This window comes from Monodelphis domestica, chromosome 2 (genome assembly GCF_027887165.1).
Source record: "Monodelphis domestica isolate mMonDom1 chromosome 2, mMonDom1.pri, whole genome shotgun sequence".
Lineage (NCBI taxonomy): Eukaryota > Metazoa > Chordata > Mammalia > Didelphimorphia > Didelphidae > Monodelphis > Monodelphis domestica.
In genome coordinates, this window is record NC_077228.1 from 414,567,070 (window position 1) to 415,143,785 (window position 576,716).

Consider the following 576,716-nt stretch of genomic DNA (forward strand, 5'->3'; position numbering starts at 1 on the left):
ACTCTTAACAGTAGTCTGTGAAATTATACTGCCATCTGGAGATCAGAGTTAGGTATAACTAATTCACTACCTTACTGTAATAAGCCACCTACAAAAAGCTAAGTAGCAAAGCAGTGCTTTTCTTTGGTGGGTTTCCCTTCCATCTCCTTTTCACAGTTTGTTTTCCACTTCTTCAGTTTTATCCTTTGCCTCCACAATACTCAAAGCTCTCATGCTATGTGAATCTCTAAAGTTCTCTAACCACGTCTGACCTGTTTTCCTTCTTTCCTCTTTGCCTTAATCTCTCAAAGCTCTTTGGATATTTCCTTTAACTTTATAGTCTTAGGATCATAAGATCACAGACCTAGAATTGGAAGGGACCTCAGAGGCCACCTGGTACAACTCTCTCGTTTTATACATGCAGAAACCAAAGCCCAGAAAGATTAAGTGGCTTCCCCAGGTAATACAGGTAATAAGCAATCATATTTTATCATAGTTATATGAATATGTTTGTCTCCTCTTTTATATATAAATATCCTTCAGGACAGAGACTTGGTTAATTTCACCTTTATAACCTAGTAAAGCACCTTGTTAAAAGAAAGAAGGTACTTAATAATGTCTGTTGCATCAAAAAATTTAGTTGAATAGTATCACATGCAATGACCACATTCTATCATTTGCAGCCTTATATAAATGACTCCTTCCTTCTTGTCTCCTACTCACCCACTGCTTTTCTTGCTTTCTTCTTTTTTTCTTCTCCTTCATGCCCTGAGCCTACTAATAGCAGCCACTGGTTGTTTTTCCTCCTCAGTTTTCAAAGAGGAGCAATGGCATAACATGGGCTCCTGTGAGCTTAAGCAAAAGAAGATAACTACCTGATCTATTAGTTATCTAGTATCTATCAAATATACCCCCCAAATATCATCTATTACAACATTCATATCTCAGAAGCAAATGCTACAAATCAGGTCTGGATTTATTGTTTTGTTGATTGTTTAAAATTAAAATGATGGAAAATTGTTAATAATGCAAATTAAAGGTGTGTTGTGCTCATAGGGTTGTTAAACATTTACCAGCAAAACCCAGCCTATAATGTAGATCTCACCCTCCTTAAAATGGAATGACACTACTTGACATGCTCCATCATTCCCTAATTTAATTGACCAGTCTTAGTCTTAAACAGAGACTTAAACCAAACTCTGAGCCAAAACCTTGGACAGCCCAGATTGCTGATTTAGAAACTAAAATGAACTCATATCCATTTTACATCTATCTGTTTGTTTCTGTGTCTGTAAAATTAAGGAGTTGAAATAATCTCTGAGTTCCCTTCCAGAGTTAAAACTCTTATCTAAAAGTGAACTGATTGAACTATTAATTACTATCTGTAATACATTGTACAAGGTTTTATGGGAGATGCAAAGAAGTTGTAGATATGAAACCTGCCTTGTGGGAACTTGAATTCTAGTTAAGAAGAAAAGGCACAAATGAAGAGATAACAAGATAACAGAGTATATAATTAAATAGTAGTGGTTAGGGAAAGCTTCATATAAGATAGATTTTAAAGATTTTAGATAGAAAAAGAAAGATTGAACTGAACAAAACAAAATCTAGTAAATCAGTTTTAACCAAAACAGCACCTATCTATTTATTTATAAAACAATTGAATTGAATGGTCTAAATTTAATTCTATTATGTTACTAACATCATCTGCCTCATTTCCTGCCACTATCACTGAAGCATTTTCTGCATTTAATGAATTCTCGTGGCCAAAGAATTCATCACCAACTTGATAAGTCTCTCGTAACATAGGTAGGATGGTCCTCAAAAATATATGTGACAATGGAAAGCAATCAACATGAAAAGGATACCACTCATGAGGTATCATAAGGTTGGGTTCTCTACGAAATGACTCCAGTTGGTACTCTGACTTAGACATCTTGGATTTCAGTTTACCTCTCTCCAGAGGTAGAGTTATCTTCAGATTAGTCAGATAGTATCAAAGCCAAATATTATACAAGCCAGTGACTACTGGCTGAACAATGTACCTGGCCTGTTGTGGACCTGAGTTCTTAGAGTTTTTCTAGAAGTTGTAGCAATACCCTGTTGGTCATCTCAAGCACTAAAATTTGTTCATTTTTAAAATTCAGTTTATGTTATACTCATGCAATATTATTAGTAAAAGATAAATATTGGTCAATCCAAGGAACTTACTTCTGACAAAATGCCCTAAATTAAAGGAAAGATTTATGATGGGAACATGGTTGACTGGGATTCCCCCATTTGTCAAGTTAAGATTTGAATGTTTTTTGTTTTTTAAACCCTTACTTTCTGTTTTAGTCACCACCTAAAACAGAAAGGCAAGAGTTAGAGAGAGTTAAGTGACTTGCTCAGGACCACACAGCGAGGAATATCTGAGGCTAGATTTGAACCCAGGTCCTACCAACTCCATGCCTGTCACTGTACCACTTAGCTGACCCTGAATATTTGAATGCTACAAACAACAATAGAAATGTGATAAGGATTGACTACATTACTAACCTGTCTAATTTATTAACTCAAAACATTGAATCAAGCTAAATCATCTCAATAACATTTATTATTGAAACTAGGAGATAGAAAATAAAAAGCATGAAATAGATCTAAGGTGTGTATATTAATAATTTTTCTCAATGATGACAGTGAAATCACCAAATCTGTACTCTATCATCCTAGTTCCTGCTATTATGGAAAGAAGTATCAGTGCCACTTAAGAATATGAAATAGGAAACAGTATCTATATCTGACCAAAGGAGAAAATTCATATTGTAATAACATAATTCTAAATGCAACAATTTTTAAGGTCTCTCAAAGAGGGAAAGAATACAAAAACTAGTTTTATTTTAATAACAGTAACAACAAAAAACAAAGCCAAGAGGGCATCAGCATCTATTTCTCGACATGCCTACTTACTTATTTATCTAAAATCTTTATAAGAGTGGTTAATGAGTATATCAAATGTAGCCTTTATAAGAAGGTAGAAAAAAAGTAGGATTTTGTGGGTGATTTTAAAATATCATCAAAAACTTACTGAGGGAGTGAGAATATAGTATATAACTAGGTTGATGGTTTATTGATTTCACAAAAGCATTTGAGAAGTAAAAAATAAAGGTTAAACAGCTTTCCTCAATAAAGTATATTTTATGCATAAATTAAATTACAAGTCCCAGTGGCAAAAATGATCACAGAGATAACATTTGTTTAACTATACTCTGAATACCAACATCAAGCTAGACATAAAACAGGAAAAAATACTCACTTGAGTTGTTCTCTAATATGTTGTGGGTATCCTGTGGAAAGTTCATATAAAATAGGGATTCCCTATCAATGATTGAGTTTTCAGATTTGGATGACATTTTCCTTGTTATATTGAGCCCTAGAGCACCAGAGGACCTCCTCAATGAGATTCATGCTCACCCCAAATAGATTGGCCTAGCCATCTATACTGAAAAAAAAAGAATATATATTGTCAAGATAATGATATATATTTGGATAAATAAATCATTATAATAGCCTAATATGCACATCTTGTACAAAGACTGGAAATGGACAGTGAAATTAATGCAAAATTGAATAGCAAGAAGAAACTGAATTGGATCATATTTAGGAAACTGTCCAACACTTTTAATGATCATGAGGTGCTACAAATGTTCATTTTTAACTAATACTTTCATAATGATACTAAAGCTGGGAATAAGGTAATACTATGACCTTAGGTCACTCAAAGGACCATGGAAAGAGAAAAGGTAGCTATGATAAGTATATTGATGCATATTACACATTGTATCCCTAACTTAATTTAAGGAAAAAATTTGGAGTTGCTGGTGATTCAGCAGTTCTCCTTTTCAGGGAGTACTTCCCTCCCTGTAAAGTCTTCCTGACTTATAATATTCCCTCCAACAAGGAGAAAGAACTTGAGTTGATAAGTAATTCCCATCAAAAATTCCCATCCTTCTTCTAGGACCTATGCAATTCCCATGATTCATAGCACCAGTGCAGAGATTGGTTCAGATAGACTCTCCACATCATAACTCCTTGTGCCAATCCTTTTTCTTCTTCATATCTTCACCACTTGGCATTTTTAACACTCCTTTATACTGTGATTCCCAGCTACTATATGTTCTTCAATATATACATAACTGATTCAGTGGGAGCCCTGGCTCTCCTTCTGACTCCGACATCTTCACAGCTCTTTGGAGTCTTTAGTTTGAATGTAGTCCCTTTTAAAGACCAAACCCAAGGTTATAACTTTAGTGTATAAATTTGATGTGAACTCTCTCATCAATGTGATGTTAACTGGCAACAGGTAGTCATGACAAGGCAAGTTTATATATTGTCACAAGTGTTAACCTTTTTCATGGAGTTTCCCAATATAATCAGTAAATAATGCAGCAAAGTAAAAGGTTATATCTACTTCTCTTGGGGTATGCCTGGGCCATGTTTGTATTTTATTTCCTTAGGAGAATGTGTATTTCTTGAAAGCAAGGACTTTTCATCCCTTTTTTGTCTTTGTATCCATAGCACTTAACACAACCTTTTTCATAGTATGCACTTAATTTTTAAGTAAATTGTAAACCATACTCACAAATGATTTTGTTCAGATGAAAAAGCAGGCAACTAAATTAGTGATTACTAGTGTTTTCTTGGTCACATTTGTTTTGTGTAGGTAAAAACAGTATTTCTGATCTCTTCATTCTTTTGGGATCTTCCCCTTTTAAGAATATTTTGAAAAATAATCTCTGGCTTAAGTGTTATGATGCACAATATTTTTCTCTGAATATTGAAGTACTATTGCTCTTCTGGATTTTATCTTCTAAGCACTCACGTCTTTACATAATATATCAAGTACAGGTACAGAAAAGGTAGAACTTAAATATGATATACTATAGTTTCTAAAGAGAACAGATTACTATATAAAGGTGAGTATCCATTTTGTTTGGTTAAAACATTTCTTGAATAATTTAATCAGAACTGAGTATGAACCTTCTCTGTATATACTTCCTTCAGTCAATGAAAGCCATCATGTGGGAGACTAGTCAGGGATTTTTATTAAAGGAAGGACTTATCTCATATTGAGATAAAGATTCCCAGGGTCTAGAAACTAAGAGGAAGAATTGGGGTCATGCACAGCAAAAGAATAACTAGCAACAAGTAAAAGGAGAAAAAATACAGGGATGGGTTAGGATAGAGAAGGGAAATAACAAGGATGGCCATTAGTTCTATAGATATTTTGGAGACCTGTGTATGTATCTACTCAAGAAACAAAGAAAGTCCTGATAAAGTCAGCTCTTTCCTAAACTTTCCCTCCCAGAACCTGTCTATCAAGGAACTGAATAGATAATATAAACTACTGTTTTGCTACCTAAATGTTTCCAGGAACTTGAATTCTCGACCAGCATAGAATTAACTGGAGCCATATATATAAATATAAATAAAAAGGACAACTTCTTAAATGTTAGGAATTTTTCTATTCAAGGGTTTGGAGTGATTGTGATTAAACTTACAACTTTTCTATTAAAATAAACTCTCTAAAGCCCAGGGGAAGAAACCTTTTGGTTCTTAGGTACTATTATAGTGTCCCTAGATTTAAAATAAGCTAATTTTCATAACTGGATATTAAAACTATAAAAATTTTGGCAGATCCATTGACTTCAAAAACGTTGGTTGTCTTTGAAATTTCATATAAAAATTTGCTCTGTATAAGTTAGCCTAGTAGATTTCAGGCTAAGCTCTTTTGGGACTCATTCCCTCTACTAAAAAGGTAGGCATCACATCCTGTTTATCTTTTGAGAGAAGTACATAATAACAGTTAAAAGTTGCCTCAAAAGAAATCTAGTCCAACTGGCCACACAGATTTGACTGAAGACCCCTAATTAGGACTGCTTCACAAGATAGTCTATTTTACTTTTAGATAATTCTATTAGGCAGATTCTTCCTATATTTTACCAAAATTTACTTCTCTGTAACTTCTACTTGAAATTCCTAGTTCTACCCTTTTGGGACAAGCACAAGACACAGAATACATCTCATCTTTCTTCTTCTTGGTTATTCAGTTGTGACTAAGTCTGTGACCCTATTTAAGTTTTGCTCGGTAAAGGTATTGAAGGAGTTTGCCATTTATTTCCTTTTCAACATTTTTCAGGAGAGGAAATTGAGGCAAACAGGGGTACATGAGTTCTCTAAGGTCACACAGTTAGGAAGTGTCTGAGGCCAAATTTGAACTCAGGAGTCTTTCTGATGATGATGATGTCCTTCCTAAAATGTGGAACCCAGAACTAACCATTATCCAGATGTGAGCCCACTGGTCAGATCAATGGCACAGCAAGACTATCATCATCACAGTCCTGGACACTTTGCTTTATTACTATAATCCAGGATTTGAATTAGATTTATTGGCAGCCATGTCACACTGTTGACTCCTAGTGATCTTAAAACCAAATCCAAAAACATTAGCTATTTTTTATACATACTGCTATCTAGTTACACATTTTTCAAAGCTGAGTTTTTTAATCCAAGGATGAGACTTAATTTTATCTATTAAATTTAATCTTATTAGTTTAGGGCAATGGTATCATTTTGGTTCCTGTCATCTAATGTATTAGCTAGCTTTTGTGTTATCTGGAAATCTACTGGTACGAACCTTAATGGTAGAATTTTTTGACACACCATTTGGATACAGGTATATATTCATTTGTATGCTTTTGGAAAATGTGAGTAAAGATTCCATTCTAGCACTATTATCAGCAATTTTGCATACAAATTCCACCTGCTGATATCAGGTTTCATAGCAACTGAATGATGAGGAACCTAAACTCTGATCAGGGAAGCATACTGCTTCTTAAACTGCCAAGGTTTAGCTGTAGAGAAGGCAACAGATCATGCAATTCAGTTCAATAAACATTTATTAAGTGTCTACTAAGGCAGTAAGTAGGCTTGCTGCTGGGGATACAAAGAAGAAAAAAAAAAGCAAAAATCCTGTTCTCAAAAAGTTTAGAGTCTCCTGGGGAGGGGATAGAATCACAAACAGGTAAATTTAAAAAGATGAAAAAAATAATAATTTCAAGAATTTATGGCTTACTGAAGGGAGTATATTTTGTGTATTTACACAAACATTTAAAAATGGATTTTTTTACAAAGTAATTCAAGAAGTTTACAGTTTATTGGGTAGGAAGAGGAACATTTTGTGTATTTACACAAAAAGCAAACTTAAAAATAGATTTTTAAAAAGTATTTTCAATAAGGTTTATAGTTTTGGGGGGAGTTTTGAGTATTTACACAGATTTTTCTTTAAAGGCTAAAAATAATTTCAGTTTAGGAGTTAACTGAGGAAATCAGGAAAGGTCCTTTGACAGTTGGTATTTGATCTGAAACCTGGAATCGAGGATAAGCAGGGTCCAAGTGGAGAAAAGGAGGAGAGAGCATTGCTGGGCTTTTCTGGAATGCGAGACAGCCTATGCAAAGGCAGAGACCAGAAATGGAATAGTCTATTTGGGGAACAGCAAATTTACAACATTAATAGTTTCACCATTTAGGGGGAAAGAGTCCCTTATTTCTTTTCTAAATTCCATTAAAAAATAGGTTGACTTCCTTCTATCAGGGCTGGATGAAGTTAGAGGGAGATTTTAAAAGTCTGTTCCAGTCCAAAGATTGATTTACTTTAGCACCCAAAGGAAAGGCCGCCTTTCCAGCAGCAAAAAGTCCCCTACACTTCATCCTCAAGTTCCCGATAAAGAATAGATCCGGAAGGGTAGCTATGGTGACATAACAACTTCCTGTCTCCAGCTTTTCGTGGCAGAGCATGTTGGGAAATGTAGTGGGCAAGGTCTTCGGAGCGGTTCCACAAGGCAGGAGAGAGGGAGGGATTCCAGCATGTGGACTACATTTCCCATAAGAACACTTCGCCGCGCCTCCGACTCTAGAAGAGGGGCAAGGCAGCAGCTCGTTATTTCCTCACCTCTTCTCCGTGTCCACCTTCGCCTTTCTCTAGCTCTAAATGACTACGTCCAATCCAAGTTCAACCTCCCTGCCCCCATTAGAGTGGCTTTAGAGCCATTGAGAGGAGGAAGGCAGGAAAATCCCAAAAAGATGCGCGAGAGAGGGCGGAGGCAGGGGCCCAGTTTAGCTGGCGGAAAGGGGCGGGGCTCCCGCCTCACTTGCAGGGGCGCCATCACCTCTCGTCACTTCCGTAAACAAAAGGGTTTGAGAAGGCGACCCAGCTGCGATGTGACTGCCGCCGCGGTGCGGGCTGAGCCGCATTATCGTAGCCTGCTCCTCCCGCCTCAGGTAGGGGCTGGGGATATTCCTAGCCCATCCCACCGCCGCCCTCCGGGAGCCTGGTCTCTGCGCTCTTGCGGACTTCCCATGCTTTCCTCTTTCCGGGCGCTGTCCAGGAGAACTGGGGCTGAGTGGTGTAGGGACTCCAAAGGATAGCTCCCCTTTTTCCCATCGTACGTTTTGGAGCTGGAGGGGACTTTGGTTCTTTCTCCCCATACCTCCCACCCTTTGGGGGTTGTGTTCTTTGCTCTTGGGTGGTTTGTAGTTGAAGGCGAAGGACGCCTATACACGGAAGGAATCGAACAGATTTTCTGTTCCAACTTCCTCATTTTATAGATGAGGAACGGGAGCCTGGAAAGGTGAAATTGGCTCAAAAACTTGGGGGTTACAGAGTAAATTAGGGACAAAAATGGGATGAGAAGCCAGGACTAGACTCCTGGTCTAGTGCTTCCTCCATTGCATAATCCTAAATACAAATTTTAAATACGTACTTATCCTGGACTCTGCAGGAAACTTATTAGTTACCTTGTGTTTTAGGCAAATTGTTAAATCATCTTCGCCTTTAATTTTTAATGTGTGTTGGCTGAAACAGAACCATTCAAAAGTGGACTTTTTGTAACTGGCGAAGAGGGAAGTTGCTGATCTGGAATTGCAGCATTTTTATTTTAAGCTGATTCATACTCGGGATTAAGACTTGGATATTTGATCCTTCTAAAGAAAAACTTGTTTTGCTATGAAGCAGCATGAATCCCAACTGATCTGTGGTGGCGTAAATTCACCCTGAGAAGAATTATATAAATGCCTGTGTTGGTGGACTTTAATCTAGACAATAATAAAAAATCTGGACTCAACATAATTGTTAAATAACTTTAAGGTGTGGCAACTCTTGATTTAATTCTTCCTGAATGAATATAGCCTGCTTACCATTGAATACAGCATACAAAATAATAAGCCCTCTTAGAGACATGCTCAAAGCAGAACAACAATTTATATTTTTCAAATTGTATGGTTTTAAAACATCCCCAAAATGGCTTTAGTAAGAATATTGACCTATAGAAGAAAAAATAACTTAATACAGTCAGGCATTAAAAACATTTTGGATCTGTTGAGATTAGTACTGCTAACTGAATGAGGCTAGGAGATTTAAAACGATATTCTTTACAGAGGCCATTTACTGCTATATAGCAGACATTTTCTTCCAATTGGGGGGAAATCCCTATATAGTGTTGTCTTTAGAAGCTATTTAAGAACAAGAAGAGGAAGGTAGAGACAAAATTCAAAGAATTTTCTTTCAACAGTTCTGCTTTTTTTCCCATGTAGTTAGAACCAACTTTACACATAGAATAGTCAGCCATGTATGTGGTATGATTTCAATTATTGAAAACTCCTTGGGTCCTTTACTGCCTATGCCACTTGCTCACTAATACCTGAAATTCCACAAAATATGCTTTATTTAGCTTAGGATTCCTTCTCCCTGTTAAAATTTACAAACACTTGGAACAGATGACATCACTTCAGTAGAATGTAAAATTCTTCCTGCCCCATAAGTACTTAATAAATTCTGATTGATTAATTGACTTTATAGTATAAATGAATTTTTTAGGCCTTCTCTTAGAAGATTTTGATGTGGAAGAGGCCAGGAGGGCAGTGGGTAACTAGTGATTCATTGGATCAAAGATTTAGAAGGGAAAATTTTATTAAAAGTGTAGGCGAAAAGGTATACCTTTGAGTGAAAGGAAGATATGGAAAGAAGTTAGAGTTTAAAAAGCTTCCCTATTTCACAGATTTTTCTAGAGCAGATTCTATAGACTTGAATTTTAGGAATAGTCATCCTAACCTCTACTATATACTTGAGCAATTTCTGCTAGGTTTTTGCTGGTTCTTTTTGTTGTTGTTGTTAATTGGATGGTTTTTAAGACTGGAGCTCCATATCTCACCTCGCCCTTATCCCACTACAGATGAGCATAGAAGAATTGATCTGCTCTTATTGTATGTGGGCCACTTTATACCTCCTTAAGTAGCTTGGTTCTGCTTTCCTTATTTCACTGTCCACTCCCTTGCCCTCACTCCTTCCCCCATATTTGTGGCTAACAATGCATTCAGTTTTACTTGGCCCATTGCAGCTTAGAATTCCCAAACTCAAGCAATCAACCTTAGCTTCCCTGGCAGTAGAGATTTACAAACTTGCATCACCATACCCAAGCCTTATTAGTTATTTTTGCAGAATATGAGATACTCTGCTGTAGAACCCCTTTTGCCACTTGAATATTGAGATATTTTATACATATATGATAGCTAGATTATAACATTCTTATAGGCAGGAACTTCATTATTTATGTTTGTAGGCTTCCCATTCTTAGCACCATGCTTTTTATACATAGCAGGCACTTAATAAATGCTGTTGTTGTTTTAAACCTTCCCTTTTAGAATGAATACTGGGAATTGGTTCCAAGACAGAATAATAGTAAGGGCTCAGCAAGGGGGGGGGGGGTAGAGACTTACCCAGAATTACATAGTTAAGAAGTGTCTGAGATCAGTCTTAAACTTAGGACCTTCCACTTCTAGTCCTGGCTCAGAATCTGCTGATCTACCTAACTACCCCCTCACTTAATAAAAATGTTTGCTGAATGGCTAATATGTTTTACACAACTTCACATCTATAATTGATATTATGCCTTCTCAAGCAGAGGGGAAGACAGGAGGGAGAGAGGGAAATTTTGGAACTCAAATTTTGTTAAAAAATTTTTCATGTAATTGGTAAATATTTAATAATTTTTTAAAAATAAGTGTTTGCTGAAGGAATGTTACATGAATGAATAATAGTTGTGTTTCCTCACTCAGGTCTTAAAAAATTGGTCTTGGTGCAGCAAGGAATATAAAACTATGGAAGAACGAAAAATAAAAAGGAGGAGCCCTAAATCCTTTAGTTCTCATTCTACTCAACTTGTTAATTCTAAGAAAAATTCCATGCCAGTTAGTAAAAGCACAGGTTTTTCAAATCCAACATCACAGTCAACTTCACAAAGACCAAAGTTAAAAAGGTGAGCTTTTAAACTGTTAGAGAGATATGTGATTTAAAGTAATACTAAATATTTCTTATTTTTCCCAAAACGTTTTTCTCTTGCCTGTATTCTTATTTATTTTATAAATAAATGTATCTTCTGGGATAGTTTGTATGACAGAGATGAATGATTCAGTCAGGTGAATGTATAGTGAAAGTGAATAAAAGCTCTACTGTAAATATGACAGTATGGAGATTTTACAGGCACAATAAAAAAAATTCTTGGTTGAAAAAAGATCAAAGGTCACACCATCTGAAAGTTTGGGGGAAAAAGACTTGACTAGAAGCTGATGAGTGAACCATAACCTAGAAGAAGGCAAACAGGAAAGGAATGTATTTACTTTGGTAGTATTTGAAGTATATTTTAAATCAAGATAAAAGTATTTTCTTCTTACTATATTAAATACTTTGGTGGCAAGAAAACGTTAGTTATCTCTCTGTTTTTCTGAATTCTAAAATATGCATTCAAATATAAAATGTGTTATTTAAATTTTTCTTAAAAAGATATTTATTGAGCAAAAACTATCTAGTTCTGCCTAAATTATATGTGTATCTGAGTGTAAAGAAGACATTGCTGCTTTATTTGTGGATAGTCTTACACTCATTGTGGGGAAATAAAACTTTTTTGATGAAGACTTGAGAATGCTTTCAAAGGGTAAATCAGGTACATATGGAGGTACCTGATGGTACAGTTGATAGAATGCTGGATCAGAAATCAAGAAAACCTGAGCTCAAATTCAGCCTCAGGCACTTATTAGTTTATGTGTATATAGACACCCTCTGCCTCAATTTTGTTAAATGTAAAATGAGAATTATATTAGACCTATCTCTCAGGGTCACTGTGAGAGTAAAATTAGATAATATTCTAAAGAGTTGAAAACCTTAAAGCAATACATAAATATTATCTATTAGTGTTGAGAAGGCAGGGTTGTATAGTGGATAGGGTGTTGTACTTGGAGTCTGGAAGATTTAACATATCCATTTATTAGCTGTATGACCCTGAACAAGTCTCTTGACTCTTGAGTTTTAATTTACTCATCTGTAAATTGGATATAATGATTACTGTTATCTCATACAGTTGTCAGAAGGATCAAATGAGACAGATTTTGTGAAATGTTTTGCAAACTTTACAACATTATTTAAATATTAATCATCATTATATCATAGTTTGAATGCATAAGTTTTTTACTTTTATCAGGAAGTGTTGGGATAAATTTAATCCTGCAGGACTAGAATTTTATGCTAGTTCTTGAAACAGAAGTGAAGAAGTGAAGGCTGTAGATTATTGAGAAAAGAGTAAGGAGACCCTTCAAGATTGGGAAAAGTAGCATGTTGTATTCATGTATTGTAAGAAGGTTCTTTTGTCTTGACATAAGAACCTAGGTTGGAGAATAATTTGAGAGAATGATTAAGGCATAGAGGGGAGGGATTCATCTCTCTACCCCAAATTTGAAACTAATAAAAAGCAATTAATATATGTACATATAGACATATATTTATATATTACAGAATTTCAGATTTATAAGGGACTTCATTAGCCAAATAAGTGCAATTCATATTTTAAAAAAAAAGTACTCCAGCCTACTTAACCATCCAGCCTTTGCTCGAAAACCAAGACTGAAAGAAATGTAGACCTATCAGGAGTGGCTGTTTGTGAAAGCAACCCATTAAACTTCTGGATTTCTATATCTAGCTTCAGTCTCTCCTCTGAGCGTCATCTACCTGTTAGATAATTTCCTATTGGACATTTCAAACTGTATATCTTAGAAATATTTCTGACTGAACATGTCCAAAACAAAACTCATTATCTCCTTTCCTCCCTTCCCTTCTTTCAAACTTAGCAGTTCCTATTGAAAGCACCACCATTTTTTCCATTCTTCCAAGTTTGTAACTTTGGTCTTATCCTTTACTGTTCACTCTCCCTTACCACACATATACACTCATTTGCTAAACTTTTACCTTTTTCAATATCCACATCTCTAGCACCTAGCCACTTCCCTTTGCTACCCATTTAGTTCATATCTTCCTCATTACCTACCTAGATTATTGGTCTTCCTGTCTCAAGTCCTGCCACTTCATTATATATCATATATATATATATATATATATATATATATATATATATATGTATACACACACACACACACACACATATATCCCAATTTATTTCTAAATAAAGTATAGCTCTTATCAAGTTAAAAAAGAAGAGACCACATTACTGCCAGAGTGATTTTCCTTAATTGCAGATCTGGCCATGTCACTCTCCATCTCAATTAATTCCACTGACTTCTATTGCTTTTAGAATCAAATATAAACTCCTCTGTTTAGCCCTTAAAGGTCTTCTCAACTTTTCCCCAGTCTCTCTTTCTAGCTTCATTGTAGATAATCCACACCCCCCCCCCAACCCGCACACACTGTGAAACTTGCTTCTTGGGTCCTTCTGTTCTTCCCATTGGACATTCCATTTCTCATTTCCCACCTCCTGCCTTCTCATAAGCTGATCCCCATGCCTTAATTATACTCTCCTCTCACCTTCATCTCATAGAATCACTCTCTTTCTTCAAGGTGCAGGTCAAGTACAGCCTTTTACATAAAGCTTTCCCTGATTGTTCAACTTCTAATTCCTATCCCCTCAATTTTGCTACTTTATATTTATTCTGTTATATTTCAGTTTATACCTATTTCCTTTGGATATAAGCTCCTTGTAAAAAGAGATTTTTTAAAATTATGTATTTGTATTCCCAGTTCCTAGGACATTGCCTAGACTGTAATAAGAGCTTAATATATGCTTATCAATTAATTAAGATTTAAGGGGAAATGTTGATGCTGAATGGGAAAGGGAGAGGAGTTATAAGTATGAATATTAGGACTATTAGTCAGTGAAATATGTGTGTATGTGCACGCACGTGCACACCCATTTATCATTCCCAGCAGTTAAGAGAATCTAGTGTATCTTCTCATTGAGGCTACTTAAGAAAAAGAGCTTATCTTAAGAAAAAGAAAATTCAAGGTAATAGTAATACCTAGAATATAATGGTCAGCTAGGTTCTAATTAACTTAAATAAGGAATCCTGTGAAGTGGTCACTTTTTCAAAATATACATATTTCCATTGGACTAGAACCACTCACCATATTTTATACAATTATAACAACAGATAGTAAGAGTTTGAATATGAGACACTACTTCATGGGATTCATGATTCTCATTAATTGTGACCCTATATTGTGACCTGTGCACCTATAGGTAGATGAGTAGATAGAGCACTTACTAAGCCTTTACTGTATACTAGGCACTGTGATAAGCACTGGAGATTACAGAAACCAGTAAGTAAGAAAACTAGGATAGCAAGTAATTAGTTAATTATGGCGATTGAGTCAAACATGCTAACTCATAACTCAGTTCTGGAGTTAGCTCAGTTCCCTTTCTATTCAATTATGGGTCCAATCCAAATTCTTGTGAGAAAACTTTATTCAGTTGTGGGAATTAGAAGAAAACCTTATTGCATTGCTTGAAACTATTTCCATAAGACTGGGAAGCTGGACTTCGTCTCCCTGCTACTTAGAGATTCTTTAACTAAGGACCTTGGTCATGCTGACCAGAAACTTAGGTTCTAATAAAAAGAATTTCTCACAATTGCATATCTCAGGCAATTCTTATGTCTTATCTAAAAATTGGCTCCATACTGATCAGTTGGTTATTGTTTCTATGTTCCTTTGTATACAGATATTTTGGAGAAGTGAAATACCTTTTTTTTTTTTAATTCAAGGAATTGTACCCTGTTCACTCTCATCTTTCTAGCTTGGAAAGTCCCTAACCATTCATCCAGTTAGAAATAAGATCACTTAATGTTGTATTGTTTTCTTTTTAATTAATTGGTCCTATTTAATTAATTGTTTTTTAATATATAAAAGTCTGTTTTCCTCCAGATTCAGGGTCCAACCCTAACCTGAGTAAGGGGCCAGCAGGTCTGGATTTGCACCTTTGTTTGTTCAGTCATTTTCATCTTTCATCTGCTACACATTCTAATGAAAGATGAAAATACATAAAACGGAGCTGGAAAGGGGGGTGGGATGAAGAAGGGCACTCTCAGTATGTGATGGCAAGGAGAAAGGAGGTAAAGCATGTCAGGATCCCTTCCTAAAATGGTGATTCTAAGTAAGCAATAATCAATCAAGAGAAGAAGGATCTCTAAGAGGGCAATGTGCCAAACCAGGGAATAAAGGAAATGGCCAGAGAAGGAAAGTCTGGGTCTGACCATAAATAAAATTATTTTTTATTTAGGTTTAATGATTTAAGATAGAGAAAGGTTTAGTATTTAAACTTTTATTAAACACCTACTATTTTAAATGCACTATGCTGTGCATCATAGATAAAAGGATAAAAATAAATCTGCCTGTATACTCAAGTAGCTTCTGTAGTTTATTGTAAGACACAATATTACATTATAATACAGAGTAAATTTGAAGAAGAGAGCTTTAACAGTTGATGAAATTGGTAAGCTGATCCTTGAGAGAAGATAGAGAACTGAGGAAGGAAGTTCATTCTGGGCTTAGGGGCTGGCTCATGAGAATGCATAGATACAGGAAATGGAATAGTGAGTTTGGGAAATAGCTGGTAATGTCATGTGAGATAAGGCTGAAGGGTAGATTGGATCCAGATTATGAAGGTCTATAAATTCCCCACTGGGGAATATGTATTTTATTCTAGACGAAGTAGGGAGCTACTGCAAGTTTTTGAGCAAGGGAGTGGCATGATAAGATAATGTATTTAAGGAAGATTCTTTTGGTAGTAGTGTGGATCAATTAGAGAGGACATAGGTGAAAACACAGGAGGTTATAACAGTTCAGATGAGAGGCTATGAGTGGAAAGAAGGGGATAGACTTGACATATGCATTGGGGTAAAATTGAAAAAAATTGGCATCTAAGTAAATTTCAAGGATGAGAGAGAGGACAGATACAAGAATGTCTTGGAAGTAATAAGCCTAGGTGACTAAGACAGAAATGCACCTCACTGGAAATAAGTTGGGCAGACAGGTCATTTTAGGGAGAAGAAAAGTACTATATTTTATATTCCATGATGAGCTTGAAATGCTGATGGGACATCCACGTGGCTTTGTCCAATAGGACTAGAGTTTGAAATAGATTAGTGTTGCATTTTTGGGTTTGGAAGTTGTAATGGAACCTATGAAAAAGAGAGTGAAAGGAGAAGAGGGCCCAGAATGGAGCCTAGAGGTACACCTACACACTTAAGGGTCAGAAAATAGATGAGGATTCAGCAGCATAACCAGAGAAAGAATACTGATAGAGATAGGAGGAGAACTGAAAGAGATTATCTCCTGGAAGCTAGTAGTAATTAAATCATGATTCCTATGGGTTAGATGCTTAGACCAAATCTCTCTTAGTTAGTTCCGCTGAGGATGTGTATTTCAGTGTTTGATATAACCGGTACTACATCATTTGCAAATAGAAGACTTGGAAAAACCTCAAATCAATAGGAAATCCTTCTTTATTCAGACTTTTTATATGAGGCACCTTCCTTAGATCTTTATTATTTTGAATTCATATGTAAATAATTAAAAATAATAATAGCTAACATTTTTATAGCACCTGCCATGTATTGTATTAAGCACTTTATAATTAATATCTCATTTGATCATCACAACAACCCTGGGAGGTAGGTACTATTGTTATCCCTGTTTTACACTTGAGAAAACTGAAGTTAAGTCACTTGCCCAGGGTCATACAGTTAATAAATATCCAAGCAAGGAGGCAGTGGATTGAGAGTCAGGCCTAGAGACTGGAGGTCCTTGGTTCAAATCTGGTCTCAGACACTTCCCAGCTGTGTGACCCTGGGCAAGTCACTTGACCCCCTTTGCCTAGCCCTTACCACTCTTCTGCCTTGGAGCCAATACACAGTATTGACTCCAAGATGGAAGGTAAGGGTTTAAAAAAAAATAAATAAATAAATAAATATCCAAACAAGATTTGATCTCAGGCTTTCCTGACTTCAAGCCCAGTGCTCTAGCCATTATTCCATCTAGTTGCCTAAGTAATAAAATAACTAAATCTAATTTTTTCTGTACTTTCGGGATCTAATGACATTTTATATAATCTTTTAAGGCTATCACTATTTATGCTCACTTTTAGTTTTAGCTATGGGTTTTTTGGGTTAACATTTCTCTTCTGATTTTAAGGACACCCCAATTAAGTTTGCTAATGGTTGCATACTACATTGTAGGTTGTTTTAGCATATCTTTAAGTGATTCAGAAGATAGAAGTTTCACACTAAGAATATTTAATCTCTTCAGAGGCATGAAAGAAAAGGCCAGACCTCAGGGAGGAGAAGGAAAAGGTGCCCAGTCAGCTCCAATTCAGCATTCCTTTCTCACTGATGTCTCAGATGTTCAAGAGATGGAGAGGGGCCTTCTGAGCCTTTTGAATGATTTCCATTCTGGAAAACTTCAAGCATTTGGTAACTAACCATGGAATTTTCTGTAAGATTTTAGAGACATATTTGTTTCCTCATTTTCAGGATCCTTTACCATTTTGTAAGTACCTACCAACTTAATAAAATATATTTATATTCTTCCTCACATAGGAATTCTAATAATCCCTAGTTTGTATTCACCTCAAAAAAATAAATTAAAATTTACCTTATAAAATTTTAATAAAGTAGTTTATGTAAAAAAAAAGAAGATATACTTGAACATTTAAATTGAATTACTGTTAACAAATAAATATGTTGAGAATATGAGGATATGTTTGGAAAACTCAGCCTGTATTAGTGTTTCAGGTTAGGAAGGTCTTCAAGGTTATTTTCCTCCTTCCTTCTAAACAAAGAGTTATTTCCTGTCTGTGTGTCCAGTTCCTTAAACATATGAGATCCCAGGTTCTTTGTTCTCTAGCTATTTTTAAGAAAATTAGACATTTTATCATATTATACATTTTATGAAAATTCAATTTTGACAATTTGTAAATTATTCCTATTATTTTTTAATGTTCAAGTCTCTATTTTATTCTCTCTTGGTGGAACTATGTAATTTTTCCATATTGTTCATTGAATGAAAATGCCTCAGTAGAGTTGAATAACCTTAAAAAGTCCACTTGAATTTGTGATAGAGCAGCAACATTTTTCAAATGCAAAAATATCCACAAAATCAAGATTTTAAAAATCTTGATTAAAAAAAATTACATATAAGCAACTATGATACACTTTATCCAGAAAAAAATTATTTGTTGAAAACAGCTGGTTAAATTCAGAATGTATTTGATTTGAATATTCCTTCTTGACTAGCTTGGTTATTTTATTGGTATTAGGACCCTGACAAAAGGAAAGGCTAATGTGCTTTTTTTCCCCAGATTCATTTGCTTCTGAATTTTTAATTTAATTTGAACTGATACTTAGTATACCTTAGTACTATCCATGGGAAAAGTTTTTAAAGTTGATTTGTAATACAATGGACTTGCAGAGATGCATATTTAACCACATTTGTTGTTTTAAATTACCACATTAATGGCCTATACAGAAATGGCACTACTGATTTTCAAATAAATCTTACTGGATAATTAAACACAAAAGTACTAGTACTTAGAAACATCTTTAGCTGGTAGTGCAAATTATTTTGCTGTCTACCTAAAATCTAATAACATTTATTTAAAGTTTGTAATTAACATTTTTCACTAATTTAAATTGACCTCCCCCATTTCAAGTTATTAAGGTTTTAGTGCAATTGTTATTTAGTTGCTGCCAGCATTTTAAGTGCCACACTATAGTGTTTTATTTTGTTCCTTTTCTCTTATAATCAAGCATAATTATAGATTATTTCTCTTTCATAAACTAATTATATAATTGAATGATGAAATAATTTAGAGTTGAGTTCTTTTGGACCTTAATTTCATGCAAACCATTGCACTTATCTAATTCAAAAGGCAATGGCTGCCCCAAGGTAAGAGTATTCTTTTAAAAACATTATTGTTCTGTGTGACCCTGGGCAAGTCACTTGACCCCCTTTGCCTAGCCCTTACCACTCTTCTGCCTTGGAGCCAATACACAGTATTGACTCCAAGATGGAAGGTAGGGGTTTAAAAAAAAAAAAACATTATTGTTGGGGCAGTTAGGTAGCTTAATGGATAGAGAATCAGACCTAGAGAGGGGAGGTCTTGGGTTCAAATGTGGCTTCAGACATTTCTTAGCTGATTGATCCTGGGCAGGTCACTCCATTGCCTCTCCTTTACTGCTCTTCTGCCTAGAACCAAAGAATTGATTTTAAGATGGAAGGTAAAGATTTTTTAAAAACATAATTTTTGCTGTGAACTTAAATTTTATGCTTATTAATAAATACTTTGATTTTATTATCTAGTTTTTTGTTGCCTGCCTTCAAAATATGCTTGTTGTCCTTTATTATATAATTTCAGTCATCATTCTATTATTAGTAAGAAATTTAATTTCAATTGAAGGTTACTGTGTAGACAGTAATAAAATATTATGTGAAGATTATGGAAAAGGAAGATAGATTTATTTTAGAATTCTCATTCTGAAAAAAAGCTTCCCCCTTTATATGCTAACTTTAGATCCCATTCGTACTCATAACTTTTTGTAACCTAAATAAAACTATGAATCCTTTTTTCTCCTTTTCTCCTTCCTTCTTTCCTCCCTGCCTCCCACTAGGAAATGAATGTTCCATAGAACAGATGGAACATGTTCGAGGAATGCAGGAGAAGTTAGCTCGACTGAATTTGGAGCTCTATGGGGAGTTAGAGGAACTTCCTGAGGATAAGAGAAAAATAGCCAGTGACGCTAATCTGGATAGGCTTCTGTCAGATGTGAGTACAATTTGGAAAAACTGATTTTTTTAAAGAATGTATTAGAAGCTATATTTTGTATGACTATAGATATATATACTAGAAGCTGTGTATGTTTCTATATAGATTTCATTTTAAGACATAAATGTGGAGTTCCTTAGTGTTAAAAGATATTTCCTATATCTGATGCATTTTATATGGTCTTTTAAAAATTATTTTGGATTTAAGAATGTAATTATGGATATTATGCTTACAGTAGTTCAATAATGACATCTGGATTCTTAATATCCAGTTATATTAATTCTAACCTTAGAATCTATTATTTACCAATCATAAGTAACAAATTATCCCAGGTAAATAGTAAAGAGTATCAGTTTAATTTAATTTTCATTCAAAGAAGGCAACTATTAAATTTTGGTAATTGTTTCAAGTTTATAATATTCAATATTTTACCTAGTATAATATGTATTTCTCTAACTCTTGTAGTTAGCCACAACAAATAAATGCGTAATTTACTATAATAATTTTTCATTTATCAAAAGTGTTTCTTTTTTTCATGCTGACCAATTGATTAATTGTAGTTAATTTTAGAATGGCATTAAAGGTCCAGTTTTTAATGTAGTTCCTGTTTGTCTTTTTAAAGTTTTAACTCATAAAGGCAGCAAGGCATAGTGGATAGAGAATTGGCCTTGGAGTAAGAAAGACCTAAGTTCAGGTCTTGCCTCTGCCACATCCTGGCTGTGTGACTGAGCAAATCACTTAACCAGTCACTCACTATCCCTGGCAACTCCTTAAGAATCTATACCAGTTGGTCTTGATTGAGTTACTTCTTCTCCAGGAGTTTCTTACAGCAGTGAAATGATATATCCAGACTTTTAAAAATTAATAAATACAAAGGCTACTTTTTTTTTCAAATTCTCAGTCCCTTCAAATGAAACAAATATGTCTGTATGTAAATATGCATAACAGTATGTTTATATGTGTATATACATATATGTGTATATGTGCATAGATACACACACTAAGCTTTTTTCCATCTGAGAGAAGGTAGATTAAATGGCTTCTCTTTCCTATTTGTAAGTAGTTATCTTTGCTATTTTTAAAATGTCTAATACTGTGGAATTGTTATATTGTTAATAGGGTTTTGTCTGTCTTTTTTCTCATAAAAAGTTAAATATTTTTCTAATTTGTTACAGTTAGAAGAGCTGAATTCTTCCATGTATCCTTTGCTAAATATCTATAGGGAAAAGTTCTATTTAATGGAATTCCTGGAGAACTGGTTATGGGAAAGGTTTTAGCTAAGGATTCTGTTCAGAAGCTACTAAAGACACCAACTATTACCGATGGAGTTTATCCTTTGCATCTTAGGACCCCAGACACAATAGAATTTCTATGACTTTAACTCTGTAATTTTTTTGTGTTTTGTCATGAGGACACTTCTGCATAGATAGTGGACACCATTAGAGGGATATTCATTTTGAGGCAAAGTGAAATAGAATTTACATAGGGCATAATGGCATGTATAGAATATAAGAACATCTTTTAAAATACTTTTAAAGTGCCTAAAATTTGTTCATAGTCATTAAACTATAGGCTTTCTCTATGAGATTATGTACTATATAGTGACATCTATTTTGTAAGTCATGGGGCATTTCCCTTTAAGTTGAATATTCATCATGGAATTACTTCTCACTAGTGCATTTAAAATGTTAGGAGATTTGATTCACAAGATTTTGATTTGTGCTAACCTTTTTAGGATCTTTTCAGTCAGTAAGTGTTTATTGAATATGCCCTATCTGAAGAACTTTTTTTACTTTAAATATTTTTTAATTTTTTTACTCATTTTAAAAATATTCCTTAGCCCCATGAGGCATCCCTCTTTTTGTCAATTTAGAAAGACAAACCATTATACCATGAAACAATTAGTGAATAAAACTGTTATAAATCACATTATATACTGATAAAGTGCCAAATTGTATTATTTAGGTAGAGAATAGGACAATGCTTCATGAAAATAAATGCAAAATGAATTAAAGAGGAAAGAAGTCAATCCTGGCAGCACTGTCATGTGAAAAAATATTCAGACAATGGTAGGACTAATAAGTGTTCCCTCCAGACTTAGTACTTTTTTTTTTTTTTGCTTCTTTCCCTCAGAGAGAACTCCCCTTATGGCATCAACTATTTTCTTGATATTGATGACTCCCAAATTTTATCTTCAAATCTTCTCATTTGAATTCTAGTCATTTACTGGACATTCCATTTAGATGTCCTGTTGTCACTTTAAATTCAACATGTCTAATACCAAACTCATTTTTTCCCCTTCATTTTTTTCCCCTTTCCCCTGGTTCTTCTTCCTAGCTTTCCTTTATCAGTAATACTATCCATTCTTCCCAATCACTCAGACTCCAATCAATCACCAAGACCTTTCAGTTCTTCCTTCAAAATACCAGTATGTCTTCCTGTCATTCTCCTGCTCAGTCAGTTAAATGGTGCCTTACTTTTTTACTTCATTAGATCTCAACTCCTTTGTGGAAGGCAACGTGGTACAGTGAGAAGTACTCTGGATTCAGAGTCAGAACATCTAGTTTAAAATCTCAGCCCTATTACTCACAACTTATGTGTGACCTTGGGCAAATTCCAAATGCTCTCACTTTCCTTCTTTGAAAAATCCTCTCATGTTCCTTCCAAAGTTATATCTATCTTTCTAGGTTCCTGTTAAATTGTAGTCTAGTAGTCTTTGTGGACTTTCATTATCTGACCCCACTAATACTCAATAATATCTCCTACTGTCTGCTAAAAACTCTTTGTTAAGTTATGGAACTTTTTTTTCAGCAAGTCGGGTCTACTCATTCTCCCCAAACTTACCATCATCATTTTTACTTCTTTCCCTTTGCTGTACTTTCTGTTTATCATGTTCTGCTTTTCCCCCTCTGATCACCTAATTTTACTCATTCTTCAGAACCCTTTTTATTCCTTCCCTTTTAAAGTCAATGTAACATAGTCTAGGTTCTAATTATTATTCAGTTTCCCTGTTGTTTCATGTTACTTATGTCTCCCTGTGACATTTTCAAGTTCCTAGAGGCAAACGCCATGTCTTATACCTTTTAGGTGGTCCCTAGATTGTGTAGTATATTGCTGAACACATATTAGATGCAAAGCCCTGAAGGACTGACTATGGTACATATTAGTGTAGAAAAAGACTGTAAGTTCCACATAATATAGTAACCAAAAAATATGTCATCTTGGGATACTTTAAGAAAAGCATAACTTCCAGTAATAAGAAAGTGCTAGTACTTTGGTTCTATAGACCACATCTTGAATATTGAGTTGAATTCTGAGTGCCACGGGTTTTTAGGACATTGATAAATTAGAAATAATTCCACCAGGACCTGGAAAATATTTGAAGCTTATGTGCCAATGATATTTGTTGCTAATAATGAAGAAGTGGAGAAATTTTGTGGAGAACTCCTTAAGACCCTCCAAATGAAATCAGTATATACACTGGTATAAAAGTTGGGGGGGAAATGGTGAGTGCTGCAAGGAATACATAGGAAAGCATATAAATGAGAAAAGCCAAAGGCTTATAGATTCTGTAGCCTCAAAACCTCAAACAATTTCTTGGAGAAAAAAATTGGTAGGTATAAGGCATGGAAGTCACTAAACAATATCACAGAAAATGAAATGTAAAAGACCTGTTATTGATATGGGAGTCATTCCTCGGTCTTAAAGTGTCTGTGTATAGTTACACCATCAACTTGTCTGAGAAAGACCAGCTACAATAAAAATAATAAGAAAAATTTGTATGTGGAATACAGTGAAAACAACTCCTCATCATTTAGGCAAATAATTGACAAAGAAAGCATAGTGAATGGACAGCAGAAATAACATTTACACTGATTCTAATAATTTAATACAGAAGTTTAACTAATCTAAGTTTATTTCCACAAGATCAAAAGAAACCATAAAACCCCTTAATAAGCTTTGATTTACTTAACAAGTGAAGAGAGAGTAGCCAAAGGCACCATTGGAATTGAACATATTGATTCATTTAAATAGTCTTACAAAAAAAGTTGATGGGCAATTATGAGCAATGTGGGTCTTACAAAATTACAGTAGAGTAAACCACTTTAAATAAGTTTAGTAAGACATACAACCAAGCAAAGTCTTACCAAGGACATTAAAGGATGAAAATAGACTACAAGCTGAAGAAAAATGGAAAAGAGCTACAAAGATTACAGTAAAATGCTGTCTTCACCCTAAGGCGAGTGTAACCATCAGTTTATGCTTGTAGGGAGGAAGAAATGATACTAAAGAAAACAAAGAGGGGGGAAAGCAACCAGATATATGCAGAGGAGATCTGTCCTGGAGGCTACACAGTTGTTAGGATGTTAAAGGGTTGTCAATATGCAAGGTATCTAAAAGGATAAAAGGCATAGGAAAAATTTTAGACCTTATTAATATTCAAAAAAGTGAACCAAGCAAATATCAGTAACTACCAAACCAAACAACTATTATCTGAATTATTTGTTTAAAAAACCTTTGAAAGTTATCTCTGTATACTAATCAAGGAAATCTTTGATGAGGGTCTTATTAAGGGACAAGCAGGCTTTTACAACTGATTTTCAACATTGAGCCATATCTTTACCATTCCATAACTGAAAGATGTACATAATATGAGCCAATATAATTTTCTTTGCTTTCTTAAGGAGTGAGGTAGGGGCAGGAGGGAAGAAGATTTGGAATTCAACATTTTTATAAATGTTAAAAAATGTCTTCATTTAATTGGGAAATATTTATTGAAATAAAATACATCTAAAGAAAACAAAAGGAAGACATTAAAATCATATCTTAAAGTCTGTTTTCCAACAAAGTAAGCTATAACAACAGAAAAAAATCCTTTTCAATGACCATCTTTTCATAACTATAAAGGGAGTCATCAAAAAGGAAAATATATACTCCATAAAAGTGTTTATCAGTGTGATTAAAGAAGATCTAGTTCAAAATCCAAGTTAAAGAAGGTCTCTATGGATTGTGATGTCCTATAGATGTATCCGTCTGCAGATGATGCATTGTTTACATCAATCCTGGAACATTGTAGAGCCTCTTGAAAGTGATCCATCACAGCTCATGAGTTTGGCCTGACCTTTCATCTGCAAAGACCAAGTGGATGAAGAACATGAATTGCTCAAATTTTGATATGCTTTTGGATGAACCTGTAGAGTATCTATCAACATCTAGCATAGACAATAAGTTGGGTCCAAAGTTGAATAGGAAGAAGAGAGTAGATTGGATTGCTTTAGAGGCATTTTAGAATTCCTTTAGTTACCCCAATATTTTTGCTAACAAAAGCCTATCTTTCTCTGTATTGCTATATGGCAGCAAGACATGGAATGTAATGCTTTCTGGAGAATTAGAAATAAATATCCCACAGTGGGCTACTGAAGCAAGCATACAGTAGGTGCGATCAAGTGGCAGATTATCCCAGTGAGGAAATTCAAAGTCCAAAAGTAAAGAATGTCATTCAAGAAATGTACAAGCAAGTGAGAAGAGTTAACAGATGGTGGACATGCTTCATGATGTCAAGAGAAACAGAAGAAAAACTACAGTATGTTATGTGAATCTCTTATAACTTATGGGAGGATGTGGACAAGAATCAAATAGAATAAACGGTCATAGGTAACCTACATATGAATAATTGGAGGGAACTTCTAAATCAGTGAAACCTGACTTAGATCTTTGTATAGATAAGCTGAAGAGAATCCAGAAGGGGATAACCAGGATAGTAAAGGACTTTGAGTATGATATAAAGAATGGTTGAAAAAAGTGAGTATGTTTCACCTAGAGAATGGAAAATATGATAGGTGTCTTCAAATGTGTTGGAATGCCATGTGAACAATGAATTAGACTTTCTCTCTTTGGGCTTTATTTGAAACACTCAAAACAGAGCAGATGATGAGTGGAAGTGTCCAGAAGTGGAATGGGTTGCCTTAGAAGATAATAGTTTCCCTCTCTTTGGAGATCTTCAAAAAAGAGTAGCTAGATGACTTCTTGTCAGATATGTTGAGGCCCTTTCCAATTCTAATATACTGTGATAAAAGAGGAGGATAGTTAAGATGAAAAGAATAGGAGTGAATATTTGTAGAAAAACACTACAGAAAACAGCTGTAGTGATATTAAGAATGTTTGGTTTAGAAGGCAATGAGATGGCTCAGTGGATTGAGAATAAAGCTTATAAATGGGAGGTTCACAGTTCAGGCTGGAGTCTGGCCTCAGACACTTCCTAGCTGTGTGACTCTGGGCAAGTCATTTATCCTCCATTGCCTAGCCCTTATTGCTCTTCCTTTTAACCAATTAACAGCATTGATTCTAAGACAGAAGGCAAGAGTTTGTTTTATTTTTTTAAAAAGGATTATTTCCATTTTTAAAAAAATAAAGCTACCCCCAAAACATCTTTAATATGGCTCTAGAATTTAAAATATTACAATATTTCCTTTGTGCGATAGAAAGAGCACTTGTCTGAGTGTCAGGAGACCCAAGTTCAAGTGCTATTGTTGAAATTTTTAGTGACAAGTCACTTGACTTTTCTGTGCCCTATGAAAAGTACATTCAAAATGCTACTAGTACTCCTCATATCACCCACCTTACACAGTTGTAAGGAAAGCATTTTGCAAACCCTAAAGTTCCATATAAATGAAAAGAATGGTTAATAATCATTCTGATTATTTGTTGAAGGTTTTTTTTTTTAATTCTGGGATTACTTAAATTTAGAGCATTTTATATAACCAGGAGTAACTTGTTTTTGCTATATTCTAACCATAAAATATGCCATTAATTCAACACGATAGTTAAAAATGGGGCCTTCTATAAAATTGAGGCTATGTATACTCTATTGAAACATAGCATGCAATTTCAGGATAATTCAATATGGAAAACATAAAACAAGCTACTGAAGTTAAACACAAACACGGTTTTAATTCACAGGTTTTGAATATAGGGTGAAATGGTCCTTAAGAGCTTTTCCTACCACTAAAACTTCCCTGTCAATGAATGCTTTCATAGTATATACTCATCCCTCCCCTACAACCTCACAATGTATTTTTAATTTTCTATAGCCTCTGAATAAAACTTTGATGCTTAAAATCTTATTTTTAATAACAAAAAGCTTCTTAACTGGTTACTTCAGACAAAAACTTCACCTGGCAGATGCTCAAGATGTTCCAAATACCTCTACCAGCTAAAATAATATGCACTTCACTCATTGTCTTGTGATTCAGAGAAAAAACAGTCATCAGAATCCAGCTGAATCCTGAAGCTGATTCATCTTCTCTCTAACAAAGAATGAAAGCCCATATGCAACTGATTGTTCTCACACATTGCTTTTAGTAACTCTGACTGCTGTAATTCGCCATAGCTGGGGGCCAGGTTGTGTTGAAGTCTCAAATCAGGAAATGTGACTGCCACATTGTGCTGCTATGCTTTTTATTACTGCCTTATCGTCCAAAAGCTGAGGGTAAGACTTGAAAGTGCATTTATTTCATGCTAAGTGTTGTTCACAGGACCGAAGGATTTATCCTTCCCAAGCTCATCAACCTTGTTCCAATTTTTACTTATAAGTTGGCTTGTGACCGCTTAGCTTCAGTTTACAAGTAGACAATCAGCACACTACTCAGTGTGTTTTTCAGTGGCCAGTGACAACAAAATGTTAAATAAGTATTTGTGAATTTGCTATTTTTAATAAAGTAACAGTTTTAAATTATCTTCTGAATATTTTCTCTTCTTTGAATCTAGAAGATCTTGTCTGGTTAGGAATATATGGTGTGATCCACCAATCCAAGTTTTGGTAAATTTGGTATTTGGTAAAATGTGTGTAAAATTCTAAAATTAACTTTTGCACAAACAATACACATGTATTACAAAAGAAAGCATTGTGTTTGGGCTTTTGTCACAAACATTTATGCTATCAGTCCTCAGAAACTAAATAACATTAGATAAATATACGATGAAAAATTGTAAAAATAAATGAAAATTTAAAAATACTGATTTATTTCTAAATTACCCAATTGATTTTTTACACCATTAATTTAAAAAATATTCAAGAAAGAGGCAGATTCATGTTAGGAGTGTCAATTGGGTAGAGAGAGTAGTGTTATGTAATATGCAATGTGTGACAAAGACCAAAAGCAAAATTTACCAAAAACATGTTAAATGTTTTTCTTGGAAAGTGCCTGAGACTAAGGCAAACAAAATCTGTTTCCTGTGATTGGTGCCTGGTGGCATATTCAGGAGACTGACCTTTTTATTCTCTTTTGTTGTTTTTGTTTTTTTGCAAATGATATGGGTTCCAGGTACTCAGCTTGGTTTATCTAGCATTATCCTTTGTTTATGGTTTCCACATATATAAAAATTTAAACACTAAAGGACCTCTTACAAATCATCTAGGCCAATCCCTTCATTTTCAGATATGGAAAATAAGGCCCAAAGAGTAGCACTGGATGTTAAAACAGCTAGTTAGTGGTGTTGCTTTTATTTTGAGATCAAGAGAAAAAGCAGGCATGCTTTTGAAATAAAGAATTTCACAATAAATAAAAATATTTTAAGATGATAATGACTTGTGCTGGAAAAGTTTTTGGTGTGAACCTTTTTTTTCTTTTTTTACTTTTTAAACCCTAACCTTCTGTTGTAGAATCAATATCAATTCCAAGACACAAGAGCACTTGCCATTCCCCAGCTAGGAAGGTCTGTGGCCAAATTTGAAGTGAGCTGGTATAAGTTGTTTCAATAACTATTCAAATATTGGTCACTTTAAACACTACCACCAAAAAACTATTAAGGTTCTAAATCCCTTTTGTTTGGACCACATGATTAAATTAAGCATAATTGGATCCAATGGATAAAACTCTTATCAATAATAATAAATAAAACCTTATAAATCCAAACCTAAGCACAGAAGAGCTGATAACAAGGATTTTGATTTAGCCATAGTTATTTGAGAAATATTCGGGTATAGAGGGTCTAGGTTCAAATTCCACCCCTGTCTAAGTAACCTTGAACGAGTCAATTTACACCTATGGGCCCCTGTTTCCTAATCGTTAGGAGGGAACCTCTAAGGATGCTTCAATCCAGTCCTGACGTAATTAGACGCCTTGCATGGAGCACCGTAACTGTAAGGGGACCGTACACTAGGACTTCTTGACTGAAGATATGGGGTTTGGCTGAGCTCCCTCGTCATAGGATTAAAACGGTGGCGGGATGTGGGGAGCTCCCCTAAGCAGGCAGAACCCTTACGGAGTTGCTGGGTGTCAGTGCCTGAGCCCCTGCGCAGTCTGGTTACCCCTGGCCCCCCACAGCCTGGCGGGCCCGGACACTGCGGGAGAGAGTCCCTGCAGCCCAGAACGCACTCTTTTGTCCTCTGCCTTCAGCTCTCTAGCTGTCTCCTCCTCTGCTGAGCACCTAAGGCTGCGCCCGCTGGGTGCATTGCAGCACAGCCTTCTGCACTCTCAGATGGGCCAACTCGGTGCTTGCTTGTTGTAGTGTTCCTATGGAGATGGGGTTGGGCTCCCACAGCCCTTCTCCACTGAATTGCGAACCAGAGGCTGCGGCAGACAGCAGCGAAGGTAGCTTCCTTCTGGGACTCTCCTCATTTGTCTTGCTTCCCTGCCTACCTCTCCGAGGTAAAGCTTCCCTGGGACGTGGGCGATGCGGTGCGCCTCTTCCTTGGGGACCACTACCTGGCGTAGTTTTCCTTTCCTTCTGTCCGGGAGGAAGTGCCTTGGCACCAAGATGGACAGAAGAGGCTGCGGGACTCTCTAGGGGACCTGGGATGGAACTGAGAGTTACAAGGGGTCTAGTGGTGTCTCAGGGTGGGGATGGGAGTGGGGAGGAAGCACAAGATTAGGAATAAGAGTGCCTAGCTACAACCTGGGGCACCTTGAGCAAAACTTTCTAACTCCACAGTTCCCTCATCTTTAAAATGATGGAGCTGGACTAGATGACCTTGGAGATCCTTTTGAGTTCTAAATCTGTCATCCTTGGCCAATCATTTGTTTTTACAAGTGATGGATGGATCTGAGGTCCATAGAGATTAGTGACTTACTCAAGGTCACTCAGGGATTGTAACAATTTACATGCAGGGCATCTGCCTCTAAATCCAGTCTCTAATGGACAGTTTGGGAATTTGTTTTGCTCGACTAACATATGTAGATATAGACATGTATATATGTGTGTATATATGTGTATGTATATGTGTGTATACATATAAGGATTAGGTAAATTGAGTTCAGTGACTTGTCCAAGGTCACACAGGAATTGTCTGAAGCTAGATTTTGCTAGGACCTGTCCCCAAGTCTGGATCTCTATTCACTGAGCCACCTAACTGCACCCTACTCAATTTGATTTTTAAAACAACCATATAAGTATTTTTATACAGGGTTTTTTTCCTTAGGTAGGAGAGAAAATGTGCCTGTTAATTAAAAATAATAATAATAATAAATCCAGTATCTGAAGTAAAAAAAAAAATCTATTTACAAAAGACTTTAAAATTTAAGACAGTGCTTTCCTCACAACAGCTTTGGGAGGTAAGTAATTGTGTGTGATTGGCTTCCCCATTTTCCAGAAGAAGAAAAAGACTTGAAGAGGCGAAAAAATGAACTAGTAGAATCAGGGTCCAAAAGCCCAAGACCTCTAAAACCAAATGCAGTGCTCTTTCTGCCACATTATACCATAGTTTTCTCATCAATCCCAGCTCCCAAGGCTAGAGAGGGGGGAGAAATCTCATTGATATTTTTTAAATAGTACTCCACAGTGGCTTATACTAACCAACTCATCTTTCCTCTACTTCCCTGATTTCCATTCTATCACCTATTCTGGTTTTAAAAGGAGCTACCTGGGTACAGAGAAAGAGAGAGAGAGGGGAGCATATAATGTGAGAAATATCTTCAGGTGAGGAGGAGGGGAGCAGCTAGAAAGCTTCTAGCTTTCTAGTAATGAACTCAGTGCTGGGGTGATGGTACCTGTGCTCAGAGAGGGCACTCAGAGAGTGTACCCTCTGGCATGAGTACAATGGGTTCACCACCAAGGGCATACATGTTACCTATAGTTAGCACCTAATAATTTGTTCATGTGCATACTGTACATGCATGATACATATAGTTAGCATTTTTAAGTTTGAGATAGATATACATATTATATATAATGACTGAAATTTTCAAGAGTCAATATTTCTTCATTTTAAAATAATTTATTAATTGTCCAAGCAAGATATCCTAACTTGGTTGGTTGATTCCTATCACAATCCAAAAGGGCCAAAAGAAAGTAAACTCTTTTCTCTCAAGTCTATATATTCCTCTTTGGGAGCTCACCACTTGGTCCCTCCCCTGGACATTCCAAGACTTCTCTGATAGATAAATAGGCACTAAGGAGGTGGACTCAGAGACCTCAACTCCTCCCTATTACTTCCTCACAAGATAGGAATGTCCTCGCTGGGACCTGGAAAATGCCAACATAACCAGCCACAGGACCTGACCACTGTACTTTAAATGAGTCCATCATGGCTGCCAGAGCTTACCAATTTCCCTCCCCTGAGAGAGTTCTTGTCTACAGATAAAAAAGGAGCAAGTCTCCACCCTACCTCTAACAAAAACCAGCCCAGTGAGATGCCTTCAGGCCTGGGAGTAAATTACTTTGGCTTAGAAGCTGACTGACCTTCCAAACCTGAAACCCAAGGTTTAAGAAAGGTTTCACATAGAAATTATTATAATTAATTTAAGATTCATTTTCCTCATTGCCATCTTATTTTCCATGCCTGTTTTTATATCATCAACACATTTAAGTTTATGAATGTGTATATGTTACATGGAATTAGTACCTTCTTTTTCTGGGTATGTTAGGTACCAGAACTATGATCTCCCTCTACCAATGGTAATGACAAACATTCTGCAGCTTAGAGCCTTAGAGAGTTGACTGGGACACTGAGAGGTCAAGTGAATTTTGGTTGGAAGCATCTTACTGCCTCTAGGGATAAGAGAGATTGTCATTATATCTTGCCTTGTTATTATGTCTTCTTGGTACTGAGGAAGAGTTCTGGTATGTTGGAGATAAAAAGTCCTAGAGATGATCTTCATTTTGGTTGTTGCTGATCATTCCACATTGGAGCTGGGGAGCCAGAGCTGCTGCTTTTTCTTCCTAGATTATTGCTGGTGTTCCAGTCATGTTCCTCCATGAGGCAGATAGGTTGTCATTATCTGTCCTTCATTTTTAAGAAGACCAATGATATCACAAGAGATAGTTTGACTTATTGGTTTTAAAGGAGACAGAGTTGCACAGAGTCATCCTTAGCCTCATTCTCTATTCCAAAGGCATCAAAGTCCCAAGACAAGAAAGAAGCCAGGGTGACTGTCAATAGCCCAGAATGCAATGGGTGACAGTGTCTTCAATGTCTAAGCAAGCTATAAGTACTCCACAGAGCCCGAGTTAGCCTCTTTCATGGCTGTTGAGACAAATTGTTCTCCTCTGCCCATTCCACCATGCCTGAGGTAGACATCCCCCTACCTCACCAATGGGTTTGGGACCTGTCACTTACCCTCAACTTGGTTTAGCCTGTATGCCAATACAGTGTTACCAGGATGTGGCTGCTGCACATGCTACAGCTTCTTGGAGCCACAGGTGAGACCTAGATAACAAGTAGACCCCAAAGGTGGATGAACAGCCCTGTAAGGGAATTGGCAAGCCCTCACACCAGTGGTGCTAGTCCCCCCTGAACTCACACTCCAGGTACATCATCACCTGAGAACAACCCTAGGGGTGGTTATCATGGGCAAGCTGATCAAGGCTCAGGACAACACAAATTTCCATATGGATAGCTTTGTGGTTATGTTCAGAAATGAACCAATAGCTCAGTTGTAACCCTTTATATCCAAGGCTGCAAAATATAGCCTCTGGTTTTGCTAGGCATCCTGATGATGCCCCCACGTTAAAAAGCACGAAGAACAAAAGTTGGAGCTCTAGAACCAGGTGATAAAATGCATCCATTCTGAAGTTCCAGGAGGCTACTAGAAGAAGGGAACATGGACTGAGCCAGGGCAATACATTCCAGAAGTGAAGATAATCTCACCTGGGGAACATAACTTTGTCTTTCTTGTTTCATGCTTTTAGTGATTTCTTAATGTCTCCTTGGATATTTACTCCCTCATTTTAGGTGTTGGGCCTTGGGGGGACAACAGAGGGCTGGAGGTTCATCAATTATATAAACATATCTGAGAATGTTTTGGAGTCAGAGGTCTTGTCTCTTATACTTTACCTTACCTTTGACAAATCACTTCCCCTCTGTGGGCTACAATTTCCTTATCTGTAAAATGAAATGTTAGGTTAAATTAGATGTCCCCTCAGGTCTTTCTTCCAGCATTACATCTCATCATATTCCCTAAATTGCTATAATTTCTCTATGCATTTGGCAGAAGAAAAAAAAAATTCCACATCAGATTAAATTTTTTTCTCTTCCTTAAACTTTTCCATGCTCCATGTGCCTCACAAAGTTGGACTGGGAGCAGCAATGAAGGGGGAGTCCCACTCTGGCATTTCAAATTTCCAGTCATTTGAGTTATAATTAGGGCCAAGTTGTCTGGCTCAAAAAGGAATATGCCAGTTTCTGAGTCATAAACAGAACTTCCTGAAGCACCTTAATTTTCTCCTCCAGTTTCCTTGCAAGATAAAAAAAAAAAACAGATCTGGGCTAGATTGGGCCATGGGAACTGATGCAACTAAGGGCAAGAGACTGGACCATAGGTCAGTCAGTAGACATTCATTAAACACCTACTATGTGCCAGGCACTACGATCTGGGGGTACAGAAGTCCTTGCCCTGAAGGAGTTTATAATCTAATAGAGAAACCTAATATACACATTTGTACATATGTGCACCTGCATGTACACACGCACATACACAAAGCTAAAAAGAGGGAAAGGGAGGCTTGGGGAAGAAGGTTTCTAGTGCCAGAGGTCATGTGAAATACACTTCCATGTGTGAGTGTATGAGTGCATGAGTGAGACATGAAGAATTGTGGGCCTGGGAGCTCACTTTAAATGAAGACTTTGGGATTCCTTACTTAGCCCTCCAACCCTCCAGTCAGAGAGGCAGAGAGTACTAAGGGTACTGATGAGGTGTGATCACCAAAGCTGATGTAGGCTCTCAGGATGATGAGTTTCCAGATAGTAGGGTCCAGGCCAAGGAGTGAAATTGCTAGAAAAGGTATAAGTAATAGCAATAACTAATTTAGACACTGCATACCTCTGGAGCTCCAAACAGTGTTTCTATGTGTATATGTATTCAACAAATTAGTAATAAAACCAAGAATAGCATCCAAATATCACTCCAGCTCTTAACCTCCAAGCCTGTTGGGTCTATTGATTTTGATGTGTAGTATTCAGCTCTAAAAAGTGGTGCAGCATGGTAGATATAGGGTTCATGGAGTTAGGAAGAGGTCACTTCCAAGTCCTGCCTCTGATACAATGAGCTCTTTAACTCTGGGGAAATCATTTAAACCTCAGTTTCTCTGGGAAACTTTCTAGGACTCTAAGTTCCAGACAGATTTACTAATCTACCTTAAACAATCAACAAGTATATATTAAGTCCTTAGGGGCAAGGCAAAAGCTTCAATAAGGGAAGAGAAGAAGGGAGATAAAGTTGATCATATAACTTAGGAAAACATATGGAAATTTGATATTACATATAATTGGTAAGAAATAAATTTAAAAAAAGAAAGCTTCAAGAAGCTTATATTCTACTCAGGGGGAAAAACCTGAGTGTACAATTTTAGGAGAGAGAATACTAGTAATTGGGTAGCCAGGTAGTATAGCAAATAAAGCCCTAGGCAACCTGAGTTCAAATCCAGTCTTTGTCTTGTTTTCCTCATCTGTAAAATGATCTGGAGACGTAAATGGCAAACCATTCCAGTATTTTTGCCAAGAAGACCTCAGATGGGGTTATAAAGAGTTGGACAGGACTGAAAAATGAATAACAATACTAGTGACTAAAGTGGCACTTAAGCTGAGTCTTGAAGGAAATTCAAGATTCCAAGAGGTAGGGGTGGGTACAGAGAACATTTCATACATGGAGGACAGGTAGCACAAAGACATGGAGAGGAGAGATGAAGTGCCATGTATGCAGAACAGTAGAGAGTTCAATATAGCCAGATGTCAAAGTGTAAAGAGGGCAATTGGAAGACTGGGAAATTTCAAGAGATTTAAATGTCAAACACAGGAGCTTATACTTGATCCCTGAGGCAATAGGGAGCCTTTAGAGTTTATTGAGCCAGGAGCCTAACATGCACATGTAAATCTCTTTGGTGGCTGTGGAGTATAGATTGGTATGGGGAAAGGCTTAAGATAGCAAAGCCAAATGGAAGGTTAATTGGCAGTACAGTTTGTAAGGGATGTTAAATAAATGCCTGAACTTGGCTGGCAGCTGTATGAGGGAAGAGCAGACAAGAAGTAAAAAATGTTGAGATGGGTAGAAGGCATTTCAACACTAGAAAGTCCCCATACTGAAGCCATGGGTCCAGACTCTCCCTCCCAGCCCTACTCCAAAAAATCAGCACTAAGATGTTGCAGCATTGTAATGATTATTAAAATGGTTTAACAAAATCTTTTGATCTATTGTATATTTCTAGGAATCCTTTAGCAAATATCTCTAATGAAATAAACTTTCAGCTTCTGGAATCATGAATAGAGAGATCTCTACAGAAATGTCAGTAAGAGACTCTTCCAACAAAAACCAGGTGATTGAGTGCTTTCAAACAAAGTTCAGCACTTGGACACCAATTACCAACAAATCATTAAATAAACAGGTGAGTTACTTTCTAGTACAAGAGAAATTACAAGCTTAATTTTGCTATAAAATGTAGATCCACATTTTGCTAAATTTTTTAAATTTTCCATATAAGTTCTAGATGCATGGATTTAGAGCTGGAAGGGAACTCAGAAGTCATCTAGTACAACACGTTCATTTTACTCTTGAGATACTGAAGCCCAAAGAGATTGTATAACTTGCTCAAGTTCTCACACCCAGTAAGCAGCTAAAAATTAGTTTGAATACTAATCCAAACTCAGGTATTCTGATTGCAAATCCAATGTTCTTTCCACTACATCTGTAAGGGCAAGAATATAAGGAGTTAAAATTAAAGGGTTGGACTAAATTATTTAAGAGCATGGTCACCAGGAATTAATTAATTCCAAATGATTTTTTAGCAATTAATTTATAAAATATAGAAAGAGTGAACATATCACAGTGATAGATCTTAAAACAATGATGTCCTTGATATGTCTGTTTAGTAATATTTATTCTACCTACTTGGCAGGTGCCATGTTGCACAAGGAACACTTCACCTATAAAGTGAAATATACCAAAATATTTCATCTTATTTTCTTACAGCTCTTTCAGGAACGAGTTAGTCTTATAACTCATTGGTTTAATCTGTGGACTGACAAGCAACGTAAAGAATTTCTACTTACAATATTGCAAAATTGCAGTCACTCCCAATTGACGTAAGTTTAAATACAAAGATATGCTTGTTGCCTTTTCAGGAAAGTAAAATGTGGTGATATGTTTATTTGAACTTAACAAAAATTTATTTCTTTTCTTAAAAATCTTAAAAAAAAAAACAACTTTCAGAATGATCTTTATGCAGATTCTTTCAGTACGGAACTATCTGCTGAGATTGGCAATATATACAGTTTAGAACTGGAAAGAGGCCTTAGAGATCACCTAATACAATTCTTTCATTTTACAGAGGAGGAGGAAAAGTAAATTCTATAAAGTGACCCAGGGATTCTAAGAGTAAGGATTTGGATCCAGTTACTTGGACTCCAAATTCAGTGCTCTTCATTCAGTACAGCAAGAATTTTCAAAGGCTTCAGTAACTTTTCTCCCATAATATAAATTGTGCTTCCTACAACTAGCAGGCTAATGTTGTATTCATCAAACAGAAGGCAAAATAGAATGCACATGAATGCATCTGGAATAATGCCAACATCGGCATTTATTTCTAGCATGACATGTATCTACTAATCATTGAAAATATTGCCTTTTTCTTGACACTCCCACCCTGGCCTATCCCTTCCCACCTCTTCTTCCTCTTTTTTTGCTCACCATTCTGAACTCTTTCCTACCTAACTCACTCTTCTCAGAATCTATGTACTTTCTAATTCACTTATATTTTTTTTTTAATTTCTTACCTTTTGTCTTAGAATCAACACTGTGTATTGACTCAAAGGCAGCAGAGCAATAAGGGCTAGACAATGGGGGTTAAGTGACTTGCCCAGGGTCACGCAGCTAGGAAGGGTATGATCACTTTTGGACTCAGGACCTCCTATCTCTTGGTTTGGTTCTCAATCCACTGAGCCACCTTCCCTTTACTGAATTTCCTTTTCTTTACTTCCCAAAGCTTCCTTGCATAATTCTGGACACTCATATGCATTCAATGCTAATTTATTGAGTTACTGATTGGAGACAGATACTAGTTTGTCCATTCAAAGAAGCTGCTAAGAAAAGCAGCAAGAAAAATCCAGATCCATGAATTTTTTAAACATATATTTTATAAGTCCTGATTAAGGGTTATTTCCCTTCCTTTCCTCTCTATACCCCTTGAGATAACAAATCCAATCACTTTGAAGTATGCTATAATCTTATCTATTACAAATCAAGCAATTTTAGCAGTAACCACTGGAGGTCATTAGAGATCTTGTAGCACATTTTTCAAGGAATAGCAATATTAGACCTGAAATTCCGTCTTCAGGTAAACCTACATTATTTCTGTAGCATTTCGATTTTTCCTTTTGTAGGACAAGAACAACATCAGTTCTCTAATTAGCCTATTTAAAAGGAACAAAGTACTGTGCTACTAACTAGGAATAGAATGAAAAAAGTAAGAAGATCTCTGTTTTTAAGGTTCTCACATTCTTACAAGTGGCATTCAGTTTCAATTCAGATGGAAAGGACCAGTGGCCTTTATGGTTCAAATCAAGTGGTAATACATCCTCTATATTGTTGTTTCCATTGATAAATCCATATCTGCTAAACCATGGAATGGAACCAAGGACTTTGGTGATGAAAACTGAGTCTTCTGTACCTATAGCTGTAAAAGCTCATTCTCCAAATGATGACTGTACGATGGATGAAGGCTGCTGGCTGGAAGCTAGGCTGGTGTCTGCTGGGCATTGCTATTCTCGGGGCTCATGGGTCTATCTGCCCTTCAGTTGAAGGTGGTCAGCAGTTGATATGGTGGTGGTAAGGCTGGTAGAACGCCCCTCCTCAAGGGCTTGTCCACCTTGATGATGGCTAAAGATGATGGACTAGAAGCAGGGCTGGTAGTCTAGGCTGTACCTGCTATCCTTAGGGTTTATGAGCATATAATTCTAAACTAGTTCCTTTGAGGCCAAAGGGCAGGTGGTGGTCAGGGTGGTGAGAAGTAGCTTGACTCACCTAACACATGCCATCCCATCAATACGTCTTGCTTCGTTAGCTGGGTTTATTTGCCTGCCTTGTTGATGGCCATTGGTGTTGGTGGAGGAAAAGGAAGACTAGCCCTTTCCACAAATATTGCTACCCTAGCCTGGACCATAACTTTGGGAGCTAAGCTAAAAGCAGAGCCATTGATCTCAGTGCTGTTTTCAGTGCTTTGCACAGTTTAATAGTAGTTCTATTTCTTCATCAAGGTATATATACCCTTTAAAGTTCAGTGAAATGTTTATTAAATATTCTAGGTCAGATGTTACCCAACTTAGGAGTCTATTGATATTAGTGAAAATGATGTGTGAATATTTTATGGCAAGATTTGACCTGCTGGGCTCATATTTAGTCACATGAGGCTAAAAATTTATGAAATCCCTTTGGGTTAACACTAGAGCAGTTCACCCTACGATTTTCCATTATTGCTCACTATTCTAATTCACACTACTCACACAAGCATGTTGAGTATCTAAGATGCAAATACTACTTAATGTTCTAGGGGCAACCCTGTGGATGGCTACCCCAAACACTGTAGCTCACAAGCCCCCATCAATGTGCTTCCCATTCATTATCAACCATTAGACTCCAATCTTAGAAGATATTTCCACAAATGGCACAGCAAGAACTGTAGTTACAAAGAATTCACTGCCCTCAACTGAACTTGTGGTACCCTTTACCATCAAAATACATAGATTCTAGAGGCTGGGGGAGGAAGGGCAAGAGTGACCACAAACATGTAGTACAATAGAGAGGTACATAGGTAGGTATGCCATATACCAAGACGTCATTGTGCTTTCTTTTCCTGGGGCATCCTCATGTACTTTGCTGTGGGACAGGTATCCACACTGATGATAGACAAGTCACTCCATTGCTCACCTGGGCTATCTCCTTGCAGGGCACAGATTCTTTTCTAGACTGAATCCTCACAGGTACACCAGGGCAAAGATTAATTGATCTACCAGACTCCTTAGGCTTGCCCTTTGATAGGTTGGTATAGCCTCTACTCCAGCCTCAAGCTTAGCACTGCATGATTGGACTCTTTCAGCTGGCATGCTACTATGACTTTTCAGAAAGGAGAGAGACTTAGTCCACGATTGGCAGAAGTCTTTTCAGTACTGTTCCCTCAGGATTTTTGATCTGAGGTTTATCATTTCCCAGGCTGAGAGAGGGAGAGGTATTGCTTCTTTCTCTCTGAGGGTTTGCCTGGCCCAGAACTAGGACACTATGTAGATATATTTCCCAGATTCCTGTTGGGATCTTATTAAAAATGAATGGTTGAAGAGAGTGAGTCAGTCTTGGCCTTGGAGACAAGTTGCTTATCTCTCTTGGCCTTTTCATATTCAACTGAGTCATCTTAAGTCTCAGAATCCCTTCTAAAATGTAGTATCCTTAATTTACACCTGAAAGGACCTCACCCCAAACATTTCATTTTATCCCATAAACTAATTTTGCTGAAGTCTAAAAGAGGCACACCAGGCCCAGAGCTTTTCTTGTGCCTGGTGGAAACAGGAGGCTGGACATAGAGTTAGAGGAGCTTTTATTAATAAACCCTCATCTTCCAACTTGGAATCAATACTGTGTATAGGTTCCAAGGCAGAAGAGTGGTAATGGGGTTAAATGACTTACCCAGGGTGAGACAGCTAGGAAGTATCTGAGACCAAATTTGAACCCAGGACCTCCTAGATCTGACTCTCAATCTACTGAGCTACCTATCTGCCCCCTGTGTGACCTTTGCCAAAACCTTTCTTGATCTTGGTTCCTCATCTATGTTGGACTTTATGATCTCTAAGACTCCTTGAAGGTCTACGGTTAAGTTTTGACTAACTAGCAAAGGGAGAAGGGACAGGAATCAAGTTTTCTATTTGTTAGTTGTTAGTTGTTCTAGAAGACAATTTGTTCAGAGAATAGGTTAGAACCAGGGATATATGCTCAGTCCAGCTCCTACCTGAAGAATGCCATTTGTTAAATTTCCATTGCATTTACACTTTAGAATCTGACAAATATTACAAAGAGGGGACTTGATTCATTATTTTGTTGATTGCCTAGGCTTAATAAAGTGATGACAAAATGTCAATCATGTAAATTTTACAAGTATGTCTTACATACAGACACATTTGTTAAGCATTTACCAGAATATCCCTGATTTAAGCCTCTGAGGAAAATGAGCTTTAGAATTTCTCATGAATTTCATAGAATTCATGCAGATTGTCCCCATGAGCAAAAATAAAAGGGGAAAAAATCATACTATTCGAAATTCTTAGTTTATAATTTACAATGTAAAAAAACCACAAGATCTATTCTTATTACACACACAGAAATATACATTATCCAATATCATTATTTTTTTTTTTGCTTATGACACACTGAATTAAAAGTGCATATAATTATAGTATGGAAGATCATTGAGCAAGCTCTTATAGTATAAGGAACATTCTTCCTCACTGAAGTTTTAGAAACTAGACCTTTGAAAAACATTCTGAAGAGGGTTTTACTACTGTTTCCATCAGATCCATACATGAAAAAATATTCAGATGATGTATATGTCAGAGGCATGCCAAAAGTGGTTTCTTGCTGCTTACACTAAGAAGCCAATTCCAAAACTGTCAAGATTGATATTTCCCATATTCTGTGGTTCTTAAGACAAGAGCCAGTGGAGAAAGTCAGGGTATTTTGGTCTGTCACACTTGGAAGAACTTGTGCAAACAGCTCTCTGAATCAGCCTCCTTGCTAAACTTGTAGAACTGGTTTTCATAAACTGCCAGGTAGTGACAGACTTCCTGATTATTCTTTATGCAAAGATCTCTTTATAAAAGCCAAGTATTTTTTTTTTAAATTAAAAACCCTTACCTTCCGTCTTGGAATCAATAATGTGTATTTGTTCCAAGGCAGAGGAGTTGTAAGGGCTAGGCAATGGGGGTTAAGTGACTTGCCCAAGGTCACACAGCTGGGGAGTGTCTGAGGCCAGATTTGAACCTAGGACCTCCCACCTCTAGGCTTGGCTCTCAATCCACTGAGCTACCCAGCTGTTCCCATAAGCCAGGTATTTTCGAACAGGCAAGCTTTTGTTTCTCTTCAGTGGGCACTGGAGTTTCAAAATAATATTATTTATTACCATGAGCAGATTTTGGGTAGGATATTAACAGCCCACATTACTTAATAAATTGATTTCAACTATTGGGCATGAGATCCAATTTGCTTCATTGCCACTATAACATCGGGTGGGAGGTGGCAATAGACAGATACAATAAATGGGATGAAGACACAGAACAACAATGCATAGAGAGTGATGATGAACCTTTTAGAGACCAAATGCCCAAACTGTACTGTCATGCTGCATGTGAGCTACTCCCTTACCCCAGACAGGGGAGGGATGAAGTACCCCCATTGTGCTGGTAGGCAGAGAGGCAGAGTGAAGTGAAAAAATGTTCTCAGGTGATGTGGAGAGGGGGAGGGGAGCAGCCCCCTTCGGCATGCATGCCATAGGTTTGCCAACACAGGCATAGAAGATCAGGGCCAACCTGGATCAGGGTCATGGAACCTCTCTGGTCAACTACAACACAGTCTAATTGTATGGTCACACTAATTTCCAAACATTTCCATGCAGATAAAATCTAGTGAGGATAAACAAGGTCAAAGCATTTAGATAAAAGTAATTTTAAGCAAACTAATAGGAAAAATGTCCTTGAGTTCTATTAAATGGTGAATTAAAATCTGTTGATCTTAAAAAAAATAAAAATAATGACAACAGAGCTTAGGGGAAGGATCACTTTTTAAAATATTAAAAACAACCTTTAAAAAGACAATATCATTAAAAAGCTATCTCCAAGGATTCCATGAAAAAGGAAGAGATTAGGCTATCTACTTTGTGTTGGTGATAGTGGGGATACAAGGCAGTTGAGAGAGGGTAGTATGCTGTAAGCTGATTATATGCATAATAAACCTAAGAACCTCTTGAGAATCAGTTAGTTTAAAATATTACCTGTCTCTATAGAAAGAACTGTTGGAGTCAGAGAGACGTGGATCAAAACATGCTTTCTTTCACATCAGTATATTTATGGTTTTATTTGGGGGTTTTGGTTATATATTAGTTTGTTCTTACAACAGTGATCAATGTGGAAGTATGTTTTGAATAATAATAAAAATAAAATATAAAAAAAAGATTTAAAAAAATATATTACCTTTCTAAGTCATTGCTGCAGATACTTCATTCTCCATATGGACTGAGAAGAATGAGATAGTGACTTTGCCTGGGGATGATAAGGGTGGTTTAGGCAGAAAACACAAGCTTTTTTGAAAAGAAAAAGGGAGAGGAATGTTTAAACTTCCATCAGAAGAAGAGGAAAAGACTAGAAAATTCTCAATAAGGATAAAATATATGTGTATGTACCGTTAAAAAATAAGTTTGACAAAATATTTAACACCTGGGATATCTTTTCTCCTATAGGTAGGTCTTTAGTTTGAACTGCCCTATAAGGGAAAGACTGACAAGTGAGAAACCAGTCCTTAGAGTATGCTTATATTTGCTCTTCTTGGCATATGCAGATACTACCTTACTGGTTTCATTCTGATATTTAGAACTTAGGAAAATGTGTTTTCATTCATTGATGACTAAAAGACTAGTTCTATGAACTGACCAAAAACCACTTAATTGCCTGAAGAACCAGGAAGTTTGTAGATGCTAAACCAGAGCTATATTTTGAATATAAAATGGATGAAACCATCCCCTCTTGTTTCTTTTCCTCCTTAGAGAAAAGTTTTATTTTTTCCTAATCTTAAAAGAGTTGATATTCTAACTAGGAATGCTCAAATAATCAAGAGATTCATTAGAATTATTAGAGTTTCCAGCAGCAACTGTATATGGTGATCGAAACCATCAGAGTGGTTGGTAGTGGCTGATAACAGAGGAAGTGCCTACAGATGAAAATGGAAAGACTGAGAATGTTGTCAGTTTGAGGGATCATGATACTTTGTGACAAAGTGGAATGATGACTCTGGATTATATTAAATCTGTGATGGCGAACCTATGGCATGCACACATGTAGCCATTTTCAATGACATGCAGACACATTTGGACTTAGCACATCTCTGGACTGGGAGCCACCTAGGGAGCCTTGAGCCCACAGCACTGGCCTTGGCCATGCCAAGGCCCGGCCCAGGGAGGAGGACTGCTCCCTGTACTGGCCAAGGGGGTGGGGGACTAGTTGTGGGCAGTACAAGCCGGGCTCTCACAGGGGCAGGGAGCATGGAAAGGGCAAATACATGCATGCAGGCAGGCTGGCACTGGCAGGCTGCAGATACTGCTCTCACAGCACCCCTGGGCCAGTTAGCAAGGGAGGGGCAGGGTAGGGCAGGGCCTATGGAAGACTGGGTGGGGCTTTAGCCCATGTGCAATGGAGGAGTGCCTGGAACCTATTACCAGACACTTTTAGCACCCTGAAAAATATAGCAATGCTCTACTCACAATTTTTCCCTCTACGTACTTTTGTGAGACCTTATTCTTAGCATTAAATAATATCAAAACCAACAAAAGAAACAGATTGACAGATGAAGTTAGGAGCTTGCTTGAGTTTGACATGTACAAAATACCAACCTTCAGTTGAAGATTTAGCCAATGAAATTCAGCAACAAAAAAGCCACTAATAGGCAGATTAGTTAAAGAATTCCCCCTCCCCCTCATTGATCTTAGTTCACAACACCCCACACAAGTTAAATGATATCAAGACCAACAAAAGAAACCAGTTGCCAGATGAATAAAGAAGTCACTAAGCAGGTAAGTTAAATAATTAGTTTTTGGTATATTAAATACAATTATATATTACAATTATGCATTTTTGTTATTTAAACTATAAATATCGTGAAATTGTGTTTTTTTCTTAAAGTGACACACCATCCGAGTTATGCTTGTTTTTTTGGTGAATTTTGACACACCAAACTCAAAAGGTTGCCCATCACTGTTTTAAGTTATCAGTTCTTAAAGCCTAGAAGATAGTTTACACATAAAAGGAGTCTTATGAGGACTCCTCAAAGGATGAATAAGACTTCTAGAGCTACAATTCATCTAGTGCTCCTTTTCCCTATAGGCATGTCTCACTACTGCTAATTTTTAAAATTTAAACCCATTTTTCTAAGGGATCTTGTGTGTAAAAGGAGAGATTGTTTCCCTGAGTTGGAGGCAAGTAGTGGGTATGTTTTTGGAACTACAGTGATCCCTCACTAACTCACAGAAGTTACATTCCAGAGACCCCTGTGATTGGTGAAAATCCATGAAACAGTGGCATATATTTATTTTATTATTTATATATATTTTAAGGCTTTATATACCCTTCCCACTCTCCTATAAACCTTTTCCACACTCTTATTAACCAACAGTCATTGAGCCAATCAGCGCCCAGGATATAGAACACAGCACTGTGGTTGGTCGGCTTTCTTTCCATCAGCCAATAGTGTGCTGTGAGAAGTGTAACTCCTTGATACAGAATTTTATATATATATATATATATTATACCTTGGGATAGAGTGAAGCCAGAATAAGTGAACCACAATATGCCAAGGGGCCACTGTATTGTTATTGCTACACCTTCTCAGTAAATCCCTTTTCTAAGAGATCTATTGGATGATTAATAATGGGGAGTGCCCTGGATGGGGCCTCTATTGCATGCAAGAATATTAAAAATGTCAGTCTCTCAAGGTCACCCCTAGAACTCTGAAAGGAGCAGTAGTCATCACCTTATGGGTACCTAATTTGCTAGTGCAACTGGGAGTCAGAAGAGTAAGCCCAGAAATGGTTCTACATTTTTTATAAACTAGAGACAGTTTTAGAAAAACAGGTCACCTTTCTAACCTAACTTGGTGTTTACCTTGTTCACTTCTTTTTGCTACCTCTCTTCCCTAAATATTCTATTCAGAACACAATTTACTTTGTAAATCAATTAGTTATTGATAGTCTTGTTAAATAGTAACATTTATCTCTATAATGGAAAACTAGGAGGCAATGGGACTAGACCACTAAGAAATACAATATTGCACAGCAAGGAAAAGAAAGAACCAATAGCTACTTTAATTTGCTCTCAGATCATTGGCTTAGGTCAGGACAAATCTATCATAATCTAGCTAAATTTCTCACTTTCCATAAAAGCAATAAGATGATTCCATAGTACATAAAACAATGTCCTTAGGAGATATTTGACATACAGAAGATAATTTTCATTTGGCTCTTTTTTCCTGTCAAGGAATTTTGTTCAAAGTAATTTATGTAATCTGATTATTCATTCTTTACTTCTTTCAAGTATTTTCATTCACTAAAAGCACTCTTTTCAGAAGGAACTTTAAATAGTAATAATACATTCTATTTGCATAAAGCATATATAACATAATTTTTATATTTGCCTTATATATTTTATATAGAGAATATACGTACTTCTATTGAACCTTCTATTTGTATAATATATATATTATATGTGTATTTATATAATATATTATTAAATATATCTTCTATTTGCATATGTTATATATACTTATATTTTTGCATGTGTATACACATATATGTATATATACATATATATACATATATATATTTCTATTGAACATTTCTTTCCTCTAAATCACCTAAGCAAAGAATATTATTTGTAGCAAATTTAATGGATCCTTGAGACAGGTTTTTAAAAGCAGATTTACATTCCTACTAGATTCCAACTTCTTTTCATCATGTTGTCATAAATGTTACAAAGGAATGTGAATGAAGTTGTTGCTCAAAACAACACCTAAATGAGAAGGAGCAAAATTGGAACTAAACCAAATATAATATTAAACATTAGAAGATCATCATTTTCTATTCCAGATGAATAGAAGATCATCACATTACCATTTTTTTTAAAGTTTGTTAATGTCTTGGGGTTTCCCCCCATTTTTATTGTCATACAAAACAGACTTCCATATTGGTCATTGTTGTAAGAGCACCCTCAGACATACCCAAAACCCCCAAATAAAACCATAAATACACTGATGTGAAAGATGACTCCAACAGTTCTTTCTCTGGAGGTGAATAGCATTCCTTATCATAAGTCTCCTGGGATTGTTCCAGATCATTGCATTGATGAGTAGCCAAGTTTTGACAGATAATCATCATCCAATATTGCAGTTATTGTGTATAGTGTTCTCCCAGTTCTGCTTATTTCACTCTGCATCAATTCCTGCAGATCTTTCCAGCTTTTTCTGAAACCATCTTGCTTATCATTTTACATAGCACAATAGTATTCCATCACCAACATATACCACAATTGGTGGACATCCCCTCAATTTCTAATTTTTTGGTACCACAAAAAGAGCAGCTATAAATATTTTGTACAAGTAGGTCCTTTCCCATTTTTATTATCTTTTTGGGATACAGACCTAGTAGAGGAATTACTAGATCAAAGAGTATGCAGTTTTATAGTCCTTTGAGTATAGCTCCAAATTGCTCTCCAGAATGTTTAGATCAGTTCACAACTCCACCAACATTGCATTAGTGTCCCAATTTTGCCACACCCGCTCCAACAATTATTGCTTTTCTTTATTGCCATATTGGCCAATCTGATAAGTGTGAGGTGGTATCTCAGTGTTGTTTTCATTTGCATCCTCTAATCAAGAGTGATTTAGAACATTTTTTCATTTGCTTATTGCTAGTTTTGATTTCTTCAAATGAAGATTGCTTGTTCATATCCTTTGACCATTTATCAATTGGGGAAAATGTTTTGTTTTTTTATGCCACAGATATTTCCTCTTATTTCCTACCCTTTTACCCAGAACCTTCTGTCATAAAGAAAAACAACTCAACAAAACCAACAAATGTGACACAATACATTTTTTGGTCATCACATTCAGTACATAGCATCTGTAAATCATATCTCTCTATCAGAAGGAAGGTGCATTTCATTATTTGTTCCCTGCAGCTAATACTATTGGTCATTGCTTTCAATCTGTATTCAATTGCTTCTTAGGTTTGTTTTGATTTATACTGTATTCATTGTATATAAGGCAGCTAGATGGCCCAGTGAATAAAGCACTAATCTTAAAGTCAGGGAAAACGTATCTTCCTGAGTTCAAATCTGGCCTCAGACTCTTTTTGCCTCCATTTCTTAATATGTAAAATGAGTTGGAGAAGGAAATGGCAAACCACTCCAGTATCTTTGCTAAGAAAGCCCCAAATGGGGTCATGAAGAGTTGGACACAACTAAAAAAAAAAAAAGGCCTGAACCACAAAATTCATTGTGGATATTGTTATGTTGGTTCTACTTTTCTTTTTTGTATCAGTTCATATAAATCTCCTCAATTCTTCATTTGCCATTTTAAAAAATGAAATAATATTCCATTGCATTGACTTATGATAATTTGTCTGGCCATTACCCCAATCACTGGGTGCATACTTTGTTTCTAGTTTTTTTGCTATGACAAAAAAAAAAAGGTACTTCTTTTAATATATTGGCATAGCCAATGGCCACATTGAGACCTTTGTTTAGCACCCTCTCTGCTTTGGTCAGCACAAAGTTGCATGTTGTTTCATTACCCTGAAAATTAGTTAATTGTGAATAAGTTCATGAGAGCTTTGGGGAAGCATATGGAAAGGGGTGTGAAACATGGAAAAGCCCTGTTTTTTAGTTGAACTTAAAATATTTTTAAAAATTATGTTTCCAACCTAAGTCCCTTTGAACTTTTCCCTGTTGGAATGCATGTAAAGGGCTTAGTACAAAAACTTTTCTTAGGGAAATGAATGAAGGATGGAATCAAATTGTGAACAAAGAATACTTCTCTTAAAAAAAAAAAGAAGAGAGTATTCTTGTGTTAAGATCCTAGCCTTCTCCAGCCTAAGCACAGGAGATAAAAGACAAAAATAGAAAATGGACCCGATCCTTAAAAATCTGATATTTTTCTGGGAATTTCCAAGTTTGAATAACCTGTAAATGGCAAAGACAGAACTTCAACACGAATCCTTTTATTCCCAAATTCAGTGAACTTTATATTACACTATAGCTTTCTTCTACTTTGACTACAAATATGTATGGTGATCTTTTCCCTTCTGTGAATGTAAACCATTCATTTGTCACTTAATTATAATTCACCTTGCAAATATTGCATTCAGTTCCATCTGGATGCCATATTTTAAAGAGCAACATTAATAACTAAAGAGAACTTAAGTAAAGGTTTGGAGATCTTGTCCCATGAAGAATTGAAGTCATTTTTCCTGGAGACAAGATGACTAATTAGAAAAAGATTCATGCTAACTTATTGAAAAGTTGGAAAGTAACTTTTACTTTTCTGACATGGTTACTAGATTGGTAAGTCATGGGAAAGCTATAGAAAGAACATACCTAGATTTTATCAAAATTAGACATGTATTGCATAGCAGTAAAGTAGAGGGATTTCTAACTGTTTGAATGACCAAATGTCAAATTATTTTTGATAAGGAGATGAGTTTATTTAGGCTTCAATTTCTAAAGGCCTTTTCTGAGTAAATTGGCATAAGTAAAACTAATGTACCATCTATGTTTACCAAAGCAAAGTTAATTTTTCCCAAATATATTTTTACTTATTTAATTAAATACATGTAAAAATCCTAACATTCTTTTTTTTTTAATTTTGAGTTCCAAATTCTTTCCCTCCCTCCCTTTCCTACCTCATCCTTGAGAAGGCAAGCATTTTGATGTAGATTATACTTCTAAAGTCAAGCAAATGTATTTTCACACTAGCCAGGTTGCAAAAGAAAACACAGACCTAACACACACATATATACACATATACACACTCACACAAATAAAGTTTAACACAATGTGCTTCAATTTGCATTCAGATTCCATCAGTTCTTTCTTTGGATTTGCCAACCCAAAAAAACACAAACCTACTAAATCAGTTAAAAAGAACAAGTCTTTCTGTCTGCCTTTTGATCCAGCCATACTATTGCTGAGTTTATACCCCAAAGAGATAATAAGGAAAAAGACGTACAAAACCATTCATAGTTGTGCTCTTCTTGGTGGCAAAAAAAAATGGAAAATTAGGGGATGCCCTTTGATTGGGGAATGACTGAATAAATTGTGGTATCTGTTGGTGATGGAATACTATTGTGCTAAGAGAAATTATAAACTGGAGGAATTCCATGTGAACTGAAATGACCCCTAGGAATTGATGAGTGAAAGGAGCAGAACCAGGAGAACTTTAATACACTGTGGCCCATTAAAATGTAATGGACTTTTCTACTAGTAGCAACACAATGATCCAGGACAATTCTGAGGGGCTTATGAGAAGGAACAATATCCACATTAAGAGAAAGAATGGGAGCAGAAATACAGAAGAAAAACAATTGCTTGATCACATGGGTCAAGGGGGATATGATTGGGGATGTAGACTCTTGCCCTAATGAAAATATTAATAATATGGAAATAGGTCTTGATCACACACATGTAAAACCCAATGGAATTGCTTGTTGGCTATGGCGTGGGGGGGAGGGAGGAGGGGAGGGAAAGAATATGAATCATGTCACCATGGAAAAATATTCTAAATTAATTAATTAAATAAAAATGTTCAATTAAAAAAAAGAACAAGTGTTTAATCAGAACAAGGGAGTTCTTATGGCCACCATACAGAATCATGTGTTACACCACACAGAACCAAGTTCTGGGATGCTGAGAACATTGTCTCCAGGAAAATGCACCACAAGTGGAAATCTTCACCATAGGAATTTCTATCCTGGGAGTTTTCCAAGGCACTGAAGAACTTGGGGTCTTATATACATTTTAGGGGGGAAAGAAAAATAAGGACAACTGATTGGCTTACATGGAAGCTAGGGAAGGAGGATTCTAGCCAGAGGTTGGACTACCTGAGAGAGGCCTAGATATAGTGGGAGAAAGTTCTAAGATGTAAAGGTACTTAATATTAGATTATATCTACTACTATCTAGACTCAGATCACTGGATACTTGAAGGTTTTTTGTTCAGTCTAGGACAAAGCTATTGAACTTATCTAGAGTGATTCAGGGATGTCTGAGGTTTTCATAAAACAATGTGTCAGATTGTAAATAGAATTTTCATCATACGTCCTTTGGAACTGTCTTAGAGCACTGTGTTGATCAGAATAGTTGTCATTTACAGTTGATTAACATACAACTTTGCAGATACTGTGTACAGTATTCTCCTGGTTCTGCTCACTTCACTTTGCGTCAATTCATATGCCTTCCTAGGTTTTTCTGGAATCATCCCACTCATCATTTCATGTAGCATGATAGAATTCCATCACAATTATATACCACAATTTGTTCAACCATTTTGTAATTGACGGCCATCTTCTCAATTTCCAATTATTTGCCATCACAGAAAGACCAGCTATAAGTAATTTTACGCATTTGGCCTTTTTCCTTTTTCTTTGACCTCTTTGGGAAACATACCAAGTAATGGGATTGCTGGGTTAAAGGGTATGTATCCTTTTATACCCTGTGGGTATGGTTCCAAGTTGTTCTCTAGAATGGTTGGACTATTTCACAATTTCACCAACGTTGCTTTAATGCCTCAAAATCTGTTATGATTCTTATTACTACTCTCTGCCATAATCTTCCTTTCCTTCTATTACCCCCCATCCCTATCCTCTCTTATACCCTTCCTTTTCTATTTCCCTCCAGGGTAAGATAGATTTCTTTATCTGTCATCATCATCATCAATCAGTGTCTGCCATGCCTACACTCATTTCCCCATTATAAAAGCTTTTAATTTTATGCCTCTTTTACATAAGCTAATTTTCCTAAATTTTCTTCTCTATTCCCCCTTCTTTCAGTACATCATACTTTCTCAGCCTTTAATTTAAATTTTTTAAAATCATTCTATCATAGTCTTCTCACACCTATGCCTTCTGTCTATTGTAAGGGGTAAATTTAGGGATTTTTGACTAATATATTATCCTTGTGGTCACCAGGGATTAATTCAAATCCCAATAAAAATACTCAGAGCGAGAACCACATCTCCATGAGAGAGCCAGAGCCACCTGGCCAAAGAGCCAGAGCTACGTCTCTGCAAAAAAGCCTGGAGAGAGGAAGTGACACAAAATATATAGACCGTGTTTTACATGACTTCCTGCCTCTCACATGTACCAATAGTAGCTTAAGCTTGACTTAAGACAGCCCAGGGGGTCTGTCAGTTGTTTCTGATTTGTCATTTGCTAGCACATGTCTGTCATAGGCCATCCTTCTCAACACTTAATCCTGAAGTAGGGGTGTAGACATTCCTGTTTGTTAGACTAAGCAGGGTTGAGTAAATCTAAAATTCACAATCCCCCCTGATGATGATTGGAGAACTAGTCTCCCCAGTTGATCACTAAACATAATCATCCTGTACCTCTAAATTCTTCTAACTGCAGGTGCATACAAAATTTCACCTTCTAAGAGGAAACTACAATAGTTAGATAGAAGAGGGGAAGAGAAGAGAGAGAGATAGTAAAACCAATGTTTGCTAGGCGCATTGACAAAAACCAATTAGGAGGCAGTCCCCTTTTGGTATAGTAGTATATATCCATATAGATGTTCAATCAAACTTTAGTTCAATCAACCACACCCAAAGTTCATTCTGGATCTTCTTGATCTTGATGTAGTGTAGGTTTTCTGGCATCTTTCTGCAACAGTTCATTCTCTGGTTTTAGGAGTTAGCAAGCTTCTTTTCTTGAAGATCTTTCTCAAACAAAAATTTTTAAATCTTGAATTTTTATTAAAATATAACCCCCCCCAAGTGGGTGTTAAGAAACACCCAGTTCAGCTCAGGATGCATGGTTGAGTTATGGGGTTGTATGAGTCAATTATCAAAAGAAGAGAAAAAAAACCCAAAAACATACAGAAAAAAAGGAAGGAAGTTAAAATTTTGGGAGAAAGAAAAAATTCAAAATCAGAATCAAAATATCAAAATCTATGTATATAAAATTTTGAGTAACCAATAATAAATTCATAATTGGCCCTTGTATTAGGGTCCAATAAATTTCTAACAAACCCTTATATTAGGGTCCAATTTAAAGTAATTTCTATCCCACAAGTCTGTAGGACAGAATACAATAATATTTCATTTACCCATTTGCAGCTAAGACTACAGGAAGTTGTCAAGCTATAAGAAAGAAAAAGTACTAGATTTTTATTTTGATAGGGAAATGTCATTCCCTGGTCTGATTTTTTGTCATTCTCAAGGCTTTGGGAACCAGGATGATAGACAAATTTTGGTACTTATCTGTGAGTATTTCACAAAGAGTATGGATACAAGGAAGTACTATGACTTAACATATGTCAAGCGTTTGCAACCTTGAGTCTCAAAGTAGGTTCAAGTCCTTTTGTAATGGCTTAGAAGTGCATCAATCCTACCTCTATTGGTTTCTTTCTTTTTGACCTGTGTGCTCTTTTTGGCACTATTTAGGTTAAGTCTGTGCTCCTTGTTTTTATCCCATTTCCTAGAATCAAACATAAACATTAATCACAGTCCCATAACATTTATCAATAAATGTTAGGTTGCCATAGTTTAAAGCTCTTTGGGTATGCATTAATATTATAGTAAGTATACATGTGTTTTAAACTTATATTACTGCTGAATAAAAAATAATATTGATTGTATGTACCTTAAGTACAAGAAATAAAAAAAGGGAAAAATCAAATAGTCTAATCAAAATAAAAGTAATAATAAAAAATAATGAAAAAATTCAGGGATTCAATGTGTTTCCAAAAAACCAGTATCCACTTGTCTATGGATTATTATCTCCAATGCATGTGATAGGATACAGTCAATCAGACTCAATAGAAGTGACATGTGCTTCAAAGGCAAAAAATGAGAAAAGAAAATCAAATACTGTAAGACACAAGTAAAGTGCAACAAAATTGTACAGATCCATCAGTAGGGAAGAAAAGCAAAAATGTTAAAAATGTGTATATTTCATAATCACAGGGGTACTGTATTCAAAAATCCATTTCTTCTTTTATCTTCCTTCTTCCTTTTTCTTGCTACTATTTTGAGGGGAAACAAAACTGAAAGGGGTTAATATATACAAAACAATAGGATCTAAGAGGTATCACCTTCATAGTATTTGGGATGTTCCTTGGGCACCCCCCTGAGGGGCACCCCACCCTGAAGGGCATTAGCACCCTGAGTATTTTTGGATGAGCACCACTTAAATTATATTGTTGTGGAGTCATTTGGTTTGAGTTATCATTTTCCCAATACTTATTCCTATAGTTATCATTCCTAAAGTTGTGGTTTCCTCATTATTATAGTTATTTCTCTAATTACTATTTCTATAGTTGTTATTAAACTGCATATTCTTTCTTATTGCCTTTAATAAAGTTCTATACTCTATCATTCTGTGGTCCTTCTTCTTACAGAATTGGCAGGTAATGGATCGATAATTAGATTCTTGGAGAGGGGCAAGTGCCATTGGTTGAGTATCATGCCTTTTTTTCCAGTTTACCATTCTTATCTATTAAATATGTCAATTGTTTCTCAATTTTCTCCATGAGATCATTAATCTTTTCCTCCTTTTCTTTGTTTCCCTTTGAAACATATAGAGTGGTTTTTCATAATTCTTCAAGATCCATTTGTGGCCACATTGGGCAATGAGTTCTAAAATAATCCCTAGTCACTTTGCCAGTTATTGACAAAGAGCCTTCTAGTTTGTCTTATCCAATTTTCTTTAGAAAGGTCAAAATATAGGTATGACCCCCAAACTCAATTATTCTGTCCATGAAACTGGAGGGTGTCTCTTCCTCATTTTGCTTAATTTTTTCAAATTCTGTCCCTTTATCTGTACTGTCTCCACACTCTCTCGTGGCTGTTAAGATGGCTTCCCTACATTGAAATAATTGTAAATAATCCTCAGAGTTGTTATAGCTCCATTCAAGATTCTGAGATGGTCAATGTGCTGCATTGTGCCCCTGGGCTTTATTGACATGTGAAATTATTTTATTTTTGTCACATTCAGTTAAAAAAGCCTGTAGCAAGTTTTCAACATCTTTGTAAGATGGATTATACTGAAAAAATATGTCTGTCATCTTTTTCGTGACCAGAAAGGGATCTTATTCATATGTGGGAACATTTCGTATGAATTCATTTATTTCATGGGGAGTAAATGGTATATTGTTCCTTAGAGTCACTATATCCCCATTGCGTCCTATTTCAGGTACTTCTCTTAGAGGAAAAATACCTCTAGTTGAATTTGGTACCTGTGAGTCAGTTTGACTAGAAAGAGTTTCTTTAGAAGAATGGGGTTTCCTTGGGGTTAGAATTGATTTTTGGGGTAGGAGGAGATTTCCTTGGGGTGGGAATTGGTTTTAGGATAAGAGAAGGAACAGGTGAAACTGGTATTTCAGAAGTTTGGGTTTCAGGAGAAGGGTCTTGGGAAGTAAGTTCAGCCAAGATTTGCAGACCACGAGAGAAGTAATCTTCTTTAATGTCCCTAATTCTTCAAATGCCATACAAATGTCATAGAATGTAGTATTCATTTTTATATATTTTTAAAAATTATTTAAAATTTTGGTTTTAGTCAGTAGATGTCGCTAATGGCTAGAGGTTAAAATCAGGGAGTGAAAACAAAAGATTTGGGTGTAGTGGCCTTTTTTTTAAGAGACTTTTAATCCAATCAAGTCCACTAGACCAAAAGGAGACAGAAAACAAAGCCTTTTGCCTGAGGCTAAGGCTGAGTTTTTGTTTATGTGGGAGGGGTCACAAGCCTCCTCTACTTTACCTTCAGGATAAAACAGTGTCTCTCTTTGAGCTAAGCCTCTGCTTTTCCTAGAAGGCCTCACAGGTTTTTTTTTTTTTTACTCCTCACTTAATTTTTAAACTAGAGACATGTGGGGAGCCAGACAAGGCCAAAACTTCCTCCAGGTTTTTCTCACCACTACTTAAAAGTAATCTAGGCAGTATTGTCAGTAAGGGTTGCTTAATTGGGTTGTTTGTTCCTAAGGAAAGGGAGATTTGTAAACAGCTTCCCCGCCTAAGGTGAAGCCGTTCTTAGGTTTAAAAAAAAAATGGCTTTGTTCAATTAAAATTAAGGAGAAAAGAGAAAAAAAATGTTTTATATTCACCTGATCTCACAGCTGTGTTTCAAACTGTTGAGTTAGATGCTTAAAAGACTGACTTGAGGAGGTACTAAAGAAAGGAAAGGAAGGTTTCACAGAAATTTGCACAAACTTCGTGGATTAGCCAGAGCCACCTTGCCAAAGTGCCAGAGCCACATCTCCATGAAAAAGCCTGGAGAGAGGAAGTGACGCAAAATATATAGACTATTTTTTATATCACTTCCTGCATCTCACATGTACCAATGGTGGCTTAAACTTGACTTAAGACAGCCCAGGGGGTCTGTCAGTTGTTTCTGATTTGTCATTTGCTAGCACATGTCTGTCATAGGCCATCCTTCTTAATACTTAATCCTTAAGTAGGGGTGTAGACATTCCTGTTTGTTAGACTAAGCAGGGTGGAGTAAATCTAAAATTCACACTATGTATATGCCTTCTAACTACCCTAATAATAATAAAGTTCTTAGGAGTTATGAATATAATTTCCCCCCATAAGCATGTAAACAGTTTAGCCTTATTGAATCACTTATAATTTATCTTTCATATTTACCTTTTTATGTTTCTCTTGAGTCTTATATTTAAAAGAATAATTTTCTATTAAACCATGGTCTTTTCATAAGGAATGCTTGAAAAACTTCTATTTCTTTATAAATCCATTTTTCCCCTGATGAATTATATTCAGTTTTACTGAGAAGATCATTCTTGGTTATAATCCTAGCTCCTTTACCTTCTAGAATATCATATTCTAAGCCCTCCAGTTCTTTAATGTAGAAGCTTATAAGTCCTGTGTAAACCTGATTGTGACTCCACAATATGGGGATTTTTTCATTCTGGATGCTTGTAATATTTTCTACTTGCCTAAGGAGCTCTGGGATTTGGTTGAAATATTCCTAGGTGTTCTCATTTTGGAATCTCTTATAGGAGGTTATTGGTGAATTCTTTTAATTTCTATTTTACTCTCTGGTTCCAGAATATTAGGGAAGTTTTCTTTGATAATTTCTTGAAATGTGATGTATATTCTTTTTTTTTATCATGCTTTTGGGGTAGTCCAATAATTCTTAAATTATCTCTCTTGGATCTATTTTCAGAATCAGTTGTTTTTACAATGAGATATTTCACATTTTCTTCTATTTTGTATTCTTTTGAGTTTGTTTCCTTGCTTCTCAGTGTCTCGTGGAGTCATTAGTTTCCACTTGCCCAATTTTAATTTTTAAGAAATCATTTTCTTCAGTGAGCTTTTGTACTTTTTGTACAGTGTGTCTTTTCCCATTTGGCCAATTCTTCTTTTTAAGAAGGTTTTTTTTTTCTTCAGTGAATTATTGTACCTCTTTTTCCATTTGCCAATTCTTCTTTTTTAAGGAGTTCTCTTTAGTGGATTTTTGCACCTCTTTTTAGCATTTGAACAATTTTTTTAATGTATTATTTCCTTCAGTATTTTTACATGGCCTCTTTTATCAAACTGTTGACTCTTTTTCATAATTTCCTCTCATCACTCTCATTTCTTTCCCCAATTTTTCCTCTAACTCTCATATTTTATGTTTAAAAAATCCTCCCCCTTTTTTTTTTAGCTCTTCCAGTATCTCTGTGAGGCTTGTGTCCAATTCATACTCTTTCTTGAATGCTTTGCTTTGTGGATAAGTGAATTGGAAAAAACCTGCAACAGAGCCAAAGGAGAAAGGTTTGCAGAAGTTGTCAATTAAGGAGAATTCTGGAATGGAATGTGACTGGAGGAAGACTGTTGAAGGGAAACATCCAAACTGTTGGAGATGGCTCTTTCTTCTGAGACAGGAAGGCGTAAGGACTGAGAAGATCCTCTTCTTACTGATTTCTCTCTTCTGTATCAGAAAGTGACTTAAAGATCCTCAACCCTGTTAGCCACACTCCTCATTCAAGACTCTACAATATTATTCTTTAATTTAGGATTATTTTAAGATCAGGGAAACCCTAAACCCTCTCTCCCATCCAATTTCCTTTTCCTTCCCCTTTCCTTAAATAAACCCCTTGTTCTGACTATTCAAAGAGTGAGTTATCTATTAGATATATCAGGAAACTCACTCAGATCTGACTTCCAGTGTCACCAACTGAAGAGACTAACTTAAGGGGGAAGGAGAAGGGAGGAGGGAGAAAGAAGGAGGGAGAAAAGGGAGGAGGGTGGCAGATCTGATTCCACATTACTATAATCCTTAAAGATCAACCACCTAATACAGTTTATAGCTGTTTTGAAATAGCTGTATTCTTTTGAATTTGCTATTCCCTCATCACTATGGTAATTTTTTATGGTCAGATGTCTTTTTTGTTGTTGTTGTTGTTAATATATTTTTCCAGGCTATTTGTGAACTTTTAAATTTATGTTAAAATTGGGCTCTGCTCTTAGAGTAGAAGGGGCACTACCCCAAGCTTTAGTTTTTTTCATGCTGATAAGTTTCAAAGATAATTCTAAAGTTCTCCAAATTTTCAGTGCTTTTAAGGTGGTATGATTTAAGGAGAGCCTTGGCCCCTGCTCTCCTGGTCTGTATTCTGGTCTTTACCCAAGAAGGGATCTTGTTCCCCTATAGTCACAAGTGCCAGTTCTTGTCTTTGTCCTAGGACTTAGGCCCAGAACTGTGTATGGATAGTGCAACAAGGTCCTCCATTGAATGCCAGAAAAAGGTTCTTACAATCTTTGTGCTAAAAGCTCCTAAAGTTGCTACTCCTCATGTTGCCAAATTCTGCTCCTTGCTTGCTAAGGTGATGTCTACACTACATTGTACTCTCGACCACCACCCTGGTGAGGACAGACCTTTCCTGATGATTTCCTAATTTGTCCTAGGAAGGACAATTGTTTCATCCTGATTTTTTTTTTTATTTTATTGCTCCGAAATTTGATTTGTGGCATTATTTTAAAGTTGTTTTGGGGGGATATTGGGATTATTTAGTTGAGTTCCTACCTCTACTATGCCATCTTGACTCTGCAAACTCCAAATTTAAAAAAAAATTTTAAGCCCTTACCTTCCATCTTGGAATCAATACTGAGTATTGGTTCCAAGGCAGAAGAGTGGTAAGGGCTAGACAATAGGGGTCAAGTGACTTGCCCAGGGTCACACAGATAGGAAGTGGCTGAGGCCAGATTTGAACCTAGGACCTCCCGTCTCTAGGCCTGGCTCTCAATCCACTGAGCTACCCAGCTGCCCCCTCCAAATTAAATTTTTAAAAGCTAATATTTACTAGCATCATGAATGAATATGTTTTTCCACAATATTTGACAAACAGTGTAGATGGCAGACACTGCTATAGTAAGAACCACAGGGGGAAAGATACTATCAAGAAATAACCTCAAGGACAAACATCAAACACCACCATGGCAGAAAATTACCCTTGAGATTTACTGGAAATTTGGGAGAAGGAATTGGAACATCATCAATTGTTTTTCAATTGCTTCAGTTGTTCTTGACTCACTATGACCCCCATTTGGAGTTTTTGGGGCAAACATATTAGAATAGTTTGCCATTTCCTTCTCCAGCTCATTTTACAGACGAGGAAACTGTAGTAAACAGGGTAAAGTGACTTTCCCAGGATCACAAGGCTAGTAAGTGTCTGAGGTCCAATTTGAAAAAAGGAAGATGAGTCTTCCTCAAACTCTATTCACTGTACTACCTATCTGTCTTAGCTTACATTAATAGTTAGCTAGTATCCTCAGTAGAAAACTTGAAAATGATATTGCCCATTTAAAGATATATGTGGATGTATGAGCATATATCTCTCTGTGTATGTATGTGTACATACTGAAAAGAATCTGGAAAACAAAATTGTATCTGAAATTCTATATTTTCAATCAGCAATGAAAAACAAAAATTGAATGGCTGAAGCAATACAAGAAGTGAAGGCAGTAGAAAAAGTCGAACAAACTGATTCAATATCAATTTTTTTATAACTTAGCTATAGTAATTGGAGAAGTAAATAAGTCAGAGGCAAGAGAGAACCCTCCCGAATAGAGAATAGGGAAACTTTCCAATTGTGTATATGGTCGTAAGAAGTCCAATAGAGCAAGTCACAAGTCGAATCAAGTAAGGAACAGAAAGCTGTGGATCATTAATATAATGAACAACCGAACAGGCATACAACAAAGGAGGTGTCTGAAACTCGAAGTTGTCTGGAAACTTGAAAGGAGCAATACTGTATAAAAGCCATAATTACTGGTTCAAAAACTACGCAATGGCATGTGAATTATTAACTAATAATACATTTCCTCTCTGATATGAGCCTGATTCCATCTTGCTAAGTGGAAGACATGATATATATCTTTTATTGAAAGTTAAGGACACCTAAAGCAGCTCTAAATGTCATAAAGTATGTGTCTATATACTTTACAGAAAGTATTTATAGCTTTTATCCCTAGAAACTTAGAGCAACACTTACAAGTAAATTACATAATAATTAAGGGGTGAAACTAGTGTGCTACTACCCTACTACCCCCTCCCCTCCCTTTCCTCCCCTTCTCACTCTCCCTTTGGTACCTTCTGCCATATCTCCCTCCCTCTCCTCTCCCATCCTCTTACTTCTCCATTTCCTGCTCCCTCTTCCCTCCTATCTCCCATCTTTTTCTCTTTTCCTTTCTCCTTCTTTCCTCCTCCTCTCCCTCTACCACTTCTCTCTTTCCCTCTGCCTTTCTCCCTCATACTCTTTCCCTCCCTTTCTTCCCACCCTTCACCTCCTCCCCTTTAAAAGCTTAATAAAGAGCAACTTATTGATTCTGTAATTATTGAAAAAGCTGCCTAGCGCTTCAGCAAGATTTATATTGCCTTTTTTGATGATCACAAAGTCCTTAATCCAACTTTCCCCTGAACCTATTCACACACTATAAATGTACTATCTAGGTCCAGTGGTGTAGTGAGAACAACAGAGTATTTAATATCCATGAAGATAAATATTCTCTATTTAAAGCATGCCATGTGCTTTAAAGAAAATAACATCATGAATAATTTCTATAAAACATGGCATTATTCATGGAAAGTGTGAAAATCCATTATGGTTGTTCCTAGTTTTAAATTCATGATTATTTCTTCCATATAGAATTAAGTATGGTGAGTTCCAGCACATGTGACCAATAAGATAAAGGTTTAAATATTTTCTCCAGTCCCCACTATATTCAAAAACGTCAAAAGAGGAATTATTTGCCAGAGGTAGATCAATTACAACTATTTCTTACAGGATCAGAAAGCAAGATGCTCATAGAAAAAAAGACTAAAACTATCAAACCTCTCAGCAAGAAGAAAATTCACTTAAAATTCTAAAGTACAAGTAGATAAATCTGAGAGTATGCTAAAATTAGAAGGTACTGTGTGAGTTTGCTTTAAATAATTAACTACCCACTGCCAGTAAACCAGTGTGAATCAGAGACAGATTTTAATTCAGTTTATTCACCCAGATTATGACACTCCATCAGCAGTTGATAAAAACGAATCCTTAACAATTCAGCTAGTAATATTTATATGTTATGTGAGACAAAGAAAAAAACTAACATGTCAACAATATAGTTAGTTGAACAAAAAAAGAGGTATACTTGTTCAGGAAAATGCTTATCATTAGCTATAAGACCTCAAGAAAACTTGTGTCATTGTTAATACAACTAGTTGCATTAAATAAAAAGTAATCATGTATCCCCTATTTGGTTAGACAAGGAAGGAGAAACATTCTTTGGGGTGTTGACATTCTCCTTTTCTAGCAATTTAGTCTTTTTGTATCAATTGGGAAGGAAAGAAGACAAGGTTGTTTCTGGTCCTACACTTGATGCCAGAGTCATTCATGTACTATAAAAACATAAATTCAAAACAAAATGGAGTCAACTATGTCCTCCCAAAAAATCCACTTTCAGCAAAGGGAAACTGAGTAATAAGATAACTTAGAAATTACAAACATCTCTAAAAAGATAAAGGAAATTGAACAAATATCTGATGAAGCATATAATTCCATGAATTATCCAAGAGAACATGGAAATTTAATGGGATATTTCAGAATAGTTCAAGAGAGAAATTAGAATCTTGAAAGTTTTATGGGAACAAATGGCAGGATTTATGGTCAGAATGGGAGAAATAATCAATAAAATTGAAGAATTCAAATCTACAGTGGCAAATCTCTCTAAAGAAGAGAAAGTACAAATATATTGAAGTGAAGAAAAATCAGGAAGTTAAAAAATAAGGCAATTGATAGACAGTCCTAGAACCAGAAAAAAAAACAAATAACAAATAACAATCTTTTGGAACAAGAAGACATTATAACATTGAGTAATAGTAAAGACTAATAGCAGGTTCTTGAAATCAGATTTATTGAATATTAGGGGTTTATTTTCAGATGGAACCTTTGAAACAGATGAGATTCCAGAGTGGAATTAAAGTTTTCCATGGGTGACATCCACAAGAATTTACCCAACAATATTCTGGTAAATATGAGTCAAAAAATGACTTAGACTAGATGATTGTGTATTTGCTCATGCATGTGTTGGAAATGGAGAACTTAGGATCATTGGCACCAGAATTACAGAAAGAGTATCCTTAAGGGGCTCAGATTTAGTAATCTCTACAGATCATTTCAAGGAAATAGTAAGAACAAAACAAAACAAAACAAACCTGCAATATATGAAAATTTTGGAACTATTGAAGACCCTTCAAGACATCACCAAGGGACTAGAATTATACCTTAGAAACACACTAGCTTTCATGAACAGAGATAACAAATTTCTATGCTACAAAAACAGACCTCAAAATACTCTAGAGAACTCAAAACAAACAAACAAAAAAACTTTATTGAAAGTAGAGTATTTTTACAGGCTGAACTATTATAATGATACATATAAAATAAATCCATAAAACCTTTAGAACAATATTTTTAAAAATAATTGTCATCCCTAATACTGATAATCACCAAACTAAATGGAATAAAAATATGACATAAAAATGGAACATAAAGTATAGGAATGGGATGGATATTATCTCTATTTTCCTGCTTTCTATTGTATATTTTTAGTGAACCTACAAAGGATTACATCTGATAATGCTTGTATTTAACTACAGAGAACAGTTATTTTATTTACCTGTTAAATAATACATAGAAATATAAAGAATAAAAGTAGCATAGTAACTTGTCCCAGGATTATTTCCTTCTGAACCTCATTGGAAAGGATGAGATAAATGAGATAATGAAGATGATGGGAAGGAGGAAATGAAGGAGCATATGATAATGTCAATTTGCATGTCTGCTCTAGATAGTCTCTCCCACTTGAGATGATGCACTTATATTAAAAAAAAAAGAAAAGACAAGGAATTTTCTTACTAATCCCCAAAATCTAGCAAAGCAGTAGGCTCTAGAGCAAAACTATTTGTAGTTTTCTTTGCCTTGTGAAATAGGGAAAATTTTTTTCAATGTATTTTCCATGGACCTCTTGGGGTCCAAAAAGCATTTCTAGGAGTTCCTTGAAACAAAATGTGGTCATGGTGAATATATTAAATTTATACATGTCATCTTCCCAGCACTTAGCTCTTTGAATATTGCACTACGCATTGGGATAAAGGTAGGAAAAACAGTTGCAGAATCTTGCCCAGCCTTAAAATGTTTGAAAACTACTGACCCAGAAAAAGGGAACACAAAGGCATGCTCCCTCTAAGAAAATAAATAGCTGGGTCAAAGCCACCCAATCTCTTTTAAGACTCACCTTCCTAATCTGCCAACCCAGTAATTTTCATTACAATTTTGGCAGTCTTTCTCTAACTCTTATCAGAGATTTAAGAGCATAGAGCCAGATTCAGGTCTCATATTGCTAAGTCTTGTTATCTTTGCAAAATACACATTGTACATTCAGTGGCACAATGCAAAGCATAATCATGAATAATTTAAACTAAACTATCTTTGTCACAATAAATGAGCAAAGCACATTTTGTTCCTTGTCTCTTTACATTTTTTCATTTTTTTTTCATGCTTTTCTTACTTGGCAGTGTTAATTAAAATGTAATGAGCCACATTCTTATTATAGCAAACAATTACAGTTCTGCTGTTCGCGTATTGATTTTTTTTTACATTTGCATGTTTTGTGTGACTACAGCATTTGCCTTATTGCTAAAGACTCATTATGTTTTAATGTGCCCTTGAAATATGATGCAGTTTAGAAAAAAGTATAAAAATATACAATTGAAGTACATATTTTAAACCAGCTTACATTCAGTTGATTTCTCCCTTCTTAACAATGGGACAAAAACACACCTTACAAAGTCACAGAAGGTCTAAAAACTTGTTTCTTCAAAATTATCATAATTCAACCTTTAGTCTCTTTGGAAAAGAACATAGAAATTTTTGTAGTGATAACTGGGCAGAGTCAAGATGGAGAAGTAAGGTAGGAATTACCTGAGCTCTCCCAAATTCATCTCCAAATAGCTATTTGAAAATGCTTCAAATTGAATTCTGAAGCTTCAGAACCAAAAGGATGGAAACAATTTACTAATCAAGACACCTTGGAAAGTTAGCAGAAAAGGTCTATTGTAAAAGCCCACAGCGGGGGCAGGACTGGAACCAGAGTTCCCCAGGTAAGGGTGAAGGAAATTATAAGAGGAAATACAAAGGTTGAAGTTAGAGGGACCTCATCTGTAGGTAAAGATGAGGGGAAAGATAAGAATCAAAGACACAGTGTGAGGTTGGAAAGGTCTCATCTTGCTGGTAGCAGGTGAATACAAGTTTATTGCAAGTTGGTTACATCTTTTAAAGGTATAGATCACAGAAAGTGAAAGCAATCCTCTGAGAAAAGTCCTTGGGAAAGTATAGCAAGAATTACAGATATGGCACTTGGGGTAGGATAATGCTTCCAGGAATTGGGGTAAGATAATGATTCCAGGAATTGGGGTAAGATAATGATTCCAAGTGCCATCCAGGTTCATGGAATGGTCAGTTACAACATATCTGGCTAGCAAGGAAATGTATTGATAAGTTAAGAACAAAGAAAGTGGAGGGGAGGGCATTCGGACCCATTCTCAGACAGACTCTGAGATCCCAACTTCTGATGAGGGCATTCAGATCTTTATCCTAGATGGACCGAGAGTTATCAACCTCTGACAGTCTGTCTCCTTGGAGTTAGAGGAGAATATAATCCAGTCCATATGGTGTCAGGGTAAGCCAACAGTAGACTTCATCCCAGCAAGCTAGCAGCTAGGATGGAGAAAATCAAAAGAGAAAATTGAGGGACCTGATAAAAGGAGGAGGGTCAAATTGGGGAATATGATGGTCAAAAGCAAAATACTGGTGAGGAGGGGCAGGGAGAAAGGAGAGAGAAGGATAAACAGGAAATATAGGATGGAGGAAAACAAACACTTAGTAATCATAACTATGAATGTGAATGGGATGCGCTCACCCATAAAATAGAAGCAGATAACATAATGGATTAAAAAGTGAAATCCATCAATTTATTTTTGACAAGAGACATAGTTGAAGCAGAGCAGCATACATGGGATAAAGGTAAGGATCTTTTATACTTCAGCTGAAGTAAAAAAAAGCAGGAATAGTAATCATGATCTTAGACAAAAAAATGAAAAAATATTTCTATTTAAAGGAGATGAGGAAGGAAACCACATCTTAATAAAAGGTACAATGGACAATGAAGTAATATCAATACTGAGCAGGAATACACCAAATGGTATAGCATCCAAATTTTTAAAAGAGAAGCTAAATGAGTAACAGGAGGAAATACGTGGTAAAACTATATTAGTAGGGGACCTAAACTTTCTCTTCTCAGAACTAGATAAATCTAACCATAAACTAAACAAGAAAAAAGTTAACGGAATGACTAGAATTTTAGAAAAGTTAGATATGATAGACCTTTGTAGAAAACTGAATGGAAATAAAAAGTAATATACCTTTTTCTCAGGACTATATACTACCTACACAAAAATTGACTATGCAGTAGGACATAAAAAAACCTCATACCCAACTGCAGAAATATTACATGCAATCTTTTCATATCATAACATGATAAGAATTACATTCAATAAATGGCTTTAAAGATATAGATTAAATTAATTAGAAACTAAATGAACTTTTCCTTAAGAATGAGTGGATCAAAGAACAAATTGTAGAAATAACCAATTATTTCAGTACAGCAAAACAACATACCAAAATATACAGAATGTAGCCAAAGCAATAGTTGGAGGAAAATTTGTATTTCTAAAGACTTACAATAATAAAATAGAAAAAGAAAAGATTAATGAATTGGGCATTCATTAAAAAAAAACACTAGAAAAGGAGCAAGTTAAAAAATTCCTAATTAATCACCAAATTGGAAGGCTCATCCAAAATATTTATAGTAGCTTTTTTTGAAGTGGTAAAGAACTGGAAATTTAGGGGACCTCCATCAATTGGAGGGTGGTTAAACAAATCATGGTACATAATTATTATGGAATACTACTGTGCCGTAAGAAATGATGAGCACGCTAATTTTTAAAAAACTTGGAAAGAACATAATGAGATAATGAACAGTGAAATGAGAAGAACCAAGAGAACTTTATATTCAACTACAGATTTAATACTCAAAGAATAACTTGTGAATGTTCTTCTCCAGAGAATGAACAGACCAATGGAAGCTTGAAAGACATAATCTATACATACATATCTGTTTGCCAAATGATGCCTTCTGTGATGTGGGAAGGGAAGAGATGATTTGAGATACTATAAAATGAATTCTATTTAAAAAAAGAAAAAAGAAAAGATCTTTAGGACCAGATGGATTCATAATGATTTCTACCAAATATTTAAAGAACAATTAATTTCAATACTGTATAAACTATTTGGAAATAGAGGCAAAGAAGGAATCCCATCAAATTCCTTTGATGACACAAATGTGGTGCTGATACCTAAGTCAGGAAGAGTGAAAACAGAGAAAGAAAACTATAGATCAAATTCCATGATGAATGTTGATGTAAAAATTTTTTTCAGTTATATTTTATCTTTCCCCAAATTATATGTAGAAACATTTTTTAACATTTGTTTTTTCATATTTTGAGTTCCAAATTATTTCTTTGTCATCCTTCTCTCCATGCTTCCTGAGATATTAAATAATTTGGTATTGGTTTCACATGTGCTATCATGGTAAAACATATTTAAATACTTGTCATGTTGTATAAGAAGACTCACATCACTAAAAATAATTCATCAAGAAAATAAAATGAAGAATGGTATATTTCTATCTGCATTCAGATTCCATCAGTGGAATAGGTCCTTTGGAATTATCCTGGATCATTGTATTGCTAAGAAGAGCTATTTTTTACTTTATTTTAATATTATTTTTAAAAAGAAGATGTACATATATATATATATATATAAAAATAGTTGAAACTGAGGGGTAACTAGTTTCATATTTAATCTAAATATTTTGGCATCTTGGAGCATACTGAGGCAGTATCTTATTTTGTTACACATTAATAAGCATCCATTGATTGTATTTTCTAAAACAAAATGTTTTATAGTCATATATTTTAGGGAGGAAAAGGTGAAAGAAATAAGCTTTATTAATAAGCACCTGCTATGTGCCAGGCACCAGGTGAAGTACCCTACAAATGTAATATAATTTGATCCTCCCAACAGCCCTAAGAGGTAAGTGCTATTATCACCTCCATTTTACAATTGAGGAAACTGATATAGGTCAAATGACTTGCTCAGGTTCATTTAGCTAGTTAAGTTTTCAGTTGAATTTGAACTCACATCTTTTTTATTCCATTGTGTCACTTAACTGCCTAGGTTTTAATTACTCTTTTTCTTTTTAATTTCTTCCATGACATTTCTCACATCATTCCCCTTTTCTCTATTCCTACAACCACAATTTAGTCCAACCAATAAACATTCTGATTGATCTCCATGCCTTAAGTCTGTCCCTTCATTCCTCTACATAGTTGCCAAAATGATTCCTAAAGCTCAGGTCTTCCTGTACCACCTACCTCATCACCTACTTAATAAATTCTTTTGGATCAAATATGAATTCTTATGTCTGACAGATAAAGCTTTTAAAAACCTGGTCCCAAAATAATTTTCCAGTCTTAAATGCTACTCCCCTTAGCACATTGTAGTCCAACCAAACTGGATTTCTTTCCTTCATCTATGACAATACACCTCATATTTCTATGCTTTCCCCCCAGTTGTCCTCCATACCTGGAAGATATTTACCTCCTTGCCTCTCCCTAAATTTCCTTCAAAACTCAGTTTAATTACCACCTTCTACATTAAGCTTTTCCTGATCCCTTGTGTAGTCGAGGCAGGGCCTCCTCTTTCCTTTGTTTGTCTTTGCTTCAGACAAAGATGTGGATTAACCTTTACCCATCCCAGGACCAAGGTTGGAACATTAAACATGAAGGAAGCAGGATAACATTTATGAAAAGCAAATTGTGATAAGGTGGGCGCCTCTTCCCCTTGTTTGCCCCTCTTCCCCTTGTTTGGATTTGCATTAGACAAAGATGAGGATTAACCTTTGAACACCTGCCTATCCCTGGACCAAGGTTAGGGTTTCTGGAATGTAAAGTCATAAATTCCTGTGGGTTTTGTCTAAGTAGTCTTTGCCTATAAAAGTTCTGTGTGAAGCAAATAAATTTGGCACTATTTTTCTCTATCATATAGTGTCCGTTCTTTCTTTTGTTACTCCTCATTTTTCGTTACCCCAAGTAAGGTCACACAGGATTGGCCGACCCTGTGATGGAGTCTTACAAGCCATAGAGTCTTACACCTTGGTGCCTAGTACCTTCCTCCTCAAAATTATCTTGTATTTATTTTGTATTTAATTATGCATGTACATGTTATACATGTGTAAATATAGACACATGAATACATGTATCCTCTAATAAAATGGAAGCTGCCAATGACCAAGGACTATTTTATTTTTTACTTCCTATCCCCAATGATTATTATAATTGTTTGATAAAGTGACTTATCCAAGGACATATAGCAAGTAACTATAGATGGAGGACTTGAACTCAGGTCCACTGATTCCAAAGGCAATACGTGCCCCATTGTACTATACTGCCTTTCTAAGTCATGAAATCACCCATTAATTAACCTCTCCAACTGCACATGATAATCTAGGCAAATGAGCTTCATCCACTTTTTTGGTTTCAGTGAATGGCCAAACAGGTCTCTTTTGTATGACTTTTACATGATTGAGGTTAGTGTTCCAGGACTTGATACAATCAGTACAGAGTCATCTTCATACAAATGCACCCATGGATTCTTACCATCAAAAGGGAGCTGTTCTTTTATTTGAACTTTGTTGAGGAAGTCCTCTGTGACCCTAGCAAAAAAACAAACAAACAAAAACTCTTGGTTGACATATTTATTATTATTATTTTATTATAAGATATTTTTATTTTCCCAAATATATGTAATAATAATTTGCAACATATATTATAAAATCAAAACCACATCCTTCCCTTTCTTCTCTGCCTCTACTCAGTGACTTAAGCAATTTCATCTAAGCCATACATGTATAATTATGCAAAACACACTTCTCTGGTGGCTTTTGTTGTAAGAGCACATTCATACAAAACCAAAACCCCAACATTAAACTGTAGTGAAAGATAGCACGCTTTATCTACACCCTGCTCCAACAGTTCTTTCTCTGAAGGATAGAATCCTCTATCATAAGCCCTTCAGTATTGTTCCAGATCATTGCATTGCTCAGAGAAGCCAAGTCTTTCACAGTTGATCATTGTACAGTATTGCTGTTATTATGTACAATGTTCTCCTGGTTCTGCTTATTTCACTCTGCATCAATTCCTGCAGATGTTTCTGACCTTTTCTGAAATCATCCTGCTCATCATTTTTTTATGGCACAATATTATTCTATCACCAACATGTACCACAATTTGTTCAGCCATTCCCCAATTGATGGATATCCCCATAATTTCCAATTCTTTGCTACCATAAAAAGAGCAGTTTTAAATATTTTGGTACAAGTAGGACCTTTCCCCCTTTTTAGCATATTTCTTCTTCCTTAATGCTTGGCTTGGTGTTGATATCAGTGGATTGTTGAATGAAACTATGTGATTGTGCCTGCAATGGAATTTTGTGAATCGTAAAATATATTCACAGGATATATCATTTCAAGACTGTTTAAAGATGCAGTTTTATTTTACTAGGAAAATTATTTTTTAGTTTGTTGGGTTTTTTAGTAAACAATAGAAAAAAATCAATCATATTCTTTGCTCCTTTTAATTATGTATCTGTGAAGATATGGTCTGCTGTAGAAAATCTTCCATAAAAACATGTTAGTTCTAATAATTTTTATCAGAGATGCTCTTGATCTTCACATAAAGATTCTCATAAATATTTTATAGAGTTGAGAAAATAATTCTATGAGTCAGTAGCTCTTGGTGTCTTCTTGGATGCCTTTTTCTGGTTACAGTAATACTTTATATAGTATTTTCTATCCTTTTGGAATCTTTGCCTCTTTCAGGCATCTTGGAAACTGATTCCTGAGTGCCTTTAAATCTTTGGTTTAGTTGTTCTTGACTCCGTTTCACTTCTTAAGCTATCATGGTCAATTACTCATAAAATATGCTTCTGATTATGAGGATGAGGATGATGGTAGCTAGCATTTATATACTGCTTACATTGTGCCAGGCACTAAGTGCTTTGCAAATATTATCTCTTTTGATCCTTACACAAATGCTAGGAAGTAGATGCTATTATAACCCCCATTTTACAGTTGAGAAAACTGAGACAAATAAGAATAACACAGCTAGTAAGTGTCTATGGCTGAATTTGACCTCAGGCTTTTACATTCCAGATCCAGCACTCTATCTACTGTACCATCTATGATGAAGTGTCAGAGTCTCTATATGGTGGTTTCATTATAAAGTGATATTGAAATACCAGCAGTTCTGTTCCATTTCATGCCTATTTGTTGCCTTTCTCCTAAACGTAGCTGTCAATACTTTCATGATTGCTTCTGGTTTTCACACCATTTTCTGGTTTGTTTTCCCCTTTACTGCTTTTTTGCTATTTTGTGAAGTAATCTTGCTCATTATCTTTCATTTGCCCCTTTATAATACTTTATGAAGTAGTTTATACTATAAACTGGCAGTGACTGATTGCTATGTTTCTCTGTCTGAATATTTGAGGCAGAATTTGCTAAGGAAAGTTTTGAGTTCTTTTGGACCTTGTTGTGGTGATTAATTTGCATCAATTAAGCTTCTCCAAGACAGTTTTAAAGTCATTATCTTTAGTTTATTTTCATCCACTTATTTTTCATTGTCAGTTTATTTTATTCATTTATTTTTTTTAAACCCCTTTCCTTCTGTTTTGGAATTAGTACTGTGTATTGGTTCTAAGGCAGAAGAGTGGTAAGGGCTAGGCAATGGGGGTCAAGTGACTTGCCCAGGGTTACACAGCTAGGAAGTGTCTGAGGCCAGAGTTGAGCCTAGGACCTCCCATCTCTAGGCCTGACTCTCAATCCACTGAGCCACTGAACTGTCCCGTCAGTTTATTTTAGTAGGTCATGTTAAGGTTGCAGGAACGATAATCATATTATATCTTTTTTTATTTTTTTCTTCTACTTTAGTGTTGATTTTTACATTTGTCATATGTTTTAACTAATTAATTAACTATCTGACTAGACCCAGGCAACTGATCCTGAAAATGACTCTCAGTAAGCATTCATTTTCTGTTAAGAAATAATTAATTCCTTTTTTTTTTTTGAGAAGTTAAAAAATGCTTTTGATTCAGGCTATGATATACACCTACAGGGACAAGGACTGCATCTCATTTATTCTTGTATCCTGCATAATGCCTTAAGAAAGCAGTTCTCAAACTTTTAGCTCTCAGAATCCACTTTACTCTCTTAAAAACTGAGAACCTCCCAAGTAGTTTTTGTTAATGTTGATTATGGTTATCAATATTTATCTATTACGAGTTAAAATGCCTTGGTATTATTATGAAAATACTTTTGACCTTGAGGACCAACCTAAAAGGTATGGTTCCTCTGGAGTTCCCTAGATCACACTTTGAGCCTTAGAACAATGCCTTGCAAATACTAGGCATTCAACAAATGTTTCTACAATGGGGGAAGATTTGGGCAATTCTTGATTACTTAGGGATTGATACTGTAATTGACTCTTCTGTTTCCTATTCTCTTTTAACTCCCAGAAACATTTTATTCCTAAAGAAGAAAGAGAGGGTAAAAGATTATGCATTGGGATTTTTGCAGATTTGTTTTTTTTGCAAATGGATTCATAGCATCTTTCCTTCCCCTACATCAGTGTTGGAAAATCTTTTAGAGATGGTTTGTTGCCCACCCCCACCCCCGACCAAGTGCCAGGTGTACCCTGCCTCTCCCCCTTACCCCACACAGAAGAGGGAGAAAGCACTCCCACCAGGCTGCTGGGCAGAGAGGCAGTGAAGTAAAGAATGTCTTCAGCAAGTGTAATGAGGGGGAGGGGTATGGGCCAAGCACTCTGCTCTCCTCCAGTTCTGTCACCTATGAGCTGCCTACCTTACCCCTCTTCTCAGTAGTCCAAAGGGATGAGGAATATGAAAAAATGTCAGGCAATATAGAGGGGATCAGCTTTGCCCAAGTCCCTCTGCTTTTCTAATAACAAATTCTGATGGAGTAGGAGGATCAAGGAGGATAGATGCATGCTCACAGAAAGTGCTTTGCATGCCATCTTTGGAACCTGTTCCATAGGTTCACCATCACTGCCCTACAGGTTCTAACTCCCTCTGAATAAGTAGATTCTTGGCAAATCTACATTTCAAAGGTCATTATTAACCACATAAATATGAGTGGATGTTATTGCTATTGATGAAAGATTTATTTGTTCCCATAGTAGTGGTCATGCTAGGATTTACAGGCTTAATATGAGTCAAGAATGCAAAAATCAAATCAATATAAAACTAGGATTGAAAGCCAGGAGTCAGACAGTAAAGCTATAATTTAGAGGCTAAGTAAAGAGTTAGAAAGTAGCCACGAGGGGGTTTAGAAAATTCTCTGGTTCAAAGTATAAATGCAATGAACCAGAGAAAAGGAGATATTAAAACTGAGGCATCTTCTTCCTGCAACCAAAGGTTTCAATATTTGCTACTCAAACAGGAATTAACAACAGGGTTACCAGAGATTGACTAGTAAGAGGCCCAGAGGTGTAATCTGGTAAAATACTATATTAAAATAGAGATTCTTAACTTGGGGTCCTATGAAGTTTTGGGAAGAAAAAAAATTGATAATTGCATTTCATTATAATTGGTTTCCTTTGTTTTCTGTATTAGAAGGTTGGTTTGGGTATAATGGAGAAAGAGTAGATGATCCCACAAAGTAGAAGGAGGGTGAGATGCATCTTCAAATATGTCTCTCCACCAGCCCTGCCTTTACTCCCCTCTAATAATTGATTAATGGGTGAACCTTTTCCCTTAGGGAAAGAGAGAGAAATCAGCTCTCTCCCCCTTCAATATGACAAGGAAGTCAATTTAAGATAACTGACACTTTATTCTAACAAATGGTGGTTAGGGGAAGATGAACAAGATGTCTGCAGGTTGGAGTTTATAGGAAAGAGGGTAAGAAAAGTCCCTATCTGTCTAAAAATGTCCTCTCTCCCCCTGAAAGTTGAGAGACCCAGGCTTGTCAGCCTGGTCTCTAAGAGGCTCAGGATTTGGTGACCCCTGGTCTTAGCACAGCAGAGCCAATGTCCAGACTCAGGGTATCACAGGAGCTGTGTGAGATCTTCTGATGCTGTTCTTCTTCTTCTCAGGTTCTGCCACAACTCTTGGGGGCTTGGGGGGTGGGGGGGAGATGGTGATTAGGATCAGGATTTTGTATGGCTCAGAAGAGAAATCTCTGATCAGCCTGTCCCCTTGGTTTTCTCAGGCAAGAGAGAGAGATCAACTGTCTCCCCCTGGAATCTCCTCTTCCCTCAAGATTCCAAACCTCCTTCACCATTCCCCGCTGTGGATGCAAACCTCGCCATGTCCTCTAGGCTCTGTCCCTCAAGTCTCTGGATCATTCCTCTATCAGATCTCCTATATATCTTATTTTATGCCTTCAAAAATATTATTCTGAAAATGAGTGCATAGCCTCAAGACTTCCAAAGTAGCATATGACTAAAAAGAAAAAGTTAAGAACTTCTCTGTTAGAGGACAATGAATGAGGAATCTGTCCTCAGAAAGACAGGAAATTCTGACTAATTTAAACTTATATCAGAGACAGGTAGATATTTTAGATTTTATTTTCAGTCCTTTAGAAATAAAGATAAGGCATATAAGTAGTAGCTGGAGTATAAAGAAACGTTCCACCAATTCCTCACTTCAACCTAATATAAAACAACAAACAACTACCACAATACTCCACAGAAAAAGCAGAATGTATCATTATTCTGAATTTAAAGTGCATCAGGAATAGCAAAATAGAGCCCTTCCATGTTGATTGTGTGAGAACATCATTTTTCAAAAATGTGGGGGGAGATATAGGGCAGCTAGGTGGCTCTTGGATAAAGATCCAAGCCTGGAGAAGGGAGGTCCTGAATTCAAATCTGTACTCACATCTTTCCTAGCTGTGTGACCCTGAACAAGTCACTTGACCCCAATTGGCTAGGCCTTACCACTCTTCTGCCTTGGAATTGATACTTATTATTCATTCTAAGTTGGAAGGTAAGGGTTTAAAAAAAATCCTCTGAGAGAGCAAATAATAATCTTCTATAAAATACAAGTGAGTAAACTCTTCCAGAATTTGGTAAACAAATTCTTCCAAAAATTGTTTTAAAATGCTTTGGAAATCTCATGTTAAAGTTGCAAACACTTGGTCTTGCTAAGCCTTTAGAGGTTCAAGCCTGCTATTCTTTGGTCCTGTTGCATAGGGTAAGATTCAGGAAAGAGAGAAGGAGAGAAGAACTACTTCAAGGGAAAAATACCTGCCTTTTCTTACTCAACATTGAGAATGGAGATCAAGAAAGAGAATAAGGATGAAGGGAAATTATAAAAAAGTAAATATAGTTGAATTAAGATCTTTCATTTTCCCTCTCTTGCTGCCTTGATTCATTAGACTATTATCTATTGATTTTAGTAATCCTTGACACCATTGTGGATAATTAAATTTTGGTTGTACTTTTTTATGTACCATTTGATTTTTTTAAGATTTCATATTTTCTTCCAGTGGAAAAGCAGTGTGAGAAAAAGTCAACTTTGGATATCAGTGCTAAGGACTAAATTCCTTTTTCTTTTCTATAGATTTGTCAAAGGCTGCTTTTCTGAGAAGATTTCTGAAAAGATTCCAGTGGCCAAAGTGGATTTCTGCACAGTGTTACCCCGCTTCATTTCTCTGTACATCTTCTCCTTCCTGAATCCCATGGATTTGTGTGCAGCTGCACAAGTTAACTGGCCGTGGAAATTCTTAACTGAACAGGTCTTTATAGATTGTCATTACTTTGTCACAAAATACAAGTGTGTATATTAAAAGACTACTGACTTTGGTGGTCTGTCCTCTGAAGAACATTGTTTTGTGAATCTGAGCATTGTGATAAAGTTTTTGAGGAACAAAACTGTTTTAAACTCGTCCTTAAGTTTATAGCATCATAGATTTAGACATCAAAGGGACATCGAGGGTTGTCTGGTCTACTTCCTTCATTTTATTGATAAGGAAACTGAAGGCAAGTAAACTACCAAAGCTCACATGGTAGTAATTGATGGAGCAAGGAAAATAATTTTGTAGTTTCACTCCTCAACACAGAATTTTGCTTTGTGACTCTAGTAAGAGACACCATGGTGTGTGTGGGTGTGTGTGTGTGTGTGTGTGTGTGTGAGTGGAGAGAGAGACAGAGACAGAGACAGACAGAGACAGAGAGAGAGAGAGAGAAAGGAGGGAGAGAGAAGGAAAGAGAAGACTGACCTTTGAGTCAGGAAGACTTAAATTCAATCCTGCTTCTGTCATATGCTAACTCTTTGACTACGGATAAGTCAGCCAAAAGCAACTAATTCGCTCATTTGAATTAGTGGAGGAAATTTCAATACTGGGATTTCCCTATACCAATGAAATTATAACCCTGAATGCTCTCCCCACTTCCTCCCACCAAAATTAGAGTATCCAAACTATTTAAGTCAGATTTAACTAATTATAGGAACCACCTTTAAAGGTTAAATTACTAGGGAGAAAAAAATGTTCTGAAAAATATCTGGTACCTTTTCCCCCTGGAATTTCCCTTCTTGACAAACCACTTCTATTCCATCTTTCTGTGTTTTTATTGTGTGTATACTCTGTCATCAAGTAACTTGAATTTATTAGTTTTATGAAAATACAAATGACTTGGTTCTAAATGTTTACTCCACAGTAAACTTCTTTCCACTCTCCTGTACTTGTGTGATTTCCGTTGTTAACACTAGTTCTAGCTCATTTGAATTACTTATCAAGTTATTGAACTTAGAAGAAATTACAGTAGCATAAAATTGATGTCTTCCATCATAATTCCTGCTTCTACTTTGCTGTGATCTTATTTTCTTTTTAAAAAATTTAATAGGGGGAGGCTCTGTGGATTGAGAGCCAGACCCAAAAATAGGATGTCCTTGGTTCAAATATGACCTCAGACACTTCCCAGCTGTGTGACCCTGGGCAAGTCACTTAACCCCCATTGCTTCGCCCTTACCACTCTTCTGCCTTAGAACCAATACGCAGTATTGATTCCAAGATGGAAGGTAAGGGCTTTAAAAAAAAGAATTAATAAACTTAGGATATCTTTCTCAACAATTGATTGGCTTGATCCTCTTCTTCAAGTCAATATATATTATTTATTGAATAAACTATAGAAACTTCTTTTCCCAATAGTAGTTACTTATTTGCCGTTGTTGTCAGTCATTTTTAGTCGTGTTCAATACTTCATAGTTACTCATATAGCATTATAAATTTGTAGTCTGTAATTTACATATTCAAACCTTTACTATCCTGTGATTAAATGAGATTTAAGTGCTGAATATGTAATTTATTAACAAATTAAATCAATAACAAAAGAAAGGTATAATTATGTTCCGTATTTTGACAATGGGAAAAGTCACAGCCATAGTCATCTCAAACCTTCCCCCTAACAACAAATGACTTCTTTACTTTTGGCAACACAATTCCATCATTCACATCATCCAAGATACTAGTGAAAGTCTCTAAAAAATACTCTTCAGAATTCTCAAGATGAAAGTTAAATTCAGTTTCTCAGGAATCACATTATGTTGGTTCTTTTTATTTCTTCTCTACTGAAACTTCATAGGTAGCATGTTCTCTAGGATGGATGGTAACGGACAATTTCTCACACTCTTCAGAGTTCTTATGTTTGACCATAAAATATCATTTGACAGTTCTTACAAGAAATAAGCTTCTCCCCAACTACTTTGTCTTTGTCCCCTCTGTAGTTTAGATCATAGTTCCTCATATCGAAGGTTAAAAAGATACATTCTCCATCAACTCTTTAGCAAGAAAGCAGTTCAGAGAATGATAATTTAAACTGTTGCTCTAAACTGCCCACCCAATAAAGTAACAGAATCTAAAGTCTCAGTAGAGAGCCTAGGGAAAAGAGTATATTGCATTCTGCTAAAACAAGCATTTTCCCCATTTAAAACAGATATATTAAAATTTTTTTTAATTTTAAAAATATTTTTCCATGTTTACATATTTCATTCTCTTCCCTTGCTGCTCCTGGGGCAATTCCACTTGTTATATATGTTATATGTATAATGAATAACATTATACAAATGCTATCACTTGATACCCATTTCCATATTATTCATTTTTGCAATAGAGCAATCTTTTAAAACCAAAACCCAAATCATATTTCCATATAAACAAATGATGTCATTTGTTTTTCTTCTGTGTAAAACATATGTTTTTTTAAAACCTAACTTTCCATCTTAGAATCAATACTGTGTATTGGTTCCATAGCAGAAGAGCTAGGCAATGGGGGTTAAGTGACTTACCCAGGGTCCCCTGGTTAGGAAGTGTTGGAATCCAGATTTAAACCCAGGACTGTAATGAGACTCTCAGAAAGTGGACTAATCTGACCCTAGGGTGGGTGAAGGAGAACCATGGATAATGATTTATTTTGAAACCTAAATTGAAGGCATTTTAAAGTGCTCCCTAAATTATAAGGTCAGGAAAATTAAATATTCCAGGAGGGAGGATAAGTGCTAGAAATGGAAAGGAAGCTTAGCAATATGGCTCCATCACAAATGAAGACCAAAGAAGGTTCAGTTACTATCCCAGAGAGTGGAGTTTGCTTATCTATTCTTAGAACTATATCAAGACATGAGATAATGGGAAACTTAAAGCTGAATTAATATGTTACCCATGAAGGAACTCTCAATGTAATGAAAAAAAAATGGCCTGTGTGTCTTAAGATATTGTTATTTGGAAACTTGGCATTGAAGAAAAAAGGATGACTCTCCCCTCTCTCTCTCTCTCTCTCTCTCTCTCTCTCTCTCTCTCTCTCTCTCTCTCTCTCTCTCTCTCTCTCTCTCTCTCTCTCTCTCTCATATTTTTGTTTGAAGGATTGCTTGTGGAGGCCAAAGTGCATCAGATTTGGATGGTTTCTGCCTTATGATCCCTCAGATAATGAATATGGTGCTTGGAAGCGTCATTACATTGCCTGTGTTGCCACCTTGGATTGGCTAACCCCAAGGGAAACTGCTGCCATCTATGGGACCCTCAATGAACCAAAATCAGAAAATGAGGGGCAAGAAGAAAGGCAAAGAGAAAGATACCTAAGAAAAATTATTTGGGGAAGACTTGCACTCCATAAGAGTCAGTAATACTTTAGAAACCATAATAATCTTTCAAAGGAGGAAAACATCTTTTATCTAGGCCAATGGATGTGAATGGCTAGTTTGGATTAATTTTAATTGCTTTTATAAGAAACTAGATTATTTTGTTGTATTGAGAGTTTGAGGTGTGAGCAAATAATGCATGAAATGAAGTAGGTCATTAGCTGGTATTTGAAAATCTTAGTCTGCAAAAGAGTTTTTTGGGTGGTATTTATTCATTGATTTATAGTTATAATTATGTTTGTCATAATAGGATTTGTTTAACCAGTAATACAGAACATAATTTTGCTTTCACTCATGGGAGTGGAAGATTGGCTCATCCAGGCAATTATTTCAACTTTTACTTCTGTTTGATTCATGGAGCTAGAAAGGGACCTTAAAAATTATCTAGTTCAATCACTTCATTTTATAGATAGGGAAGAAGAAGCCTATGAAAGTTAAATGCTTGCCCAGGTTCCTTAGGGATTAAAAAGCAAAACTGGACCTCAAACTCAGGTCCTAAATAAAATAGAACTTCAACACTATTTTCATTACATTTTATATCTTATTTAAGTAGGCAAAAAATGGTTTGTGATTTGTTTTATTAGCAATTTACCTAAGTAGGACAAGAGCTGAATGAATTAAGTGCATATTGCATTTTCTAAGAAAAAATTTCTTCTTAAGCAGGAAAACCCAAATGGAGAATAGAGGCAAAAAATAGTCTTCATTATTTTTTTTCTTAAAAGTTGAAGTCTTTATAAGGTATTCTGAACTCAGAATGAAGATTTTATTTTTAACACTAGTTCTGTGTGACAGGCAAATCATTTAACCTATAACAATCTGTTTCTTTATCTGGAAAATAAGGATCCCATTAGTTTAGATTCTTGGTAGGGTTGTTGTGGGGCAATAATGATAGTGTATATAAAACATCTTTCACACTTTAAAGTGTCATATAAATGTCAGTTGTTATAATTGTTGATAGTCTTCTCAGTCTGTTCCTAATATTGCACAGGAAAAATATTCTTCCCTCTTATGCTGTCATTTTTATTTCTGTTATCATCATATAAAATTTCTGATGGAAGATTTTATGGAAGCCCAAATAAGATCACTTTCATTGCTATCTAGGTATACTAGATATTCTTACAGGTGAAAAACAAGATGAAAGAAAGTAATAAAAAGGATTAAAGAAAGAGAAATGGAATAAAAATAAGAGCCTGAATGTGAAGGAAGGAAAGGAAGGAAGGAAGGAAGGAAGGAAGGAAGGAAGGAAGGAAGGAAGGAAGGAAGGAAGCAAGGAAGCAAGGAAGCAAGGAAGCAAGGAAGCAAGGAAAGAGAAAGAAAGAAAGAAAGAAAGAAAGAAAGAAAGAAAGAAAGAAAGAAAGAAAGAAAGAGAGAGAGAGAGAGAGAGAGAGAGAGAGAGAGAGAGAGAGAAAGAAAGAAAGAAAGAAAGAAAGAAAGAAAGAAAGAAAGAAAGAAAGAAAGAAAGAAAGAAAGAAAGAAAGAAAGAAAGAAAGAAAGAAAGAAAGAAAGAAAGAAAGAAAGAAAGAAAGAAAGAAAGAAAGAAAGAAAGAAAGAAAGAGAGAGAGAGAGAGAGAAAGAGAGAGAAAGAGAGAGAGAGAAAGAGAGAGAGAGAAAGAGAGAGAGAGAGAAAGAAAGAAAGAAAGAAAGAAAGAAAGAAAGAAAGAAAGAAAGAAAGAAAGAAAGAAAGAAAGAAAGAAAGAAAGAAAGAAAGAAAGAAAGAAAGAAAGAAAGAAAGAAAGAAAGAAAGAAAGAAAGAGAGAGACTGAGGAAGAAGAGAGAGGGAGGGAGGGAGGAAGGAAGGAAGGAAGGAAGGAAGGAAGGAAGGAAGGAAGGAAGGAAGGAAGGAAGGAAGGAAGGAAGGAAGGAAGGAAGGAAGGAAGGAAGGAATGGAGGGAGGGAGGGAGGGAGGGAGGGAGGAAAAGAAAAAAGCAAACAGAGGTGGAAGCAGGAAGAGGCATGAGGATATAGGACACATTAGAAAAATCATGGGTTCTGGAGGTAGAGGTTCTTAGTTTCACTTTAACCTGTGACACATTCCCTAATGTGACTTTGGGCAAGTCACCAACCTCCAGGGGTGTCCTCATCTGTAGGCTTGATTAGATGGTCTCTGAGACCCCTTCAAGTTCTAAATCTATAAACCTATGTATGGCAAAGAATGGGTGAATTAGAGAGTAAGTACAGGAAAGAAGTTCATATATGACCAGTCACATTTGTGGCTAAGGCTTTTTATTTCTGGTAGTCATGAAAGTAAGTGGCAAGATTGATTTGAGATTGAGATTTGAAAGTAGTAACTCCTTTTTACCTACTCACCTCTATTTTGGAGATGAATAAAAAGGAAATGGCTTAAATTTAGGGAGAAAGAAGGAGAAACATATAAATAATATAATCAGTTCCCCAAATATGAGAATTGCTTTTTTTTTGTCATTGTTGGTTTCTAGCTAAAGTTACTAGTGATTTCAGTTGCATTATCAAGAATACATATAATCTAATTGTTATTTTAAATTGGAATATCACCCTTAGTCCCTGTTTTATTTCTGATGGTTTTGTTTATATTCATGTATCTTTAGAGAAACCTGTAAGTAAATAAGAAACTCTGTTGACATTTATTTTTTAGGAGAATTATTCAAAATTCGACCCCCTTGGATGACTGGAACATGTTGTTCTACAGTGTTAAAATCAAGATGTCAGCCACAACTCTCACAAACAGTAAAGGATCGCATAGAATTGAGTGCAGCTTTGGAGAAACAGCTTGTTTTGGCATCTTTAGAAGCCTTACCTAAAAAGTAAGTAATTGTACATTTTCTAATTAGAATGTTAGCATCTTAATGTTGAACTTTTAAACTACTCAGTTAATGTATGATGCTTCCTTAAAACGATTCAATTAATATTTTATTTTTAGCTATAACTATACATGTTATTAAATACATCATTTCATGAGAATTTGGATTTTCACTTTTCTTAATAAACATCATTCTGGCTTCTATTGTGATTTTATATATAATATTTGATGGTAATTTAGTATTAATACTTTCACATTTAGGCAATCTAAAAGGCTTAACATTGGTTTAGTTGCTCTTATCCTAAATGTGAGATCTTTGACTAGTGATCAGTGAATGGACATGCTGCTGAAGGAACTAACTTGTATCATCATTTGACATTCTTGCTATAAATGAAACCAATTAAATAAAGGGAAGTTGCAACTTAATGGACAGATGGTTCATAGTCCTTCAATAGAAAAGCAAATGAATGAGTTGGTAGTTTTGGTTTTATCCTTCATGCAAAGGCAACAAGAAATATAATTTCTTAGGACACTTGCTCATCTCAAATGGTAGTGCTTATGGTGAGCATTTGTAAAAAGATGATCATGAAAATAATTGCAGCTTCTTTATCAACATTCATTACAGAGGATGAAAAGGTAGAGGCATTTTATTAAGAACTTTAATAAGATCCTCTGACATAAATCAACATATACAGCAGTACCTTGATACCTGAGCACCTTAAGTCACAAGCAATTTGAGATATAAGCAGTCACTTTTGGGATTTTTGCTTTAAGTCACAAGTGTAAATTTGAATCATGAGCTTCTGCCACCCTTCACTAAATAGCCTGCCAAATGTTTGATTTCACAAGTTACATGAGGCTGTCTTGTTTATTTCAGTGTCTACTAGGCCATGGGATCATCTGTGTTGAATTGCGTTTGCTTTCTTCTTTATTTTTGTCTTTATTATCAGTTTTTTTAGGACAAATTTCTTAACTTTTAACCATGAGTCCTGACGATGGAGGAATTGAAGTTAAAGCAGCAACAGCATACAGAGGTTTTGCAGGAAATTAGTGGGGAGGAGCCCGAGGTGGATGAGGCAATCAGTACAAGTGAGATTACAGAAATGTTGAGGATTTGGGAAAAAATTAAGCAGTTTATTGAAAAGATACACCCAGAAAGAGTTGCAACAGGTCATGCGTTGGAGCTGTGCGATAACACTTGTTTCACACATTATTGAAATGTTCTGAAAGAGAGGAAGAAACAAACTTCCATAGAAAGGTTTTTGTTGAAATGGCCTCTAAGTGAAATTGAGGAAAGTGTGGCAAAACAGCCAAAATTCAATGAAGAAAATGATGATAATTAAGTAAGGTTTTAAAAAATAGCAATTAAGTTTAGCAATAAAATTATATATCATAAGTAATATATAAGGGCAATTTTGCATTTAAATGTAGCCGTACATGTGTAGAGAATAAGTTATGTTAAGTGATAGCACACAAAATGAAAACCTTCTCTGCCATCATCTTCACCTGACCTTGAAGATAAATAACATTTCATTGTCAAGTTTATTTCTTTACATTTTTTCTTATTATCTATAAATATATTGATTTATTATTTATAAAGTACATTTTCATATTTAAAAGTATATACATAAAACAAAAAAAAATTGTGTGGTTTTTTGGGGCCTGGAACGAATTAATTGCATTTCCATTCATTTAAACGGGGAAATTCAATTTGACACATGAACAAATTGAGTTATGAGCTTGGTCATGGAACGAATTAAACTTGTGTTGAGGTACCATTGTATTTTAATACTCCAGGCAAAGATGGACATAAGAGAAAATGGTGAAAAAATATTGCGATATTTGGCTCACAATCAAGAAATTAAAGAGTTCAAAGACTAGTGGACTATACATATGCCTTTTGCTCTCATATCATAAATACTTTCTTCAAGAAAAGGGTTGGAAGTATTGGTCATGACAAAAACTGAAGAGCATTTTACAAAATGAAATCAATTCTATCTTAACAGATAGGAAATGACTGGTTAGCAATGTGAGAGCCATTTCCAAGGGAGCTACATAGAATATGAGCTTGTTATTGCCAACCTCTAAATCACTTTGAAAGCAGAAGAATAAAAATGAGGCAATATGACTTGCAATTAATAACTCTAACTTTTAACTACTTAAACAAGCTCATGGTAGCAAAAATAGGAAATGAGTAAAATGAATAGAAATCAACATGAAATATCATTAATTCTTTAGGAAGATTAACTGTGTACATTTTTTTTTTAATTTTTAAACACTATTTTATTTGGTCGTTTCCATACATTATTCACTGGAAACAAAGATCATTTTCTTTTCCTCCCCCCCCCCCCCCCCGCCTTTCCCTCTCCTATAGCTGACGCACGATTCCACTGGTTATCACATGTGTTCTTCACTGGAACCCATTTCCCTGTTGTTGGAATTTGCATTATAGTGTTCATTTAGAGTCTCTCCTCAGTTACTGTGTACATTCTTAGTAATCATGTAAATCAGTAGCTCCAATGAGGAAAAAAGAAAAGAAGCTAGAAATCACTCTGAGGTCACCAAAGTTTATCTTTTCTGCTAAAGAGAAAGGATAAACTAAGGCAACTTGCATGAACAACTATTAATCTTCTATGAATCCTTTCCTGGATCCACAAAATACTTATGTGAACACTGTACCCACATATTAAGGACATCCTTGATGAATATATGAGAAGGAATTTTTTACAGATAATATTCTCCAGTAGGCTACACATCTTTAAAGTCACAAAATTGCTCACTGTGCAAAAAAAAAAAAATTATATATATGTATATATATATATATATATATAAAATCAAAACAAAACAAAATCATTCCTTAGCTGAAGCAAAATTCTTCTTTGGATTTTCTCCTTGGGCAAGGCATAGCTCATGCCTATATAGTACATGCATCATATGAAATAACTGGAGAAATATAAGAGATAGCTTTGATAACTCTGTGATGATAACTAACATATGAGGAAGGTACTTACCCCCTTCATGGAGAATGTCTAACACAGAGTCCAAGTGAAAGAGGGATTTCCTATGAGTGGTGAAGAGATACTGAGGCAGAGGAAGCCCTCACCCCCCCCCCCCCCGCATGTTGGGTACATGCATGGTCTCTGTGGAGGATTTCCAGGAGGATATGGACAAGTCTCACAAGATGAGATGTTATTAGAGTTCTGAAAGTGTTTGTAGCACGTACTAATGAGGTGTGGTGTTGCGGAAGTAGTAATGTGTAAACCAGTGGTGTTGTCAGGCTCAAATGAGATAATATATATGAAGCACTTTGCAAACTTAAAGTGCTATATAAATGCCAATTATCATTATTATTAGCCTGGTGATGACTTCCTTTCCAGATCCTTCTGTGTTTCTCCTAAAATCAGGTAATGTTTACAGAGCAATACAGGGGAGTGCTGGTAAATGTTTTACAGCATGCTCTCTGGAGGACAGATGTATGCGCACACACACACACACACACACACACACACACACACACACTTTTAAGTTTAATCTGCATTATTAGCAGTTTTCTGAGTCTAGACAATCAATAAAGCAATAAATAAAGCCCTGATTTGTAGCAATAATCAATTCCCAAGGGTTAATGCTCACAAAGAAAATGGAACAATGGGCTCCCACTCATTGTAGGGGCTAGCTAGAGTTAGATTTAGTCCTAAAAGGCATTAAAAAAAGTCGTCGTCATCATCATCATTACAGAATTTACCTCATGTTTGTTAATTAATAGCATTTATGAAATGCTTTAAGGTTTGAAAAATATTATAAATATGTAGAGAAATATATTACCTTCTTTGTTATGATTCTTATAACAAACCTGTAAGATAAATACTCCAGATAGCATTATATTCATTTTACAGTAAATAAAACAGAGACTGAAAAGGTTTAGTGACTTGCCTGTGATTCCAGAGCTAGGAAGCGTCAGAGGTAGGATTGGTTCAGGTCCAGCACTGTTTCTAGTGCTATGCTGTCAGCAGCACATTTTTCTAAAACTCCTGACCACCATCAGCTCAAAAGTTCTCTAGCCATAGCAACTCACCTAGGCTATGCATTATTGGTGCAATTTATTATATGATGTTATATGGTTCCCCTCCAAAAATATGATGCAAGTCTAAGATTCTTATGGTAAGGGACAAACACTGGAAATAACAGAATCCAGTACCTTAGGTACTTGTGACAAAACTAACATTTATTTACATATTTATTCATATTTGAAAAGTAGGCAGAAGCGAGTTGTAGGGAAAAGAGAAATTTATTTAGAATCAAAGGAACTGGGTTTGAATCCCAGCACTGATACTGTGAGACCTTGAGCAAGTCCCTTAACTTTTCTGAGAATTCATTTCCTTATTTGTAAAATAGAAATAATATCATTTACATTACCTAGCATCACAAAGTTATTATGGCGAGAGTTTTGTGGACTTTAAAGTGCTATCTATTAATTATTATTATTATTGTTATTATTCCAGACATGGCCAGCTGTATTTTAGCATTTCAGGCTTCAAATAACAGTGAGATTATTTTTTTTTTGCTCCTTGATTAGGAAAAGGGTAAAATATGCACCAACCAACACTGAAATTTTAGAAATCATAATTCCAAAGGTGAACTAAATTTTGAGGAGCTATGAAAGACATATGTATTTAATGAAGATGTCAGAGAAGACAATGTAACTTAGACAATATGTAACCAAGAGTTTCTAGAAGAAATGATAAGAGGATACTATATTCTATGCAGTGAACATGGGATAATCAAAGAGAATTAGGAAATTGAAAATATTACTGCTTTTAATACTCTAGTAGCATTTTTTGCTTCCTAATAAACTGACTGGTGCCTCCTCTAAGCCATAATTTGGTGCCTGTTTTCTTTTCCACAGGAAGACAGTAATAAAACAGGAAGATTTAGCTCCTATTACACTCAGGAAGGGTATTTGCAGAGCTACAAAGGGAAGATAAAGGCAAGACGAAGGGTGAGATAGCATTTGAAGGAGTATAAATTAAGAGTCCTTTTTTGATTTATGGTGACCTATAGAGAATAAAAGATCCCACTGTGCTTATATTTTGGGGATTACAACAAAGCATTTGATGTGATAGAAGAGAACATTTCTTTTAAACTCTTTAACTAGAAAGTGCCTCTCATTCAAACATTGGGATTATTCAGGATTCCTTGGATATCATCCTGCTCAATGACTAACAATGAACTTCAGATGAGACATTAAACAGAAGAGTTCATTATTGTGATGGAGAAGATCCAGAGCAGTGTATAGAGAGAGGGATTCCCTGTGGTTGATGAAATCCTTCAGATGTTCCTGTTTGTGGGAGACATTATGTTGATTGTATCAAGCCCCCAAGACATTGAAGAGGCTATCTGAATGAAATCTGTAATCCCTCAAAGGAGTTTGACTTGTATTACACACAAAGACCAAGTGGATGAAGACTGCTTATTGCCCAGATTTCAACATGCATTTGGATACACACTCTGTAGAGGTTACCCAATATTATGTATATCTCAGACAGAGAGTTCAGATGGACAGTGAGATGAGGCCAAAGTTGAAAAGGAAGAGGAAGAGAGTGGATGGATTCCTGTCAGGAAATGGACTCCTTTTCCTGACTCCAAGCTTCTCATGAAAGCAAAGGTTGATTTTTAAAAAATAATAACATTTTACTTGTCTTTCTGTATGAGACGTGAGACATGCCCACTTCTCAAAGAAGAGGCAACATGGCATAATGAATAAAGTACTGGATTTCATTGCAGGAGGAGTTGAGTTTAAATCCTACTTCACATCTTACTAGCCCTGTGGCCTTGAGAACATCCTTAAACCTCTTCTAGCTTAAGATTTCTCACCTATAAAATGAAGCAATTCAATTTGATAATCCCTATGGCCTCTTCCATTTCTAAATATTTGATCCTATGAGTCTATGAACTGAAGGACAATAGAAAGCTACTTGATGAGTGCCAGCAGGATGTCACATGTTATCAAAGAATGCCAAAAAAGAATGGGGTAAAGGATGATATTAAGAAACTCTATGACATGAAGAGGAGAAAAGCTGATTATAAAGGAAAAGCACACAATGACACATCAATAGTCAGTGTGCTCCACTGGAATCTTCACAATGTCAGGAAAAAGTGAGGAAGGCTGCTAGCTTGTTGAGTGGACCATCTGTGGTGAATTTGAAGGAGAACATGGATGAGAATAACATAGGATGGGCAGGCATGGATGGATCACAATCTACGTCAATGGAGTAAACTCCCACATTTATAAGATCAACAAATATTGTTGATATTTATTTATGATATTTATGACACCAGGATATATTTTGGCTCCTTCCTACTTTTGTATAATCCAAGTTGAAGAAAGTTCAACTTAACATTTCTTTTCCCCCCCTATTTTTTTCTCTGTAGAAAGAATGTATCTGGAAGTCATTCTTATCCTGTATTATCAAACAAACATTACCACAGAGCTGATCAGAAGTATGGCAGTTTTTCACATTCTGTCCAGACTTCTCTAGTATTGATATCATCTCGGATCCCTGCATATGAGGTACTAGTTTTGTCATAAGGCCAGTACTTTAATGGATATCCTGTTTTGGTTTGGAATAAAGTAATAATGGCAATCCTCAGTGCCTCATCTTCTAAATTATGCATTCTCTCCTGATATATACACAAAGAATAGGATGTAATTAGCTACGTTGGCTAGTGCAGTTAGTTAGAACACTAGGAAAATAATCACATAACAAACATTTATTAAGTAGATACTACATGCCAGGCCCTGGGCTAGGTGTTAAGAAATACATCAAGAACAGGATAGTCTCTGCCCTTGAGGATCTTACATTCTATCAGAAGAGAAAATATGTATATATGTATACATGAAGCATAGACAAAATAAATATAAGGTAATTTTCTTTTCTCAGAGAGAAAGTACTCTGGAAGCTGGGGAGATTAGGAAGGGCTTCATGTAGAAGACGTGGCTCAATCAGAGTTTGACTGAAACAAGGGGTCCTAAGAGGTGAAAATGATGAGGGAATACATTCCAGGCATAGGGACAACCAGTACAAAGACCAAGGTTGTGGGTTTCTTTTGTGGGGGTCAATTAATATTTCTTTGATCTTTGATCCCAGGTTATACTCCTAAGCCTGTCTAGCCAACTGCAGGAAAGGAAGAATTTATATAAAAACAGGCAGCTTCTCAAAGATGGAAGCTTGGGGATTAGTATTAAGAAGTGATGGGGGAAGAGGGACAGCTGGGTGCTTGGTGGATAGAGAACCAGGCCTAGAGATGGGAGGTTCTGGGTTCAAATTTGAACTCATATACTTCTTAGCTGTGTGACCCACAGCAAATCACTTAACCACAATTGCTTAGCTCTTAACTTTAACTTTAAAATCAATTGCTCTTAAGCCTTGGAACCAATACTTAGTATTGATTCTAGGAGGAGAAGGTAAGGTTTTGTTTTTTTTTAAGTGATGGAGAAAGAGGTTTCCATAGTTTACCTTCTCCGTTCCATGCTTTCAGAGGATTCATAACCAAAAATAATAAATCACTTCTAAAAAATAAATGTAATTTTTCATGTTAAGTATATTTTGTTCATTAATGACTATTCTCAATATGTGCACTTCATTTTCTGAAACTCAGATTGTTCCTCTAGATGGTTGTGGACAGTGTGAAAACTGGTGTCATTCCTCTGGTGTATGAATATACTGGTTTGACTTTGGAAAGTCTACTGTTGCTTGTAGAAAAGGTTCTTGATGGTCGGAAGGTACAAAGTATTGGGATATTTAGTGATGGAGATTCCAGAGAAATCAACTTACTACAAGGTAATCCAGAGAAAGTAGAAGCATTCTTTGTTTATATACTGTGACCTACTATGTCTCTTTTCTTATAATCTTTATAGTAATATTGGAATTAAGATCAATTTTGTCAAGTGAAAGAAATTTAATTATTTTAATGGATGTTTTTCTGACATTAATAAAAAATGCGAGTTCCAGAATTGGTGACTGTAGTAACAATCTAACTGACATTGAAATTAATCCAGATAGAAAGAGAGGGAAGAAAGGAATAAACATTTATATAGTGCCTAATGTGTGTGTCAGGTACCATTCTAAACACTTTTTTCCCCAACGAATATTATCTCATTTGATCTACAACCCTGCAAGGTAGAAATTATTATTTCTCCCATTTTACAATTCAGGCAGTGGAGGCAAATAAAGGTCAAGTGACTTGCCAAGGGTCATACGGCTAGTAAGGGCCTGGATCTGGATTTGAACTCAGATCTTCTGACTCTTGGCCCAATACCTGGATAGCACTGAGCCACCTAGCTGCCTCAGTTGGAATAAAAGTATTAGTTCATTCATCTTGGACCAACAGCCAAAAGATTTTATTGGAACATACTTTGTCGAAACGTTTTGAAAGGAGCTAGGGAAAATCCTTAAAAAATCATTATCCTTTGGGGGAGTTAGGTGGCTCAGTAACTAGACTAGAAATGAGAGGTTCTGGTTTCCCAATGACCTCAGACACTTCCTAGCTTTATGACCCTGGGTACTTAATCCCAATTGCCTAGCTCTTACTGTTCTGCTTTCTTGGAACCAATACTCAGTATCAACTCTAAGATAGAAGGTAAGGGTTTTTAAAAAAATTACTATAATTACTTTAATACTAGAAAATGTTTTAGAATTATAGTTGCTTTTCAGAGTGTTACAATATTATAGCTTGCATTGGGCTCTATTTATATCTCCATAATGTTATCATAACCCCTTCAATGTCATCCTTCATACAAGCTATGAATTGTCTGCTCTCTCCAGGATGACTTGCTCCTCTAAGCTGCCCTCCTCCTGGCAAGGTTAGGTTCCCAGAGAAGGGTCATCACCACAGACACGTTCAAAATCTCTCAGGCCATAAAGGCAACCCTGTTGTGGGAGAATATACTTGCCCAACTCATCATTTTAGCTTTTAATCCCCCACCAATGTGATTCCACTTAAACCAGCCATTCATTTGGAACTTAAATACAATTATTTACTTAGCAACAAGACAAGAGAAATAATAATAGCACTATAGATTCTCATTCAGTAAAGCAGATGAAGAAATACTATATCACAATACATACACCTGGATCATACTCTATAAACAGATGTAATCAGTATCTGTGGAAAAGAATAAGCAAATGCAGAAACCTGGAACGAAGGACACAAGGGAAGAAAACCTCTATTCTTAGAGTTACTCACAACTTGGACTACAGGTTTTGATGCTATTAGTCCACTCAGGAATATTTTCACCAACATGAAAAATGCTTCTCTGTGAACTGCTCTCTAGCTGGGAATATCCTCTTCACAGACATCCTTAAAAAGCTGTTGAGAAAGCGTTTAATTTAGTTAGTAGTCCTTCTAAGGTAGAGATCTACATGGCTCATCGGGCTGCTTCTCTTTGGGTTATTCAGATAACCTGAGCCATCTATTCACTTATTAGAATTCGGCATTTTCCAGTTAGCTTGTAGTAAACAGAATTCACAGCAAAGCAACTCAGGTGGAATTTCTGAATAATACACTCAAGCCCAGTCAACTCTGTCCTCATTAGGGTGCTGATTTCTTCAATTAGATTTCAACATCTCTTCCTATACAGCAAAATAATTTGAAATAATCCTTCCTCTTTCTTGTTTTCCTTCTTCAATTAGAGAGAGCAGCAAAGAACAACAGGTACTTCTGAGAGGTTTTACCTCAAAACTATAGTAGAGTTAAAGAGCAATAGTTGAACCTGAAGCTCTCTTCTAATGAGTTTAAACCTTTGTTCAGCCTTTCAGACACTGGAAGTTGAAGCTTTCTTATTAGTTGACTACTCCTACTCCATCCAAGCTTCTTTGAACTCTTCACTTACTAACACACATTACAGGCTTAAATCAGAGCCTGCTGATTCTGAGATTCGTCTTTCATTTATAAGACAAAAACTCACCAAATATAAAATGTGAAATCAATAATATTTATTTGATCATCCTAGTATCCAAAGAATTATATGATTTTTCATTTTGTGACTTTTGTCCTTTTAAGTCTTAAAACTAAATTAAAATTAAGTTAAAATTAACTGAGGAACTACAATGTCCAGCAGGTCTAGCCATTTAAAGTTTTCAAAAATCTTCACTCTTACAGCTGGTACTTCTGTTTCTTGGTACTTTTAATCTTGGCAATTTTTACTAAATTAAATCTCCTTCTCTGACTCTTCATGTCAACAAACTGTTTAATTCAAGAGGGCCATCACTCTACACTAGGTGATTTGAGCCTTTATATTAATACCACAGTTCATTTTGTGACTTTATACTACTAAGCTGTTCACAACCTATCTGAAAGTTGTTTCCTTACACACAGATGTTAGTAATTTTTGTTAAACAGAAGTTATTTTCTTACTCCTTCTATATACTGTATTGTTCATCTGTCAACAAGACAATGTTTTACATCCTTACCAATTGAATTCTTTTTCTTTTTTTAATTGTTATAAACTTAAGACATCAAAAAAGATCATTTCCATACTCACAACAGAACACAAAAAGAAGATTCTATAGCAAATCAGGAATCTATTTCATACCATTTGATATTTTTAAATGTATATATATATATGATAAATTCTATGTATTACTTTCAAAATTGTCCAGCTTTTCTGTACTTCCTTTTCAATTTCTATTTTCTACTGTGTGTTTCTTTAAAAAATGTTAAAATGGGTCATTTTTTTTGCATCACAACTGCAAACTCTTCCAACACAGTATCCCTACCAACAATTTAAAATGGAGTTAAAGGAAAAAAGAACAAACTAATCCTATAGCCACCATATCCAAAAAGGAATATCTGTTTCATCCATTACTATTCTGTAAAGAGGTGGATAACATGTTTCATCATAAGTCTTCTGGAAATACTATTGGCCATTATTTTGATTAGTACTTAATTCCTTCAAAGTTTCTTTTTTTTATAGTGTTGTGGTCTTTATATAAATTGTTTTCATGATTTTGTTCACTATACTCTGCATCTGTTCATACTCTCTAGGAGTCCCTGAAATCATTGTTATCATAATTTCTTTTAGCACAATAATATTCTATTACATACATTTACCACAGAGCTCATGAGTACCTGAATTGTCTCATTCTTAGTATTATGGTATTGTGCTAATTGATACCAATGGGTTCTGGTCAATGCCCACTGACAAACTCTAGGACCTGTGATTGGTACTAAAAAGTAAAGCCATCAGATTCTTTTACTTTACACTTTCTTATTCTTCTATAGCAGTCAAGCAACATACCTCTTTGATTCTTGTGAGAATAGGCTTCTCAGGTGAATGTGATTTAGTGCAATCGTCGCATAAAACTCTCAGAATGAGTCAGGAAATAAATACTTCTTCATTCATCTTTACAAAGTCTTGAAAGCTTTGCTTTTGCCCTGAGCCCTTTACTTTCCTTTGATTGATCTTTATTGACACATCTATTTGCCTGGAATTTGACTTGCATTAGAATTCTGAATCTCCATTAAGAAGGTATTATAGCATATAATGTGCGCCCTCCCAATCCTGTCAGTGACACCACCATCATTCTCCTATTCACTCAAGCTTGAAATCTTAGACAGCTGTGATTCTTCCTTCTCCTTCACCTTCTCTTTCACCTCCAACTCCAATCCACTCGATCGATAATTCATGAAATTTCTACCTCTACAATATCTCTGAAACATATAATTTCTTTCTCACCACTGCTACCCTAGTTCATCCTCCTATGAACTCTTGCTTAAACTTCTGAAAATTGCCTAACTAGCCTGTCCACCTCCAGTCCTCTTAGATCTTATTGCTATACTAATCTTCCTAAAATATAGCTCTGAAGAAGCCATCATCTTTCTCTAAGAACCTCCGATGATTTCTCATCTACTAAATAATGCCCATCATTTCTTCACTTGGCATTCAAAACCCATTATGATCAAAATTCAACTTACTTTCTAACTTTTTGGTTTTTTCTTTTTTTTTTTTCCTAGGTGTGGTGTATAGAGCTGTCTATGGATTTGGAATCAGAAAGATCTAGATTCAAATCTAGCCTCAGATACCTTCTAGTTCTGTGACCCTGGGCAAGTCACTTAACCTCCTTTGCCTCAGTTTTCTCAACTATAAAATGAGGATAACAACAGTACTTATCATATAGGGTTGTTGGGAGGATCAGATGAGATATTTGTAAAGCACTTAACACAAAGCCTGGCACATGGTAGGTTCTTAATAAATGTCTCTTTTTTCTTTACTGTGTTCTTAAGACAAAATGGGAATTTGCTGTTTCCAAATATGCTTTTTCACTTTTATACCTACATGACTTTGATCATTCTGTTCTCTCTCCTTATAAAACCCATCTGCCACACCCTCCTACTAGTTGTCTAATTTCTATACTTTTTTGGTGACTTAGCTCAAATGCAATTTACTTCCTAAAGTCTTCTCTGATCTTCTAGAAGTAATGGCTCCATCCTCTTTATTAATTTACCATTATGAAGAGCTCTCTATATTTTCAGTTTAGGTAGTATTATAATTTTTTGTGTAGGTGTCTATAAACTCTTTGATAGATAACATAGCCTCATTTGTATTCTCCATGATGTCTATACAGGACAATGCTTCAGACATGATAGGTATTCAAACAGTAGTTATCCAATAAGTAATTACTGCCTTCTGAACTGAGTATAGTGTTTTACAATATAATAAAAGAGGGGTCAAGAAAGAATAAGATTCATGTTGATTTCCATGAGCATTTTTGTAGTGTTGGTGCTATGATGGCCTAGTTATCATGGAATGATAGATATCGCAGTTACCTTTATTAAAAAGGCAAAGGAGTTCTCATTCCCAAGAGGGTAAAATAGTTTCCTTCTGCCATTTCACAGAGATTGGTAGAATGGTGGGGAAAGTAGCAGGAGGTACTAAGACATGGTTTTTCTACTAGCTATAAATTTTAACACAGGTGTTAGTACTTTGCTTATCCAGTGACCAAGTTGTGGATGTTTGGAGGAAATAAATTATAGGAGTTTTGGCATTCTTGTTTTAAATGAAAATAGAAGAAAGAAATTGTGACTAAAAGGAAGACTTGCAGATTCTCAAGGACGCAAAAAGAAGAGCTAACAACATTGGTTTTATTGGTACTCAACAGCAATGAGAAGAAACATCATTTGGTATGATACTTGGTTGTATTGTATCATAAATATTTGCAAAGAGGCCACCGTGAAAATAATTGGAGTTTATGCACCAACATTTGCTACATAAGCTTCAGAGGCAGAAAAAGTCAACAAAGAACTCAATCAAATCCCTTAACCCTGATAGTCTAACCCTTACCAGTCTTCTATCTTAGAACTGAAACTGAGACAGAAGGTGAAGGAGAAGATGATACCAGAAATGATGAGAGATAAGAATCATTCCTGAATCAGATCTTTGCTTATAATCATACCACTGACTTTTTTTTAATCTTCAGGAATGCCCCCCCCATAACATGTAAAAACAACTCTTGGCATTCGTTTTCTTACATTTTGAGCTCCAAATTCTCTCTCTTCCTCCCTCCCTGAGATCCCCAAGATCACTAACTTCTAAAAGCAAAGATAAAAATTAGTACAAAGATAGAAAAATGAATTAAAATTAAAAATATTATTTTAGGATAGAAGCTAATTTTGATCTATTCAAATAAAGTATTAATTGTGGAACATGGAATATGAATAGAAGAGATGACATAAACACATACCCTAAAAATTTTATAGAAAGTTTAATTGACAAATCAATTGCCATATCACCAGGAGACAAAAAGAATCTAAAAAGCTTTTTGGTTAGCAAATGTTGTACTTATATTCCAAGTAAAAAGATACAAGCTCAAACATCTGGTGATGGAAAGGACATAAAAGTCCATCTAACCCAATACTCTCCTTTTAAAAAATATCTATTTTTATATATATTAATAATATATCCCTTCTACTATCCCCCCAGCCCATCTCCCTACTGTTGAACAAAAGCAAAATAAAACAACAACAAAAGACAGCATATCCATGCATAGTCCAACAAAACACAATCCCTGTGTCTGTCTCTCTTTTTCTGTGTGTATGTGTCTCTGTGGCTGTCTATTTGTTTGTCTGACTGTCTCTCTCTTCCCTCATTCTTAGTTATCACCTCTCTGGCAGGAAGAAAATAACAAGTTTTATCTTTAATCATCTGGACTCATGGCTTAGAATTTCACTGACCAGAACTCTAAAGTGTTTCAAAATTATTTTCCTATATAATGCCATCATTGTATAAATTGCATTCCTAGTTCAGCTCACTTTGCTCTTTTACTAGTTCATAGAGACTTCCACCTTTTTGCCTGTAACTGTCCATTTCATCATTTTTATGTGACAATAATATTCCATTGCATTTAAATACCATAATTTATTTAGCCATTCCTCAATAGAACAGTTCCTCCGTTTCCAATTTCTATTTACTTTGAAGAAAGATGCCATTAGTAATTTTGTACACATATCCCTTTTTCTTCTTTTCTCTGATCCTTTTTGGGGTATAGTCCTAATAATACTATAGCTGAGTCAGAGTGTTTACCATTTAATAACTTTTGAGTTCATAGTTCCTCATTGCTTTCCAGAATTACTGGACCAGTTCCCAGCTCCACCAAAAATTGTATCAATATAACTGTTTTTTCATAGGTCTCTCCAATATCTGTCATTTTGTTTTATTTTCTCAGTCTTATGCATGTGATATGAAACATAAAAGTTGCTAAATTTGGATATCTCTATTTAGAGTATTTTTATATGTATATTGAGAGCTTATGGTTTTTTTCTTTGAAATTTGCCTGTTCATATAGTCTTTGACCATTTATCTATTGTGGAATGGCTCTTAGTTTTATAAATTTTCATCAGTTCCTACTATATCTTCATTAAGAGACATTTATCACAGAAACTTTCTACAAGGATTCTTCCCCCACCCCCACCCCTAGTACTCATTTCCCTTCTAATTTTAACTGATACAGATGAGGAAACTGAGACTGAGAAAGATGAACTGGCACCTAAGAACACAAATGGTAAGCATCAGGAGCAAGACTTGAACCTAGAGACTGACTCCAAAGCCAGGGTTCTTTACACTGTACCATACTGACTCCCAAAAGCCATAAAGACTTAGAATGTGAACTCGTTTATAAAATCCTATGAAGAAGGATTGTGGAAAATTGGGAGCAACATTTTCTCATTAAAAAGTGAGAAACAGTAGGAAATAAAACCAGTTTTTTAAAAGTTTATTAGAGATTCAAAAAAAAAGGTTGAAGAATTAGTTTAAAAATTGTTATGGTAGTTTTACAAAGTCATTGTTCTTTATAGCTTATAGCTATAAGGAAGAAAGCATATCAAACACATATACAGAATCTTAGCTCCATGAAAAAAACCTCCTCCTTGAGTTAGAGCAAGGTTGAAATTGTATAACCTTTGGACATGACAAAACCTAAATGAGGGGGCGAAAGGTAGGAGACTGATGAAGGTATAGTTAGAAGATGCAACAACCATGTCATGATTAGAACATTCAGAGAACAAGTACTACAAGTTGAGCAAGTGCTTTCCATTATTCTGCCTAAAGATAGCAAAGTTTCCCATGGGAAAGAGAATTTCTCCTATTCATTTCTTCAGCTTTGCAAAACCTAGTCTACTCATAGGTCTTTGAAGTTATGACAAACTTACCAGAAACACAGGATAAAACAGACCTAAAATCCTGATTTCAGATAACCAAAGTCATCCCAAGGTCATTGAAATATAAAAAACGAGAGGAAGGGAACAGGAGAAAAATGGTAAAGATGAACCAAGATTTTCAGGGAAAAAAATATTTTTAAACAAAAAGGACATAGAATTTTAAAATCACATTTGCAGAAGTGCTTATAAAAAAAATAGAAAAGCCGCTGAGGAGAACAAAGGTGGGAAAGGTTGCTGAATTACAACAAGTATACATAAAAGAGATCTATGTGGTAGAGATTACATGATTGCGAGGGCAACAGAAAAGGTATCTGAAGGAGGGGAAAATACCAAAGGCATAGAAAAAAACCCTCATTCCTCATTAATAGTGAAAAAGATAACCCATCAAATATTGATAAAGTCTGACTCATATGTCTGATTTTCCATCTATATATAAACTTTTATGATAATAATATATATATAATATATGTGTATATTTATCAAGGGTATGCTTGATAAGAGTACAGAATAGGGGACAGGCAGGATTTCTCAAGGGATATTTCACAGTGGACTCTATTTTTTTTTATCATATTATTGAATAAAAGATTTAAGAGAAGACAAGATTCCATTGTACTTATTTTTGATTAATTACTTTTTTTTTTAAGTCACTAAAGTAACTGGAATAAAATGCTGCCTTAAAGACTCTCTTCCAACAAGATGTCTTCCCTTCATAAATTCAAATTATACAAAATTCCTTGAAAGATATAATAATAGCAATAACCTTGTTATGATTGTTATTATCATCATCAGATAAGTCATTAACCCATAAATGCCAAAGGGATTTTCCACTACCTTGGAGGAGAGCCTAACCAGAGTCCACAATGAAGGAGGATTCCCTTTGACTGGAACACATCACTAGATGCCCCTGCTTGCAAATGACATTATTCTGATTGCATCAAAGCCTGAAACATTGTAGAACTTCCTGGAAGAGCTTAATAACCAATCAAAGAGTTTGGCCAGCCCAAATAAATAAAAATAAATAAATAAAGTGAATATCTATTGTCCAAATTATAAGAACTGTCCTATCAGTACATACTATACATACAGAACTATATGTTAATATCTGTACATATAAAATCTTTTTTAAATTAATTTATTTAATTTAGAATATTTTCCGATGGTTACATGATTTGTATTCTTTCCCTTCCCTCCTCCCTACCCCCCCCCTCCGTCATAGCCAATGAGCAATTTAACTGGGTTTTACATGTATCCTTGTTCAAGACCTATTTCCATATTATTAATATTTGCAGTAGAGTGATTATTTAAAGTTTATATTTCCAATAATATCCCTATCATATCATATGATCAAGGAAATGTTTTTTCTTCTGTGTTTCTACTCCCACAGTTCTTCCTCTGAATGTGGTTAGTGTTCTTTCTCATAAGTCCCTCAGAATTGTTCTGGGTCGTTGCATTGCTGCTAGTAGAGAAGTCCATTACATTCGATTGTGCCATAATGTATCAGTCTCTGTGTACAATGTTCTCCTGATTCTGTTCCTTTTGCTCTCCATCAATTCCTGGAGGTTGTTCCAGTTCACATGGAATTCCTCCAGTTCATTATTAGTATATATAAAATCTTGAACACATAGTACAAGTGGACAACAAGTTGGACAAAGAATTAAATGAGATGAAGAAAACTAGATAGCTTTCAGGAAATTTCAAAGCTCCCATCTTCTCCTAGAAAATATAGACCCACCTTTTGAATGCCAATATTCTACTATTGGTATATGATTGAGAGTTATGGAACAACACAGATGGTGCAGAGTTAAAAATGAGTATTATATGGAGTGCAATGGAAAAGCTCATGATGAGTAAGAGTAGGTATCCTGCAAATCTAATCAAAAGAACTTATAGAAAGAATGGGAAAGGGAAGATATCACTTGTGTATATTCCCAAAGTTAGATGTTATACAGAGTGGCCTCAAAGAAGGAAGAACAAATAAAATACCAAGAGATTCACAGAAGTCAGAACCCAAGGGAAAAAACAGCCATACTCATACCTGTGGTCTCCGCTGTCTATACACAAATACTTAAAGTTTAGGCAACAAACAAGAGGAATAAGAGGTCATAACTCAAAGAACAAATTTGACCTCATGGGGATCACTAAGATTTAGTGGAATAAAACCAGGAATATGTGGATAAATGTTTAACAACCAACTCTCCAAAGCCGGGAAAAATGAGTGTACAACAACCTTTCTGATTTAATTTTCTCTACCTTTAAGTCCAGACAATCAACAAAAATGATAAATCATGTGTTTATTTGTATCTAGTATTGTTGACCCAAGGTATAAATTTCTGACCCCCCTCAGAAGTTGGAGAGAGATAACTCTAGCATCTAAGTCTATCTGTCTCTATCTCCTTCACACCTCCCAAAATTAAAGCAGTTAATAACTTCTTGACTTATCCTAGTGATAATTTCACTAAGGGAGAATGATATTTGTATTCAAGTAGTCAAAGGAATGTCATATGAAGGAATTATTAAATTTGTTCTGTTTTACTTCAGAGGGCAGAACCAGAGCAATGGGTCAAGTTGAAAAGAAGTTAATTTTAGGGTTGTTATCAGGAAAAAGTACTAACAATTAGAATTGTCAAAACTAGAATGGCTTGTTTTAAGAGATGTAGATTACTCTTCCTTGAAGGTAAATCTTCAGAAATAGAATGGATGTCCACTTCTCAGGTATGTTACTATGGGCATTCTCTCATGTTTGGGTTGAAGTAGATGGCCTTTGAAGTACTTTCCAACTCATAGATTCTGTGATGTAACCCAAAGAAAACCATAGGGAAATTTTCTATAGAAAAAGGACAAGAGCTACACAGCAGTTAGGCATAAATGGATTGGGAGGAACATCCAAGTTGATGAAGTCCATGGATGAGACCACATATTTATTTGATTATTTCAGTACCGTTAAGTCTTATCCTCCTAATAGACTGACAACTCTATATGGGAAAGGATACTACTATATGTAATCTCCTGCATGCTTCCCTAGTCTTGAATTTGTACAGAGCAGGTGCTTACCAAATTTTAACCGAATAGTTATTGAATGAGGGAATAAGTGACTTATGTGTTTGTATGATATGTACATTGTGGCAATGATGTTAGACACAGGAGCTAGTTTGGTACATTTCCTGTAGAGTGAGACCTTAGAGATTTTCAATAATGTGCTAATTTGTTTTTTTTTCCCATGTGAGAGAATACAAAATCAAAGCTTCTTGTTGTGATGTTGCACTAAATATATTTTTGTTTTAATTTTTTTTACATCAGGCTACACAATTGGTATTGAAAATGTGTTGACTCCTGAGGTACGAGACTTTTGGGAGAAACTTGGAAGCTGTGTAGCTACTCAAGAAGAAGGAGGTCACATTGATATCTTTATTCCTCTGGCAGCATCAGGTCAGCTTTTGCTAAAATTTAATTAGAATACAGCAGTACTCTCCCCATTTTACAATAATCACTTATGAAGTTATCACTAGGCAAAGCTATAATTAGATATTCTTTCACCCAAAACAGTGTTAGAAGTAGAGAGGAGAATCCAACCATCGGTAGTTGTGTTGAGAGAAGGAGGCCTTCCTTTCCTCAGAAAATCAGACTCTACACTCCTAGAGATTTGTTGTGGGGAAAGGTGAATGAAAGAGGAGAGCCCTTGGAGAAGGTGTAATGCCAACAAAAGCCCAAGTGGAATTCCATGAGCCAATGAAGAATCATGAGTTCAGGCACCAGGATGGTAGTCACTTCATAGGGGGGAAAAGAGAGAGAAAGAAAGAAAGAAAGAAAGAAAGAAAGAAAGAAAGAAAGAAAGAAAGAAAGAAAGAAAGAAAGAAAGAAAGAAAGAAAGAAAAGAAAGAAAGAAAGAAAGAGAAGAAAGAAAGAAAGAAAGAAAGAAAGAAAGAAAGAAAGAAAGAAAGAAAGAAAGAAAGAAGAAAGAAAGGAAGGAAGGAAGGAAGGAAGGAAGGAAGGAAGGAAGGAAGGAAGGAAGGAAGGAAGGAAGGAAGGAAGGAAGAAAGAAAGAAAGAAAGAAAGAAAGAAAGAAAGAAAGAAAGGAAGGAAGGAAGGAAGGAAGGAAGGAAGGAAGGAAGGAAGGAAGGAAGGAAGGAAGGAAGGAAGGAAGGAAGGAAGGAAGAAAGAAGAAAGAAGAAAGAAGGAAGGAAGGAAGAAATAGAGAGAGAAAGAAAGAGGGAGGGAGGGGAAGAAAGAAGGAGAGAGAAAGAGAGAAGGAAGGAAAGAAGGAAGGAAGAAATAGAGAAAGAGAGAAAGAGGGAGGGAAGGGAAGAAAGAGAGAAAGAAGGAAGGAAGGAAGAAATAGAGAGAGAAAGAGGGAGGGAGGGGAAGAAAGAAGGAGAGAGAAAGAAAGAGAGAAAGAAGGAAGGAGGGGAAGAAAGAAGGAGAGAGAAAGAAAGAGAGAAAGAAGAAAGGAGGGAAGGAAGGAAGGAAGGAAGGAAGGAAGGAAGGAAGGAAGGAAGGAAGGAAGGAAGGAAGGAAGGAAGGAAGGAAGGAAGGAAGGAAGGAAGGAAGGAAGGAAGGAAGGAAGGAAATAAATAAATAAGTAGGGGAGAGAGACAGACAGAGACAGAGACAGAGAAGAAAAGAAAAAAGAAACCTACTTCAGTTTTCCAAAGTTCAAAACAAACAAATCCTCTTGGGGGGGGGGGGGGGGGATGGGGGAAAATGTTTTGACTTGATAAAGTAGAAACAGAGAATAAAGTGTTTGTGTTCAGTCTTGAAGAATTAACTCTATGAAAGTCTTTGATATCAGCTTCCTAATAGTAGTTGGATTGAGAAAGAGAGCTTTTAATGGACCATCTTGGCCAGTTCCCTGTACTTTCTCAGTAATATTCAATGGTTCTCTGACAGAGGCTGTAAACTAATAGAAATACTTCTGACTTTGCAGAGGCAGGTACAAAAGTCCTTTCCCATCTGTCTCAGTTGACTGGAACAATGTTTAGCTCCCCCACAGGGATAGCAACTGGATCCTACCAACACAGTAAGTATACACCCACCTTACTCAACCTCCCCTTTGGAAAAGTCTCATAAAATAGCCATCACAGAGGAAGAACAGATCTGTAATTTAAATGACAACTAGCTACTGCTGGTATGAGTGATTGTGCTTCACTCCTTCCTTTAAAGGCACACTATTCCTTTTCTATACTAGGGGAAGGTTCATGCAGCTAGGAGGAATTTGAGAGTTTGGAAGACTTCAGTTTCATCAATATAGCTTGCCACATCTTCAAGATGTTGCATGATGAGATGAGATGAGAAATGTGTGTAGCCCAGAGTCACACAGCCACTTTGTGTTTGAGGCAGTATTTGGCCTAGGTCTTGCTGAGGCCATTTCTTTACCCACTGTACCAAGATGCCTGTCTCCATTTGAATTTAACCAAAAATAAATGGGTCAAAAAGTTTGTTTGATGTTTAAATCACAAGCTATTTTAATTCACTATATTAACCTTTTCAAACTACCACAGGTTAAACCTTGTCTGAGGAGAAATCAGTAGAATGTAAGCAATTACTCTTAGAAGTGGGATTTTTAATATGGACAGAATTTTTTTCTTCCATTGATGGAATACTATATTATGATATAGTATAGTATTCCATCAATGGAAGAAAAAAAAACAGGGAATAAATATATACTAACCAGGTTTTTTTTTTAAGGAGATAAGACACCCCCAGAGAAAACAGAATATAAATCCCTAAAAGAAGGAGCCATTTTACTTTTCCTTTTGTATTTCCATTCCATGGTGCATTGCCATGCATGTAATAAGCATTAAGTCAATGCTTACTGAATGGAATACCAAATATGAAACCCTCCTTTTATGTTAATAATAAGAAATATTGGACTGGTTAGATTTGATTATCCTAATTGAAGCCTTTTAAGAAACATTTATCATTATCAAGGAATACTATTTCTAGAGGTATTGCCTGGACTTGGAGTTAGAGGGATCTAAGTTCAAATTCTGTCTCGGGTACTTACTGGCTATGTGACTCTGGGCAAGTTAATCTGTCTTAGCCCAAGTTTCCTCATTGGTTAAATGTGATAGTAACATCAAATTTAGTGTGAGATTCAAAGGGGATCATATATGCAAAGTGCTCTACAAACCTTAAAATACTACAAATTATTATTATATTTTTATAAAGCCCTTACCTTCTACCTTAAAATCAATACTATGTGTTGGTTCCAAGGCAGAAGAGTGGTAAGGGCTATAGGCAATAGGGGTTAAGTGACTTGCCCAGGGTCACACAGCTGGGAAGTGTCTGAGGTCAGATTTAAATCCAGGACTTCCCATCTCTAGGCCTGGCTCTCAATGCACTGAGCTACCCAGCTGCTCCCATCCAAATTATTATTAGCAATAAAATAAAACATACATCTATGCTTACAATATATAACAGATATGATTCAAAATCAAAGTCCAAGCCAAAAAGAAATATGCCATATTCTCACATTTAATTATGGGCTCAAAAGAATCCACATCTGGATGCCAACAACTAAATTTCCTGATTAGAATATAAGTTTTTATTCCTGTCACTTTATGTCAAAGTGGGAGGTACTGTGGTTCAATGGAAAGAATTTCCATCTCTGGTTGGTAAATGAGTTCCATGAATACATTTCCCCCAGAAAACTTCATCCTTAAAATCATCCTGCCTCCTTTACCTACCTATTCCTCTTGTTCAAGAGGACCACAAAGTCATATTGCATTCAGGGCAAAGACAATGATTGTCCTTTCCCAAGATTGTCTTCATTTGGAGAAGGGAAGTTGCCATTCAGCCCAGAACAGTTAGCTGGGAGACCATCTCTGGTCAGGAGCATAGGAGCCAAGTATCCTGAGCCTCCTCCCCATTCTCTGTCCCTTTGGATGCCTCTGAGTGGACTGTGGGCACAACACCAGGCTCAGCTGTTAGGTGGGGTAGGGTCAGTAGGAAGGAAGGGCAATAGTGGCTCAGTGGTAACAAGATGCAGCCTTTGCTAACCAGAGAAGTTATTTGACCCCTCTGCGTCTAATCCTTCTTCTGTAAAATTAGGCACTGGGCTAGATGACCTTTAAGGTCTTTTCTAGTTCTGAATGTGGCCCTGATGATGAGAACAGATAGATTATAGGAAACGTCGGGTTTCACTCTAGGAATTGTCAGCCAGTCAGTCCTTCTGTCAAAGCAGACATTCATGTAAACCGTGTTTTGCTGTACTTTAAACAAGAAGTGGAATTCTCCCTTCTACTCTCCATATCATTGAAAATAAGAAGAGAAAATCATGTCAGTTCTTAGTGATTGGCTGGGACAGCAACAAGGAGCTTCTCCCCCTTCCATTTACTTCTGTGACCACAAGCTCCAGACATGGCACAGCTTCACAGAATTCCTGGAAGAGACCTTGAAATCAGTCCGGAAGCAGCTGAGGCCTCACTTCAAGGAGCTACAAAGAAACATCAGTGGCAAGATTATTGGTAAGATTTCTTCTCCTTTGGTTGCAAATTTGCTATAAAATATGCTGTTTCATGTCTAGGATAATTTTTTTAAATAAGACAGCAAAAAAAAAAACCTTTAGACATAAGGTGGATCAGGGTAGAAAAGATCTAGGGTGAAAATGAACTCTTCAGGCTCCTTGGGGTCATCTAGTCTCTTATGTCTTTTATCTCCATTTCAGCTATGCTCAGGTACTAACCATTGAGGTCTTGTATATTCTTCTCCATCATAGTGAAGCTAGTTTCTACTCTGAAGTTCTGTTATAAGGTATAAAGATTAAAATTTTGGGGAAGCTGAGACAGGTAGAAATTAGTTTCTCTCTGCAAGGAGTATAATTTTTTTTATTTTTTTTTATTTTTTTTTTAAATATATTTTATTTGATCATTTCCAAGCATTATTCGTTAAAGACATAGATCATTTTCTTTTCCTCCCCCCCACCCCCCATAGCCGACGCGTAAGTCCACTGGGCATTAGATGTTTTCTTGATTTGAACCCATTGCTTTGTTGATAGTATTTGCATTAGAGTGTTCATTTAAAGTCTATCCTCTGTCATGTCCCCTCAACCTCTGTATTCAGGCAGTTGCTTTTTCTCGGTGTTTCCACTCCCATAGTTTATCCTTTGCTTATGAATGGTGTTTTTTTTCTCCTGGATCCCTGAAAGTTGTTCAGGGACATTACACCGCCACTAATGGAGAAGTCCATTACGTTCGATGATACCACAGTGTATTAGTCTCTGTGTACAATGTTCTCCTGGTTCTGCTCCTCTCGCTCTGCATCACTTCCTGGAGGTTGTTCCAGTCTCCATGGAACTTCTCCACTTTATTATTCCTTTGAGCACAATAGTATTCCATCACCAACATATACCACAGTTTGTTCAGCCATTCCCCAATTGATGGGCATCCCCTCGTTTTCCAGTTTTGGGCCACCACAAAGAGCGCAGCTATGAATATTTTTGTACAAGTCTTTGTGTCCATTATCTCTTTGGGGTACAGACCCAGCAGTGCTATGGCTGGGTCAAAGGGTAGATATTCTTTTGTCGCCCTTTGGGCATAGTTCCAAATTGCCCTCCAGAATGGTTGGATCAGTTCACAACTCTACCAGCAATGAATTAATGTCCCTACTTTGCCACATCCCCTCCAGCATTCATTAAGGAGTATAATTTTTATGAGGTTTATTAAAGATCAAGGGTTAAAGAAAATACAAGCAAGAGAAGCACGTGCTAGGTGGGCCATGAGGCCCACCCAAATTTCACTCACATCATGAGACATGTCTGTTTGCCAGCGGAGCCAGGAAGAGAAGAGACCCTGCCGTGGGCGGAGACCCTTTAAATAATGATTTTGCTCTCGGCCTAGGTGAGAATTCAGTGAGATTACAAAGCATTCTGGGGAAGTAGAGCAAGGACTTCTGGGGATTGAAGTCCTGGATTCAAGTCTATTTTTACAAAGGTGATTCCTCATTTTGGAACTATACCAGTTAGAGAGGGTTCACTAGGAACAAAGTATCTGTCCATTTGAGGCACTAGATAGAGATTTAAAGACAATAGTTCAGGGCCCTGTATTCCTAAAGCTTATATTCTAAAAGGGCAAACATGACAAATAAGTGTAAAAACCCCAGACGAACATGTAAGGATATGTAAAAATATAAAACTAGAACAATGGAATAGAAGTTTATTAATATTTTACTTTATATTCATAAATTGCTAATTCATAAATGCTAAGCGATCCAGGTAGGTATAATTTTAACTTATGAATATTAATAGAGAAGGTAGATTTTATTTTATATTTTAAATCCTCACCTTCTGTCGTAGAATTGATATTAAGTGTTGGTTCTGTTAGATTAAAATAGTTTTGAGTGTTAAATAGTTATAGATAAGAGAGTGGGAGCCATAAACTGTGATAATTAAAATGTTTTGGGAGCAAGGGAAATATATATATCAATTATGACCGCTGAAATATATTTTCTACTGTGTCTTGGTTTTATATAAATGTAAGATGGTCGCCAGAGAATATATTCCCAATTTATGAATATGCCCAAGCCAACTGGGTTTTATAGAGAAATTTAATTTATAATACACTGATTAATCAATAGAAAAAGAGAGAAAGTAAGAAAGGAATAAGAATGAATAGATCAGTCAGTTGGTTTTATCACTCACCCAAGATCTCTCTAGGTAAGGCTTCTCATGCCAACCTCAGGCTCCACCTTCAAGAGAGCCTCCTTTCAAGAAATGTTTCCAGAGCCTTCTCCTCCTGACTCCTCCTGAGTTCTCTTTCCACAGCCTCCTTCAAGACCTCTCCAGGAGCTCTCCCTCCAGGACGTCCCTCTCCTCTCAGACAGAAGAGTGACAAGGTCTTGTCGATTTAGATTAAGTGATTTACCTAGGGTCAAACCTCTAGGAGGTATATACCTAGCTGCCCCTGGAAGATGGATTTTAAATAGTCGTATCAAAGTATAAAGAGAAAATTTTAAAGCTTGGACATCTAATATAACCATCACATTTTGCAAATGAGAAAAATAATGCCTATCTGAACTCTGAAGTCCTCTTTTGGTTTTGAAATTCCATGTTTCTGAAGCCCAGAGAGGTAGCACCTAGGTAGCTATAGTTCCCAACTATATAAATATGTAGTACCAAACCTGGACTCAGGAGGACTTGAGTTCAAATTCGAGCTTATATATATATTTCAAACTCAGACATTTACTAATTCTGTGATCCATAGAAAGTCACTTCACCTCTGCCTGCCTTCGCTACCTCAAATGTAAAATAAGGATAATAGTCCTTACCTCTCAGGGTTGTTGTGAAACCAAATGTGGAAATATTTGTAAGATTCTTAGCACAGAACCTGGCACATAGCAAGCACTATAAAAATGTTGTTCTCATCTAAGCACAAGTAGAGACAACACAACAGGAGAACCAATGAACAGCTGCTGACAGCTTTAACACAAATTTGACAAAAAGGATAGTTGTTAATTCCATTGGTTTATTCAATAAGAAAATATTCTGTCCAAAATTACTGTAAAAGAAAACTGCATCTAGCATCCATCATATCCTATTTTTTCTTGCTCTATCCTTTTTGCATTTTATCTGCTGTTGTCTCTTTTGAATGCTGGCTTTATTTCTTGGTAAGTTCTCATATAGCCAAAATTATCGGCTACTAAATAGATTCTTGGAATTAATTTTTTTCCACTCTTTCAATGTGGTTCAAATTTATTATAATCCAGATGTCATGGACCAAGAATTCTTAACATGAGCTTTTAAAAAAGTTTTAGTAATTGTTATGTCAACATAAATTTTAATAAAATTTTATTATTTAAATTGTTAATAAGTTAAAAATGTTACTGTTATGTCAACATAATTGTTTTCTTTTATATTTTCTTTTAACTAAAACTTAAAAACATAATTCTGAGAATAAGTCTCTAACACACACACACACCATTAAGAACCACTTTCACGGATTAAAAAATACCTCTTTCTACTTCATGAAAACTACACTCATACCCAAGCTCCAGATATAAGTAGGATAAGCATAAGAATATAAAGAACCATTAAAAGCTGAGCCAAATAGAAACTTGAGCCTCTAGGGCTGAAGTTCCTTTTTGAGGACTGCTTAAGAAAATCCTTCAGCTGTGATGGCAGAAGCTACTACAAGCTTAACCACATCTTCCCCAAATCTTTTTTTTTTTTTGCTTCCTAGAAATGCTATGATTCATCTCTCATCCATCAGTGCCTGCCTTTATGGTCCAAAAGCCCTGTATTTGATCAGGCTCCTTTTCTACCATCACAACCCTAATCCAGGTGGCTACCCTCGTCTCTTAATAGCTCTTCTTTTTTGTCTTTCTCCCACCATAGTTCATCTTATGTGCTATTTCTGCTCAAATCATTTTGATCAAGCACCATTCAAATTATATAAATCCCTGATCAAGTTATTTTAATAGTTGCTATTCACTCTGACTGAAAAATGGGTTCCTGAATGGGGACGTTGAGATCCAACACCATCTATTATCATACCTCATTGAACTCATCCTCCTGTGTAGTCCCATGATTAATTTTTGGATAAAACCTCTCAGAAAAACTATTATTTATAAGCTTCACTGGTTCCACTTTTATATGAATCTTTTTTTTCTCCCCCCTCTTTGAAATTCATCTAGGTTATCCCAGACTTTTCTTTATTTAAATGCTAACCTTTTCCATCTTTGATTCCCTCTTCAAGACAGCCCTTTCCTTGATGTGTCCCCAAAAGGCTTAAACCGTGTCCCTCAGACTTTTAGTTTTCCTTTCCTCTTCCATTCCCTGTGCCTTACTCTCTAGTTCTCTATTTAGAAAATATGCAAGCATCGTGAGAGATGTAGATGGGTATGTGTCCTTAGATTACATAATATTTACCAACAAGGGTTTTATGTCCTGGCTCTCCCTTTCCTTCTGATTTTTAAAAAATCCTTACCTTCTGTCTCAGAGTCAATACTAAGTATAGGTTCCAGGGTAGAAGAACAGTAAGAGCTAGGCAATTGTGGCTATGACTTGCCCAGGGTCATACAGCTACGAAGTGTCTGAAATCAGATTTGAACCCAGCCTTCCTTCTGATTTCAAACGTTTCACAGGCAGAGCCATATCCCACTTGCCCTTTTCACAGAGCTGCTTTACACATAGATATTTAATAGTTTTTTTTTAAATGAAAATGATGATACAAAACAAGTTGTAACATTGTGTTGTGATCTTTCCTGGACTTCTAGAGAGAAGTGGAAGTGAAACTTTTTAACAGAAATAATATCTCCTACCAGGAAGATAAAAAGCGCTGTTCATACTCTGAAAATGAGAAATAGTGGGAATAATTACAGGAATCAAATTTAGTTAATTAAATGTAATGAACATTTTAATATATGCATAGATTCACACAATTTGTATATATAAAACTACATATATACAAAATTTGCTTTTTTAAATCAAGGCAACAGATAATTATTAAGTACTGATATTCCAGGCATATTATTTTTTCTTTTTAAAAAACAAGGATGGGAGCAGCTAACATGGCTCAGGGGACCAAGAATCAGGCCCAGACAGGAGGTGCTAAGTTCAAATCTGACTCCAGATAGTTCCTAGCTGTGTGACCCTGGGCAAATCACTCAACACTCATTGCCTAGCTCTTTCTATCTTAGAACCAATATACTGCATTGATTCTAAGACAGAAAGAAAGAAAGAAAGAAAGAAAGAAAGAAAGAAAGAAAGAAAGAAAGAAAGAAAGAAAGAAAGAAAGAAAGAAAGAAAGAAAGAAAGAAAGAAAGAAAGAAAGAAAGAAAGAAAGAAAGAAAGAAAGAAAGAAAGAAAGAAAGAAAGAAAGAAAGAAAGAAAGAAAGAAAGAAAGAGAGAGAAAGGAAGGAAGAGAGAAAGAAAGAAAAAGAGAGAGAGAGAAAGAAAAAGAGAGAGAGAGAAAGAGAAAAAGGAAGGGAGGAAGGAAGGAAGGATAAGGATGTGGGTAATAATTCCTTTGCTTTAAAAATATATTTCCTGACTATGCATAAACATGGTCATTCTTCACCCTCAAAGACCAATGCCCTCCCAATGTTCTAATCTTAAAATATATTTAGTTGCCTTACTCCCTTTGCACATGCCTTATTTAACCAAATTTTATCGAAGATTTCTGCTGTGGGTAGATGAAAACCTTCACCAAGATCCACTTACACCATTTAAACAGCTAATACTTTTTGTGATCTTTTACCTTGCAGGGCAGTTTATGTTTGATTCTCTGAACCTTGCTAATGTTCTGGCTAACCAAGAAACTGCTCAGGTCTTGGCAGATGGATTGATCGAACTATCAAAGGAGAAATCAGTTAAGTTTCTACTGGGATAATATCAACATCAACAAACAAATGAAAATAAAAAAACTGAATGAAGAATGTTTGAACTAGGCTTTTGCTGTTCTTGTTGCTATTTATTGTTTATTTCATCCATTGGTCCAAAGACAATGATCCTTTCAAATTGATTAAGGACTTGTTCATATCTAGTTTATTTTTAGTTATTGATCCAATCAAAATATCTAGATCTTTTGTGATTAACCTTACAATAGAATATAGTTTAGGAATGCTCTGAGACGGTTTGTCAACTTCTGAGGTTGGTGACTAAAAAGTTTCAACTGTTTCTTTACACCAAGTCTATAAAATTCCTTAGAGAATTGGGAAAATTCCTTGAGTAGCATAGTTAATAATATAAGGAACTTTTTTATATCTTGCCCTTGATTCTAATCAGAAATGCTTTTTTAAAATAAAATGGATAAATGGAGTAGCTTTGTAGCTTTTACTGAAAAATTAAGAGAATATAGAGAAACTAAGTAACAATTGAAACTAGGAAAGAAAGCAGAAATAAAGAGAAAAAAGTTTCATTGGAAAGAAACTAAGAGACTGATAAACAGGGGAGAAAGAAAGCAAAACACAAAGGAAAAGGAATTAAGTGAGCTAGTGTTGAGTGTGAGTAAAGAAGAGATTTATTAAAATCCCATTAGATCTAGAATATGGGGAATTGACTTCTAGAGAAGTTAATTCAAATGTCTGAAAATATCAAGCAAAAACAAAAAGGCTGAGAGGAAAATGAAGTGGCAGGTCTGATTTGGAGTCCATTAAGAGAATGAATGAGGGGAGAAGAAGGAAGGTATTAATTTTTCCATGCTGCATTTAGTTCCCTCAGCTATTTCAGGCACACTAAACTGTGTAATGCTGGGACATGGCTTAATTTCTCAGCGCCCCCAAACAACTATCTAAGACTATTAGTTACAATGAATCTGCCAGGGTTACTTTGTGAGAGGAAGTTCAGATAATGAATTACAGGTCTAAAAGACAAACAAAAAAAAAGTTCTCACACGCTTTCCTTCAATAATAGTAATTTAACTCTACAAGCCTATAGGTTAATTCAACTTTTCTCCTTATTCTTACTTATGTCTTACTTGCTTCAATTTCAACTAGAGCCTTGGATATTGACACTGATTAATTCTCTAAATAGGTGAGTGATTTCCTGGGTAGATTAACAGAAATCTCTCAAAATTGCTTTTTTTTTTTTTGGTGCTACATTATGGTGAACCTATGAAAACTTAGTTAAGAATTATTTATTAGTCTTTCAACACAAAACCATAAATGGCCCATTTAGCATTCTTTCAACTAAAACTCGAATACCTGTCATTTCTGGGTCTTTCTGGCAAAGTGATAATTTATGTTCATAATGATGATCCAGATGTATTACCAAAGAAAATTCTGTTCAGAGTAGTTTTAGAGTAAAGTGCACTTCATTGCATTTGAACTCTTTAAACATCGATAATCTGGGTATTGACATATTTCAATGGCTTCCAGCCTTTTCTTGCAACGATCTTAAATTAAACAACAGAAACATGTTGAGACACATTAGGACATAAATGGTCGCTGAAATAATGAGCCCTTGACTACTTGTTTTAATGTAATTCCACTCTCTACCTCTGTAACATACACAGACATGCTCATTTACATCAACAGGATATGTGTGTGTATGTGTATGTGTGTGTGTGTGTGTGTGTGTGTGTGTAATTTGTGAGAGATGTCACTAGAAGCTCCTTCCCCCAAAATCTTTCTGTTCTTCATCCCATTCTATGTTTGACATAAAGAATGGGGATTTCGTCTTTTGTTGTTGTTGTTGTTGTTGTTGTTGTTGTTGTTGTTGATCTGGAAGTGCTTTGACACTTTTCTATAGGCTCCAAGTTACCCTCATTTATTTGTGTCATAACCTGGACTTAGAAAACAATGATACAGCTGCTACTACTTCCATTAAAGAGAACATACCATTTCCTGACCTAGCTGAATAATAGCATTTACTATAATTGTTTTCTAAAGATAGCTTATTACCCTAAACATCTAAAAATAGTTTATTATACTACAGAGAAAACCAAGAAAAAAAGTCTTCCTTTCCTTCACACTTTATATATCCCAAAGAATTTCAGACAATGATTGTTTTAAATAGGGTTTCCTTTCTGGATATTTTCCCCCTAGGAAAATCCACTAGAATATCTATCAGATTTTCTGCTGAAGAAATCTAGCAACAAGAACAAAGAATTTGATGGAGATTTTATCTCGACAAAATGTGATGCAACAACTCTCCGTTTCTTAACAAAGGTAAAGGTGTTTCTCTCCTTTTGATGGCAGTCTGTTCTGAATAGACAGACATTGGAGGAGGATGTAATTCATATTCTTTCCTTCTTTTTAAAGGAAGACATCTAAGGGATATTCCTCCTTTTTTACTTTGGTGAATTTGAGATCTTATTGATTTGGAATTCTTCTCAGAGGGTGCACATTCCAAATCATTTGTACTGCTCATCCTCTGAGATTCATCCATAAATACCCAGTGTCCTCCCATTTATCCTTCATAATTGGAGTGGAGTAGTGTGTCTACCTAAAGAGGACTTTGTAAGTCTTTGAATATTCTGTCCATGCCAAAAATCCTTGGCTTGCCATTTGTTACCCCTACATCACCAGCCCACCTCCTATCTAATCATACTTCCTGGATGATATTTTTGGCTCCACTTTTTATGTGTAATTGTGCTTAGAGGTTTACAAAGTGCTTTGCTCATGACAAACCTGCAAAGTAAGCCCTGCAATATTATTATTAAGGCTTAAATGTTTAGAAACTGAAACTGAGAAATTAATTAACCTCTCAAGATAGCATAGCAAGTGAGAATACAAAACTAGAACATTGGCCTTCAGGTTGTCAGGTTAAGGTTCTAGTTTCCTCAGCTAATAAATGAGGGAGTTGGATTGCTTTGCCTCTTAGGTCCCTTCCAGCCTCCATATGCCCATGATAATACTTGGCTTGTTTTCAGAAATGCCCTTTCTCCTAAGAGCTCAAATCACATCCTCTCACTGGGAGATCCTAAAGAAGTGAAGTTTGCTTGAGTTATTATAAAGGTAAGAGGAATGTGTATTCCATCAGAAATCTACCATCCCCAAAAGGAGTACTTATTGATTAAAAATCCATTATGTACTTATTTTTAACATTAAAACAAAATTTTGAGTTCTAGATTCTTTTCCTCTTTGTAACCCCTCCCTCATCCATAGAGAAGACAAACAATACTATATCAGTTGCACTATAGTATATATTGATGGTACATGCAAAATATATTTCCATATTAACTATAATCATACACAAAAAAATAGAAAAAAATAATATTTCAATTAGTACCCATTTCATTAGTTTTCTCTCTGGAGGTATATAGCAAATTTTTTATCATGATTCTTCTGGAATTATCTGGGATCAGTGTCTTGATCTGAGTAGCCAAGTCTTTCCCAGTTGATCATCATTATAACAATGATAATTTCCTGTTTCTTCTCATTTCACTTTTCATCAGTTTATATAATTCTTCCATATTTTTCAGAACCCCTCCCCATTATTTCTTATAGCACAATAGTACTTCATCACAATCACATACCAAATCTCGTTTAACCATCCCCCAATTGATGTACATTCTCTCAATTTACATTTTTTGCCACCACAAAAAGAGCTGCTATAAATATTTTTGTATATATGGGTACTTTTCCTTTTTCTTTGATATCTTTGGGTTATAGAATCTATTAGTAGTATTACTAGAACAAAGGGTATGCATAGTTTTATGATCCTTTGGGCAAAGTTTTAGATTGTTCTCTGGAATTGTTGGATTCGTTTACTAATTCACCAGTGATTCATTAATATACCTATTTTCCCTCATCCTCTCTGGCATTTGTCATTTCTGATACACTTAATGTAGTACCTCACAGTTTTAATTTGTACTCCTCAAATCAATAGTGATTTAGAACATCTAAAAAAATAAAAAATAAAAACATTTTTGTCATATGACTATAGATAGCTTTGATTTCTTCTGAAAATTGCCTTTTCACACCCTTTCACCATTTATCAATTGAGAAATGCCTCCTATTTTTATCAATTTGACTCTGCTACCTGTACATTTGAGAAAGGGGGCCTTTATTAGAGAAACTTGCTGTAAATTTTTAAAAATATTACTTCTTTAGCTATGGTACCTTTTAGCAAAATGTAGGTTCCTTGATTATCTCTTTTAAATAAGTCTATTTTTGCTTTTGCTTTGAGATCATCATTGCTATTCCTGCCCTTTTTTGTTTCCACTGAAGCTTAACAGATTCTGCGCCTTCATTTTTTACTTTGTCTTTCTGTTTCAAATGTCTATCTTGTAAAGAACATATTGTTGGGTTCTGCTTTCTAATTCATTCTACTATCCACTTTTGTTTTATGGATTAGCTTATCCCATTCACATTAATAATATGATTATTAACTGTATATTTCCCTCCATCCTGTTTTCTTCTGTTTATCTTTCTCTCTCTAACCTCTCCATTCTCAAAAGTCTGTTTTCATTCTGACTGCTTGCAATATTTTCTTCTTGACATGAGAGCTCTGGAATTTGGCTATCATAGTCCAGGGAATTTTCAATTTGAGTGTTATTTCAGGAGGTGATTGGTAGATTCTTTCCATTTCTATCTTACCCTCTGGTTCTAGAATATCAGGGCAATTTCCCCTTGATAATTTCTTGAAATAAGATTTCTAGAGAGAAAAAAGAAATGTGATGCCTAGGCTCCTTTTCTGATCATAGCTTTTAGGTAGCCTAGTAATTCTTAAGTTTTCTCTCTTTAATCCATTTTCCAGGCCTGTGAAATGAGATATTTTACAATTTCTGATCTTTTTTCATTCTTTCAACTTTGTTTGATTGATTTGTGAAGTCTCATGGTGGTCATTAGCTTCCACTTGCCAAATTCTATTTTTAAGAGTTATTTTCTTTAGTATTTTTATGCCTCTTTTATTAAGCCATTCATTCTCATTTCTTTCCCCAATTTTTCTCTACCACTCATCTCTTTCTTTAACTTTTCTAGGAATTCTTGCTGTACTTTGATCCATTTAACATTTTTCTTTGAAACTTTCTTTGTAGCTGTTTTCACATTATTGTCTTTCAAAGTCTTCCCTGATTTTTTATTGTCAAGTTATTTTGTTGTTGTTGTTTGTTCATTCTACTAGTTTATTTTTTGACTTTGAACTTTATGTTAAAGTTGGGCTTTGCTTACCCGGGAATGAGGAGGCTCTGTGCCAAGCTTTAGACTTTTTCATGCTGCTCTTTTTAGAGATAGTTCTAGGAGTCTGCAAGTTTTCAGTGCTTCCAAGATGATGCTATTCTGGGAAAGGAGTAGTCACTCTTCTCCTGGCCTATCCTCTGGTCTTTACCCAGGAAGAGTCCATGCTCCCCATGCAGCAACAAATATTAGTGCTTCTCTTGTCCCTAGAACTATGACAAGGACCCCTCTTCACTTGTGATCAATCACAAACACTCCTTTCCAACCTGGAACTTCTACCTATAACTGCTTAGGGGCAATATAGCTGCCATTTAGTTCCAGCTGCACCCAGTGCCAACAAAAGGTATCCTGTAATCTCTTTATAATAAGTTGTTCTACCCCCTTACTGCCTATGCTAGACTTGATAAGTAAGCAAAATGGTTAGAGTGCTAGGTCTGGAGTCAGGAAGACCTGAGTTCAAATCCAAACTGATACTTATTATCTTGTGAATGTGGGCAAGCCATTTAGTCTGTTTCTCTCAGTTTCCTTAACTGTAGAAGGAGGATAATAATAGCATCTATCTTCAAAAGTTTTTGAATATCAAATGAGATAATATTTGTAAAAGGCAGTTCACACAGTTCTTGGCATCTGTTAGGCACTATCTAAATGCTTATTCCCTTCCTACTAATGAAACTTTTTTAAAAAGATCAGTAGTTAGATTCCAAGAAGAAAAAGAGCTGATTAACTTAACAGTAGTGCCAAGTGGTATTCATTCTGTATAATTTTCAATAAAAATGTATTGCATGCCAACTACATTTTACTACTAGATACTACTAGTTGTCAAAGTTTTTTTTTTTTTACATGAGTGGGTAGAGGAGTTAAAAGGTCCCTATAATGCCTTGTCATTCTGAAGGTGTTAATTTTTGCAGATGAAATTTGTTAGCTGAGAAAATCCCTACCAGGTGACCTAAGCCTCTGGGTAACCAGCATGAGAAGATCCTTTTGCCTTGGACTTATCACAGAATGACATTTTTTCAAATCTATCTTATCATATTTATTATTCAACCCATACCTGGTAAAGAATCCCCTTTAAAGTATATCTGACGGGCCTCTGCTTGAAAACTTGCAACAATTAACTGACTGTTGGGAAGCCTTTTCTAATATCAAATCTATAACTCCCTCTGTAACTTCTACTTTTTTTAATAAGAGTATGCTGGTAACCATTTAACAACCAGCTCTCTAGACAAAAGAAATATGCATGCAACCCATTTTTCCATTTAGTCAGCACTGACATTTTCAATATAAATGCTTTCTGAATACTATAACCAATAAACAATAAACCAAGTCTTGCTTTGTACCATTTGCTGATTTCTGAAGTCTAAATAATCACACTGGAAATTTAATAACATGCCAGCTCCAGTACACCCCTACCATTACTCCTATTTATGCCCTCCAGGTCCAATAGAACAAGTTTATTCCTTCTGCCAAGGGGCAGATCCCTGAGGTACTCCACTGGCGACTTCCTTCTAAGTTGACTTTAGGAGCTGGATGGCACAGTGGACAGAACTCTGAGCCCAGAGTCAGAAAAATCTAAGCTTAAATCTGGCCTCAGACACTGATTATCAGCTGGTGTAAGTCACTTAACCTGTTTGCCTCAGTTTCCTCATCAGTAAAATGAGGATAATACTAACACTAGCCTCCCAGTGTTGTTGTGAAGATCAAATGAAATAATAATTATAAAGAGCTTAGCATAGTACCTGGCACATAATATCTGCTATATAAATGTTGGCTTCTACTATGATCCTTATTAGCCATTTTTGCCTTCAAACCAAATCTCAAGTGAAATGATGATAATCAATGTCTTCTTTGAAAAAGTGTATTGACTACTCTTTCTTAATATAAATATCACTCCTTGATACCTCCCTCAATAGACCTCTTCCCTGTAACACAGAGTTAGAGTGAAACAAAGTATGTCAACACTTTGGCTCTCATTCTGTACCTATAACAAAGGGCAGAGGAATGCTTTGCAATGAGTTCTCCAAGGTCATACACCCAATGTCTTTTCAAGCAGCAATGAGCCCCATGTCTTTAAATATTCCAAAGGAGCTTCATAGGATCATAATGATTCTCTGGTGTTTGAAAACAAAAATCTGGGGCCCAGAAATGCTATATTGTTAGAAAGCAGGATTTCCTGGTGTTCTGCTATCTTTGGCTGCCTGTGGCAACTTACCTAATGTTGAAGATTTCTTTAGACAGTTTGCCAAATTTGTTAGGTTCTCATTTATTTCCCAGTGACTTTATATCACCAATCCATGGGATCTCAGCAGCCAATTTGACAAAACCAGGCAGCATCATGACTTATTGACTGAGAAGCTTTGGCAACTAGCATGGAGATGCTGGGGCAATAGTTTCCTTGGCAACAGAGCTACTAGTCAAAGAGCTCTCTCCATCATCACATAACATGGAGTAGGAGTGACACTAGCAACAATAATAGACAAGGCACCAAAAACCGTAGGTCCTCCCCAATTGACTGAAAGATGCCTCCAAATGATGATTCCCATTCTGGTTTGAATGTTTGTTAACAGAGACCCCCTGATAGTGCAACATGACTGAAAGAGGCCAAGCCAAACTCATGCAAACCTTTCATGTTTCTCTTCTAAATGGGCTCATTTTGCCACTTCTATTCCTTCTACTGTGTTCGGTAATATCAGCAAAATTAATCTAGTATCATGTTTAAGTTGGCATTCAAAGTTTAACCCAACCCCCAAACTGAATCAACTTAAATATCTGGTGTAAATAGAGAAATCAATCAACAACAGACTCCCCAGAAACAATCTCAGCCTCAGACGAACTTCACAGAATCAGAGATAGACACCCACAAGTTGCATCTGGCCAGTCAGAAGTAATACAAAGCATTCGTCTTGCTAATCAATGTTATAGTATATCCATTCCTTCCTTCCTTCCTTCCTTCCTTCCTTCCTTCCTTCCTTCCTTCCTTCCTTCCTTCCTTCCTTCCTTCCTTCCTTCCTTCCTTCCTTCCTTCATTCATTCATCCATAGGTGGTTCCTTCATTTGTTTATTTAGGCATAATGTTGAAGTGAGAACTAACCCACCTATATGAAGAGTTTATATAGAAAAAATTTAGGTCAATCTATAAAACAGGATGGCATCATAGGAGGCAGCACCATGCCGACAAGAAGAATCAAGTAACTGAATTCTCTAGATCAGAATTTTAAACTGTGTGGTTTAACTAGGATTGCTGGAAAATACCAGGTCCAGATAGACTAGCCAGCTCTGAGAAAGGGGGTGGAGGGTGAGGGGAGCTTTTTTTTTTTTTGAGAAAAGAATCCAGGTGTAATTTCATCATATGTAATTCCATCTACCTTCCCAAAAAGCCTATTAAGATGAAAGTAAAAAAATATTAAGAGAAACAAAAGAAAATAATAAACTTGACATGATTTTCTCAAGTGACAGGAGGGATACAGGATATGGCAAATTCTTTTTGTTGGAAGATAAAAAATAAATAAGACTTTGTCAAGTTTCTTGAAATTTTCCCTTTTTAGGTCTAAAAAATAAGGTAAAAAAATTGACCTCAGCTGATAACTAGGGGCCAGTCAGGTTTGAGGTGGAGGACTGAAATCCAAGAACACACGTGACCCCCTCAGGCAGTTACGTGATTCTGTTGGTTTCTGCTGATGGGAAAGAAAGGAATTCTGTGCAACTTTTCATCTCAGTGGTAAAAACTGGATGCTAGTTTAAAAGATATGAAATAATTTAATGGAGAAGGAATTTTACCAAAGACCTTATACTTATTTGTGTACCAATTTTACTTGACTGAAATTTTTAAAAATCACACAATTAATGAATCAGCTGATGTCTTTATTTTCCTTGGTTTAAAATTGTGTCATGTGTCCCACATATGACAGTGGGGAAGCAGAAGAAATATGACAGTCACTGTCCCCACACAATAAAGTGTTCATTCAATTTCTAGGCAAGAAATATGAAAGCAGATCATTCTCAGGATAGAACGACTAGTATCACGGAAGATGATTTAAAACTTGAGGTGCTGGTTAAATTGGTAAGTGATTTATGAAGTGTTTCCCATTTGCCATTGTGATTGCTTCTTCTGACTCTGTTAGGGCTTTTTTTCTTCTTCTTTGAAATGATGGTTATATTTACTCTTAAAACTTTGAACCATGAAAGAAATCAGGCCAGGGAGGGATGCTGGTTTTTAAAAATGTGAGCATGGCCATGGTGTGCTCCCGTTTTATATTTTTTAATATCATTTGGACACATAATTAAAAGCACTGGCACTATAGTAATGAATGGATTTTGTTTCTAATGTTTATTCATTCATTTTCTTTCTGACTTAAAAAATATATAGAAATAGGGGCAGCTAAGTGACTAGGAATATTGAAAGCCCAGCTTATGTGACGGGAGGTTCTGAGTTCAAATTTGAACTCAGACACTTCCTAGTTGTGTGACCCTGGGCAAGTCACTTAATCTCAATGACCTTATCACTCTTCTGCCTTGGAACCAGTACTTAGTATTGATTGCAAGATGGAAGGTAAGGGTTTAAACAACAACAAAAAAGAGAAGTATGTGGAAATCATTATGACTTCCAAATGAGTTAAATATATGGAAAGCTTTTTGTAAGCCTTAAAGCTCTACATAAATGATTATTATTATCATCATTATGCTTTCAAGTCTTGTTTTAAAATGTACCTCCAGCCATAGAAGATGATATTTAGTCTAATTCTGTCATATAAAGAAATTATTCTTTGGTAATTGCTGATAATGAGTTCATCTAAGTAGTGCCCAAATGCTACCTTATGGTCTGTAGAAGTCTTTTTTCTTCTTTTTTTTCTTTTCTTTTTTTTAAACCCTTATCTTCTGTTGTAGTATCAATTCTACAACTGCCAGTGGTCACCTCCACCTGTTGCGTCATCACTCCCCCATCGCCGCAGGTCTTGAAGAGGGTGGACGGGGTTAGGATAGATGAGTGTGCACAAAGATACTTGTGCGTGAAAGAGATTTAAGTGGAAAAGCCAATGCAGTGACAGTCCCACTCTCTCGGCGTTGGAAGCCTGGGTCCAGTGGCACGAAAAATTGTTACGTCTGGAGACTTCCTCAGCTGCATTGGATGGTCACGATCCTGCACGTAGGCGGCCCACAGACCAGTGGTTGTTCGGCCCTGTGGGCAGCAGGGATGTTCGGCAGCATCCTGGGCGACTGAGCAGCCCTCTCTAGGACAGCACTGCTCACCCTAATCAAGGGAGGGGACTAGAAAAGGTATCCCAAACATTGCCTGCCCTACAAACACCCGGTCAGCACACCGCAGCTGGCGGGTCATCCCCTTTAAGCAGTCGAAATCAAAGAAAAAATACAAAGAAACTCCTACTAGGAGCATGGAACATCAGGACACTACTTGATAGAGAGAATACCCCAAGACCTGAGAGAAGAACAGCTCTAATCAGTAAAGAACTGGCACAATATAACTTCGACATCTCAGCCTTAAGTGAAACACGCTGACCAGAAGAGGGATCACTCAGCAAACCCACCACTGGATACACCTTCTTCTGGAAAGGTAGAGCCTCAAATGAAGACAGAATCCATGATGTTGGCCTGGCCATCAAGACCAGTTTGCTCAAACAGCTGCCAGACTTGCCTGTGGGCATCAGCAAGAGGCTCATGAAGATCCATTTGCCTCTCAGCAAAGACCGGTATGCCACAATCATCAGCGCATATGCCCCAACACTGACCAGCACAGAGGAGACCATCGAGCAGTTCTACTCTGTCCTGAGTGCCGTCCTGCACTCAGTGCCCACAAATGACAAGCTGATACTACTGGGAGACTTCAACGCCCGCATTGGCCAGGACCATGAAAGATGGAAAGGAGTGCTCAGCAAACACGGCGTGGGCAAAATGAACAACAACGGCCTACTGCTACTCAGCAAATGCTCAGAGTTCGAACTCACCATCACGAACACTGTGTTCAGAATGGCGAACAAATATAAAGCAACGTGGATGCACCCAATATCAAAACAGTGGCATCTCATTGACTACATCATTGTACGCCAGCGAGACATCCAGGATGTAAAGATCACCAGAGCCATGAGAGGAGCTGAATGCTGGACAGACCACCGATTGGTTTGAGTGACTCTTCAAATGTGCATTGCGCCTCGCCATTCAAAACGCGCCCAGACAGTTCACACATTTTACAAGGTGAGTCATCTTAGAGATCCATCTTATTTGCAAACATTCCAGTCCTTCTTGGACAACAAGCTGTCTGCCAAGGGACCACTCACTGGAAGCTCAACTGAGAAATGGAACCAGTTCAGAGACACAGTGAAGGAAACATCAAAGGCGGTCCTAGGCCCCAAACAACGCAACCACCAGGACTGATTTGACGAGAACAACACTGCTATTGAAGACCTATTGAGCAAGAAGAACAAAGCCTTTATGGAGTGGCAAAATAACCGAAACTCTGCTCCTAAGAAAGGACAGATTCAAGTCTCTCCAAGCCACGGCGCAGCGTGAGATCAGGAAGATGCAAGACCAATGGTGGGAAAAAAAGGCAGAAGAAATCCAGTGGTTTGCTGATATGAAAAACTACAAACAATTTTTCAGTGCCCTTAAGACTGTCTATGGGCCATTAAAACCCACCACCATTCCCTTGCTATCCTCTGATGGTGACACTCTCATAAAAGATAAAAAAGGCATCAGCAACAGGTGGAAAGAACACTTCAGTCAGCTTCTCAACCGACCCTCTTCAGTCGACCAAAGCGCCCTTGACCAGATCCCCCAAAACCGCTCCATTGAACAACTTGACGTCCCTCCTTCAATAGAGGAAGTCCAAAAAGCCATTAAACAAATGAGTGCAGGCAAGGCACCCGGTAAAGACAGGATCCCAACAGAGGTGTACAAGGCCTTAAATGGAAAGGCGCTCCAGGCATTCCACATAGTGCTGACCAGCATATGGGAAGAGGAAGACATGCCCCCAGAACTCAGAGATGCCTCCATCATAGCCCTATACAAGAACAAAGGCTCACGAGCAGCCTGTGACAACTACAGAGGCATCTCACTACTCTCCACTGCTGGAAAGATCCTCGCCCGTGTTATACTCAACAGACTCCTGCCATCTGTTTCAGAGCAGAACCTGCCTGAATCACAATGTGGCTTCCGACCAGATCGCAGCACCATCGACATGGTCTTCACGGTGAGGCAAATGCAAGAAAAATGCCTTAAGCAGAACCTGAGTCTCTACATTGTCTTCATAGACCTGACAAAGGTGTTCGACACAGTGAACAGGGACGCATTGTGGGTGATCCTCAGCAAGCGCGGCTGCCCAGCAAAATTTGTCAAACTGATTCTGCTCTTTCATGTCGACATGACAGGGGAAGTCCTATCTGGTGGAAAGACTTCTGATCACTTCAACATCTCCAATGGCGTGAAACAAGGCTGTGTCCTCACTCCGGTACTATTCAACCTATTTTTCACCCAGGTATTACGACATGCTGTGATGGATCTAGACCTGGGCGTCTACATCAAATACCGACTGGATGGCTCACTATTCGACCTTCACCGCCTGACTGCAAAAACAAAGACAACAGAGAGACTCATCCTGGAAGCTCTCTTCGCAGATGACTGTGTCTCATGGCCCACCAAGAAAATCATCTTCAAACCACTGTGGACAGGTTCTCCACCGCAACAAAACTGTTTGGCCTGACTATCAGCCTCAGCAAAACAGAGGTGCTGTTCCAACCTGCACCAGAGAGGTCAACTAACCAGCCGTGCATTACAATCGACGACATGCAGCTTTCTAACGTCAACACCTTCAAGTACCTGGGCAGCACCATCGCCAACGACGGGTCCCTAGACCACGAGATCAATGCCAGGATCCAAAAGGCCAGCCAGGCACTTGGGTGGCTGCGCTGCAAAGTCCTCCAACACAGCGGTGTAAGCACTGCGACGAAGCTCAAAGTGTATAACGCAGTGGTCCTCAGCTCGCTCCTGTACGGTTGCGAGACATGGACACTGTACCGGAAGCACATGAAACAGCTGGAGCAATTCCACCAACGCTCCCTCCGGTCAATCAAGAGGATCCGATGGCAGGACCGAATCACCAATCAGGAAGTCCTCGACAGAGCCAACTCCACCAGCATCGAAGTCCTGGTCCTCAAAGCCCAGCTACGATGGTCTGGACACGTCATCCGCATGGACCCACAGCGAATACCAAGACAGGTATTCTATGGTGAACTGTCAGCTGGACTCAGGAAACAAGGCCAACCAAAGAAAAGATTCAAGGATCAGCTAAAGTCCAACTTGAAGTGGGCTGTCATTACACCAAAGCAACTAGAACTCGCTGCCTCTGGCAGAAGCAGCTGGCGAACCCACATTAACCATGCTGCCGCCACCTTTGAAGATGAATGACGTCAATGTCTTGCCGCTGTGCGTGAACGCCGACACCAGGCCACAACCGCACCTCCCGTAACAACTGGCGTCCCAGGCCCCATGTGCCACAAACTGTGCGCCTTTGGACTGCAAAGCCACATGAGGGTACATCATAGATGAAACTGCACAAAGACAACAGTCATTCTCAGTCATTGAGAGACTACTACTAGTATCAATTCTAAGAGAGAAGAGCAGTAAGGACTAGGCAAGCAGTAAGGACTAGGCAATTGGGGTTAAGTAACTCAGTCAGGTCACATAGCTAAGAAGTATCAAAAGTCAAATTTGAACCCAGGTTCTACTGACTACAAACCTGGCATTTTGTCCACTGTGCTACAGAGCTGCCCCCTGCAGGAGTCTGCACAATGAGATTAGGTGATGCTAACAAGATTTTATGCCATTTAAATTCTAAAAGGAAAACTTTAAGCCATGGTAGCCAAATGGCTATGTGTAGACAGATTTGAGGGAAGGAGGCTATCACAGTAATCTAGGTAGTTAGGTGGCACGGTGAATAGAGTGCCAAACCTGAAAGTTAAGAAGATTCATCTTCCTGAGTTCAAATTTGACTTCAGACACGTACTAGCTGCAAGACCCTGGGCAAGTCACTTAACCTTGTTTGCCTAAAAAAATATATTATAACCATCGAGGTAGCTGTGATGAGGGAATGAACTGGTAGTAAACTGTGAGTAAAGAGGAATGGCCATGGAGAGAGAAACAGCAAGATCTGCCAATTTTGTGTGGATGAAAGAAAGGGAAAAGTTGAGGAAAATACTGAGATGACAAATCTGGGACATTAGAAGAATGGTGGTGCATTCTACGGGGGGTGGGGAGGGAATTTGAAAGAAGGCTGGGTTTGGGGGAAAGATAATGAATTCTCTTTTGGATATTTTGAGTTTGAGATGTCTTTGTGAGAAATCTACTTTGAAATAGTTAACAGGCCATTGGTGATGCAGGATTGATGCTCAGGGTAAGAAACACTGGACCCAAATACACGGATTTGTGACTCATTTGCATAGAGATTAAAATCTGTAGGAGCTGATGCCCTCACAGAGGAATAATATAGACAAGAAGGTTCTTAATTCTTCTCAGAGAACTATCTTGTGGAAATCACATAGAGAGGCTATATTATAAATAATATTCCCAAAATTTTCTAACTTATCTGGCAGTGTGGACAGTTAAAAGATTTGGAGACTGAGATCATAGGCTCCAAATCTGGCTCTGCCACTACATATATGACCTTGGGCAAGACACTTAACTTTTGGGGGTCTCAGTTTCCTCATCTGAAAAGATGAAAATCTGTAGATCAGTGATGTCAAACTCAAATAGATACAGATCCTGTGGGCCATATATTGACTATGAAGACTACAAATTACCATATTTTCTACCATATTATAGTTTTAATTATTTTGTTAAACATTTCCCAATGACATTTTAATTTGGTTCAACTACATCTTGGGAATTTTTTTCAGCCACACTTCTGTTCTTTGTTGTTTAATTTTTCAGTCATGCCTGACTCTTTGTTAACCCCATTTGGGATTTTCTTGGCAAAGCTCCTGGGAGTGGTTTTCTACTTCCTTCTCCAGCTCATTTTATAGATGTCCTCATACAAGCAGGATTAATGACTTGCCCAAGATTACACAGCTAGTAAATGTTGAAAGCCATATTTGAACTCAGGTCTTCCTTACTCCAAGCCCACTGCACCATGTTACCTACCCCTCTGTTCTAGATGACCTCTAAAGTTTCTTCCACTTCTAAATGTCTCTATGATCCTAAGAAAAATTGTTTGGGCAATAGGGTTGTTGGAGAAAGGCAATGGCAGAGGTTGTACCTATAAATATATGGCTAGAATTACCAAATCCCCACTTAACATTTTGCATTTTGACTTAAAAAAAAAAAAACCACTTCCTGATACAAAAAGCAAATGGCTAAATAGATTGATTCCTGTGCCTTATTCATTCTGAAGTAGTAAATGTTTAAGAATATATATTCTTTTACCTTTCCTATACAATTTATGCTTTTCTGTAGGAAAGAAAGCTCCAGATGGATTTGGCAGAAAAAAGGACTAAAATTGCTGGAGAGCTATTGAAAAGTGAGAGGAAGTATATACAAATGTTGGAAATTGTAAGAGATGTTTATGTCACTCCAATGAAAGCAGCACTGGCATCAAACAGAGCCATCTTAAGTTCCACGGACATCCAGATCATCTTCTCTGATATACTGTGTGTCTTAGATCTCAACAAGTATGTGTTAGATAACTAAGCTACTAAAATATTGATAGTGTAGTGGAAAGGAATCCATGCTTCATTTCCTAAATTGTAATCAAGTAGTTGGGAGAAAAGCAGAGATCATTGTTTCTTTTTCAGCTGAGAATGGAACAAAAGTTAGTTTGATGAGAGAATGAGGAACAAATCCATAATCATCATGGAGTACTTAGTTGTTACAGAAAGGAGAACAATCATTTCCACTGAAGATAAAATAAGAGGAATTGATCTTGAGCTACTCCCTAGCATTAGACATCAGGGAGAACTTTCTGTGGGATTTAAAAAATATTTATTTTAAAATATTTTTCCGTGGTTACATGATTCATGTTCTCTCCCTCCCCTTCTTGGAGCTGAGAAGCAATTCCACTGGGCTATACATGTATTATCACTCAAAAGCTATTTCCACATTATTCATTTTTGTAATAATCTTTTAAAACCAAAACTCCAAATGTAATATACCCATATAAACAAGTGATGAATCATATGTTTTTATCTGTGTTTCTACTCCCACAGTTCTTTCTCTCAATGTGGGTAGTATTCTTTCTTATAAGCCCCTCAGTATTGTCCTAGATCATTGTACTGCTATTACTAGCAGTCCATTACATTTGATTGTGCCACAACATTTCACTTTCTGTGAACAATGTTCTCCTGGTTGTGCTCATTTCACTGTGCATCAGTTCATGGAGATCTTTCCAGTTCATATAGAAATCAAGCAGCTCATCGTTCCTTATAGCATTTCTGTGGGATTTAATAGAACATTAGATCTACAAAAGAAGTTTAGGCAAGTCTTTCTCCATGGATCCTTAACATTTCTAAAAAATTTGAAGATGAGGGAAGGGAATTCTTAGGTGGGGGTGATCCTGAGGATTTCTAAATGCAACCCTGCACTTGGTAAGTTCTCTGTGACAGCAAAGAGGAGGGCATTTAGATTTGCAGGGGAATTTACTTCCTCAAGCTCAGACTTACTACATCCTCAATTTCTGGAGGTCATAGGCAAAACCCAGGAGAAAAAAAATTCGCTACAGGTCTTACTAAAAATGTGGACTAAAAGGATGAATTGTTAGTGTCCTACTCAGCGAGTAGAAAACTCATACTGATTGGCTATAGTTCACCTATGTCATTGGTCTCATGTTGCAGGCATTTTCTGGATGAACTAACCAAGAGACTCCAAGAATGGGGACCAGCACAATGTCTGGGAGAAATATTCACCAAGTTTGGACTTCAGTTGAAAACATACACCAATTTCTTCAACAACTACCCTGTGGTTCTGAAAACAATTGAGAAGGTACCAAAGGCTGAGACATTACCAAGTTATCAAATGAGATAACCTATGTAAAGTGCTTTGCAAACCTTAAAACACTAAAAGATGTGATTATTATTATCATAGCATTCACAGGCTTCTTCTAAATTAAAAAGAGAAGCTTCAGCTTTGATTCCTTGAGTCAAAAATCACTGTAAATAAAGAATTCCCCACAATCCCTATGTTCTTCTCCAGACATAGATAGTATTGTGGTTAGAGAATGCCCTTGAAGACAGGAGGTTCAAGTTCTGTTTTGGAACATATTGGCTGTGTGACCCTGAGCAGGTGACTTAAAATCTCAGGTACCTGAAACAACTCTCTAAGAGGCAGAGAAGGTACTGGATTGCTTTGGTAAAGGCAACTTTCTCATCTGGGAGTTTTTCATAGGAATGAAATCATTCCAGTCCCTAACTGGTCCAGTCCCTAACTCTTTTCTCCGCCCTTAGTTTCTGAATTGCCTCGTACAAATGACTGTAACAAAATTATCTGCCTTTAAAAGCTTATGGGGGCAGCTAGGTAGCACAGTGGATAGAACACTATGCTTGGAAGGACTTGGGTTCAAATGTGACCTCAGGCACTTGCTAGCTGTGTCACCCTGAGCAAGTTACTTAACCCCAATTGCCTAACCATTATTGCCCTTCTGTTTTAGAACTGACACTAAGACAGAAGATGGGTTTTCTTTCTTTTTTTAACAAATGAACATAAAATAAAATAAAATAAAATCACGCTCCTGGTTCAGTCTAGGAAAAATGATCAATGAATAAAGGAAGATAAGAACTGTAAGAAAACCTCAGTGAACTTGATGAACTTGCCAGTTTTGTTAACTTAACTCTGACAAGGGAAAAACATTTTCTTTTGGTTGTTATTTTGGAAATATTATATCCTCTACTTAAGTCATAGGTCTTCATCCACTATCCCTTCATCTCATTCTTTGCTCTGTTCTTAGAAGTTTTTTTGTGGCATTGAGCAAGTCCCTTCACTTCTTTCTGATCCAGTTCTCCCATTCATAAAAAGGAGCTAACAGTTAAAGACAGCTAGCTGATGAAGTGGATGGAATGCTGGGTTTGGAGACAGGAAGACTTGAATTCTAGTTCTGCTGCATTTATTAGCTGTGTGATTCTGAGCAAGTCATTTAACATTTTTCTGATTCCATTTCCTCATCTGTAAAATGAAAATAATAATAGCATCTCTCTCACAGGGTTGTTGAGAGGATAAAATGGGGTAACGTGTAAAGAGTTTTTCAGACCTTGAAGCATTATATGAATGCTAGTAATTATTGTTTATGTTGTTTTTGTTAGAACAGTTGTTCTCCAGAATGAGAAACCTCATTTTCACTAAACCATGTTTTAAAAAGTGAGGAATTTCTTTACCGTTACCCACAAAAGACTTAAAGGTGACAATATTTTTAGATTTCTTTCAATACTCTTTTGACTCTGTCACAGGAGTGACAAGTGAGAGTATACAAATCCTTCCAACATCATTTATTCCTCCCAGAGAAGAGAAAATCGAGCTTTGGGATCTATTATAATGGAGATGTGAGCCTGTCTTTCCCTCTCAAAACAGGAATAATATCATAGACAGAAGAAGAATATACTACAGGTAGAAACTATCTATAACTAGAACCATCAGCTTGCACTTTGAAAAGCTCTGTCATAACCAAAACTTGAATAAGATTAAACAGATTTCATGAGGCAATGAATGACAGCAAAGGGACCTCTGAAGTCAGTTATAAAAATAGCATGACATACATGTAATATATTACACACATTCATATGATACATGCCACATACCATGCATGTTGTGCACAAGTATGTACATGCAATATCTCTGTGGTCTGTTTTATATGTGACATCACATGAGTGATATATACAATGCACAAGGGTACATGAAATTACATATTATTGTGTGTCTGTAGGAAAAACAACACTCAGGGGCATTATTTAAAACAGTGACTTAGTGTGGATGAAAACCTTAGCCACAGGGCAAAAGCCCTGGTCCTGCTACTTCATCACTTCCCCAGAGATCTCGCCCTGATTTCTTACATTTTCATCTTGGATAGTGATTTGGTAACTCTTTTTGATCAACTGGTTTGGGATCTTGATTCATTACTGACCATAGTTCAATCTCAGGCTGACTCGATACGGATTATCATCCTATTTGGCAGAGCATGTTCACACCCATCTTCTTATTTGACTTTCACAATGTATCCCTTTGAAAGGAATAAGGTAAATTGTATTTCTGTTTTGAAGTTGAAGCCCTGAGACTGCAGGAGGTTAGGCAAGCTATTAGTTAATGATGAAACTTGCACTAGAGTCTGGGCTGATCAGGTATTTGAAGATTTTATTAGTAAAGTGAATTTGAACCCACTTAGAATTTGAATCCACCTTGGAGGATAAGCCTATATATATGTAGCATATGGATTATAAATAATAATCTCACATTTATACTTTAAGGTTAAATAGCTATTTCCCTCATAAGCACCTGTGAAGCAAATATTTGCAGGTATCATTATCCCCATTTTACAGAGAAGACTGGCTCAGAAAGAATAAATGCTCATGTTGCTTTGGAAGAGTCTATGTAATAAGAGGCTTTTCTTGTACATGGTCATGTACAAGGTTTTGGGGGGTTGGTTAGCCCTCTGGTGTATATAAATCCAATACAACAGGGTTCTACTCTATTAATGTTATACTGATTTTCATTCAGTTTGGATGGAAATGCTACACAAGGGAAAGAATGGTTGTGGTGTTATGCAGCAAAGTCCTAATTATAAAACAAAGTTGTGTCATCCTCACTTTTCAGTGTCGAGAAATGATTCCAGCATTCCGGGCATTTTTGAAGAGACAGGACAAGACTATTGTTACAAGAATGATGAGGTGAGTTTTGAGGTGGAAAATTATTGTGGCCAAATAGCAAGAGAACCAGAGTCTATTTGGTTTTCCAGGTGGTTTTGACCTATTCTTTGTTATGTGCAGCCTACAGGAGTTGCTTTTGTACCCATCGAGAAGATTTGAGGAATACCTTAACCTTCTTTACGGTCTGAGGCTTCACACGCCTTCAGAACATGGCGACCGGGAAGATCTGACTACTGCAATCAAACAAATAAAAAGATACATCGGGTACATAAATCAGGTTGGTTGATGTATATGACCCTGGAGCTTCTGGAACTGACATAGCTAGTTCTTATAGAAATGAATATAAAGATATCTTGGCCATAAGACACCAAGTTCCTATGCAAATCTTTCTCTCAAGATCAACATTTTCATTTCAAGAAAATTCTATTTTGTTTTAATAATGTCTGTTGATTGATTTTATACTTCTTTAAAGCTAACGATGCTGTAGCAAAGTAATTCAAACCATGTGACTCAAGATTACCACCTCCCCCACTCCAAAATCAGAGAAGAACTAATGAATGACAATAGAATCTTGATCAACTAGGAAGCTCTTTGAATGGAATCAAAAGTTTCATTTTCTGGTTAAATAAGAGTTAGAAAAAGCCTTCCTCTTCTCCCCTCTCCCAGAGCATGTTACTGAAAATCTTTCTAAAATGCATTATTTGACTTTTTCTGCCTGATTCAGAGAAGTTTACTAATTCAAAATCTTTTTGTACCTCCTGGTTATTACTCGCTCATATTTCAATAAACATTTAACTATGGGTTGTATGTCAGATGAAAAATGAGAGACTGCCCTCGAGGAATATACCATGCTCATTTGTCATTGTTTGAGTGCTACATTTGTATAAGTATAAGGCACTGGACTAAATATGTATAAATACTAGGACATGCTCCAGAAACTGCTTTTAAAAACAGATTGAAAATAGGAGCTTGTTTTTCCTTTTTTTTCCTTTCTTTTTTGTCTCTCAGAAGGCTAAGAACAAAATCTGATTTTGAGATTTTGAAAGTATTGTCTTCAATTTTGTAGAAAGAAACATCATACCGAACTGTCTTTCCTTTATAAACACCAACAGAAAATGTTCAATTTTGGCTTTGTTTTCTAGTTGAAGCAAAATGTCAACAGGAAAGACCAGCTGTCAGACGTAGAAAGAAGTATCTGTGGATGCCCTGTAAGTACTCCAGTGCGCCTTCTCTTGTGTCCATGGCTACTTATGCTTTCCAGATAGTTTAGCAGCCCAGCATCCCAGAAGTAGTAACTCACGGAAAGGGCAGAAGTACAATCCTTACCAGAGGTCCAAGCCTTGACTGCAATCAGGCCTTTGCTTGGGGGTACCCTTTTATGTTTTTCCACCAAAGTAGTAACTAACATGAGACTCTTCACACAAAAACTGTTCAGAAAATATTAATGGGCTGGAAATTCAGTAATCTTAGTTGACTTTTGTCATTTGGACAGGCCAGGGGAAGGGTTGTTTTTAAGTCTGTTTTGTCAAAGAGAAGAAAAAAGTTACAGGGAGAGGGAAAAAAGTCTCCGTTTTTGAACATGAACTAGTCAGAACAATTTCTGGCATTGCCTTTTCCTTTAGCTATCAGTGAAAATAGATTCTCTCTCTTGCATATGTCTGGAGTCTATTTCTTAACCTAAGCAACTGCATTCTATACATTTTCCTATAGAATTCCCTTCAAATTGCTTTCTCTCATTCTGAGCCAGACTAGCTTTTAAAGGGATAGAGATTGGACCTGTGGCATCATTGACATAAGGAACTCCCAGGTGAAGAAATTCCTTTTGACAAAGCAGGTCAGCCAGCAACTTCCTACAATTTATAGTCAGTCACTTAGAACATTGAGAGTTGTGTTTATGCAGGACCATCCACTCTTAAACATCAGAGACCTGCCTTGACTGTCCATCTGGGATGGACAGGATGCTGCTTCCCTCAGCCTTTTAAATTCCCCTCTTCCCAAAAAAGCTAATCAAGAAATTTACAATATAAATCAACTTCCACAAATATATTTTCCATTTACTCATTCTAGGCTCAATCTAAGAAAATAATTTAGTTCATTGAAAATAGTTTTCAGAGTTGAATTAAGCAACAAAATGGATGTTGCATAGTTATTCAGTGACGTCAAATGGCTTACAGAATGGGATTATACTAAAGGATTTTTTTTATATCAAAAGCCTTTTTTTTATGTCTCCTCAGCTCCAACCAAGCAAAGTGCTTGGTATTTAATAAAAATTCTTAAGGCAATCTGGAATAATGCTCAGTTATAAATAGAAGGTATATACACCTTTGACCCAGCAATACTACTGGTGAGATTATATCCCAAAGTGATTAAGAAAAAAGTAAAAAGAACCCAAATGTTCTAAAATATTTATAGCAGCTCTTTGTAGTGGCAAAGAATTGGAAATTGAAGGGATGCCCATCAGTTGGGGAATGGATGAACAAGTTGTGGCACATGATTATGATGGAATCCTACTGTGCCAAAAGAAATGATGAGCAAGTTCATCTTTTTTATTTTTTAAGGAAAGACCTACACAAAATTATGAAAAGTGAATTAAGTAGAACCAAAAGAACGTTATATACAGCAACAGAATTAATGTTTGGAGAATAATTTTGTGAATGTCTAACTCCAAAGAAAGAACTGATAAATACAAACATGAAAGACATAGTTTACACATACATACATACATGCGCATATATATACATATTTTTCCCCCCCCAAATGATGCCTTCTCTTGTGTGGGGAAGAGGAGGGAGGCACCTGGGTATTTTAATATAACCAACCAACAAATAAATTAAAAGTTAAATTAAATTTTAAAAGACAAAAATTCTTCTATTAATTGGTTATCTTATTTGAATTTTACATTTGAATCACAGACTCTATCAGAAGGCAACAGATTCCTAATTAGAGTACAAGATGTGGCCCAGCTTTTCTGTTGCAATGAGGAAGACTGCTTCTCATTAAGGTAAAAGGAATGTAACAAAAACCACACAAAGTCCTGACATAATTCACTAGGCATTCTCAATGGCTGGTAGAGAATGGCCAAAGATATTATTGTTCCTCATTCCCTCCCAAAGTCCAATGGCCAGGATTATATGGTGGGTTGCTGCTTTCCTCTTTGGCTCCTGTTGGCATGGTGCTTCGTAGTTTATAAAGCCCTTCAGTCACACCAACGTTCTGGTGTAGGTATTTCATGCTACTGTTGTAGTTTATAGATGATGAAACAGATGCTCAGGAACTGAAGTTTTATTCCTAAGTGGACAGAGCTGACATTCAGATGCATGTCCTCAAGCATAAAGCTTTCTTGCTGAGGCAAGATCTGAGCAAATACAGTTTGTGTCCTTACAAGACAGATGTGGGTTCTAATTAATTTTTCCTACCAGGTCCAGGCCTGGTGCCTCATTCAGGGCAGGTTGTTAGTATTATGATTACTGAATTGAATGGAATAGATCATTAAAGTCAATGCTAAGAATTCACTCCATCTAATTGGCCAACTACTCATAGCAGAAACAAAAAATTTAAAAATGAAGCCCTAAGTACTTCTGACTATGAACTCTCTTTTTTGTTTTGAAAGCCCTTGTCTCAATACTGTGATTAAAATCAAGCTACTTCATTCCTGAACATGATGGCTGCCAAATGTAGAGAAATCAATGATTCTATATATCTTTCTCTCAGGAGAATTGCATATCACTTCAAGTTAGTATTTCCCAGAATTCTTCCCACTGGCATATGGCAGGTGGCGTATTGTAGCTTTTGCCTCATTTAAAATCAGATTATACAATTATGCCATGATTCTCTTTGTGACTATAGGATTTTTTAAAAAGTCTGTCAGGTAGGATAGAGAAGAGCTATCAAAGTGGAAACTGTCAAACTAGAAATTCTAAGCAAATAGATGGAATGAGGAAAATCATAAGGAAATTATTTAGGTTTTCTATTATGACTCAAGCTTTGCTATTCAATTTCTTGTTATTAAATCATTCAAGCTGCTTTAAAAATATGTAAAATTTATAACCTCAAAACTTTTTCTTTAATTATGATGCCTGATCTTGACTCCAATGAGCATATCGTCAGCTTTCTGACAAGCCATGCACACAAAACTTAACATTATTGTGCTGAAGTGTAGGCTTCAAGTACAGAGAGTGGGCTGGTAGAATAAAGCAGAAATGATTTGTGTGTTTATACCTGTATCTAAGGGGAAGAGTCAAGGTAGCCCTATGGGAAACATGAACAAAACACAACAGGAAGAAAGTACTAGACAGACAATTGAATGGATGTATGACTTTGCACAAGACATCTGACATCTTTGTTCCCATTTCCTTATTTTGAAAGTAGTGGTGACAGTCTCACAAAATGACTTTCCCCTCAGTCCTACCAATCCTTCACAAAAAAACTTTTAAACCAATGTTCTCATCTCTGCTCATTTCAGGCATGAATCCATGTAATCAATAACACCAATGTTATGTTCACTGACAGCCAGGGATCATGTATTTCTAGCATTAACTGCAACTCCTTTCTTCCCCCCCCCCATTGGAAAATTTAGGATTTTTGTTTATAATGACCAAAAAAAAGTCATTCTAGAAATGTTGTAGGAGCTCAGACAAGAGTCCTTTCCATAAAATTCCTTCACTAAAAAAAAAATGGTAGGGTCTCCCAGTGCACATTCTCTAGAATATTTGCATTTATAGAGAAACTTGTGAAAATGACTCCATATCACCAGAACTTAATAGCTGCATTTCTTCATTCTACCAATACAACCTGATGATCGAAAAGGCAGTTTAGCCCATGAGTAACAACATATAGTAAAATGGCTAAGAACAGCTAAGATCTGTGGTCACTGTATATTGAAAGTACAGTAAATATGTCAATTCTAGCATTTAAGGAAATTTGGCAAATCTTATAAAACAGGGTGCACTTGCTACACGAAGCAACTTGAATATCCCAATGAGTGTAAACTTAAGTCAGTAACATTTGTGTTTCAAGCAATGTAACCGAGTCACAAACGATTTCCAAGCCCTTTTTTGGCTCATTAAAAACCAAGATAAGAAGACAAATATGAAATTGGTTGAGCATTTCCTTTCTGTTGTTCTCATGAGTAACTAAAGGATTATTTATCTTCTCACATTTTATCATCTGTCTTATCCTCGTTTGGCTGTACACAGTACAGTGAGTTGGAGGTTCAAGAAGTAACCCCACTCTACACATGAGGAAGTGGAACGTCAGAGAAACCGTGGCGTGCAAGGTCACACAACCACTTCCAGTCACAACTGGAAGCCAGGTCTTCTGACTTACCAACCTTTCATCAAAATGAGAAAAACTAAAGCACTGAGACTATTTTTAGTTTTTTTAAAAATATGGGAAAAAGTCTTACTGTTGGCTTTCTTGGCAGACAGTGTTATGAAATATGGACATTAGCTCAGTAGTCCAAACCAGTCTAGCCGGACTGGTTATCTCCACATCATTTTTCAACAGATTCAAGGGAATGTTACTACTCGGATACCAGACCCATTCAAAGGGTCTACAGTAACATGGGCTCCATTGGCTAATTCATGATCCTGTTTTCTCCCATGTCAACATAGGCTATATGAACACATCCACGATCTCAGCCTTTTCCTCTTCAGTGATGCACTTCTTGTTTCTCATCGGACCGTCACTCACACTCCATTTGAGAGGACTACTAGGACAACTTATCAGTTTCTAGCAATAGCAGCCCTTCACAGACTGCTAATAGAAGACATCCCAGACTCCAAATGTATGTCCTCCCTCTTCCAGTCGGGTCGCTTTAGGATGCTGCAGAATTCTAGAGTTCATAGAGGTCTACAAAGTACTAATAATGTATAGAACTAAACTTTTCATTTACCAGTTGAAATTCACAATTCCCCAAGATTTAGATTCAAATACTTAAGTCCTAAGTGAGTTCTAAATTATTTTCAGGACAGATGGTAAAGGAGGAGAATGCTGGGTATAGTCTGACATGTTAACTTGATGTCTGAAAAAGGAGACTTCAAAAAAATTGAGAAAAGAAAAGTGTGTTATTCCTTTAGTTGAAAACTCAAATTAAATTTGGCTCAAGGAGGATGAAGAGCTCCAAGAACCTAAATCCTGATAATACAATGATGATAAAATCCAAATGAGGGTCATAGCTAAAGAAACCTCTCTGACGATATTAGAAGCTTCTGAGTGAGCATAGATTAAAAGGGGCAGGCAGGGATCATGCAAAGAGGGTGGTAATAAAAGATGCACATACAAGCAAAGGCAAATTACTAACCAGTGACCCAAACTTGTAAGAATGGGATCAGGTCAGAACAGCTGAGCTGAAAAAAGTGTTTCAGTTTTGTTTTTAATTAGAAAAAGCTATGATGGAACATTAAATCCTAATTCTGCTGCTTATTTCCTACCTTCAACAAGTCTAAACTCTCTGGATCTGTTTCTTTAGAAAAAAAGGAGGGAGTTGAATTATGACTTCTAAGGTTAATTCTAGCTCTAAAGCTATTTTCATATAACTTGGCTTAGCTCAAGTGAAAAACCTGGGAATTTTAGTTGACAAGCAGAATGTATGAACAGGCTGATGTAATCTTCTCAAGAATTATACCATTTGGGAGCAGCTAAGTGGTTCAGTGGATAGAATCAGACCTAGAGATGGGAGGTCTTGGGTTCAAATCTCACCTGAGACAATTCCTAGCTATGTGACCCTAGGCAAGTCACTCCCCCCTACTCCCTCACCACTCTTCTCCTGAGGAACCAATACATAGTATTGATTCTAAGACAAAAGAGTTAAAAAAAAATACCATTTTCAGTTCTGTTAACATATGGAACAACATAAATAAAGCATCCAGATTAAAGAAAGAAATAGACCCAATCTGAATTCACCTAGAGACTTTGGACATTTCCAGGTAATACATTTTATGGAACAACATAAAGCATCCAGATTAAAGAAAGAAATAGACCCAATCTGCATTCACCTAGAGACTTTGGACATTTCCAGGTAATACATTTTAAGAGACTTCTTAACCAACAGGAATGCATGCAGAGAAGGATGATGAGGATGATGGTTGTTCAGTTTCACTTGTGTCCAACTCTCTGTGACCCTGTTTGGGGTTTTCTTAGCAAAGATCCAAGAGTGGTTTGCTAATTCTTTTCCCAGTTCATTTTACATATGAGGAAACTTAGACAAACAGGGTTAAGTGACTTGCCCAGGGTCACACAGCTAATGTCTGAAGCTAGATTTGATTTGAGGAAGAGAAGCCTTTCTGATTTCAGGTTTGGAACTCTATGCACTGTGCTACTTTGCTGCTCCTGACAAGGAGGCTAACAGATCTGAAAATCACTGTGTATGATGGGTAGTCATGGAAACTGAAGTAGTTTATCCTGGAGCTGAAAAAGTTAACAGAAGTCACGATCATAAATCTTCAAATATCTAAATGTGGAAAATGTGATAAGTGTTGTTACTAGGGCAAAAAGGTTACTATTAATTATAAAAAGATAAGATTTTGGCCAAACATCAGTTCTTAACAATTGATATGTATAGAAGTATGAAATGTACTTATCTCTATGGTTTAATTTTTTTAAAAACCCTTCCCTTCTGTCTTAGAATTGATATAAAGTATATTGGTTTCAAGGCAGAAGAGTGGTAAGGGCTAGGCAATATGAGTTTAAGTGACTTGCCCAGGGCCACATACCTAGGAAGTATATGAAGCCAAATTTGAATCGAGAACCTCCTATCTTCAGGCCTGGTTTTCTATCCCCTGAACCACTTAGCTGTTCCTTTCTGACTTAGTTTTAAAATGTTCTGGATTATCTCTCATTGTTCTTTTACATCAAGAGGCAAGTTAATGATATGCTTTTAGTTGAGCTTATCTCAAAACTGAGTTTTATTCATGGAAATCAAAAGAACTGACAAAGGCCATTCTTGGATTTTATTATCTAAAAGCTTTTTTCATTAGTTTCATTCTCAATACTCAACACAAAAATAGCCTCCTATCCATTAATCACATTTATTTCATGTTGTATATTCTGTAGTCAATTTATCAAGCATTTATAGGATTCGCCATCTATGTATTCATTAGGAAATTAATCTCTTATTTACAAGCTTAATATATGGCACAAACTCTCTGAACAAGGATTTTTCATAATAATCCATTCACTGAATCCTTTGGGAAAATGCTAATTGGTTTCTTATCCAAGATAAATGAAAAAAAAAAAACTTTTCTGTTATTTGGATCCTGAACAATTTTTAGGAAACTCTGTGGCTAAAATCTGTTACCTAATAATCTATTTGATAAAATTAAATGTTTTCAGAAAATGCTAATGATTAATAACTAATCCAAATTCTTTATCAGCTATAAATATCTTTGCACACTAGCCCCAAAATCTTGAGTCCTTCTAGCAGAACACTGTTAATATAGTGAACATTTTTTGTTGTTTCACAGATATCAAGAATGCATTTATTCTACAAGGACAAAAACGTCAATGGATTTGTTCAACAGAGAATGAGGATAAATGTGTATGGTTGTCGGTGTTGCAGAGTGCAATAAGAAGCAGTATAGAGAAGTATGACTGGACTTAATGAAAACACCAAAGGAACCACTAAATACTCATTATTTGTTCTGAAGGATACAGGCTAAATGTTTTAAGTGCTAATATTAAAGTGATTCATTGGTTGGAAGTTTAACTAGGATGGAACTTTCAAAACTTTTAAATGCCATGACAGTGACTTATGCTCAAATATTTACTATAATTAACAAAAATAATTAAGCCTAACATTTGGATCCCTGTTTTTGGTAACTGATTTTAATATCCACTGTTAGCATGTAGTGATTTAACAAATTTATTCAAAGATGATAGTAAATTTGGATTCAATGCTCTAATAAATAACAAAACCAGGAGGAATTTCACACACACACCCCCACACATATTCTTTCTCTCTCATTATAATAATAGGAAAAAAATGAATTTAAAGCCAAAAGATTTCCATGTGAGACTCAGCTCTCCCATTTAATTGTTTGATCTTGGGCAAGTCACCTTCCCTCCTTAAAAGCCAGTAAAATTCAGCTGTAAAATTTGGACACTGTATCAGGCCATCTATAAAGTCTCTACTAGTTTTAACATTCTGATTTATTAAATGATACATCTTTAAGATCTTCACATTCATCAGGCATATCCCAACTTAAATTTTCTTCAAGCTAATAATATATTAAAAATATTTACAGAGAGGTCTAGATAATAGAAATAATTTATTTCTTGAAGAATTTGGCATGTTTTCTTAATGTTACTATAGTCCTAAATTTAGATGAAACAAGAATCTGGAATATAACACACTGTCTTAAAAGTTTGAAGGTCAGAGAGGCTACATTACAAAAGATTTAGACAAAAGGATATCTTTGGGTTCAAAGCCTACCACTGGTTCATACTAGCTGAGTGACCATGGGCCAATCATTTAATCTTTCTGTGTCTTATGTTGTCAAAAGAAATGTCTTCGCTGGGATTTCCTTGGAGAGAAGCAATCACAGATCTGGTCGCGGGGCGGGGGAGAGGAGGGAATAGATTTCCAAAGATATTTAAACATATTTCAGACATTTTATTTTCATATACAGTTTAGCTTGGGAAGATCTTCCTTCTGCCATTCTATTTTATTTTCTTTCACAGAAAAACTCAAAATCACTAAATATGAAATCTAGCCAAATCTACCTACACAATATTTTGTCTGATAAAAGCAAAAAAAAAAAGGATAATAATCTTTAAAACAGAGAGACAACAGACTTACTGCTGAAATAAGCAGTTGTTTAGGTTTTTGAAGTATTCTGACTAGACCATTTTAATGAATTTTTAAAGTTCTTCTGGGACAGTCATTTAGAAATTGATTTAGTAAGATGTATGTAGTACCTTCACTTTTCTTAGGGCTATCTTCATTACCTTCTTGCTTCCTAAGGCAATGAGAAGTGTTTAGTTAGACAACAGAGGCAGAAGAATGTGAAATCTAGTTAGTGGTTTTTGCTAATTGGCAGATATAAAATCAGTGTCTTCATTTCATGATGCAGAAAACTCTTACTTAGGTTTTTAGTCCCAGTTAAGAAAGAATCAAAAATGAAAATATTGTGCTGTTTTATTGGTGTAAAAATCACACATTTGCTAGTTCTGATTCTGCTGAGATACATCCATGCAGTTTAACATCTATGATCCCACAGCCAGAATAAGCCATTAAATAGATTATCTGCTGTTAGTCAGCAATTAAAGCAAATTTACACATGAGATCAAAAGGCATGTATCATACAATATACAACAAATCCTAATACAGTACATCAACCTGAATAGTAGAATACACTCAGGGAACTCTGTTAATGGTGTAAAGCCTGTCTGTATGCCCAAAGAATAAGGCCTAATGACAAGATGACAGACAGTAACCCAGAAATCCTAAGTATTTTGTTGGAATTAAAGTTCATAGAGGTATTGACACACAATATATGACAACCTGTTACAGTAAAGACTGGTGGATATGAATTATTAAAAGATAAGTGTGTGGAACATGCAGATAGAAGTGATGGCCAGGGGGTGGGGGTGGGGGTAGATTTAATCTCTGTTAGGGATAAAAAAAATCCCCCCCATGCCTTTTTTTTCTGTAGAAGTGAGTTGAGAAAGGACCACTAGGTTCCCTACATCATAGTTGTTTGCATGAATTCTGCTAAATCAAAAATGTATGGAAAAACTTGACAGGTGATTTTTAGCTACACTCTGAAGGGTTATTAAGAAACTATGAAATATGACAACTTGGTTGATATGGCAAGGCAGCCTGCGAAGACTCTGTGGCACCCTGAATGATTTGGTTTATTGCAAAGAAACGGGCTGCTTTTTCTGTACCTAATATGTAAGCAAAGAATGCTTTGCCTACTACAGTACTGTCAATTTTAGAGACTATGAAGGGAGTCTGTTTTTGTGACCTACTTTAAAAATAAATGTATGATATGCAAAGAATGAAACCCAGAGAGTTAACTCTAGGAGTCATTACACTTTACTGTTTTACCTTTTCTAAAGACATTTCTGTGGACAGTGCTTGACATGCAGCTGAGAAGCCCGTTATGTACATAAATTCCAGTTTAAAGTTTTGGCCACTTAAACATAATACAAGGGACCAATATCACATACTCCTTATGTCAGGGGGTCAACAAGGTTTGGGAGTGGCAACAAATACAACATTCCTTTCAGAAAAAGGTCATCCTGGCCCTCTTTATTGTTGAAATTAAAAAACAAAAAACAAAAAAAACCTTAAATACAATGGTGAACATACAGGACAAAACAACCACAATACTTAATGTTGAATAGAGAGCAGTGAGCTAAATGTCTGGTCTTCAAACTGGCTTAGAGAGAGCCCAATACCCCATTAAAAATGAATATGTTCACAGTTAACGGCAATTGGCTTATAGGTGAGAGAATGGCCGAAGCTGTTCCAGTTGAACTTCCAAGGAAATTCTCTCTTCAAGAACATCCTAAAAAAGATTAGGAGATGTAAAAGTAACATATACAGGAATATTTCAAAGAATACATTTCCTATTAACAACAATGTACCCTGCTTTAAGAATGTATCACATTCTAATAGATGAACTTCTAAAACAATTAGGAAGTAATTATTTGCTTTACATAATACAATGCTACATAAGGATTTCTTTGAAGCGTTCCTCAGGTAAATTTAACTTTTTTAAAATTAGGATTTAGGCAAATATTTTTCACATATACATTTACTGACTTAAGGAGGCTGAATCTGCCTTTTAAAAAATCAGAAAAAAGGAGGATTGTTCATATCAAGATTAACTCTATGACACATAACTTATGAAATCATATATAAGAACTTTTGAAGCAGAAATGGATCTGTCAGTTTAAGTTTAGTTTTTGGTGATCGAACTTAGCTATATTTCATTTTTTTTTGGAATATCTTGGATTTCATATAAACAATGCAATTTTATTCTTCACAGCCATGTTGTGATCATTGCTAAATCTCTACCTAATTACTAATATTCATTAATGAGAAAGTCACCAATTGTCACCAATTTGTACCCCTAGTACCCAGTACATTACCTTGCATATAAGAGGTGATTAATTAATAGTTGTTTGTGGTAGTGCTGTTAAAGATTCAAATTCTCATTAAATTATTTTAAAAATACAGTGTTTCCCCACAGAAACAAAATACCATCATAATAGATTTTTTTGTCATAGTTACAGACCCAGAAAATGTCATTCATTACCTTTAATTGTTGCTGCAATTCACTATTCAATCTGGCCAAAACTGTGTTGGTTTCCTTATTGCGTCTAATTGATGCCTGAATAGCTTTCTTATCCTTCCCAACTGATCTGAGAAGATAAAGGGGAAAAATATATTCCATTTCTTATCTTTGAATTCCCTTCATCTCTAGAAATTCTATCCTACTCCTTTCATATTAAGACATAGAAGACATTTTTTGCTGTTCTATGATAATTCAACTCATAACGATCCATATTCTAGAAGACTAAAACTACAAATAAAAGGAATTTTAGAAGTTATAGTTAAAATATTAGTCATTTTAAAAAATTATAAATTAAAAAACAATTCTGACCCATGACTTAGTTAAATAAGATAGAAATAAAGAAATATAATGGCTTCCCCATACCTTTCCAAATCAGCCATTATGGACTCTGATAGAAAGGAGAGAGAAGGAAAGCAGAGGACTAATAAAGAGGAAAAAAAGTTTAAAGCAATCTATACCTACCAATAAATGGGAAAAGTTACTCAAAGAACAAGTGTACCTTTACCCAACTCAATCTGATGCAACCACAATATTGTTCAATCTGAATAGGAAAATAATATGGCTTTAAATTTTAGCTTTGGTTACCTAGGTATAGAAGGCTGTGAAGCTAGAACGGCAGCTAAGACACCTGTCTTTTGTGAATGTTCATCAACTTCTGGTCTTAGTTCATCCTCTGATTTTAATCTTCTACGAATAGGCTTAGGAGGTGGAGCAAGAGGTGTTGTGCCTTTGCCCTAGAAGTAATACAAAATAATTAATAACTAATTCCCAATGTCTGGCTATATGCCCTACATAGAGTAGATGCTTAATAAATTGATCTTGATAAAAACCTTATTCAAGTTATTATTATTCCAAAGGCCTTTATGGACAATGAATAACTATTGGCATAATAAGTAATGGTAATATTAACTATTGAGTCCTGGGAGACCATATTCAATTTAACTTTATATTTCAAAACATTTCCTCTTCCTTTCATCAGAAGCAATAATATATACATGGGGACAATCTCTAGAAATCCAAGTTTATGTTACTTCCTAAATAATCTAGATGATGGAAATGTTCCAGAGAAAAGATCAATACATTATCAGTTTCTTTTCTATAAGTTATTAAAAATAAAGACTTGGTTTATATAAAACAAATTTTTGTAACTGGGAAAAATAATCTAGATGGCAGTTGTTAACCAAGAACTATAGGAATTAGTTTACTTTGACTATAATGAAGGCTTCAAAAAGCATTTAATAAAATAAGGCACAAAAATACATTTCTTTCAAATTCCCTTACAAAAAAATTTTATAGAATGCCTCAGATTCCTCTGAATCGGAAATTGAACTAATGATTCTTAAAATTAATGGGACTCAAATCCAGCATCAGATACTTCCTACCTGTGTGACCCTGGGCAAGTCACTTAACCCCTATGGCCTAGCCCTTACCACTCTTCTGCCTTGGAATCAAAACATAGTACTGATTCTAAGACAGAAGATATGGGGTTAAAAAAAATTTAAATAGGTCACTCACTGATTATGGCTTATAATAAAATCATCTCTTATCCAGAGATGATTAAGCTAAAGGAATTTATTGCCCTAAAACTTGAAGAACTAAAAAAAAAATACATATCAAATTCTTTCTTCCCATGATTCTATCCCCTCTCATCAATCTCACAGGTTCAATTATCTTCATGTAGATATCTTTTGGATATATCTTTTAGTCCCAGTTGTTCTTCTGACCTCAAGGACTACATGATTAATTGCCACAGTTGGACTTCTCCATCTAGACTTCATAGAAAGCACCCAGAGCACCTCAATTCATTATCTCCAAAACAAACTGTTAATTTCTAAGACTATTCCTCCCCCCTCTAAACCTTTCTACTTCTGCTGAAAAAACTTATCCTCTAGAAACTCAGGTTCACAACTATGGAGTCACTTACTTTTCTCTTCCCTCAGTCCCATTTCTAAGCAGTTAAAATATTTTGTAGGTTTAATCTCCACATCTCTGGCAACCAGCCCCTTTTCATCCTTCACATAATTTTATCACCCTTATTTAGGCCTGTTTCATGTCTTTATAGGGCTATGACAGTAGCCTAATTGAACTTCCAAGTTTCTAGTCTCTCCCCATTCAAACTACAAAATAATTTTTTGGATGTCCAAGGCCAACCATCATCGCTCTTCAGCACAAGAATCTTTAAATAGTTTATTGCTTCTACCATATACTACATGATACCACATGATTAAGTAAAAAACATTTCTGCTTGGTACTTAACACATTTCACAATTTGGATCCAAGTGACCTCTTCAGATTACTCTGGGATCCAATCAAACTAGCTTGCTTGTTAGTCCCTAAACTCAACATTTCATCACCTATCTTTGTTGTACACCATGCCTGGAATTCATTCCTTTCTTATCCTTGCCTTCCTAGTTTCCTTTAAGGTTTAGCTCCTGTGCTGTGTCCCACAGGCAGCTTATTCTGACTTCTGTCTCTACTCAAATTGTGTGTCTGTATCTGTCAATATGTTGTACCACTTCAACAAAACAGAAATTCCTTAACTTCACATACTAATTTTCATTTTGTCTTTCTATTCCTAATTGCTAAAATAGGGTTTTGTCCAGAAAAAGTCTTTAAATAAGGGTCTGTTGTACTGGAATTTCCCTTAATAAATATCAGTTGTTTTTAATTAAATACACTTAAGAAAAATTTCAATTTAACTATTGACATTTCACACTTATGAAGGAAAGGGAGAGGAAGGAATCAAGAGAGGTGTAATGGAAAGAGGGCTAGCCTTAGAATAAGGAAGGGCAAATTATTTAACCTCTCAGTGTTCCACAGAATTATCAAGAAGTAAGTTATTATATATGGCTTGCCAATTTGTGCTATGGCAGGGAACTGGATGGGTTGGCAAAGAGGGGATGCTGGTGTGTTGGAGTTACTCTGGTAAAATCACAAGCCTAAACAACAACAAAAAAGAGAAAACAAGAATATACCACTAAAATTACTTTAAAAAGACAATTATGAAATCAACTTGGAAGGGTGAAGTTACTTTCCTTATGTAAGGGTTAAAATGGGGTTTTGACAAAATAAGAGAGCAGCTTTTAATAATTTAAGTTTTAATTAGAATATAGTAGAATTGTAAATTAATATTATCCCTTTAAGCCAGAGAAAAGAAAACTTCTGGCAGCTTTTAACAATTAAATATGTGTGTGTGTGCATACATATCTCTCTCTATATATATATATGGAGGGGGGTGGGGAAGAGAGAGAGGGAGAAGGAGAGGGAGAGGGAGGGAGGAAAGAGAGATTACTAATCTTATTCCCTCTAAGTATACCTAAATTTCCTAATACAACCTAAAATTTCTAAAAACCCTACTCTGTCTTCAAGAACAGGTTCTTCTGCCTGGTCAGACCAGTCCTAATTTAATATACTCTACCTAAAACTGATTCACTAACTACCTATCTACACTAATAAACAGCCACCACCCACCTCCTTAAATAAGGTTTATCCTTCAACTGTCAGTGTTTAAACTCTCAGACGCTCCTTGCTTCAGAGACTGACTCCTGTTCCCTGAAGTTTCAGAGGCAAAAAATCCTCTAAAGGCTAAAGCCAAAAAGCCCTTTAAATAAGCTCATGCCTGCCTTTATAATCCCACAACACCAGCAACCAACCCCCAATGACCCAACTCACGCCCAGCAGCCAACTTCCCCACAACTGCTAGCCCTGACTGTCAGTAACTGACCCAGCCTTAACTTCCTCTCCTCACTGTCATCAACTGATAGCCTGCAAATGATGCTTGCTCAGCAAGGCACTCCCTAGTCCCTACTTCCTATCACTGTGGGCTAGTTAATTGCTACACATCTCTATGGTGAGAGGACCTCCAGCTACCCCATTAAATTAAAGAAATTAAAGAATTCTTTTTTACACTTAGCTACACTAAAAGCTATAAAAGAACTACTTGGGTTGAATTTCAGCAAATATTCTATTTTCCAGACATTAGGAAAACCTTTCTGACTGTACTGACTATGATATGAAGCCCTGAAATGGGCTGCTAATGGAAACTATGGTGTTAAATAAGATGATCTGAGTATAGTACTGTCTGAAGGCAAAAGAATGAATTCGATGATTTCTCATTCTCTTGAAGTTCTATAAGTTTTTAAGTCTCTTAAAAATTAAAACATGACATATAATACTGTATATGCATAAAAATAAACAAATATTTTAAAAGGCTCTTTGATACCGCATTGGCAGGAGCACTAGCAGCTGTCTTTTCCTCAACTCTTCCATCTGTTTTGGCAACTCTAAGAGAAGCTGAAGGTTCAGAAGATTTTTCAACCTACAAATACATAATGTATAAGTAAGCATTTAGAGAGTAATTAAATCAGTTAAGTAAAACAAACCTGATGATTTTCTCAGTGCTACTACCACCTCTAAATTATTTTTTTTTAAACCCTTACCTTCCGTCTTGGAGCCAATACTGTATATTGGTTCCAATGCAGAAGAATGGTAAGGGCTAGGCAATGGGGGTCAAGTGACTTGCCCAGGGTCACACAGCTGGGAAGTAGCTGAGGTCAGATTTGAACCTAGGACCTCCCATCTCTAGGCCTGGTTCTCAATCCACTGAGCTACCCAGCTGCCCCCTCTAAATGATTTTTAAAGATTAAAAAAAATCTATAGCACTTCTGGGACAACTAGTAGCTTCTAAACTTGAGTGCCACATTGCAGCTAAGATCAAGAAAATGTTAGTCCATGATTTATTAACTTGCTTTTTACCTACTATAGATAAGAGAATGGTAATTACAGATAATATAGAACAAGTTACCTAATTTAATTTGCTGATGGTGATCTTGTTTTTATTTTCCTCATTGCCCAAAGCATGATTATTCTATGAAGTTAACTATGTAAATTTAAAAATTAGGTTATAGGATGGTTGAGAGTGAGAATAAATTGTATGAGCAAGAAGCATGAAATAAATTTTCTAAGTAGTAATTTGCACACATAACAAATACTAAGAAAATAAGCTCAAGTAGATACAAAACCAAGATGCATTATATAATACAAAGGATGTTCCCTTTCTTCAGATGAAGTATGCCAGGTTTTCATGCTTATAGTATACATACATATAAATAAATAAATAAATAAATAAAAATAAAAACCCTTACCTTCTCTCTTAGAATCAATGCTGTGTATTGGTTCCAAGGTAAAAGAGAAGTGAAGGCTGGGCCATGGGGGTTAAGTGACTTGCCCAGGGTCACACAGCTAGGAAATGTCTGAGGCCAGATTTGAACCTAGGACCTCCCATCTCTAGGCCTGGTTCTCAATCCATTGAGCCACCAAGCTGCCCCTTTACATATGTTTTTAAAAGATATCAGTAATTGATATGCTTCAGAATAATTTTGGAGAGTCATTATGTTTTAAAACTATACAGAATTATTGTACATGCTTTAACATTATATTAGTATTACATGCATAAAAGTATCTGGAAAATATTGTGTATAATCTAAATAAAACAAAAAGTTCAGAAATGCAAATTTCTTCCTTGGTTATTGGTGGATCTTATACTTTCACAGTCTACATTCATGTAAACTACTATATTCTATATGTTAATTACCAAATGAATTATTTTATCTCTTTACTTCAACAAGATATTCCATCAATTTGTGATCATTCATTGGTCACTGAAGCAAGTCATAATCTATCTGAGCCTTTCCATTCTCTGACTTATTCTTTATCCTTCCATAAATTCTCCAGAAAACATTTACTCACCCAACACACGGAGGTCCCCCTCTAGATAATATGTAAGTATGAGCATAGCTTCTCACTTGAGCTATATTCAAAGACTCTTACTACATGACCCATCCCACCTTCTTTTCTCATAATATATCTTTTTGATCTTTTATGCCACTTCCTGTGTGTGCAATTAATTATATATTCAATCATACATCTCCCACTTCTCCTCAATACAACTGCCTCATTAAGCAGTAGTACTGCATAATTCCCAGTTACATAATCATGGCAAATATACTGAAGTTACAGGTTGAATATTTTTCTCACAGAGAGACACATAATGTCATCAAAAATGACACGAAATTTTCCAAGTACAATCCAAAGTACTCTCTTCTACCTGGTACAGGGCCCAGCTTCTTGTCCATCTGCAAGGGCTACAAAAAGGACCAAGCTAAGTGAGCTGCCTAGCTTTCCAACTCAACAGTATAAACAATAGTTAATATTTAGAAAGCTCTTACTTAGAAAGGTTTGATTTAATCAGCAAGCTATCTTATCTGACAACAGATGCATCTGAAGGACCTCACCATGTATAAAGAATTCCTTTTTCTTTTTTTTAAATCCTTTCCTTTTGTCTTAAGATCAATTCTAAGACAGAAGAGTGGCAAGGCTTAGATAACCAGTCTCACAACTTGTAGGTTCATCCTTCTTGACAAGCTTGGTAAAATTCTTTCTTACATTAAAAAAGCACTGCACTTCCTTGGTCAATCTCCTACTCTCTAATGTGCTCCCTCTTACATACTACCAATTTCCTTTTTACTCTTATTCAAAAGATTTTAAAATTATCTATAAACTACTCTCTTTCTCTATCTGCTTCTGTCCCTTTAAAGTCTTTCCAACTTATTTTTACCTCCATTCCTATCACCATTAACTTAGTTCAGATCCTTGTTATGTATGTTGTTCAAGAACATGTCTAACTAAATTTAGAAACCATGCTGAAATTTAGAAATTGTGCTGAATATAGAGTGATGATTTTTTTCGGCTGCAGAAACTCTCAGGGACAATATACTATGATGTCAAAGAGCAGTGGGTAATCTATGTCAACTGGGGGAGAAGAATTATCCACATTACCAGAAATTAAAGATATGGTATATATTGCACTCTTGTAGTCTAGCTTATATTTTAGCTACTTGTGTATATGATGCGGCTTCCCTGCTGGAATATATATAATGTCCTAGATAGAATAGACCATGGTTTTTTTTTCCAAACCCCACTCACTCAGGGCTTAGCAGAAAGCCAATGTTCAAAAAAACATAAGAATGAATGAAAGCACAAAGATCTATTACTTTAAAAGGAAAAAATACATGGTTATAACTACTAACCTGCAAGACTTCTGGATGCTTCTCAGCTTCATCATCATGTTCTTCATTTACACTAGATGCAGCAAATACTTCAAATTGGCTGAAATCTGCAAAATTTGGTTGCTCTGGTATCTGTTGAGGTGAGGTACTAGTGTGAGTTATTAGGCCTTCAGCATCCACTGGGCGATGCACATGAGGACCTGGAGCCTATAATCAAGAAAATAATATGGAAAGAATAACGAATGTGAATTTTAATTTAACATAATATTTATTCTGTGCACATTACTATATCACTTTTGAGACAAATTTCTGCAATATAGGCTAATATATTATTTATTTTCCTAAAGTAATTTGAGCATATGCTTGATTCACCTTAGTTACTGCCTCTCCTTCATATAAATATTTTTTCTTAATATATCATTATCGATTTTGTTGTTCAATAGTATCTTACTCTTTAGGTCCCATATGCAGTATTCTTGGCAAAGACACTAGACTGGCCTGCCATCTTCTCAGCAGATTATGGAAAACAGAGGTTAAATGATTTGCTCAGGGTCACATAGCTAGTAATTATCTTGAGGCTAGAATTGAACTCAGGACATCCTGATTCTAGGACCAATATTATCTACCAAGCCACCAAGCTGCCCATCATCACACACTTCTGAGTTTAATAATTACCAATAAAACTGATGTCAACAAAAGAAAAGGTCCCACTCAATTTCCTAATCTATAACATTAGACTTGGGAATTATAGATTTTTTTTTTAAGTAGTTGGGAAATATCCAGAACTTAAAAAAAAAAAAGTAAAATCTGTAAATTTACAGTGTATTAGATACTCAAAAGAAGAAATGTCTAGTTTCTAGGGGGTAAAAGTCCACTTTCAGAAGATACTTGTTGGCAGAAGAAAGAAGAGAGAAAAGAAAAAGGGCAATGGCCAAACTAAATAAAAGTAAAAATTCTTATCTGTACTTATATGGTAACTTTTAAAAAACAAGAGTTTGAAGTTAGGGAATTGTAATTAAATAATCTCTTCTGTCTTGTGGCCTAGTACAATTATTGTGAAAAGAAGTAATTTGTTTAAATACAATTCACCAAATTCATTCTCTAGTTTTCAAAGATTTGGCTTTTCTTTAATTTCTTATTCTCTTTATATTTGTCAAAATTTGCACTTTATTTTCTACTTTGATTTTGGCCTTTTGATATTTCTATAAATTCCTTCACACTAACTTGGTTTTCCCTTCTTTTTGATTGTTCACTACTTGTCAGTTAATTATTGTATAAGGTTTCCTCTGGGTCTCACTTCTCTTTACTCTGCTTCAGTACCTTTTTTTTCTTATGCTCCTTAAATGTTTTTAAGAAATCACTTCTTTTGGATATTGCTGCCATTGCTTCATACAGCTATTCTAGAGTGATTTTTTTTTTAATGCAAAGAAGTTAATTCAGAACAATTAATTGACGTGTCACCTACAACTTATACTAAAATTCAGAGCAATTGTTTTCCTTGATAAAGAAATGACATTTTGTGTGTGTGTTTTTTTAGCAGTAGGAGGCAGCTCGGTGGCTAAAAAAGACTTAAACAAACTTTGCTTAAAACAGAAAGTAAGGGTTTAAAAAAAAAGGTAGTATGAACTCAAATAATTTGAATTCCATTATCCCAAACTGGGTTTAATTCAACCTAGTTGAATGTTATTTAGGAATAGTCATTAAGCACCTCCAGTTACTCTATGAAAGGATCAAATGACTAATAAGCAAAATGGGATTATGAGCAGCAATAAATTAAATTCAAAAGCAAATGCTGAACTAATCAATTACCTGTGAAGGCTGTGGTCTTGGAGGCACTGCAGGAGGATGGGCAACAACTCCAGCCTGTTGTTGTCCTAGAGGGATATATAATAATTATTCTCTTGCAAAATATATGGGGGCAGTCATCTAAAGGCAAGCTCTAAAGAATCAAGAGTGTAAAATGAGAATAATACGGGGGGGGGGGGGGGGGACGGGACTGGGTAGCTCAGTGGTTTGAGAGCTAGGCCTAGAGATGGGAGGTCCTGGGTTCAAATTTGGTCCCAGATACTTCCTAGCCATGTGACCCTGGGCAAGTCACTTAACCCCCATTGCCTAGCCCTTACCACTCTTCTGCCTTGAAACCAATATGTAGTACTGATTCTAAGGCAGAAGGTAAGGGTTTAATAAAAAAAAAAAAGCCTAATATGAAATATGGTTGGTTAGACAAGTTAAAGCCAGATTTTGAAGAGCCTTAAATACCAGGCTTAACTACTCAATAGAAAGGCTATCACAAAAGTGCAGGGCCTGAACTTAAGTAGTGAGTAGAGGGCAGATGGGAGATATATGGAAGTAGAACTAGCAAGACTTGCCAGGAGAATGAGTGGTAAGGAATAAAGAACAGTCTAGAGTTGCCTAGAATTTCTGTGAAGACAGTGGTACAGTTCAATGCTTTTTAAACATTTATTATAAGCAAGGTTCTAGGGAAACAAAGCAAAAAAACCAAATAATCCTGTCTTTAAGGAACTGCTATCCTCCTGCTGCTCCATATATTTACTGTATGATTTCAATTCTCCATTAAAGTAAGACGTAAAATGAATAGAATGAGCACTTAGATCAGTAAAAACACTGGTCCCTGAACGGAAATAGCAATTCCTTTGACTGGGCAAGCACTCAAGCAAATAGTAGGAAAAGCATCCTTACATCAACATTCTAAGAAAAGAGAGAGTGTGAGTGTGTATTGGGGGTAGGAGAGAGGGGAGGGGGGATATAAAGACTCAAGAACACTATTTTGACCACTATAAAGGAGATAACACTGGGGAGGATAGCAGTATAGGATGTACAGGTTGAGAGATTGTGCAAACATGTCCTTTTAAATTATGTACTCTTGCTAATTAGCTGCAAAATTCAGTTGTTTTTGTTTACTGAAGGAGAAGGAGTGTGTCAGTATCCTTTACTCTAGATTTTTGGCTCCCTGGGCAATTCTTTAGTCAGCTGGCAGGTTTGTATCTGTGGATGAACTTGCAACAGCTTTCAGAAGATTTTCAGGAAAAGAGGAAAAAGGTGGCCAAATGGGACCAATGGGAAATCAGACTTTCTCAGTTCTGACTTTTTTCCCCAATTCAGTTCTGCATAGGTTCCCTACCCATCTACAAGTTCTCTCTTCCCCTATCACTTTCTTGTTACTTTGTCTCTCATTTTAAATTTTGAGGCAGCATTTTTGGGAAGTCCTTCTGTTGTTGATGTTCTAAGGTTCTAAAGTAATTGATAGAGTCAGTGTGTTTATTTTTGACTCCCTCAGTGATGATATAATTTTGTTATTTGATGCTAACATAATGAGTTCCTAATAATACATCCTAAAATTGAAGTGGTTAAAGCTGGAATGTAGTGAGAGGTTATAATGTACAATCAACCTGAAAAGACAGGTTTAAGTCAGACTATGAAGGAGCTAAAATGTCCAAAAGAAGTCTGAACCTTATAATAGAAGAGAGGGAAGGAAATGATTGGAGGGGCATACTTCCTGAGAAGATAGAGAAGGATAGGCTCAAGGGCATTCAGTCTATCAATAAACATTAACTAAATGCCTATTATGTGCTAAGTACCTAACTTCTAAATCCTGGGAATACCAAAAAAATAAATAAATAAATAAAAATTTTTTAAAAAAAGCTACTGCCTGGAGATGCTTACTTAGAAAATGAATTAACCTAGGCAAGGAAAGAACATCTGTTCCTTACAAGACTGGAGCAAAATGAAAAAGAGTTTTAATGTGAGTGACTTTGACCACTGTTATAAGTAAGAGGGGTTATAAGCATGAGAGGAAGGTTTGTAAGGGAGATTGGCATGAGACCAAAAGGAAGGATTCTGGAATCTTGGAAAATGGGGGTTGAGCAAAAAAATTCAGCAGCATAAGAGCCTCTCTGGGGGTTTGCTGACTGCAAGCATCTAGAAGGCTTTGCTGGCAACCTACTTTGTGGATTACCTTTACCCATCCTTCCTATTAAGACCTGTGATTCCCATGAAGAAGATCCTTGAACTAGAGCTAGTCTGACTCAACATCCAGTCAAGTATAGCTGTTGTGAGATTTAAGTCCATCTGGACTAGGAATTTTTCCCCTTGGCCCTGCTAATCTTGCCATGGGCCATTTCCCTTCAATATTTATAAATGGGAATGTTAGAGCAGGATTAGCTAGAACAGGGACTGGAAATTTTAGACCAGTGAAGTGAGGAGTAGTAAAGACCAACTCTGTGAATACTCTCTGTGAAGCGACATTAGATCCTTGGGACTTTAAAGAAAATTAGAATCAGGGTTACCCTATTCCCCTTTCAACTTATCCCTGTTTAATTAAATTCTTTCCTTGATACTGAGTGGTCTGGGTGTTCATCCTCAGACCAGGTTCTGCCCTGGTTTGAGTTTCAGTTGGTCTTTCAACCTACAGTCAACAACCTGATACTTGCCCAATACAAATCATCTTATAACATCCCCCAAAGACCCTCCCTTTAACACCACCTATTATAAGGCAAGACACAAGGAAGGGAAAAAACAATAATGAAAGTAATAGAAAAATCAGAAGATAGGAGTCATCTAATAAATGAAGGGGGGTGAGGTAACATTGGGAGTTTTAGGAGACAGAGTTCCATAGACCTAGAGCTAGAAAGACTTTTATATGTTAGCAAGTCTAGAAAATTGAGGCTAAAAGACGTTAAGTGATTTATTGAAGGTTACAGAACTACTAACAGTCTGAGGACGGATTTGAACCCAGGACTTCCCAATGTCAATTCCAGTACCCTATCCACTACACCTTTGGTTTATAGCTTCTAACTATAGTATCTGGCAGTTCAGGAATCAGCTAAAAGAAGGAAGAGACGGGGTCCAATTTAGGGATTAGGGGCATCCAATGACAAAATGGATCAAAAGGCAGAGAATAATGTGCTAGTGGAACTGTTTACCTAGGATCAAGGCTTTAAAGAGGATAAAGTGAGTCTAGAACAGTGCTGGGTGGAGACCAGGCAAGGTTCAGAGAGATGTAAGATTAGAATCAGGAGTGCAACAGAGATGAAAAGACAAGAAGCAGTCACAGGAACACTTCAGAATTCAAAGTCAGAGAGGAAAACCAGTTTGAGCTGATGGTATGAACTAAGATATGGCCCATTCCTTGGGGCAGCTACACAGTAGAATTGGTTTTATATGCTGAAAGAAATTGATGAAAGGAGAAGCTGGGTTGTTCAAGGGGTCATCAACCATGTCAGTTGTAAACACCAGGGCAAAGGCCATTTAATTATAATAGTTGCCTTCTCTACTACCCTCTTCAAATGCCTTCCTCTTTCATGACTACCTTGTATTTATTTTGTATAAACTTCCAGATTACAGATTGTCTCCACACAGAAAGTAGTAAACTCTTTAAAATTTTTCTTTTTGGCTTTAAATATAAATTCAGTATAAATATATATATGCATATGTACATATATATAAAAATATAATTCAGTGACTAGCACAGAATAAAAGTTTTAATACAAATAGCAAATAACAAAGAAAAGCCTTTTCTGGAGTTTTAGAACTCAAATGGCTACATGTAAAATAAAAAAATAAAGCTACAATGGCTTGAAAGTGAAACTTTTGTAGAAGTATTAGCTTATTCAGGGAGTTAACTTCACAAAGAACTTTTTAAAGCGGCCCTTTCAATATATTTTATTGCTACCTTTTGTTACATAACCTTCATTTCTAAATAAGTCCTTCCCATTCTCATCTTCAACAAAGCATTCCTTAAAAAGTAGCAACAAAGCCAATATAATGGCCATCCCTTACAGTACATACAGTATCCACACACATAATCCCCCACATTTCTGCAAAGAAGAGACAGATAGATTGTCTCAAAACTTTTTTTGTGCTCTTTTAAGGTTGGTCATTTTGATTACAAAGGGAATAACAGCTACAAAATAGCACATGCATTAAGAATGGGTTAAAATAACATTATATGCCTTACATTGAAGAAATTTTAAAATTTAATTAAAATTAGCTTATATCACCATTCTCCAATCACTACCTGTTGTAACTGTAAAGGTTCTATTCATATCTAAAGATGAGGATCTAGAGTGGGATTGATGAGGTCTTGGAGGTGGGGGAGGAGGTGCAGTGTTATCTGGAGAGGTTCCTGAATGTGACCTGCAAAATAAAATTCATAAAAGGAACTAGCTGAACCATTGACAAGTTACTGTAGCTTTTAAAAATATAAACATGATATAAAATAACAAATATTACAGTTTTACTAAGTCCCCAATTAACCGATCGGTTCTGTCATACTTATTTACCCTCCAATCTAGGTGGCTAAGGGCTGTGCCAAAAGGAAAAATTCAGGGTAGTACACATATCCCTTAAAGAACGGAAGTGCATATTCTTGTCACTCTCCAAGTCAAATTCCTAGATGAAGTTGAGCTTGGGTCTGACTGTTCTGTGATAAACATTTCTTTGCTACCATACCCTAGCTAAACAAAGCTTCACTATGATCTTATAAGGCACTTCATTCTGTGGGTTTTGTCAGATTAATCTTTTCATGAGGAATAGAGCTAGATACATGAAATTCAATAATGTAGAAAATTCAAGAAATGAGAAAGGATATACATGCAACCAGGAGAGGAAAACTTTTGCCTCAATGATCAGAGGTACCTCCTATATACAATTTATGGGTGGAGAAGTTTTTTCAACACAGAAACTGATGTGGCTATTTTAAAATTAAATTTCTCCTGCTGCTGCTTTTAGGTTAATAACATCTAATAAATTCATTTGCTTATCATCTATTTAGATTCATGTTTGGATACAAAAGGATTTGTTTAGATCTCTAATGGTGAAGATTTAGAAGCTCTTTTAAAAAACCTCCAGGTGGTTCAGCAGATAGAAGGCAAGGCCCAGAGACAAGAAGTTCTAGGTTCAAATCTGTACTTCCTAGATGTGTGACCCTGGGCAAGTCACTTAACCCCAATTGCCTAGCCCACTGATGGCGAACCTATGGCACACATGCCAAAGACAGCAGGTGGAGTGCTATTTATGAGCATGTATTGGACCCCCCCCCCCCCCCGTTTGTTACTACAAAGTCAGAGGAACTCGGGTGGAGCTGCTCCCCTTCCCCTCTCCACAGTGCCTGATGATACTTTTTTCACTTCCCTGGCCCCTCTACCCAGCAGCCCAATGGGAGCACACAGGGGATAAGGTGGTCGTGGTCGGCTAACAGATGACAGAACTGAGGGGAGCAGAGCAGTCAGGCCACTCCCTTCCCCCTCTCTACCCTTGCTGAGGATATTCCTCACTTCACTTGCTCCTCCATCCAGTAGCCCAATGGGAGAGCTTTGTGTGTGTGTGTGTGTGTGTGTGTGTGTGTGTGTGTGTGTGTGTGTGTGTGTGTGTGCACAAGTATGTGTGAGCATACACTCCTCCACGGCACTCAAGTCTCTAAAAGGTTCGCCATCACTGAACTAGCCCTTACAGCGCCTCTGCTTGGAAATGATACTCATACTCAATTCTAAAACAGAAGGTAAGGATTAAAAAAAAAAGAAGCCTCCGTGGAGAAGAGTCAAGTTCAGGAGACACAGGCAGGCAGGGCAGTTTTATTATTACTACATTCAAGTTATATGTACTATTAGATTTAATGTGGTAATAAAACTGCCCTGCTTGTCTGTCTCCTTCTGAACTTGATTCTTCTCCATGGAGGCTTTTCAAAAGAGTTTCAACATTAGGGATCTAACCTAGTCCTTCTGTATATGAATAGTATAGATAGTAAATGAACAAACTTACTTGATGTTATTAATATGAAATTCAGTTACATTTATAGTAGTTTCATATTAATAGTGCATGTTTCTTAATATTTAAATTAGTAATTAAATGCTTTTTAAATTAATAAAAAAAGCCTCCAAAAATATATAATGGTTCCCCTAAATTTAATTAAAAGAGTAAAACACAATTATTTTGTTTCTATTCAGCAGAACTAGCAGTTGAAGAGCCTCTGGATGACAGAATATTTTGTGCTATGTTCAAAACATTTTAAAAGGTCTTTATTGCTGGAAATACTGACCGTTGCCGAGTTACAGTGTTTCCAATCTGCTCTGGATCAGAGGTAAAAGAGTCTGAACTACTGTAACCATCTGCTAGTGGTAAATGAAAAAAAAAATACACAATTTCTTAATTAGTCACCTCATTTTTTACTCCTTCATCCAATAATATATATTACCAATTATAGTCTAGCAGAGACCACCAATTGAAATCATAACTATCTGGATGAAAAAATTAAGTATTAAACAATTTCAAAACTGAAAATTAGAAGCTAGAACTCCATCAAGGAACAGAAAAAGTTATCAACTTGTGCTTGAACACAACCTTCTCCTGATGGGTTATTAGATTTAGAGAAGTACTAGAGAATCATATTTTGCTTGTTGTTAAACCCAACTTTGTCAGATTTTATAATGTAAATTCTTTAGAGGTAGGAAACACAATTGGGTAGCTAATTCAAATGGTCTCTGTTGATGTTTATATGTTATATTCAGAAGCAGAATGGTGCAATGCACTTTTATTTACTTACTATTTATGTAACTTTTATCAATTCAACCTCTTTTCACCTTTGTTTTATTAAAAAGATTGGACCAGATTGTCCAGCAGCCTGTGAATATCCTCATAAATATCTTCACAATGGTGCAAACTATTCTAGAAAGTACTCTAAGTGAAGCCGACTGGAGTTGTAGTCGGGAAGATCTAAGTTCACATCTCACCTCAGATACTTACTAGCTGTGTTACTTTGTACAAATAAAATAATTTTTGAGTCTTCCTAGGTTTTGTCCTCTCTAAAATGAGAATAATACCTAACATGGCTATTAGAATTAAAATGAAATACTGTTAGTAAAGTGATTTCTTTGCAAACCTTTAAGTACTATAAATGTTATTATTATTACTAAAACAGGGCTTTAAACATATTGGTTAATTTCCTTAAAACAACCTAGGTTTCTTTCTTCCTTTTAATGAGTTGCTGTAGAGCATTTCTCAAATTATCAAAGAAACCAAGACCTGTCCAAGAATCATTTTAGAAAGCCTGAAGCTGGTTCATGAGTGCATGCTGTGCTACCCTGGAGTCAGGAAGACCTGAGTCTAGATTCAGTCTCAGACACTTACTAGCTGTGTGACCTTGAGAAAGTCAATTTACTTCTGTCTCAGTTGGAAATCCCCACTTACAAAATGAGGATCATAATAGCACCTACCTCCCATAAAATAGTATCTGTGAAAGTATCAGATAAAATAGTCTTTGTAGAATGCTTTGCAAACCTTAAAACACTATAAATGCTAGTTATTATAATTATCAATTTAATTCTTTTGGGCATGGTTAAAAGAATGATAAATTTTGGTGGATATGCAATAACAATTTAATAGTAACTATTTAAAACATCTAGTGTTAATAACTTTCTAGCAAATTAAAATAAAATAATTAAAAATACTAAATATACAAACTATGAATATAAAAATAGCCCAAACAATAAAAGAAAAATTTTAGTCAGTATAAACACATTGGAAAATGATATTGTACATTAGGATGCTTTTCTATTTTATTCTGTCCAGTTAACTGGAGAATGAAGGTAGCCCTATGTGGTTAATTCCAAACTATTTAAGTAGTCTACTTTAATAGGGTTGATAATCTGGAGACCTAGCATGGGTATTTTTAAAAAGCAGGTTTGCTTAATAACTGAAATGTACTTTCCAAAGGTTATAGACACTTGGGGCAAAAGTATATTATGATCTTAGATTTCACTTCAAATCTGGTTTTTTTCCCCTCAGGAATCATCTATATATAATGTGAGACCTCATGTTGTGCAACACAATCATTGCACTTAAGCCTATCAATCTTGAAGATAGTTTTTTCTTTTTTTGTTATGCTTTTTGGTTCTCAAGTAGAATAAAAGAGAAAAGCTTTTAGAGGATAAAATAGCTTCCCTTTGAATAAGATGAAAGTAAATGAACTAAACTGATTTGTGAAAGAAGAAAAAGGAACAAGAGTTTTCTACATGTAGAATTCACCTAATGTGGAAGAGAAAGGCAGTGGAGGAGTTAAAATTTGTGGGTCAGAGTTGTTGTTGCTCAAAGGCAACAAACAGGTTGAATCATCAGTCCAATGAAGACTGACTGCTATTCCAGGTATAGAAGAAGAAGATTCCAGGAGGGTGGGATAGGCAATGTGCATCCTATCTTTCACTCATAAATATAGGAGGTTTTAAAGTTAGATGATTGTTATTTGGAAATGTCTATATTTGTACTTAATACAAATATTTCAAAATGGCTATTATTTTAATTTCTTCTTCAGTGCCTAAATCGACTGAGAGTTTCTTAACTTGAACAAAAAAGAAAATTTTTAAAGCTACATTTTAACTTACCAACTGTATTTCCAGAAACAAATTTCACTGATGAATTTATCTTATTTTCCTCTGAAAGATCAGGTGGTTTCACAAGTAATGGGCTAGTGGGATTAGTGTGATCTAATAGAAAATACATATACACATAAAAAGGTAGAATTAAATACATTTAAAATATTACAAATCCATAAGATTCATCATAAAAGATATTTCCTTTAAGTATTTGCAAAAATTAAAACAACTCTGACAGAAAAGGAAAATGACAAATGTAAAAGGGGACCATGGGAAAACTAGGATACTAATAAATTACCCGTGGAGTTGTCAACTGCTCTAATCATTCTAGAGAGCAATTTGGAACTATTCCTTAAGGGCTATAAAACTGCAAACTCTTTGACCCAGTAATACCACTACTAGTTCTACATCCCTACCCCCCCTCAAAAAAAAGAAAATTATCTATATGTAAAAAAAAATTTATAATAGCTCTTCTTGTGGTAGCAAAGAATTGAAGTTATGGGGATGTCCATCAATTAGGGAAGAGTTGAGCAAGTTGAAGTTTATGATTATAATGGAATACCACTGTGATATAAGAAATGATGAGCAGGATACTTTCAGAAAAACCTGGAAACATTTAAATGAACTGATGCAAAGTGAAGTGTGCAGAACGAAGAGAACATTGTACACAGTCACAGCTATACTATATAATTATCAGCTGTGAATGACTTAGCTATTCTCTTCAAACAATGATCTGAGAGAATTACAAAAGACTTATGATGAAAATAGTATCTACCTCCAGAAAAGGAACTAATGGAGTCTGAATGTTGATTGAAGCATACTATTTTTTACTTTTTTTTTTAATTTTCTTCTTTTTGGTGTTTTCTTTCACAACATGACTAATATGAAATTATGTTTTGCATGACTATATAAGTATAGCATATCAAATTGTCTTCTCAATGGGGGTTGAGGGTAAAGAGAATTTTGAAATAAAAAAATTTTAAAACAATGTTAATTGTTTTTACATGTAATTGAAAAAAATGTTAATTAAATAAATTTAAGAGTAGTTATAAAGAAATAAGAGCACTTGAGCATAGTTCTTAGCATATCATAAGATCTAAATGATTGTTTATTGACACCACCCCCTCCCCAAAGTATTTGCTGGTAAAACAACAACAACAAATAAATAAATAAATAAATGAAATCTTCATGATTAAAAGTATAAAATTCAAATGTTACTCTTTTACAGATTCTTCTCTTAGTTTTTAGGTAGAATTTCAAGTAAATCCAAAGATTACTAATTAAATTGCAATTAAATTTCAATTTTACAATGTATGTTCTGTTTAATGGCAATGGTAAAATTTATAACAACCACATTAAAATAGGAATTAAAGAATCTTTTTTCCAACTAAAGCATTTTAACATCTAGATATACCATGTATATTTGTTTTTCTTGGGGAAAATAAATTTCCAATAAGCAAGCACTTATCAAGTGCCTACTATTTGCCAGGCAATGTACTAAAAGCAAGGGAAACAAATGAAAACAATCTCTGCCCTTAAGGTGCAACAAGATGGCAAGCATCTATTTCCTATAGTTATTGTTAAGAATCAATGAGACAATCTTTGTAAAGCTCTTAGCACACCACCTGGCACATAGTAAGTACTATATAAATGCAACTTATTTTGCTATTATTGCTTAAGGAGTCACAGTCTAATAGGGAAGACTATCTGCAAACACCTATATACAAGCAAAATAAACTAGATAAACAGGAGATAATCAAAGAATGGCAACACCAACATTAAAGTGTAAACCTTAAAAGTATTACATAAATGCTAGGAGCTATTAATTCATCTATTCTAAATCCTGAAAACTCATTTTATCTAAATAAATGTGAATAGTAAAAAGTTTTAAGATTAACTGCATCAAAATGAAAATGGATGATTTTGAACTGGATTAACTTCATACCATGAAAGATCTAATTTTGGAAACTTATGTATTCTCTCCTCCAATGACATGTTCAAAACTGTTCCAGGTCTAAGCAGAAGGTTACTGAGTTGCTGTGGTCAACCTTCTGGTGTTAGGGCTCTCCAATTTTAACTAGGCTGGCTTTCAGACAGATACTTGCTCGGCCTAAATAATCAAAGTCTTTTTATCCAGATGGGACTTGCTGGAGTTCCCATTTTACTGCCTTACACTTTTGAAATCTCAAGTCACTTCAAGAATGGACTGGATAGGGGCAGCTAGGCAGGACAATGGATCATGCCAGGCTTGGAGTCAAAGGAACCTGAGTTCAAATCTGACTTTGGACACTTCCTAGTTGTGTGACCCTGTTCAAGTCACTTAAAACAGATTGCCCTAGCTCTTACTACCACTCTTTTGCCTTAGAACTGATACTTAAGGCAGAAGGTAAGAGTTTCAGAAAGGAGAGGGGATGGGGGAAAATGGAATGGACAGAACAAGCATGAGGTTAAACACCTATGCTAACTGAGTACATTAAAAATTATGTTATACAACTTCATTTAGGCTCTTCACTGCATAAAAAAAAGATCGTTTAATTTCTCTTTTAACTGATTCTGTACCTCACTCCCCACAGCAGCTAATTCAAGACTTTGTTTCTCTCAAACTGCTCACATCTTCTTTCTTACCCTCCCCACTTTTCAGTTACTTGATGAAGAAAATTGAGACAAATTGATTTTTTAGTTCTTCATCTCAAAACCCCTTGATTTCATTCCCCACTTCTTCCTTTCTCATTTTAACTTCTTTGAGAATGAAGTGACTTTTCTTCTTATCATGGCCAACATTTGCACTTGATTCCATCCCCTCTTATATTCTTCAGCAGAATACAACCTTGAATCAATCCATTCCTCTTTTGTATTTATACAGTCACCTTAGTTCAGTCTTTATCATCTTTCACATAGACTACTGCACCAGCCTCCTGAATGGTTTTCCATCCTGGACTGTCCCTCACTCTAATCTACAATACTCCTCCCAAAGTGAATTTCCTTAAACACAGATCTATCTGACCATGTCGATCACCTATTCAAACACCACTGGCACTCTCCTGTTTCTAAGATAAAAAATAAATTCTGTTTGATTCTACAGCCCTTACCAACCTGGTCCTAACCTATTTTCCAGGCTTACTGGAGAACGTTAACCCACTTGCATTCTATAATTAAGGGAAACCAACCTTCTCTTTGGTCCTCATAAATAATACTTTCATCTCTGTTCCTTTGTGCTGTGTCTCTTGTACCAAATATGTCTTTTTCTCCTCACCCTCTGCCTCTCTTCCTTTAAAACATAACTCAAGCAGTAGATACTAAATAAGGCTCTTCCTGATAGGTGCCAACTTTTTGTACCTTCGTTTCCAAGGTATGTTCTATTGCACTCCCTTGAATATTTTTATGAAATGGAGAGAAGATATTAAATTTTAAAGTGAGCTCTGGTTAGGAAATTGTCATAGAAAAGATTAAATAATTAATAACTAAAGCTGATCACTAAAAAGCATAATTATTTGGCTGTTTTAAAATGATGGCATTTCCTTTTTGTGATCAGTTTCCTTACCACTTCCAGTTCTTTTAAGTTCCATTTCCTGCATGTGTATTTTGCTTGGAGTCATTCGAATGGGAACTGGATGAACAATAGCAGTATCCTATATATAAGAGGAGGAAACAGAGCATGTTAGTCACATATAAGATTTTCAATGCTCGTTATTCAATGCTATAGCCTTAAAACATTTTAAAATTCATATTTAGGTAACTTGGTTAAGCTTTATTTGAAAGAATATCTAGTTAAAAACTAAAGAATCATTTTAACTTCTTTTCCAATAAATATGGCTCAAAACAATTTGCATATGCTTAATCAAACCTTATTACTACCTAAATATGTAACATTTTCTTATAAAGTCCAACTGCTATCCATATTCAAAAATAATTTCAGAAACCAAAGAATTTTGGCTTTCATGAATTTATTAAAATGCAATTATTTTACTCTGCACAGTTTAGGTAAAATTAACAAAATTATATTCTAAATGTTTAATAAATATCTTGTTGAGGAGGCTCAGATATGGTACGGCCATAAAAGCATTCATCCAGGTAAATATGGTAAATTCTAATTAAGTGAATCTTACAGAGAGGTCTCATTTCTGTACTATTTTCTTGCTAAACAGTTCTTATGTTCATATTTTTAGTCATTTCTACAACTACTTTTCTAAACCCTTTCCATTTCCATAGTCAGTTTATGAACTTGCTAAAATGAGGACTTCCTATCAAGATGGTTGGCTGAATTAGAATTAGAATTTCTAACAACTACTCTAACAAACTCTTTAAGTTTGCATAAAACTGAATAACAATCAAGAAAATCCAGTGAAAACTACATAAATGACTTCTTCCACCTCATAATTCCATTAAAAGCCAGTCAGACAAAAACTTCTGGGAAAAAGAAAAACTGTATGGCAAAAATTAGGTTTAGATCAATATCTCACACTCTATACCAAGATAAGTTCAAAATGGGTATATGATTTAAATTAGGTGAATGTGGAATAGCGTATCTGTCAAATCTATGGGGAAGGGAAGACTTTAAGACCAAGCAAGAGAAAGAGGACATTATAAGATGTAAAATGAATAATTTTTATTAAAATAAATTAAAAATGTTTTGTACAAACAAAACCAATGCAACCAAAATTAGAAGGGAAGCATCAAACTGGGGAAAAATTTTATAGCAAAATTCTCTGACAAAGGTCGTATTTCTCAAATATGCAAATACAAGTATACAAAGAACTAAGTCAAATTTATAAGAAATCAAATCATTCCCCAATGGACAAATGATCAAGGGATATGAATAGGCAATTTTGAGATGAAGAAATCCAAACTATCAATAACCATATGAAAAATGTTCTAAATCCCTCCTGATTAGAGAAATGCAAATCAAAACAACTCAGAGGTACCACCTCATACCTAGCAGAGTGGCCAATATGACAGTAAAGGAAAATAATATTGGAGGGAATATGGCAAATACACTTCTGGTGGAGTTATGAATTGATCCAAGCATTCTCGAAGGCAATTTGGAATTATGTCCAAAGGACTTTAAAAAAATGCACGCCCTTTGATTAAGCAATACCACTTCTAGGTTTGTATCCCAAAGATTATTAAAAAAATGGGAAAAGATTTGCTAGTACAAAAATATTTATAGCTGGACTTTGTGTGGTGACAAAAAATTGGAAAATGAGTGGATGTCCTTCAAAAGGAGAATGGCTGAGATGGTGGATAGAATGCTATTGTGCTATAAGGAATGACGAATCGATGGATTTCTATAAAAACTGGAAAGACCTACATGAACTGATGCAGAGAGAAATGGGGAGAACCAGGAGAACATATACACAGTAACTTAAATGTGGGATGATCAAATGTAATAGACTTTTCTACTAAAAGCAATGTAATGAACCAAGATAATTCTCAGGAGCTTATGAGAAAGAATGCTATCCACATCTAGAAAAAAAGAAATGTGGGAGTAGAAATCCAGAAGAAAACATGATTTATCACTTGTGTGATGGGTATATGATTTGGGGTTTTGGTTTTAAAAGATTATTCTACTACAAAAATGAATAATATGGAAATGGGTTTTGAGTGATAACAAATATGTAACTCAGTGGAATAGCTTGTCAACTCTGGGAGGGGAGAGGGAAGAGGGAAGGGAGAAAACACATGTAAAAATTATGGCATTTTGGAAAAAAATGAAAAAATTAAATTACAAATAAATAAATGCCCTGATGATAAAAAAAAAAGAATCGGTCAGAAGACCACCAGCAATAAGAAAGTGCCTCTAAAGCAAAGCCAGCACAAGTATTACTAGAGATGGGCCACATTTAACTGGCAAAACTCTTATTAAGTCAGTAAAAGCAGAAGGTTCTCGTGAGAACACCCTGTAGTTGTCAAAAAGCTCCCAAGGTGGAAACCTTGGAAGCCCTATGGCTGCAACAAGCAGGCAGTGAACAGTGTCATGCCTCAGTACTCAGAGAAGGATAGCTAATATACCTGGGGGACTGAGGGCAAGAACAAGAAATGCAGGGGTGGAGTCTGGTCCTGGTACAAAGCATCAAAATTATTGTAAATACAGAGACCATCCTAAATTAACTCTGCAACAACTATAAGCAGAGTCTCAAAGGGAAAAAAATTGTGCACAAAGACTACATAAATGCCTAGAAGAAATGAACCAAAAGATTTAAAGAAAAAAAAAAAGCTTTGGAAGAAAGAATTGGAAAACATAAGGAGCTTAGAATACTGGCATCAAATTCAAATAGAAAGGGATTCATTCCAGAAAGCCCAACACTGATTTAGAAAATGACAAATTTACAATACTTGTGTTGTATTGTATTCTTATTTATTTTGTTAAATATTTCCTAAGTACATTTTAATTTGCCATACACCTCTGGCTTAGAGTCAAAGTGGTACCTTACTTAAGAAATGGGCTCTTAAGAAACTAAATGGACAAAACAGAAGTAAACAATTCCATGGAAAGCAAAAATCTTAAACCAAAACCAGGACTGAAAACGTAAAAGAAAACTTTAAATGTGATATTTTTAAAAAAGGATGAATTGTAGAATAGTTCTAGGAGAAAGGACCAAAGTATTACTGGATTGTCTTAAAAACTTTGAAATGAACATCTGGACACTTTATTTCAAGAAATCTAAATGGTCCTGACTACATTTCCAGTGTTTTAACATTTGTTTCTGTCTGCACATTCCTCAATCCAGCAACACTGGTTTTTCTTGCTTTTTCTTGAACACAACATTCCATCTCCTGACAGGTTTTTTCATTGGTTGTTGTCTCGACCTAGAATGCCTCCTCACTACTAATGCCCCCTGGTTTTCTTGCCTTCCTTCAAAACCCAGCCCCAAATCCACCAGTTTCATGAAGCCTTTTCTTGCCCCACCTATGCTAGTGCTTTCCGAGTTTCTCATTTTAACACTGTCTACACTGTAGTTTGTGAGATGTCTCTCAGCAAAATGAGATACTTGAAGGTAGACACAGTGTTTTTTGGCTTTCTTTGTCTTAGCACAGCACCTGGCACATACTAAGAATACAAAGGCTTGTTGATGATTATGAAAACTACACAAATCTATTAGAATCTATTAGCTGGGTATAGAAACAGTCACCCCCTGATAGGAATGCCAAATGGAAAACTACCAGGAAAGTTAGAGCAAAAAAAAAATCCAGATTTTCATGTAAAAGAAAAACTGCAAACAACTAGAAAGAAGCAGTTCAAGTGCCAACTATAGGCAAGACTACATAAAAGATCTGGAAGCTTCTATTATGAATAAGAGATCCTGGAATTCAGTATTCAAAAAGGAAAAAGGAGTCATTACCAAAAAAAAATGTACCTTGTAAAGCTAAGTGCAAGACTATGGGAAGAGGTAGGAGTGGGGCATAGGAGGTTTTCAAGTATTTCTGAAGATAAAAACAGATCTGAGTAGTTATCTATGAATTACAAACACAAAAGTCCAGAGAAATCTAAAAATCATATAAATTTGAGTAATTGGAAAAGAGTTGTATGAAGATGTAGTGCTAACAATTTAATAGGAAGAGGAGAAATAAGTGTGCTTTCAGAATCATAATGTTTTTGAATGACATCAAGGAAATTAAATAGTAAAAATAGCAATTGACTGGTTCTATTCTGAGGTTTTGAAGGGAGGAAAGAATGGAGTTGATAAACTAATAGAGAAAGGAGGAATAAATGAAGAGGAACTTACTATTTTTCTCAAATATGGAGTTTGAATGTATGAGAAGAAAAGTATACAAATATGTTGGAAAGAGTAGAAGTAATATGCATCAGAAGAACTTCACTTTTATATAAAATGGATGAAGGAGGGTTACACACACACACACACACACTTGTGTGTAGAACTAGATCAAGTTCAAATATGGAATTGGGGATGTGGGGATATGGCGAGGTAGAAGCAATTATCATCAAATATAATCAGGGAAGGAATAGCTCTAAGGGAAACAAACTCCTAATCCTGAAGGAAGAATTAAAGGGGATGAGAGGAGGAAAACAAAAAATTACACACTCAAATTGTGGCATGTGGAAAAGTTGTTCTGTGGAAGAAAGTAGAATGATAGGTTGGAAAAGTGTGGGAGGAGCTGACAACTAGGCTGAAGAAGCTCTATTTGATTTGGTAGTCAGTGGGGTTGAGTTTTTTAAATAGTAAGAGTGACAATGATCATATTTTTGCATTGGAAAGACTACTTTAGGTAACAGATAATTTGAAGGAAGGAGAAACTAAAGACAAAGACTGTTAATAGTCCCACACAAGAGGTAATGAGAGCTTTAACCAGAATCGCAGCAGTGGGAAAAGAGAGAAGGGAGTAAATGCCAAGCTTATCACAAAAATAAAATGAAAGGATTTGGCAACTGTCTATGAATGATATATTAGTTTAAGACAAACCTTTTGCCTCAACAGCTGGGACTCCATCATATTAAAGCAATCTAAACTTATGAAATGTAATCTTACAAGTAGAAACTATAATAAACAACAGATGTAAATGTAAACAAATTAGGCCTTAGAATATGAAATGTGACCAGGGCAGTTAGGTGTTATGATTATTAGAATATAGGACATGGAGTCAGGAAGACTTGAATTCAAATCTAATCTGAGACATTTACTACCTTTGTGATTCTGGGTTAAGTAATTTGTTTTCTCAACTGTAAAATGGGAATAATATTAGCATCCAATAAAGATGCTTTGAGAATCAAATGAGACAATATACATAAAGTACAACACTAACCTTAAAGAGTTACACAAAGTTACTTGTTATGATGATGATAATGATAACAATTAATGAACTAATTAATTGTTGTTCCTTACTTAAATATATCAGCAGTTTTGGCTATGATAAACACCCTAAGAAACACTGAACTACTGTCCCATGTTTAAAATAATGGATATGACTGACTACTCATGTACCTAAACTTTCTGGATGATAAAAACTTAAGATAGCTGTTCTTTAATTTGCTTTTAATGTTCTAAAAAAAAAATGATTTTAGTAACAACTAATTCACATATCCATTGAACTGAAATTATTTTTTTGAATTCATCTTATTTACAGAAATTAACTTGAAAGAATCAGAGGATCAAGTCAAAGGGCCATCTAGGTTACATCTTAGAGGCCTCATATTTAGTTAAAAAATAAAAAATATTCTTCTTCCTTCTTGTGCATGAACTGAATTTCTTGGCTGACATCCTCCAATCTTGAAAGCATCTTTATTCTTTCTCATTCAAGTCCTATCAATCTTTAAAACACATCTAACTTTTGACATGAAATTTGTCTCCTAATAATTCTAAAAATGTTTTCTTCTGACGTTTGACTACTCCAGTATTATTAATTATGCCATATATTTGGACACTTGGTATTCACTTTAGTACTTTATCATTTCTTGAATTGTTCTCTATTTCAAATGTTTAATTTTCATCTCTCCAAATACAGTTTAGGTCCTTTGAGGGCACTGACTCACTCTATCCTATGACAGAATTTATCTTAATAAATAGATACATGTTAGGCACTTAATTCATTATGGAAGGTCTTGGAAACATGAGGGGAAAACGTAATATATAGTGCTTCCCTTTCTTGAATTCTAACAAAAGCATTCCCACATCCTACTTTAAGGAATGATATAAATTGATGACTTAAATATTAAGCTTTAATCATAATCTTTAGGTTTTAAATGAATATAATATAAAAAGATGACATTTAATCATTTTATATCTATTAAAATATAAAAAACTTCATGTTCACCAAACTTAACATTAACATTTAGCATTTATAGAATGCTTTTCCATAGAAAAGCAACAAACAGAAACCAAAAAGTTAGAGGCCGCATAAGCAACTATAAATATGACTGGCTTTAAAATGCTTTCAGAAAAACTCAAAAAATATTGTCAACTACATTTCTTAGCAAATGAGTAGTATATATCCAGGCATGATGATGACTAATTGAAACAAAAGATAACTAATTGTGTCCTAGTGTATGAACTCTCTCCACCAACAGATTCCATACTGGGCCTATGATTTAGTACTGTAATTTAAGTCCTTGGGAAGTTATCTGGAAGCACATAAAGGTTAAGTGTCTTGCCTATAATATAGCTAGTTAAGTGTCAGAAGCTGGACTTGAACTTACCTCTTCTTAAATTCAAATCTAGTAATCTATCTATTACCCCACACTGCTTCTATAAGAGTGTGTATAGGAATGTATATATTTTAATTTGCCTATACTATTGATGAAAACTAAATTGCACATTAATAAGCTTAATTAAAATTGATGTAGTAGTTCCAAAACTCAAAGATCAGCCAGAAGTGAAAATATGATCGATAATGTAGTTTGATGGTATATGACTGGGGATTTTTATTTTAAATGGTCATTCTATTGCAAATATTAATGATATGGAAATAGGTTTTAAACAATCAAAAATGTAAAATAAACTAAATTCTTGCTACAGGTCCTTATTCACAGAAGATGGCACAGCACATCCACAAAGGTATACAGTGGCTACATAACTTTAAAAATTAAATAATCCAAGAATACCTTTTTAATGCCTACAAAGGCCAAGTCTAACAAGTATACACTAAAGCAAATCAACACCCAGTCAGGCATTCTAATGAATGTTTTTAAAATTTAGGTTATAAGAAGTGAGATTTTGTGTGAAGGAATAGAAGAACCTTTAAAAAAAAATGTGCCTTCTATCCCCATCACTTTATTCCAACTCTGAGTAGTCACTAGTGACCAAATCCAATGATCTATTCTTAGACCCTAATCTTCTCAACTGCTATTTGACAGTTGTATCCCATTTCATGATAGCCTTCCCTTCCATAGCTTATGTGACACTACATTTTTCTGGTTCACTTTGTATTTTTCAATTATTATTCTTTTGTCTCTTTCAAAGGCTCCTCTTCTTTTTCCCTCAGCATAGGTATGCCTAATACCCTGTCTTTGCTATTCTTTCTTTATGTACTCTGTCCCTTGGTGATTTTCTCTACTCTATTTACCTTTATACTAATAATTCCTAAATCTTCATCTCTAGTCTTCTCCTGAGTTTCAGCCCCTGCTGAACCACCTACTATGTCAATATTTTTCCAATACTTAAAACCTGCTAAGCCTTCACCATTCTCTAGATAGGTAGGCTCAAAAACAGCCTATTTCCCTACTAGCTCCCCTCATCCCATTTACAGTTACAAAGTCCTATCAAGTATACTACTGCAATACTCCTTTCATCTGAATTCTTCCTCACATATTCTCCTGATCCCAATAATTAACTCTTTATAATTCAGGCCCTTATTATCTCTCACCTAGAAAAGGTCTACTTAGTCTGTATTAAAACATATGTCATTTTTTCCTCTATAATAAGGGAACTTGAGGATCAGAAGGGGCTAGTGAGAATCTTTTACAAGAACAAGAATACCTTCAACCACATCCTCTAGTGATCATGAAGCTTTTGAGTGGTAAACTGTAGAATGATGAAAAGTCCATTCAGCAATCCCATAATGAGCTTGCTAAAATTGCTAGGAATTTTTTTTCTCATATAGAGCTTCAACTTCTTTGTAACTTCTATCCACTATTCCTCATTCTATTATCTAGGAATAAACAGAATAAGTCTAATCTTTTTTATATCTGATAGCTCTTTAAAAGCTTGAAAATTATATATAGTGTGTTACTCAAGTCTTCTCTTCTCCACACTAAGTATCTCCAATTACTCCTCAAGCTTCCAAATGGCAAGACCTTGAAATCTACTGCCACCATGGTTGTCTTACAATGGACACTCTCCAGCTTAACAGTGTCCTTCTGAAGTATGTCATCCAGAAGAGGACATTATCCTTCAGATGTACTTTTACCAGGGCAGTGTACAGTACTTGATTTAGGAAAGTATCACCTCCCTAATCTTGGATACTGTACTTTTTGACCAAAGACTAAATAAACTTTTTTGGGGCTATCATGACACTGAATTTGCCGTCGTAAAACTCAAGAATATTTTCAGATGAAATACTATTTGGTCACACCTATTCCATACTGTATTTGTGAAGCTGATTTTTTAAATCTAAGTACAAGACTCTAAGTTACTTATAATTACATTCAATCCTAATGAATTTAATCTTTTTATAATTATACTAACATTCTCTTCTACCCTTTCAAGATCTTTTTTTGACTTCTGTCAGTCTCTTCCAGCTTTGTGTCATCTGCAAACTTGAGCATGCCATTTGTACTTTTATCTAATATACTGACAAAAATTATAAACAGCATAGGGCCAAGCACAGATCTCTGGGTCACTATATCACATACCCACTCAGTTGACACTGTACCATTAATAAATATCTTGCTCAATGGATCTGGCAACTCAATAAGTTTCAAATCCACCTAAATATATTTGCATCCAGCTCATATTTCTTTATCTTGTCTTCATAAACAGCAGGAGATTGTCAGATGCTTTGCCAACATCTGGGAGGGAGGGAGGAAGGGAGGGGGAGGAAAAGGGGGGGGGGGAATGGAGAGAGGAAGGGAGGAAAGGAGGTAGGGAGGGAGGAAGGGAGAGAGGAATGAAGGAAAGAAGGAAAGGAGGAAAGGAGGGAGGGAGGGAGGGAGGGAGGGAGGGAGGGAGGGAGGGAGGGAGGGAGGGAGGAGGGAGGAAGGAAGGAAGGAAGGAAGGAAGGAAGGAAGGAAGGAAGGAAGGAAGGAAGGAAGGAAGGAAGGAAGGAAGGAAGGAAGGAAGGAAGGAAGGAAGGAAGGAAGGAAGGAAGGAAGGAAGGAAGGAAGGAAGGAAGGAAGTAAGGAAGGAAGGAAGGAAGGAAGGAAGGAAGGAAGGAAGGAAGGAAGGAAGGAAGGGAGGGAGGGAGGGAGGGAGGGAGGGAGGGAGGGAGGGAGGGAGGGAGGGAAGGCATCTAGCATGACTTGTTAATACTCTTTTTAAACATGTTACTTTTTTGTGCCTTGCCCTGACCCACAAGACCTCTCCCTTGCAATGGAGTGGAGAGTTAACCAAATCAAGCAATGCAAGCCTCATTCTAAATACTAGAGAAAATAGAATCTTCTTAGCCTGATATGTAAGGACCTTTACAATTTGCTCCCAACATACCTTTCTTATCTCACACTATTGCCTTTTATTTGCTTTGCATAGCCATTCTGGATTCATATCCCATAGTTCTCCAATTCTATGCCACTGCACAGGTTTTTCCCCATCACTAAAAATGTTATCCTTTCTATCTCTACCTATAGAAGCTATTTAAGCTTTAAGCTATTAACCTTTAAGGCTCAGCTAAAATACTAACTCTATCATATTCTCCAAGCCAACCAAAGAGAAGTGATCTCTCTTACTTCTAAAGTATCATATCTTTTAAGTTTTAGGTATTATTGTTATTATATTTATCTAAATATGAGACTTAATTCCCCCCAAATATTGCAACCTCCTTGAGAGGAAAGATTTATCTCATTTATCTTTACATCTCATTAAATAATAAAATACCTAAAATAGCTCTTGTCTATAGAAAACAATTAAAAGTTGAGTGAATAGTATCATCAAATATACTGACAGGGAACTTTCTAGTGATGTTTCCCCTCACTTTATCCTCAAACCACATATAATCACAAGATTAGCTATCTCCCAAGTTTTGGCAATCAATATTGTTCAATGGTGGGATCTTCCTGGAGTGGTTCTTGTGTCAAAGGTCATCCCAGTTAAATGGTCAAATAGCTTTTTAAGTACTGAGTCTAATACTATATAGCTGTCAACTGTGCCACCATGCTGCCACTTATTATTTCCTTAGAACTTCCTGCCACTTGATAGTATGAGTATCTCAAAAAAAGACTCAATCCTGGAGTCAGAAGAGGAAAAAAATATGGAAATTTTCAGCCATTAAAATCTGACATTCCAAGTCTGTTCTATAAAAATAAATAAGTGGAATAGGAAAAACAATGCTAAAACTAATGCTATAACAGAGAGAAACATACTCTACATCACTGAAATTCTAAGTTGTTCTGTATAGAATTCAGGCTAGGTCTCACAAAAGCCCATGGAAACATGGTAATAATCTTCAAAATCTAACTTGATCTCTATTTTATAAAGAAATTTTTTTCCATTGGTAATTAAACCTCTCCTGGCACTATTGAATTTTCATTAAGTACTTGTAATAAAACTAACTCAAATAGGAGACAAGAATAGTATCAGAATTTAAACTCACAAATAATGCAAATTCTTCCCCAGAAAATATTTACTGGAGCTAACATAACAAATAATAAAATTAGCAAGTTTTGAATTCCATTTCCTTTCTGATTCCTCTGCCCACCATTTGGCACAGTTATGAATGAACAATGAAAAGCAGTCTGACATCAAGAAAAATAATGATTAATCTTTAAACTACCCTCAGAATAACCAAGGGGTAGGTAGGTGGATGAAAACAACTGTAAAATTTCAAACATGACGTCCATATTAGAGTAAGATGTAGCACCTTACACATTCCAATCAAATATAATAAATTATATGGTATAATGGAAAGAGCACTGAATTTGAACTCATATAGCTATGTATTCAAATCCCAGCTTGTCCACTTACTACTCTTAGACAAATCACTTAACCTCTCTGGAACTCAGTTTCCTCATTTATAAAATGAAGGAGTCAGACTAGATGAAATCCTAAATCCCCTCTTTCCAGTTCTACATCTATAATTCAATGTAATATATTTTAAAATTTTCTTTAAAGCACACACAAGTTCCATTCATTGCAAGTATTTATGTAAAGGGGTATAGCTGACTTTTTATGCCACATATCTAAAATATACAAGGTCTTCCTAGCTTTATGACCCTGGACAAGTCACTTAACCCCAAATGCTTAGCCCTTATCACTCTTCTGCCTTGGAACCAATACTTAGTATGGATTCTAAAATGAAGGGTGAGGGTTTATTTAAAAAACTGAAATATATGGAGGGAAGGGCGGGGGGGATCTTCCTGTCGCAAAGAAATGCTAGTTATCAGCAGTCAAAATACATGGCATGATTAGATTGTTGCTTTATTCAGATCTTGCTTAATGCAATTTCCCCATTCCTACCTTCTTTCACACTCTAATTTCCTTTCTACTTACCACTTTCTTTTTCCTATAAGTAGGTGCTTTAATATATCCCTTTCTTTCAGTGACAACAAAGGGAAGAAGAAATCAAGCAATGAATATGAAGATAAATGAAGAATTGCTAAGGTGTTAAAAGTTTTAAAATAATTTGGGTGCAATTTAGATATGTAGAAAGTTAGGTTTTGATTCTGTGAAACTAGGGTAAAAACTTTGTTGCCTTTCTTAAGACAGCACAGTAAACCACAGACAAAACAGTTTTAGCTATATAATGAGACTCATAGACCAACATACACATTATGCTGAATTAAAAAACCTCAGTAGAACTCAACAGGGCAAAGAACCCACACCAAATAAGCCCAAAGCCATTTGCAGTGTTAAAACAATGACATTGCATAAATATTTACATATGCATTGCATTTATATAATGTGTAAGCACACAAATCATAGCTATAAAAATGTAGTAATACTTGCATATGGATAATAAAACAATGAATTAGCCAATGAAAACTTAGAATCAACTAATTTGGCTGTCATGAATCATTTCTTTAGAAGTGACAGCAAGTATATAGATTTTAAAAGAATGCATTTACCCCCTGATGTTAAGATGACTCAACAATACAGAGAATGGCAAAAATGTTTTTTCCCATTATGTAAGAACACAATTAAAAAAAACAAAAACAAAAAACCAGAGCCTGCCACCATTCCCATTTAAGCACTCCACTGAACCATGCATAACAGCTTAAAAAAAAAAAGATCAAAACAATGAATGGAAATTCAGGGTTAATAAAATTAATTTCAAACAAGCAAGCTAAGTGATTGACTTACAGGATCAGCTGGTGCAATGTTAGAATCAAATTGGGTCAGAGTTTGTGAGCTTGAAGAGCGTTCACTAAATGTCTCCCACTGCTGAACAGACAGAGGAGAGACAAGTCAGCATGATGAGAAAGATGGAGTAAAAGATCACCGGAGAAGATTTAGCAAAGTAATTCAGGAGTTGCACTGCAAGTTGTGTCATAGGCCTGACTTAGGAAAAAAAATGTCATCATATTATTTATTTTTCAGAAATATCGTAGATGTGCCAATTACTTTCCTATGTTAAATGTGTATACCACTTTATATATGACCAAGATTATAGGATCTATTTTGAACTCTATGGAAATGTTGGGAAGATTTCTAAATCTGAATGTCAGAAAAGTACCACAAAATATTTGGAAAGAGAAGTGTTAGGGGGTGATCTATCTTTAAGAAAATTCTATGGGGGTTTTAAAAAATGCTTTAAGAAAATTATCTACAGATATAACTAAAAGTCTGTTCAAAATATAATGTTGGTGCAGAATCTAATGACACTATAAAATTCTTAGCTGAAAATATTATTTTAGTGGGACTTAGCAGTGCAACCCCTGAAAGATGATTCTATTATGTTTGTGTACATATTTAATACAAATGTAGATATTTAATTATATATAATTGAGACAATGCAAAGAATTCTTGAATACATATTTGAGTTTTGTCAATTTGTAGCAAGTCAACCCCTGCAATCAGCACTACAGAACATGGCCATGCCAGATAACAAGACAGACCCGCCAATCAGGCATCCCCATTCATGCTAGAAAAATTAGAATGCGGCCACAATGAGAGCAAATCAAGCATCATAGTATGTATTACACATGATAACTTTTAATATAAAAAAATAGTCTTCTAAAAGAGGTACATTAAAAAAATTATACCTCTATATAATCAGTGGAATGATGGGTCAACTTTACTATGTATGGCAGGTAAAATTTCACTTTCAAAATGAAAAAGGCTATTTTGGAGAAAAATTTAGTGAGAATATAAATAAGAATATTCATATAAGAAAATGGCATTAATACTATCAATATGAGATTTGGTTTTAATAGCAACTTCTAATACAAATAATTATATAACCCAAGACTTTTTTTGGAGGGGAAAGGAAAGACAACTAATCTTTGAAATGGGGGATGGGAGATAGAAACTAACCAATTCAATATATCCATACCAATGTCAACATGCACATCTATCTACCCCATTATCTCAAATCTCTATTTGTATTCATACTACAATTTTTTTATCTTGAGCATCTCTCTAACACTGCAGAAGTACCCAATTAGAGATAAAATGAAGAAATAAAATGTTACATAAATATATTTCTGTTCTATTTCAAGTCTAAGGTTGTATATTCCAAATTAAACTGATGGAAATAACTTAAAAGGGAAGGGGAATTAATTCAGCATTCCTCTTCCCTAAAGAACCATTTTTTTTCAATCTTATAGAAAAGTAGAATTTTTTACAAGGAAATCTACACATTTTTGCTTTTTTTACTATTACTAATAACATTTGTTAGGAATAATAAACTAGCCACTGATAATTATTATATGAACATAAATAAAGTTAACATTAACTGAAAAAATATATATTTTATTTAGGAGATTTTTATCCAAAGGTCTTATTTATAGCTGAAATTTTAGACTATAAGCTACTTTAGGACATGGATTTTCATTTTTGTCTTTGTATCCTCAGCACTTACCATAGTGCTGGATATATAGTATGTACATTTAATAAAAATCTGCTGACTGATTAAACTATACAGTCAGAGACTGCTTTATTCTTCCTTGCATCTTTCCATAAAATCTAGAAGTTTTTTGAATATGTTTAATGTAAATAATTTTGATCTTTATACACACTATAGGTGATATAAAAGTTCTTAATATTAAAGTAGGTTACACTAGCATAACTCTGCTTTTAAATCACTCAATAGGAATATAACTTTGCCACATAAGAGAATATAACAAATACTAGTCTTAGAAGATATATAGATGTGAGTGCTGGCTTCACTGTTTTTATGACTTTAGTCAAGTTACTTAAATATCTCCATCTCAGTTTTCACATTGAAAATTGGAGTAATGAACAACACCTAATTTTATAGGTTATCTGTGATGATATAGAGCAATAAGATAGATTTTTTAAAAATCCTTTTAAACTCTAAAGCATTATGTGAATATGAATTGTTACTATTAGAATGAAGGACAAATAGGTATAAAGACTAAAGATCCAAAAACAGTTTTGTTTTGTGTTTTTTTGGGTTAAACTCTTTGCTTGCATCTTAGAATAAATATCATGTATTTTAATTTAAAATCTAAGAATTTTTTTATTTTTGAATTTTTTTTTGTTTGAGATTGTATTTTTATAAAAATCCAAGAATTTTGAATTTTGTCTAAGATTTTACTGTTATAAAAAATCAAAGATTTTGATTCTGTTCGAGAAAAGATCTTCAAGAAAGAAGCTTGAAACTTTTATATCCAGAGAATGAACTGTTGCAGAAAGATGCCGAAAACCTACACTTCATCAAGAAGATCAAGAATGAACTTTGGATATGATTGATTGGACTGAACTTTTGATTGAACATTTATTGTAATTGTATACATTTATGCCAAAAGGGACTGCCCCTAATTTGGCTGTCAATGCACCTAGCAAAACATTGGTTTTGCTTTCTTTTCTTTTCTATTTCCTCTCTCTCACTATTCTAATTTCTCTTAGAAAATTGAATATTGTGTATATCTATAGTTAGAAGTGCATTTAGAACTACAAAATGATTATGTTAAATGATCAATGGGGAGACTAGTCTCCCAATGATCATCAGGGGGGATTGTAAACCTTAAAATTTCTTAGACTTATGAATGTTGGAAATTTCCCCATTGGGAAATTTCATACTTGAAAAAATTTCCTACTGATAGTAAGAACTCTATCGGAATGTGAAACTCTTTGGCATGGGAGGATCCTTCTCCTCCCTACTTAAGACTACTTTAGGACAGAAACCTTTTGCTAAACAATGGAAAGGGTTTTGACCTATACTTAAGCATAGAACAGGAAGTTCTTTGAGTCATGATTGATTTTAGAATTGATACAATAGAGATACTTGGAATGACAGAACCAGGTCTTGGAACTTACAATCTCCACCCTTCTCAGAGTAACAGGATTTAGGAAGGGCTGCAGCAAAGATCAAGATTTAATTATTTGAGAATATGACCTTCAACAGACATGTGCAAAGGGGGGGCAGACCTCTGGGCGGTCCTGGGTTAAGCTAGAGCCACCATTGGCACAGGGGAGACATGGACAGTGATTGGTAGATGTGAGAACTGAGGGGAGGGGATTTAGATTGTTGACTTAAAGATAGCAGGGTCTGAGGACAGAGGAGGAGTTTTTTGCTCTGAGGAGGTTTTGCTCTGAGGAATTTTTTGCTCTGAGAGGTTTTGCTCTGAGGGGTTTTGCTCTGGGAGGTTTTTCTCTGAAAGGTTTTTCTCTGAAGGAGTCTGAGAGGAGAGAGGTCCTGGAAGGAGAGCTCCTGGAGAGGTCTGAGAGGAGGGCTTGATCTGAAGGAGGCTGGAGGTGGAGGCCCCTGAGACTGTTTCTCGATTTTGGTCACGTGAGTGATAGGGACTGATCTCTTTTCTTTGCCTCAGCTATCTAAGGGCTTGGGCCTTTGGCCCAGCCTAAACAGAGGGGGTATTTAAGCCCTATTCCCTTCTCTCCTCTCTCTCTCTCTCTCTCTCTCTCTCTCTCTCTCTCTCTCCAAACATTAAAAACTCCATAAAAGGTTGACTGCTGACTTGAGTTTTCATTTAGGAATTACATAGCTGAATTCCTTGGCGACCTTTAATTAATATATATCAGTCTTTTAAAGTGATTTCCATGTCACAATTCCAAGGCAGAAGAATGATAGGGGATAAGAAATGGAGGTTAAGTGACTTGCCCAGTCACACAACTATGAAGTGTCTGAAGCCAAATTTGAACCCAGAAACTTCCATCTCTAGGCCCAGACTCTCAATCCACTGAAGCACCAATAACTGGTTTTTAATGAAAAGTATCTAGTCTTACTAAGTGATATTGAAGACCACAGCTTTAGAATTAAAAGATCTCAGAGGCCATCTAATCCTCCCTTTTACAGATGAGAAAACTTAAGCCAAGTTAAGTGACTCCCTAATGGTCACAAAGGTAATAAACATAAGAGCTAGAATTGACTCCAGTCAGTACTCTTTCCATACTGCCACCAGCAGCTCATCTTAAAGAAGCATTGCAAATGTGGTATAGCAGACAGAGTGTTAGGTTTGGAGTCAGATGACCTAGGTTTAGACTCTGCTTCAGATGGTCATTAGCAGTGTGAACATGGATGAATCAATCTCTCAGAGTATTATTTTTCTCATCTGTAAAGAGAAATAATAATACACTACTTCATCCACATATCTGTTCTGAGTAAACTGCATTATAAATCTAGAGTGTTATAAATTCTTTTCAAAAAATTCAAATGTGAAAATACTTTTTTTTTCTATACAGCAAAAGCTGGAAAAACCATGGCTTAAATTATTTTTAGTTCACTTTTTATAAGTCCCTAGTATTCCTTAAAGTTCCTTCTAAATTTAATCTTCATGTTCTCTTTGGTCACCGTAAAAAATCATTTATGTCTCTCCATCCATATTTCAAATTTATGAATTAAATTAGTCATGAAAAATAATGATGTGACCCTATCAATTCTTTATCATGGAATGAAGGTCGTTATAGCTGTTACCACTTATTATGAAACAACATTTGGAAATCTGATTTGCTATTTTCTTATTCCACAATGCCAAAATTACCTAAGAGTATCTCTGAGGTGAGTAGTTGTGCTTTATGCCATGATTCCCATAAAGAGAACCAATGCTAATACCTTTTGAATTAGAATTAACATGAAAACTACATTCTATACTATAACACTAAACTATGTTTACTTGTCTTAGAATTCATTTTAAATGTGGTTCAAATGAAAAAGAACACACAGAAATGATATTTTAAAAGACATAAGGTTATTAAGGAAAAGTTATAATAGGTTAAATTATCAGAAAATGGCAAATTTATAGTAGAAACTTATTTGCTGAGGACAGAACATATTTAAGTTTTACTGCTTATGTATATATTTTCAATATCTCTAATTCTAGAAGAAATACTAATTTTTGAAAGTATTTGATGCTAAACTAAGCTTTTATCCTATTTAAGACTCATGGTTAACTGACACTTAAGAATAAGAGACAAAAAGTCCTTCACCTTTTTTTTAATGTGGATGACTTTTTAAAAACTTCAAATGGGTTATTTAATGTGAGGTTTTTAAATCAAACTTAGGGAATGTTTTCAACTAAATTTCAAACAATACCAAAATCTTGTGCTGTATTTAACAATATTAAGTATATTATTCTGGCATGTGCTTAAAAAGACTAGTGATCATGAAAAAAACTTAAATTAGCCTTATATCTGACAGGTTTTATTACTTTAAAAAGTTTTAAGTCATTTCATTTATGCATCTCTAACTCAAAATTAAAAATCAGATCCAATTTATATTCAACTTTACTGGAATACACAGATTCAGATGTGAACACAGATAATAGTGATAGAAAAAACCTCTAGATCTTTATTACTGAAAATGAATTATCAGATCTGTAAAACTATGTAACTTTTCTAGTATTGGGTATGCTCAAAGGGGGGAAATTAATTGCAAGAGGGAGCGTGACACACTGGATACACGTGCTAGTCTGGAGAATTAAGAAAACGTGGCTCCAATTCTGTCTCTGGCACAAGCATAACCTTTGAGTCCCAATGTCCTCATCTATAAAATGGAGAGTATGTATCTCACAAGGGCTGTGAATGAGGCTCAAGTAAGATCATGTATGAAAAGTACTCTGCAAATTTTAACATGCTACAAATGAGTTAAGCTATTAGTTTAAGATATAGAGAAGCTGAGTGGTCTAGTGGATAGAAGGCTAGCCTTGGAGTCAGGAAGACCTGGGTTCAGTTCTGTCTCTGACACATACGACTGCATAAAAGGCAGACCAATTACTCTATCAGGATCCTAGGTAACTATTTAAAACTATAAATTGTATATAAATTTTTGGTCTGAACCAGAGGAAATTTTCACTAATGAAATCACAACTTGGGACTATCCCATCCTCCCTTATTCTCCCATCCCCCAAACCATATGTACTCCTACACAGCCTTTAGAGTATAAGAGGATTCATTAAGAATCAAAATCTCACTGTTTCAAAAAGAAAACTTGCTAAAAACTTACACATATGCAGATGATTTATTCAATACTACATACTGGAAAAGAGTTTCTGTTCTTATTATTTATATTAAATTGAGTTATAAAAAAAGATACTTTTTTTCACTAATTGGGAGATTGGTTGGTATGACCTCTAAATTTTCTTTAATTTTAAGACTCTAGGATAATGCCAAAAATAACTTGCTTAATACTTCCAAAAATGAAAAGTACCTAATAACTCAACATTTAAAGTATTCATTTTTCCCTTTTTATATTTTTGCTTAATTTTATATCTTCTCCAAGTGAATAATAATGAAATATTCCTTCATTAAAGAAAAGGGAAGCTTTGCTAACCTCACTGCTCTGATTCAGTTCTGGCCAGGTCTGGTTTAATGATGGCATTGATGGTGACTTGCTTGGAGGTGCTTCTGCAGGAGACCCTGAGTAACCTACCTCACCTGACTGATCTCCGACATCTGAAATTTAAACAAAACAAAACTATAAATCAGATACCATATTTTGGAAATGCTGATTTAGAAAAATGCCCGCCAACACTTTTACATAATTAGCATGTTATATAGCTTGTATTTCTCATCCTCCTTGGATAAGTATTTAAAATTTTATTTTTTAAATTGCTAGACAATATTGGCACTTGGTACTTAATTCTTCACCTTCACCTTAAATCATGAAATCATCTGTTATATAGCATACATAAAAATACTTCTGATCTCAGAGTTAAGGAACTTCAAGGAGTAAACTTCTGGATTGATAGCAAAATGCCCATTTTCCAAGAAAACAAATTCTTCAAGTGATAAAGGAATAGTATATTAATAATAATGCAATATTACTGATTCACTATTATTATGACACATGCCTCAAGTTCTTTTTCCTAGAAGTGATGATAAATTCCCATCAACTCATTCACATTCTTTCACCCACTCTCCCTTATTACCAATAGTTTAACAGTGCAAAACAGCTAATGATGTAAGGGGTTAAATCTGTAGTCAAGGAATTCAACTCATTTCGTGGGTCTTAACCAACTAAGCTGGTAAGCCACAGATCCATAAAGCTATTTTATATTGTTTTCTCAAGCATTTTACAAGGTATCCACTTTCTCTGAACATAATAAATTTCCTTATTGCTATGAATGCTTAGTTTAATATAACCAGTAATTTTCATCATAATCTAATAATGGAGGCTGTAGTACCATAAGAAATTTTTGAATGCTCAGGTTAACTTTTCAATACATTATTTATTTATAATTTCCTTTGACCAACAAATAATTTATTTTTCCTAAGATTTCCATTTCCTTGAATGCATTCCAACAGTATAAAATAATATATAATTGCTAAATTAATAAAATGTGCATGACAGTGGTCAGAACTTGAGTCATGAATCTGGAAATTTAGGTTTTATTCCCAGATCTATCACTATATTGCCATGTGATCTTGGGCAAGTCATGTAAACCATAGTACCTCAGTTTCTCCATCAAAAGAAAAGAATATGTGCCAAAATTTATACTATATAAGTTAAAGTCTGCTGTATAATACAAAGCAGCATGAGTCTTTTTTTTTTTTACTTTTCAAAGTATATACAAATAGATTATTCAAGTAATAGTTATTTTTGATGCATCTCTCTAAATTCATTTATTAACTGGGCCTTTTCTAGAACTAAATTAGTTATGTTTTAAACATCTTAAGAAAGCATACTCTCCTGTATGGTGTGTTATATCATAGTGATTCAAAATATCACAAGGCTCCACACCTAACCACCCCCATTTTCTGTCCTTGCAAATACAGCACTGCAAGTTCTCATTTTCAATCCATCAATGTTTTGGTTTAGTTTTTTACCTCTCAAATATTAGGACCATATTTTTTTTCCTTTTCAGTCCTTTTAGTTCTCAATAAAGGGCGTGCCTTACTGAGGAAAGGAAAAGTTCTCCCAGTGTCAGGGGCAGTAAAGAAACAACAAAAGAGGCCAACCTTAAGCATTATTCCATAAGACACCCTGCTATACAACACTTCTTTGAACTTTGCAGAACTAATTTACTGGGATAGATTAACTACATTCATTTCCTTTTCAAATAGTCTGGTTTGGAAATGAAAAGAAATTTAGAACTGTTTTGGGGCTTTGTTTTTTTTTCTGCAATGAATAAAATTATGAAGGGAAAAGGAGGCAGAGAAAGAGGGTAGCAACACCTACACCATGACAAATTACTGAAATGAATCTCTAGTAAGAACCTAGAAACTGAAGACAGTCTCGAAGAGACTAAAAAACAAGTCTATATTTCAGGGAAGGGAAATTAATAGAATCAAAATAAGATTAAAAAAGATGTTACTTTGAAAGGTTTCCATTTAAAGTAAAACTATTGAATAGATCTAGTTATACAGGCTATTCTACCTCCACATAGATTCAAGAATATGCAGAAAGGTAAGAACTATTATAGAATTAGGTTAAGGAATCTGTCTGCTATAAAGGCAGGCCCAAGGCCTTGACTTAATCTAAGATCAAGACAATGGGTGCTTAATTTATTGGTATCCTTTAGCTTTAAGATATGAGGCTATTCTGGATAATCTAGAACTACTCTGTATTATAGCAGACTCTGGTAGTCAACTTTTACACCTTTTGGAGCAGGATAGTACGGAACTGGTCTCTGTATTTACTTAAGTGTATGTATGTGTATGTGTGTGTGTATATAGATAACATATATACACACATACCTCTAAGACACCCAATATAATTTATTTTCCCACATTACCCAAGACCATCTAAATAATTATCATTGGCAGAAATTAGCTATGTACCTCTATAATAGCCAAATGACAAATTTTTAGCTTGTCTCCTACTACATCTTCCACAATGCTATGAATTTTAAGAGAAAAGCAATAAAGTACATTTAGAAAAGAAGCTCATTCCTACAGTCCTACTATAACCTGTCAGTCACTCATTTGAGAAGGAGCATTAAGACTTGCCGATATTGTACACCTTCATCAACTTTGTTTCATATCTATGATCCAGCAAATTACAGCTTCATATCCACATATAAAAGTTAGTCTTTAAGACTTTTATCCTTGTGGAGGCAGGGGTGTAAATTTACTCTTACCTGATGCAGTGTTCCAACCTAGCCTCCTGCTGGAACACTGTGTCAACCCTGCCTCCCTCCTGCTGGTTCTGTTCTGCCCCTGACATCATCACAGAGCATCAGGGCTGAAAAAGAAGAGTATGATCCTAAATTATTTTTTAAGTCAACCCCAAGAGTGATTTTACTCAAAAGGCACTTTCCATGTATAAAAGAGTATGCTGGAAGAGATAACACAGTATAACTACACTGGCATGCTGTTCATCTACTTTTCAGAAGTAATGAGTGTATTAAATGAGACCAGACCATTCACTTGGGGTAAGATATGGGAATCAATTGCTTCTAACAGAAATATTACCATTAGTTTCCATCTGAAAGGATCCTAAAATATCCTAGAAATCTACCTCTCATTCCTCTTCCACCTGACCATGCCAGGCGTTTGTAACCCCCTTAACCTAAGACTGTCTAACCCTATTTGATGATGATCTCTTATCTTATTTACTGACAATGTACATCATCTGAACTGTTTGCCGATATCACTTAATTGGTTTTCTTAAAATTTTACTATGAAATGGACTGAACTCTTTGAATCAGTGAAAAATATTATGCTTTTAAAAATATTGTGTCATTCCTTAAGTTATTTGTCCTTACTGTCTCTTCTATTAGGTTATAAAGTTTAAAATGAACACTATCTCAAGGCAAAGTTCATTTTATCTTCTATTTACTTGAAATGTCTCTTTTGGAGAGAAAAATATTTAACATAAAAAATTAACTAGTTCTTATCTTACGCTTTAGGCTTTTGTTTTTTTTTAAACCCTTACCTTCTGTCTTAGAGTCAATACTGTGTATTGGCTCCAAGGCAGAAGAGCGGTAAGGGCTAGGCAATGGGGGTTAAGTGACTTTCCCAGGTCTGAAGCCAGATTTGAACCTAGGACCTCCTGTCTCTAGGCCTGACTCTCAATCAACTGTGCTACCCAGCTGCCCCCTATGCTTTAGGTTAATTCATGTATTGTGTGTTTTTTCCTAAGAGAAGTTTTCATTTTCCTTTTTTTTTTTAAACTTAGTTGCTATGAAATTAAATAATCAAATTCATGTCCAATTATAGTATTCATATCAAAAGCCTGGTAACATTTTCTACTTATGTTACTTTTAGAAGGTCTGCATTCTTTTATTTTTAATTTTCCTATTACTGTGTTTTCTGTTTAATTCTATGGTCAAATACATCCTTTTATTAGTAGATATAAGCTCTATTATTTTCCATGTCTGGAGAAAGCCAACCTTGTTGGCCCACAAAAGGTAAAACATAAATCATAGCAATGAGAGTAGGTAGACATGGTGGTCTATCAGAGAGAATGTTTGAGTGTTCATGAAATAATATGAATATGAATAAATATGAACTGTATTAAGCTGTGATTTTTATGTGATTAAAACATTTAAGCTAATGAGCTCTTTCCCTCCTTTTAACTTCAAAGGCACTGTGTATTTATCAGGAAAACAATTACATATTTCATCATGAATACATCTGATTTCCTCAAACTGTAAATTCCTTGAAGGTAGGCACTGTACTTTGCTCACCTTTTTTTTTTTTAATCTCTCATAGCACCTAGCAAAATGCATTACACATAAAACAATATTTCTCAAACTTAACTTAATGATATATTATTGTTACAATAATATTATATATGGTATAATTTTTATATTCAAAGGATAATTTAATGCTATAATCATTTTCATGGACCTATGAATGACAAGATAAAAGTAAATTCTCTTATCTAAAGATAGTTTATTTCTAATGCAACTCAAAAAAAAATCATATGAAACAAGAGGAAGAAACAAGGTAGGCTTGAATCTATGTGCTATAAATATTGCACTAAATGAGAAATCCAAGTGCAAATCTATTACACGGGGGGGGGGGGATTTAAGAGTCTCAGTGGATATTCTTCAATTTGGTTAATAGTGTAGTTAAGCTAAAGTCAAATACGCTGAGTGAAAAGACTTATCAAGTTGACGAAGTCCTAATAGTTAGTATTCATATCAAGGTTAGAGAGCAGATAAGAATTATCTTAAACAAAACAAAATCTAGAAGTCAAATAAAAGACTGATGAATTTGGATGCTCCAAGAAATAATAGCACACTAGAAATCTTTACAAAATTACACACAGAATAGTAAAATTTTGAGCAGCTGTCAACTTGTCTCCTTAATGCAATCAGATTTCAAAGGGTACAGCATATCCATCCTGCTCTAAATTATCATCCCTATTCTACAATTTACAGTTTTGCCACCTTGACCTACATGCTAAATAGGATTTAATTTATAAAACTATTAGATTTAAATTAACTTCTGCTTATAACTAGGCAATTTACAACCAGATGATAGTATCTATGAGTTATATCAATAACCAATACTCCTTAATATAGCTTTAGTTGAGCAAAAATCACCAGAGTTTTTTACAAGTGAATAGAATATGTTCACACGAACACACTCATTCTATAAAGCTATTTTATATATACCTACATTAAAGTTCTAATAATGCAATGCCTCATTTTCAGGTGGAGCTAATCCTAGGTCTTTGAAGACTATGCCCACTAAGCACAAGCTCTAGAAGGTCCTACCTAAGCTGAAAAAGTTTCCAATATGGATCAGACTGTGTCTATCATCCAAGGACCAGCCTAAATTCACAGTCTCATTACCATGTACTAACCAGAATATGATGAATATTTTTCCTTCTACCAACTTATGAAAACCTTCTATCAAGGTTTAGAAGGGTTTTGACCTGTGAAGTAAGTCAAAGAAATATCTATGCCAATGAAATCATGAATCTTTTCAGGTGCTACCCAAAATATTCTTATATAGCCAATGGTAAGTAATGGTAAGTTTCACAAGGATTTCACAATACCTAAACCAAAACCTATTAGAAAAATGGATTCAAACCTACATAACTGATGGAGAAACAGAGAGGGGATGTTTAAAACTTGCCCAAGGTCACATGAGTAATTTGCAAAGTCAGAAGTAGTATTCTTGACTCCTAAGGATTCTGCTCTTATCAATGAAAAAATTTCATATACTTTTTTCTACTCCTCAAACAGGTAGCAATAAAGTCAACTAATTATCATTTCTGAGCTACTATAGAAACGCTTTCACATATATGTATTGTCTTGCCTAAAGCTTATTTCAGGATTTTCATTTTATTTTGAAAAATACTGTCATTCATCGAAGAACAACAAACAACATTATTTGGTCTTAATCTAGAAGGAATTTAATACTCTATGATATCTAAAGATAAAAATCTAAGAAAATCATATCTAACATTCTCACAGTATAAGAATTAGACTATATCCTTCTTCCTTTTTTGGTTTACATTTGAAATAGACACCAAACTCATCACTTAGCCAAATTCTCAATTTCCAGATTTTTTTGGAACCAGTAAAAAAAACTTAGCCACTTTAGAGAAAAATTGCCCTTATTTCAAAAAATTTCAAAAACATTTCAAAAAATCTCTTCAAATAAATCATTAAGCTTAAATTGGCCATAAAATTTATCAAAAGGCAAATATCAGTTTTCTTTAGCTATCCATCTTACCTGCTGAATCTTCCAAATCAATCAGTTTGGGCATTAAGCTTTCAGGTAGTTTTTCAGGTAAGTCATAACCATTCTTCCTAGCAACTACCAGATGAAAAGCAGCACAAAATTCATCCAGTGTCAAAGCGCCATCTTTATCAAAGTCTGAGAGTTCCCTAAAAGATAAACTTTACTATAAATGATGATCAAATTCTTCCCCAGTTTTTACTTTCTCAATAAGGAAATACTTTCCTAGAGAAAATTTTTAACCATAAAAAAGAATCAGCTATTAATGCTGTAACAAATCCTTTTTTAAACCAATGCCTACAGTTTGAAATTAAATACTAGATTTAAACTATGATTCATTCATATTTATTGATTTTTTTATATTCAATGGAATTTAAAGTTGTACCTCTGTAATTTTACAGTAATGTTCTGTAATAAATTTCTCAGTAAAAAAAAATTTAATATTAAAAGAAAATGTCTTGCCATTTAATCTAATATACTCTACTTTGATTTCCATTTTCAAAAAGAATATGTTCTGAACAAGTTATCCAATGATTGTGTTTCAAACCACATAGCAGTCTATGTCTGCAATGGAAGGTGAGTATTGTGTTTAAGCCCATGTCCCAGTATGGGGCTTATCACAAACTTGTTCAGAGACAAGAGTGATCAACTCTACCATGCATGAGCAAACTGTGGCTTTAATTCCATGCATTTCAACAGCATTATGTTGGCAATATAAAATAATTGGTACAGCTTTATGGATTCTAGACTTTTGCAAAGTATGGACAGATACTTTTATCTTTTGTGGTTTTTATTCTAGAGGGAAAGAGATCAATCAATTAATATTGAGTGTCACTGGATTTTTAAAAGTAGATAGACTACTATGATACTGTTTTCTGAAATATTATTAGTTGGAAACTCTTCTGAAACAAAATATATGGTCCAACTATGCCACACCACACTTACCAAATATGAGAAAGTTCAAGAATAGGTAGTTTTGATTTTGTAAAAAACTCTTTAGCTGCAGATCCTGAAATATTAAAACAGTGATGTTTAATGTTGATTGTAAATGTATAGCTTTAAGGACAAAAATCTGAGGTATAAGTAAGAAGACAATTTATTATTGGGAGTGTTTTTTAGAGTTAGAATGTATAGGGGTTTTTGGTTTTGTTTGCCCCAGTGAGTATAAACCCTTTGTAGATTAAATAATACCAATTTAAGGATAATAAATTGTTCATATAATTGTCCAAATTTGACAACTGCAAAGCCTTTGAAATAGTGCCTAAGGTTATAAAACTGAGACTAGGGCCTGCCATGTCTTTAATAATTTCTGTTTTTTTTAGCAACTCACCTGGAATAAATCCGTTTAGATCAGGTTGAATGGTTTTAAACTGATTTACATAATACTGTCTTTGTTCATCTGTTATTTTCCAGGGATCATCATAACTACTGGATTGCCTACGAATTTCATTGGCAGTTGTAGCAGATGCTACAGTTCGGACTGTTGTCTGGTCCTGTAATGAAACATTTTTTCCTCAGTATGTTATCTATCTATATGACCATATATGGACCATCGTTTCTAGCCTACTTGTCCTTCGAAGCAAAAAAAAAAATTTTTGTAGAATTTTTTTTTACATCAAAAGCTTCAAACTCATCTGCAAACCACATATTTTGACAATTAGGTTATCAAGAGTTTATTCATACAATGAAATAAATGGGTAGAAATGACAATTATGTACGCAACTCAAAGTTATGAGAAATATGCTAAGAAAGCCAAGCAAAGATATTCCTAGATGTGGGAACCTTTTAAAAATTCTCTTTAAATGTTAGAAAATTTTTATTTTAAATGAAGCCAAAACCCTTAATGAACATTCCAGTAGAACTAGAGTGTTGCAGAAAAGGGTACAGAACAGATTGCTGTTCTCTACAAAATATTGAGTTTCTACTTATGAAATTTGCAATAGCAAAGAATGAAAAAAAAATGACTGCAGCAGTAATTGAAATGAAGCAAATAAAATGCAATACCAATAAAATGTCACACCTGGACAGAAGCAGGATGCATGGCTAAAAGAGTACTGGTTGGTGGAGTATCTGCAAAACTGACCCAGTTTTCTTGAGGTGGAGGTGGAGAATGACCAGACCACATGGTATCGCCAGCTGAGGAACCTGAAAGAAGCAAAATAAATCCGTAACAAATAAAAATATGCAAAACACAAGAGCTTCTTTTAAATATGATTAAAAAATAGCTTCTTAAATAGAATTATTTTCTTCATTTAAAAAAATCAATTTTATCTCCTAGTTTGGTTTTTTCATCTAACATTGTCATTCTAATATATAGATGAGAATCAACATCCTAAAGAGCAAATGCTAGTCCCCTCTATCTCCTCAGAATCTCACAAAATACGGAAGTGCTTTTAAATATCTGTGTAAAAGAAAATGTAATAAAAATTCATCCATTTATAAATTTTTATAGTGATCCCAACTGCTGTCTTTTTAGGTATTTAACTCAGAAACCAACAATTCTAAATTGACTGACTTTCTTTTACTCAACCCTCTAAATCACTTTGTACCCTAAGAGTATATAAATCAAAATATTTATAATATGTACCTGTTTGTGCTTCAGTAAATGGTGACCAAAAAGGTCCAGGTCCAGCAAGGGGACGTTCATTATTTCCTCCACTGGGATGGCGGTTGTGTTTCCTCCAGGTGTGTGGAGAAGTTGGAGGGGACTGCTGGGGTGAAACTACTGGAGATATGGATTCCTAAAGGAGAAAGGAAAAGCAATTATAGCAAATCGTAAAAATCAACATTTCAGTTTCTTTGTCTCTTCCTTACCTATCTTTATAGTTCCATTTTCTTTCTCTTGTCTTATTCCAATAATTAACATTTTGAGAACTATACCAAATAACAAAAGGACAGGAGGCATCCTTGATATAATCCTACACAGACTGAGAAAGCTTAAAGTGTATCCTCATTGTATACTGATGTTTGTTTTTTGTTTTTGATATTTTGTGATATTTCTTAAAAGAACTACTTATGCATATACTTAGAAAGAGTTTGAGCATTAATTATAATTAAAGATTCAGCAAAGTGACCTGCTACAAAATAAGTTTAAAAAAAACAACAAAATTTCTATTTAATAACAAAATTAAAAAGCCTACAATAAAGAGAAATCCCATTCAAAATATAAAATAGTTGGAAATCAATCTACTAAAGAATATTTAATATTTGATAAGATTCAATTACAAAGGTCTAATAATGACTTACATAGCTGAAAGAATATTCAGTGCTCATGACTGGGCCATGCCAATATAATAAAAACACTTTCTAAAAATAATATTTGAGTTAAAATAAACCAAAGGGATAATAGCTAGACAACACAATAACAAAATTAGTTTTGAGGAACAAAAGATTCAGAAAGTTGGGAGTCAAGGAAGAATAGCACTTCCTGTCTTCAGGCCTAGCTCTCTACCCACTGATCTACCTAGTTGCCCTGGACCTTACACTTAGAATATTCTTTTTGTGAATGTCTTTGTTTTACTAGGAAATGTTAAATTAATTTCAGACTATTTTGGGAGGAGCTATATAACTGAGAAATCTGAATTTTCCTAACAAACTTTCAAGAAACAGTGATTTCAGTTATATAGTGTTAGGTATTTTTTCAAATAATTTCCTTCCTGATAACATGTTGAGGGATGAAGGGTAAGCTAGAGGAAGGTTAATGCTTTATTTAAAAGCTTTAAAATCTGGCCTCAGACACTTCCTAACTGTGAGACCCTGGGCAAGTCATTTAACCCATTTGCCTAACCCTTACCAACTCTTCTGCCTTAGAACCAATACACAGTATTGACTCCAAGGTGGAAAATAAGGGTAAAAAAAAAGTTTTAAAATAAAAAACTATGTAAAATGTTAATCACTTTCAGTATATTGCAATACTTTTTTGCTTTACAATAATGGGAAGACATTTGTTCCTTTATGATTACGGTCATCAAGCAAGTGTTACACTCAATAAAAGATAGCCTGCAAGATCAACACTGGGGTTTTTCCAGCTTAAATAAACTATGATCTGGAGATTATAAAATAAAGCCTCCCTTCTGCCCCACTCCCCCCCAAAAACAATGAAACAAAAACTTTATAGTAGAAGAAAAAAAGTACATGAAGAATATTAAAATGTACCTATATAAGGTCACTTCACATTTTCTTCTGGTCTTTCAGAGTTCCTTACCTCTTTTTTCATTCTCTTGGAGATATTAACTAGTCATGGCTTTAGTTATGCTCTTTATTCAGAATTTATCTTCATATTATACTTCTGAATTTACATTTCTGGTCTTGATCTCTTATTCTACTCTAATATTTCCAACTAGCCATAATTCACCTGCACCCGAAACTTGATGCTGAACTAATTCTCTCTCAGAAAGATCTCTTTCCAATTACTATTGATGACACCCTCATTCAACATGATTTGTGTATTCTTTAATTATTAATTTTCCTACCATCTCTATTACTTGATCCCATGGCCTATCACTCAACAATTTATAAATTATAAATTCTTCCTTCGCTATACCTCTAATTTGATCCTCTCCATTTGAACAGAAATCTTTCTAGTCTAAGTTAACACTTTTGCTCAGTTATTTTATTTCTGAGACTGGATCTCCTTTATCTCACTTAGAGTGACAACAAATAAGAGGGGTAAAAACAAAATGTATAATCTAGTTGAGGATATTAGACATATATGAACAGCTGGAGGGTAACCTGTAAATAATTATGTCAACATATTATATATGAGTCCTCTAATTTTATGAAGTCAAAGAATATCAGTAGTCTTAAGTTCAGAAGGCTTATTTTAAAATAGAGGTTCTTAACTCTTTTTGAATTATGGACTCTTATCAGTTTGGTAAAACCTATGGACCTCTTATAATAATGTTTTACATGTACTAAATAAAATATGTTGGCTTAATAAGTAGAATTTATGTTTTAAGGTTTGCAAAATATTTTACATGTTATCTTTTTTTTAACCCTTACCTTCCATTATATACATTCCTTAAAATTGATACTATGTATTGGTTCCAAGGCAGAAGAATATTTAAGGGTTAGGCAATGGAGAGGAGTTAAGTGACTTGCCCAGGCTAACATGGCTAGGAAGTATCTGAGGCCAAATGTGAAACAGGACCTTACTCTCCAGGACTGGCTTTCTATCCATTAAGCCACCTAGCTGTCCCCTATGTTATCTTTTTTAATCCTTGCCACAACCCTGTAAGGTAGAAGCTATTATTATTCCTATTTTATAGATGATAAAATGGAGGCTGAAAGAAATAGTGACTTGCCTTGAGTTATATAGCTACTAATTGTTTGAGGCAGGATTTAAACTCTTCAGGTCTCCCCTCCCTTTCCAAAGGAATTATTGTAGATAAAACTAATCACATTGAAATATAGTTGCCAAAATGTTTAAAAAAAAAAAAGTTTGTGGAGCCCAGGCTAAGAACATCTTTATTTAGAATAAGGGAAGTCTAAATTATCTTCTATTTGTCTAAATAGTTTGTGCAGCCCATAAAATGAGATCACTTTGAAAGGGAAAAGATACATATTGTAAAATATAAAATTACTATATTAAAAATATTTCCACGAAGACTTTTATACATTTCTTTCAATTGAAAAGATGTTTTATTGCTCTTTCTTCCATCTCTATATCTATCATGTTCATTGTCATTCTCTTTATTTCAATTTTTCTCTGATATGTCATACTATTAACAACAACAACAACTCCTTCTCATACTATTAACAACAACAACTCCTTCTCCTCCTTCTGCCACACTCAGGTTCCATGAAAGCTGAACTTGAATAGAGAAATGTTAAGTTTTCATGACTTGGAATTTTGGGATGCCCTACATAATTAGGTATAGTACTATCTGTGAATCTACTACAGCACCAAAACACATAACAGATTCTCCAAAAAATGCTTGTTAAATTGTATCTCAATTGATAATGTTTACATGTAAACATTACGGATTACCTGTTGTTCTGTGGAGGAACGTGACTGGACAGTATCATGGCTTACAGAGCCCTTTTTGACTTGTACCCTACCAGGTGGTGGAGGAATAACACCTGAATAGGATCCTTGATTTTCAGCATCTGAAGAATATGAAGTTGTGTGCCGAGATTCTTGTTCATTCTTTGAAGCTCCAAATCTGGGCAGGGGGAGATCCTTTACTGTTAAAAACATAATTATTAGCTATAATTTTTTAAATCAGCTGAAAATTAATGAGACATTTCCATCAGATATCATGATTTTATTAAGTATCTACAGTACCATTTATGTGTTTGCTGAACTGAAAGGACTCAATATTGGAAAAGAATTTTTAAATAACTGTTCTCTCTTAAATGGTTTAGGTGGGACCTTATTTAGAAACAATTACCAAAGTATCTTAATTCTAAGATACTAACATTTTACATAAAGCATGCTTAGAGTAATGACTAGTTTTTAGGTTTAACACACTATCATTTTACTCAATAAATTTTCTTTATGATTACTTAGTAACTAACTAGGGACATGGTACCAATGGTAAATTGTGATTAATATTAAAATGAGGAATAAATATTTCCTATTAGTATACCAAATAACATGCCCAAATATTTTGGTTCATCACAGTTAAGCCCTGGGCCCAGACCTTTTTTCAAATTTGGCTAGGAAGGTAGCATAATAACCACTGTAGACAGAATAATTCATAGGTATGCACTCAAGGAATGATTTATGGTATCAAGATCAAAATATGTATCTTATGAAATCAATCTCATTTCATAAAGACCACTGAGATAAGGAGACACAAGGTCCCAATGACAAAACAAGATAGACAGAGAAACAAGTATACATAAAGCCCACAGAGAAAGGACAGAAATATATAGAAGAGCAAAGAGGAGACAGACACACAATGTGTTTGGGAAAAGGTATATATATCAACACCCAGTGAATTTTTCCTATCTGAAAAAGAAAAAGATATATTAATCCACATGCAGGACAGACTAGGGGGAAAAAAAAGAGTTCTTTAAAGCACTGTAGTTTTGGGGGCAGCTGGGTCGCTCAGTGAATTGAGAGCCAGGCCTAGAGATGGGAGGTCCTAGGTTCAAATCTGACCTCAGACACTTCCCAGCTGTGTGACCCTGGGCAAGTCACTTAAATCCTTACCACTCTTCTGCCTTAGAATCAATACACAACATTGATTCCAAGACAGAAGATATGGGTTTTTAAAAAACCTATGAGTATTTTGAAAATTAAGGCAATGAGGTGGCATTATTAGAATGCTAGACCTAGAGTCAGGAAAACCTAAATTCAAATCTTGCATAATACACTGACTAGTGCTGTGACCCTGGGTAGGTCATTTAATCACTTTGTTCCTCAGCTGCCTAATCATGTAAAATGAAAATAATAGTGACTACCTTCCTGAGTTATTTTGAGAACAAAAAGGCATTATTTGTGAAATGCTTCATAAACTTTAATAAAAGCTAGCCTATGTTAGGGTCAGCTAGGTGACACAATGGGTAGAGCTCAGAAAATTGGGAAGACTCAAATTCAAATGCAGCCTTCCTAGCTGTGTGATACTTAACCTCTGTTTGCCCATGGATTAGTGATCCATTGAGAAGGAAATAGCAAACCATTCTAGTATCTTTGCCAAGAAAATCTAATGGATAGTGTTCCATGGGTTCACACAACTGACTACCAACAATTATTATTATTGAAAATGGGATTCTTCTAGAGATCATAAAGAGGTATTTTTAGCCTGGTTTTGAAAACTACTATTCTTGCTCCCAATGTTTCTGTTAATTTAGTCTTATGTTGCAAAACTCCTATAGGCAGTTTTTTATTTTCCCATACTAAAAAATAAATTAAAAGGAAAAAGGGGATGAGAGGTAAGGGAGGGAAAAAAAGAAAAAACTGAAAAAAGGACTGAAAATTTTTGAATCAATTGCAGGGCTGGAAAATTTGTTCATACTTAAAAATTCTGAAATGCAAAATTGGCTAGATAAATAAACCATTATATTTGCCTTGTGCAGAATAAAAGAATCTATTAAATGGAAGGGACCTCACTTGGAACCAACCACTCTTATCAAGAATCTCCTTTACTGCATACCAGACAAATGATCATTCAGCCTTTAATTGAAGGTCTTCAACAAAATGAAACCTACTTCCTTCTAAGGTAGCCCAATTCACCTTTGGTTAGTTCTAATTGCTAGGAAATGTTTTGTTATGCTCCATTTCCCCAAAGGATCATTATCTTATTGACCTGGTTATTAAAACCAGCTTCCAAATTGCAATCTGTTCATCTTGTAAGATGCTTTAACAAGTCTTTCCCTAAATCACCACAATGGGTACCCAAATACTAGGGGCTTTCTTTATGTTCTCTTGAAATAAGGATCCCAAAGTCATTCCTTGCTCTTGCTACATGATTTGTTTCTTTGGGGGGGGGGGGGGCGGGGGGCCAGACCAATGACACCTTTATTGTATGATAGCATCCTCATACTTAACCCACACTCCTCTCTTATCAAATGAGATAATAATTATAAAGCACTTAACACTATGCCTAGAAAATTGAAAACACCATATAAATGTTAGCTATTATAATTATTACCCTAGGAGTTATCATAAAGTTCAATTCATTGAAAACTGCAGTATTCTATGACTTGGAGTCACATAAATATCAGCAAAAGAACAATGAAGTTAAAAGTTGGACTATAGTGTCAAAAAAAAAAGCTTGGAGTCATTCAAAAACAATTTAATTTTTCAAAAATAATTGAGGTATTTCTCTGTTTTGGGTCCATGTCATTATCCACTTAAAGCATTCATTCAAGACATAAACTAGAGGTAAACCCTACAGGTTATTCATTCAATTGCATTAGCATAATCTGGCCAATAGGCACTCTTAATTCACTTAGTTTTTCATAAATGGATTAGGCCAAATGCTTTTAAAAGACTCTGGATCTCATTTTAGGAAGCCCAGTGTAACACACTAGAGCTTTATACAATCTATCATCCATTAAAAAAAGGATGTGGAGGATCTCATCATTCAAATGCAACACCTCTTCAACAGAGAATCTGTGTTGGATCAAGTTAATCAAGCCTGTATGGGAATCCTTTTCACATCGTAGGGATTAGGGGCGTGGTGCCCAACAATCTGGAAAATTCTTGTCAAATTTTTTGGCTTTCACAATCCTTTTGCAAATTAAGTTTTTGCTTATTTTAACTTCAAAAAAGAAACTGTGAATATTTATGTATTAAAAGATAAAATATATTGATGTAAAATAGTACTATGCATGTTTTAAGCATTTGAGTTTCTAAACTTTTTCTGTGTTGTCTACTGGCTTTCATGTGATGTGTATGGCTTTTCCAAACTCTCCAAAAATTCTCATTTTTTATGTTGACCCATGATATACCAAAACTGTGATGAGAAAAGTGGTGACATGGACAGGCTATCTGTATTTTCTTTTTTGCAACTTTTACCTAATGTCCCCTCTCTTACTTTCTAGAGACAAAATAAAAACTCTAAAATCTTTTCCACATTACAACCCTTCAAAATTCTCATGTGGCATTTCTAGTAACCTAATCATTCAGATCTTTAACCCAGTATTAAAGTTTAAACTGAGTTTTAAGATTGTGAATATATATATCTATATCATATATATATATGATTGCTTACACTTAAGAGTAATACTTCAGACTCTAAACTAGAGTAGCAATGATTCATGGAAGACTAATGCTAAATACCATTTTCTATGCATGTAATACAGAATGGAATGTTACTCATTCAATAATACTATTCATAATCTGGCCTAGAACTATTTAGAACTTCTCAATCACTAAAAAGTACTAAACACTCTCTCACCTTCCTTAAATGATCCCTTTAAAAATCTAACTGTTGGAGGCAGCTGGTAGCTCAGTGGATTGAAAGTGAGGCCTAGAGATGGGAGATCTTAGGTTCAAATCTGGCCTCAGACACTTCCTAGCTATGTGACCCTGGGCAAGAAATTTAACTCTCACTGCCTAGCCCTTACCACTCTTCTGTCTTGGAACCAATACATAGTAATGATTCTAAAATGGAAGGTAAGGGTTTTAAAAAAATGCAAGTGTTAAGCATAATTCAAAAGTGAGTATGTTCCCAATTCTGTGACTCCAAGATACTGACTACAGTCAAGAAATTCTGTGGTTCATCTTATCCTCCATATTACTCATTTTAAAAGTTTTAGTTTTGAATTTTCAAAACAACTTTTAAATAAAATTTAAACATAATTTCTACCTTCTTTCCCTGGTCAAACCCCAATTAACCATGATTTGCTACTACAGCTAATCAAGTTGCAGGTCAAAGCAATAAAGAGAACCTTCAAGGTCTGATTTGCACAAGTGCTGGGAGCCATCAAAACCACCACTGTTTTTGACAAGGTCACAGGTGGAAACTGGGGATTGCAAAGCAGCCCCTCCCCAACATGGAAACACCCACTCAGACCCCCTCTGTGTGACTTCTCTCATTAACATCCCCTATTGTTGGAATTGCCATGATTACCTAGCCCCAGGAAAAAATAGATAAGAGCAAAATGCCTGCAGGATTGAAACAAATGTCCCACCCTATCCCCCCCCCCCAATTCTACTTACAAAATTAAACCTAAGGATTCTTATGAGCCCACTTAAATGACACCCCTTTCTTCAAGTATAAAAACTCCTAACAAAACTGCATTTAGATTCTCCACCCCCACTACAAGCAAGAGACAACAGGTATATTAATTACCTCTCAGGGAGAGGCTGGAAGGTTCTACTTCACTGATTTGTTTTGCTAACTAAAACCTAAGCAATCTGGCTTGGAAAACTTAAGAGAAACATTAGAAAAATGAAAGATTGATATTGGAAAAATACCTGAAACTGGGCTATGTTTCCTTTACCCTTTGACCCCTCAACTTGACAACAGTATTTTTGTTGATTATCTCCTAAGAAATCCTGATTGATTATGTATTTGATTAAAAGTATTTATTCTTAGCTAATCTGTGAGGAGCACCTCACAGATTAATGAGAACTGACCTCTGGCTATCCTGCCTGTGATGAGAAAACATTCATCTTTTGTAAAGCTTTGCATTTGTTGTTAGAATCTATAGAAACATAGCATGTAGGATAATCAGAGATTGTTGATTAAATGATTTGTTAAAAGTTAATGTATGACTTATCCAATTATCTGTAAGGAAACATGTATGTTGAAAAATGAAACTGTATGCCAAGGAGATATGTAACCATGAAGGTTAAAGTCAAGCCTGAATGAAGGCAGAGCAGTTCTCTTGTGACACCTGATTGCAGGTTGAAACTTTTAATTGTCTACCCATCATTTAAGCCAATGCCGCCCCACCTCCAAGGACCATGGAAAGGCTGGCCGGAAAAACCCCATGGCACACAAGAAATGAAAGACAGAACACTAAAAAAGAGAATGCCATTAAACTCATTTACCTGGAAAGATAATATGTGTATATACATGTGTTTACACACACACACACACACACACACACACACACACACACACACAAAACACCTTCATTACAGGTTATAGATTATTTGCTTCAACATAATTACTCATTTAAGAAATTAAGTGAAGAGATTGGATTGAATCCAACTTTCAGTGATACAAATCTAGAAAATTTTCGTTTTCTAGTTTCTTATACCCTTTCCCAGTATTTACAAACAGAACTGAACAAATACAGTATATCAAGCAGGATCACAAACCATTAAAAAAAGTATCCAACACATGTCTATGTGACTAGCATCACATAAAAATAAGCAAGACTGAAGAATTCTACATGTCATTTGTGATTTTAAATGTTCAAATAATAAATTCCATATTTACCCGTATTTATGCTTTCCACTCTTAATGGGAGACCAGACTGGGCCACAGCTACAAGTTTTAAAGCAATATAGAATTGACTTCTTCCAAAATAGCCAAGTCTTGTTGCACCACAAAGTTCCATAATCTGCAAAAAAAAAAAAAAGTAAATTTGAAGATATATGCCAAAAATAGTTTGCTTGAAGAAATGAATTTCTTTAAAACAAAATGTCCTAAATTAAAACTATCCTTTTTTAAATTGACTTTCAAATTTTTATCTTTTCAGGTTTGCAGATGGAAGGTGGAATTATAAGCAAGATTTTGAAAATCATTTTTAAAAATCCTTTTGATTTTCTTGTGCATTTAAATCCACCTTCTTTTGTGAAAGGGGATTCTTTATTCTCTATTGTCTATCTTAAGTGAACACTAACTTAAGTATCCCTACTTAGTACACCTCATTAGATTGAAGACAGGATTAACTCTCCTTTGCCTACTTTTGAATTGAATCAACAAAAGTTTGAACACCCTACTTAGCACTAGGTAGAGGAGCTCTCTACCCTTTCAACTCAATCAGTCAGGAAATGAGAATTCACACCTCAGTCAGCCAAGAATCTGTGAACTCTTTTGATGAGTATTCACCTCTCCATAAGGTGAGAAGTTGATACCACCGACACTGCTCTCTGGGCAGTGCTAGAAAATTTGGAAACTGTGATTGGCCCCTATTAAGAGGGGCAGGGACAAGAAGTCACCATAAAAGCAAGCCCGAACTCCCTCAAAGGAAATTGTCTTTGAGAAGATAGTCTTAAGAGATTGTCTTCTAGAGATAACCTTCTGACTGGGGAGAGTCTTCAAGGTAGCTTTGCTAGAAACTGCGGCTTGGATCATGGGCTTAGAGTTCAGCTTCAACTTAGACTCTGACTCCTAGACTACTTTGCTGGGTGAGTGAAAGGCTGACTTCTTTCCTAGTTTCCTAAGAGACTAGCTTCCATCTTGGAAGCCTGGAGCCATCCTGGAGGAGGACTCACCACCAGCCTTCCTGGTTGAGAGCTAATTCATCTCTGTCTGGATCAAGCAGTCCCAGAATACACATTTAGGTTGATAAAATAGATAACTTCTCTATCCCCCTCACATTTCTCTTCTTTATTGTTTCCTCTCTATTTGTAAATAAATTTCTCACTCAAGATATAATAAATATTGGCGACCACATAATTTCATAAAATTAGTGTCCAACCATTAAATTTAACCCTTACACTTTGTAATTTCATTCTATTCCATATTTCCCTTATGGGTTTCATTAAGGCAACTAATAATGAAACTTTATTTGTTGAATTTCTTAATAACTAATTTGATAGAATGACATAGTTTCTCATATGATACTAGGCTCTAAAAATTCAGAATACATTTGGTAGAGTGGGACAGACTTTAAGGGAAAATGAAAAACTGAAGAGGGGCTATACTTATTCTTTGGAGCTAGCACAAAAAGAGGTGGCAGGTAAAGATGCAAAGAAGTTTTCAAATATAGAAAAAGGGAAGGTTACTGGAGGTGGGGCATGGAGTAGAGCAGGGATACTTCAAAGAGAAGAAAAAATTTGGAACAAGAGCTATGGAGAATCTAAGCTTCATAAACTGACTATTAGAAATGCTGTGTAGCAATAAGGGCTAAAATGAGTTACAATTTGTAATGTGAAGATTCAGTCAGTAGAATTTTGTGACTTCCTCTAGCAGGTTTCATCAGTTCTGAAATAGGAGTGAGAAAAGTAGATGATGGAGGAGGGAAGGGTGGTACAAGCTTGAGAATGAGAAGGACACTAACAATGCAAGGATAAAGGGACAAAACATTAAGGAGTGGGACCTTTTAAAACGGTTTAAGGTCCCACCCCAAAAGAAGAGGAAAAGTAAAACTAAAATGGCCTTGGAGAACCAGAAGTCATAGTGGGGTTTAGAAAAATAGGGAGCTGGAAACACAACTGATCAGAAGAGAATTTCAGATTTCAAGATCTGGGGAATGGAATAATTTGGGATAACAGTGAGATCTAAGAGGAAGCCATTCTTATGAATGATTCTTTGGGGAGAGGGGAATAAAGATAAAAAAAAAGATTTACATCAGTAACTATTGGACAGCATTTCAAGTGAATATATTGAAGGAAATAATTTATAAACAATTAATAATGAAAGAATGTGAAATGATACAAAGAAAAGGGCATTAATAAAAACATTTTTAAAATAACTTCCTGCCAAGATGGTTGCCTAAGAAAACCAGAATTTTGCACATAGTAGGTATTTAATAAATGCCTGCTAACCAATTAGTCTATATCAGACCAAATAATGATCAGGAAACCCAATAAAAAAAACAATAAGTGACTTCTTTACAAAACTATGCAAAAAGTCAGTCAGAAGTCCATGAACAATAAACAAGAAAGGAACCTCAAGTAAAATAAGGGCTTATACAACTAGAAACAGGAAGCTAGAAACATGTACTCTAAATGGTTTCATGTCCAGAAGAAGCAAAAGTAGAAATATTGTCTGAAAAAAAATATCTCACAATGGGAGCCTTGGAAATCTAGGTGAGGACAGGGATCAAGTAGATACTACAAAAAAGCCTTACCCAAGGGCTCTGCAGTCCCTCACATTCAAACCCCTTAAGATGCAGGGCTCTGAACTTTGAGATCCAGAGGTGGTCTTCCTACACTCTAGGAGCTGGAGATCAGCACAAGAATCAAGGAGACCCAAGGGAAACCCAAGTAGAGCCAATCACCTCACCTAAAAGCAATGGGGAAGGAAGGATCTGGCCCTGGCACAAACTAGCACAAAGCCAGTTTAAGAACCAAAGTTGGAGAAATTAGTATATCAAAGAAAACACCAACTAGTTTCAAAAATTAGTGCAAAACTAACTTTCTAACAACTCCCAAGACTCAAAGGCAAAAAAATGAAAATTTCTAAATTCCTACAATAACCAAAATGAACAAAACAAGAGATTTCAAAAATATATAAAGACTCTTGAGAAAAGAAATGGAAGAATAAGTAGCTTAGGGGGAAAAGCAGTAAATCTTATAAAGTAGAATTCCTGAACAAGAGTAGATTAAACTGGAATCAATAATTTGTAAAATAGCAAGAAATATTAAAACAAAGTCAAAAGATTTTTAAAACATGGAAAAAATGTAAGCTATCTAATAGCAGAAACTGACCTGAAAAACAGGTCAAGAAGAAATCATTTAAGAATTATTTTGAACTTTAAGCCATGATATAATATTTTAGGAAATCGCAAATGAAAATTTCCCAGATCTATTAGAACCCAAGGGCAAAGTAAAGATAAAAAGAACCCAATGATCATTCTTTGAAAGGAACCTCAAAAGGAAAGTGCCACTAATTTCACAGTCAAAATTCAGAAATTTCATCTCAAAAGAAAAAATATAGCAATCAGCCAAAATGAAGCAGTGCAAGAATCAAAAAAATTAGTCAAGATCACAAGAACTAGATGTTTTTTTCTTTAATTTAGAGATCTTGGAATAAAAATATTCCAAAAGGCAAAATGTAGAGGCTTACAATCAAAAACATCCTACCATGCAAAGCTGAGTATGATCTTCAGGGGTCAGAAATGGATTGCTAATGATATAAAAGAGTTTCAAACATTCTTAATGAAAAAACCAGACCTGAAAAGGAACTTTGAAACCCAAACCCAAGAGTCCAAAGACACCTAGAAAAGTAGCTTTATTTGAGCAACTGGAGGGATCTGTATGATGATGTCTAGTGCTAACATTCTAATAGGAAGAAAAAATGACTGTCCCTCCAGAATTCTTATGTCTTCAAAGGTATTAAGGGAGTTAAGTAAAAAAAAAAAATAGAAGCCCTAGGAGGCAAAGAGAGACAAAATAAATATCCCAATTTTGAAGAATGGATTAAAGGGAACGGAGGGGGGGGGGGAGGGGGGGGGCCGGCCGGCAAAGTGCCTTAGATTATGTCTTAGACAATTGGGAAATACCTAGACAAATTGTGTTATGTGAATGTAATGAAATACTAATGGGTGATAAGTATTACAGAAAAAAATTTTTTTTTCAATAATCTTAGATGGTATGAATTGAATGAATGGTAAAATAAAGTGAGCAAATCCAGGAGAATGATATCTATCTACAAGGACAGCAACAAAGTCAATAAAGATAATTTTGAAATATTTAAATAATCTGATCAAAGCAATGATCAACTCTATCCTCTAGAGGACCTATGAAGCATGTTATTTATTTATTGACAGAAAAATGAAGGATATAAGTACAGTGTTCCATTTCTGGATATGGCCATTGTGAGGAATTTGCTTAACTGTGCTTACTTATTACAAGGAATTTTTGCTTCTTTAAATTGGGGGGGTGGGGGTTGGTAAAGGGGGTTTAGGAAAAGTGATACACCATCAAAGGTCACTGAGACTTTTTTAAACTTATTTTTAATATACAGAAAAAAATGAGTTAAAAAAACACTAACAGGATAATTTTGAAAGTTAACATGAAATTTATTATATAATTTTTAAAAAGCATGTGGTATGAACTGAAATTTAAATTCAACTTCATATAGAATCCTCTTATGTTTAGCTATACACATAAAAATATTATTTTAAGTGTTTAAGTTCAGAATTTTTAAAAAATTTAAAAATATACAGAACACAGATAAGCAGAGGTATAACTACCATGTTAAAAAAAATTTTTAAACTAGCATTTACATGAACACTTTAAATATTTTTAAAGTGATGCAAAATATGTCATTTTATTTTACATACAACTAATTAATTATATCCTCACAACAATCTGAGAAAGAGGTATTATTACCATTTTACAGATGAGGAAACTGAGCTCAAAGAGATGAACTGATTTGCCCAGAATCATATAGCTATTAAATGTCTGAGTGAGGCTGCATTTGAATTTAGATTTTCCTGGCTATAGGTTTAGCACTCTAGTTACTTAAAAAAAAGCTGCAAATAATAATAATTCGTGGTATCACATGTCTTTTTGTTCTTTGTCTAAGGAAGGCCACATTTATTGGTATTTGTCAAATTCATGATAAATTTTAAAGTAAAACAAATGAAAAGAAATAATTAAAATTATACATATGAATAATAAAATAAAAAATAATGATAGCAAGCTGAAAGCATCTTTCCAAATAAACAAACATAATACAGAGATCATGGCAATTGAAGAGATAAATTGAGAGGCCAGGGTGTTCAAATTTACATCAAGAATGAGGAGAAAATGTAGCAGGAAATATGATGATAAGCAAAGTAATGAAAAAGAAAGAAAAGTGATTTGGAGTTTAATAGATACAGTAACAAAGATCCGGTCAAAATGAAATAACAGGATAATGTAATCTCCAAAGGAGAAAAGGTTGGTAAATTGATAGTGGCAGAGCAAAGTTCTGGAAGTGATAAGTGGTGATGATCAAGAAGTATTCTGATTCTTCTCCCAGCTCAGTGTGCTCAAGAACATGACAAAGAGTACTCACAATTGGAGAATATGTTCAAAAAGGAGGTTTCTTCCCAATGCCACATTTTTGTAAACACCAAGAGGAGGAAGGAGTTTTAGACGAAGTAATTGAGAATGACAGGAAATTTGTGTTCATAATATAGTAGGAGTTTCAAAGAATAAAGGAAGGTCTTGGAAGGCACAGGAATATAGAAAAAAGATAAACAACTCAGTACTGGATAAGGAGAATAGCAAGGGGGGAAAAGTCTTTTGATTAAGTAAAACAATTGTTCTGAATCACAGGGATTAAAAAAGAATGGGAACAGTCCTGTGACTTTGCTAGATAATAAGGCAAAAAGTACTGAATAAGAAAAAGCTTATGGATCAAACTGGCCCCAAAATTATGAGAACATTCTCTGAAAATGATACTTCTTTTCATGTGGAAATCTCTTGGGTGATTGTGACAGCAGGAGGTAGGATCACAGAGATCCTGATGTGAAGGTTTCAGATTTTGTTCCTCCTCTTGTTTTTATGTTGAATAAATCTGCATTGCCTCTTTCTGAAATTCCAAAATCATTTACCCTTCTCCGTTCCTAAATGCCATATGTCATTATGTAATATAATTAATAGTTTCCTAAGAAAGGTCAATGTTGAAATAAAATTTGAAGTCAGATGACTTCAAAACTAGAAATATAAAAATGAAGGTGTCAATATCCAGGTAGTATCTAAAAAGAAAAAGTCCTCTAGAAGCAGATATTTATAAGAAGTTGGTTTTTAAGGGAAATCTGCTGAGGGCCAGAAATTCCTGTTTCTGCCACTCTATGACACACAACTGTCTGCCATTAGAAAAAAGACAACTAAAGACAACAAGCTAGGAAACAAATAAAAAAAGGAAGTTAAAAAAACATTAATTCAGTTATAAAGGAAAAGAGTGACAGGAATAGTTTAATGACTAAAGATGGGGCATACAATTAATTATGTTTTTATGGTGACTGAATTCCTCATTCACAAATTCTTTCTGGTGAGGTGTTAAGTGCATGTTCCTAAGTATGTTCCATTCAAAAAGTGAAAATGCTTCCACCCAATATATTCTGTTTCTATCTGGAAATATCTGTCTATCTATATCTATCTAGATAGATAGCTAGCTAACTGGCTCCTTTACATTTTTCCAGGATTCTAAGGCATTAAGTTTTTGTACTCTGTATGAGATCATTTTAACTGGCATGACACAAATTTAACTTTCTAACACACCTCAAAGCTAAAAAGCAAATCTTTGGTTGATTGTACCAATATTAAATTCAATGCTTTATAGCTATGCCCTCATCTTTGGGTATGTGTCTACATACTATTTATATTTTAAAGTTTTCTAGATCCAAAGAAATGAATTTAAAATGATGGAATGATAGGCAGTACATTGATATTTTTGAGTATTCCATCAATTAACTTATCAGGCCAGCCCTGGGAAACATCAGAATTATACAAAAAAAACTAGCAAGGGGAACCTGCCTTAAGGTCCTCCCCCATTAAGAGTTCAATAAGTTGCTAGGAGTCCAAGGCCCTGGAGAATGTTCCCAGGGTTTCCCAGGCTACATCACTGCTTAGCCAGGCCACTTCATATCATAGCAACATCTTGGTGGAGTGAGAGACATGTGGGTGGCAACTGTTATAACCCTCTCCCACCCCCATGCTGTTTGGCATAATACTTCCTAAAGTATCACAGATTTAAAGTTGTAATAGACCAAGAAGTTTATTTTACAATTTTTCCTAGCTAGAACTGGCTGGCCTTGGTCACATTACCTCAAAATTATTCAGTCCATGGGTGTCATAGACTATAGGCTCCTTTTTGAAACTTAAAAAAAAAATTCCCAAACCACAAAATGCCTCCCCCTCCCCCAAAAAGGGCAAAGTTATTCTATCCAGTTTCTAAAATAGTGAAGGGAAAAAGTAGTAAATCTGATCTCTACAATTCAAAGCAATTGTTTTTCTAACCTTTTTTCTTTTAGTAAAAACTCTCATATACTATTATATCCAATAAATCTGGCCCAAAGTTTCTTGATATTATTTAGAATATTTACAGAATCAAATCAGGTATAAGGAAATGGATGAAAAATATATTTATTACTCTCAGAAATACTTACTTACATTTCTAAATTATGAGAATGTGAAAAGGTTAGTCATTTTACCAGATTCCCATTCTACTTACTATGAACTCTCAGAGGAAATACTATTTTACTATTAGTCTTTCTAAAAGACAATAGAATAGAATTTCGTTTTAACTGCCCACAATAAACAATTACATTATAGGAAACTGATTATAATCTGCCTAACAATGGGGAAAAATAATATATAAAATATCCAACACCAGTCAACTAGCCTCTGTTTCAAGACTTTGGAGAGAGAATCCACCACCCCTCAAGTCAGTTTATAACACATTTGACTAAGTCTAATTTGGGGACATTTTTCCTAACATAGGAAATCTAAATTTGCCTCTGCAAATCCTTCTGGTTCTATTTTCTGGGGCCAAATTGAAAATCTGGTCTCTCTTCTATAACAACCCTTAAGATTCAACCTTCAAGATACCAACACATACTTAGCATGGGTTCAAGGACCTTCACCATTCTGAATATTTTCCAGCTTATTAATGTTTCTCTTAAACCTGTACACCCAGAACTAAACACAAATACTCCAGAAGCAGTCTGACTTGGCAAGAATACAATGGGACTATCAACTTTTCCATCTATTAGCTAAGTAATAATTTTGTCCAAAAAATATACCTTCCCTAGTACAGGACACTCCTGTCATTTTCCAAATACTCTGGGCCAGGAGGAATGACAATCTCAGATCTTTTTTTTGCCATCACCAGCCATGCGTCCTTTGAGGCTAGTGCCATCTTTGTCAATATAACCTAGTCTATACATAACCTATAATTTAATCTGTCTACTTATCTAGATCTCTACTGCTATAATCTAAGGAAGAATATAAGGATAGCCATAGTAGTCTTCTGTTGGCATGGATATATAATTTTTTAGCAATGTTCAGTAGCATACAAAAAGAAAAAGATGGTATTATCTTTGTCTTTGAGGTTTGACAATGGATGAGTGATAACAGGCAAGAGGACAAGGGATTCAAGAGTACATAAGAATATATAATAGCACCGAACTTTTATAGAGCCAAGATTGTAAAGGAAGAAAAGTGAAGCCAGAGCAAGGGTGATAAAGAAACTTTAGAATTGGGAGGTGTAGAGGGATTGGAAGTTGACATAAAAAAATAGGTTTAGGAAGAAAGAGGGAGAATTGGAAGGACAGGATGAGAAAAGGAAATTTCAGAGTTATTACACTTTATATATTCAGTTATATATTCAGAGTGGGAAAATTATAAATAGTATGAAATCTAAAGTAAGACCCACTATATATCGTGGGTGACTATATATAGGTCTTGGGAGCTGAGAATTATGAAGATATTTGAGTAAACATAATGGATTGATGCGTAGATCTTGACTTTTTTTCCAAGGAATGTACTTTGTAGAGCAATCTAGTTTTTTATGGTTTGTTGTTGTTTTTTTTTAAGGTAGATCATGCAGTTAGGTGGTTCTGGATAAAGAGGTAGGCCTGGAGATAAGTGGTCCTGGATTCAAATTTGGCCTCAGACACTTCTCAGCTGTGTGGCCCTGGGCCAGTCATTTAGTCCTCATTGCCTCGCCCTTACCATTCTTCTGCCTCTAGAACCAAGCCACAGTATTGATTCTATGACAGAAAGGGTTTAAAAAACAAAAAAAGGTAAATTGATTAATGATTTTTTCCCCCCTAATGTAAATTGAAATCCCTAAGAATAAGAGCTAGGTTAGAATGGAAAGGAAGACTGAACCAGATACAAAAATTCTTCAGAAAGGAGGCAAATTGACCTGGTTTATTTCAATTGCCCCCAAAACTGTTTTCTTGCCTCAAATTTTTACCTACTCCAATTCATGTTCCCCACAACTGCCAACAATTTTCCTGAAATATCATTCTGACCAAATCACTTCTCTACCAAGTAAACTATAGTCATTCCCCTATATCCTCAAACCCTTTACAACTTGGTCCTAACTTACCTTTCTGAACTCATTGATATTACTCTTTCTTTCTGAACATTATGACTTAGAAAAGCCAAACTAATGTTTTTGTTTTCTCCATCAATCATACTAGCCATATTCCAGGAAAATGCACCTATTAAGAACCTCTTACTCCCTTCAACTCAGTTCAAGCACTACCTTTTACATGAAACCTTTTTTGAATCACCCTCTTAATTCATCCCCCCAGCTGCTAGTATCCTCCTTCTCTAAACTACTTTATATTATGTATTTGTGTGTACACATCTGTACATGTGCATGTACCCAGATTATAACCTTCAGATATGAAACTTTATTCATTTTATTTTTATCCCTAGCATCTAGCACTGTATAAGACACATGGTAAATCTTGTTGAATGACCTGGAGGCAACTGAGCTCGATTTCCTTTTCTCCTCTACTCCAAACCTCAAAACTACTCTAGATAGTTTCTTAGTCTTTCTTACTTTGTTTTTCCTTTCCTCTGAGTAAGAGGTGGTCCTCACTTTCAACATCAAGCCCTTTTTAAATGCTCCTCTCATTCAGGTACTATATATTTTACCCAAATTGACCTACTTGCTATTATTCCCCCATATAAGCCATTACATCTTCTTTGTGTCCCAACAACCTGACAGTACTTGGAATGCATTTCCTCTGTACTTTTGCTTCTTGGAACTCTTTGCTCCCTTTCAGACACAATTCAAGCACAATTGCCTTCAAAAAACATTTTCTGATTTCCTCTGAATGTCAGTGTACCTCCATTACTTTATTTTTATTTTGCACATATCTTGAATTTACTTAACTACTGCATTCCTCAGAATGTAATCTACTTGGAAAAGGAATGTCTTTCCTGTCATATAGTTAAGTACTTGTTTAACTGAGTCTCTTATGAGCTTGGCTTTTCCATCACTCCCTCTCCCTCATCTCCAATCTCTCCATGTTTATTGGCTCAATGCTCACTACTTTTGACATATTCCAAGGTCTCCTCTCAGACCATAAAACACCCAAACTCAACACAAACACTTATTTTCTTCTCTTTCAAAAACAAAATCCTAGGAAGTCATATATAGTGGACATTATTTTACACAAATTCAACACATGCAAATTCAAGTACACATGACTGGCAACTGAAAAAAAAAAAGGCAAAAAGATATCTGACAGTTACTGATTTATAAGGGAGTAGGGAAAATAAGTTAAAAGATCAGTTCTAAAAGTATGGTCTGAAACTATAACTTAAGACCCTTTCAGGAGGGGTTCATGAGGTCAAACCCATTTTCATAATACTATTAAGGAGTTATTTGGCTATCAAATACCCTTTCCTTTTTTCACCTATGAATTCTGTGAGGATGGATTTTCTTCATATATTTCAACCAAAACAACACAAGATAAATACGAAGTAAAAAAAAAAAAGAATCTTGCTATTGTCTATTTAAAAGATTTGTAAAAATAGGCAAAAAATAATGTCACTCCACCATAAACTATTTTTTTGTTTTGGAAATTGTTATTTTTTTATAAAAATGTTATCTATGTTAATATGTAATATATTTATTTTTACATAAACTAATAAAATATTTAAAAAATTTGAGTCTTAATTCCTACTACTATAGATAGCAATATCTTTGAGGCTTTCAATCATTTTTAAGAGTATTAAAAAGTCCTGAAACCAAAAAGTTTGAGAACTGCTTAACTTAGATGAAAAGGTTTTCCCAAACTACTAATGGTTAGTTATTGTTCTTCAGACTCCCATAGTGCCTACTTCCAACACCACCTTTGTGGCCCTTGAAACAAACTGTTCTCATCTACCCTTTCCCCTGGGGGAAGTATTCACATGCCAGGGGAGACACCCCCATAACTTACCAATGAGTTTGAAGCCTTTCAGTTACTCTCAATCTGGGTTAGCTGTCAGCCATGACAATTTTACTAGGTTCTGGTTCTTGTACTTTTTTGAGTCACAGATGAGAGCTGGGTGGCAAATGGACACCAAAGGAAGAAAGCAACCCTTGAAAAGGGTTCAGGAAGCCTTCACACCAGAGGTACTAGTCTTCCCCAAATACTGCATATACCTTGGTAGGTGGCACAGTGGATATAACACACTGGGCTTGTAATCAGGAATAGTCATCTCCAAAAGTTCAAATATTCAAATACTCAAGAAAACTACTAGCTGTGTGATTCTGAGCAAGTCACTTAATTCCTATTTACCACAAACTACCAATACCAATGAAAGATTTCTCCAAAGTCCTGTCCTGGATGCCTATCTTTGTTTTAAAGATCTCCTAGCCTTCCAGGCTTCAACTATCACTTCATGATTTTTATTTCTACAACTACAACATACCTCCTTAAGTCTAGTTCCACATTTCCACCTAGCCATGAAATATCAGTATCTAGAAGGAAAGGAAGCATGGTAGACCAAATAAAGTGCCAGACTTGGAACCATGAAGTTTGGGGTTTACATTCTGTCTGTGATACTGACTAGTTGTGATCATGAGTAAGTTACTTAACCTTTGAACTTCAGTTTCCTAATCTGGGAGATATAGAGAACATTTAATTTATTTACCTCAATATTATATATAAAATGTGCTTTGTAAAATTAATGCTTCATATATCAATGATCATTACTAATGCTATATCCTGCTTGTATTTGAACTCATGTAAAAAATCAAATTAATTCTTCCTTTCAAATCAAGTTTTTCTTGATACCACCTTTCTTCGAGGTACCCAGTCTCAAAATCTTAAAATCACCTTCCAAGTCTCATTTCTCTTTTATCTCACTTTCATTCCTATCATTTGATAAATCTGAGATTCTACTTCTGTCATATCCTTTCTATGTAGTCTGAAACTACTCAATGCTTATTTAGCTTTTGTTTTTTTCTGCAAAGGAGAATTATTTTTCAAAACAGGAGTTCAGTGGAGGACTGGAGCTTCCTTGGAGACGGTCTCCTGGTGAGTGATAAGACCTTTCCTTTAGACTCAGGAAGGCCACTTTGACCAAGGCCTTTAACTACTGCCTGGCTCAGCCTGAGCCAGAGCAATTTAAATTCTCTCATTCTCTCATATTCTCTCTCTCTCTCTCTCTCTCTCTCTCTCTCTCTCTCTCTCTCTCTCTCTCTCTCTCTCTCTCTCTCTCTCTCTCTCTCTCTCTCTCTCTCTCCCCCCCCCCTTAATTCCTTCTCTCTCTATTAATTAAAATCTCCATAATTCCCAGCTGACTTCGGTATTTTATTATTTGGGAATCATCCCTGGCGACCAATTATTGAGACTTTAAGTCACAACGCCAAAATTATCCTTACCAGTCTTGGCCCTTTATTAGCTGAACTACCTAGCTACCCCTGCTTATATTTTTTTAATAGCTAGCCTCCTTAGATTTGCAATTGGACTCAATACAAAAACAAAAATGCTTAAAAGGAAGCTGAAATTCAATATAATTGAGGAAACAAGGAGAGAAAATTGAGCTGCTATCCTTAATTAGTTCAAGATAGCAGGATACTAAAAGAATTGCTGGGAATGATGGCTGAATTGTGGTCAGTTATCTTTCAAAGATCATGGAAAATGAGAGGGGTACTTGTTGAAGACCTGGAGAACAACAAATATTGTCCCAATTTTAAAAAACAGAGAATGTAGAATTTTGAACTTTATTTTGGTTCTTTAATCAATACTATATTATTAAACAACATGGTTTGTTTTTAAAAATGTTAAGTACTAGCATGGAAATAAATAGAATGGGGGGAAGGCAAGATGGAGGAGTAAAGGCAGAGATTAGCCTGAGTTCTTCCAAATTTCCATCCAAATAACTTTTAAATAACACCTCAGAAGAATTCTGGAGAGGCACAACCAGTAAAAGGACAGGGTGAAACAAAGTCCACTTCTCTGGGTTAAGAGTAGAATGCACCCCAGCTGTCCAGCCCAGGCCATACCTGGCAAGCCAGAGACAGGCCTGGTTGGCCAAATCAGCAGCAACTGAATTGGCAATGGTGACTTCCAGGGCTCTCAGCTCACAAACAGTAAAGGAGTCAGACAACTGGTCAGAAGTAGATAATTGTGGGAAGGGAATTTCCCTCCCCACTATGTCTCTTTGTTTGACATTATGTCATCAATCAGTGACCTGAAGGTCATTTGCCTTTGAGATGTGCAGATACAGACAAATCTTCAAAGAAAAGAAGTTGAAACTAACCAAGCAGGAAACTGATCTTTATATGTGATGTGGGAGAGCTAGTGGGTGGAGAAAACTGCTTAGAACCTATTGGTGTTGAGCTTCAATCCATCAAATGGCAAATAGGGTAGTAAGCTAAGCTACTCTCTACCTCTTCTACTATCACTACTTTGATGTAATAAAGCTACTTTTAACTATTACATAACAGAGTACTCTTAGCTGGCATTGGGTACAGGACTCTGTTGCAGGGCAAGAAGAAGCACTAGCACACTAGAACGTGCAACCACAAGGGAGTAGGGAACCTAATCGCAGTTCCAGGGGAGCACCCTCACAGACCAGAAAAGCAATAGGTAAAATAGGAGTGAATATCTCTCAAGGTCACAACATTTACAAAAAATGTGGCAAATACCAGCCTCACAAAGTGCTATTACAAAAAAGGGCAAGGATTTTCTAAATACTTGGGGGGAAAAAAAAAACCAGAACTATGACTATAAGGCAGAGTAGCTATATCAGTCAAACAAAACCAATTTATCAAGTAAGAAAAAGGTCAAAGAGTACAAAGAATGTACTGAGGCTTACATGTATTGAGTCCAATTGCAAATCTAAAGAAGCTAGCTATTAAAAAATATAAGCAGGGGTAGCTAGGTAACTCAGCCAATAAAGGGCCAGGACTCATAAGGATAATTTTGGCATTGTGACTTAAAGTCTCAATAATTGGTTGCCAGGGATGATTCCCAAATAATAAAATATCCAAGTCAGCTGGGAATTCCGGAGATTTTAATTAATATAGAGAGAAGGAATTGAGGGAGGGAGAGGGAGAAGGAAAGGGAGAAGGAGAGGGAGAGGGAGGGAAAGAGAGAGAATTAATTTAAACTGCTCTGGCTCAGGCTGAGCCAGGCAGTAGTTAAAGGCCTTGGCAAAAGTGGCCTGAATCTAAAGGAAAGGGAGTCAGTCTTATCACTCACCACGAGACCATCACCAAGAAAGCTCCAGTCCTCCACTGAACTCAATCTCCTGAACTGAGTTCCACTCCAAACTAAATTTTTTGAACTGACTTTTTACCCCTCCTTTTAAAGAAATTTTCTCTTATGTCACCTCCCCTAAATTTTTACGCCTACCAATCACAGTAGATGCTTTTTTCCAGGGCTGCCCATTCTAAGTTCTCACCATTCTTTAGTTCTCACCTTCTCTGGTTAGATTATATCTTCTGAGTACTTCACACTTCATTAAGCTTGCCTTTTGTGAGTTACTTGACCTTTCTGTGATTAATTTAACATTTATAGGTACTTAACACCCTTTTGTATTAGATCTAAAAATAGACTTAGCTTAAAGTTCTAGCTTCACTATAAAGTATGAATTAAGTACCTTCATTGTTCAATCAGGAGTTTACAACTTTATCTTCCCCTAAAGTATGTCTAAGTATGGGTGGAATAATGTAAAGTTCCCAAGACATTCCTGATTCTTGTTAGACCAAGTATCTACATTGTTATAATAAGGAAATAGCTAAATCAAATCTTCTAAAGTACAGTCTGAGTAGTTTTTAAGATTCACAGACTGGAGATGGGAGTTTGGGTTAGAATTTATACTGTGTGTGTGTGTGTGTGTGTGTGTGTGTGTGTGTGTGTGTGTGTGAATTGATTCTTGTGTTTTCACAATTAAAAAATACAATTAAAATGTTGAAGTTATAATATTTATATTCCTAGATCACATATGTGCTCTTTGGGAAAGGAATATTTGAGGAAACCAAGCCATACTATGTAAAACTTGTCCCATGAAGAAAAACTAATTGATGGGGTAAAATGTGGTTGTAATTAATTAGATACTTAAACAGGTTTAAGTGTGGTTTAGAGATGTCTAATGAATCTTAGCCCAAAATCTTTTGTCATTCAGAAAGCACAAACAGAGATGGAGGGCTTCAGCTGCTAGCACTATGGCTATAATCAGTTACGGACTGTCATTTGCCCAGACAAAGAGTAGGGAATGGAGAAACAAAGTAATAAAGATAAGGAAAGTCAAGTAGTCCTAATGTTTTAGCATTTGGCAAAACTTCGATGCATTCATTTTCATGAGCCCCAATCCTTCAAAGTATTATCTTAGCAAAATGACTACTTCTTGTAAGTATCACAATTATGTAATCTAGGATCAAGTAATTCTCTGCAGAAAACTAACACAGTGACTAAAATGTCTAGGGAGTGATCATTTAAAGGGGTGGCCTAACTGAATGAACTGCTGATGGTGTTAATAATGTGGCAAGAGGTGGATGGGGGGTTATTAAAGCTGATATTTATTCAAGATGATTGGTTATAGAGACCACTTGTACGGAGAACAATTGTGTTTTCATATTCATATGAAGAGGTAAGCTCCATGAAAAATGTCTGTTTTACACTTGAATCTTTTCAAAGTGCCTAGAGTAGCACTATTCACAAGAGGTACTTAAGTGTTTGAATTTTAAAAGGGGCGGGGAGGTAAAGAATTTACTTATAGTAAATATTCATAGTAAAGGAAAATTCCCATATTACTCAAATCCAAAAATGCATGTCTCATTCTGTATACTGAATTCATCACCTCTCAGTCAGAATGTGCTTTGACATCAACTCTGTGTAATCACAAGGTCACTGATCAGAGTTCTCAAGTTTTCCAAAGTTGGTTTACATTATTCTTTACTGCACATATAAATTGTTTTTCTGGTTCTGCAGTAGTTCGTACAAAATTCCCTACATTATCTGATCAGGGTGCATGGTTCTTATCCTTCTTCTTCTGGTCACTATGCCTCAATACAATGTAAGATTACATCAAGTTTTTTTCCCCTTTCATGTTACACTTTTTGAATCTTCTCAATTATACAAGTCACTAAAACCTTCAAATGTTCTTCACTCATCTTCAGCTATGCTTCTTCCATCTTATACTTGTCTAAAAACAATTTTGACAGTTTCATCTTGTAGTTATGAAGTTAATTTTAGTATAAGCCTTGATATTTACTATTAACCTATTAAATCTCACCCTCTGGGATTTGGCTTATTGGTTTAGCCTATCAAATTATTTTTGTCACTCTAGCTTTATGTCATTTGCAAATTTGATAATCATGCTCTCTATACTATACTCTCTTTAAAATTATTGCTTATCCTTTTTTAGAATAAATGTTATAGGCATACTGTCTCATATTGTCTAAACTTCCTCCTACATTAACCTCTTTTTTTCCTCTCAGAGTCCTAATTGCTAAATTTAGAGCAAAAATGAAAAAAGAGGAAAATGACCACAGTTCAAAGAGATTATATAAAAACATGGATGTTAATGTACTGATAGTAAGCTGCAGAAATTTTGTCTGAAAATTTACTCAATTGTGTGTACCTTTTGACCTAGCAATACAATATGTTGCCCTACTAGCTCTCAATTCTATACTCTCTAATTTGTCGAAATATCTTTATAATCATTAAGAAACATCAACATGGAGAACATGTATAGTAATGTTCCTATGGCTCCAGAAAAATATGAAAGAGCAAGGGATGGTACAAAAATTTACAGTTTGCAGAGTATAAGAGAAAAAATTAACATTGGAGACTATATCCAACCAATCAAAATACCAAAAAGGTGTTTTCATCTTAAGTAAAAATAAAACTTTTTTTTAGATCTTCCTATCACACTTATAGTGCTCTCAGAAAAATCAAACAGTCATAATGAAGAAAAAGCTAGTATAACATAAACAACGCTGGATATAGAGTTACAAGAACTTGGGTATAAACCTAGACGTGTTGCTCATACATATAGGAGTTTCTGGAAACTCCTATAACCTTTCTGGGTTTCAGTTTCCTCATCAGTAAAATGGGAAAGTTAGATTAAATGAGCTAAAAAATTAATGTATTAAGAGCTCACTATGTGCTGGGGATAATAGGAGAAATTTAAACAGTCTCTGCTCTCAGAGTTTTATCTTCTCTAGGGAAGGACAACACATGCATATATAAAGATAAGTATGAAAAAAAAATACAAGATAATTTGAGGAGAGGGGCATTTGCAGCTGGGGGAGGAGAAAAGGGAAAGAGATTGCTTAAAAAAAAAGGCCTCCTATAAGAAGTGAGGTTTGATCTGAGACTTGAAAAGGGGGGATTTTAGGAAGTAGAGGGGAGGAAAGAGTATATTTCAAGTACAGTGACAGCCAAGTATGAAAGAGCGAGGCAGGCTTTCACAGATTTTCTATATACGTCCACATTTTTATGGTCAGACTGATGACTAAAGTAAAGAGAATATATTTTCATTCTGTGTCTTGGTGACTTAAAAAGCATAAGAACAAAATATAAACAAGCTTGCTCCTTCAATAAAACTGTATTTCAAGAATCTATTACTACAATGCTAACTGAATTATATAGTACCTATATATAGTACATAAAAAACATGATCATGTTAGAAAGGAAGCAAGTGTACTGTTAAATATAACCCATGCGCCAGGAATTGTGCTAAAAGTTTTACAAATATTATCTCATGTATTCCCCTCACAACAACCCTGTGAGGTAGGGTATTATTCCCATTTTACAGTTGAGGAAACTCAGGTAGAGGTTGCGTGACATACTCAGGGTTTAAGTATTTGAGGCAAGATCTGAAAACAGATCTTCCTGACTCTAGACTCAGTGAGTTCTATCCACAGTACCCCTGCATAGTCTCTACCAGTCTTTTTTTTCCCTTTTATAATTTATTTTTTCAATTAACAAAAATTGATTTTCCCCCCCTCCCAGCAACTCTCTTAGAGCACTAAAACTCATAACAAATATGCAGCATCAAGCAAAAAAAAATTTCCATAAGTCATATCCCAAAAATCTGTCACAATCTACATTCTGATCCCATTACCTTTCTGTAAGGAGGTAAGCAGCATGTTTTAAGCATTCTAAATACTAGTTGGCCACTGTGTTGATCAGTGTTCTTAAGTCTTTCCATGTTGTTTATCTTTCCAATGTTATTATATAAATTATCTTCCTAGTTCTACACACTTCACTCTGCATCAGTTCATATAAGTTTTTACAGTTTATCTGCTCCTCTTCAATCTTACAGTGCGATATTCAAATAACTTAATCTGTTCAGCCATTCCCCAACTGAGGACACTCTCTTAGCTTCTAGTTCTCTGTCACAATTAAAAATAAAAAGAGCTGCAATAAATATTTTTGTCCATATAGGTTCTTTTCCTCTTTTTTTTTGCTTTGCTTGTGATATAAACCTAGTAAAGGTATGGTTGAAGCAAGGCATATGGCATAGTTTGAACTTGTGGGGCATAGTTTCGATTTATTTTCAAGGACAGCTGGATGGATTCACAATTCTACCAACATTGCATTTATGTGTTCATTTCTTCACTCCCCCTTCGGCATTTATCATTTTCCTTTTTTTTCAATTAACTTGGCCAATCTGACAAGTATTTAGTAGAACTCCAAAGGTGCTTTTAAATTTGCATTTCTCTAATTATTAGATTATTGATAATAACTGACATCATTAGGCTGATAGGTTAAATATTTTCCTTAGAAAATGCTTGTTTATACTTCTTGACTATTCTTTCCAAGGACTTTATTTCTAAGTCTTCATAATGGCATGATGATAGCTAACATTTATGTTTTACTTATACATATTAATACATATCTATGTAGGGAGAGGTATAAATATACAAAATGTGAAAATATGTAATATTTAGATTAATCTACATATAAATATATCATTCAATGATTTCAACTTCCTCACTTCATAAAAGCCCATTTCTGTTATACAATATTTTATGGGTAATGTTATATGACTATACTGTTATGAAACATGATCTTGGAAGAAGCAAAATTACTAAGAACCTAAAGCACAATGTAAAGACTGAAATGAGTACTGACCACAGCATGTTATGATTATGACTTGCATGTAAGACATAAAGCATGTAAGCTTTATATAACATTTATGACATGTAAGCATAAAAGACAACACAAAGATATGTGCAATTCATGTAATAAGAAATCAGAGGCAAAGAATTTGCCCCAAAACTATGTTACTTGTGAAATCTTTTTTAAAATTGAAGAAAGTTCTCAAAGGGAATTTGATAGTTAAATCTATAAGAAATTAACAGAAAATTTGGAAAACTGAATAAGATGAAATAGCATAAGAAGCTGGATCTGCAGCACTGGAAATACTATCTCTACAAATGAAAAACAAAGATCCTAAGTGTTAAAAGCTATTATGCATTAATCTGTTTATACTGTTTTAGGATCTCTATCTTTTCTCTCTATACTAAGCCTAATGGAATTCATACATTTTCAAAAGATATCATGGAGAATACAAAAGTAATATAATACATGGTCCATGATTTCAGGAAACTCAAACTCCTTAGGAAGAATATAAACAAAACAAAAGCTAAACTGCAGGGTACTATTAAGTAAACAGTTAAAAGGAATGATAAGGATTTACATCAAGAAGAAATATTAGAAAATATGTAGTTTAAATTCCTCACATTAAATGTACAGAAAAATTAAATGTCTTGCTTATCTCCCAGTAAGTTAGGATTTAGCGTACTGTGAATTAAATCTATCTCCAAAATAATTAAAAATAGAAAATAAAATATAGAAATGATATATCTAAAAGATGATTTTTTGAAAGTGCTAACTAAATAAAAGAATGCTTTAGCTAACCTTATCAACCATAAAGATCTAATTGTGAAAATTTAAAAATAAAAATAGCAAGTTATAAGACAGAAATAAAAGTTATTATCAGAACATGCTATATATTCAATTACACGATAGCAAACTCAGAATTTAAGAAAATGGATGATTACCAACAAAAGTATAAAATATCTTTCTTTATATGACCCAATCACAGAAAATGAAATTGAAAAGTCATAAGGAACTAACCAAAGAAAAGGAACTCCAAGTATTTATGGATTTACTATCAAAGGTTCAACATATATTAGATGTAGATAAGTGACATTTCTGTGCACTAGATGACTAATTTTTTAAGTTGCAATGATGGTATTTATTTTCCTCCATTAAAAGAAGATTCAGCTGTATGTTCCCTTCACCAAAGAAATCTTGGTTCTAGTCCCTAAAGGGCAATTAATACATATGCTACACAAATGAGCACTCTTCCAAACCCTTTTTATGAGGCAAATATGGTCCTATTACCTCAACTAAGGAGAGAGAAAGCAGAAACAAGAAATCAGTTTACTATTACAATCTGATATTGATAACAAGGAGACTAAAATATACTCATACCACCTCAAAAAAAAAATTTGACAAGACCAAGTTGGATTTATACCAAAGAAGGTTCAACAACAGGAAAACTAATGCAATGAGTCACATTAAAAACCATTCCTGGGGGCAGCTAGGTGGCTCAGTGAATTGAGAGCCAGGCCCAGAGACAGGAGGTCCTAGGTGCAAATCTGACCTCAGACACTTCCCAGGTGTGTGACCCTGGGCAAGTCACTTAACCCCCTTTGCCTAGCCCTTACCACTCTTCTGTCTTGGAACCAATACTCAGTATTGATTCCAGGATGGAAGGTATGGGATTAAAAAAAAAAAAAACATTCCTGAAAAAAAAAATTCGAAGGAAGGCAGCCTTACAGTCCCAGATCTCAAACCACACTATAAAACAGTGGTCATCAAAACAATATGGTACTAGCTAAGAGACAGAAAGAAGGATCAGTGGAATACACTTGAGGTAAATGACCGCAGTAAGACAGTCTACAAGCCCAAAGATCCCAGCTTTTGAGACTAAAAATCCACTATTTAATAAAAACTGCTAGGAAAATTGGAAGACAGTATGGGAAAGATTAGGTTTGGATCAACATCTCAAACCCTACACCAGGATAAACTCAGAATGGGTGAATGACTTGAATATAAAGAAGGAAACTATAAGTAAATTAGGTGAACACAGAATAGTATACATGTCAGATCTTTGGGAAAGGAAAGACTTTAAAAAAACCAAACAAGAGCTAGGAAAAAAAAATCACAAAAATGTAAAATCAATAATTTTGATTATATTGAATTAAAGTTTTTGTACCAACAAAACCAATACAAGCAAAATTAGAAGGAAAGCAACAAATTGGGAAAAAATCTTCATAACAAAAATCTCTGACAAAAGTCTAATTACTCAAATTTATAAAGAGCTAAATCAATTGTACAAAAAAAAAATCAAGCCATTCTCCAATTTATAAATGGGCAAGGGACATGAATAGGCAATTTTCAGATAAAGAAATCAAAACTATCAATAAGCACATAAAAGTGTTCTAAATCTCTTATAATCAGAGAGATGCAAATCAAAACAACTCTGAGGTATCACCTCACACCTAGCAGATGGGCTAACATGACAGCAATGGAAAGTAATGAATGCTGGAGGGGATGTGGCAGTTAGGACATTAATGCATTGCTGGTGGAGTTGTGAATTGATCCAACCATTCTGGAGGGCAATTTGGAGCTATGCCCAAAGGGCACTAAAAGACTGTGGGCCTTTTGATCCAGCCATAGCACTGCTGGGTTTGTACCCCAAAGAGATAATAAGGAAAAAGACTTGTACAAGAATATTCATGGCTGTGCTCTTGGTGGTGGCCAAAAATTGGAAAATGAGAGGATGCCCTTCAATTGGGGAATGGCTGAACAAATTGTGGTATCTGTTGGTGATGGAATACTATTGTGCACAAAGGAATAATAAACTGGAGGAATTCCATGTGAACTGGAATGACCTCCAGGAATTACTGCAGAGTGAGAGAAGCAGAACCAGAACATTATACAGAGTCTGATACACTGTGGTACAATTGAATGTAATAGACTTCTCCATTAGTGGCAATGCAGTGATCCTGAACAACTTGGAGGGATCTAGGAGGAAGAACACTATCCACATCAAGAGGAAAAATAATGGGAGCAGAAACACAGAAGAAAAACAACTGCTTGATTACATGGGTCGAGGGTGATATGATTGGGGATGGAGACTCTTAAACAGATCACCCTTGTGCAAATATTAACAATATGGAAATAGGTCTTGATCAAGGACACATGTATAATCCAGTGGAATTGTTGGTTGGCTATAGGAGGGAATGGGAGGAGGGGAGCAAAAGAACATGATTCATGTAACCAAGGAAAAAAATTCTAAATTAATTAAATAAATAAACTTAAATTCTTAAAAGGGGGCAGCTGAGTGGCAAAAAAGAATTGATGCTAAGTATTGGTTCCAGGGCAGAGGAGTGGTAGGGACTGGGCAGTGGGGGTGAAGTGACCTGCCCGGGTCATGCTGCCAGAAAGTGCCTGGGGTCAGATTTGAACCCATATTCTCCCACCTCCCACTGAGCTACCTAGCTGCCCCAATTAATGCACTACTGATGGGGTAGTGAATTGATCCATTCTGGAAAGCAATTTGGAACCATAATTTAAAAAGTCACTAAACTGTACATAACTTTTGTCCAGAGGTGCCATTAGGAAGCATAAAAATCCCAAAGTACTTGTAGCAAACAAAACAAAACTATGTAGAAACAATATTGTGGGTGTCTTCTATTTTTTGAAGAATGACTGAATGAATTATGATTATAAATGTAATGACATATTATTGTGCCATAAAAAATGATAAAAAGATTGGTAGATTTAGAGAAATACAGAAAAACCCATGTGAACTGATGTAGAATAAAATAACCTCAGCCAGAACAATTAATGCAATAATTACTATAATATAAAGTAAGCCAACTCTGAAAGACTTAAGAATTGTGATAAATGCTAGAATAAATTATAACTTTAAAAGCCTGATAACGAAGCACCTAATTTAAAGGTGTCAAATGAGATATATATTCTCAGACGTGGCAAATGCATTTTTTTTTGCTTACTTATTTTGCTTTGCTATTCTTATTTGCCACTAAAGAAAGATTTTTATTTTTCAGCAGGCAGGTGGAAAGAGTTGGGAGGAAGAGTGGGGAAATAGTGATAGTTATGCAAAAAGAAAAGAGCATCAATAAAACATTTAAAAATTATATATGGGGGGAATTAGGTGGCTCAGTGGATTAAGAGCCAGACCTAGAGACCAGAGGTCCCGGTTCAAATTTGACCTCAGATACTTCCTAGCTCTGTGACCCTAGGCAAGCCAATTTAATCCCCATTGCCCATTGTCTAACCCTTACCACTCTTCTGCCTTGTACACACGCAGGAACTCGGCGCGCACACGCACACACACACACACACACACACACAAAATATGGCTCATTGGATTAAGAGTCAGGTCTAGAGACAAGACGCCCTAGGTTCAGGTTTGGCCTCTAATGTTTCTTAGCTATGTGACCCTAGACAGGTCACTTGGCCCTCACTGTTTGGTCCTTGCCGTTCTTCTGCCTTGAAATCAATAAACAGTATTGATTACCAATGCATGTATTGATTCTAAGGCAGAAGGTAAGGGTTTTTTAAAAAAATAAAATAATTTATCAATGAACTGTGCATAAGGATTTACAGTTCCATATAGAATCATCTTTACCTTGTTCTTTGTATCTATAAATGTTTATGTTTGTGGATAGTTGTCATCATCATCTCATCATCATCATAAAAAAAAATTGACAAATTTAGAGGGAAAAAAAAACATTCCTGAGGGTAGATAAGTGGCTCAGTAGATTGAGACCAAGTCTAGAAATGGGGAGGTCCTAGATTTAAATCTGAACTCAAGATACTTCTCAGTTGTGTAACCCTGGGCAAGTCACTTAACCCTCATTGCCTAACCCTTACAAGCCTCTCCTGCTGCCTTGCAATCAATACATAGTATTGATTCTAAGACAGAAGTTAAGGGTTTAAAAAACAAACAAAAACAATTACCAAAATCATGTTATCGGGGCAGCTGGGTAGCTCAGTGGATTGAGAGCTAGGCCTAAAGACAGGCGGTCCTAGGTTCAAATCTAGCCTCAGACACTTCCCAGCTGTGTGACCCTGGGCAAGTCACTTGACCCCCTTTGCCTAGCCCTTACCACTCTTCTGCCTTGGAGCCAATACACACTATTGACTCCAAGACAGAAGGTAAGGGTTTAAAAAAAAAAATTATGTTATCAAAAATACAGAAAAGGCTTGACAAAACAGGTTTATACTAACAACTCTTAAAAACACAGGCACAGAAATCTTAGTATTTAATAGGATAATGCACATGAAAACACAAGCTTCAAAACCCTAGTATTACTTGCAACAGAGAAATATTAAAAGATTTCCCAATAAATACAGGATTTTAAAAGAAAAGTTCCCCTTTCCTCATTATTGTCTGACAGAAATAATATCGTTACTATAAGAAATATTACAAGACAAAGATGCCAACAACAAATATAGGCAAAGAGAAAATTAAATTATCACTATTTGTAGACAACAAGATTGTTTACTCATAAAGCCCAAGAGAAACAGCAAAGAAATGGATACAATTGCTTTGTTGAAATATCACAGTAAGAAGCAAATACATAAAAATCATTTTTATCTCTACAGAAATACCAATAATGAAAACCAGAAGGATATAAGAAATCCCAGATGACCACAAAATGTATACATGTCTAAAAGTCAATGTACCAAGACACAATTAAGACATAAAAATGGTGGAAAAAAAATAAGAGGACAAATAATTAGAGATCTATATTCATTGTTCATGACAGGATGGTGTCAATATAATAAAAAATACTACCTAAGTTACAAAGTTAGTACTACAGCAATCAAATTACTAAAAAATGAAAATACACCTGGAAGAACTTTCAATAACATTATAAAGGGCTCCTAATTCGACAAGAATTAGTGGGGGGTGGGGGGCCTGCTGGGTGGCTCAGTAGATTGAGAACCAGGCCTAGAGCTGAGAGGTCCTAGGTTCAAATCTGGCCTCAGACACTTCCTAGCTGTGTGACCCTGGGCAAGTCACTTGACCCCCATTGCCTAGCCCTTACCACTCTTCTGCCTTGACAGAAAGTAAGGGTTAAAAAAAAAAAAGAACTACTGGGAATAGAAGTAAAAAAAAATCACATGAATAATTACTCATTTATATTTACACTATTTTGAAATATTTGAATATATTTTTAATTGTAAGATGTGGTACCCTATGCATTGTGTGGCAAAGTTTTGGAATAAAACTTTCCAGGCCAAATTGTTAAAGGAGATCTTCTAATTTGACCACCTTGGTCACCTGATCTATCTCCATAAGACTTTTCCTCATGGCATCATGAAAAATGTTGTGAACGCATCAAAACCTCATTCTTGGGATGACCTTAAAGTGGAGATTATAAAGGCAAACCTTTTGGTCTTTAATCAGCAGCTGATGAAAGTTGTTACAAAATTCAAACTGACTAGAGCAATGTTACTATAGTACAAAGACAGCAGTTATGGTCAATTTTCATAAATAATGTTTTTTAATTTAGATAATTAGCTTTTCAACTGTAGCATCTATACTTCTGAAGAAACAAAAACCATTCCTAAATAGAGAGCTGGACAAAGAATATGAAAATAATAACTTCAAACTATCCACAACTATGTGAAAGAGCTCCAAACCACCAATAACAAAAGAAATGCAAATCAAAACAATACTAAACCTTAAACCCAACTAACAGGCAAAGATGAAAAACAATGGAAATGATCAATGTTGGAGAAGCTCCATGAAAACAAGTATATTAATACATAATACAGCATTGGTAGAACAATGAATTTTATAAAACCATTTAGAATTAATGAATGAAATAGCCATAAAATTTGACCAAATATATGAATGAAAACGAATAAATTAAGCACTTAGTATGTGCAAGGCACTGTGCTAAAGGTTTGGGATAAAAATAGATAAGATAGTCCAGGCTCTCAAAGAACTAATATTCTAATGTAGGAGTTTAAAAAAATGTAAGGTTATACCTGCAGGGCACTTTAATGTACAACAGTCAATAAGGGAGTGCCTAATATATGCTAAGGCTAAATCATAGGGATATAAGGACAGTCCCTAGTCTCAAGAAACTCATAATCAAAAAGGGGAGGTGACATGCAAATAACTACATATAAATTATATACATATAGACTCTAGAGATTAAGTTAGAAATAATCAGCATAGGAAAGGCACAAACAGAAAGGGAACTGGCAAAGGATTCTTATAAAATATGGAATTTTAGCTGAGCCCTGAAGAAAGCCATGAGGCTTAGGTCAGGAGGAAGAGAATTCTAAGAATGAGAATCAACAAAAATTGCCAATCAAGAGATGCAGTTTTGGTCAAAGGAATAGCCAGGATGTCAGTTATCATCATGCATGGGAGGAGAGTATAAAGACTGAAGAGTTGGAGGTAGCCAGTTTACACAGGGTTTGAATGCCAGATCATTTTTTATTTGATCCTGGAGGTGACAGGAAACCAATGGAGTTTCCTGAGTACAGGGGTGAGATGGTCAGACCTGGGCATTAAGATCATTTTGACAACTGCATGAAGAAAAGACTGTAAGAAAGACTGCAGTAGGAAAAGCAGACAACTGCAATAGACCAGCAGTGAGATAATAAAGGTATGTAACCAGAACAGTGGAAATGTCAGAGAAAAGAAGAGGGCATATGATATATCACAAAGTTAAAATTGGTAGGCATAGGCAAAAGATAGGATATGAAGGATGAGAAAATAGAGTCAGAGGTGGGAGACTGGGAAGATAGTGCCTTCAATGGTAATGAGGGATTTGGAAAGGGAAAGGGGGAGGGAAATTATAAGAGAGAAAGAAAAAAAACAAATTCAGTTTTGGACAAGCTGTGTTTAAGATGTCTATGGGATATTAAGATACATATTCCTTAGTGTCATTTCTAAGACTGTTTCTAATGTCATGTCAACAAGCATTTAATACAAGCACCTATTATGTGCCAGGCACTGGGCCAAGTACTACAGATTAAAAAAAAAATTGTCCTTGTTCTTCAGGAGCTCAGTTTAATTGGGGAGACAAGATACAACAACTATGTGCATGATCCTGAACCATATGACAGTTTCAAGACTTTGGGAACAAGAAATGTTTTTTCTAAGTATTCAGTAATTGTGACTATTGGGGATGATAGGATTATAGGGGAGAGAGAGGATTATAGCTGCTGCAGAGTCCATTTCCAGATCAAAAATTTCCATAAAGGCTGTTCACCTGTATAATAGTAGCTAACGTCCAGATGGGAAGGCCTTTCGGATGGTCTAGGATTTACTTGCCAATTGGTGGCATATGGTCAGTAGTTGGATGATGATGGTAGCTGGGAATGATCATGTCCAATGATACCACATTTAAGTATGTAATCCAAGGAGGTCAGAAACAAAAAATGCCATATATGACAAAATATTCATAGTAGCATTTTTTATGGTAGCAAAAAAATAGGAAAGAAAAGTTAATTTCCATCAATTAATGACTAAACAAATGAATGGAAAGGAATATTTTTAAGACAAGTATGAGTAATTCAGAGAAACTAAGATTTTTAAGAACTGACAGAACAAAGTAAGCAATAAGAATAAGAACTATATAGTTATTACAATGTTAATAGAAAAAATAAAATGAAACAATGTTATATAATTATGACAAAATGTGGTGCCAAGAAAAATATAAGAAAATATACCTTTCTTTAGAGAAGTGCAGAAACTACAAGCATAGAATACTACATGTGCTGTAATATCAGATAACTTTGCAGAACTTTGGTTTTTTGGAAGTTTATGTTTTTATCTTGGTTACAAGAGAAATCCAATAGGTCTTGATCAATGACACATATAAAACCAAGTGGAATTGCACGTTGGCTATGGGAGGGGGAAGGGAGGAGGGGAGGGAAAGAACATGAATCATGTAACCATGGAAAATTTTTCTTAATCAATTAAATAAAATTAAAAAACAAACAAGAAATTCACATTGATAGGCAAAAACAATATTTGGAAATGTCTAATGTAAAAAACAAAACAAAAAAAACCTAAAACTGTTTCTTAATCTTCAAAATGATTATTTCCATATTCCTTATTGAGATTTCTTTCATTCATTCAAATATTTACTTAATGTCCATGGGCTAAACACTGTGGAGAATAAAAAGATTTATGATATAATCCATCCCCTTTGGTAGTTTATCATCTAATAGTCGAGGTAAAGAAATAAATAATATGTGTGATTCTGGCAGTTCTCTAAGAATATAAGTTCCAAAACAATTGCCAATATGCTAGTTTCCACAGGAGGAATTCTTGATACCAATGATAATTCAAGTCTGTTCCTAACACAGAATGCAACAGTTTAAGACTAATGACAGGTTGTTTTTTGTTGTTTTTTTTTAATGGGAAGGCCTTTGTTTCATGGGAGCATGGAAGTCATTCAAAAAAATTTTTTGCAACCCTCCATATAGCAAATCCAGTTCACTTGCCTCCTATTCAGTTCTAGGCCTGGTGTACCGTCCATACTCTATAATCTAATAAAACAATGTAACATAGTCTAGACAGGCACTCTTCAGACCAATTGTTTATTCCTGTATGCACTGTTAAGGCAAACCACTTATGGAACACATTCAGAAGACTCAAATGTTCCACAAAATAGTATAGAAATAGGGACATCTGAAGGATCTCCTTATCTATATGGAATTCCCCTTCAGGGGCCAGCCCCTTTGTTCAGTAAGTAGTCCTTTTTAAGGCTTGCTTGATATAAAACAATCAGGTAGAACAAAATTACTTGTTTCTAAAAGCTCTCTAGTTATTTTGTATGATTTTGACCTCCTTTGGAAGGAACATTTTTAGGCTAGTTTTACAAAATCAATGCTTTTTGGGGGCAATCAACAAACAAAAAGTACAGTGGAAGCTGATGTTCTCTACATCTTTCACTAGACATGGTTGACTGGAGTAGTCTCTTATGAAAGCTTCCTGGTTTCCATCTAATCTCTTCATTAAGGATGTCCTCAAGTCTCATGTAGAATTATACTCACCAAAAAAAAATTATTAAAGTAAGCATGTGATATGTATACTACTGATATTCTCTAGGTCACTTTGGGGAGGGGGGTCAGAGAAAAGAGAGGAAAGGAAGAAAATAAGCCTCGTTTTTTTTCCCAGGCGTTTAGTATCCTCTTTCAGTAACTCTTGAGACTCATATTCCCCAATGCCTTCAAAATTGTGCCACCTCCAACATAGAATTCTTCTATGTATATTGGCACAGTCCGAATGTTTTTTCATCTCTTTTTCTGTAACATTTGCACTTTCTCAGGCAACACATCTAAAACTGTATTATTAGAATCAAAATATAGTGGTTTCATCATCCTTGATGATATAAAGAATTATAAAAATTTAAAAGATGTTTCCCATTTTTTGTTGTCCTTCCAATTTCATCTTTAATGCCTTCAGGATGACTTTGCTTAGTTGGGTCTCCTGCCAAACTTCCTTTAAAGATTTTTAGTTGTTTCTAGATGTTTTAAAAGATGACATTATTCATAATAATCTTACAGAATTATTCTCCATAAGAAAAGTTTATCAAGAGTTTACATTCTAAATTGGTGTTGCTCTGAGTTACCATCTCTGCTTGACAAACAAACCACTATCTGAGAAAGTCTCTTGGCTCTTTTGTTTCCTCATTATTGGAAATTTTTCATTATAAATTTGTTATAATCAGTACAGATGTTCTTTTCTCCATCCATTTCCCATTTTCAATATTACTTGTTAAAATAAGGTAAGAACTATTCTAGTTACATGAAGTATCTTTTTTCTCATTTTTATATTAATTTTCATTTTTGTTATAAAGACAATGGTCTGAATGTATACACTGATAAAAAGGAATATAATTGATCTAATAAGCTACAATTTTGACATTAACAAATGCAAACAGAAAGATGGTAGTTTTCATGGAGATCAGGAAAGGAAGAACCAAAAATACTATGTAATGACAAATGGTACCATGATGAGACTTTAAGATCAGGACATGAAAGTAGTTACATGTATAATGTATAGGAGACTTTATTAACAAGAGGGTATAGTGAAAAACTGTAATAGAGGAGTAACTACTGATGCAATAAGACAATTAAGAGTTAAGCTAAAAATTGTACATTAAAAAAAAGTCAGAAGGATTTGCATCTTGGTGAAGGAAGGAATAAGTTTAAGAAAAACAACAGAGAACATGTTAGGATTGGGAAGCTGAGAAGCCTAGTAGGTTTTATTACTGGAGAAATTTATAGACCTGTTTCCACATGGCCTGTAGATAAGAATTTGACCTCAAAATTCAAGAAATCTAAAATCTGGTTGATTTACTTGATTATCTACGCTCAAACTAATTGTCTTTCTTAACTTCCCCACTTTTGAGTGTTGTCTTTCTCTGAGTCACTGAAGTTTAATACCTTCAGCAAATTGCTGACTCATGCTATTCCTACATTTCCTGACATAGTCACACCAAATCCTTCATAATTTCCATATTTGCCCCCATACTAGTCCAAACTGTGTCTACTTTATTGTTATACTCTCCTACCTGTCTTCTAGATTAGTCTTTCTCTATTCTAATCTGTCCCATATAACAACACCAAATTAACTTTTCTAAAATACTACTCTTATCAACTACTTTTCTGCACTCAAGAAGTAACAAAGCCTTTATATGTCCATCATATCAACTTCAACTATCCCAATCTTGCCATATCCAACCTAATTTCCCACTCCTTCCCCAAAGAGGTATCTTCTGGTCTAATTAGGCCAACTTACTCATTCCTGCCTTTACTTATTGTCCTATTTCCTCCACTCTAATTATCACCATTACAGTACAGCTCAAGTACTATTTAAGTCTTCTTTAACTACTCAAGTTCATATTGATTCCTTCCTTCTTTGAACTCCTACTGAACTTTTAGAATGCACTTCCTGCCTTATATTAGTTTCATGTGTGTTAGTCTCATTTCTCCAACTTGTCCAGAGGAAACTAAAGCATACAAAGAAATTAAGTAATGTGCCAAAGAGCACACAACTATCTAACAGCAGCATTAGAACTAAACCTTAGTCCTTGCATTCTTTCTACTCCACTATAGCATAAAGGCATACTTAAAGCCCCCCACAGAGCTCAATAACTACCAACAAGCCATAAGGTAGACATTAGTATATTACTAACACTATTTGGACAGAAGACATGCAGAACCAAAAAGTAGAGGTTAAGTAGATAGGATCATAGTTTTTCTCACATGCTTTCAACTTGGGACAATGATATTCCTCCTAATCTTAAACCCTACCTTTCCTCCAATGAAAAAAGTTTACTTAAACTATATGTCATACTCCCCCATATGCTATGAATTAGCCCAGTGTTTAGAAACTTCCCTCCAAGTCATTCAGCTTGTTATTTAGCATTTAGTATTATGAGTACTGCTTCAGGGAGTTTCCTCACTGTTGCCAATTTGTTGCTGATGTGACTGCTTTTGCTATTTATTTTTTGCACTTCACTCAAGGCAATAGAAATAGGTCAACTTTATTTCTAAAAACTACTTGTAAACACTTATTAAGTGCCTATTATGTCCAAGACACTAGGAATACAAAAGCAAAAAATTCCTACAAGCATTTAACACTTTCTACCACCATGTTCTCCCGTATATTCTCTCTTTCTCTCATTTTTGTGGCACTGCTCTCTTCTGATTTTCTTCCTAGCTGTCTGACCCTTTCTTCTCAGTGTCATTTGCTGAGGTCATTCTGTCTACATTTTCTGAATGTAGGTATATCCCAGATATCAATCCTGGTCCCTCTTCTTTCTTTACACTGCCTAAGAGATCTCATCAGCTTTCTTAGGTTTAATCATTCTATTTAGAAGGATAATGGTAAAACATATATACATAGTCTTCATCTTTTTTTATGAGTTCTCATGTTGCATCACTTGCTGGACATTGGGATGTCTCATGGGCATCTCAAATTCAAAAATTTTAAAACTGTATTCATCTTCACTCTCATCCCTTAGAAAGTCTACCCCTTTCCCTGTATATTTCTGTTAAAGGTATCTGCTATCTGCCCATCACTCTTTTCCTTATTCTTTATTCCATATCCAAACAGTTATCAAGTAACTGTCAATTCTAACAATGCTATCAAATCTACTTGTAAATGTTTCTCTCCAGACTGTTTCTCCATTCAGACAACCACCACCCTAGTTCTCACTTACCATCTTTCTGCTGAGGCATAATAACCTCCTATAGTTGATGTCTTTTCTGACAGTTTCTCCGTCCTCCCTCCAGTTTATAGTCCTTCACAAAGCTGAGAAACTGGTATTTCTGAAGCACAGATCTAACCATATCATTAATTTGCTCAAGAAGCATTGTCGTTGTTCAGTTGTGTATGACTCTTCATGACCCATTTGGGATTTTCTTGGCAAAGATACTGAAGTAGTTTGCCATTTCCTTCTCCAGTTTTTTTTTTACAGATGAGGAAACTGAGGCAAACAGGCTTAAGTTACTTGCCTAAGGTCACAGAGCTAATACATGCCTGAGGCCAGATTTTAACTCTGTAATAAAATTATTCTTCTTAACCCCAGGACCAGCATTTTATCCACTGCCCCCCAAAAAACCTTAGTTGTTCCCTATTGTTTCTGTGATAACATATGAACTCCTCTGGCATTTAAGGTCTTTCACAATCTGGCTCCAAACAAGCTTTCTGGCTTGATTTCATATTACTCTCCTTCGTGAACTCTTATGTTTTGGTCAAACTGTAACTGTTCCCTAATTTAGCATTCCATCTCTCACCTCCTAGCCTTTGCACAAGCTGCTTCTCTCCTCATGCTGCAAACATTTTTACCTCAGCCTCCATGAATACCTAGAACTCTTCAAACCTCAATTTGAAATATTTAAATTTTTCTTTGTATTTCCACATCCTAAAATGTTGAATTAGATATATTTTGTAAAAAGTTGAATTTTAAAATTATATGGATAGAGCTAATACATTTTGAAAAAAAGGAATAATTAAAAATCACTTTACTTGGAGGCAGTTGGGTAGCTCAGTGGATTGAGAGTCAGGCCTAGAGATGGGAGGTCCTAGGTTCAAATCTGGCCTCAGACACTTCCCAGCTGTGTGACCCTGGACAAGTCACTTAACCCCCATTGCCTAGCTCTTACCACTCTTCTGCCTTGGAACCAATATTGGTTCCAAAATGGAAGGTAAGAGTTAAAAAAAAAAAGAAAAGTAACTTTACTTATCAACATATCCTAAATTTGAGAACCCTTGGAGGTGAAATCTATCATCAGCTTTTCTTTTTTTCCCAATACACTCTAAAGCAAGAGTAGTTTTAACATGGGAAGTGTGAGAAATGACTTTTTTTTTTTTAAGATTTTGAAAACTATTTGGATTTCTTTTTAAAAACTGTTCTTAGATACAATTTATCTTATGCACCTAATATCACTTATCTAAAAAAGGGTACAAAAAACTTTTTTAATAGTTAAGAACCCCCAGAACGTTCCCAGAACTCAAAGAATGCAGTAAGAGAATATGCTAATTTCTACAAAAAGAACCATGTCTTTAATGTGCATGATCAAACAAGATCTCTATGAAGTCTAATTCCAAAAATCCATATTTAGAAAATGATTCTGTATTATACTTTTAAACAAAGCACTAAGTCAACTCTATCTACTACTAAGATATGAGCTTGTGATTCCTGGCTGTCATTCAAATCTGATACATAAGACACTAAACTTTTTGCTTCAAGGTTAAAATGAAGCAATTTGACATATATAAGATAAAGAGATAGTAGTCATTCAAGATAGATAGAGCTTACACAAAATATCTTCTGAGTTGTTACCCCTATAGAGATGCTACAATTTCTTTTCTTTCCCTGTGTTTTCGTAAATTGAAAGATTTTGGAGACGGAAGTGCATAACCTAGTTAAATTCCCATTTTACAACTGAAGAAACCAAAACTCAAGAGTTTAACTTTAGAAGTAATGGAGCTGAAAGACAAAATTCCAAGTTCCTAGACCATTGCTTTTGCTACTTTACTATATTATGCATTGATCAGAAACTTGGTGATTCAAATAATTGGTTTGCATCAGTATTTTTAAAGTGAAAGGTTAGAACCTGTTAAAGATATTGTTTAGGCAAGATCTCTCTAGTTAGTCATGCCTCCTATTAAATAGATGTTGTATTAACACTCGGGCACACTGAACACAGAATGCCCATTTTTCTTAAAGGCTAAGAAATAAAAAGACCAGCTTTTAAAATCAATTTCTATTTTTAACCAGTAGTTTAAGTCTGTAATAACGGAGAGGAGAAAATACCTTTTTGAACTTGAGGGGGTAAATGTTATTCTATTATTTATAAGGTTAATTAGAAGCAAAATTCCATAAATAACTAAGTTTTTTATTTTTCATGTGTATGAAAAGTCTAAACTGACTAGTTTTCTTTCAACTCTTGAAGAACCTTTTAATAAAGGAAAGGAAGGGAACGGAGGGGAGGGGTGTAATTTTAAGTTTCTACCTGTTCTGACAACTTTAATTCCCTGTTTTCCCAGTTACCCAGTTTTACACCCGAAATTATAACTACTAAAATTCCTTCAGGTGGAATTTTTTCACGGGCAGAAAACATATGGTATATAGAGCAAGTTAGTATCCAATTTGACTCGAGTATTTGAGCACATAGTAGATAACTGAGCTTGTAGCTGGCGGTAGGATGTCAAAAAATGAATCCCTGCCCTCAAGAAATTTAATGGGGACAAAACATGTACATAGATAATATATAGTGGAAATAATGTAGCATATACATGAAGACACGTACGAAACTGGTACACCGATAATACAGAGCGAATACTTATTCTGCATTTAAAAGTTTTATAAGACTTATTCTGCTGCCCCCAAACTATATCCATGAAACTAATCTTCACCTTCCTCTTTTTTGCCCTTAGAGTAGGACTCTATCCACAGGCACCTGCTGCCCCCCTTCTTCGGCTGAGACCTAGAAAGATTCAATTTGCTGATCCCCAGCCCTTCCATGGAAATGGTGTCGTTTTCTCGTGCCTATGGCAGGCAGGTAGGGGAGCCAGCGCTCCAGGGTTGCAGGGGCCTCCCTTGCCACCCATCCTGGCCCGGTGGATCCGACTCCAGGAAGACCATTTGGCGAAAGGGAAGAGCGCACTAACCTGTAAGACCACCTCGTTGGGGAGCTGCGCGGCCCGGAACAGCTCCACCACCCTCCCGTTGGACGCCACCTTCTTGGTGCTCTCGATGTCGCAGTAGGAGAAGAGATCGGAGTAGTATTTCTGCTCTGCATCGCTCAGCGTTAATCCCTCCATCTTCTTCCCCACCCCCCTTCCCTCGCTCCTCACCGCCGCCCCGCCCCGCGACCCCGGGGCGGCGGGGCCTGGGGCCCGGCTTTTCTCCGGAACCCCTCGAACTCAGTAGCAGGGAGATAGAGCCTGGGCCGGCCGCCAGGCAGCCCCCCTACACCACCGCCCTAGCCACGACTCGGAGGCACGCACGCACGCCGGTTCTGGTCTGGCCAGAGACCTGGTCTACTTCCCCCTCTCCCCGCCGCCGGCCGGCCGGGACACAAGCAACAGGGCTGGGGCGCCGGAGACGCGCCCACCTTTCGAGGAGGAAGCTCCTTCTAGCCCGACTCCAGGGTCGGTTCCGAGGCGCGAGGCCCAAGCTCGGGCTCCGGGACCTACAGCGGCGCCGCGAGGCAAAGGCGACCTCTCCGAGCAGCCGCCTCCGCCGCGGGTTCGAGCCGCCCCCTCTTCTTCCCTCCCCCTGCTCCTCACTCGACTTCCCGCCTAGCTTCCTCTTCCGCCCACCCTTTCGGGGTCAACCCCCACGAGGAGCGGCTGCAACCGGGAGAAAGTTGTGGGGCTTTTAAGCTAAAGTTTCTGGGGGCGCCGGGCTGAGTGCGGTTACCGCTCCGCCTCCCTCCGCCGCCATTTACTGCGCTCCAACCCCGCCGCGGACGTGCCAGCACTAACACTGACAGCGGTCGCAGCAACGGCAGCAACAGCGACGGCAGCAGCAGCGCCAGACCCGGATGTGAGGCCGAAGGCGAGCGAGCGCGAAGGCGGAGTGGGAGGGGGAAGAGAGGGAGGAAGAGGGAGAGGGAGAGGAGAGAAAGAGAGAAAACCCCCAGCAAAGGCTTGTGCCTTTCCCGAGAGAGGAAGACGGAAACAGTGCCCTCTGCTGGCAGGCGCTTCCCCCCCAAGGCCAGAAAGACGACCAACCCGGCAGCAGCCTAGTCCAAGAAGAGTTAGACAAATTTTCCCACTTCAGTAAGGGTCCCCAATACCTAAAATGCGCTCCCTGCTTCTGACCTCCTCTCCTCAGACTTCAAGTCCCAACTAAACTCCCACCTCCTACAGGAAGCCTTTCTACACCTTTCATTCCAGTGCTTTGTCACTTGATTATTTCCCATTTATCCCCCCCCCCCCCAGATTGTAAACTTCCTGAGGGCAGGGATTATCTCTGTGCCTTTTAAAAATTTAGCCTTAGCATTATGCCTGGCACATAGTAGGCACAATAAATGTTTAATGAATTGATGGAAATATGGTGTAATTATTATTAGCTTACATTGCCCAAATGGTTACTATTCGTTCTTTATTATTATATCATAACTATAATTTTTTTAAAACATTCTTTTCTTGACATTGATATAGCACTTTTTGCTTTTTTTTTTAACCCTTACTTCCTGTCTTAATAACTATTCTAAAACAGAAGGGCAAGGGCTAGGCAAATTGGGGTAAGTAACTTGCCCAAAGTTACCAAGCCAGTACTTTTAGTCTTTCAGAATATTCACATAAACAATTAAAGGAAGCCATTTTACCCTCCCAGTCTTGCTGGAAAGTAGATGGTTGCTTTCATGTATTCATGTCCCTTCCATTTTCTCATTAAGAATTGGACACCTCAAGATCCTATTTCCATTAGTCAATCTCAAACATTGGGGTTAGGCTAAATGAGACCTCCCTAGAACCAGAATGATAGTGCCCAGATAACCTATTTAGATTGTCTGAAGAAACTTGGTAACACTCTAAGGGGCACCTATAAATTTGGCAAGCTAGTTCAGAAGAGAAGATTGAATCAAGTGTTACACTCCAACAAAATTCCTAAGAAGGGACCCTTAGACTTATGAGAAAGAACTGTGGGTGTAGAAACACAGAAGAAAAGTATATGATTTATAACTTGTTTATATGGATATGATTTGGGATTTGGGTTTTAAAAGATTATTACAAAAATGAATAATATGGAAATAGGTATCAAGTGATAATACATGTATAACCCAGTGGAATTGCTTATCATCTCCAGGAGGTGGAGGGAAAGAACATGGATCATGTAAGCATGGGAAAATATTTTTAAATAAATAAATAACTATTAAAAAAATTTTTTTTAAAAAGAAGGGACCCTAAGTCAGAGGAAGTAAGGAAAACCCTTAACTTTGGTTTTCAATTAATCCCTGTTTTGGCTAAAGGAGAACCTTGCAAACTTCCCAGGATACCTAAGATTTTGAACTTCTCAACCATATCCTAACACTATCTTCTAGGACATTAGTGACAAGTTGCAATTTGGGGAGGGCATTTTTACACAAAGAGCTTGGCAAAGACATGATAGAATATCCAAGGGGAACTTCTTGAGTAACCCAAAATGGAAGAAAAGTTTTTCAAGCAACCAGAAATTATGAGTTACCCCTTTGCCATGTCTACTTTTCTCTGGACTCTGTAAATACTAGTGAGAAAATATAGACTTGAGGGGAAGGGATAGTTTTTTTCTACCGACTGTTAACTGTAATAAATAAATATCCCGTTCTAAAACTATTTGAAGATTATTGACTAAATGAAACCAACTGATAATCATAGTAGGAAGTACACCAGCATGGGGGCTTGAGCTGAGAATACTAAAAAGGCATCTCCTCCCCCCCACCACCCTACATCCCTGCAGAGCCCCACTCTCTGGGGCTCTGACCTCAGTATCAGTGCTAGTTAGGATAGTTATCTCATAGCCTGGGATATGAGTAAAATGAGGAGGATTGTACTAGATAGAAGGTCTTTGAGCTCTCTTCCAGGTCCAGATCTAAGATGTTCCTCTATAACCAAAGGGCTATAAAACAGTACATATCCTTTGACCCAGCAATACCATTAAGTGGGATGGGGGGGGGGGGGGAGTAGCTATATGTACAAGAGTGTTTAAAGCAGCTCTTTTTGTGAGGGCAAAAAATTGGAAAGTGAGGGGATACTCATCAATTGAGGAGTGGCTGAGTAAGTTATAGTATATGATGGTAATGGAATATTATTGTATTGTAAGAAATGATGAGCAAGAGGAGCTCAGAAAAACCTGGAAAGAAGCACGCAAACTAAAGCAGAGTAAAATAAGCAGACCAGGAGAACATTGTACCCAGTAAATACTATATGATGAACAACTGTGAATAACTTAGTTATTCTCAGCAATACAATGATCTAAAACAATTTCAAAGGACTCATGATGACAAAAAATACCATATGCTTCCAGAGGAAGATCTGATGGAGTCAGGATCCAGACCAAAGCAAACTTTTTTCATTTTCTTAATTTTTTTTGTTCAAGTTTTCTTCCACAAACAGATTAACATGGGGAAATGTTTTGCATGATTGTACACATAAAATCCATATGAGATTGCTTACAATCTCAGCAGGGGCATGAAGGGAGAGTATGGGTAAGAATTTGAGGCCCCAAATTCATTTTAAAATTTTGAAAACTGTTTTTACATGTAATTGATATAAGTCCAATATGAAGGATTGAGAGTCAGGTGAAATGGAGAAAAAGTTGGATTTGAAATCAAAAGACTTGGGTAAAAATGTTAGGTCTGTTACTTTCTACTTGTGTCATAAACCTCTTTGTTTCAGCATTTTCATCTAAAAGACAAGGAAATTGTACTAGCTGACCTTTGAATTCCATTCTAATTCTAAATCTATGATCCTATAAAGACCTTCACAAAGCAAGACAACAAAGTAACTGTTAACCAGAGTGGCCATGGGTTGGCTCAGATCTTTCTATCCCATATGAAGATTAAGATACCGGATACCTTGTCATGCAAATAATCAGTAGTTTTTAGTATAAATTGATCCCCCTTCCCAGATTTATATTCCATAACATTTATTCCATTGCAGTCTAGGCTGGAAGTATGATTTTTTTATTATGCTCTTATATGTCATCATCATCATCATCATCATCGTTGTTCCTTAGAATTATAGAATTCAAGAATCTTTAAATATTTCTAAGATAATTATTGTTTTATGGTATTTGTTTGCATCACTTCATACTGAATTCACACCCTAGTTTCTTCTAGGCATACACTCCGTTTAGTACTCCTCTTTCTATCCTCAGATGTGCTCATTAATGCCATCCCTTTGATGGCAGATACTGCTGAAGATTTCAAATTCCTTCTCCCAGAACTTGTTTATGAACCCTCACCAAATATCTAACACTCAACATCAACAGTAACTATTTATCTGAGAAGCAATAATTAGCTGAGTAGAGTAAAGCAAAGGTGAAACCAATTCTATGTGTATAAATATTTATCTCATTCATAGTATGCTGTTTCTTCTATCTTACAAATCAAGGTATAAGCTGTTTGATTTTACATTTATGTTTATATAGTATTCTACAATTTGCAAAACACTTTTCCCACACTGGCCCCGTCAGGTAAGGATTACTATTATCATTTTTTCATGTGAGAAAATAAGGCTGAAAAGAATTCTTTGGCCATATCAAACAACCAATCCTTTGCTTGATATAGGATACCATACTATCTTCTTTACATCTCATTTAAAATAGAAAATATTTTAAGTTTTGAAAGGTACTTTACAAATATCCAATTTAATCTTTACAAAAACCATGTACTAAAAGTGCTGTTGCTATCATCATTTACAGATGAGGAAACTGAGCCTAAGAGGGCCATACAACTAGTAACTATCTGAGGCAGAATTTGAACTCATCTCTTCCTGACTCCAAGTCCAGTACTCCAGCCATTGTGCCATCTTTATATATTACAGTAAGTTAATATTTTAAAGAACATTTGAGTTGGAACTTTGACAAGTCTGAAGCTCTGTCCACACCAAAATTTGTAGAGGGAGGAAATATAATCTAGTCAAATTATCTCCTCACTATCTAATCTGACTGACCAGATGGATGTCAGCAGCTCTTTCAGCCCTTCTGTTTGTTTAATTCAATTCAACTACACAACTGTTTATTCCTCAATCAATCAATTGGCAACTACTTAAGCATTGGGGACAGAGCAAAAATGATCTAGTCCCTACATGCAAAGTATGTTCATTCTTTTGGGGGAAAACACACATATAATTTTGTTACTACTTATTTTTTATTATCTGTAATATAATTTGTAAACATAATAATATAATGCATATGATTTGTTATAAAAGCATAATAAGTTATGATAAATATATGTTTGTCTAAGAGGAATACATACATATTTAAGCATATATAGAATATACATAAAGCTGTTTTGAGAGGGAGAACACCACAGGCAGCTAGGGATAAGCACTTGCTTCATACAAAGTGCTATGCTAGGCAGATTGGCTAACATGACAGCAATGGAAAGTAATGAATGCTGGAGGGAATGTGGCAAAGTCAGGACATTAATGCATTGCTGGTGGAATTGTGAATTGATCCAACCATTCTGGAGGGCAATTTGGAACTACACCCAAAGGGCGATAAAAGACTGCCCTTTGATCCAGCTATAGCACTGCTGGGTTTGTACCCCAAAGAGATAATAAGGAAAAAGACCTGTACAAGAATATTCATAGCTGCACTCTTTGTGGTGGCCAAAAATTGGAAAATGAGGGGATGCCATTCAATTGGGGAATGGCTGAACAAATTGTGGTATATGTTGGTGATGGAATACTATTGTGCCCAAAGGAATAATAAAGTGGAGGAATTCCATGGAGACTGGAACAACCTCCAGGAATTGATGCAGAGCAAAAGGAGCAGAACCAGGAGAACATTGTACACAGAGACTGATACACTGTGGTACAATAGAAGGTAATGGACTTCTCCACTAGTGGCAATGTAGTGATCCTGAACAGCTTGGAGGGATCTATGAGAAAGAACACTATCCACATTCAGAGGAAGACGTGTGGGACCAGAAACACAGAAGAAAAACAACTGCTTGATTACATGGGTCAAGGGGATATGGTTGGGGATGTAGACTCTAAATGATCATCCTATTGCAAACATCAACAACATGGAAATAGGTTTTGAATAAGGTCACATGTATTACCCAGTGGAATTGTGCATCAGCTACAGGAGGGGGAGGGGGAGGGAAGGGAGGGAAAGAAAGAATATGATTCTTGTAACCAAAGAATAACGTTCTAAATTGACTAAATAAAAAAATAAATTAAAAAAAAATTTAAGTGCTGTGCTAGGAGCTAAGGGAGATACAGTTGTTAAATCACAGGCCCTGCCTTCATGGAATTTAATTAATTAATTAATTGGGGACCTTATTGCTCTATTATTAACCTATTAGTAAGCAGTCCATTGGCATATTTCAGTGGATAGAACATCAAAGGGTTATTGTGAAGAATAAATTAGATAAGCCAAAGTTTTTAATCAACTCTGCAGAAGTAAGTCACTCTTATTATTGACTGTGGTTCTGAAAGTACTTTCCCCTGGATGCCACATTTCATATAGAAGAGGCCACCAAACAACTCATTTCATGTCCAATTTTAGAATAAAATGGAACCTGTTCCCCATTTCTGTGGAAAAATGAACAAATGAATGATCAAGTTAAGGAAAAAGTATAAGTAACCCTTCCACACTTGACTTTCTCCATCTTGGTTTAGATATATCATTTAGATAAATCACATGTTGGCATAAGGAACTAAATGGGAATTTGGGGGGGATTTTTCAGAAGCCACAGAAGCCACACAAAAGCCAGTAGATAACACAGAAAAAATTTAGAAACCCAGAAAAGCATAAAATAGCCTATGACCAAATACTTAACCCAAATATATAATAAAGACATAGTAAAAAAAAGTACCAGTTGGTATGGTGGAAGAGGAAAGCAAAGGAAATCATAGGGCTGTTTTCTTTGGTATATGGAGAATCTGAATTGCAGAGGCTGTGAAGCAAGAGGTCGAAATGATGTTAGCCATGAGGCTAGGAAAGGGGAAGTATCAAGTACAGGAGGGCTGGACAGTGATGGTAACAACAGCTAGGAAATCTCATGGTTAAAAAGGACTAACAATTGCCATATCTTAGTTGCTATCTTCAGATGTAACCCTCTTAATCACATGGAGCAAGTGTCAAGAAGGCTCATGGTATAAAAGGATGAGAAAATCTGTCTCTATCTGCTTCTATAACAGTGATTCGTATTTCCAGTTGTCATTGTTAACCATTCCCAATATTCAATTGCTTAAATGCAACCACTCAAATACAATGCATCATTAATGTTCTAATGTCAATGCTTTATTCCTCCATTAGCAAAAGGATCATATTACCTAAAGAATCATATAGGCATCGTAATAAAAAAAAAAAGGATTCCTTTTGTCTCTTATTAATAAGTGTAGGGGGCAGCTGTGTAGCTCAGTGGATTGAGAGCCAGGCCTAGAGACGGGAGGTCCTAGGTTCAAATCTGGCCTCAGACACTTCCCAGCTGTGTGACCCTGGGCAAGTCACTTGACCCCCATTGCCTAGCCCTTACCACTCTTCTGCCTTGGAGCCAATACACAGTATTGACTCCAAGACGGAAGGTAAGGGTTTTATAAAAAATAAAAATAAAAAAATAAGTGTACATTTAATTCATTTCCCAAAAATACAAAAGTGTTTCTATGATTTAGGAGTGCTAAAAGTTGGTAGGGAAGTATAAAATTATTGTTTGACCTTAACTGATGTAATGTCTGGTCTCTATAATTCTAGACTCCTTTCTTATGTGTATAAGATCAGGTCTCAGAAACTTTCCTAGCAATCATTTAGCCTCTAACTGCCTCAGTTTCCTGTAAAATGAGAAAAAATAGTAACACCTACTTTACAGAATTGTTGTGAGGGAGCATCTGGGTGGCTCAGTGGATTGAGAACCAGGCCTAGAGACAGGAGGTACTACGTTCAAATCTGGCCTCTGACACTTCCCAGCTGTGTGACCCTGGGCAAGTCATTTAACCCCCATTGCCTAGCCCTTACCACTCTTCTACCTAGGAGCCAATACACAGCATTGACTCCAAGACAGAAGGTAAGTGTTTAAAAAAAAAAAAGAATTGTTGTGAGGATCAAATGAGATAACAGTTACAAAGTGCTTAGCATAGTACCTATCACATATTAAGTACAATATGAAGGATAACTATTATTATAATGATGATTATAATATGCTTTTGCTTCCTAGAATTTTGTGGCTCCACAAGCTCATTGTGAAAAATAAAAATGAAGAAGAATTGCTTGTTATAGAGTATATACATGCAAGTACACATTTATACAAGCTATATTAAAAAACAAGGTCTTTTCTCCTTGTTAGATGTTTGCGTATTAGAAGTTTATTCCTTATTCTCCATGGAATCTGTTAGCATTCCTATTTGGACTCCCAAGAGTTTTTTTAAAAAGCCATAAGCCCCAAACCTTACTTGAGAGAACAATACAAGACCATTCTTCTAGTACATGACAGATAATAGGCACCTGAAAGTGTTAATTATCTCTTGCTTTTTTGCTTTTTCCTCTAAACAAAACTTAAAAGGTCTCTCTTTTTTACCTATAATCACTTGATAGATAAAGTATAGCTCCATAGCATTTGGTATTATAGAAAAGATCTCCCTTATCTCCTTTGTTAAGCTAATCTTGAATAAATCAGAAAGCTTTTGAATCCCATACCCTCATCCCCCCTCAAGTAATTACTGTACTCAAAGATACCAAAACTTAGATCTAGAAGCCTAGATAGTAGGTAACGTGTTGCTCTTCACTAATGACTATCATGAAACTCCCTAAAAGGATGAAGCATTTCTAACACACATTAGAGATGACTTTTTCCTATCCAAAAAGAGAAAACGATCTCACTTTTCTAATCTAGGGAACTGCCACATTATCTCACCATTCATGATACTGCTGTGCCCTACTCCCACCTTCTGTATCTGTAAAGATCATCTTTCAACAACTTTTTTTGAAACACCTAAGTCTAGGGAAGAAAATACCAAACCTTTGCCCCATGAAAGACCTCTGAGAGATTGCCCCCCTCTCCTTCTGTCTGACACTTTCACCTCATCTTTATTGCCAGTAAAGGACCCTTCCAACAAGGGTCCACCAAACCCTCTCTGGGGAGGAAATCTGCAATGATCAGTGCTGAACTGGCTCCTGGGTAGAAGTGCCAACCAGTATTGCATTACAGAAAGCCACAGGCTACAGTGGGTCTGCCTTTTGCCACTGCCCAGAGCTCCCTCTTCAGTGGCTGTTCCAGGGGACCCAGCCACTGCCCACTGTGTGCCACTGCTAGAACCTGTGTCTCTGCCCCTTGCCAAGATCTGTACCTTTGCTTTGCCAGATATTGCTACCCCTTGTGTCATTTCAGGATAGCTGCCATTTTGGAGGCCTAAGATTTTCTGACCTGTTATGGGATGGAGTGTAGGCCTGAGCATCATTCTCTTGGACCTTCTGGGGCCTGACTCTACTCTATCTTGGCATGCCAGGGCTTCCAGTGTTGGCAGAGCTGTAGTTGCTGCTATCCCAGGACTCTGACTCTATAGACCTCTGCTCAGAGAAAGTCACAAATAAAATAAATAAATAAGCAAAATAAAGTAAATAAAAATAATAATAGGCAAAATAAAAAGCAACAGAGCCAAAGACCCTTCTAGGTCAGAATAGATGTACTCTATTCCACATGGGCAAGTAGTTGCTATTTCCACTCATGTTAGGGAAATGCTCATGGGCCCTGGGTTCTGTATGTTTCTAGAGTCCCTAAATTCAGTCACCAGAGAGAATTATAGTTCATGGTTCACAGTTTGGTGTGAGAGTAGAAACTATTTAAACTGGTGTGGCAGTCCTGCCTATCCTCAACTAGTAAAATGGAGTACAACTGGCACATTTGACCGTAAATCTGGTTATAGAAATGCCTCTGGGATCCAGAAGAGACTATCATTGTCCCTTCAAGCAAGTACTTCCCACAATGATTTGCATCAAAGAATTACAATAAAATCTATAGGGCAAAAGTATACTTGGTCTCTCAAATTCCAAATTAAAAAACAAACACAACTCTATTTATTCTTCCTTTTCTTTTGTTAAAACCCTTATCTTCTATCAGAGTATCAATGCTAAGACAGAAAAGCAGTAAGGGCTAGGCAATTGGGATAACGTGACATGTCCAGAGTCACACAATTAGAAAGAATTTGAAGCTATATTTGAACCCAGATCCTTCAGATCTTCCTTCCTTCCCGGCTGTGCTACCTACCTGCCCCCAAAATGAATTTATTCATAACAGTTGTCAAACAATAATAAAATTCTGCCTTCATTTGCATTCTCTCACTGTTATGGGCCTTCTTGCTATCTCTAAATCACTGCCATCACTGTATCATATACATTACAGGACTGAAAAGGGTTCATTCAGGTGCATTGTTATTTCCAACAAGCCATTCAAAACCAATCAGTTTACACAGGTCTCCCTAGCCACAGTGCAGTGATAAGGACCATAAAAACATTCAGGCCTAGGAGGGGAAGAAGACAACTAGTTTTTCTGCTTTTGTCCCTTTCTGATGAGGAGAAAATCTTTTCCATCTCCAAAAACTCAGTCCCCTCCAGGCTGCTTTGAGGTTAGTAGAACTTTGAGGAGGCTTAAATTACTAGGTTAGAGGTTCCCACAAAGGGAGAGGGCCTAAAACACAGTTTACTGTGATTATCTTCAAAATTCAGTTCTTAAAGACCCAGAATATATACATTGTTCACTTCTTGCTGAACAGCCACAAGCAGTTTACTTTCTACTCTCCCAGAAGTTAGGAGTGCCTCACCATAAGGATTCACTGTTTCTAGAGGCCACCAAAAGCACTACCTGAAGCATGAAGCCTAATCTGATCTCTCCCTCTGCACTGACCATCTACTTCAAGGAGATCATTCTTTTCCAATCCTGCAATACTGAGCCAATTATTCCTTACTGGGGCCTGACTCAGGAAAGTTCCCTTGCAGTTTAGATTCAATATTGGAATAAAATAAGATTCCCCTAAGTCATCCAACAGTTAACAAAAAAGAGATTTACTTAACCATGCAAGACTAGTTGATTCAGGCAAGTGGCATTCCCTCACCTAAATTACCCTTTGTGATCCATCAGCCAAACCCTCAGAGAATCCTGGAATTCTTCTTGACTATGTATGCAAGGAATGAAGAAATGATGCCAAAAGTCCGAGTCTTTAGTACCCTGAGTCAACCAAGTTTTGGGGAATATCTCAGTATCATCTAAGGAAAAATATTAATCTATAATTGAGTGGGCTTGGGGGAGGTTGTTAGGGTATTGTTCCTATCACAAAAGAATACATTCCCAAATGGCTTTTTAATACTTCACCATACTAATTTATACTAGGTCAGAAATAAGTAAATGGGGAAAATGAGACAATTTGTACAATGAACCAAGGAAAATTTGAGGCACTTACCTTCTGGTTTTCTATCTCAAATTCACTTATATTTTGAATTATTTGGAGTAGCATTCCATAACTTTTCTGAATGATTTAAGCCAAGGTCTTTTTTGAAGCATAAGCAACATTCTTTCCTATATATTCCAAGGCATATCTATTTCAAACTGATGTCTTGAGACATCTATTTTTAAAGGTATGTCTTACAAAGTGTGGTTGCAAATTTAAAGGTGTAGGAACTTATGTGAAAGCAGCAGCAAATAACAGCTGATTAATGTCAAATACAGAGTCACAACTAGGAAAGGGCAAACAATGATATGACTCAGGAGGCTCAGTTTAGTGGGTACTGACAGAATTTGCCATCCTCCCAAAACCTCGTGCTAGCAAAGGTAGTTAGTTAAAATAGGAATCTACTAGAGGGTAGGTTCTTCTGTCTCATCTTGCCTCCCCCCACTCAGAGGACCAAGTGAGGGCATTTTTCTTGCCAATTGCTCCAGGCACAGCACGTGATACTTGTCCTAGGCAGAAAAATTGCTGGTTGTGGCTCTGGAGAAATATATATATATATACATATATATATATATATTTGAGACATATATATATATATGTCTCAAACTTAAAAATAAGTATTTCCTTACACAGTTTCTCTTTTTAGTCACATTCCTAAATAATTCTGGCTCAAATATTACATGAACTATGGTATATAGAATGTTTATTTTATTTTTAAGCCCTTACTTTCTGTCTTAGTATCAAGGCTAAAACAAGAGCAGTAAGGGCTAGGCAATTGGAGTTAAGTGACTTTCCCAATGTCACATAGCTAGGAAGCGTCTAAATCCAAACTTGAACCCACATCCTCCTGACTCCAGACTTGGCACTCTAGTTATTGTGTTATCTACGTTCCCCAGTATTTATTTTATTTTTATGTCATTAAATCAGAGCTCTGCTGGCTACTGTTCTAGGGATCTAACACTAAAGGGTTTTCTTTCAGATATGATTATGAGCCTCTTTCCAATGTGTTTCTTTTAATATCAAATTCCAGTTAATATCTTCCCAATAGGAATGTAACCAGTGGATCTCTCCTTAATATCATTTAAGCAATCCCTTTTTACCAAAGAATATTTACTGAGAAAGTATAATGAGGATAGAAGTATAAAACTCTTCTAAACAAAGAACAAATTCTCTCTACCACCTCAGGCCCTCAGGAAAGTGGACTCCAACTAAAAGTGATTGTTACTAAACTAAAATTCCCCTCTACCCCTACTACGTTCATTTCTGCTGGTGGCAGAGTAGATAGATGCCACCCCTTTGCATTCATGGTGTGGTGTGTCTCAGCTGCCAGGCTGAATCACTTCTGGGCTGGTTCCTCACCAGACTTTGCTGCTGTGGCTATCAATAAACTTTACTATTAACTCTAATCATCCAGCTTTTATTGACTCTTCTGACTTGTCAAAGCTTAAAATGTCATCTGTTCTGTTTCATACTCATTCCATCCAAGATCAGAGAAGAACAGATACAACAGGCAGAAATAGAGGAGGCACAATGTGTTCATTCCCACGTAGTGATAGGATAGGGAAAATGGACAGTTACTAGCAGCAGACCATTGCTACCACTGTTACTACCTCTCCATCCAGTGGCTTACATTTCTTGTATCTCTTCACTCAAAATCTTCCAGGGAAGAGACAGGCATATGAGGTAGCCACCAATTTGATACTTTTATACAGACATTCAGTTCTGGGTCAACAGTCAAATCACTCTGTAACCTTCCAGGAACAGTCAGGTTATCTGTTCAGGGAGAGGAAGGGTTCCTCTATTACCCAATTTCAGAAGCAGGCTCAATAAGTTGCCTCTTCACTGATATGCAGAAGGCAAAGCATATTAGACAGGCTCATAGGGTCTAGGCCCTTACTGCCCAGTCCCACCATTATATAAAAATATTTTATATATGTTTTATTATTTATTTCTATTTATTTATTATTTATTTTATTATTATATAAATATATTCATTTATTATTAAATGAATATACTTATATATTCATTTAAGGATGTATTTTTGACTGAATACATTTACCTCCTTTTTTTTAAAGCACACACACACACACACACACACACACACAACCATATACAAAATTGTCAAAAGATTTTTAAAAAACTAACAGGAAAAATGACAAAATCAACTTTACATATAAATCACACACACACACATATATATATATATATAAAACTTTCCTTAATTTCTTTTCAATTTTCCTTAATATCTTTAAAAATATGAAATCTTGAACATGGAGAATTTTGGTTCGTACGAATAAATTTTGTGGTAAGTAGGTGGCTCAATGGATAGAGAGCCAGGACCCCAGACAGGAGGACTGGGTTCAAAACTGGCTTCAGACACTCCCTCCCTGCCTGTGTGACCCCAGGGAAGTCAATTAATCCCAAATAGCTAGCCCTTCACTGGTTTTCTGCCTTGGAACCAATATTTAGTGTTGTTTTCAGTTTAGTGTTTAGTTTGTTTTTCTAAAGAATAAATGTAATAACCTCTGTATAATTAATATAAATGGATTTGTATAATAAAATGTTGAATTTAATTTTCTTAGCACATATCTATTTTAGAAGCAACTTTGGAAGCTGCAATAATGTAAACTAGTTGGTTGTCCAAGATAATAAGGTAACTAAACAGTATTCCAAATTCAACTTACATTGAAACTGGTTTCATTTTCTAGGAGTCTCCAGGACCAAGGAGAACTTGAGAATAGCCTGTACTTTCTAGAGTTGGATTTTCTCTTCCACCAGAGACGTAAGCATTTACCGAAAGTAGTTCAGTTGCACAGAAGAATTATTACGATTTGCCAAATGTGCCCAATATATGGCTAGGATGTAGTGGAGATGCTGAGACTGATTTGATATGAGTATCGGACAAATGTAAGTTAACTCATTCCTTGGGATTCCAGAGATAAATTTTAAGCATTGCTATTTTAATGGAGAAGTTGAGTTCTGAGGAGGCTGTGCAGGTTAAGATAAGCAAACTTCACTTTTGCCATATTCAGTTTAATTTAACAATGAGATCAGAAGCTAAAGACATTTTTAAACATGAGAATCACACATAACTGAATTCCTTAGTAAGTATATGGGCAAACAAGTAGATTTGTGTCCTCTACAACGTAAAATTCACAGGAAGCTAGTCAGCTAGAGAGCATAGTGGAGAGAGTGCAGCATTTAAAATTAGGAAGACTAAGGCAGCTATAGGGCTCAGTGAATTGAGAGTTAGGCTTATTGATAGGAGGTCCTGGATTCAGATTTGACCTTAGACACTTCCTAGCTGTATGACCCTGAGCAAATCACTTAACCCCCATTGCCTTGCCCTTACTGCTCTTCTGCCTTGGAAGCAATACATAGTATTGATTTCAAGACGAACATAAGGGGGTTTAAAAAAATGAAATTAAATTAGGAAGACAAGTTCAAATCAAGTGAACCTGAGTGAATTCTTTAACCTCTTTTAATATGTTTTTTTCCTTCTGTAAAACGGGGATAATAATGGCATTTTCCTCAAAGGGTAATTGTGACATTTAAATAAGATAATATGCAAAAAGTACTTTATAAACCTTAAAAATATATGTAAAAATGAATATGTATTACATTTTTCTCTTCCTCATCAAGACTTTCCCCATTGTGGTTTCAATATACCACAGGTCGGCATAAGAAATAAAATGGGAATTTTGAGAGAGTTTTGTGGAAGCTACAGTCAATATGTGAAGGCCAACAGATGATAAAGGAAAAGTTTAGAAACTCAGAAATGCATACTTAACCCAAAATTTACAATAAGATACTGTAAACACTCTATAAAAGAAAAAAATTCAGACCTTCTCTTAATATGAAGGGAGGGCCAAAAAATTTTATGTGAATTTTCTGAATCACTGGGACACTGCACCACTAATCCCCACAATGTGTAATGGATAACTGTATATAATACCCATTATATTATATTATATTATATTATATTATATTATATTATATTATATTATATTATATTATATTATATTATATTATATTATTAAATTCTCTCTATATAATTTTTATATAGCACTATATAAATGCTAGCAATTAGGAAAAGACACTGAGTTTGAATCTTGATGTATGTCAATAAGAGTACAAAGTCTTGAGGTATCTTTACACCCATATGGAAGTACTAGAAGTTTGTGAAACTGGCTGAACTTTATATTCAGCCAAAGAACTTGTAAGATGATATATTTTTTTTCAGCATATGAGATGAAGAGATCCAAGCATTTAAGCTTTTTAGCATGTTTGCAATCTTCTTAAGCTTTTTAGGATGTTTCTCTGTAATATGTTATTGCTACATAGTATATAATTGATATACATATAATTGATCATTATTCAGTGTTTATTTAAGATCTATATGCCATTGCTGTATCTGTGACTGAAATGTGGCATTTTCTGGTTGCTATTTTCAAAAACTTTTGATAATATTTCATTTTATCCCCAATTATATATAAAAACAATTTTTTACATTTAAAAATGTCTTGAGACCCAAATTCTCTCCCTCCTTCCCCCACCAACATTGCTGAGATGATAAGCAAATTCATACAGATTTTACATGTGCAATCATGCAAAATATTTCTCCATGTATATCCAATATATCTCCATTAACCCCTTTTTGGAAGGAAACTTTAACCCAAAAAATTGAAGAAAGAAAATGAAATATAGTATGCTTTGGTCTAGATTCAGACTCTATCAGTTCTTTCTCTGGAAGCAGATGGCATTTCACATGCTGAGTCTTTTAGGATTGTTTAGGTTATTGTATTGCTGAGAATAGCTAAATTATTCACAGCTGTTCATGTCACAGTATTGCTGTTACTGATACAATGTTCTGGTTCTGCTTCCTTCACTCTGTATCAGTTCTTGCTAAGTCTTTCCAGGTTTTCCTGAAATCCTCCTGCCCATCATTTCTTATAGCATTATAGTATTCCATTATACTCATATACCACAACTAACTCAGCCATGGGATGAGTATCCCCTCACTTGCCGGTTCTTTGCCACCACAAAAAATGTTACTATAAATATTTTCCCCCTAGGTCCTTTTCCTTTTTTTTTAATCTCTTTGGGATTCAGACCTAGTAATGATATTGCTGGATCAAAGAATATGCACAGAGTTTTATAGTCCTTTGGGCATAGATACATATTACTCTCCAGAATGGCTGAATCAGTTCACAACTCCCCTGACAGTGCATCAGTATTTCAATTTTCCCTCATCTCCTCCAACTTTTGTCATTTTCCTTTTCTATCATAATAGCCAGTCTGATAGATGTGGGATGGTACTGCAGAGTTGTTTTAATTTGTATTTCTTTAATTAATATTTAGAAAATTTTTTTCACATGACTATAGATAGTTTTAATTACTTTGTAAATTGTCTGTTCATATCCTTTGACCTTTTTTCAGTTTGGGAATGATTGTATTCTCATACATTTGACTCATTTCTCTATATATTTGAAAAATGAAGCCTTCTATAGAGACTTGAAAAATTGTGTTTTTCACCATTATGATTACTGTATATTATCCTCCATCCTACTTCACCCCGTTTATCCTATTCCCTCTCCCCTTTGATTCTGGCCATCCTCCAAAGTACTTTGCTTCTGACTACTACCTCCCCCAATTTGCTGCCTCTTCTATCAGTACCACACCCCCTTCTCATCCCCATCTTCTTCCTACTTTCCTGTAGGATGAGATAGGTTTCTATATCCTCTTACAGAAGTTGAGACCTCAGCTAGATCTTTAAGGAAACCAGGCAAACTAAGGGCCAGAAGTGAGGAGAAAGACATTCTAGGCATGAGGGATAGCTAATGCAAAGGAAGGGAGATAGAATGTTGTTCATATTTCCTTCAACCCTCTAGCTGGTAGCTTTACTACATTGTGGTAAAAGATATGGGCATGGAGTGTGAATTCATGGCAGCTCAAATCTGGTGGTTATAGGATCCTTCTTCCATCCTGCTCCATGTGTTAGAAGGCACCAAAGTGCCCCTGTTTCACAAGTTCTGTGGTCCTGACTTCCTTCAAGCCTCCTCTCCACTGCCGAAGAACTTGAAGCAAAAAAGTTCTGGCTCCACTCTCAAGTTCCACATAGTGAAAGAGTAATCCTTCTGTTTAAATATTGGTGATCTTCTTGTTTCTAATCCAGTCTCCCAAATCCCATTTGGGCTCAGTTGCAGTGAGTAGCTTTAACCAGTGTTAAAGCCAAGGCAACCAGTAGGAACATTAACTGCTTGGCTTGATTATCTTCAGAGCCTGATGGAGAATGGTAGTGGACAAATGATATTCGTTAGAAGAACCTGAAGTGCTGGCCTCCCATGTCACCTTCCTGTGCCAAGAATGCCTATTTGGCTTCCCATAAATTTGGTCTGGCTGGTCTGGGGCCCCATTTTCCTTGTGCTAGCTTGGGTTCTATAATAGAGGAGTTAAAAGTTGAAAATTAGCACTATAGCAGTCCTGACTTGAGATGAAGAGAAGTAGGAGAGTAATATATACTGGTCCTGATTATATGAGGGGTCCACAGAGAATGAGGCATCAGTGAGGTGATCTTCTGATTGCTTTTGTCCTCACTGAGCATAGGAGAGGCAAAACAGTGTTAGAGATGGTGGTTACTTACCAAATCAAAGTGAGGCAGGCATTGAATTATCATTTTATTTTATGGTCAGCCTGAGATCCAGACAAAGAAAAGGATAACTCAGGAGGTGAAGATTGAGCTTTGTAAATCTTGAAATCTCTCAGACTTGTGAATGTTAAAAATTTCCCCATCAGGGAATTCTTAATTAGAACAAATTCCCTACTGAGAAAACATTCCCCATTTTGATGGGAGAACTCGCCAGGATCAGAAATGGGAGGACCTCTACTCCAAACGTACTTAAGACTGCTTTAGGGGAGAAAACTCCTTGCTAAACAATGAAAGTACTTGGACCCATGCTTATAATAAGGCAAGGAGTTCTTTGAGCCAGGCCTGTTTTTAGAATTGATACAATGGGATGCTAGGTACCTAAAAGGGTCGGGCAAGTTTTCTCTTGATGAGATTAGTTGACTCAGCTGTGTTTTCTCTTGTTCAGACTTACTGAGGAGATTTGGTCGACACAGCAGCATTTTTTCTGATTCAGACTTACTGAGGAGATTGGTCAACTTAGCAGGAATTTAGATGGGCAGTCCTTTGGAAAATGTCTACAGTGATTGGTAGATGTAGAGACTTAGGGGAGGTGACATAGGAGAAAAACCCCTATATAAGAAAAAGCAGAATCTCTTGAGGTTCTATCCTTTTGGAGAATTCCTTTTGGAGGATCTCTGATGAGAACCGATTGGGAAGAATCTCTAGAGAGAGGCTCTGGAGAAGGGAAGCTCTTGGAGGACAATCTCTAAGGAGGTCTCACTGGAGCTCCCTCTGGTGAAGTCAGCTGAGATGGAGCTGGCCTGGTGTCACTAGAATCCTTGCTTAGACAGACCTTGTGGTGAGTGTTAAAAGACTGACTGACTGATTCTCTCTCTTAAGACTCAGGTCTAGGCCATATTGGCTTGAGGCCCTTCATAATTATTCCTTTTCTCTCTTTCTCTAATTCCTCATTATATTATTAACTAACAATCTCTATAAAACCCAGTTGACTTGGATATTTGAATAATTGGGAATATTTCCCTGGCAACCACCTTATATTTGATTTAAAAACCAAGACACTGTAGTGAAACATATTTTCTATGGTCAAATTTACTCACCCTCTCTTATATCTATCACAATTTATATCTTCCACCATTTTAACTCACTACAGTTTATGGGCTTCACCATTTTAAATCTCACAGCTTCTGAGAGGTTTGCTTGCCACAATTTGAAGGATGAGGTTGATAATGAATCTATAAATAATCTTGATGATGAGATTAGCACAGGAAACAGAATTTACTTTAGTTTTGAAAAAAATATGGAAAAATGAGCATGTAGTTGTCCTATCTAGTTGTCCTCAGTTCCCAAGGCTAAATTCAAGGATCAGAAAGGCGTTGAGGCTTTTCTTCTCAGTCCCAAAAAAGGTGTGTATCACTAAATGCTCTCTAAACAAATAGTTAGGGAATAAAAACTATCCCTTCACATCTAAAAGACAGAAATAAAACCCAATGTACATACATTTTCTTGGGGTTTATTGAAGGATATGAATTGTGGCAGGAAATGAAAAACACTTTCAGGGAGCATGAAAGCTCTCAAGGACTCCTTGGCATGTGCCTCTAAATTGAGGGATTTATTTCTCTTGGCCTGTGGTGTTTTTTTCTCTTCTATCAACCTTCTCTATATTGATACAAACATCAATATCTTAAGGAGTATAAGATGTGTCTTGGCAGGGACAAGATGACTCTTCCTTTTATAGAGCAAAAGTTCTCCTTCTGACATAAGGTTTTAGCAGCAAGGTCCCCACTGTTTAGGTATCTCTGCAGTACTGATTGGCTAGCTGAAGCACTCAAGTTCATGGATACTCTTTTCTGAGTACTGATATCAAGGGGTACAGATAGCTTATGGGGAAAAGTTTTTTGTTTGTTTGTTTCTTTTTTCTTATAACTGGTCTTTAAAGTCATCTTGACTTTAGAATGTGTTCAAGACCCTCAGCAACCTTAGACAGATGAAGTATGCAGATGGAAAATTTGCCACACCTGAGCTACATTCCCAGCATCCTTTAAGTAATGTCTGCATTTTATCTAAGGATGCTTGGAAAATAAATTTGGCTGAGACCTACGCTGTGGGGCTCTTTTTTCGGAGCTTGTGCTTTTGGTAAAGTGCTGCAGGTGTGAGTTTTTTATTCTCTTTGCTCTGCTCACTTGACTGAAAGAACCTCTTTTCTTTTCCCTCTTTTTTGATTTATTATTAAAAATCCTATACATTTTTAAATACTAGGAGTATTTATTCATTTTTACTCCTACAAATTTTTGGAGACCATGAAGGGATACCAGAACTAGAGGAACCAGATTTCTTCTCCTGCCATGGTTTTCCCTCTACTCTCTCCCCTTTTCCTTCTCCCTTCTCCCTCAGGGAAACCCTTCTCAGATTCATCGCCTACACCTGCCCACCAAGAGAGCCAGGTAGCCCGATCTCTTCCCTCACAGAGGCTGTTCTTGCTAACTCCTTCTGCTGTTACTACTGCTTGCTATTCCTGCTATTGGTTAGCTTTAAATTTCCTGCTCCAAATCCCAGCCTGGCGGAGGGGGATCCGTTTTCCCTTTTCAGGGGGTACTGGTCCTCTCTCCTAAGTCCTGTTCTAAAAAACACCCCACCGGGCTTCCTATACTCCCACTTAACAACAACAACAACAAAATCCTACTCCTAAAGCAGCTATTGTTTAAGGAGAAACCTTTGATGGGTTTGTTCTCAAAATTAAATGAAAGATGACATCAAGTTGGTAGCACTGGAAAGTTATGGCTATATCTAAATGAATAGGCTATATACTAATATCCTGAAAATGATCTTAACAGAAATTATTGTTATTTTAGAATTGGGGCAGGCATATGGATAAAACCGTTTTTCAGAAGTAACAGGAAAGAAAAAAAACCAGTTGAGCCTTTAACAAACAAATGTATGAAGCTACAAGTACTTATACTTCAAAAGGATTCAAAAGGCAAGCAAAAGTATTACTAAAAAACATACTTAAATCAAAGTTTCTTCTGCTTAGAAATCTCCCCAAATGAAATCTACACTTTTAGTTTTAGTAAATAGTAAATAGTAATAACAAGAGATAGCAAGGTGGCTCATTGGATAGAGCATTGGGCCTGGAGTCAGGAAGATTTGAGTTCAAATCCAGCCTCAGACACTCAGTAGCTGTGTGACTCCAGGCAACACACTAATCTTCTGTTTGCCTTAATACAGTAGAGAAGGAAATGGCAAACTACTCCAGTATTTTTCCCAAGAAAACTCCATGGGTAGTATGGTCCACAGGGTCACGGAAAATCAACATAACTTAACAACAAAAAAATAAGAACAGCAACAATAAAATACAGGTTTAATTCATTACTTAATCTAATTTATATGAGTACAAATTTATCTATCAGTAGAAGGTTAAAGCATGAACCACCACAATCAAAATAAGACACTAGCAAATAAAATGTCCACTGAGTATACATATTAAGTTGTAAGTAGTTAGTGAGAATTCTCATGCTTCCTCAAATAAATAGACTTTGACAGTGGGGAGAAAAAAGGTTTAAATTATAGTCCTTGATGTTAAACAGAGTCCCTGTATGGGAACTGACATATTCCCTGTTGCTAAGAAACTACATGTAAGATTGTGAGATTTTTAAAAAGCCTTAGAGCTTCCCTTAAGTATTAGTAGAGACTTCCACTCCCAATCCAGCCCCAACCCTCTGACCTCTGCACTTAAATTTTATCTCTCATCAGCTGTCTTCCTCTAAATTATACTAGAAATGAACTATAGCTCCAATATGTTTGAGCTGTATTCTGAGATGGATTTAAGTTTATAGATGATTCAGCATCTGCACTTGGCAGTATATTTATATTATATTATCTATTATAATATCTTATATTGTTATATGCAAAAATAAAATACATAATATTAACTAAATAGTTTGATGGTATATATAAAAATTAAATTATTTAACAGTATATGTATATACATACTATGTTATAGTAACACAATGATTACTACAATTAAGGGTATAATAATAGTAGCTACCACTTTAAGTTTTATAAAGCATTTTACAAAGGTTATATCATTTGATCCTTACAACAACTCTGTAAAGTAGGTGCTGTTATTAACCGCATTTTACAGATAAGGAAACTGAGGTTGAAAGAAGTTAAGTGGTTCATCCAGGCTCATGTAGTCAGTAAGTGTCTGAAGCAAGATTTAAACCCAAGATTTCCTGACTCCAAAGCCAACATTCTACCCTGTGTGTAACCTAGATGTTTCAGATATTTGCCATCAGATAGCATATGCATACTCACGCATGTCTAAACATGAAACAATTTGTATTTAACATCATTTGGTTCTGGGTGCCATAGTTTAAGATGGACCTTGAAAAACTAGAAATGTCCAGAAGAATGCAACCAGGATGATGTAGAGACTTTATATAAGAATTAGTTGAAGCAACTGAGCATATTTATTCTAAAGAACAGAATGCTTTAAGTAGAAAAATAGCTTTCTTCAAAGACTGGAGGAGCTGCCATGTAGAGGAAGGATTAGACTTGTTCTGTTTGGCTCCAAAGTAGAAAACAAGGAACAATGGGTCAAGTTACAAAGAGGCCACTTTCATCCTTGATTCTTCACTTACTTTGGCCACCCCTCCCATCTAATCAGTGATTAAGTCTTGCCATTTCTCCCTTCATCTTTGGTATACACCCTTCTCTCTTGTGACACTGCCCCTACCATAGTACAGGCCCTCATCACCTCATGCCTGGGCTAATGCAATAGTCTACTGGTTGGTCTGCCTGCCTTAATTTTCTCCCCATTCCAGTATATCCTCCACTCAGCTATTAGTGTGATTTTCCTAAAGTAGAAGCCTAACTATACCTATTACCTCTGGTATTAAATATGTAATCCGCCTACCTTTCCAGACTTCTTATACCTCATCTATACCTACTCTTTGATCTGGTGACACTGGATTCCTTATTGTTTCTTGAACAGATCACTCAGTCTCCCAACTGATCATTTCTTAGTTTCCGTGACTTCCTTCAAGACCCTTTAGCAGGGTCTTGATTTTAGCAATCCTGCCATCTGTAGGAATTCTTTTCCAGGCCTTTTAAAAATTAATTTTTTTTCGGTTACATATCGAAACAATTTTTGACATTTTAGGAGTCAGATTTTCTCCCTCCCTCCCTTCTACCACTCACCAAAGTGTTAAATAGTCTGATACAGGTTATACTGGTGCTTTCATGCAATACATATTTCCATATTGTTCATGCTGTAACAGTAGACACTTATCACACATACAATAAAAAAATTATGAAAGAAATAAAGTAAAAAATGCTATTCTTTGATCTGCAATCAGACTCTTAACATTTCCTTTTTTAGCTGTGCATGGCATTTTTCAGCATAGGTCCCTTGTGGATATCTTGGGAACTTGCTTTGCTGATCATAGTTTAGTCATTCACAGTTGATCATCTTATATATTCTGTTACTGTATTTTTTTGTTCTTCTGGTTCTGCTCCCTTTCCTTTGCATCACTTCATATAAATCTTTCCAGATTTTTCTGAACTCATCCTATTCATCATTTCTTATGGCACAATAGATTCCATTACAACCATATGCCACAATCTGTTCATCTATTCCCCAACTGATGGACATCCCCTCAGTTTCCAATTCTTTGCCACTACAGGAAGAGCTGCTAAAAATATTTTTGTGCAGATAGGTAATTTCCTCTTATCTTTGGTCTCTTTGAGATTTCTAGTCCTCTTTAATTGAAGTGCTTTCCTTTTGAGATTACCTCCAATTTATCACATATATATATCTTGTTTATACATAGTTGTTTACATGTTTTTTTCTACTACTAAATGGTGAACAACCTGAGAGTAAGGACTATTTTTGTATCTCTATCACCTAACACAACAAATGCTAGTTAACTGATTGTATCTCTGATGCTAGGTTACTAGGTTATTCACTACATCTAGCCATCACCCCCTTTCCACTTCTCATCATTCAAAGTCTAGGTTAATCATTTATACCACTCTCTCCACATCACTGGTCCAAATCAGGAAAAAATTTCATCTTTTGGAGGCTATGCCAAAGGCTACCCCACTCTCCTTCCTTTTCAGTCCCTCTTTCATTACCATTCTTTGTGATATTAACATTCCTGGATTCTTTTGATCTCTATCTCCATTCCTCCTCCTAGCATGATCACAATCTGGCCCTGAGCAACACAAGAGCTGGCTTCATCTCAAGGATCTTGAATTGGGTGCTTCTCATCCCCAGCCACAACCTCTTATCTTGCATCTCGCTCACTCCCTTACATCTGCAGAAACTGATCTCACCCATGCTGGATCTTCCAGTTAGTCAACCCACTCCCTTTTTAACTAGCTTATTTAACTCCTCCTGGCTACACCTCACTCCCTTTTCAGCCTTTTAAATGAGGTCCTTACTTGCTAAAACCATAAACTCTCCTAGGACCAAAGGTCCTATGAGTTGTTGATACTTAACCTTGCTGCCTCTTTTGGAAACTGAAATTTTGTCAGTTGTAAAATTGTAAAACCATTAACACAGTTAAAATCACATGCTTAAAACTCGATAATAATGAGTATCCTCTTCTTTGATTTTTTTTGTGTTTTTTTTAATTGATACAAGTATTGATTTCAAGGCAGAAGAGCAGTAAGGACTAAACAACTGGGATTAAGTGACTTGCCCAGGGTCACAGAGCTAGGAAGTATCTGGGGTCAGATTGGAAAACAGGACCTTCAGTCTCCAGGTCTGGCACTCTCTCCACTAAGTCACCTAGCTGCCCCTGAACATCCTTTTCCATAGAAGATCAATTGATAAAATTCATATGGGCAGCCTGGATTAGACCTCACAGTCGCTTTCATCATTGTCTCCTCTCACTCTGCTGTATAATATGTAAAGATTCTGCAGCAGCATCAGGTAATCTCCAGGACAGCACAGAGACCCTTAAGACCTCCCATTGAGTATAAGGAAAGACCCAGAACCAGATACATGAGCCCGAGAGCCTGGAAAAAGTAGTCCCTAGACTATTAGCCCTATTTTAAGCATTGTTCTTGTGGTCATCATGGAAAGGAACCATCCTTATGAAGAAGGGATCCATTTTCTTCACTATCAAAACTAATCAACTACTGACCAACTGTTACCTGTCAACAGGGAAGTAAGCCCAAGAGGCCCTGGTAATACCTACATCCATCAGACAATCCTACTTTCAGCTTTGCCCTTACAGCCACAGTCCAGGAAAGCAGAGCTTGTGGAGATGTGACCTGGAAACTTCTTTTGCACATGCTGCAGCTTCCATCTCATCAGCAGCCATGGCTACTGAAAACCCAGAAAAGGACATTCTTATCACTAAAGTCCTGCACACATGTATATATAAAACCATGACTTAATTATTTCTATTTATCAGTTCTTTCTCTGGAGGTAGAAATACACAAGTAATTCTTTAAACAATATTTATGTTGCTGTATATTATGTTCTCTTGGTTCTGCTCATTGTATTCTTATACCTTCACATAGGTCTTTGCATGCTTTTTTAATTAACCTGTTTTAATTAACCTGTCATTTCTTATGGCACAGTAGTATTCCATCACAATCATAATGCCACAACTTGCTTAGCCATTCCCCAGTTGATGGGCATCCCTTCAATTTCCAGTTCTTTGCCACCACAAAGAGAGCTGCTGTAAATATTTTAGAACATGTAGGTTCTTTTCCTTTTCCCCTGATCACTTTAGGAAATAAACCTAATAGTGGTATTGCTGGGTCAAAAAATATACATAGTTTTCCCTTTGATCCAGCCATACTACTGCTGGGTTTGTACCCCAAAGAGATAATAAGGAAAAAGACCTGTACAAAAATATTCATAGCAGCACTCTGTGGTGGCAAAAAGTTAAAAAATTAGGGGGTATCCATCAATTGGGGAATGGCCGAACAAATTGTGGTATATGTTGGTGATGGAATACTATTGTGCTCAAAGGAATAATGAACTGGAGGAATTCCATGGGAACTGGAACAACCTCCAGAAATTGATGCAGAGCAAAAGGAGCAGAACCAGGAGAACATTGTACACAGAGACTGATACACTGTGGTACAATCAAATGTAATGGATTTTTCTACCAGCAGCAATGCAATGACCCAGGACAATCCAGAGGAACTTATGAGAAAGAACACTATCCACATCCAGAGAAAGAACGGTAGAACCAGAAATGCATTAGAAAAATATATGATCAACCACATAATGCAATAGGGATGTGATTAGGGTTTTGATGTTAAAGAATTGTTCTACTGCAAATATTAATAACATGGAAGTGGGTTTTGAACAATGATACATGTATAACCCAGTGGAACTGCTTGTCAGCTTTGAGAAGGGGGAAGAAAGGGGGGGGATCATGAATATGTAATCATGGAAAAATATTCTAAATACAAATTTTAAATGATCAATGGAAAAAATAAAAAAGAACTAAAAGTATACAGTTTTGTAACTCTGCGCATAATTCTAGATTATTCTCCAAAATAATTGGCTCAGTTTACAGTTCCACCAACAGTATGTTAGTGTCCTAGTTTTTCCATATCCCCTCCAACATTTATCATTTTAGCCAATTTGATAGGTCTGAGGTGATATTTCAGAATTGTTTTGATTTGCATTTTCTCTAATCAGTAATGATTTAGAATATTTTTCATAGAGTTATGTATAGCTTTGATTTTTTTCACCTAAAAGCTCTCAGTTCATATCTTTTGACTATTTATCAATTAGGGAATGGCTTATGTTCATATAAATTTGACCAAGTTCTCTATATACATTAGATATATTTTTAGCATTATTTTTAAAATCCCCCTGGTTTTTACTTGTATTTTTAAGGGGAGTAGTAGGAAGTGCAGTGGTTAGTGTCAGGTCTGGAGTCAGGAAGACTCATTTTCCTGAGTTCAAATCTGGTCTCAAACACTTACAAACTATATGATCCTGGACAAGTTATTTAACCCTGTTCGCTTCAGTTGCTGAATCTGTAAAATGAGCTAGAGAAAAATAGAAAACCATTCCACTATCTTTATAAAGAAAACATATAATAGAAGGATTTGAGAGGGGAATAGGGGGAATGGAAGGAGAGAGGGAGAAGAGAGAAGATTCTTCTTCCCCTCTCTTTTTCTGGGAGAGAGGTAGCCAAGTTTTATCTCCCTGACAGAGGGAATTCGTCTCCTCAGAGAATAGTTCTGGGAGATGGAGGACAAGAACTGGAGAAATTAGCTTTGGTAAGATGACCCACTGCCTCCCCTTTGGTCCCAGCTATTGTTGAGAGGCAGGATGGATTCTTCTGCCTCTCGTCTCCTTAGGGACACCCACTGTCACTTCCCTTTAGAAACCTGGGGTCACTCCACTATCAAGGAGAGCTATTGTTCCTTGGGATAGGCAGTTTGGATCCCTGGGATCCTGAGCTAACCTTCCCTTTTTGGAGAGAGATGTGATTCTCCCCACATCTTCTGTCCCCTTTTCTAGCATCAGAAACCAACCAGACCTACTTCTAAAGTAGTAAACAACTTATTTGGGTTCACACAGGGAAGGAGTGGTAGGGGAGCCAGGCAAGGAAAGTGGGAAGTAGGAAACCCTAACACTGCTCCCCTTTGGCAGACTTCCTCCCCAAGTTCTCTGGGTTCAAGACTGAGTGAATTGATCACTATTTCTCAGCTGACTAGCTTTTAATTCAGGAGTCTAGGAACAGGTCAGGGAGAGAGAGAAATGTGAGTCCAAATCCAAAGCCCCCTTGAGAATTCTGATAGCTGTTCTTTTTTTTTTTTTTAAACCCTTACCTTCCGTCTTGGAGTCAATACCGTGTATTGGCTCCAAGGCAGAAGAGTGGTAAGGGCTAGGCAATGGGGGTCAAGTGACTTGCCCAGGGTCACACAGCTGGGAAGTGTCTGAGGCCAGATTGGAACCTAGGACCTCCCATCTCTAGGCCTAGCTCTCAACACACTGAGCTACCCAGCTGCCCCCTCTGATAGCTGTTCTTGAAGAGTCCTAGTGGAGGTATATTTGGGTTCCAGAAGGAATAATAGGTCCCATACTGATGGGCTCTTTCTCAGCTTCCAGCTTCCTCCTCCACCTCCCAGGCTGGAAGACAGTTGACAATTGGAGCTTCTTTCGCTGCCCCTCCTCCCTTGCTCTTCAGCTGATCTGTCCTTCAGCTTGGCATCCTATTGTACCCCCCCCCCATCTCTCTTTCTTATATTACAAACCCCAGTGAGGCCACAAAGAGTCAGACACAACTAAAAACTGAACTGAACTGAATTTTGCACATAATAAGCTCTTAGTAAATGTTTTTTTCATTCATTTATTCATTATTGCCATGCCTATCCACCAGACCACAGGGGTCTCTTTCCTATATTCACTCTCAGGAGCACTCTTTTCCATAACTATGCAAGGCTACTTTGAACCTATATCATTTCCCTTTGGGCTGTTTGACTTCTCTAACTATCCTGACAGCAATGTCTGTAGGATTGGGTTCCATTAGTCAGCCTTTGTCCCATGCCCCAGATATTAATTCTGTCCTATTCTGCCTACTCTCAATTTCTTCATTTCCCCAGTTTTTCCATCTGAGTTAGACCCTGAGATTTTAAAACTTTGTCCATTATGGGTCCCCCCCCCCCCCACCATTTTACTAGACAAGATCTTTTGATCTGTTTTTAGGGTGTATACAATGTCATTAACTCTAACATAACCTTTGGATCTCTTTTTGGTGCTTTATAGCACCACCCTTTGAGAGACTCAGGGATTGGGCTCATACTGGTATGATGAAATTTATGGGAGAGATCACAGCCAATTCTCTGAACTCCCTCTAGGGGGTGATCTTCCATCAAAGCAGAAGAAGCAGAGCAGTACCATTAGGTCAAATCATGAATCTGAATGAGTCTATGATGGCTATATCCTAGGGTCTAAGTCTAATCTATACTAACAATACCGATTCTTTGTTCTTTCCAAGTTCTCCCTATTCCTATTATTCTCCCTCCTCTTTAGGAAGATGTCCCTGGAGAAAGAAACTAATATCTAGAGGATTTGAGAACTAGGTAGAACCGGGAATAAAATGCCAGGTCTAGAGTCAGAAAGACTCATCTTTCTGAGTTCAAATCTGGCCTCAGATCCATAGTAGCTGTGTGACCTTGGGCAAATCACTAAATATTTTTGCCTCAGTTTCTTCATCGGTAAAATTAGATGGAGAAGAAAATGGCAAATCACTCTACTGTCTTTGCCAAGAAAACTCCAGAAAGAGTCACAGAGTAAGACAGGACTGAAGTGAATGAATAACAAAAGAAGATCTGGTACTTCAGTCATGTCCCCTTGCCTACCACAGTAGAGACTTCAGGAAATTTCCTCTCTCTCTCTCTATCTGTCCCTCTCTCTCTCCCTCTCTCTCTGTGTCTCTGTGTCTCTGTGTCTCTGTGTCTCTGTGTCTCTGTGTCTCTGTCTGTCTGTCTGTCTGTCTGTCTGTCTGTCTGTCTGTCTCTCTCTCCCTCTCTCTCTGTCTCTTTCTCTCTGTCTCTCTCTGTGTCTCTCTCTCTGTCTCTCTCTCTCCTCTCTTCCTCTCTTCCTCTCTCTCTCTCTCTCTCTCTCTCTCTCTCTCTCTCTCTCTCTCTCTCTCTCCACTTGTCTGTCTTTCCATCTGTCTGTCTGTCTATTGATCTGAGATATCTTGCTCCTAATGGGAGAGCTCATTCACTCTATGTATGGTTTGGTACATTTTCATTTGTATAATTTTTCTGATTTCAGTTTGCTGCTAGCTTGGATAAATGGTTATTTGTTCAAATTGGAGTTTGGTGAGAAGGGAGTCAAGCTTTGGGATATTTTTCTTGGCTCACTCTTCTGATAGAGGATAGTGAGTAGTGTATTTAATGGAAATTTTTTTTCAGCCTCTTTGCATTAGTGTCCTTGTCCTTGTCATTTCCCTATGCACCCAACTTGTTTTTCTTGGCCTTCTTTTCTTTATCCTTTGTTACATTGTCTGCCTGTCCATTTCCCTTGTCTTTGATCTGATCTAACCCATTTGTCTTTAAAAATTCTTCAAACATGTTTTTCACCAGTACTTCCAAATTGGTGTCAACTACCATGATTTGTGCTGTTGTCCTTGGAACTAAAATTTTATAAATGTTTTTCAGGTAAGTAAGAGTCTGTATTGTAGCCATGGTAAAAATGTAAGCCTGAGTTAGTACTTGCCATAGGATAGTATCTTTTTGAAATGTTATGTTTATTATAAAAGTGGTGGTATTTGTTATGTACCCCATAGTTTCTAAAATTATAGTGGTCATAGTACTATACAGGATATTGTATACTCAATAGCCTGCAATTATTGCCAACACCATCGTCCCACATACTGTTTGTTTGAACATCTTGTCTTTTCTCTTTTGGCTTCCTCTCTCTATAGGATGTGGATACAGTCTGTTCAGGGTGCCAAATTGTATTAGGGGACGATTTTAAGAGGGAGATGATAATTTCAAGATCAGATCTGCCAATCTCCTCCCTCCTCACTCTTCCCTCTTTCCTCCCTTCCCCCCTCCCTGTCCTTCCTCCCTCCTCCCTTAGTTGATTCTTCTTTTGGTAGCACTGAAGTCAGCTCAAAGTGAGTATCTTGGTATATCAAACAAAGCACTCTCTCTTTTTTAAGTAAGGGGGTTTATTTAGGAGAAGGGGAAAGGTAAAGAAGTTGAGGGGAGAGAGGGTTTGGGGTTTCCCTAATCCTAAAACAATTCCCAAGTTGGAGGATGGTGGAATAGAGTTCAGATTTGGGAAAATGGCCAACAGGTTTGAAGATTCAGTCACTGGAGTATGGTAGGGAGAAGCCAGAAAGCAGTACTTTTCTGTCCTTCTTCTTTTCTGTCCCAAGGGCAAGAGACCAAGTTCCTCAGGTTGTTTGTTCCTTTTTAATGGTCTTTCCTGGTCACCATTCCAGTTGGAATGTCCTCCTTGATTGACAATTCAGCAGTCCTTGTTTCTCCAACTCTGCTGCAGACTTTTCCCATTTTCTCTCCTCCACAGCATTACAGTAGGATAGTGGTTTGAACCCCAAAATTACTCCTCCTAGAATATTTAGGAGGGGAATACATATAGTCTAGCCTGGTACCACCTTCTTAGAATAATAGAGTGGCCAGCCTCATGGCCCCAAACTCTGGCTCCCCTCCTGTCAAGAATCAAGTCTCTCTTGGAGAATGGCAGATGGAGGAGCCTCTAGAGCTATTTCTTCCTGCCTCCCTTCAAGCTACATCTAGGCAGACCTATGTGAATATACAGAACCTACCCCAGTAACATTCCCAGCACCCTATAATGTCTCTGTCTCTGAGGTCCACAACCTTGCTCTTATTTTTGCTTCTATAAGCACACATACAACTTTCCTGCTACAATAATCTTTCCTAGGTATTAGGGCAAAGCAATTGGTTAGGTCAAAACTACCTTTACCAGTGCCAAGATGTCTGCTACTACTTAAAAATAAATTATAGGTTAGACTGATTCTCTTTAGAGTCATTGCCTCTATGGCTAAAAGGGATCTTACCCATCATCTTTTATAGATAATTGAAACCTATAGAGGTGAAGGAACTTGCCCAAATTCACACAGGTGATAACCAAAAGAATCCTAATTCAAACTTAAGTTCCAACTATATCAAAATAATCATGGCAGCACTTTTTTGTACTATGGTAGGAAATAACTGGTGGCAAAAATTGACCTGTCAGTTGGGGTGATGGCTGAACACATTTCAGTATGTGAGTGTAATGGGGTATTATTACACTGGAAGAAATAATTTATATGAAGAATAGAGTAAAACTTGAGAAGACTGGTTTGAACTGATAAAAAGTGAAATAAGTAGGACCAAGAGCATAATTGATATAAGACCATAGAACTCTCCAGAACTCTCAGTTGAATAACGATCACAATAATTGTGAAGGAATACAATGAACAGGAAAAGGGAAACAGATTCCAGGATCTTTTTGGGTTTGGGGCAAGGTCTTGGGAAGTGGTCAGAGGTTTTTTTTTTTAAAATAACCTCAACACTTTTGCTTTTAAAGGTATTCAAACTAGAGCATTCTGACTTCAAATCCAGTGCATTTCAATGATGAGAATGTCCTCTAATGACATTGACCCAACTGTTTTACCCTAGAAGCTATTTTTCTTCCACTGCATGACAACATGTCCTCCATCTCTCTGACGGAGACTTTAAAAGCTTTCCTGCTGCAACTACTTGCAAAGTGGGTGTTGCTTGTGGTTCTGTTGATTATCTGCTTCCTGATTCTGACATCTTTGATAACCTCCTATGTCACTCTTACTTCTGGGTAGGCAAATCTTTTGCTATAAGCCTGAGATACTGTTGTTGTACATCCGTAAAGGGCTCTATTTCTTTCTTGTCATCCATGCATCACTGACATTGTAATTATTAGTTTTTCCCCAAGTCTCAGTGCTCTGTTCTTCTCACTATACACACTCTCCCTCAGAGAATTCATCCATTCTCATGGCCTAACTCATTTCTGAATCCTAACTTGATCCAGGCAGGGCCTTTTACTAAACTCCTCTTAAATTTTCTCTAAGGTCTTCCAACTACTGCTAGTACATTGCTAGTTCAGAAGCATCTCAAAGTTAACATGTTCAAAATGAAAGTTATCTTCCCTCTACAAATGGAGCTCTCTCCCAACTTCTCTTTCTCTGTCAGTGGTATACACCCTTACTCTAGTCACTCAGGCTCAAGATTATGGATTCATCTTTGACTCATACCTGCCCTTAATAATAACTCATGTAATTTATTACTTTAAGGTTTGCAAAACATTTTTCTCACTATAAAGCAAACAACAAAATAAGACTAAGCATTATTATCCCCACTTTTCAGATGAGAAAACTGAGTCACTGGGTGTTGGAGTGAAGCTCTCTCAGAGGGGAGAGAAGCCTCAAGGTAGGAAGATAGAGACAGTATAGAAATTTTAGATACCACGAGGGGGATGACGGAGTCAAATTAGAGATATGAGGTGGTCAGAATGAGTCTTTATTAATTATCAATGAGCCACAGCTAAGCTCTGATCAAAGGACCCTTCCGAAGGCTTTTACCAGTCCAGAGATCCATATTTAATACCACATGGAGGGGCGTGTTAAATGACTTGTCCATATTCAATAGCTGTTAATGTATTTGAGGTAGAATACAAAATCAGGTCTTTTGACTCAAGTCTAGTACTTTTCCCTTTATGTCATACTATCTTGTGTCTTATTTCCTGTAACCAGCCAAAATCTTGGATATGCTTTTTCTTCTCTGTTCCTATGGCTATCATCATTGTCCATTCAGGCCCACATAGAAGTCAAGCCACTGATATTTGGATGATTGCAACATTCTCTTCATTGGCTTCCTGATTCTATTCTTTCATGCCTTAAAATCATCCTACAGAGAATATCCCCAAAACATTGCTTTACTTATTTTATCTACAACCTCAAATGTCTCTAAGCTTAAGTCTATTTGACTTTCTCTTAAAAATAAATTGTATTAATAATTTTTTCATATTACATTCATTTCTAAATATTCACCACTTCACTCAATTATACCTTTACTGTAATAAAGAAATTAAATAATTAAATCAATTAAGTATACCATGCTACTCTGATTCTATTACATGGTAACCATAATAAAGGAAATATTCTGCACCCATATATGGTTTCCAATCTCTCTACTAAAGAGAGGTTCTGATTATCTTTCAAGAACCTCTATGATGGATTTAACTTTATTCCTAACTACTCTTATATATGAACCCCTTATTTCAATTCAGCTGATTTTTCTCCTTATCCCATAAACCATACTTTTCTCATTTGCATGCCTCCTTTATTAATTTTGTTCTTTTTGTCTATAATGACCTCTATCCTCCCTCCCATTCATTCTTTAAGATTCATCTTGGGGGCAGCTGGGTAGCTCAGTGGATTGAGAACCAGGCCTAGAGATGGGAGGTCCTAGGTTCAAATTTGGCCTCAGACACTTCCTAGCTGTGTGATCCTGGGAAAGTCACTTGACCCCCATTGCCTAGCTCTTACCATTCTTCTGTCTTGGAGCCAATACACAGTATTGGCTCCAAGACAGAAGGTAAGGGTTAAAAAAAAAAAGATTCATCTTAATTTCTTCTTCTTCCATGAAGCCTTTCTTGATTACCCAAACCTACAATGATCTCCCATGTTGCTCTTGTAGCACCTAACTCTTTTTTTTTTTTAAACCCTTATCTTCCATCTTGGAATCAATACTGTGCATTGGTTCCAAGGCAGAAAAGCAATAAGGACTAGGCAAAGGGGGTTAAGTGACTTGCCCAGGGTCACACAGCTGGGAAGTGTTTGAGGTCAGATTTGAACCTAGGACCTCCTGTCTCTAGGCTTGGCTCTCAATCCACTGAACTACCCAGCTTCCCCATTGTAGCACCTAACTCTTAAAACCACTAACAAGTCAATTCCCTAGTGGGTGGCTGATTATTCTCCCCTCAGAGTTCTAGAGGTAACTCTAAGAAGCTGCAGATGGTTTTCTAATACTGTTGTTCATAAGCCAACATGAGCCAACAACGATGTTGTTGATTACCAGACAGAATTAATTGGGTTTTTTAAAGGCATGTACTAAAATGGCTTAGTAAGAACAATTGGTAGACATACAACATCCCAAAAACCTAGGACCCATTTTTTCATAGGTTCATATAGAGTTCAAGAAAGGCGGGATCGAGCTTACTGAGTAAATGTGGCAATGAGTTAATTCATAATTCTTGTTTGTTCTCAGACACTGATGAGATGCAATGATGGCACTAATTACTGCTCTTCAGGGACACTGTTACTATCAATGATGAGAAGTTCAAATCTTCTGATCTTTCACAGATCACAAAGTTTTCCTTTGGTCAAGGGAGACAGGGAAGAGAGAGAGACTCGATCCTTTATATTCCCTTTGTCACTCTCTGGTGTATAAAGGTTTGGCTCCTCAACAAGCTCCCAAATCTTAATTCTCAAGCAGTTGCCAAAATCAAGACATCTCATCTTATTACATCTGATGGCTTAAAGCACTTTATCCCTTCAATCGAGTTTACATCTTTAGTTGAATGACTGATTTATTTGATTGATTTTAATACATGTGGTTGAGGACTCTGCTTTCTGTAACTAGAATGGAAAGGTGGGGGAGGCTCCATTCCTCAGGGACCATATGGTCTCAAAGGGATAAGCCTTCATGATCCTTCCATCACAGCACTAAGGGCACAGCTGAAGATGATGAGGTGAAGACACTGCAGAAGCTGAATCAGAATGCCAACAGTTCTGGTTAGGCAACCAATCCAAAAAGATCCCTCACAAAACCATGAACATATGGCTTGACAGCCAGAACTGGTTACAGAATATCCAACACGATCCCCAGTCTCTCCAAAGCATTTCTCTTACATATCATCACGATTCTCTGAGAAGCAACTCCCAAGACTCCCCCATATGAAGAGATACCACCTACTCCTTAGCATCCTCCTGAGGTAGAGATGCCACCTCAGGTACTCTGTGCATTTCCAGACCCCTAGGTCAGGGGCAGAAATTTAACAAGGGCTTCTATAAGGGACTAGGAAATATATGTAATAGATTCTGAAGTGCCTTTGCATATGCAAGCTGGACCTGATTTAATTAGAGAAATGAGTCTGGAATTTGAAAACTGTAAAGATGTGAAGATGTGTTGCAATCTATTATGAGTCAAAAGACCTGTTGCTTTAGTGGAGCCAAATGTATAGCTTTGTGATATTAAAAAGTAAAATTTGTGGAGCACAGATTATTTTGCTTGTCTCTGTATTCTCAATGCCCTGTACTTAATAGATCTTAGAAAATGTTTATTAATTTGATTTGAATTGATGACAACTGAGGTGCTGAATTAAGATTAACCTTTTGATAGCTGTAGATTTGTTTCATACCTGTCATCAGTAATCTTATTTTTATTTTGATGACAACATGATAAAGTGGAAAGAACACTGAATTGGGAGTCAGAAAAACTTTGAATTCTGGTTCTGCCAGTAATTAGCTATGTGACCTTGGGTAAGTTATTACACTTTTTGTGATTCAGTTTCCTTATCAGTAAAATGAGATGATTGGATCGAATTATTTCCAAGGTTCCTTCTAGCTCCTAATGCCGTGATGGCGAACCTATAACATGCATGTCAGCACTGACACACATCCATTTTTCATGACACATGGCCACGTGCGGGCTTAGAGAGCCTCAGGGCCTGGGAGTCACATGCCCATGGCTGTGCCCATGCCCCCGCCTGGCAGGGGAGGTGGGTGTTGGGAGGGGGTTAGGGCTTCTCCATGTGCTGGCCCTGGGGGCAGGGTGTAAACTTCAGGCTCCAGGCAGCTAGAACTGGGTGGGGCTCTGGCCCACATGCAATGGAGGTGTGCCTGGAAATGATTACTAGACACTTTTAGCACCATGAAAAATATAGCAATGGTTTTACTCACAATTTTTCCCTCCATGTACTTTTGTGAGACCTTATTCTCAGTGCTAAATAATATAAAAAACCAACAAAAGAAACCAACTGACAGATGAACAAAGAAGTCACTAAGCAAGTAAGTTAAATAATTAGTTTTTGGTTTATTAAATATAGTTATATATTACAATTATATATTTTTATTATTTAAACTATAAATATCATGAAATTGTATTTTTTTCTCAAATTGACACACCACCCGAGTTATGCTCAGTTTTTTTGGCAAATTTTGACACACCAATCTCAAAAGGTTGCCTATCACTGTGTAATGGAGTGAGAGAAATGGAGTCTCCCACCACTAATTTCAAGACCAGAGTGTGGTAGAGATGGAATGTAGCCAAGGGATGAAGAGAGGGGATAGATTGGTTTCCTTCTCTTTCCCCGGTAAACCCCACTCTGGTTGTTTTCAGATTCACAGGTGACTGTTCCCTCAGAGACCTGGTTGAAACAAAATATAAGACAGACAGCTTCTCTCTCTCTGAGGAGAGAATGTAACTTTCCTCCCCCCCAACTCCCAATCTTCTTTCTTGAACACTATGAAGCAGGCATTGGATTTAGTAAATGGCTATTTATTCTAAAGGAACACATGAAAGGTAGGGCAAATGAATTGTGGGATAAGGTAACTGGGAAGGTGGAAATAGGAAGTCCCTAATAATAACAATTGAACCCCTTCTTCCCCAAAATTCTGCAGGGTCAGGTTTTGTCTCTGCCTGATCCACTGGAGTCAATTGTGAGAGTTGTCCTGACTCCTAGCTGTCCTAGCTATTATCAAGTTCAAGGATTACTTAGAGGGATTTAGAGGAATTCTTCTTGTGATGAATAGCTTTCTGGCAAAGTCCTATTCACTCTGGTTTGTCTTCACTGGATACTGGGGTCTGGCTTCACAGGAGGATGCTCTAGGCTCAGAGGTTTACTCAGATCAATCTCTCTGGTGGGCCTCCCGAAGAGAAGTGAGGTCAACTGTTTGGATCTTCTCAGTTTCTCTGTTCCTTCTCTGGAATTCTCTCTCCTTTCTGCCCTTCCCCCTCTCAAGATGGTCTTCTAGCATGATGAATCTGCTGGTCTTGTTCCTCTGGCAGATTAAGTCCTAAGTTTCCTCTCTTACAAATCCCCCTTTTGGTTTTTCTTGAACTTGTCAACTTAACTTTGAGAATTCTAAGAGACAAAGAACAGGGGGACTGTCTGATGCAACATTCCGAGGCTGCCAGTATCTCTCTGACCAAGGTTCTGAGAACTGTCACACTCTAGCTAAGCTCAACTCACAGGCTGAAAATCAAAGTGGAGAGAATCAAATGATCAAACTTTCACAAAAAGGGGGTAGAGAATCAGTAACTAATAGATGGGGAACCAGATATACCAATGGATAACACAGTTACAGCACATTAATGGGCAAGAGCAGGTACAGGACTTGGGGAAAATAGAGCAGTTGTACACTATGGTACCAGTCCTGCAAGAACACCACACACAAGAACCTTATGGATTAAAGTTGGGGAACAAGACTATAAAGCTCTCATTGATACTGGGGCAACAAGATCTGTTTTGAAGTCATTCCCAGGGGACAGTAACATAGAGGGATCAGTTATAGTAGCTGGAGCCACAGGGGAAATATGAGTTCCTAAACTTGAACCTAAGATGGTGAAGCTAGGTCCTTTATCTATAGATCACACATTCTTACTGATAGCTGGGTGTCCTAACAACCTTCTGGGGAGAGACTTCCTGTGTAAAATTGGGATGACCATCCATTGTGAGCAGTCAGGGAAATTTTATTTGCACCTACCAAAATAATCTTTGAAACACTACCCATTGTTATTCTTAGGACAATTAAATGAAACACCTGAGCAACTGCACACAGAAATACCAATGTTTGATATTCCCAAAGACATCCCACAGGGCATATGGGCTACACATCCAAATGATATGGGGAAGATAAAATCAGCAACACCAGTGAAAATTGAAGTTAAGGAAAGAACACCTCCTAAGATCCCTCAATATAAACTAAACAAAGAGGCTATAAAGGGTATAACATCTACCATAAACAGTTTGCTGGAGCAGAGCATATTAAGGCCCGCTATCTCAGAATTCAATAGCCCAGTACTGACTATCAAAAAGAACCCTGATGTATCAATCTCTTGGAGATTCGTTCAGGATTTGAGGGTGATCAGTGACTTTATAAAGAAAACTTACACAATCACTCCATCCCCAAGTGCCATCATATCAGAGATACCTAGCACTGCTGGTATACGGTTATCAACCTCACCAACATGTATTTTACAGTTCCCCTGCAACCAGATAGCCAAAATATTTTTGCATTCTGGGGGGGGGGTCATCAACTCTGTTGGACTCAGTTGGTCCAGGGCTGTTGTAAAAGTGCCTCAATATTTTGCCAATTATTGAAGAGATATCTAGAATCCATCAAGTTCAAGCACAGCAAGATAGTGCACTATGTGAATGATCTTCTTCTTGCATCCCCAGATGCTAGAACATGCCTACAAGACTCAAAAACATTGCTTATAGAATTATTCAAGAGAGGGCATAAGGTCTCGAAGAAGAAATTACAATGAATCTCACAGAGAGTAGAATAACTGGGATTCATCTTAGAAGAGGGCATTAGGAAATCTCCAACAAAAGGATAGCTGACATCCAAAAGCTAGGAAACCCTAGAACAAAAAGACAACTTAGGGCGTACCTTGGGATTTGTGGTTTTTCGAGGCAATGGGTCATAGGTTATTCTAATATCTCCATATGCCTCACTGATTTAATAAAGAATGAGGTAGAAGAACCCCTGTAACTGATAAAGGAACACTTGCATGCTTTATCACAGGTGAGGCAAACAATTTTATTGGCCCCTGTGTTAGGAATTCCAGACTATTCAAATATTTCCACCTATTCATCCATGAAGCAAAGGGGATAGCTTCTGGAGTCCTAGCCCAGAACTTTGGACTGCAGATGAGACCAATGGCATATTACAGTACCATTTTAGACCCAGCAGCCCAAGGCATGGTCCATTGTCTTAGAAGCATAGTTGCTGTTGCTCTGATGGTCAAAAAGGCACATGACAGTGCTGGGATGCAGATTACATGTCCATTCTGCCCATAAAATTGAAAAACTATTAAAGATGAAGTCCAGACAAGCATTTACACCTGCCAGATTATCCCAACATGTGGTCATATTGCTAGGAAATGAAAATCTGTCTTTACATTGATGTGCACCATTAAACCCAGCAACCCTTATACCTGATTTGCCCTTAGGAGAGGAACCACTGCACAAGTGTACACAAGTTATAGACACAGTGCAGAAGTCTATACAGGATTTGAAAGATACTCCCCTCATCAATCCTGACTTAGAGTTATTTTCCAATGAATCCTCTTACATATATGGGGCAAAAGAGTTACAGGTGCATCTGTAGTCATACAAGATGAGATGCTCTGGCATGCTTCTCTGCCTAGCCATGTCAGCGCTCAAGGAGAAAACTCAAAGCTCTTACCATGGCTCTCATTTTGGGAAAAGATAAAAGAATATTTTCTGTGACTCACAGTATGCATTCTTGATTTTGAATGGAATTGGAGATATTTGGAAGAATAGGGGGTTCATTACAACAGCTGGGAAGAAAATTGCATATGGAAACCTTATATCTCAACTCTTAGAAGGAGTGTTATTGCCAAGAGAAGTAGCAGTCTTGCATTGTAGAGCTCACTCCTTTGGCAAAGATAAGATATCCCAGGGTAACAACAGAGCCAATGTTATAAATATGTGGCTAAGTTTGGTCCCATGCATGTGCTGAGCTTCTATCTAGTTGAAAAGCACAATATCATACAAGCTTACAACGAAGGGGAGGTTCAGTCATGGAAACAATAACTGAGAGCAAAATTAGTAAATGGAATATGGATAGCCGAAGGAGAAAAACCCATTCTACCCAAGATATTATACCAACATCTCTACAATGTCAACACTCCAGAGGACATTATGGAGTTAAGGCATTGTTAGACAAAATCAGACGTTTTGGGGTAGCCCCAGGGATATCTACACATGCAATAAGAGTATATCAGCCATGTGACCTTTGCAGACGATTCAACAAAGGTCATTTCAAAAGCAAGGCATTAGGGGGTAGACCACTAGCTTTCACACCCTTTGAATGCTTGCAGATAGATCACATCAACATGCCTAGTGACAAAGGATCTAAGTATGCTTTAGTGGTTGTAGATAGATTAACTCAGTGAACAGAGGCATATCCAGTCAAAAAAGAATAACATAGCCTTTGTAGTGAAGACACTCTTGAAGGAAATAATCCTAAGATATGGCATTCCAAACAATCTCAAATCGAGGAACTCACTTCACATCTAAGATCCTACAAGAAATCTTTCAAAATCTGAGGATAAAAGGAATTCTACATGACATATATCACCCAGAAAGTTTAGGGCAGGTCAAAAGAATTGAAAGAGAATTGAAAACTGCAGTGGGAAAATTACATGTACAAATTCTTTGGAGTGGACAGAAGTTCTCCCATTTGCACTGTTCCACCTTAGAACAAAGCCCAGAGGAGATTTGCAAATATCTTCGTATGAAATACTTTTTGGACAACTTATTTGGCATGTGTAAAAACTAAATTATATCTCTAATAATAAAAATATATTTTATGAGATTTATTAAGGATAATTAGAAATCAAGGAATAAAGAGGGTAAAAAATAAAAACCACGTGCCCATGGCTGGTTTTCAAATTTTCCCCACCTTACCACCCTCACTGTTGATGGTACATCATGCAAGAAGAGAACACATGGGAGGTGTTACTGCCATCTAAATACCAAAAGTGTGATCTCACTAACATGGAGACACAGGAGAGATTATAGGGAATTCTGGGAAATACCAAGGATTTCTGGTGAATGAAGCCTAGGGTTCAAAATCTCCATTTATAAATTCCCCCCCTGAGACCTGTGGAAGACTAGTCTCTCCAGTGGGTCTTGTAAACATACCAATTATGAAATTACAATAATTTGAGGATAAGAGGAAAAGAGAATAAAACCAATAATTGCTGGGTGCATTGGCAAAAAGCCAGTTAGGGGACAGTCCCCTTCAGCATGAGTATACATATAAAACAAATGCATTTAAACCACACACAGTTCAAATCACCACATCCCAAAGTTCACTCTGAATCTTCTGGTGCAGGGTGTTGTCTGTGGAGTGTAAAAATGGACTCGAATCCAGGACTTCAATACCTAGAAGTCCTTGCTCTACTTCCCCAAAATGCTTTGTAATCTCACTGAATTCTCACCTGGGTGGAGAGCAAAATCATTATTTAAAGGGTCTCCGCCCACAGTGGGGTCTCTTCTCTTCCTGTCTCTGCTGGCAAACAGACGCATCTTATGATGTGAGTGAAATTTTGGGTGGGCCACATGGCCCACCTAGCACATGCCTTTCTTACTTGTATTTTTCTTAACTTCTCAACCTTTAATAAGCCTCTAAAAATATAATACTCCTTGCAGAGAGAGACTAATTTCTACATGCCTCAGTTTCCCAAAATTTTAACTTTACAGGAGGCATCTTCATAGTGCCTTCTCCAAAGAGTTCATTTGTGGATTCGGAGAGGTAGCATGTTTCTTAACCAAAAATTACTCTCAAAAGGAATTTAAACTTTGCAATTTAGAATAATAATAATTATACACCCCCCCCCAGAAGAGGGTGATTAAAAAACACAGGGATCACTAAGGAATGCATGGCTGAGTTATGAAGTATATGAATCAATTGGTAAGAGAAATAAAAAACATCAAAGAAATCCAAATTTTAAAAAGTTCTGAATGAAATATAGACTATCAAAGTCTTATGTGTAAAAATTCTAAGGAAAAATAAACTTATAATAGGTCCTTGAATCAGGTCTATATATATAAAGTGATTTATGTCCTACAAGCCTGTAGTAGCAACTTTGCACTTACCCACTCAGCAGCCAGGACTACAGAAAACTGCCACACTATGTAAGACAGAAAAGGGACTAGATTATAGGAGCCAGGTAGGAGCCAAATGTGAGATACTTGGTAGAATGTGGGACAAGGAAGGCCAAACCCCAAACAAGTTCAAGGCCTCTTGTGTTGGCTCAAAATTTTCATCAATTCCACCAGGATTGGTTGGTCTCTTTGGCCTTATGCTTGATGGGCACTATGCAGTTTAGCTTTGTGCTTCTTTGGCACTGTGCAATGGCTCTTTTGTATTCTCTTGTCCTGGAATCAGACAGAATCATTAAGCAAAGTCCCATAATTTTTTAAATAATCAATGACATTTTTATAATCTAAAGCTTTTTGGGTATGCATTGACATTATAGCAAATACATTTTTTAAACATTATTTTATTTGGTCATTTTCATACATTATTCATTGGAAACATAGATCATTTTCTTTTCCTCCCCCCTCCTCCCACCACCACTCCCCTAGCTGACGCATGATTCCACTGGGTATCACATATGTCCTTGCTCCGAACCCATTTCCTTGTTGTTGGTATTTGCATTAGGGTGTTCATTTAGAGTCTCTCCTCAATCATATCCCCTCAACCCCTGTAGTCAAGCAGTTGCTTTTCCTCAGTGTTTTTACTCCCACAGTTTGTCCTCTGCTTGAGGATAGTTTTTTTTTTTGTTTGTTTGTTTTTTTCTCATAGATCCCTGCAGATTGTTCAGGGACATTGCATTGAGACTAATGGAGAAATCCATTACGTTCGATTGTACCACAGTGTTTCAGTCTCTGTGTACAATGTTCTCCTGGTTCTGCTTTCACTCTGCATCACTTCCTGGAGGTTGTTCCAGTCTCCATGGAATTCCTCCACTTTATTATTCCTTTTAGCGCAATAGTATTCCATCACCAACATATACCATAGTTTGTTCAGCCATTCCCCAATTGATGGGCATCCCCTCATTTTCCAATTTTTTGCCACCACAAAGAGCGCAGCTATGAATATTCTTATACATGCCTTTGTCCTTATTATCTCTTTGGAGTACAAACCCAGCAGTGCTATGGCTGGATCAAAGGGTAGACAGTCTTTTATCACCCTTTGGGCCTATTTCCAAATTGCCCTCCAGAATGGTTGGATCAATTCACAACTCCACCAGCAATGAATTAGTGTTCTCACTTTGCCACATCCCCTCCAGCATTCATTACTTTCCTTTGCTATCAAGTTAGCCAATCTGCTAGGTGTGAGGTGATACCTCAGAGTTGTTTTGATTTGCATCTCTCTGATTATAAGAGATTTAGAACATTTTTTCATGTGCTTATTAATAGTTTTGATTTCTTTAACTGAAAACTGCCTATTCATGTCCCTTGCCCATTTTTCAATTGGAGAATGGCTTAATTTTTTGTACAACTGGTTTAACTCTTAAATTTTTTTTTAAACCCTTACCTTCTGTCTTGGAGTCAATTCTGTGTATTGGCTTCAAGGCAGAAGAGTGGTAAGGGCTAGGCAATGGGGGTCAAGTGACTTGCCCAGGGTCACACAGCTGGGAAGTGTCTGAGGCCAGATTTGAACCCAGGACCTCCCGTCTCTAGGTCTGGTTCTCAATCCACTGAGCTACCCAGCTGCCCCCTACTGGTTTAACTCTTAAATTTGAGTAATTAGACCTTTGTCAGAGGTTTTTGTTATGAAGATTGTTTCCCAATTTGTTGCCTCCCTTCTAATTTTAGTTACATTGGTTTTGTTTTTACAGAAACTTTTTAATTTGATGTAGTCAAAATTATTTATTTTACATTTTGTGACTCTTTCTAAGTCTTGCTTGGTTTTAAAATCTTTCCCTTCCCAAAGGTCTGACATGTATACTATTCTGTGTTCACCTAATTTACTTATAGTTTCCTTCTTTATGTTCAGGTCATTCACCCATTCTGAGTTTATATTGGTGTAGGGTGTGAGGTGTTGATCCAAACCTAATCTCTCCCACACTGTCTTCCAATTTTCCCAGCAGTTTTTATCAAATAGTGGATTTTTGTCCCAAAAGCTGGGGTTTTGGGGTTTGTCAGCAAATACATTTTAAACTTATATTAGTGCAAAATCAAAACAAGCTAAAAAAATCTTAATACTGGTGATGTGCTTCAAATATAAAATGGAGAGAAAAAATTAAAAACTGAAATAGTATATTGCACATGCAAGCAAAAACAATAATAAAAGAGTTTTAAAAATAAAAAATGTAGCTTATAATCATTGACACACTGTGTCAGCTAAGGAAATGTAGAATACAAAAGTTTCTCACCAAAAAATGAGATCCATTTCCTCTTTAAGCCTGGCCATGATCCACTGTGAGTGCAAAGCAAATGATTTTCACAAAATAAGTTTTTTATAAAGAACAGTAATACAACAAGTAAAGCACATTAAAAAAGTATCAAAATCCCCAAAGTTATAAAAACCCCTTTTAATGACAATAGCAAACAAACCCACTATCATATTTTACATGAATCTGCTGTATGACATTTATGGATACTTGTCACAAGTGGATACTTGTCACAAGTTTTTCAGGTGTAGCAATGTTTCAACCTTGGCTGAGGTTTTTTTTTTTTAATTTTTATTACTGTCATCATTACAAAAATGTGGCAGTGGGGTCTAGAAAAGACCAAACCTCTGTACTGTTGATGTTGAATCTAAAAATATCACTAAGAATCTTGAGATCATTCAAGTGGAAGGGTAAAGTGAGCTGAGGAGTTATAAATGAGAGATGCTCCTCTTTTAGGAGCCATCCAAGGGTACCATACCCTGGGATCAACTTCCCAGCTCCTTTGGTATGAGACTGTAATGTCTCATCGGGAGGTGGGGATTATAATTGTACTTCACTTCGGCTACTAAAATGGACCTTACCTCCTGTTAGAGGCAGGCAAAATGATCAGAGCTATTGAAAAAAAAATCTGAAATCATGTCTAAAGACCCCTTAAAATCAATTTGACATATTTAGCTCATTTATTTTCCAAAGGTTGTTATACAATTGTAACCAGTTTTTTATGAAGTCCATCCATCCTCTATTTGACAATTTACAAAGCCAAAATGGGGGTGGGGAGGAAGCTGTTTTGTATATGGGCTTATTCAATAATGTTTGTTCAGTATAGTTATAAGGGAAAAGCAACAGAATATAATAGTAGTTAAAACCTAGTACATTAAAATGATTCAGTGTAACAGAATAGTATTGAATACATTCACATATGAACTTAAAACCACAAAATTAAATCTTAAACAAAACAATCAACAAAATACAATAAAATACAGAGGCTTTTATAAATCATTGGAGTCTGAAAAGTCTTAAAAATATAACCTTCAGTTTCTTTAAAGTTCCTTTTTCTATCCATTCAGATCCCTATTATCTGTGCTCTTGGGTCTCCTGTAGCAAGGGAGAACTCCTTGCCAAGCATAGTGTGAAGGAATCCAAATTGAATGAATCTTAGAGATTGGGCAGACCAGAATGGCAAAGGGTTGCTATAAGGAGATGAATTTTTCTCCTGAATCTGAGGTAAGATAAGTAAAAGGATCAGTGCACTCATTAAAAAAAAAAAAACCACCCCACATCCTAAAGCTGGAAACTGTTTGAAATAGGCAATGCACTGCTCTTTCATAGAATATGCCATGCTCATAAATCAACTTCCTGTTTGGAAGTGTCTCTTCCTTCTCCTCATCCCCTCCCCCAGGCTAACTGTTGCCTAAGTAAAGAACACCCAGTTTTTACCAGTTGGTTTGTGATTCCAAAGACACAGTGGCAGCTACCAGCAGCCTGGGGCCTGGGGCTGAGCCCGGGGTTGGATGAGCTATCTGGGTCAAGAAGGTCAGGAGTGAATAGCTGGAGACAGGAGAGAGTAGAAGCAAAGTGCTGGGATTAAGCAGCTCCTGAGCTGAATCAGGAGAAGCCACTTTGCAAGGGTGGGTGGGCAAAAAGCCTTGGCAGGAGAAATGTGTTTTAAAAAAATTATCTAGGCTATCTAAAAAAAAAAATTGACAAGTCCAACTTGTGGTTGCCAAAACACTAAAAATTAAATTATATCTCTAATAGTAAAAATATATTTTATGAGGTTTATTAAGGATTATTAGAAAGCAGGGAATAAAGAAGTTACAAAATAAAAACCACGTGCCCATGGCTAGTTAGCCATTTTCAAATTTTCCCCACCTTAACACCATCATTGCTGATGCTATATCATGTAAGAAGAGAGCACATGGGAGGCATTACTGCCAGTTAAATACGAAAAATGTGAACTTGCCAATGTGGAGATATAGGAGAGATTATAGGGAATTCTAGGAAATACCAAGGACTTCTGGGGAATGAAGTCTAGAGTTCAAAATATCCATTTATACACATGGTAGGACCACAAAACCATCTTACATTTCCATGCTAGGAGGAGAATGCCAATTACACATCTATCTTACAGAGATACAAGATAGACTGAAAGAACTGAGAAGTCTAGGATTATTAGTGCAAAGTGTACCAATGGACTTTTCACTATACGACATCAAACCAGGAGATTTGGTCTATGTGAAAAACTTCACCAGAAGCACACCAACAGAACCAAAGTGGAATGGGCCATTCCAAGACAGTGTCACTACTCTCACTTCAATTAAAATTATAGGGAAAGAACCATGGTTCCGTGCTTCTCATGTTAAATATCACTTTGCTTCAAATAGCCCAGAAGAAATTGATACGGAAATTGCCCCAGATCACATGCAAGATGCTCAAACCCAAAAAGAAAGTGACCAAGAGGAGGAAGCACAAACTAGCCCCAGAGAGAGTGATGCTGAAATTGACTAATGCATAAAACAGATGGACCATAATACAAGGGAATAATAATTATCTAACTCTCCATCTCAACCCTCAATCATTCTAAATCACAATATAAGAAAAACATGAGACATACACACTAATACAAACGTGATAAACTTCATACAAAGTCATACTCACATGCACAAAACCTAGATCACTCTTACACACACACACACACACACACACACACACACACACACACACACACAATGGCAACTACTCTTATACACATGCACGTTCCTGTATAAAGAAAAATCTACAATCTAGGTGAGTCAACAGTCAAGATGGGGTTAGCTACACAGAGGAAGACATCCGGATCAGAGACATCTTCCAGAAAACACCAGAGACTACAAATGGACATAAAGAACACAGGAAAGAACTGTTAACCAAGAACTGTATAGAAAAAAGAACTTCTATAAAGCAGGTCATGTAAGATGAATCACTGTACACATTAACATCACATTAGGGAAATGTACACACATACACATGAACCCAGGAGAAGAAGAAAGGAAAATAGAATTAACAGGCAAGATGGGAAGAGGAGAAATCAGTAAGAGGGTGAGTATATGCATCCAACAGTACATATTTAGAACACAAACATAATGACAAACTGATATCTGTAAATAAGGTTCCTGTAGGACTCAAATAAGCAGAAAGATAATACCTTTCTGTCTGTTTGACTCCAAAGCAGAACTTGTGTATATATGCAATATGTATGCATCATATATTATAATTGTACAGTAAACATACATGTACATAATGTGAAGTTATTAACATACTAACAGCATAGGAATGAACTAACAGATTTAGCCCTTAATAAAGTAGGAACAGATATACTTAAGGTTGATAAAGGAGGTTCAGATATCTCAGTTAGATATAGGGAAAGGATAAACTAACCTTACTATAGACATGTAAAATCTTATAAAGTTATATAATCTGAATAAATAGAAACTTTAAGTATTAGAGATGTAAGGAGTTTGAAAAAATTTCATGTTAGTTAACATTTTTATAAGACATTGTTATTAGAGACTTTACAAACATTGTTGCATACTGTTTAGATATATTGTTAATTCCAAACCAGTTTTCCTGAAACCCTATGTTATCTTAGTAATTAGCCAAGATAAGTTAGAGTAACATTAAGGACATAGGTTAGGTTCTTATTTTGTGAGGGAAATAGAAGGCATAGCAAATAGGTAGATAGAATAGTAGAGACAATAGACATAAGGTAAGTAAGGTATTCAAGTCACCCTGAACTGTCAAGTTGACAAGTTTGCGAAAAACCAAAAGAGGGATTTGTAAGAGAGGAAACTTAGGACTTAATCTGCCAGAGGAACAAGACCAGCAGATGCATCATGCTAGAAGACCATCTTGAGAGGGGGAAGGGCAGAAAGGAGAGAGAATTCAGAGAAGGAACAGAGAAACTGAGAAGATCCAAACAGTTGACCTCACTTCTCTTCGGGAGGCCCACCAGAGAGGTTGATCTGAGTAAACCTCTGAGCCTAGAGCATCCTCCTGTGAAGCCAGACCCCAGTATCCAGTGAAGACAAACCAGAGTGAATAGGACTTTGCCAGAAAGCTATTCATCACAAGAATTCCTCTAAATCCCTCTAAATAATCCTTGAACTTGATAATAGCTAGGACAGCTAGAAGTCAGGATAACTCTCACAATTGACTCCAGTGGATCAGGAAGGCAAAACCTGACCCTGCAGAATTTTGGGGGAGAAGGGGTTCAATTGTTATTATTAGGGACTTCCTATTTCCACCTTCCCAGTCCACCTTATCCCACAATTCATTTGCCCTACCTTTCATGCGTTCCTTTAGAATAAATAGCCATTTACTAAATCCAATGCCTGCTTCATAGTGTTCAAGAAAGAAGATTGGGAGTTGGGGGGGAGGAAAGTTACATTCTCTCCTCAGAGAGAGAGAAGCTGTCTGTCTTATATTTTGTTTCAACCAGATCTCTGAGGGAACAGTCACCTGTGAATCTGAAAGCAACCAGAGTGGGGTTTACCGGGGGAAGAGAAGAAAACCAATCTATCCCCTCTCTTCATCCCTTGGCTACATTCCATCTCTACCACACTCTGGTCTTGAAATTAGTGGTGGGAGACTCCATTTCTCTGTCCTAATGCTTTGATCCTAGATGTTTAGAACCATTTTTATTTCTAGCTAAATATGGGCTACAAATAAGTAAAACACAGATGAATTATTTCCCGCCCCCCATGGTTACATGATTCTTGTTGTCTCCCTCCTCTTCTTCCCTCCCCACTCCCTAGTTGACAAGTAATTTCACTGGGTAATAAACATATTATCACTCAAATCCTATTTCCATATTATTCATTTTTATAATAGAGTAATCTTTTAAAACCAAAATTCCAAATCATATAGCCATATGAACAAGTGATAAATCATTTGTTTTCTTCTGGATTTCTAATCCCACAGTTCTTTCTCTTGATGTGGATAGCATTCTTTCTCATAAGTCCCTCAGAGTTGTCCTGGATCATTGCATTGCTTTTAGTAGCAAAGTCAATTACATTTGATCATTCCACAATGTTTCAGTTACTGTGAACAATGTTCTCCTGGTTCTAATTACTTCACTCTGCATCAGTTCAAGGAAGTCTTTCCAGTTCTTATAGAAATCAAGCAGTTAATCATTCCTTAAAGCACAATAATTCCATCATCATCATATACCACAATTTGTTCAGCCATTTTTCAATCAAGGGACATCCCCTCATTTTCCAATTTTTTGACATCACAAAAGCACAACTATAAATATTTTTGTACAAACAGAGTATTTACCTTTTTAAAAATCTCTTTGGGATACAAACCCATTAGTGGTATTACTGGATCAAAGACATGCATACATATGGATTATTTAAAAAGAAAAAAAACATAAGTCATTAGTTTTCTTTATTTTAGAATTAATGATATAGAACAGAAAATGTAGCATAAAAATGAGAACATAAACATATTTAATAAAAATTTAAAAACAATAAATTCTCTATTATCCTTACTATTTTGAAAGAGAGAAAGGGTTTAGAGAGAGAGAAATATTAAAAAAGAGAAGAAAAGTGAACCAAAGGATATAGAATATTCATGGAGCTTCCTATTCTAATTCTAGTCAACCACATGTTTTAGATCAGTTTAAGCATTTTGAAAAAATGCTATCTCCTTACTGTTTACTGAGCAGGAATAGCTGATGATTCAATTGACTTTTAGAAGAGAGTGACCCACACAAAATGACTCTTTCTCTCCTCTACTATCCTCTCACTGAAGGGATGAGTGTGGAGATTTCCTGCCCTTCCTTGTTTTATCTATATGCGGGGAGGACTTAAGAGAATCTATCCGAACTGCATTTCTGGCTGCTTTTCTGAAGTTTTATTTATCTGTTTGTTTGTTCATTTATTTATTCATTCATTTATTTAAATATTTATTTATTCATTTACTCATTTATTTGTTAATTTACTTATTTATTTTTAGCTTTTGCAAGGGAATATTTCCTGAAAAGAAAGAGCAAGACTAGAAATACAAACAATTCTCACAAACCATTGTATTCTTTCACCCCTTACCATCTTCATTCCTGGGGAAAAGAGGCTCAAATTTTAAGCAGTTGGTATGAGTTTTCATCCTACCAACTTCACTTCTAAATGTGGAGTAGCAAGTAGGCACATTATAGTCACTCCTTCATGTTTTCTTACACCCTTTTCTATGTGGTGTTAACAGGTTACTTGGGACTTTATTCCTCACCAGGTTTGGCCTAGAATGAATTTTATCTTCTGGACTTCTGGTAACTCATTATCCAGATGTTGCAAAGTTCCAAAGGTCCCAGTCTAGGAAAAATACTCCCAAGAGTAAGAAGAATAAACACAAAGAAAACAAAGAATAGAGGTTCATACTTACAGCCTCAAGTGAGTCTAGGGTAGGATATTAAGGTCTCTCTACCAAGAAGCTTAAGGTATGTCTTCTCTTGTTCATAACCAGGGAAGAAAGAGATTTGATTACCTTTTTTGCTTTGCTGTTTGTAGGTAATCAACCAGTGTTTCTGAAATGGAAATATTCAGTTTTGGAGACAAAAATCATAAATTCAAGAAGTTGGAGATACTGGCTCCATGGGCAAGAGCTGTCTGGATCAGGCAAAAAGACTCTAAAAATGATTTTGTTGCTGACTTGGCTCTATTATGAGAAATGGGAAACAAAACAGAATTTGTTCTCTCTTCCCTATTCTCAACCCTACCACATCTTTTGCCTATTTCATCATTTCCTTCATTTGTCCAGTTGCCAATTATAGAATAAAGACAAAAGGTGGAGAGGAAAAGGGAGGAAACTGGAGAATGAGAGAGGAATGGGAAAAGAGAATTCTCTCAGGAAGGGGACATACATAGTGGCAAAAACAAATAGGCATGCACAAATATAGGTGGGTAGGGAGTCTGAGGAGAGAGAAGGGAAAGAGAGATTGGAAGAAAGGGAAGAGAAAGAACATGAGGGAAGAGAAAGATCAAAAATGAGTAAGAAGAAAAGTCCAAGTGCCATCCTCTTGCAATATCCTTAATCTCCATCACGAAATAAACACCATCTGTCCCTAATCCAGTAGTTAGGAAAAAAGGTCATTCAAAATAGAAGTTCTTAACCTTTTTTTTTTAGTGTCATAAACCCCTGTATTTTTTTTTTTTAAATAAAAACCCTTACCTTCCATCTTGGAATCAATACTATGTATTGGTTCCAAGGCAGAAGAATGGTAAGGGCTAGGAAATGGGGGTCAAGTGACAAGTCACACAGCTAGGAAGTATCTGAGGTCACATTTGAACCCAGGACCTCCCATCTCTAGGCCTGACTCTCAATTCACTGAGCTACCTAGCTGCCCCCTCATAAACCCCTTTAGCTTAAGTCTATGGACCTTTCTAAAAATAAAGTTTTAAATGAAGAAAAGAATACATAGAATTTAAAAAGAAACCAATTATATTGAAATTATTATTAAACATATGCACAAATATATTTATATATGCAATGTAGTATGTATAATTACATATATATATATAGAGAGAGAGAGAGACAGAGACAGAGACAGAGACAGAGACAGAGACAGAGACAGAGACAGAGACAGAGACAGAGAGACAGAAGGCTCACAGGATAGAGTGCTGGGCTTGGAGTCAAATTCAGCTTCAAATACTTAATAGCAAATGACATAACCCTGTTTGCATCATCTTCTATTCTGTAAAATGAGCTGGAGAAAGAAGTAACAAACCTCTCTAGGATCTTTGCCAAGAAAACTCTGTCGTTCATAGGGTCACAAAGAATCAGGCTACATAACTACACAACAAATATGCATGTGTGGATATAGAAAAAAATTTTTAAACCCTTACCTTCCGTCTTGGAGTCAATACTGTGTATTGGCTCCAAGGCAGAAGAGTGATAAGGGCTAGGCAATGGGGGTCAAGTGACTTTCCCAGGATCACACAATTGGGAAGTGTCTGAGGCCAGATTTGAACCTAGGACCTCCCATCTCTAGGCTTGACTCTCAATCAACTAAGCCATTCAGCTACCCCCTGGATATAGAATTTAAGAGAAAATAGTAAGGGTATTTTCCTAGGAGTTCTTTACCTAATATATATTGTGGAAGAGAGAAATTGGGAAAGCCTGCAACAATACAGGAATAGCTGGGACTGATGACCTGTCATTCAAACAAGAACATTCTGGTTTGGAATGTGATCCAGAGAAGCAGCTAGAGGAAGAGAGCAGACCAACTGAAGTCTGGACCCTTTTGGCTTGGAACACAGAAGAGGTCTGATGTCTCTTGACTTTTGGAGACTGAAGCCTGAAGGTTGTCTCTTGGCTTTGAAGACAGAAGAAAGAAGGACACAGTCCTGTTCTCTTTGATTTGCTCTGCTGTGATCATGACTGAACTTCCAGACCTATCAGCTCATTTTCCCAAATTGAACTATATTCCAATCTCCTTCAACTTAAGACTCATTTTAGTTTTAGGGAAACCCCATACCCTCTCTCCTTCCATTTTTTATCTTTCCTTTCTTCCCCAATATTTAGAGAAGAGAAAGAATATTTATTTGAGACATCATAAACTCACCCTGAATTGATTTAAGAGACTAATAGAAGATCAACAGAAAGGGAGAGGGAAGAAGGGAGGCTAAAGGGAGGAAGAGGGAAGGAGGAAGAGAAGAAGTGAGGAAGGGAGGAAGGAAGAAGATTAACAGACCTAATCTTTCGTTATCATTTACCATTCAAAACGGTCCCTTATTACAATACCTAATAATATATGTAAAATATATATATTCTTCTTAGATTAGATTAATACAAGACCTCGATATGATCTTCCTCTATAACCAGGGCCTTAAAATATATCATTTTTTTCTCTTTTGAGAGGCACTGAGGTGAGTGCATTAGTCTAAAGTGAATAGCTTTTGTCATCTTTTGCAGTTCACTTGAGCTGTGGGCAATAAAATAAGTATCTTATTTGAAATTCTGATGAGCTCTTCAGCTCCACACTGGAAAATAACTTGTCAACTTCAAAGTTTAACTTTTAAATAAAGATTTATTTGGCCTTGAAAGCTTAAGATTTTTTCCCTACATGAAGGAATAACCTAAGTTTAAGAAATTTATTTTGAAACCTTAGAGATGTCAACAAATTTATTAATCATGTCTAAAAGCCCCTTTGATATACAAAGCCCATCTGCTTGTATTGTCTTTGTGCTGGTGGGGTTATTGCTGTTGTTTGGAGATATTAGAGTTATATCCGTCAATATGCCTGAGAGGTTATATTAGAAACAGTATTATTTGTGACTTAAGTCCAAAATTAAGTGGGATCAATCAGTTTTCATAGTTTCTCAGTTACTCTCAATAAGCCTTCAAGACAAGGCAGTGTGTTATAAAGAAAAGAGCACTAACTTTGGAGTCCAAGGACCTGCATTCAAATTTCACCTTTGTACTTGCTATCTTTGTCATCTAGGGGAGAGATCTCAAAAGCTAGCACTGCTGTCAGACATTCTCAAGTTCTGCTAACCAGATTAACATGCAATTGGGGAGATTTTAAGCAAGAAAATTAAAATATAGTAGAACATAGACAAGGTTGATATGTGGTTTTCTAAGTCAATGTGCTTCCTGTAGTCCACATTGGTATAGGGTATTTTCCCATGGGAAGTTCTTTGGATCAGTGTAATCACCGGTCTTAACTATATGTATGTATATATGTATGTATGTATGTATGTATGTATGTATGTATGTGTATATATATAATAGGTGTGTATGTATGCATATTTGTTTAAGAATAAGCATAGGGACTAGACATGCAACTTAACTGATATTGGGAACTTCCAGGTGAGGAAATCCCCCCACGACCACCAATGCAGACTGGAAACTGTTCTGCAACATACCAAGTTGGAGAATTACTAAAAACACTGAGAGTTCATTTGTATATAAATGTGATTTTATTTATGGTGTCTTTAAACATTTATTTTTATTGTTATACTCTATCTGATACCAAGGTTTTAACTCCTGATTTGAAGGGCTCAGTTGAAGGGTCATACATTTTGTTCCCTCATTTTAACATTGCTTGCTGTAAGATTTTTTTTTTCTCGTATGGTAATAATGCCTGGATTTTGTTGTCTAATAAATTATGCAATTCTTTTCCATTTTATAGACAAGTTTAATCCATTCAAGTCAAGTCAATGAGCATCTCTTAAGTATCTATTATGTACCAGGCACTGTATTTAAGGTTATAATTGTTACCCATTTTACTTTCCATCAAATCCTTTTGATATTTGTATTTGTATGATATTTGTATTACTTTGTATTACATTTGTTATGATATTTGTATTTGTACTTGATAACTTGTTTGCTTGAAACTTTAAAAAACACTCTTTTATTGCTCAGCTCAAATCTAGATCCGTGCAAACAAAAATAAAAATTCCTGAATGTTTTGCTTAAAAGAAATCCCATCCAATCTAAAATCAACTCAGAAATGTACCTTGGCTGCCTCTATCCTGGAGGCCCCTCCCTCCCTCTGATTGGAGGGGGTGTAGAATGGACATTGGAGGACTCATCCCAGATGCACCATTATTAAAGGATGGCACCCAGGTAATTCTCTTCATCATTTCCTACCTGACTACTTCCCTGGACTTCATCATCTTCAGAAATTAATCATTCTTCAAGATGAAATTGACATTTCCTACTCTGACTAAATGACTTCATCAGGTATACCACCATTGGATTGTGAGCTCCTTGAGGGTATGGACTGCCTTATACTCCTCTTTATATCCTCAACACTTAGCACAGTTCTTTGCACATAAACAGCATTTAATAAATGATTTTTGACTCTAACTCTAAAGACTCAAATCTGGCCTCACAAACTTATACCTATGTGATCTTATGTAAGTCATTTAATTTCTGTCTTCCACATATTCCTCATCTGTAAAATGAGATAATAATAGCACCTAAGTTTGAGTCATTTTGAAGGTAAAATGAGATAGTATTTGTTTTTTTAAATATTTATTACCAATTACATATTATAACAAATTTACACAAATTTTTCTAAGTTATATGGTTGAACTTATTTCCCTCTCTCCTTTCCCTCCCTCCTCCCAGTGCTAGAAGGCAATTTGATATGAGTTATATAGGTACTATCATATAAAACATATTTCCATATTGTTCATTTTTGTAAGTGAATAATCTTATAAAACCAAAACCCCAAAACGTAAACCCAAATACACAACTGAAAAATCATATGCTTTCATCTGCATTCTGACTTCAACATTTCTTTCTCTGGAGGTGGATAGCATTCTTTGTCATAAGTCCCTCAGAATTGTTCTGAATCATTGTGTTGCTGAGAGTAGCAGTCTTTCACAGTTGATTATTCCACAATATTGCTTTTACTATGTACAATGTTTTCTTGGTTCTGTTTATTTCACTCTGCATCAGTTCATGTAGGTTTTTCTAATTTTTTTCTGAAATCATCTTGTTCATTATTCCTTATAGCACAATAGTATTCAATCACCATTATATAACCACAATTTGTTCAGCCATTCCCCAACTGATGGACACCCCTTTGATTTCTAATTCTTTGTCATCATAAAAAGGGCAGCTATAAATATTTTTGTACAAGTATGTTTTTTCCTCTTTTTTTAAAATGTCATGCTATTTGTAGAGTGCTTTGAAAATCATCATTATAATTTTAAAATGGCTATGGATATCATTTAGGAGGTTCTGTTCTGGGATTTGCTGCAATGAATACATCATGCACAAACAAAAGCATCTGGAGGACTCCTCACTGATAAGGAATATCTATTTGATTTGGATTCAGTACTGGGCACCTTCCTTATGTAAGGGGTAAATTTAGGTGTTTTTGACTAATATATTATACTAATGGTCAGCAGGGATTAATTCAAATCCCAATAAAAATACTCAAGTCAGTTTGGGAATTTTATGGTGGTTTAATTAATATAGAGGGAAGGAATTAAGAAGAAGAAGAGAGAGAAAGGGGTATAAGATTTCTCCAGCCTAGCCTAAACCAAGGGGAGTTCAGAAACCTCAGCCACAAGGCCTCCTTCAAGATTTAATCTAGCTCAGCTTCTAGCCACAGAGCCTCCTCTGAGATGAGGGGCCTCCTAGGAGGATAGGGTTTTGGGAACGGTAAAGGAAAAAAAGGAATCAGCCTAAACTCCGAGAGAGCTCAGGGAAGATGCCTCACCTGACCCATACTATTGATCTTTTCCCAGTCACCACACCAAGGACACTCACCACCAAACCCAGACAAGAGCTGCCACCACGCTGCCACCAGCCATACCATTGCCAAACCCAACATCCCCGAGAGAGAGACCCAGAGCTCAACCCTCTGCCACCAAAGAGAGAGCGGCAAGAGGAAGTGAGGCAAATATATAGACTTTTTTTTATATCACTTCCTGCATCTCACATGTACCAATGGTAGCTTTAGCCTGACTTAGGACAGCCTAGGGGTCTTTCAGTTGTTTTTTATCTCTCACTTGCTAGCACATCTGACATAGGCCATCCCTCCTCAACACTTAATCCTTAAGTAGGGGTGTTTACATTCCTGTTTGTTAGGATTTTTAAAACTAATCAGGGCATAGAAAATCTAAAATTCACACTTGACAGTGCCAAATGCCTTTGGTGAGTATACTGTCTTGCATATAAGTAATGAGAGGTGATCAAACAAAGTTGTCTGTGTTGCTTTTTATCTTAAAAGAATCTTGAATGATTTGTGACATATGCATGGATTAGAGTCTTTAAAGTAGCATTTTGCTCTATTGAACCAAATGCATTTTATAGTCAATAAACAAAAAATACAGTGGGATTTTTGTATTCTCCACACCTTTCAGTCAGTTGCGTGACTGTAAAGATGTGAAGATGTGAGCTGCTGTTGGCCAACATAACACAAACTTAAATAGACCTATTTAATTCACCAAGGGATCTAATTAGCTCCTTGCAAAAGAAGATAATGAGATTCTTTCTGCAATAAAACATATTCATAGTTGCTGAGGAATCAATGAAGTGATGAGCACTGCCCCAGAGCAAACTTTGTATTCATTAAGGAATACCATATATATGCAGATGTCTTCCTGCAATTTGTTCAGTGTCATATGGTTTACAGAATTTAGAACACCTGAATGGTGTCTTTGTTCAATGCCAATGAGTAAAGATGTGATGTTATTGATGACTTTTTTGCAGAATTTTACTATTTATATCCTTTTATTACATAGGGGAACAACTATACTAATGATATTTAAGAGTTACTTCCCTGAAGAATGACATTTTAAATACATTTATTAAGATTAAACATCAATACATAGTTCTACTATAGGGAAATAAAATGTCCCACAGGAAAAAAATAATATAGTTAGTCAAGATTCATTATTAATATCAGACAGCTATGACAGCTGTTTATAAAGAATTATGAACATAATATTTAAAACTTATGTCATGTTCTAAAGTAAAGTATGACATTAATAATGTTACTGTCATTGTTATTACCTGACAAATGTATATTCATTAAGTTAGTATTCAACTCATTTTTATAGATTTCACTTTAATTACATATAATACTGCAGTTTCAATTTTAGGCTTCAAATAACTGGCCATTAATCTTCTCTGAATGGGAGAGAGTGCTGGAAATATAGGATGATTCAGCTAAGACATGTCAATTAATTTTTTAAGTCAATATTTTAAGGATCTGTAATTTATTTACTGTGGGTTCTCCCTTCATTGACACAAATTATAACTCTTAGATGACTTGATAAACATTTCAGTGAATTTCTATGTTGGAGAAAAAATTAATCACCAGATGAATCACGTTCTTCTTTGATACAGAATGTCTCCACATCTAGTTGATCTGTGGACAATAAGCATACAATCTTACATTGAGTTTACATGTGAAGTCTTTGAATATTTCTAGAGATTGTGAGAACTGTGTTCTCTTGGCATTGCCTGGAAGAATCCATACTTCCTCAAAAAACACCCATAGTCTGCTAAAAATCTAGATAAAAAATTATAATAATTTATAGAATCAAACTCAAGTTTAAATATAAATACAAAAGCAAATACAATCAGATAATACATAACAGAATAACAGCTAGAACTAATAAACAGTAGAGTCCAGAGTCAGAGTTGGAAAAGTACTTACTCCCACCTTATATAGGATTTTCTTCATCTTCTGGCTCCAGGCTCTAGGTTTCTAAGACTACCACTACATTTGAACCTTTGACAGCTATTAAGCCCCTGCAAGTGGAGGCTACTAAGCTGTTTTTGATTGAAAGAGGCCCACTGTTGCAGTACCTCAAGAGAGATGCCTTTCTTTGAGAGCTATAGATTCCATTTCCTGCTTCCCTTGACCCCACAGATTTTTTCTACCTATGACACAGTCATATGAGAAGACCTCCAAATTCTGTTAAAATGGGTGAAAGGGACCTAAACAAGTACAAACACATCAAATATGATGGCTAGAGAAACATTTGTAGGCAGGTATCTATCTGTGGTTGTTTTTCCACTGTGTTCAAGAAGGACTATTGACAAAAAAATTAGCAGGCCAATTTTGAGTCTATTTACTATCATGTATGTAATCAACCTTATAGGATTCTATCTAGCCTTCCTAGATTCTTTGAATATACATATTGTATTTCACTACTCCCTTCTTCCAAACTATATCAATATGAACTAAACAAAATAACTCCCCAGGCCATCAATAATCACACAGGTGTCAAAATATAAGAAATCTTAGACTTTTGAATACAACAATACTAGTTCCATTATCAGATTGACTAGGAGGATTATATGTCCAAGAAATGTAGCAATAAGGAGTTCCAGGGTTTATATCACCAAAATTCTGAGCTGAATCTCAAATATACATGCATGGTAATCCAGAATGGGGATAATGAAATCAGGGTTATCATAATGAAGGCCCTTAGAGAATGACAGAGGAGCAAAACCTGTATTCAAAGTTCTCAGTATATTTAGATGCCTTTCTGAATTTTCAATCCCTGAAAGAGATGGTACTGCTTCCAAAGGATATTATAAATGAGGGTACCTAATCAAAGATCAATGAGTGCACTTTAAAGCCAGCCACAAAGATTCTGACTAGTATAATAGTTGAAAGGAATTGTAGAGGATTGAAGGGGGTACGGGGATAAGGAAGGTTTTGTAACAGGGAATGGAGGGGTTGAAGGGAGAGAGGGAATATGGCTAATGGTGAGGTAAAAGGAGATACCCCCTGCTGAGAGGCTATCTTTGAAAAATGGGTTTCCTGTGGAATGGGACACCTATGACAGCCTGAGGGGGTGTCTTCTCTACTGACTGATGTTGCAGATATCCCAGAGCAGGTAAGCACTGACCCCCCTGAGGGACAAGCTTCCCCCCCCATCAAGGTCACCCAGCAGGGGTCCAATAAGAACCATTTATGGTTGAATGGCTGTCCTTGGGTTCAGCTTCCTCTACATTCCCCTGAAATGACAGTCCTCTTATCTGACTGTGATTATTTAAATAAAGATGAATTTTAATAACAAGTTTGGATTGGGAGATCAGGGAAGAGGGAACTGATTTCCCTAGATTGGATTTGAGTCTCTCTCAGCTTTTGAGCTGAGACCAGGTCTCTCAGGCTGCTGGAGGGTTTCTTTTATTCCTGTCTATGCTAATCTGTGCTAGTTTTCTTAAGTGCAAAGTCTTTAGCAGTAGACAGCAAGAGGAAGAAAAGGTTCTGACTTTCAGAGTTGGTTGGGCCTGTCTCTTTGGGCTGATGACCCTAAAGACCAGCCTTAAGTTCAAACCATTCCCCTTCAATCCTTTTGTTCAATGACATGATCATAGGAATCCAAGTAGAGCACATAGTTGGGGAAATCCAGGAATAGAGGTACTTCTATCCCGAGACAGGGAGAGAGATTCCTTCCAGTCCAAGGGCCAGGAAAGAGAGAGCTGTCCCTCTCCAAGTTCCCCTCCCCCCACCAACTGTCATTCTTGTCAATATCTTCTCTCTAACATTCCAACTTCTGTTTGTTCCACCTGAGTGGCAGAAAGTCCAAAACTTGCTTCAGTTTTCCTTTCCACACTAGGCAGGGCAGAGTTAAATTGGTAGTCATGAGCTGCTCTTAAAAGATAATAAAAACCTCTGGATAATTGTTAAAACAACTATTATCATGGACCTCCTCTGGCTGGCATAACAGTATTGGCTACAGGAATCTCTGCTGTATTAATCCATTAATTCCTCTGGTGCTACTCTATTAATTTCTCAGGCACTATTAAGACTCTGAGTCTTCAGACTATTCTTCCATTGTTTATACTACTCCATAGTGACAAACCCAATCTATTGATGGTATAATCAGTCTCACGGTAAGTTTTAAAGGCTTACAAATAAATGTTTATAAGTGAATGATCTTTCTCTTACAATTGAGAAAATAAAATGTGTGATTGTTACAATATGCATAAAGTATTTATCGATTATAAATCTGTAGTGGTGGTATTATGGAAAGTCACTTCCCTAAGAATGAGTGAGTACAGTTGGAAGGCAAGTTAAGAATGATATAGTTATCAACTGAGAAAAAGAAGGTAGGCATCTCAATCATGAAATCTGACAAAGCCAAAGTAAAAATAGATCTAGTCAAAAGAGATAGGAAAGGTAATTACATTCTGATAAAAGGCAGTATAGACGATGAGGAAATATCAGCACTCAACATGTATGCACCAAATGGAATAGCATCCAAATTTCTAAAGGAGAAACTAGTAGAGCTCAAGGATGCAATAGATAGAAAAACTATATTAGTGGGAGACCTGAACCTTCCTCTATCTGAACTAGATAAATCAAACCAAAAAATAAATAAGAAAGAGATAAGAGAAGTGAATGAAATCTTAGAAAAATTATAGTTAGTAGATATGTGGAAAAAAAAATAAATAGGGACAAAAAGGAATACACCTCCTTTTCAGCAGCACATGGTACATTTACAAAGATTGATTATGTACTAGGGCATAAAAATATTGCAAACAAATGCAAAAGAGCAGAAATAATAAATGCAACCTTCTCAGATCACAATGTAATGAAAAATAGTAATTAGTAAGGGTACATGGAGACGCAAATAAAAAATTAATTGGAAATTAAACAATATGATTCTCCACAATCAGTTAGCTCGGTTAGTCAAAGAACAAATCATAGAAACAATTAATAATTTAATTGAAGAAAATTACAATGATGAGACATCCTTTCAAAATCTATGGGATGCAGCCAAAGCAGTACTCAGGGAAATTTATATCCTTGAATTCATATAATAACAAATTAGGAAGGGCAGAGGTCAATAAATTGGGCATACAAATTAAAAAACTAGAAAGTGAACAAATTAAAAATCCTCAGATGAACTAGAGTTCCTAAAAATCAAAGGATAAATTAATCAAATCAAATGTCAAAGAACTATTGATTGAATAAATAAGAGAAGTTGGTACTTTGAAAAAACAAATAAAATAGACAAAGTACTGGTCAATCTAATTTTTAAAAAAAGGAAAGAAGAAAACCAAATTTACAGTATCCAAGATGAAAAGGGAAACCTCACCTCTAATGAAGAGGAAATTAAAAGCAATCATTAAAAGTTATTATGCCCAATTATATGATAATAAATATGGCAATCTAAGGGATATGGAAGAATATTTACAAAAATATAAATTGCCTAGACTAACAGAGGAAGAAATAGACTACCTAAACAACCCCATATCAGAAAAAGAAATTGAATAAGCCATCAAAGAACTCCCTAAGAAAAAATCCCCAGGTCCAGATGGATTCACAAATGAATTCTATCAAACATTCAAAGAACAACTAATCTCAATATTATACAAACTATTTGACAGAATAAGCAAAGAAGGAGTTCTATCAAATTCCTTTTATGACAAAAATATGGTACTGATTCCAAAGCCAGGCAAGTTAAAAACAGAGAAAGAAAACTACAGACCAATCTCCTTAATGAATATAGATGCAAAAATATTAAATAGGATACTAGCAAAAAGACTCCAGCAAGTGATTACAAGGGTTATTCACTATGACCAGATAGGATTCATACCAGGAATGCAAGGATGGTTCAATATTAGGAAAACCATCCACATAATTGACCATATTAACAAGCAAACCCACAAAAATCACATGATTATCTCAATGGATACAGAAAAGCCTTTGACAAAATACAACACTCATGAAAACTCCAGAAAGTATAGAAATAGAATGGCCTTTCTTAAAAATAATAAACAGTATATATCTAAAACCATCAGCAAACATCATCTGCAATGGAGATAAACTAGAAGCCTTCCCAATAAGATCAGGAGTGAAACAAGGATGCCCATTATCACCTCTATTATTTAACATTGTACTAGAAACACTAGCAGTAGCAAATGAGAAGAAAAAGAAATTGAAGGTATTAAAATAGGCAATGAAGAGAACAAGCTATCACTCTTTGCAGATGATATGATGGTCTACTTAAAGAATTCTAGAGAATCAACTAAAAAGCTAGTAGAAATAAACAACAATTTTATCAAAGTTTCAGGATACAAAATAAACCCACATAAGTCATCAGCATTTCTATATATCTCCAACACATCTCAGCAGCAAGAATTAGAAAGAAAAATTCCATTTAAAAATCACCCTAGACAATATAAAATACTTAGGAATCTATCTGCTGAGCCAAACACAGGAACTATGTGAATACAACTACAAAACACTCTCTACACAATTAAAACTAGATCTAAACAATTGGAAAAGCATTGATTGCTCATGGGTAGGGTGAGCTAACATAATACAAATGACAATCCTACCCAAATTAATTTACTTATTTAGTGCCATACCCATTGAACTACCAAAAAAACTTTTTTACTGAATTAGAAAAAAAAAACATATAACAAAGTTCATTTGGAAGAACAAAAGATCAAGGATATCCAGGGAAATCATGAAAAAAATGCAAGAGAAGGTGGCCTTACAGTCCCAGATCTCAAACTACACTATAAAGCAATGGTCATCAAAACAATATGGTACTGGCTAAGAGACAAAAAGGAGGATCAGTGGAATAGACTTGGGATAAATTACCTCAGCAAGACTGTCTATGATAAGCCCAAAGATCCCAGCCTTTGGGACCAAAATCCACTATTTGATAAAAAAACTGCTGGGAAAATTGGAAGACAGTATGAGAGTGATTAGGTTTGGATCAACATCTCACACCCTACACCAATATAAACTCAGAATGGGTGAATGGCTTGAATATAAAGAAGGAAACTATAAGTAAGTTAGGTGAACACAGAATAGTATACATGTCAGATATTTGGGAAAGGAAAGATTTAATACCAAGCAAGAGTTAGAAAAAAATCACAAAATGTAAAATAAATAATTATGATTACATTAAATTAAAAAGGGTTTGTATGAACAAAATCAATGCAACCAAAATTAGAAGGGAAGCAACAAATTGGGAAAAATTTTTCATAACAACAACCTCTGACAAATGTCTAATTACTCAAATTTATAAAGAACTAAATCAATTGTACAAAAAAATCAAGCCATTCTCCAATTGATAAATGGGCAAGGGACATGAATAGGCAGGAATTGATGCAGAGCGAGAGGAGCAGAACCAGGAGAACATTATACACAGAGACTGATACACTCTGGTACAACTGAATGTAATGGACTTCTCCATTAGTGGCAATGCAGTGATCCTGAACAACTCGGAGGTATCTATGAGGAAGAACACTATCCACATTCAGAGGGAAAACAGTGGGAGCAGAAACACTGAAGAAAAACAACTGCCTGATTACATGGGTCAAGGGAGATATGATTGGGGTATAGACTCTAAATGATCATCCTAGTGCAAGCATCAACAACATGAAAATAGGTTCTGATCAAGGACACATGTAAAATCCAGTATAATTGCACTTCAGCTATGGGAAGGGTGGGGGGAGGGGATGAAGGGAAAGAATATGATTCTTATAACCAAGGAATAATGTTCTAAATTTACTAAATAAAATTTTCAAAAAAAAGAATGATATAGTTACTTATTCGTCTCAGATTAGATATCAATCATCTCTGCTCTGCAAATGACTTGAGATGCAAAGGCACCAAATCATACAGGAAACAGGAATATGATGGTGGAACCAACAGGAGGCTCAAAAAAAAGGCTCAAAATGTGCTTTTGAGAAGCACAGAAATTTTATTGTATAGAATTGAAAGGAGAGAAATAGGGTCCAGGAACAATGGCTCCTTCCATTGAGGTCATGTGGTTTTTAGTGATAATTATTTGAAATTGTCAATCTACTTACTGTCAGACTTACTCCCCAACAGAAAAGATTTATGCCTGTTAGGGTATATCAATGGAGCTAATCACTCACACACCAAACAATTTTAGTCAAGCAACAGGAAGGTCAACTCTTTTATGCAAAAGAGGCTGGTCTGAAGTAGCTATAGAATCCAGCAGAAAGAATGTCCTTATAGGTGATACAAATCTAGAGATATTGTCGATAAACTGAATAACAAAATTGAAAAAGGTTTTGACTGGCTAAAAGATCTGGCCAAATCCAATTTTATGACATGTAACAGGAATAAATGTTAAATCTTATTCTAGGGTTCAAAAAAATAAACTTTACAATTACAAGATGAAATAGCCATAGTTAGATAGTAGATTGTCTGAAAAAGAACTGAGCAAATTGTAAACTTAATACAAAGTCAATAGTGTTTTATAGCAACAAAAAGGCTCTTGTGATCTTTGGCATAGGAATGTCCTAGGAATAAAGAGGTTAAGAGATCATGGATTTAGAATTGGAAGGGACCTTATAAGACATTTTATTTAACTATTTCATTTTAAAGATGAGAAAAATAAATCTCATAGTTTGTATGTAAGCAGTAACTCTAAGGCAGGGATGGCGAATCTTTTAGAGATGGAGTGTCAGGCCCTGCCCCACCCCACCCCAGACTGAATGCTATGTCACCACCCCGGGAGACCTCAGGCCATGCCTTCCCCCCCCCCCCCCCCCCACTGATTGCCAGGTACACCCCCACATCAACCTCATACTGGGGAGGGAGGAAGTACTACCATTGAGCTGCTAGACATAGGGGTGGGTGAAGTAAGGAATGTCCTCACTGAGTATAGAGAGGGGTAGGGGAGTGGCCTGAGCACTCTTCTCCCCTCCAGCTCAACCACCTTTGAGCTGTCCACATTACCCCTGTGTGCTCCTATTAGGCTACTGGGCAGAGGGACAAGAGATGTGAAAAGTCATCAGGCATGGTAGAGATGGGGAGGAGCTGCTCTGTCTAAGTCCTTCAGCCTTTCTAGCAACAAACTCTGGAGGCAGGGAAGAGGTGGCATAGTTGTGTGCCACAGAGAGTGCCCTGTATGCCATCTTTGGCACCCATGCCATTGGTTCACCACCACTGCTCTAAGATCACATAGTAAGTGGCCAAGTTGAGACTTGAGCCCAACCAATCAAACAATCAAATAATCAATAAACAAGTGTTAAACACCTATGTCAGGAACCATGCTAGGTGCTGGGGAAACAGAAAAAAAACAAACCCTCTACCCTCAGAGAGTTTACATTTTATTGGAGAAATCAACATATATAGATATGTATATATAAAATATATACCACAACACAAAGGATTAGTGAGTCACTGGCAGCTAGTATGTTTCTGTCAAACTTTTAAGGCAACTAAGGACTCTAAGAGGCAGAGGTAAAAAAATGTATTCCAGGCATGAAGGATACCCTCTGCAAAGACCTAGAGACATGAAATAAAATGTTGTATTTGAAATTGTTAGTCACTTAGTGGCTAACTGCCTCAGTTTCCTCATCTATAAATGGGGATAATAATAGTATCTACCTCCCAAGATTATTTGAGAATAAAATGATAATACTTATAAAGTGGCTTTGTAAACCTTAAAGCACTATGTAAATGCTAGCCATCATTATTAATATGGGAGGAAGTGGTTCCCCCATTTTGAGAAGGAGTCCAGATTGGTCTGTCTTCAAAATCATGTCCCTGACCTGGGTACCTTAATTTCTTCTCCATTCTCTGCTTTTCAGTTCTTTTTTTATGTGTTGTTTTTCCCCCCATTAGAATGTAGGTCCCTCAGGTCAGGGGTACTCATTCTTTTTGCATGTATTATATTCTAAGTACTTAATGGACTACTTGACATATAGTAAGCGTCTAATAAAAAAAAGCTGTTATTCTTCCTTCCACTATGTTCTGTGTTTGGACATTGATGGCTCTGGAAGACAGAGTAAATCTGATGACTTTGTGCAAGTGCCTCACTTAAATCCAACTTACATGCAGGTCAGGATATCATCCTGTGATGTCACTGGTCCTCTTTAAAAACAAAAGACAAACCACCACAACAACATTGTAGTGGGACCTCTTTTTTCTTGTATGATTTCGATTAGATGATTATTGTGATTCTATCCAACTGAAATTCTGTGATTGTGCTGATCTGACCTCTTTTTCTTTCTCTCTCTTCTGATCGGAGACTCTTTATACAGTAGTATCTTTACATGAGTTTGTACCAAGAAGCTCATATTACATGCATTCTAGTAAGAAACCTTGCCCCTTTATTATTTCGTGGCTAGCCCTTCTGTTCGATACAGCATGCTCTGGTGAGGTATAGAATGAGAGTTATGTTTTATTTATTTCTTTTTTTACTATTTACATACTTATCACAGTACCCAGCACAAAGCAGCTGCCTAATAATGTCTTTGGCAGGATTCCCGAATCTCTGCAAGTGTAGATGGTGGAGGGCAGGAGGAGGGGAAGAATGGGAAGGAAAAAAGCTGTAAGCACGTGTGGAATTGATCAAACTACTTACCAAGGTAGTATGGATAGATGATGCTGAGGTCCCAACTATGTCTAGCAGTAGGGGGAGCTATTGGAAAATAGAAAAATGATGAGAATATTTCACATTTTTATCATACTTTAAGATTAGGAAACATTTTCTTTACAACAATCCCTTTAGGTAGGTAGTGTAAGCATTATTGTCCCCACTTTACAGATGAAAAAGCTGAGATTCATCTAGGTAAATTAACTTGCTCCCAGTCATATAGCTAGATTTCCAGTACATCATATTGCTTGTCCAGTACCCTCACAGCTAGTGAGACTACTAGGTCTAGGATTTAGATGGTAGCCCAGAATAATAGGGGATGAATAAAAAAGGCTTCCCTGAAGGATAGAGACTCTTCCCCTCACCCTCTGGCCCCCACAACAGAAATTATGCCTGAAAAAGGGAATGGTGATAGAATCAGAGAAGACAGTAAATGAGGACTGATTTGTTAGAACCCAGCCTTAAGCTATATACTTCAGAGGTTCTCTTCTATACAAAAATGCATTGAGGAGATTCTTTATGAGGGACACTGTTATGATAACTCCGGATACTGTGATTTCTGGTTTCTGCATTCCTGGGGTTTTCCCTCATGCTTCCTAACACTATTACCTCATTGGCTGTGGGAGGAAATAGCTTTAGAAACTTATTGAGTAAGGTACAATTTGAAAGTGAGTTATTATGATTGTTATTGCATAATAATAATAATTATTATAGCCATAATAGTAATTATTACTACCTAGCATTTATGTGGTCACTTTAGGGTTTACAAAATCCTTTACATATGTTGCCTCATTTGATCCTCCCGACAATCCAGTAAGGTAGGTACTATTATTACTGATAAGAAAAATGAGACTGAGGCTGCATTCAAACTTGGGCTTTCTTGGCTTTAGTAGAGCTGAACATTCTATTCATTGTATCACTTAACTGCATAGTATTACTATTTTCCACTCTTGTGGCCTTGAAACTGTATAACCATTGCTCGACGGCAGTGGCAGAAGCCTCACCCAGGAGTGATAGAATCACTACGTAGCCTCATTCTTATTTGAAACAGAACAAAATGTTAGGATTAGAAAAAAGAAACTAGAAAACAAAATAAATAAATCCACAAAGGATTTGGGTGAGGTAAGGGTCAAATAACCACTTGTCCTAGATTGAGACAGCTTTTGCTTTCTTGCCAAATATATTTGGGACAGGAAGTCCTATTTTCTCTCAAAAGAATAGGAGCCTGGAAACAGAGGTGGGGGCAGATGGATTGCAAGGAAGAAACTGCAATCTTGTTAGGATTTTTCACACATTTACATAACACCGTCTGGTAAATTACCATTTGTGTCATGTAGAAAGTAGTTATTCAATGTTTTAGTGTTTTTTTTTTAAGAGAGAACAAAGCCCAGAGCAGGGTGTGGTGTTGGCATGAGATTCTGACACCACCATTTATAAGCTGTATGCCCTTGGACTGGTCATTTCAAACCTCTGGACCTCAGTGATATCTATAAAATGAAGGGAATGGTTTTTAGCTGATTAGGAAAGCAGAATCAAGTACAGAAAAGTCAGGGGGCAAGTAGATAGAGAGCCATTTCTGGAGACAAGAGTTCCTGGGTTCAAATCTGACCTCAGACACTTGTTAGCTGTGAGACTGGACAATTTACTTAACCCCCACTGCCTAGCATTTACTGGTCTTCTAAATTAGAACTAATATTTAGTATTGATACTTTAAAAAAAAAAACACCAAACACCTTATCTTCCATATTAAAATCAATATCGTGTATTGGTTCCAAGACAGAAGAGAGGTAAGGCCTAGGCCATGGGGATTAAGTGACTTGCCCAGGGTCACAAAGCTAGTAAGTGTCTCAGGTCAGATTGGATCCCAGAATTTCCTGTCTATAGGCCTGGCTCTCTATCTACTGCTTCCCTTAGGAAGGAAGGAAGGAAGGAAGGAAGGAAGGAAGAGAGAGAGAGAGAGAGAGAGAGAGAGAGAGAGAGAGAGAGAGAGAGAGAGAGAGAGAGAGAGAGAGAGAGAGGGAGGGAGGGAGGGAGAAAGAAGAGAGGGAGGGAGAAGGAAGGAAAGAAAAGAAAGGAAAGGAAAAGGAAAAGAAAGGAAAGAAGGAAAGGAAAGGAAAGGAAAGGAAAGGAAAGGAAAGGAAAGGAAAGGAAAGGAAAGGAAAGGAAAGGAAAGGAAAGGAAAGGAAAGGAAAGGAAAGGAAAGGAAAGGAAAGGAAAGGAAAGGAAAGGAAAGGAAAGGAAAGGAAAGGAAAGGAAAGGAAAGGAAAGGAAAGGAAAGGAAAGGAAAAAAGTCACATAAAAGCCACTGTTAGAGAAGCTAGATTAGAATCTTGCTTCAGCCAGTGTGATTTTGGATGTCAGTTAACTCTTCTAAGTCTTGGTTTTCTCACCTACAAAATAAAGGAGTTAGAAGGGGTCAGCAGTTCATAAAGTATGGTCTGGGGAAACCTCTTAAGGTCAAAACTAATTTCATAATAATACTAAGATATTTTTAATTTCTAATATGTTAAGGATTGATAGTTATGACCCATACAAACAAAATCTTTTGGGGGGAGGAAAGAGTGTAAAAAGTCTTGACACCAAAAGATTTGAAAACTACTGATTTAGGTACTCTCTAAGATTCTATATTCTATGAGACTACAATGTTGGTTTATTTAGGCAGCATAAAGAGATTTTGTTGATTATTTTCTTGAGTAATTTGAATTAATTATAGTGATACCCTAAAGTATTTTTTCTGTAATATTTTTAGCACAAATTATTAGTTTATATACATAATCCATGAAACTTCCTTTTCTAATAAATTTGTACATAATCACAGTTTCACATTTATATTCTTTTATATAATGGCCTTTTGAAAATTGTATCAGTCCCATGGTTTGTCACTTCAAAAGAGTTCAACCTAAAAATCCATACAGAAAAAAAGAAGCGAACTGTCTGTTACTGACTTCTGGCCAGGATGGCCACCTGAAATTGAGACAGACCACCCAGTCCTCATATACCGACTCCAACAAAAAACTGAATTTCATAGCAGACTGAATAATGATCAAGACATCCGATGGGATAATAATACATGTATGACCCAAATCTAATTGTTTACCAGCTCTGGGAGCAGGGAAGGAAATGAGGGAGAGAGGGAGACAATTCGGATCATATAACTATGGAAAATCTTTTTGGAAATTTGTTATTACATGTAATTGGTAAAATAAAGTATATTTATAATTTTAAAAAGTAAATTTAAATATGTATTATACAAAAAAAAAGATATCCAATGAGAAACTATAGGAAGTAACTTCATTTACCCCAGAACAACACAAAAAGTCTTCCAGTAGCCCATAGGCAATAGAAAAGGGGTCCATAAGCAAAGCCAGTGCCTGTCAACACAAATTAATAAGTCAGAAATAAATAGAAGGAGCTGTATGATGAGGTGGTACTAACATTCTATTAGGGAAAGATAAACTAGTGTCTCTTCAGAAGAAGCTGTGAATAAGCATGTTACCTATCTCCTGAGAGGGAGTGATAGAATCAAGGTGCAGAAAGAGGCATACATTTTTGTGCATGGCCATTGTATGGATTAATTTTCCTTAACTGTTTTTATACTTTTGTTTCTTTCTTTTGGTTTTTAGTTGGGCTAAAGAAAACTGTAAGGAAGGGGACTAGCTGATATAATGCCAAAAAAAGACCAATGAAACATTTTTTTATAAATGTATAATTTTTATATAGAAAGAAAAAAAGGAAATTTACTAGGGCATTTTTAGTGTAATGATATTATTATGGTGTGAGATTTATATATATATATATATATATATACATCTGTATGTATATATATACATATAACCAAAACAATATATATCACATGTTCTTTTTAAAAGCAAGTAATTTAAAATTAAGGTTCATAATTTTATAGACAATCTTATTTTTGTGTCCTGTTGGATATATGGAAATGTTATTTTTATAGTATGTAAGCTCAAGAAAAAAATAAAATTTAAAGAAAATTAAGAAAATGACCTATTATCAAAACTCTGATATGCTTTTGGATATGATTATCTATTGGGTCCATTTGTTAGAACATGTATCTAGGACAGGCACTTCAGATAGATAATGAGCTGAGCCAAGACTTGAACAAGAGTTAGAGAATTCTAGAACTTAGAAAAATAAAAAGGTGGAATTTTATAGTAGGTAAGAATAAATCCCAATATATTTTTAATATGTATGCAAGAAGTGGTGAAAGGAGGGGCAGCTAGGCAGCTAAGCAGCTAGGTGGCTCAGTGGATAGAAAGCCAGACCTAGAGACAGAAGGTTCTGGGTTCAAATCTGTCATTAGCCTCTTCTTACTTGTATGACCCAGAGAAGGTCACTTAACCCCTATTGCCTTAGTCCTTACCACTTTTCTGTCTTGGGACTGATACTTACTATTGACCTAAGACAGAAGGTAAGAGCTTTTTAAAAAAAAGTTGTAAAAGGGTATTCATTTGCGAAATGTATAATCATAAAAAGACAGATCCCCTCAAGTATGGGGAATTGTCTGAATTGAAGAGGATGAGAAACCCTGACCTGATTCTTTTTCAATTGTGTGGAGGGGATCTCCTCCTCCTGGAGGGCTGACCTGTCCATCAACATTTTTCAAATATGACAGTTGCATCAGGGTTTACGTCTGTGAATGTCCTGAACGTGAATAAAAGAGAGGGGTCAGAAAATCACGGGGAGTGTTGGCACAGACGGCAGAGGCTAGAAGACAGAGGTGTGGGAGATAGAATAGAACATGTGGTCTGAGAACTTAGAGTAAAGAAGGGAATTTAACTCTATGCCTATCTACCTTTTCTAATAAACTTTGTGAAAATTAGTAACTGGGAAGATATATTAATTTTTAATTATAACACAATATGACCCCAGCTATCAGAATTAATCAGTATTTAGTCACAATAAGTGATTAATCTGGGACAATGCTTAATTAGTAACAAACAGAATTATAGTAAGATGAATAGAAATCCAGTAATTATATTTTATAAGGGAAAAGTCTACACAGTAAATCTAGCTACTTCCCCCTTTTCTACATAAGCTAGTATTTGCAGTTGGGTATATGACTCTTTGAGTAATTGGAAAGCTTAGGAACCACATGAGACATGTCTGCAAGATGACTGCTGGGGGCCTTGGAAATGTGCTAACTTCTTGACTGAGGGAGATTGCTAGTATATCAGATTGAAGATCATCCTAACCAACCAAGACTCAGTAAGAAACTGAGACTCTTTCTCAAGAAGTGAGCAACCAATCATTGCTAGAGAAATGTAAATCCCACCCATTTTCCATGGGCAGAAGGAATGCCTATATTTGGCACACAGAGATATCCTAGGAAGAGAGATACCAAGGGCAGAATGATGGATGACTTACAGAAATATCTCTCACTTCCTACTCTCCCAGGTTCGGTGGTTGACTTTTGGGATAGGATCTTGAATGATATAATAATGTTCTGTATAAAAAAAGGGGGGAAATTCTCTTTCAATTCTCTTAGATTATGAGGAAAATCTAATGACCCAGTTTTGCTGAGAGACACTAGTCTCTCCCAATAAACCTGTTATTGGCTTGGAGCTTTGCCCCATTGTTTTATTTCAAATTGGCTGAAAAATATTTGCTACAGAATAATAGACTTAGAGCTAGGAGGGACCTGGGAAGTGTTTTATAAAGGGAAAGTTTAATCTATATTAGAGGGGTATTCAGTCTTTCAGTATAGAGAGGGGGAAAGAGAGGAGAACCTCCCTTCTCAAAGTGGGGTTCAGGGGAGACAGCTGATGTTTAGGGTTGGCTAAGAGAGAGGAGAGGGGGTTTGAAGACTTTCCCCCTTCTGTCTTCCCTCCTTAGCTAAAGCTGCTCTCCCCAATTTGCTCTTGTCCCTCTTGTCTCCCTTCCACTATTGGAGACCAAAGGGTCTCTCCTTGATCTGTTCACTCAGCTTAGGGAACAGATAACTTTTAATATCAACTCAATCAGGCACTACAAAAGGAATAATAGGCAGGGAAGAATAGGAAAGGAATGTGGGAAAAAGAGGTCTCTGTCTCTATCAAAACCCTTTTAGGGGAACTCAGGCTTTGGCAGCCTGAGCCCCCTGGGAGAAAGTCAGGTTGACTCACCCTGGGTTTGGCCCCTTGGCCACAGTTCAGACTCAGGGCAACAGGAGCTGAGGTAAAGTCTGCTCAGCTTTCTCTTCAGAAAGTTCTTTCAATTGGGAAGTGTTGGGGGGAAAGATTTCCAGTCACCAGCAGGAAAAGTGGGTAACCCTCAGGAGAAAGTTTATTCCCAGTTTCTGTCTTCGGCTTCCCAAGACTGAGAGATCAACTCTTCTACCCACCAGAGTCTTCTCCTCCTCAAGATTCCAATCCCTTGGGGCCCCTCCCCCATCGAGGTGATCAGTTTCATACTCTCTTCAGACTGGCACTTTTTCTTTAGTGCCAGCCTCTGTCACAGAAGTCCTCAAGATCTATGTATTTTTTAACATAATTAACAATCAATACATTCTTCTTCATGCAGTCATTCAAGTGGTTAGAGAATAATAATGATAATGATAACAGCTAGTATTTATATATCCCTTTAAGGTTTTCAAAGCATTTTACAAACATTGTCTCATTTTATCCTCAAAACAACCCTGAGAGGTAGATGCTATTAATGGCCCCATATATAGGCAAGGAAAACAAAGCAAACAAGAATTAAATGATTTGCCCAGGGTCACACAGCTGGGTCTGAGGCCACATTTGAACCAAGGCTTTTCTGATTCCTCATTCAGCACTCTATCCACTGCGCTATCTTAGCAGGCTAGAGTAGAGAGTACAAATGAAACATGGTTGGGGCCTATAAAACTTTCAAGTCAAGTAGTCACCAATCAGGTCAATGGGACCCTTAAAACAGAAGTTCTGGAAATAAAAGAGCCCAAACCTCCAAAATAGACAGTCTCTGGTCTGGGTGGCAAGGAAGCTGGTTGAGCTATTAAGAAGACTTAGGAAGTGATGAAAAGTACTGGTGGGATCTAATATAATGGGCCATATGAAATAGTCACAAGTCTGATCAGAGGGGCCATAAAGTGGAATTTGTGGAGAAGAAAAGGCTAAAAATATGCAGGGAATTGAATTGGTCTGGGTAAAAGGCAATCAGGAAGGTTGGCAAAAGATGAATGGAAGCATGCAAAATCTTAAACTTTAGTTTAAAAAATCAGATTCATAAGTAAGATCAGGTAGGCATAGCTAGATAGCTATTTATCAAAAAGATCTGGTGATTTTAGTGAACTGCATACCTCAGAGGATAAACAATTGCTTTTTCAGAACATCTAGCTCCCTCTTCAAGAATAGGTTCAAATTGTTTTTAGGCTCCCCATAAACACAGCAGTCCCTTATTCTATCCTCATCTTTGTGACATTTTCCCACTTTCCAAGTAGAAGTCAAGTTTTCCATGGCTACTTGAGGTACTTAAAAAAAAAAAACAACCCTTATATAACTGAAGTCTTCCTTCTAAGTGTTTTAAGGGAATATCTCATTGTAACCCAGAATGTACAGACTCCCTTTACCTTTTCTTCTGGGTCAGTGATTAGCTTATACTTGGGACATAGCTAGCAGTCACTTGATTGAGGCAGAGATACAAACATCCCACATTCAGTTGTGTCTATCTAAAAATCCTACCTTCTCTAAGACATACCTGCTTTCTATGCTGTTAGGTCCTCAGAGCATTGTTTATTTAACAACTGGTAGGTATTTAGAACTTACTGCCTAAACTACCAGGTAAGACCTTTAAAGCTTCTTGACAACTAAAATCTATACCCAACTCCTTTTCTCTTCTTTAGCTTTTTTTTAGCAGCCTTTTTATATTTATTGTTCAATTTATTTATCTTACTTATCATCTTGAGCCTTTCTCTTCAAATCTATTCTCCTCAATCCCTTTCCTTCAGCTCCAGAAGCTCCACTTCAACTTTTCCTCAAATTCTCTCCAATTTCTCCATGTTTCTCCTCCCCTAATTCATTCTCTGGAGTTGTTCACAAGGCCAAAGTTTTCTAAAAATAACATCGCTTATTTTCTTTCTATTATTCAGCTCAAGCCTTCTGCTACTTCTCCCAAAACTTTCTCTCATTGAAACCAGTTCAGTCAATCCTGGAAGCCAAAGGCCATGTCTGCTAATCAGCTCCAGGCCTGATGAAGCAAGTCTAGTTACTAGTTTGTAAAAATCAAAATTAATGTCAAATAATAAAAATATTATATTTTAAGGGATTTATTAATGATTATTAGAAATCAAGGGATAAAGAGGGTGCAGAATAAAGACCATATGCCCATGGCTGATTAGACATTTCAAAACCCCTACTTTACCACTGCCACCATATTTGCTTCTAACCAAAAAGAGGGTGAGATCTTACACGTCCCCACCTTATATGCCCTATCTATAGGAAGTACATATGACAGGAAATCAGTGGGATGCCAGGAAGTGTAGTTCTTTTTTAGGGTAACAGATTTTCAATTATACATCCCCACCCCAGATCCATGGAAGACTAGTCTCTCCAATGGATCTTGTAAATATAACCAACTTTGAAATTACAATAATTTGAGGATAAGAGGAAAAGAGAACAAAACCAATAATTGCTAGGTGCAGTGACAAAAAGCCAGTTAGGGGGTAGTCCCCTTTGGCATAAGAGTATACATACAAAACAAATGCATTCAATCCCACAGTTTAGATCACCACATCCCAAAGTTCACTCTGGATCTTCTGGTGTATTGTGTGGTCTGTGGAGGCATCTTCATGGTGTCTTCTCCAAAGAGTTCACTTTCTGGATTCGGAGAGGTAGTATGTTTCTTAACCTAAAATTACTCTCAAAAGAATTTAAACTTTGCATTTTAGAATAATAATACATTCCCCCCTGAAGAAGATGTTGAAAAACACAGGGATCACTTAGGGATGCATGGCTGAGTTATGAGATATATGAAGAAGAAAATCAAGAGAAAATAAAAAACATTTAAAAATCCAAATAAAAGAGAAAAGATTACTTCTGGATGAAATATAGACTATCAAAGTCTTATTGTAAAAATTCTAAGTAAAAGAAAAATAAATTTATAACATGTCCTTTAATCAGGGCCCAATTAAAGTAATTTCTATCTCACAAGTCTATAGGGCAAAATGCAGTAATATTTCACTTACCCTTTTGCAGCCAATATTACAGGAAGTTGTCATACTATAAGAGAGAAAAGGGACTAGATTATAGGAGCAAATGGGAGCCAGGATGGAGCCAGAATAATCGATGTCATGTGTTTTATATAGAGTGTGTGGTACAAGGAAGACTTGCATTTAACCCGTTAAACATCCGAAACCTCAAGTCTCACACACATAAGTCCTTGTACTCTTTGCGCAGAATGTCATCAATCCACATATGATTGGTTTGGTCTCTTTGACCTTGTGCTTTATTGGCACTATGCAAGTAGCTTTGTGCTTCTTTGGCACTGTGCAATGGCTCTTTTTGCATTCCCTTCTCCTGGAATCAGACACAATAATTAAGCAAAGTCCCATTTTTTTTAAACAATCAATGGCATCATTTTTATAGTCTAAAGCTTTTTGAGTGTGCATTAATATTAGAACAAATGTATTTTAAACTTATATTACTGCAAAATTTAAAAAATTAAAGAAAAATCTTTCATCTTTATCATTATCCCCTGTATCTTCTACAATCCTTTTAACTATTACACAATACTGTTGACATGTGCTTCAAATACAAAAAGGAGTGAATAAATAAAACTCAGATACTATATTGCACATGCAAGGAAAGACAATAATAAAAAGGAGTTTTAAAAATCAAAAATATGGGGGCAGCTGGGTAGCTCAGTGGATTGAGAGCCAGGCCTAGAGACAGGAGGTCCTAGGTTCCAATCTGGCCTCAGACACTTCCCAGCTGTGTGACCCTGGGAAAGTCACATGACCCCCATTGCGTAGCCCTTACCACTCTTCTGCATTGGAGCCAATACACAGTATTGACTCCAAGACGGAAGGTAAGGGTTTAAAAAAAAACACAAAAATATATAGCTTACAATCAGTGACACACTGTATCAGCCAAGGAGAAGTAGAATACAAAGGTTTCTCACCAAAATAAATGACATCCATTTCCTTTTTAACTTAACCACTGTGAGAATATGTAGCATACCAGGCATATTCGCATCTTGAAAGTAAGATTGGTGTATTGATATTGTATCTTACGTGTTCATATACCAGACTCATGGACATGTTACTTATTGATTATTGTATTGCCAAATCTTCAGTCCAAAGGACAAAAAGAATTCCTGAGCAGGACATTATTTGCCACAGGGTCCTAGCTCACACCTTGTTAGACCACATTCCTTTCCAAGTCATATATTTGATTAACCTCCTCCTCTTTTGATTACGTGATTGTCAATTCAACAAATGTTAAAACCTATACCATGTCACATGTTCATTAGTTACCTCCCACTCCACATTCCTAAACTCTCCAATAAAAGTTTGAGGGCACGTGTGGAGTCCTCTCTCAATTCCATCTGAGGATTACAGCAACATGTAGCCCATATTTTTTAACTCCTCGTCTCTAAGTCTTTATTTCTATGTCTCTCTCTTTCTCTCCTCTATCCATTTTCCCTCAGTTTCCAATTTCCTTCTCAAGTGTCCACCCACAAGAATGTTAAGATGTAACTACAGGAGGTTACAGAGTACAAATGATTTTCAGAATAAAACAGTAATACATTAGATAATGTACTTTCAAAGAAGTACCAAAATCTGTTAAATTTAGATTTTCTCCACACAGCTTAGTCTTAGAATTTTAGCAACCAAGGAATGTATACACCCCCATTTAAGGATTAAGTGTTGAGGAGGATGGCCTATGACTGACATGTGCTAGCAAGTGACAAATCAGAAATCAACTGACAGACTCCCTGGGCTGTCCTAAGTCAAGCTTAAGCTACTGTTGGTACATGTGAGACACAGGAAGTGATGTAAAGAACTGTCTATATATTCGGTGTCATTTCCTCTCTCCAGACTCTCTCTCGCAGAGACATTGGACTTGGCAGTATGGGGAGCTTATGGTAGCATTCTTAGCATGCTTGGTGAGTGGGTTAAGCTGATTCTTCCTTTCCTTTACCTCCTAAAGCACTATCCTAATAGGAGATCCCTCATCTCAGAGGAGGCCTTATGGCTGGTAGATTGAGAAGGTCCCTTGGCCAAAGGCCTCTGAACTCCTACCTGGCTCAGCCCGGGCTGGAGCAGTTTAAATTCTCTTTCTTCTCTCTCTCTTCTTCTCAATTTCTTCCCTCTACTGTAATTAAGCCACCATAAAAATCCCAAACTGACTTGAGTATTTTATTGGGATTGAATTAATCCCTGGCAACCACTAGTATAATATGTTCAGTCAATAACCCCTAATTCAACCCCTTACAAGTCCCCAAAATTCACAATAGCCCAGTTAATTATAATAGCAAACATTCATATAAGATTCTGTATGACAAAAATAACCTATGAACTGATGGATATTTGTCACAATTTTTATAGATGTAACAAATCTTTCAACCTTGGCAAATATATTTTTAACAAAGTAAAACTTATTTGAGTATAGAACATCACCAAGAAATCTAGATTGTTCTGGTGGAAGTAAATTAAACTGAAGAATTTTGCAGGAACCCTTTTTTGCTTCCTGTTTCATAGAAACACCTTGGTAGGAACATTTCTTTGTTTCTCTACCTTTAACATAATATTCTTTATAATATAAATATAAAAAAACTTCATCCATTCAGAAACCACTAGTTAATTAAAACTATTTCTGAAGACCCTTTAGAATTCCCATTTAAATTCTTAGTTCATTAAAGTTTCAAAGGTTGTTAGCCAGGTTGAGTCCATCCATCAACTATGTGACAATTAACAAATGCAAAATGGAAAAAAAAAAGCTGTTTATGGACTTTTTCAATACTTTGTTCAGTAGTCACAGGGGAAAGGTAACAGAATATATCTAATAGTTAAAACATAGTAGATTAAACTGATTCAGTGTAACAGAACAGTATTGAATACATTAATATATAGACTTAAAACAATAAAATCAAATCTTAAAACAATCAGCAAAATACAATAAAATACAAAGACTTTTATAAAACAATGGAGTCTGAAAAGGTTTAAAATCTTTACCTTCAGTCTCTTTAAAGTTCCTTTCTCTATCCATTTAGAGTCCCCTTTTTCACATTTCTGGGATCTCCCATAGTGAGGGAGAATATGGTTTTGAGGCATCCCAAACTGGATGAATCTTAGAGATTGGGCAGGCCCAAATGGCAAAGGGTTGTAGGGAGATTAATTTCTCCCCTGAATCTCAGGCAAGATAACTAAAAAGATCAGTGCACTCATGAAAAAACCATACTAAAGCTAGAAGCTGTTTGAAATAGGTAATGCACTGCTCTTTCAAAGAGTGTGCCATACTTGTAATTTACTTCCCATTTGGAAGTTTACTTTCTTCTTCCCTTTCCCCCCTGATATAAAACGCTAAGGAGCAAGTTTGTTTCCCCTGCCACATGGACATGGAGTTAGGAGGTTAATAGTTTCCTATGGAAAATACACCCCGGCTTTTACCTGTTGTCCTGAGAGGTATCCTCCAAGTTAATGAGTTCCAAAGATAGTGGCGGCTACCAGCAGGAACAAAGTCAGGGCTGGGGCCAAAGTCAGAGCATGCATGAGCAGGACTAGGGGCAAGCAGGATAGGCAGCAGCAACCAAAGGCAGCATGGAGGAAAGAGGAACTCAGGTTCAAACAGATGGGTGAGAGAAGAGGCTTATCTCTTCTCCACCAAGAGTCCTCTGGCTAAAAATAGCCTGGCCAGTAAGGAAGGTGACCAGGCAAAAGGTGGGTATGGCAGAAGTAAAGCAGCAGCTCTGAAGAGAGTTTGAAATTTTCTTGGAGTTTGCAGGGGTGGGTGGATGGGGGGGGGGGTGGAGTGGGCGAAAAGCCTTGGCAAAAGAAACATGGCTTAAAAAAATTATCTAGGCTATCTTTTTAAAAAATGAGTTTTTTCTCATCCCTTCATAGTTGCCAAAAATGTAAAAATTAAAATTAATATCAAATAATAAAAATATATTTTAAGGGATTTATTAATGATCATTAGAAATTAAGGAATAAAGAGGATACAAAATACAGATCACATGCCCATGGCTGATTAGCCATTTCAAAACCCCTACCTTACCACTGCCACCATGCTTGCTTCTAACCAAAAAGAGGGTGAGATCTTACACGACCCCACCTTATATCCCCTGTGTACAGGAAGTACAGAATAACAGGAAGTCAGTGGGCTCCCAGGAAATGTAGTTCTTTTTTAGGGTAACAGATTTTCAATTATACAAGTCCTTCCTGGTCTTCTTTGCTGGACTTTCATCCAGGACATTTGCACTGTGAATCTAATAAGGATGTATATCTACCAGGTGCCATCCCAATGACTTCTCTTCTCTGTCTAGCCAAAGGTTTGCAAGTGTCTCTTTGGCAAGTTGATAATATCTATCTATCTATCTATCTATCTATCTATATCTATATCTATATCGATATATATATATGTATATATATATATATATGCCTTCTCAGAATAATGTTTTTAAATTCATGAAATAAAATATATAGGATTACAAATGAAATCAATACATACTTGTTATAAAATATTTCTTTTTTAAAAACTCAGACTTCAGGTTAAAAATCTCTTGTCTATACTATCTTGCATGGTGATCTCATCAATTCCCATGGGTTCAATTATTATCCCCTTAAAGATAACCTGATTGATATATCCAGCTCTAATCTCTGTTCCGAGCTCTGGTTATGTACTACCAAATACCTATTAGATATCTCAAACTAGCTTTGAGGAATGTAGTACGAATTCATAAATACTTGTTGGTTGATTTATTGTGCCTTTTGGGCTTATTAGTCATATTATTTATCTATATGATGCCAGTTCCCTTGAAATCAGGAGGAATGACACTATATTGCTATGATATCAAGGTTAAGAACTTTGCAACTACTGTCTAATTGCAATTTTCTTTCCTTCTACTACTCCCACTCTCCATTTTTCCTGAATATGTTATCTCTTCACTGTGGAGTTCACATCCAAGTCCTCCATATTCTTTTTGTAGCATACCAGGCATGCTAGCATCTTGGAAGCATGATTGATGTATTGATATTGTATCCTAGATATTCATTTACCAGACACATGGTCAGATCACTTAATGTTCATTGTATGGAAAGGGACAATCCAAAGGACTAGCACAAAGGACTAGCAAATTCCTGGGCTGGGCATTGACAGCCACGGTGCCCTGGCTTGGACTGCATTCATTTACAAAGCACGAGTTAGATTAATCTCCTCCTCTTTGATTCCGTCATTGTCAATTCTACCAATGTAAAAACCTACATTATGTCACATATTCATTAATCACTTCCCACTTGACATTCCTAAGGTCCCCAATAAAGGCAGGGGAACACATACGAGCCTCCTCCTCTCGCTCTTCTCTTACACCTCTTGCTCTCACAGCCCTTGCTCTTGCTTTTGCCCCTTGCACCTCTTAATCTTGCTATGGCCTATAATGGCCTCCTCATATTTGACTGATTGATACAGCACAGCTGCCCCACACATCTCCTATTAATCTCTTGACCACCTGGTCCATGGGGGATGTCCAGGAATTCTCAGCTCCATGTAGGTGCTTTTGTTTCTCATACTTATAATTTCTCCACTTGCTTTCTCTTGCTAGAGAGGTAATTATAGAGGTCGCACTCCCCACGTGTTTTAACTTGTGGTCTCTGAGTCTTTATTCCTGTGTCTCTTCCTCTAACAGCCTTATCTATCTCAAATCCATATTCCTCTAGCCTCCATTCTCCTTCTCAGGACATTCACACAGATAAATTATATAGGAATGGCTGGCAGATCCTATACTTTTTTTTTTTTAAACTTTACCTTCCATCTTGGAATCAATACTGTGTATTGGTTCCAAGGCAGAAGAGTGGTAAGGACTAGGTAATAGGGGTCAAGTGACTTGCCCAGGGTCACACAGCTGGGAAGTGTCTGAGGCCAGATTTGAACCTAGGACCTCCCGTCTTGTGAACTGTAGATTACTCCACCCTACTTAGTCTAATAAAATCAGGAATGTCTACACCCATACTTAAGGATTAAGTATCTAGGAGGATGGTCTATAATAGACATGTGCTAGCAAATGACAAACCAGAAACAGCTGACAGACCCCTGGGCTGTCCTAAGTCAAGCTTAAGCTACCATTGGTACAGGTGAGATGCAGGAAAGTGATGTAAAAATGTCTATATATTTCACATCACTTCCTCTCTCAGGCTCTTTTGCGGCAGAGAGGTGGCAGGCGGCAGTGTGCTGAGCCTTTCCGCATCTTGGTGTGGCGGCAGCTATTGTCTAGTTTAGTGGTGAGTTTACCTTGAAACCATACTGGAGGAAGCCTAGTAACCTAGTTTAGGTGTGGCGTCTTCTCTGAGCTCTCTCGGTGTTTAGGCTGATTTTCCTTCTTTACCTTCCAAACACTATTCACTTAGAAGCCTCTAACCTTCTTCAGAAACCTTGTGGTGGAGGACTTTGAACTTCCCTGGAACAGGCCAGGCAGGAGAAATCCTATACCCTACTTCTCTCTCTTCTCCTTAATTCCTTTCCTCTATAGTAATTAAAATCACCACAAATTTCCAGCTGACTTGGGTATTTTACTTGGGATTTCCTCTGGCGACCAAAATTAATTTAGATTTAAGTCACAACCCCAAAATTATCCTTACAGTTTCTAGGCCTGGTTCTCAATCCACTGAGCCAACTAGTTGTCACACAACTCTTCCATATTCTTATAGTCTTATTAATATTTCTCTGGCTTCTCCAACTCACCTAGACTGGACTCCATACACAAGTCATTTCTTTTTTTTTTTTAACCTTTACTTTCAGTCTTAGATGAAATACTAATCATTGGTTCCAAAGCAAAGGAGCAGTAAAGGCTAGGCAATGGGAGCTAGTGACTTGCCCAGGGTCACACCCCTAAGAAGTGTCTGAAGCCACATTTGAACCCAGAACCTCGTCTCTGGACCTGGCTCTCAATCCATTGAGCCACTACCTGCCCCTAATACTCCCAAACCAAATACCCTAGAATCCATCACACTTTTGATATTTTGCTGCCTCTTCACTGTTAATAGATAATCCTAGGTACCCTAAATATTTGCTTACATTGCCTTTGCCCTTACCCTTGAGGGGGGCCAAGTACCACTGGGGAAAATCATGAAAGCTGATTTCATCCATTATAACATTTATCTACATAACCTCGGTCATCTAGTGACACTGGCTTTCTTGTTCTTCAAGACATTCCAAAGCACTTTGCATATTTATACTGGCTGTCTCTCATGCCTAGAAGGCTCTCCTTTCTCATTTATTATCTCCTGGTTTCCTTCAAGGTCCAGCTAAATTCATACTTTCTTTAAGAAGCCTTTCCCAATATCCCTTAATTTTAGTTCTTTCTCTCTGTGATTATCTCTAGTTTATCCTATATGGAGCTTGTTTCTATAGAGTTGTTTACAGATTGCCTTTTCCATTACTGCTCTATCCTTAAGAATAGGAACTGGTTTTTGCTCTATTTTGTATATCCTCAGTGCCTAGTACAGTACATGATACATAATAGGTACTTAATAAAATGCTTGCTGACTGACTGAGCAGGACTTTGCATGCTCTAACATCAGCATATGTTTCTACTACAAATTAATTCCCTGTTGTATCCCTCACAGCACCTATTCCAAACCTCCTGCTCCCTTAAGCCTCCTATTCCATCAGTGCTATTCCTTCCCCTACCCTTTTCCATAACCTTTCACCTTACTTCCTACTTAATAGAGAAAACTGAGGGTTCCCTCCATTTTCCTCCTTGCCTCAATATATGTCTTAATATTCCTTCCTTCCTGTTTCTGAGACAAGGTGGTTTTCCTTTTGAATAGAGCTTCTCCCTTTGCAAGTGCCCTTGATCTTACTTCCATATCTTCCATGACCTTACTCCATCAATCATTCCTTCTCTGTATCTTTACTATTTCACTCTGTAATGGTTTCTTTCAAGCACCTTCAGATCACCTAAACAAATCTTCCTTCAACACTGCCATACTCTCTAGCTATTACCCTATTTCTTGCTAATTAGAATCTCATCATACATTTTTTTTTAGGGAAAGTCTTTCTTAAATCCTCTTATAGTTTTCTTTCCCCCCTTGTTTAATTATCTTGTATTTTTTTATTTATTGGGGAAATGGTTCTACTACTATAAAACTGACACTATTACTTTGGTTTTTTTTCCATTTTTTAATTTTTTTTTTAGAAATATTTTTCCATGGTTACATGATTCTCTCTCCCTCCCCGTTTATGTCCCACCTCCCAGAGCTGACAAGATATTCCACTGGCTTATACATGTATATATTATTCATTTTTGTAATAATCTTTTAAAACCAAAACCCCAAATCTGAACATGTGATAAATCATATGTTTTTCTATCTTGTATTTTTAAAAGTAGGCTCCTTTGTGGAAGTGACTGTTTTTCTTTTCTCTGATTTTTATAAGTAGTGCCCAGCACATAGCTGGTCATGACTTAAGTGTGTGTTGAGTTAGACTTCACCACAAAACCACTTGAACAAGTATAGCCTCCATTTTCCATCAACTTATTTTTAATTCCTTCTAATTTGACTGCCAGCCTTAAAGTGAATAAATCTGTCCTCAGACACTTACTAGCTGTGTGTCCCTAAACAAGTCACTCTGTCTGCCTCAGTTTTCTCAAGTGTAAAATGAACTAGAGAAGGCTATGGCAAACCACTTCGGTATCTATGTCACGAACATCCTAGCTGTGGTCACAAAGAGTCAGACACAACTTAAACAACTCAACACTACCATGACTACCACCACCAACATCAATAAAACCCTATTCTCTGAAAAGTTACCTAAATTGCTAAATCCAATGGCATTTTCTCAGGCCTTATTCTTCTTATCACAGAATTATTTGACACTGCTTACTGCCTCCTTCTCTTTGATACTCTCTACTTCCTTTGCTTCTATAATATAACACTTTCTTGATTCTCCTGCCTCAAATCATTCCCTCTGTGTCTCCTTTGCTGGTTCCTCTTCATCCTCTTGGCCTCTTACCATATATTTTACCTGAGGCTTTGCCCTGAATTTTCCTTTTTCTTTTTTTCTTTATACTTCCTATCTTGATTATCTCACTACTCCTACGACTTCAACTATCACTTCTACCCTTGATGTCTCCCAAAGTTACTTTTCTAGCTTAATAAACAGTTCCAGTTTTCTACAACTCTATCTAAATGCCTCACTATCATCTCAAACTTTCCTAAGCTAAAACTAAGCTTAGGGCAGCTAGTTGGCTCATTGGATAGAGTGCCAGACCTGGAGTTGGGAGGACTTGGGTCAGATCTGAACTCAGATATATCCTAGCTGTGTGACCCTAGACAAGTCACTTAACCCCATTGCCTAGCCTTTATTGCTCTTCTGCTTGGAATCAATACTCAGTATCAATTCTAAGACTAAAGGTAAAGGTTAATTTAAAAAAAAAAAAGACTAAGCTCATCATCTTTATCCCAAACCAAGGACTCTTAACCTGGTATTTATGAACCTTTTAGAAAGTTATTTTATAGCTCTATTTCAATACAATGTTTCCTTTTTAATCCTATAGGTCTTATTTTATGTACTTAAAAACATTATTCTGGGAAGAGGCTCATTCACTAGACAGCCATGGGGGTCTGTGACACCTGCCCTGAATCTTTTCTTTTTTTCTCTCTTTAAAGTCTCTATCAGTAGAACCATTATTAACCAGGTCCCAGTTACCTATTCCAAGATTTTAATTTTGGAATCATTTATTCCTTCCTATTCTTTATCCCATATAGCTAGTTAATACCTTAGTCCTATTGAGTCTATTTTTGCAATAACATTTGTTCCCTCTTTATCATTTCTATTGCTGCTTCCAAGATGGGGCCTTATTACTCCTCACCTGGAGTCTAGCATTAGCTTTCCCTTTGGCTGCCTCATTACCAATCTCTCTCCACTTTGATTCATGCTATTCAAGGTTGACAGACTATTCTTTGAAAAAAAGATAGTTCTGATTATGTTACTCTCTGGTTTAAAGACTCTTAATAGCGTCCCATTTCCTTCTGAATTAAATGCAAATTCCTTAGTTAGGTACTTAATGTCATTGTCCCAACATGCCTTTTCAGGCTTATTTCAATCCATTTATATCCTGTGTTTCGGTCAATTTAGACCACTTACCATGTCCAGAATATATTCATTTCATGCTTTCTCACCTCTGATTTTAGTCCCAGTACTGTCTATCTCTGACAACAAGCATTATTAAGTGCTTATTACCAAGTATTGTGCTAAAGTATGAGCTTTACAAATACTATCTCATTTGATCCTCAAAATAAGCCTGTGAGGTAAACATTATTATTGTCTTCATTTCACAGTTGAGGAAACTGAAGCAGTTAAGTGACTTGCTCATGGTCACACAGCTAATAAGTATCTTGAGACTAGATTGAATTCAATTCTTCCTGACTCCAGGCCCTCCCCTCACCCCATTCACTGTCACTTCTGTATTTTATGTTGAGCTCTGGGTAAAATGAGTATTTCTACAATAGCAAAAGCTATAAAACAAATACTTTGAATTGTCCATAGTACAAAATACATTTTACCAACTGAATATTATTATATTTTGTCTTTTTTTGCATTTGTCTTTTTTATAATTATACTATATTTTAACTTATTTTTATTTTTTTGGAATTTTTTATTTAATTAATTAATTTAGAATATTTTTTCATTGTTACAAGATTCTTGTTCTTTCCCTTCCCTATCCCCACTTCTCTCCTATAGCCTTCCCATAGCTGATGCACAATTCCACTGGGTTTTACAGGTGTCATTATTTTTATATTTACTTAAAAAAATTTTGAGTTCCAAATTCTCTTCTTCCCTTTGGCCCCTGACCCACCCATTGAGAAGACAAGTAATATGATATCAGCTATATATGTCACATTTCTACTTTATCATAAAAGTAAGAAATTTTTTCTAAAATGTTTATAATTAATTATAAAGTGTTATAAGATTTCTTCCAAGATCTATTTACCATTTAATTTTCTTGTCCTGAAGATATTTTAAATTTGGTAACAGAATGTGATGCTTAAAGTGTTATCTATATAAAATCCTAGTTAATTATACCTGTTCTCATGTAAAAAGAAAAAAACACTAATTCTCTTATTAATCCTCTACATCTCTTTTCTTTTTATTTTAACCTTCTCAGTAATAATTCTACTACAGAAGAGAGGCATGGCCTAAGTGACTGAGGTTAAGTGACTTGTCCAGGGTCACCTAGCTAGGAAGTATATGAGGTAAGATTTGAACCTATGTCCTCCCAACTCCAGGCCTGGCTTTCTATCCATTCTATCCATTATCCAAACTCTATCCATATCTAGCTGCCCCACCTACCTTTCTTTTCTACTGTCTCTACTTTATTTCTACTTTCATCATTTTCCTTCTGGACTACTTCAACAATTTTTCACTTAATCTCTCTCCTTCAACCCATATTTAATACTTATTCTGCTCATTAGAAAATGCTTATGTACAGCTACATTGGGTGGTAAAAGTAGAAGAGGTAATGAGGGAGAGAGGATTCAAAAATGTCAACTGAGTTTGTGAACCTAAATGACTAAAAAAAATGAAGGTACCCTGGATGTCAAATAGGGGATTTCTAAAAAGAGGTTTGTTTCAAGAAGATAAAGATAATGAGCCTAGTTTTAGATATTGTGAGTTTGAGATGTATACTGGATATCCAATTTGAAATATCTAGTAGGTGATTGATAGTGGTAGACAATCACAGGAGAGAGACTAGGGCTAATAAAAGAATCTGGGAATCCCTTGCATAGAATGGATAATTGAATTCATGGGATTGATAAGCCCTGGTGAAAATATAGGCAAAAAAGAAAAGCCTGGGACAGAACCATAACACCAATAATTATTGGGCATGACATGGATGGAGATCAAGCAAATTAAATTTGAGTCAGCTAGATAGTGCAATAGATATGAACAAATAGTTATCAAAAAGAAGAATAAGAGTATTTACAACAATGTGAAAAAATGCTCCAAAAAGAGAAATACAAACCAAAATAACCCAAAACTTGCATGCAGCAAATTGGCAAAATGACAAAAAAATTACAATAGTCAGTGTTGGAGGGGTCATGGGAAAATAGGCACATGGATACATTGTTGGTGGAGTCGTGAAATGGTACAACCATTCTGGAAAACATATTATACAAATAAGGTGACTAAAATGTTTATCCCTTAAGCTAGAGATTCTACTATTATTGAGCTTATACCCTGAGGAAAGCATTGATAAGAGAAGAATCCCCATATTTTTAAAAATATTAATAGCAGTACCTTTTGCAATAGTTAAGAATTGGTGACAAAATAGATGTTCATAGATTGTAAAATGGCTAAAGAAATTATGGTATGTGGATACAAAGGAATATTACTGTGTTATAAGAAATAATGTGTGAAATGATGAATAGAGAGAAGCATGGAAAGATTTATATGAACGGATGCAGAGTGAAATAAGCAGGAACAAGAAAGCAATATACTCAGTAACTATAATATAAATTGATGGAATCACACACACACACACAAAGTAAATTTAATAAAATTATAAAAATCAAGTAAAACTTGAAAGAAGTATGAGAAGGCCTTCTCATCCTGTATATTAAACATGTTTTCAGACTATTTTTTTTTAATGCATAGATCAGTTGTGGTGACATTTTTTCTCCTCACCAAAAAGCACTATTTATCATATGGAATGGATGTTTAGGAATGGTAGGCGAAGAGCTACAGGGAATATCATAGTGAAATAAGAAATAAAAATTATTTTTAAAAACTCAGAAAACAAAAAAAAATGTAAGCTCCTTGAGGACAAGGATTGGCCTTTTTTCTTCTTGTACTTCTATTACCAATAGCACAGTGCCTAGCACATAGGAGCTAGGTGTCAAAGTGGATTGAACATATTGTGCCTAGAGTCAGGAAGACTTGAGTTCATATGTGACACTTATTAACTGTGTAACCTTTAAGAAGTCACTTAACCTCTGTTTGCTTCAGTTTCCTCAGTGTAACTGTGAATCTTAAAAACTACTCAGACTGTACCTTAGAAGATTTTGTCTAGCTATTCCCCATTTTTAACAATGGAGATACTTGATCAGGAATGTATTGGGAACTTTTCAAATTACTCCACCCTACTCAGACAGTGCCTTAGGGGAAGATAAAGTTGCAAACTCCTGATTGAACAATGAAAAGTCCCCAACTCATAGTAAAGCTAGAACCTTAAGCTAGGTCTAGTTTTAGATCTAATACAAAAAGGTGCTAAGTACCTATAAAGGTTAAATTAATCACTAAAAGGTCAAGCAACTTACAAAAGGCAAGCTTAACAAAAGAGGTGTGAAGTACTCAGAGGATATAATTTAACCAGAGAAGGTGAGAACCAAAGAAGATGAGAACTAAGAATGGGCAGTCCTGGGAAAAAGCGTCTACTGTGATTGGTAGATGTGAAAATTTAGGGGAGGTGACATAAAAGAAAATTTCTTTAAAGGAAAGGGACTTATTGAGTTGGAAGAGTTAGTGTTGGAGTTGGAGTTGGAGTTAGTTGGAGTTTGGAGTTGAAGTGAGGACATTTTGAATGGAGTTCACAGTTGAATACAGTTTGGAGGCTAATTTCAGTTTGGAGTGAAAGAACCCAGCTTGGAGACGATCTTGTGGTGAGTGATAAAGACTGACTCGCTCTCCCTTAGGCTCAGGCCTAGGCCACTTTGGCCTAGACCCTTTTCTACTGCTTGGCTATTCTCTCTCTCTCTCTCTCTCTCTCTCTCTCTCTCTCTCTCTCTCTCTCTCTCTTTCCCTTAATTCCTTCATTTATATTAATTAAAATCTCCATAAATCCCAGCTGACTTGGGTATTTTCAGATTTGGGAATTTTCCCATGGTGACCACTCATTTTAGATTTTAAGTCAAAACACTAAAAATTATCCTTACAGTTTGGCCAAAACCTTTAGTTTGGCATTTACAATTTTTAACATTTACATAACATGGGGGTAATATAAGCACCTACTTTGCTGAGTTGTAAAAAGAATCAAATGAGATAATATTTTAAAGTGCTTAGCAAAATGCCTGGCATATAGTAGGGGTTATATAAACATTTCTTCCCTTCCTACACAGTAAGCACTTAATGCTTGTTGACTGACCAAAGGACTGACTACAGATTTAGAAGAAAAGGAGAGAAGATGAAATGAGGGTTTTTTCTAAAATGTTTAGCTGGAGGAGGCAGCTGTGTAGCTCAGTGGATTGAGAGCCAGGGCTAGAGACGGGAGGTCCTAGGTTCAAATCTGGCCTCAGACACTTCCCAGCAGTATGACCCTGGGCAAGTCACATGACCCCCATTGCCTAGCCCTTACCACTCTTCTGCCTTGGAGCCAATACACAGTATTGACTCCAACATGGAAGTTAAGGGTTTAAAAAAAAGTTAAAAAAAAAATAAAATGTTTAGTTGGGAAAGGGAGAAGAGATATAGGAACATAGCTACCCATAGTAGGATCTAGGGAAAGTTTCTTAAGCATGGGGGAGACAGGGTTCCCAGGAAAAGAATCCATAGGCAGGGAGACTTTGAATATAAGTGAAAGAGTAGGAATGCTAGAGCAATCTTCTGGAGAAGATGGGAGAGTATGATATAAAGGACACATGTTGAAGGATGGCTTTGGCAGGAAGAAGGGGACCTTTTATTTAGAGACTACAGTTCTGCCACTGATCTTCCTGATCAGATGAGTCTTACTCCAGGCCTGGCACTCTACTGACTTTGCCATATAGCTGAGGTGATGTGGACCTATCTATATTAGGGTAGTAAGTATCAGGACTTGATCACTAATTGAATATGTAAGGGTGGCAGTGAGGAGGGGAAAGTGAGAAGTGGAAGATGACACTTAGATTGTGAGTCTTGGTGACTGGGAGGATGATAGTATGGTGGACAGTAATAAGGAAATTAGGTAGAGGGGAGGGTTTGGGAAGGGGGCAACATAATGAATTCAATTTTGGACATGTTGAGTTTAAGATATTTATGGGATATCTAATACATTGAGATGTCCATCAGGCAACTGAAGATGCAAGACTTGAAGTTAGGAAAGAGGTTAGGATTGGACAAGCAGATAATGAGAGAGTCAACGGAATAAGGAGCTCAAAAAAACCCAGAAGTGCAGAAGTTGAAGAAATAATATATGAGAAGAGAAGAGGGTCTGGAACAGATCCTAGGGGTATCTCTTGGTGTGGTAGGAGTGACTTGGGTTGGAATCTGGCAAAAAGACATAGAGATTAGAAAGAGTGAAGAACAAAGGGAGAATATTGTCACCAAACCCTAGAGAGAAGAGGATATTGCTGAAAAGAGAATGATTGAGTGTCAACAACTGCCAGAGTTCAAGGATGATTGGATAAATCATAGATCTGCAATTCCTCATACCTCCACCACCAAATGTCTGCTGTTGAACATTTTTTTTTTTAGAAATAGAAAAGTAGATACATGGTTTAGTGGTCTAGATTTTTTCAAATGGTGTGATTAATAGTGGGAAAAGCACACTATATTTGGAAACAGGATACCTAGGTTTATGTCCAGAAAGAAACCTATCAGTTGATTTTTCATACCCTGAATTTATTTGGGTCACAAATACCTGTATTCAAGTTCCCCTGACACAGTTTTCTATTGGGCAAATTACTCAATCTTTTAGCATCTTGATTTTCTGTAAGATTCTGAGAAGATGCCGACCTGCATTAACAGGTTTCCTCATTTAGGGTTTTAGCTAATGAAATCCCGGGTTCAGACCCGATCCCAGAGGATCAATACCAATTTCCACTTCTTGCTGTTAGATATGTGTTTTTTCCTAGAGGGAATATCCCTTGAGGACAACTGACCTTGAATACTCTTGGCTGGTTATTAACGCTTTAGTAACATGCAGGGATCTGTCGAAGGAGAGAAGTTGCAGAAGTTAATACTAGCTTTAATCCAAGTATTGGTCCCCCTCTCCCAGACTAGGGACTGGCCCTCCTCTTTTGTCTTCTCCTGTTGGTCCCCTCCTTATAGGATGGGAGTGTGGGCGGCCCCTTTCCTAGGCACTTTAACTCATACTTTTTCTCCACCCTCTTCCCCCTCCGACGCCTTTCTCTATTGATTTCATAAGCTTCCTTCCTTGCGGCTCTTCCTCCCGGCGCCTGGCTGAAGACGAACACGATCTGTGCAGTCATCGAAAACCTTTTTGATTGAAGAAATTAAAAAAAAAAAAAAAGAAACCACCCCATTCAAACGAGTGGCCGAGGACTGGAAGGTGAGTACCGCGGGATGATCCTGCAAGCCCAGCTGAGTACAAGGGCTAAAACCCTTAGGAGACAAGGTTTGCCGGGTTTGGAAAGAGACAGAGTGTGTATGGGGAGCTATGCGGGGATTGGGGACCCAAGAATAGCGAAATGAACTAGGAGTTTGGAGGGTACCGTTTGAGATTTAGGGACTTTGGGAGGGGTACATGGGATTTCCCCCACCCCCCTTGAAAGCAAGTATAGGGGTATTCTATTCGCCCCGATTTTACCCGCAGCACTTCCGCACTGGGGACCACGTGACACTGGACCGAGCCCAGGCGGGGGTGGGGGGTGGATGGGGAGCTGAGGAGCGGATAGGGAAGCAATGCAGTTGTTTTGTTGCCCGCATGACCTGGCCTCTGATCTGTGTTTGTAAGTCAGGTCTGCCCAGAGAATCTCGACATTCATCCCCCACCAAAAAAGAAAATAAAAAATTAAGGAAGGAGCGAGAAGGAAACCTTATCTTGAGAGGCTGCTTCCAGGAATTTAAGCGTCAGCCACGGGGAAGGGGATCCTGGAATGTTATCCCTGGGGTGCGGCTGTGTGCTTCCCTGCTTCAGCCGGCGTCTGGGATGAGGCAGGGGATTTGAGAGGATACGGCTGTCCCCCTCACCCCCACCCCACGCCCGCCCTATTTTCGTTCTGGTAGATCCCTTAGTTCGTTTTCACGCTGCACTCCCCGGCGCCTCCCTGCCTGCTGCTGCACGTGGGCTGCTTCTGTCTGTTTGGGGATTTCGGAGACAATGGCTTTTGTGTTCAAGGCTCCTTTATTCTGAGAGATTCAACTGGTTGAATCCTAGGACAGTATTAGGATTTGAAGAATGGGGTGATCCGGGATCTTTCAACCCCTCTTCCCCCCCCCCCCCAGTTGTTATCCTCAGAGCCGGGGAGAATTAAGTACCTCCTCCAGTCTACTCACGAAGAGCACAGGGTAATCACATAAGGTGGGCGGAAGCGCAAATCTGAGAGGAAGTTAAAAACCTGGCCTTTCTTGCACTGCAGATAACTGACTGCTACGAATATTTGCCACAATGTTTCTTAACTAGCACTTTGTTTAAACACAAAAGGATTTATAATTTCTTGCCTTTGAATTATGCCTAGCCCTAGCAAACTTTAATGCCTTGGAATATTTTTGATACAACCCTAAGAGATGGTTGATGGGAAAACTTCCTTCATCTCACCCCACCTTTATTAAATAACAAATGTTTATTCTTCTAATGTAACCCTTGGTGTTATTTTTCTTTTGGCCAGCAATCTTAGCTTGTTTCCAGGAGTCCTGAGAATTCAACTCCCCTCTTGGGTTTCTTAATTATTGAAACTCCTAATTAATACCTGCCACAATTATTGGTGCTAATTAGTATGTCTTTTAATGAATTCTTGCATTTGCCTCGTTCTTTGTTAGTTCTTCCCTGTACTGAATGTCTTTCAACCGTCGTGTCTTTCAACCGTCTGGTTCCTTTGGTGCCCCATTCCCCCGTGCCAATTTTCTCATTCAATTTTCCCCTTTCCTATTTGGGTCCTGGTCTTCTCTTTATGCTCCCCCCCCCCCCCCAATAATTCTAGCAGTTTTGCCAAGAAATGTGTAAAAACTGTCTTTCTCTTGCTAAAATGCAAACGAGAACAAAACTCTGCCACATAGCGCTTTCACAGTCATTTCTAAATGTCATTAGGTATTTTACCCAATTCTCTGAAACTATTCCCTAGGCTATTATCTCTTCACCTGTATATCACAGCAATTGATTGCTGGAATTGGAGTCGGGAAGCCTGAAGTTAAAATTTCACTTTTGACATTTCCTAGCTATGTGATCCTGGGAAAGTTGTTTAACCTTTTTTAGCTTGTTTTCTCATCTGTAACGTGGGAATAATAATTGAACCTATTTTAGAGAATTGTGGTGAGACCTAAATAAGATAAATGCACAGCACTTTAGTGCTATATAAATGCTATTATTATTTTAGCTCACACTATAGGAAGGCGGGAGGTAAGCAGGTTGTGAAAGACTTTATCCACCTTATGGAATTTTATATTTGATCCCAGAAACAATAGAGTTTACTCTGGAGTCACTGGAGTTTATTGAATGAGGGATGGTGAAAACCCATGCTATTGGAAGATCACTTTGATAGAAATAGGTTGGAGGGGAAGACACTTTTGGTAGGAAAACCATCCAGAAAGCTGTTGCAATAGTCTGTGAAATGATAAAGGAGCCTGCACAGGGAAGTGGCAGTTATTAGAAGAGGTAAGGGTGTACATATAAAAAATGTTACAAATGGTTAACTTCCGGGTAAGCTTGGCGGCAGTCTAAAGATGGGTTACTTCCTCTTCCCAGCACATACTGACAAGGACTATCCCAAAAGACCTTAAGAATCATTTTCAGCAGCATTGAAGGTGCCTGGGATTGGGACTTTTCCAGTCTATGAGAGGGTTAAAGGGCTTTCCCCCAAAGGCAAGCTGATCTACCCACCCCACCCCCACCTACCGAGCCAGAGCCAAGCTAACAAGACAAGCTAACAAGGAGCACCTCTGGAGTGAGCAAGGGGCACCTCTGGGTCCTTGGCAGCTGACTAGGACTGCAGGGGACCCACCACTGAAAGCAGGTAGGTGGGAAACCCCAGCGCGTGAGAGAGCACAGACCTTGGGTGCCCAGAGCCAGCATGCCTGCCAGAACCAGGGAGTGAGCGAGGAGTACTTCTAGAGCGAGCAAGGGGCATTTCTAGGTCCTTGGGAGCTGACAAGGACCATCAGAGAACTACCCTGAAAGCAGCTAGACCAGAAACCCAGATGGGTGGGAGAGTGCAGACCTTGAGCCCCCCTGGGAAGGTAGCACCAAGAAGAGCTGCAAAGGACTTCGGAGATTAGAGAGCTTGTCTCAGGCAAAATCCTTGCTTCTTAACTCCATACACAGAGAACCTGCCCAGCTGACTCAGATTTTAGACTAAAGAGGGAAGGGAAAACATTCAGGAAAATGGCTAATTGTGCACAAGAGCCTCAAAATCCTTCCAAAAAATCCAAAAAGAAGGCTGTGACCCTCTAGAATTTTTACAGAGGAAAAACCCAAGCTACAGAGGAAATACTGGACAAAACTCAAATGAAGGCAAAAACCTAAAAAAAAAAATGGAAATTGTCCACAAGCCCTGGAAGAATCTCAATTGGAGCTTATAAAAAAAGATGGAAACCTTCTAGAAAGAGAAGTGGGAAATGGTTTTAAAAAAATAAAGAAATCAGCTGCATACCAAAAGGTTAAAGCAGAAAACCAAAAGATTATAACAGAAAACCAGACCTTAAAGACCAGAATTGAGCAACTGGAAACCAATTATTTTGCAAAACAGCAAGAATTAATAAAGCAAAGTCAAAAGACTGACAAAAAAAATGTTACAAATGTAGAAATGATGAGACTTGAACACTGATTAGATATGGGGGATGGGAATTAAGAGTAAGAAGTTGAAGATGACTATTTCAAACTTGAATGACTTGAGATGAAGGTGATATGTTCAACAGTAATAGGAAAGTTAGGAAGAAAAAAAGTTTGAGGGAAAAGATAAGTTCAGTTTGGGATTTGTTGAGTTTAAGATATCTATCTACAGGACATCGAGGGTAGATATTAGCAGAGAGGTTGGGCTCTAACAAGTCAATTTGGGAATTATTTGCATATGGAGATGATAATTGAATCCATTGGATGATATTGCCAAGTGAAGCATTATAGAGGTAAAATAGAAGAGAGCCCAGGAAAATGTAAAGGGACCCCCACATTTAGTTAACATGATATTGATGAAGTTCTAGAAAAAGAGAATGAGGAACTATTAGGTATAAAGAGAACCAGGAAAGAGCACTGTCATGAAAACCTAGAGAAGATCATAGCATCTCTTCATCTTTCAGTTAAAATGCCAGTCCTCCAAAGAATACTAGTCGTGAAAACCTGTCTATTTCCTATTAATTATCACTTCAAGAATGCTCTTGATTCATAGGTATGTGATTCTCATGAACATTTTTTATAAATAGGAAAGCTTTCACATAAGCTGGTAGTTGTTGCTAATTCTCTCTGTTGCCCTATTGGGAAATAAAAGCCTACACTGTTTTCCACACTTGTGTTAACCTTTTCTTGCTTTAGATACTTTGTAAATTGATACTTCACCACCCTTGCAATTGTGTCTCTTATGACATGGATCTAACTCTGTATACTGTCTCATCCAGAGTTTTTTGTCTTTTATTCTTTGTTCAATTTTATATCATTTCTACTTCCTCTAGAACAGTATAAGAGTGTGATATTGGCATCAAATTAATAATTTTATTAAGCCAAAAGTAGTTGGGAAAGAAAGATGGAAAAAATAGAGAGATATAAAAGGTACTTTCTTTATTGCTCCATTTGGCTTGCTATCCTATGGCTGCCATTAAGGGCCCCCTATATCCTCTAAGAGATAAGTCCAGTTAGCACCAAACTTGGAAGTGAAGAGAGTGAAATCTGCTTTTACCTCAGTTTATCAAGCCTATTCTCTGCCCACTACCTCTTCATACATGATGGCTCTCTATTTTGCCACTGCTACTGAGGGGGGCAGTCCTGAGAATATTGCCAGAAAGATCACCCTGCCCCTCCCCCCCGACTCTACTGCCACATTTTTCTGGCTGCTGGTCTACCCATGTGACTTAATTTACCCTATGATTTCCTGGCACACAGTCCTCGCTTCTGTGGCTGATTTCAAACTTGGAGACATGTAGCCTACACAGGGATGTAGGGATGCAGAAACACAGGGATGTAGGCAGGGCAACATCCCATGGGCAACCTCAGGAGAGGGGTATAAATTCTCTTCACACAACAGTGATGGTGAACCTTTTAGAGACTGCCTGCCATGCCCCCCAAGACAGAGTGCCACACGTGACCTCCCCCACCCCCACCCCATACCCACCCCAGACAGGAGAAGAAGAAAGTGCTCCCATTGGACTGCTGGACAGAGGGTAAGGTAATATGAAAAAATGTCATCAGACATGGTGGAGAGGGGGAAAAGAGCAGCTCCACCCAAGTCACTATGCCTTTTCTAGTAATGAACTCTGGCAGGGAATGACAATGGTGCATGCCCTCTTTGGCTCACCATTACTGCTCTACAATCACAGTTGGGACTGTGATAGAGTCAGTTATACTATAACTCAACATATGCTTCCCACAGAAGTATTGTGCTATGCAAAATTGAGCAATAAAAACCACAGGACTCTTGGGGGAGGTGGGTTAGGGGCTCAATTTCAGCGTAGTTCTGGAGGGAATGTCTGTTCTGGGCTTGTCCTCTCTTAGGCACTAATAATGCTTGCCCAAACAAAATCCCGGGTAACACTTGCAGAGCTCAGGCCAAGAGGGCTGTGATCAGAGTTTGCCTGGAGCATACCACTTTGGGAGCAATGAAAGTTTGCAAGTCCCAGATGAGTTGTCCATGGGATATTGGAATAATATGACATTTAAATCTCCCCCACCTCCCAACCAAGACAACATTAATAATACCCAAGAGTGTAAAAACCCAGAACAAACATCTCCTTCAGAACTACATTCCAGTCCATATAATCACATCCAAAGAATGAGCAAATACACTTACACACACAAAAATCCTACCACAAATTCCTATTATAGTGACACAAATCCAGAAAAGAATGGCTCCATAGTTATATGGTTATAGTTTTCAAGTAGTCCAATAATTCTCCCCTTTGGATCATTTGTGTTTGCCTTAAATTTTCTTCCTTTTTCGCAGGCATTTGCCTGTGTTTTAATATTTCTTATTGTCTCATGGAGTAGTTGACTTCTATGTAGTCAGTTCAAATTTTTCAGGGACTTTTTTTTCTAGGTTTTTGTGTCATTTATGCCAAATGGGGTCACAAAGACACCCCTGAAAAGACTGAACAACAGCAACAAAACCTTCAAAGTATTTATAGTCTGATAGAAGAAGACAACATATATAGGGAAGCAAGAGTTGGAGAGTGGAGGAAAGGGAGATTGGAGCATGGTACCATGGTTTGGAGATAGCTGGAAAGTGCTGTGGTAGGCCTAGGTGAAAGTTCATCAAGCAAAGCCCAGTGTCTTAGAACTTATCTTTACCTCCAAACTCTCTCCTCTTCCATATTTCTTTAGATTGGTTAAAGGTACCACCAACCTTTCAGTGACTCAGGTTTTCAATGTTAGTGTTATTCTTTACTCCTCACCCTTCTTCATTCCTCATGTCTATTTAATTGCCAAAACTTGTTTGTATCTAAACAGTATATCTCTTGCATGTGCCCCTTCCTTTTTGCTCACACAGCTATCACTCTAGTTCAAGACTTCACCTTTCCTGGACTATTGCAATGGACTCCTAAGTAGACTCACAACCTCATTCCAATCCAATCTCTATATATCTGCTAAGGTGGTTTTCCCAAAATTTAGATCTGACTGTGATACTCTCCCCAATCCATAAATTCTGATTCCCTATTAACTCTAGCATCCATCAAATAAAAACTATTTTCTGGCTCATCTTTTACAACCTGACAGATGATGATGATGTTGGTGATAATAATAAGAGCTAATCTACCTTTCCAGCCTTAATAACTTCTTCTTTCCTTCTTTTCCCTCTCCATCTCCTTCTGCATTTTCTCTTCTTCCTCCTCTTCTTGTTCCTTTCTTCTTTCTTCTGCTCATTTTCCTCCTTTCTTCTTTTTTCTTTTTCTGGAATTCCACAATCTAGCCAAACTGGTTTTCTTGTTCTTCCTCACATACATATCACCTCGCCTATTCACCAGTTGTCCTCAGTGCCTGGAATGCACTCCCTCCTCACTTCCATCTGTTATAAAAATTAATCTAAAGGCTTATTACTAGATTCATAACCATTTATTAGTAAAAAAGAGAAGAATGGATAGATGGAGAGAGAGAGAGAGAGAGAGAGAGAGAGAGAGAGCTCAACCTTTCTAACTTTGAGTCTGATTCTCCATTTAGCTGGCTCCAGCTGAGGTTTGCCAGGGATGCTCAGAGAGAGCAAAACCTCAGAGACCATTCATTCAAAGGGAGAAACAAAAAGATAACTCTCCTTCCTGAGCTCGTTTTTTTTTTAAATCAAAACTCTCCTCTCTCCAGGGCCATGTTACATTGGCTCTGTCACACTAATACTCGGTATGCCCACATTGACGAGGAACCCAAGAGTCTAGATGTCAGACACACCATATGACTCTGACTCTTATACCTTGCCACTAGGGTGCTTGGGATCCAAGTCCCCCTAAATAAATGACTCACACACTTCTCTTAAAATCTCCTGTTTCCAGGGGGCAGCTGGGTAGCACAATGGATTGAGAGCCAGGCCTAGAGATGGGAGGTCCTAGGTTCAAATCTGGCGTGAGACACTTCCCAGCTGTGTGACCCTGGGCAAGTCACTTGACCCCCATTGCCTAGCCCTTACCACTCTTCTGCCTTGGAGCCAATACACAGTATTGACTCCAAGATGGAAGGTAAGGGTTTTAAGAAAAAATTTTAAAAAGTCCCTTGTTTCCTTCAGCAATAATCTTAAACAGTTTTTTATGTGAAGCCTTTTTTGATTTCTTTGTTGCTATTGTCTTCCCCTAATCATATTGGGTGTTTAGGGAGAACTAGCACCACTGGTATGAGGGCTTGCCAAGCCTTTTGCAGGGCTGCTCATCTATTTTTGGTGTCTATTTGTCACCCATCTCTTAACTTGGTGTTCCCAAGAAGCTGTAGCATATATAGCAAGTACATTCTGATAAAATTATCTTGACAGGCTAAAACCAGGTTGAGTGAACTACTTGGCCTCAAACCCATTGCTGAGATAGAGGGTGGTCTCTAGTATGTGAAGATTTATATCAGTGGAATAAGCAAATAAAAACTTTTTTTTCAGTGGCTATGAAGGAAGATGAAGAAGGCACCATGGAGCACTTAGAGCTTGGTCAGACATTGAAAATGCCAAAGTCATCCATTGTATCCTAGGCCATCACCAGTCATCATGACTTTTGTCTTGCCATTGGACTTCAATGACTCTGGAAGAGAGAGTGAAACCAATTACTGTGCAACTTTGCCTCACTTAAATCTGATTTATGCACAAATAAAGACATCATCCCATGATGTTACTGGTCATTTTTGGAAATGGACAGACAACAAGCACAGTAGTTGGGTGGTTCAGTGGATAGAATTCTTTTTTTATGGAGACTCTTCTTCCTGAGTTAAAATCTAACCTCAGATATTTTACTGGTTCTATGATCTTGAGGTCACTTAATCCTTTTGGCCTTAGTTTCCTCAATTGTAAATTGAGCTGGAGAAGGAAATGGCAAATCGCTCTAGTATCTTTGCAAGAGTCAGACTAACAACTAAACAACAACAATCAGATTTATTGTGCATGCGTAGGTCTAACTATCCATATTCTTCATTCATATTTTCCAATATGTCTTCCCCATACTTACCTATCCTCACCTTGGCATTGAAGTCACTGAGTATCAAAGCTTAAGTTAATTTAATTTGGCAGGTCTGGTTGGGTTCTTTTTATTTCTTTACCTCTTTACTTTATGGTCTGTAACAGATATGTGTTATAATTATTTTCATACTCTATTTTAATTTGCAAAATGAGAATAATATTTTGCTTTCTTGTCATTTCCACACCATGCCAGTTACATTGGCCTCAGCCTGAAACCCTGGATGCTACCTCTGTGATGCAAGACTCTTCAACTTTTGTTTTTTCTTGCCCAGAACCAGGTTTTCCCACTACTTCCCAACCATCTTCACTCCATTCTGCCTCTCCCCTCTTTTTTCCAACTTCCCTTTATGTGTTGTTTCCTACAACAGAATATAAGCTTCCAGCCTATGAAGATCATTTTAAATTTTTATTATAGTTCCTATAGTACTGAATATCCCTCTCAATTATGTGGCATTTGCAGATTTGATAAGCTTAGTCTATATGTCATCATTCAAGTAATACATAAAAATAAGACTAGGTCTCTCTGGTCAGAGAATTATAGTTTAAAGATAAAATAAGGGAAAGTGACTTGCCCAAAGTCACATAGCAAATCAATAACAAAGTCTTCTAGTCTGTGCTCTTTCTATTATGTACTGTAGAAAAGACCATCTGATTAGAGCCATTTCTGTAATTAACTAACCCATCATGTTGTGAATGCTACTATTAGAGATTTATTTTGGAGAGGGGAGTGATGTGGCATATTTAAAAATATTAATGCCTTAGGGAATGGTAATAACAATCCCGCCCCTAGCACTTTAAGATGTGCAAAGCACACCTCAAGGTTTATCTCATTTGATATTATCTCATTATTTAATGTTATCTCATTTGATCCTCACAAAACCCTGTGAAGTTGGTGCTACTATTACCCCTTTCTTATAAATAAAGAAATTGAAGAGAGAGACTAAGTGACTTGCTCAGGGTCACAAAGGTAGTAAGTATCTGAAGCCAGATTTGCACTCAGTTGTTCCTGATTCACAAGTTCTGTATCTTACCATTATGTCACCTAACTTCCCACTAGTTGTCCTTCCTCTAACTCCTGAACTCTTAAAAAAAAAAAAAAACTTTCCATCTTAGAGTTGGTAAGTATTGATTCCAAGGCAGAAAAGCAGTAAAGGCTAGAAAATTAGAGTTAAGTGACCTGCTCAGGGTCACACTGTTAGGAAGTATCTGAGACAAATCTAAACCCAGGACCTCTCATCCCCAGGCTTGGGTCTCTATCTACTGAGCCTACCTATCTGCCCAAAGCCCTCTTTTTTTTTTAAAGGTCCCACTCAGATAGAAACTTCTCCATTAAATTTTTCCTAATTCCTTTAGCTGAAATTCATATGACACAAAAATAATGTGGTAAGGAGAAATCTAAAGTGCTCTGAGAAAATCTGAGGAAATGAACACTTTAAATTTCTCTCTATCACAGCTTTATTTTTTTAATATAATATTCATTTGTGTAAATGTCATATACCCCTATGAAAAATGATCTCTTTATTTTGTGTCTCCCCATTATCTAGCTCAGAACTTTATATGTAGGAGGTGTTTAATAAGCATGGATTGCATTGTATTTTGGAGCAGAGCCTCTGAGGACAAACTTAAATGGGACCCTTCACTCTGTGTGTGTGTGTGTGTGTGTGTGTGTGTGCGCGCGCGCACACGTGTGCATGTGCGCCTAGTACAAAAAGAGGAAGGGTCAACTATTGCTACCAGTGATGGATTTTTCCAGTCTTCTCTTTAGAAGTGGAAGAGCACTAAACCCCAGCAAGTGGAGTATAAAAAGATTTCTTTCTTTTTAGGAGTATTACCTTAGTACCACTATCATAGTTCCTGTGCAAATTAATTTAAGTTTGTCATGAGGCAATGCTGGCCCATAATGCAGAGCTGCTACACAACTGAGTACTGCTAGTTCTCCTCCATGCACATTAATGTGGAATTGATAAGATGATGGTATAGTTTAGATTTAGAAAGCCCATTAGACAACAATGCTTTAAGACCACACCAAATTCTATGCATATGGGTCATGTCATAGGATCACAACACTAGAGCTGGGAGAGACATTGGAGACCATCTATTACAATTCTTATTTTTCAGTTGCGGTAACTGACACATAGGGAAATTAAGGGATCTGCCCAAGCTCATATAGGTTGTGTCAGAAGAAGGACTTGAACCTAGGACCTCTAGTTCAACAGCCATCCATTGCTCTTTCTACTATTTAGCATCTATTCCCTAGGGGGTGGTTTCCAAAGTAAGATGCATATACCATGAAGGTTGTTCAAGTTAATGCATTGGGATAATGGAAGAATATTTAACATGCTGGTTTATCTATAGATCATATGGTCACATGCCACAAAGCACATCTGAGGAAGGTATGTGAGTTCCACAACATGTAGGGGTTTAACAGTTGCACCCTCTCTCAGTTATCCAATTTTTTTCATTTATCCAATTTTAATATATTTTGACATTGTAGTTTATGTGTGCCAGTTAAGTGGATTTACAGATTGTGTTATTTAGTTTTAACTAAACTATCTCTTTCAAAATGAATAAGTTGACTTTTTTTAAAACCATTACCTTCTGTCTTAGTATCAATTTTAAGACAGAAGTGCAATAAGAGCTAAGCAATCAGGGTTAAGTATCTTGCCCATGGTCACACAGCTACGTAGTATCTGAGTATCATTTGAATGTAGGTCCTCCTAACTCCAGGGCTGCAACACTATCTGCTGGGCTACCTAGATGGTCCTTAACAAGTAACTTTTAAAAAAGGTACCTCCAAGGCAGCTAGGCAGCTCAGTAGATAGAGAGCCAGGCCTAGATTTGGGAGGTCTTGGGTTCAAATCTGGATCAGACGCTTCCTAGCTCTGTGATCCTGGCCAAATCACTTGATCCCCACTGCCTGGCCTTTAACACTTCTGCCTTGGAACCAAAATTGGTATTGGTTCCAAGGCAAAAGGTAAGGGTTAAAAAAAAAGATACCTGAAAAGAAAACAAAAGTTTTGAAAATCAACCTATAAACATTTATTAAATACCTTCCAGACACTGTGATAAGCTTAAGAGAGTACTAATGTGAATATAAGAAAATGACTCAGCTGAGGCATTTTCTAGTTTGAGCTCTGTCAGCCATATTGCAAGGTGAAAACAATGATAGTCTAATCAGATAAATCTAGTTTAAAAACATAATTTAGAAATTACAAAGAAAATTATTTGAAATTTGGGTTAATATCCCCTCTTGGTAAGTATAAACCTCACCCTAGGTATATATGGTACTTTGAGATTATTAGCAAGCCATCATGATTAGCAAGACATTTCAAAAAACAAAGTTTTTGTTGCCAAAAATGATCTAAATGTATCACTCATAAAAACTCTCCTGTCTACACACTTGAAAACCTTAGAGCCAGAATTTTCTAATCTCTTTTAAGAGTCTTCGAAATAAAGACTTTCACAGTAGTTTTGAACTCACTTGTTAAAAATATTAAAATGCATCTCCTTCTGGTTAGTTTGCAAGAACAAATGATTGACATCCAGAAAGATGGAAATTTACTAGCAGAACAAACACATTTTCATTTTCATGGATGAAATTTAAAAATGAGTATCACGATTTGGTACACATAGTCAGTGATGCATGTAACAGCTTCCATTTGAATATACAAATCTTTGTGAATTATCTTTCAGTTATGAGAGTTCATACAATAAATAATAAACTAAACTTGGAGCCAAACCTTGAAACTATTTATAAAAAAAAATTAAAATAAGTATATTCAGTCACATTGCTCTCACTATTATCTAAATTATAATAAAATAAACAAGAGAATAAATAAAATATATTATAAAATATTAATATTTTATAAAAACAGAAGGGGTTTAGTATTAGTGATATGATTAAAAATTAAAATTGTTTCATCTTTATCCTTTTATAATTTTTTATGTGTTTCATTATATGTATAATATTTTAGAACACTGATACATGTATATACATTTCTAAACATGAATGTGGATATAGGGAATGTGCTCAAAAGTTTTTATACCATCAAAAAAGTTTGAAATCCACTACCCTAGTCAATCACTTCTATTAAAATATAATTTCATTGAGATGCTATATATACAAAGGGACAACTTTAGCAAAAGAAATTTAAAACAGAACTTTTAAAGTATGTTGGTTTTTATTTTGGTTTTTATTTTATGACATTAAAAATTTATTTAAGGGGGCTTGGGGCTTGGGGTATGATTTTGTCAGTGTAGAGAACTTCAGATGTGGAAGTTCCCTTCATTATGTGGATCAACAACTGATCTCTATTTTTAATCTTGTGCCTAGAACTCGGTGAGATTAAATGACTTGCCTATTGGTAGCTACGGAGTGCAGTGGATAGAGCTCTGACACTTGGAATCAGGAAGACTCATTTTTCTAAATTCAAATCTGTTCTCAGATGCTTATTAGCTGTGTGATCCTGGGCAAGTCCCTTGACCCTGTTTTTTCTTAGTTCTTCCATCTGTAAAATGAGCTGGAGAAGGAAATATCAAACCATTTCAATATCTCTGACAAAAAAAAAAAGCAGATAGGGTCACAAAGAGTAGGATATGACTGAAAAAATCTGAATAGCATTAGTATAGTTAGTATGTATCAGAGACAGGACCCAAAGTCAGAAGGCATGAATTCAAATCCTATTTATGATATTTATTAACTATGTGTGTAGATGTACATTGACGGTATTATTTTAAGTAAGTCTTTTTTCATATATTAATTCAGTTTTAAAGAGATTCAGTTGAAGTTTTGCATTTTCTTGAAATGTAAAACTCCAGAATGACAGCTCTATTATTTAGTATTACGGGAAATGGTAATTATTTTATTCATTTTGTGTAAAGTATGGTCATAGGATAATAGATTTGGTCATAGAAAGAACTTTAGAGGTCATCTATTCTTTTCTAACTCCTGAATTATAAATGAAGAAAATGAGGCCTGAAGTGGTAAAATAACTCAATGGTCACCAACTAACTTTCATTCCATGTCATGTGAAGAGTTGACTGTCTTGAAGTGTGTGATATGGGAATAAAACAAGTGTTCGTCAAAATTGGCTCTTTGAGGTAACTCAGACTACATAAGTGGTTAATCTTTTGTTGAATAATACAAATCTAAATGGTTTTTTTTTTTTGCCCATTTATCACTAATTGATAGGTAGCTCCTGCTATATATGGGATTGTTCTCTTTTTGAGTAAGACGGATCCTCATTAACAGTCATATAAACAAGAGGAAGAAATTAGCCAGTAGTTTATGCTGTCAAATTTATCAAGGAGAAGTCGCCAGAGGCTCTTCTAATTAGGCTTCAACTACCAATCAATTTCTCCCTCACTGTCTTAGTGTTCTGTATCACTCAGGGCCCCTCAAGTCCCACTTACTCCATGAAACCTCCTCCAGTTTCTATACTGTAAATTGATGGCTCCTTTCCTTAAATACCTGTAGCATTTAGGGGCAGCTAAGTGACTCAGATAGAGAGGCAGGCCTGGAAACAGGAGGTCCTGGGTTCAAATGTGACCTTAACTACTCCCTAGTTCTGTGTCCCTGGACAAATCACCTAACCCCAGTTGCCTAGCCTTATTGTTGTTCTGCCTTGGAACTGATGCCTAGTATCATTTCTAAAACAGAAGGTAAGGGTTTTTTCAAACAAATGCTTGTTGATTATCTTTATGCATTTCTTATACACTTACTATATTTCACTACATTATATTTATTTGTGCATATGTTTTGGCTCCTTGGGGATATTATCAACACTTAGAAATGAGGACTCTGCCTATTTAGCTTTGTGTCCTTCTTAGTCCCCATCACAGTGCTTGTATGTATGAGGTGCTTAGCAAATGTTGAATATTAAATAAATGAATGAAACCACAGTTAAGAGTTTGATCTCTTTGTGGCTCTGTTGGGCATATGGTCCTAGTAACTGGCCTGATCCTGAAGGGGAATGTTGATCATGAAGGGAAATAAACAACAGAATGTGAATGACTCAATTCAGCCTATTACCCTTTGCCTTCCTGACACTGTTAATATCATCACAGTCATAGATAAAAGCTCTGGCTACAGAGACTATATCTCGTTTATTTTTCTATCTCATCTAGCACCTTGCACAGTGCATTTACACAGCATAGGCCCTTAATCAATTAATTAATTGTTAATGAATAAACACCTAATAAATGTTAATTAACAAACACCTTAGTAGATGTTAATTGATTGAAGGAATGATTGAATGGACACATAGTAGGCCACAAAAATTATCGATTTCTTTTTCTTCTTCACTGTCTTCGTCAGGTGCTGGCATCAAAGTCTGATTTTGCCCTTAAGAATTTGTATGTAAGACTCTATCCAAAAAATAATTCAAAATTTCTTGAGTTTTAAGGCTTCCAAAAATAATATCTTTGCACATCTGGAATGTCCTGGGAACTAAGACATACTGTCACTTCCTCTTCAGATTCTAAAGGATGGCATTGACCTTTGTACAATGCAAGGAATAGATTCTAATGAATTTGTCATTTGCATGACAAAAACTCCTCTCTTAGTGAATGTGTACAATCAAACAGCTGCAGCTTTTCTTCTTCCACTTGCAAGTCAGTACATACACCATATGTCCACAGTGAAAGGATCTTTCCATGTGAAAGCATTTTGGAAGTTAAAAAAGCACTCTTCAAATGTTAGGCATCACACCTTATGTTAGCAATCGTGCAAATGCCAGGGCCTGTGGAGCCACCATTATATACTGCTCTAATGCAGTAGAATCTTGTTAGAATTCTAGTGTTTATCCCAGGTGCAGAGAAAATAGCATCCACTTATTAGGCTTTTCTTAGTGTAGAGTGAGAGATTCCCTAAAGATTGATATGTACCTAGAGGATATGATATGATGGGGTTTTGGTTTGGTCTTGGCCACACTGATATCAGCATCATGTGAAAATTCACTCCACTGATGCAGACTAAGCTGCCTACAGCTTGTGGGCCACCACTTATCAATGCCCCCCTCCTATTATGTTCCCTGGCTAGCTCTCTACTTATAATAGCAAGCAGCTCTGAACAAGGTATCAACGTGTACTCTTTTGTACCCTGATCTGGAGAACTAGCTTAACTGCAAGATCCTGGGTTCAATGGAGAAACAAATAGGGCTTAAGATCAACCCAAGAACTCCAGGAACAGCTCCAAAATAAACTAGACACCCCCCCATCCTCACTGTTCTTCCATCACCCCAAACCCTATTAAACATGCTGTCTCCCCTCAAAAGTATGACTACCTGAGTGGGAGAGCCACTATTGCTGGCAAACTCAATAAAACCTGTTTTGTTTCACATTTTTGGTCCAGTTACCTGGTTATTTCCATCATCCCAACTTTGGGAGTGGAGACCCAGAAACCTCACAGACTTCACCCACTAGGAATCTCTCCTGAAATGGGAATCTAGTGAGTAATTTCTCATCTCAGCTGACTGGATTAGAATTGGTCGTGTTGACTCGGGGTCTGTTTCAAGTCTTCTGGTTTCCTTGATAGTAACTGAGACCAATCCCAGAGATAATTGGAATGACTTTGCCTCCTAGTATTTATATCTATTTCATGTATGTTTATGGTCCATATCAGTATCTTGGAACCATAAATCAGTTCCCTGGATGGGGATATCTATGGCCATTGGCCAGCCTAGGCCCTTTGTCCCCACTAACTGGCTTCCTCAGGGATGGATTAGATCTGTGACTTGACTACTTGCTCTGGCACTAACCCTTGCACAGCCACATAAGGACTTTCTTGAGGATGGTATTGTGAATGCAAAACCAAAAGCAAGGGAATTTCCTTGGGCAAATTTCTCTCATAGATTATGAGCAGGATTGAAAATTTGGTTATTTCCTGCCTCTTATGTCCCTAGCCTAGGTCCCTGTGTGTTTGTGGTTCTTTTTGTTGTTTGTTCTCATAATGGGTTCCAGGACTTCAAAAACCCACTGCAGGGATGCCTGCAGATAAAATGTTTAAACTTTATGACCCCAGAGCCACCCACTACTTAGGAAAATGGCATTTTTATACACAGGATGATTAGGTATTATAATTTCCCTTAGAAGACCCATTCTACCAGCCTAGATTAGTGACCTTCCCTGGGACTGTTGAAACCAAACACCCACATCAGGTGGATTCCTATTTTTTATGGTATGAGGAGCTCATTAAAAAGAAAATGGATTCTTTTGGTAGTTCCAAGGATTAGAATGAAAAGAAATTAAATGAGCACATTAAGACCCTTGAAAATAAGAACCTTGGAGACAAGTCTAGAGACCAGAGGTCCCAGGTTCAAATCTGGCCTCAGACACTTTCTAGCTGTGTGACCCCCGGCAAATCACTTAACCCCCCTTGCCTAGCCCTTACCACAATACATAGTATTGATTCCAAGACAGAAGGTAAGGGTTTAAAAAAAAGAAAAGAAGAATCCTGACCTTCCATGTCCCTTATATTCATCAGTCCTTTAATTATCAGAAGAACTGCCCCTTCTAATGTTTAGAAAAAATATCCATGTGGCAAAGGGACTTTATAAAAGCCCACCTGGACCTGCCCAACCCAGTGGCACATTGCTCTTGATCTTTCCCTCTCCCTTCTGTCCTAGCTAAACCTAGCTAGCTGCCTTCTCTCATGTTTGGTTGCTTCCAAATGACTGACTAGCTCCTCTGATAAATTAATTTCTTAAGATGGTATTGATTGATAATATATAAACCTTTCTCAAGTAATATATGTGTATTCTAACAGTGGTCTTCTGGGAAAAGAATCCCAGGGGCATGAATGCCGGTCATATCACACTCAGAATGTCAGTAACAGAGGCTGAAAGTTTAACGAACCGTAGCATCTGTAAGAACCGAAATTGTTGAGAGGCAGTATTTCTTAATTTTAAAATAATTTATTAAGTGATTGATCGTGACATTTGAATTATAGGCAAAGAATTTTCTTGGATTCTTCAAAGATCCTAGAAACTCCTGACCCAGGTGTCTACTTTGCGGAGCTCATTATTCAGCCCCTACCTTAAATATCCCAAGACCTCTCTAATTCGTAAATAGCTAATTAGAAGGCAATCCATCAAGCCCTTAGCCCTTCCCTAACCCTGTAGTGAACAAAAGATGATTTGTCACATAAGCTGAAAAAAAAATCATTCTAAAACCTTCCTGTTAACCAGAATCTGTAAAAGGAACATGTTCCCAAGGACAAAGAGAATGTAAAAATCTGTAAACTGAATGATGCTTGAGACACAGAAAAATCTCTACAATACCCTGGGAACTGATTTGGGCCTTCCTATCCTAGGGCCCTGATATGAGAATTAGTACTGTATATGAAAAACAAATTCTTGCATTGCATACTATGAATCAGCCAACAAACATTTGTTAAACCCCTAGTAGGTGCTAGGCATTGTGCTATTTGCTAGCAGGACAAAGGTAAAGTACCTAGACTTTTCCTCCCAGCCCACCTCTCCTCATCCTAACTCTCTATGACTTGAAATGTTATACTTTTTTCTTTTTCTTTTTTCAATAATTCTTCCCTTTTGTCTTAGAATCGATTCTGTGTATTGGTTCCAAGATAACTAGTCAGTGGGGGGTAAGTGAATTGTCCAAGGTCACACAGAGCTGGGAAGTGTCTGGGACCAAATTTAAACACAAGACATCCTCCCTTTAGGCCTGGCTCTCAATTCACTGAGCCACCTAGCTACCCCCTACTGTTTTTCTTATTTCATATTTTTTTAAACCCACATATTTGTGATACTTAGTGATAAGGATCCTATTACTGTTTCAGCCTTTCTGTGACAGTGAATAGTTTTGGTGCTCCTCACTGAGAGTTGTCAGGCAGCACGTTCTTCAATTAGTTGGTCAGATGACTCATGCTGTCTGAGTGAGAGGAGGGAGGGGAGAGACAGACAGAAAGACAGACAGGCACAGACAGACAGACAGACAGACATAGAGAAGAAGGGAGGGAAACAATGAGGCAGAGGAAGAGAAAGGGAGACAGAGAGAGGAGGGAGACTGAGAGAGAGAGAGAATGAGAATCAACATTTTTGAGTGCTCTGAAAAGCAGCTGCATTATATCAGTTAGGAGTTGGAGTGTGATATGCACAACTGGTTTGCTGCCTTACTTTGTTTTCATAAATGAATTGCAAGATTTAGACAGGAAATAGGAGGTGCAATTCAAAATAAGGAAGCTAATGTGAATGTGATAAGCCTTTTGATCTTAAAACAAAAAAGATAAAGCATAATATTAGGATCATAGGATTTTCAGCTAGAAGGTGCCTGAGAGAGCTTTTCTTTTACCCCTCTTATTTTATTTTCCTTTAAAAATGTTATGGATGGGGGGCAGCTTGGTGGCTCAGTAGATTAAGAGCTAGTGCCAGAGACAGGAGGTCCTGGGTTCAAATATGATCTCAGATACCTCCTAGCTGAGTGACCCTGGACAAGTCACTTCACCCCCTTTGCCCACTCCTTACTGCTCTTCTGCCTTGGAACCAATACACAATAATGATTCTAAGGCAGAAGGTAAGGTGTTGGGTTTGTTTGTTTTTTTTAATATTATGGATGCTTTTTTGTTTTTAGATGGATATCACTCCTTTGTGACAAAAAAAAGTGATTAAACAGAACTGATAGACATGTGCAACATTGTAATTTTACTTAGAGAAGGGAAGAGTCTTTCATTTACCTTCTCAATCTCCTTATTTTAAATATTGAGTAAAACTAGAGCCCTGAAAGGTTAATTGACTGTTATTCAATACAATAAGCATTTGTGAGGTGCCCAGTCTGTGCCAGGCATCTGTGTTATGGACACAAAGATAAAATGTTAAAGTTCTTGCCCTTAAAGAGCTTACATTTGGCTGAGGGGATACAATATACAAAAAGATAAAGATAATTGATAAAAGATAAATGATAATGATAGATAATTGAAGTAGGAGAGAGACTGCACTACTAACCAAGGGAATCAGGAAAGACTTTGCTTAGGATAAGATACTTGATCCGAGCCTTGAAAGAAAATAGATTTTGAGAATGAAATGCATTTCAGACACAGGGAAAGACATGAAGGTTGACAGCAGTCAGAATATGAATCTGAATTTTTTAAAATATTTTTCTTTCATTAACTATTTCCCAGTTACATATAAAAACACTTTTAACATTTTTTTAAATTTTGAGTTCCAAATTCTTTCTATTCCTCCTGTCCTCCCCTCTCCTTGAGAAGGCAAGCAATTTACTATTGATTATATATGTGAAATAATGCAAATCATTTCCATATTGGCCATATTGCATAAGAAAATATAAGAAGAGGATAAAAACAAAGAAAGCTTTTAAAAAAAGATACATTTTAGACTGCATTCAGAGGTCATGAGTTCTCTATCTGGAGATAGATAGTGTTACTCATTATGAATCCTTTGGAATTGTCTTGGATCATTTTCTTAATCAGAATAGCTAAATCTTTCACAGTTGATCGTCCTTATAATATTTCTGTTACTATGTACAGTGTTCTTCTGGCTCTTCTCACTTCAGTTTGCATGATTTCATACAAGTCTTCCCAGACCGTGAATTTTTTGACAATATCTACTCTTCCAGGATAGGTTACCCCAGTGTTCTATTTCATGTACCTCCATTACATATCCCTTATTTAGATTCATTTTCATTGTCTTATTTTTAGAGCTTAGTATTTTGAAAAAAGGATATCTGTAGGGGAAAGAAATTCTACAATCTGAGAATAGATTTAAAGACATTTTGAGAAAAACCACAAAACCACTATTGGTACTTTGCATCTATACTTTCTGTACCTTCCATATACCCATTTATGTCTACTACATTTTGTGTTTCCTATTAGAATGTCACTCTGTAAAAGAAATAGGACCCATATGTATAAAAATATAGAAGCACCTTTGGTGATGGTAAAGAGTTGGTTGTGATTTTGCCTCTTATTTTTGATATTGGCAATTTGATTTTTTCTTTTTTTAGAAATGAAATTAACGAGTGTTTTAACTATTTTATTTTATTTTTTCATAAAACCAACTCCTTGTCCTATTTATTCAATGATTTTTTTTTACTTTAACTTGATAAATTCAGTGTTTTTTTAACTTTCACTTTTATTAATCTCTTCTTTGATTTTCAGGATTTCCAATTTGTTGTTTAATAGTAGGGGGATTTTAATTTGTTCTTTTTCTAGTTTTTTTTAATGTGCATGCTCAATTCATTGATTTGCTCTTTCTCTATTTTATTGATGTGAGCATTTAGAGATCTATGTTTTTCCCTAAGTACAACATTCCAAAACTTATCAGATGCCACCTCCTTGTTGTCATTTTCTTTAAGGAAATTGTTGATTGTTTCAATGATTTGTTCTTTGAACCGTTTGTGCTTAAGATAAAATTATTGTTTCCAATTAGTTTTTGGTCTTTTTGTACCCTTTGTTGAATGTAAATTTTATTGTATTATGGTCTGAAAAGTATACATTTAATATTTCTGCTTTTCTACATTTCGTTGTGAGATTTTTATATCCTATTATTTGGTCAATTTTGGGGAGGGTTTTATGTACTGCTAAGAAAAAGGTATATTCCTTTCTGTTTCTCTTCAGTTTTCTCCAGAAGTCTTTCATATAAAACTTTTCTAACATTCTTTTTTTGCTTAACTTCTTCCTTGCTTATTTTTGGTTGGATTTATCTATTTCTAAGAGGGGAAGCTTGAGATCCTCCAATAATAGTGTTATGCTATTTGATTTTTAACAAGACCATAATTAATGATTCAGCCTGAACTTTTATGATGGCTCTGAATGGAGAAAAGGGGGTGTATAAGAGAATTATTAAGGTGGGGGGGGTACAAGATTTGGTAATTAATTATATAAGAGGACTAAGGTAGAATGAGGGATTGACTTTGATACCCATCTTGGTGAGTTAGAGGAAAGTAGTACCATTGCAGTACCCTTGCACATCATTAGGAAAACAACATTTTCACTGAAAAGTAACTACAACAGTTACAAAGTAGGATATAAGAATAGAGGCAGGGCCTACAATTTAACTTCGTCCTGGGACTGAAATTCCTCTTGAAAGATCCTAGCACTTTCTCTTCAGTTTAAAGTCTGCTAGAGTTTCTCTCTATAGTACTGAGCGGTTAAGGAACTTACCCAGGATCACAAGACAGTATGTATCAAAGTGAACCGGAGATATTGTTGGCTTTCTGGCTCTGAAGTCTTCCTGGCCTCAAGTCCAATTCTCTAAACTCTGTGACATGCTACCTCTTTAAAGGAATAGCAATACAAATTGAGGTCAACAAACAATTATTAAGTAGTTATTATGTATCGAACATTGTACCCTACATACAAAGAAAGGTAAAAAAAAATCCCTTTTTTAAGGAGCACACAGACTAAAGGGAGAACAAACAAGAGAGAGACAAGATAAATTGGAGATAATTTCAGAGGGAAAGTGCCAGCATTAAGGGAAGAACTTTCTTATAGAAAGTGGAATTTTCTTGGGAGGCTTGAAGGAAGCCAGGAGGCAGAGAAGAGCTAACCAGTAAAAATGTCTTTTTCATTTTAAGATGAAGAAATCAAAGCCATCTATAATCATATTAAAAAATATTCTAAATCACTGTTGATTAGAGAAATGCAAATTAAAATAAGCCTGAGGTACCACTGCATATCTATGATATTAGTTAATATGACAGAAAAGAAAAATGATAAATGATAAATATTGGAGATGTGGGAAAATTGAAACACTAATACACTGTTAATAATAATGTTGTTAATAATGATGATGATGATGATGATAATAGTGATTTGTTCCAACCATTTTGAAAAGCAATTTGGAACTATGTTCAAAGGACTTTAAACCTGTGTATACCCTTTGATCCATCAATACCATTACTTGGTCTGTTTCCCAAAGAAATCTTTAAAAAAAAAAAAAGGGTAAAATCTATTTGTACAAAAATATTTCTTGAAGTTCTTTTTGTGGTAGGAAAGAATTAGACATTGAGGGGTTGCCCATCGATTAGGGAATAGCTGAATAACTTGTGGTATATGATAATGTTAGTAGTCTCTCAGTAACCGAGGATGACGATTGTCTTTGTGAGCTTTCATCTGTGATGTAGATGAGTGTGCACAAAGACACTTGTGCATGAAGGAGATTTAGGTGGAAAAGTCCATGCACAGAGACAGTCCCACTCTCTCAGCGTTGGAAGCCTGGGTCCAGTGGCACGAAAAGTCGTTACACCTGGAGACTTCCTCAGTTGCATTGGATAGCTGTGTTGTCTTTTGTGCTCTGACATGCTCTAAGCACTCCACAGTGCTTTGCTGCATCGCCATCTCAGCCGTTGAACCTTCTTATTGGTTTCTTCTATCTGTTCAGTCAAAGCAGTCTTCACATGCTGGGTGAGCAAAGCCCTGGTTCACCAGGGGTCGACGACCCGATGGCTACCCTCACAAGGTTTAGCCGGCCTGTCGAAGCCATTGCCTGGGGTGTGGCCGCTGCCGCATGCTAGCAGCTACTAGGAGCCACAAGTGAGAGCTGGGTGTCAGGTGGGGGTCAGAGGCTGGAGAGCTGCCCTAGAAGGGCACGACAAGCCCTCCATACCAGAGATACTACCCCTCCCTGAACACCCCATACACCCCTATATGATAATGATGGAATATTATGCTATAAGAAATGACAAGCAGGATGATTTCAGAAAAATTACATAAACTGATGCAAAATGAAGTAAGCAGAACCAGAAGAACATTGTACACAGTGACAACAATATTTCTGTATAAGTGCGGTGATACAAGATAATCCTAGAAACTCATGATGAAAAATGCCACCTGTCCTCCAGGAAATGATGGGTAGACTATTTCATTTTCTTTCTTCTGATTTTTTATTTTGAGATCTTTTCTACAAAATGACTAATATGGGAAACTGTTTTACATGATTACATATGTAAAATCTATATTAGATTGCTTAGTATCTCAAGGAACAGAAGGAGGGAGAGTCAAGATGGAAGAGAATTTAGAACTGAAAACTTTAAAAATGTTTTTACATGTAATAGGGGGAAAATTTTTAAAAATATATTTTTTAATGATGCCTTGAATATCCAGGATCAATTTATTTCAGAGCCAGAGCTAGAGGTGGAGGAGCACAGTTACAATTGTAGTTTTTGGAGGAACTCATCAGACAATAGGACTAGTAAGCATAAACCTCCTATAAGAGGGAGTACTTGAGTTCAGTTTTCAAAGGAAGCTAAGGATTCTTTGAGATAGATGAGAAGGGAGTAATTTCCAGGCATGTACCTGTTGTAAATGCACAGAGATTAAGATGTAAGCAGGCCACTTTGGTTAGAATGTAAAATGTCCCAATTTGGTAGAAAATACAAAAGGGATGATTATATGGTAAAACTGGATAGATAGGCTGGAGTCTGACTATGAAGGGCTTTAAAAGCTTGAATAGTTTGCATTTTACCAGAGACACAAGAGGAAGCCACTGAAACTTTTTAAGAAGAGAAGTGATGTTACAGTTTGGCAAGTGCATGGAGGATTAATTGGAGAGAAGAGACTGGCAGGAGAGACACCAATTAGAAGACTACAATAATCTCGGAAAGAAGTGATGGGAGTCTGAACTGGGGTGATGGCTGTGTGAATGGGGAGGATGAGATAGATACAAAGATGTTTTGGTGGTAGAATTAACAAGATATAGTAACCTACTTGATAATAAAGGTTGAGTAAAAGTGACAAGGATGATGTTGTGAACCTCAGTGACTTGTGCTCCTAACAGAATTAGTAGATTTAGGAAGATGAAAGAATTTGGGGGGAAAGGTAATAAATACTGTTTGGTATATAATGTGTTTCCATCCAATTGGAGATGTTGGTGATTCAAAACTGGAAATCAGAATAGAGATGGATATATAAATAAGTATAGATGTATAGATAGATAGACTTCTGCGAAGAGATGATATTTGAACCCAGGGGAGTTGATGAGATCACCAATAGAAAGAATATATAGAGAAAAATAAGAGAACCTTGGAAAAAATCCTTACACTATCCCAAGGGGTGTGAGGAGGAACCAGACAGGTAAGAAGAGAACCAAGGAAAGAATAGTATCATGAAAACTCAAGAAAGTACCAAAATACCAAAGTACCAAAATTTTTTTATTCAAAGATATTTTATTTTCCCAATTATATGTAATAATTTTCAACATGCATTTTCTAAAATTTTAAGATCCAAACTATATCCTTCCCTTTTTCTACTCAGAGATGGCAAGCAATTTGATCTGGCCCATACATATAATTATCATGCAAAACACACTTACATCTTGGTCATTGTTGTAAAAGCACACCCCCAAAATAAAATTGTAAAGAAACTAATGTGAAAAATAATATCCTTTGATCTGTATCCAACTCCTAACAGTTCTTTCTCTGGAGGTGGACAGCATTCCCCTTCATTAGTCCTTCAGAATCGTCCCAGATCATTGCATTGCTCAGAGTAGCCAAGTCTTTTATAGTTGATCATCATACAATATTGCTGTTACTGGGACAGTATTCTCCCTGTTCTGCTTATTTCATTCTGTATCAGTTCATGTAGATCTTTACAGCTTTTTCTTAAATCATACTATTTATCATTTCTTATAGCACAATAAAATTATTCCATAACCAGCGGATACCACAGAGAAAATAATTTCAGTGAGCTTTGGAACAGGATTACAAGGGGTTGAGAGAAATGAGTGTACAGTTTTGCTGTGAAAGGGAGGAAAGCTATAGGCCAATAGCTTAAGTGGGTCGATCAAGTGAAGGGTTTTAAATGATGGGGAATATCTAGGCATACTTGTTGCATAAGGGAAGTAATTATTGGACAAGGAGAGAGAAAATTAGAAAAATGAATGGGATGATTGAAAGGGCGAGTTTCTGGCAATGAAGGAAAAAGATAATCAGATCAAAGAAGGATTGGCATTGGCAAAGAAAAGAGCCAACTCTTCCTCCAAGACTGGATCAAAGGATGAGAGAGTGAAGATGATGTGAAAGTGATTTGAAGGGTATAATTTGGAATATACCTTCTACCATATTTCTTTCCCCTTGCTGTTTATTTTCTCATGTGAATATATCTTCTAGATATACATCACTACTCTATTGGCCCTTTTATCTCTTGTTTCTTTTGAATAAGAGATAACCTTTCAACCTCATATTCCAAATATATCTCATCTGAACAGGTCTTAGTAATATCTCATCAGGTCAAATTTATTTCTTTGTATTAAGACTTCGGATTCACTTTGCTTATAGCTCATGTTCTGCAAATATGTGTAGATATCTGATACTATAAATGTTATCATTTTGGACGTTGCCTTCAGTAAATTACCAGACCTCTCCAGTGGTAATCTTCCTCCATTATACTTGCTATTGTCTTTGGTTATTGGCTTGAGAGATACATGCTGGTAATTCTCTCCTTCACTTAAGCAGCAAGGTTATACAGTTAGTAGGATACTGGACCTGGAAACATGAAAACTTGGGTTCAAATGTAGCCTGAGGTTCTTACTATAGCTGGGCAAACCACATAATCTCCATCAGCATTAATTTCCTTCTCTGTAAAATAGTGATAATAAAAGTACCTTCCTCCTAGAGTTGTAATGGTAAAATGAGATAATATTTGTAAAGCAATTTGTAAACCTCTTATGAATGCTAGTGATTATTTTCAGTGTACATGCCTTTAGATCAGATCCGCAAGACTTCGGTCTAATAAAACTTTTCTTTAAAATTCTTTTAAAATATCCTTCATTGGATGTACTTTATCTGAGACCAAAAGTCTGTCATTGCCCTATCTTAATCCTTAGTCCAGAAATCCAGATCCCATTTGCTGAAGGCAATCAGCTCCCCACTTCACCTTTCATTTCTAAAATCCATCCCCTCAGTTGGCAGCAATGATGAAAATGCCACCTGTGCCCTTTCAGAGGGTGTTGTCAGATTTGAGAAATCTTAAGAGACCCTTTGTGTTTTGTCCGAAGGATAACAATTCCTGGCTTCCCCTTCCCCCTGAAGAGAATGTACCTCTCAATTGTTCATGTTAGTTGATCCATACTTGCCTCAGGTCCCCTCTTGTAACCCAAAGCAAGCAAGAGTTTTAAGAAGAGATGGGAAAGTCAAAATGACTAAGTGCTGTAGAGAGAAACTACTCTTTTAAGTCAAACTTTATGTAAGATAGAATTGTAATCATGGTAACAATTTTTCTTTTTCCCTTCTCTTTTAAGGCAACAATGAATGTGGAACATGAAATTAGCCTCTTGGTTGAAGAAATGCAACGTCTGGGTACAAGAGGTATGAAGTTATATTTCTTTCTTATTATCCCTCACAGCAGGCTAGATCTCCATTTGAGGAAAAGTCCCTAGCAGGCATCTAAAAGCTGGAGGAAACCCCAGCTGGTGGTTTTGTAATCACTCACCCTTCATGTTATGTTTATTCCTCAGAACGATCTCTGGAGGCCATATTGGTGCTGTGTCCTCCCTCTGGTGACAGTGGTCAAATGACATTTTATCCTCTCAGGAGAGCAAGACCATGGACCTTCTTCCTCCTGGCTTTATTAAAATCAAGGAAATTCTAGTCAGGCCCAAATCTTATTCCACTCTAGTGTTTGGAATTTCTTTCTTGCCCTAAACTGAGCTGTTGTTTTACATATTCTAAATGATGAGAGACCTAAATTGAAATTATACTAAATTGTCTTCATTTTCTCTGAATTCTTGAGTTTTACATAACTGCATATTCATGTACATAGAATCAAAATAAGCTATTTTCCTCTCATATTCTTGTGTAGTTTATTTTTTTAAATCTGCATTTCCTTCAGCTACACACTCATCAGAAGATAATGACATGTAAAATTGGTAGCATTAGGACTTTTTTCCTTGGTGACAATGAAAGCTACCATTATATGTGAAAATTCAGGTATTCATTCGGTTTAGATTAGCTATACAAGAGACTGGAAAGCATTTTGAAAATACTAACAGTAATATAAATACTTAGCAACTAGGAAAATGCAACCCAAAGTTTAAAAAAATGATACAAACCCACAAATAGCATAAATTAGAATCTTTGGGAAAGTTGTTTTGTTTGTGTAGCTTTATTTCTTCTTATTGCCATGTTCTTTGCTTAAGAATCTTTTGAAATGCCAAAAATGCTAAACTTATCAGTAGCTAGGTTTTGCCAATTCTACCTCCACAATTTCTTTTGCACATATCTCTTTCTCTCTACTCACATAACCATTACCCTGTTTTAGGCCCTCTTTATCTCCTACCTGAACTTTTGCAATAACCTCCAGTTTATAATCTCTTCTTTCTTCAATCAATATTCCACACAGCTGCCAAAATAATCTTTCTAAAGCATCTTTCCCCCATGACACTCCTCTGCTCAAGAAACTTCAGTGGCTTCCTAAAATAAAATAAAACTTGGTTTGGCATTTAAAGGCCTTTGCAATCTGGCTCCAGCCTATCTTTCCAGGCTTATTGCACATTACCCTCCTTTGCACACTCTGTATTCCAGATATACAGGCCTACATGCTGTTCTGGAGGACTTGGCCCTCTGTCTCCTGCCTCTGTGCTTGGCATCAGCTGTCTTCCATGCCTGGAATGCATTTCTTCCTTTTTTCTGCTTTTTAGATTCCTAACTTCCTTCAAGGCTTAGCTTATGTAACATCACTTATTGGAAATTTTTTCTGATCCCCTTAGTAGTTTGTGTGTGCTCCTTCCTTTTTGAATTGTCATGTTAATAATTAAATCCTTTTATGTTGTTATCACCATCACCACCTCTATCCACCCCCACCCAAGAATGTAAGCAGTGTGGGTCCACAACTGTGTTTTTTTGTTTTTGTACCTTGCCCATATTAGGCACTTTATTGCTTTGAATTAGAAATTCAATGTCCCTTGTTATGTCTTCTCTGATCAGTATGCTTCCTGCTGCTTTATGCCTTATCCTTAATTCACAGATCAAACTTCCTCTCACTTTCATTGAAATAACCCATTTAGAGGCAGCCAGGTAATACAGTGAATAGAGCACCATACCAGCTGGTCCTGGGTTCAAATGTGGCCTCAGATACTTCCTAGCTATGTAATCCTTGGGAAGTCACTTAACTTCCATTACCTAGCCCTTACCACTCTTCTGCCTTGGAACTAATACTTATTATCAATCTATGATAGAAGGGAAGAAAGAAAGAAAGAAAGAAAGAAAGAAAGAAAGAAAGAAAGAAAGAAAGAAAGAAAGAAAGAAAGAAAGAAAGAAAGAAAGAAAGAAAGAAAGAAAGAAAGAAAGAAAGAAAGAAAGGAAGGAAGGAAGGAAGGAAGGAAGGAAGGAAGGAAGGAAGGAAGGAAGGAAGGAAGGAGAAGGATATAGAATAGATGGATAGACAGATGGAAGGGTGGATGGATGAATAGATAGATAGATTGATTGATTAATTTAAAAAATAGAAACATTTTAACTGGTTTGTAAAAGTGTGACCATCAAGCAAAAACTATGTCTTATTTAACAAAGCAGCAAGGAAATATTGACTGCCTACAATGTGCTCAGTAGTAGGCAAGGTGCTGTATGGAATATAGTTAGTCCAATTGAGAGACAAGACTAACATGAAACAAGCAAGAGAAAAAATAACTGAGAAACTATATGCAACAGGAATTCTTAGAAGGGAAATTCTTATTAGTGTAAATTGGAGAAGTCAAGGAAAGCTTCATAAAGCAGATAGAACTTTAGCTGGGTCTTGAATATTGGTAAGTTTTGGAGACAAGGGGGCCTGTTATGTGAGCTGAATAGCATGAGCAAGAATTTGGACTGAGAAGGATGGAGAAAGGCAGGGGAAGAGGGAGACAATTAAAAGATGGCAAAGAGCTTTTTTTTTTTTATCCCCAAACTAAGGGTTTATTATTAAAAAGTCAAGCATTTATTTAGGTATTTTAGACTCTTCTTTTCAGCCTCTTACTTTGAGCTCTTTCCCTCATCCCCATTTTTTCCCCAAATCTCTGTCAGAGAACACATTACCTTCCTAGTAAAAGAGAATCAAATAGGGGCAATCTAGGTGACTTAGTAGATAGAGAGCCAGGCCTGAAGATCAGAGGTCTTGGTTTCAAATTTGGCTTCAGATGCTTCCCAACTGTGTGACCCTGGGAAAGTCATTTAACTCCACTTGCCTAACCCATACCACTCTTCTGCCTTGGAACCAATACTTAGTATTGATTCTAAGATGGAAGGTAAGGTCTTTTTTAGAGAGACAGCATGGGATAGAAGTGGAGAGGTTACTGGAAAAAGAAGTCTGGACATTTTCATTTTAGTCTTGTTTTTGTTGATTACTATTTTTGGACAATTTATGCCTCAGTTTTCTTATCTGCAACATAAGAGAATTGGAGTAGACTATCTGAGGTTCCTTCCAGCTCTAAATAGTATGATTCATGATCGATATAACCCTTTCTCATGCTAAAGATCTGCAGGCAGCCTTGTTTGTGTTTCTTGGCTATGTTCAATTGTGTCAGAATATGACTTCTTTATGTCTTTGTCATAGTACACTGCCTTTATACTATTTGAGAAAACTGGACATGCACATTTTCCTTTTGCTATCTCCAGGCTTAGGTATAAGAATGGCTTAAAAAGTCATCAAAATATTTGTAAGCATGAAATCTATCTACTATTGAAAAGCCACCAACCTGTTATTAGTTACCATTTATTCTGGAGTATTTCTAATAATCCATGCTGTGCTTTACAAAGCTAGGTCGTATAAAGATGATGATGGCAGAATTGACAATGATGGAGAAGGAACAAATATATCATGCAAGAGGCAAGCAGGCCTTCAGACAAAGTTGGAGGGAAGGGACTTCTATAATAGTTACCTTTTATGTAGTGCTCCGGCTCTGTTGTTTAGAAGGCACTGCACATGTTATCTCATTAGATTCTCACAATCACCTCGTGAGGTAGTTCCTATTATTATCCCTATTTTACAGATGAAGAAACTGGCTGAGAAGTTGTGACTTAAAAGCTTAGGGTTACAAAGCTAGTAAATGTCTAAGGTAGGATTTGGATTCAGTCCATTTAATCAGTTCATCTGGGTTTAGACACAAGGTAATTCCAATAAACGAACACTTCAATAAAGGCAATATCTGAACTATGGGGAAAAATCTTAACTCAAATTTTGAAGATAAAATCTACTTTACTGGAAAAATTTTACCATGGATATAATTTTTTAAATCTTTACCTTTCATCTTGGAATCAATATGAAGTATTGGTTCCAAGACAGAGGAGTGGTAAGAGCTAGGTAATTGGAGACAATGAGGGTTAAGTTACTTCTCCAAGGCCACACAGCTAGGAAGTGTCTGAGATCAAATTTGGACCCAGGATCTCCTGTTTCTAGGCCTGGATTTCAATCCACTGAGCCACTTAGTTGCTCCATAAAACCCTCTGTTTTTTCTTGGTTTATTTCTTGGTTGAAATGAACTCTTGTGGCCAAATAAATAAGGACCTGATGGCCAGCCCTTCTAGGGATATGAGTTGCTATACGTTAATGAGATTGATCCTTGGATGATAGAATAGGCACTGACTTCATGACTCTCCAGCTCAGGATGACTAGCTGGTGCTCCATTGGCATAGCCTTTGAAGACCCTGAGTCATTGCCATACAGGTGGAGGCATCACAGGAAGACTTTTATGAAAGCATAATAAAAATAGTAAATAAACAATGTAGGAAACATTTATTAAATGCCTACTGTATTATGAAACATTGTTTCTTGAACAACTTCTTAGAAGACATTATGTTGTGATTATGCTGGTTCTGGCAAATCTAAAGTTTTGGTTTGTTTTTGAGGGAATGGGAAAGTGTATTTAGCCATTCTCCTTGCAGCTCATTTGGAAATTCATTAAACTTGGAAGATTCCATTAACCTACCCGATTTATATGAACTAGCTTACAAAGGATACTTGTTAAAGATATCAACCCTTTAAAGATGGAGTCAAGAAACTGACAGCTAACTTTATCTTATATTGATTAGGTCCTGATGGAAAGCTAAGTGTCAAATTTGGGGTACTTTTCCAAGATGACAAATGTGCCAACCTCTTTGAAGCTCTTGTGGGAACCCTCAAGGCAGCCAAGAGAAGGAAGATTGTAACTTACCAAGGAGAACTGCTCTTACAAGGTGTCCATGATGATGTTGAGATTGTATTGCTTCAAAATTGATGTATTTGCAAAACTATTGGGCATTGTTATTTTTGTTTCTGGCAAACTATGATGAGGATTCTTAATTAAAAGACAATATCAAAGTGTTTAATGTATTTTTCTATAACTTTGTAATCAAAAGACTTGTATTTTGGAAGACAGTCCATTTTGTACTTCTTAGAACATTAGTGCATTGCATTATAAAATAAAAAACTCAATAATTATTGTTTTTCTCAGGAATATGTTTTGAAAGTGTTGGAAATAAAATTGGTGTGTATGGGGTTTTGGTGGGGGGCAGTGTTTTGTTTTACAAACCCATTCTTAAAAGTGAATCTGATGATTATGTTGCCATCATGTGAAAATAAATAAAGGTGATTTACCTAAATTGGTGACCAAAAGCTATAATGAATCTGTAATAAAGCCATTTACATCACTTTTAGACTTGGCTTCTTTATGTTTAAATGTTTTTGTGCATTTCATAATATAATTTACTTGAAAATAAAGTCAAAGAAAAAAGAAACTCCTTAACTATACTTTTAATTTTTAGTGGTTTAATGTCAATTGGTCAGATAAATCCTGATTGTGTTATTCATTTTTGTTTGCCACATTTCAGAAAGGCCATAAAGAATAGCCAGAAAGTGGCAGCCAAGAATGGTAAAAGAATTTGGGGTCATATAAAAGGATCAATTGGAAGAACTAGAAGGGTTTACTTTGAAGAGAATATTAAGGGGAAACTTGATGTTTTCAAGTGTTTGAATGGCTGATCAAATAGAAGAAAGAATAGACTTGAACCTAAATTGTAAAGAGACATGCAGACTTGATGCAAGACAAAAATTTCCCAATTGTTTTTTTGAGGTGCTTAGGTGGCAAAATGGATAAGAGCACCAAATCTAGAGTCAGAAAAATCCAAGGTTAAGTCCAGCCTTGGACTCTTAGTAAATGCATCATTTAACCCCTGGCTGCCTCCATTTCCTTATCTGCAAAATGAAAATAATAGCATCTAATATTATTATGAGGATAAAATGAGATAATTTTTGTAAAGCACTTTGCAAACCTTAAAACATCACATATATGCTAGCTATTTTTGTTATTATCATTACTATTATTATCAAAGCTATCAATAAGATGAAATTTTCTTAGAATAAAATTAGTTCACCTTCACTTGAGGTATTTACTTGTCCAGTGGATTGTCCTTAATCGTAAGTGAGGTCCCTTCCAACTGAGTTTTTGTTGACTAATTGATTCTATAAAATATTTTTTGAGTTACCATTTAGCATTAGGATGCAAAAGTATAAAACAAGGTCCCTGTTCTTCTGGATCTTGGAATTTGGCTAAGGAGAAAATAATGTTCTTCAAACTATTAGAAAACAATAAGGAATATTTATATAAGAATCATTATGATGCAATGAAAAATTATGTGAGAAAACCTGGATTTAAGTTATCATGCTATAGACCCATTCACACAAGTTCTCAAGTTCAATTACTCTCATGTTCTCAGCCTTCTTATAACTCCCTCTTGGCCCGCTGCTCCTACCAGGTACTGCCTTCTTTATATCTGCTATGGCTTGCCATCACAATTCCTAAGATATTGATACTGTTCATGGAAAGAAGTATGCAAACTGCACACTCTCAGCCTCAGCATCTATGCTTTCCATACTCCTGCTAATTCAAGCCTAAGTCTCTTATTTTAGGAGCACAAATTGTTGGCTTTCATGAGGGCCACATCCTGACTTTACCTACAAATCTACTCTTCCTCACATGTAGTCATTGGTTTATTTTTCCAATCACATCTGTATATTTAACATTAAAGAAAGGAAGGAAGCAAGCAAGCATTTATCAAACACCCTATGAATACTATCTCTATTGATCCTCACAACAACATAAGGAGGTAGATGCTATTATTATCCCCATTTTACAGTTGAGAGAACTGAGGCAAACAGGTTAAATGTTTTGCCATGGATCCTACAGCTAAGTAAATGTTACTTGAAGCCAGACTTGAACTTAGGACTTCCTGACTCTAGGCTCAACACTATCCATTGCACCATCTAGACGCCTTAAGTAACTCAACATTGGTTTATCTAACCATTCTCTCTCCTAAATTCACACTGGGAATCACTCAAAGTCCAACACTAATTGACATCAACTTCATCCAAACTGTTCTCTGCCCACTTCACATTCTGTACTAACCCCCAGGGACTGTTTCCAACTATATTCATTACTAGCATGGCTGGGTTGGGATAGGGAAATGGTCTGATGTTCCCTTATATGAGAGCATAAGGGTAATGGCGGTGGTGGTGGTAATCCATAACTACAGGAAGCAGTGGGCTAGTCCTTTTTGCCTCCATTTATATAGCTGCCAGGGACAGCTGGTTGGTACAGTGGATAGAATGCTGGACCTGGAGTCGGGAAGACTCATATTCCTGAGTTCAAATCTGACCTCAGACACTTAGTAACTGTGTGAGCTTGGTGGAACAAATAAAAGGTGTTCTAGAGGCTCAACACCAGAGTTATAAGCATTTATTAATAAAAAGACATGAGAGAGATTTGAATTTGACTAATTTAAGGTAGGATTAGGTCTCAGACTTCAGCCCGACATGGTCATTTCCATGCTGTGTTGCCACTTGCCAAGTGTCAGCCCAGGGAGTCAGTGTGTTCATGAGCAGAAGTAAAAAGAGCTCTCCCCTTCCTCCACTTGCCTTTTAAATCCCACAAGTTCCTCCCTCCATGGTGACTTTGCACATTGATGCTGACACTCATGATGACATGCTCAAGCTAACTTGCCTATGTTGGACTCTGTATCTAGGATCAATGTCCCCTAAATAATTGCTTTCACACACTTGGCAAGTCACTTAATTCTATTTGCTCAGTTTACTCGTCGGTAAAATGAGCTGGAGAAGGAAATGACAAACCAATCCAAAGTCCTTGCCAAGAAAATCCCAAATGGGGTCACAAAGAGCCAGACACTACTGATAACATTTGAACAATAAACTATAGCTGCCACCTTTTTAAAGACAGATTGTGGGGCAATTGGGTAACTCATAAATAGAGCACCAGGCCTGGAATGGAGAGGACCCAGGTTCAAATGTAGCCTCAGACACTTCCTAACTGTATGACCCTGGGCAAGTCACTAACCCCCAGTTGCCTAACCCCTTGTTGCAATTCTGTCTTGGAACTAATACTAAGACAAAAGGTAGGGTTTTTTTTTTTTAATTTAAAACATTTATTTAAAAAATTGATTAATTAAGAAACATTTTCCATGATTTCATTTCTCTCCCCTTTTCCCACCCACCTCCCATAGCCAATGCGCAAATCCACTGGGTTTTACATGTGTCATTTATCAAGACCTATTTCCATATTGTTAATATTTGCACTAGGTGATCATTTAGTCTACATCACCAATCACATCCCCCTCGACCCATGTGATCAAGCAGTAGTTTTTCTTCTGTGTTTCTACTCCCACAGTTCTTCCTCTGAATGTGGATAGTGTTATTTCTCATAAGTCCCTTAGAATTGTCCTTGATCATTGCATTACTGGTAGAAAAGTATTATATTCGATTGTACCACAATATATTAGTCTCTGTGTACAATATTCTCCTGGTTCTGCTCCTCTCACTCTGCATCACTTCCTGGAGGTCATTCCAGTTCACATGGAATTCCTCCAGTTCATTATTCCTTTGAGCACAATAGTATTCCATCACCAAAAGATACCATAATTTTTTCAGCCATTCCCCAATCGAAGGACATCCCCTCATCTTCTAGTTTTTTGCCACCACAAAGAGTGCAGCTATAAATACTTTTGTACAAGTCTTTTTCCTTATTATTTAAAAGGTAGGGGTTTTTAAAAATCTATAAAGTCAAATCTGTATGGGGGGGAAAAAACAAACTTCTAAGAGCCTTGAATTACCTACCTTAACAGTTGCCAGTTCTTTGCTATGACAAAACATCTTGCTATAAAAATTAATGTAGAAGTCAGTCTTTCCCCTCTATCCTTGTCCTTCTTGAGTATATTTCTAATCAAAATATCAGTGGGTCAAAGGGAAAGTAGAGTTTAGGGACCTTTTTGGGAGTAGTTCCAAATTATTTTCCAGAGTAGTTGAACCAGTTCCCAATTCCATCAACAGTACAGTAGTGTGCCTGTCCTCCTACATCTCCAACAATTGTTATCTTCCTCTGTTATTATTTTGATTAATCCATTGGATTTGAGGTGGAGCCCAAGATGATTTTAACTTGTATTTGTCTTATCTATGACTTTGGTCATTTAAAAAATATCATTAATATTCATTTCTTTATTTGAGAACTACCTGTTCCTATCCTTTGACTACTTATCTATTATTATAATTAAGCTCTAAGTCATGTATTTTCAACTAGTCAGCCAGTCAACAAGTATTTATTCAGCATTTACTATGTTCCAGTTACTGGGCTAAGTGCTGGGTAAAGAAAGAAAGTCAGAAACAGTCCTTGCCCTTAAGGAGCTCATCCAAAATAACTAGAGTGCAAAATAGGCAGAGAAGGTAGGGGAAATCGTTAGCATCTGGGGGGACCAGGAAAGGTTTCCTTCTAAGGTCAAACTTTAAACTAAAGGAAGCCAGGCTAAGGATGACAGTGAGGAGGGAGAGCATCCTAGGAAATGGGGACAACTAATACAAAGACTTTGAGAGAGAGATAGGAGAAATGAGGCTGAGATAAATCAGAGATTGAATTACAGATTGATTCATGGAGAAATGAGATGGGACATAAGTTAATGATAACAACAGCTAGCATTCATGTAGTACTTTAAGGTTTGCAAAGGACTTTTGAAAATATTTCATCTTATCAACACAACAACCTTTGTGAATTAGGCACTATTATTATCCCCATTTGACAAATAAGGAATCTGAAGCAGATAAAGATGGAGTGACTTGGTCAAGGTCATACAGATAGTGTCTGAGACTGAACTTGAACTCAGGTTTTCCTGACTCCAGGTCCACATTCTATTGGGAAGCAGTAGAGAAGAGGATTACCACATGAAAGGCCATTTAGGGAGGAGAGGTAGTGATCATGTAATGTTTTTGTGATAATGAGTATCCCAGCTTGGGTAGATGGTCCCAGATTAGGGGAGACTTTGAAAGTTAAGCACAAGAGTTTTTACTTATGGTATAGAGAAGGGTCCATTATATGTTCAAGAATGAGAGAGTATCAAAAATAGGTAAACATAAATCAAGCACTCATTTTGTGTTAGGCAGAGTAAGAAGGCAGTTTCCTGCCCTCTCTGTTCTAATAGAGGAAGGCAGGAAGGCAATACATTAATGCAGCTGAAAAGACTGGGGGTAGATGGAAGAAGATATCCACAAAGCATCAAATAGCAAAATCATTTAGATCAGAAATACAGTGTTAAGGTAAAGAAAGACAATCAACCTTGGAATGAACTTACCAATGGGGCAAGCAGAGAGATAGATGGTTCAATGTGAAAAGTTCCAAGGTGGGAAGGTAATTGAAGCATGATGGTGAAGTCAGAAGCACAGCCAGCAGGTACAACTTATATCATATTACCTTGCTGTCTTGGGGAGAAAGGATAGATGGAAGGGATGAAAATTATAGATATAGATATAGATATATGGAAAAGTTATATTATGTAGGAAAGTATGTAAATTTGCAGAGAGAAGAGGCATGGAAGATTTGGGAACTTTGAAGGAAGGGTTAGATTGGTCCTGAGGCTCTTAGCTCTCTGGGAAATATCTTGAGGTGCTAGCTGCATTTCCTTAGTGGCTGATCCTATCCTGTCCTGCTTGCTGTTTTGGTTGCTGTATTTCATCGAGGCAGTTCCTGGTTATCATGAACCATCTGCAGTGATTGTGAGACCAGGCCTGGCTCATTTTGGATCTAGGACCTTCCCTGAGCCCTATTGAAGGCTTACACAGATTCTTTCCTTAAACCCAGCTAAGGGGGTTTTATTTGTAGGTTTAGTCAAGATCAAGGCCTGGGGATTTAGTCAGTTAGGGAGGATTAGAGTAGGAAATTAACTTTGAAGAAATTTCTGTGAAGAGATACTTAGATCTGGGGGGGGGGGGGTTAGGTAGTTGACATTAGTTTAGGATTATCCCAAATCCCCTTTTCACCTTCCCTTGTTTAATAAATCCAACAATCTGTCCCTGTTATATAGTGGTCTGTGTTTGTTAGTTCAGGTCAGTCTCTGCCTGGACTGGACTTGTTGGCCTTCCCAAAACAGTTATCCTTCTGATACTAGCCTACATTTAAACATCTAATCCCATCCCCAAACCACCCTACATTACAACATGTAATCTGGAAAAAAGAAAAAGGAAAGAAAAAGGCACATCCAGTAAGAGAATGAAGATTGTCATGAAATGAGTGCTTTAGAAGGACTGGTCTGGCAGTGAGATGGTTGTTGGGATGGTGTGAGAAAGATCCAAGTTAGGGAAGTGACTTGGTGATACAGTTATCCAGGCATGATATGAGAAAAGTCTAGATTAAGTTGATGCCAATAAAACAGAGAGAAAGAAATGAATATAAAATGTGTGTGGAAGGAATAATTGACAAGACTTGGTGATTGATGCAAGTGAAGGAAGGAGAGTGGGAGTAAAATATACCTTGAAGACTGAGCCATGATGATTTGGGAAAATTATTCCACTGGGAGACTAGAGAATGAAGAATTGAAGAAATAACTGGTTCAACACAGAAGATGATGAGGATTTGTTGTGATCATCATTTTATCTCTCAATTCCAATAAATTAATATTTTCATTCTAGGTAACCTGGAACACATAATGGTTTGAATAAGAAGTGTGTAAGAACCTACTTTGACAAAGTCAAGCATCCAATTTTACATCAGTAAAAAACACTGGGAAAAGCAAATGTGTCTGTTAAAATTCTTTCAGAGGAAGCTGATTCAGATCAGAGATATTTCCTAAGAAAAATAAATTTGAATAGCTATTAAACACCTACTTGGTAGGAATAGGTAATTATCCAAACTTAATAAATTTATAATCCAATAAGATCTTTTAATAAAGAATGTGTACATACAAAATAATTTTGATGGCAGGAGTTTTTGTTGTTCACATCTATGTTTTCATCAGGGTTGGGATATCCTGGTGTGGAAGCTCCCTCCAGAATTATATATCTATGACTTGTGTCTTTTGCAATCTTGGAGTTTCTTCAGCATACTGAGAAAGCAGCCTTTGGTCAGGTATATGGTATCTATCAGAGGCAATACTTGAATTCATCTTTTATTGACTCAGGTCTAATCCTGTATCAATTATGCCATGTTACTCTTTTGGGTACTTATCAAAAGATTTGTCAGATCTGACATTTGTTCCTTTGGCTCCAAAACTTTATAAATTTCTTACTAGAGAATTTATGTGTATTTTATGTACAGTGTACAGAAATAACATGGTATGTGGACAGTGCAATAATGGCTTTAGAATCAGAGGATCTGGGCTCACATCCTGCCTCAAAATAACTTGTGGTACAGTGAAAAGGGTCTTGAATTTGGAATCCAAGACTTTGTTTTGAGTCAGACTTCTACTTAGTACTAGTGTGAGATTGGTCAACTTCCATGAGTATCAGTTTATTGTCTGTTTATCACCATCAGAAGACCTTGGAAGTCCCATTCCAGCTAGAGATTATGATCCCAAATAATAAAGCAAAGCCATAAAAGGAGACATGCCTTCATATGAAATGAGAACTACATTTATTGACAAATATCATGACATTAAATTCTGTACACGGAGTTTATGCAAAACAACTGATAACTTTAGTTTATCATATATACATGGCTGGTCTCCCTGGAAACCGATGAAAATTTTATTTCTGCATTTTATTACCAACCCACCTCCCAAGTTTCCCATTCTAGTTACTGCAAATTCAGCCATCTTTTGGCAATCAGAAATCACAAATTTAAAAACTAGATTAATTTCGATTTTGTTCAATGGTCATTTATTTAGTGCTTATTAACCATATTTGTCTGACTTCTGACAGTCCCTACAGTTGTAGAAAAGTAGAAAAAGGGATTGTGCACAGAGATGGCCCAGTCTGGAAGAATAGTACAGTGGAAAAGGTCTTGGATTTTGCTCAGAGGTGCTCAGTTCAAATTCTGGTGCTTCTACTTAATACTTATGTGAGATCACTTAACTCATTTGTGAAAGGAAGGTGTGCTATTGTGGTCTGACATCTTAGGAAACAGAGCCTCATGCCATTTGTTCTAATTATGGAGTTTATTGGTAATACACAAACTAATTTGGCTCTGCTCCTGACCCAGATTACAGAACATATCCATGAGAGACTAGCCCTTCCCAGAACCACAGGCTGGACTGAATGATCAGAGAAGGGTAAGCAGGTTTTTATAACAGAAGGTGATATTGTTCATCTTTATTTTCAAAGAGGACCAGTGACATCACAGAATAATGTCTTGACTTGGCAGTGAATTGGATTTAAGTGATGCAGAATTACACAGTCATCAGTCTCACTCTTTCAGTCATCAAAGTTCAATGGCAAGACAAAAGGCAGGATGTCTGCTGATGAGCCAGGATTCAGTATGACCTTGGTGTCTTCCATGTCTGATCAAGCTTTAAGCGTTCTTTATTTAGCAACTGCTTCACACACTTCACGGTCATTGGAACTAATTCTTATCTGCCCATTCCTGTGGGGGCAGTCTTCATATGTTTGGGGTAGATATCCCACTAATTTACTTACAGGTTTGAGGCATGTTGGTTGCCCTCAACCTGGTTTAGTCCTCTGCTGAGTCAATTTTACCCGGGTGAGGCTCCTACACATGCTATAGTTTCTTGGAGTCACAGGTGGCAACTGGGTGAAGGGTGGATACCAAATGTGGAAAAGCAGTCCTGAAAAAGGCCCAACAAGCCCTCATACAGTGGTGCTTGAACACCTGGATCTTCCTGAACACTTCATAAAATCTCTATAGCTGAGGTAGACCAAGAATGGTTAGAGCTTTTAACAAATGCAGTAATCTAGGATGAGGAAATTTAGACATCTTTAATATACCAATCGACAGATTGGTCAGACAAGGTTAGTTATATAGTTAGTTATATAAGGTTAGTTAGTTAATAGAATTCTTCTGGGGCTAGGGACATTTGTCTATGCATCCAATATTCTAGGTATTTCTGTCTCTGTCTCCCGTTTTGGAGAAAGCATACAGGCTAACCAGATTGTATCAGAGGAACATGGATTATGAAAACGCTTTGCAATTCTACATCTATGATCCCATAATATAGATGAGCCATAACTCTACAACAATGGGACAGATCTATGTGTTTAGTAGAATCAATCATTTTGCTTTATTCTTTTGTGGGTAAAGAGAAGAAGAGTGAAACTGGACTTATAATTTTATTAGCATATGGAATTCCTAGGAGAGGACATTTCCTCTCTTAATGCAAGTTGGTACCTTCTCTGCAATTTTTAATCTTAGATAGCAACCTAGACCACCAAAAGGTGACTTGCTGAGGACAGCAACCCATATATAGCAGAGGCAAAATTTGAATTCCAGTCTTAATGACTTTGAGACCAACTCTCTTTTGACTATATCTTTGTAAAATGTATCAAAATGTAGAGAAATTTCTGGATCTTTGCTTTTTCATAGTTAGATCTGGGGGAATTTCTTCCCCCCCCCTTAGAAATAGAAAAGTATTCTCATAGGAAATGAAGAAATCTTACATGATCAAAGAAAAACTACTCATTTTAAAGTGCTGAAATTTTGTTAGATTGTTTAAGAAAGGTTGAGGAATCTCTTTTCTAGACAAGGCCAGTAATTAACTTCTGAGCTTCAATATATGGAGATAAGAGGCTTGTTAGCATCACTGAGCTTCTTATCAGCATTTATTTGAGCTATTTAGATGTTTCTTTTAAAAGGTAATTAAACTTAAATGAATCAGTCCTAATTCTACTCTCTGGAGCCACATAAAATAAATTTAATCCCTCTTTCACATGATAGCTCTTTATATACTTAAAGTGCAATAAGGAACCCTTGTCTTCTCTTCTCCAGTCTAAGCGTGTCTTTATATAATATAGTTGCACTCATTCATTCATTCAACAAATTTATTGAGCATATCCCATGTGCAAAGCATCCAGCTAGTCACTATGGGAGATACAAAAAAAAAGGAAGATGTATTACCAACCTGCCTCCATGGAGTTAACTGCCAGATCAGAGATGCAGATGAGATCATTAATGGGAAGAGGAAAGAAACACTGAGGGAGTGTATGTTCTTAGTTGTGATCTGAGAAGAAATCAAGGGTTCGAGGAATGAAAAAAACAAAGGAGTAGGGGGTGGGGGTGGGGTGGAGCTGAGGAGAGCAGTGTGTAAAGGCATTTTTATCAGGGACCCCAAGCCTGGGATTAGAGGTTGGGGAAAATACAGTGATGGAGGTAATAATAAACTAGACATCAGTGAAATTATCATTTGTCCCGAGTGTCCCTGCTCAAGACAGTTCTCTCTTATAGTGCTGCTAAGCAAGCTTCGTCTTCTCACTTCATTGTATGCTGTGAGACCCAACAACATCCCTCTCCTATAAAATGAAGCCTCTTAAGGGGCTTTGATGGCTGAATCTGTAAGATCAAGTGTGTGAAGTGGCAGTAAACCTTGCATAATTTGACTAACAGAACAATTATCAAATTTAGATATATAATAATATCTCACATGCATATATATTTTTGGCAATCATCAAAAATCTAAAGTTAGAAAAACTTCAATTAAAAAGAGTGAGCCTCAAAACTTCCTGTATGAAACCACATACCTTGCCTTCATTTCAGGGGAAGTTGTGGGGGGAGGGCTGTGGAAAGCAAGACTAGCACCCTCCCTAGCAAACCATTGCTGTATAATCACACTATTTTTGGCTCTCTTTGCATGAAACAAATGTTACTATTCTGTGCCCTATCCTCCTTCTTTTATGATAGCTTCCTGATATTTCTTTGTGTAGACTACTCTACCAATTTTGAAACTGTTGCTCTGAAGGTCAATCTCTCTTCTCTCAAATTTTCCACCCCTTCGCTCCTTAAGCAAAGGATCTCACCTCACACTTGGCAGAGAAAATAGAGTTCTTTTTGTGAGTTCCCCTTTTGCCCTTTCTCTAACATCTCATGATCCCTTGACATCAAGGAGAATGTCATAAAAGACTGAAAGTTGGAAAGAGGGGTCGATTTTAAAGTGCTTTAGATAGATTTTATATTGTGTCCCAGAAGGCAATAGGGAACCATTGGAGTTTACTGAGTTGGAGGAAGAATGCCATGTTTGGATCTGTCCTTTAGGAAAATCACTTTAATAGCTGAATGAAGGATAGATGGAGTGGGGAAAGACTTGAGGTGGACAGACCAACTAGCAGGGCATTGCAATAGTACAAGTGTGAGGTGATGAAGGCCACCTGTGGGGTGGCAGTATCAAAGAAGGGAAGGGTATATATGTTCAAGAGATGTTAGCAAAGGTAAAGTCAACAGGTCTTGGCAATAGATTGGCTATGGGAGGTGAGAGATAGTGACAATTTAAAGATGATTCCTAATTTTTGAGACCCGAGGACTGGGATAATGGTGTTGCTCTCACTAATTGGGAAGTTAGGAGAGAAAATGAGGGTTTAGGAAGAAGGAATAAATTCTATTTTGGGCATAATGAATTTAAGATGTCTACTACCAGTTTGAGATGTCTGAAAGTCAGTTGGAGATTGGAGATTGGAGGTTATTAGAGAGGTTAGGTCAGGATAGGTAAAATGGTACCTTAGCAGCATAGAGATGGTAGGAGCTAATTAGATTACCAAGTAGTATGGAGGAAATAATTTAGAAGAAGAAATGTGGGTCCAGGCCAAAACTCTTTGGATACTTATGGTAAGAAGACATAACCTAGAAGAGGATCCAGCAAAGGAGTCTGAAAAAGAGTGGTCGGACAGGTATGAGGAAAAACAGGAGAGAGGAGTGTTTCAAAAAATAGAGAGAAGAAAATATCAGGGAGAAGATGATCAAGAAGAAAATGTTAAAGATTGAAAAGAGGTAAAAAAAGATTGAGGAAAGGCCATTGGATTTAACAATTAATAGATCATTTATAATTTTGAGAGAGTAATTTGAATGGAATGATAAAACTGGATGCCAGATTATAAAGGATAAAAAGGCAATGGTAGGAGAGAAAATGGGGGCACCTATTGTGGGATTTAGTGACAAAAGACAGATAAGAAATAAAATTATAGTAGAGATGAAAGAGTCAAGAAAGGATTTTTTGAAGGTGGAGTCATAGGCATATATATGTAAGTTGTAGGAAATGAGCTAGAAGATAGAGAAAGATTGAAAAAAAGTAACAGATTGGGCATGAAAGAGTATTTAAATAACCCCCAAGGAGAGTTCCTTGCTTTCATTCTTTTACTCCTCATATTACTTAATCCAAATACTGTGTTTTGTGAGTCTTTCTAAAGCATAGATCCAGAGCTGTCGTCTCCTTTCTAAAACAAACTAATTGGTGGCTCTCCATTGTCTATTAAATAAAGTTCTTTATTCATAAAAATCATTGATTTAAAAAGGACTGGAGGCTATCTAGTCCCAAATCTGGGATGCTAGATGGTGCAGTGGATAGAGCACATTGCCTGAAGCCAAGAAGATCTGAATTCCAAAGTGACCTCAGCTACTTATTAGCTATGAGATGCTGGATATGTCATTTAACTTTTTGCCATGGTTTCTTCATCTGTAAAATGAGCTGGAGAAGGAAATGGCAAACCACTCCAGTATTTTTGCCAAGAAAACCCTAAATAGGTTCATGAAATGTTAGGAATGACTGAAATAATTGAACAACAAGCCCCACATCTACCTGAACTATGAACTCCCTCTTACTCTGACATTCAGGACTTTCTATGATTTAATAATAATACACATTTCCTTCTTTATCTCCTACTACACCCATAAGCTCAAAGGAAACTAGACAACTTACTGCTTATTTTTCTGCTCCCATGATAATGCTCATATTGTTCTTTAAAGCATCAGGTGGCATGAATAACAACTCCCCCTGACTATTTGTGCCCTCCCCTTGAAGTGGAATCACTGTTATGTAAGCATCTTACTCTTTATGATTCTCAGATACTCTGCAAGCTTTTGTCCTCTCTGCTTTTCTTCTCTATGGAGGAAGATAAGCTTATTGCTAAGGAGTGTTTGGATTTGTAGATCAATTCAATTACAGACTTAAGGATGAGCTTTCACTCCACTAGAGAATCCTCCTGTCTCTCTCTTTTTCAAAAAACTTGGGCTATTTCCGTGAGTTCAAATCACATGACCTTAGCTCAGTGCTTGCCTTGGAATTGGGTATGTTTACTTGGATACCATATTCAGTCTGCATTTACCTTTAATATAGAATCTATAAGCAAAACGATAACACAATATCTAGAGTACAATGAGTAATAACATAATAGAACATCTATACAAAGAGGCTCTCAGCCTACTGCTGTCCTAAAACCTTAAAGTTTGCCATACATTGAATCTATTTGGGACCTAGAACACACTCATCATTTATGTATTTTTCTGCCTTTATTTTTTTATTGCCAATCATGTATAACCATAATCATGTTTTTGAGTCCACAGAAATGAGGTCCTACTTATTGAACATACATTGGCTACATCTAAAAACATATGTCTTACTTGACACTCTAGTCCCAAGATGGCAAACCTATGGCACAAATGCCAAGGATGACACACGGAGTGCTCTCTGTGGGCAAGCGTGCTGCACCCACCCTCCCCTACCAGAGTTTGTCAATAGGAAGGCAGAAGGATGCCGGTGGAGCTGCTCCCTTCCCCCTCTCCACCAAGCTTAATGACATTTTTTTCACATCACTTGCATTTCTGCCTGGCAGCCCAATGGGAGTGCACAGGGGGTAAGGTCAACAGCTTACAGGTGGCAGAGTGGGAGGGGAGCAGAGTACTTAGGCCACTCCCCTCCCCATCTCTATCCCAGCTGAGGACATTCTTCACTTTACCCGCACCTCCACCCAGCAGGCCAATGGGAGCACTTTATCCCTCCCTGGTGTGGGTGTGGGGGAGTGCACCTGGTACTTGTTTAGGGCACAGCATACAGTCTCTAAAAAGTTCACCATCACTGTTCAGTTCCATCATTTCTCTGCCAAGAGATGGGAAACATTCTTCATTCATCTTCTGGAGCCAGGGTTGGTCATTGTATTGATCCTAGCTCTTAAATCTTTTAAAGCCTTTTTTCTTTACAATGTTGTCATTGTATAAATTGTCCTCCTGGTTCCTCTCACTTGACTCTACCACTCCATGCCTTTGCACAGGCTTATCTCCCTTTTGCCTGGAAGACTGAAGATAAAATAACTGTGCCACTTGGATATTTTGAGACTTTTTAGTGCAAAGCACTGTCAAGAGACACTTGAAAGGAAAAATGGTGCAGAGAAAGGATGGGAGTCACCTCAGTATTTTATTATAATAAAAAAATTTTTAGAAAATTTAATTTTTTTCTAATTAACTAGCATTGTTTTCTTTGCCTTCTACTCTCCCCTTCATTGAGCAGTAAAAGAAGAACACATTCAAAACAAAAAAGCATAGTCAAACATAAGAAATACCCACATTAGACATGGTACATATAGAAATGTATGTCATTTGCATTTTAAGACCATCAGTGCTCTGGCCGGCAGTGGAGAGTAGACTTCATTTTCAACCCCTTAGAACTGTGATTTATTACTGCAATGATGAAAGTTCTAAATTAGTTCTAGGTCACTTTTCTTTATATGATGATTGAAATTCTCAAGAGGCAGTATTTCTTAATTTTAAAGTAATGTTAATTGACAGGTCAAGACATCCCAATGTAGTCAACTAATTCAATAATCAAATATCCCCTCTCTCCTGGCTCAGGAACCTATATAAACTTTAAAGAGCTCATTATTCAGCTCCTCTCTCAAAAATCCCAAGACATCTCTAATTGGCACATAGCTACTTAGGAGGTGGTCCATCAAATTCTCATTCCCACACCATAGGTAATGAAAACCATGTAGGCAAGAAAAGAATCATTGTCTCACTAATCTACTAACTTTTGTTTAAAGGAAGGTATTCATTGATATTCCTAAGAGCAAATAAAATGTATAAAGCAGTCTTTGACCCAGAAGCCAGATAAAGACATAAGCAAAAAATTCTCTGTAATCTATTACCCTTAGATAGAAACTAATATAGTTTTTGAAAAATCAGTTCTTACATTTACAAAAATATTGTCATTGTCTAAATAAATTGTTCTTTTACTTCCCTTTACTCCAATCTGTAATCATTTCACAGAGATATTCCCCATTTCCTCTGAAATTGTCTATTTTGTCATTTCTTATGCCATAATAACATTCCATTACTTGAAATATCATAATTTATTTAGCCATTCACCAATAGGTGGGAACTCCCTTAGTTTCTAACTTTTTGCCACTATGAAAAGAGCTGTTCTAAATATTTTTGTGCATATGGGTCCTTGAAAGGAAAATTCTTGAGGCTTTTTAGTACCCCAAGATTTGGGATATGGGCAAATGGGCCAAATGCCCTTCTGATGATTTATTGAAGACATCTAGAAAGGAAAAGTGAATGGAAGTGCTAGGTTTGAGAAGAGAATGTGCAAAGCTGATCTTGCTACTGGCCAGCTGTATTTTGGTACTTTGGGGATGATGAGCCCCTAACTACTTCTGCCTATGTGTGATTCAGCCCTGACGGTGTTGTATCTGTGAAGAAGAGAAAGCTGCTTCTCTCTATTTCTTCAGTTCTGTTTCTTGATAAGTAGATCTCTTAGTCACTAGACTTCTGTGAGAGGAAGAGAAAAATGGATGGCTATTACCATATAGAGAATGTACTAGGTGATATTGTACCAAGGCCCCTGGACACCACCTTTTCACCTATGTGTTTCCTTTGCTAATTTGGTGACCGGACATCCTTGAAATGGACATATCCAGACTTGAAGGTGACCTTAGAGTCTGGAAGATCTTAGGTCTATTAGATGGAGATGACTAGGAACAAGAAGGAACTCTTTATAAGAAAAAATGACTACTAGCAGAAGAAATGGACCATAAGATGAAAAGACAATGCAAAGTAGAAGGGAAATATGGAATGTCTATCTGGTAACCCCACAGAGTGCTCTAAGTTCTAAAGAGTTTTAAATATCAGTCTCCTGAGAGAACATAATAGTAATTGTAAGTTAAATAACTGAATCCTGTTAAGAGCCATCCCATGAATGCATGCTTATGAATGTTTTGTGTCTCTTCTTGTTATTTGTCCATTTTAGTCATGTCCAATTCTTTGTGACTCCATTTGGGGTTTTCTTGGCATACAGACTAGATCGGTTTACCATTTTCTTTTCTAGCTCATTTTATAGATGAGGAAATGGAGGCAAAGAGGGTTAAAGTGACTTGCCCAGAGTCACGAGGCTAGTAAGAATCTGAGGTCTGGTTTGAATTCAAGAATTCCTGACTCCAGGCTTAGTGTATCCACTGGGCAACCTGGTTGCCCTTTGTGTCCCTTAGCATTTCTTTTTTTTGTGTAGGAAATAATAGCAGTCACATACCTGATTCATATTATATATAATACATTTCTACTTCTAACTCTGGGGAGACCCTAAACATAAACCAAAATTTAGGTTTTAAGACATTTGTCCCCTGGCATTGGAGTAGGGGTTCAACAAGCCAGAAGATGGGAAAATAGCCCAACAAACATTTAGAGGCCAAGATCCCCCAGATCTGAAACTTGTCCAACCTTGGTGCATGCTAAGGTCAGTCCAGAACCAAGAAGTCCCTTGGCAAAGAAGGAAATGATAATCACCCCACCAAGACCCAGAAATGGTTCTTTCATCTCATATATATATATATCATAAGTAGGTATATATAATTTCTTCTAAAGTATTTAAGCTTATAATAAACATTGTATCCTCAGACATTTTTATCTGTAAGTATATAAGAAGGGAGGACAGAATAGTCCAAGTCTTGTCAGAACAAATCTGTTATCAAATTTATTCTATTTCAGTGAATGATTTCCTTTGCATATTTCACATTATATTAATAGTTTTTATTAGTTGTATTTCCATTAAATGGAAGGTACAAAATGAAAATTTAATTCCCAGTGACCATATATATACATCTAATATATAACAATAAACTACCTTAAGTTCTATTTCTCCCTTTTTTTTAAAGATACATTATAATACCTATACCCTGCAGGTGGTAACTATTTTAAAAATTATTAATCACTGCATGTGAGAGGGAGTCAAATGAAGAACAGATGTTGTTCAAAATTCAGTGCCTGTCTTAATATATTTCCACAAAAATTGGGGCATCATTCTCTATTGTAAACCCTGATTACATAATTTTGAGTGATGAGTGCAAGGTGTTTCCCAAAGCCTAGGAAAGAAATTAAAATGCACATTATTATTAAAAGATCATCATTAGTCACAAATATTTAATAAAGTCTTACATATGGATGTTGCTGTTAGGCCCTTTACAATGCAACTTAATCAGATATGCTTAATACCCAGTACTATTTTGTTACATAAAATAAATAGTATGATGATAAAACTCCAAAAGATACAAGAGATGGTGAGACTTGTGTGATGTGTTAAAAAAAACCTGTAGCTCCCACTTATCATTAGTTTCTGCAGAAACCTGGATTCTTCTAATGCCCTAAAATGTATCAGCAATTATGTTAAACACAATGGAACTGAATTTAGGTATATATTGTGTTTAAAATTCCTTAGTTACTTTGCTCTTTCTGCCAGAAAAATGTTTGCAAGCACAGTTTAGAAGGCTGGCCTTTAGAATTTGTTTCTCAAATGACTTTCCTGAATACCATCCACCTCCCCTCATTGTTTAGCATGATGCTGGGCAGTTAGTAAGAGCTTAAATAAATGCCTTCTTCCTTCCTTCCTTCCTTCCTTCCTTCCTTCCTTCCTTCCTTCCTTCCTTCCTTCCTTCCTTCCTTCCTTCCTTCCTTTTTTTCCTTCTGGCCTTCCTTACTTCTCATTGTTATTACTATTCCCATGCTGACGCATAGAATTGTTTGAGTGTTTACTTTTGTCTGTTTTGTACCAATTCATCTATATACATGTTGTTTCCTTCAAAGGGACTATAAACTCACTGAAGGTACAGACTTTTTAGCTTTTTGTTTTCATCTTTTTATCCTATGTACCTAGCAGTGCTCAACATATAGTAGGGTTTAAAAAATTTATTCATTATTCTTCATAGAGTACCTTGTTCAACCATGATTATCTCCAGTGCTAGGAAACATTTCCTAGGCAGGATCTAAAAGGAAGAAAGATTCCCAATAGAAAAATTCTATAGATCTTTCTATTCATAAATACCACTATTCTGATTAAAGAAAGCTTCAAAACACTATAGGGTATGGTTACTGATCATTAATACTGTGATCATTAAGAAGATATAAGCCTTCCCAGCTGTGTGACCCTGGACAAGTCACTTGACCCCCATTGCCTACCCTTACCACTCTTCTGCCTTGGAGCCAATACACAGTATTGACTCCAAGACGGAAGGTAGGGGTTTAAAAAAAAAAAGAAGATATAAGCTTAGCAATCTATACTGGAAAAGAAAGTGGATGAAAAATACATATTTCTGAGATCATGGCATGGAGTGGAAGAGATGACCCTTGAGTTGGTGCAACACTGTATATCTTGGGCAGGAACTGAAGATTAACTGAATTTGTGTGTGTGTGTGTGTATGTGTGTGTGTGTGTGTGAAGCTTTGACCTCAATAGGAGGAAGAAAGTAAACTGGATTATATTAGGAAATTGCACTGCAATTTCAATGAGCCCAAACTCCTGTCACTAAGAGAATTTGAAAAATATTTCATTTGAAATAATTGTAACCATATAGTTTCCACACTTCTAGTCTTCATAGTTAAACATTTTTATGGTTGCTAATTTAGGTAAATGCTAAGCTAATAGATATTAAAATAAAGTTCATTAAAGTATACAACCTAAGTTTTGGCAAAATTCATTTCATTTGTTGGTGTTGTTATTCTGTGCTTAATATCCATAATCTAACACAGTATTTCCATGTATAAGAACAGAGAAAGAGGATTGTATATGAAATAACAAATCTCTATTTCCAATCAATAAAAAGGCATTTATTAAGCACTCACTGTGCTAAGAGCTGGACATACAGAGAAAGGTATTATCAATTACTGCCCTAATAGAGAAGGAAGCATTTCCATAACTAAGAATGTACCAGCTATGTACAGAGTACATGGGAAGTATTTCCAAAGGGGAAGACACAATGAAAGATGGTGGTGGTGTTGGAGAATGCATTTAAGGATAATATACTTTTAGGCAGCTGTGAATTTTAGATTTACTCCACCCTGCTCAGTCTAACAAAACAGGAATGTCTACACCCCTACTTAAGGATTAAGTATTGAGAAGGATGACCTTTGACAGACATGTGCTAGCAAATGACAAATCAGAAACAACTCTGTCTTAAGTCAAGCTTAAGCTACCATTGGTACATGTGAGGAGTAGGAAGTGATGTAAAAAAAAGTCTATATATTCATGTCACTTCCTCTCTCTGCTCTCTTTTGGCAGAGAGGTGGCTGGTGGCAGCGTGCTGGGCGTCTTGGAGTCTTGGCGTGGCTGCAGCTATTGTCCGGGTTTGGCAATGACCGTCCTTGATACAGTACAGGGAGAAACTTAGTAGCATGGTTCAGGTGAGGCATCTTCCCTGAGCTCTCTCAGAGTTTAGGCTGATCCTTTACTTTACCTTTCTTAAAAATGCCATCCTCCTAGGAGGCCCCTCATCTCAGAGGAGGCCTCATGGCTGGAAGGTCTCTGAACTCCCCTCGGCTGGAGAAATCTTATACCCTTTTACTTTTCTCATCTTCTTAATTCCTTCCCTCTATATTAATTAAACCCCCATAAAATTCCCAAACTGACTTGAGTATTTTTATTGGGATTTCCATAAGGATAATATATTAGTTAAAAACCCCTAAATTTACCCCTTACACAGCAAAGGAGTCAATAGATAGAGACTGAAGATAAGAGTGGGGATAATTGTGTGGACAAAATGCTGGACAAAACAAATCAAGAGTGCATTTATCAGACAAAGAAAAGGGCAACCTCTTCACCTGAGATCAGAGTAGAGGAGATCATGAGGGATGATGTCTGAGTGCTATGAGAGACAGGGAGAATAGAACACTTTCAGTGAATGGCCCCAATATATTTTTTTTAAACCCTTATCATCCATCTTAGAATCAATACTGGGTATTGGTTCTAAGGCAGCAGAGTGGTAAGGGCTAGGCAATGGGGGTTAAGTGACTTGCCCAGGATCACACATATAGGAAGTATGTGAGGTCATATTTGAGCCCAGGACCTCCCATCTCTGGGTCTGACTCTCAATCCATTGAGCCACCCAACTGCTCTCTCCCAATATTTTTTGATAAAGTATGAGGTGAGATCTCAGGAGAAAGGGTGGTGGGAAGGAAGTGCTGTGAAAGGCTTGATTTGAGGAAGAGAAGATTTACCAGAGGAAGGTAGACAGTAGAATAGTGAATGGATAAGGAAAGATTAAAATGATTGCCTTTTTACAGCAGAATTTGGTTGAGATTAGACAACATAAATTAATAACTGATAATAACAACAATGGCTAGCATTTAGATAGCACTTTAGGATTTACAAAGTGCTTTACAAGTATTATCTCTTTTAATTCCCATAACAACTCTTAGAGGCAGGTATCTCCTTTTTACAGATGAGGAAACTCAGATAACTAACCCAGAGTCATAAAACTATTAAGTGTCTAAAATTTCGTTTTAAACTCAGGCTTTCCTAAATCCAAGTTATGATATCTACTGTGCCACTTAGATGCCTAAACCTTCCTGAGAACATCATGGAGGTTGGGTAAATCTTGAATGGGGAACCCCCTCAGGAGTATATATGGACCTGTTCCCTTTTTCTTAGATCTTTTTGGGGTATATACCTGGGGTCAAAGGACATGTATAGTCCAATGACTTTTTAAGTATCGTTCCAAATTGTTTTCCAGAATAAATTGGTTGGCCAAAGTCACAACTCCATCAGTCATGCATTAGTGTGCCTGCCCTCCAATAACTCCTCTAAAAACCTCTCATTTTTCTCTCTTAAAATTTTTCCCTTAAAATAAGTTTTCATTGATATATTTTTTCACCAGTAGAGTTTCCTTTAGTATTTCTCTTTCTCCTCTCCCTCTGAGAGCTATCTCATATAGTAAAAAGGATTTTTAAAGTCAAAAAAGAAAAAGAAGAGGAAAAAAATCATCATAGTTGATCAATACCTGGGAAAAGTTTGAAAATATGTGCAACGTACAAAAATTGTGGCTCTTTCATGTAGGTAAAAGGGTGGAGCAGTAGGATTTTTCACATCTCTTCTTCAAGTGATGCTTGTTCTTTATAATTTTGCAACATTCAGCTTTTGATGTGTGTATGTGTATATATGTGTGCCTGTGTTTGTTCTTCCCATTCACATTGTCGTAGTCATTGCATATATTGTTTTCTTGGCTCTGCTTATTCCACTCTGAATTTAAGTTAATGGAGATCTTTCCATGCTTCTCTGAATTCATCACATTTATCATTTCTTACAGCACAGTAATATTCCATTGCATTTATGCACCACAATTTGTCTAGCCATTCTCTAATTGATGGTCATATACTCTGTTTCCATTTCTTTGTCACAGTAAGTGTGGTTATAAATATTTTAGTATGAAGACTTTATTTTTAACACTGGTCTCCTTGGGGTAAAATCATAGTAATGGAATCTCTAGGTCAAAAGGTATTGTTCATCCTTCATTTTTGAAGAAGACTAGCAACATTACAGAATGATATCTTGACCTACTTGTGAATTGGATTTAAGTAAGACAGTGGCAAAGTCATCAGCCTTACTCTCTCTTCCAAGAACCATCCAAAGACCAAAGTCAAGACAACTGGCAATGGCTCAGGATGCAGGGAATGACTTTGGCATCACTGATGTCTGACCAAACTCTCAGTGCTCCACAGCACCTTCTTCAGCTGCCTTCTTGGCTGTTGGAACAAATTGTTCTCATCCACTCATTATTCTGGGGAAGTCTTCATATGCATGGGATAGACATCTCCCTAACTTACTGATGGGATTGAGGCCCCTCAGTTACCCTCAGTCTGGTTTAGCCTGTCTGCCAAGTTAGTTTTATCATAGTGTGGTCATTGTGCATGCTTCTTAGAGTCACAAATGAGAGTAGGGTGACAGATGGACACCAAGGTGGTTGAGGAGATGATGTTTCCATTTTTCAGCCATTATGGGGTAGGGGAACAAAGAATCACTCAGAGTTTCTATCCTTATCCCAGATTGACAGGGGCTTCAGAGGCAGACACATATTTCTCTGAATGGCTAGGGCAATGGGTTGACAGTAAGCCTCTATTAAAAAGGAGTCAATTAATATAAGATTGTAAACCTTAGCATATTTTTGCTTTTCTTATTACATTATTTTTATTTTTGAAATTTTTATTTAATTAGTCAGTTTAGCACATTATTCCTTGGTTATAAGAATCATATTCTTTCCCTTTCCTCCCCCCACCTCTTCCTGTAGCTGACGCACAATTTTATTACATTATTTTTAGATTATCAGTGGAACCAAATAATGACTATATTGGCCTGAGATTCTCTGGAAAAATATTTTTAATTTGTATATAAAATTTTTATTGGCAGATCAACCTTGGTTTTATTGCTTTCTACATGCATTTTCAACTTTAATCTGAGGCTTTAGCCTTGAGATAGGTGGGAGGATAGAGTGCTATGCCAAAAATTATGGACATTTAGTCACTTCATTTGCATAATTACAAGTTGCCTTCTAAATAATAATTTTACCAATTCACAACTCCACCAATAATGCACCAGCTTTCCACAACCCCTCCAACAATGACTATTTACTTTTTTTGACATTTTTGACATGAAAATCCAGGGCTGTCTTGATTTGCATTTCTCTTTTTATTAGTAATTTGGAACATTCTTTCATGTAGTTGTTAATAGTTTTCAATTAATCTTTTAAGAACTATCTGTTCATATTCTTTGACCACTTATCTACTAGAGAATGGTTTTTGGTCATGTGTGTATGTATGTGAATGAATATGACATTTGTGTTCATTATTTTTATGTCTTGGATACCAAATCTTTATCAGTGAAAATTTGATAAATCTTTTTTTCCTATTAGAATATTTTTCTTCTTGTTCTAGTTGCACTAATTTATCTATGCAAAAGCTTTCCAATTTTACACACTAAAAATTATCCTTTCAATCTTTTATAATCACCCCTATCCTTTGTTTGGTTAAGAATATATCTCCTACTCATAGCTGTGGGAGATATGTGATCTGCTTCTCTCCTATTTTTAAAAAGCAGTATGATCTTTAATATTAAGGCCATGTATTATTTAGGATACATTTTAGAATATGGCATAAGGTTGACTCTAAGCCTAATTTCTACCAGATTGCTTTCCAGTTCTCCCAATACTTTTTGTTAAGTAGGGAGTTCTTTTCTAAATAATTTATGTCTTCTAACTTACTGAGCACTGGGTTCTTTAGTTCCATTCTTTCCAATTCTCCCTTGAGTAATCTATTCCATTTGTCTAATTTTCTATTTTTTAAACCAGTAACACATGTTTTTGATGACTTCTGCTTTGTAATAAAGTTTAAAGTCTGCAAGTACTATTTCCCCCTTTGCTGTCTTTTTAAAAAAATAATTTCCCTTGATATTCTAGGTCTTTTTTCCCTTGAATTTTGCTTTCATTTTATCAAGTTCTATAAAGTATATCTTTGACATTTTGATTGGTATAGCATTAAAAGTATAAATTAAGTTTGTAAGTATTGTTGCTTTTACTCTATTGGTCCAGCCCTGTCATGAGCACTGGATATTCCTCCAGCTATTTAAGTTCTTTATTTCTGTAAGCATTACTTTGAAAAAGAATATATGCTCATTTTCTGTGCACTTTGGCAGGTTAATTTCCAGATATTTTATGTGTTTCATAGTTATTTGGAATAGAGTTTGATATTTTTCTCTTTTGTCATCATTGCCAGTCTGGTTGGTTTGACTTGGAACTTAATGCTTTGATTTGTATTTCTTTTATTGTTAGTGATTTACAGCCTTTTTTTTTATGTGGTTGTTGATAGCTTAGATGTCATTTGAGAACTGATATTCATAGTCTGTGACCATTTATCTAACGTCAAATATCTTTTGTTCTTATATGTTCAAATCAATTCCTTATCTTGGAAACCAGACTTCTTAAAGAAACATATTACAAAGAACTTCTTCCCAGTTAACCTTTTTCGTTCTAATTTGAACTGTATTGATTTTTATCTGTGTACAGTTCATTCTTTTTTTTTTCTCTTGGAATTGATACTTAAGTATCAGTTCCAAGACAGAAGAGTGGTAAGTGCAAGGCAATTGGGGTTAAGTGACTTGCCCAGAGTCACCCAATTAGGAAGCACTAAATCACACTTGAACCCAGAACCTCTCTATCCAGTGAGTCACTTAGCTGCCCCAACAATTCATTTTGATCACCCTACTTTTTGAGGCAGTAAAATGGATGTTCTTGTGCAATGCTGGGAATTAGATCTACTGATGACCAGTAGATGCAAAAGGCAGCTCTGGAGTTGCTTTTGGAAATGTGGGTCCTAGGAAGCTCATCACCAACAAAGGTTTTGTCGTCTTTGGGCTCTAGCCTTTCACAAGGCACATAATTGAAGGCTCAGGCTTTGAGCAGCTTATTTTTACATTCTGACTGACTCATTTTAACTCATTATGCTTAATATCACTATTTGCAGTGGGGATTGTCAATAGGCTCTGGAGACTCATATCTAGGTTGCTAGTTCAACTCTAGCCTCAGGTCAAAGTAGTGCCTGCAAGTTATCATCCATTAGTGATGTTCAGTGACTAATGACAGTATTGTCAGGTTTCCAGACAGTTTCCTGTTCAGTACCATCTTATCCATACAGTACTCTGACAGCATTTATTACTTAATACATCTGTTCACATGAATTTAAATTTCAGAATCCTTCATGCTTAGGCTCTACCTGACTTGGTTCATTTTGATATGAAACATCTGCTAAGCACTTGTGTACCTAGTTTGTACTATACTAATTTGTTCTCCTTTTAGCCAGAGGCTGGCATGCCCTCTGGGACTACATAGTGTATTGAAAAACATCCAATTGACTTGATTACTATTTAATTTGCCTTATGTAATGCATTACTGCTGAATTACTAACAGCTCACAAACATCCTAATATGGTGTGACTTTAAGAGCAATTGGAAGCCCCTTTTGGTCCCCCACATTAAAAAAAAAGTCCTCCCGCCAGCCAGTGTTTCTTGAAATTCCACAACTGGAGCTTCATTCCTTTCACTTGAGGGAGCCAGGAGCATTGCTCTACTAATAAGCATATTACTGTGAGGGAGATAACACTTTAGATCTTGGTCTCATTTACACTTTAGTTTAAACAAATTCCTCAATTTTTTTTTTTTGCTGGGAGCAAGATTTGGCAGACAGGCAGGTTAAAAAGAGATTGAGGAAAAGTGGTACTTGCTAACAGAATGTCATTTCTTACTTAGAATGTGAGGTCTCCCAAATGAAGGCTACGGTCCCTGGGGGAGCTATGTAATCTGACCCCAAGAAAGCCATGGTCTGACCTCCAAGGGATGTTTGAGCTACCCAGTGAAGAATGGATTGTGTCTCATCTTGATCAGCAAATCCAACTATGGGCTCATTTCCAACAGAATCACACCAGCTCTTCTACCTGTTGTAAATGAAGATTTCTCCATTTATTCTCCTCCCAACTGCTGGCTCCCTTCTGGACATTTGTCTCCAAGGGTGATTTTTTTTTTTTGTTGCTCAGTTGCTTCCATCATGTCCAATTCTTCATCACCCCATTTGGGATCTTTTTGACAAAGACAATGCAATGGTTTGACATTTCCTTTTCCAGTTCATTTTATAGATGAAGAAAGTGAGGCAAGAGGGCTTAAGTGACTTGCCTGGGGTCACACAGCTAATGAGTATTTGAGGACAGATTTTAAATCAGAGAGATGATTCCAGAATCAACATTCTATCCACAAACTACCTATCTGCCCAATAAAGGTGGTTATAACTTAATCTGAACCTACTTGGTTTCAGCACCTGCACAGGCAAAATTCCCTTTCCCTTCCATATCCTCACATAGTACAACTCCTCCTTCTACCTCTTCATTCCACCCCTGGCCATCTTGAGGCTATCACAGGTGCTATGCCTTATTTAGAAACCAATAAGACACCCCTACTTTTCACTTTTTCAGTGGTGTGTGGATGTAATATAAATTGTCCATTTGAAAACTAATTCTTGATACTAGACCCACCCTATGACTGACCACAAATGTGTGGCTACCTGGCATTCTGGCATGAGGCTGTTGGAAGTCCCTATGGATGGGTGATGATGTCCCGACTGAGGTTTTAATCTGTTCAATCAGAGGATCTCAAGGGGAGTGGAGAAAACTTAAATAAGCAAACAGAGAAGAATAGCTGACTCTTCCCAGATGGGAGTCAATCTCTCTTCTCTGAAGTGTTTACTGTTCTTTCTGCAGGGATGAGCTTATTTTAAGACTTGAGTGGCTTGAGCTTACTCTTGGCTGTGTGATGTCTGTCTGTCTGTCTCTCTCTCACACACTTTTACTAATAAATAATTATAAATAAATATACAATTTCTGGAAATTTTTCATCATTACAATGGGAAAAAATGAGAATTCAGGATAAGCAGGTATGAACAAATTTCCATCTGCATTGCAGACCTTATCACATTTTCTTTCCCTTTGTGTAGCCATCTTTTTTTTACAAACTTTTCTATTCCCAAGGACAGAACATATCCTTTCCATCTTATAGGTAATCACCCTTCTCTTTAATCACTGAAACTGCTTTCTTATTGGGTCTGTATCCCAAAGAGATCATGAAAATTATGAAAGAACCTATCTGTACAAAAATATTTATAGTTGTTCTTTTTGTGATGACAAAGAATTGGAAATTGAGAGGATGTTCATCAGTGGGGGAATAGCTGAACAAGTTGTGGTAAATGTTGGTGATGGAATGCTCATGCTAAAAGAAATGATAAGCAAGATGATTTCAGAAAAAGCTGGAAAGATCTACAGGAACTGATGCAGAGCAGAATAAGCAGAACTGGGATAGCATTATACATAATAACAGCAATATTGTACCATTATTATTTGTGAAAATTTGGCTACCTGAAAGTTATGACAAATAAAATCCATCAAGATATTACTAAAGAAAATTATTAAGGAAAATTGTCCTGAAGTTTTGGAATTAGAAGATAAAGTAGAATTTGAAAGAATTCATCAATTCATCAAATCACTTGTAAGAGATCCCAACAAAAAAATTAACAGAAACATTATAGCTAGGATTTGTACTTCCAAATTAAGGAGAAAACACTACAAGAACCTAACAAGAAGCAATTTAAATACTTTGGAGATGCAATAAAAATAACACAAGATTTAGCTACTTCTAGATTAAAACAACAAAGAGCAAAGGTATGAACAAATTTCCATCTGCATTGCAGACCTTATCACATTTTCTTTCCCTTTGTGTAGCCATCTTTTTTTTACAAACTTTTCAACATTTCAAAGAGCAAAGAAGCCAGATTTACAACAAAGAATAATCTACCCAGCAAAACTGAGTATCCTCATACAAGAAAAGAAATGGTCATTTAAAGAAATAAGAGACTTTCAAATATTCTTAAAGAAAATACCCAAACTGAATGGAAAATTTGATATACACAGATGAGAAGAAACATAAGGAGATGGCATTATAAAGGATTTAAGGTCAAAATATTTATTTCTCATATGAGAAAATGGTATGTTTAAACCTTAAGAATGATATCATTTAGTGGGTGGTTTGAAGGAGTATTTGTAGATAGAAGCTTCGAGATTAAATGGAATCTAATAGGAAGAGTTAAATAAAATAAAATTGGATATGGAAGAATAAATTAGAATAATCATCTCATATAAAAGAGGCATGAATAAAAGAAATGTTACAATGAAGGGAAGGAGGGAGGGGAAGAATGGCAATGCTAGTACCTTATTCTTATCAGTTCTGGGTAGAAGAGGGAATAATATATACATATAGAAGGGTAAAATACAACTTAACCTTAAAGGATGTGTGGGTTAAAGAACAAATCAGAGAAGCAATAAACTATTTCATTAAATAAAATGATAAGGAGACAGCATACCAGAACTTATGAGATATAACAAAAGCAATAATTGGAGGAAAATGTATATCTCTAAAATTTATATCAACAAAATAGAGAAAGAACAGATTAATGAAATGAGTATGCAATTTAGAAAATAGAGAAGATTCAAATTAAAAATCTCTAATAAAATACTAAAGTGAAAATCCTAAAAATGTAAGATGAAATTAACAAAAATTGAATGTAAGAAAACCATTTAATTAATAAATAAAACCAAGAACGGGTTTTGTAAAAGAACCAACAAAATAGATAAACCATCAGTTAAAATGTTTTTTTTTTTTTAAGTGAGAAGAAAAAGAAATTACTAGCATCAAAAATGAAAAGGGTAGATTTACCATTAATGAAAATGAAATCAAAACAATTGTTAGGAGTTATTTTGCCCAATTATATACCAATGAATTTAATAATTTAAATGAATACTTGTAAACTATAAATTGCCTATACTAACAGAGGAGAAAAATATCATACTTAAATAAATATATTTTAGAAAAATAAATTGAACAAGCTATAAAAGAACTTCCTCATGAAAAAGCTAGAAGAATTTACAAGTGAATTTTATGAAACATTTAGAGATCATCTAATTACAGTATTAATTAAATTATTTAGAATAATTGTAGGAATTTTAGAACATTTAGAACATAAATTTATTAATTTAGAACAAAAGAAGGAATCCTACCAAACTCCATTTTTATGAAACATATATGGTGCTCATACCTAAACCAGATAGAACAAAAACAGAGAAAGAAAATTACAGACCAATTTCATTAATAAATATAGATGCCAAAATTTGAAATAAAATATCAGCCAAAAGCCTACAATACATCACAAAGATTGCACATTAAGACTAAACAGGATTTATACCATGAATGTAGGGATAGTTTAATATGGGGAAACTATTAACATAATTAACTACATCAACAAAAAGGCAAAAAAAATATGATTGTGTCAATAGATGCAGAAAAAGTTTTTAAAAAATATAATACTCGTTCCAATTGAAAACACTTGAAAACATAGGTATAAATTGAATTTTCCTAAGATTAATAAGAATTATATATTTCAAACCATCAGCAAATGTTATCTATAATAAGGACATAAGTTAAAAGTCTTCCTATAAGGTCAGGAGTAAAACAAGGGTGCACATTATCACCAATATTATTTATATTGTACTGGAAATGCTGGCAATAGCTATAAGAGAAGAAAAAGAAATTGAAGGTATCAGAATGAGCAGAGAGGTATAAAACTTTTTTCACAAATATCATATATATGTATATATATATATATATACATAATCCTAGAGATTCAATGAAAAATAAATGGAAACTCAATAATTTTAGCAAACTAGAAGGATATAAAATAAATCCACATGAATCATTAGCATTTCTATATATCAACAACGTCCAGTAAAAAGAGATAATAAGAGATAACCCATTTAAATTAACCACAGATAGAATAAAATATCTAGGGGTATATCTTCCAAAAGGAATCTAGCAACCATATGTACACAATTATAAATCATTTTTAAGTCAGATTTAAATAGAGAAATATTAATTGTTCATCAGTGGACAGAGACAATATAATTAAAATTACAAACCTACCTAAACTAACCTATTATTCAATGCCATCCCTGTTAAATTACCAAAAAAAGTATTTTGTTGAACTAGAGAAAATGATAAAATTCATTTGGAAAAACAAAAGGTCAAGAATATAAAAGGAAATAATGAAAAAAAAACTGTTAAGGGAGGAGGTCAAACAGTACCAGATTTCAACCTATATTATAAGACAATAATTTTTAAAACTATCCTATACTGGCCAAGAAATTTTTTTTAAACCCATATCAGTGGAACAGAATAGATATATAACAAATAATAACCTTGTGTATGACAAAGGTAAAGTTCCAAGTTTTTGGAATAAGAAATCATTATCTGGTAAAAATTGTTGGGAAAACTGGAAAGTAGTTTGGCAGAAACTAGATATAGAACAATACCTTACACCATTTACTAATATAAGATCAAAGTGAACATATCACTGAAATATAAAGGGTTATATTATAAACAAATGAGAAGAACAGGGAACATACTCCCTACTAGATTTATGGATAGAAGAATTTATGAATAAACAAGAGATAAAAAGCACTGTGAAATGTAAAATAGATCATTTTGAATATATTAAATTGAAAAGTTTTGTACAAATAAAACTAATGTAGCCAAGAAGGTAAGCAATAAGTTAGGGGAAAATTTTTATAGACAGTTTCTCAGATAAAGGTCTCATATCTAAAATATAGAGAGAACTTTGTCAAATATGTAAAAAAGAATATGAGTCATACCCCAATTAAAATGGTCAAAAGATATGAACAAATATTTTTTAGATGAAGAAACCAAAGCTATCTATAACTATATGAAAAAATGTTCTAAGTCATTATTGATTAGAGAAAGGGAAATCAAACAACTCTGAAACATCTTATACTTATTAGACTGGCTAAGGTCAAACTGACAAATTTTGGAGGGACACTAATATGTTATTGGTGGAACTATGAACTGATCCTACCATTTTGGAGAACAATCTGAAATTATTCTTAAAGAAATATAAAACTATATCTACCTTGGAGAAAAAGAATCTTGGATTCATTGCTCACATGTGAAGAAAGCATCTTCTGTTGAGACTGATTGACTGTACCCTGTCATATGCATTGGAGATAATAATCCATTGACAAATGGATGGTGTTTTTCAAAGATACATTGAATTACTGATTTTTTCCTTATTTCCTTATTGCTTTTCTTTTATTTTGATTAGAATATTTGATTTTTTTTCATTTCTTGTACTAAAGGTAAATATTATTAATATTTTTTCTGAAGTAATACAAGTTAATATATATATATTCTTGCTATAATGTCAATGCATACCCAAAAGCTTTAAACTATGGGAACTTGCCATTTACTGATAAAATATTATGGGACTATGATTAATGTTTATATCTGATTCCAGAAAAAGGGATAAAAAACAAGGAGCACAGACTTAACCTGAAAAGTGCCAAAAAGAGCACACATGAAATACTAATGTGAGACTTGAGGTTGTGACGCTTGACATACATTAAGTCATAGGACTTCCTTGTATCTACACTCTTTGTGAAGTACTCATACAAGTACAAAATTTGACTATCATGCTGGCTCCCTATATCCCTGAGAATGACAAAAAGATGAGACGAAGGAATGACACTTCCCTACCAAAATAGAATTCTAATTCTTTTCTTCTTATATTTTGGCAACTTCCTGTAGTCTTGGCTAAGCAAACGGCTAAGTGAAATATTACTGCATTCTGTCCTACAGACTTGTGGGATAGAAATTACTTTAAATTGGACTTATGCAAAGGCCTATTTTGAATTTTTCTCTTATGTTTTTGATTGTACTTTTCTCTTCTTTTTGATAATTGACTCATACACCCCCATAACTCAACATTGCATTCTGAGTTGAAGTGGATGTTTTTTAACACCTACTTCAGGGGGGATTTAAAATTTAAGAATTTTTGATTTTTTGTTTGAGATTGTATTTTTATAAAAATCCAAGATTTTGATTTTTGTTTGAGAAAATATCTTCAAGAAAGAAGTTTGAAACTCCTATATCCAGAGAATGAATTGTTGCAGAAAGATGCCAGAAAATCCACACTACATCAAGAAGGTCAAGAATGAACTTTGGATATGGTTGATTGAACAGAACTTTGATTGAACATTTATTGTAAATGTACACATTTATGCCAAAAGGGACTGCCCCTAATTTGGCTTTCTGTCAATGCGCCCACCAAAACATTGGTTTTGCTTTCTTTCTTTTCTATTCCCTCCCTCACTACTCTATTTTTCTCTTAGAAAATTGAATATTGTGTATATCTATAGTTAGAAGTGCATTTAGAACTACAAGATGATTATGTTAAATGATCAATGGGGAGACTAGTCTCCCAATGATCATCAGGGGGGATTGTGAATCTTGAAATTTCTCAGACTTGTGAATGTTTAAAAATTCCCCATTGGGGAATTTTTCATTGGGATAATTCCCTATTGGGACTATTCCCCATTTTAAACAGTGAAGCTATTTAGATCTAAAATGTGAGAACTCTACTTAGATCAGAAATGTGAAGACCTCTACTCCACCCATACTTAAGCCTGCTTTAGGGGAGAAAACTCCTTGCTGAACAATGAAAAATACTTACACCCATACTTAAGCCATGCCTATTTTTAGAATTAATGCAAAGGGGTGCTAAGTATCTATGGGGGACAGGCAACTTGTGAACTTGCTAGGAGCAGGGAGGAAAAAACTTACTCAGAGATTCTAGCCTATTCAGGTGTGGATTACTAAAAGGATTAGTCTATTCAGGTGTGAATTCAGAATGGGCTGTCCTTTGGAAAACGTCTACTGTGATTGGTAGATGGAAGAACTTAGGGGAGGTGACATAGGAGAAAACCTCCTATATAAGAAAAGGACAGGCTGTTGAAAAGGAAGTCACAGGCTCTTGACAGAGTCTCTAAGGAGGTTGTTGAAGAGAAGGACAATCTCTAAGGAGGTCTCTCAAGGGAGGCTGACTCTGACTGGAACTCCCTCTGGGGAGACTCTGTCCCCCTGAATCCTTGCTTGAACAGATCTTATGGTGAGTGATTAAGGACTGACTGATCTTTTCTTTTGGGGCTTAGGCCTGGGTTGGCCAGGGCTGCCTGGGCCGGCCTATTCTTTTCTCATTTATTTCCTTTTTTTTCTCTCTCTCTCTCTCTTTCTTTGATTTCTCATTGTATTATTAATTAAAGTCTATATAAAACCCAGTTGACTTCGGTATATTCATAATTGGGAATATTTCCCTGGCAACCACCTTATATTTGATTTAAAACAAGACACTGTAGTGAAAACATATTTTCTGCGGTCACAATTTACTCACCCACTCATATCTACTACAGTTTATATCTTCTACTATTTTACTCACTACAGTTTACAACCTCAACCATTTTAATTATTACAGTTTATGGCATCCACTCTTTTAAATATTACAACCTTTTGACCCAGTAGTAGCACTATTAGGTTTATTTCCTAAGGTGATCAAGGAAAAAGGAAAAGAAACTTTGTTCTATAATATTTATAACAGCTCTTTTTATGGCGGCAAAGAACTGGGAATCAAAGGGATGTCCATCAATTAGGGAATGGCTGAATAAGTTGTGGCATATGTTTGCAATGGAATACTATTGTGCCATAAGAAATAACAAAAAAGGTGATCACAAAAAACCCTGCAAAGACTTATATACAGTGATGCAAGTGAAGTAAGCAGAATCAAGAGAACATTGTACACAGTAACAGTAATGTATGATAATCAACTGTGAATGGCTAAACTATAATCAACAAGGCAAGGATGCAGGACAACTCCAAAAGACTCATGATGAAAAAGGATATCCATTGCCACAGAAGGAACAGAAGGAGTCCAAATGCAGATCAAAACATACCATTTTTCACTTTGTTTCCTCTGTGAATTTTTCTCTCGTGTAAGCAATATGTGTGTTGTTTGGGGGCAGCTGGGTAGCTCAGTGGATTGAGACCCAGGTCTAGAGGCGGGAGGTCCTAGGTTCAAATCTGGTGTCAGACACTTCCCAGCTGTGTGACCCTGGGCAAGTCACTTGACCCCCATTGCCTAGCCCTTACCACTCTTCTGCCTTGGAGCCAATACACAGTATTGACTCCAAGATGGAAGGTAAGGGTTAAAAAAAAAATGTGTGTTGTTTCACAACATGAAAAATAGGGAAATATGTATTATATGATAATATATTTGCAACCTATATCATATTACCTGCCTACTTGGGAAGGGAAGAGGCCCGGGAGAGAGGGGGGGAAAGAATGAGACAGATTTTTGGACATAACTAATGTGAGTATTTGTTTCTCTTGGATAAACATATTTATTACATATTTATAACAAATCATATGTACTATATTATTGTTATGCTACCCATTATATTATATATAAAAATAAATGATAAAAAAAGGAATAAGTGATATATAAAAAAAGGATGAGATATAGAAGAAATAATATTTTATTTATGGTACAAAACCTTTCTTGCTTTCACCAAAATATTTATTAATAATTATATTCTTAGTGAGAGTAATATGATCACAAATACATCATTATTTTAAAAATCATGATTTAATACTGTCATGGTTTAATAAAGTGAGTCTAGATTTGATTTATTTCAATACTTGGTTTTAATGACTATCACGGATGAAAAAGATACTTCACTAAGAAACGTAGATCTAAACGGGGGAAAATGCATCATTAGCTCTGCTTACAAAATCGTGATACTCATTTTTCAATTCTATTCACCAATTTTGCAAAGTCTTTGTTTAAAATTGAGCTCACTTTTCAATTTCCTTGATGAAATGTCAGTCAGTTGTTCTTGAAAGCTAACCAGAAGTGGTACATTTTTATATTTTCACTAAAGGAGTTGAGTTGAAAGCTTACCAAATTGCTTCATTTGAAAGATTTCTAAAGAGACTAGAAAATGTTCCCATGTTTTTAAGTATGCAGATAACAGTCTTATTGGGTGGACCCATTTACAGTGTTTTCACCAGGAATTGTGGTTGAGCCACAGTTTAGGATCCAGTTCATGAAACAGGGTCAGCTGGAGTTGATGCACATGCAACCAGGTTAATAGAGCTATTATAAGACTGATGAGGTAGACTACATTTCTGCCTCAACTATATCTTATTACATGCTTCTAATTTCTAGGGTAATGTATATATTCCCTGTGAAAGAGGAGTATATCCACTTTAGGATGTCTAAACATATAGACAGGTTAAATATCCTTTTCTCAGAGGGAGACTGATTCTTTCTTCAAGGAAAGCAGGAAAGGGGAACACAAAATGAAATCAGTTTCCCTCTGAGAAAGGGAATATCAAACTAGAATTCTATTGATTGATCTCCTTAAATATTGCTAGTCCAGTAGTATAATTTGTTTTAGATTCAAAAGCAAAAAAAACAAAAAAACCACTAGCTTCCCTGGTCACTAACCTTTAAAGGCAGCAGGGTACCCCAAGCTTATATTGGCTGGCTTTCCTCTTTCCCACTAAGCACTAGTTACAAAAAAAAAAAACATTCCAAGTGGCAAAAAGTAGGTAAAATCATTTATCCAAATAAATAGCAAATAAAATTTAGAGCTGTTACACAGATTAGAATAGACTAGAAAATAAGGAAAGTCAATGAATTCTTCCATTGGGAGTGAGATACCTCAGTTCAATCAAGAGAGAAATCCAATCTCACTTCAGGGGAAATTTCCCCAAAGTCTCTAGGGAGACAAGCTGAAAATCAGGTACACATTAAGAAGGTAGCTTACCCTACGTGTTTTCATTTCCAATGCATTTTTTTCTTTCTCCTCTCTGGAATTGGTATTAAAGAAAGTCTGGAATTATTCATATCCTCTCTTGAAGAAAGAAAGAATAATTCTTCTCTTAGGGAGTCAGGGGCTAGAGTACTAGATCTGGTATCAGAAAGATTTGAGTTTAAATTTGGCTTCAGATACTTCTTAGCTGAAAGATCCCAGACAATTCATTTAACCTCTATTTACATTGGTTTCTTCAGCTACAAAAATGAGGGATAATACTGGCACAAAGTAGGTGCTTAATAAATGTTTTTTTACTCTCCAAAGTTTTTGGATCAACTCCTTATTCAGTCATGTAGGTTTGGGTCATCATTCTTTCCCCAATATAGAATGTTGGGTTTTTTTTAACTTAAAAAAAAAACCACAATCAATTTTATTCTTAGAATCAATGGTATGGGGGGCAGCTGGGTAGCTCAGTGGATTGAGAGCCAGGCCTAGAGATGGAAGGTCCTAGGTTCAAATCTGTCCTCAGACACTTCCCAGCTGTGTGACCCTGGGCAAGTCACTTAACCCCCATTGCCTAGCCCTTACCACTCTTCTGCCTTGGAGCCAATACACAGTATTGACTCAAAGACAGAAGGTAAGGGTTTAAAAAAAAAAAGAATCAATGGTATGTTTTGATTTCAAGGCACTTAATTCTGTTTGCTTTAGTAAACATATAAATTTTTTTAAATGGGTTTGCCACCCTCCCTCCCCCAGATTACTGAAGGAAAAAAAACAACTTCATAAATGTGATTGCCAAGTTAATACAAATTCCTCTATTTGGCATTTAAATCTCCTATCTTTCCAGACCAATCAGACATTATTCCCTCTCACAAACTATGTTCTGGCCAAATTGGTCTACTTATTCCTGTTATATTGTAGCAGCCCACTCCTAACTAGGGGCAAGGGGAACAGTCAGTCTTGGGCATGCTCAGTAGTGCTCATGGCTGGGAAGGCCTCTGACCCTTGACCCCAGCTTCTCCCAGGTTAGGCGGGAAAACAGGTTTCTTTGTTCTCACCTGGTTAAGAGAAACCACACCTATGCCTTGTCATTGACCAATGAGAATCATCCCTATGTACTGTGTATATTTGCATATCAAAAACTATATCTAGCCCAGCAAGCTCCGCCTTCGCTCTCTCTGCTCTCTGCTCTCTGCTCTCCTTCTCTTTCAGGCTACCTGATGGCTGTCCTTGCAGGAGCTTGGCCTCTGGCCAAGCTCCATCTTTAATCTTTCTCTATTCACCTCTCTGACCTGCGTGGTATGGATCTCAGGACTGGAAAAGCCTACAGAATTGGTCCTTTGATCAGAGCTTAGCTGTGGCTCATTGATAATTAATAAAGACTCATCCTGAACACCTCATATCTCTATTAGGACTCCGTCACTTCCCTCGTGGTATCAAAACTTCTATCCTGTCTCTATCTTCCTACCTTGTGGCTTCTCTCACCTCTGAGAGAACCAACAAATATCATACTCTATCATCTAACCTCCATTTCTTTGCAAGACCAACCCTTATGCTTGGAATTCTCTTTTTCACCTCTGCCTCTTGGAACCCTGAAATCTCTTCAAGGTTCAGATAAAGTGATATAAAAATGAACCAGCTCTTAGAAGTAATCATCTCTGATTCTCCCATTTATTTGTGATCCTCCTGAATCAAAATGACTTTCTTGGTTTTGTTTTGTATTTACCATAATGGCTAGCTGTAATTTGGCTGAGGCTAAAGGTGTTGATGGCTTTTCCAATTCTTGACTTTTACCTACTAGCATAGCTTGCACTGAGTCCATTGTTCTGGGGTCGTCCACCTTCTCAATAGTAGAATTGGGCTTTCCAGTTCTTCATTCCATTCTCACACTGAATTCCCAAGGAGCAAATTCACTTGGGCTCAAGTTTGGGGTTTTCCCTAAAAGTAGGACAGAAGCAAAAGAGATCCTTAATGCATTACATGAATTCATTGGAGAATAGATTTTATTCCCATATAGAAAGTAGTGATAAACACAAGACAAGTACAGTGTGCATTAACAGAATGATTTAAACAGGACTCAGAAAAGCTTGAAGTATAGCCAAGTTTTAATTGTCTGGGCAGTTGGTAATAAGTCTTATCTAAACTTTTAATAGTTTCCCAGTTTTGCAAAATCACCATATCATATTTCACTTCTACTGGGTCCTATCAAATGTCAAGCATCTGGAGGCACTCTCTCTCTCTAATGTTAATTCTTTTTTTGGTGCCCTCACACTTCAGATGCTGCTGTTACAACTGAAATTATTTGTTCCATTGTTCATTGCAGTTGTTGTCTCACTAAGATCTCATGATCTTTTGAAACGCACAAGGATTTGTTCATGTCTGGATTGAAAGTATCAGCTTTCCTAGGAAGAACATAATCTCATGGCTGGTTGTGACCAGATGAAGGATAAGACTTCCACCATTTTCTCTTTCTGACTCTCCCAAATTGTTTCCACAATTTGAACTGGAAAAGAAGAGGAACAGTGAGGGGTGGATTGCCTCTTTAGTATATGCTTATATTTGTGGCTTAACAGACAATTCCAAGACTTTTTGTCATTACACAATACCAACTCAAATCATTCTGGTTGACAGGAAGCTGAAGATATATATATATATATATATATATATATATATATTTGTTCTTGCTCTTAGAGGGGAAGGGTGGTGGTGGAGTCAATGCCTTTAACTGGAATGGTGATTGAGCATATCCGAAAGAAGGTGCCACTAGGGGTCACTAAATGTATATATTTTATATATTTGGGGTCCCCCCCCCCAGCAGACTTTTAAGTTTCTAGGAAGCTAGGAATGAATTATTGTTGCCCTTGAATTCCTAGCATCCAATAACACCTTGCACATATTTAATACATGCTTGTTGGATTGAATTGACTCTATTGAGGTACTATGGGAGAATAAGATACATGTTAGAAGATTAGAGACAGGAAAACTTTCCCATTTTCAAAAAATAGGAAAAAAAAAGATAAAGTTCTAGAAACTATAATCTGTTGAGCTTGATTTCAATACTCATCAACTCTCCAGAAGAGATTAATAACTGGATGGTTTCTGAGCCCATAGAGAGGAAAATGGAGATCACCAGAATCTAGCGTGCTCCCACTAAATTCACTTTCTGTTTTGACAGAAATTTTTTTTTTGAATGGTAGATATTTGTTTGGTAGATTTTTGAGTGGTAGATAAGGAGGATGCTATAGAGTATATGGATTTTAGCAAAGAATTTGACAGTCACCTCTGATAACGTTTTAGATAAGATGGAGAAATTTGGGTTAGAGATATTGTCAGGGAAATTCATAATTTGTTGAACAAATATACCAAAGGTGTTTCATAGTGTTTTAATTACCTATAGTAAGAGTTCAATGGTTCAAAGGTTCAACGGCTGAGATGGCGACGCAGCAAAGCACTGTGTAGTGCTTAGGGGGTGTTGGAGCACAAAAGACAACTCGGCCATCCAATGCAGCTGAGGAAGTCTCCAGGTGTAACGACTTTTCATGCCACTGGACCCAGGATTCCAATGCCGAGAGTGTGGGACTGTCTCTGTGCATGGACTTTTCCACTTAAATCTCCTTCACGCACAAGTATCTTTGTGCACACTCATCTATCCTAACCCCGTCTACCCTCTTCAAGACCTGCAGCTATGGGGGAGTGGTGACGCAACAGGTGGAGGTGACCACTGGCAGTTGTAGTCACGATCCTGCACATAGGCGGCCCACGGACCAGTGGTCGCTCGGCCCTGTAGGGCAGCAGGGACGTTTGCCAGCATCCTGGGCAACTGAGTAGCCCTCTCTAGGACAGCACTGCTCACCCTAATCAAGGGAGGGGACTAGAAAAGGTGTCCCAAACATTGCCTGCCCTATAAACACCCGGTCAGCACATCGTGGCTGGCGGGTGTTACAAGGGAATCACTTTAAAAGACTGATTTATATTAATTTAAGGTCGCCAAGGAATCAGCTAAGTAATTCCTAAATGAAAAACTCAAGTCAGCCGTCAGCCTTTTTTGGAGTTTAATTACAATAGGAGCAAGAAAGGAATTAGAGATATATATAGAGAGAGAAAGGGGAGAGAAGGAAATAGGGCTTAAATACCCCTTCTGTTTAGGCTGGGCCAAAAGGCCCAAGCCCTTAGATAGCTGGGGCAAAGAAAAGAGATCAGTCCCTTTCACTCACGTGTCCAAAATGGAGAAACAGTCTCAGAGGCCCCCACCTTCAGCTTCCTTCCGAGCAAGCTTCCTCAGAGCCCAGGAACCACCCGACCAAAAACTCCCCTCTCTCTCTCGAGTCTCCAGACCCTCCTATCTTTAAGGACACCATCCAAGTTGCCTCCCCTCAGTCCTCACATCTACCAATCACTCTTCATCAATTTCCCTGTCAATGGAGGCTCTCGCTTAACCCAGGACCGCCCAGAGGTTTCTGGCTTTTGCACATGTCTGTTGAAGGTCATATTTTTCAAATGATTAAATCTTTACTCCTTTGTTCCAGCCCTTTCTAAATCCTGTTAACTTGAGTATGGTAGAGATTGGAATAATTAAATTTTGATCTAGGCTGCAGCCCTTACTCAATCCTATTAGGACTGAATAGGGTGGAGTATCTCCATTGTATCAATTCTAAAATCAATCAAGACTCAAAGAAATTCCTGTTCTATGCTCAAGCATAGGTCAAAGTCCTTTCCATTGTTCAGCAAAGGGTTTCTGTCCTAAAGTAATCTTAAGAAGGGAAGAGAAGGAACCTCCCATGCCAATGGAGTTCCCATTCCAATAGACTATCAGTAAGAAATTTTCCAAGTATGAAATATCCCAATGGTGAAATTTCCAACATTTATAAGTCTAAGGAAATTTTGAGGTTTACAATCCCCCCTGATGATCATTGGGAGACTAGTCTCCCCATTGATCATTTAACATAATCATTTTGTAGTTCTAAATTCACTTCTAACTAAAGATATACACAATATTCAATTTTCTAAGAGAAATTAGAATAGTGAGAGAGGAAATAGAAAAGAAAAGAAAGCAAAACCAATGTTTGCTAGGCGCATTGACAGAAAGCCAAATTAGGGGCAGTCCCTTTTGGCATAAATGTTACAATAAATGTTCAATCAAAAGTTCAGTCCAATCAATCACATCCAAAGTTCATTCTTGATCTTCTTGGTGAAGTGTAGGTTTTTGGCATCTTTCTGCAACAGTTCATTCTCTGGATATAAAAGTTTCAAGCTTCTTTCTTGAAGATCTTTTCTCGAACAAAATCAAAATCCTTGAAATTTTTTTTTTTTATAACAGTAAAATCTTAAACAAAAGTCTTGGATTTTTATAAAAATACAATCTCAAACAAAAAAAAAATTCAAAAATTCTTAGATTTTAAATTAAAATACAATCCCCCCTGAAGTAAGTATTAAAAAAAAAATATCAAGTTTAGCTCAGAATGCAATGTTCAGTTATGGGGTTGTATGTGTCAATTATCAAAAGAATAGAAAAAATAATCAAAAACATAAGAAAAACTCAAAATAGACCTTGTATAGGTCCAGTTTAAAGTAATTTCTATCCCACAAGTATGTAGAACAGAATGCAGTAATATTTCACTTAGCCATTTGTAGCCAAGACTACAGGAAGTTGCCATAATATAAGAAGAAAAGAATTAGAATTCTATTTTGATGGGGAAATGTCATTCCCTTGTCTGATTTTTTTTTCCTTCAGAGATATAGGGAGCCAGCATGATAGTCAAGCTTTGTACTTGTTTGAGTACTTCGAAAGGAGTGTAGATACAAGGAAGACCTACGACTTAAACATAAGTTAAGCGTCGCAACCTTGAGTCTCACTTTAATATTTCATGTGTGCTCTATTGGCACTATTCAGGTTTAGTCTGTGCTCCTTGTTTTTATCCCTTTTCCTGGAATCAGACACAAACATTAATCACAGTCCTATAATATTTTATCAATAAATGGCAGGTTCCCATAGTTTAAAGCTTTTAGGCATATATTGATATTATAGCAAGAGTATATATATTAACTTGTATTACTGCAGGGAAAAAAAATTAATATTAATTATGTGTACCTTCAGTACAAAAAATGAGAAAAAAATCAAATATTCTGATCAAAAAATAAAAGAAAAGAAATAAGAAAAAATAAGAAAAAAATCAGTAATTCAATATATTCTTGAAAAAAAAAACAGCATCCATTTGTCTATGGATTATTATCTCCAATTCATATGATAAGATAGAGTCACAATTCATATGATAGGATAGAGTCAATCAGTCTCAGCAGAAGATGCTTTCTTCACATGTGAGCAGTGAATCCAAGAGTCTCTTTCTCCAATCTTTATAGATGTTGGAGTAGTTAATAATATTTGGAATGGTCCTTCCCAGGAAGGTTCAGTTGCTCCAGTTCGCTTGAAATTCTTGATATAAACTTTATCTCCTGGGTTCAGGTCATGCAGAGAAAAGTCTAATGGTCCAGCTTGTACTGCAGCTCCGGATTCATGAAGTTCACGTAGTTTGTGCTGTAACTCCTGTATATAGGAAGCAATAGTAATATCTCCCCCTAATAGAGATGTATAAGCCGGGGAGAAAGGCTTAGCCTGTATAGGCGGATGTCCAAAAAGCATCTCAAACGGTGAAATATGTAAGTCTCCTCTAGGCCTGCTTCTAAGATAAAATAGGGCCAGAGGGAGAATTTCAGGCCATTTTAAATGGGTCTCAGTGCATAATTTGCCAATCATAGTCTTAAGTTCTTTATTCATCCTCTCCACTTGGCCTGAGCTCTGGGGGTGATATGGAACATGGAATTTTGGAGTTATCCCCAAGCAAGAATATATTTGATTTAAGACAGAATCGGTAAAATGACTCCCTCTATCGGAGTCAATACGTGCTGGTAGGCCAAAACGAGGAATAATTTCTTTTAAAAGTATCTTTGCAACAAAATCTGCTGTGGCTCGGGTCGTAGGAAATGCTTCCGGCCATCTGGTTAGTTGATCTACAATTACTAGACAAAATTTATAACGTCTAGCCTTTGGCATTGTTATGAAATCTATCTGTAGATGTTCAAAAGGTGTGTAAGCCAGAGGACGTCCCCCAAAGGCTTTTCCACGATATGCATGTTGGTTATATGCCTGGCAAATAGGGCAGGCTGAACATACTTTAGAGGCTACAGTAGTTATACCAGGGGCTATCCATACTCTCTTGACAGAGTCCACGATGCCCTGGGTGCCAAAATGACCATTTTTATGAATAGATTGGCAAATTTGGTTATAGAAACTTCTAGGGAGCAGGGGTTTTCCTTCAGGTGACACCCATACTCCATTAATTTGTTTTGCTTTAAATTTTTGTTTCCATTTTTCCACTTCCTTTTCATTATAGGAGAGTGATAAATTTAAATTATCAGTGGTTGTTAATGTTAAAATTAATCCAGGTCCTTCTATGGCTGCTAGTTTTGCAGCGGCATCTGCTCGGTCATTTCCTCTAGAGACAGGGTCAGAGCCACCTGTATGGGCAGAGCAATGAACTACAGCTAGGGCTTTAGGCAGTTTGAGAGCAGAAAGAACTTCATTAATAATTTCTGCATTAGCTATGGATTTTCCAGCTGAGGTTAAAAATCCTCTTTGGAGCCATAGCATCCCGACTGAGTGACAAATGCCGAAAGCATATCTAGAATCTGTATAAATTGTTGCCTTTTTATCCTTGGCAATTATACAAGCTTGTTTTAGAGCTATGAGTTCTGCTCCTTGAGCACTAATGTTAGAAGGTAGTGAAGCTGACCATTCAGTGGCAAATTCTGAGACTACGGCAGCTCCAGTGTAACGTATGCCATCCCTCATAAAAGAGGAACCATCGGTAAATAAAATCAGATCTGCATTGTCTAAGGGAGTGTCCAAGAGATTATCTCGAGGCTTTTCTGCCATGGACACTAATGTTTCACAGTTATGTAGTGGTTCTCCTGAAGTAGGTAAATCTGGAAGCAAGGTGGCAGGGTTAAGAGTTGAACAGCGTTTCAAGGTAATATTTTCACTATTTAATAAGGTTATTTCATACCTTGTAATTCTCTGATCCGAGAATGCCTGTGTTCTATGTTTTACCAATAATGCTTCAATCTCATGTGGGCACATTATTGTTAATGGACATCCCAATACTAAATCAACGGTTTTTGTTACTAGTAAGGCTGTAGCAGCTACTCCTCTAAGGCATGGTGGTGCTCCTGCTGCTACTGGGTCTAGTTGGGCAGAATAATAAGCAATTGGGCGCTGAGAAGGTCCCAAAGTCTGAGTTAACACACCAGAGGCTACTCCTCTTCGCTCATGCACATATAAGGTAAATGGCTTGTTGTAATCTGGGATGCCTAGAGCAGGGGCAGACATGATAGCCTTTTTCAGATCTGTTAGAGCTGACAAGTGTTCAGGCTCTAATTTGAGGGGTTCAGGAACCGAATCCTTTGTTAATGCTATAAGGGGTTTAGTGATTTCCCCATAGCATGGAATCCATTGTCTACAAAACCCTGTTGCTCCTAAAATTGCTCTCAGCTGTTTCTTAGTGGTAGGAGCACTCAATTTTTGAATGTTCTCAATTCGTTTTGGAGAAATATAACGAGCACCCGCAGTCAAGATGAATCCCAAATATTCTACTTTTTGGAGACACCATTGAACTTTATCCTTAGAGATTTTATGTCCTCTTTTGTGCAATTCCAAAAGAAGGTGTTTGCTATCTTCTTGACATGTTTCTGCATCTGTTGAAGCCAAGAGTAGATCATCTACATATTTGATTAATTTGCTATTTTTAAATGTTATATTGTCTGTGTCTTGGCTCAAAATTTGCTCAAATAAGCTCGGACTTTCGACATAACCCTGTGGCAGCCGACACCAGGTATATTGTGAGCCCTTCCAGGTGAAAGCAAAAATATGCCTGGAGTTTTCATGTATTGGTATGGAAAAGAAAGCTGAACACAAGTCTACTACTGTAAAGTATGTAGCTGTGCTAGGAATAGATGAAATAATAGTATGTATGTTAGAAACTACGGAGTGTCTCTTTATAACGTGATTATTCACTGCCCTTAGATCCTGTACGAATCTATAGATGTGTTTGCCATCGGGTCCTTTTTTTGGTTTTTTAATTGGCAGGATGGGCGTGTTGTATTCAGATTTGCAAGGGATTATTATTCCCTGTTCTATTAATGAGTTAATAACTGGTGTAATACCCTCAATTGCCTCCTTTGAGAGGGGATACTGAGGGATAGAAGGAGGTGGGCTAGATTTAGTTTTTATCTGCACAGGAACAGCAGATTTGAGTAAGCCTACGTCAGAAGAAGATGTGGCCCAAAGAGACTCCGGTATATCTTTAGGTATTTCAAAAATGGAAGGTTCTTTTGCCTCCTGGTTTTCAGAGAGAAGTACAGGGAGTAAATTTAAAGATTCCTCTGGTACTTCTAATGATAATGAGCCATCTGGGGAGCAGGTTATTGTGGCTCTGAGTTTGCATAGAAGGTCCCTCCCCAGCAAATTTAAAGGGGAGTCAGGCATCAAAAGGAAGGAGTGTTGTACCTCTAGGGGTCCTACAGACACCATTCTAGGAGGAAGTCTTTTAACTCTTTGGGTTATTCCTGATACTCCCATTACATTCTCTGAGCCAATAGAATAACATTGTAAATCAGGTGTTCTCTTTAATACAGACCAGGAAGCTCCGGTATCTAATAGACAATCATAATAGGTGTTACCCACTTTTAAGGTAACATGGGGTTCATTAGTATGGGGAGGGCAGTGGATAGGGACAACGGGTAGTAGGACATCAGGGTCTGGGAAATCAAAGGTTGTATCCTCTGATTCCTGTGCCCCAGCCCCCCCCCGGGCACCATCATTGTGTTTGGGATATTCCTTGGGCACCCCCCTGAAGGGCACCTCTCTGAGGGTCATTAGTACCTCGAGTAATTTTTGGACGAGCGCCATTTCTCATATATTGTTGAGTATTATCATTAAAATTTTCTTCAATTTGAGCATTGTCATTAAATTCCCAATTCCTATTTCTATAATTCTGGTTTCTAAAGCTCTTATTTCTATATTCATTATAGTTATTTCCATAGTCATTATTATAATTTCTAGAATTTTGGTTTCTATAACCATTATCATAATTTCTATAGTTATTATTTCTAAAACCATTATTAAACTGTGTATTCCTTCCAAACATCTTAAGAAAGGTTCTACATTCCATCATTTTGTGGCCCTTCTTCTCACAGAAGTGGCAAGTAATGGATTGATAATTGGATTTCTGGAGAGGGGCAATTGTCGTTGGTTCATTATCATGCCCACTTTCTAATTTAGTTATCCTATCTATTACACATCTCATTTTTTTCTTCATTTCCTCCATGTCATCATTATTCTCTTTCTCCTTTTCTTCGTTTCCCTTAAAAACATATATAGCTGTTTTTCGCAATTCTTCAAGGTCCATATCTGACCATCTTGGGCATTGTGTTTTAAAATAATTTTTAATTACTTTGCAACAATTATTTACAAAGATTCTTCTAACTTGTCTTAAACTATTCTCTTTATTTAAGTCCCAATCTAAGTATCTGTCCCCAAACTCGATAATTCTGTCCATAAATCTGGAGGGTGTTTCGTTTTCCTTTTGCTTAATTTTTTCCAGTTCCATCCACTTATCTGTACTGTCCGCACATTCCTTCATGGCCGTGAGGATGGCCTCTCTACAACGGTATAGTTGTAGATAGTCCTCAGGATTATTATAGTCCCATTCAGGATCCTGAGATGGCCAATGTGCTGCATTACACCCCCGGGTTTTGTTGACATGAGCAATTATTTTATTTTTTTCACGTTCACTTAAAAAAGCCTGTAGTAAGCTCTCAACGTCCTTGTAAGACGGATTATATTGAAAAAATATGTCTCCCATCTTTTTTGTTACTAGAAAAGGATCTTGTTCATATGTGGGGATATTTCGTGTAAATTCATTTATTTCTTGGGGAGTAAACGGTATCCTATGTCTTAAAGTCACCACATCCCCATTTCGTCCTATTTCAGGTACTTCTCTTAGAGGAAACAGGCCTCTAGTTGAATTTTGCACCTGTGGGTCAGTTTGACAAGGACAGGTTTCTCTAGGAGGACAAGATCTCCCTTGCATTGGAATTTGGTTTTCTGTAGGAGAAGGAACATGAGAAGCTGGGATTGCAGGGGAAGGGTTTTGGGGATTAAATTCAGACAAGATTTGCACTGCACGAGAGAAGCAGTCTGTTAACTGGGCTATAGGGAAGGTGTTTTCCATCTCTATTTCAGGGAAGGAAATTTCCTCATTCAAAGGTTCAGAAACAGGTCTGTTTCTGGTAGAGTGGGTGTTTGCCCATTGATCCTGTAAGAAACATTTTAGATCTTCTAATTGGGCTTGCATTTTTTCCTCAATTTTTCCTATTTTATCTTCCATATCTCCCATTTTATCCTCAATATTTCCTATTTTATTCTCAATATTTCCTATTTTATCCTCAAGTTTTTCTATTTTATTCTCAATATTTCCTATTTTATCCTCAATTTTTTCTATTGTATCCTCAATTTTTTCTATTGTATCTTCAATTTTTTCTATTTTATCCTCAATATTTTCTATTTTATCCTCAATATTTTCTATTTTATCCTCATTTTTTTCTATTTTATCCTCAACATTTTCTATTTTATCCTCAATATTTTCTATTTTATTCTCATTTTGTTTTATTTTATCCTCATTTTGTTTTATTTTATCCTCATTTTGTTTTATTTTATCCTCATTTTGTTTTATTTTATCCTCAATATTTTTTATTTTTTCATCTCTAAATATAGTATTGAGGAGTACAAAAATGACAGTACCTATTAATATAAAAATTTGGAGGTATCCTTCATTCCTCAATGCCCCTACTTCTTCAGCTGCCATATAATTGTCAAAGAATGTAGTACTCATTTTTATATGTATATTTTGTAATTTCACAAAACACGTGGGGAGCAGGGCAAAGCAACAAACTTTCCACAGGGTTTTTTTTTTTTTTTAAATCCAGGAAGTTGTTCCTTAAGGGAAAGGATATTTAGAAACAGTTCTTCCAGCCAGGACTTTAGAGTCCTGTTGCTGAGATTTAAAAACAGCTGTTTTCTGTCTATCAGAGTCACACAGCTGGGAAGTATCTGAGGTCCGATTTGAACCCAGGACCTTCTGCCTCTAGGGCTGGCTCTCAATCCGCTGAGCTACCCAGCTGTCCCTTAAGATTAAAGGGAAGAAAAAGAAAAAACTGCTGATTCCAATTTAACTTAAGGAGAAAAGAGAAAAAGTTTTTTATACTCACGTGTTCTAGCAGCTGTGTCTTTAAGCCAAGTTTTTTTTTTTTTTAAAAAAAGGACTAAGTGGTGAAACAGTATAGTAAAAAGGCAAGGAAAAAGTTTTATTGAGAGGATTCTTTAGACTCCCTTCATGGTCGCCACAATGTTACAAGGGAATCACTTTAAAAGACTGATTTATATTAATTTAAGGTCGCCAAGGAATCAGCTAAGTAATTCCTAAATGAAAAACTCAAGTCAGCCGTCAGCCTTTTTTGGAGTTTAATTACAATAGGAGCAAGAAAGGAATTAGAGATATATATAGAGAGAGAAAGGGGAGAGAAGGGAATAGGGCTTAAATACCCCTTCTGTTTAGGCTGGGCCAAAAGGCCCAAGCCCTTAGATAGCTGGGGCAAAGAAGAGATCAGTCCCTTTCACTCACGTGTCCAAAATGGAGAAACAGTCTCAGAGGCCCCCACCTTCAGCTTCCTTCCGAGCAAGCTTCCTCAGAGCCCAGGAACCACCCGACCAAAAACTCCCCTCTCTCTCTCGAGTCTCCAGACCCTCCTATCTTTAAGGACACCATCCAAGTTGCCTCCCCTCAGTCCTCACATCTACCAATCACTCTTCATCAATTTCCCTGTCAATGGAGGCTCTCGCTTAACCCAGGACCGCCCAGAGGTTTCTGGCTTTTGCACATGTCTGTTGAAGGTCATATTTTTCAAATGATTAAATCTTTACTCCTTTGTTCCAGCCCTTTCTAAATCCTGTTAACTTGAGTATGGTAGAGATTGGAATAATTAAATTTTGATCTAGGCTGCAGCCCTTACTCAATCCTATTAGGACTGAATAGGGTGGAGTATCTCCATTGTATCAATTCTAAAATCAATCAAGACTCAAAGAAATTCCTGTTCTATGCTCAAGCATAGGTCAAAGTCCTTTCCATTGTTCAGCAAAGGGTTTCTGTCCTAAAGTAATCTTAAGAAGGGAAGAGAAGGAACCTCCCATGCCAATGGAGTTCCCATTCCAATAGACTATCAGTAAGAAATTTTCCAAGTATGAAATATCCCAATGGTGAAATTTCCAACATTTATAAGTCTAAGGAAATTTTGAGGTTTACACGGGTCATCCCTTTAAGAGGTCAAAATCAAAGAAAAAATACAAAGAAACTCCTACTAGGAGCATGGAACATCAGAACATTACTTGATAGAGAATACCCCAAGACCTAAGAGAAGAACAGCTCTAATTGGTAAAGAACTGGCGTGATATAACATTGACATCACAGCATTAAGTGAAACACGCTTACCAGAAGAGGGATCACTCAGCAAACCCACCACTGGATACACCTTCTTCTGGAAAGGTAGAGCCTCAAATGAAGACAGAATCCACGGTGTTGGCCTGGCCATCAAGACCAGTTTGCTCAAACAGCTGCCAGACTTGCCTGTGGGCATCAGCAAAAGGCTCATGAAGATCCATTTGCCTCTCAGCAAAGACCGGTATGCCACAATCATTAGCGCATATGCCCCAACACTGACCAGCACAGAGGAGACCATTGAGCAGTTCTACTCTGACCTGAGTGCCGTCTTGCACTCAGTGCCCACAAATGACAAGCTGATACTACTGGGAGACTTCAACCCCCGCATTGGCCAGGACCATGAAAGATGGAAAGGAGTGCTTGGCAAACACGGTGTGGGCAAAATAAACAACAACGGCCTACTGCTACTCAGCAAATGCTCAGAGTTCAAACTCACCATCACGAACACTGTGTTCAGAATGGCAAACAAATATAAAACAACATGGATGCACCCAAGATCAAAACAGTGGCATCTCATTGATTACATCATTGTAAGCCGGCGAGACATCCAGGATGTAAAGATCACCAGAGCCATGAGAGGAACTAAATGCTGGACAGACCACCGATTGGTTAGAGCGACTCTTCAAATGCACATTGCACCTCGCCATCCAAAACGTACCCAGACAGTTCGCACATTTTACAAGGTGAGTCGTCTTAGAGATCCATCGTATCTGCAAACATTCCAGTCCTGCCTGGACAACAAGCTGTCTACCAAGGGACCACTCACTGGAAGCTCAACAGAGAAATGGAACCAGTTCAGAGACGCAGTGAAGGAAACATCAAAGGCAGTCCTAGGCCCCAAACAACACAACCACCAGGACTGGTTCGACAGAACAACACTGCTATTGAAGACCTATTGAACAAAAAGAACAAAGCCTTTATGGAGTGGCAAAATAACCCAAACTCTGCTCCTAAAAAGGACAGATTCAAGTCTCTCCAAGCCATGGTGCAGTGTGAGATCAGGAAGATGCAAGACCGATGGTGGGAAAAAAAGGCAGAAGAAATCCAGCGTTTTGCTGATATGAAAAACTACAAAAAATTTTTCAGTGCCCTCAAGACTGTCTATGGGCCATTAAAACCCACCACCACTCCCTTGCTATCCTCTGATGGTGACACTCTCATAAAAGATAAAAAAGGCATCAACAACAGGTGGAAAGAACACTTCAGTCAGCTTCTCAACCGACCCTCTTCAGTAGACCAAAGCGCCCTTGACCAGATCCCCCAAAACCGCTCCATTGAAAAACTTGATGTCCCTCCTTCAATAGAGGAAGTCCAAAAAGCCATTCAACAAATGAGTGCAGGCAAGGCACCCGGTAAAGACGGGATCCCAACCGAGGTGTACAAGGCCTTAAATGGAAAGGCGCTCCAGGCATTCCACATAGTACTGACCAGCATATGGGAAGAGGAAAACATGCCCCCAGAACTCAGAGATGCCTCCATCATAGCCCTATACAAGAACAAAGGCTCACGAGCAGCCTGTGACAACTACAGAGGCATCTCACTACTCTCCACTGCTGGAAAGATCCTCGCCTGTGTTATACTCAACAGACTCCTGTCATCTGTTTCAGAGCAGAACCTGCCTGAATCACAATGTGGCTTCCGAACAGATCGCAGCACCATTGATATGGTCTTCACGGTGAGGCAAATGCAGGAAAAATGCCTTGAGTAGAACCTGAGTCTCTACATTGTCTTCATAGACCTGACAAAGGTGTTCAACACGGTGAACAGGGACACATTGTAGGTGATCCTTCGGAAGCTCGGTTGCCCAGCAAAATTTGTCAAACTGATCCAGCTCTTTCATGTTGACATGACAGGGGAAGTCCTATCTGGTGGAGAGACTACGATCGCTTCAACATCTCCAATGGCGTGAAACAAGGCTGTGTCCTCCCTCCAGTACTATTCAACCTATTTTTCACCCAAGTATTACGACATGCTGTGATGGATCTAGACCTGGGCGTCTACATCAAATACCGACTGGATGGCTCACTATTTGACCTTTGCCACCTGACCGCAAAAACAAAGACAACAGAGAGACTCATCCTGGAAGCTCTCTTCGCAGATGACTGTGCTCTCATGGCCCACCAAGAAAATCATCTCCAAACCATTGTGGACAGGTTCTCTACAGCAACAAAACTGTTTGGCCTGACTATCAGCCTCAGCAAAACAGAGGTGCTGTTCCAACCTGCATCAGAGGCCAACTAACCAGCCATGTATTACAATCGAAGGCACGCAGCTTTCTAACGTCAACACTTTCAAGTACCTGGGCAGCACCATCGCCAATGATGGGTCCCTAGACCCCGAGATCAATGCCAGGATCCAAAAGGCCAGCCAGGCACTTGGGTGGCTGCACTGCAAAGTCCTCCAACACAGCGGTGTAAGCACTGCGACGAAACTCAAAGTGTACAACGCAGTGGTCCTCAGCTCGCTCCTGTATGGTTGTGAGACATGGACACTGTACCGGAAGCACATGAAACAGCTGGAGCAATTCCACCAATGCTCCCTCCGGTCAATCAAGAGGATCCGATGGCAGGACCGAATCACCAACCAGGAAGTCCTCGACAGAGCCAACTCCACCAGCATCGAAGTCATGGTCCTCAAAGCCCAGCTACGATGGTCTGGACATGTTATCCGCATGGACCCACAGCGAATACCAAGACAGGTATTCTATGGTGAACTGTCAGCTGGACTCAGGAAACAAGGCCAACCAAAGAAAAGATTCAAGAATCAGCTAAAGTCCAACTTGAAGTAGGCTGGCATGACACCAAAGCAACTAGAATTCACTGCCTCTGACAGAAGCAGCTGGCGAACCCACGTTAACCATGCTGCTGCCACCTTTGAAGATGAGCAACGTCGACGTCTTGAGTGAACGCCGACACCAGGCCACAACTGCACCTCCCGTAACAACTGGCGTGCCATGCCCCATGTGCCACAAACTCTGCGCCTTTGGACTTCAAAGCCACTTGAGGCTACATCAATAGATGATAATGCACAAAGACAATAGTCATTCTCGGTCACCGAGAGACTACCACTAGTAAGAGTTCTGTCATGTTCCACAGGGCTCACCATTTAGCTCTGTCCTTTTCAACATTCTAATCAGTGACTTGAATGAAGAAATAGATGTCATACCAATGCCATTTGAGGATGACAAGGAGCTTACAATAGCTAATTAGATAATTGACTGAATCAGAAACCAAAGATATCTCAGCAGGGCAGAATGATGGAAATGTTCAAACAAGCTGTAACTGTGTAGGGTAAAATATTAAGTTCCGTACTTTTTTTTTAAACCCTTACCTTCTGTCTTAGAATCCATACTGAGAACAGGTTCCAAGACAGACATGTGGTAAGGGCTAGACAATGGGGACCAAGTGATTTGCCTAGGATCACTCAAATAGGAAGGGTCTAAGTCCATATTTGAACCCAGGACCTCCAGACTCCAGGCCCAGTCACCTAGTTGCCCCTTATATTTAAAAATATATATATTCAACAACCAAGATCTCTTCTAGCTCTGAATCTAGGATCCGAGGATCCTTATAATGAAGAATTATTTAAAAAAAGAGAGAAAAGTTCAGCAAAATGAACCAATGTGTCAGAAAGATTTGATGTTATTTGTATTATTCCAGATTCATAGTCTTACATTTCTGTGAAGTAGGGGGTGGGGGAGTGCTTTCTCATAGGCCTTCTTTGGGGCCAACCTTATTCTTTATAGTTTGATGGCATTCTGCTTCAACTACTTTTTGGTTATTTTTCATTACTTTGTTTTATCATTGTATATAATGGTTTCCTGGTTATGTTTATTTTACTTTGTATCAGTTCATTAAAGTCTTCTCATGCTTTTCTGTATTCATCATTTCTTGCAGCTCAAAACTTTTCAATTGCATTCATGTATTACAATATATTTGGCCACTTCCCAACCAATGGGAAATTACTTGGTTTCTAGTTCTTTCATTGTACAAAAAGTTAAACTTAGTTTTAAGAAATCAACTCTATAATTACAGGATGGGACTACTTGGGGAAAGATCTAAGGGTTTGGGTTGACTTAAAGCTCAATAAAAGCCAAGAGTATGACATAGTTACCAAAAAAAGCTAATGTGATCTTGGGCTGAATTAATAGAAGTATTGTACTCTGGCCTAATTTGGCCACAAATGGAGTATTTTGTTCAGTTCTGGGTGTCTCATTTTAAGGGGAAGGTTGCCAAACTGAAGCATGTGCAGAGGGAGTTGGGAAGGGGGACTTGAAACCATGTCATGAGACTATTGGTTGAAAGAATCAGAGTTGTTTAGCCTGAAGGAAGGAAGACAAGAGGACTGGATAGCTGTGTTCAAATATTTATAGGGTTGTTATTTGAACAATGGAGTCAGCATATTTCATGTGATTCCAGAAGACAGAACCAGGAGTGGGTTGAAGTTACAGGGAAGTTGTTTTGGTTCAGTGCTAGTAAGAGCTTCCTTACAATTTGAATCAACTGAAAATATCATGAGCTGCTTTGTGAAGTAGCATTTTCCCCATCATAGAAGTTGTCCAAATAGAGGATAGATAATCACTTGTTGGGAAAATAATGGTGGGGATTCTGGATCAAGTCTAAAGTATTGAATCTGATGACTTCTAAGTTCGCTTTCAACTCAAAAGATTCTATGAAATGATACCCTAGTAGCTTAGAGGGAAGGTGGAGGAACCAGCTTCCAAAACAAAAATGAATGTATATCTCTGGTACTTCCCTAATAGGATTTGGATACTAGGAAGACTCTGATTCATTTGATGCTATTCCAAAATTCATTTAGAAAGTAATTGAAATAGATCTAGTTGTCAGTGCTATGTCTTATATGTTTTATTTATAATCTTATTAAACTAGATAAATGTTAGGTTTTACATTCATAAAAAAACTGTCAGAACATGTTACAGTAGAAACATATGACAGTTCTTAAAGCAGAGTATATAGTTTCTCATCAAATATTTTAATCGAACTGTCCTTTCAAGAGACACAGAGCTTTATTACATTCTTGGAGCTCTGGTCATAATGATTCTTTTCATCTTTATTGAACTTTTAGACTAAGCTGAGAAATCATTCAGGCAATTTGATGTGTTAAAATTGAGTTTGTTAAAATTTGCTAGTAATAAAATGTTCCAGAACACCCTTTTAAAAAATGTTGAAAAGTAATCAGGATGTACCAACATGTTAAATCTAACAGTTATAAAAATCCCTGTACAGTACCAGAAAAGTGATGTTCACAGTTTTCTCCAAAGACTAATCCATGTCTTCTTAATTAAATTATGTGCTGGAGAAAGCTGCATTAACTCTTTGAGGCCACTAATGTGCCCTTTGGTGCATTAAAACAATAATGGCACTAAATGGGGCCTTGAATAATTTATCATACCCTCCTGATGACAAGGCCTTGCTTTTAATTATTTCTCAAAGTCTGTATTTCAGCAGTAATGTACTAAATGGTCCCATGGTGGCCTGAAAGAGTTAATAAGACTCTCTAAGCATAGGATTCACATATAGTGAATTCAGAACAAGGGCAATTTTATTTGTCTATTTTTAAAATTATTGTGCCTCTAATATAAAGGTTCTGCTGCAGTCATCAATAGGGCAGGAACTTTGAGGTGCTTTTCCAGAGGTGGAAATGGTTTTGTACCGTTGACTTGTAAAAAACACAGAACTATTAAATAGTCAGGAAAATCACTCTTTAATCAAGGAAAAGGGGTTCAGGGTAACATAGGAAAATGAGGAGTTCCAGATAGGAATAACAGTGAGGGGCCAATGCTTTACAATGGACACAAAAGGAAAAGACCCAGCCAAGGGCTGGGCCACTTCCATAAAGGACTTTGGCCTAAGGGGAGAAACCTTTGGGACAAAAGAGATACTTAACTTCTGGTGGGATTAGCTATTCCCACCCAAACTACCTTAAAGTCTATTGTTAGTCTGAGACCAGTGAAGTAGGACTTTCCTCAAGGAACTCTCATGTGACAAGGTCAAACCTTTAAGCTAAATCAACTGAGGATCATTAAATCTTTCTAGGGTACAATTTTGGGGATTCTAGATTCCATGTTGGCAGTACTAATCAAGCCCCCCTTTTAACCTATCATTCCTACTTTCTCTTATCTTCCCAATCCTTAGGAAAAAGTCTTTACCTACCATTTCCCCTATCTTCTAATCACCATCCCTTTCCTCTCCCTTCTTTCATTACTAAATTCAAAAGTTGTTTGAGCCTGAGGCCTTCTTCTGGAGCCTTCTTAGTGGCCCATTCTATCTACCAGCGCTTTGCAGAATGGTTTCACTTCCACTAATTCACTGCTCCCTCTCTTTGTTAGTCTCTTCTCCTTCCCTGAGTCTTTCATCTCCATAAGCCTTTCCCAGTATATTGCACCCTCCTTCTGAGGATGGAACTCCCGGACCTTCAGCTTGAAGGCACTGCCTATAGCACCAAAGAGTCACTTTAGCTTGGGTTTAGCTCCTACCTGAAGTGGATTGTCTTGTCAACATGGAAATATAGAGATCCCCAATTTATTTAGTTTGAGTATAGAAACCCCAGGTTTTGACCTTGTCACAGGAGAGTTTCCCCCTGAGGGAAGGTCCCTCTTCACCAGACAGTGAACTTCCTGGTAGTTTGGGTGGGAACAGCTAATCCCATCCAATATTGAACATCCCTTTTGTCCCTAGGGTTTCTTCCCCCTAGGCTAAGGTCCATCACCAAGGTGACCCAGCCCTAGGCTGAGTCTTTCCCTTTTGTGTCCATTGTGGGGCCCCAGCCCCTCACTATTATTCCTGTCTGGAACTCCTCATTTTCCTTTCTCACCATTGTAAGGTCAATCAACTGTCCCTCTAAACCTAAAGCCCCCAGGTCACCTAGAGTGGCATATAGGTTCCCTAAGTTCTTTTGTTCCTCGGAGTCCATCCTGAGTTGGTGGCACTCCCAGGGGCTGGTGACCAGAGCGTCTTGACTCCGGTGCAGTCTTGGAAATCAGCTCTGTTGTCGTAGTAGCAGCGCTAACCCCTTTTCCCTTGATTAAAGTGTGATTTTGACTATTTAATAGTTCTTTGTTTTTTCTAGTTGACAGTCTATTCCTCTGAGGGTCCCCTACTCAGTCTGAAACTGCTAACCTGGGATTCCCTTCAGGGTAGATTCCCATGGGAACAGGGAACAAGGACAAGCTTTGGGGTCTCCAATCTATAAGCTAGTCCTGAAACTTGGGGTTCATCAGATCCCACTAGGCCACAAGTTTGGGATTCCTAGATTCCATGTTGACAACTGCAAGCCACTTTATTTTGGTGTGCAGAGGTGTATCACTGGGGTTCGGAATGCAAGACTCTGAAACTTAACTTAAAAGTAAAGAGAGATTTATTAGTAATCTTGAATTTTTGGCAAGCAAGACTGCATGAGTGGAGCAACCTGGGAGGTTGCTCCCAGAACGCCTCAGTTCTGGGGTTTTTATATTCTTTTACAGCAATGAGGACTTGACTATGGGGCAAGGGGTTGGGGAGGAGGTTTCCCCGAATGCATAGGGGTGGTTCTCATGATTTGGAAGACAGATGGATGAAGTATGTCTCTTTGTCCATCTTTGTCCATCTCAAATCAATGGGACAATCAAAGGAGGATAATCCTCTCAAGGTCAGATATTTTGGGTTGGGAGTCAGAGGGTGTAAGGGAGCAAAGGAATTTCCCTGATAATAGTTTGTCTGAGTTTCTGGGGATACAATGCCCATGACAATTTCATCACTTCTCAGAAGCATTTGGTACTACTAACAACTCACTTTCCCTGGATGTTTTTTCTTCCCTTGGCTTTAGAGTACATTTTGGTTCTCTGTCTCTGTCTCTCTGTCTCTGTCTCTCTCTTACTCTCTCACTCACTCTCTCTGTACCTCCCTTTCCTTTTATTCCGCTGTCTCCTCTTTTGTTTCTTTGTTCTTTCCCAGATTACCTAATATGATTCTGTTTCAGAAAATGTTTTCTATCCTTACATTCTCTTTTGGGAATCTCAGTCATTTTGATGACATCCACAAGCACCTTTATGCAGGTGACTCCCAAATCTATGCCTGCAGCCTTTGACCTCTTTTCAGTGTCATATCTGAATCTCTGGTAGCTTAAAGGGCCTAGTCACCCAAATCATTATCTCAAATTAAATACTTAGAAAACAAATGGTATCTTTCCCGCAATCTTGCTCATCTTTTTGATTTTGCCCTTTGTATCAGTGGCACCCATTCACCCAGTCTCCCGTGTTTGAAAACTTAAAGTTCTTTGGATCTCTCCTTTGTCCCTATCACAACTTAAGTCATATTATATTTTTTTACATATATGTCAGATTTCTCTTATTGGCTGCATGTTCTTTAATGATACCACTGTCATTTCTTTATTATTCTTTCCTCCAGGCCTAGCAAGGTGCCTTTTGTTTTGGGGCTGAACTGAACTGAAGCATCTATCTTTAATATTTTATATTCAATTAATAAAGTTCATCCCTTCCATGACACTTCTCTATTTCCAATGCTCTCTATTCCAATGCTTCTCTATTTCCAATACCTACCTCCTATACAGAAACCACTGTGCTAAGGTCTGTGGATTCAAAGTACAAAAACAAAAACAAAAACAAAACCTAAACTTCTGCTGGCCAAATTCAGATTGTAAAGTTCTCAAGAGTGGATGTTTAATAATGAAATGTTGTAGACTTGGCATGATGGCATGTACCTGAAATCCATACCATCGGAGAGGCTGAGAGTGGTAGATCCTTTGACTTTCGGAGTTCTGAACTTCAGTGGGCTAAGATGATCCATTATTTGAACAGAATCCAGCATATAGAGAGGTCCCAGGAACAGGGGCCACTAGGTTTCCAAAGGAAGGGCAAATTGGGGCAGGTCAGAAACAGAGCAGGTCAAAGTTCTTATGCCATTCAGAATGTGGGTTAAAAAGGGAGATTCAACTAATAAACAAACAAATGAATGAATAATGTGTAAATAAATAAATGGATAAATAAATGGATGAATAGATAAATGAGTTGATAAATTAAATTAATTAATATATGCATAAATAAGTGAATAGACAAGTAAGCAAACAGATGAATAAATTTAAAAATATATTGTTATAAAGTGCTATATATTATGTTTATGATATAAAACAATTTTATAATATAAAAACTTGATACTGAACAACTGAAAGTTGTCAGAAACCAACAATTAAATCTGATGAGTAATAATTTACATTTAAATGGATTAATTTAAATGTTTAGAGATTTTTTACAGTTTTTAAACAACTACTTCTAAATTTCCATCAAGATTCTTTGTCATTTTTCATATACTTTTCTATATGAATGCATGAGGTTCTTTTGGTTCTACTTTCTTCATATTATTTTATAAAACTTCAAGACTGCATTTTAAGGGAAAAAAGGCTTAATCACAGTGGTATCCCCAAATATCATCCTAGTTCTTCATGTTTGACTTAAACTAAAATAAAAAAAAAAAGAGTATTCTAAGTCAAAAAGAATGTCTATAGGTATCTTATACTCTCTCATTGTATTTAGAATATTAACTCCAACCATTAGGTAAACCTGTTTATACAATGGATGTCTGCATTTAAGTTGTTCTACTTTTCAGAGGAAGTGATATTAAACTAAAAAAAGAACCCACTACTATAAAATATTCCAGTAGATTGTAAGCTCCTTGAGTTCAGGGACTTTCATTTCTGTCACTGAATCCCCAGTGCTGAGCATAGTGTCTGGTGGATAGTAAGAATTCAAGAAATGCTTGCTGAATTACATTGTTCCTCACTATTTACTGAGCACCCAATCTGAATGTGGCACTGCTATCAGCAACTCAAGGGATTTTAAAAAAATATTTAAAGTGACCTGAATAAAAGGTGAGATAACTTCCATTATGAGTGTTTAATGATTATTCTACCTATGGGAAGAAAAGAGCTGGGGACACTGGTGGTGGGCATTTCAGATCACTATGCTCAGATCAGTAAAAGGGAAGAGTGACTAGAAAGATCCTAAGTTCATACTATTCCTAAATCTGAAAACAGATTTAGTATTAACTGGATGGAATAATAAGTGCAAAATTTAATTCTAACCAGCTAATAGTTTTTCATTAAGAATATTTCAGGCTAATTAAAATTAAATTCAATTACTAAGAATTGAATCCAGGACTAGGAATTTGATAATCCTGCTGTATCCTCCTCTGTTGGATCATATTTGGAATATTGACTTCAGTTCAGGTTGCCACATTTTAGTATGGAAAAGAGAGTAAATGCCAGAGGGGTACCTGGTGTTAAATGAAGTGCCTTTGAAGGAACTGGAAATAGCTTGAGGAAGAGAAGATTTGGGGGATCTGAGTGGGGAAAGAACCACAAGATTGCTGCCTTCAAGCACTTGAAGGTCTATCATTTGGAAGAGGGATTAGATTTTTTCTGCTTTGGCCCCAGAGGGCAGAACTAAGAGTAGTGATGTGAGTCAAAGAGGCGTGTTTAGGCTTTGATGCATAGAAAAACTATTTTATTTTTATTAAGCCATTATCTTCTATCTTAGAATCAATATTATGTAATGGTTCCAAGGCCAACCCTTCTTTGGTTCTGTACACTCACAGAAATGGAGGCTCTTCATCACAGGCACTTAGTAGGAATGAATTGTTTGTCACTATTTACTTGGCTCCTAATCTGATTGTGGCACTGATCTCAGCAATGAGACAGACTTTGACAAAATAGCTAAAGTGACCAACCTGTGATGGAAGATGATTTCCATTGCTAGTGTTAAATTAGCATTTAGCCTGTGAGAAGAAAGGAGTTGGGGCCACCATTGGGCATTTCAGATGATAGAGGTTATATGTGGTAGGAGGGAAGGCACTTCTCAATTCATCCTCACTTACAGTTTCTGTTTCAACTCTGCACACACAGCTTATTCACATCTTTCTGCAAGTTCCTAAACATACCAGCCCTTTTTCATGACAGAGAGAGCAGATTCAGAATTCAGTGAAATATCAATGAGTCATTAGAGAAATGAGAACTCAAATCCTCTATCTGGAATAGATCTTAAGGTTCATTGAATCTAACCTAATACGTGGAAATGGGGGCAAGAGCCATGAAAGAGTTCTCTAGATCATGCCACATTTCCTGTGATCTTTGCTCAGACTGAGCCAGGAAGGGAGTGAGAACTGAAGAGCTTTCCTGATTTTTTCCCATGAAGAGAAACCCCAAGTTCTCTTTTAAGATTCACAAGACTGTTTCTATGTCTGGAGATGTGATAGGAGATTACAGAGAAGCTGCTGATGCCAGGAAGGCCTTTGGGGACACAAATAAAAAAGGCTTCAAGATTGTATTTTAAGAAAATCCAGAGGAATTCGGAATGAGTTTGTAACTTTGTTAGAGGTATGAAAATCTCTAGAAGGAAAAAAAAAGAAACAAAAACAAGTAAAAATTTATAGATTTTTTTTTCTACTTCTCTGTCTCTTCAAATTTTTCAGAAGAAAAATAATCCTCCAGTTAAACATTTCCTCCTTTCTTTGTTCCTCTTCCTCCCTGAGGCCTTTGCAGCTTTGAATTTAGCATAGATTATAAGCATTTCATCAGCCAGTTTTCCTGGTATTCTTTCCCCTGCTCAGACATATGCTTTTTCACTCATTCTTAACTCCTAACATGCATGCCTTCTGCCCAATTCCAGTTTAAAAAAAAAAAACAAACTTGGGTTTAATCAAAGATTTATTTTCTTAAAAGGACCAGTACCTTATTTTTTCCTAGTTGAAGTGATTCTGGGTTCAAATTTGACCCCAGATTTTTCCTAGCTGTGTGACCCTGGGCAAATCACTTAATCCCCATTGCCTAGCCCTTAACACTCTTCTGCCTTACAACCAATACATAGTATTGATTCTAAAATGGAAGGTAAGGGTTTAAAAAAAAAGGTAAAAAAGTAAAATAAGATCACTTGAAAACAATTTTATAATGTTTTCTTCATAGGGTGCTGATGAGATTGCAAGATCTTCTAAGATCATGACCATGTCAGCCCTACCTTTGGAATTCCTTGTGTTCCTTAGGAAAGCATTATGCACACTGTAGGTGCTAGGCTGGCAGTATAAAAATTAAATTATATCTCTAATAATAAAATATTATATTTATGAGGTTTACTAAGAATTATTAGAAATCAAGGAATAAAGAAGATACAAAATAAAAGCCCACACGCCCATGTCTGATTAGCCCATTTAAATCCCTGCATTTAGCTTACTTGCTACACTTGCTACATCATTGCAAAGCAAGAGAGAGAGAATGAGGGAGGCATTACTGCCAGTTAAATACCAATTGTGATCTTGCCAACCTGGGGACTCAGGTGAGATTATAGGGAATTCTGGGAAATACCAAGGATTTCTGGGGATTGAGTCTGGGGTTCAAAATCTCCATTTTTACATTCCCCCTGAGACCCAAGGAAGACTAGTCTCTCTGATGGGTCTTGTAAACATACCAACTTTGAAATTACAATAATTTGAGGATAAGAGGGAAAGAGAACAAAACCAATAATTGCTAGGCTCATTGACAAAAAGTCAGTTATGGGGCAGTTCCCTTTGGCATAAGAGTATACATACAAAACAATACATTCAGACCCCACACAATTCTAATCACCACATCCCAAAGTTCACTCTGGATCTTCTGGTGTAGCATGTTGTATGTGGAGGCATCTTCATGGTGTCTTCTCCAAAGAGTTCACTTTCTGGATTCGGAGAGGTAGTATGTTTCTTAACCTAAAATTACTCTCAAAAGGAATTTAAACTTTGCAATTTAAAATAATAATAATTTATACATCCCCCCCCTCCCCGAAGAGGGTGATTGAAAAACACAGGGATCATTTAGGCATACATGGCTGAGTTATGAGGTATATGAATCAATTGGCAAGAGAAATAAAAAACATCAAAAAAATCCAAATAAAAAAGATAATTTCTGAATGAAATATAGACTATCAAAGTCTTATGTGTAAAAATTCTAAGTAAAGGAAAAATAAATCTATAACAGGTCCTTGAATCAGGGTCCAATTAAAATGATATAAGCAATTAAGTATTTACCAAGTCAGTAGCTAGGACTACAGAAAGTTGCCACATTATGAAAGACAGAATAGGGAATAGATTTTAGGAGCCAGGTAGGAGCCAAATTTGAGATACTTGGTAGAATGTGGGACAAGGAAGACCTGCCTTTAACACATGTTAAACAGCCGCAACCTTGAACCCCAAAACAAGTTCACGTCCTCTTGTCTTGGCTCAAAATTACATCAACACCATTGGGATTAGTTGGTCTCTTTGACCTTGTGCTCGATTGGCATTATGCAGTTTAGCTTTGTGCTTCTTTGGCACTGAGCAATGGCTCTTTTTGTATTCTCTTCTCCTGGAATCAGACAGAATCATTAAGCAAAGTCCCCATAATTTTTTTTTTTTAATTTTAAAACCCTTACCTTCTGTCTTGGAGTCAATACTGTGTATTGGCTCCAAGGCAGAAGAGTGGTAAGGGCTAGGCAATGGGGGTCAAGTGACTTGCCCTGGGTCACAGAGCTAGCAACTGTCTGAGGCCAGATTTGAACCTAGGCCCTCCTATCTCTAGGCTTGGTTCTCAATCCTCTGAGCTACCCAGCTGCCCCCATAAATTTTTTTTAAACAATCAGTGGCATCATTTTTATAGTCTCAAACTTTTTGAGTATGCATTGACATTATAGCAAATATATTTTAAACTTATATTATGGCAAAATCAAAAAAAGTTAAAGAAAACCTTAATACTGGTGACATGCTTCAAATATAAAAAGGAGAGAAAAAATAAAAACTGAAATAGTATATTGCACATGCAAGAAAATATAATAATAAAAGTTTTAAATTTAAAAATATAGCTTATAATCATTGACATGCTGTGTCAGCTAAGGAAATGTGGAATACAAGGTTTCTCACCAAAAATGAGATCCATTTCCTCTTCATATCTGACCATGATCCACTATGAGTACAAGCAAATGATTTTCACAAGGTAATAGTTTTTTTTTATAAAGAACAGTAGTACAATAGGCAATATACATTCAAAAAGTATCAAAATCCCCAAAATTCACAATAGCCCAGTTAATTACAATAGCAAACAAATCCACTATCATATTTCACATAAGTTTCTATATGACATAAAAAAACCTATTAGCTGATGTAATATTTGTCACAATTTTTACAGATGTAGCAATATTTAAACCTTGGCAAATACATTTTTAAACAAAGTAAAACTTATTTGGGTCTAGAACATCATCAAGAAATCTAGATTGTTCTTGTGGAAGTAAAGTGAGCTGAAGAGTTATAAATGAGAGATGCTCCCTTTTGGGGAGCCATCCAGGGGTACCATGCCCTGGGATTAACTTCCCAGCTCCTTTGGTATGAGACTATGATGTCCCATCTATTCACATTTTTTATAAATGTGGGAGGTGGGGATTATAATTGTATTTCACTTCAGCTACTAAAATGGACCTTACCTCCTGTTAAAGGCAGGTGGCAAAATGAGCAGAATTGTTGAAAAAAAATCTAAAAATCATGTCTAAAGACCCCTTAAAATCAATTTGAGATTTTTAGCTCATTAAATTTTCCAAAGGTTGTTATATAATTGTAACCAGTTTTGATGAAGTCCGTCCATCCTCTATTTGACAATTTACAAAGTCAAAATAGAAAAAAGGCTGTTTTTATATATGGGCTTACTCAATAATATTTGTTCAATATAGTTATAGGGGAAAAGCAACAGAATATAACAGTAGTTAAAACCCAGTACATTAAAATGATTCAGTGTTACAGAATAGTATTGAATACATTAATATATGAACTTAAAACTAACAAAATTAAATCTTAAACAAAACAATCAGCAAAATGCAATAAAATACAGAAATGTTTATAAAACACTGGAGTCTGAAAAGTCTTAAAAAATATAACCTCCAGGCTCTGTAAAGTTGGGGGGGGGTTTGTTTGTTTGTTTTTTTATCTGTTGAGATTCCTTTTGTCAGTACTGTGGGATTCCCCCATAACAGAGAACATGGGTTTTAGGAATCTCAAATTGGGCAGGTCCAAATGGCAAAGAGTTGCAGAGAGATGAATTTCTCCCCTGAATCTCAGGTAAAATAAGTAAAAAAAATCAGTGTACTCAAAAAATATCCTTTGAAATAGGTAAGGCACTGCTCTCTCATAGAATACACCCTACTTGTAATCAATTTCCTGTTTGGAAAAGTCTCTTCCTTCTCCTTGTTTCCCCCCCATCCCCCACCCTGAGGTCCTCTGCCACGTGGAGGCTAATTGTTGCCTAAGGAAAGAACACCTCAGTTTTTTACCAGTTTATTTGTGATTCCAAAGACATAGGAGCAGCTACCAGCAGCCTGAGTCCTGGGGCTGGTCTAGGGAGATCTGGCTTGGAGGCTAGGGCCCAGCCAGTGTTGGGACCAGGGTGGGAGAGTGATCTGGGTCAAGCAGGTCCGGAGCAGATGACTGGAGGCAAGAGTGGATGGCTGGATCGAGCTGAATCAGATTCAGCTTTGTGAGGGGGGCCAAAAAGCCTTGGCAGGAGAAACATGGCTTAAAAAAATTATCTAGGTTATCTTTAAAAAAATTGAGAAGTTCTCATCTAATCTTGTGGTTGCCATAAACTGTAAAAATTAAATTATATCTCTAATAATAAAATATTATATTTATGAGGTTTATTAAGGATTATTAGAAATCAAGGAATAAAGAAGATACAAAATAAAAACCCACATGCCCATGGCTGATTAACCCATTTAAATCCCTGCACTTAGCTTACTTGCTATACTTGCTACATCATTGCAAAGCAAGAGAGAGAGAACAAGGGAGGCATTATTGCCAGTTAAATACCAATTGTGATCTTACCAACCTGGAGACTCAGATGAGATTATAGGGAATTCTGGGAAATACCAAGGACTTCTGGGGATTGAAGTCTGGGGTTCAAAATCTCCATTTTTACAGCAGTTAAACATAAACTCCCCTACTATCATCACCACATTTTGGGGTCATAACCACTCAAACTATGGGTAGAGCCACCACCTGAGCTATTACTCTAGTGTTAGGCATAGCAGAGGCAAACATTATAGAAAAAATAGTTAAATATATGAAATTGTTAAACATAATTTAAATGTGAAGCATTAAGAACAAGAAAGTACAATTGAATAGAAAAACATCTTGTGTATTAATACATGAAAGAGAGTCCTACACCTTCAGCAGAGTTGTAATTGAATCTTTCTGGCAGGTCACTTTGCCCTCAGGCTTAGGGGTGAATGTTTTTTTGCCTGTGCTATGGTCTGCTTCTTAATGTCTTTCTGAGCAGGCAGAAGAATGACCAACAATTCTCACTGTGGTTTTGTAGTCACCCTTATCTTGATGAACACCATTGTCAATAATGACCCCCATCATTTTCCCTTGACTTTATTTTTTTTAAACCCTTACCTTCCAACTTAAGAGTCAATACTGTATATCAGTTTCAAGACAGAAAATCAGTAAAGACTAGGGTATCAGGATTAAATGACTTGCCTACAGTCATATAGCTAGGAAATGTCTGAGGTCAAATTTGAACTCTAAGCCTGGCTCTCAATCTACTGAGTCACCTAGCTGCCCTGTTTCTTTGACATCTCTGCCTCCCACAACACTCTGGCTTTCTCAGCTCCATTTCCAAACCTCCTTTGATAGAAAATTTTATTATGCAGTCAGTCTTTGCCTAGTGATGCTACTATAGCGTGGATTCATGCTCAGCCTTCTGGGGGATATTTTCTAGAGATTTTTGCCTCCCAATTAGTGAAGCTTTCCCAGCCCATTTTGTATTGCAAATGGACTCCATGGACCTGTCCTCTACACTTGTTGCACTGAAATGGACAAATTACCTTGTCCAGAAAATGAGAATTATTTTGGATATTTTGAAACCATTAAGACAGCCAGCCCTGACTCAGTATGCAAATATATCCCCAGCTGGAAATAGTTCTGCTTTACCAAAGTAAGCTGCCAAAATATTTCACAACTTTCTTAAAAGGTTTTTTTTTTTTTTAATATTAGTTTGTTCTGCTTATCAGAAATCAGAGACACTTTAGCATTTCTCAATAGACCATTTTCAGAGTATTTTCAACCTTTAGTTAATTTTAACAAAGTCCTAATTGATTGCCTCAGTTTAGGCAAGGAAGATCAAGGCCATTTGCACATCAGTTTCCACATATGACAGAACTATAATTTCTCAATCTACTTTTGTGGACACATACAGAAAAACAAATATAAAACATATATGTAGCAGGTGCTGGGATATATATAGCAGATGTGCCTAGGACTCCCCAGGAGAAACTCTCCTAAAACATAAGCCTCTTATGTGTCTTTGACAAGATGTGAATTCTCTAGACAAGGTGTTAATTTGCCTGCTTGAGTCCACCTTACCCTACAAATGAGGCCTTTGTTTTGACATAAGATTCAAATTCATAGCTAGTTCAATCACTTAAACCTTACTTTTCAGCTTAACCTTTAGTAGAGTCTAAAGTTCAGACTATGTCAGCTGCCAGAATCAAAGTAGATCATTTAACTCCCATATACTTACTCTTGCAAAAACCTGAAATTCAAACCAGACTAAATGATGACCAAGAAATCCAATGATAGTCTATAGCAAGTTATTGCTTCTGCTCCAGAACTTCATCAAAAGCCAGCCAGTTGCCCATGGGCAATAGAAAAGTATACCATGACAAAAGCTACTGCCACTCTAGACAAGGTAATAGCCTCACAAAAAGAACAGAGGTGGAACGTGGACATATGTAGCTTGCAATGAATTCTCTGTGTCCAAAGTCATCAAGAGTGGAGGAATTTTCTGAAAAATCCTGGGGGGAGATCAAGAACCCCAAAGTCGGAAGTTCTAATAATTAGCAGTATAACATGGTGGCACTCAGAATGGGATAAGTCAAGTGCCCCCTAGTTCTAAGACTCCTAAGAATTCTGTCCTAAATTATTATAAATGACTTTGAAGATCTAGGATAAATTAAAATAACTATACTACAAATGAACATTCAGCTACCAGGTTTCAAACACCTAGGTAGTAGATAATGTTTTGTTTTGTTCTCCAGGAGATACGAAGGGTATCTGGAGATAAAAGATAAAAAAGGCATCAGCAACAGGTGGAAAGAACACTTCAGTCAGCTTCTCAACCGACCCTCTTCAGTAGACCAAAGCGCCCTTGACCAGATCCCCCAAAACCGCTCCATTGAAAAACTTGATGTCCCTCCTTCAATAGAGGAAGTCCAAAAAGCCATTCAACAAATGAGTGCAGGCAAGGCACCCAGTAAAGATGGGATCCCAACCGAGGTGTACAAGGCCTTAACTGGAAAGGCGCTCCAGGCATTCCACATAGTGCTGACCAGCATATGGGAAGAGGAAGACATGCCCCCAGAACTCAGAGATGCTTCCATCATAGCCCTATACAAGAACAAAGGCTCACGAGCAGCCTGTGACAACTACAGAGGCATCTCACTACTCTCCACTGCTGGAAAGATCCTCGCCCGTGTTATACTCAACAGACTCCTGTCATCTGTTTCAGAGCAAAACCTGCCTGAATCACAATGTGGTTTCTGACCAGATCGCAGCACCATCGACATGGTCTTCACGGTGAGGCAAATGCAGGAAAAATGCCTTGAGCAGAACCTGAGTCTCTACATTGTCTTCATAGATCTGACAAAGGCTTTCGACACAGTGAACAGGGACGCATTGTGGGTGATCCTCAGCAAGCTCGGTTGCCCAGCAAAATTTGTCAAGCTGATCCAGCTCTTTCATGTTGACATGACAGGGGAAGTCCTACCTGGTGGAGAGACTTCCGATCGCTTCAACATCTCCAGTGGTGTGAAACAAGGCTGTATCCTCACTCCAGTACTATTCAACCTATTTTTCACCCAAGTATTACGACATGCTGTGATGGATCTAGACCTGGGCGTCTACATCAAATACCGACTGGATGGCTCACTATTCGACCTTCGCCACCTGACTGCAAAAACAAAGACAACAGAGACTCATCCTGGAAGCTCTCTTTGCAGATGACTGTGCTCTCATGGCCCACCAAGAAAATCATCTCCAAACCATTTTGGACAGGTTCTCCACCGCAACAAAACCATTTGGCCTGACTATCAGCCTCAGCAAAACGGAGGTGCTGTTCCAACCTGCACCAGGGAGGTCAACGAACCAGCCGTGTATTACAATCGACAGCACGCAGCTTTCTAACATCAACACTTTCAAGTACCTGGGCAGCACCATCGCCAACGACGGGTCCCTAGACCACGAGATTAATGCCAGGATCCAAAAGGCCAGCCAGGCACTCGGGCGGCTGCGCTCCAAAGTCCTCCAACACAGAGGTGTAAGCACTGCGACGAAACTCAAAGTGTACAACGCAGTGGTCCTCAGCTCGCTCCTGTATGGTTGTGAGACATGGACACTGTACCGGAAGCACATGAAACAGCTGGAGCAATTCCACCAACGCTCCCTCTGGTCAATCATGAGGATCCAATGGCAGGACCAAATCACCAACCAGGAAGTCCTCGACAGAGCCAACTCCACCAGCATCGAAGTCCTGGTCCTCAAAGCCCAGCTACGATGGTCTGGACATGTTATCCGCATGGACCCACAGCGAATACCAAGACAGGTATTCTATGGTGAACTGTCAGCTGGACTCAGGAAACAAGGTCGACCAAAGAAAAGATTCAAGGATCAGCTAAAGTCCAAGTTGAAGTGGGCTGGCATGACACCAAAGCAACTGGAACTCACTGCCTCTGACAGAAGCAGCTGGCGAACCCACATTAACCATGCCGCCGCCACCTTTGAAGATGAGCGACGTCGACGTCTTGAGTGAACGCCGACACCAGGCCACAACCGCACCTCCCATAACAACTGGCGTGCCATGCCCCATGTGCCACAAACTCTGCGCCTTTGGACTTCAAAGCCACTTGAGGCTACATCAATAGATGATAATGCACAAAAACAATAGTCATTCTCGGTCACCGAGAGACTACTATATACCCTTCGTAAATATTTAACAAATAATATAATTTAAAAATAATTGAACTTGTAAAAAAAAAAAAACAGATTCAGTGCACTGAAACTCAAAGATTCAGGGAACCCTAAGAGTTCCAGGGTAAGACAGAGTAGGTCTAACCATTTCACTCTGAAGCATTGGAGCCAACTGCTACCATAAAGTTTCAATTTAGAAACCAAAACTATAGAAATGAATGAACCAAAGAATACTTACTATCTGTACAATCCTGGGCAAGTCATTTAACCCTGTTTGCTTCAATTTCTTCATCTGTGAAATGGGTTGGGGAAGGAAATGCCAAATCATGCCAATATCTTTGCCAAAAAAATTATAAATAGGGTCACCAAGAGTCTGACACAACTGAAACAACTGAACAACTGAATAACAACAACATGTTTATCCTTAACAGCAAGATTCACACAAAGACTGTATGAATTTAACTATAAAACATTTTTTGAAGAAATAAAGTCAGACCTAAATAATTGTAGAAACATTAATTGCTCATTGCTTAGAGGACCTATAATGAAGAATGTTATCTTCTGTCAGGGTGGTGATAAAATCAAGGTGCAAAAAAAAAAAGGGCACATTTTTGGATATGGCTACTTTTGAATCTGTTTTGCTTGACGTGTATTTGTTACAAACAGAGGTATGGTGGTAATGTTTAACAAATAAAATTTTTTTTAAATATTTGATTTCATTGAACAACAAGCTCTTTGTGTGTGTAGGTGAAATCATGTTCAACAACACACTTTTAAGTTTAATCAACATTATTAACATTTCCTCCATCACTTTATTAAGTCAAGACAATCAATGAAATAATAAAACAAGCCCTTATTTGTAGCATTTGCTAATTTCCAAGATCTAAATATTCACTATTGTAAGATTTAAATTAATATCAATACCTCCAAGTATTGTATTTTATAAGATTTATTAGTAATCACTTGAAGTAGAAGAAATAACAGAACAAAAATAAAAAAAAGCCTGAGTAAAAACAGATGGGTAAAATTTTCCTGCCTGGCTCTCACCCAACCTCCAAAACTGCCCTCCCAGAAGAGAGAGGGAGGAGCTACACTCACAACTTTATCTTCAAAGCATAAAGATGTAACATGAGAAGGAAAATGGGAAGCTGGGGAAGAGAGTTCTGGGGAGAAAATTCTAATTGCATAATCCCCCCTGTGATTCCAGTGCGAAATGAGCATGTAGAAATCTCCCAGATTTACGTGCCTAGTTTCCCCAATGAATCAGTACACATAACCAACTTATATCTCTAAAGATCTTTATCTAGAGGTACATATAGTACTTCACTTTCTAAGAAGAAAATTACAATAATTTGGGGATAAGAGGGAAATAAAAGAGAAAGAGAACAAAACCAGTGATTGCTAGTCTCATTGACAAAAAGCCAATTGGGGGCAATCCCCTTTGACATAAAAGTTTACATTCAAAATAAATGTGTTCAAACCCACACAGTTCAATTTACTACATCCCAAAGTTCATTCTGCATCTTTTGGTGCAATGTGTGGTTTCTGCAGGCTTCTTTATGGTGTCTTCTCCAAACAGTTCACTTTCTTGATTCAAGGAGGCAGCAAGTTTCTTATCCTAAAATTACTCTCAAAAAGAAATTTTTTTTTAAATCTAGATTTTTATGACAGTAATACAATTCCCCTTGAGGAGGGTGTTGACCAACACATGGATCACCCTGGGATACATGGCTGAGTTATGAGGTATATGAATCAACTGTCAAAAAAATAAAATAAAAACCATTAAAAAAACCCAAATAAAAGAGAAAAAAGTAACTTCTAGATGAAACATAAAATATCAAAGTCAGGGGGCAGCTGTGTAGCTCAGTGGATTGAGAGCCAGGCCTAGAGATGGGAGGTCCTAGGTTCAAATCTGGCCTCAGACACTTCCCAGCTGTGTGACCCTGGGCAAGTCACTTGACCCCCATTGCCTACCCTTACCACTCTTCTGCCTTGGAGCCAATACATGGTATTGACTCCAAGACGGAAGGGTTTAAAAATATATATATATCAAAGTCTCATGTATAAAAATTCTAAGGAAGGACAAACACATAAGAGGTCCTTGAATTAAACCTGTAATACCAATTTTGCATTTACCCAGTCAGAAGTCAAGACTATAGAAAATTGCCACACTATGAAAGAGAGAGAAAAAGGACTAGATTTTGAAGCAGAAGGGAAATATCATTCCCCAGTCTAATATTACCTTTGCTCTAAGGGATAGGGGAGCCAAAATGGCAGCCAAACTGAGTAACTTGGCAGAAGTCTGGATCTGGCATAAGGGAATCCTGTATCTGAGGGTGTCAAACAGCCACTTCCTTGAAACCCAGAATAAGTTCAAGTCCCCTGTCTTGGTGCAGAATCTCATCAATCCTACTGGGATTGGTTGGTCTCTTTGACCTTGTGCTTTTAGGCACTGTGCAGGTTAACTTTGTGCTCCTTGGCACTGTGCAGTGACTCTTTTGTGATCCCTTCTCCTGGTATCAGACACAATCATTAATCAAAGTCCCATAATCTTTAACAATCAATGACATGTTTCCATAGTCTAAAGCTTTTGGGTATGCATTGACATTAGGGCTAATGGACATTTTAAATGTGTCCTAGTGCAAAATAAAAAAACCATGAATACTGGTAACGTACTTCAAGTACAAAAAATTAGAGAAAAAAGAAAACTCAAATGTTCTATTGCATATACAAGGAAAAACAATAATAAAATTAAAAAAAATCAAAACTATATCATTCATATTTCATGAAAAGTTTTCAGTCAAGTAGAGGCACAACACAAAGGTTTCTCACCCCCAAATTAGATCCATTTCCTTTTTAACTTGACCATGATCCACAGTGTGAGTGCATATGATTTTCACCAAGTAAATAGTAGTAGAGCAGCTAATTCACATTCAAAGAAGTATCAAAATCCCCCAAATCACAAAAGCCCATTTAATGACAATAGCAAATAAACCTGCTATCATTAGGAATCACATGAGTCTCTATAGCCAGTTGCTGTGTGATATTTTAAAAATCTTTTAAGCTCGTAGATACTTGTCACAAGTTCTCCAGATCTAGCCAATCTTTCAACTTTGGTTGAGATATTTCTAACAAAGTCTATTACTATCATCATTCCAAAATGTGGCAGGAGAGCTCAGAAAAACCTCTATACTGCTGATGAAGAATTTTTGGGTCTAAAATGTCACCAAGAATCTAGATCATTCTAGAGGAGGGCAGAGTAAGCTGAAAAGTTAGAAATATAAAAGCCATCCAGGAGCCACCATGCTCCATGTGAAATACTCCCTCTAGAAGCCATCCAGAGGTTACCAAGCCCCCTGGGAAATCCTTCCCACCTCCCAGATGAGATTATAACCCATCACAGGGTAACTAAACCCCTTGGGAAACCTCCCTCCTTTGGTATAATACTGTAACAGTCACAAAAGGCATGTATTTATATGTCCCATCCAATGCAATGTGGAGGTGAGGAGTACAACAGTGAAAATCACTTCTGATGTCTCATCCATTACATTTTTATAGATGTGGAGGTGGGGAATACAATTGTGTTATTGAATTTCACTTCAACTACTAAATGAATCCTTACTTCTTCTTACACACAAGTCAAAGGTAGGCAAATGATCAGTCAGAAGTAGTGGTACTACTAGATATCTGAAAATCACTCCTAAAGACCCCTTAAAAATCAATTAATATTTTTAGTTCATTAGATTTTCCAAAGATTACTAATAAAGGTTGTAACCAGTTTGATGGAGTCCATCCATCATCATATATGTGATAATTAACAAAGGCAAAAAGGAACAAAAGGACATTAAGGCAACATGTGACCTCAGTGGATCTGGTGACAACCCAGAATTCATAAGGACCTATGGTTTTGCCACAGAAAAGGGTCTGTCCAAGCTGTTCAGGGACTTTTATAATGGTATTTCGTACAAATAAAGACAATGTAACAGAACATATAGCTAATGGCCAAAACATAGTAGTTGAAAATGACATAGTATAACAGGATATATTAGATTAGATCAATATGTAAACTTAAAAAACAAAATGGAATTTTAAAGTAAACAATCAGCAAATATAATACATGTGACAGAATGTGAGTAATGAATTCAAGAGTCCTTTTCTCCAATTGTGATAGCTGCATTACAGAGACTTCTTCACTATTTGGAGGGGGACAAACTGAAACAATTAACATTAATAAGGCAATGGAGTTGGAAAAGGCTTAAAATTCACCTCCAGACACTTTGAGGTTCCTTCCCCTCTGGAGTATCATCATCCATCTAGATTCCTTTGGTCAGACTTCTGAGGTTCCCCATACTGAGGGGGATTTCCACACTGAGCATAATGTGAATGAACCCCATATTGGATGTGTTGCGGAGGCTGGACAGAATTTCCCTTTTGCATCTTGAGATTATTCAGGATATATTTCAGTTGTTTTTTCTTGGGGAGGAATGGATAAATTTCAAAGTATCCAACTGGTACAAGTACTCTGAGGAATGGTAGTAAGAAAAGACATCCTAAAACTATGAGATGTGTGAGCTTGGTAATGATCTCTGGGAACAGGAGCTGTTTGAGATGAGCAGGAAACTGGGCCATGCTTGCAATTCTACTTCCTGTCCATAGGTGGCATTACCCTAATATGTACCAGCTAGGAGTAAAAACCTCACAAGATTAATAGATGGAGACACACCTCAATCAGCCTTTGAATAGCACACATTTGAGACCCATATGGGGATATGGGAAAGGTTTAGTTGCACCAGGAGGCAGGGGGCCAGCAACTCAGCTATATACAGTCACTCCAAGGGGATTAGCTTCTCACATTTCTCACAGGGAACTCAGGAAATTGGCAGTGGGAGGCAGCGGTGAGGGAGCAGCAAGGGAGCCGGTGGAAGCCTCGGGAGGGATGGGCTCAGACTGCAGTGGGAAGTGACTTATCTGTTTTGACCAGGAGCCCTACAAGCAAAAGTGAATGGGCAGAGATGCCACTTTAAGTCTCCTGCACCAGGAAGACTCCAAAGAGAGTTCCTCTGAGGGGGAGGGTAAAAAAGGGCTGTTGCAGGTGAAAAATGCAGTTCTCTCAAAATAATCTACTCTCTATCTTTACTCGAAGGCTATCTTAAAAAAAAAATCAAGGATTCTAATTCTTTGTGGTTCGCCAACAATGTAAGATTTAAATAAATATCAATAATTCCAAGTATCATATTTTGTAAGATTTATTAGTAATCACTTGAAGTAGAAGAAATAACAGGACAAAAGTAATAAAAAGCCTGAGTAAAAACACATAGGTAAAATTCTCCTGCCTGGCTCTCACCCAACCTCCAAAACTGCCTTCCTGGGAGTAGAGAGAGGTAGGAGCTACACTCACAACTTTATCTTCAAAACATTAGGACATAATGTGAGAAGGAAAATGGGAAGCTGGGAGAGTTCTGAAGAGAACATTCTAATTACACACTATGAAAATTGGGCAATTAGCTCTCATGAGCCAGTTAGAGCTAATTCCATCATAACTGGTTTTTTTTTCTTCCTCATGGCTTTTAATTTGGGGTGGTGTTAAAAGGAAAGGAAAAGTTATCAATCTCCTTTTCTACTGCCCTTCCTTAGGGAAGGTAAAAAGGAGTACCTTGTCTATGTGTTCAAGTATTTAATTATTTTTAAAAATTAGAATTATCTATCTATCTATTCTATATTTGAAGGGTTTTTTTTTTTGCCTGAGTGCTTGCATAAAAGCTAATGGATATTTCTCCTCCCTCTACCCATTTTTTTTGGCAAGAGAGACAAGTTAAATTCTGTTGTTCTCAGTGAGAGTATAAGCCAAGGCATATATATATGTATATAATATACTATATATAATATGTGTACACAGTATATAATATATAATTATATACAGAAAATTCCAAGACAGAACTTGAGCTATATGAACTAGTATAACTATAATAACCCCAAATTTAGATTCTTCTCTCTCCCCTGTCTCACTGAGTTGTCTTAGGAAAATGATGTCAGTCTGAGGGCATCCATGCCTTAAGACTTCTCAAAACATAGTCCTCCACCTTAGGCAGGGTTTGTAATTTGTCTATATTTTTTATCATTTGTAAGTAGCTTGAATAATTCTACCAAAGTGATTAAGAGAGCTCTTTGAGGAACAATTCAACTTTTTAGGTGCCTGAAGAAATGGAAAGTATTCTTTAGGGTAAAGAACACACATTCTAGGTGATAGAGAGGGGCAAAAGGACATGATGATTTTTTATATCAGTATTGGCATCTATAGTTCTTTAAAAAAAAACAAAACTTATCTTCCATTTTAGAATTAATACTGTGTATTAGTTCCAAGGCAGAAGAGTGGTAAGGGCAAGGCAACGAGAGTTAAGTGACTTGCCCAGGGTCACATAGATAGGAAGTATCTAGGCCAGATTTCAACTCAGGACCTCCTGCTTCTAGGTCTGTCTCTCTATCTACTGAGCCACCAACTGCCCCAAAGCACCTGGAGTTTGAAATAGGAACTTTGATGAAACTGGAGCATAAAAAGGCAATCCTGCTTCTAGACAAGTTTGTCTAAGTTCAAAGGCTGACAAAATTTGGAGTGAAAAAGATTAGACTCATTGGAAGAAAGTGCCTGGTCTGGGGCTATGCTGCTGTCACTAGAGATGTGATGTTTTATAATCATATAGGTCAAAATGTAAATCTTACCTTTCTAGTAGTATCCTTAAAGTTATCTTCCTTTTGGTAGCAAAGATAGCATCCAAAACAGAGAGGGAATAGTTTCAACAAAGAGGATTTTATTTTAATTTTGTCTTGATTTCTAAAAGATACCATTCAGAAACTATATGATCAGAAAGGGAGGTGAGGTTAGTTACATACCAAGAAAAAGATGACTGAAATGCTACACTGGGAAACATAGAATGTTTTGGTTCTTTTAATTAATTTTTTTCCATTGAACAAAAATTTATTTTCTGTTTCACACCTCATCCACAACCAATGGAGGAAAAGAAAGAGAAAAATAAAATCCTTGTGACAAATATACAATCAAATCAAATAAAGTCTTACATTGACCATGTCCCAAAACAGGTATACCCAGAATGTTAAAAGGCTAGTGGAAGGCTTTCAGTGTGGTGGCTTATTTTTGGAGAATTTGTGGGAGAAAAGAAAATTATAAGATCATATATTTAGAGCTAGAAGAGGCTTCAAAAAGTCATCTAATTGAACTCCCTCATTTTACAAATGAGGAAATTGAAGCCAAAGAGGTTAATTGATTTTCCCAGGATGACATACTGAATAAATGTTATGAGAAGAACTGCACAAGAAGCTGTGTATTGTCTAAGGTATCAAAGACTTTATATAGGGAGATTCTCCAATAATAAACTGGGGTACAAATTGTACAACTAAAGGGCATACTCAATTGAATAAGATGATAGATCCATTGAAGAATTGAAATATGACCAAAAAACCTACTTCCCACTGAAAAAGCAACAGAGAAATCTCAAATAAGCCACCTGAGGAAGGTAGCAGTGAATGGACAGCACCTTAATCCACTTTCTGGGAGCAATGGGGATCTGTGGAGTGAGCTAACCACCCCAGCCTAGAGCCACCAGCAAAGAATTAGAGAATAGCCCCCAGAGTTCTCTGTCCAAGGCTGCAAGTGTGCAAGGTCAGCCTCTTGTGCAGAATCAGTCTGGGTGATTCCATTTTTAAACCTTGTTCAGTCTTTAGGTAGATGCATGCAGCCAGTCTGCAGGAGATCATAATCCACATGCCCAATAATCCCATCTCCTCATGATTCTGTAATGAGAGAGCACTAATGCCATCTCCTCATTGATTACATGTACCAATCAACAACCTTTTGCCCCCATCTGGAAGTTGTTTTTGTTGTTGTTCAGTCATGTCTGACTCTTTATGACCTCATTTGGGGTTTTCTTGGCAAACATATTGGAGTGTTTGGCCATTTTATTCTCCAATTTATTTCACAGATGAGGAAACTGAGGCAAAGAGGGTTAAGTGACTTATCTGGGGTCACAGAGCTAGTAACTGCCTTGCTGTCAAGTTTGAACTCAGAAAGAATCATCTTCCTGACTCCAAGGCTGGCATTCTATCCACTGCATCCCTTAATTGTCCTCTGGAAGTTATTTAGTCTATAAAAATGCAGGAGTAGAATTTTGAATCCTGGCCAGCCCCACCCAATGGTGTTGCCTTGGTAAGTTAATAAAATCCTCTTATCTTTCTTTTCCTGAATTTGATTCATTGATCAGAGTGAGACAGGAACCATGATTTCTTTTAACATGGGGGACTACAATGGTAAAAATAACCCTTGTATTTGGGATAGTAAAATCTATTGAAATGATAGATTTCTGGAAAATGGTTCTCTGTGTTGGTTATTATTCTATAATATTGTGAGCTGTATGTTTTCAGGTAACATTTTTGGTCTCAGTATACCAGGAGCTTTCATATAGACATATTTCTTCGGTTTTCTTGGTTGGGACATACCAGCCAAGGCAAGGGAGACAGTCCCCTGAAGTGTCACTAAGTCCTTTGTGTCATGAAAGACTCTAACACACAGGATATAGACAAAATTAACTGTTGAAGTACAGAAGATGTACATATTTATATGTATATGCATGAATATGGGTTATATGTGTGTTAAAGGGAGGATTAGAACTTGTCAAGATTAATGTAGGAAGACTTCTTGGAGGAACAAAGTTTTAAAAGAAAGTAGAGTTATGGTTTATAGGAAAGAAAAGACATTTGTAAATGAGAAAATTTATTCTTAACAGTATCATTTTTTATTTCTAAATAATGCTCCTTTGAATGTATTTGATAGGGCTTGATATTTTTTAAGCTTCCTTCTGCATCACTTTGTCCTGGCATGCTCGCACATTCTTTGCCCCAGAGCACCTTCTAAAATTGGGGTGAGTTGAGATTGAGATGGTAAGTCCCATCTTGTCTGGAAAATCAGAACTAGATTAGACCTAGTATGTCTGGGAGGCAGCATGGCAGTGTTCTTCAGCCTTTCATTGGGGTGAATGGTGAGCGTCACTCTTAAGTAGGCATAACCCCTAGATATTAGAATCCTATGATCAGAGACATGATTTTCCCATCTTCATGAGAGGGATTAGGGAGGGACTGGAGAATATTGGCCCATCCCCTCATTAGTTATCCACCAAATAGATATGTCTTGGGGAGGGCTAAATAAATTCTAAAATTGTATTTAATGACTCAAGATGCTAAATGAATTTGTCTTTGATAATTAAGAGAGATCATTGACAAATCAATTTATTGGTTATTGCTAGCCTGATCAATAAATTGATTTTCTTTCCTAGATTCTAGTCTCTTAGAATTTTTAATCATCACAAAAACACTAATCTAGTCTAATTCCCTCGTTTTACATATTTGGGAAACAGAGTCCCAGAAAGGTTAAGTTGTTTACTCAATTTCACATAACTGAAATGTTCTTTTCTATTTCCTATTTTGCCTAGTCCTTATGCCATCAGTTCTAGGATGCTTTTTTAAAAGAACTGCATTTCAGACAAGAATGAAATAGCACAGCAGAATTATATTTTAAAAAGATCAGAGAATTGCACTTTCCTCGCTTATCTCAAGATAAGGATTTGGATAAAATGTTTTCAGACTTGTTAGTTTGAGCTCTGTGCTTTAAAATTTGTTTTCTTAGACTCTACCTCATCTGTATAAAGTGTAAAATTGATATTTGCTAGCCTGCTAAGAATTATTTCAAAGAGAAAGAAAAAGATTAGTCTTTACAAAAAAGAAAAAAATTAAAAGTAACCTCAATGCTTCTATAACAGAGTTTTCATCATCAAGGCCCAGACACTGAGCATGCTGGGGATAACAGCTGGTGTGGTGAAATTAATAGACAGCCATTGTCCTTGCACCTGGCCAGTGGGCTTGTAGGCTGAGGCTATAACCAGGGCAACTACAGAGATGCCTGTCAGATTTTTCTGAGGCAACAAAATGAGATGATAATCACAGTACAAATATACAATACACAATGTTAATGAAATACCTTAGATATTCAGTCCAGATTAGTAAAGCATATAGTAGGGGGGCAAATGTAGTCTCTTTCCTGGCCTTGTTTTTAGGTTCCTTCAAACTATTTAGCTACTTTCCTGATTTAAAAAACAAAAAAGAATTTAAAAAACAAAACTACATTCTTCAGGAAAGCTGACCTAAAATAGAAGGGTATTTTTAGTGAAAGAACAATTTTGGACTAAAATATTTGCATTTGGACTTTATATAAATGTTAGGTTTTTTTGGAAGCTGACATCTGAAGCGTTCCATATACGTAAGAATATGGTTGTAATTTTTTTTTAAAAGATGAAAGAAAATAGAGTGAAAATAATGTTTCATTTGTACTTTAGACATATCCTGATGAAGACATTATGCAGCCTTTATTTTGCTTTGATGATTTTCCTCTTAAATCCAAGTTTAAGAAAAGGAGGACAATGTTGTTTTGTGTCAGAATTATTAGGTAAGGTTTTTCCTTTCTTTTTCTTTTTTATACATTTTTAGATATCAGCATTTAATCATTAAAGTTCTCTAAATCCAAGTCAGATGGTTAGAAATGAAATGGCTCTTAAACTCAGAATAATAAGATTTGTGAAGTCTAATCTTAGCTTGCTGGAGGAGGAGCCAACAATTTAAGCCCTCAGATTCCATATTTATTCAGGTCAGTCCTAGTTTCACAACTATTTAGGCATTTATTATGACAGATTCTCCCAAATCAATCTATAAATACTTTACTGATATTAATATAGCGCACACTTCTAAAATGAGAGAATTCTTTGAAATGGAAAGAAATAGGCTAAAAAAGTACTTTAAAATACTTAGATACTTCAATGGATGTATGATTTAAATATTTTGTATATAAAATATGTTCATTTTGAAAAATGTTTCCACGAATCTTTTAGTTTTATATGAATTTGCTGTTTTATTCTCTTTTATCATCACTTCTCTTTTTTTGCCTTTATAATTTTTGTTGTTCTCATGAGGGCAGATTTATATCATTTTTGTTTTGGCATGTCTAGCACCTGGTATGGCATTTTGCCATAATAGGGCATTTCATAGATGTGTTTTTGACTTGAATTTCCCTCATCTCCACAATCAATCCTCTTCACTACCATTCATTACATTTAAAAGGCAGCATTTTTTTTTAAACCATGGATGAGATTCTTAAGATGTCATTTCCCCTAAATCTGAGAATGATATCAGATGATCCCATCTTATATAACAGTATTTCTATCAATGGCACTAAGATAATTATAAGCCATGTTCAATTTCTATACAAGCTAGACTTTGGGGATTAGGAATAAAAGACTTGTCTTTATTTGAAATAATATGGTAGTTATTGTGTCTGGGATCATTCTCCAAGATAGAGTTCTTTTGAGTAGTCAGTTTCATGAAAATAATATTTGGAGTAACAAGTATTTTTTTGACCTCTTTTGTATTTTTTTGGTAATGAATGTTTTCAGCAGAAAAGCATACTGTATTGAAGAGTCAGAAGACCTGGGTTTTAATCCCAGTTCTGTCATTTACTAGCTCAATGATTTGGTTGAATTACTTCTCCTCTCTAGTTCTCAATTCCCTTATCCATAAAGCAACTGAGTTGGACTACTCCTTTCCAGCCCTGACATTTTGAGATTGTATTTCTTCCATGGCATGTTTCCTTTGCTTACTGAGCAAACTAGTTAGAAAAAGGAATACATGAATGGATTTGCCCAAAAGTTTGCCCAGAAGCCTCCAATGAGTACACCTGGGATTTAATTAATTAATTAATTAATTAAAATTAGACAAATAAACTCTGTCCAGAGTGCCAGGTCTACAGGGGATGTTCTGAAGATAAAGAAGCCATTCTTGTAAAGAGCTAGAACAGGGGACATTGGGACAACTGAGCATGGGGCCCAGGGCCCAGATGATTAAGGGCTAGGTTGAAGAATCATCTGAGGATTTACTGTCAAACGGGCAATTTTAGTAAACTGAGAGAGCCAACTAATCTGTACTAGACAGTTTATATCATTTCTGAAGTTGTACTTTCTCTCTTATAAAGAAACGTAAATAAATAAATATCCCTTCTTAAGTCTAAGAGGTCTTAGATATGGTCTTGAAAAAGGATGTTGGGAAATAAAATTATTTCAGGGTGGCAGCCTTTTTACATGGGGATCCCTGACACTTGGGAGGCAGCTCAGTGGCTTAGTGGCTCAGTGGATAGAGAGATATGCCTGGAGTCAAGAAGACTTGAATGAAAATCCTGCCTCAGATACCAGCTGTGTGGCCTGGGTAAGTCATTTAACCTCATTTGTTTTTATCTACTGGAGAAAGAAATGGAAAACCACTCCGGTATCTTTGCCAAGAAAATAGTATGATTCCCCCCGCCCCCCCTGCACCCCAGGGTCACAAAGAGTGGAACACAACGGAACAGCAGCCCTCACTCCAAGAGAATAGGGCTCAGGGGCTCCCAGAGTAGGAGTCACCCTCAGAAAGTCTGGGAATTTAAGTGAATTACTTGCTACAGCCCACAAGTGGCATGGCATAGTTGAAAGAGCACTAATTAGATTTGAGTCAGAGGGTCATTGTTAGAATCCCATCTCTTCTACGACTTCCATTCTACCTGTGTGAAGGTGCCAAGTCATTTTAAATCCCTGGATCTCAACTTCCTTCATCTGTAAAATAAGGGAAGTGAGACTACTATGGAAAAATGTTTTACGTTATTGCACACATACATCAGATTGCTTGCTGTCACAGGGAGGGGAGAAGGGATGTAGGGAAGGAAGGGAAAGAATCTGACTCAATTTTTAAAAACCAACAAAATTTAAAAAAAATTTATAGAAATTTTGAGGGAAAAATTAAATATTATTTTTAAAAATATGGGAGGTGAACTAGATATTCTCTAAGATTTTAAAACTATGTTCATATAGTCTCACTAATATCTAGAACAGTGACAAAATAGGTTTATGGATCTTGAGTTTTCAAAATACCATCTAGCAAGTGAAAATTCCAACTAGATGCCCAAGACTAGAGGTTCTTAACTTTTGTGAGTCTGGTAAAGCCTATGAGTAACTTTTCAGAGTAAGTTTTTAAATGCCTAAAATAAAATACATAGAGTTACAAAGGAAATCAATTATATTAAAATTCAAGCATTAAAATACATTTTTTTAAAAAAATCAGGTTAAGAACTCCTAAACAATGAACTAAATTTCTAAATCCCAAAAGAAACTAGAGGAAGAAAAAAACAATACATTCCTGTATATTTATTCAGATTTCTGAATGTAAATCCCATTTTTAATTATTTTCTATTCCTTAATCTGAGCTAAAGGTTTCTACACATTCCCTCCCTTCTCTCCACCCCCCTCCAATCCCTTGCCCTAAGTACTTCAATCATTTTCTTTCACAAATAACCTCTTCTCTTCTCTCAACATGCCAACACCTTAAATTTCTGTCTTCTACTATTGAAATGGATTCCTATTTGGTTTCCCTATCTCAAAGCTCTGCCTACTTTAATTCATTCTCCACAATAATTGTAACATGATTTTCCTAAAGTGTGGGTATGATCGTATTTCTCATAATCAATAAATTCCAGCAACTGGATCTTTATTATCTCCAATATCAAATATAAAAACCTCTATTTGGCATTTAAATCAGGAAGATAAATTCAAATCCAGCATCAGATACTTATTAGCTTCATGACTCTTGGCCAGTAATAACCTCTGTCTACCCCAATTTCCTCATCTGTGAAATGGGGATAATAATAGCACCTAACTCCCAGAGTTGATCTGAGGATCAAATGAGATAATATTTGTAAAATGCTTTGCAAACCGTAACCAGTCTATTTATTCATGTTTTTTATAAGCAAATTTTCAGTCCTAATAAAATGCATGTCAAAAGGCAGGACATTGAAGGTTATGGAGAGAAAAGAGTTGGAAGAACAAAGTCTTTTTTATTCTCTTGGGAGAGAAAGAGCAGGAAGGTGAGGTGGCAGGAATCTGAAGACACTGAATGAATAGGACAATCAGGGAAAGAATAGATGAAGACCCAGACAATGCCTCTGCAAAATTTTTCCCTTTTCCCTTCTTCCCTTCTGGCCTTCCCAGCTAGCCCCATCTGTTCAATAAAGAAAAAAAAAACTCCTCCAACTAAATACATGTTCTTTCCTTTTAATGATCTGATTAAGAATGAGAGAATGAATTATCCTATGACTCTTAGCTGTTGATAGCACAGAATCACCAAATAAACTCTGATGGGAAAACCCCCCTCGATTTTAGTTGACTAAAAAATTAGGCTCCTGGATACCTTACATGTCTTATCTTTATTTAGCAGTCACAACTCCCTGTTTAAGCTCAGTTCTACCATTACACCCATCTTTCTCTCCTGGCACAAGGGAGATAGTGGTGAGACTCGAATCAAGAAAGATTAAATTTAAAATCTAGCCTCCAATATTATCTGTGTGACCCTGAGCAAATCATTAAACCTTTGTCTACCCCAGTGTCTTCACCTGTAAAATAGGGATAATAATATCCTTGCTTTTGAAACCCTTCCTTCAGGACTCCTTTGCTGCAGCTTGGCTGCTCTGTGTGACTTCCAATGACTATTATTAAAAGATAAGTTGGGGGCAGCTGGGTGGCTCAGTGGATTGAGAGCCAGGTCTAGAGACAGGAGTTCAAATCTGACCTCAGACACTTCCCAGCTGTGTGATCCTGGGCAAGTCACTTGACCCCCATTGCCTAGCCCTTACCACTCTTCTGCCTTGGAGCCAATACACATCATTGACTCCAAGACAGAAGGTAAGGGTTTTAAAAAAAAAAAAGATAAATTGATTTGGGTCAGTTAGGAGGCTGAGTGGATAGAGAACCAGGTTTGGAGATGGGAAGTCCTGGGTTCAAATACAACTTCAAGTATTTCTTTGCTATGACTCTGGGCGAAGACTTCCGGTTAAGATGGCGGCTTAGAGAAAGCTGAAGTTCAGATCTCCGGAAAACCCTTCCCGACCGATCTCAAACTAGAAGCTCCTAAGGCGCCGAAATTCAAAACGATCAACAGCACAGACCCTGGGAACCCCCCTCCTGGACCTGGACCCGGTTCAAAAGGTACGGCTCCCCTTAAAAGCCAGAACCCGAGATCCCTCGGACCTCAGGGGTAGGAGCGCAGAGTCCAAGGCTCCCGGAAGCGGCAGCCGCGCAGGGCTCAGAGAGCAGGGTCTGAGGAACAACAACCCTCAGGGTCTTCTACCCAAGTCCCAGTCCGGGTGAAAGTTACTGCCTGGGGCTTCCGCTGCAAAGAGCTGGTCGTCCGGGTGAAAGTTACTGCCTGGGGCCTCCGCTGCAGAGAGCTGGTCAAAACAACAGCAACCCTCAGGGCGGGCAAGACAGCCTCACGGGCTGGATCCTGCTATCCAAGTCTCAGTGAAAGTCTGTGCTCTCGGAGCTTGGGGAAGCGGCAGCCCATCCCCCCGCAGGCCGACGAAACAGCCTCACGGCCAGGGATTCTGAAGGCAACTTCCGGAAATCGAGCCAGGGGGAGAGTGTGGCCTCGTGGTCCGACCCTTCCATTCCAGTTCCAGTGAGGCATATTCAGTTTAACCCAGGGAACGCTCATAGAACCAACATCTGCCCAGGACTAAAGCCACTGATCACCAGACAAAGACAAGAAAAGCCAATCCTCCACGTTCAGAGATGACAAATTCCACAGAAGCACAGAAGCCCCAAAATACCAAGAAAAATAAGAAGAAAGGGGCGACTCTGGACACATTCTATGGAGCCAAAATACAAAATACAGAGCAGATAGAAGAAGATATACAAGAAAATTCTCCAAAATCTTCCAAAGGAAATAGAAACTCTCCACAAACCCATGAAGAATTTGAATCAGAAAGGACCAAAAAGATGGAAGCCCTCTGGGAGGAAAAGTGGGAAATGATGCAAAAGAAATTCACGCATCTACAAAACCAGTTTGACCAAACTGTAAAAGAAAACCAGGCTTTAAAGCAAGAACTAATAAAGCAAAGCCAAAACACCAAGAAATTAGAAGAGAACATAAAATATCTCACCGACAAGGTGATAGATCTGGAAAACAGGGGGAGAAGAGAAAATTTAAGAATAATTGGACTCCCAGAAAAGCCAGAAATAAACACAAAACTGGACATGGTGATACAAGATATAATCAAAGAAAATTGCCCAGAGATTCTAGAACAAGGGGGCAATACATCCACTGACAGAGCTCACAGAACACCTTCTACACTAAACCCCCAAAAGACAACTCCCAGGAATGTAATTGCCAAATTCCAAAGCTATCAAACAAAAGAAAAAATCCTACAGGAAGCCAGAAAAAGACAATTTAGATATAAAGGAATGCCAATCAGGATCACACAAGACCTTGCAAGTTCTACGCTGAATGATCGTAAGGCATGGAACATGATCTTCAGAAAGGCAAGAGAGCTGGGTCTCCAACCAAGAATCAGCTACCCAGCAAAACTGACTATATACTTCCAAGGGAGAGTATGGGCATTCAACAAAATAGAAGACTTCCAACTTTTTGCAAAGAAAAGACCAGAGCTCTGTGGAAAGTTTGATACCGAAAATCAAAGAGCAAGGAATACCTGAAAAGGTAAATATTAAGGAAAGGGGAAAAATGTTATCTTCTTTTACTCAAACTCTCTTCTATAAGGACTACATTTATATCAACCTATGTATACTAATATGTGGGGAAAATGTAATGTATAAATAGGGGGTAAAGAAAGACCAAATAGAATAATGGTTCTCACACAAAGATTCACAGGGGAAGGGGAGGGGAAGAAAACTCCTATAAGAAGGAGAGGAAGAGAGGGGGGGGGTTACTTAAACCTCAATCTCAGGGAAATCAACTCTGAGAGGGAAAAACATCCAGATCCATTGGGATCTTGAATTCTATCTTACCCAACAAGGGTAAGGAGAAGGGAAAACCAAGGGGGGGAGGGGGAGAGGGAGAACAAAAAGGGAGGGAAAGAGAGGGGGGAGGGGGAGGGAACAAAAAGGGAGGGACTAAAAAGGGAAACATCAAGGGAGGGGACAAGGGGGACTGATTCAAAGCTATGACTCTGGGCAAGTCACTTAACCTTGATTGCCTGGCTCTTGCTGTTCTTCTGTCTTAGAACTGATACTATGATAGAAGGTAAGGATTAAAAAAAAAAAGTTGTCCCACCATGAAAAGCAGACTGATCTCCAGTGACCAGCCTGACAACATAATATTCCCTTGACATATTTTTAATAATCTCCTTTTAATTTCCTTTGTCCTGAGTTTTGCTTATTAATTAGGGTAAAAACCCAAAAGGATAGAATTTTTCTTTCAACACTATTTCCTATAACAACCCCTTTCTCCTCTTCCTCCTCAGTTATCCCCGACTGAATAAAGCAGAATATTGTCCTGAATGGTAATTTTTCAACCCTAAATATATGCCTCATTTTATTTATTGATTACCTAGTTGGTCTGGGGTTTGCAGATTTTCTAGTTTAGTTCCTTCTTGATGACTAATCAAAAAAATTGAAAAGCAACAAAAAAGGATGTGGTGTGAAAAGAACACTGGACTTGGAGTCCAGGGACCTGGTTTGAATTCAAGCACTGTATTTGCAGGTGAAAAATTTCAGCTCTTTCTCTGTTCCCTCATCTGTAAAATGAGGAAGTTGAATTGATTACCTGTAATGTCCCATATAGTTTTTTTAATCTTCATTGTAGAAGAAAAACATATGATTGATTACATAGTTTGATAGAGATATGACTAGGGTTTTGATGTTCAAGAATTGCTCTCCTGCAAATATGAATCACATGGAAATAGGTTTTGAACAATGATGCAGGTATAACCCAGTGGAACTGCTTGTCAGCTTCAGGAGTGGGGAGGAAAGAGTATGTGTGCATGTGTGTGTAAGAATCATGAATCATGTAACCATAGAAAAATATTCTAAATAATAAATTTTTTTTAAAAAAATCTTTATGTCCCATCTTAGAATCAAAACTATATATTGGTTCTAGGCAATGGAGGTTAAGTGACTTGCCCAAGGTCATATAGTTAGAAAGCATCTGAGTCCAGATTTGAACCCAGGACCCCCTCCTCCCCCATCTCTAGGCCTGTCCATACAGCTTTTGACTTACAACTTGTGTGACTATGGCCAAGTCACCTAATTTGTACCAGCAGGTAAATCTATTCTCTGGGCTTCAGTTATTTCACATAGAAAATGAAGAGGTTAGACTAGATAACCTTTACCTTTTTGATTAGCTCTAAATTTATGATCCTGTGTGTGATCTTGTGAATTTTTAGGAAGAAAGAAATCAAATGTGTATCTTTTTAATAGGTAGGTCAAATTCTGTTATGATGCATTCTAAGAAACTATTGCATTGGAGTTTTGTCACGTTGATTTTTTTCCTTGGCCCTAAGCTGAGGCTTGTAAATCTTTAATGAATGCAAAAGTTTTCCTATAGTGACCTTTGCTGTCATGAAATCTGATTTTCATGTATGATCAAAGGGCACAAATGAGAATGTGGCTTCTTCTAGTTGGTTTTTTTTTTTTTAGTACCACAATGTTAAACCCTTAATTGTTTTCTTCATGTGCCTATTTTATAATTAGACAAAATAAGTTATTACAAGAATGGAGTGTCTTAGAGAAAGTTGTGAGAAAGGCAAATGTGGCTTTAAGGGTATTGAACTAGATGATACCTAAACCTTCCAAAGGAGAGAGAAAATACTTTATTATGTATTACTATTGCTTGAACCTAGCTTTATGTGGCTAGAAATTGCTTAACTCAAAGCTTACTGTAGAGGTCATGCTGAAAACCTTCCAGGGAAGCCAGAAACTGCTGTAAGGAATGCTTACATCCCACCCAAATCATCTTGTATACACCCCAAAAGCTTGTGTTATTGCCCAAGTTCCACTGAATATTTATACTTACTTGCTGATGTACTCAAGGAAACTGCCTACATGTAGCAACTGTGTGCTTTTACCTTTGTTGGAATTCTACAAACACCAAGTCTAAGTCCCCTAATCTCCAGTCTTTCTGCTTTGCTTTCCTTGCTCCTCTAGTACTTGCCTCACATTATATTCAAGCCCAATTGGACTGCTAACATTTCTCATATACAATATTCTACCTCCCCTCCTCTATGAATTCATACAAGTTGTCCACCATAAATGGAATGGACTATTGCATTGGAGTTTTATCATGTTCTCATTACTACCTCTCAGAATCCTTCTCTTCCTTTAAAGGCTGAGGTTAGGTGCTACTTCTTTGAAGTCTTTTTGATTTCCTCAGTTATTCATGTTCTCCTCCTCTATCTTTGCTAAGAAAATTCCAAATGAGATCATGAAGAGTCGGACATGACTGAAAGACAACCCTCTCTCACCAACCTTCTGTCTAAAACTGCTTTTATACCTTTCTCTCTGAGGTATAAGAGGCTGAAAATTTTCAGTGTTGCTTTTACTTTATTGGCAGTTGTGCCATTTTAACCCTCTTATTAGGAATGAGTTTTGGCATTATTGTCAAAAATCAGTGAATATATACCTAGTTAAGCCAAAACCATGCACAAAGTGATAAGTCAAATATTTCATGTGAGTTGGGAAAGACATGGCCAGCTTTTGGGACAAAAACCCACTATTTGACTAAAACTGCTGGGAAAATCGAAAAACAGTATGGGAGAGATTAGGTTTAGATCAACATCTCACACCCTATACCAAGATAAATTCAAAATGGGTAAATGACTTAAATATAAAGAAGGAAACTATAAGTAAATTAGGTGAACACAGAATAGTATACATGTCAGATCTTTGGGAAAGGAAAGATTTTAAAACCAAGCAAAACTTAGGAAAAAAATCACAAAATGTAAAATAAATAATTACATCAAATTAAAAAGTTTTTATACCAACAAAACCAATGCAACCAAAATTAGAAGGGAAGCAACAAATTGGGAAACAGTCTTCATAACAAAAACCTCTGACAAATGTCTAATTGCTCATATTTATAAAGAACTAAAACAATTGTCCAAAAAATGAAGACATTCTTCAATTGATAAATGAGCAAGGGACATGAATAGGACATTTTCAGTTAAACATATAGGCTTCATGTAATAAATATTGGAGGAAATGTGTCAAAATTGGGAGACTAATGCATTGCTGGTGGAATTGTGAATTGATTTAACCATTCTGGAAGAATATTTTGAACTATGCCCAAAGGACTTTAAAAGACTGCTTGCCCTTTGATCCAGCCATACCACTGCTGGGTTTGTACTCCAAAGAGATAATAGGGAAAAATATGTGTACAAAAGTATTTATAGCTGCACTCTTTGTGGTAGCCAAAAAACCTGGAAAATGAAGGGGTGTTCATTGATTGGTGAATGGCTGAACAAATTGTGATAATATATGTGATGGGGATATCTGATGGGGTGGAATACTATTGTGCTGAAAGGAATGAACTGGTGGAATTCCATGTGAACTACAATGACCTCCAGGAATTAATGCAGAGCGAAAGGAGCAGAACCAGGAGAACATTGTACATAGAGATGGAGACACTGTGAAAGAAGTGAACATAATAGACTTCTCTACTAGCAGCAATGAAATGATCCAGGACAATACCGAGGGACTTATGAGAAAGTATGCTATCCACATCCAGAGAAAGAATTTTGGGAGTAGAAACAGAATAAAAACATATAATCAATCACATAATTCAATAGCGAAATGATTAGGGTTTTGATGTTAAAGGATCATTCTATTGCAAATAGTAATAATATGGAAATTGATTCTGAACAGAGTTACACATAAAGCCCAGAGGAAGTGCTTGCTGGCTCCCTGAGGGGTGAGGGAGAAGGGGAAAGAAAGAACATGAATCATGTAACCATGGAAAAATATTCTTAATTAATTAATTAAACTAATTTTTAAATAGATAAATAAACAAACAAAAGAAATAAGAAATAAGCTCTAGAAGTTCCTTTCACATCTGAACCAGAGAACAGAAAACACCCCAATGTGGAATCAGTGCTAAAATTAATGCTGGTGTAAAGATATTGGGGCTAACTGGTCCTTTGTGAGAGTCACAATGCAAGGTAGGCATAAGAGACTTGGGAAGATATTGGAGATTAGCCAATAGTTCAACCATATTGGTCTGGTGCTTCCTTCTCTATTCCTTGGGCATTATTCCTCATCCTATATTCTGTTTTATAGTCAAAATGCCCCCCCACAACACACACACATTTCACTTCCCATTTTCATGCTTCTGCATTAGCCATCCCAAATTCTTACTCCCTCCATACTTTTACCTCAGAGATTCCTCATGTTTATTAGAATTTGGAGCAATTGAGTAAATCAATGAAATCACCTAACCTCATTTAAAGTAAATGTCAAGACACTAAGCTTTGATAACTTAACCAGGTGAGAACAAACACTTCTCTACTGAATCAAATCAGCCGTAGGCTCTAGAGTAAGTGTGGGAAAAGTCCTTTATTAAATACAGTGAAATTTATAGGAAATGTATTCAGATTGTTCATATCTTATGTGCATAAAATATTACATCAGTTTGGACCTGACTCAAATCCCTGACCCTGGAGAGGAGAGTGTTTCAGCTAAAGCTCTGGGCAGTAACTGTTTGGGGGTAGGGAGAATGTCTCAGCTTCACACACATCTCACCCCCACACTCCCCAGTTTTGATTGCAGGAGGACATTGTGAATAATGGAAGTTAGGTGATTTGTAAAATTTTCATCAAATGTTCTAGCAAGTGTCCTTGGGACAGCAATGGTTGATGGCAAATTTTGTACCAGGAACCCAAAACAGACTGGAGGTGATGAGGAAAGGTAGATTCAAGACTCTCCAAGGACCATGGTAGATACTAATGAGAATTCTATGGGGAGCACCATGAAGTCTCCAACAAAAGAACTTCTAGATCCTTTTGCTACATATATTCCATAAGTTGGAACCCACTTTCCCCTATATTCTGTATATACTAGTGGGAGAATATATTGCAGAATTTTTTAAGGCTGAGGTAGAAGGAGTTAGGGTATTTTGGATGAACTATTCTGATTATACTGCCTTAGTAAATATCTTTTTCGAAAAGCTGACAATTGATATTAATTGATAATCATGGGTGGGGGAAGCACTCCAGTTGCTCATAAATAAAATGAGCTAGAGAAGAAAATGACAAACTACTCCAGTGTCCTTGAAAAGAAAACTCCAAATGAGGTCACAAAGAGAGGAAGATGACCGAAGAACAACAATTATACTTTCAGAGATCTCCAATTTGTAAGAGCCAGAATGTAAGGGCTTGGGCTAGATTATTTAAGAGTAGAGTTGCCAGGAATTTAATCAATTCCAAAATGATTTTTTTAGCAATTTATTTATAAAATATAGAAAGAGCAAAAGTAAGGAAAATCAGAGAGAATCGGGTAAGATATCTAACCCAACACACTAATTAGCAGGGCTCATTTGTCCTTAGCTGGAGGGGCCTCAGCCTTGAGTCAAGGACCGGGGGATGCAGGAAGCTTCTCTCAAGAGGGTAGGTCTCTCCTGAGGCTAGTCTCTTCAGAAAAACCAGGAAAAGAGCCTTTTTCACTCACTCCACATGGTAGGTTGTAAGGGAAAAGTCCAAGAGCAGTTTGAGGTCTCAAGCTGGAACTCCTTCAAGATCAAGTTGAAGGTGAAAGATGTCATCACAGGAAGTTCTTGGCATTTTTAAAGACCATTCCTTTTTGTCACTTCCTGTGACTTCCTTCCATTTTGCATGTATCAATTACAGCTAAAGTTTTGCTTAGGACTGCCCAGCGGGAAGTCAGTGGATTCTGATTTGTCACCCTCTATTGCACATATGGGTCACAGACCTCCCCACCTCAAGTGTAAGTGTGGTGTATAGGCTTCTGGTGACTAAAACTAAAAATGGGCAAGGGAGAGTTAATCCCATCTTCACAAATTATTAGGGTTTTTTTTCTTTATATCAATATTAAATCTACTTTTCTACATTACTATTTTCTCAGGTTAAATAGAATTTTTAAAATCTCCTTTACATGACAAGTCTTATAATACTTGAAGACAGTTATTGCGTCTCTCCCTAAGTCTTTTCTTTCCCAAATTAAAACATCCCTAATTTCTTCAATTAATCTTTATGTGACATGGTTTTCAAATTCTTTTCCATATGCTAATATGGAAAAAATCTCTCTCTCTGGATATACTAGAGTTTGCCAGTGTAATTCCCAAAATGTACTTCCCAGAAGGAATACAATATTCCATTTATAGTGTTAATATAGCAGAACTATCACCTTTGTTCTGCACACTATCTGCCTATTTTACTTCAACTTTCCATACATTCTCACATTATTTCTTAGCTGCTATGCCATATTGTTGATTCATTTGTGCATATAGTCTTCTAAGTCCCTTAGGTCTTTGAATACCAATTGTTGCTTAGCCATTCCTTCCTCACCCTGTATTGGTACAGTTGACTATTTGAACCACCTCATAGAATTCTGTATTTATTCCTGTTAATCTTAATCTATCCAGTCTGTCCTTTTGGCAAACCAATATATATTTTGAATCCTGACTTTTAATGAATATGCTCATTATCTCCTGCAAATACAGTTTTGTGGCACCTTCAAATTTAATAAATATACTATCTAAGTTATATGGATATACACAACCAAGTCATTGATAAAAATGTTGTATAGCACAGGAACAGTGATTCCTAAAGCACTGAACCAGAGACTTCTCTCTAGGTTGACATTAATACATTAGTGCTACTCTTTGGGCCTGATCATTCAATTAGTTCTGAACTAAACTACCTAATTGCATAGTTATGTAGCCCACATCTCTGGATCATCCATAAGTACTATAAGAAATCTTGACCAAAAAGGAATTATATCTCTGGGGGTGAGATGAAAGATGAATCAAGAAATACTTAATGAAGAAGGTATCATTGAAACTAGACCTTGGAAAATGGGAAAGATTTCAATAGTTAGGAGGGATAAATAAGAACATAAACATTCCAGCTATGATACCATAGACAAATGTATGGAAGCAGAAAAGAACATGGCATATTTGGGCAATTATTACCCCAATTTGGTGAGAATATAAACTAGGGCAAGTTTTCTTAGGAAAAACTAGTGGTAAATGGTATTAGAGAAGGGTGAAAATTCGGTTGAAATCAATTAACTTATCTAGGTCCTTAGATACCAAGCTAAAGAGCTTGGAAAGAGGAGCCAACAGAGGTTTTGAGCATGGGAGTGAGATAATAAGAGCAGTGAAATATTTTTCTGGTAGCAGCACATAAAGTGATTTGGGGTTCAGAGAGATTGAAGACTTATTGGGAGGTTATTGAAAAAGTCTAGCTATGTTTCTATGATCATATCTTTACATAAGAAAGATTAGCCTTTAGGAGGTGTTGAGGATAGTCTTGAGTAGTGCTACAGTAAAGATGGGAAGAGCAGCAAGTCTATTGTAATAGTTTAGTTGGCTGTCAGAAAGGTAGGTAGTAGGGTGAGGGAAGAGGGACAAGAGAGGAGAGCCTAATTCAAGTGATATAATAAAAATCAAATTCACAGGGCTGATAACTGATTAGATATGAGCATGAGGTGAAGGAAGAGTCAATAATAATAATACCAAGGGTATGAATATGGGTTTCTGGATACTGATTATTGAAAGAAATAGTGAAAATAGACTTCTTCTTAAGGTTATGGCATAAGGTGAGCCCAGCTCTCCCACATATATTCCAGCACTCATCTAAAAAAAAGTACCAGTTAGAGTAATGATTATGAAATTAAAAGAAAAACACTGGTAAGCTTCTTTGTCTAAATCAGGACTGAATAGAAAAATAGCCAGAAGCTACAAATACTGGGAAAGGCATCCAGGATGGGAAGCTAGCTGGAGCTCAGGTGAATAATCTAGAAGCTTGCATCAACACAAAGACCAGGAATACTGCAGAGGATAAAAATCAAAACAGCACCTGAACCAGGGACATCCTGAGGGAAATGTTGAAAAGGAATACTGCAACAGATTCTGTATCAGACAGAGTCTATAATGGAATTGGAACCTGTAATGTAATAGAGATTTTCCAAGCAATTTTGACAAAAAGGACAGATTGAGTAGAAACTATGAAATGCAAAACACGAGTTAAGAGAAGCCTAGAATGATAAATGTGCATGAACAATTAGAAGGAGTTATAGGATCATGAAGTGTTTACATTCTGTTAATGGAAGATGAGACAAGATCTTTCAAAATATTAATATCTTCAAGGGTCCCAAAAATAAGACAGACAAATGGAATGGGAGGAACAAATAGGATTGTCCTATTTTGATAGTTCAGAGAGAAAAAGGAATATACTAGGGAAGAAATTAAGAAGGGGTAAAACTTACTATATCTCATCATTGGAGTACATGTGAAAAAGTATACAAACATGAAGGAAGGGGCAGAGGGATCAGACATCAAATGAATCTCAATTTTATTTGAAACAGACAAGGAAAAAGAACACATATTCAAATATGCACAAACATAATTTGGGAAATAGGTGAGGATATAAAAAGGAGACAAAAAGATTGAAGAAGGAGGTGAAATAGAGAAGGTAAACTAAGGGGGAAACTACTACTTATTGAAATAGAGAAAGTCAACTGAGGAAACTGTTTCTTTTGCAATGACTGCTGTCCTCTGGCTGGCTGTGACTAGAGAGAGCTGCTAAGGGAACCTGAAGCTGCTTATTTGTAATGGAGGTAGGAATGAGAAATGCTGAGGGATGCTAGTACAGGGATGCTACCACACAGGGGAATTGCTTTGAGGAAATGCTCTGGGGTTTGCCTACTGGGAACATTCTGTTTGGAACCTTCTCCCTGATTGACAAGCAGGTCCCCAGCCTTGGTTCTTGCATCTTGGCTTACAAGTCCTCTCTCTCTCTCTCTCTCTCTCTCTCTCTCTCTCTCTCTCTCTCTCTCTCTCTCTCTCTCTCTCTCTCTCTCTCTCTTTCTCTCTCTCTCTCTCTCTCTCTCTCTCTCTCTCTCTCTTTCTCTCTCTCTCTCTCTCTCTCTCTCTCTCTTTCTCTCTCTCTCTCTCTCTCTCTCTCTCTCTTTCTCTCTCTCTCTCTCTCTCTCTTTCTCTCTCTCTCTCTCTCTCTTTCTCTCTCTCTCTCTTCTCTCTCTCTCTCTCTCTCTCTCTCTCTCTCTCTCTCTCTCTCTCTCTCTCTCTCTCTCTCTCTCTCTCTCTCTCTCTCTCCCGCCATGCCTCTATCACAATCTCTCTCTCTCTCTCTCTCTCTCTCTCTCTCTCTCTCTCTCTCTCTCTCTCTCTCCTCTCTCTCTCTCTCTCTCTCTCTCTCTCGCCATGCCTCTATCACAATCACAGAGGGCAGAGTAAATAAAGGAATAGTCATAAGCAAAGGAAACTTCAACTTTGCAGGGTGAGCCATAAAGGGATGATTTAAAAAGAAGAAAGCAAGTATATGAATCAGTTATAGGGGTCTGATCAAAGGAAAGAGAGGAGGGACGGTGCAGTGGAAATTTATTGTCTCAAATACAGATGACTAGTGCTATCAAGTTCCTTGTCTATCACCACCATTTGCATTGCTAAGAGGAAGATGAAGGGCAAAGAGATGAATGAGTATAAGAAGACAGTATGGATGAAAATGTATAATTAACAATCATTGTGTTGAATGTGAATCAGATGATTCACTCATCAAATATAAGAGGATAGCAGAACAGATTGGAAAGCAGAAAGCAACAAGTTGGTCAATTAAGAAAGCATCTTAGAAGTGTCTACTATGTACCATACATTGTATGAATGGATAAAAATAGTAAAATAAGTAAAAGACATTTCTTGCCTCCAAGGAGATCACAATCTAATGAAAAAGACAACAAGCAACAAGGTACAAACAAGCTATGTAGAAGATAAACTGGAAATTACTGAGAAGAAAGACACGGGGATTAAGAGGGTCTGGAAAAAGTTTTCTATAAAAGAATGGATTTTAATTGGAACTTGAATAAATCAGGGAAGCTGTTATGCAGAGATGAGGAAGGAGAATATTCCATGGAGGGCAGCCAAAGAAAATGTACAGAGTGGAGAAATGAAGTGACTTGCTTATGGAACAGCAAGAAGATCCGTGATAGAAAGTAATGAAATAAGGAGTCAGAAGAATGGAAAGGGAGGAGGGAGCTAGGTAGATTATGAAGGTCTTTGAATGTCAAACAGAGGATTTTGTATTTGGTCGTGGAGGGGATAGGGAGCCACTGGAGTGTACTAATTAAGGGAGGTGACATAGTTGGATCTGCCCTTTAGGATGACCACTTTGGTGGCTGAATGGAGGATTGGAGTGAAGAAAGACTTGAGGCAGCAGATCCTCCAGTAATCTATTCCAATAATCCAGTGTGAGGAGATGAGGATCTGTTCCATAGGGGTGTCAGTGTCACAGAAGAGAAAGAATCATAAGCAAGAGATGTTGCAAAAGTGAATTCTACAGGTCCTGATCAATTAGATTTGAGGGTTAAGAGATTGTGCAGAGTTGAGGATAATACCTAGTTTGAAAGACAGTGACTAGGAGGATGGAGTTTTCTTCTATAGCAGGATGATGCTTGGATGGAGGGAGGGTTTAGAAGGATAGATGAGTTCTCCTTTGAACATGTTAAGCTTAATGTGTCTACTGAGCATTTGAGCTATCTGAAAGGCAGTTGGTGATCTGAGATGGGAGGTCAACAGTGAGAGTGAACACAAAAGGTTTATTTGACAATCATCAACATAGAGATGCTAGTTAAATTCATGGGAGCTAATGAGATCATTGAGTAAAGACCTGTATAAGGAGAAGTCCCAAGACAGAACTTAAAGGGTCATCTATGATTAGAGGGTCTGACTTGGATGAGAATCTAGCAAAGGAGACTGAAAAGAAATGAGGGAAACATGCTTACATTAACCACCTTATAATGGACAAAATTTATCACATGTCAGATAAACAAAAAATTTAGCAAAAAAGATTTATGACCTCTGACAAAATAATAGTAAAAATAGACGTAACAAAAAATGATAAAAAGGGAAACCATATTTTGCTTGAAGGTATTATGGACAATAAAATAATATCAATACTTAACATGTTTTAGATGCAATAGCATTTAGGTAATTAAAGGAAGAGTTGGAAAAATTATTGGAAAAAATGGCCAACAAATTTATAAAGTTGGGGACCTCAACGTAACCTTTACAGACACAGACAAATTTAACAAAAAAGATAAATAAGAAAAAATTAAGAACCTGAATTGAATTTTACCAAAGTAAGATAAGCTAGATCTTTGGTAAGCTAGATTTCTGAATGAAGAAAGAAAGGAATATACATATTTATGAACTTTGCATGATATCTGTAGAAAAAGTGATGATGCAAAAACTTTAAAAATGCAGAAAAGTAGAAATATAAAATGCATTCTCTATTGGCCATAATGCAATAAAAATTATAATCAATAAGTGGATTTCAGAGAGAGGACTCAAACAAGTGGCAACCAAATAACTTCATTCTAAAGAATTAGTCAAAGAATCAAAGAATAAATTAAAAAATAATATATAATTTCATCAAGAAAATAATAGCAATGAAATAACATACCAGAACTTTGAGGATGTAGCCAAAGCAGTACTTAGAAGGAAATTTGTACAGTTAAGTATTTTAATCAACTCTCTTCCTCTTCATCTCTGACTTCTAGCTTTCATGGCTTTCCTCAAATCTGAACTTCAGTTCAGTTCAGCCTTTTCCACTCCTCTTTAATCTTCCTTCTTAGACAATTCCCAAGTTTTCCTGTATTAATTTTGTTCCTTTGTAATTCTTTGGATATTATCTTCCTCATCTGAGTATCCTTGAGAGCAAGAACTGTTTTTTGCTTATCTTTATATCCCTAGGACTTGGCATATAGAGTATCTGGAGCATCTAGGTACTTAAATCCTAGTTGATAAACAAGAAAGAGAATGAACAGATCAACGAATTGGAGAAGTGACTTTAAAAAACCTAGACAACCAAAAAAATTTTTTTAATCCCAAATTAATCCCAAAATTGTTCATTTGTGTCATTTCTTTGTGACCCAATGGACCATACTATCCATGGAATTTTCTTGACAAATATATTTGCCATTTCCTTATCCAGTGGATTAAGGTATGCAGAGGTTAAGTGACGTGCCCAGAGTCATACAGGTAGGTAGCAAGGGTGTGAGGTTGGCTTTGAACTCAGGTCTTCCTGACCTCCAGATCCAGGGTTCTATCCACTGAGTTATCTATCTGCCTCCTTAACATAATGAAAATCCTGAAAAACCAAAGAAGAGATCAACAAAATTGAAAGCAAAATCCCATTGAAGTGACAAAATCAAGAACTTAAAAAAACCCTAATAAAATAGATAAATCATTGACAAATCTGATTTTTAAGAAGGGGAGATAGTCAAGTTATCAATATCAAATTTTAAAAAGGAAAATTCGCAACAAATGAAATAGAAATAAATGAAAAGATTAAAAATCATTTTGCTTAATCATATTGCTATTAATAAAAATTGATTAATGAAATAGGTGACTATTTATAAAAATACTTTAATTTATCTAACACCTAGCAGAACAATATAGAAATTTTAACCCAATCTCAGAGGAAGTAATTGAATAATCCATAAATGAATTTCCAAAGGAAGGGGAAAAACGCCTTCAGGACTAAATGGATCTACAAATGAATTCTATTAAACATTTAAAAAGCAATTAATTCCAATAGTAAATAAACTATTTTCAAAAATAGGAAATGAACATCTACCAAACTCCTCAATAATAAAAATATGGTCTTAATAACTAAACCATAAGAGAGAAAGTAGAGAAAGAAAGGTAGAAACCAATATCTGTAATGAATATTGTTGCAAAAATATTGAATAAAACTTTTTTTTTTTAAACCCTTACCTTCCACCTTGGAGTCAATACTGTGTATTGGCTCCAAGGCAGAAGAGTGGTAAGGGCTAGATAATGGGGGTTAAGTGACTTGTCCAGGGTCACACAGCTAGGAAGTGTCTGAGGCCAGATTTGAACCTAGGACCTCCCGTCTCTGACTCTCAATCCACTGAGCTACCCAGCTACCCCCTGAATAAAATCTTAATGGGGCTATGACATTTTAAAAAATTTGGTATAACAGTTGTGTTTATACAAGGAATACAGGATTCATTCAATATTAGGTAAACTATAAACATAATAGACCTTATTAGTGACAAAAACTTTAACAATTACATTATTATATCAATTGAGTAAAAACTTTTAACAAAATACAACACTTATATATTTGAATTTTTAAAAATTTTAAAATAACAAATATTTTTATTGTTGTCTCTCCTGATAGTAGAATACATTTGTTTAAAAAAACCTTTTAAAACAAATCCCTCAAAAAATATGGTCTTGTAAAATAAATTCTCACATTACCCTTTTCTAAAAATGTATGTTTCTCTCTGCATTTTAAGCTGATTACCTCTCCAGCAGGAAGAATAGCATGTTTCATCTGCACTCTTTTGGGCCTATGGTTTGTCATGATATGCTTATTAGAGTTCTAAAGTCTTTCAAAGTTTTTTTATTCTTCTCTATAATGTTGTTATCATTGTATACATTATTCTCCTAGATCTGTTCACTTGGCTTCATTTCATAAAGGATTTACCAATGTCTTCTGAAATTTTTCACTTACGTAGCTCTATTTTCTTGCTTTCTTTCAAGATATTTACCTAGTAATGGAATAGCTGAGTCAAAAAGTACGTATTGCTGTTCAGGCATTTCATTTGTTTCCAACTTTTTGTGACCCCACTTGGGATATTCTTGACAAAGAGAGTGGAGTGGTTAGCCATTTCCTTCTCCAGCTCATTTTATAGATGGAAGAAATGAGGCAAACAAGGTTAAAGGTCACACAGTTAAAAAGTGTCTAAGGCCAGATTTGAACTAAGGAAGAGAAATATTCCTGAACTGAAGCCTGATACTCTATCCACTGACATCTAATTTAGTAATTTTCTGGGCCTGGTTCTAGTACATAAGTGTGCCTGCTTTCCCATAACCCCCTCCAAAATGTTACTTTCCTATTTTTAAATAGTTTAATATTCACCAGCCTTTTAGGTATAAGATTCAACTTCAAAGGTTACTTTAATTTGCATCTCCATTATTATTATCAATTTAGAGAAATTTTCATATTATTATATGATATGGATTAATTCATTTGAAAATTGCCTCTATATCCTTTCATCATTCATCTATTGAAAAATGGCTTTTAATTTTATAAATTTAAATTGGTTCCTTATATATATTGGAAATTATATATATATATAGAATATGATAAAGTAATATGATAAAAATGAATTAGTATTTTTCTAAATTTTATTACAATTAATTATTATTTGTGTAGTCTTTTAAATCTTATATAATCATAAATATCTGTTTTATCTTATCCTCTTTATCACTTCTTTAGTACTGAAACTCTTCCCTATGCATAGAACTAAAAGATAATTTCTTCCTTGAATCTCTGATTTGATTATGATATGATTTTTTATACCTAAGTTACATATGCATTTGGAATTTTTCTTGGTATATGGCTTGAGGTATCGGTCTAAACTTAATTTCTTCTCATCTACTGTCTAGTTTTTTCAGGATTTTTTGTCAAATAGTGAATTCCTTTCTTAATTTAAAATTTTCCCCACATTACATGTTATTATAACTTTTAATAATCATTTTCTGATATTTTGCCATCCATGTTCTCTTCCTTCCCTCCTACCCCCTCCAGCCTCCTGAAGATGGTCAATAATATGATATATTTTGTACATGTTATTATACAATACATATTTCCATGTTTGTCATATTATGAAAAAAAATATATATGGGCTACACTAGAGAAAAATTCATGGAGGAAATAAAGTGAAGAATAATATGTTTCAATCTGCCTTTCGACTGTCAATTTCTTCTATGATGGTAGATAATCTTTTTCGTCATGAGTCTATTAGAGTTTTCCTGGATCCTTGCATTGCTGATCATAGTTAAGTCATTCAAAGTTGATCTCATTGTACTTTACTGCTTACTGTGTACAATGTTCTCCTGGTTCTCCTCACTTCACTTTGCATCACTTCATATAAGTCTTTCCAGGTTTTTTTTGATCATCTTGTTCATGATTTCTTATAGAACATTAACATATAGTGAATTCTTTACCCAATGACTGCCATGTCTGGATTCATCAAATACAGTGAATCTAGGTTTGTTTTCTTCTATATTCGGTTATATATCTAATCAATTCTATTGTTCTACCTCTTTTTCTTTTAACCAGTTTCAAATTGTTATAATGATGCTGGCTTTATGATACAGTTCAAAATCTGGCACCCTTTCCTTCTTACATTTTTCATCATTACCCTTGAGATTCTTGATCATATGAATTTAGTTATTATTTTTTCTAGCTCTATCAAATATTCTTTTGATAGTTTTATTGGTATAGCAATGAGTCAGTCAAAAGTACATATTAAGTGGCTATTGTGTGCCATGCACGGTGCTAAAAGCTGAGGATAAAAAGAAAGTTAAAAGATTGTCCCTGTTTTCAATTAACTCAAAGCCTCATGGAGAAGACAAAATACAAACAACTGTGCAAACCAGACCTATATGGGATAAATTGGAGATAATCAATAGAGGGAAGGGATACAATACAATACAATACACAGTACTGACTCCAAGACAGAAGGTAAGGGTTTAAATATATATATAGTAACAAAGCCTTTGAGAAACTCAAAGACCCACTACTACTGGGGTAAGGACTTTCCCATTAAAAATTACTGGGAAATCTGGAAAGCACTCTTGCAGAAGTTAGTTTTAAGCTAATGTCTCAGATCATTTACTACAATAACTTCCCATGTATTCATGATCAAGACATAAAAGGTAACATTATCAACATATTTAGAGGGGAGGGGAAGTGTTTCAGATAAAAAAAAGTAATAGAGAAAATCCTGGAAGATAAAAGACATATTTTTTTACTATATAAAACTGAAATATTTTGTACAAACAATATGAAGGAAAGTTATATAATTAGAAGAGAAATGGTTAACCGAACAAGATATTTATAAACAAGTTTCTCATATAAACATTTGCCCCATCTAAGATGCAGAGGAAATTCATTCAAATATATAAGATTTTGAAGGTAATCTATAGGTGATTCCTAAAAGAAGAAATTAAAAAAAATTTTAATATTCACATGAAAAATACTTGAATCACTAATAATACCAAGAAAAATTCAAATTAAAATAATTCTTAGATTCTACCTCCCATTTGTCAGATTGACAAATAAGAACAAAAAAAGAAAATCACAATTAGAGCATAGAAGTAAGAAGAGGCACACTACTGCATTGATGGTGGAACTGAAAATTAGCCCAACAATTCTGGACAGCAATTTGGAACTTTACCTCTAAAATATACTAAATTGTGTATACCTTTGAAAAATTTTACCACTCTTAGGTATGGTGGATCCCCAAAAGAGAAAAGAATGAAGCCAAGAGCTCATGTGAATGAAAATATTCATAACTATACTTTTTGTTGTAGCAAAGAAATGGAAGGTAAAGGGGTGTCTATCAGTTGAAGAATGATTGAATAATGCCAGTATATGAATGTAGCAGAATATTATTGAGCTGTAAGAAATGATGAAAGAGATGAATTCAGAAAATCCTGGTGATCTCTCTCTCTCTCTCTCTCTCTCTCTCTCTCTCTCTCTCTACATATATATATATATATATATATATATATATATATATATATATATATATATATTGATGTAGAGCTACTTGAGCAGAACCAGGAGAATAATTTATACAGTAACTACAACATTGTAAAGAAAAACAACTTTAAATGACTCTATAATCAATGACCACTCTTGCAATGACTAACCATGACCTCAGAGGTCTAATGATAAATCATCTTTATTCCTCTTGACAAAGAGGTGAAGAACTGTAGGTATTGAATGAGACATGATCAATACAATATAAATTTGTTTTGCCTAATTATGCTAACTTTTTACAAAGACAGGATTTTTTTCCCCTGTGGTAGGTGGAGAAAAGAGTTATGGAAGGTGGAAAAGTTATGTTGATGCCCAAAAAAATAAAAGAAAGAAAATTGTTATCAGTAAAACATTTAAGGAAAATGCACAAGAGGGAGGTTTAGAGGACAGACAACACAATAGGATCAGTTTTGGTACTAACACAATGCACTGAGTAAATCCTTTTTTTTTAATTTGGAAAATGTTATTTAATTAATTAATTTAGAATATTTTCCCATGGTTATAAGATTCATACTTTTTCCTTCGCCTCCCCCAGTCCTCTCTTGTAGCCCAAGCACAATTCCACTGAATTTTATATGTGTAAAAGATCCATTACATGCGATCAAGACCCATTTCCATAAGTAAATACTTTTTTAAAAAAGCTACTGTGAATCTTAAAATTTCTCAGACTGTATACCTTGGAACATTATCTTAAGGTTATTCCACATTTAAACAATAGAGGTACTTGGTCAGGAATGTATTGGGAGCTCTAACATTACTCCACCCATACTTAGGCATACTTTAGGGGATGATAAAGTTGTAAACTCCTTACTGAACAATGAAAAAGTACTTAACTCATACTTATAGTGAGGCAAAAGCCCTTTAGCTAGGTCTATTTTTAGATCTAATACAAAAGGGTGCTAAGTGCCTATGAAGGTCAAATTAATCACTAAAATATCAGGCAACTTGCAAGGGGCAAGCTTAACAAAGAGGTGTGAAGTACTCAGAAGATATAATCTACCCAGAGAAGGTGAGAACTAAAACTAAGAATGGGCTGCCCTAGGAAAAGCATCTACTGTGATTGGTAGAGGTGAAAATTTAGGGGAGGTGACACAAGAGAAATTTCTCTTTAAAAGGAGCTGTCTGAACCAGTTCAAGGTAGTTCAATTTAATTCAGCTTTGGAAGCTGAATTGGAAGTCAGGAGTCAGAGGAGGCTGCTGGGTTTCTGAACACTAGAGTTTTGCTTGGAAAGATCTTGTGGTGAGTGATTAAAGACTGACTTAGTTTCTTAAAGAGAAAGGCCTAGGCCAATGGCCTAGGCCCTAGCCTTTTCCTACTATTTCCTCTTACTCTGTCTCATTCCCTTTCCTTAATTCCTTCATTTATATTACATAATTAAAATCTCCATAAAACCCAGCTGACTTGGGTGTTTCATATTTGGGAATTTTTCCCATGGTGACCACTTATTTTTGATATAAAATCAAGACGCTAAAAATTATCTTTACAGTTTGGGAAATTCACAGTCTTGAAACTTACATTTTCGTGGTCACGCTACTGATACCAAAATTTGCAGTTTTATATGCAAACTTTTTTCTATTCTTTGTATTGAGAAAAGTTTGTGTTTGTTGTTATTGTTGGGTTCACAATAAAAGAAGATTTTTTAAAAAATAGTCATGTCTGAGGGAGGAGCACTACCTCATACTTGGGTGGCTAGTAGATCTTACCTTTTCAATTTATTATATAGTGTGTCTTTAACATTTAAAATAAATAGATGAGCTATTGACATAGTTTTTTAAAAGTGATATAAAATAGGGGGAATCAATTGAAAAAAACTGAAGATGTTTTCATTGGCCATTTTTAAAGTGACTCATGGTGCACTTTTTCAAGGTAAGGATGCTCATTTAAAATATATTTCATTCATTCTGAAAGGGTTCAGTGCACTGCCAAGGGTCTGAAAACACTTGTGAGTACTTGCAAGTTCTTTTGGAAAATAAAGGGAAATTCTCTCTTAACACCCAGAAACTCACACCCTTGTTTCTTGCTAGAACTTGCTAGTCTACTTTCATTTCAGCTAGAAACAACAATTGCTGTTTCAAAGCAGTCAATAATCACCCTGCAGCTTGTGAGTTGTTTTCTTTACAGTGAAAAGTGAAAGGGGAACAAAAACAACCCCAACACAAAGTTTAACTGACCTAGTCATTAGTCAGTTCTTACAGGGCATTGGAAACTATCTCACCACGTGCCAAAGAAAATGGCAAGCTATGCTCAAGATAGCTACCTTTTGGCTTCCTGGGGAGTGATGTTTAAACCTATAAAGTTTGGGAGGGATAGAGTTTCTGGCACAGCCCTCCTCTCTCAGACAGAAAACTAAGAAGTGATGGGAAGCAGCTAGTCTCTAACTCAGTCCCAGCAATAGCAATCATGAGCCAGCATAAAAACATTTCAGTCAGGGAGCCCTTTGATTTGACTGTGGGTGATCTATTTAGAGACTAAATTCATTAATCTAGAAAGGTAGCATTGCATAGTAAACAGACTGGTGGATTTGATTTCAAGAGATGCCTCAGACACATGCTGGGATAAATTACTGAACCTCCCAGCACATTTGGCAACTCCATAAGATCATAATTTACAGATGAGCTATCAATATTGATAGGTTGTCTGGGGGTGAGGGGGGAATTAGTTCCTGATAAGCAGAACTTTCTTTGGTTTAAAACTGGCAAAGCAAATTTGTTTAATTTGGTCTTTTAAAAAACACACACTAAAGGGGGCAGCTGCGTGGCTCAGTGGATTGAGAGTCAGGTCTAGAGATGGGACAGGTTCAAATCTGACCCTCAGACACTTCCCAGCTGTGTGACCCTGAACAAGTCACTTAACCCCCATTGCCTAGCTCTTACTACTCTTCTGCCTTGGAACCAATAGACAGTAAGGGTTTAAAAACACACACACACACTAAAATTTTTTGGAACATTTCCCACCCTTTGGGGATTAAGAGGGTAGAAAATACCATTTCTTTGCTGATCCTGGTTTCATTGTTTAGGCTATCTCAGCTGGATGACATGTTGATAGAGAGTACAAAACAAAGGAAACAGAACAAAAACATTTGATTCTGAACTCCCACCCCCATCCCCCAACTAACATATAAACACATCAAGATTCTTCCAGGAACAGACTTGCACTTTATTCACAATACAGTCATTTCTACATCCACAAAATCTCCAGCGTAATTCCATTCTCATAGTCACCATTTGGGTTCAGAGCCTCCTTAATTTCTGACTTAGAAGAATTCAATGACCTCCTAATTGGTACTTCATGTCTCTTCCCCAAAAGTGTTGATCCATTACTCAGCAGCCAAAGTACTTTTCCTAAGAAAGTCCAGGTGTGACCTTGTTACAGTCCTATTCAATAAACACCATTGGCTCCCTCTTACCTCCAGGAACAAATATAAGTTCTTTTCCTTGGAATTTAAAGCCTTTCATATAATCTGGCCCCCTCCTACCCTTATTGGCTTCTTACACTCCACTAGCCAACATTCTGTGTAGTCGCTCCTTATCTCAACTTCCCTGGTTTCCTCATCTGAGATCATATCCTTTGCTGGTCCTCTGGGCTGCTACTGCCTTTCCCTAGGAGATTGCCTTCTGTCTGCCATGTAGGCAGACCTTCTTAGAGAGCCTTGTATCATTGCCCTGCTCAAGAAATCCTTCAGACGCCAAATCTTCAACTTTTAAGTTGAAACAACAAACTTTTAAGTGCCTACGGTAGGCAAGGCACTGGCTACCTTTATGTCAGTATTCCCAGTATACATTCTTTATGTCAGTATTCCCAGCTCCTAACATAGTGTCAGGCACATAGTAAATGCCTATTAAATGTTTGTGGCTTGTTTGGCAGATAATGAGAAAGGCATTTTGTATAGAATTAGCAGAATGAACAGAACACAGAGGTGGAAATGAGTAGAGTGGGGAATTCATCTTTTTTTGTAGCTTTACAATAGTGTTTATTGTTTTAGAATAATTTTGTAAAGAGTGGGAATATATACATGTGGATATATATATATATATATATATATATATAAATTTCAGGAGTGACTTTATACATAAATACACACGTATGTGTATGTGTATGTATGTATATATATATATATATATTTATGATATTTTAGAATAGACTAGCCAGAAGGTGTGGAGATAATTAGGTGACTCAGGGGATAGCATACTTAGCTTGGAGTCAGGAAGACTTGAGTTCAAATTCAGAACTTAATGACTATGTGATCTCTGGCAAATCGCTTAACCTTTTATTTACCTTCATCTGCTAGAGAAGGAAATGGCCAACCAGGATAGAATCTGCAAAGAAAACTGCATATGGGGTCACAAAGAATTGGACACGACTGAATGACTGAACACACTAGAAGGTAGTAGCCTATTAAGAAGCATCATGACATAATTAATGGTGTTGGACTTGAAGTCAGAAAAATATGGATTTAAATCCTTCCCCTGACACTTACTAGCTGTATGACCATGGCCAAGTCATTGAACTTTTTTTTTATCTCAGTTTCATCATCTATAAAATGATAATACCAGCCCCTATTCCACAGGGTCATTAAGAGAAAATGCATACAAAATGCTTTGCAAACATTAACTGTTATATGAATGAGTTATTATTATACTTATTTAGCATTTACATTATAATCTTTCAGCATTTGCATTCACAAGAGGCTCTCTGAGATATGTGTTGCCTATTTAATTGCATATTATCAACAAAAGACATTCATCCATTTTGTTTACCTATCTTTATTTATCATGGCAACCTTACCCTGAAAGGCTGAATTGTTATTTCTATTTTCCAAAAAAAGGAAAAGGAAACATAAATATAAAATAGCTATTACAATACAGGAAACAAATATATCAGCTATTAAGAAACAGGAAAAATAAATATTAAGTTATTAAGAGATAGGAAACATAAATATAATATCAGTTATTAAGAGAGAGCATCTTAAGCAAGCTTTTTCCAGTGCTGGTATCAGAACTACTGTTTGTTACTTGTAATTTTCAGCCTGATCACGTGTATTTCTTTATGTTAGCCAATGTTAATTCCAGAGTCAATTCTAAGAATCTAGAAAGGATTTTGGATCAAACTCAAGTACGATTACTAACTTTTTACTGCCACTTCTGGATTCTTAATTAATAACCAGTAGAATTCAATTTACCTTGAGATCTCAGGGCTTAGACCCTATCCCAAAACTAGGGCACATATTTACACCATATAAATAAATAAATAAATAAATAAACAAATAAATAAATAAATAAACAAACAAACAAACAAACAAATAAATAAATAAATAAACGAACAAACAAACAAACAAATAAATAAATATATATGTGTGTGTATATATATATATCCTATATAGATGATCAGTGAGAAACAATTAACGATGAAAAAGCACTAGAATTAAAAGGGACCCAAAAAGTTTCCCAAGGAATGTGAGATTTCAGCTGAACTTGAAGGAATGCCGAGGCAGAGATATTGAGGGAGAGAATTCTAGGCATGGGAGATAGAGAAAATACTTAGACAGAAGCTGGAATGTCTTTCTGAGGAACAGCAAGGAGGCTGGTGTTACTGGACTGCAGAGTACACTGGGGGAGGAGGTGCCACTGTAAGGAGGCTGGAAAGGTAGGAAGGGACCTGGTGATGAAGGGCTTGGAGACAGACCTTGTAAGTGATCTTGGAGGTGATGGGAAGCCGAGGAAGTTTAGTGAATAGGATGTTGAGGTGGATTTAAGAGGAGAGTGGAGGATGAGCAAAGTGACCTACCAGTTGACTGCTGCCCTACGGTGGTGGCAGTGCCAGAGAAAGAAGCACGTGCTAGAGATGTTACAAAGGTCAAATCAAAGGGGCTTGGCCACAGACTGGATATGGGCAGTGAGAGACGGGACTCCAAGACTTGCAGTTTATCCATTAATGCTCTTTACTCCCCTTACTTTGTTTCTGTCATCTTGTCTTCTTGTTTTTCAGCATTTCTGCCTCAATGGTATGATTAGCTAGGTCTATTATCTCCTCTCTGAGTTTGAATTAGCCTGATAATATGGCATCTGGAATGAACAGGGAATGGAATCACCTGACTTTTCTCCTGCTTTCTTTTTTATTCATCAAGTTTATTTGAATAAGAGATGGAATAACAAGGTGCCCTTTAAACCAATTACAATGCCGATTGCAAGTCGGGGTTCCAATTCCATGTCTTGGATGACTTGTAGTTGGAAGCTGTGAGAATGTGTGGAAGGTAACCACAGCTACTTATATATAAATAAAATCCCTCTTAGGAGATTATAGGAGAGTGATTTTTTTTCTTTTAATTTCTATTGAACGTTTGATTTTTTTAAAACACTAAAAGTCTTAGAAGATTTAAAGTTGCCAATATGTTTCTAAGTCTTTCACTATTTATTAAAATACGAAATCACATTAATATAGTGCTTTTAGATTTACAAAGCGCCTTCCCTAGGACAATTAGGTATAGTTTTTACATTTTACAGATGAGAAAACACCTACTGTTATGGGGTTCAGATGTGCATCCCTGGGATTTGGGAAGGATACCTTTTGCAAGCATGCAAGACTCCAAAACTTAGCTTAAAAACAAAAAGAGAAATTTATTAATTTAGAAAGTAATGTTGAGAATGGCCAGGAGGATAGCAAGGTGGGACAGCAAGATGGGGAGCAGTTCTTGGGAGGACAGCATGAATGGAGAGGGTGTTCCCCCCTGGGAGGACAGCATGGATGGAAAAGCTGTCCTCCAGAAGACATCAGTTCTGGGGCTTTTTTACCCTTTACAACAGATATATCCAGATATATCCTGGTGTGGACAGTAAGTAGTAAGCCCTCAGGCATTTGGTGGGGTGGGGTGGTATTCTGACTGGGGTCTGCCTGGAGGCATAAAGATTCATCTCTTTGTCCATCTTAAATCTAGAGGACAATCAAAGAGGATAAACATCTCAGGACCTGGGGGGGGGGGGTCTTTGGGTGTTTCTAGGTTCGGAGTCATGGGGATGCAAAGGCAAGGGAGTTTCCCTGATAATAGTTCCCCTGGGTTTCTGGAGGTACAGTGCCCATGTCACTACGACCACAAAACTAGTAAATATGGAAGCAGAGACTAGAACAAGGCTGAAATTCCTGTTCTCTTTTCACAACTCCAGGGTTATGGAAAGACTATACAGATAACCAATGAAACTGGACAAGAGGCAACCTTTTTTATTTCAGTCGATTCAAGGTAGGTAGGGGGAGTAGATAAACACTGGATTTGAAGTCAGGAGTTCAAATGTTAACTCAGACAATTACTAACTGTATGACTAACTCTAGGCAAGCCATATAAACTTTCTCAACCTTTGTTTCCTCCTCTGTAAAAAGAGGATAATACCACCTACCTAATGGAGTTGTGAGATTCAAATGATTGATTAATAGATATAAAGAACTTTGCACATTTTAAAAATAATATAACAATAATAATAGATAAGTTATAGTGTTTACTATGTGTCAGGCACTGTGCTAAATGCTTTACAATTTTTTTTTTTTGCACAACTGTGGAAAGTAGGTGCTATTATTATCCCTATTTACAGATGGGGAAACTGAGGCAAACTTTTTTTTTTTTTTTTAGTGCGTTGCTTAGGGCCACACAGCTAGGAAGTATCTGAGGTTGGGTTTGAACTGTCTCAAATGAGATGATATTCATAGAGCTCTTAGGACAGGGTCCAGTACATAGTAATCAGTGGATAAAAATGCTTTGTTCCCTTCTCATTTCCCCTTTTTTCCTCTTAGGCTGGGTTTGGGGTTTAGAGGAAATGAAATCTAATCCCGGCTCTTCTACTTGTAATCTTTGTTGCTTTGGACAAATTCCTTGGGCTTTACTTGCCTAATCTGTATAGAGGGGACTGGTCTAAGTGACTGACCAATAAGGTCCTGCTCTAAATCGATGATCCTGTACTCCTACCTAAATTTTGTTTCTACCAACTTGGTTTTCAGTATTTCTGTCTTTGTAATATGATTAACTTCTATTCTGTCTGTCTCTTTTTAAACCCCTTACACCTTCCGTCTTGTAATCAATACTATGTATTGGCTCCAAGGCAGAAGAGAGGTAAGGGCTAGGCAATGGGGGTTAAGTGACTTGCCCAGAGTCACACAGCTGGGAAGTGTTTGAGGCCAAATTTGAACCCAGGACCTTCAGTCTCTAGGTCTGATTCTCAATCCATTGAGCCACCCAGCTTTCCTCGGCCCCCCCAATCTATTGTCTCTTAAAAGTTTGATTTAAACCGATAATCTAGTAAGTAGACTCCCAGTCTCTAACTCTTTAGTCATTTAAAGTCCTAATTCTACTGTTTTCAGGAACCGTTCCGAGGGAATTTGGAACCGCATAAGAAAGGATGATCCTGGGCTCTTCAGTGACATCACACTGGGTAGGGTCTGTCAAAAGCCCATTCGCAGAACTCCACCAAAAAAAAGGTGAGCCCCTTCTCGGGGGAGGACTCGTGACATCACAGGGGCGGGTCCTCCACCAGTGAGGTCACCCTGTGGGCGTGACAAGCAGGACTTCTCGCGTGTCGTCACGGGCGATGGGCGGGGACAGAGCGTGTAGGAGAAGCAGAATCAAAACAAGCTGGAGACCCGCCTTTTCCCTCCGGCTCCCAAGTGTCTCTCTCTCTCTCTCTCTCTCTCTCTCTCTCTCTCTCTCACGCCCCAGAAGCAGGCGGCGGCCGCGGCTGCTGCTGGCCCCTGCGAGTGCGCCGCTGAGCCCCAGGAAGCTGGGCGGGCGGGGGAACCTGGTGAGGGATGGAGCGAGAGATGCATGAATAGACCGGGACCCTAGCCCGCGCCTTTCATTCTCCGCTCCGCTGCAGACGGGGCGGGCGGCCACGGCAGCCGCCGGGCGTGGGGCGGGGGCCATGAATAGCCGCCCCCGGGGGAGCCGCCTTCGCTGAAGCCCGGCGGCCCCGGATCCTCGCGAGATGCCCAACCCCAAAAGCAGTAAAGGTGGCCGCAAGAACAAACGCGCCAACAGCAGCGGAGACGAGCAAGAAAATGGAGCTGGGGCCCTGGCGGCGGCAGCAGCAGCGGCCGGCGTGGCGGGCGGGGGAGCCTTGGCCGCGGCAGCAGGCTCGGGAGCGGCGGCGGGAGCGGCGGCGGCTGGAGCCGGAGCGGGAGCGGCTGGGGCCGGAGGAGCGGCGGCAGGCGCGGGCTCGGCGGCAGGCTCGGGAGCGGCGGCAGCTGCGGCCGTGGCCGCTTCAAGCGACGCCAAGAGCGGTAAGCCGGCCAGGGCTCACCCAGGGAGGGGGCCCGGGCCGCGCCGCTCCGGCGGCAACTTCCTCCGGAGCTGGCGGGGCCCGCCCGGTCTGGCGCCTGAGGCGCGTGGACAATGCGAGAGTCGGGAAGTAGTAACTCCCCTCCCCGCCCGGACCCCCGGGCCGGTGACAGCTCTTCCGAAGCCCGGGTTCCGCGTCGCGGCGGGCAGTGGGCACTGGTTGCTCCAGGTCCGTTCCTCGCGACCCCTGTTTTTCCTCCCTGGCTTTGTGAGGGGGTCGAAAAGAGGGGGGCTGCCAAGTTAGGGAGGATGAGCGGGTGGAAAACTTGGGCACCACTGTGGGGACCCCACTTTAAATGAAAGGAGGGAGAAGGAAGGAACACTAGTTCTTGCAGATCAGGATTTGTTCTCCTCGTGGCCGCAGGTGACTGGGCTCCCGAGAGAATTTCACACTGGGGTGAGACAGGCTGTTTAATTTGCTGGAGGAAGGAAGAGATTCGCAAGTTGATTTATGTACTATGTACTCGAGAGTTAAAACTTTGTAATTCTGCTTTACAATTTTTTTTTTCTGGGGGGGGACCCAAAGTTTTCTGTGGATTCCAAATACATTACATTGTTGGGAAGGGTGTTTGAATGGTTGGCTAAAATATGGCAGATTTGCAACTTATGAGGCTTAGAAAAGTTTGTAACAAGTACTTCTTTGAGTTGCTCGGTTCTGTGCAACCATTTTGATGAAGGAGGTGGTGTTTGATGTGTGTGTTTAGTAAGGGAGGAAAGGCGGCAGAAATATTGGGATGCTTGTGTGTCTATGTATAGGGGTGGGGGAAAGGTAGAAAAATTGGGATGCTTTTGTGTTTGTGTCGTGGGGTGGAGAAAAGGTAGCAGATCGGTATGCTTTCGGAGGATGTCTCAGTGATTGTCTTCAGCCTTTGGAAGGATTTGTTAGGTACATGGGTCACTTTTTTTAGGTGGTGCACCTGCATTTTTTAGAGCACTCCTTCAGTGCTATTAATAGGAAAAGATTGAAGAAGTAGTTAGTGCAGGTTAATAAAAACAAAACTGCAGGTCTCCTTGGTTATGGCTCTGATTTTGAAGTGACCTTTTTACTTGAATTTACTTAAATTACTTGAACAATTGAATAATCAAAAAGCGCAATAATTAGAGTGAGTAGTCTTCTTTTAATAATACACCTTTTGGTTACTTGCTGGTTTCTTAAACTCACTGGATCAGTTTCATTTAGCTCTGTGTTTTCTAGCTCCATTTGGGCACTCTTTAGTAGTTTTTGGTTATCATAAAGGTGCATCATAAACCCAGGCAAAGTCTATATGGATGCCCCTGGTGGAATGCCAGTGAAGGACTGAGAATTGCAGGCAGATATACATTAAGTATGCAACTTATTAACTACTATTTGATTTTTCAGATTGTTTCTGATTTCCAAAAGGACCGTGAGACTTGCTATATAATCTATGATGCTTCTTGTTGGTTTTTGCATTTAGAGTTTCAAGTGATCTAAAATGGGAGGATGGGTCCTCCTGGAATTCCTCTTTAAAGGTTAGGTGTATGTATGTAATTATATCTATATTTCTTTATATATTTACATATACAAATCAGTTTCACTTAGCAACTGCTTATAGTTTTTCATGAATATGTCTAGACTTTTAAAAATCCATTTAAATTATCTGCCCCTACCACTCCTTGGTAGTGGGGAGATAATAATAAAATTCTTTTTTTTAAACTTGTGACTTGAACGAGTACTTCTGTGTCCTAAATTTACCCTGTTCAAACTGAAAGTTTTGTTTCCTCTTACCCCGGTCATTTATTATTTTAAAGTTTTCGTTCTGCTCCCTTTTAGCTCTTGTTCTCTAGGATGAAGATTCCTTAATTTTTTACAGTCTTAAAGTTTTGGAAGTGTTAGCATGATATAGTGGGGAAAGTCTTGGTTCTTGAATAAGAGGAGCTGGATTTAAAATATGCTTCTGATAAATAACCATCTTTGTGACTTTAGGTAAGTTGCTTTATAAAACTTTGTGGATCTCCGTTTCCTAAAATAAAGATGCTATGCCAGATTGATTTTTAGGTTCCTTCCACTTCCAAGTTCATGACCCTGTGATCCTTCCCCTTCTCCATTTTTGGTTACAACCTATGGAGAAGACATCCTCAGAGAACAAAAGCAATAATAACTATCTCAAACTTAACTTTTTCCTGGGTTGGCATTGTCCAATCCATCAGATTGGTACTCTGTGGACCTGGTCAAGAGCTACATAAAATGAGCAGGCATGAATGAGCTGAGATCTGCATCTTTGGGGAGGACTCTCCATATTTTATATCTTCAGTTAGGTATTTTATAGGTGCATACCTTATATTTGTCTATATTACAATTTGCATTTTTTTCCTTTCCTGGAATGAACTTATCAGATCTTCCTAAATTTGGTCTTCATTAGTTTGGCACTTTACCACACTGCAAAGTTTAGTGTCATCTGAAAATGTGGAAGTTTTTGTACACCTTCCAGATAATTAATAAAATATATTAGGTGAGACCAATCTGACACATCCTAAAGAAAAGCCTTCCCATTTCTACATCCAAAGATATACTCCTTCATCTTTAATATTTCTAGTCTAGTCAGTTGGTTCCCTGTCAAAGATAAAACAATGCCATTTCACCTCTAATCCTATTGATTCAAGTGTTGTTATAGTCTTTGGTGTTTACCTTTTTAAGTCTAAGGGATTTGAGTCCCATTTCTTCTTTGTTTAAAGGGTTATTTCTATAAGAACTCGCAATAAATTAGTCTTATTTTCAGTACATTTTAGTATCTAGGTGGGTCTATCAGATAGTTTCTTCCCCCTTTTTCTTGTTCCTGTGCAGAGTGTGGGCTAGTTAGATTTTGGTTAGATCTACATGAATGGGATCATCTCTTGTGGCACTAGGAATCTCTTGACAAGTTTTTCACCTGTTAAAATCATCTGGAAATTTAACAGTTTTTCTCATAAGGAATGAGCTGAGAGATTAATATTTAAGTCTTTAGAGGCTATGAAGTTTTTGGTTTCAGTCTAATTATTAGGTAGAAAAACTGAAAGAATAGAATGAGATGGTTGCATTGCCACTAAGAATGATAAAGCAAACCTTATTAAAGAGTTCATGTTAGGAGATAGAATAGTACAAGATGAGATCCTTATCTCTAATAGGTTGTAAAATTGACACAAATCTGAGAAGGCTCAAAATAAAGTTCATAATAATTGCATGTGGGCTAAATCTAGTCAGGTTTTTTGGGGGATGAATGAGTGGAGGGAGGTTGTGGTGGAAGAGTAATACTGGTAAATTTATAATGAAAAGGAGGGGCAATAGAAAGGATATGTGGAATATTTTTTGAAGTGTTTTTTAGGTGTTTTCACTTACTTGACTGGAGACTAGGTAGACTTAACAGTGGTTAAGTCTTTACTATCCCCTTTATTATCCTTTGTGAAGAAAGAAACAGCTTTAGAGAAATTAAGTGGTTTTTCCCAAGGTCATGTAGTTGCTAAGCAGAAGTGATCAGGACCTAAATTCAAGGGCTTCCTATATTTAAAAAAATTGAGAAGTTTAAATTGATGTCCTTTTTTACATTGTTGTTACTCTCCTTGTTCCCATCCCTTTTAACTCATTTCTGCTTGGACCATCATTAAACAACTTTACTTGACTATATATGATCATCTGACTAGTTCCATTTTAGTTTTTAATTGTTCCTTTGTTATGCAAGAAAATAAAAACTGATTCCTATCACAAATGAAAGCATAGTCACTGGTGCAAGTTGTGGGTTGTGGTTGTTGTAAGTCTGGCTGAAATATAGGATAAGTTGGACATTAATTATAATATCTTTATATCTTCTGTGAAGAGATTTGAGGGTGTGAGACATCTTTTTACTCTTATAGAATTGGGGATATTTGCCACTTTTTGTAGGAACTTATGGGGAAAGGGTAAAAAAAAAAGCTTCATTTTTAAGTATGTATTGCCTCATTATGACTACTTTAGGCACATATTTTGGGGGGAAGTAAAGGAGAGATGATTTGTTATCCAGTTGATTATAATTAAGCCATAATTTTCAGATCATTATTACCTTTTTCCCTTGTTCTTGGCACCTATGAAATTCTTATGCCTATATTTCATCTATCTTATATATATTTATATCAATTTGGAAGGTCTTGATTCTCAATACATTACATAATATCTCTGTATTATATTGAGTACAATAGTCCATCCACAAATTACTCAGCTTTTGTTATTGTTAATCCCTGTTGCCACCAAGGTGCCCCTTGAAATTCTTATTCATTCAGCTCATTTCATGCAAAGAATGAGGATTGACTGTACAAAGTACCAGGTGGTGTACAAAATATTAGTAGATACTGCTTTTTTAAAACTTATGATCGAGTCTGGGAAATACAACATGTACAGAAATGTGGTAAAATATAATGGAATTTAGGATAAATGGAATAGGAATCGAATTAAGTATAGTACTGGAGAGTGAAGAGGAAAGGGAGACTCTTTCTGACTGAGCAATATGATAAGGCCCCTAGTGGGGAGAGCATTGAGTTGGGCTCTGAAGGATGAGTAGACAAAAGATGTGAGGCGAGGACATTATGGGCACCTACAGTGCCATGAGTCAAGGTGTGGAGGTGGAAAGTATAATTTGTGTCATTCAGGAGGATGTCATCCAGATTGTCTGGAACATGGTGTGTGTGTGAAGAGTTAGGGCTTTATTCTGTAGGTAGTGGGGAGCTAGTGAATGTTTTTGAGAAGAGTAGGGCACAAGGTGGTACTTAAAAAAGATTAATCTGGTGTCTTTGTGGGGGAGGTAGGGCCACCCATTAAGAACATATTGCTAAAATAGTGTAGGCTGTGGGGGTGGAGAGGAAGGAACCAGGAGAGTGCAGCTGGAGATATTGCAGCCCTGCCTCAGGATTACAACACTCTCCATTCCCTTCAGGGAGGTGCTATTCCGAGGCAGCAGGATGTAGGAAGTGAGGACTCTGGCATTAGAGTCCTGGCTTCTATTGAAATCTCTCCTCTGCCTCTCCAAGGCCCAAGTTTTCTCACTTGTACCATAAAGAGGTTGGATTCTCGGGTCCCTTTTATTCTAAATCTGATATTTCACCCAAGTTTGTAGTTGATGACTGTTGGATCCAATGGTGTGTGTCCTCAGTCCTGTTTTGTGGTGTGGGGGGTGTTTCAGTAGAATGTAAGCTCCTTCAGTCAGTCAACAAGCATTCATGAAGCTCTTATTCTGCTCCAAGCATGTTGTTAAGCCCTGGGAATATGAAGACAGAAATGAAGCAGTCCTTGGCCACAGGGCCTTATTATAATGGGTCAGGGCAAGCAACATATATTCACTCACTCTCTCCTGCCTGCTCTCCCTCCCTCCCACCCCCAACCCCACACACAAATAGTCTAGGTAAAATTTTTTGGAGGTAAGGCACCAATAATTGGAAGGATCAGAAAAGACCTTGTAAGAAAAGTAGTGCTTAAACTGAGCTTTGAAAGAAACTAGTGAGTCAGGAGCATAATGATAACAATTAACATTTAATTTGTCTGGTGCATGTTAAGAAGCACTTATAAATGTTTAAAAAAATATCTCATTTGATCCTTTTAACTATGCTTTATGCCATTTTGAGGAAACTGAGGCACAGAGAGATTAAGTCCTTTGCCCAGGGTCATATAGGTAGTGAGGGTTTGAATCTGGATTTGAACTCAGTCTTCCTGAGTCTAGACCCCACCACTTGCTAGTCTAGACTGCACCAAGTTGCTCCTTCTTGTTTTTCATTTTTGCCTTTACATCCTCAAGCTGGAGAAGATGTGTCCTAGCATTTTGAGGTTGAATTCTGAACACAGAAATTATATTAGAAATCTATACAAGATAGTTTGGTGGTTCTTAAAATATGGCCAATGGACCTGTGGACCCCCAAGACCCTTTCAGTGAATCCAAAAGATCAAAGTATTTTTATAATAATATTCAGATATATTTGCCTGCTAAAATCCTCTTCTTTTCCAACTTCACATCAAGATGAGATTAGATCTTAATATATTTCGACCGGAACAACACTGCAACAGGTAAGAGAATCTAGCTGTCTTCTATTAAGCTTGAAGTTAAAGACATTTGCAAAAATATGTAAACAGTGCCACTCTTCTTAATAATATATATTTTTAGAAAATGTTTTTTTTTAAATGGGTTACTTATGTTAACATGTAATGAGTTTAATATTTTTAAATGAATTATATTTTAAAATTTTATAACTTTAAATTTCTAATGTAGTAAATATTGATAGACATAACCCACAATAATTTAAAGATAATTTTTAAGAATGCAATGTGGATCTTGAGACCAAAAAGTTTGAGAAATGATGGCATAATGGAAAGGATACCAAAGTTGTCTGGAGTTCTACTTCCTATACATTCTAGCTGCCTCACCTTGGACAAGTAACTTTTTGCTTTCCGAGTTTTCCATTGTAAAATTAGATCTATGTAATAGATCACTACTTTATTTCAAGGGTTTTTGTGAGGACCATGCTTTTATTCCTTATTGATGAAAAAATGTGAGCTGTTATCTCACGGTCCCTTTTGACAGGAAAGTTCTTTGTCTTTTAAGTGCCATGTAAATATGAATTGTCCCTACTGCTAGAATTAAATTACATTATGGGTTAAGTAAACAAGCTCAAGTTCTTTTGGAAGTATGGAAGGACAATTCTTAATAAAATTTATTGTGAATTAATTGACTAGTTTGGTAAAGTTGAGGGCAAGGATTATTATGTATCTTTAACTGGTTTCTGGTTCTCGCACCTTATACCTGGCCGATGCAATGCTTATTTCTGCTAACGAAAGAGGCTTTTTGTGGTCTAGCCTTGGAATCCGATTATCTATTTGGAAGGATATGCAAGTTCTAGAGAGCCAATGAATTATGAATGCAGAAGTGAACTTTAAGAATATGACCCATTTATTGTGGACCAGATTATCTTTACATGTTCATATCCTAGGCTTGTAATATTTGTTGAACTCTAGATATTGGGCAGTTTCCTTCCTAAGTAATCAACTCAATTTTTAGTTATTTCAATTGCTTTTTTTCTCCCCTTGCATTGAAGAAAATGTGAGCATTTCCTTGCCCTTCAATTCACCAGCCATTATCCTGTGTTGTTAACCGGGGATGTTTTCTTTCCTTATCTAGAATGCAGCTCTGTCAAGTATTTTAAAAGACTTTGGATTCAAAGTGCTTTATCTTCTAAAATCCTCATAGTAATTAGGATTGGTAAAAGGTGATTTACCTAATTCCCTTTCTTTACATTTTGTCTTCTAGTAGGAATGAGAATTCTCAGCCTTGAAGAGCTCCTTTCTTGCTTACTTGTCACACATCTGGAAATTTTACCATTTGAGTCAGTCCAATAAAGTGCTTCTTTGAAAATATCTTTAGAAAGAAGTTACAACAAAGTGTATAAATTTAGCATATAGTTCTTTGTTGATATTTTAGTTTGAGAAGTGCTAAGGTGTTCTGAATCAAGATTTGGCTAGAATAGTTCACCTTATGTTCTGACTGCTTTAGATCACAAATTCCATGGCTAGATGGAAGACTTCCTTTATTTCTCTTTAAAGTTTCTGAAGGAGTATCATCCATTGAAGGCCTGCTGGGGGGTGGGGGAGTGGGTGGGTGTCTAATAGTCTTCAGTAGTCAATCTGACCTGGATTTTACATCCTGGTTTCCTGTCTCTCCTCTGTTCCTGCCGTCACTGTAGTGTAGCCCCTCATTACCTCACATCTGGGCTATAGCAATAGCCTGCTTGGTGGGTCTGCCTGCCTCAAGTTCCTCTCTATTCCAGTCCATTCTCCATTCAACTAACAAAGTGATTTTCTTAAAGCATAGGTCTGATAATGTCACCATCCTAGTCAGTGAACTAGTGAAATACAAAATGCTCTCTTTGGTATTTAAAGCCCTTTTTAATCTTGTCTCTTCCTACTTCCCAGCTTCCTGCTTCCTGCTTCCTGCCATATAGTCTTTGATCGAGTAACATTGGCCTTCTGGCTCTTCCATAACTAAGACATACTATCTTTCAGCTGTAGTGGACATTTTCTCTAGCTCTTCCCCATCCCTGGAAAGCTCTCAGTCCTCAGTTTCTGTCTACTGACTTCCCTGGCTTCCTTTAAGTCCCAACTAAGATATCATTTTCTATAGGAAGTCTCTCTAACCCCACTCTAATTCTAGTGCTTTCTATCTCTATTATTTCCTGTTTATCCTCCATATAACTTGTTTGTGTACATTTGTTTGCATGTCTCACTCATTTGATTGTGAGCTTCTTAAGGACAGGAACTTTCTCTTGCTTTTTTTTTATTTTTATTTTTTTAATCACTAGCACCTTGCCTGACACAATGTAGGCCCTTATAATAAATGTTTATTAATTGATTATTGTACTCATCTGTGAGTTAGTGGCAAACAAATGTTCAGCAAATGCATCTTATCAACTGATAATGTTGTTAGGATTGCATTATAGGACTTTGAAACACTATAGGCATCTGTATGATGGGTGTTCTCTTGGTCCATATCAGGGCGAATGATTATTTTGAAAGTTTTGGACCAGGACTGTAGTTTACACCAGGAAGAACCTTAAGACACCATCTAGACTCAATCTCTTCATTTTACAGTTCTGTTAACTGAACTCCAGAGATGTTAAGTAACTTGTCCAAGTGTCAGCAGAACTTGCAGTACAGGATTCTGTATGCTCCAAAGACAGCATTCTTTCAGCCGATAAAGTAAAGTATTGGCTAGATTGAAAGGACCCTACTATGCAAATAGGATGTAGCTTTCTGTCTGTGTAGCAAAAAAATTCCTTAATAGCTCTCATTTTTTGTAGAGGTATTTGATTTAACATAAATACTTCTTGATTTTTTTCCTCCCTTCCCTTTTCTTAATCAGATTTTACCTGGCAGAAATCTGATGATCTAGCTAAAGAAATATCTTTTGATAGGAACTAGGAATTAAAGAGAGGGAGAGTAGAGGTAAGCCAAGGGTTGAATTTGAGTTGAAGTTGAAGAGGGTGTGCATAGGATGAAGCAGGGTTATTAAACATTTCTCAATGTGGTAGTAAATTTAATTGAGATATATTTAACAAAATAAAAATACAATAAAACCTAGATCATATCAATATGTGGTTTTTTGTCATCTGGCCCTTAGGGATCTTTATGGTTTAGTGGCCCTTGTTTCTATTTGATTTTGCCACCACTTGTATAGAAAATGAAGGGGAATAATTAGAGAAGAAATTCAGAATGCTTTTGGGGGCTAAAAGTAAGAAAAATCAAGGCTTTAACAAAGTTGTTTTAAAAAACCCATTAAAAATCATCAAATTAGAACAATGGGGTATTATGAATCTGTTCTTAGTAATTAGCTTCATGAAAAGTGGGCAAGGCAAGAGGTATTAATGATATTGGGCAAGTCACTTGGTTTCTATGGTCCTCATTTTTTTAAAAATGGAAGTGAGAGTATTGGATTAAATGATTCTAACACTAGAAGAGGCAGGAAAAGGAATGTCCCTTCTTGCCCTTATGAAAACCCTTTTATCTATAATTACTGTATTTTAAAGCACTGAAGGGCATTGGAATTGGAAGTGTATTGTGAGAGACTAGATCTTGTTGAAGAGGAGGCTATGATTGAATGTTCCATTCAGATGTTATTGCTGGCAGTTTTAAAAAATTGAGTATGTACACATGGGACCACCTGCCCAAGCAATCTCCTGGCCACCCAAAAAGTGTAGTGTAATTTAGTATGAGAGAGGAGGGTCTTTGCATAGGCAGCTTGATGGATTTGAAAGAGCATTGGAGGGGCAACTAGGTGGCTCAGTGGATTGAGAACCAGGCCTGGAGATAGGAGATCTTGGGTTCAAATTTGGCCTCAGATGCTTTCTAGCTTTGTGACCCTGGGCAAGTCCCCTATTGCTTAGCTCTTCTTGGCTCTTCTGCCTTGGAACCAACACATAGTATTGATTCTAAGACAGAAAGTAAGAGTTTAAAAAGGAAAAGAAAAGAAACTGACTTGTGGTCAGTTATGATCTGGGCTCAGGTTTCTCTCTGACACTTAATTGGCTGTGTAAGTTTATACAAAGTAATTTTGCTAGGTCTCTTCCTTCCTTCCTTCCTTCCTTCCTTCCTTCCTTCCTTCCTTCCTTCCTTCCTTCCTTCTCTCCCTCCTTCCCTCCTTCCCTCCTTCCCTCCCTTTCTCCGTCCTTCCCTCTCTCCTTCCCTCCCCTCCCTCCTTCCGTCCTTCCCTCCCTCTATCCCTCCCTCCCTCCCTCTCTCCTTCCCTCCCTTTCTCCGTCCTTCCCTCTCTCCTCTCCCTCCCTCTATCCCTCCCTCCCTTCCTCCCTCCTTCTTTTCTTCGTCTCTGTTTCCCTCCCTCCCAGGAGAATGGTAAGTGATAGACTGGAGGTTAAGTGACTTGTCCAGGGTCCCACAGCTAAGAAGTCTGAGCCTTCATTTGAACCCAGCATCTCCTTCTCTAAGGCCTGGCTCTCAATCCACTGAGCCATCTAGCTACCCCCAGAGTTTTTATTTTCTCATGTAAAATGGTTACATTACTTATCCTTTCTTTCTCATTGTATTGTTAGGATTAAATCAGACAGTTCACATTTACATAGGATTTTACAAAGCACTCATAAATGAAAATCAATCTTGGACACTTATTAGATTTATAAGTATTTATTAGTAAAGAGAAAGAAAGCGAGAAGTAAAGTTTCCAGCCTTTCTAACTTGAGGTACAAATCTGGTTCCCCATTTCAGCCAGGGCTGCTGCTTGGCAGAGATCAAGAGATAAGGTAATTCAGAGAAAAGTGCCAGCCCAGAAACAGGAATGGAAGCAAATCTCCCTCTCAGTCTCTCCCTCAGATCTTTCTAGATCCTTTGATCAACCAACAGCACTTCATACGTTATGCTGTCCTGCCTGTGTGATGCCCATGCCATCATGCCAGGCTTGTGCAGGGTAACTGATTGCTATGTTCATCTGTGGGGGTGCCCGGGATTAAAACTGGTATGGAGACCCTCAGATAATTTTACTTCACACAATCCTTCTTTCTGACAACCTTCTGGATATAGATAGGTACTGCAAGTTTTATTCCCATTTTCCAAATGAGGGAACTGTGATTCAAAGAGTAAAGTGACTTCTTCCATGTTATATATAGCTAGTGAATGACAGAACCAGGACTTAAAACCAGATCAGATACCAGGTCTTATGTTCTCTTTGCTGACATTCTGCCTTGGGGTCTCATGCTTTGAGGTCTACAAAATGCTGTACAAATAAAAGTTATTACTTCATATTAATGAATGTCTATTGGACATTTTTTATAATCAAATGTATTTTTTTTGCCTTTCTTTGTATCCCCAGAGTTTAGCACAGAGTCTGGCACACAGTAGGCACTTAATAAATGTTTGTTGACTGGCCTCCATCCTTCTCAGGATTGAGTCCCACAGCACTTGATGCTATATGCAGTATTTTTAGTAATTATGGGGCATCAGGCTCTCTCTGCTTCCTGAACCATGGGAGGCTAGATAATTGAAGTTCTCTTTGGGCAATTAAATGCCAGAGGAAGGACTTTTGGGGCTGACTTCATAGAAAGCCTCCCACAATGAAGAGAGGGAGGAGAGCTTCATTGTTTTGTTTTTCTTTCTTCAGCAGAAAGTGGCTAGTCCCTGTTTATGTCTGACAGTGGATTAATTACCTTGTTAAACCATTTTATCTTTCGGTCGTGATTTAAATATATTTTGAATCACAAACTCTTGTTGGGGAACCTTGCATTTCAAAAATAAGGATCTTTGACTTTTGAATTGGCTGGTAAAAACAGCAGCTCTCTCCAATAGGATGTTTTAGCTTGATTGAATTAGGGTTTTTCCTTTCTCTTAAAAACAACAACGTGGCCATCAAAAGGTTAGTGATTTTTAATATAAAATATATATTTTGTCATCTTTTTACTAGAAACTGAGTCAAGATTATTTCATTGTTAAATACTAGAACAGTTTTAAAAGTATAGTCAAAGGGAAGAGATTTTTAGGGGAAGTTTGAGCCAACAGGAAGAGTTAAGAGGAAGTATATGTTAAATGTTAGTTATGTTATTAATTGAACTATCGTGGCAAAAAATTTAGTTTAATTTTTTTTAACCCTTACTCTGTCGTAGTACTAATTCTTCAGACAGAAGGACAAGGGCTAGGTAAACATGGGTAAGTGACTTTTTTCAGGGTCACTCAGCTAGGCAGTATCTGAGATGAAATTTGAACTTAGACCCTCCCAACCCCAGGCCTGATGCTCTTATCTGCAGTGACACCTAGCTGCCCCAAATTTTCAAATATGGTTAGAACACTGCCTATGCCACATGGGCTCGGATACACTATGGAACAAATCACATTCTCTGAAAATGACCATATCATGTGGCAAAAGCATAAATGAAAGCCTGTACATTAGGTCTAGTAGAGATCCAGATTACTCATAACAAGTATGGGGATAATTGACAAATTTTAAGTGTATGTGTTTTTTCTAGAGGTAACTATAATGTTTATGTTAACATCATGCCATCTCCCTTCAGGACATAGCAGCTAGCAGCCAAAGATTAATATACTGTCACTCTAATTCTGAAGCTGATAGTTTCTATTTTAAGTTTCTGAATGAACACATAAATGTAACAACTATTGTAGTACAAAATGCAATCAGACCCCTTTATAACATGACTATTATTACAATATCCTTCCTAACTAGAGTTTAGACTTCAAGTATCTTCAGCAATATGGAATGAAGCTGAGAACCCCAAAGAAATTTCCCACCACACCCAAAATAGCTGTCTCAAAACCAGGAACTTTTCTCCCTGGAGAACTTCATTGGCCCTTACTCAGAACATTATTACAGTATTTATATGTTACACAAAGTACAAAATACTGTTTTATATTAAACAGTGAATTTGAAACAGAAAATTAGAGGGGATAGTGGTAAAAGTTGCATTAGAGCCAATTTATAGAAACCCTATAAAAGGGGAAGGTGCCCTTGGCAGTTGGTGGATAAGCAACAGCCGCAGTGTCCCAACTGAACAACTTTTTTGGGTGAGGTAGGTCCAATGGAGCAAACAAAATAGACAAATGATGAACCTCTATGTCTGCAGGATTTCTGAGAGCCAAACTTGCAAACAGGAAGGTAGTGTGGGGTGATTCCTTAGGCTTTGCAAAAGCCTTCTAAATGACTTCTAAACTCAGTAAGGCATGTTGTTTCTGCTAAATTCCTAAGGTTTTTTCCTGTATTTCAGTCTTAACACATTCCCTCCCTGCCTTTCTGCTTTCTTTCCCTCTGTTGACAGATTATCCTCAACTCCAGCCACCTGCTGCTTTCTTGCACATATCTAAATTGCCTCAAACCCTCCTTATACTGTTCTCATCCCAAGGTGGTTTAGTTTCCTACTGTGTAACCTGCAGATACTGAAATTCATTATTTACTTATGTACTGAATCTCCTCTTCTCACATATCCCAGCTGCAAACATAGGCCACTGAGGGTCCAAGTTACCACATAACTTCCTTACTCTAATAACAAGGTCAAATCTTGGACCATGCAAGAAAACCTCAGGGTTCTTATTTTGTTTATTTAGTTGAAATGAAATTTACATACAAATAAGACAAGCGGGTAATACTAACAGAAGCAGCACTTTATTCACACTTTGTGCACCACTATTGACCCAGTTCCTTATATTTCCTTCTCAAGTGACCCTGAATCAAAAGAATTTCATGAATTTGGCTCTTTGTTGGCCATATTTTAACTTTGTTGCTCTTCTGGCACAAGTGGGCTTTTGACAAATGTGTTTGTGATTGCTGTGCTTTCTTTCCAACTTCAGACGAATAAGGCTACTTCCTCCTGAGAAGGAAGTTTTTGCTTCCAGAGCTCACAGTAGAGATCTTCAAATATGGGGAATGCTTGCCTATACTAATATAGGTCCTCCCCTAAGGAGATGTAAATGACGTGATGAGATTTGTGTTTTAATACTTGGGAGTAACATTAATTCTGTTCTGGGAAACATCCTGCAGATCCTTCTTAGATATCTGAAACAGCTGGTCTTGGTGTTGGCCTCTGCATTTACATCTGGATCTTTAAATGAGCCTCTGATTTGTGTAAACTCTTTACTCAAACCATTCATAGAATGTTAGAACTGGATGAGCAATTTAGAGATTATCCATTCCAGCTGAGGACCACGGAGCTAAACTGATTTAATTTGTCCACAGTTACAAAAGTAGTTAAGTAACAGAGGTAGAACTCTATTTAGGTCTTCTGCTTTCAAATCCATTGCTCTTTCTGTCTCCTTTCTTTGTTCAGCCCTAAGAAAGTATCTTCCAAAGGTATTATTGATTTTTCTTGATTAGCACAACTGATTTTTTTTTTTTTGCTAACTGAGCATAGTTTTTTTTTAAATAAGCATACATCTACAATATAAGTATATACATAATTCATTCCTCATTATGGCTGAAGTAATTTCATCCACTGCTACATAATTTCTTCCATTTATATCTCTTAAACTATTTACTTTTTTCTACTGTCACATGAAGTAGGAATTTTAGGACTGTAGTGTTAAAAGATTTAGTTTACTGTGGGATTTAAAACTTTAAAATATTTTTCAGGCTACTGTTTTTGTTAGTATTTATTATTTTTAGAAGAGAAGGTGTTTAATTTTGATTAGCTCATAAGGAAATATATTAATCTCCTCTTGCCATCTGAATTGTATGTGTGTGTTTTTTTTTTTACTAAGACCTGTCTGAATTTGCCCCTTTTCTTTTCCTGCAGAAAGTTTATTCGTTACCAAGGAATCTGTATCATAATTCCATAGTGAAGTTAAATTCAAGTCTGGGAAGTATAGGTTTGCTGCTTAAGTATCATAAAGTACTTGTCAGGTTAATAAAGGAAGAGTCAAGAAGAACTAAACAAGGTTGTGTTGCAGATGAGGATGAACTTCTCATTTGGGTTAATATAATTAGCTTGCAAATTACATTTAAAGAGTTAAGTTGGATCAATCTATCAATAAACATTTATTAAGCTTTGTGTTGAGCATTGTGCTAAGCACTTGTTCTCATAACCCAATGGATTCTTGTGTTTTTCTTTTTCTTTCTTTTTTAAATAAATAAACATAAATACCACATTCAGGCTTAAGTACTTGATTTGTCTTAACCAAAATTATTCCCTTTAGGGCAATTCCATTGCTGTCCTGATAGTCCAGGTTTTCAATGATTTCTTTATCATACTTTATTATGTCTTTTCAAATTGAGGAGGCATTGTCCCATAGTTAGAATGCTGACCTTGGAGCCAGGAAGACCTGAATTCAGGTATTGCTACTGATACACAGTGACTGTGTAATATGAACAAGTGGATTTGAACCCAGGACCTCCTGTCACCAGACCTGGTGCACTATCCATTGAGCTATCTAGCTATGTCTTGGTACTCTCTAGACAACTCTAGAAACTGTTGGTTGTAGAGAAGATGCCCACTTGCATTGTAGATAGAATTTCTTCATCAAAGAGTTCCTTTTACTAGTGAAATCATAGATATAGTACCTATTCCTTTCTTTAAAATTTAAGTAACATCATCATGATGAATTCTATGAAAACATCTTATAAATTTTACTGAGATGAATTATTTAGACATGATGCTAGTTGGGCATGTTGCTTCAGCATTTTAACTTGGAGTTTTTCTTAATAAAAATATTTTTGAGTTTAAGCCTTGACATTTAAAATTTAACTTATAATTTGAATAGCTTATTTTAATTCAAATATTATTTTAGGTGTATCCTGATATTTATAGATTATAGGTGAGTTGAAGGAGGAGGAATATTGGAGGGATATTGGCTTGAAATTTTGTTTATTTAAAGGATTTTGACACCTATTTTGAAGTAATTAAAACATTCTGAAATAATGACTTATTTGTAAATTTAATTATTATGGATGCTTTCTTGATGGTGTTTTTAACTTGAACATAGTTTCTATAGTCTTCTGATGGTTTATTGTTCTCCCTGAACTGTATGCATCTTCCCCATCACAGATCATCCCCATTTATACCATTTCCTCCTTTTGTGGTTCTTGTTTACTTCTTTACATATTTTCATAGAGAATCTCAAATGCCCTGCAGGCCTTCCTCTGATTCTTTTAATATTTCATGGGTGCCAAGGCAGCATTCTGGATGTCTTTTATCTTACGTTCTCCCTGCATGATTGGGCCATTTTCTTTTTCCAATCATACACATTTTCAATTTTGTCTCTTACTATTCTTGCATATTCTTAATTGTTGACAATATGCTGCTACAGACTTACCAAACATGCATCTTTCCACGACTTATTGGAATCCTGTGTAATTTTGATCCTCCTTGGATCATGCTGTTCCATAATTTATCACTTTCTATATTTACTCTGTATATATTAATGGAAAATACTGACTTTTGCTGCATTGAGCAGTTTGGCTGCATTAGAAATGATACAGGGTTCCTAAGATTATCTGACCATTTCTCTTCCTCAGAGAGAATAAACAGGCTTTGGCAGATACTTTCTCTCATAGACCAGACCACACCTTCAGAGTGACTTGAGAAGTATGGTGATTATAAGGTCCCATAATGTTTATTGTTGGACCATAAAAAAGCTTTTGAGGTGGTAGAGCAATTTAAATATAACTCATTTAAGATTGTGCTCTGATGAATGGTCTGACTTGCATATGTTGGGATTATACAAGATTCTACTGTATGATAGCTGTGACCATAAAGATGACTTTGTTTAACAATCTGCTGAACATCAAGACATAAAATAGAAAAATATATGTACAGCAAAGAAGGATACTTTGCACAAAGTCCAGATAGGTGAAATATTCCCTGTAGAACATTTTTTATGCTGTAGACCTTTTTTTGGAAGTTTAGAGACTATTATGGACTAATTTGCAGATGAAGTTTTTAAAATGCATAAAATAAAATGCATAGATTTATAAAAGATGTACCTTATCTTTTATATATTTAATATTAAACATATATTATGTTGAAATATATCTATCAAAATGCAAAACAAATAAACCATGTTAAGAGCCCCTGCTATAGATGGCAAGGTTTTCTATGTTCTGAGTACATAGAAGTCTAGACTACTAGACCTCCTTTTCTGTAGTGTAGAGCCAAAAACATTGAATTTGAAATCAAAGTGCCTGGTTCAAATTAAAGGTCTGCTACTTACTATTTTGTATGTATATTTGTTTTTGCTGGACCTCAGTTTCCTTAAATGTAAAATGAAGTTGAATTAGATGATCTCTAAGGTCTCTTTTTGCACTGAATCTTAATGATACAAATGAAATCTAGTCATTTAACCCTTTGTCCAGAAAAAAAAAATTAGTGGATGAAGAATGTATATGACCTAGATTATAATATGCAATTTAAAGTTGAATATCCATTTCAAAAACTAAAAGTTGGGGACTTTTCAATACTTCTAACTCAAAAATACTACTGGTTTTAATATTTCAGTTTTCATACTAAAAGCTGTTGTTTTGGGGGTAAAAGAGCGATGTTTATTAGTATTTTGATATGACTTGTATAAAGTTTCAATGACATCACTTTGAACTTTTTGTTATAGGAGAAAATTAGAAGTGTGTTCTATTGTATATGTATTTATTAGGCAGCTACCTAGGGTCTTTGCTAGAATTTAGGCTTGACTGTTGTCCTTGATTGTGTGGTTTAATTTTAATCTTAAGTATGTAAAATGTGCTGACACTCCCTCTTTGACAAGCCTTTCTTTGTTGAAACAGATCTTATAACTTGTCTGTTGGTTGCTAGTCTTGCTTTTAAAAAACATTTTTGACCTGTAGCCCCCAAGGCTTTATCTGTCAGTTCCAGACCCTAGGAGAATAGTTTTTTGACTGGGTGGGATCTTTCTAAGGCTTTTTTTAAAAGGTTAATTGGGAGGGGAGAGTTGGAAAAGAAAAGGGGATATTTCAAGGAGCACTATAGGGCAGTGATTAACATGCTACAAAACAGTATCTGGTGTTGTTAGTTGAGGGTGTGGAAGAGCAAGGAAATTAATTTCAAAGTGATGGCCTAATTTGCTGTAGCATGCTGGCATTTATTTCCTAAAATATGTTAGTCTGGAAACAGTCTTTAGGAGTTGGTATAATGACATGAAAAATTAGCATAAATGGGAAAAGAATATAGCATATGTGTATTCTGTACTTTTATAAGATGTCATCATTGAAATATTCTGCATGTATAATAACTTTTCAAGTGTATTCTATTTGGCAAGTCTCTGCTTCCCCTACATGACTAAGCACGTGGCAAGTTGTTAGAGCTTTCAAAGTGAAACACTGAGAAACTTCAAGTCCTAGGAGCCTTCCTATTCTCTTCCCTGTCGCTTACTTGCTTATATTTTTCCAATATTATTGAAATAATTCCATATAAAATAGTGGTTTTTTTACTCAGATTTTCTTTGCTTATGAGAATTTATTCATAAAGAACTGAACTTTTGGAGTCAGTGAACTAACTTACAGTTACATGATTACTTAGAAAATTAGTTGGTTGACTAACTTATATTGGTCTTTAGGTAAACAGCATTATAGTTATTTACCTTCGGTCACAGAAAGCTAGTTTTCTTAACTTGGTCCAAGATCCCAATAAGAATAGCTCCATATTGGGCAGAATCCAACTCTTATCATTGTTTTGAATATTTAAAAGATACAAATAATATAGATAGATTTAAACTATTAAACAGGGCTGATAGGTGGCACTGTGATAGAGCATTAGGTCTGCAGTCAGGAAGACCTAAGTTCAAATTTAACTCTTGTCAACTGGAAAAAACACAGAACTATTAAATAGTCAAAATCACTCTTTAATCAAGGGCAAAAGGGGTTCAGCGCTAGTAGGCCTAGCGCTCGACAGTAGGACTAGCCTCGACAACAAAGCTTGGGAAATGAATTATAGCTAGAGGCTAGGGTGTAAGAGAAGGGGCTACTTACAAATGGATACTAAAGGATGGTTCCTGCCCTGGTGTGGGTCTTCTTGGGAAAGGTTCTGCTACAATAGGGGAGACTACCTAAAACAAAGAGGGTCCTTAGCATATGCTTATCTCACCCAACCAGGATTGTCATTTCCCTGAGGGTCCCTCAGTCTGAAACTTCTAACTTGGGATTCCCATCAGGGTAGATTCCCATAGGAACAAGGAACAAGTACAAGCTTTGGGATCTCCAATTTACAAGCTAAATCTGAAAATTGGGGTTCATCAGATCCCACTAGGCCACAAGTTTGGGATTCCTAAATTCCATGTTGACATAGGATATGTTTTGAAGAACACTGGATTTAGAATCAGAAGACCTGAGTTTGAATCACTGGTTTGCCCTTTAACCACCTGCAGATTTTGGCAATTATCTTGCTATAAATACATGAGTGTTGTGTCCGCAGCACTTCCCTGGTTTATCAGTCTAATAAGCCAGTCCAAAAGTGTCCTGAGATTAGTCTGACACAGTTTAGTGTTGGTGAATCCATATTGACCGCTAGTAATTATTGTTTCCCTTCCTAATATTTTGCAATTTCATCTATTGGAGGGAACTTTTCTTTTTTCACATTCTGTCCGGGATATACATCATTACCAGTCTGATATATAGGAAGATTGAACTGGGTGATGGAACAGCTAGGTAGATTCATAATCAGTTGGTGGCATTGGGTGAAAGTGAAGCAAACAGGATAGATGTCAGAGAATGTTGTGGAGGTGATACAACAAGACTTGGCAGTTATTCTATCTGAAGAGAAGGAGCTATTCAAATGTGAATAGAAAGATTTCTGAATCCTAGGGAAACAAAATGTATGTAGGGTTAAGGACTGTGGCATTTCCGTCTCTTGCAGTTTGGGGGAAGGCAGAGCCATGAAAGTAGTAGCAACTAATCTTAGAAAGTAAAACCAGAGATGAGATATCTTCAAGAAAAGACCAGGCTTCTGTAAGCTTATTTTCTGAGTTTTGCATTTATATTCCAAGATGGTGGAAGTTGAAATATACTCAGAAGATAGTCTAATGTGGAATGTCCAGTTGATTCCTTGTCAGGACTGGTTGGTAGTTGTCCTTTGAAGATTACCAAAATGACATCAGTATGTCAGGGTCAATGCACAGTGTGACTGTCTGTGAGTGATCAGATCAGTATGAACTTGAAAGGCTCTACCACGGGTTGGGCACAAATAAACTCTTATGAACATTTGTGATGGAGATGTCTCTAAACATTTACATCTGTTTCTTTTGGGTTACCACTATTTGCTTCTTTAGGACAGCACCTTCTTTGAAGAGGACATGCCATGCAGGATAGTCCTCAATCAGTGTCTCCCACATCTCACTATTGATTCTTAAATTCTTCAGAGAGACCTGGAGAGTGTCCTTGTCACTACTGATCTCCATGTGAGTGCTTTTCTTGAGTGAGTATTTCATAAAATAGACTTTCAGGCAAATGTACATTTAAGATTAGAACGTGACCAGCTAGTCTGATTGCTTGGCAGTTCAGTTCCAAAAAGTCCCTTAGTGTCCAGTACCTTATCCTGCCAGGTGATTTTCAGAATCTTCTAAGACAATTCATATGGAAGTGATTTCATGTCTTGGCATGGCATTGGCTTATTGTCCAAGTTTCACAGGCATACCATAATGAAGCCAGCACAATGGCTTTATAGACCTATAATTCAGTAGACAGCCTGGCATATAAGACCCTGGTCCTTTTGGTGTTCAGTCTGGCATCTGAAGCTCCATTTAGGTCATGAGGCTTTTTCCTGAGTTCCCAGTTTTCTGGCTGTTAGTGTAGTACTTGAGATCCAGAGTCATTTTTATCTTTGTGGATAATATGAAGCTGGGTGAGATTCAAACAGGCTAGAATAATAGATTTGATATATAATAAGATTAAACTTGGTAGAGTGCTTATAAATCCCCTTTGTGTTAAAACAACAACAGCTACATGAATATAGAGTATTGGAGACCTAGAGGGTATAGTGAAGTACAGGGTCAACATATATCACTAATGCTGTAGCCTAAAATTTTAGCAATTATAATCTTAGGCTGCTTTAATACCCCAACTAAGGAAGGTTGCAGTTTTTCCTACATACTGTGGTGTGCTAGATTTGGGTGGTCAGGAAGATGAAAGACTGATTATAAAATTAGAAGTACTTTATTGAGACCTGGAGGAAGAGTCAAATCCATATGGTGGAAATACATAAGATTTGGAACCTAGGTGATAATGGACTGCCTTGCAGAAAGAAATAGGGAAGTAAGTCATGCGGAGTTTCTGTTGGGGAGAAGATGGAGGAATATTTTTGGGCGTACTAGATTTTTGAGATATAAGGGGATAGTTAAATGAAGATTGCCAACTATTAACATGTGAGACTGAGGTTAGGAAAATGGGTCAGGGTTAGCTTTTTGCCCACCCCACCCACCCTTGAAAAGTTCACCTCTCTTTGGAGCTGCTCTGTTTTTCTTTTCCTACTTTTTGCCCAGTTGCTTGCTTTCCCTATTGGCTGGGGTATTTTTAACTGGGGGACTTGGCAAAGAAGAGATAAACCACTTCTCTCACCCAACTGCTTGTGTCTTTTGTTCCTCATTCCTGCTGACTCTGGCATTGCTGATACTGCTTCCTCCTGACCTTTTCAACCCAGATCGCTTACCTGGCTCCAGCCCCAGGCCTCAGCAACTCTGCTCCTAAAATTGGCCTCCAACTGGACCCTGACCCCTACTGCTGTTGCTGATTACTGCCACCAAGAAGCTAGGAGTCAGGGCAGATGGTAAAAAAACTGGGGTGTTCTTTCCTTAGGCAACAATTAGCCACCACGTGGCAAGGTACCTGGGCGGGGTGAGGAGAGGGAAGAAACTCTTCTAAACAGGAAGTTAATTACAAGCATGGTGTATTCTATGAAAGAGCAGTGCATTGCCTATTTCAAACAGCTTCTACCATTCATGAGTGCACTGATCCTTTTACTTATCTTACCTGAGATTCAGGGGAGAAATTCATCTCCCTGCAACTCTTTGCCATTTGGACCTGCCCAGTTTAAGATTCCTAAAACCCATGTTCTCTTTTCCTCTTATCCTCAAATTATAGCAATTTCAAAGTCGGTATGTTTACAAGACCCACTGGAGAGACTGAATAGTCTTCCACAGGTTCCAGGGGGGAATGCATGATTGAAAATCCATTATCCTAAAAAAAGAACTACATATCCCAAGAGCCCACTAACTTCTTGTCATTACGTACTTCCTGTAGACAGAGGAAAAAGGGCCATGGGCCTTGGAGGCTCCCTGTCTCTGATGGAGAATCAGAATTGATGATGGTGAGCGGGATTGACTAAAAAATGGCTAACCAGCCATGGGCATGTGGTCTTTATTTTGTATCTTCTTTTTTCCTTGATTTCTAATGATAATTAATAAATCTCTTAATATATTATTATTATTGAGATTTAATTTTAACTTTTACAGCTGTTATAGTATACATAGAATAACAAATGAGTTTGTACCAACTTTATTATTAAAGTGAAATATACTTTTCCCAAACATGTATTTATATATATTTTAAGTGTGAGTGCATGTATGCACCTATTTATTTAAACAGAATATAATATCATTGGAACAGCCATAACAGGCAACAAATTACAGTATTATTCTTCATCAGGCTGCCAAAATGATACATAAGACAAAAAAAGTTGTTAAGTCCTCCTGTTCTACAGATGAGGATACTTAGGCACAGATAGTTCAGTGACAGCTCAGAGGCTATATAGATTGTAAATAGCAGGGCTAGGGTTGGAACAGAGGTAGAATGACTCCAAATCCAATGAGTGGTTCTTTTCTATTGTGCCAATTTTTGAAGTTGATAGGAAAACTCAATTCCTTAACAACAGTATTTACAATTCAAAATAATTTTTTATTTCCCCACCTAGCCCTTGAATGTGGATTCAGTGGCATTACTCAGCCTCTACCTTGATTTAAAATTGCTCTATTCTTGAAAAACCTCTTCATTTAAAGATCATATTTTTGATAACTTTCATTTTGGGGAGCAGACATGGACATTTATTTGCACATTTATATAAAATATTTTATATATGGACATAAATAAAGAAGACCTTTGAATGTGTTGTGGGAGAGCTTTAAGGTAAAACCCTGGATCTGGACAGGTTGCCCTTGTCAAGAATGACAAAGACTTTTTTTTTTTTAACCCTTACCTTCCGTCTTGGAATCAATACTGTGTATTGGTTCCAAGGCAGAAGAGTGGTAAGGGCTAGGCAATGGGGGTTAAGTGACTTGCCCAGGGTCACACAGCTGGGAAGTGTCTGACACCAGATTTGAACTTAGGACCTCCTGTCTCTAGTTCTGGCTCTCAATCCACTGAGCTACCCAGCTGACCCCAAGAATGACAGACTAGCTTAAAAATAAAAGAGATTTATTAATATGAATGTAGATTAAATGGTTAAATCAAATGGGATGACTGAGGGAGGCAGAGTGGGTGGAATGCTGCCTTCTAGAGATGTGTTCTGGGCTCTATTATATACCCTTTCAACAACAGGACCTACATGACTAGAGATGGAATGATGATGGCGTGTTACAGGGGTCTCTGGAACTCGAAATGGGTCATGTGGTTATGTCCTATGCCTCCAAATCAAAAGGAGGTGAACTGTTCAGTTTAGAGGATAATCAGATATCTGAGATTGCTTATAAGGAGGAAGCTGGGAGGGACCTATCTGTGCTCATTAAGAATGAGGTGAGAAACCAGAGGGGATCGTCATACTAGCTCAAAGTCACCTTCCCTTAGTACACTTTTATGTATTCTCTGACCTAGGACACAGTCTGTGGTTTTGGGGTATCTAGGGGAAGCCTGTACCATCATATGTATAAATATACATACAATATCATAAATTCTCCTGTTTGAGTTTAAACTGGTTTTTGAATATTTAAACATATGGGCTATGCTTTTTTTTTTTTAGGTATTTAGCAAATTTTTTTGGTTGGAAGATTCCTCTGAAAATGCTCTTTCAGACGGTTTAGACTTGTAATCAGCACTTGATTGGCATTAATGATAAAAAACATTGCCATTCCTGTAACTTGATAGTTAGGATTTCATATTGCTTGTATTCTTTTCTAATACCACATTTTGGAAACAACATTAAGCTAAAGAGTATCCTATACTGAAAGCTATGCCATAGGAAGATTGGTGTTAGATACTGGGGACATTTAGCCTGGAGAAGAGAAAGCTTGGTGATTGGGATGGTGGCAGGTATCTCTTTGCCAGTAGATTAAGAACTGTCATATGGAAGAAGCATTAGATTGATCCTTGCTTGGCCCAAGAGAGCAGAAGTAGGAATAATGGGTAGAAGTAACAGTGGAGCAAATTTAGTCTTCATAGAAGGAAAAAACTTTTTAAAAGTATTTTAGCCATTAGAACTACAGTATGGGCTGCTTTAGAAATGAAAAAATGCATTAAATTTCTATGTGCCAGGCACTGTGCTAATAATAAGCACTTTATTATTATATTATCTATGTTATCTATATTATCTTTATTTTTATAGCTGAGGAATCTGAGGCAGCCAGAGGTTAAATGACTTTCCCCTGTCACACAACTAGTTAGGTTTTCCTAACTCCACGTCAGTACTGTGCCACCTAACCGCCTCTTTGAAAAAGTAATGGAAGCCTCACTATAGGTCTTAAAGTAGAGGCTGTATGACTTGACAGTGCTGTAGAAAGGATTATACAGTTTAGTTATGGCATCTCTCCCTCCCATTTTTCAAGGGTCTTTTAATGCCACAGAAAACTTCATGTAAAACAAGTTTTTTTGAGAACATATGCAAAATACGAAGTGAATTTAAAATAATGAGATGGTGTGCACAACCTACAAGGAAATATCTGTCTCTTCAAAGTTACATCTTGCCTATTGTACACTTGGTTTTTTTCCTGGCTGGGGTGGGGAGTGGGGGAGACAGAAATCAACTGACATTTACTAAGTTTATCTTTTTTGAAAAAACTATGAATTTCTTTTTTCTTGCAGCAAGATTTCAACACATGAGGTTGTTTTCATTATATCTCATTTTAGAAGAATAAAGATCCTTTACCAAAAGGAGTAGAGTGAGTTGTAATTATTGCCCTAGGTAGGTCAGTAACTGTTTATTTACTTATGGGAGGTAGAGGTAGATATATAAGGAAAATTAAGTCATTTGAAGATCTGAACACAAGAATGTAAAAGTTTTTGGTCAAATAGGTATTTTAAAGCCAATTGATTTTGATCTGAGTGAAGGAAAATCAGGGGGGAATGCTGGTAAATACTTCACAACTGGCTATATGGGAGACAAAGGACTATGATACACTTCTAAGTTTAATTTTCATTATGAACATTTTCTCCATCATTTTCTTAAGTTTAAGACAATCAATCAATCAATAAAGCCCTGATTTGTAGTGTTTGCTAATTTTCAAAGTGTAAATGCTAACACTAACAATTTAGCAATGGACCTAAGTGGTTTAAATGGTCCCAGCACACTCCTGAGGATAGTGTAATAATAGCCAAAAATAATTCTCCCACTTTGGTGATTATCCCAATAGACTGACTTAAATAATAGCAATTTCAGATCAGAAAGAAAGGCAGTGCTGACCACTTGGTGGGAGGTGAAGTCTTACAATTGACCTCAGATCATATCATATAGATGTGTGTGTGTGGTTAAACCTAAAGTCAATTTTTAATTTGGGCTTGAGACTAAACTATACAACTTTCTCTTAGATAAGAGATCATTCTTCTAAATTCTTATCAGCTACTCTTATGATTTATTGTTTATTAATAGAGGGTACAACAGATCATACATGGATCTTGAGCTAAAAGTAACCTCAGAAATCATTTTTTCCAACTCCCCCATTTTCTAGATGAGGAAATTAAGACCCAAGAGAGGCCATTACTTGCCCATGGTCACATATATTAAGTGGTAGAGGAATAATCTGAATCTCAGGCCTTCAGATATCAGAATAAGTGCTCTTCCAAATTATCCCCATTGATCTTCTTGACTATTTATTGGGTTAATATATTCTGAATTTCAGTACTCCTATTTTAATGATATTTTTTTTGTGTTTGTGATGGGGTTAGACTAATTTGAGCAATAGATTGAGGAAAAAATATATTTTAAGGTTCATAAAATTTTTATTGCCTAGTACTCCTTAATATTTTCATTAAGTACCTGGATAATGGAATAGTTTCAGGGTTGCCAAATTTATTTGCCTCCTGTGATGTGTATCAAATTGATCATAGATCTGTACTGAATTTAAACTCCATAGTGCATTCCAGCTGCTAAAGGTGCTAACATCAGCACATCTGTGCTTAGCCTAATGTTAAAAACACTTTTTTGTTTTCCAGTTTTCAGTTAAATAAGAACTTTACCCTTTGTCTTCAATTAAAAAGGAACTTTCTTCTATTCTGCCTCTCCTCTCTCTTCTCTTCCTTCCTTTTCTACATGAATAATCATGTAGCAAATAAGGTGAACCTGAAGTTAATAAAAAGAGATTGGCAAGTGTCAGGATCCTATGGGCAGTATTTTCAGTCAGTCAAAAAGCATTTATTAAGCACTTATTTATGTGTTCAGTCTGAGCTGTATCTGAGGATACAATTAATGAAACAATTAATGCTCACAAGGAACATAACTTTTAATCAGGGAGGCAGCTAGGGCCAATATAAGCATTCCATAAGTGTTCCAAAAGTCTTTTGGGACATCCTGCATATAGAATAACCATAAGTAAATACAAGGGAGTGAGAGGGCGTGCATGAACCTCTGGAAAGGTGTTTTGTAGAAAGTGGTGCTTGAGAGGAGTCTAGAAGGAAAAGGAGGATTCTACGAAGTGGATGTGAGGAGAGGAGGGAGTGTTTTTGTGGAGGTGTGGAGTGCAGGGCTGTGGCAAAGTCATGAGGACTGGAGACAATGTCATGTGTGAAGGAACACTGGCTTAGCTGGATCACAAGTATGCTTGAAAGCAAATATAGTGAGACTGGAGAAGGAGATTGATCCTAGCTTGGGAAGGACTTAAAAAACAGCCAAAGAGTTTATTTTACCTTAGAGACAATAGGCAGTCACTGGGGTTTTTGAGTTGAGGCAGTAGCATGGTCAGATCTGCATTCAAAAAATCAATTGGGCACATCTGTGGATGGTATATTGGAGTAAGGAGAAACACCAAATGAGAGATGATAAGGGCATGAACTAAAACAAGGGTGGTTGTGTGATTAGAAAGAATAGGTTAGTCAAGAATTATGAGAATGGAAATTGCAAGATTTGTCAATTGATTAGATCTTTGTAATGATGGGAGAGTGAGGAATCAAGGTTTAAGACTCATATTGCATATTGCAAACCTGAGAGTCTGGAAGAATGGTGGCACCTTTTTTTTTTTAACAACAAATTTCCACAGAAGTTTTCCAAATATGATCCATATTCTGTCCCTCCTAGAGCTGACAAACAATTCAATCTGGGTTATACTTATATTATCATGCAAAACATTTTCATATTATTCATTTTTGTAAGCAAGCAATCTTATAAAACCAAAACATATACCCAAATAAACAAAATGATGAATCACATGTTTTCACCTGCATTTCTACTCCAGCAGTTCTTTCTGTGGACGTGAATAGCATTCTTTTTCATGAATCTCTCAATTGGCCTGAATCATTGTATTGCTGTTAGTAGCAAAGTCTTATCACATTTGATCATCCCACAGTGTTTCAGTTACTATGTACAATGTTCTCCTGGTTCTGTTTATTTCACTCTGCAGCACTTGTAGGTCTTTCCAATTTTTTCTGAAACCATCCTGTTCATCATTCCTTATAACACAATAATATTCCATCACCAGAATGCTAGTGCCTTTTATAGAAATAAGGAAGTTTGGAAGACAGAAGTGGGTTTAGGGAGAAATTAGTTCTGTTTCAGACATACTGAGTTTGAGATATCCTTGGCATGTTTGTTTTGAAATAAAGAATATGTAGTTGTTGGTAGAGGATTGAAGTGCAAGCTCTAGGTAAAGGATTTGAATGAATATACAAATCAGTGAGTCATTTGCATAGAGATCATAAACGTATTAGAACTAATATGGTAGCAGGTAGCTTGTAGAAAGAGAAGGGCAAGGGGACCCAGGACAGAGCTTTGTGGAATAGCCTGTTATGAGACTCAAAATAAGCCAGGAAAGGAAGTTAAGAAAGTGTGATTAGGCAGCAGGAGAACCAGGAAAAAGAGTGTCATGAAAACCTGGAGTGAAAAGGAGGCATTATTTAGAAGTGGAGGGTTATCAGTGGTGTCAGATACAGGTCAAGAAGGATGAAGACTGAGAAAAGATAATCAGACAATTAGATCATTGGTAACTTTGGAAAGAGTAGTTTGAGTTGAGTGAATTCATATTCAGAAGCCATTATAAAAGGTCAAGCAAGAGCAATTTTGAATACAATCCCTCCTTTCTGTTTTTTCATTGTATAATACACAATGTTCATATTTATTGATGTTTATTAAGTTCATAGTAAGAAAACTAAAAGGAATGAGGAAATTGTTGAAGCAGCAAATTTGGTTAACTTTTTTTCAATAGTTTAGCTGAGAAACAGTAAAGCGATAGGATGAGGGTTTGATATGGATGGAGAGTTGGGCTCATTTGAAAAAGTAGTATGGGAAAAAGCAATAGATAGAGGGAGAGTTTGTAATCTGTTGGAAAAGTCAAGATGAAGTTGAGATCAGGGGCGATCTAGATCAGAGATCAGAGATCTAGATTCTGGCAAGAAGGGCCACTAATCAGATACTGGGGGGAAGGGAAGAGGAGAGGGTAGAGGATGAATGTCAAAGGGTTTCATTGTAAATGGTTTCAGTTTCCTCAATGAAATTAAATACTGTGAAAGGAAACTAGTCATTAAATTTTTGGTGATATTAGGGAAGGAGAGATGGGACTAGCATCTTAAAAAAATTTTTTTAAAGTATTTTTGGATTGTTTTCTTTGTACTAAGCACTATACCTATGTACTGGGGATACAAAAGCAAAAGGCAGCCCTTGCTTTATAGGAGCTTCTATAACTATAAAAGGGAGACCACATGCCTATGGGAGTATTGGTCAGGGAGGGGCATAGCACTTTATATTTAGGCTGGTGAGTGGAGACATAAAGGAATGGAACTGGGGCCACTTCCATTCCAAGAGCTATGGGAGAACTGATTTCACAAGAGGATTTCAAAATTAGAGAGATGGGAATGGGGTTGCATAGGAAAGACCACACTGTAAGTGAGAGTTAAGGCTTGAACTTGGTCTTCTTGACCTCTGTGTCAGCTTGATTTGACTCTGGGTTAAGCAGCACAACCTCTTGGCACCTTAGATAATGTGTTAACAATTCAGTTTGAGGATGACAAATGCTCTAAGATTTCAGAATTAAATAGACTGATGTTTGGGAGGGACATAAGCCAGACAACTGGGAGGAAAACTAAATTGCTAATATGAGATGAGCAACACACTGGTACAGGAAAAGATCAAGGTGTTAGCTCACAGGAACTAACACAGGACACAGGATTTTACTATGTGGCATCTTTATGTAAAAAGCAAATGGTGTGATGCTATGGGATTTTGTACATAGCAATTTGTCATATTAGTGCCATTTCTCTTTTTGTTGACCAATGGTTTAACCTAGTGCTTGAAAGTCCTTAGTAAATACTTATTGATTTAATTTGACTTGTTCCAGGTGAATAATAAATTGTGAGAAAACATTTTAAATTTACTTCTCCCCATTAGCTCTTTGAGAGCAGGACTTTTCTTATCCTTTCTTTGCATACCTACCTCTTATCACAGAGCCTGGCACATAATATAGTAGGTACTTAACAAAAAATACTAGTAGGCTGACTGACAATACATGGCATATAGTGCTAAAAGATAATTTTCTCAGTGGTACAAGGATAAGTAGTATTACAGTATAAACAAAGGAGAGACCATTGAAGGTGGGAAGAAACAGCATAAATAAAGAGGCCCAAATCAGCATGAGTATCCCCTTACAGCTTTGATTTAAAGAAAGTCAGAAGATGAAGATGAGGAAAGAGTTCTAAACATGAGAGACAACTAGTGAAAATGCTTTGTGTTGGAAGGTAGAGTGGAGTGTTTTGTTGAAGCAAAAGAAGTTAGTGCTGAAGAATATGTAGGATACGGTGTGAGAAAAACGGAAATGGTGACAGGAGTGTGTGAGGGAATAGCAAGCTACTTTGGGTGCAGTGGAGGATATGTTCATGTTTTAGCTGGAAGGGAAGCTTGTGAGGCAGACTTTAAAGAAAATGCTAACAGATTATAGAAAAGATTAGATGGAAAACTGGGTACTATAGAATCTTCTTGTGACACATATCCAAGTTCTTTCCTTATTTCAATGTCCAGTCTAGGTACTACCTCTTATAAATGATTTTGAGTTCTGTTTCTTTCCCAGCATCTCCCTCTCCTACAGTTAGCTCATAAATCACTCATGGTTCTCTAATGTTTTGCACACTTGATACAAACTTTATCATCCTTCTAAATTGTAATCTTGAAGGCAACAACTAGGTTTTTTTAAATCTTTGTATCCAACAGTACCTTTCATACAATGTCAATTTAATAAATATTTGTTAGATTGAACACTAATAGTGCTTTCTTTTCTTTTTATGCTATTAACTTATATTTATTTAGAATATTTTCCATGTTTCCATGATTCATGATTTTCCCCATCCCTCTTCCCTACCCTCTCCTGGAGCTAACAAACAGTTCCACTGGGTTATACATGTATAACCTATTTCCATGTTATTCACATTTGCAGTAGTGATCTTTTAACATCAAAACCCTAAATCATATCCCCATTGAACCACGTGATTGATCATAAGTTTTCCTATTGTGTTTCTGCTGCCATAGTTCTTTCTCTGGATGTGGATAGTGTTCTTTCTCATAAGTTACTCTGGAATGTCCTGGATCATTGCATTGCTACTTATACTATTAACTTTTTTAAAAGTTTGTTGCCCATTAGTAAAGATCCTTTGCTTAGAATAATTCCTTTGGAAGCCTATAATTTATATTATGCTTAATAAACTTTACCGCATTATAGTCTTATGAATTTGTTTCTAGCAGCATTTTTCTCATTTTTATTAATGAAGACCTATAATAATTCATAAAGCAGTAGCATAGAATAGAGGCTCTTGTTCAAGTTAACTAAGGAGTAATGTAGGATAGTAGGAGTTTTAGAACTGGAAAAGACCTTAGAAACCAAGTAATTTAACCTTTTCATTTTATAGATCAGGGAACTGTGGTTCAGAAAGGTCAGATGATGTGATAGGTTATCTGAAGTGACAAATCAGTAAATGAGGAATGGGAATTTTAGTGGTTTTAGAGCTGGAATCTCTTATGAAATAACTTGCCTTTTGTATATATTTAAAATTTTAACTTTGGTCATAGCAAACTGAAAAATACTATCAGAGAATAAATAGGTCAAACATAGGGAATCTCCAGCCCACAGCTTTCTGGTATCTGGCCCTGGGTTTATTTTACTGCTATGCAATCTAAAAGATGCTATGCAATTCCTTTTCCTATGCTCCACCCTGCAAATTTTCTCTCTTCCAAGTTGTTGTGTCCAGCATTTTTAGTTATACCTTATAGCTAGTAGCTGTTTAAGAAAAAAATGTTTATTCAATTGAATTTGTTGTTGACCTTTTTTTACTTTAGAGATTAAAGAACTAAATGACTGAGCCACTATCATTTCAAAAGAGGGAAATAGTGAAGCCCCATATATAGTACTAGCTCTTGATAACCAAGGCCAATATTTAAGTTTTAGGAGGCTCTATCTATGCTTCTCTGCCTTTTCATTTCTGTCAAGGTCTCTTTATATAGCAATGGTTTTCCCTTTGAGTTGCTGAGATTTGTGTGTATCTTTTTTTTTATGATTGTCATTTTTTTCTTTCCGACCTTCCTACTCTGCTTTCTTTTTTCTTTGTTGTCCTTGTTATTTCTCCTCTCCCCTTGCCTCAGAAAGACCCCTTCCCTCCTTCTTTAGAGCATCGATTTAGAACTTAGGAATTCATTATCCTAAAGACTTGTTTTACAGATCAGGAAACTGATTCCCCACCCTTTGAAATGGAATTATATTTCAAAATATGTTTCAGGTTTTTACCCTCTGTTTTTATTTTAAAAGTCAAATGACTGTAACCCTTTAAATCCAAATCTAGTTTTTCATATTTATAATTAAGTATTGGGCCTATTAGATCCTCAGCAGCAGCTCAGTTTATGTGGGATACATATTTCAGTGACTTGTAGATTTGTAGAAACTTCAAAATCTGAAGCCAAGGCTATTGAACTTTCTGCAGAGTTGTGTGGAATCTCTGGTTGTTTTCTTTTGTGTTCCAACTTAAGTAGTCCTTGCCAAATGAGTTTTCTAATATTAGGAACATTTAATTATGCAGTTTTCTTTAAGGTCAGTTGAGCTGGTTAAGCTTTGGTTTAATTTTGTATCAGTTATTTGTTTTTTACTGAATTTGTTTCTTTAGGATGATTGCTGTTGTTATCCAAGAGAGTCTTGCCAACACTGTCAGTTTAAGGACTTTTTACTCTCAATCCACTGAGCCACCTAGCTTCCCCACTCCTTACCATTCTAAAGTACTTTTGGACCCTCAGTTAAGAACCCTGCTTCTAGGCCATCCCTTAGAGAAGGTAAGGACTTGCCAAAGGATACAAAGACAGGTAAATAGCTCTAAGTACCTATACTATATACATGTAGGGAGGTGTGACAAGGAAATCACTTTAAAAGACTGATATATATTAATTTAAGGTCGCCAAGGAATTCAGCTATGTAATTCCTAAATGAAAACTCAAGTCAGCAGTCAACCTTTTATGGAGTTTAATTACAAGCAGGATGAAGAAAGGTATTAGAGAGAGAGAGGGAGAAAGAAAGGGGAGAGAAGGGAATAGGGCTTAAATACCCCTTCTGTTAGGCTGGGCCAAAAGGCCCAAGCCCTTAGATAGCTGAGGCAAAGAAAGGAGATCAGTCCCTATTACTCACGTGACCAAAATGGAGAAACAGTCTCAGGGGCCTCCACCTCCAGCTTCCTTCAGAGCAGCTTCCTTCAGAGCCAGCACAACCTCTCAGAGCCAAAACCTCTCCAACCCACTCCCCCAGTCCTCAGACCCCGCTATCTTTAAGGACACCATCCCAGTTCCCTCCCCTCAGTTCTCACATCTACCAATCACTGTCCATGTCTTCCCTGTGCCAATGGTGGCTCTAGCTTAACCCAGGACCGCCCAGAGGTCTGTGGCTTTGCACATGTCTGTTGAAGGTCATATTCTCAATAATTAAATCTTGATCCTTTGCTACAGCCCTTCCTAAATCCTGTTACCCTGAGTAGGGTAGAGATTGGAATAATTAAATTTTGATCTATGCTGCAGCCCTTCCTAAATCCTGTTAGGACTGAGTAGGGTGGAGATTGCAATTTCCAAGACTTGGTTCTGTCATTCCAAGTATCTCCATTGTATCAATTCTAAAATCAATCATGACTCAAAGAAATTCCTGTTCTGTGCTTAAGCATAGGTCAAAGCCCTTTCCATTGTTCAGCAAAAGGTTTCTGTCCTAAAGTAATCTTAAGAAGGGAGGAGGAGGAACCTCCCATGCCAATGGGGTTCACATTCCAATAGAGTTCCCATTATCAATAGGAAATTTTTCAAGTATGAAATTTCCCAATGGTGAAATTTCCAACATTTATAAGTCTAAGAAATTTTAAGGTTTACAGAGGCAGTAAACTGACACAAGAGTTGCTTATGATGTTAATGGGTTTGACCCTTGGCCAGTCACTTAACCTCTGAGTACCTTCAGGAAATTCTTTCTGAGTGTAAGTTGCAAAGAAAGTGCCAATCCACATTGGTAGATAAAATTCCTTAGCAGGAGCTCCTTGCACCAATGAAATCACAGCTCTAGTTTAAAAAACAACTACAACTCTGTGTAAATAGCCCCCAATGCATGGTTATAGGAGGTGCCAAAAATCTGATGCTTAAAAACCTTTAGCATTTGAGCTCCAGTCTACCTTTTGGAATATTTCTTATATTGCCCTTTTGCACTATCAGTCAGTTGATAAACATTTATTAAATGCCTATTATTGATCAGGCACTGTGCTAAGTACTGAGGATCCAAAAAGAGGCCAGGCAGTCCCTGCCCTCAAGAAGTTTACACTTGATATTTACTTCTAGTTGTTCCCAACATTTAGCATCCCCCATGTTTTGAATATACTCCCTTCTTAATTTTGCCCTTTTTTGAGATACCTTGCTTCTTCAAGATACAGCTCACATTTTACTTCCTATGAGAAACTTCCTAAAACCCAGTCTCTCTCTTCTCAAATTACTTTGTGTTTACTCTGTGAATGTTAGATCTTCCCCATCCCCACCCTCAGCGTATCAGCAAGTAAATGGACTTTGATTGATTGTACGACATGTTTGTTCCCCAGTTCTTACTCTGGTGAAAATCAGTGATATGTTTACTTGTATAAGGAATGAACATGAGGCAGTCTTATAGGAATGCTTTTCTGGTTATATAAGATGAGAACCTGCCTTCTTTAGAATCATTTTTCTCACTTGTATTGGTATTACTTGATCATGGATAGCATTTATACATGCTTACCATATTTTACTTCTTGCTTCTCTGTGGTGACTTGTTTTTTTAAAAAAAAAGATTGGACCTCATTGAATAATGTCATTTATCAGAACAACATACATAGATCTAATTATTTGCTATTCCTAAGTTCATGGATATTTACCTGTAGTTAGCTAAAAACAACAAAAACCTCCCTCCCTCCCCAGAGAAGGGGTGGCCATGAAGAATGAGAGCAAAGCGCTGTCTCATTCTATATGTATTTTTGGCTCTGTTGCAAAACCTTGATGGTACTTTTTGCCTTATCAGGCTAAATGATAGCTTTTATCTCAGAACAGACATCAGCATGAGGCTCAGCGTAGTGTAACATGAATGGCAGTAAGTGTCCATCTTGGTTGACTTGTCTATTTTGTTTTCCTCAGAAGCACCTTGTGCCACGCCACTCATCTGCAGCTTTGGAAGGCCAGTTGATCTGGACAAGGACGATTACCAGAAGGTGGTCTGCAACAATGAGCACTGCCCCTACAGCACCTGGATGCATCTTCAGTGTTTTTATGAATGGGAAAGTAGCATCCTGGTTCAATTTAACTGCATTGGCCGAGCTCGGAGCTGGAATGAAAAGCAGTGTCGCCAGAACATGTGGACCAAGAAGGGCTATGATCTCGCCTTTCGCTTCTGCTCCTGCCGCTGTGGACAGGGCCACTTGAAGAAAGATACAGACTGGTACCAGGTGAAGCGGATGCATGATGAGAAAAAGAAGAAGTCCATGTCAGAGAAGGGCAGTGGGAGGCCAATGGCAGAGACTGGGGAGGAGGTAAAAAAGTGTAGGCCTCTTAACAAGGCCCAGAAAGGCCTGAGTCATGACCTCCCTCGGCGGCATTCCATGGACAGGCAGAACTCCCAGGAGAAAGGGGTCAATGCGGGAGGCTATGGAGTGCGCTCCCCCTGTGGTTCTCCTGGCCAGTCTCCCCCTACAGGGTACTCTATTCTCTCTCCTGCCCATTTCAGCGGACCTCGATCCTCAAGATACCTTGGGGAATTTTTAAAGAATGCCATTCACTTGGAGCCTCACAAAAAGAACATGGCTGGTGGAGGCATGTTCCGAAATGCTCACTTTGACTATGGGGCAACTGGCTTGCCGGCACACAGGGGTGGGCACTTTGATGCTCCAGTGCAATTTCTGAGGCGACTTGACCTTTCAGAACTCCTTACTCACATCCCTAGGCACAAGCTGAACACTTTCCACGTAAGGATGGAAGATGATGCCCAAGTGGGCCAAGGGGAGGATCTACGGAAATTCATTCTTGCTGCCCTTAGTGCCAGCCACAGAAATGTTGTAAACTGTGCCCTTTGCCACCGGGCCCTTCCAGTATTCGAACAGTTCCCTTTAGTGGATGGAACCCTGTTTTTAAGCCCATCAAGACATGATGAAATTGAATATGATGTTCCTTGTCACCTTCAAGGTATAGGTGTTAGTTCGCCTTGCCTGCTTTCCCTTTTTAAAGACCAGGAATTGGTTTTCTTTGTCTCATCTTAGATATTGTTATGTTGTTTTTAGTCAGATACTGGATAATATTTGGATGTTTGTTGTTTCAACTTTACCCAATGATATAGTAAAAACTTGATGTCATCCTTTCCAGCACAGGGATATTTTCTTAGTGGGAGAAGGTCATTTTGTGTTTATGTTCTCCAATGAAGAGAGATTTGTTCAAGGCTGCTGGTGTGTAGCAATTCCCTTTTGATCGTGTGAGATTTCAAAGAATGAATTGAATGGCTTACTCTGCAGCTTGCAGGAAATAAGCTGCTGTTGCAATTTTTTTTTCTGTCAGTGTCCCTGGAAAGCTATACATAATAGGCTGCTTTAAACTCTTCATTTCATATCATGGCATATCAGGATTGAGGAAGATGAGGGCTGGAGAGGCTTGAAGAGGTTTTAAGTCTGGTAAAGTAGTCTTAAGGATGCCTTGGGGAGCAGGGATAGCAGAATTTAGGACTATTGAGGACTATTGAGAAAATGGCTTAAGAGAAGCTCTTTTTGACTATTTGTAACCTGCAGAGACTTTTTGTTTATTCTAGACCTCAAAGGAAAAATCAAAGGAATTCTCTGTATTTATGGAACCTACCATTTCCAGTAGAACACAGATAGGTGGAATTAAGGCGGGGGTGGGGGTGGGGGTGGGGGGAAGACTATTGAGAGGCTGCAACCTCACAAACAATGTGAGCACATGGGTGGGGCTGACCTCTACCCTTTCTTGTTAAGAGTGGTCTTTTTATTCAATTAAATAGTTACTGAGTGCCTGTATTGTACTAGGTACATAAACATAAGACATCACCCCTGCCCAGTTTTCCCAAGGAGAGAAGAATATATTTGGGTAGAGCAGATAGATACATATAAGGTGGATTTGAAGTCAGAAACTCTTTCACTTATGTGATTGTGTGATTTTAGGCTTAACTCTCTTGGCTTTGGTTTCTGCATTTCTTAAATGAAGGGATTGAAGTAGATGACATTTAAGGGCCTTTATAGAACAAAATCTGTGGTAATATGCCTCTGATTCCAAGTAATAAAGAAATAATGATAATGCAGAGAAATTTCAAAATAAGTAATTATATCCCATTGTAGTCAGGAAAGGCTTTTTCTTGGCGGTATGATTTAAGTTGGACCTTTGGTGGAAGGTAGGGTTTTTGGGTAGAAAGGTAAGTAGATTGAGAAATGGAAGCCAGAGGAGAGATATGGTAAAATTCAGGCAATTTTTAGGAAATTTGAGTAGATGTTTGGCTGAAGTAGACCTTTTTTTTTTTTAAACCCTTACCTTCTGTCTTTGAGTCAATACTGTGTATTGGCTCCAAGGCAGAAGAGTGGTAAAGGCTAGGCAAAGGGGGTTAAGTGACTTGCCCAGGGTCACACAGCTGGGAAGTGTCTGAGGCCAGATTTGAACCTAGGACCTCCCGTCTCTAGGCCAGACTCTCAATCCATTGAGCTACCCAGCTGCCCTCCTGAAGTAGACCATTTTTGCAGAAGCAGAGATATTGGAAAAGTATATTTGGGGCCATTGTAGAGATCTTGAATGCTAAGCTAAGAAATTAGGATTTTATCCTGCAATTTTTGGGGCACCATTAAGGGTTTTTGAAAAAGGAGTGGTATAATGAAAGTAGTATTTTGGCAAAGTTAGTCTAGTGGCACTGTACAGAATGATTTGGTGGAAAGGAGAGAGAATGGAGGTAGATAAGAGGCTAGTGCATTAATCTAGGCACAAGTTGATAAAGATCTAGAATTAGGGAATTTAATATGAATAGAATATGAATAGAAAGGAAAGGTTAAATGTCAAACATCTTGAAAGAAGAAATTACAGGAATTAATGGCAGGGGATGAAAGAAAAGGAGTAAAATTCTAAGATGTCTAGCCTAGAAGACAAGGAAGAAGGGTCGTATCCCCTAAAGTAATAATGTTAAATCTTCAGGCATTTATTAAATTAACTTCTATGTGCCAGGCACTGTGCCAAGTTCCAAATATACAAAGAAAGATAGTAAAACAGCCCCTGATTTCAAGGATGTCACAGTCTAATGGGAGAGACAATATGTCGCCATTTATGGCCAACAAGATATATGCAGGATAATAATATGTGTTAAGATTAAGGAGTACTTGTGGAAAGGCTTCTTGTAGAAAGTGACTTTGACTTAGATTTGAAAGAAATCAGGAGATGGCGATCAGAGAGAGTTCCAGGCACAGGGGATAGTTACTAAGTCACTTTTCACTAAGTGCCTAGAGTCAGTACATAAGAGTTTCTTGTTCAAGAAACAGCAAGAATGCTGGTTTTAAACTGGATCATAAATATGTGGAGAAGAGTGGGTAGAAGATTTGTAAGGTAGGAAGAACCAGATTATGAAGAATTTTAAAAACTTAACAGGATTTTGTATTTGATTACTAGAATTTGTCATATTTAGGGAGATATGGTCAGACTTGTGTTGTGGGAAGATAAATTTGACACTTGAGTGAAGGATAAATAAGAGTGAGGAATGGTTTAAGTCAGGGAACGCCAACTAGGTTATTGTAATAGCCTGGGCTTGAAGAGATTGGGGTATGGACTGTTCCAGGGTGATGGCGGAATCAGAGAAGTGAAAGGAACAAGAGAAGTTACAGTGGTTTGAAAGACAAGTTCTGGTAACTGATTGGATAAGAGGGGAGAAATGGGAGAGTAAGGTCTTTTAATGAAAATAGGAGTCTTGTAATGAATTTAAGGATTTTATTATGAAATTATATATAGGTAGAAGAAGGAAGGGGAAATGAGAGATTGAGAGAGACAGAGAGAGTACTCTTAACTTTTCCATCCAAGACAGAGAGAGCTTGAGAGAGAGATTGATTTAGCCCCCTCCTATACCCTCCTTCATTTTAGGCTGACATTACATTCAGACTGACACCAGGTATGAGGGTCATGGACAGGGGATGACGTCACATTTGCTAGACCAGAGAAGGATGGTAAATTTCCTTCACACGAAAGAAAATAGGATAAGTTAATTATGATAAAATTGTTTCAGATATCAGTGTTAAGACTGGTACCTACAAATTTGTCAGTAGCACGTGTTAGCATTTAATTTTCAAATTTAATGGCTTTTCCTCAGTCCTTATCATTCTTGACCTCTATATAGCATTTGGCTTTGTTAATCACCCTCTATTGTTGGACACTCCTAGATTTTCCTCCTACCTGTTTTTCTGTCCTCTATCAGTGGCCTTACCAACTAATGATATCAACCTTTGAGTTCCTTTTTTCTTTAATACAGTGATTCCTAGATCCCTATATCTAGCCCTACTTTTCCCCAGGCTACAGACTGGTAGGAGCAATTCCTTCTGGACATCTCAATGAGTATTTTTTTTTTTGCCAAGAAATTTAGACATCACCATGTCTAAGATAGAAGTCATTAAACCCTCCTCTTTTCCAATTTTCACTATTACTATAGAGCATACTTTTATTTTTTGAGTCATCCAGACTTGAAACCTTAGTGTTATCCCTGACTCTTTTCTCACTTGTTCCACATAGCCAGCCTCATACCAAAGCTTGCCATTTTTACTATTACAACTCTTGTATACAATATCTTTGCTCCACTTGAGTAGTCTAGTTCCATCCTAGTTTGGCTCCTTTTAACTATTGAAATAGCCTTTTAATTGGTCTTCCTCCCCCAGCTCCCTTTCCATTCCAAACTCTTCTTCCATTCACCTGCCAGTGATTTTCCTAAAGCCAAGACATGTTCAGGTCACTCCCTTATCCCAAGCCCAGGTAAATGTCAGGCTTCTTATTACTTCCTAAGATCAAAATAAGGTCCTTTTAAAAGGCCTTCACAGACTGACCCATTCCTATCTTTACAATCTTCTCATACTTTATTCCCTTCCATGTATTCTATGCTATTGCTACACCGGTCTGTTTGTTCCTCATTTTTGACATTCTCCTCATCTCAATTTATTTTTTTTTAACCCATACCTTCTGTCTTGGAATCAAGATTGAAGAGCAGTAAGAATTGGGCAATGGGGATTAAGTGACTTGTCCAGGGTCACACAGCAAGGAAGACTGTGAAGTTAGATTTGAACCCAGGACCTCCCATCTCTAGGGCTCATTTCCTTTAGAAGTAGCTATTCTACAGTATTGGGATGCTTCTTATTAGCTCTACCTCTTGGTTTCCCTGCCTTTGAGTCTCACCTTACATCCTGTCTTCACTAAGAATCTTTTCTTGATGTTTCTATCAGACCCCACTACTTCCTTCCCTTTGAGATACCTTCCATGGCCTTGGTATCTTGTATGGACCTAATTATTTACATTCTTACCTACCAGAATACATGTTCTTAGATGCTTTTTGAGATCTTTCTCAAATTTTTTAATGTGAGCATATGGAGTATTGGAACTTTGCCATCCACTATACCACTTACCGTGCTAAGTAATGCAATATCAAGCCAAATGGGGCTTGGAGGCTGGTTCTTCAATACTAATTACTAAGAAGATATTGTACTAATACTGTTTTATCTATAATGGAGGTGACAGTGGCATAGCAAAGCTTCTTTTATTTATTTATTCACTTATTTATTTAAACCTATTGAGTTAGGCATTGGGGGTTAAATGACTTGCCCTCGGTCATACAACTAAGAAGTGTCTTAGTTCAGATTTGAACCCAGAACCTCCTATCTCCAGGCTTGACTCTCTATTCACCATCTAGTTGCCCCTATTAGCAAAGCTTTAGATTATTTTATCATATGAGGAAGCTAGTCCCTTGAAGATAAGACCTGAATTAGAACTTTTTTGCTTGGATTCCTAGATGTGTTAGGCTACTTGTGTCCTTTTCTTGACAACTCTGCTCTTCTTGTTGATATGGATCTTCATAGCACATACTGACCACATGCATTGATTGAAATATAGGGAATTCTGTTAAAATCAAGGTCAAATCAACCTTGCAGATTGTTCACTTATGTAGAATGCTCTATTCATTAGAGGAAAATCCTGTTGAATATTTGAAGACAAATAAATAGTTGAAATTTGGAATTGAAGAGGGAGAATGTACACAGAAGAAAAACAGGAATAAGATTTACAAGGAAAAAAAAAAGGTCTCAGTTTTCCTCATCTGTAAAATGTGAGGAAACGGTACCAGATAGTTTTCTAAGGTCTTTTTTTACCTCTGAATCTATGAGACTAATTCCCAGCACCCAGAGTAGTGCTTAAAATATAGTAGACAATAAATGCCTGTTGACTGATTGCTGTAAATCATAAAAAAATTATAACAGCAATGAAAAAATATGGAAGGGAAATGTACAGTAAGGAATTGTTGACTATACCACAATTTTTGGGCTCTTAAGAGTTTTGGCCAAGAGTACAAAAGATGGTGTTGATCTTTTTTTTTTTATTGCAGTACCTCTCATTTTAGGGCAATACCTAAATCATTGATTGATAGGATAGTTTTAGACCACTACCCCTTGTAAGTGATATTTACCTCACTGGATTGTTTTTATGATAAATAAGATCATTATTAAAAGTGTTTTGCAAACTCCAAATACCATATGAGAATTATGCAAAATAGGTACTACTGGCATTATCCCTGTTTGGCAGATGTGGAAACTGAGGCTCAGGGAAGTCAAGTGACTTTTTCATGGTCATACAGTTATTAAGTTTTAGGGATAGGATATGAGCCTGACTCTTCCTGACTCTTTAAGTTCTTCACTTTGTCCACTGTGCCACTCACTCATTGCTTAGGCCAAGTGAATCCAAAGATCTCAGTTTTGTCCTTCCTATGGTTAGTTTTCTACAGAGATTAGTCATAAACTGAAGTTCTTATCTTAGCTAACTCTTTCAGATCAAAGGGTATGGGTAAACTTACCTGAAACCCATCATTATTTAGAAAAGCCAACCTAATTTTGCACACCAACTCAAAGCACATGGCCTGCTGATGTGGTTGTCAGCCTTGCCATTCAGTTACAAGAGGACATCTTTGGGGCACATGATGCATATAACTTATTTTGGTTTTATGTTTATCTGGGCCCATGAAGTTGAACTTTTAAAAAATATGCCCTAAAGCTGTGTGGTAGACAAATGAAAGCAACATTTTTCATTCTAAGAGGGAAAAAAATTTTATTTTAGAATATGAGTGACTTCAAAATTTTTTTATTTTTTATTCACAGGGAGGCTTATGCATCTGTATGCTGTGTGTGTAGACTGCTTAGAAGGGGTTCATAAAATAATCTGCATTAAGTGTAAGTCTCGATGGGATGGAAGCTGGCACCAATTGGGCACCATGTATACCTATGACATTTTGGCAGCCTCTCCATGTTGTCAGGTTGGTATCCCTCTTGAAAAGAGCAGCAAATTACATCAGCAACTTCTTTTTTGTATCAGCTTTTTGGGGCTCTGTGGGATTACTGCATCTTCTGAAATCTCTTTGGTTTCTACTCTTTGGGGAGGTAGGAGAAATATGAAGAAGCAGCTTCAGTAGCTTGCAAAATGGTGCTTTCCCATTTTTAAGAGTCAAGGAAGTTTATACTAATCATTTCAGTGTGTTTCTGGTGCCAGTGAGGAATCCTTTAATCCACTGGCATCCAGAGAGTAGGAAAAGATTAATATAAATGAATAGATTTAAGTAATTCATAGAAATGTTTAATTGGATTGTTTAGAAATATCTTTGTTAATTTTTGGTACTTTAAAAATAATTGCTGTTTAAGTGGCATCTTCAAGTAGTTGCTACTTAATGGGAAGAGAGGTGTTTTTTTTCTTTTAAATTTTTATTTGTAACTTCATTAAAGTAACTTTATGTAACCTTTTGCTAATGACCAAATCTCACTCTTCTAAGAAATAAAATATGATTCTAAAAGAAAATGTATTTTCTGTTAGCAATTCATCAGAATATAGACTTCTATATTTGTGGGAGTTCCAGGTTGGCAAGATTCTTCAGCTTTAATCTAAAGTTCAGAGGTTTCCTTAGGAGAAACATGATAAACAAAACTCCTTTCTCAAATGAACTCTAACCCTATAATAAATAGTCTGAGATCCGAGATAGTGATTCTACTAAGCTTTCTCCAGGAAGCTACAATATTTATAGTGTCGAAAATCTTGAAAGTTCATGGAGAGTCTAATTCCTCTCCTATCAGAGGTAACTAATTAATTAGCCTTAAAGTATTCCAAGTAGAGGAGCATATTATTAAAAATCTCAAAGGAATTAGATGTTATAGCCTCTCAATCACAGACACAACTGTACTTAGTAATTTAATAATCTAGTGCTTCTTCCCTGGAATTCACTCCCTTTTAGAATCTCTTGTTTCCTGAAAAAAGCCACTCAAACAACATATTCCTCATGATGCTTTTTTTGGTTTCCCTCAGCTATTAATTCCTTCCCTGATTAAAATTTACCCTTTCTCTATTTCATGTAAACTTATTTATGTATTAAGTCCTCTTAAGTAGATGCAAGTCCTCTGAGGCCAGGGATTGTTTCATTTTTATTTTCAGATTCTTAGAACATAGCATTTTTTCTGGCACCCAGTAGGTGCTTAATAAGAGTAATGCTTATTGGCTTCAAGTTTATTTAAGAAATATTTTGGTGTAATATTAGCTCTTGTGTCATATTTTTAAAGTGTACAAAGCACTTCCTTCACAATAATTCTGTTAGTGGAGGCATTATTAGTCTTTTTTTGAGGTGAAACCAAGGTTTAAGGAAGTTAAAGTAAATGAAAAGAATAATGAACAAGATATCCAAGAATCCAGTTTTAAATACTTTTGCTGTCACCTACTTACCTGTGTTTTCTTTGAGCAAGAGTTAAGAAGCCTGGGTTTGAAGCCTATTATCAACTGCTTGAAATCTGTGACTTGTATTTAAACTCTAACTCATTGAGTATCAAACTTATAAAAGGACCGTAGAAATTATCTTGTTCAGTTTTGTCACTTCTCTAGGGTTATATAATAATAGAGCTGGGATATGAACCTATGGATATACTTTTTACTCTTTAACTCATGATATCTTTGTAAGTTTATTGTGAAATTCATTTAAGATCATCTATGTTAAAATGATATATAAACTATAAAGAGCTATACAATTGCCTGGTATTACTATCATGAGTCTATCTAAGCTATTGCTGGTGCTTGAATTGAGACAGATGAAGAAAGGATTTATTTGTATCCTTTGAAGAAATAAAAAAATATTATTTACTTATCCTGCTTGTAAGATTTTGGCATTTGAAAGAATTTTAGAAGCTAAATTAGTCCATTCCCATCATTTTTTAAATGAGGAAAGTGAAATTTATTGGGGGAAGCCAGTTTGCTCAATCCATATAAATTGGTCAGAGAAGTCATATCTCTGGTTCATGGCTGAGCAAGAATTAGAACTCAGCCCTCACAAGAGTCCTTTCTACTTCCCTAAACTGCTAACCCTACTGAAGGTGACGGGATTTTTTTCAGGCTAAAAACCCAAATGGACAAATTATAGCTTCAGATTGCCCTCCACTATTCATAGCTTAATAGCTTTCCTAAGTATAATCTAAACTCAGATTTTCCTTTCCTTTTTCTGTGGTGAGGAGGAAAAATAGCTAATTGCCACTTTGCCCATTAGTTTTGCATTAATTAACTCTTCTTTGTAAAGATACTAATTATATGTCATAACTTGTGAAGGTGAAGATTGGTCATTCTATAAGCATAGCATTTTTTAAAAAGTCATAACATGTGGTGAGAGAATGACCAAAACAAGAAGAGGACAAATAGAAACATTTTCTTAGACTCAACAGTATTTAAAGATATGGGTGTGTTTACAGGAATTTTAGTCTTACAGATGGTTACATTAGGGTTCTTAGCAGGCTATCTGTTTTGGTTGCTTTTGCCAATGAACATTTTTAGTATGAACCCATCTCAGTGAAGGTTGTAGTTACTGAGATTCTCTACAAGTAGGTTCCTTGCAAATCCTGAATTTTTCCATTAAGTTAGTTGACTTCTTCATGCAAGGTCCCTGTAGAAGAGATTTCAGACCATAAAGGCCATTGTATTTTACAAAAGAAGGAATAGAAGTCTTGAAAGACTGAATGATTCATCCAAAGTCACTCAGCTAGTGAGTGTCTGAGGCAGTAACTGAGCCCAGGCCTCCCTGACTCTAGATTAAAAGTATTGAAAAATACAAATATGAAGCTTTCCAGAATTAAATGACTCATTTCTCATATCCTGTGTGGTTTTCTGGGGGTGGGGAATGGGTAATGCATATATCCTCCATTCCAGAGGCAGGAAGCTTAACTTAGTTGCTTGCTTTTGTAGTTTTGTGGGTCACACTTATCAAGCACTTGCATTTTTTTTAATGGAAAGAAAACAGAAAGTTTCTACTCAAAAGTCTTTCTCTTTCCCCTTGCAGGCCCGACTGAACTGTAAGCACTGTGGAAAGCCAGTCATAGATGTACGGATTGGAATGCAGTATTTCTCAGAATACAGCAATGTTCAGCAGTGCCCACATTGTGGGAATCTAGACTACCACTTCGTGAAGCCATTTTCTTCTTTTAAAGTTCTGGAGGCTTATTGATGAAAGCTTTGCTTTAGTAATAGCTATTTTATGGGTATTACTACTTTATTACATATCTTTTATAGGAAACACTCCGTGACATTGGTTTCTTTTCTAATTTAAAGAAGAATTGTTTTGGGATGTGGATGTTACTAAAACTGGAGACTGACCTTGCACCCTCCTTGACACCTGAGTGTTTAGTTAGTGGTCAGGGCCTGAGCCCCAGGGAGTAACTGTGAGTTTATGGGAAGGGGGATCACCATCACTGATTGTCTCTGATAGAGCTTTAAGTTAAGAGGTGACAGGGAGGGTGGGAGATTTTAGGGAAGGGATGGTGTGGGGGTAAACTGATCTCATGGTAGAGTCCAGCAGTTTGAGGAGGTGGGAAGAAGCCCTTACTAAAATGATAGACAGTTCCAGCTGATCTATTTTCAGATTTTCCCAGGGGTTTGGGAAAACTGTGTGACATGTGAATGTAAATCTGTGCCAGGAGGTGAAACAGTGTTTTGAGTTTATATCTTGGCATAGTGCTTTGCAGTAAACATTGACACGAAATTTACCTTCACTGACAGATCATTTGGAAGTAGCCTTGGTGTACTGTTTCCATCAGTATTGTAGGTTAGCAGTCAGGTCAAGTGATTTCTACTGGAATTAAGTTCCAAGTTACAATACATCTGTTTGAAGCTGTTTGTGGTGCAAATATTTTTGGTCAAGGTTTGCTCATGACCTAGAGAGCATATTAAATGGCATTACTGATGCACATGGGTTCAGGAAGGCAGGACTGCAGAGCTGTGTGGTTAGAACTCTTGTCTTCAAAGTAGTTTAAAATGGCTTTTAAGTTGGAGAATTCACCAGTAGTGTGATCTTGACAAATACAGATTTGTACCAGTTGCAAGATAGAAGTCACATATGGTGTCTTGCCAGTGAACTTCATAGCCTTGATCCTTAAACATGCTGGTGAACTTCATAAGATTATAGTCAGTGCCATACTTTCCAAAGAGTCACTTATGGCCATGTCTTGCCTAGTTAATGCTGAGCCTTCTAAAATTACATATTTGACCAGATTTGGGGTGGGAGAGGGCATATTTAAAGGATGTTAAGGGAAAAAAGGGCTAATATTTCTATTTGGGGTTTATCCTTTTCACATGGGGGAGTTATTCCTATTAATAAAAGGTGTACACTAAAATGTTATTCTTATAAGAATTTTTGCAATACCTCGTTGGCTTTACTAGAGAAATATTAAGCATTTAGAAAGTTGGCTTTTTTTGTCTTTCTAAGATGCAGATTTCCATTCAGGATTTCTAATTAAATTATAAAAGCCTTAGATCCCTGTTAGTGACATTAAAAGGAACCTTAGCCCCCTCCCCCCCCTTTTCAAAACTATAGATTCTGACTTAGAATGTGCTTTTTCAAAAATAATTTGCCAATTTCAAGTGTGACCTTAGAAATTTGGTCATTTCAAGTGTGTTGAAGTAAATATTCCCAAAGAACACCAAAAACATTGTTTATTTGAACATTTTGTATTGCTTAATCAGTTTATACTAGTCTTGTGTTCCAGAGGAACCACATTTGGGTTTTCACATAACGTTATTGAGACTTTACTGCCAGAGAGTTGCAGGTGTACTACAGACAACACTCGATCTTGGGAGGATCAGAAGCATTATTCCGTGCCCATTATCTCTATGTTCTGTTTGATTCTAAATGTGCTTTGCTTTAGCCAGTTTTGGTGGTCTGAAAAATGTTTCACCACAGGGAAAATACTTGAAATGTTTATGAGAGGCCAAAGACTGTACTTAAGTCTGCCAATATTTGATTGAACCAAAAGAGGTTTATAGGGAGAAGACTGAATATTTGGGTTTAAGGCACAGGGCCATAATTGTGAATAATTTTGATGTTGAGGGCATCAGGTGCTGAAACCTAAATTTTTAACAACGTCTTTGTCTTAAGAATACCATTTGGACATTGTTTCAAAGCCTAAAGAGTAAAGTTTTTGCAGTGCATTTCTTTTCCCAACAAAGACTTTAAAGTGAAACCTGCTTATAATAATCCTATGGGATAGATTAAGTAAATCTCCAAAAAGCCATGTTTTTTTCCTTTATGTTTTCTTTTTCCCAGACGTTTGAAAAACAACTTGGCAAGTTTTTAATATAATTGGATAAAAATCTCCTTTTTAGCCTTTAATTTTAAAATGAATTCAGCTCAAGTCAACAAACATTTATTAAGCACTTACATGCCAAGGTACTGAAATGAAATCAGGATACTATAGATTGTCTTATTTTTAGACAGATTTATATATTATCTTTTAGTTGGAAAGATATTACAGACTACTGTTCTTGAATCTTAAAGATACAATTGGCTTTCAAATTGTATATGGTTGCCTAAAAGGAAATTCTGCTGTTTTGGAGTATAAAATAAAACTGGGGTGCAGCAGCATTTGGCAAATATCTTGCCAAGGAACTAAATTTATTTTCCTTTACTTTCTCATAAAGTAAATTATTTGAGTTATTTCCTCATTGACTAGCATTTTGATGAGAATAAAAAATATATCCACTAAAGATGACTCTTTTTGGGGTAGAGGTGAGAGGATTTGGGAGCGCAAGGTGTAATGGGGTAAAGGAAAAGTATTAAAGTACATGATTACCTGAGAAATGCAGTTTCTTTTTCTTGGGAAGGTAGAGAAGGATGACATTCTGAAGTGAAACATCTTTTAAGTGCAACCATTACTTTCAAGACGCTGTTTTCTTTAACATTTATCCCTTGGCCTACGATGGGTTTTCATATAGATGCATCATGAATAAATAATATTGTGTTAGTAAATCACAGTACAGGGGAGAAAAAATAGTTTTGGGGTCAGATTCTGTTTTTCTTTTCAGGCCAACCTCTGTCTCACTTGCTACCTCCTTCTGAAGCAATAGAGACCCTATGCTTGTCTCTTGAGGTAGACGTTGTATAATGTAGCCAACTGGAATACCAATCTTATTTTTTACTGAAAGTACCTCTCCTCTCCCATTTCTCCCTAACATACACCAGACAACACTCAAACATCCAAAAAACTACCTTTAATTTCCAGTACTATTTAATAGCTCTTTTTAAGAAAGGTTGATGGTCTGACCTGCTTGGACATAGTAATTGATCCAGACTAGGCTGGTACCTAGATTTTGGGGGTACCTAGAACCAACAGATACCCTCATGTATAACTTCACAGAGCACCCAAAAGATAATAACTGACCTGCAGAAATCAATCCTTCATTTAATCCAAGAGCCTCATTTCAAGTATTATCCGGATTCTGCTGTGCTTAGATCAGTAACTCACAGTTTACATATCTCTTTGATCTAATCATAACTGGCTCCTTTGGTCATTTTGATTGGAAATGGAGGGGTGGGTGTGGGTGGGTGGGACACTGGGAGGGGGAGGGAAGTGCTACTACTGTTCAGTGTGGATATACCTGCAGCAGGATGTTGCCTAACCCAATTGATTTCCATTTACTGCCGACTGTTCTTACCAGGCAATGGAGAGAAGATATAGTGGATGGGCACCTTTAAAACCAGCTCAGAAATGTGTTCTTGTCAGTAAAGGTTTCTTGTCAAGATGTCTTGGATTGCACTTTCACAAAGGAAAGACAATGTATATAGCAAATGAATGTTGATGAAACGGAAATGTTTGGTTATGGTACTGTTGTGTGTGGTATAAGAGGATCTCTGTTTGTGATCTGTCTGTATTAAAAAGTAATAAAGTTGCAAAAATCTCTCATTGTTGATTCTGTGAATGTGCTGTCTTTTTTTCTTTTGGCATGAGAATTTTGAGCAAGGCAGTTTATCTGATCAGAAAAGTGTGAAGAAAAGAGTTTCTTTGGTTTCCTGTCATTTCTTTGGTCCCTGTCCGTGTAACAATCATTGTGTAATGAAAGAACTTGATGGTGTACTTTTTCATTGTAGACAAAGGAGAACCTAGCTGTAATTAAGCTCTTTGCAGTCCTTTTGTTGTATTGTCTTCAAGAAGCAGATTGCCTGAGACATCTCAGCCTCCTAAGCAAAACCCATCCAGACCTATAAAGCAGTCTAGAGTCTTATGGCAAGACAGGGACTGGGTTCATGAGACAACTCTTTTCCACTTCAGGGTTCCAAGTGGTTTTTCCTTGCTCACTTACTACAGAGAGTGTGGTAGGGCTTTCATCAGGACCATCTTGATACTTGGAAGGTAATTACTAAGAATGTAATCATTGTAACAAAATTCCATTAATAAATGTGAAGAAAGGGAAGGCTTTCCCAGAATCTAAAGGTAAGTCAAGAAAGCAGTGAGATGAGTAGAAGAAGAAGGCAATTGAGTTAGCCAGCCTTTGAATCTTCAGCTCTTTTATCATGGTTTGCAGTTCTTAAATAAAGGGAGATTAGATAATGTCTATACATTTTAGTAAGAGTTTTATAAACCAGTGAGATCAGCTCAATTATATTCTATTCGGCTTCTCTCATTTAAACATACCTTATTTAATCTTTTTTTTTTTTTAAATAAAAAACCCTTACCTTCTGTGTTGGAGTCAATACTGTGTATTGGTTCCAAGGCAGAAGAGTGGTAAGGGCTAGGCAATGGGGGTCAAGTGACTTGCCCAGGGTCACACAGCTGGGAGGTGTCTGAGGCCAGATTTGAACCTAGGACCTCCCATCTCTAGGGCTGACTCTCAATCCACTGAGCTACCCCAGCTGCCCCCACCTTATTTAATCTTACTTGGACCTACATAATGTGTGTGAAAGCTGATTGTAAAGCAATATATGTACCCATAGGTACTTGTGAATAATATATATGAAATTATAAGTCATGAGTCAACATACCTGGAGGCATACATATATAAAGGTGAGGCTGTATATATATGTGCGGCATATATAGGATATGTTTTGTGGGCATAGATGTTTATGTGTGCATGTATGTATAGATATCACTTTTTCATGTATCACTTTACATGTGTATACACACACAGCTGACTTGTGGTACTTTTATATTTAAAATTTGGGAGTGACCTGAGTCAGCTGTTGCAAAATATTATTCCACAGCTGAGGAATCTTAAGGATTCTAGGTCCAGGCGAAGTAACTTGCCTGAGGTTATATAGTGAGTTGGTGACAGAGCTCCATATCTTAACTCAATCCAATGTTCTTAAACAAATGCAAGCTATATTATTATTAAGCCCAAAGAGCCACTATTTGCTCGGTAATAATCACTGGGACTTGCTGAGGAGAAAATTATCATCTTATTGGAACTCGCTTAGTATTTCCAAGCCAACTAAGTGACAAACACCTGCAGATCTCATTTAGTTTGTTATAAAAATATTTTATTTTGGATTAAAATGAAACTAGCCATTGTAACACTTCCTAAAGAAAGTGTGTTGACTGTCTCTGATGCTCTAAATTCTTCATGTGCAGTTAAATTCATACCTTAACATGAAATTTGGAATTGTAGAATTCCATTTGTAATTTAAATTATTTAATAGGCTATAGAAGTCAGTTAGAAAGATTCATAACATTAAAAATTATGTCCTAATTTCACAGGTGAGAAAACAGGCCTGGAGGTTTGACTTTTTCTACCATGAAGTCATTAGATGATTAAGTCTATGAATGGAAAGAATTGATTAGAATTAAGCTGCCTTCATTTGGGGAGGAGAGGGGGCCGATCAGGACCTTTGAATCCATGCAGGTTAACAATTCATGTGTGATTTGTTGTTTTACCTAGGGAATTGGGTAGTTAAGAGATTTGCCCATGGTCACACAGCTAGTATGTGAGAGGTAGGGCTGCAATACTGCTCCATTTAGAGGGTGTTAGCTATGTTGTGCAGTGAATAGAGTGCTGGAGTCAAGGACACCTGAGTTCAAATGTAGCCTCGGAAACTTATTGACAGTGTGTTCCTGGGTAAGTTAACCTATGTCTGCTTCAATTTTCTCAGCTGTAAAATGAGAATAATAGAACATCCCTCCCAGGGTTGTTGCTAGAATCAAGTGAGATGACATTTGTAAAGTGCTTAGTATAGCATAGTGTGTGGCACATAGTAAGTGCTTAATAAGTGTTCTTCCTTTTCTCTTTTGCCTTCCTGTTGCTACCTAGTTAAAAGAAACTTATTTTGCTAAACTTGGCTTCTTACCTTGCTCTTCAGTGTTTTACCTTTTGGTTTTCATCTTGCCACCTGCTGAATATAAAAAATTGAAGGCAAATGATAGGGAGTGTAATATTTATTGGGAAAGGAAATAGAATTTGGAAAACAAGGGGATACAAACTGTCAGTCTTGTTTCCTTTCCACAGGAGAACTGCTACTAGGTTTGTGGAAGTGGGAAAAAGCCTAAGTCTTGAAAAGAGACAAATACATTTTCTACTTTTACATGCCTGTGTGAACAAAATGATCTATGCTGAAAACATGTTCTGTTTTATTTAGTGCTTTAAAAATATTAAAAAAAAAAAGGTTAGACTCTTTTATGAAGCCAGAGATCTGAGTGAGTGAGTTAGGAACAAGATGTGGGTGCAAATCTCAATTATGTTACTCTTTTGATACAAAGTAGAAAAAGATACCATGCAGAGTCTTGAAATTTTCTGGATGATGAGCCAAAGATGACCTTGATGGAAAGTAAGAGGAAATATTTTCTCAGTAACAGATGTAAAGGCATTTTTGTGAATAACAACTAGGAATAGGCTGACCAAGAGTTGTAAAAAGCACTAGGACAGCCATAGAGGCCTGATAAGAATAATGGCCTTCAAAGTGTAAAAGAGATCGTGTATTAAGGTGAATGATGCTTGGAACTACAATTTAGTATTGGCAAAGGCAAAAATTTAGTATTGGAAAGCTGTCATTTAGAAATCCTAAATGAGTCTTGCTGGTACATAAAAAAAATGTAATCCATATGTATTTGATAAAGAAAAATGGAAAATTGGATTGTTTTATGCTCCTGTTTTATGCTCCTGCTTCCCCTAGCTATGTATCTCTGGAAAAAGAGAACACTTTATAGTTTAGTGGAAGGAGCGTTGGTTTTAGAGACAGAAACTGAAATTCATGTATAAACATCTGGTTGGAAGGATACAGCATAGAATCAGAATAGACATTCTGAATAGAATCATAGTTTTAAATCCTGCCTCAAGCCCATACTGTGTGCCCTTGGGCAAACCACTTCTCTAGGCTTGTTTCCTCTTCTATAAAATAAGGGGCTTGGTCTTGACCTCTCCAGTTCTAAACATCTCACAAACCCAAATTACATATCTAGTTCCTTAAAACGGATACTCTCTTATTATTTTAAATGCCCTCTAGATATTCTTCAGCTATCAGTTTCTTTGCTAAAATATGTCAGCTGAGCACAGTGCTTTAGGTATGAAAAGACATGAGCAGGGAACAGTCACTTTACTATGTTTGAACACTGCCAATCCTGTCATAACAGACTAGTCTGGGGAGTCGAGGATCTGGGTTCAAGTTCTGTCTCTGGCAATATTAGGTGTATGATTCTGGGAAAGCCACTTAACAGGTTAGGTGGCCGAATAGTTGTTGATGCCTATTCCTAAGGGGAGTTGCTTCACTAGGGAGCTCATTCTATTAAGGAAATTAAAAATCAGAACCAAAACAAAAATGCTATTAATATAGTCAAAAATTGAACTGGACTGCCATGTCACACTATTGAATTTAGTAGACCGTAGGGTCTACTAAACTCGGCAATCGGCATTTTATAAGAACTGCTCCTGGCCTGTAGATAGGCAGCTGTTTTTATTTTTTAGTTAGTTTTATTTAACCCTTACTATTTGTCTTCAAATCAATACTAAGCATTGGTTCCAAGGTAAAAGAATAGTAAGGGATGAGCAGTTGGGGTTCAGTGATTTGCTCAAGGGTCAAAGAGCTAGGAAATGTCTTGGCCATATTTGAACCCAAGATCTGTCCCCAAGGCCTGCCTCCCTATGCCCTATTTTTTTTGAAACCTAAATATGGAGCTATACATTTCTTCCTAAAACAATTGCATCTTATTAAGTTTAGCTCACTAATGTTAAAATTATTTTGGATCTTTTCTTGACCATCCAAAATAGTCATCCTCAGCATCTGAAAATTTAGTAACCATGCTGCCATCTTCCTTCATCAAAATACAGGGAATAAAAATACAGGGAATGGAGGTAAGGACAGATATACTCTACTAGAGACTTTCCTCCCAGGTTGACATTGCTTAATTAATTACCAATATACAGTTTCAAATCCACTAACCAGCATATTAATTTGTCAATAAGAGCATCACTAGAAACTCTTGCTCTCTCTCTTTTTTAATCTCATCCTATTCCCTTTATTTTCGTTTACTATTCTTGTGTAATTGTCAAAAAAGGAAATATAACTAGAACTCACTTTTGGGGGGACATAGAGTAGAGGATGAACCCTTGCTGGCTTTTGAATAAGGCATCCTTTACTAAATATTTGCACATTTTCCCTCCAGTAATACTTAAATCAAGTTGACAGTAATGGAAGATAAGTTCTTACCATCTGTCCTTTGGAGGATTCATTCTCTTCTCTGTCTTCCCTTTTCCCCCCACAATTGGTACATTTACCCAGGGCCCACCTTGCAGATTCTCAATAATTGGTTATTCTTGTACTACGTATCTAAAAGGTCTGTGGAAGGGAAAGCAAGCAAGGTAAGCTTGAGAATGTCATATAAAATTAGTTCTTAGCAGGAATCTCGCAGACACCCAATGCTCAGGAGTAATGTCTAGAAGAAACAAATGCCTTTCCATAGGGTTAAGCTTATTTCTCTTAACTGATTTTTAACAGAAATGTCCTAGTAGGTTATAGAATTGGTATATTTAGATTATGAAAGGGACCTTTGTATCAGTTTATACTCTACCCTCTTTATAGGTGAAACAGACAAGCTGTCATTTTTTCAGTCATTTCTGTAATTTAAAATACAGAATTCAACTCTTTTGACTTCATGTTGTCTTTCCACTGTTCCAGATGAGGCCTTGGGTTGGCAACTCAGTTTTATCACCTGTAGCAAAATGAATCTCACTAACAGTCATGATGGTTTGGGGCATTTTTTAAAAAATAGTTTTTGACTTACTAAGTACTATATTTAATTAATTTAGCATATGTATACAGGCACATGTTCCCAAAGAAACTATTGTTAGGCCTTTTAAAATTAAATTGAATTTAAACTAATTTTGCTTGAGAACTCTTGTAACACCCCTTGCGGTAAGATACTGGAAAACTGTGCTAAAAAATCAATGCCATATACATACTTTCCTTTTAGGGGCTTTCATACAAATTCATTTCTGCTTCACTAATCAATCCACTAATTCTCAGAAGCCCTTATAGGATCATGGAGTGGCAGCTGATTGAGCTGGAATGAGGCTAAGCCAGGCACTTAAAATTCTGAAGTGTAGGTAGTTTGCTTCTGATTTCCTCTCCTGTTTTTTTACTGGTTGCCTTCCTCCTTTTGGTATGCCAGCCTTGGCCTCGGGTGCCATACTATGGAGCAGAGGTATCAAATGTACCACTTGTTGGGTTTCTGAACCAGATTAAAATAGAATTGGTAAATATTTAACAATATACAATATTGTATAATATAACTATACAATATAATACAACAATAACAAGACATGGATATTAATAAGTGCTTTTAAAATCAGTCTTTATTTGGTTTAGTGACTACCCAAGTTTGACATCACTACTATAATTGATTGCTTTTAGCCCAGTGACATAAAGTAAAATGTTAGGGGTAGGAAGGACTTAAAAGAGAACATTAAATTGTTTTATCCAACAAAATCATTTCCTAGATAAGTAAATAGTCTCATTGAAGCCAAGTTAACTGTTCAACATTGTATAGCTGGTAGAAATGAGACTACAATTCTGTGTTCTTTCCATTATATTCACTGTAAGTTCTGCTGAAGAGTTAGCTAATAACCACTCCTGCTTGGTGCATTTGAACTGGGGGCTTTTCAAGACCAAAAAGGCTTATGGGAAAACTCTCCAATGATGCAGTTTTAAGCACCCTGACCAGTAGGTGGCAGGGGAGCTATTTGGGGCTCTGGAACTGTTCAGTGCTGATCACACCTATCTTGCCTTGAATCAATTAGGGAGGAGAGAAGGGAGTTATAGGTAGAATAAGTTATCACTGATGTACACTGAAGATCTGTGATTTATAGATTTTTTTTTCTTGAAGCAGATTAAAACATGGTCTGAGGAAGCCTGAATTGGTGCTCACATACTCCTTTAGCTTCTAACTAAACTAGGTCTATGTATGAACCTCTTTTTCCTGCAAGGCTAGGAAATGACTCAGGAAAATCCCATTTTTGTGGTAGGAGAAAACAGTTCTGGACTCCTCACTTCAATCTAACAAAATGCTGGAAGCCAGGAAGCAGCTTTAAGACCTGCCCTTTGGGATCATTACCTTCCTGGGACGATCTTTGCTCCCTCTTGGATCCAAAGAGGCAAATTGAATCTACCCTTTTTGTCCTAAAGCTAGTTAGATAAGCAAGACAAATCAAAAACCGAGAGGCACACTGCCTTTTGTACTACATACTTCCCATCTGTTTAATTATTTTCAGAGCTAAAAATGTACCAGGAAAAACCAAAGTGCCCACGTTACTCATCAGAAGTCTCTGCAGGTAGATGCTTGTTCATTTGATAAGGATCTATCATGTAGGTGTCTATCCATAGATGCTCATTTTTTAAATTTTGCGGATGTGTGACTAGGCCAATGATTTCATTGATATGTTTAAAGATATTATTGACTTTTGGTATCCTGTAGGTGCAGATTCGGGCCACCTCAGTGGCACAGTGGATAGAGTGCTTGGTCTACAGGAAGTCTCATCTTCATGAGTTCAAATCTGGTTTCAGACTCTTACTAGCAGGGTGAACCTGTCACTTAATCCTGTTTGACTCAGTTTCCTCATCTGTAAAGTGAGCTGGAGAAGGAAATAGCAAACTACTCCACTCTCTTTGCCAAGAAAACCTCAAATAGGGTCATGAAGAGTTGGATGTGACCGAAAAATGGCATATATTCATTACTAAAATTACTCATTGTTTTCAAATATGTCACATGAGAAGCAGTTTGGTATTGTACAAAAGCAAACCCTAGTTTAGGAGTCAGAAGTCAGAAGTCCTGGGTTTTGGTGCTAAATTACCACTTATTATTGTATTTTTAAACCTTTCTGTCTTAGAATCAATACTGGGTATTGGTTCCAAGGCAGAAGAGTGGTAAAGGCTAGGCAATGAGGGTTAAGTGACTTGCCAGGGGCACATAGCTAGGAAGCATCTGAGTTCAAATTTGAACCCAGGACCTCTCATCTCTAGGCCTGGCTCTCAATCCACTGAGCTACCTATCTGCCTCCTAAATGTACCACTTATTAATTGTATGACCTTAAATTACTTTATCTTAGCCTCTCTTTTCTCATTTGTAAAATGGGGATAATATTATGAGTTGAATAAAGGAAGGATCTCTTCTTTCTTTAGTACTGAAGATTGTAAACTAGTTTTGAGAAATCTTAGGCTCTAGAGAATAGCATGAAACCTAAAGAGATTAAGTGACCTATCTATGGTCATAGCCAGACATTGTCAGAGATGAGATTTGAACCCAGTATTCCTGACTCCAAACCCAACATGTTATCCACCACCTCTATATACTATGAAATGTTTATTATATAATATATACATGTAAACCATTGTGGCTACTCTTCTCCCTTTCATAACTGTACAAGATTCTAAAAAGTTTTGAGATTTTATAGGTGACGTATCAACAGCTTTTAAAACATTTGCTAGCTGCTAACTCAGGTGGTTGCATGTATAAAACAGCTCTTTTTTCCCTAAACCCGTCCTTTTTGAGCATCCCTCTTTACTATCAAGGATATTTTCAGTTACCATGTTTGCCATCTTGGTACCATCTTTCATCCCTCTCTCATTTCCAATCAATTGCCATATCCTATCATTTCTGTTTCCACACTCTCTTTCCCATCTGTTTTCTTCCTTCCACTTACATCCCTATTGTCTTAGTTAAGTCCCACATCACCTCTTACTTGGACTATTGATAGAGTTTTATATTTAAGCCTTCCTCAAATCTCTTCTAACACACATATACACACACACAATGAACTCTGGTATCAAATTTAAACTCTCCTGGAGATTCAAAACTCTTGACAATCTGCCTTTCCATTCTTATTCCACATCAGTCCCCTTGACATAAATATATATATATATTTTTTTTGGTCCAACCAGACTGGTCTTGTTTATCACCCAGGAAATTCCATCTCCCTTCTCCATGTCTTTCCCTTCATGTCTCCACATGAGTGGAACGTTCTCCTTTCATACGTTCACTTCTTGGAATCTGGTTTCCGTCAAAACAACTCAACTGTGCCTTCTGCAGGAAGCATTTCCTGGGACTCCAGCCTTGAATATGATTTGTATGTACCCATTTATAAACTTTCTGTCTCTTTCATTAGACTGTGAGCTCCGTAGGAGCAGGAACTGTTTCATTTATGTCTTTTATGTGCCCAGAATGTACCATGGTATATAGATACCTGGGTGAATCATTTGTTAGGCAGCCAGGTGACACAGTGGATGATGCTGAGCCTGAAGTTGGGAAGACATAAGTTCTACTCTGGCCTCAGGTACTTACTAGCTGTGACCCAGGGCAAGATATTTGACTTCTGTCTGCCTCAGTTTCCTCACCTGTAAGATGGGGATAATAATAGCACCTACCTCCCAGGGTTGTTGTGAGGATCAAATGAGATAATAATTGTAAAGCACTTTTGCAACCCTTAAAATGCTCTATAAATGCTAGCTATTATTATTATTATCAATGTGAATTTTATTGTTAAAGTTAATATAAAATTTAATTAATAAAGATTATATTTTTGATTACTTTTGAACAATTTTGGATCAAATATTTATTAAGTGTCTGCTATATGGAAGGCACTGTTCAAGGAGCTGAGAATATCGTGGATATGGCTATGACCCTGGGCAAGTTTACTTAACTACTCTAATCCAGTGGAGAATGAAATGGCAAACAATTGTGGAATCTTGACCAAGAAAACCCTGTGGATACTATGTTCCATGAGATTGTGAAAAGCCAGTCATGATTGAATGACTGCACAATACTACATGTGAAATAGGAATATGACAGACTTCATGGAGCATAAGTGTAAAGACATGGTCTAGACAAAATATTTTAAGAAATTCAATGAGTGATGGAGAAATTTGAATGTCTGGGGGATGGCAAGAGGAAGGTTATACTTGAGATGGGACGTCAACAGGCTTAGTTGAGTGGGAGCAAGGATCCATTGCAGATATGAAATAAAAGGTAGAGACAGGAAGAGAAGGTGGGTAAGAAGGGAGAATACATGAGGACTCCCAGTTTGGAATGGAGTTAAAGGAGTATGAGTTGAGGCTAGAAAGGCAGCACGGAGCCACATTGTGGAGGACCTGGCATGACGGGATCCAATGGTTAGAAGTAGTAGGCAGTGGGGACCCATTGAAGGTTGTTGAGGAGGAATGATACCAGGTTGGGGTATTTGGATGGGTGATGTGGTGGGTGATTTTGCAAGGAGATAGACCAGAAGCCCATTAGGAAGCTACAACAATAGTCTTTGTGAGAAGAGATGAAAATCTGAATGAAGATAGTTGCAATGGAAATGGGGCAAGAACATGTGAAAGATGACTGAAAGAGAATCAAGATGTGGCCCAGTGGATGTCAGCCAATGTCACTCCTGCCAGACAACCTTTGTTTGAATTCTAGTTCTGTTTGTTACCTGTGTTATGATAGGATTTGGGGTGAGGAAAGAGCAAGAGGGAACAAATAAACAAATTCAAAAAATTATTGGTTGGAAGGGTAGGAAAGAACAGGGGTTTTAGTTTTTTAGGTTTTAGTCACACCTGTGACTTCTCCAAGTCTCTTAACCTCTCTGTGTCTCTGGTCCCTCAGTTGTAAAGTGAGGAAGTGAGGAGGATTGTACTAAATAATCTATAATGTTTCCTTTAGATCTAAGACTAGAACCTAGGGAAGGGATGTTTTTATTTTTTCCCTTGGGGTGGGAGGTGATGGAGATGTGGTAGAGGGAAATGAATTCAGTTTTGGTCATGTTGAATTTGAGGGGCCTTTGGGAAAGTTGGAGCCACAGTCCTGAAACTGGGGAAAGGTGGAGGGTGGTGATATGAATTAGAAACTTATTTACTTATTAGTGATTCTTGAACTTTGAGTAGTTGGGTAGGTAGGATGATCAAAGGAGAGAGATAGAGAGAACCCCTGGTTTCAACACAGAGAAGAGTTTGGGGGGCCAGTAAACAAGACAGAGTTATGTAGGATATTGGATTGAAAAAATTTCTGAAATGGAAATTTCCATTTTTGTCTGATTTTAATTACAATAGTTTTATTAGCACACATAGAGCTTTGTGTGCAGGGGAAATGAACATTTTTAAGATTTGTATTGGAATGTTAGTCATTCTCCAGATGCCTTTAATCTGTGATGCTCTATGTAGGAGGAATAAAGGCTTGTGGTTCCCATTCTTTTGATTTTGAAGTTGTTTTCTTTGAACAGAAATGTTACAATGACATTTAATGTAGGAAATAATACTGTATTATAGTTTTCAGAGTATAAAACATTACAAAAATGGTGATGAATTCACTTCCTCATACCTGTCTAATTTCAGTTACCAAAAAACTTCATAATTTCTCATAAAGTTAATGCCTTTTCACATTTCATATTTGAATTTGCATTTGTGGAAAGTTCTACAAGAATTATGGAACAAAACCACCTAAGTTCCTTGAGGGAGTTCATTCAAAATTGCTAATCTTAAAAATTTTAAAGGCATGATCCTTCTAAGAAGGGTAAAATTGAAGATTAATTCTCAACTCATGTGCCATCTCCTACTGGAACCTTTTTCTTGTTGTTTCTGGTTGTTAAACTTTCTCTGCTCTTCTTAAATGATCACACATGCACTTATCTGTTTATGTGCTATACCTCCCCTGCCTTCTCCAGATTATAAGCTCCTTGAGGTCTAGAACTCTTGGTTTTGTTTTTTATATATCTAGCATCTCATATGTAGAATGTGCTTAATAAATGTTTATTGCATTTCATTGGGTTGAATTAGAAAATAATCTCAAATTAATTGGTTGCTAGAAACCTCAGATTTTGAAGCAGTTAAAAAAAAGGCAGCTTATTACTCATTTTTCTAAGTTCCATGTTGGAAGTTTTATCTGATAAGATGCTGATGTATAATGCTTGTGTAAGAAGCATTTATTTATTGTTGCATCAGAAGCATTCATAAGCTGCCTTGTTGGACAAATCTCTTTAGGCAAATAAGATTCTCAGCATACTTTTTTGAAAGTGTCCTAGGTCAGATTTCCTATCTCAAGGGAAGCTTCAGATTCCTCATAGAATATCTTCAAAGGATACTCTGTCATCCAATCAGAAGGGAGAATGAAACGATGAAAAATATGCTTGGTAGACATGGAATATCAGCTTTGACCAAGGAAGATGTTGCTGGTCACAAAATTGTTTACCAGGAGAGAAGGGACAGATTAAGATATGATTCTTTGGAATCTGGTAATCATCATTTAACTAAGAAATATGGCAATTTCCCAGCATTTACTCGAAACTTGGTGGACATTTTAATTTAGATCTTCATATATACATATATGTAGATATAGATACATGTATTTTAACATATAAGGAAATTGAGGCCACATAGTAGAACCAGGATTTGAACCCAAGTAAATAATCTCTAGAAGCAGGGAGATGGTTCAGTGGATAGAGCACTGGACCCAGAGTTAGGAAGTTCTAAATTCAAATCTAGCCTTAGCTGGGACCTTGGGCAAGCTACTTAAATCTGTTTGCCTAGGAGGCAGCTAAGTGGTTTAGTGGATAGAATACTGGGCCTGAAGTCAGGAGGACCTGGGTTCAAATAACACCTCAGACACTAGTTGCATGATCCTGGGCAAGTTACTTAATCTCCATTTGCCTCATAATGGATAGGAGAATGGAGTCACCCACCATGATTACTTGGAAACTAAAGAGTGAGAGATGTGGGATGGAGCCAGAAGATGGAGAGGGAGGATAGATTGGTCCTCCCCTCTCTTACCCCAGTGAAGACAGCACAAGTTGTCTTTTAGAGGGACAGAATATGTCCCTTCAGTGCCTGAGTTGAGTATAGAGTCAAGGACTGAAGCTGACTCTCCCTCCTTGAGAGAGTGTAGCTTTCCTCCCCAAGCTTCAGATCCCTTCTTGGGTATTATGAGATAAGCAACTTGATCAATAAAGAATAATTCTTCTATTCTAAAAGGGACACACAAAGACAGGGAGAATAGGGTTTTTGAGTGGGAAGTGGGAAATAGGAGATCCCTAAGAACTAACAACTGACCCTCTCCAAATCCCAAGGTTCAGGCTGTTTGCCTGACCCTCCTTGGTCAGTTGTAATCCCTGTCCTGACTTCTATCTGCCTAAGTTGTAGCATGAAGTTCACAGGACAACTTTAAGGAATAGAGAGGAAAGTCTTCTTTGAGTTGATGGCTTTATAATAAAGTCCCATCCACTCCTTTTTTTCTCCAGCTGGATCCAAGGGGTTTAGGTTCAATGAGAAGTGATTAATGCTCTGGAGATCTTCTGTCTCAGAGATTTCTCTTGGACCACCCACTCTTGAGGAGCTCCCAAAGAGAAGTGAAGTAACTGCTTTGAATCTTCTCAGCTCTTCTGTTCCTTCCTGGAATTCTCTGTCTTCTTTGCTCCTCCCCCGCTTGGGTTGCTCTTTTTCATGCTGAATCTGATTTTCCTCTCTTACAGTGTTAATCTGCTAGAGAAGGAAATGATAAACTATTCCAGTTTCTTTGCCAAGAAAACCCCATGGACAGTATGGTCCAATGGTCACGTAAAAGTTGGAACACAACTGAAGGACTGAACAACAAAAACCTAACTTTAAATCTAGGAGTTTTGTTTTGTTTTTGCTATGCTGAAAATTCAGGGAAAAATAGGTAGGAGTTTTTTTAGTATGTCTTTAAATACATTATTTCTAGTTTAGCTTTCTAGTATTCTATAAACTTTGAGCATGTAGATTTCCCCTTTTAAAAAAAATCAAAATATTCACTCATGCATTCTTAAGCATTTTTAAAGTATCTACCATGTGCCAGGCATTATGCTAGGTTCTGAAAATAACAGAGATAAAAATGAAACCTTTCCTTCTCTTAGGGAATACAACTTTTTTTTTGGAGGGGTGTGGTGGAATGGTAGGAAATGGCACCAGAGATGGCAGTTGGTTTGAGCCTAGTGTGAAGCTAGGTGAGCTGAGGTGAAGAACATTCCAGGCATGGAGGACTGTGCAAAGACTTACCAGTGGGAGATGGAATATCGTGTGTAGGAAGCATTGGCTATGCTATGCCATGGGTAAAGGAGAGCAATAGTAAGCCTTGAATAGTTGGCTGGAGCCCAGTTGTGAAGGACTTAAAATGGCAAAAAGATGAATTTGGATTTTATACTAGGGCTATTGGAACTTCCTGAGTAGAGAAATGAATTGGTCCACCTGGGCTTCAAAAATAGCAACTTGGTACCTGGTGTAGACTGGATAAAGACATGACATTTATGTGAAATTTGAAACAGAAGACGAAATGGATAATTAATGTACTTGGTAATAAATAGAATTTAGATTCAAAAAGATCTTGTGAGCTGAAGCTAGCCACATGAAATTGAATAATCATGTGTGAATTTTTCTTGGATTAAAAAATTTATCTGCAGAATAATGGGTGTAGGAGATATAGCTTTAGCTAAAGAGTTCTGTGAAAAGATCTAAGGAAGTTTTAGTGAATTGTAATGTCAAGATGAGTCAGAAGCATGACAGAACAGCTAAGAAAGTAATTGCTCCCACTTCTGCCTTCTGGGGTTGAGCAGAACAAGTCTTATCCCTTGCCATATGACAGTCCTTCCAGTACTTCAGGATGGTTATCAAAGTCTGCTCCAAGCTAAACATTTCCAGTTTTGTTTTGTTTCTAGTTGAGGCTTTTAACTTATGATCTTGTGGCCCTTCACACCTTCATACCTGTGGCCCTTGGCCACCCTTCTCTGTTTGCTCTTCTTGTCATGTTCTGGGTTTATAATTTGATGTTATCTTTGACTTCTCTTTTATTTTCTCATCCCATCAGTATATACCTGAAGTATCTCCCCTATCTACCCCCTTCTCTCTATTCTCACTGCCTTTTCTTTACCATTTGCCTAATAGTGATTTCCAAAGTGGGGGCCATATTTGGACCTATGGGAATGGGTATACACTCATCAGAGAGTAGAAAAATGGGTTGCATCCCACTTTCCCTACTATAGCCAGTTGTGAATATTGTTTCCAATACAACTCTTTTGACTGTGCCTGTTTTTCCTCAATACTACTCCATTTCACCCTCTTCCTGCTTATAATTTAATTATGACCCACTCTAATAGACCTCAGCAACCTATAGGTACTATTGGGGGGAAAAAACCCTCCTTTTCCCCTAACATACACACTGTCTCCAAGATTACCTCATGCCTGGACCACCATAGATTGACTCTGGGCTCTGAAGCAATGGCTTGTTAGTAAGACTCCCTTCCTCACTCTTCTTTCTACTTCCCTTGGCTAGAATGAGTCAGTCAGGCTGGACAAGCATGTTTGGGTTAAAGCTTGCCTCACAATCTCATTATCTTTTCTTCCTAAACCCACCTCTCTTCTGAACTCTATTTTTACCAAAGGCATCAAGATTCTTCCAGGTTCTAAGTTTGTAGCTTTGGTGTCTTTCTTGCTTCCTCATTCTCTTCCTCCACCTCCCCTCCCCCAAAAAATCAGTTGCCAAATTTGATTGTTTCTACTGGTTACATCTCTAAAACCAGACCTCTTTCCACTCACATAGCCCTACCACCCTAATTCAGCACCTTTCGCTTAGACTAATGAAATCACCTCCTAATGGGCCTACCTGTCTCAAGTCTCTCCCCTTTCCTTTCATTCCTCTATTTAGCAAACTCTAGTAGCTCCCTATTTTCTCTGTGGTCAAATATCAACTCCTCTATTTGGCATTCAAATCTCTTCTCAACCTGAATCCAATCAACTTGTGAATAAACAAATGGAAAGCATTTGTCTAGTGCTGGAGATACAAAAGCAAGGAAGAAAATCCCTGACCTCAGGAGCTTAGTCATAGAGGAAGATGACAATAAAGGGCAGTTAGAAAGATAGAAAGATAGAGGTAGGGTATGGGCATAGCAGCCTGGTTTGGAAATGGCCCAGAAGGGGAGGCTTGATTCAGGACAAGAAGATGAAAATTATTCTATCCTGGTATCTCAGAGATGGATTTCAGCTTCCACAAAGGCTTGAGAGTGTTTGGAGAGGACATGTGGAGTACATCTGGTTTGGAAGTGGCCAGAAAGTGACCTTATATTTTACTCCTATTCTCAGACTCTTTTATATGCATATTGTCTCTCCTAACAATGTAAGCTCCTAGAACTCAAGGAAAAACTGTAATTTGGGGGACTCTCCTTAGATGGAGAAATGAGGATTGAAGGCAGTGAGGAAAGGGTTGATGAAAAAGGCTTCCCTCACTACCCCCTCCTGGAGTCCCCTAATTACTTGAGGGAGAGGTGACACAATGGAGATCTCCCCTTGGTGAAAGATTGCCCCTTGATGGCCATGCTGGCCCTCAAAGGCAGTGGGGAAGTCTTCTCCACAGGAAAAGGTATGTGGGACCCCAGTCCAACTTCTTGTGAGCTTATTGAGCTACTTCTCATGTCTTATTGAAAACTGGCAGCAAGATGGAGTCTGCCAATGAACTTATTCCCTTGATACAAGTAAACAAGTTTGAAGTTGCTATCTGACTGCTTATTTTGATTTAATTGTGATTGGGGTAAAGGAAGAAGTGGGTAGAGATTAGGGGGTTGTAGGTCACCCTAATTTCTGAATCTCTTTTCAAAGGTCCATCCTCTGAGTGGGCAGAATTCACCATGTCTCAAAGTCCACCTTCCCAAATCTATTCTAAAACTATTTTTCTAAACAATCTAATTACTGAAGTAAAAGGTGTTTTTTTGTGGGCAGGGGAGAGAGCACTGCTTACTGAATTGAGTTCAGTATCTCAATAGTTCATGGAATGAAAGTCTTTAGAGAAATTAGGTTTGTTCATAGGAACCAGCGATGTTAGGATTTCTGTCAGTGACAGAAATCTCCACAGGTATCTTGAAATGGCCCAGAGAAACAGCTCCTTCTTCCATTCCCTTCTGCGTCTCAGCACTCAAGACCCTGCTCCTCAGGAGAATTTCCCAGAGGTCCTTTTGCAGTTTCCAACTGTTGTTCCTGCCTCTTGCTCCGGTAGAGCTCTCAACATTCCATTTCCCCCAATGGTTCTTTTTTTCCTACTCCCCATCATTATAACTGTTTAATTTCTGCTTTTATCTTCAACCCTAGCACAATACTGACAAATAGAAGGAATTTTAAGAAAATATATTTTAATTGATATGTTTTGTTTTTATATTGCCTATAGTTCTCTGTGTATCCTTCCCTCATCCCCTATCTGAGAAAGTCATTCTTTATAACAAAGACTTTTTTAAAAAGAAGAGAAAAAAATCAAGCAAAATCAATGAACATATTGGAAAAAAATCTAATGTTATATACAATGTTTCATACTCATGCACTCCTACCTCTGCAAAGAAGTGGGAGACAGTTTCTTCTCATCTCTTCTCTGAGACTTACCTAGCTTATTCTTGATGATTTTGCAGTATATGCTTTCAGTTACTTTGTGGTTATCATTATTTCTATTTATATAGTAATCATTGTTTATTTTGTTTTCTTGGCCTTTCTTGAAGAGAGAACAAAGAAGAGTGGAGTAGTTCTTTCTGTCATTAATTATCATTTTCCCATTTACTCAATAGTTATTCTCTACCAAAAGTTCTACAATGGAATGGCCATTTTCTCCCAAGTTCCTAACATTTCTACTTCTTGAAAAAAAAAAATTTTTTTTTTTAATTCTCTTACCTTCTGTGGCAGCTAGGTGGCTCAGGGGACAGGGACTCAGGTCTGGTGAAGGGAAGTCCTAAGTTCAAATTTGGTCTCAGACACTTCCTAGTTGTTTGTCCCTGGGCAATTCACTTAACTCCAATTGCCTAGCCCTGATGGCTTTTCTGCCTTGGAACTGATACTTAGTATTGATTCTAAAATGGAAGGTAAGGGTTAAAAACAAACACAAAAACCCTTACCTTTTGTCTTAGAATGGATACAAAGTTGAGTTCCAAGATAGAAGATCAGTCAGGGCTAGGCAATTGGGGTTAAGTGACTTGCCCAGGGTCAGACAGTTAGGAAGCATCTGAGGTCAGTTTTGAACAACCCAACTCCAGGTCTGGCTCTCTCCACTGAGCTACCTCATTTCCCCCTATCACTTCTGCTTCAAGAATGACACTCCCATACTGGTCATAAACACGATGGTAGCCTTTCCTTTTGTTTCTTTTGCCTTTTGTAGAATGAAATCTTTTTAAAAATCTAGTTAAAAATTTAGCAGTTGCACTTTTTTTAATAGACAAAAACTGAAAACAAAGTGGATCCCCATCAATTGGAGAATGACTGAATAGATTATGTTACATGAAGGCAATGGAACATTTTGCTGTGAGAACTGATGAACATGAAGAATACAGAGAAACTCAGAAAGATCCATCAACTTAATGCAAAATGGAGAAAGCAGAAGGCATGTAAATGCCTCTAGATTGATTGATCATTGGCATGAACTTCAAAATGGATGAAATCACTGTCTGTTATAGTATCCGAGATATCACTTAGTAACATCTGTTTGGGTTTCACCATCTGTAAACTTAGCCAAATCCCCAAATTCATGAAATAAGCTATAGAATCTAGGACGTATTTGAAGCAAAGAACAAGAAGAAATAGACAAAACACTGCAAAACCATTAGATATAAGGATTAAAAAAAATACAAATATTTTACCATAATGTTATTTATTTGACAAAGGCTACCACCCCCCTAATAATAGCTAATAATGATAGCTAACTTTTATATAGCACTTACTGTGTGCCATGCACTGTGCTCAGTACTTTATAATTAATTTTTCATTTAATCCTCTCAATAACCTTGGGAAGTAAATGATGTTATATCCTCATTTCACAGATGAAACAAAAGCAAATAATGGTTAAGTGATTTGCCCAGGATCATACAGCTAGTGAAGGTGTCTGAGGTCAGATTTGAACTTGGGTCTTCCCTTATTCAAGGTCCAACCGTATCCACTGACACCTAGCTTCCCCAAAGATGAAATATGCCAACGTTTTCTTCATATAGAGAAATTAGGTGATTATCTTCTGGAACAAAAATGCTTTAAAAGGTTGTAAAACTAAAAGCTATTATGCATTCTTTTTCTTATAGAAGTCTTAAGTATCCTAAATTTTGCTGATTTCTTCTATGGTGACAAGCGACTGTCCCTAGACTAGCAAATATTTATAAACCTCCCCTTATCCCCACACACAAAGCATCTCTTCAAGGTCAAGATGGCAATAAAAAAATTTACTTATGCCTTTTGATTTTACATCATTTTTTGTGTGGTGGGAGGAATATTCTTAACTCTACCTTAGGCTAATTTTTAAGGATATTGAAATTCTTTTTGAGATTTTATTGGCTCAGGAGACAAAAGGTTTAAGGCATCACTTTCTAATTGCCTGTGTGCAAAACAACCAGGAGAAACTTCAACCTCTCTCATTTTTTGTTTACTGACCATTTTAGGCAGGGAGGGAAGCTTTACTCAGTTGAATTACATCATGGTGACCTTGATGCATATCATTATTGAATATTCTTCCCTGTTACAGCTGAGGAAAAATCTGTTGACTGTTGAATGACCTACAAATGTCCAATTTCATTCTAATATTGAACCTGAACTATCAGAGTGCTGACCTGAGTCAAATATAACTGTGAACACCACCATTTTTCAATATATCCTCCTCTTCTTCACTCCATCATCCTTTATAACAAATATTTAAAAAAAAAAAAAGAAGCAAAAAATGCAGTTCAACAAAACCAATCATTACTTAGATCTAGTATAACATGATATCAATGGTCCACATCTCTACCCACTCCTGTAAAAAAAAAAGAGAAGGAACTGCATCTTCAGAATTCTTTTTTTGTAGTTAAACTTGGTCACTATACTTTTCAATTTTAATTTTGTTTTTGTTTCCATTTCTGTTGTCATCATGCTTACTGTTTTCCTTTCTAGGTTCAAATGAATGAAAAGTCCTTTTTCTTTTAATGGGCACTCACTATACTGGAGACTTGGCATCCTATAAAGAGAGCCAGAGATGGAGGAGATAAGACTGAGGAGAGACTCTAAATGAACACTATAATGCAAACTCCAACAACAGGGAAATGGGTTCGAGTCAAGATCACATGTGATAACCAGTGGAATCATGCGTCGGCTATGGGAGAGGGAAAGGCAGGGGGGGGGGGGGAGAAGGGAGGGGATGAAAAGAAAACTATCTTTGTTTCCAGTGAATAATGTATGAAAATGACCAAATAAAATAATATTTAAAAAAAAAAAGAGAGAGAGAGCCAGAGCTAAGCATAAAAGTGCATTCAATTTCCAATTTGCTGTATCTCAAGATTTCTAATCTTGTGCTGGTTAAATGTACAAGCTGCTCCTTCTGAGACTTCCTGAGACCTAATTCAGGATTACCTTCCTTATATCTTTGAGAATCTCTATCAAAAAACTAATTTGACCCCTATAATGGCAGAAGTATCTCTAGTAGGACTAAGTATATGGAAAATAAATCTTAGGGCTGGGTCATGGTTCATTAAAAGCATGACTTTTTTTGCATTTCAGGAAGTCTTTAGAGTTGGGATATTCATGTATTCTGGTAGATGTTTGTTTACTATTCACCTATGGCAATGGAAGCTATGAGGTCAATAGCGCCTTGGAATACTTCCTGGTTTGCTCCTTATTAACTGTATAGTTTGGGGTCTGAATGAGTCATGTCCTTAGAGCTGCTAAACAGGAAAAGTGTGACAAAGACCGTTGGATGTGGTTACAGTACCATGATGCCAATTTAAAGTCCCACCTAAAAGAAAATGTTGGTTTTGCTGGAAATCAGCTTGAGGCTTACCTTGTCTATCAGCCACTAGAATCAACTTATGTTTTTCTTAAATTTTATGTAAATCAGTACATTTGCTTTTCTTAGTCTTAGTTGCTTTCCCTTTCTGGATCTCATTTAATTTCTCTTATTAGGTTGGAGATTCTTAATTTGGGATCTGTTAAGTTTTTTTAAGATATTTTTAATTTAACCAAAAATTTAGATTTTTTGATAACTGTATTTCAAGATTATTGATTTTTTCTTTGTAATCCTGTGTATTTTTAAATGCATTTAAGAAGGTGTTCATAGGTCTTACCAAACTGCTAAAGAGGTCTCTGATAAAAAAAAAAAAACCAAACCATTAAGAAGCCCTGATAGACAACCTCTGAGTTCTCTTCTAGCTCAAAATCTTATGAATTATTCTCCAATCATTTATATCAAAGATAACTGGCATGGGATCCTTGATCATACCTGCAAATTTTTTCAGAAGCCTAGAGAGTAATTCATTAAGGCATCTGGATACATACCAAATGCTCCATGAGAGCAGGGCCTCCCCTCCCTCCCTTTTTGGGTGCCCAGTGCCTAGCACAGTACATATTACAAATGATGCTTAATAAATACTTGCAGAATTCCTCTTCAATGACTCATTACACCATGAGGTTGATCCTATGTTCCCAAAGCTTTGCCATTGGTTTGTAAGTTCTGACAGATTTCACCAAATTGAAAAGGCTTTGACTAAGTTTTTAAAAATGGATTTTTGTATGAGGACTACACTAGCAAAATACAGAGAAGATCATTACTAAATGGATGGGCAACAGGTGATGAATTTTTTTGTTCATAGTAACTCATTGAAATCATATACTAAGGAATTAAGGTGGAGGGAAGGATTGTGTTCTGAATGGAAGAAGTAAGTATAGTGATTAAATAACAGATATTTTGAAACACTGAAATAGGGTATCTCCTCATGATCTTGTCATGTTCCCCATCTTTTCCTTTACTGGCCACCTAAACCATGTTTAATTTATCTTTTCTTGTATAAAGATTCCTCCTTTTTTTTTTTGGTGGTTGTGGGGAATATGAAATAGGAATTGATTAGTTTAGGGATTTAAAAAACTCTTTTGCCTCTTAACATTATATAGAATCATGAACCTCAGAGTTGGAAGGGACCTCTGGTGTCATCTAATCTAATCTGTACCTGAAAAGATAGACTGTCTACTACATCTTAGAACAAAGGGGCATCTAGCCTCTGGAACATTATTTCCATCGATGGGAGAACACATTTACCTGTTAAAGTAGCCTATTTCACTTTTGGATGATTTCCATTGTTAGGCTGTTTTTCTTATATTGTTCCAAAATGTCCATTTTATAATTGCTTCTTTATAATTCTTCTACCATGATGACAACCCTTCAAATACCTGAGGACACTGATCACCTCTTTTAAGTCTTAGAATCATGGATTTCAATCTGGAAGGGATTTTAGAAGCTATCTAGTTCAGTCTTCTTGTATTACAAGTGAGAGACTCTGGCCAATAATAGGTTAAGTGACTTTCCCTAAATAGTTAAGTGGCAGGATTGGTTATGAACACAGGTCTTCTGACTCCAAAGACAACATCCTCTCTACTATACCTTCTTGCCTCCTGAACTAAAGCATCCTCAATTCCTTCAACTCATATGGTATTGTCTTCAGTTCTTTCACTATCTTGGCTGCTTTCTGCTGAATGTTTTTCAGGATGTCCATGTTCTTACCCAAATGGGGTGCTCAGAACCTGAATATGCCAGTTATCATCTGACTAGGTGAAGACTATAGCCTCCATCACTGTGTTAATTCAGGACTGTAAAGATCTAGCCTTGGATTCAGGAAAGACCTGTCATACTTCCTGAGTGACCAAGAACACATTACTTGACCTCTTAGTGTTCCTGATGACTTACATGATCTGTAACAGAAAAGTTGCTCCTTTACATGGGTGGAAGGCATCTCCATAAGCAGAGTTCCTGATATTCATGAAATCCCAGATCATGACTGCCCTCTATCCTTAAATTTTTAAGAAAATACCATTTCATGTTGTTGGCTCATACTGAATTCATAGTCTATTAAAACCTATATGTAATATACACACGAACTGTTAGTATAATTGTGCCTCTCTATCCTATATTTGTTTAGTTGACTATTGGAGCCCAAGCATAGGGATTTAACATTTATCCCTAAGGCATTTCCTTTTTTAAGATATGACTTATCATTCTAGATGGTTGAGATTTTTTTGAATCTCCATTCTATTGTCTCACATGTTAGCTATCTCTGCAAGTTTCATGTGTTCTTCACATTTGACAAGCAAATCATCTATGTTGGTATTGAAACTCCTGTCACTTACATGCTTCCTTTACACGTATTTCTTGAGTTCTGAATAGTGCTTTTTTAAGTTTTGTATACATTCTGGCTTGGTAAATTATTTCCAATAATTCACACACGGTTCTATTTGAAATATTAATCTTGCTAAGCATATACAGTATTAAAATGCATCAATCATGAAAAAATTTAGTTTATAGAAAAAAAGACATCCTAAAAACAAATAAGAGTGGTAAAAAGATGAGCTAGAAGGGAAGGAAATCCCCCACCAATAAACTGCTTTATAGTGTAAGTATATGTCCACATTCACACATATGTTTCAAGCTACAGAATATATAGATATCATTACCCTAATTTCTTAATGGTAGGGATATACACAAGACTACTCTTTGTTCTTGCATATATATCTTTCTGTTTCAATCTGTCTGGCCTTGAAAACATTTGCTTCTTTTCTAGGGAGATAAACTGACTGTACAGAAGATCATTAGTAAGCATTTCAGTTATCTACTTCAAGAACCATTTTAATTTACTGTAGTAGAAGGTGAGAATGGGGAAGCATCTGCCAAGTTTTTGTCTGAGAATCTCAGACTGACCTTTATAGGATTTGGGGGTTCATTTTCTTTTTATATTATTTATCAAGAGTGGTGACTAATCAACTCATTTTTCTATTTGCCTCCCCAGGACTTACCAAATTTATTCATTCTTGTTTGAAATCTGGTCCCAGAACCATTGATTCAAGTAATGTGTCTTCTCTAAGCCCTATAGTTAAACAGGTTGGGAAGAAGGGACTGTTTTTTGCTTTTCTTTGTATTCCTAGTGTTAGTACCATGACTGAAATATAGTAGTCACTCATTAAATGCCTATTGACTAACTAAGGAATAAAGAAAAATAATGGTGTCTGTTGAACAATTCTGCCACTGTTCCAATGAGTCCATTTCTTCAATCTTTCCCATTACTCCTATATCCACCTGGGAGAGATTCAATATCCAAATATGGTACATAGCATCATTATTATGGCTTTCCTATGCTATTTATAAGCAATTCAGTAAGGAGCCTGCTTATAATGCCTTTCTCCAAGTCTTTAACAAAAGTGAGTAAAACAGAATAATGAATAAAGCAGGACTGAGGGTCTCTCCAAGGTCTTGAACTTCACTCTGTGTCACCATCAACCCATTATAAACACAGGATGGATCCAGTTGTTTAACCATTTCTAAATCCTTTGAATTGTAATCTCATCAAGCCTACATTCTATCCATCTTATTCATAACAATATTGTGAGAAATGTTATCACTTTGCTGAAATTCTAGCAGTATTATGCATAGCATTCTCATGACTTAATAGTTTAGCAGCACTATGAGAAAAGGAAATGAAATCCATTCAGAATGATCAGTTGATCATTGATGAGAACCCATGTTGGCATATAGTACTCATAACCTGTACTTTTAGTTTCTTTTTTCCCCCAAATCATTCCTTTTATTATTTTTTCAATTACACGTAGAAACAATTTTTAACAATTACTTTCTAACATTTTGCAATCCAAATTCTACCCCCCCCCCCAGGTGGCAAACAATCTGATACGTCATAACCTATGATTTTATTAGTATGTCATGTCATTTGTCAATAATCAAAGACTTTCTGATTTAGGGTATATAAAGGTTCTGTGTTTTTCACTTTTTGAAAAACATTACATTTGCCATTTCTTGTGTCTCCTCTCTTGTCTTTCATGATTACTTATTTATTTTTAAAATAAGATTTCATTTTTCCCCATTACATGTAAAAACAATTTTTTGACATTAACTTGAAAAAGTTTTGAGTTCTAGATTCTCTCCTTTCTTCTGACCCTTCTTCCCTCCCTCCTTGCCCTCCCCACTCCTTAAGATGGCAAGCAATTTGATAGAGCTTTTTATATGTGTGATTATGTAAAGCATCTTTCCATAGTAGTTTTGTGGAACAGTGCTCAAATTTCATGATTTTTTAAAAGGTTATTAATAGTGGTTTAATAGTCACATACATAGTATCTTTTGGCATCCCAGAATGTAGTTCAACTGGTGTTGGTTGTTTTTTTACTTCAGTAACTAATCATTGCTACTATATCATAGAGGCAATATATATAAAATACTGAGGGGAGATTTCAATTATCTAGGCATAGTCTGGAGCTCTTCCTACTAAGGGTACCATTGATGATAAATTTTTATTATTTTTTTATTTTATAATATTTTATTTGATCATTTCCAAGTATTATTCATTAAAGACAAAGATCATTTTCTTTTCCTCCTCCCCCACCCCCCATAGCCAACACATGATTCCACTGGGTATTACATGTGTTCTTGATTCGAACCAACCCATTGCTATGTTGTTAATATTTGCATTAGAGTTTCCTTTAGAGTCTCTCCTCTGTCATGTCCCCTCAACCGCTGTAGTCAGGAAGTTGCTTTTCCTCGGTGTTTCTACTCCCACAGTTTATCCTCTGCTAATGAATGGTGTTTTTTCTGCTGTATCTCTGCAGATTGTTCAGGGACATTACACCGCCACTAATGGAGAAGTCCATTATGTTCAATTATACTACAGTGTGTTTGTCTCTGTATACAATGTTCTCCTGGTTCTGCTCCTCTCGCTCTGCATCACTTCCTGGAGGTCGTTCCAGTCTCCATGGAATTCCTCCACTTTATTATTCCTTTTAGCACAATAGTATTCCATCACCAACATATACCACAATTTGTTCAACCATTCCCCAATTGAAGGGCATCCCCTCATTTTCCATTTTTTTTTGCCACCACAAAGAGCGCAGCCATGAATATTCTTGTACAAGTCTTTTTCCCCATTATCTCTTTGGGGTACAAACCCAGCAGTGCTATGGCTGTATCAAGGGCAGACAGTCTTTTAGCACCCTTTGGGCATAGTTCCAAATTGCCCTCCAGAATGGTTGGATCAGTTCACAACTCCACCAGCAATGAATTAATGTCCCTACTTTGCCACATCCCCTCCAGCATTCATTACTTTCCTTTGCTGTCATGTTAGCCAATCTGCTAGGTGTGAGGTGATACCTCAGAGTTGTTTTTATTTGCATCTCTCTGATTATAAGAGATTTAGAACACTTCTTCATGTGCTTATTAATAGTTTTGATTTCTTTATCTGAGAACTGCCTATCCATGTCCCCTGCCCATTTATCAATTGGAGAATGCCTTGATTTTTTGTACAATTGATTTAGCTTTTTATAAATTTGAGTAATTAAACCTTTGTTAGAGGTTTCTATGAAGATTTTTTCCCAATTTGTTGTTTTCCTTCTGATTTTAGTTACATTGGTTTTGTTTGTACTAAAGCTTTTTAATTTGATGTAGTCAAAATTATTTATTTTACATTTTGTGATTCTTTCTATGTCTTGCTTGGTTTTAAAGTCTTTGCCCTCCCAAAGGTCTGACATGTATACTATTCTGTGTTTACCCAATTTACTTATGGTTTCCTTCTTTATGTTTAAGTCATTCACCCATTTTGAATTTATCTTGGTGTAGGGTGTGAGGTGTTGATCCACACCTAATCTCTCCCACACTGTCTTCCAGTTTTCCCAGCAGTTTTTATCGAATAGTGGATTTTTGTACCAAAAGCTGGGATCTTTGGGTTTATTGTATACTGTCTTGCTGAGGTTGCTTTCCCCCAGTCTATTCCACTGATCTTCCTTTCTGTCTCTTAGCCAGTACCAAATTGTTTTGATGACTGCTGCTTTGTAATATAGTTTAAGGTCTGGGACTGTAAGGCCCCCATCATATGTGTTTTTTTCATTATTTCCCTGGATATCCTTGATCTTTTGTTATTCCAGATGAATTTTGTTATGGTTTTTTCTAAATCAGTAAAGAAATATTTTGGGAGTTCAATGGGTATGGCACTAAATAGATTTGTAATAGAATATGTAATAGAATATGTAAATAGAATGTAATTTGGCAATTACATTCCTGGGAGTTGTCTTTTGGGGGTTTAGTGTAGAGGGTGTTCTGTGAGCTCTGTCAGTGGCTGTATTGCCCCCTTGTTCTAGAATCTCTGGGCAATTTTCTTTGATTATATCTTGTATTACGATGTCGAGTTTGCTGTTTATTTCTGGCTTTTCTGGAAGTCCAATTATTCTTAAATTATCTCTTTTCCCTCTATTTTCCAAATCTGTCACCTTGTCAGTGAGATATTTTATGTTCTCTTCTAATTTCTTGGTCTTTTGGCTTTGCTTTATTAGTTCTTGCTTTAAAGCCTGGTTTTCCTTTTCAGTTTGGTCAAACTGGTTTTGTAGATACGTGAATTTCTTTTGCATTATTTCCCATTTTTCCTCCCAGAAGGCTTCCATCTTTTTGATCATTTCTGATTCATATTCTTCATGGGTTTGTGGAGAGTTTCCATTTCCTTTGGAAGGTTTCGGAGCATTTGCTTGTGTTTCCTCTTCTATCTCCTCTGTGTTTTGTATTTTTGCTCCATAAAATGTGTCCAAAGTTGCCCCCTTCTTGTTTTTTTTGGGGGGAATTTTGGGTTTTTTGTGCTTCTGTGGAGTTTGCCATCTCTATCTGAGTGGGGAGGATTAGCTTTTCTTATCTCTGTCTGATGTTCAGAGGTTTTAGCCCTAAGCAGATTGTCAGTTCTATGGCTTGGCCCTTGTTTCTGTGCCTCAGCCAGCACTCTGAGGGGGAAGGGGCCTTGGCTTCCTGGAGCTCTGAGGGCTGGTGATAGGATTAACCTCAGACTGAGTATGCCCTCAGGCAAGGACCTTCAGTGAGACTCAGATGGAAGGATCTGGTCAGGGGGCTACAGGCTCCTCCTGTCTCTCTCTGTTTCCCTGCTGTCTGGGTTCCCCCTCGACTGGGTCAGGTTGTTTTCAGGATTCGGCCTTCAGCTCCAAGGCCCTTTTGCCAGCCCTGAGGGTTACTGTTCTTTCAGAGACCCTGCACTCTGAGGGGGGAGGTGCCGTGGCTTCCTGGAGCTCTGAGGGCTGGTGATAGGATTAACCTCAGACTGAGTATGCCCTCAGGCAGCGACCTTCAGTGAGACCCAGATGGAAGGTTCTGGTCAGGGGGCTACAGGCCCCCCCCCCCAGTCTTTCTCTGCCTCCCTGCTGTCTGGGTGCCCCCATGACTGGCTCAGGTCATTTTCAGGGGGTGGCCCTCAGAACAGCGGGCTCCGGAGGCCCCCCTACCTGCCCTGAGGTTCCTGCTGCTGTCTCGGACTCAGCACTCTGGGTTGGGGGGGATGGGTCCTGGGACTTTCCCTTTGCCTTCCCCTTAGATCCGAGTGATCTCAGGCTCCGACTCTTGGGGGGCCGTACCTTTTGATCCAGGTCCAGGAGAAGTGTTTCCGGGGTCTATTCTGCTGTTTGTTTTGAATTTCGATGCCCTAGGAGCATTCCGTTTGAGGTCGGTAAGGAAGGGTTTCTGGAGCTCCGAACTTTAGCTTTCTCTAAGCTGCCATCTTGACCGGAAGAAGATGATACATTATTTTTAAAAGAACAAATTTTATTGATATACTTTGTTTCTACATCACTTACATTTTCTGTTCCCTTCTCATTCCCAGAGAACCATCACTTATATTGCAAAGTAAAAGGGGAGGGGGGGGGGAGGCAAAATTCAGCAAAATTAACCTGTATACTAGGAAAAAAAAAGATGTTAAATGTGGAATTCCATACACAAAGACCTCTCCAAAGAATCATGAAAAGTGAGTGGTCTTTTCATTATTTCTTTCAGGAAGTCAGTCTTGATCATTATAATTTCATAGCAGTAAGTTTCCATTATTTTATTGATGTTTTTTCATTTATGTTGTATTCATTGGGTATATTTTTTTTTCTGCTTCTGTCAAATTCCTTTTTCATGGGTTTACTATTAAATTTCCCGTGTCTCTCTGTATTCTTCATATTTGTCATTTCTATAGCATGGCAATATTTGTATCAACATATGGTAATTAGTTTAGCAATCTCCTAATTGATGGATAACTATTTTGTTTCTAGTTCTTTGCCACTACAAAATATAGCTCCTATATTCTTGACAGGACTCTCCAAAGATTTCATTCTGTAAAAGGTGGGAGAGGGGAAAAGGAGCTGATTTACTATTCCTGTTTCTGGAGATAAGGCAATATAGGGCTTGTTGAAGTAGAAATGATGGGAACAGTGGTAAGAAGTGACTTCTCTGTTGTAGAATTTATGATAAAGAATTGGTCTCAACACAAATAAGACAATGGTAATGATGAAAAGGAGAAAGAACTATTCAAATCCTATTTGTTCTGTTTTCTCTGTCAAGCAGAATAATGTTTAAACTAGAAAGAATAGAACACAAATAATTGGAATTTGAAACCCAAGAATTTATTCACATGAATAACATTCCAGGTTACTGAAAGAAATGGAAGATATGTTTGATGGCCCATTTTAAGTGATCTTTGAAAAATCTTGGCAAATGAGAGGGATGCCACAGGTCTGAAGGTTCTTGAAAGTCCTGATTTTAATTGCTACTCACCTTATATAGTTTCACCTAGTAATTGGAAATGTTCGAGAATTTTGGTACCTAGTGGTCCAACTTTTGGTCCTGAGCTTCCCTAAACATAGTCTGCTTACCAGATGATTGATACACAGTTTGCCTTGAGGTTTATACTAAGAGCATTTTTGGACTGGTAGGGCCTGCCTAGCCTTTCAATTTGCTGGCATAATCTTCTCAGCTTCAGGGTCATTTCCACACCACCATGACTCCATTAGTTTATTTAGTCCATTTAGAACATTATTCCTTGGTTACAATAATCACATTATTTCCCTCCCTCCCCTTCACCTACCCTTCCCACAGCTGATGCGCAATTTCATTGGGTATTACTTGTGTCCTTGATCAGAACCTATTTCCATGTTGTTGTTTGCACTAGGATGTTCATTTAGAGTCTACATCCCCAACCATATCCCTTCCACCCATGTATTCAAGCAGTTGTTTTTCTTCTGTGTTTCTACTCCCACAGTGTTTCCTCTGAATGTGGATAGTGTTTTTTCTTGTAGATTCCTCCAGGTTGTTCAGGATCACTGCATTGCCACTAATGGAGAAGTCTATTACATTCGATTGTACCACAGTATATCAGTCTCTGTGTACAATGTTCTCCTGATTCTGTTCCTTTCACTCTGCATCAATTCCTGGAGGTTGTTCCAGTTCCTATGGAATTCCTCCACTTTATTATTCCTTTGAGCACAATAGTATTCCATTACCAACATATACCACAATTTGTTCAACCATTCCCCAATTGAAGGGCATCCCCTCATTTTCCAATTTTTGGCCACCACAAAGAGTGCAGCTATGAATATTCTTGTACAAGTCTTTTTCCTTATCATCTCTTTGGGGTACAAACCCAGCAGTGCTATGGCTGGATCAAAAGGCAGAGTCTTTTAGTGCCCTTTAGGCATAGTTCCAAATTGTCCTCCAGAATGATTGGATCAATTCACAACTCCACCAGCAATGCATTAATGTCCCGACTTTGGCACATCCCCTCCAGCATTCATTACTTTCCTTTGCTGTAATGTTAGACAATCTGCTAGGTGTGAGGTGATCAGAATTGTTTTGATTTGCATTTCTCTGATTCTAACAGATTTAGAACACTTTTTCATGTGCTTATTAATAGTTTTGATTTCTTTATCTGAAAATTGCCTATTCATGTCTCTTGCACATTTATCAATTGGAGAATAGCTTGATTTTTTGTACAATTGATTTAGCTCTTTATAAATTTGAGTAATTAGACCTTTGTCAGAGGTTTTTGTAATGAAGATTGTTTCCTAATTTGTTTCTTCCCTTCTAATTTTGGATGCATTAGTTTTGTTTGTACAAAAATGTCATATGTAATTATTATAACAAAGACTATCACTAGGAATTTTAAAAATTGCTTGTATAATTGCTAGCAAATTCCTTTCCATCCCTAAGAAAGGAAGTAGATCGGGGCTCTTAACTCTTGCCAGTACTTGTCAGCTGTTTCATACTTCCAAAGGGAGGCACTGGTAAGCAAGCAGTCTATTGGACAACTGTTCAGACAACAGTTGGAAATGTTAATAGTAATCCAGAGCTAGGTCTGGACTTGAGCTTTAGTAGAAGGCTTCCAGAGAGAAACGGGAGGTGTTCTTATTTCCTTGGTAGTGTCCACCTGTTCTGCTAGCAGGCTATCCATTACTCAGATAGGAATGTGTAGAAGCCAGCAACAATTTGGTCCCATAAATTTAGAATTTGAATTGTACCTGTTTATTAACTCCCGCATACTCATAGACCTAGGAATCTTGGTGCCCATGTATTCATGCAAAGGACTTTGTTATATTTAAAAAGTCACTCTTCAAAAGATGGGCTTATCTGTAAATGTAGGACCTCAAATGAAAAAAGAAAGGAAGGAATTCAAGGAAACCACTCCCCCCAAAACTAAAATTCTGGATGACAGAATTTATAACCTTAAGAGAGCTCAGAAATCATCTAATCATAGAATTATAGATTTAGAACTAGAAGACCTTAAAGACCACCTAACTAGACCATCTGCTTCATTTTACTGTAAGAAACTGAGAACCAGAGATGGGAAGTCACTTGCTCAAGATCATGTAGGTCATAAATAGCAATGTAAGGGCTTCAACACAGACTTTTAAAATCAAAGTTCATTGTTCTTTCTAGGATACTACATTAACAACAAAGGTCAAAATGAATAATATTCCAGATATTGGCAACATTGTTCTATATTTCAAAAGGGCATAAAAATATAAGTAGAATTTTCTCTTTTTTCCTTTCCTTTCCTTTCCTTTCCTTTCCTTTCCTTTCCTTTCCTTTCCTTTCCTTTCCTTTCCTTTCCTTTCCTTTCCTTTCCTTTCCTTTCCTTTCCTTTCCTTTCCTTTCCTTTCCTTTCCTTTCCTTTCCTTTCCTTTCCTTTCCTTTCCTTTCCTTTCCTTTTCCTTTCCTTTTTTCTTTCCTTTTCTTCTCTTCCCTTCCCATTTCTTCTTTTCCCTTCCCTCCCCTCCCCTCCTCTTCCCTCTCTCTCCCTCTCCTCTCCTCTCCTCTCCTCTCCTCTCCTCTCCTCTCCTCTCCTCTCCTCTCCTCTCCTCTCCTCTCCTCTCCTCTCCTCTCCTCTCCTCTCCTCTCCTCTCCTCTCCTCTCCTCTCCTCTCCTCTCCTCTCCTCTCCTCTCCTCTCCCTCTCCCTCTCCCTGTCCCTGTCCCTGTCCCTGTCCCTGCCCCTCTCCCTCTCCCTCTCCCTCTCCCTCTCCCTTTTTCCCTTTTCTTTGAGAGATACTCAGTTCTCCCCCCACTGGAAGTCTACAAGTAAAAGTTGGATGGGCACTTATCAAGTATGTTGTTTTTTGGCTATTAGGTTGCCCTTGATGCCTGCTGTGGTACTTCTTTCAAGTATGAGGTTCAATTATTCCATGAAAATGTATATAAAAAACTGGCCATATGATATCTGTCTCAACCAAACTCTTGTATTATTATTATTAAAGAAGGTATGTAATGTCACTTAAGGGTTTCTCTAGCATAAAATGCCTCAAATCTCCTAACTTTATATCAGATGCAATTAATTTAAAAAAATATTCCCCATCCTAACTTACTGTTTCCCCCCCTTAGCCATCTTCATCTAGTAGCCCTTTATAGCATCCTTGGCTCAGAAGTGTTTACACATATTGGTTTGGGGGTCCAGTTCATCGCTGTAGGCACCACACTTCCACACAAACTACTGTTACATGTAGCTATCCAGCAACAAACACAAATCGTTAGACTGCCAGGGGAGATCTTTGGATTCCTCACCCAATGATTAGCTTATTTAGCTGATTCTGAGTCTTGCCTTAGGTGCTTAAAATCTTTCAAAATGGTGTTTATTCGAGCCTTTTGCACAGGTAACAGAATTTATATTTGGAGACAATTGGAGGAGGAGGGGAGACTGTTGGGCACTCCATTTGGTAGCAGCTGGGATAATGACAGGTGCCAGATGGGAGATCTGGTTCTGGCCTCCCCCTACTGCTCCTGAGTGCTAAAATTTGGGGAGTGATGTCTGTAGAGTGAATCTGTGACTAGATCCTTGAGAAAATATTTCTGTTAATTGATAGATATATCCTTATAAGGCTTAAATTGTATTGCTTTTTCAGTGCAGACATGGGAAGGTTCCCACATTTGTTGCTACCGTGGAATACAGCCCATTTCCAATCTGCTGTTGATTTTAGTTTGTTCAGTCTCAAACAGATTTTCTTGCTGATTCCCAGGTCTAACCATGGCTCACAATCCCTGCAGTGAGCACAAGGGGAGAGGGCTTGCCTTGAGTTACTAATATAGACAAACAACCCCTGAGAGACAGGACAAATTGAGCTAGATTGCATTTGTTTGGACTGAAATCTTCTTGGTGTTACGGTAGGTGGCGCTCCCATTCTCTAGGTTCCTGATGCTGGCTACAGTGCTATGGCAATGAGTTGGGGCAGCAGGGAATGCAAATTATCAACACAAAGCAGCCTTTTGGACAGGGAGAGGCACAACTCAGGTTATCAGTGTCGCTGCAGCTGCTGCCCATCAGTCCCTGGTCAAAGGCAGCCTCTGAGTTTCTAAGGGGCCCTGGAGACTCCATGCAGCTTAACCCTCTTGTGAAAAATGGGCAGGGGACACTTAGCTGGCTCCCAGCATATTTATCTGGAGCAGCCTGGAGGACAAATTAGGCTATTTCCTCCTGTAGGACTAGTGAGAGATGTTAACCTTGTAAAGGGATCTAGCTAGTCCAAAGACAGAAATAGAAATGAAACCGGAGGAGTTGTGTCCAGATAATCCCAAAGCTGTGGCAAGTTGATATTTGTGGTGGTTCCCTTGGAATCTCTGGCAGGATTCCAAAGTTAGCTCAGCCCACCCTCCAGGCATTAGGTTAAAGTCAAAGTCTGCACTTGCCACATCTTTTATGTGCTCTGTACCATGTCGCATAAGACCAAAAAAAAAAAAAAAGAAAAAGAAAAAGAAAAAAAAGAAAGAAAGAAAGAAAAGAAAGAAAACCATAAAGACATTTTTGGTTTTGTTTTTGCAAATGCTCAAGTCTTATTGGGAAACCACGCAGGGCTTGTAGGAAATCCCATGATATCCCAAGATATCTATCTTGTACTTAAAATCAGAAGACCTGATTTAGGTATTGTGGTGTAAAGAGTATTACCTATGCAGTCAAATGACCTGGATGTAAATCTAGGCTCTGCTTAACCTCACTGGTCCTTGGTGTCCTTATCTGTAAAATGAAGAGGAGGTGGTAGGGAGAGACCAAATGCTCTCCCAACCCCAAAACTTCACTAGTGTATCTTATTAGTATCTGAGCTCCAATTGCCTTATATGTAAAATGGGAAATAATAATACTCATACCTCTGCTTACCAGCTTTTTAGCTGGATGATAACATGGATGAGGTAGAAGGCACAAAATGGCCAAGATTTAAAATGGGCACATCTGAATAAAGCTGGGCAGTTAGATGGCACAGTGGAGAGAGTGCCAGGCCTAGAGTCAGGAAGACTTATCTTCCTGAGTTCAAATTTGTCCTCAGACACACTAGCTGTGTGATGCTGGGCAAGTCACTTGACCTCATTTGCCTCAGTCTCCTCTCTAAAATGAACTAGAGAGGAAATGGTAAACCACTCTAGTATCTTTGCCAGGAAAATCCAAAATAGGGTCATGAAGAGTTACACTACTGAAACGACTCAACAGCAACAAATAAAGTTGACTGATGATAAAGTACTCGGAAAGGTTGAGGCAAAAGTGTTCCAGTTGGCAGAATTATGTTAAGATCAGTGCATCAAAATGTTGAACCATATGATGGAATACTATTGTGCTCAAAGGAATAATGAACTGGAGGAATTCCATGGAGACTGGAACACCTCCAGGAAGTGATGCAGAGCGAGAGGAGCAGAACCAGGAGAAACATTGTACACAGAGACTGATACACTGTGGTACAATCGAATGTAATGGACTTCTCTGTTAGCAACAGTGCAGTGATCCTTGGTTTCAAGAATCATATTATCTCCCCTTCCACCCCTCCCCCCCACCCTTCCTCCATAGCTGACACGCAATTTCGCTGGGTATTACATTTGTCCTTGATCAGAACCTATTTCCATGCTGTTGATGTTTGTACTAGGATGTTCATTTAGAGTCTACATCCCCCAACCACATCCCTTTGATCCATGTATTCAAGGAGTTGCTTTTCTTCGGTGTTTTCTACTCCCACAGTTTTTCTTCTGAATGTGGATAGTGTTCTTCATACATCCCTCTAGGTTGTTCAGGATCACTGCATACTAAATATTTAGTATTCTGTGGATCAGTATTCTCATCAAGTTAAGAAATAGTTCTGAAAGAATAATACTTGCACTGCTTACCTCTCAGGCTTGTTGTGAGGAAAACACTTTGTAAATCATGTCTTGACCAAAAGACTGAGTTCTTGTGGACTGAGTTCAATCTCAGGGTATCTTTTTTGTAAATATTCTCTTGGCTCATGATCCCACTTGATGTTTCTCCAGAATTTAATTTGTGCCTAGGTTTCCACAAAAAAAGGGGAAAATGCTCAACTTCCCTATAAGCCTTCAGGTTAGCAGTGTGTCAATGAAAGGAAAGATCTCATTGAATTCAACACAAGACAGGAAGGACTTGAACCTGAGCTTGTAAGTAGTCAAAACAGTTTTCTCTTATGGGTCTCCATCTTCCCCAGGGATGTATATATTCTATATAGTCTTCTAGACTTCTAGACTGATCTATGGTAGCAACTCCCTCCAGAGAGCGTCTAGACATTAAATAACCTACTCTCAGTGAAGTTATTCAGCTCCTGACTTGTAGTAGACCTCTGGCAAGTGCCTTTCAAACAAAGGAGAAAGTGCTCTAAGTTACAGGAAGGTGCTCCCCCTTTCCCCAATCACATCATATAAATAGTGAAGGGCAAGACCTAGATGTGTTCCAACATATCATGGTTCTGTCTCTTGTTGGTCTGAGGCTCTAGCTTCATTTTGATGTGGAAATCTTTCCTCTACATCTTGGAGGCTTGGATCAGGAACTATTTGCTTGTCTAGGAAGTCCTCTGCCACTCCACTTTGGCTACACCATTGGTACTGACTCACATTTCTGAAGCTCTGAGAACTCCCTTCCTTACCTCTGTACCTTTCTGATGCTTGTCCAATATGATAACATTTCTGGAGCCACCTGATTCCCAAGAATGGTTTTAGGGCCATGTAGACTACAGATTTTCCTCCAAGGAACCAGAATCATTGTGTGCTCATCGACTTTTCTCCCATTCCAGCTCTGGTCTTTTTTATATCTTCTTCAGGAGCTCTTCACTGTCTTGGCTCTCCCTTTTAAAAACTATATCCATGATCTAGCTTAGACATTCACTTCATCAGCAGTTATGAACCTGCCTAAGGTGAGGTTACATCAGTTATACCCAGGTCAAGATGAATTCACATCTTATCAGAGACCTCTTCCACACCTTCTTCTTTTTAACTTTATGAAAATGGACTTTTAAACTCAGCAAGGAATCTCACAGGAGGGCCTTACACAGCTATGCAGCTAAGAAATGTTATACAAATGTATACAAATCAGTGATAATAATGGAGAAGCAAATGTAGCATAATGGCTAGAACTGGCCTTGAAGTCAGGAAAATCTGGGTTCAAGTCCTGCCTGAGAAAGATTTTGACTGTGTAACTTTGGAGAAGTCCTTTACCCTATCAGTGCCTTAGTCAGCTCTTTAAGATTATCAATTGCTAAACAATTGCCAATCTACATTGGATGGAGGGAGTTTCCTCACTGAAATCATGGGTTTAGAACAAGAAATAATAAAAGATCAATTTTTTCCTGGTCATTTCTTTGAGGAGAGGTATAGCTAACCATTAAAAATAAATAAATAATGCTCCATTTTGCAATAGTTGTCCCTCTGTGAACCTTATAGAACTGCTAGTCTTTGGGTGAGAATTTCCATGACAAAGGATGACCATAATAAAACTGCTTTAGAGGATTTAAGCTGAGAGGTGAGACTAAATATTTTAACACAACAAAATTAGCAGTTAAAATTTTAAACTTCTTTCCTCCCCTGTCACCCCTCTTATCTAGAGTCTCAGAGGCCATTTGAGGTTACCTTCCCCCCACTTAGCTTCCATGGTGGGCAATTAATTTGTTTTTAGAAAGCTATCTTTAAACCAAGCCTACTTGCCCTCCTGTAGAGATTGCTTTAAACCTCTTCCAGCCCAAATCAGAAGACTTCATAATCAGTTCCTTAATAATGGACTAGAGTATAGCCAGCTGTTTCAGATATGACAGCAGGAGACACTCAATAGTGTATATTTTGGGAGATGGTTTTTATTGCAGTAAAGATCTCTCTGTGCTAAAAATGAATCATTGGACATGACTGGCTTGGCCGTAGGCTTAGTAATCAACTTCAGCTTTCTGCCTGCTGACTCACCATCTAACGCACAAACTGGACATTTGCTGTTCCCTTGGCTTTTGACTCAGAGAAAAATTCCATCAATTTGGGGGCTCAGTTCCATCTGACTGATTGACTAGCAGAGACAGTGAGTGCTATGAACTTTTCATACCCTCTGCTTCTGAAAAAGCTACTTGGACTAGAAAGAGTGTGCCTATAATGTAAATCCTAAAGAACCAGAAGGTGAAATGGATTGGGAAATTGGGAGTCACCTAAATATTAGTCCCAGCTGTGCTATTTACTACCCATGTAACCTTAGGTAAGTCACGTAATATCTATGAGCTTTAGTTTCATCATACATAAAAAATAAAATGGCTTACTAAATGATCTTTGGCAGCCTTTCTAGCTTTAAATCCTGTCACACATGTGAGCCATTATTATTATAAACCTTGTTAGAAACTATACTTTAGCTCACCCTTCTGGAAGGATTTTCATTCCACCCTATTCTGTTTCTAACCTTTAGTTTTCATCTTTCCTCTGCTACTAAATACCTATATGAACTTGAATGAATTATGTTCCCTTTTTCATTCTTAGTACATTGGTTGGTAAAATGAGGAGACTATTCTTGTCTCTAAGCTACCTTATCCCTCTAACATCCTATGCTTCCATGATATTCTACCTTGAATAAGGAGGCTTCTGACGAGGAAGAACTAAATGGAAATGGTGGAAATCTTGGAAGGAACTGAGCACTCAATATTATCTGTAATATTGGAGAGGAAAACTGGGCAGAGTCTGATATGTACTCTAGATTTAGGGAGAACAGGTTCCAAAGAGTTCAGAGAAAGAATGGATAGAATCCTATGGACTAAAATTCTATATGGGAAGTCAGTCCAGAAGGAATAGAAGGTACCTAAGAATAAAATTCTGAAGATATCAAGAAAGAATTATAAAGAGCAAGAAAAGTAAAAGTTGTCTAAAGCAAATAATTTCAATATACCAAGAACTCATTGAACAACTTGAGATGTTTACAGAAGTTGGAAGCAAGAGTAGATAATAGAGGATGAATACAAAAGTGAAGCATAGTCCTGTTAGAATTTTAATGCTTGGAGACGCAATTCTCAGATGAACTATGACTAGGCAAAAGGGGCATAATAATAAAAAAATAGCCCTTTTTTAAAGCTATATTGTGGAGAGTGAATCAACGAAGGTCAATTGCAGCTTAGATTAAATTGAATGAGGGCAACTGACAAATGAGAAAGGATCAACTGCTCAATACTTATTTTGCTAAAAGGATAATTTTTAGACTGGAAAAGATATAACATAAATTACTAATAAATAGTTGAACTCCAAGATAAGTAAAGATAATAAGAGAGCACCTAGATTCTCTTGATGAGTTTGTCATCAGGTCCAGAAGAAATATATCTCAGGATATAGAAGGAAGTTGCAAATTTATAGCTAAGTTACTGTTAATATTCTTTGAAAGATCATGCAGATCTCCCTCCTTCCATTAAAGAGGTAAGTATGGATAAAGGGCATTACATTTGCTGTTAGATCCAGTTAATGTTGTTTGGTTTCACTGAAATGTTTTAATTTTTTTTTTTGTTGCAAGCCAAGGTCTACTGGATGGAAGAAAGTTATATATGGAAATGAATATGATATAAAACCCAACACAATCATCAAGACATCAATATGAATGAAAATAAAATTAACCCTGTCACTCTTGGAAAGGATGAGAATCAGTTAGTTCCCCTATTCTTCACCATCCTTCTAATTCTCAAGATCAAAAGACTACTCCTTGGCTTTTTCTCTTCTATAGGTATTGTATGAGATCCTCAAGAGCAAACACAACTTGTTTTTCATATTTTTATATCCAGCACTTGGCATAGCACCTGGAACATAGTAATAATTTAACAAACATTTTTAAATTAAATTAATTCGTCCATTTGTGCAGAAAAGGTAGCCTGAAAAAAGGCAAATGTCCCAAATTTCAAAAAAGAGAGGTTTCCAGCAAACTGATTAAGTGTAAGACTACAAAGAACTGTTTCTTGATCTTTCCTGCGCCAATGGTAAAAACATTCCAAATGTATGAATAAAAAGGGAAAGGGGAAAAATAAAAGAGAACAACCAAAGAACCTTAAAGAGGACAGTTTCTCATATAAGGAAAAGAAAAGGACAAGGAAATTATCAATTACTTTTCAATTATAATTGATCAAAAGATTCCGAAGAAAAGATAATAGAGGCTAAAAACAATAAACACAACCAACAGCACAGGAAATGAAGCTAGAACTAAAATAAGACACCTAAAATTGGATAATAAACATTTTAAAGGAAACGAAGGAAGATATATCTCTAGAGAGAGGTATGTTATTGATTAAGAAAGATATGGTATCCATAATGAGAAATTTAGCATAAGTGAAAACAAACATGATAAATTGGTATAAAAAATTAGTCAAATAGAGAAATACAATCAAGGTGAATTAAAATTATCATTCTGAAAGGCTAATCAACAAATGGCAGAAAATACACAAAAACAATACTATTACCCAATTAGCAAAAAAAAGGACAAATAACTTACAAAGGAAAGTTGTATGTAATCTGACAATCATGAAATTACCTGGAAAAATGCAAATTGGTCAAAAATTTTCTGAACTAGTAAGAATAAAGTGCAGTTTATATATTGTTAGAACTTATTAGGAGAAACATATAAGGTTCAGTTCTCCCACATAATTTGATCAATAAAGGAAGTATTTTAAATATGTATTTCATAGGATTATTTATCAGAGGAAAATAGAAGCTGGAACATTATTTATAGATTTATAGAAAGTAAAAGGAAATCAAGCTTCACCGCAATATCTTCTGATCAACTTAAGTTGGAATAATATACCAAGATAAAATATATATTTTAAGTTTGCCACAGATTTTCCAGCATTTTCATAATCTTATCAACATAATTACCAACCATGGTAACAGAGGCTTGATAATGCAATGTGCTACTCACTTACTGAAAGTTAGATGACAGACTAAGGGTGCAAAATAAGATAGAATTTTTGGATGTGGACAATGTAGGCATTTGTTTTGCTTGACTATGCATATTTGTTAGAAGAGTTCTGTTTTTATTCTTTTTCCTCCCAATGATGGAAGAATTGGAAGAAGAGAAAATAGAGTTTACATTAGAAAAATAAAGTTAGGTATGGAAAACTGACATGCAAGCAAAAAGTGATCATCAGGGAAAAGTCTGAATTCCTTCCTTCCTTCCTTCCTTCCTTCCTTCCTTCCTTCCTTCCTTCCTTCCTTCCTTCCTTCCTTCCTTCCTTCCTTCCTTCCTTCGCTTCCTTCCTTCCTTCCTTCGCTTCCTTCCTTCCTTCCTTCGCTTCCTTCCTTCGCTTCCTTCCTTCGCTTCCTTCCTTCGTTTCCTTCCTTCGCTTCCTTCGCTTCCTTCTCTTCCTTCCTTCCTTCTCTTTCTTCCTTCCTTCTCTTCCTTCCTTCTCTTCCTTCCTTCCTTCTCTTCCTTTCTTCCTTCCTTCCTTCCTTCCTTCCTTCCTTCCTTCCTTCCTTCCTTCCTTCCTTCCTTCCTTCCTTCCTTCCTTCCTTCCTTCCTTCCTTCCTTCCTTCTCTTCCTTCTCTTCCTTCTCTTCCTTCTCTTCCTTCTCTTCCTTCTCTTCCTTCTCTTCCTTCCTTCCTTCCTTCCTTCCTTCCTTCCTTCCTTCTCTTCCTTCTCTTCCTTCTCTTCCTTCTCTTCCTTCCTTCCTTCCTTCCTTCCTTCCTTCCTTCCTTCCTTCCTTCCTTCCTTCCTTCCTTCCTTCCTTCCTTCCTTCCTTCCTTCCTTCCTTCCTTCCTTCCTTCCTTCCTTCCTTCCTTCCTTCCTTCCTTCCTTCCTTCCTTCCTTCCTTCCTTCCTTCCTTCCTTCCTTCCTTCCTTCCTTCCTTCCTTCTCTTTCTCCTCCTCTTCTTCTTCCTCTGTTTCTGTCTCTTACTCTCTCCTTACTGGCATTAAGCAAAGTTCTGCTGCTTTATTCTAGTTAAGGACCTGTAGCAAAGTTTAGTGGTAGGATTAAAAATTATGCATATGATTTTTTTACTTGTTTCCTTAAAAACAAAACAAAACTTGAGAGCATATCTTTAATTTTAAAGTTACTGTATACAATACAATACAGGGAATCTGGGACATAGGTACAATAATATAATTAAATAAACATTTATTAAGTGCTTGCTGAATATAAAGCCTTATATTAGATCTGGGAAAAGAATTTGGTATGGGAGAGAGAAAAAGAAGCAATAATAATCAAGTGAACATCTTTGCTACTCTTAGTGATAAATATTTCTAATTTCTTTTCTATCAGAACTGCTCACTTGACGTGAGGAGATAAAGGAAAGGTTAGAATGGCTCTAGATATTCTTCTCTTGCTATTAAGTTCCTGATAGGGTGAGTAGGAATTCTCTAGATCTGAATAACATGATAAAGATTAGAGAAGCAAGAATAGGGCATATCACCATCTCTACAAACACATGTCTGAAGTGGAATTCATTTTCCCTTCAAATCTTGCCCCTCTCCCTATTTCTATTTTGGCACCTTCATTTCTCTCAGTCACCGAGGTTATTAATCAGTTCAAAATTCTTTTGAACTCCAAAATTCTTCCTCCTCCTTCCTCTTTCATATCCTCTGCAGTCTGAACCACTGATTTTTTTAAATGAGAAAAATGAAGGCCAAGAAGGGTGCAATATCCTGCTCAAGGTCATACAATTGGTTAGTGCCAGAGCTGGGATGACATCCTTGTTCTCCTCATTCCCAGACCAGCTCGCTTTTTGCTACACTTGGCTAACTAGCCCATGGTGATTCCCTTCAGGATTGAAAGTGATTTTAAATACATGATCAATCAACAAGCATTTAGGTGCTTATATTATGTCAAATACTGTGCTAAGGAGTGATGATGCAAAGGCAATAACTGCACTTGAAACTCCTTACATTCTGTCTGTGAGACAACATGTACAATGTGTAAGTAGGTTTTACACACACACACACAGTTAATGCATGACTGGAGGAGGGAGGCACCAAGAACTAGAAGGATAAATGGATGGGTATAAAATTGAGCAATTCTCTTCCAAGAGAGTGAAAAATTGTCTGACTGGGGAAAGATGGGAAAAAGGTGAACATTAATCAGCCCATCAATCAATAACCATTTATTATGTTTACTATCTGTCCATGCTAGGTCCAGGGGATTTGAATGGAAACATGAAACATTTCCTGCTCTCAAAATAAGATACAATTTTCTATCTGACAAATTTCTATGGAAATAATGTCCTTGGTTTGAATGAGTTATATAAGATGTTAGTGTATCTTTTTGCCTTATGAAGAAATTGTGTTCTTGTAAAGTTTACTATGAAATGAATTCTCTTCTCCCATTCAATTCAAAACACGTGCACTTGATGGGGAAATTTTTTTCCAAAAGACTGAGAAGGAACTGGTGACAAAGGCTGAAGATGCTAATGTGTTCCGTCCCATTGCAGCAGTAGGATACAGCAGCAACATTATGCCTCCTGAGAGTTTAATCTTATCTGAGGGATTACTTTTGTTTTGTAGCCCTTTCCTGACATGAGGATGTTGGCTGCTGACATCTACTACCTCTCTTTCATCTTTCCACTCTGTACTGCAGGAAGTTTTCCCTGCTTAGGGATTTCTTAGTTCATGCTAGAAGCTGCTAGCTTTTCCTAGGATCTGGGTGTCTTATTTACAATGTGTTAACAGGCCTGAGCTGTCATATCACACCTCATCAGTGCCAATAAATGCAGACAGCCAACATGCCTGAAATACCCCAGCCTGTTAATTTCTTAATTCAGAACTTAAGATAATGTAAAATAAACGAGTTCTCCATCATACCAAGCCTACACACATGAAATTTTGTCTTTCATGGTGTTCTTACAATAAGGGCTTTCTGTGATCTTTATTGCTTTTTACAATTGCAGATAAAGCGGGGTTTTTAAAAAAAAAATTTTTTTTTAATGTTCACAACATTTTTATCAAAATTTTCTACATGATACATGTATCTGGCATCCGATAGTAAATATCATTCAATAATAACTAAAATTTATATGGTGATTTTAAGTATCTAAAGCACCTCATATGTATTGTTTTATTTGACTTTGTACAATTACTCTGCGAGGAATACTTTCAACATTTTTATCACCATTTAATGGATAATGAAGCTGAGCCTCAGCTGATTTTCCCCCTGGTCATGTGGTAGGAGAAGTGGGATTCTAATTCAGGTCTTTCTCATCTTAAATCCAGCATTCTATCCATTATTGTCACTCTGCATCTGCTTACCTAAAGAAACACACAACTATCCTTGAAATTTTTATTAAAAATATCTCTTACCTTGTAATTTCTTTTAAGCCCTGAGCTTTCACACATTGCTCATTTTAAAGTTCATATTTCCTCCTCACCTCAGCCTTAGCATGATTTTTTTTCCTATTTAAGATCACTTAGAACTGCCTAAAGGTATTTTGTTGTTGTTGTTTTTTAATACCCCTTACCTTCCTTCTTAAAATGAATACTGTGTATTGGTTCTAAGGTAGAAAAAGGGTAAGGGCTAGGCAATGGAGGTCAAGTGACTTGCCCAGGGTCACACAGCTAGGAAGTATCTGAGGCCAGTTCTAAACCCAAGACCTCCCATCTCCAGGTCTAGCCTTCTATCCACTGAGCCACCCAGCTGTCCCCATCTAAGCATTTTAGCTATCTTTCTGCTCCTGCTAAATGTTCTTAGTGTTCAACCAGCTCACTCCAGTTCATTAACAGTATGTTTACAAAGAAGCCTGTGTGAGAGCTTTCAATGAGTACACACACACATCACACACACACCATATACAATACAATATATCTAATAATAGATATATGTTAGTATGTATGTTTCCCGGGAAACAAACTCTAGCAACTGGTTTATAGAATAAAAACACTCTTTTTAGTCTTTAGCTCTACCAGTATATTTATAGCAAAAAAAAAATACTACAAGCACTTCTGGTGCAGAGTGTCTTCATTCTCCTTCAGGCTCTGTTCCTGAGTCTCTGGACTTCTTTCTCCATTATTTCACAGCAGTCTTCTCATGTTGGAGCTTTATTCAGCTATTGGGGTTTTTTTTAGCCCAGAAGATCATTCTGCCCCTTTAGCCTCTTCCTTTAATTGATCAGCTCCTTCTGTAACCTTGATTTTACTTTATTTATTAAAACCCTTATCTTCTGTCATAAAATTGATTCCAGATTAGGTTCCATGACAGAAATGAGGTAAGAGGTTAGGTTAAGAGACTTGCCCAAGGTCATACAACTAGTAAGTGTCTGAGGTCAGATTTGAACCCAGGTCATCCTGACTCCAGGGCTAGCTTTCTATCCATTGAGCCACCTATCTGCCACAGAACTTTGATTTTAGAGAAAGTTTCTGGACCCAGGTTCACTCCTCCATTCTTCTCGAGGCCCCATTCCTAACTCTCTGGACTTCTTTTCCCCCCATGTTTCTTTGAGCATACCTTCTCTCATCTCTATCACCTTTTCAGCCTCTTTTTTATGTATTCTCCCTTTAGAATATAAGCCCTTTCAGACTTCCGGTTAAGATGGCAGCTTAGAGAAAGCTAAAGTTCAGATCTCCGGAAAACCCTTCCCGACCGATCTCAAACGATAAGCTCCTAAGGCGCCGAAATTCAAAACAATCGACAGCACAGACCCTGGGAACCCTCCTCCTGGACCTGGACCCGGTTCAAAAGGTACGGCTCCCCTCAAAAGCCAGAACCCGAGATCACTCGGACCTCAGGGGTAGGAGCGCAGAGTCCAAGGCTCCCGGAAGCCGCAGCCCGGCCAGGCTCAGAGAGCAGGGTCTGAGGAACAACAACCCTCAGGGCCTTCTACCCGAATCCCAGTGAAAGTTACTGCCTGGGGCTCCCGCTGCAGAGAGCTGGTCGAAACAACAGCAACCCTCAGGGCGGGCAAGACAGCCTCACGGGCTGGATCCTGCTATCCAAGTCTCAGTGAAAGTCCTTGCCCTAGAGCTTGGGTTAGCTGCAGCCCATCCCCCCGCAGGCCGACGAAACAGCCTCACGGCCAGCTATTCTGAAGGCAACTTCCGGAAAGCAACGTGGTCCGACCCTTCCATTCCAGTTCCAGTGAGGCATATTCAGTTTAACCCAGGGAAAGCTCATAGAACCATCTGCCCAGGACTAAAGCCTCTGAACACCAGACAGAGACAAGAAAAGCTAATCCTCCACATTCAGAAATGGCAAACTCCACAGAACCACAGAAGCCCCAAAATACCAAGAAAAATAAGAAGAAAGGGGCGACTTTGGACACATTCTATGGAGCCAAAATACAAAATACAGAGCAGATAGAATATAATATACAAGAAAATGCTCCAAAACCTTCCAAAGGAAATGGAAACTCTCCACAAACCTATGAAGAATTTGAATCAGAAATGACCAAAAAGATGGAAGCCTTCTGGGAGGAAAAGTTGGAAATAATGCAAAAGAAATTCACGCATCTACAAAACCGGTATGATGAAACTGAAAAGGAAAACCAGGCTTTAAAGGCCAGAATCAGGCAGCTGGAAGACAATGATCGTGTAAAAGAGCAAGAATTAATAAAGCAAAGCCAAAATACCAAGAAATTAGAAGAGAACATAAAATATCTCACCGACAAGGTGATAGATCTGGAAAATAGAGGGAGAAGGGATAATTTAAGAATAATTGGACTCCCAGAAAAGCCAGAAATAAACACCAAACTGGACATGGTGATACAAGATATAATCAAAGAAAATTGCCCAGAGATTCTAGAACAAGGGGGCAATACAGCCACTGACAGAGCTCACAGAACACCTTCTACACTAAACCCCCAAAAGACAACTCCCAGGAATGTAATTGCCAAATTCCAAAGCTATCAAACAAAAGAAAAAATCCTACAGGAAGCCAGAAAAAGACAATTTAGATATAAAGGAATGCCAATCAGGGTCACACAAGACCTTGCAAGTTCTACTCTGAATGATCGTAAGGCATGGAACATGATCTTCAGAAAGGCAAGAGAGCTGGGTCTCCAACCAAGAATCAGCTACCCAGCAAAACTGACTATATACTTCCAAGGGAAAGTATGGGCATTCAACAAAATAGAAGACTTCCAACTTTTTGCAAAGAAAAGACCAGAGCTCTGTGGAAAGTTTGATACCGAAAATCAAAGAGCAAGGAATACCTGAAAAGGTAAATATTAAGGAAAGGGGAAAATGTCATCTTCTTCTTTTACTCAAACTCTCTTCTATAAGGACTACATTTATATCAACCTATGTATACTAATATGTGGGGAAAATGTAATGTATAAATAGGGGGTAAAGAAAGACCAAATAGAATAATCGTTCTCACACAAAGATTCACATGGGAAGGGGAGGGGAAGAAAACTCCTACAAGAAGGAGAGGAAGAGAGGGGGGGGGGTTTACTTAAACCTCAATCTCAGGGAAATCAACTCTGAGAGGGAAAAACATCCAGATCCATTGGGATCTTGAATTCTATCTTACCCAACAAGGGTAAGGAGAAGGGAAAACCAAGGGGGGGAGGGGGAGAGGGAGAACAAAAAGGGAGGGAAAGAGAGGGGGGAGGGGGAGGGAAGAAAAAGGGAGGGACTAAAAAGGGAAACATCAAGGGAGGGGACAAGGGGGACTGTTTCAAAGTAAATCACTGGACTAAAAGGTAGAGCCGAAGAAGAAAAGGTTAGAATTAGGGAAGGCAATCAAAATGCCAGGGAGTCCACAAATGACAATCATAACTTTGAACATGAATGGGATGAACTCACCCAGAATATAAGCCCTTTCAGGGCAGAGACTGTCTTGCTTTTTTTTCTTGTATTAATATTCCCAGCACTTAGCATAGTTCCTGGTACGTATAGTAAGTTATTAATAAATGTTTTTTGGATTGTGGACATTGTCTCATTTTGTTTCCTAGTTCTCATAGTCCTAGACCTCAAGCACAAAAGATCTAACAATAGAGGCTCATAGATTTAGAGCTGAGAGAGACATTAAAATGTTAAGGTTAAATTTTATGGTTGAGACTGAATGTAATAATTATTTGGTCACCAAGGATTTTATTTATAAAACCCTAAATGAAACACTCAAGTCAGAATGGAGTTTTATGGTGATTTAATTACAGCAGGAGGAAGAAATTGAGAGAGAGAGAGGGAGAGAGAGGGAGAGGGAAAGGAGTTAACTCAAAACTGCTCTGGCCCAGGCTGAGCCAGGCAGGAGTTTAAGGCCTTGGAGAGCCAAGGGAAAGAAGGGAATCAGTCCTTATCACTCATGTGACTGATCTGAAGGAAAGCTGTCTGTGGAGCTCCTCCGCTCAGCCCTCTCCATAGGAAGTGACAAGAACTCCAGAGGCAGTTCTCTACCTCACTTCCTGCGTCTCACATGTGCCAATGGTGGCTCAAGCCTAGCTTAGGACAGCCCAGGGGGGCAGTCAGTTGTTTCTGATTTGTCATTTGCTAGTGCATGCTCATGTAATGTGGGTGTGCACATTCCTAGGTGCTAGACCAAGCAAGATGGAGAGAATTTAAAAATCTCAGAGGCTATCTAGTCCAACCCATTTCTTTCACAAATGAGAAAACTGAGGCTCAGAGAGGTTAAGTGCCTAGCTCAGGGTGGCCTTGTAAATAGTAAAGCCAGGATTTGAACATCAATCATATAACTCCAAGTGCTGGATTATTTCTACTGTACCTTGCTGCCTTCAAGGGACAATGTTATAGTTTCTCCTAGCCCCTCATAGGCTTTTCTCTCCCCTGGATTTCACGTAGGAACATATTCCCATTTTTTCACCTGACCACCTGGATGATTTATTGTCTGTTAACATGAGACTTAGGGGCTCAGAGGAGCACCTATTCTATTCCTAATCATACTGCCATTCTTCCTCATCTTCCCCAGAGTGTGTTCACAGAATTATTCAAATTACCCAAGGCTTCTTCCAAAACTATCTAGAAGAGAGAAGGAAAAGGAGCTCTGAATATTCATATCCTGGAATCACCCTTAAACCGGGGAGAGGGATTGTAATTCTTGCTACATAATTAGTGACTACCATGTATTCAAAACTATATCTAGCATGGGCAAATGGAACTTTGTTCCCAGGGTACCAACATCCCAGGGTGCCCTTAGGGCAGCTAAGTCAGGTAATGAATTAGAGTGCCTGGTGTGGAGTCAGGAAAACCCACGTTCAAATCAGAACACAGATACTTACTAGTTGTATGATACTGGGCAAATCACTTAACCTTGTTTGCCTCAGTTTTCTCATCTGTCAAATGAACTGGAGGATATGGTAAACCACTCAAGTATCTTTGCCAAGAAAATCCCAAATGGAATCACAAACACGTGGGCATGAGTGAAATATCTGAATGACAGCAACTAACATCTAGAAAGGTACATTCTCTCATTAAGGTGACCACAAGCCTTTTTCTTGATTGATGCTTTCCAAGTTGAGAGACATGCCAGTGAAGGACAACACTCTGTCTTAAAAAAGTGATTTGCAAAACATTATGGAAGAGAATGATGTTTGACAACAAACAGTATTGTCTTACAAAACAGTGCAGAACAGTGGAAGGGAATACAAGCTTGAAAAAAGCTTGAACCATTCCCCAACTGACAAATGAGCAAGGGACATGAATAGGCAGTTCTCAGATGAAGAAATCAAAACTATAAATAAGCACATGAAAAAGTGCTCTAAATCCCTCCTGATTAGAGAAATGCAAATTAAAACAACTCTGAGGCACCACCTTACACCTGGGAGACTGGCCAGTATGGTAGCAAAGGAAAGTGATACATGTTGGAAGGAATGTGGCAAAATTGGGACATTAAGACACTGCTGGTGGAGTTGTGAATTAATCCAACCATTCTGGAGGTCAATCTGGAATTATGTCCAAAGGGCTTTAAAGAATGCTTGTCCTTTGATCCAGCAATACCACTGCTGGGTGTGTACCCCAAAGAGATAATAGGGAAAAATACTTGTAGAAAAATATTTGTAGTCCTACTATTTGTGGTAGCAAGAAATTGGAAAATGAGGGGGCATCCATCGATTGGGTGATTGAACAAATTGTGGTATCTGCTGTTGATGGAATACTATTGTGCTGAAAGGAATAATGAACTGGAGGAATTCCATGGGAACTGGAAAGACTTCCAGGAATTGAAGCAGAGTGAAAGGAGAAGAACCAGGAGAACATTGTACACAGAGACTTTCAAATGTAATAGACTCTTCTACTAGCAGCAATGCAAATGACCCAGGACAATCCAGAGGAATTTATGAGAAAAAATGCTATCCACATCCAGGAAAAGAATTGTGAGAGAAGAAATGCAGAAGAAAAACATATGACCAATCATGTGGTTCAATGGGGATATAATTAGGGTTTTGATGTTAAGAGATTGCTCTACTGCAAATATGAATAACATGGAAATAGGTTTTGAACAATGATACATATATAACCCAATGGGATTGCTTGTCAGCTCTGGGAGGGGGGAGGATAGAGGGAAGGGAAAAATCATGAATCATGGAATCATGGAAAATATTCTAAATTTAAAAAAATAAAGGGAAAAAAAAACTTGACATGAGATCCAACAAAATCAGGTTGCCCTGAGAATTTATATGTGAAACTGAAAGCAGGATATGACCAGTGTGAAAGGGAACTACGTTATTCTGTACATACTTATACTGATGACAGTGGATCCACAACGTTTAGATCCTGATGCATCAGAGCCTAATGTAGACAAGTTGAAATGACATAAGATGAAAAAACTAGAAAGAATGACTAGACCTGATCAAATGTAGAAAGAAGACATTTATGTTCCAACCTGCATAATTTTAAAGGCATCCAGGGATTGATTTTCCATCTCTCTTAAAAAGAAGATTCCAAAACAAAGAAAAGGAAAGGAAAAGATCACAGACTGTATTATTACCTAAATAAAAGCAATTGAGAAGATATTAGGAACTAATGACCCATATGCTACTTTTCATCTGTAAAATATGAGAATAGTCTAGGCATGCATCAAAGTTAGCCTTAATGAAAATGTGATAAGAACAGGCAGGGTTTTTGTTCAATTAAATTTTTTTCTTGGTACCAAGTATTTTTCCTTTTCCCTCTTCATTTCCCTCCATTGCAGAAGAGCAAAACACTAAAACATTTGCAATGAATATGCAGTCAAGCAAAACAAATGACCATATTGGCCATGCTGCAAAACATTATGACTCATTGTGCATCTTAAGTCTACCACCTATCAAGATGTCAGTAGCATGCATGCCTCATCCATAGAATCATGATTAATCATTTACATTGTTCAGAGTAGTTAAGTCTTTAAAAGTCATCTCTATTTACGATGTTGCGGTTGTTATATCAATTGTTCTGGTTCTCCTTGCTTCACCCTGCATCAACTCATGCAAGTCTTTCTAGCTTTTCCTGAAACCTCCATTTCATTATTTTATCATTCCTTATGGTGTAATAATATTCCATTATATTCATATACCATGATTTGTTTAGCAAATCTCAAATAGGTAGATGCCTCTTTAAGTTTAAATTTTTGCCACTTTGGAAGGAGCTTCTATAAATATTTTTGCATTTATGGGTCCCTTTCCTCTTTATTTGATTCCTTTGGGGTTCACAACAGACAAGCTTTTGCAAATGATTTGGGCTGGACTAAATGATCTCCCTTATATATCTGAATCTGTGATCTATGATAAAGGATGAAAAGGTTTGCAATTTGCAAAACTGTTGCAAAAACTGAGAAATGTAAACTTTAAGAAATGATTGACAATAGCATGTGACCAAGGGTTACATGGGAGCCTGAGCCTTGGGATCTGGCAACATTCTATGTCCAATGGTTTCTTCTCAGAGGCTGCTCTCCTGGAAGGACCTTGAAGAGGATTTTGTCTGCGATCAACGGAGGAACGAGTTGTTCTGGATCTGGTTGCTGGCAGCATCAATCTGGACTTACTTGGCCATCTAACAACATAAGATCCTGGCCCTATTTGATTTGGACTCCTGGTGTGAGATTGGGATATTTGGGGAGCTAATGTTTTAGTTCAGTAATATAGCTTAGTTAGAATCTTTTAAATTAAATATAAGAATAAGTATATTCCTAAACCCTTATTCCTTTCCTACCCTCCCAAACAATAAATCAGAATTTATTTATCTTTTCCTCTTGTTTTTCCCTTACTCCAAATCCTAGCTTAACAGATCCTATGATTCTATGAGAGATCACATCTTCCTAGTTACTCAAGTGCCTGAGAGAAGAACATAAGAACCCACTGTGCTGATTATTTATTAACTGTCAAAAAATCATTTGATTTGGTGAAACAAAATTTATTTTACCCTTCCAACAAGATGACCCTTGTGAATAAACTAAAATCCTTAATACAGTAAGTATATCACCATAAAGAAAAGCAACTTTGAAAAACTTAAGAATTCTAATCAATTCAGTGAACCAATCTTGACTCCTGAAAACAACTAATGAAACATGCTTTCCACTTCCTGACAGAGAAGTGATGGACTAGTGTTGCAAAATGAAACATTTATTTCAGACAAGGCCAACATATAGATTGTTTTTTGTTTGACTCTGCTTGTTTTTCATAAGGGAGGGTTTTCATTGCTGGGGAATGAGTGGAGAGGATTATCAATAGTGGTGCCAAAAAGAAAAGAGAAAAGTGCATCAATGAAACATTTTAAAAATGCACAGAAGAAAGCATAAGGAAATTCTGAGGAAAACAGAGACAAAGTAGAATAGCTTTGGAACTAAAGCATTGAATTCGTTAAGTGCTTAGAAAGCAAACTGTACATAATATAGATTTTCAGTTTCACATGTAATCTAAGTTCTTTGCATTTTCGAGTGTTTATGTTTAGGATGTTTGTCAAGTTTAGAATGCAAGAAAATAATTTTTTTAAGTGACACTGCAAGATTCCCTGATAGATACAACCACAGAGATAGCCTTGTTTAATCTTTTTCTTGTTATCAGCTTCAAGCAAGGAACAAAAGAGGGAAACAAATGTTTGCAAATGGTGTTTACCAGAGTCCTGGAGGCATAGTCATAAAATGGAGAGATTGCTGATTTTTTAGTCAGAAGGCCTAGTTCAAATCTCAGCTCTATTGTTCACTGAAGGAACACTGTAGAATTGAAAGTGTTTTGGATTTGGAATCAGAGGATGTCGGTGGAAACCCTGGCCCTGTCATATACTTTCTCTGTGACCTTGGGCAAGTCAATCTCTCCAAAGCTCAGTCTCCTCATCTGCAAAATGAGAGAACTGGACTAGATAAAGCTTATTTCAGTTCTAAGTCTGTGACCTTCATAAATCATAAGAATGATTTTCTTCATCTTTAAAATAAGGGGCATGGATTGTATTAGGTGATTTCTAAGATACCTTCCAGCGCTAAATTTCTGGTCCTACGTGTGAACTGTGAAATGGTTTTCTTAAAAACTCTTACTTTCTGTCTTAGAATGGTTTCTAAGGTAGAAGAGTGGTAAAGGCCAGGTATCTTGGGGTTAAGTGACTTGACCAGGGTGTTATAAGGAAAAGTTAAGTTAAGGAAGAAAGTGTGTGTGTGCAGAGGGTAGAGGCTGCCTTCCCTTGCTGGCCGTTTTCTATTTGGTCTTCTCCATCCTACCTGCTTCCCTGCTGGCTGGATTGATCTCTACAGAGCTTCCTGGTAGGATCCTGAACTGTCTGGGCATCTGTCTGTAAGATTTGGTCTGGGATCCGTTTGGATCCAGGACCTCTTCCTGGGCCCTGTCCTGTCTAACTGCCAAACCCACTACCCCTAATATCACCAAAAGGGGGGCTGGTTTTGGTTAGTGAACGTCTATTTATATTAGGATCTGGGTCTCTAGACAGCTAAGCAGTTCATTGTAGTTTGAATCCAAGAAGACTCCTGGTTACAGGACATTAAGATCTGGAGGGGTTTCAGGTAGTTTACATTAGATTATATTAGTCGAAATCCCCTTTTCACTTTCCCTTGGCTAATAAATCCATCGTCTGTTCTTGATATAGCCTGGACTATATTTGTTACCTCAGGACAGGCTTTGCCTGGACTGGGTCTGTCAGCCTACAGCTGGCCTTCCCAATGTTATTCTTCCTATACTGGCCCTACATTTAAACATCTAATCCCATCCCCCAACCACCTACATTGCAAGGGTCACACAGCTAGGAAGTGTCTGAAATCAGATTTGAACCCACATCTTCCTGATTCCAGTCTTGGAGCTCTCTGTGAAGTGTTCATGGAAGAGGTATTCCCTCTTAGTAAAGCTGGTACTGTGTTCATCTGATTGTGTCAAGGACTAGAGTCCTATAGCATCTCCTCGTTCCATTCCATGTGACCTTTCAAAAAAGATCCATCTGGGAAAACCCCAAATAACTGGCAATTGCAAATCATTCAGATGTCATACAGATACATGGGCAATCTGTTGAATTATCCACCTATAGATATGTCTTGGCCGTTTCAGAAGAACAATGAGCTGGCCTTGGAATTCAGTAAGAGGAATGTAGGTTGCTTTGCATTTGGGAAATTGAGTGGCTCTTTTCAAGGTTCCCAGCTAGTTGCAATTTCAAAAGCTCATCATTCTTTTTAAATACCAGTGATGCCATAGGACTATGAATCCAGAAACATCATTATTTGAAACAAATCAAAACTTCATTTCACCCAAAGTTCAAAGAAAAGATTCATAGTAGTTATAAGTAGGTTTCACCATCTTATCAGCAACAGCTTAAATGTGAGAAGAGATGTAAAATAAATTATATAAAACATGATGACTAGAAAAGATATGGGTCAGTTATGTGTTGAAAGGAAAAGGAACAGACAATCCGTTTTATTCTGATATTCATGAAATATTAAAAGGCTAAAAAAAAAGACTTCCAGCATGTTTAATAGATCCTCTATAATCCTTTGATAGAAAAGCATGAACAAAAATCTGCTAGCATAAGAATTTACAGATTGTTTTTTATTGGTTATTATCCGACCAATTCAAAAGGCACCTGCTATGTGCATGGCACTGTGCTAAGTGCTGAGGATACAAAGACAAAATGAAAAGCAATGTGTATTCAAGGAAATGACATTCTATTAGGAGTTATAATATGTATCATGGTATGTGTAGGGTATTCAGGGAAGACTAGTACTAATTTCCTCCTTTGGCATCCACCTGCTATCCATCTCTCACTTGTGGCTCTAAGAAGCTGTAATATGCAGTG

General features: G+C 36.9%; 5 protein-coding genes and 3 long non-coding RNA genes across 16 annotated transcripts; 5 read left to right on the top strand and 3 right to left on the bottom strand.

Moving 5' to 3' along the window:
• Positions 1–7,786: 7,786 nt before the first annotated feature.
• On the top strand, positions 7,787–27,909 carry CCDC28A (coiled-coil domain containing 28A). 3 transcript variants are annotated; one of them, XM_007484630.3, is made up of 6 exons: positions 7,791–8,298; positions 11,131–11,330; positions 17,660–17,823; positions 20,020–20,174; positions 21,350–21,372; positions 27,337–27,909. In XM_007484630.3, the coding sequence occupies exons 1-6, from the start codon at positions 7,885–7,887 to the stop codon at positions 27,389–27,391; spliced, it is 1,011 nt and encodes a 336-aa protein (XP_007484692.2). In that variant the 5' UTR covers positions 7,791–7,884; the 3' UTR covers positions 27,392–27,909. The 3 variants fall into 3 exon arrangements, with proteins under 3 accessions (XP_056674855.1, XP_007484692.2, XP_056674856.1); XM_056818878.1 differs by lacking the exon at positions 7,791–8,298 and adding an exon at positions 8,331–8,462; XM_056818877.1 differs by having other exon boundaries at positions 7,787–8,298; positions 21,350–27,909.
• A 148-nt stretch (positions 27,910–28,057) lies between these two features.
• On the top strand, positions 28,058–139,151 carry ECT2L (epithelial cell transforming 2 like). The gene is made up of 22 exons (XM_007484635.3): positions 28,058–29,824; positions 35,814–35,990; positions 36,575–36,687; positions 74,907–75,081; positions 78,201–78,453; positions 81,088–81,256; positions 87,682–87,820; positions 88,922–89,090; positions 100,261–100,389; positions 101,885–101,977; positions 104,244–104,426; positions 110,161–110,264; positions 112,441–112,563; positions 119,486–119,572; positions 125,971–126,185; positions 127,344–127,491; positions 130,306–130,379; positions 130,479–130,635; positions 131,501–131,566; positions 133,271–133,359; positions 135,971–136,143; positions 138,821–139,151. The coding sequence occupies exons 2-22, from the start codon at positions 35,865–35,867 to the stop codon at positions 138,955–138,957; spliced, it is 2,922 nt and encodes a 973-aa protein (XP_007484697.2). The 5' UTR covers positions 28,058–29,824; positions 35,814–35,864; the 3' UTR covers positions 138,958–139,151.
• A 1,324-nt stretch (positions 139,152–140,475) lies between these two features.
• REPS1 (RALBP1 associated Eps domain containing 1) lies at positions 140,476–237,792 on the bottom strand. 7 transcript variants are annotated; one of them, XM_056818876.1, is made up of 20 exons: positions 236,418–237,792; positions 200,785–200,908; positions 194,928–195,124; positions 191,526–191,679; positions 191,022–191,083; positions 190,269–190,431; positions 189,884–189,947; positions 188,933–189,087; positions 182,628–182,749; positions 176,018–176,098; positions 163,657–163,744; positions 160,125–160,226; positions 157,787–157,856; positions 155,768–155,886; positions 151,540–151,604; positions 149,752–149,937; positions 146,886–146,981; positions 143,249–143,397; positions 142,625–142,730; positions 140,476–141,871 (listed from the first exon to the last, which is right to left on the bottom strand). In XM_056818876.1, the coding sequence occupies exons 1-20, from the start codon at positions 236,568–236,570 to the stop codon at positions 141,803–141,805; spliced, it is 2,325 nt and encodes a 774-aa protein (XP_056674854.1). In that variant the 5' UTR covers positions 236,571–237,792; the 3' UTR covers positions 140,476–141,802. The 7 variants fall into 7 exon arrangements, with proteins under 7 accessions (XP_056674854.1, XP_016284409.1, XP_016284408.1 ...); XM_016428923.2 differs by having other exon boundaries at positions 157,787–157,859; XM_016428922.2 differs by having other exon boundaries at positions 157,787–157,859; positions 176,018–176,095; positions 190,959–191,083.
• Positions 237,193–248,432, top strand: LOC130457461 (uncharacterized). The gene is made up of 3 exons (XR_008916687.1): positions 237,193–237,297; positions 241,159–241,279; positions 242,164–248,432. It is a non-coding gene; the product is annotated as an uncharacterized LOC130457461 (long non-coding RNA).
• A 46,326-nt stretch (positions 248,433–294,758) lies between these two features.
• Positions 294,759–304,605, bottom strand: LOC130457462 (uncharacterized). Its single transcript, XR_008916688.1, has 2 exons — positions 304,041–304,605; positions 294,759–295,081 (listed from the first exon to the last, which is right to left on the bottom strand). It is a non-coding gene; the product is annotated as an uncharacterized LOC130457462 (long non-coding RNA).
• Positions 304,606–311,411: 6,806 nt separating this feature from the next.
• LOC130457463 (uncharacterized) lies at positions 311,412–330,177 on the bottom strand. Its single transcript, XR_008916689.1, has 3 exons — positions 329,934–330,177; positions 329,038–329,085; positions 311,412–313,246 (listed from the first exon to the last, which is right to left on the bottom strand). It is a non-coding gene; the product is annotated as an uncharacterized LOC130457463 (long non-coding RNA).
• On the top strand, positions 329,242–361,455 carry ABRACL (ABRA C-terminal like). The gene is made up of 3 exons (XM_003340393.4): positions 329,242–329,447; positions 356,100–356,166; positions 360,859–361,455. Exons 2-3 carry the CDS (start codon positions 356,106–356,108, stop codon positions 361,041–361,043), a joined length of 246 nt encoding a protein of 81 aa, XP_003340441.1. The 5' UTR covers positions 329,242–329,447; positions 356,100–356,105; the 3' UTR covers positions 361,044–361,455.
• Positions 361,456–472,513: 111,058 nt separating this feature from the next.
• On the top strand, positions 472,514–522,525 carry HECA (hdc homolog, cell cycle regulator). Its single transcript, XM_001370281.4, has 4 exons — positions 472,514–473,203; positions 508,200–509,240; positions 515,429–515,583; positions 518,626–522,525. Exons 1-4 carry the CDS (start codon positions 472,909–472,911, stop codon positions 518,788–518,790), a joined length of 1,656 nt encoding a protein of 551 aa, XP_001370318.1. The 5' UTR covers positions 472,514–472,908; the 3' UTR covers positions 518,791–522,525.
• The last annotated feature ends 54,191 nt before the right edge of the window (positions 522,526–576,716 follow it).

What these genes read in the sequence shown, in the direction of transcription:
- ECT2L (XM_007484635.3), top strand. Translation starts at nt 35,865, where the DNA reads ATGAATAGAGAGATCTCTACAGAAATGTCAGTAAGAGACTCTTCCAAC. An exon ending in AAGACTTGCACTCCATAAGA is followed by an intron (nt 78,454 to 81,087) that starts GTCAGTAATACT and finishes TTTATTTTTTAG; the next exon opens with GAGAATTATTCAAAATTCGA. An exon ending in AGAAATCAACTTACTACAAG is followed by an intron (nt 89,091 to 100,260) that starts GTAATCCAGAGA and finishes TTTTTACATCAG; the next exon opens with GCTACACAATTGGTATTGAA.
- HECA (XM_001370281.4), top strand. Translation starts at nt 472,909, where the DNA reads ATGCCCAACCCCAAAAGCAGTAAAGGTGGCCGCAAGAACAAACGCGCC. An exon ending in TTCAAGCGACGCCAAGAGCG is followed by an intron (nt 473,204 to 508,199) that starts GTAAGCCGGCCA and finishes TGTTTTCCTCAG; the next exon opens with AAGCACCTTGTGCCACGCCA. An exon ending in CAGCCTCTCCATGTTGTCAG is followed by an intron (nt 515,584 to 518,625) that starts GTTGGTATCCCT and finishes TTCCCCTTGCAG; the next exon opens with GCCCGACTGAACTGTAAGCA.
- ABRACL (XM_003340393.4), top strand. Translation starts at nt 356,106, where the DNA reads ATGAATGTGGAACATGAAATTAGCCTCTTGGTTGAAGAAATGCAACGT. An exon ending in GCAACGTCTGGGTACAAGAG is followed by an intron (nt 356,167 to 360,858) that starts GTATGAAGTTAT and finishes TATATTGATTAG; the next exon opens with GTCCTGATGGAAAGCTAAGT.
- REPS1 (XM_007484631.3), bottom strand. Translation starts at nt 236,570, where the DNA reads ATGGAGGGATTAACGCTGAGCGATGCAGAGCAGAAATACTACTCCGAT. An exon ending in AGTGGAAAGCATAAATACGG is followed by an intron (nt 195,125 to 200,784) that starts GTAAATATGGAA and finishes TGTTTTTAACAG; the next exon opens with TAAAGGATCTCCCCCTGCCC. An exon ending in ACATTGCACCAGCTGATCCT is followed by an intron (nt 163,745 to 176,017) that starts GTAAGTCAATCA and finishes TCTTATATATAG; the next exon opens with GATACTGCTATTGTTCATCC.
- CCDC28A (XM_056818877.1), top strand. Translation starts at nt 7,885, where the DNA reads ATGTGGACTACATTTCCCATAAGAACACTTCGCCGCGCCTCCGACTCT. An exon ending in CAAAGACCAAAGTTAAAAAG is followed by an intron (nt 11,331 to 17,659) that starts GTGAGCTTTTAA and finishes TAATCTCTTCAG; the next exon opens with AGGCATGAAAGAAAAGGCCA. An exon ending in TGGATAGGCTTCTGTCAGAT is followed by an intron (nt 20,175 to 21,349) that starts GTGAGTACAATT and finishes AATTTGTTACAG; the next exon opens with TTAGAAGAGCTGAATTCTTC.